The sequence below is a fragment of the Pseudonaja textilis genome, chromosome 1 (assembly GCF_049901715.1).
Source record: "Pseudonaja textilis isolate UNSWEBS1 chromosome 1, rPseTex1.2, whole genome shotgun sequence".
In the NCBI taxonomy this organism is placed as follows: Eukaryota; Metazoa; Chordata; class Lepidosauria; order Squamata; family Elapidae; genus Pseudonaja; species Pseudonaja textilis.
Window position 1 is genome coordinate 49,701,481 of NC_141990.1, and position 480,282 is coordinate 50,181,762.

Below are 480,282 nucleotides of genomic sequence, written 5' to 3' on the forward strand. Positions count from 1 at the left end.
AGGGTCTGGATGGTATGTCATTCTTGAGTGAAAGAATGAGGTTCCAGTTGCCTTGACTGAAGCAGTAGATGTCTCTTCCTCAAGAAACAGGATCCAACAATTCTGGACAACTTTCATCTGATCTCCAACTCTCCCTGTGAGGAAAGATTGTGACGATGATAACGAGGCTGTCGAGTCAAAGAGTCTGGATGACATAGATTTTATGTACCTCTTACAGCTATATTTCGGGACCAGATATAACATAAAATATTGGTTGAACTTGTTAATTTGTGGCAGTCTAGCCTTTTTGATCTTTTAGCAGATTTTAGTACTATGTTTATAATATTCTTCTGGGCCAGCTCAGGAAGTAGAAGTAAGCAGCATAGAGTTGTGGTGGTTGTCCTCTTTCTTTCAGGTCAGTTGTTTCAGTTGGTGTTAACAGTGAGCAGATATCTAGCCCTAAATTCTTATTTTTTTAGGATGTGGTTTCCCCTCTTATTTAATGTCCACATGGATCCATTAGCAGAAGTCTCATGATATGAAGACTGCTCATGGTCACTCATGGCTTTGTAAACTCTCACATTATAGCAATCTGTGTTACATAGAGGTACCTTTCAGAACAGATTGCAGTAACATGGGTAGTTACCAGTAGTGGGATTCAATTTTTTTACTACCAGTTCTTGGGCATGGCTTGGTGGGCGTGGCAAGGGAAGGATGCTGTAAAATCTCCAGTCAGAGGTGGTATTTGCCGGTTCTCTGAATTACTCAAAATTTCCACTACTGGTTCTCCAGAACTAGTCAAAACCTGCTGAATACCACTTCTCGTAGTTACACATGTTGGTATACCTATGCAACACCTATGTTCCATGAGTTTTGCAGATTAGCGGTCAGATTCTGATGTTTACCTATAAATCCTTTCATGTCACAGGACCAGGATATTTGAAAGACTACCTGTTTTCAGCTGCTCAAAAAGATCAGACAGGATTGGAATGCTTTGAGTCCCATTTATTTAACACTAGCATCTTCTAAGACCCAAAAAGCATGCTTTCCATGTCACTGCACTTGTCCTATAGAACAGCACCTTCTTGAGGTTCAGATGGCTCGAACTCTGCTAGTCTTTACAAAAGCACTCAAGATCTGGATTTTTCCTGGGGCGTTGGGTTATTCCTGGGTATTTCCTGGAGAATCACTGTATGTGCTTTGTGAATTATTTCTTCCTGTACTATATAGGTGCTATGGTTTTTCTACTGGTTTGTTGGATCTTTATTCATAATATATTTTCAGGTTGCTTATTAGCCATCCAAAATCACTTAAAGAGTGGGTGGCCATGTAAACTGAATTTTTTAAACTGTATGCAACCAATTTTCAATAATTAGGGCAAAGGAAGCCACAAAAAGGGGCTTGAGGCCACATGGAGTCCTGGATCTCAAGTTGCCTTTCTCTGTGTTATGGAAATGTATCTGTCTTACCGGTAATAGTTTACATTTATAAATAGAGTACTTATTTCAAAGACAACCAAAAGTCTAAGATATCCCTTTAAAAAAAAGAAGAAGAAAGAAATCAATCAATCTCTGTCACAAGGGACTAGAATGTCTCACAATTTAGTGAAATTGTGAACATTTAAAAATATAAGAATGCAAGTGCTGCCCAGACATTCGTCACGGATTATTTTGAATGCCACTTTTATGATATTTCCTACAAAGTACAATATTTAGAAAAAAGAAGAAAGCAAAGTAAGGAAGTTTATTCAACTCTGACTTCAAGCTGTTTAGGAACCTGCTAATTTTTAAAATTTCGTGCAGTCAATAAATCTCACTCTTCATCTTTTGTTTTCTTTTGTTGACATTTCTCATTATTACTTGATTACTATGAAATGATATTATAATGGTGGGAATGGTGGTGGTAGTGATGTTTGGGCCTTTCTGGCTTCCTGAGAACACCTGCCAATATCTCCTGGATAACCTGAAGAGTTATCATTTCTGCTGTTCAGCTTCACATCATTGCTTCCTACTGGCAAAGGAAGGCTGAGATATATTAGATATATCGAAGAAAGAGCTACACTTATGCTATCATTTTGGGTGACATAGCATTTCAAACTGGTCTCAGAATTTCACATGACTACAATTTAAAACCTTAGCATGATTCTTCCACATTAGTTTTAGGCTGAAGAAAATCATCATATAAAAATACTAGAAAAGCCAGTCATGAACATGCCAGACTTACAAATTATCAATTTATTTCTGGCAAACACTAATTCATCATTCATTCTTGCATGCAAATATATGGACTGTTAAAGAGATAGAATGATTGGAGAATAGTTCCTGGAAATAAATGGTCTTTTAGTGAGAAGCATTTCTGAAAAGGAATGATCGTGTTGGGAGCAAAAGTTTAAGTTGCGTATTTAGGGCAGCTTTCCCAAGCCTGTTGCCCTCCAGATGTGTTTGACTTCAAATCCCATATTCCCATAATCTAGGAATCCAATTGGCATAGTCAAAAAGTTGCAATCCAACACATCTGGTGGACACCAAGTTGGGAGAACTATTTCGAGGGATCAGTTGTATAAGAAAGAACATGTAATTCTCAAACAAAGCTCATAAAGAAAGGAAGTGAAACTGGATGCAGATATAGGTTTATTTTCCCTATATTTGCACCTATATAAATCTATAGAGAAAAATGAATGGAACTGCTGAAACAATTACAAAGACTAAGATACTACTAACTTTTTAAGTTACATACAGATGAATAAGTCTACAGTATTTTTTAAGGTTTTGAATAACTAATCCTCTGCATGTGGGCTCTTTGAATAAATAGCATTATTCTTTTCTTTATTGCTTCCTAGGCTTGGGTTACATGTTTCAGAAGTGAGAAAATCTATTGTTTGCTGGATATTTCCATTGGTAATTCTGCTCTGAACTATGAACTGACTTGTGGGTTTACATAATGGATAGTTTATGGCTCTTCAGAATCCTTGGATTACCTTTCATTGTGATAATTTTGCTGTCTTTTAAAAGCAATTATAGAGTAGGAAGCTGTTTTGCAATGCCTACTGGGACTAAGTGTTCTGGTTTAAACTGGTTCCCTTATTGAGCCATGTGATTGCATATAATGGTGAACTGTCAACTAATAAGGCTGGCACACCCTTAGGAATTGTTCCATTATGTTCCAACTTACACATTAAAAATCCAGCATGGATCATATTTCCATCTGCAGACATTGTATATGGTTCCAAATATTTGGACTGAGCGTGGGACTTTGAATTCATTGACCACAGACTTTTATTTCATGTGGGTGGCAGTTTAATGTTTCCAGACGACTAAACAGCACCTCCAAAACAAGCTTGTTGCAAGGGTTTTGCATTTTTCAATTTCTCTCAGCAAATCAGTACTAGAGGTAGGCAATGTGGTAGCTTTCCAGTGTTCTGGACTACAGTTTCCTCATGCTGCTGAGGGTGATAGAAGTTGAAGTCCAACAAATCTGAAAGGTTTTGGGTCACTTGCCTTTGATCTACAGAATCCAGGCTAGTTTTTTTTTTCTTCTTCATTGATAGACCATCTTACCTGACAGGAACTGTGACCTAGAAACCCACCCACACACACTTATTTGTCTAGAGAATATTATGTGGATACATTGAAAGATTCAAAAAAAAGAGGAAAAGGGGGAAAAATAACCCTACTCCCACAGTATTCATAGCTGCGTTTAATAATCTTCATCTAGGGCTCTTCTTAACATACATACAAGCATAAGTAAAACCAACACTTCATTATATTACACAGAAATGCCTCCTATGGATATTCCTGTAAAGGCATGGAAAATAATTTCAGAAGCCATTTTTCTTCTTCTATGCATTTAAAAACATGTTAACGCTTTTAGAATTTCACATGCTGTTGTTATTTTTATTGTTGTTCTTATGTGAAAATTGATTGTTGTTATTGTTGCTATTGGTTTTAGTGTTTGTGTGCAATAGTGTATGTTGATTCTATTGTGTTGTTTATTATATGTTTTATTGATTAGTAAATCTAGAAGCACACTAAATAATAAAAGTCCATCAAATTAGTAAAATATGAGCACACAAATGGCTTTGGATCTCAGCCTTTATATTTATCTTTTCCTTTTGTGTATTGTAAACTATAAGCCAATTGTGTTCAAGTAGTGTTCCAGTATAATCCCAAAATAACTAGAGCACCACTTGAACACCACTGGCATTGACAAAATCACCACCCATCAATTGCAAAAGGCACCTTGACTTGGAACAGCTAACATCCTGTGATAACACTTTTAAACATCACCAAACAATCGTATTTGCCTATTCCAAATTCTTCAGAAGAACTAAATAGATCAGGGGTGTCAAACTCATGTCATCACAGCAGTGCCATGTGACCTGTCAGGACTTATTTCCCTTTCCTAAACCAGAGGTGGGTGTGGCCAGTGCATGATGCATCTGGCTCATGGGCCAGGTGTTTGACAGCCCTGCAATAGATGTATAGAAATTCCAAATCCAGTCTAAACATCTGGTTGAACCAACCATAATAATAATTGAAAATTATGGCATAAGCCATCTGTGTTGATCCCAATGGTTATTGGCACACTAGGTGCCACACCAAAAAAATCTTGGATAGCATTTAGAAAATATGTGTATTGACAAAAATTTCCATCTGTCAATTACAAAAGACCATAATGCTTGGATACAGACACATGCTATACTGATTTATTACAGCTCCCTGGGTTCTTGGGATGAACTTGATATGCATGAAAACCAACACTAGCTTAAGAACTGGCAACTGTGATTTTACATTTTTGTGTATATAATAATAGCAACAAGTGTATGATTCTGTATGTATATGTCTGTGTATTTTAATACTTCCCTACCTTTTCTTGTGGTATACAATAGTGCCAGTAACAGCAATAGAGAGGGAGAGTTAATTTTCAATTGATTGAAACTATAATCCTCAAATTATTAATACAGATGTGTGAATTGGTTTGTAACCTACATAAAAAAGATATGAACACATTATACATATCACTACTGAATTATAAATACATATATTGTATTAAATTCTTAAATCCCTCAAAAGAATTGAAAGCAGCAGTGGCCAGATTTATTTTAAGAATATTCCTTTCATATTTATAATTATGGGTACTGAACCACTTCATGACAAATTGCAAAATAATGTTCTATCACACCATTAAATTAAATAATATTATCTATATTCTGAGAAACTCTCCAGTTAATTAGGTAATTCTGTGGGTTACCATAGGATATGGCACTTGTTAATAGGAAATAATAAAATTGCCAGGTCTATGCAAAACTGTTTCCTGAACTGCTGAGTTTTCAGGGTAAACCACGTCCATCTAAAGGAAATAGACTATTAAAATAATCTTAGCATTTCTGGTCTAATTAAGAACAGAACTGACTAATGCTTACTTAGCTGGAACAGGAAACATGGTGGAAACTTGTCTCTTGAGCAAAAATGGGAAAAGTTGCAAAGGGCACCAAACTGGAGATCCCAAACTTAGCTACGTGAATGAATTAAACAGGATTTCCCAGGCAACTCAGTTGATGCTTATCGAATCTGAGGAATATATTAAGCAAGTACTCAGTACTTTCAAAAATAAAAATGCTATTTTAAAAAGCATAGGAACATTATCATTAGGGATAATTGAATGTGGAAAATATTAGGACTATATGAAGCTTCAGATAAAGGTATTGCTGGAAGAAACTTTTAATCAGATACCCTTCTCAGCTTCTTTGAAAAGCAAGTTATCCCCTTGCTTTTACAACTGAAGAGAAGCAATTGTCTTGTTCTGCTGCAAAGCCCTCTTAGCTTTGTCACATTGAATTCAGAGTCTGTACCTTCTGATACACTGCAAGGAAACTCCTTCATTACTGGAGGGATCTTCTGGGCTTTGCATCTTCATTGCAGGGTATGGGGAAGCCCCCTATAGGCATTCACATAATTGGAAAGCCATCAGAAAAAAAGAGTTACTTTCATGCTGCTGATATGTTCTAACTTCTTTATATCTAATGAATGGTTAAAAGAGGCTCTCTGTCCGGAAGAATATATCGTGCTTCCTTCATTAGGAGTAATGAAAGATCTTATTCAAGAAGAACTGTGGGAGAAGCCTGCTGCAAGGCTGCTTGAAGTGTTTCCAATCTAAATGATATTGAAAGCATCTGGCCTGGGTGATCTTGCGAACTTGCTGAAATTCTAGGTTGGATAACTTCAAAAAAAAGCTGTGTACAGCCCCAAAGCTCTTTGGCTTGGAAGACACTGGAGGAGAAGGCTGAGAGAAATCTTCTTTTGCAGACTTGCCTGAAGCTGACCACTCATTTCAGCAATCTCTGTTCAGAAATACAAATCAATTCACCTGCAGGGCCCGGATTACTTTACTGAAATAAATCAGTAGCATTCTGCACAGGCCTAGAAATTATTAAATTGTTCTAAAATAAGCTATGCTTCTAACCCTTGGAGTAGAAATTATATATTTTTTCCAATCACATTATTTCCATGCTAAGAAAGGTTTATTTGACAATTTCTGCCATCTAATGAGTGAAAGAAAAAGACATTCTGGTAGATAGTCACTGGTTGATGAAGAATCTGCATGGCTATTCAAGTCTTCATTTCCAGATTGTCTGGTATTCATTTAGTTAGACTGAATTAAATGGCTATTTATAATATATATTATAATAAAAATTCTTTGTCCACTGGATTATGCAATCTTTAACATATTCTTTATTCCAAATTCAATTTCAACTTACAATTTATAAATCTTAGCAATAACATGTTCATCATTGGCAGACAGTGCACACTTGCTACAACTTGAGATGGAGTCAAGCTGTGAATTGTTCAGCTGCCAATGGAAAATCCATAAAATAAACAATGATGGGGGGGCGGGTTGCAGGGAAGGTGGGTAACCCATAATCACATTTTTAAATTGCCTCTTAAAGTTCCTATGTACCAATTCTGATTAGAGTCATGATATACTTCTCCATAGCTGCACATTGTCTCTCTTGGTACCATTTGTATAATATTGAGTTTGATGTTTCTATGAAATATAAGATCCAATCATACATTTTGGAAGTCCTCCAATGTTTTTGTTTTGCTTCTTTGAAAGTTGGTTGTGTGGTGGAGTGGAAGAACTGATGTTGGGGATGAACACTTTATTCAACTGAACAGATACTTCTACCAGAAAGCAGAGGGAACATTCTCCAAAGTTGGCAGCCCTAGAAGAGAATACTTTAGAAAATGTGTGAATTTGTTTTTAGAAAATACAGCAGTCATGGTACTGCTTTGTAGGAGGGATGTTGAGTTGCATTGATTGTTGCATTTTGCTATCTATCTTCTCATAGTAGCTTTCTAAGACAGCAACATTTTTAAAAGTATTTCTCTTATTTGAGAAGAGGAAAGAACACCACAGATGGCAGACACTTCAGCATTTGGGACTAGGATCCAAAGTACTTTAAAAGATCCATGGATCAATTGAAAGTACTATTTTTGATGTTGGAGGTTAGAAGAGAACAAAAGAAAGCAGGGAGCATCAGCCACATTGTACATTTAGATTGTACAATGTAAACAAGGACTGCATTGCTCCACAGCAGGATAGAAATGGCCAGTGGGAGCAACAAATGCTATGCTGGCTCAAATACAAGGGATGTCACTTTAAATCAGCTGTGAGAAAGACCTCTTAGCTATAGTAAGTTGTATTACATTTTTTCATGGATCCATTTATGTATTATTCAGAGCTGAGCATAATAAAATGTATTTTGTGCTTCAAGCATCTTATCCAGTCCACTTGCATTTTGAGCATATTTAATGTGTGTGTGTGTGTGTGTGTGTGTGTGTGTGTGTGTAATTATGTATTCATATCATTTTCGTATTTTCTCTCTAATCATTTGGAAGAGAGAATGACAGGGAGGGGGAGATTATTTAGAGATTTTGCTCCTAATGACATGGAAAACAAGGTTTAGTGTACATATTTCAAAAGTAACAAGAAAGATATTTTAAATGTTTTTATCTCATCCAAATTCATAATTACTGAAACATTCTGAGTAGTGCATTAAGTAAAAGGATCCTGAAATGTATATGGCTAGCATAGAAAATATATAACATCATTTTGATTGTCTCTTGGTCTAAGTCTTCCTATTACACCATAGTAGTTGTCAGTTCATGCTGAGCACAATGTTCCAGAAGGTATCCAATGTGCAGTAATATATTTTCCTGAATAATTCTATCAGATGCACAGGATCCAGTATCTGATGCCTGCAAGGGGTTTTGGTGAATAAGAAGTTTTCCCAGGGAGCTAATTTGGTATTTACAGGTTCAAGAATAGAAAATAAGTCTTGAACAGTGTCTTGCATAAATGTTGATAACCCATGGGATTCAAAAGTGAATGAGATCACCTTTAGAGCCCAGACCCAACCCTTTTAGTAGATCCCTATAAGAAGCAACCAGCTCTGGGTTTATGTCCTTCAATGCTTATTTTTTCCCCAATAGAAGGAAGAACAGCATCTCATAGATAACTGTATGGGATTCTTCAGAGAGCATGTGAATGAAATAGTTCTCTTCCACTCAAGAACAGCAGGAGATTGTCTATCAGCACCATTAATGTTTTCTGTCCCACATTCTGGCTCTGGTTCATATTATGCTGGGTTTAGAACACTGGCGTCATCCACAGAAAAGTATGTAAGTGGCCTTTGGCTAACTTCTCTCTACTGCATGCTATTCTGTGCTGTAATCAGCCAGTATCTATGGGCTTCCCTCTGTTTGTTGATGTGATTCTTTGATCAATAAATACTGGGATAAGATGCTGGTCTCTTAATTCGAGGATGAGCTTGATAGAAGAGTTGTTGCAAATGTGGAAGATTCTTCATTTTCCCATGAGAAAATTGGCGGGAATGAGGGGTGACAGGATACATTTATATGTGAATGTGTGTGTATTTTTTTATATTTATACATATTTATTTATTTCATTTGTTTCATTTACCAAATCCTGATCACTGTACAGAATTTCTTATAATCCCATAAAATTTTACTAATTTCTCTTTCTATTTATGACCTTAATGATGTAGATACATATTGTTTAAATGTACATTTTATCACTCATTTATTTTTCCCAAAACAACTTGGGCCCACCCACAATTATCAATATATAAAGGACTAAAGAATTAAATAAAATTGCTTAGGATTGCACAAAAGACCCTTTGTGATATTTTATAAAAGCATTTGAAAATCTTTGCTTCTTCATTTGAAAGCTGCTGAGCTGGATAATTTGTCAGAAAATGCATAATCTGGGAATGTTAAACTTTTTTTATGATTCAAATTAATATTACCAGAACCCACTCATGTTTAAACTGAGCTACAGAAAATAATATTTTTTTTTTACCAATAACTGCTTTTGAAACATATTTGTGTGCCAAGAATTTCAGAATACTTAGATATCTGTCAAAAATAGACAGTGGCATAAATCTTCTCTCATTGTGTTTATAAGTATGGATGACATGCCAGAGCATTCTTCAGAATTAGAAATATAAGTTGATAAGTCATGTGCAGATAATAAGAACAGGGATTATATGCTGTAAATAATTTTTTCTACTATCTCATTTGCAATTGTTGGGTAATATTTTTCTGGAGATTTTATCCTTTATTCAGAATGTGGGGGTGGAGGAGGTAATCCAGAGTTAAATGTAATTCATTACCTGTGAATTTGTTCTTTCTGTCTTGAATGACAGTTGTGAAACCAATGAAGAGCATGAGAAAGGCTTGTTCCAAAGCAATTTGCAGTACAGTTTTAGGATTTGCAAATTACGTGTGTGTGGTATGTGTGCGTGTGCCTGTGTATATATTTGTGTATTTGAATGTGTGCCTGTGAATGGCTGGCTCAGGAATTCTGGGAGTTGAAGTCCACAGGTAATAAATTTGCCATAGTTGCCCATCCCTGATTAAGAACATAAGATTAGCATTATTGGATCAGGCCAAGCCCCGTTTTGGTCCAGTATTCTGCTTCTCACAGGGGCTAACTGGAAGGTTCTAAATTGCTTGAGGCTGAGATATACTCTTCTCAACCTAATGTTGCACTGTGGTTGATATTTGGAGGCATGTTGTCCCCTACCCAGAGTTAATACTGAGTCTTCAAGATTAATAGGTCTTGATAGACTTGTCCACATCGCCACATCTTGTGTTAAGGAATTCCATATGTTAATTATGTGCTGTATGCACAAGTGCTTTGTTTTGTCTGTTTTAAATCTCATTCCAATCAACTTTATTGGATGACCTCTGGTCCTAACATTGTGAGAGAGGAAGAAACATGCTATCATGATTTTATGCACCTCAATCATGTGCCCACTCCAGTCACTATTTTTCCAAATTAAGCATCCCAAATTGCTTGCCTCTACTGTTTCTGTATTTTTGCAGCTCTATAATATGGTTTTAAAAATATGGCAACTAAAATTATTCACAGAGTTTTGGATACAGATATACCATAGACTTGTATATACAGTGATGGGTCTTGCAATGTTTGCAGTTTCATTTTTCTTCTCATACCTGATTATCACTAGTATGCTATTTTCTTTCATTTTGACTGACATATATATTGAGTCAGCACCTTTATTTAGTTACCCTTTGTGATCCCAAGCTCAAAACCCATCACTGTATATATGAAGTTGGAGAAGGGATTATGATAGTGTGAATCACTTTATATTTATTTAAATTTAACTGCATTTGGTTGACTTTTCACACAGTTTAAAGAGATTCTTCTGGAGTTCTTCACAGTCACTTTTGGTTTTGACCACAATCACTTTTGGCTTTTAATGAAATGAGAACTGCCAGATGTACAAGCTGGATTCAGAAGGGGCAAAGGAATTACATTGGTAACATCTGATGGATAATTGAAAAGACCAAGGAATTTTAAAAATTTCTATAATCTTTATTGATTATAGTATGACTTTTGACTGTGCAGACCACAACTAATTGTGAATACTCCTTAAAACAGGAATGTGCTAGTTGACTTCATCTACATATTGGAGATATTGGTTTAAGGCCAAGAAACAATAGTTAGAATAGCATTTAGAATTAAGAAAATAATGTTTCAAGATTGTGTACTGTTACGTTACCTATTTAAATCAAAATGCATCCAAAGCATATCATGAGGATTAGGGGACTGAAGAAATAAGAATTAAATAGGAATTAAAATTGCTGGACGTAACATAAAAAAACTCAGATGCCCATGATGATAGTGAAGTGTACATACTTCTTCACACTAATTGTGTCTACAGATAATCACCCAGCAACCTTCTTTAAGTGACCTGCCTCCTCCTGGTGAAGGAGGAAATTGAAGTCCACCTGAAGGAATGTGCTGAGGAATTTGTGGATTTTCTGGAAGACAAAATCATTTGATTCCATTCCCAGTTAGATGCCATTGTGATTGCTGGTCCAATAGAAGCCCGTGAGGCAGGCTCCGGGAACAGTTTGACCCTGTTGCTCCCAAGGAAGTGGACAGGATCCTAGGGAGTATATATACAAGCACCTATGTTTTAGACCCATGTCCCTCCTGGCTTGTCAAAGCTCCCCTGGAGGTGGGTGGACTCTGGCAGTGATTAATGCTTCCCTACAGAAGGGGGCACTGCCCTAGCACTTTAAGGAGGCTGTGGTCCACCCTCTTCTTAAGAAGCCTTTGCTGGACTCTACCCAGTTGGACAATTTTCTACCTGTCTCCAATCTGCCCTTTTTGGAAAAGGTTGTTGAGAAGGTGGTTGTGTGGCAGTTCCAGAGATTTCTGGATGAAACAAATTATCTCAAACCCTACCAGTCAGGATTCAGGCCTGGTTTTGGACAGAAATGGCATTGGTCACACTCTTGGATGGGGGTAGGTAGTTCAGCCATCCTTGCTCTACTTGACCTCTTGGTGGCTTTCAATACCATCGACCATCGTATTCTCCTGGAATGGCTTCGGGAGATGGGAGTGGGAGACCTTGCGCTATTCTGGTTCACTTCCTTCCTCTGCAGATGCTCTCAGTCAGGGCTGATAGGAGGGGGGAGCTCCAGCCCTCAGCCACTGCTTTATGGGGTTCCACAGGGCTTGGTGCTCTCTCCACTCCTGTTCAACAATTATATGAAGCCACTGGGTGAGATCATCTGCCACCATGGACTGAGGTATCGCCAATATGCTGATGGTATTCAGCTGTATGTCTCAGCCCATGGTGAGTTAAGTGATGCCGTGTCCTCCCTCTCGCAGTGCTTGGAGGCTGAGAGGGTTGGATGGGGAGCAATGGGTTGAAACTAAACCCTGGCAAGACTGATTGGCTCTGGGTTTGGAGTTCGTTGGCTAAGGGAGAATTGGCATCTTTGGTCCTGGATGGGGTGGCACTACCACAAACAGTGTGCATAATCTGGGGGTTCTCCTGGACTCACTATTTCTGCTTGAAGAGCAGGTGACGGTCGTGGTCAGAAAGGCCTTTGTGCAACTGCGGGTTGTGTGCCAGTTATGCCTGTTCCTGGATCAACAATACCTACTCACAGTCACTCATGCCTTAATCCCTTCCTGTCTTGACTATTGTAACATGCCCTACATGAGGATGTCCTTGAAGAGCATCTGGAGGCTCGAGTTGGTTCAAAATGCCGCAGCCTGCATGATTTTGTGCAGACCCCAGTATGCATATGTATCACCTCTCCTGCAGGAGCTGCATTGGCTGCCGATTTGCTTCCAGGTGCAATTCAACGTGCTGGTTGTCACCTTTAAAGCCCTTTATGGCTTGGGACCAGGCTATCTAAGGGACCATCTCTTGCTGGTCACATCTACCTGGCCCACCAGAACAGGGAGGTAGAGAATGTTGTGGGATCTGTTCTTGAGGGAGGTTCACTGGTGGTCCCAGAAGAAGGGCCTTCTCCATGGTGGCTCCCTCCCGCTAGAACATCATTCCCCCAGATATTTGACTGGCCTCCCCCACTCTGATTCTCTTCTGGAAGGCGTTGAAAACCTGGTTCTGCCAGCAGGCCTGGGGAACCCAAAGCAGGATAGAGTCCATTAAATGGCTTGTGTCATCTGCTGTCGCTGGGGAGGGAAGGTGTGGCGGGGTGATTTAACTATATTAATTTATTTGATTTTATGAGTTTTATTGTTTTAAATTGTGGTTTTATATGTTGTAAGCCGTCTTGAGTTGCCATGGCAAATAGGCGAACAATACAAATCTAATAAATAAATAAAAATAAATAAATTTAACTGCATTTGGTTGACTTTTCACACAGTACCACCAGCATACTCTCAAAATAAGGGCAAACCCTTTTAGGTTTATGTAGCCATCTCTGACTGTCTTAGTATCACCATCAGAATAAATGGATTGCATCACATATATTCACCAGTCAGAAGAGCATGAGGATCATGTGAAAAAATAAGGAATTCCTCCTCCACTCTCCAATATCCTTTGGAGGGAAGTTGAACATTGCCATTCTGTCCATTCTTCTAATGGTGCAGAAGCAAATCTCTAAAATTACGAGACTTCCTGAAAATAAGGAAGAAATCTATTTATGATTTCCCTGGTTTGGGAATTTGCTTCTATCAGTAGGTAAGCATAAGCAAATACACCCTGGGAAATAGGGACAGTTTGATTTCAATTCAGAGATATTCAGCTTTGCACTTCAACTTGTACTTAGTTATTTCTTAAAATATTGTAACAATAAGCCAAAGGAAGAAAGCTGTCCACAACTTTTGAAGTTGCTGAGGTTCAGTAATACTGATCTAGGTGGCTTGGAATAAAGCCAGAAATTAGGGCAGGGAGTACACTAGCCCTTGGCTGACAACTATGGTCAAGAAACAGAATGGGCTGGTCCAGCAATTGTTGAAATTTAATATCACCAAGGGTATGTATTTATTTTTTTGCCTTTCTCATGCTTTGGCAGTGAGAAATGCACAAAAATGGCAGCAATAAGCTGTAAAACATAGCAATTTTGTGTTTCTTAAAAAAAAAAACCTTTTACTTCTCTCCCAATGGGAAAAAGAGTTACGTTCAAGAATATGATGTATGATGCAAACCCACTGCCTTTGCATAATCATCCCATCATCTATAGCCTATGGCACTTCCCCAAATACCTTCAGTTACCAAAAAAAAGTGACCACCCTTGTTTCTGTTCCTCCTTTGGAGCATTCGGCACATCTGGAACTCCTCCTGATGCCAAACTTTTCAGACTAAAAGTCCTCAAAAATGTTGATGGCTGTAAGAGAGATTAATGCCAGATCTGATATGACTGGATAAGCACTGGATGGAAGGAAAATGGATAACACTCCTTTGCTGCTAGAATTGAAACATATAGATTTAATGCTGATAGTTATGATATTTAATGCTTATTTGTTGTTGTTGTTTTTATATTTTTAAAATCACTTAAGGGATTAAGGGAACATGAAAAATTAAAAAGCAGTAGGCATCTATGAATAACATTTATTAATAATTATTATTATTGCCCCCCAAGAAAAACTTAATAATTCATAAAAATCATAATGAAAAAGGTAAATAAATGAAAGTAGAGTTTTAAATCAAAGTAACAAAATATGTCCTCATTTCTGTAATCTTCAAGTGGCCAGCAAAAATAAGTACACACTACTGATGATATTAAAGCTTAACACTATAAGAGTTTTATTTGGAAGGGTGGGAAACACAGAAGATTTTTCAGAATGCTTTCATAACTTTTTTTTAAAAAAAATAAACAGTTGGTTTAAATTTTCAACTCGCCTTGATTTCAAAGGGACAACTTCAAAACATATGCAAAAAATAAAAACCTAAATAAAACTCAATAAATTATTTCATTGCTTTGGTATTGGATTTCAAAGGGAGAGAAGAGAACACACAAGAATATTAGAGTGGACTATATTGGATCTTTGGGAATTGCTGTCAGATATTGATGAAAACAGCAAGACTGCAGAAGATCAGATAAAAGGAAGAAATGATTAGATTTGGAAGAACAATGTGAAAACTGTAGCCAACAGAGATTTCAAATGTAAGCAAATTTCAATCTACCAAAGAACAAACTTGGAGAGAGTCCCATATAGCCCAGTATATTTACAGTCAAGCAGCATATGTAAAAATTTTATAACACATTTCCCTTCCTTTTTGAAAGTTATAAAACAACATTTTAAATGACTTTAATGACCGCACACAACCATTACTATTTGTCTATAGGCTTATGGGTGGAATGCTTAAAACATTAAGTGCCAGTTTCTGTTGGTGTCCTAACTTTCTCCATCCTTTGTTGAAAGAAACCCAAACAACTGTATATACAAAAAATATACTTCTCTGCTCATTTTGTTATAGGAAATGAGAATTAGATAGCTCTGGACAAATATTAAACTGAAACCAGTAGGACTAAAGTATTTTAAAAGTGTGGGTAGCAAAACAAGAGAGGAATTTAAAAAAATGAATGGATTCTGAATGTCTGGATTGCATTAAAAAGTATGTGACCAATATGAAATATGTTAATATAGTTAGATTACAGAGACAGAAGGGATGATAATTGTTTTACAAAGAAAAAATACTGTGTAAATAAAGAATAAAGTAAGTTGAGTGCGAGTTATGAAAGAAGGTAGCTATGCCATATAAAGGTATTGAGGTGACTTGGTCATATACAGGAAATGACAAAATTGTGAAATGAATAAAGGAAGAAAATGGATTGAAAGAAAAAGAAAAACTGAAAATGTTGTGTTTGGATGGAACTGATAAGAAGTTTATTAGACATGAAATGTTTAAGAGCAAAAGGCAATGTGTGAAATCAAGGTATAGTTATGATAGAAAGAACAATGACTTTTACCAACAGGAAAGTATGGAGGGGGATAGTGAAGCAGGGGTGGGTTTCTACCAGTTCACACCTATTCGCTAAAACCAGTTGCTAACATTCTAAGCAGCTAGGAGAACCAGTTTTTAGAAGAAATTACTGGCCTGATCCTGTAAGGAAGGCAGGAAGGAAACATTGTGGTGTTGCTGACAGAAACTCCCTCTCCGTTAACCCTTATTACATTCTTGGCAGGACTAGACTTCCTGTCTCAGGAACTTCTCTGGAGTTTTTTTTCCCTCCTTTGCTGGTACTTTGCTTGTGTGGTGTGACCACTCAAAGTTACAATGGCACTGAAAAAAATGACTTATGACCATTTTTCACACTTACGACTGTTGCAGCATCCCCACAGTCATGAGAGGCCAGGTGAAGAGATGCGTGCCTCGATGTGAGTGATACTGAGTTGGCCAATAACATGACCACCAAGCCGCATCCACCAACTAAGTCACACCCACAGAACCGGTTGTTAAAAAATTTGAATCCCACCCTTGTAATGAAGGCTTTAGAAATTAGATTTATTTGGATTTCCTTGCCTTTTCTCCTGCCTCCAATCGATTTTGCTTCCCCATTCTTACATTTTTATACTCAGAATTCTCTGCAGATGCAGGCTTACATTACTGTACATTGTGTATTTGTACGATGCACTAGATGAGCTGTGGAAAAGAGGCAATAAAAACAAATCCTGCCTATTTTGTTATAACTGCCCAAGTCAGTTGATTATTGGCACCATGGGTGATCACCCAAAACTTGTAAATGAAAAATATAACTTCACTTAAATAAAATGAATACATTTGTTTAAGTAGTCTGTACATAAAAAAGGTAGCAAGGCCTTCAAGTGGAACTCAGTTCCTACATGTGTGCATACATGTAGTCATTAGGAACTGAATGTAATTGTTCTGTCTGAAGATCTTCTTTTCTTCGGTTGGGCCCACCTGCCCACCTGGGTTCTAGACTGTCCTTTATTTTTTCCTTTAGTTGCTTTGAGTGGCACAGCTGAGTGCATGGTGATTGGTTGCAGAAGAAGTTGTTTTACAAGTACTGGACACTGTGCATATGCACTCATGCACTCACCGAACTGGTTGTTATGCCGATAGGATCCCACCCTTGGCTAACATGAATGTAGAAGTAGTCTACACAACCTTAAAACAAATATCTTTCTGGGTCTTCCTCCTTGTGTTGCTTTTGCTCCGATGTACCTGGAACTGGGGACTTGATCAGTCGAATGTGTGGTGTGGATATGTGCTCTTTCTGGCAGTTCCTGATAGCTACCTCTCCCTGGCATTTGCTGACTCTCATATTTCTCGTTGGGAGAGGGAGCTGATGAAGAAATTACACCTGCTAGGTTTTACGGGGGATGCCCTAGGAGATTATGGCCTTAAGGATGTCCAATTTTGGGTAGTCCAATGGCTTGTGGACATTGACTTGCAATATCTACAAGCCAGAGCTAACAAAACTTGCTCCCCTCTGATCTTCAGCCAATTTAATAATTACGGACTGAGGATGGCTTCCGATTTTTACACTCTAACCATTCCCAAGTATAGAAGAGCTTTCTCCCTAGCTTGCTTTAATGTTCTGCCCTCAGCACTACTGGATGGGCGATTTAAGAGGCTCCTGATTAACGAGCGGCTATGCCCCTGTGACAGAGCTGAGGCTGAAACTGTGGAGCATGACCTTTTATATTGCCCTATGTATAGCGCAGGCAGATCTAAGTTACTCTCTCTCCTTGAAAGAGACTCTTCTAGACCCAATGTTAATAATTTGTCCCTATATTGCCTAGGGAATGGCTCCTCATATATCATTTCTTTAGTTTCCTTTTTTTTTAAAGAGCTGTGACCATCAGAAGAGAACGCTGTAATTCCCCTTAGTCACGTTTTTGGTTCATGATTAATTTTCCATGTTCTTCTTTTGTTGTACTTGTGTTTTGATCTGTGACCGCAAATAAAGTATTAGTATCAGTATTAAAACAAATATCTGTTTTCTGGCAATAGTACAGGAAAACATGCAGTTGCTTTAGGAAGTTGAAGACGGGAGTTATGGTCATGCCTCTCAATGCTCATAATCCCCTTTTTACCAAGTAAACTACATCCCATGCCTTTGCATTTAGTATAGTTGTTACATTTTTTTCAGTTGACTTTTTTATCCCCTACCTTTGATTTAGAATGTTCTTTCTATTTTATACAGCTAACCCACACAGATTTGTAGCTCCTGCAAATTTAACACATATTTCTGCTACCTTTTCATTCAAATTATTAATAAAATGTGTTGAAGAGTATCAGGTCCAGGACCAAATGGCTGGCATCCTTCTTGATACCTCAATAAAATCTACTCAGTTTCAAACTACTCACCTTCCAAGAATCTGGAGTTCCCATAAATCTGCCATGGACAATTTAAAATACACTGTGGTGTATTTTGGGATATGATCTGTGAACATAAAATCAGACACAAATCTCTTGGGACTCACTATTTTAGATCTCTAAGGTCTCACTATTTTCCTGAATCAACATCTGCCTTCCACCATGCTGCAGAAAAGACCATTATGCAACAGAAGAAAACCAGGGGGTGCAAAAACTATGTTTCAAACAAGATTATAATTAATAATCATAGCACTGCTAGTAATTGAAAAGTTTGTTTTACTGTTTTATTCTATTTTGGCCCCAACCCTATGATTTACAAAAGTAATGTATGTATTATGATATTCATGAAGCAGTAAGGTAATCAAAAACTATCAAATGGTCTGTCAGGGCTTCCTCTTTTTAAATTACAATTTGTATTATTTCATTTATCTAGCTTTCTTATTCACAGAACAGAAATCTGGATTTCTGCTCCCAAGTCCTGCTCTCCTGGCAACATACAATACTATAGATATTTCATGATTCTGTGAAGATTACTTGGTGACATCATTTAGTTCAACCTATATAGGCCAGATTCCTGGATGAAACAGACTACATGAAACACTTTATGCCCATATTTTTTAAAAAGTCGTGTCTGGCCTTTAATTTCTTCCAAGGGTCCAATTCAAGGGATATGATTTGATCTGTACCGTCAAAACTGGTCAACAACCAAAATAAAGAACTTTCTTACTACTTGGTATCTCAAAGACTGCTTGCTCTCATAGGACCCACTTTGGCTTAAAATATTCATCAGGGGTTCCTATATTCCTAACCTATGTGGGTAAAGATAAAGCTTCCTTCATAGGCATGGGCCACTTACGGAACCTTCTTCCCAGAGTCATTGGCAAGATGCCAAATTTAATAGCTTTTAAACAGCACGTGAAGACAGTTTTATTCTCCAAAGCTTTTAGTGGATAATATTTCAATGCTGTCTTATTGTTTGTTTATGATGGCTGATTAGTTTATGGTTACTTTATTTTACTGCTGGGGGAGTGTTGCATGCTCAACTGTCTTAAGATATTGTTGTTAGCTCCTTTAGAATGTTATACTTCAATGTAAATATATAAAATAAACAGAAATAAATACTCATCACTTTCCTATCCACAAACAGAGGAGCTATGAGCTAAATTCTAATGACTTGTTTATTTCTTAAAATCAGGACCCTTAGATCAGATTACCAGAATACATTTTGAATGTATAAACTCTGTATTTATATAAATTCTTTTAACAGTTGAAGCCTTTTGTTAGGTAACCCTGAGAATACATTTTTGATGAAGAATGTCAGAAGTGTTTTGCTGGATAGGGAAAAAGATAAGCTTCTGGGGAGTTCTAAAGTTTCACAAAAAAATTGTAAATTTTGGGTCAAACTGAATGGCGGATCAGGTACCAACATTCTACAGCAAGCCAAAATGTTAAGGTCAAATCTATGGAACAAAGAAGTTTGTAACATGCTGCTTAACCAATCTTTATATTGCTTCCCAGACAAAGGATATTAGAAATGGAGACGTTCAAAACCACAAATTTCCACTCAGATAACTTTCATGAACAATGGAGTACTTAAGAATATGTTTTGGCAAGACTCAGTGTAAGGACTTTGTAGAATCTCTTTTTAAAAAATGTTTCAGTTTGTTATGGATAATAAATGAAAATGCCTTTAATTAGTTGCAAAATGTGAAGACTGTTTCATTTGTGCATGGAAAGATGAATGGCAAAGCTTCTTGTATTTCTTGGAAAAGAGCAAAGTGGTGATCCCCATTCAGAGACCGCTGAATATTTTTAAGACTCCTTGTGTGAGAAAGTGGGTGGGGTATGTATGTTTTGAAATTCTGGTTTATTTGACAGCTGCACAAATTTCTAATTCTTCCATTTTTGCAGCAATTTTTTTGCAAAATTTCTACACTCAAAACAAAATCTTTTAATTCCTAGATTACAGAGGGTTGCTCTGGTAACTATTGATAAGTGGTTCAAGATTTGGGAATTATCTTTCCCTGTACTTCACTCGGTGAAAGATGGGATTTAAATGCATTGAGTAGCAATTAATAACAATAACTGTGAAAAACTTATGCATTTGCTTCTTTGGCTATATTTTTCTGCACATGCATCATTTTACCCAAAAGCTACCTCTTGAGATTGTTAAGCATATCCCATTTCATTGCATGGGGAAACTCAATGGTGCAGACTTTTGTAAAGTTTAATTTCTATTGGAATATGGTCATTGGGCACATATTAGCATTTTATAATGCTTCTATTTATTTATTCATGCCATAACTCCTCTAGACAGTAGCAATATCTTCAGCAAATTGCACTAATGCCAAAATGACAATAGTCCTTAATGCTACCATTATATTCTTGTTTCTCATTGTCTTTCAAAAATATGTAAGTCATAATTTTTTCTTGATGATGTCATCACACACATTTCATTGTCTCTTCCCCATGTTTCCCCCTTCCCCATATAATACAGCTGGAATTTCAGTTGGAATTGTGGATTCTCGAGAAAGAAGCAATGGGAAATACCAACACTTTATCAAGCAGCAGCAATTACCGATGATTGTGTAAACCTTATCAACTGCTTGGTTTAGCTCAGTAAGAAAACAGTCACCTTTCACCTGGAAAGTTGAATGTCAGAAAGCTCTAATATAATTATTATGGGCTCCCTGCATCTTAAATTTAAAAAAATGCACTAATAAAACTCATGATTGAATGGTAAAATGATGAGGAATCTATTTCTATATCCTTGCTATTGCTTTATTTGCATAGTTATCACAGGCCTTGGAATTCAAGGTGCAAATTTTACATGCTGTGATTGCACAGTTCTGCAGAATTTAATTGCCTGTAGAAGAATAATTGAAGCTCAGATTCTCAGATGAAGATTTAGATGTTAAGTTGCAAGAAAATAATTGCATATTTTTCTTTGGGCAAAAAATGGCTTTTGGGTTTTACTTTTTAGGTGAAATTAGACCACTACTGTGTTTAACTTTCCATTGGTTGTTTATATATTGTGGTTCTAACCAAAGAAAATTGTGTAAACTAAATCTTTGCAAATTTCACTTTAGTCTTGTTTTTATAGGATTCACATGGATAACTATTTTACTGCCACAGATCTCCTCATGAGTAAAGCTTATTCAATGACAAAGTCCTACTTGCAAAGAGGTTATGGTCTACTCTTCGGTAGCTGAGGTTTGACTTAAATTGGACTCTTGTTTCTTGGCTGTTTCCACATCCATTCTCTGGGATGATAGGTAATTTGAGCCTAGAATTCTAGATTGTTTCCATTTAAACTATGCTGTATATAGTTGAAGGGAATGGAAGATATGAAGACTCTTATCAACTTCAGAAATCTCTTATTATTATTATTGCCTGATATTAATTGCATAGTAATGCTTCCCTGGGTGTTTATTGCTTGCAAGGAGCTAGTACGGTCTTTTTGTTTCCTAACTAGCTTTTTTTATTGTCACGTTTGAATGCTGTGGAAATGTTATTTATCTCTATATGTTTGTTGATGTTTGATTTGTCTCAATGCCAAGCTTCCAGATCCTTTAGAATTTTTGGATTTAGCTTGGTTTAGGATGCTCATAGTTTCCCAAATGTCTACATGTTAATTTAAGGAATTTTCTATCTTCTGACTATTCATTGGTGTTCATGTAAACACTTTGCTAGTTTTCTGCTTTGCTTTTCTACATAGTGGCTATTACAGTCCTTACATTGTATGCTGTAGATCAGGGGTGTCAAACTCATGGCATCACAGCAGTGTCACATGACATATTGTGACTTTTTTCCCTTCACTAAACCAGGTGGGGGCAGGGCCAGCACCTGACGCATCTGGCCCACAGGCTGCAAGTTCGATGCCCCTGCTATAGGTGACTCCTGTTTTGTGGGTGACACAAATTTCTGTGAGAGTAATGACAGCTTTACTTGTGGAAAGAGAGATATTGATTGTGCATGTTTTACTTTGAGGAAGGAAATAAGCTGGTGGAATGACCTATATGATAGTTAAAAAGTATCTAAATCCCCACAGTGCTTGTGGATTTTTAAGTGTTTGAATGAATATTCAAAAAATAGTAGGTGAGGGGAGTAATTATCTATCTCTAATGTGAATTAGTGCACAGCAATGGGCTTCAAATGTGTTCTGAATACGTTTTAGTGTGCATGTTAATGTGATACAAAATGTTCCAACAGGGTCTTTTGGTTGCACAATTGTTTTTAAATCCAGGCATTTTTTGTGCATCAAAGAACAGCAAGAGGCCTTATACAACACTATTTTAAAGAAAATTTGCATATGATAAGAAGGAAAGATAATGTTTTTCCAAGCTCAAACTAATTCTACTGATGCACAAGCAAGTCAGAGAAATAATGGTGATAGTTTATATGAATAGATTTATGACAGTGTGGAAGATGCATTTACTACAGTTTCATGAATACACTGCTATGATTCAGCCTCATTTAAGTTCAAAAAATAAATTTAAAGACATTTTTACTTATCTTTTGGGAATGATTTGGAGCAATTGTTACATAATGTCTGTTCCATGTAGTCAAAACAAATGAGACTCTAAATTCATATTGATTCTCAGATTAAAGAGAAATTAATATAAAGTGGAGCAGAACAGATAGGTGTGCATCTTATAGTTTGTCTACTAGATATCCCAGACGTAAGATAAGTTCCTATTTGGAAAGCCTTAGCATATGCACTAAAGTAATGGCCTTTTGAAAGTAATGACTCGTGTAAAAGATGGACGGTAATCCTGGAGACAATCATAATTCAATGCATTCTCCTAATGTGATTAGTTCTCTCTATGCTTGCATATGCATACAACTGAGTTGGTAGCTAATATGAATCTTTTTCAGCCACTAATGGTGCTACTGAAACAAAGCCTAGTGAAGCTAGAATGACGTATTACTGTAGCTAAAGTGGCTTATATGTCAAGCCTCCTCCTAGAAAAGGTGGAGAGCATCTCACTATCTCATCATACTTAACTAGTTTAACTAGATGAAACCTGCCTGGAATTTTCATGTGGGTAAGCAACTTGGTTTTATTTGGAAAGGATACATTTTGTTTATAAGCTATTGACTTTCAAATGATTTCTCAGTCATGCAAGACAGGCAACTTTAGTACCTTTTGGCAGTCACTCATTAGCTACAAACAAAACAAGGATACTTATTGCTCAGGTCCACCTAACATAGGATGGGATGGGACAGGTTGTTTTTGGTTCTGTGACCTGTGTGAACCCATTAGTAAGATTAATTAATGGTTTAGTGTATTGTGCAAACTCAGGAAATTGGTTTCATTCAATAAAAACATAGCCACTGTCACTAATGTGTGATAAGTGCATGTCAGTGGTAGAAATGGGAGATTGCAAACCTGGAGCAAATTAAGGAAGCAGTGTGGGGGGGGACTCTCACTCATGAAAGGCACCCAATATTCTGTTTGATAGAAGAATGTTAAAGTAAAGACCTTTTTTTTAAATGGTCTTCAGGCTCTGCCCTTTGTAAAGACACTAGAACATCAAACCCCACAAAATTTAACTTTAGACCGTCTACTATTGAACTCACCTCTTTCCTAAGAGGTCTGTAGGGGGCGTGCATAAGCGCACCAAAATGCCTACCGTCCCTATCCTATTGTTTCTTTTTTTACTTATTCATATCCATTTCATGTATTCATAACCATGTTTATACTTATCTCTGTTATCTAATAATCGCTTGACAAAATAAAATAAAGATAAATAAATCATTCTCTAGACAGCATGATAGCAGAAGGATTTTTCTCTCCTTTTCTCTATGACCCTGGTATTTACAGGGAGATAGATGAAGGAAGCACTATTTTCATAGCTTTGAATTTCTATTTTTTGCTGTGTTCACATCAAAGTTTATGTCATTTAACTTTGCTTTTGAGAAGTAATTTCCTGTTTTATTGTTTTTAAGAAATGTAAAAAGTATGTCATAGAAGTTTAGAAACTAGCTGTTTTGTTCTTTCAAGGATGAATTAGAGGGCATGCCATGTTATTTCAATAACTTTCAATGGTGTTTCAGAACACATATATTAAGGTAGTGAGCCAAAATCTGTTTTCAGTAATATATGAACATTTCTGCTAACTTCAATGTGGAGCTGCTTATACATAGAATGAAGAGAACAACTTGGCAGTGTTCTTTCCACTGAGTATATGCAAACATACAAGAGTGTTATCCATTGTCACACAGCTGGAAGTCAGACTTAGCCTTTCCCACAAGCACTAGAAGTATTACAATTAGGAAATTCATGATGTTATGCCTTTGCTTCAAAATCCCCTGGGCTGAAATTTTATATCCGCAGATTCGAGCCAGAATGTGTTTGTACATGCAAAAGTCTAAAAACATTGATGTACTATAGAAAAAGTATCATTACTTTGCCAATGATAGCAGTATGTTGAGTGTCATTATGAAAAGTTGGATTCAAATTGAAGAGAGGTTAAGCTATCAGTTTTTGAATCGAGAAATTGATAACTGTGGAACACCATCTGAGAAAGGGTTGGAGGCAAGAAATGCTAAGTCTCTTGGCATCTAGCCTGCCTATACATGTATAACCTACCATTTCCATTTAGTCCCTAAAGCATCCCCAAATATGAAGACCTGAAAATATTTGGACCCTTTTTGTGTTTTGGTGATTGGGAAGGATTTGAAGAGGAAGGGTAGATGTCTTGAGATTTATTAAGATTTAAGAGATCCAGTCATTGAACTATTTAACACCTGCAATGATCTGAAATCAGGGCAAATTTTCCCATTTCGGGGAAAGGATTTAAAAGGTAGTAAGTTTTAAGGTCCTTATTTTACCAACTGACCCTTTCAAAATCTTCTGGTGATGCACAGGATTATTATCCAGCTTCATTACAGTAGATTCTTCAGGCAGGTTAAATGTAAATTGCCATAGGGCAACTTACAGAATGGTTGTATATCCTTTGTTTAGACTCTAAACATACATTGGTTTTGAAATGGAAATCACATAACGCTTTGGCATCCTAAAAGCTAAGGCTGAAATCCTATTTGGGTTTATCTGAGAATAAGTTTTATTGAGCTTACCAGTGGTTTACTCTTCAGTACTTATGCATGTCTTAGGAAAATCTCATTCTCCCCCTTCACTGACAATAGCATTAGTAGCATTCTTGACACTCACAGATGCTCAGGATACAAGCTGATGCTGCTTATCTCAATATGATCTTTCAGCAGGATAAAAGGTATTGGTTGTATTTAATTTAACTGTTGAAGCAGGTAAGGAACTTGACTAGCTGATGGTTCAGAAACTAGCTAGGAATATTGTTCAACGTACAGTATATAAAATTCATAGCTGAGACATCAGAACAAGCAAAACATATTTCTGGCACAGAACAAAAAAATGATTATTCAGACATCCAATAAGCATATATAGATGCAATCTCTCTCTCTTCATTGTTTGTCATATTCAGGGACATGCTTCCTCTGCATAACTCAACTATGTAACATGGGGATTGTCCCTAGGTGGGTGACGTGGGTGATTATGTCAAATGGTTTTCTGAGATTATTGGTAGGAAAGAACTTCCTCCTTAAACCAACCTTAAAAATATTTTGAACTTGTTTCTTCCTTCGCAAAAAAAATCTCTACTATTTCCAATCAGTGCTAAAACCAGTGCATAACTGACATGAAATACAGGACTGACAGCTGATACAAAACTTGCAAACCATAGTATATTCAGGCCACATAAGTAAGGAAGTCAACACTTAGATTGGGAATCAGAGAGCTATAATCTGTCTTTTAAACACCATATACAACCTTCTCAATTTTTTGAAGGGGAAACAACAGCAACACAATTTAGATTAACGTGTCTTGATTGTGTAACAGAGGAGTGTCCTCTCGGGTGGTCTTTCAGAAATTAATGACTTGTCAGAAAACTGAGAACAGGCTGTGAGCCAAAGAATATATTAAGACTTGGTGGTGCATTGTGTTGATGCTTCTATCGAGAATATTCTTAGTATGCCAGCATTACTTTGTTCCCCTGCCAGCATCCACCTAGACCCCTCCAGATGTGTCAGCTTACAATTGTTATCATCTCCAGACAGCATAGATGATATGGAGTGTAATTCAATACACTTCTGGGGGGCACCAGCAGTTAACTTCTGATCATCTCTTTTGCACTTTGATTTTGGCTCTGTTTGACTCTGAGATGAATCCAATTGCATCAGGTAATGGTTTTTAAACAAAGTTACCAGCTAGTTTCTGTACTATGTTTGAAGATACATGGTAAATTTCTGGTTTTAGGTTCCAAAGAGGTTTATGTGTCTTATTACATACAATGAGGAAATTTAAAAAATGCCTCATCTTCATATAAGAGAATGAGCCATCTTTTTAAAGGACCATCATGCAACCACTTTTATCAAGGCCTTGTTTAAAAATTTGCAAAAAGCTAGGACAGCAATTATCAATAAGAACATAATCCCTCTTCTCAAAGTTGCACAAGCCCTGGCCAGAAACAATATCTAACAAGTATCTTAGTCGAAATTACCCGTTCTTTAAGAGAAATGTGCAGCTCCTGAAGACACTCATGAATAATTTCTTAATCCTACTATGCTATTTTTTAAAACTTCCACATTTTGTTCTTTCCCCCTTATTGTGTTGTAGCAATGCTATTGAATTTAGTATCTAATTCCACAATTATTCGCATCAAGTTCAGAAAATAGGCAGCATGTTCCAGAAGATTTGGGAGTCATGGATGCTTCAAAAATGAGCTGAAATAGGATGAACAATATAATTCAATACTGTGTACTTTATACTGAGACCAACGTAGTTTACTTACCTATCTATGGACATGAAATTGCAATCTTACAGAATGACCTATTTCAGTATGACCTATTTTAGACACAATCCCTCTGAATTTAGTGGCACTATCTTCCAAATAAATGAACACAGAATTTGTTCAATATCTACCGGGATATCCTCCTAATTTACACAGAAGAAATTATCTCAATGAAATAGCTCTTCCTCAAATATTATAGACCACCGAATGTTTTTCTCAGCACACAATATAGTTCAAATTGATCAAATCATAGGCGATCATACTGAATCACATTCCACTTACAAAACTATGGAAAATGATAATTAGAGTGCAATCTAAATAAATGGCTTGAAAAAACCTAAGAATGCCTGTCCAAAAACTGATCTCAGTGGGCTTATTGACTGGGTTGGGGGTTTTTTTTTGGTTTTTTTTTGGTCAACAACAATTTTCAGCGATTACCAAGTGGAAAATACTAACTGATTTGCCCAGGGCTCAGAAAATACAATCTTCCAAATCTGCTTTCCTTTATATCATTTGCATGTAATTTGCAGGTCCCCCCCCCCAGGATTCTATTTAAGTAGAAAGGACATTGCCCAGTCCTATTGTAGCATCTATTTGCACATAAGTGATGCAAGAGAGACTCTTTGCCAGAGAAGGAGACAGAAACAGATTGGAAGTAGCTAAGTGAAACAGAAACTGACAGCAAGGGAAAATGAGTCTCAGATTTAGTAGATGCAGCTCAGAAGGAAGGAAAGTGTCCAGAATTCCTTCTATCATGAAATTATTAAATATGCCAGAGCTCTATTACTTTATTTATATGTAAGTTAATTACAATAAGAAATAAAAGATTATGCAAGCAAAAGCAAATTTACTTTTTCATTTACTTTTGCAGAAAGTAAGGTTTGGGGCAAATTTGTAAAATTTGTCTTTTAGTGCTTGCCGTACAGTTCTCATATGTTTCTGCCTTGAAATGGCATGAAATGGCACTGCTGGGATATTGGGAATCACATTCTGGGAGCAATCTGCAAAAAAGGGATCTCAGAAATCACATGTAATCTGTGACAATAGAGCGCCGTCCACTTTACAGAGAAATATAATAAGTAGGATGCCCCAAAGAGTGTGAAGAAGACAGGGAAATTATATGTAGAATTTTTCTCAGTTCTTTAGGAGAGACAACAGATTGGGTAATATGTCATTTCCTCATGCATTGTTTGTCCCCTTGCAGTACCTGGGTTCCAAAAGGCCCTAGAGTTCTATCTAAATGTCAAGAAAGAAGTCAGTCTGAAGATGTGATTATTCAACCTATTATAGGGAAACTTTATTTATTTTAGCATTTATATTTTCCTTTTCCTTTGAGAACACATGTTAACTTACATGAGTTTTCTTGGAGTGAAGTAGACATCAAAACCAGAACTGTGACAGCAGAAGCATAAGACTTGTGAAGTACTCCAAATAGGAAGTGTAGTGTGAGCAGCGGAATGACTGAGGCGAACGCGGAGCAAACTTCAGCTTTAAACTTTATTGTAACAATAAAGGGTTGCCGCGACTGCCACGCTAACAAGGCAGCCAGCTGGCGGGCAACAGCTGATGCCATTTAACAGCTCCCTTTTATAGTCAGCTGTTAAACGGCATCTGCCAATAGGAATGGTCCGTGTTCCCACTGGAAGCACGGACCAGAGTGAAGACTTTAGCTCAGTCCTTTCAGAACGCAACACTCCTTTCTCCTCAAATGGAGCATGTGTAGTCCTTTAGATAACTTGGGTGCTTGCACAGGCAGCCAGATCTTCTTGTCTCTGATTGTGCTGTTGCAGGATGGGACTCCTCTGCTTGGCAGGCAGCTTCTGGTGATGTAGGAGCAGGCGTCACAGCTGTAGACGGCTCGGGGTGCGAGACCGATGACTGTCCAGGTAGGCTCGCGTCGCTGTCAGGTTCGTGGTGAGCTTCCTCGGGCACTGGTGGTATAGATGCAGCAAGAACATCTCGAGGGCCACCTGTAGAAGTACTCCAACATCCCCTTAATTGGTCAACATGGCAGCGCCAAATGCAACCATCTTGCAATTGGACTCTGTAAGACCTAGGGCTGGTTACTGCCACAATCCACCCGGACATACACAAAGGGTGACCAGCGTAGTTCCTGGCGTAAATCTGGTCATTTTCAGCAAACTTCCTGGTCTGGCTATTTGAGCCTAGGGGTGGGACTGGGGCGTAATTTGGATGGAATCCGTCTAAAGTGAACCTCAGACAGAGACCCATGAGGAATTCAGCTGGAGACCTATTTGTGGTGGCACAGGGAGTCGTGTGCTGGATTAGGAGGTACTTAGCAAGTCTGGAGTGCCAATCTATGGGTGCAAGACTCTCCAGGATATCCTTAGCAGATCTGACTGCCCTTTCAGCCAGACCATTACTGGCAGGGTGAAAAGGAGCTGTTGGGGCATGTCTGATTCCTTGGTTAGCTAGGAAAACTTCAAATTCACAGGATGTGAACTGGGGCCATTATCAGACACAATGGTGTTAGGGGTCATGGGTGGTGAATATTCTCATTAGGGCCTTAGTGACAGCTTCTGAAGTTGTGGAGGTCATTAAGGTCAGCTCTACCCATTTAGAAAAAGAATCAACCTTCACTAAGAATGTTCGTCCATGAAAAGGGCCAGCCAAATCAATATGCAACCTGGACCAGGGAGCCCCTGAATCTTCCCACGTTCCTGGAGTGGATGCTGGTGGAGAAGGTCTGGTGGCCTGGCATGGCTGACAAGCATTCACCCAGCTAGTAATCTGAGCATCCATGCCCGGCCACCATATATAACTGTGAGCTAGAGCCTTCATCCTGACAATACCAGGATGACCCTCATGCAGGACTTCCAAAACTGAGGTCTGTAACTGGGAAGGGATAACTACCCTGGTTCCCCAAAGCAGGCAGCCTTGCAAGGAAGACAATTCTTGCTGGCAAATTTTGAAAGGCAAGAATTCAGATGAATAAGGGGCTGTAGGCCACCCCCTTCCCACCAGTCAAGGACTTGGGAAATTACCTTGTCCTTGGCAGAGTGGGCCGCAATATCAGAAGTGGTGATGAGAACCTTGAGGTCGTTGATCAGGAACACAGCATTGGTCGGTGCAGGATCCTCTACTGGAATAGGCAGCGGGCAGTGACTAAGGGCATCAGCATGGCTGAGGCTTTTGCCTGCTCAATGAACCAGTGTATAGGAATATGCAGCCAGAAATAATGTCTACATGGTCATTCTTGGAGACAAAATCTGAGGTGTTTGTCTGTTGCCTGACAGAAGACCCAAAAGAGGCTTATGATCTGTAACTAACTCGAAATGGTGTCCATAGAGAAACTCATGGAACTTCTTGACTGAAGCAACTTCAGCCAAAGCCTCTTTGTCAATTTGACCGTAGTTGCACTCTGCTGGGGATAATGTTCTGGAGAAAAAGGCAATGGGTGCCTCAGAACCATTAGGCAGTTTGTGACTTAAAATGGCTCCTATGCCAAAAGGTGATGCGTCTGCAACTAAGTCTAAAGGCAAATTTTTGTTGAATTGAATTTGAACAGCATCAGATGTAAGCAATGATTTGACTGCTTTGAAAGCATAGGCTTCATTAGGTCCCCAATGCCAAGAGGATTTTTTGTCTAGGAGTCTATGAGAGGTTCTGCAATGGAAGCCTTACTGGGCAAAAATGAAGCGTAGAAGTTAAGGAGTTCCAAAAAAGACTGGAGTTCAGTTTTATTAGTTGTTATGGGTGCCTCGTGAATAGTCCTTACTTTGGATTCAACTGGGTGAATGCCAGAGGCATCAATTCTGTACCCCAAAAATTTGACCTGTGGAGTGGCAATAGTGCATTTCTCCTTTTTTAATTTGAGACCAGACTTTCTGAAACACTTGAGGACACCTCTGACTCTCTGCAGTAACTGAGGCTTGTCAGTAGCAGATATTAAAATGTCATTGAAATAAGGTATTACACCAGGTAATCCTTGAAGCAATCTCTCCATTAATGATTGGAAAATTCCTGGGGCCACACTGACTCCAAATTGGAGGCACCTACACTTAAAAGCGCCCCTATGCATTACAATAGTTTGTAGCTCTGCAGCTGTGTCATCAACAGGGAACTGTTGTTAGGCTTGTGACATGTCTAGTTTCACGAAAATGATTCCTGGTTCAAAGGAATTCAGCAGATGCTGGATAATTGGGACTGGATAAGCGCTGATGTGTAAATATTTGTTTAAAGAGCACTGTAATTGGTGCAAATTCTGAAACTGCCATCTTTCTTCAGGGGCGTCACTATTGCGGTTTCCCATTTTGTGAAGTCCACAGGCTCTAATATGCCCTGGTTAATTAATTTGTCTAGTTCCTTGTCCAGCTTAGGGCAGAATGCAAAAGGTACTCTTTGAGGCTTTAAACGGATTGGAACTGCTAGAGGGTCCAAGTTGAAAGATATTGGAGTTCCCAAGTAACAGCCTAGGCCTTCGCTGAACACATCAGCATAGTCTTTGAACAAGGTGTCCACCTCTGAATTTGCAATAGAGTGGATTCTACCTATATGAAGGCCAAGGGCAGGGAGCCAGTCTAACCCTAACAGGCTTGGGAGGGCACCATCCACTACCACTAAAGGCAAGTGACCCTTAAAATTTTGAAATTGAATAAAAAACTTGCCTTTTCCAATGACTGAGATGGTTCTGCCTTAGTAGTCACATAGGGTTAAGTTGCAGCCTTGATGCCTCTTCTTTGCCATCCTGGGAAGTAGTCGTTTCAAGGTGCTCCACAGTAAGAACCTCATACCAACTATCAAACATAGAAGTAGCAATGTCATGGTTTGGGTTGTTTTGCTGGCTTCAAATCTTGATATCTTGTCCCCATTTAAAGAAGCATGAACTCTGCTTTATACTACAGATTTTTCCAAGTGAACATCAGCCCGTGATCACAAAGTTAAAATGAATCTATAAAAGAATGGATGAAGAAGAATAACTTCTGGAATAGGGAATTAGGGAAATTGCTTTTGGTCCATTTTTTGCATTCTGCAAAAAATAAATAAACCGGGGTTTTCTGCTTGTTAATATACAAGATAATATTTTAACTGGGTAACAAACTTAATCAACCAATTCTGCTGCTGAGAATGGGAGGGGAGGCACCATCTTATCCTCTTAAAAATGAAAGTAGCTTAGATCAGCCCTGTATGACAGTGTATTGTTCTAAGTCTCTTTAGGTGAGACTTAGAACAACTTTTCAATAATAAGCTGTGGACTTGAAAAAAAGTTACATTCCTAGGAAAATGCTGTATACAGAAGATGAGTTCAATAGAGACATGACAAATGGCAAGAATGGGGGCAGAATAACAATCCCCTATTAATATTTGCAATAACTAGCTATTTAAAGATGCAGTATCTAACAACAATTCAACTGAATGCTAAGGTGACCCAAACTAGCCAACATATCTGGAAGTGAGAATCCAAATAATAACTCATTGTTTAGTTTTTTGCAGCACAAATACAGTGTGTCTAATAATCACATGAAGAGTCTGAGCAAAATATTATGTGGGAGTGATATAGAAAAGTATTCCAGTTTCTGGAACACCTGAATGATAGAAAAGAACTTCCTACTATGGTTATTCTCCAGCATTTTCCTCTTACTGCTGCCAGTCCCCCATGGAGTACAGACTAGGCAGCCAGTAGTGAATCCTTTAGGCCAGCAAAAAGAGCCACCCTTCTCTGAATTGTATTTAAGCCAGATTGTGCAGCTACTTTGAGAACAGCAGGTCAAGTGCTCATCCTAAGCAGTAGCTATTCAAGTGTGTTTATTTCAATGTTGCTTTGTCTTTTTTCAGTGTAAACTTAGATTGACGTATTGAAATTCTCATTTATTTTCACAGTTATTTTAATTGTTTTGTCTTATTTTTCCAACGGTGGTGTTTCTTTTAAGCTACTTTGGGCACAGCCTACAGTGGAAAAGCAGCATATAAACTAGTCCTAGTATAAACATATGACTTAAGTGGAGAAGAGCGATACTTCAGTGCTGACACTGTGCCTAATTCATTTTATGGATAGAATTCTGCATTCAAAAGTTACACCATGGGAGTTATTCCTTTTGCCTGTTTCCATGGAATATTACTGACTTCAGTGCCCTGCTCCAGTAATCCATGCACGGAACTGTGTGTTCCATCAATAGCAGGAAAAGTGTAAATTCTGCAAAAAATATGTTACCATTTCCTTTTGCTTGGCTGCCTACTTGAACAGCTTGGCTGAGGGATTTTGTTGCAGACAGGAATTTAATTTTAATGCCATTTTTCTGTACAGGTTTTCTTTTACTTTTTCCCCCTTGAAGAAATGGTTTATTACTGCAGGAATTGTTTATAAGAATAAAGCTATTTGTCCAACTGAGTTTAATATTTCACCTCTTCTTAATAATAACATAAATATTTAGCACTCTTTACCATTAATTACTGAGACCCTTGAAAATAAGAAATTCTCTTATCCTTATACAGTAATTACATTCTCAAACTTGTGTAAAAGTGGGCAAGAATGGACTGAATGCTCTGACAAACTGCAACATCCTAGTCCTGATAGATCTCTTTCCAGATTTTGGTATACTGGGTATCAAAGTGAAGGAGAAACACATGCACATTTTAAAAATAAAGCCTCTTTTTTAAATAATGCTTTATTCTTGGTGAGTTCTTTTCTTCTTTACTTCCTCCTTTATCATTTTGGGTGATGAGGGAAATACAAAGTGTCTGGTGACTATACAGGCATATCCAGATAGTTTCCTTGGTAACAATACAAAATTGATTTCCCCATTAACTGTGTGGGAAGAATTTTAATAATCAATAATAATCATAGGAGATTCTTTACCCCACTGTCTGAAATAATTGACCAAGACTGGAAACGATGTTGCAATCAAATAAGTGCATTTTAATGAAGATCGCTGGGAAGATCACTGAAAGCACATCTCCACTAAGCAAGCAACCTATAAATAGTAAACCCAATTACCAGTGCAAGAGTAATTAACCAAAGAACCTATTCATCCACTCTTCCCCAAACCCACAAACTGTCCAAATATCATCAAGACAACCAAGGCAAGGCCACACCAAGGATCCTATCAAACAACCTCTCTGTACCTCATTGTACCCCCAGAAGTGAAACGCTTTGCTTTCAGGAATAAATAAATCATCCTCTTTCCACACAGCATGCTGTCAGTCATCCAGAAAGTATCCATGATATCAATCATTCCGAGACATTATATCTCCAACTGATTTATTAGAAACAGATCTGGGATGTCAAAAGCAATTTCCCAAGTGAAAGTTTTTTCACGCGTTACACAGAATCCACCTTCTCTTCTCCCTTCTCTCCTTCCACTTCTACACTTCATAAATTACAAGAACCAATTAACTGCAACTGGAAATTCTTAATATGACATACAGAATAACCTTGAACTTTTCAACTCCTCTAACTCTCTAAAAAAATGTGGCAGCTGAATTTCAAAGCTGACAGGCGTCCACCCTTGAAACTCCTCCTCCTAAAAGAAAGGAGAAAAAAAACATATACAGGGGTTAATACATTGTCCTTAACCCCCTCTCCCCGCCACGAGGACCCTTCTGTTTGTGGGGAAAATCCTCATGGAATTGGTTAACCAATTGATCAGCATGAACATCCCAACTCTTTACCCAACTAGCATCTGAGAGGGGGTATTCTTTCCATAAGACCAAATATTGCAATCGCCCACGGTGTAATCTAGAATCGAGAATTTTTTTGAATCTCATAATGTGTTTCTCCATGTATCGTTAATGGTTTAGGGGGAGCGATTGGCAGTGGTCTTATCATCCATGTAGTAACTGGTTTTAGTAAACTACAATGAAACACTGGATGAATTTTCCCCAATAGTCAAGGAAGACTTAATTGGACAGTGACTGGATTGATTATCTATTAAAATTGGGAACAGACCCAAGAATTTTGGACCCAGCTTCTTACTGGGCAGTTTTAACTTAAGATACTTGGTCGACAAATATACTTTGTTCCCTACTTTAAAAGGCGGTTGAAGGGATCTATGTTTATCCACCTGTTTTTAATTATTTTTTTGCAACTTCAGTCAAAGCTTTTTTTGTATCTTCCCATCCTTTCTTTAATGAGTTCATCCATTCTGTTAGGAACATGGATGAGGAGGTTGTCTAGGTAACTCTGGCATTGGGACAAAATCCATTCCAGTGTTGATTTGGAATGGAGTTAATCCCATGCTGCTATGTACTGCAACCTCTGCAAAAGGTAATAACTCAGCCCAATTTTCTTGTTAATAATTTACATAGCATCTAATGTATTGTTCAATCATGGCATTAGTCCTCTCCGCTGCTCCATTACAAGCAGGATGGAAAGCTGAGGATAACCCTTGAGATGAACCAATGGATTTCAGAAATTCCCTCCAAAATTTTGCAGTAAATTGTACCCCTCTGTCTGATATTATTCTACGAGGTACTCCATGTAGTCTATAGATATGTTTCACGAACAGCTTTGCAAGTTTCTTTGCAGATGGAAGTCCTATGCAGGCTATAAAATGGGCCTGTTTAGAGATAAGTCAATTATAGTCCAAAAGATCGTATTCCCTTCACTCTTAGGTAATTCAACAATAAAGTCCATTGCAATCTCTTCCCAAGCTTGGGTTGGTTCAGGAACTTGTTGAAGGAGGCCAGGGGTTTTTCCAGTTCTGTGATTCATTGTGGCACAAATTGAGCAACTTTTTACATAGTCCTCAACATCAGGTTTCATTTTTGGCCACCAGAACTGTCTTCTCAGTAAATGTAGGGTTTTTAGAAATCCGAAGTGGCCTCCCAGCCAGGAGTCGTGGCTACGCTTTAGTACCAGTAGTCTTAGGGTTGTGGGTACAAAAAGCTTAGTCCCTTTCCAAACTAGTCCATCATTCATTGTCAACTCGGTTTGATGGTCCAAGGGTCGGTCAATAGGGCCGTTTTCAATTCTGTAGTCAGCTTATCTTCCAGGTGTTTGGGGTTGTGGTTGGCTTGGGCTTGAGTAGTCACTTGGCCTGCTGATTGAGCTTCTGAAATTAAGGCTTGTACTATTTCCTCTCAGTGGCTGTCAAACTGAGGTTTTCTGGACAGATGTCTACCAGTACGTTTTTCCCTCCGGGGATATATTTAATGTTAAAGTTGAATCACTTGAAATATTGGGCCCAGTGGACATGTTTGGGCGATAATCTCCTAGAGGTCTTTAGAGCCTTGAGGTTCTTATGATCAGCCCATACCTCAAAGGCCTCTGGCTCCCCTTCTAGAAAATGCCTCCAAGTCAACAAATCCCATCGTATGGCGAATGCTTCTTTCTCCCAAGCTGCCCACCTTCACTCTGTGTCTGTCAGCTTTTTAGACACAAAAGCACAAGGCATCAGTTGGCCTTGAGAGTCCTTTTGCAGCAAAACAGCTGCCACCGCTACATCACTTGCATCCATTTGGACAATAAAAGGCTTGGTCACATCTGGGTGCTGGAGGATGGGCTCAGCTGCGAAAAGGCACTTTAAGGCCTCAAAAGCTTTCTGACAGTCCATTGTCCAAGCCAAGGGTTGACTTGGCTTTGGTTTGGTGGGTGATGAGCCCGTTTTTAACAGCTCCGTCAACAGGAGGGCATCTTCAGCAAAGGACGGAATGAATTGTCTATAGAAGTTGGCAAACCCCAAGAATCTCTGAAGTTGTTTTTGGGTTCTGGGGGTTGCCAATCCAGCACCGCTTTCACCTTTCTGGGGTCCATTTCAATCCCCAGGTTGGATATTCGGTAGCCTAAATAGTCCAACGACTCTTTGTGGAATTCGCATTTTGAGAGTTTCACATATAATTTGGTGGGTAGAAGTTTTTCTAGAACTTGTCGGACTAATTGAACATGTTCTTCCATGGTTTTGCTGAAGATAAGGATGTCACCCAAATACACGAGAACCCCCCGGTAAAGATGCGGGTGTAGCAGCTCATTGATGAGTTGCATAAATACTGCAGGACCCCCTGAAGTCTGAAAGGCATGACTTTGAATTGGAAGCTACCCAGAGGGCAGTTAAAAGCAGTTTTCTGCTCATCTCCTTCTTTGATGCAGATCCAGTAGTCAGCTTCCCTGAGATCTAGCTTGGTGAATACCTTGCCCTTCAATAGGTGGTTCAATAAGTCCTTTATAAGGGGGAAAGGGTACATGTTTTTGACGCATATGGTGTTCATGCCTCTAAAGTCAACACAAAATCTCAACCTGCCATCTTTCTTTTCCTTGAACAACACGGGGGCAGCTAGTTATAACAGCTTCTTGAGTTGAAACGCTTCGGTATAGCTCCCAAATCTCTTTCTCCTACTGCCATCCTGGAAGCATCCATCATCTCCTCCCAACAAGGGTTGGCAGGTTCAATTGATGCTCCAGAGGGAGGCCCCCACACACACTCCCCCCCTGCACACCTCCAACTTCAGCTGATTGTTGATTAATTCTCCATCTTAGGAAAAAGAACTCCGGGTATCAGCCAAGCCCTTTTTTTAAAAAAAAATGACTTGGGAAATAAATGTAAGGCATCCAGAAAGTATCCATGATATCAATCACTCTGAGATGTTATCTCTCCAATTGATTTATTAGAAACAGATCTGGCATGTCAAAAGCAATTTCCCAAGTGAAAGATTTTTTGCGCGTTACACAGAATCCACCTTCTCTTCTCCCTTCTCTCCTTCCACTTATACACTTCATAAATTAGAGAACCAATTAACTGCAACTGGAAATTCTTAATATGACACACAGAATACTCTTGAACTTTTCAACTCCTCTAACTCTAAAAAAATGAGGCAGCTGAATTTCAAAGCTGACACATGCTTAGATTTAATTCTGATTTGTTCTTGCATAACCCCAGCTCAAACTGGGACTCCAAACTATTCTTCTGACAACTGTTTCTGAGACATTTTTTCAACTTTGCAGTCTAACTCAGAATCCTGATATCGCCTAAGGATTCTCTTCTCGGTCCTATTTGTGCCAACCCTGCTTAGCTTTTTGATATCAGTTTATCTATGTGTCTGTGATTTATAAATTCAACTTTGCCTTCCACCCACTCACATATGACTCCTTACAAAGATTAAAATAATACAGTCACAACTTAACACGATTTGTCAGGAGAGAAAGAGAACACACATAACCTAACAGCCATGACTCAGATTCAGATGCGGGCTCATATGATGTCCTGGCACAGGGCTTGAGAGGGGTAAAATCTGGTTTTCAAAGATCTTTTGAAGAAGAAACAGAATTGGGCCTGTATAGATCTCAGGGGTAATGCTATTCTGAAGGCAAGCGCTGGGTAACACAAATTTTGCTACATAACTGGGTTACACATATACAGTTAGATGAATTTAGACTATTTCATATATATGATTCACAGCTTTGATTATGTAGGATTTAAAATGAGAGGAAGGAGCCATGTTTTCCTTATATTGTTGCTTGATATTCCAGCAACTTGATAATCCTCCCAGTTATATAAATTTACTGCATCTTTCTGTGGTATGTGCCTTTCACTGTTTTAAAAATAATTTTGAGGTCTTGAGTTTAGATTTCAACTCTAAACATTATTTATGGCATGATTTTTGTTGCTGCTGTTGTTTTGAAAACATTAAATTTGATAGGATTCATTGACTTTTTCTCTTTAGGCTGGAAGAAGAACTCTGACTTTAGAAAGGTAAGTATGATTTTGATTTTTCTTCCTATATCACCACCAGTGAGGCTAACATTTTCTAAAGCTGGTGTGCCTTGACCTCAGAAAGCTTCCAAAGAGTCATGGATGCATTTAGGTTATTCTCTATGATTATTTGCTCCAGTTATGCAAGACTCTCAATCTGTAGCATTATATTATGGAAGAATATTTATTTGGTATACATTTGGTATACAGTATGCTAGATGATACTCCCTCTGTCTAAACGATGATGAAGTAGCTTTGCATCACATGTCATCTAGATATCTGCTAGACAATTCAAATACAGCATGATCTTTTCCAACACAAAAATTAATTCCATTTATATTTCACACCATCTAATTCTAGATGTGCCTTAAAACAGAGCACAAATAGTCAGAACTATATATTTCTACTTTATTATTAACTTGATCTAACAAAATTCTTATCCCTATATTTTACACCTTAGAACATTTGCATTTGTATACATTTATTTGGATGTTTAGCAAAATGTGCTGATGACACCACTGTTGGTTGAAAATGAGATATCTTTGCTTTTCTGCCCCCTTTTTTTCTTGATTTACATGCAGAGGTACTCACAAAAGTGGACAAAAAGTCAAGAAGGCAGCATGTTATCAAATCCCCTTCTCTTTTTCCTATATGCGGTATGCACAACACATGAAGAAAGAGACTGATCATACAGAAATGGCTACCATCTTGACATTTTATATATATATATATATATATATGGATCTTTGGTTGTTCGGGTTTTCTCCCGCGTAAGATTCAAAGTGTCTAGGCAACGTTTCGATGAAGTCTCATTCATCATCATCAGGCCTCTGTCTTTGGCTCTTGCTTTTCAGAGTGATGTATATATATGTTTTCTGAGGTTCTGGGTATTTGTATGTGGATCTTTGGTTGTTCGGGTTTTCTCCCGCGTAAGATTCGAAGTATCTAGGCAACGTTTCGATGAAGTCTCATTCATCATCTTCAGGCTTTTGTCTCCGGCTCTGTGCTTCTCAGAGTAATGTGAGATTGCAGCTGCTTCCTCCTTTTAACTGCCAGTGGGGTGGGACTTGATTGGGTGGGGGCTTGGCTGTGTTCTGATTGGGTGGGGTGTGTTCTCATTGGTAGGGGTTTGGCTGTGTTCTGATTGGTTGGGGGTTAGCCGTGTTCTGATTGGTTGGAGCGTGTTCTGTTCAGGTGGGGGCTTGGTTGTGCTCAGGTTAGTCTTAGTTGCTGGGGATTTGAGCTGGTGAGTTGTGATCTTGCTGTTTGGCTTCTAGTTCGTGGTCCTGCTGCATCTTCATAGTGGGTGTCGGTTTGCTTCATGTATGGCTCAGAGGGGTTTGAAGTGGGTAGTGATGCAGCTGCAGTGCAGCTTCTGGTCCATGGTCGTTCTCATCTTCTGAATGGGTGGGAGTCTGTTTTCTATATGGAAGTGTGGTGGTGGCCTCTTGTGTGGCTCTCATGGGTATGGGTCTGGTGTCCTTTTTCATGTTAGGTACTCGTCTGTTCATGAGGCGGGTTTCCAAATGGCTGGAAGGCGGGAGTGTCATCTCGTTTGTTCATGCTGTGTGGGCGTTTTCTATCTCTATGGCTTCTCTGATTATTCTGCTGTTGAAGTGTTCGGTTTTGGCGATAGTTCTGGTATTTTTAAAATCAATTTCATGTCCTGTGGCTTTGAGGTGTTGGACCAGGGAAGAGGTCGTTTCTTCTTTTTGATTGAGTTCTTATGTTCTTCAATGCGTGCATTATTCTTCTGTTAGTTTGTCCAATGTATGTGGTAGGGCAGGCAGTGCAGGGGATTTCATATACTCCTTGGTTTTCTAATTCGATTTTGTCTTTGGGGTTTCTTAGGATGGTGGATATTTTTCTGTTTGTGCAGAATGCTGTTTTGATGTTGTGTTTTTGGAGGATCTTGCTAATTTTGTCTGTAGTGCCTTTTATATATGGGAGGAGGGCTTTGCCATTTTCTTGTTCTCTGTCTTGGATTTTGGTTGGGGTTTCTTTTTGGATTAGGTGGGTAATCTTCTTTCTTTGGAATCCATTGGCTGTAAGTACGTTGGTGAGAGTGTGTAGTTCGGTTTTTGGTGTTGTTCATCGGCTAAGCATTTTGTTCTGGAGATGAGTGTCTTGGCTGGAATTGATCTGTGCTGGGTGGTGGTGTGAGAGTGCATGTAGATAGCGGTTAGTATGTGTTTTCTTCTGGTAGATGGTGTGTCCTAGGGAGCCATTGGATCTTTTGTATACCAAGACATCTAGGAAGGGAAGTTGATTGTTGGCTTCTGTTTCCATGGTGAATTGTATTTTGGGGTGTAGGCTGTTGAGGTATGTGAGGAAGTTGTTCAGTTTTTCTTTCCCATGTGGCCAGATTATGAAGGTGTCATCTACGTATCTGAGCCAGAGTTTGGGTTTGTGGTCATATTTTTCTAGAGCTTGTGTTTCAAAGTGTTCCATGTAGAGGTTTGCGATGACAGGTGAGAGGGGTGATCCCATGGGTGCTCCTTCTATTTGTTTGTATTTTTGTCCATTGTAGGTGAAGTAAGTATTGGATAGGCAGTGGTTGGTTAGATCTAGGATGTGCTTGGGGGTTGTATTTGTTTTGGATGGCTGTCAAGGCTTCTTTTATTGGCACTTGGGTGAAGAGGGATATGACATCGAAGCTTACTAGTAGGTCGCTAGGTTGTAAGTTTTGTTTCTTTATGATCTCGATGAACTGGAATGAGTTTCTTACGTGTGAGTTGATGGATTCTGCATAGGGTTGTAGTTGTTTGGCAAGAAATTTGGCCAGGTTTTGTAGAGGTGAGCCTATGGAGCTGACTATTGGTCTGAGTGGGGTTCCTTCTTTGTGTATTTTGGGGAGACCATAAAGCTTGGGGCATCTGGATGATTTTTCTCTGGGTATGATTCCTTGCTGGATTTCTTCACTGATGGGGAGGCTTTTATTTTGGATTTGGTAGTTTTTTCTAGGTAGGTGGTGGGGTCTGTCTTTAGGGGTTTGTATGTGGGGTCTTGGAGTAGGTTGGTTAACTTGAACTAGAAGCCAAACAGCAAGATCACAACTCACCAGCTCAAATCCCCAGCAACTAAGACTAACCTGAGCACAACCAAGCCCCCACCTGAACAGAACACGCCTCCAACCAATCAGAACACGGCTAACCCCCAACCAATCAGAACACAGCCAAACCCCCTACCAATGAGAACACACCCCCACCCAATCAGAACACAGCCAAGCCCCCACCCAATCAAGCCCCACCCCACTGGCAGTTAAAAGGAGGAAGCAGCTGCAATCTCCATTACTCTGAGAAGCACAGAGCCGGAGACAAAAGCCTGAAGATGATGAATGAGACTTCATCGAAACATTGCCTATATACTTCGAATCTTACGCGGGAGAAAACCCGAACAACCAAAGATCCACATACAAATACCCGAGAACCTCAGAAAACAAATATTGCACCTCTACGGGAGGAAACCCACCATCTGACCAGGACTTATGAAAAACTTGAAGTCCAAAGAGCCTCCATTTTATGTGACCTTGCATTCCTATGCAACTGCCGAGATCAAAATTTAATTCCTACAAGCTTCCAATTGAAATTCCACACCAACACAGCAGCCACCAAACGCATCCTTAAAAGAACAGAACTGGCCCTAATTAGAAATGAACTTCACACAAAAGGTTTCTCCTAGACCAAATCAACAAAGATCTCCTCACACTCCACCTCAGACTCAGCAACAAAATTCACCCTCTACTTTGGGACAAATCCAAACAACTCGCTGTCTGGAGAGCCAAACACAGACCATCCTCAAGACAGACACACACACCAACAAACTCAGGAAACTACAACAACGCCAGAAACCAACTCCTCCCCCCACAGCCACACATGAAACAAACAGTGCACAACATCTCAGACAAGATCCTCACTGAAGCTGAAACCAAGATCCTTTCAAAAGGATTCAACTTTGCTGTCGCTCCCAAACACATCCCCACAGAAACCATCATATGCGGAGTTGAAACCAGCCTGACCAAAACCAACCCTGATGATGCTAACAAAATCAGACTCGAAATCAGCAACATCCTCTGCACTACCAAACCACCCAAAAGCAACTTATCCAAAGAAGAACAAACTGCACTACTTAACCTGAAAGAAGACACCAGCATAATAATCCTACCAGCAGACAAGGGCAATGCGACAGTGGTAATGAACACATCTGACTACCAAACCAAGTTAACCAACCTACTCCAAGACCCCACATACAAACCCCTAAAGACAGACCCCACCACCTACCTAGAAAAAACTACTAAATCCAAAATAAAAGCCTCCCCCATCAGTGAAGAAATCCAGCAAGGAATCATACCCAGAGAAAAATCATCCAGATGCCCCAAGCTTTATGGTCTCCCCAAAATACACAAAGAAGGAACCCCACTCAGACCAATAGTCAGCTCCATAGGCTCACCTCTACAAAACCTGGCCAAATTTCTTGCCAAACAACTACAACCCTATGCAGAATCCATCAACTCACACGTAAGAAACTCATTCCAGTTCATCGAGATCATAAAGAAACAAAACTTACAACCTAGCGACCTACTAGTAAGCTTCGATGTCATATCCCTCTTCACCCAAGTGCCAATAAAAGAAGCCTTGACAGCCATCCAAAACAAATACAACCCCCAAGCACATCCTAGATCTAACCAACCACTGCCTATCCAATACTTACTTCACCTACAATGGACAAAAATACAAACAAATAGAAGGAGCACCCATGGGATCACCCTCTCACCTGTCATCGCTAACCTCTACATGGAACACTTTGAAACACAAGCTCTAGAAAATACGACCACAAACCCAAACTCTGGCTCAGATACGTAGATGACACCTTCATAATCTGGCCACATGGGAAAGAAAAACTGAACAACTTCCTCACATACCTCAACAGCCTACACCCCAAAATACAATTCACCATGGAAACAGAAGCCAACAATCAACTTTCTTTCCTAGATGTCTTGGTATACAAAAGATCCAATGGCTCCCTAGGACACACCATCTACCAGAAGAAAACACATACTAACCGCTATCTACATGCACTCTCACACCACCACCCAGCACAGATCAATTCCGTAACCAAGACACTCATCTCCAGAACAAAATGCTTAGCCGATGAACAACACCAAAAAACCGAACTACACACTCTCACCAACGTACTTACAGCCAATGGATTCCAAAGAAAGAAGATTACCCACCTAATCCAAAAAGAAACCCCAACCAAAATCCAAGACAGAGAACAAGAAAACGGCAAAGCCCTCCTCCCATATATAAAAGGCACTACAGACAAAATTAGCAAGATCCTCCAAAAACACAACATCAAAACAGCATTCTGCACAAACAGAAAAATATCCACCATCCTAAGAAACCCCAAAGACAAAATCGAATTAGAAAACCAAGGAGTATACGAAATCCCCTGCACTGCCTGCCCTACCACATACATTGGACAAACTAACAGAAGAATAAATGCACGCATTGAAGAACATAAGAACTCAATCAAAAAGAAGAAACGACCTCTTCCCTGGTCCAACACCTCAAAGCCACAGGACATGAAATTGATTTTAAAAACACCAGAACTATCGCCAAAACCGAACACTTCAACAGCAGAATAATCAGAGAAGCCATAGAGATAGAAAACGCCCACACAGCATGAACAAACGAGATGACACCTCCCGCCTTCCAGCCATTTGGAAACCCGCCCTCATGAACAGACGAGTACCTAACATGAAGAAGGACACCAGACCCACACCCATGAGAGCCACACAAGATGCCACCACCACACTTCCATATAGAAAACAGACTCTCACCCATTCAGAAAATGAGAAACGACCATGGACCAGAAGCTGCACTGCAGCTGCATCACTACCCACTTCAAACCCCTCCGAGCCATACATGAAGCAAACCGACACCCACTATGAAGATGCAACAGGACCACGAACTAGAAGCCAAACAGCAAGATCACAACTCACCAGCTCAAATCCCCAGCAACTAAGACTAACCTGAGCACAGCCAAGCCCCCACCTGAACAGAACACGCCTCCAACCAATCAGAACACGGCTAACCCCCAACCAATCAGAACACAGCCAAACCCCCTACCAATGAGAACACACCCCACCCAATCAGAACACAGCCAAGCCCCACCCAATCAAGTCCCACCCCACTGGCAGTTAAAAGGAGGAAGCAGCTGCAATCTCCATTACTCTGAGAAGCACAGAGCCGGAGACAAAAGCCTGAAGATGATGAATGAGACTTCATCGAAACGTTGCCTATATACTTCGAATCTTACGCGGGAGAAAACCCGAACAACCAAAGATCCATATATATATATATATATATATATATATATATATATACACACACACACACACACACACACACACACACACACACACACACACTTCATGAATGCCCCTACATTCATTGCTTGAATCCAAGTAAGTATTTCCTGGTATCATGGGCCACACCACTATCAGAGTTCTGGAAATATGAACAATTTTTAGAAAAAGAAAATTTGAGTTAGTTTTCAAAAAGCTTTAAAGATAAAGAAGTTGAAGTCAATTCTATTAATGTTATTAATGGTAGAGCAAGAAGCCACATGATTATGCAATGCCAATGCGCACCACAAACAAAGTTCTGTGATGTCTGGTGTTAACTAGATCTTTAAGAATGAGAAGATTCATAATGGGTCTGAAAACAAAATGTTCAAACAAATTCTCACTATAATTAACAAGTATCCTTAACCTTTCAAAAAAGAGATACCACTGAAGTGTTTGAATGCTTTTAGATTCCTTTCAAGCAATTCAAAGTTTTGAGTACAACAGGTCTGGTTTCCAAAACAAATCGACATTTTGACAATTCTCCTTTGTTTCCTTGGGTTGTTGGGTTGTTGGGTATTTTCTGACTTTCATACAAAAACTTTTGCACACCCAACCTACCACAACTGACAACTCTCAGCTCATTCAAACCAGTTGCTCCTTTCGACTGTCATCTTCAGGTAAGTGGTCAGCATTTGTGTTTCAATACAATGCTGAGAGAAAGGTATTTTGTTGCATGGTTCAAAATATTTCTTGAAGCAGAGTATCCTAAGCACCTGGTACAACCTACATTTTCCACGTTGACAGATTGCATGAAATAGAAAAATAATACAATTCATTATTATATTTTTATACATATTTGGGAATATGCTTCATATTTTTACTCCTTTTTACTCCTTCTATCAAAAGGAATAATGGATTAAATTCAGTACAATGTTTTCTTCTCACATGGAAGCTGTTTCCAGCAGCAAAAAAAGTACAGTAAAAACACAGCAAATCAAGATAATTCATTTCCATGGATTTATATAGCAAGGAAGAAATTGGCTCCTGAGGAACCAGATAATCTGGGCCAACATCAGATAAACATTCAAACTCCTGGGTGGTTTTCTTCATCAAAACCAAACTCTGGAGCTCTAGCATTAGATAATGAAGAATGAAAAATATTTAAAGAAATGCATAAGCGGAAAGGCCGATCTGGATAGCAAGAATTTATACAGCTCTTTGCTTCAGTTGAGTTTTGTTGATACTCTGAATTCTTAGAATACATCTGAAGGACACGCTCCTCCACTCTGAAAGATTGGTTGCTTTGATTTTGTGCATGTCTGGATTTGGGGTTCTTTTTTTTAAGATCTCAAAATGGCAGGGCAAAGAATACCCACTTGTTTTATCTCTGTTTTATCTCCCAAATATTTGCCTATTTCACCTAATCTCTCTCCCCAGCTACTACTCTCTCCCAAGGTAACTTTCTAAGGAACAGAGCCATGGAAATATAAGCCGTCCTTGATTTATGGCCACAGTTGAGCCCAAAATTTATGTTGCTAAGTGAGATAGTGGTTAAGTGAATTTTGCCCCATTTTACAACCTTTCTTGCCACCATTGTTAGCGAATCACTACAATTGTTAAGTTAGCAACATGGCTGTTAAGTGAATCTCGTTTCCCTATTGACTTTGCTTGTCAAAAGGTCGCAAATGTGATCACATAATCCCAGTGCAAGCATGATAAATATGAGTCAGTTGCCAAACTCCAGGATTTTTATCATGTGACTATGGGGATGCTGCAATGGTTGTAAGTGTGAAAAAGGGCCAAGGTACTTTTTTCCAGTGCCACTGTAACTTCAGTCACTAAACAAACTGTTGTAAGTCGAGGACTAGCTGTAGGTGACCAAAGCTCAGTTCTAAATAATGGTCTTCCGAAGCTACCCTGGAAGTGATCTTACAAGTGTTTATTATTTATTTTTTCCCCTGTGATGGCTTATAACTAAGCCCAAGAAAAGATAAAAAATAATATCTTATACCCGTAATGGTGAACCTATGGCATGCGTGCCACAGGTGACATGCAAAGCCATTTGTGACGGTACAAGAGCTGCAGGCAAACTTACCTCACTGCATATGCATGCACCTCACAGCTGATTTTCGGCCTGTTTGAGGCTTTTTTTGGCTTCTTCTGCAGCCTTTGCAGGCTGAAAAATAGGCCCGTTTCGTCACTTCCTATAATACTGGAAGTGATGAAATGGGCCTATTTTTCGGCCTGCAAAGGCTGCAGAAGCTGTTTTCAAGCCTCTGGGAAGCCGAAAAAGGCCTCTAACGGGCCAAAAATCAGTTGGGAAGCACACTGCAGGTAAGCGGGTGGCCAGGGGAATTGCACATGCATGTGCAGGGCGCGCTCGCATTGCCTTCTGGGTGCTGGCACATGAGCGCGTGTGTGCAAGCATGCACACAATTTTTGGCACAGGACCCCAAAAAGGTTAGCCACCACTGTCTTATACTATTTCTGTGGTCTCACTCACACCCACATTGTACTGAGATTGCACAGTCAACAAAAGAGGAAGGGGTAGTGAAATATGATATCCATTCTATTCCTAGTCAAGACTATTGTTATATTCCCAACAAGCATTCCTATCCAATGGCAAAGTAATCCCCCAGGACTTCAAATCATCTAGGCTATTTTCATAGCTTCCAAGAGTTCTATCCAGCATCACTTCGATGAAAGATGTATTTTTTCCACACCATAACAGGTGTATTTTTTCACACCATAAGTGTCACATCAAGGGAGCACTCTGCATCATTCAATATCAGTTTCAGTGCCACATGTCTGATTGAAATATAAATAACAGTAATCCCACGGTTCTTTGGATTTCATCTCAAAGGCTTGCTAGGTTTCATGCTCCAGTATAGAAATCGAACTTTGACTTTTCTTGTTTGAGATAATCCAGTCTTAGATCTTCCTTATCATCACTCCACAAGTCTTTGCAGCTGTTCATCCCTATAAAAGTAGCACAGAAACTGGCTTACACAAAAAGAATGGGATTTTATCGGTTTTTGGTTTGGACTGTTGGTTTGGAAAACAGGCTTTTCCCATTTCATTTCATTAAAAAAAGTTTCAGCACACATATATCTAAATTGTTCAGAATTTTTTTTAAAGAGAAGAGGTGCTTCTTGAAATAATATTATTTCTACATCAGCTTTCTAGTTAAAGAACAGTTGCTTTCTAGTTAAAGAACAGTTGCAATTTCTAAAACAAGGTCCTTTTAGTTTTGGGACGCTATTCAATTTTTCTTTGACAGAAAAGCACATTTATTGCCACGAGTGCTTTTCATCAATGTTTCTCTTCTGTGAGGTCTTCTTCTATGCTGAAGTTCACTTAGCAGATTAGTAAATACTATACTCAATTTAGAGAAAGGCCATCTGTAACACGGGAAAGTTTCAAGCAAGGAATAGGAGCCATTTGAAAGATTTTTTGCTCAACTTCTGGTATAAAATGAAAGTTGAATCAGGTAGATGAAACAGTGTTTTTCTTAAAGTGTGGTTAAATATTTTTTTATAATTTTATTAAAAATCTTTAAAAGAAAGATTAAAAACTAATACAAACTAATATAAAATATAGCAGGAAAAAAAAGAAAAAAGATGCAAAGACCGAGCTAAAAGAGCAAAAGAAGAAGAAAAAACAATGGAAAAGAAAGAAAAATGATACTCAGAATAGACTTCCTATCTTCTTTACAGCAGTTATACATGCTATACAATTATACATTTATATTTGTCTCTAAAGTTACATGAATATTTCTTTCTACAATATATATTGCCTAATTATCAAAACCATAAGTCATGGGTTTAATCTTATTATTATTTTTTGTTTAACACAAAAATTCCATAAGGGGCTTTCAGCAATAAATATAGTATTGTCTTTTTTCTGATCAACAAAGTCAGTTTCACCATCTCAGCAGGTTCCATCATGTTCATCAACCATTCCTCCATTATAAGCGTTGCCAGATCTTTCTTTGTGTATATAATAATCTCACTGCCATTATTATATATTTTTTAAAAATTCCAATGAATTTTTTTCCAACTGTTTATTCTTTAATTCTAAAAAAAAAAAACCCACACCCTCTGGTTTCATCTGTGTATTAATCTTTTTCTGAATCAGGGTGTGTGTTTTAATTCAAAATGTTCTAACTTTTTTGCATATGCACTAAGAATGATAAAATACCCCTATTTGTTCACATTTCCAATATAAATTTGAAGTTTTATATTCTAAACAATTTATCTGATGAAATATACCAATGGTACATTATTTTATAAAAATTCTCTCTAAGTTTATAACAAAATAACCAAAATAAACAAGAGAGGAACCCATGGGCATTGCTGCCTTGTTCCTTTTTGTATTTCACAAGGCTTTGCTAGATGTCCATTAACAATTATTTGTGCTTTGTGTGAAGTAAAATTGGTTTTACCCATTTTGTAAAGTTCTCTATAAAGTTCATATCTTCCAAAACTTTAAATAAGGCCCATTCAAATTCTCAAAAGGTTTTCTCTACATCTAAGAAAATTTTCATTTTGTTGCTCTAAATATTCTAAAATATCCAACAGCTTATATTGTCCCTCAACTGTCTTTCAGATAAAACCCCACATTGATACTGATTAATAAATTGCTGCAAAATTATTTTCAGTTTATCCATCAGAATCATTATTATTAATCATTAATAATTGTTCAACAATGACATCAGCTATAATTTCTTATTAAGGTCAGATCTTTTGGTTTTAATGCTAAATTGGCTTCTTTTCAGCTCTCAGGTATTTTTTTTTTCCTCTAAGGTAGAAATCAGGGGTGGGATTCTACCAGTTTGCACCTATTCGGTAGAACCAGTTGTTAACATTCTAAGCAGTGAGGAGAACGGGTTGTTAGAAGAAATTACTGGCCTAATCCTGTAAGGAAGGCAGGAAGGAAACATTCTGGTGTTATTTTCAGAAACTGCCTCTCCATTAACCCTTATTACATTCTTGGCAGGACTAGGCTTCCTGTCTCTGGAACTTCTCTGGAGTTTTTTTTCCCCCTTTGCTGGTACTTTGCTTGTGTGGAGTGACCATTCAAAGTTACAATGGCACTGAAAAAAGTGACTTATGACTATTTTTTACACTTATGACTGTTGCAGCATCCCCATAGTCACGAGAGGCTAGGTGAGGAGATGCATGCCTCGATGTGAGTGATATTGAGTTGGCCATGCCCAGCCAGTAACATGACCACCAATCCATGTCCACCCAGTCACATGACCACAAAGCCATGTCCACCCAGTCACATGACCATCAAGTCACACCCACCAACTAAGCCATGCCCACAGAACTGGTTGTTAAAAAATTTGAATCCCACCCCGGTAGAAATCATTGTATTTTGTAAAGTTGTAAAAGTGCATCCTCAAAATATTTATAATAAACACATTGTAAGAAGAAATGTTATTGATGTTTAAATGTATTTATGAAGATGTGATAAAGGTGTGCGTGTAGAAGAACCCCAACAAATGGGAAAAAAGATGAACAAAATTACTCAGAAATAGATGAGAAACAAGAAGGAATAGTGGAGGAGATAAATCAATGAAAGAGCTTCCAAAAAGTCAATAATTGATAAAATTTCAAAAAAGAACAAGAGATGATGGATGGAGACAAAATACTTTCCAAAATGGTGACAGTTTTAAAAACTGGGGGGGCGGGGGGGAGTAGAAAATTGGGAAAATAGTATAACACACACTAATGTATAATAGAATTTACTATAATTACAATGTGCATGTTAAGGTTAGAAGTTAGAAGACTATGATTATGTATGTCTAATTGTACTACTATGTTAGCATTGTGTAAAAACTATATTGTCCCAGACAATGCACTGTACACAAAATATGTATGGCTCTTAAAGGAAAAATACAAATAAAATATATATTTGAAAAAAAAATTATATTAAAAATCCATCTGGTTCAAGCAGCTTTTCTGGTTTAATCTTTTTTATAGCTTCATGAGCTTCCCTAATTATTATAGGTCCATTCCTAATCTAATTCTGTTCCTCTGCAATTCTTGGAAAATTTCTTTAGATATTTATTTTTTTCTGTAGAAATCTGTCAGTATCAAAAAGAAGAAGCAATTTTAAAACAATTTAAAATCATTTTCTTTTTTTTTCTTTTCATAATTTATATGCAACAACTTCCTTGGTTTGTTAGCTTTACATAGTTCAATTTCTCTTACTGTTAGCATAGACAACTATTATTAAAACTTAATTTGTTGAGAAATACTTATCTTTTCTGAATATTTATTTAATTCTTCTTTTCTCTTTATCTTATCAGAAATAGCTTTCTCTTGCATTTTTGTAATCCACTATTATGTCATATGAAATAACCTCTAATGAAAGCTTTACTTGAATCTTGAACTATTCTTAAACCAGTCCAGTACCTATACCTAAATTATTTTCAAAAAATAATTGCAATTTCTTTTTATAATCCTTCACTATTGCTTTTTTCTGTAGCAACACTTCATTTAGACTCCATCTAAAAGAGTTGGATTTCCTTTTATAAACCAAACTCACAGGATTATGACCTAAAAAACTCCCCAACATACAATATAGCCATTGTAGTCAAAGGACTACAATGTATGTCATGGATATATTCATCGAGAAAAGAAATTGTACTTGAAAACTATATGCTAGGTTTATCCTGATGTTCCTCCATCATAGTTTTAAAAACAGATTATGACCACCATTGGGATCAGAATTTCCATTGCTAAACTGTTGTTAAGGGAGTCATACCCAATTTTCAGATACAGATACAGATAATCAGAATTGGAAGGGACCTTGTAGGTCATCTAGTCCAACCCCCCCCAGCCCAAGCGGAAGACCCTACACCATTTCTGACAAATGGCAGTCCAATTTCTTCTTGAAGGTCTCAAGTGATGGCGCTCCCACAACTTCCAAAGGCAAGCTGTTCCATTGGTTGATTGTTCTCACTGTCAGAAAGTTTCTCCTTGTTTCCAGGTTAAATCTCTCCTTGTTCAGTTTCAATCCATTATTCCTTATCTGGCCTACAGGCGCTTTAGAAAATAGATTGACCCCTTCCTCTCTATTTTATTATCATCTTTGCTAAAGTTGTTAAGCAATTCTCTACAGTACTTAAATGAATCCAGTTTTCCCCATTGATTGTAGAAGATGACCAGGCTGAGCCCAAGGGAGGTGTTAAGTGTGTCACCAGTTCCTTCCTTCATACCCATAGGAAATCTAAATCCAGTCAAGAATTTTGTCGACTCTTATCTACTACTAATTTACTTTGGCCATTAGTAGTTCACAGTTTTGTAGAGCATGATTTAGCATGCAATGAACCTGTATTCATTTGAACTGCTTTGACTCCTGAGCTGGACATTTACTTTTCTCATTGGAAGTCAAAGGGAAAGGTCACAGATGGCAATCACATGACCCCAGGATGCTGCAACCATAAATACATGCCAGTTGCTAAGCATTTTGATTATGTGATCCTGGGGATGCTGCAACAATTGTATGTATAAGTCCCTTTTTCAGTGCCGTTGTTACTTTGAATAGTCACTACATGAAAGGTTGTACATTTAACACTATCTATTCTTGGTCTGAATGTTTGTTCCACTCATAACACAAGATTTCATTCACAGAAGGAGACTGGAGCTCCAAAGATATCCCTTTGGATTCCTCCTTAAGGGTGGACATAGAACATAGAATAACAGGGACCGCAGCGGTCTTCTAATCCAACCTCCTGCTCAATCAGAAGACCCTATATCACTTCAGACAAGCTGTTGTCCAGTCTCTTTTTGAAAGCCTCAAGGATGGAGCACCCACAACTCCTGAAACAAGCTATTCCATTGATTGATTGTTCTTCTCATTAGGAATTTTCTCCTTTTTTCCAGGTTGCTTCTCTCTTTGTTAGTTTCCATCCATTGTTTCTTGTCTTGTAATTTTCCTTTCTTTTTTTGAATAATTTTTATTAAAGCTTTACAAAGTTAAAAAAACACAAATCATGTTTACATTTTTTTGCAATTCATCATAGCATCATTTTTCCCATCTTCCCTTATTCATATCTATCTATCTATCTATCTATCTATCTATCTATCTATCTATCTATCTATCATTCTTTTTTCTTTTGCAACTCCAATTCTGGATTGTGCAGAAATGAATAAGCTTATTCATTTCCGCACAATCCATAATTTTTTTAATTAACATAATATCCTTGGGATTATCCCCCAGTTTCCAATTTTGAGCGTAGGCTATTCTCGCTGCTGTCAGAATATGTATTATAAGATATTCAATTTCTTTTTTATATTTGCCTCTAATTATTCCTAGTAAAAACATTTCCAGTTTGAGTTCTATTTTTTCATTTGTTATTTTTTGCAGCCAAATTTTAATTTTATTCCAGAATTTGTTGACTTTGGGGCACAACCACCACATATGAAAGAAGGTACCAGTTGTTATTTTACACTTCCAACATATTGGTCTCAAATTTGGATATATCTTGGCCAATCTCGATGTTGCTAGATGCCAGTGATAAAACATTTTGTAAAGGTTTTCCCTATAGGAGGCTGCCATTCTTAGTTTATAATTTCTTTCCAAAGTCTTTCACAATCCTCTAATTGAATGTTATATCCGAAATTTTTCATCCATGCAATCATTGTCTGTTTTACTGCCTCCTCTTCTGTATCAAATTTTAGAAGACAGTTGCAAATTTTGGATATACATTTTTCTTCTCGTCCTAGTAAATAAAATTATAATAAAATTTTATTGAGCTGTTCAGGGCTTAACTCTATACCAAATTCTTCCATATCTTTTTTATATTTTGTTTGCACCTGCGGGTAGGGCCACCAGTCTAACTTGATTCCTTCTTCCTTAAATTTTTTATTTGTTTTTAGGTTTCCCTGTTTATCCAATAATTGGTTGTACACAATCATTTTAGAAATATCCATGATATTTGGAATGAACATTGCTTCCATAGTTGAAAGCCAACTCAGTATCTTAATATGTTTTGATTTAATTTTATGCCTCCCTAATTAAATGTTACCTAGCATGTGGGTACGTGTTTTGGTTTCTCTCCCATAGGATGGCATACCATCCAACTTGCAGGTCATATCCCTCTAACGTTAATATTCTCCTATTGCTTAAAGATATCCAGTCTCTAATCCAAGTTAATGTTGCTGCCTATTGATATAACTCCCAATCAGGGAGTCCAAACCACCTCTGTATCTATTACCCTGCAATAGTTTTAGTCTAATTCTTGGTTTTTTACCTTCCCATATAAATTTTATTGCCATCTTACTTAGTACCCCTAGAATTTTTTTATTTAACCTTACCGGCACAGTCTGGAATATGTATAACCATCTTGGTACCAGGTTCATCTTTATTGCAGTAATCCTTTCTACTAAGGAGAGCTACAATTTTCCCCATATTTCCAAATCCTTCTTTGTTTTGTTAATTAACCTATCATAATTATCTTCTTTTAAGGATGAACATTTTGCTGATAACCAAATACCCAAGTATTTAATTTTATTTGTAATTGGAAGTTCTCTTTCTTTTTCTAATTCTTTTTTTTTGAAGATCTAAAAGATTTTTAACTAACATTTTAGTTTTAGTTTTATTAATTTTAAGATCTGCTACTCTACCATATTCCTCTATTTCGTTTAACAATATTTTCCCAACCTCATTCAGATTTTCTACCAAAAATACCATATCAGCAAATGCTTGCATTTTATACTCTTCCTTTTTTAATCTTAGTGCCTGTAATTTCTTCTTTATTTCTAATTTGATTTAATAAAACCTGTATTGCAAGTATAAATATCAGAGGTGAGATCAGACATCCCTATCTCACTCCTTTAACTATGTGAAATTTTTCTGTGAAATTGCCATTGACACTGCCTTTCTGATTTGAATAAATTTCCTTTATCATTTTTACAAAAGTTAGTCCAAATGTCATCTCTGTCATCTGATACGAAAAGAATTCCCAATTTAAATTGTCAAATGCTTTCTGCACATCTAGAAAAATCAGTGCTACTGATTTCTCTGGATGTGCTTCATAATATTCCAAAATATTCATTACTTTTCCTGGTGTTATTCCTAATTTGTCTTTTTGGGAGGAAACCATTCTGATCAGGATGTATTACTTCATTCAAAACTTTTTTCAATCTTTCTGCCATAATAGTCATTAGTATTTTATAGTCAGCATCTAGCAATGAGATTTGTCTTTAATTCTAAATTTGGGAGTGCTCCGTACCTTCCTTCTGTATCAGTGATACATATGTTTCTCCCCATGACTTTGGTAGTTTAGCTTTTAATAATGCTTCATTATACAATTCTAACAGCAGTGGTTGCATTGTTTCCCGCAAGGCTTTATAGAAATCTCCCGGAATCCCATCTGGACCTGGTGTTTTATTGTTTTTCTGTTTAGTAATTGTTTTTTCTAATTCTATTTGTGTTATTTCCTTATCTAAAAGTTCTTTGTTTTCTTCTGAAATTTGTGGCAGGTTTTTCCCTTTCAAATATTGTTCTATCTTATCCCTCTGTATTTGATCCCGTCTGTATAAGTTTTCATAATACTTGTTGGGTATATGGATACACCAACTGGTTTGGGTGAATGAATATATAAAACCTAGGCATAAGTGTTTGCAACTTTAAGCTCCAAACTGCAATGTCATAGCATAATTATGGGTGCGGCTGCAAGCTGCAATAAGAGGCAGTGTGAGAGACACGTAACACTTCCTGGTTTCTGATTCCTGTTTTGAGTTCCTGGTTCCTGGTGTTACCGGTCTCTGGTCTGTCTGCTGTCTGCCTACTGCTGTATACTCCTGTATGAGACGTCTACTGTGCAAGATACTTCTCTCAACTGAACACAAGGACTGTTTGCTTGGTGAGCTGTGGATTCAGCATTGTTTTTGAGAGAAAGGTATCAGAAGAAGAAGATTAACAAGCAGATAAAGACATTGTATTTACTGTTTAAAAGACTAGGTAACTGGATAGATATACTGGATACTGACATATGGACTGAATGACTCTTCTTAATCTCTGTATGAATTAAATACCTATTTTAAAACCACAAACAGTGTTTTTGTCTCAAGTGTGTGTATACTTCTGGGCCCAGCCTCACTCTCATTTGGCTGCCTGGCTTGACTGCTGCTGTGCACTCAGCTCGGGGGTTTATCCCCAAACCCTAACATTGGTTATGGGCCCAGCAGTGTGCACAGTCTAGCTAACCAGGATATACCAGTGAGAGTTTGGTCAAGAGTTACACATTACTGTAAAGGCAAACTGTTTGTTGAATAGTTATTTTTCTGCAGAGCAATGGCACAAGTAAATTTGCCAAGTCTGTCCATGATATCCAGGTTAGATGGAACAAACTATGTTTCATGGTCAATGAAGTGTAGTTTACTGCTACGAAGAGAAGGTTTGTGGGACATAGTAACAAACCCACCAGATGTATCCAACTTGGATCCTACTGTTGATGAGGATGCCAAAAAGATACAGGACTATAAACAAAAGAATGAACAAGCTTTGTGCATCATAGGACTGACTCTCTCAGACCAGCAACTGATTCATATTCGTGGAGTGGATAGTGCTGCTAATTGCTGGGATAATCTCAAGAAGGTTTATGTTCGAGACAGTGTAGGAGCTCATATCAATCTTACACGGAAGCTGTTTAGAACACATCTTGAGAGGAATGGAGACATGTTAACTCATTTAAACTGTATGAAAAGCATTTTTCAAGAGTTACAAGAAAAAGAGCTTATATTTAATGAGTTGCAGCAAGTATACATCATACTGTCTTCTTTGGAACGAAGCTATGATGATTTTGTGACTGCTTTAGAAGTATTGCCAAAAGACAGTTTATCAGTAACTGAGATAACCGGCAGGCTCTTAGAAGAAGCCAGGAGAAGGAGTGAACGTGACCAGCTGAGAGCAGATAAGCCTAATGAAGAGAAATTATCTTCAAAGCCTGAAAGAAACCAGCTATGCAAGGTAAAGCACCCGGAAGATGAGAAGTTATCTTCAACGGCATACACAATTAAAAAGTGTTTTAATTGTGGAGGCAGAGGACATTTGGCAAGATTCTGCAAAAAAGCAAAACGCCAGAATTTAAAGAAGCCAAAGAAATCCTTTGAACTGGCCACGTTTAGCAACTGTGATATGAAGAATGATATATGGGTGGTGGACAGTGGAGCATCCCACTGTATCACGAGAGATAAGACAAAGTTTATAAAAATGTCTACAAGCTCTCAGCATATATCACTCGCGAACGGTTGGCATCTCAAGGCCAAGGGTGAAGGTATTGCATATTGTCCATGTTTAAACCAGAATATAAACATGTTATATGTACCACAGTTAAAAATGAACTTACTTTCTGTAAGAGAATTAGATAAACTAGGATATGTGGTTACATTTAAAAATAATAAGTGCACACTGGAAAGGGATAACAAAAAGGTAACTGCAGCTTTAAATGGAGCATTGTATGTCTTACATGATAGTAAGAAAGGGGAGGCACAAACTGTATTTAATAATATCAAGCCTCATAATGAATGTATTCATTTATTGCATAGGCGTTTGGGGCATGTAAATTTTAAAATGCTAAAACGTACAGTAGAGTTATCTGAAGGAATAAGGTTAAAACCCTGTGATAAGTATTTGCGTTGTAATGTCTGTTGTGAAGATAAGAGTAAAATATTGCCTGCAAATAGACTAAATGGTTTCAAAACTAAAGAACCTTTAGAAGTTGTATTTGCAGACATTATAGGTCCAAAGAAACCCAGTATGGGGGGTGCTCGATATATACTGAGCATTATGGACCATTACTCTAGATATGGGTTTTGCTACTTAATGAAAAGCAAAACTGAAACATATCAACATTTCTTCAACTGGTTAAAGTTTGCAGAAAGAAAAGCTAAACGGCAACTGATAACCTTGGTGACAGATAATAGTACGGAATTTGTTAACAGCAAATTCCAGAATAGATTAAAGGCAGCTGGTATAGAGCATAAGAAATCTGCACCATACAGACCACAACACAATGCATTTATAGAGAGAAGAGGCCAAACACTACAGGCAATGGTTAGAACAATGTTAACTGATTCTGGATTACCTGATTCTTTGTGGGGGGAGGCCACAATGTGTGCTAATCATTTATTAAACAACGTAGTTAACTCAACCACTGGTGAAATACCATTCACCATGTGGCATGGCAGGAAGCCTGATCTGAGTTATCTGCACACATTTGGTGCACCAGCATGGGTGCATATCCCTACACAACTCAGGCGTAAAGGGCAACACAGAGCTAAACAATTTTTCTTCGTTGGTTACCAAGCTAACCATAGGGCATATAGATTTTGGGAGAAAAGCACATCTAAGGTGTTATGTAGTGCCAATCCCCAATTTCTAGAGCACGTAGGATGGGATAAGTTAGAACAGGATAACAATAAAGAAGTGGTTATTGAATCCTACAGAAATCCCATTAAGTATCCCTGTAACTTTAAAAATAATGTAAAGAGAGAAGTACAGGAAGAGATTGTGCCCATAGAAGAAGAAATAGAAGAAATAGCTCAGCAAGATGAGGAAAAGGACCAAGTAGTAACTCAAGAAAGTCCTCATACAAGCCCAGTAATTCCCAGAAGAACAACACGTATATCTAGACCGCCTGATAGATACCAGGCTAACACAGTGTGCCAGGTAAATAGAGTGCCATCTACTGTGGATGAGATAAAAAGGTATCCTTCTAAAGAGAAAGAAAATTGGTATGCAGCAATTAATAAAGAATTAAAATCCTTGAAGGATATGAAGGTATATGAAAATGTGAGATTACCTGTTGGTATAAAACCCATTGGCTGCAAATGGATTTTTAAGATAAAAACTGATAAGGATGGAAACACAATCCATAAGGCAAGATTAGTAGCCCAAGTGCAAATGACTATGATGAAGTATTTGCACCTAGTCTTAAAGCAGCAACTTTAAGGGCAGCATTAGTGTGGGCAGCAAGCAAGCAATATATAGTTAACCATTTAGATGTGGAAACTGCTTACTTGCACGCTCCACTAAGACATACTGTATATATATGAAAAAGCCTAGTGGATTGAAAGGTGATAATAATAATGATTGTTGGTTGTTAAAGAAGAGCCTATATGGTCTTAAACAATCGGGCTATGAATGGAACCAGTATATTGTGAAGGAACTGAACAATATAGGGTTTAAAGCTGGTTTAGCCGACCCATGTCTATTTAAGAGAGAAAAGAATGGGAAGATATCATTATTATTATTGTTTACTGATGATATTGCTCTGATAACTAAGACTAATGATGAAGCAAATAGAATTATAGCATCATTAGGTAAGAAAATAAAAATCAAGCAATTAGGTGAGATAAAGAGATATCTAGGTTTGAATATATTGAAAACACAGAAAGGGTATAAGATATCTCAGGAAGATAAGATATCTAAATTGCTATTAGATTATAAGATGGAACTTTGTAAGCCTGCAAAGACTCCAATGAGTCAGGATATTTGCAAAATGGATACACAAAGTCCCAAGTTTGATAAGGCAATATATCAATCTCTGATTGGTAGCTTATCATATATTAGCAATTGGTCAAGGCCAGATATTGCTTTCAGTATTAATCAGCTGGCACGACACAATAATGATCCGCTTCAATGTCACTGGAATGCATTGAAAAGAATCTTAAGATATCTTAAAGGAACATTACACCATGCACTGTATTTAGAACCAGAAGGTGATCTCATATTGAGTGCTTATGCAGATGCTAGTTTTGCATCAGAAAGAGATACAAGAAAGTCGACTTCAGGAACAGCCATAATGCTGGGTAAGACATTAATTGGTTGGAAGTCAATAAGACAACAGCATATAAGTTTGTCTACTATGGAGGCAGAATTCTCCTGTTTATCACTATTATGTACTGAGTTAATTATGTACAAACAAATGTTGAAAGATATGGGTATAACTGTAAATTACCCTATAGTTGTACATGAGGATAATCAGGCAGCAATTAAAATGGCCACAAGTATTGCAGTTAAAACTAGGAGCAAGCATACAGATTTGAGATATCTGAATGTAAGGCAATCTGTAAATAGTAAAATAATACAGCTAGAGTACTGTATGTCGGAGGACAATATAGCTGATAATTTTACTAAAGCCCAAGGTGCCATCAAGCACCTAGAGAGTTGTGAAAAATATGGGTTCAGATTGTAAAGGCATTATATATTCATGTCACCCAAAAGGGGAGTATGTTGGGTATATGGATACACCAACTGGTTTGGGTGAATGAATATATAAAACCTAGGCATAAGTGTTTGCAACTTTAAGCTCCAAACTGCAATGTCATAGCATAATTATGGGTGCGGCTGCAAGCTGCAATAAGAGGCAGTGTGAGAGACACGTAACACTTCCTGGTTTCTGATTCCTGTTTTGAGTTCCTGGTTCCTGGTGTTACCGGTCTCTGGTCTGTCTGCTGTCTGCCTACTGCTGTATACTCCTGTATGAGACGTCTACTGTGCAAGATACTTCTCTCAACTGAACACAAGGACTGTTTGCTTGGTGAGCTGTGGATTCAGCATTGTTTTTGAGAGAAAGGTATCAGAAGAAGAAGATTAACAAGCAGATAAAGACATTGTATTTACTGTTTAAAAGACTAGGTAACTGGATAGATATACTGGATACTGACATATGGACTGAATGACTCTTCTTAATCTCTGTATGAATTAAATACCTATTTTAAAACCACAAACAGTGTTTTTGTCTCAAGTGTGACAATGTACTTCTGGGCCCAGCCTCACTCTCATTTGGCTGCCTGGCTTGACTGCTGCTGTGCACTCAGCTCGGGGGTTTATCCCCAAACACTAACAATACTTTTGTACAATACATTTTTTTTCCTCAAGAAGATTTTGGGGGGTCTCATTTTCATCATATAATTGTTTAATTTCTTTTCCCTTTTTTTAATTTATAAGCTAGCCATCTTCCCAGCTTATTTGCTTGTTCAAAGAAATTTTACCTAACCAATTTTATTTTTTTGGCATATTCCTCCTGAGACAGAGCCCGATCTCTCTTCGCTGCCACGTCACCACTGGAAGAGCGTAATTTTCCTTTCTTAAAGAAGTTCTGTAGAGAACTCTTCTTTCTTAAGCATGTTCAGTAATGCTTAGAATTATCTCTCAGCAAAAGAACTATTTGATTAATTGAACATTTACTAATTTCTACCTGAAACATTGTTTTGAAGGCAAAGGCCTACTTTATTTTTAGACATACTACCTACTTTAGTGTCTATAAGTCCCTTCTGAAATCATGCTTCATAGCTGAATTCTTTATAAATAATTATACTAAAACAGGAAAACCAAGAAAAAAAATGGAAAGGCCAATTAATCAGAGATGCATCTTTAGTCAATAATTTGTGTATTTATAGCCCTAATTCTAATAGAATAATGTTTATTGTTTACCAAGCATTCAAAATAGTATATCATACAGATTTAAATAACTGTAAAAAAAGATCCATTGAAATCAGTTAAAATATCACTAATGATGTCTTCAACAGATGTCGAAGTATTTAATCTAACTTGAGATGATTAGGACTTTTTTAATTTTTATCCATCTCCTGGGGACTTTAATAATGTATATTAGACACATCTTTGGCCTTTTTAAGGCTAGATTATTAGAGCAAGACTTGAAGGTCCACTGCACCGTTTCTCTTCCAAATCCACATGAAAGCCAGAAATAATTTGCCCTCGGGAACCCATGTGTATGACAACTACATAAATATTGTTAATATAAAAAAATGGTTTACCGACAGGAAACAGAAGGAGTTAGCAAAAGTGAAGACTTGAGACTAGGAAGAGGTAATGAGCAGTGTGATTGGAAAGATCAATATTGAGATCCAGGTTTGGTTTACTGTGTTTATGAATGACCTTCAGTGGTTCAAAAGTGCAACTTCAAAAGATTACACTTGCAGATGACACATCATTAAGAGATGGTAGGAACTTAACCAATTAAAAAAAACAGGAAAAGCTCAGCCAAAGTTACATAGAGAAAGGAAAGCTTGAGGCAGTGTTGAAACACAAGGAAGCTGAATACAAAGATACATTATTCTATGTCAATAACACAAAGAGTGTTATGTCAGCTTTCCCCTGACTAACGCCCTCCAGATGTGTTGATCACAGTTCCCAGTTGTCTTGATCGTTGGATTTGTTGGGAGCTGAAGTTTAACATATCTGAGTATCAGGATAGAAAAGGTTGTTGACCCTATCCAGCCGCAGTGGAATTACTTTGATCCAGTGAGAAGAAGGAAGAATTCTAAACAGCCCTTCTGTCCTTTTAATTGAAATAAAATATTTTATAGGAAGGAAGTACAATTGTAAAGGAAAGCCACTAATGACATGAAATTGATAAATCAATCCATTTGGCTTACTATGACATCTGATTTATTTTTAAAAGCACCAGTGTATTAATGACATATTGCATATTTTAGTAAATTGAAAAGACAGGCAAAATTCTAACTATCTCCACAGCCAAATCAATAGCTACAAATGTTTTCAATATGGAGACATGTATTCCGACATTTTTTCCTGAATGGAACTGTTGAAGATTAGAAACTTATTGAAAAAAGAATAACAACAGCATTGATTCAATTATACTTTCAGTTTGTACTGAATGACTCTAAGATTAGGTAAACTGTTGATTACATAATTTGGGACACCTAGAATGAAGGAAGGGTTTTAGACTAAAGTACAGTAGATAATATATAATTAAAGATTAAAGTTTTTGATTTGGTTTGGTTCTATGATTGGGTGTTGCTTTAAATGTAAGTCTTTATCAATGCATCTGCTAAAGTGTGCAATCTTTTGGGTGGGGCATATTGGATTAAAGATTCATGGTGCTGTATGCTTTTGGGAGCCAATGTTATGAGGAACCTGTAGAGGAATCTACCATGGTCTTCTCTACTTCTTTGCATCTTCTTCACTAAGAACTAAGAATAGAAGGAAACAAAAGGAAAAACATGAAACCAAATACTATTATGAAAGATTCAAAAGGGAGAAAAAGAACCAATTCAGAAAGGAAAAAAGTAGCCAGTGACATCAAAGAAAATGTCAAACCAACCTGAGAAATTAAGGATGCAGGGATCATGCTCCTTGATAGCCTTTACACATCAGTATGTATGGTTTCCACTTTTACCCACTTAGCCAATAGGGCAGAAAATTTGTTGAGGCCAAGCAAAACATGCTAAGAAAAAGCTTCCTGCAACACTTACCCTGTTTCTCCAACAATACGGCCTCCCCCAATAGGAAGTCCCAGCATGTTTTATAGACATGAAATGAAATTAAGCCCCTCCTCCCAAATTAAGGCCTATATTAAAACATGCAAAATGGGGGGAAAATGGCGGGGGGGCTTGCTGTTAGGAAGTACTTTTGTTGCACACCCGGATATGGTGCTGCCTGCATTGACCCTGATATAAAGTGCCCCACCAACACCAAGGTCAACATCCAAGCTGTCGCCGCCCACCTTAAGATGCAAGGGGGGGAATTAAGTCACCCCCAAAAAGACAGCCTAGCCGTTTTTTCAGGGCTCAAAAAAAATAAGACCTGGCCTTATTATATGAGAAACACAGTATGTATTTGACCATGTACTTATTTAAATTTGGATGACTTAAGTAAACACTCATCCACATTTGGGATTTTTTTTTTGTAATAAGTTTTTTATTTTTATATTTTAAAAACATCTCTTTTGGTGAAAAATGTGGTTCCAGATTTTTACATTTCAGTACAAACATGACCTTAATTACATATTTATCTTTCATTCAATTTCATATCACATCATTACTTTTCTAATTTTCTTATAAATTTTGTCAAATATTGTTATATTTAAAATTCTTATTTCTTATTCTATATTCATTATACTTTTTTATTTTTATCTGTTACATTTGCAATTTTATCACTTTCTTTTATTTTATTATTCTGTAAGTTTCATCTTAGTCATAATAATTCCAAAATTTTCCCCCTTTAATTACCAATTTGAGTATGCCACCCCCTTGTCCTATACATCACTCAGTTTACTCCCCTTTGATTCATAATAAAATTTACCATAGTATAATCACTTTTTAATTATCACATTCTAGCTTAATAACAATAATCTCCTAACTACTACATGTCACATATGCATATATATATATATATATATATATATATATATATATATATATATATATATATATATAGCCAGATTCTGCATGGTATTCTTCCCTCAATTACATTCTAAATCATTTATTACTTCAAATGTATTAATCTATTCAATTAATTGTAGAAACTGATATTAATCTTTTTACTACAATCCTCATAATTCATTTTAACTATATTCTTCATTTTATTAAATATGATTAGTGTTCTTATCATAACTTCCCATTTTCACATTTATTCCAGTTATAGCTATATGTGATTTGACAATAATCCTTAAAAAAAATCAAATAAAATCTATATTCTTATATATCACAACTAATTACCTTGCAGAATCCCCTTTCCTATTCTTTATCTACCCATTATATCTACCCATTATATCCTATTCTTTATCTACCCATTATCTCTAAGTCTCCTAACTGTATAATTTCTTTTCATTTTTATTCACTTTCTATATCCCCTTGTTTTCTGGTCCTTTCTCTTATTCCCCCTTTTTCCCGTCATTTTTTCCCTCCATTTCTTACTCCAATTTTTATTCCCCTCCCTCTCTCGAGCTTTTTTGCTGTTTCCTTTTTCTTTGTTTGACTTTCCCGACAATTCCCTCTTTAATTATCCCCTCAAATCTCCAAATTTTAATTTCCATTCTTTTTCCCCCCTTGTTTTAATGTCCGTTGTTCCATTTGTTCATTAAGGCTGGCTTCTTCTTTGATCAATTCCTCCCCTTCTGGCTCTCTTTGTTTTTCTTTGTTCTCCAGCATCGCTATTTCTAATTTATGTAAAACAATACTGCACATTTCCATTCTTTCATGTAACATTTCCTTTATACTTCTTAGTTCCAATTTTATTTCCAAAGTTCTGCCATTTTTGTACACTTCTTTTGATTTTTATTTATCCCTTTCTTTAATATTTAAGTCCAATCCAATTGTCCAGTAATTTAATTCAACTCACATCTTTGATATTTACTTCCAACAATCAACTTCTGCTGGTTCCTCTTTAAATTTTTTCCAGGGTCACCAAATAATCCAATATCCATAAGTTTTTATTTCTAAGTTCCTCCTATTGGGTCCTTAATTTTTTCAAAGTCACCAAGTAATCCAAGGGTAATTTCTTCACACTTCTTTTATCCTTATAGTATTCTGTTTTTTCACTTTTCAGGGTTTTTGTGTTATTGTAACAAAGTTCTTCTTATTTTGTATCAAGTTCCAGTTTTAAAAGAACCAATCACTTTTTAAAGAATCACTGAAATTTTTCCTTTATCATTAGGTGGCACTCTGTGTTATGTCCAAGTTCAACCCTTTTCACTTTCTTTTAAGGCTTTTAAATTTCAACAATTCAATAAATCCAATTATTAAATATTATTTCTTTTTAACACATTCAAGTTCAGCATTTAATTATGCCTGTTTAGTGCCACAATCATATATTTATCCAATTTAAGCAAATATTTTCTTCTAACTTCCTCCTTCAATTCAGCTCTTTTCAAAATTCAAAGCCACTTTCATTTGTTTCCAATTTTCTTTTCTCTCTCTCTCTGGTCGTCACTTTTACAGTCTTTCTTAAAAATTTCTTTATATCTTAATTCTGGGGTAGCTTAATATCCATAAATTGAACCTGGTTTGCCTAGTCTCCACACTGTCCACTACTTCACTACTTCACCGCTCCAGCACAATCTTGTGTCCCAGTTAGCCTTCCATCTTCAGTGTGGGCATTTTAGACCACCGCTATAGCCCATCTTTGGAAAGAGTATACATAGCCAGGGAGGGGAGATATGGCTCGCCTCAACCTGGCAGGTGGTTCCAGCCTCTCATTTGCATCCCTCCAACAGGGAGAGCACGGATTAAAACCCTTGCATGATTATGGACTTCAATCTGACCACAACGGAAATGCCACCGGAAGTCTTCCACATTTGGGATTGAGGGGCTGAAGATATTGGTCAAACATCTTCTGGTGGAGAGATATAACTACTTTGAACTCTTAGGCAGCCAAGTGCCAATCATCTATCTCCTATAGATTTACTATAACTGCTTCTCACTGTTGTCAGTTCATTTAATTAAAAAAAGAGCAACTAGTTGTGGAAAATTGTGGGTTTTACAGTAGGTCCAAAAGGAAAAAGAATATAAGATGAGTTACTGGAAAAAAAAAATAAAGGAGCAACTGAGTTCATTCAGTGAAATCATGTTGCCCAAGGAGGCCATCAAACCTGGTTTAGTATTGAAGTCACAGACATACTTTGTGACTAGGGCTGTGCAAAGTCCAGTTTGATCAAGCTTAGATTGCATCTGCCCATCAAAGCAGATCTGGAATCAAAGCAGACATTGTGACTCAGATCAGGTAGCTGCAAAGAGCTTTGTTGATTTAATGGATATTCTGCTAATTCTGGGATTAGTACAGAATGTACAGTTTTGTGCTTCATATCCCTATATGGAGAATGTTAAAGGGGATTGAGCGACATAATGAGCTCTCTGAGAGATAAGGCAACAATTTTTATCACTTCATTTAAACCCTTTACTTATCAGAGCTCTTTCAGGATAACAAGAGTGACATTGCCTTGGCCTTCCATTATTCCCTCAGTTTACTTTCTTCTTTTATTTTTTCACTGTGGCCAGCCACAAGCTTTTACTTCTGTTATTCCTGCCAACATAATGGCTCTCAGCACTCTTGAGACTGAAGCTGTTCTAATTCCAACCCAATATAGTCTCTTGGGCCAAGCCTTACTTTTAAATTCCATATGACTAGGATAGGTTTCAAAATGAATAGAAGTTTGGCTAATCATTCTAGGTGTTTACTATTTTGGAGAATTGGGGGGCAATGCCACTTCCCCCTGGGCCAACTTGTGACCTGCTTATCTCTGTGGCATTATTCCTCATTGTGTCAGCCAGATTCTCTGCTGGCAATCTAATTAATATACAGCATTTCCAGAAATCCCTAAGCAGAAGAAATCAAGCATGACCATTAGGCCCTGTCCAGTCTGGCACTCCATTGAAGCCAATGCCAAAGGAGCCTTTCCAGGAAGGGCCATTGCCAACTCACTATGGCAATGCTCTTGGCACACCATCCAATGCTGTAATCAAAGTTAGCCAAGCAAAAGGAAAAATAAAATGTAATTTTGATAGCTTTTTGAAATTGTTTCTTAAGTTGGATGAAGACATTTTGCATTGTTCACTGCTGAATAAGTTAGAAACTACTGTACATTCCCTTCCACATCTCTGCCCTTAAAAAGATGTATGGGGTAATATTTAAAAAATCATTGCAGTGAAATCACAGGATATATTCAGCTCAAACATGAAAGGAAAATCTCATCTGAAGAGTCTGAGTATTTAGCTAAACTAGGAAATATCAGTGACTGTCTTGAAATTTTCCCATTACAGCTTATGAATGAAGGGGTTTTTTGACCTCAGATCAAATCTTTCTGCCCTAAATCTTGAAGTACAAGAAATTTGAAGCCTTCTTCAAATTTCAAAATTTCAACTTAGGTTCAGTGAGAACTGAGTTGGGCAGTCACTGCTACCATTAGCACTATTTCTGTTGGTGAAATACATATTTTCTCCAGAACTATCTAGAAGAGTGAACTGCAAGTATTTCTATACTTAAGTGAGGTGAATGTACCAAATAGTGCTAAACTGTCTCACACTATATTTCAAAATTTTCAGCTTTTGCAACTTAAGAGCTGTAGGAGCTTTAAAGGCTATTTAAAACCTTATTCAGTTCATCATCCATTTTATTCCACAATAAAATGGGTACTTTTAAGATACAAAGTAGGAAAGTGTTATTATATAGTCACAGCCGATGTTACATGAAAAAAGAATACTTGAAATGAGTAATGCATTTGTGAATTGTTATTTTAAAAAGTACAATTTTACACAGTCGTCTCTTAGAAAGCGGTTTTATTGCTTGGCAAAATACAGAGAAACACCTCATGTCTCATGAGAGACATCTTTATATAATTCTCTCCTGACAGCTCAGAAATGGTTTAAAACACACAGGGAATTTCCAGTAAATCTTTTTTTTTTTTTAAGAAAAACATTTTTTTCCTTTTTACAGGCACATAAAAGCTGTTGAAAGGCTGCTAGTTCTCCAGAGAGGCTATTATCTATAATGTTCTTTTGAGAAGAATCACATTCTAAATAAGATTAGGAAATTATGTATTTTTTTTAAAGTAGGAAGTTTATTTTGAGTGTGTATCAATCATTGGCAAAAATTGCTGTAATTGTTACAATATTTATCTCTACAGTGAGGTTATTTCTGGTTTTTTGTATGTGTTTTCAAGTCAGTTTTGGACACCTGAGGACTGCATGGACTAATCAGAATAACACAGATGGAAGGAACCTTGGAGGTCTTCTAGACCAACCCCCTCCTCAAGCAGGAAATCCTATATTATTCCAGACAAATCACTATCCAATCTCTTATCAAAAATCTCCTATGATGGAATGCCCACAATTTCTAGAGGCAAGTGAGAACTTCTAGAGGCAAATTAGAACATAATTGTTCTCACTGACCGAAAATGTCTCTAGATTTTATTTCTTTTTGATAAGCTTCCATCCATTACCTCTTCTCCTGCTCTGAGATGCTTTGGAGTCCATCCTCTCTTCTCTGTGACAGCCCCACAAATTTTGGAAAATTGCTATCAAGTCCTTGTCCTTCTCTTCATTACTCTAGATACATCCAGGCCACATATTTATTGTATGCTTTTGTCTCCAGTCCCCGAATCATCTTTATTGCTCTTCTCTGCACTCTTTCTAGGGTAACAACATCATTTTTGTGTCACAGTGACATAGCTTGATGCAGTATTCCAAGTGTGGTCTTACCAGTGCAGAATAAAGCATTGGTAAGTATCACTTCATGAGATCTTCATGGTACCCCTCTGTTGATGCAGTCTAGGATTTCATTGGCTTTTTTCATAGCTGCAATACATTGCTGGCTCAAACTGAAGCAATTGTTCATAAGGACATAACCTCTACAGTATTCTTGGCAAGGTTTTTTAGAAGTGGTTTGCCATTACCAAGATCCTCCAGCTGGGTTCATGTCTAGAACTCAGGCTCTCCCAATTTCCACCTTAACCACTGTACCAAACTGACTCATAGTTGAGATAGTCCTTGCTTAATGACCACAACTGGGACTGGGAACATCATTGCGAAGCATCACAATTGCTAAGTAAAACATCGCAGGACCATGACTTACGATTTTACTTCTGCATTCTCTGTTAACCCTACTTGTTGCAAGACAGTTGTGAAGTATGCAAATGGTGATCATGTGACCACAGAATATTGCAATGGTCATAAATTTGAGGATTGGTCACAAAATTATTTTTAGTTACACTGTCATAATTTTGAAGGTCACTAAACAAGGCAGTTGATAAGGGAGGGCTACTTATAATTAATACTACTGAATTAAATAGTAAAGGCAAGAGATCTCTTTGTATCTGCATACTTCAACTGTAGTTGTCTGAAAAAAAAAAGACAGGTCAGTTTATTGTCATTAAAGAAACCAGGCAAGCTTCCAAAATGGATTAGAAATTTCACAATAGAATGCTAGGGCTGCTTATTCAAAACAATTAAAACAGGTGGCAGCATTCACCTAACTTTGACTTATCTTTAGAAATCTAAGGGTCATATCTTGTTAATATGTGGATGGGAGACTAATAGGAAATCCAAGGCAGCACTTCATATGTATGTATAAAACTCTTCAGAAGATTTAGGTAAGTATTTTAACAAAGGGTTATATATATATATAGCAACATTTTGGCAGAATCTCATCTGCCATCATCTGTATACAGAAGCCTGATGATGGCAGATGAGATTCTGCCAAAACGTTGCTACAACTTTAAAAGCACAACTACAATGACATGGGAAAATACCCGAACAAAGCTGAATGCCATACATGTAAGTACCCGCGAAAACTTAAGAATATCTATCTATCTATCTATCTATCTATCTATCTATCTATCTATCTATCTATCTATCTTTGGTTATTCGGGTTTTCTCCCATGTAAGATTGGAAGTATCTAGGCAACATTTCGATGAAGTCTCATTCATCATCTTCAGGCTTGTGTCTTCAGCTCTGTGCTTCTCAGAGTGAAGAAGCACAGAGCCGAAGACACAAGCCTGAAGATGACGAATGAGACTTCGAACGTTGCATAGATACTTCCAATCTTACGTGGAAGAAAACCTGAATAACCAAAGATCCACGCATATAATACCATGAGAACCTCAGAAATAAATAAATATATATATATATATATATATATATATATATATTTTCTGAGGTTCTCATGGTATTTATATGGGGGATCTTTGGTTGTTCGGTTTTCTCCCGCGTAAGATTCAAGTATCTAGGCAACGTTTCGATGAAGTCTCATTCATCATCTTCAGGCTTCTGTCTCCGGCTCTGTGCTTTTCAGAGTAATGTGAGATTGCAGCTGCTTCCTCCTTTTAACTGCCAGTGGGGTGGGACTTGATTGGGTGGGGGCTTGGCTGTGTTCTGATTGGGTGGGGTGTGTTCTCATTGGTAGGGGTTTGGTTGTGTTCTGATTGGTTGGGGGTTAGCCGTGTTCTGATTGGTTGGAGGCGTGTTCTGTTCAGGTGGGGGCTTGGCTGTGCTCCGGTTAGTCTTAGTTGCTGGGGATTTGAGCTGGTGAGTTGTGATCTTGCTGTTTGGCTTCTAGTTCGTGGTCCTGTTGCATCTTCATAGTGGGTGTCGGTTTGCTTCATGTATGGCTCGGAGGGGTTTGAAGTGGGTAGTGATGCAGCTGTAGTGCAGCTTCTGGTCCATGGTCGTGTCTCATCTTCTGAGTGGGTGAGAGTCTGTTTTCTACATGGAAGTGTGGTGGTGGCATCTTGTGTGGCTCTCATGGGTGTGGGTCTGGTGTCCTTCTTCATGTTAGGTACTCGTCTGTTCATGAGGGCGGGTTTCCAAATGGCTGGAAGGCGGGAAGTGTCATCTCGTTTGTTCATGCTGTGTGGGCGTTTTCTATCTCTATGGCTTCTCTGATTATTCTGCTGTTGAAGTGTTCGGTTTTGGCAATAGTTCTGGTGTTTTTAAAATCAATTTCATGTCCTGTGGCTTTGAGGTGTTGGACCAGGAAGAGGTCGCTTTCTTCTTTTTGATTGAGTTCTTATGTTCTTCAATGCGTGCATTTATTCTTCTGTTAGTTTGTCCAATGTATGTGGTAGGGCAGGCAGTGCAGGGATTTCGTATACTCCTTGGTTTTCTAATTCGATTTTGTCTTTGGGGTTTCTTAGGATGGTGGATATTTTTCTGTTTGTGCAGAATGCTGTTTTGATGTTGTGTTTTTGGAGGATCTTGCTGATTTTGTCTGTAGTGCCTTTTATATATGGGAGGAGGGCTTTGCCGTTTTCTTGTTCTCTGTCTTGGATTTTGGTTGGGGTTTCTTTTTGGATTAGGTGGGTAATCTTCTTTCTTTGGAATCCATTGGCTGTAAGTACGTTGGTGAGAGTGTGTAGTTCGGTTTTTTGGTGTTGTTCATCGGCTAAGCATTTTGTTCTGGAGATGAGTGTCTTGGCTACGGAATTGATCTGTGCTGGGTGGTGGTGTGAGAGTGCATGTAGATAGCGGTTAGTGTGTGTTTTCTTCTGGTAGATGGTGTGTCCTAGGGACTATCTACCAGAAGAACCATCTACCAGAAGAAAACACACACTAACCGCTATCTACATGCACTCTCACACCACCAAAGCATTCAGCTTTGTTCGGGTATTTTCCCACGTCATTGTAGTTGTGCTTTTAAAGTTGTAGCAACATTTCGGCAGAATCTCATCTGCCATCATCAGGCTTCTGACGTGGGAAAATACCTGAACAAAGCTGAATGCCATACATGTAAGTACCCACGAAAACTTAAGATATATATATATATATATATATATATATATATATATATATATATATTGGAGGGATTCAAAATGATAATCAGGTTACAATTAAGATTTTGAGAAAGAAACGAAGAAACAAAGAGGAAGGAAGGAAGGAAGGAAGGAAGGAAGGAAGGAAGGAAGGAAGGAAGGAAGGAAGGAAGGAAGGAAGGAAGGAAAAAGAAAGAAAGAAAGAAAGAAAGAAAGAAAGAAAGAAAGAAAGAAAGAAAGAAAGAAAGAAAGAAAGAAAGAAAGAAAGAATTTGTAGTAATGAAAAAAACCCTCACTTACTAAACTTGAACATTTGCCTGCACATAAATAACTCAAACAGTTTAGAGAATTCTGAGTAAGCACTTGTACACAGCTCTAATAGAACACAAAACAAGTAAGCAAAATTACTATCATTTGATATTTATGTTTCCATGTTCTTACATAATCTTGCACTGTAAGGCTCTTAGTAGTTCTCTGACCTATTAAAACTGCACTTATTTAAAAATAAATCAACTTTCAGCTAAGCAAAATAACTCATATGTAGCAGCACACATAAATCAAACATGCAAACACTGGAGTCTTTAAGCACAATTTAAATCCTTCAGATGGCATAAAGACAAATATCATAAGGGGAAAATGGTTGAATTCATAGCTCCAAAGGTATGCCATCATAGAACCTTTTTTAAAAAGAAAAACTTAAATGTTCTGCTATTTTAAAATCAGAAACTAGAATTAATTATTTAGCACTGATATAGATTGTTAATGTGAATTGAAATTTTAAAAATTCTCTACAGTGGTTAATTTAAAACTTGCAGGATTTTTTAAAAATAAAATAATGTTTCTCTTTTAGCAACCAGTGATTTCTGAATAACTAAGATGATAAATAAACTTTAAAAAATACAAAATAAGAAGCCATCAAAAAAGTTCTGCAGTCATGAAAAGTAAACAAAAGAGACTAATAGAAATGAAAGAGGTGTTTGATCAGAAGAGCATGAATTACTAGTTTAATAAATTCAGTGGCAAAGCTTGCATGTGCAAAATTAGACCAATAGTTCCCCCTGTGGCAATTATGAAGTACTGTTTTTCTAAACAAAGACAACCAGCCAGCAGGATGCCAAACTGATGCTTTGAACAATGTATTAGAAGACTGAAGGATCCCTTTAGTATTTTATCATCAATGTTTTAGATGAATAAATTTCACAATATCCATCAGAATCTTGACTTGTCCCTTCCAACTCCATGATTCTATGAATATTAGAAATATATAGTGCTGGAACCAGGAATTTATTTATTTACTCAGAAGTGTCTGAGCTTTCATTCTGTTTACAGTGATAGAAGTTAAAGCCCTTCAGTGTAGAAGGAACAGCAAAAAGCCCTGACATGCTGCCCTCACCATGAAAAGCTTCAGGCACAACCTGACCTTCTTTAAATTGTGTTATTCACAGATTCCCTTGACCTCAGAGGAGGGCTGAGAAAGGATTGCAAAGTCAACTTTTGCTGGCTCTTTTGGGTTTTTTTCCACAACTCCCCATATTTCATTCCTCCACCCTGCAATATGTATAGATTTAAAATCCACCTCTTTGGGAATAACTGACTCTTGCAGTCTTTGGGCAGTTCTTTTGGGAATATTTCTACAGCCCAAGAATTCATATTTTCCTGAATATGTTTACTAGCTTTTTTCAAATTGGTTGTAAAGTACTGATTTTGAAGGTAAGGTTTCTCCAGTGGAAATCTGTCATCATCTGTACTTTGGAGATGTTTTTTAAAAAGGTTTTTAGCATATTAAACAAAATTAAAAGTATAAGCTAGTCATGATCTGTCCACATAGTTTCGTGCTTGGTCATGTCAAATTGAAATCTATATTAAGTTTCTGTCAGTCCTTGAAAAATATTTGGAAACTACAGCCAAAATATGATGGTCACTGAATTAGGTTATGTGTTACACTGAACATATAACCCCTAAAACAGGTTCTTGGCTTCTAACCATTTAAAGCCCCATTTAAAAGGGCACTTTTTATCTGTAACAATTTAAATAGCCTGGAATCAGGATATCAAGAAAACTAACCCACTCATGTATGAGTTGGCCTGTTCATCTTTCCTATATCCTGGCTCCTTTAAGAAATGTGAAATTGGTGAGTGTCAAGGTAGAGCTTTTCAGAAGCCTGGGTTGTAAAACTTTGGTTTTAGGAAGGTTACTTTGGCTCACACCTTACTGTTTGTTAGACAGTTGATAAAATGGCTTAGTATTTCCAAGCATTTAGCAATTAATCCCATTCTTTGTGTTTCAAAGATCCAGCTTTTTAAATACACCTTTTATACAATTCAATTTACTAATTTTTAAATCCTTGTATTTTATTGTTTGTAAGAGTTGCCATAAATCAACTGACTGATGTAAAAGAATGTTTCCAAAATATAACTTAGCAATCCTCTGGCTTCTGTATAGCATCCCATAAATCAGGAATGGTTGAGTTGAAGAAGTTAAAGCAGGGGAGTCAAACTCGTGTCGTCACAGTGTTGTCATGTAACATATCACAACTTTTTCCCCCTTCGCTAAAGCAGATGTGTGCACGGCCAGCACATAATGCATCCTGCCTGCAGGCTGTGAGTTTGACAGCCCTGGGTTAAAGGGAGAGTAAAGGCAAAAACCAACATTGCATTCCCACCTCCTGCTTCTCCATTGCCTTCCACAGTTGGCTGTTTCCAAAGCTTCTAATGTTTTGTTAGATTTGCCTTGCCTTGTAAATAAAATGCAAATAAGACATTTCTATATGCAAAATGTTCAGAGTTCATTCCTGGAACATTTTGGCACTAGCAATTTGTAACTTTACTCAGTTATTGTTGTGATTCTATAAAGCTTCACTACTTTAGTGATTTATCACCATAGCAATGGTTAGGTGAAGTGCTAAACTGCACATGTGGAAATGTTCCCTGTCATCTTTAAGTATAGTTGAAAACTATCCAACATGAAACCTTCAGAGTTCCAAGATTTGCCATAAGGCATTTCACCATTAGTAATGTAGTAGCAGCAGCAGCAGAAGCAGTAGTAGTAAAACAATACAATCAGATTGGTTTGGGGTTTCCCGATGTTTGATGACAGAAGATTACAGAAGATTACTTCTGCTAAGAGAGGAATGTTTTCCAACTGTCTACTGCTTTCAGTGGCAAAGATCTTTTTTATCACTTACTACTCCAATAGTTACAGTTACTACATATTTTTTAAAAATGGAAAGAATTGAACCTGCAAATTTTTGCAAGCAGTTTCTTACTGTACCACTGACTTATGTTTTCTTCCAGGGAGAGTTGATTTGTTATGTTAGAGGCAAGCAAATACCTTTCTCAGGCTTTTTAAAATTATGGTTTGGATCTTTTAAAAATGCAGCTTAGAAATCTTTAATTCTTGTCTATCATTTCATTGGTTGATTGAAAAGGTTTAAGATGATGTGATTAAAACCATGTCTTAATTTATGAGTTGGGGAAAAATAATTTGGAGAGTGGGCTTTAAGATTTCCACCCAAGCATTCTCAATTTTGGTTTTACCCATCATAAGTAATTTAGGAAACTTTTCTATTCTTTTAACTTTTATTAGCAATATGAGAGGATAGTAATATATGGATGCAGATAGTAGTGCAAGCAAAAATAATTGAGCCATACTGGACTTCTGGAGAAGAAATGGTGGACCGAAGATGGCTCTGTAAAGCAGAGCTGAAGACTGCAACAGAGCTGAAGAATTAAGAGCAGATGAGTAGACCAACTCATTGATAATTCTTTAGACAACGAGAGGAATTGAGAATCACCCACACGTTCTCCAGAAAGCTGTTCCTTTTGAGGAGACCATGAGATAGCAGTCTGGCAAGATTAAAGTTCTGCAGGATGAGGGAATAGCCATTTTGCTTGAACCATGGTCAGAGCTTTTGATGAGACATTAAGTTCACATACTTCCTTTTCTAATCTATTTTGACCGGATAATTTTTCTATATTGGATTTACAAAAGAGGCATGTTAAAATTTTGAAGAATTTTTGTGAGAACAGACAAATGAAAAATAAAAGAAACCAGGTTTTATTTATTTAAAAGGACTACAAATTAAGATTGTTAAAAGTAAAAGGAAGATATATAAAGTTGGTTTATTTGGTCAAGCTTAAAATAGATATGCTATTATCTCTGGTGATCCCTAATGGACTTTTGCTGACATTATAGCTGAAACAGAAATGCTTTATGAATTTGTTTATAGATAAGAAAAGAGATGTGGAAAGAAGATATTATTTGTTATATTTTGAGAGAAAGTGATAAGTTACTAAAACTGTTTATACTTGTAATGAAGATGGGAAGTCACTTCTTTATATATTTTTCTTTATTTTTATGTTTTCCTTTTTTTCTCTTTATTTTTCTATAATCCCCTTTCTCTTTCTTTTCTGCACCTTCTACTCTTTCATTTTATTCTGTTTTTTTCTCTTTGTCTTAGTGTTTACTGCAGTAATTATAAATTTAATAAAATTATTATTAAAAATTAGCCATATATAGTATATATGGAATGAAATCTGTTCAATGGAATCTACCTACAAAAGGAATAATTTCATATCCTGGCCCACATACTATAAACTTTCTGAATGCATCTGGCTAATCAGAAAACAAACATTTATCAGAAATTAAATATCACTCACAAGAGGATTATTTCTATCATCCTAGGGGGAATTTTATTATTCTAAAGCCATTTCTGTTAGTAAATATAATGCTAGAGTCTGATGTCGTGCTTTTCAGCATGCTAACCATCTATACAGTTACTTTTCTTTTAAAGTAAATTTCATTTTAAAATGCTAGTTAGGGCAGGGAGCAAGGGAGATAATAAAGATATTTGGCACTATATTGCATCATATTGCATATCCCTGTTAGAACATTAAATCACCACATACTCACTTTTTTTCAATATCCTTCTATGCAGTTGCAATGCATTTCAGGACAGGATAGGCCAGAGATGCTCTTTTGTTTCAGCTGCAAATTCTTGCTTGTATCCATAGCTAGTGGGGAACACATAAACAGAGAAAGGAGAAACAAATGATTCACATATTGCATAAGAACACATTTGCAGTTTAAGAGATAACATATCTTCAACTGTGTTCATAAATGAACTGGACATTCTGCCTTACTCTGAAAAGGACATTTCAGCCCATCCTTTCTTGTTTACACAAAAAGGGAGGTGCCTTGACAGTGTTTTGAGAAATTATTCCCTATTTCCCAGATCACTGTTTCACATATCATCTCTTCCCTTTAAGGATACATCTTAAACTAATCTGAATTGCCTGCATGGTATAAGACTTAAAATCCCACAAAAGACCCTAAATGAATTTTGTTTGTAGAATAGATCAGAGGTGGGGAGCCATGGGCTCTTTTATGACTTATGGACTTCAACTACCAGAGTTCCTGCCCCCTGACGTAGAATCATAAAGGGTACCAGATTGAAGAAAGTTAATTTTGGTATTGCACAATGTTTAGCCAAAGTTAATTTACTGGGCAGAAAATGGTAAAGGTGAATATAGGCAGAAAAGAACAATTTTTTGCAGAGCAGAAATGGGTGGGATGTTTTGATTGTCATTCTTTCTAGTTCTGCATGTCTTCATATATAAATTTGTTTTTATCTTACAAGATATTCTATAGTTTTAAAATACCCAATACCTATGTTATTATTAATCCCTTTCCATAAAATCCTGTACAAGCAAGCCTTAAACAATACATTTTTGCCTATCTTTACACATAAAATTTATTTTGATACTGAATTTTGTAATGTAGCAACATTCAGAATAGTGAGCCATGAAAAGGAGTTCATGAATAGGTTCTCTGATATTACACCCTATTAGGACCACTCTTGGTTTGGGAGATGTCCAACAGCCTCCCTGGTATAGAGGTAGTCCTCAACTTACAACAGTTCATTTAGTGACCATTCAAAGTTACAAGGGCACTGTCTTCCTTTTTATAAGGAAGGTGTAGCCACTTCAACAGACCAAGACTATATACTGCTTTAAGAGATTTGCTGATTTAGTTCATATTCCAGGGTTGGGGTTAGTTTTAAGTGTAGAAATGGGACCAATTGTCTTTGAAAGATCTCCTGTTTTCACCCCAAAGAAGCCCCCCCACTCCAAAAGGGCCCAAAGCATTCATATTATCTTGTTCTGATGATACTGAGTGCCACTTGTTAAGTTCCCCCCTCCTCCAAAGATTGAGTTGTACTCCCTCCAGGCTGAACTGATATACCCTTTTCTTTACAGTAGTGGAAAATGAGTGATAGTTGCAAGCCTTGGCTATCTAATGCTGATTGGATGGCTGGAAAAAATGGTTAAAGGTAAAGGGTCAAGGAGCATGAGCACTGGCTTCTAGTGGAAGGTTGGATCCCAAAGATCCCAAGAGTTGTGTTTGTCCTTATATCGGGTTTTACTGTTTTTTCAATAATACGTTCACTGATAAATGTATTTTCATTAATATATTCTTTATAAAAGAGAAATGTTACCATCTGTACAGATCCTTTGCAGATTGGTTTAAACCTTTAAGAGATGGACTTTCACATGATTCCTTGCTTATTATTGAGTTCAACAGGATTTATGTCCTTCTGCCTATTAGAAGCATAGCAACTGTAATAAATAAATACTACTGCAGAGCAATAACTCAAAGCCTACAAAATAGGCTACACTTTGCTACAAACCCTCAGAAAATGGGATTAATTATTTGAAGATTGTGGACTTTGTACTGGAAATTTGACATGGAAGAAATAATGTGTCAAAAAATGTGGACAAAAAGATAATCTTATCAACCAGTTTCAAAGGGATGGGGTAGATGAGAGGCAGAAACTCACATGATTAACTGTCATACACACAGGACATACTATGAGACGTGCCAAAGCCCAGCTTGAGACATATTAAACGTTTCAAGCTGTGTAAGCAAGCACTGCTTTAAAACGGTAAAATTGATTACAGTGATCACAGGCAAAACCCTTAGCAAAACAGAGGGCAGACAATTTTTGTAAATCATCAAGCTGTGATTATTAGCTATTGAAATAAATGGAAATGGTGTTGAATGTTTATTAGCTTTAGAATTATCCCTGCCCTCTCATCACTTCTGAATTGGTGGATAGCATGGACTATTTTGGTACCAGGGGAAATTGTAATATACACAAATACACGCATACACATGCATATCACACAGAAACCTTCATACCTATATTTATCATTTTGTTTTGTTTGTTTTTTTGCAAACCCTTTGAATCTATCCAGAAACACAAAAAAGAATGGCTACCACAAATAGCATAAGGTTTTCCTATTTCTCTACAGTTACTCTATACCTCATTCATATACTATATGCTCCAGAGAGTTGTGGTACCCTTTATCAGTATTGGATCTGAAGGAATCTGTCACTTCTTTGATGTAGGTAACTTTGAGAAACTATAGGTACTATATTATAAGAACCACTGGAACTCTATTGTTGTAGGGCAGTGTTTCTCAATCTTGGAAACTTTAAGATGTAAGAATGTCAACTCCAAGAATTCTCAAGAGAGAAAAATTTATTAATGAATTCCTAATGTATTTCTATCATCAGAATAATTATCTCTACTAGTTCAGGCTTGTGTTTTAATATATTGTGGGGACAATGTTCTCAATTATTATGAAGAACACTAGAGGCAGGGTGGATCTGCAGAGCTCCCATTATTTCCTCATTAATTCAAGATTTTTACTCATTTCTAATGTCTCAAAATATTTGTCTCAAAACATTTCAAGTCAGACATCAGACTAATCTGAATGTTTTCAACATCTCACTGTAAGGTGTCAAAAACGCTAGTGAAAATATAATAATGAACGAAGTACTTTGGGCAAATAAAATTATTTTCAAATATATTTAATAACTGGCTCAATACCAGTGCTTCTTTACGAAGCTATGTGGTCGATTAGAACACTAGAGGCAGGGTGGATCTGCAGACAGGGACAGGAAAATAAAAGGGGGAAATTTTGCCTCTGCCTACCAGCATCCATCAGTATTCATCTGGCTAGCGTCCTGTCAGTGTGTGAGAGAGTTGACAGCTGTTTGGAAACTGAAACAATATTTGCTGTGTGAGCAAGGAGACAGCAAGAAGCCTGGGCGTGGTTTAGCTCAACTGTTCTGTACTAAAACTGCTTGGTGCTGTGAAACTGAAACTCCTCTCCTCTGTTTGTGTTTTGCATTTGAAAGAGATTTCTTTTCAGGTGGGGAGAATGTGTCAATAATAATATATGAAATACTAATGCTCTGATAGTCATTTTAAAAAATCCTTTATTAGTGAGCACCTAGAAGCCAAGAGGAACATACATGTCAAATTTCAAGTTTGTAGGCTGTATAGTTTTGTGATGATGCGTGAATTTTATATATATATATGTGTGTGTGTGTGTGTGTGTGTGTGTGTGTGTGTATGGATCTTTGGTTATTCGGGTTTTCTCCGTGTAAGATTCGAAGTATCTAGGCAACGTTTCAATGAAGTCTCATTCATCATCTTCAGGCTTCTGTCTTCGGCTCTGTGCTTCTCAGAGTGAATCTTACGCGGGAGAAAACCCGAACAACCAAAGATCCATATATATATATGTGTGTGTGTGTGTGTGTGTGTGTGTGTGTGTGTGTGGATCTTTGGTTATTCGGGTTTTCTCCCACGTAAGATTGGAAGTATCTAGGCAACGTTTCGATGAAGTCTCATTCATCATCTTCAGGCTTGTGTCTTCGGCTCTGTGCTTCTCAGAGTAATGTGAGCTTGCAGCTGCTTCTTCCTTTCGTTTCGGCAGAATCTCATCTGCCATCATCAGGCTTCTGTATTGTAACTCACAGATGAACACAGTACAGAAGCCTGATGATGGCAGATGAGATTCTGCCGAAACGTTGCTACAACTTTAAAAGCACAATTATAATGACGTGGGAAAATACCCGAACAAAGCTGAATACCATACATACATTTTTATATACATACATACATACATACATACATACATACATACATAGATGAAGAATGTTATGTTCAAAACAAGGTTGATCTAGTCAAGGAAGACACTTATGAAAGTAGAAGAATCAATTAACTGGTTTAAATCAACAAAGTGTTATTTTAGTTGAGATTTCATTTTAAAAAATTCAACCCTAGCATATATTTTAGCTTAGCTCAAAGTAACTATAATAGGGAGACATTCAAGTATCAATAAGTATCAAGTTCAAGACATTCAAGTATCAAGTTCATAATTTCATTGCAGTTATTTATTTTAAATATTTCTATTTCATCATTTTTAAGGCAGAAATGACACAAAGTGGACATGATCACTAATGAGCCTTCAGATTGTCCAACAAAGAGCCTATGTTGGGTTGAACATGGCAGCAAATACTCCAACCTAAATGTAAACAGTTTTAAAAACTAAGTTGTTGCTTTTCCAGATGCTTTGTTGGGTTATAGAGTGCCCACTGATTTGTTTTTATAGATGGGCTGCCAATGATAACTGGACTTTATGGGATTTCATAACTGGTTGTAAGATTGCGTGGTCATGGAAACAGTCCATGCATTGCTAGCTACAGTCCAGTGCAAGACCGGAAAGAAGCCACTGTTGGAACGTCTGAGCAAAGTTGGTTTTGGCTTTTTGGCAGTAGTGTACAGTAATATGTAACAGAAGCAGGCTGGGGAAACAAAATACAATTACACAGAGATAAGAAGTCCACAAAGAAAGAGTCTAGAACCCAGAAAGCGGCACCCCAAATCCCTTTTTAAAAACAACAAATATATGAGGCATCAAATGGATTCCTACTTCTATTCTTGAATTGGCTTTGATTAGAATGAATTTCTATTAAATACCCCTTTTAATGTTTTGCACAAGTCTATCACAAACTATTCAGACAAGTAAGAGTGTACCAACGTTAGATATTCAAGCTCAACAGAGGTTGTGGTGAAATGATAAATACAGAAGAAAAATGGATTGTATAAAATGCAAAACGGCAGATGTCAGTAAATACAGCTGCTTCCCACCTAAACTCACTAATTATGTTATTGTGCACTGTACGTATGGCTTTTATTTTGGATGTTAATAACATTTCAGAAGCTCTGCGTGTTTTACTCTCCAGCAGCCCTTCAATTATAGGAAAATATCTGCATAAGATATTTGTTTTTCACTGGGTTGTTGAATGATTGGCATTTTAAAATAGTAAATGAATACTTAACAGTCAGTGCACTTACAAGTGAAGAGAACTCAACTGGAACCAAATGTACACAAAAGAGCCAGATGACTGTTGTGTATCAGGTGGCCACTAATTGGCAGAAAGAACTCTTTGGAATCAAGTTCACATGTACTATGAAATAAATAAACCTGCAGCTATCTCTATGAAAGAGGGCACTGTTTATGCATGGCCATAATAAGAACAATGCTTTTTTCCACCGTCAAACCCTGTGATTCATTCTCCAAGTCAAATGCAGTGATGGAAAAGAGTGTGTCAGGTTAAATGCACATAACCAGATCAAATTATGTAAATCTTTAAAATGTAGCTCTGATATTTTAATAGAGCCAGGTTACCTTCATTCAACCTTCAAATCTTGGTTGCGCGGGGAGAATGTTTTCTGTATACGGTATGTGCAGAGCCCAAGACAGCATACTATAATTGTATAGTTTTTTCACAGTAAATCGATAGGGTTTTTTTTCTTTCGATATTCTGAAAGTTTTTTTCCCCTATATCTTTCATTATAACATTGATTTTGCACATGGGTGTGAGAGGGAGGTCAAGATCATGCAATTTGGAGCAGCAATGTCCCAGATTGGCTTCCAATTTCAGCATACCCCCCAGATCTTCTTCCTCCTCCTAGACATTTCCCAGATGTTTCCTTATCATGAATTTTACCACTTCTATAACTTCATTCAAGGGCAGGTGGCAGTCATGGCTAGGAGAGCCTTTAACCTTTTTTGTGCAACTTTGTGTGGTGCACCAGTTGCACTCTTTCCTAGATTGTGAGGCCTTGACCATAATCACTCATGCCTTGATCATCTCCCAGTTGCATTACTGCAATGCGATCAACATGGGGCTACCCTTGAAGAACATTCAGAATTTACAATTGAAGTTACAGTGCAGCGGCATGGAGAATTCTGGAGGCTACTTGGGTGCCACAGGTGACACTGCTGTTATTGAGTTACACTGGCTGCCAGTTTGCTTCTGAATCCAATTCAAGATGGTGGTTATCACCTTTAAAGCCCTTTATGGAATGGGTCCAGGGTACCTGACAGACAACCTTACCCAAATGGAACTTAACTGCCCCCTCATTCCAATGAAAAAGGGAGCATGTTGATTTCTGTCAGCCAAATAATTTCAGCTGGTAGGATTTAGGAGAAAGCCTTTTCTGCTTTGGCCCCTTCCCTCTGAGATATTCTCCCACCAGGGGTAAATTTACCCCCACACTCCTGGCCTTCCCAGACAGGAAAACAAAGTAAAAGAACTTCCCTCATGCTGCTTCTCCTTGGATTTAAGTGAAATATGGAACACCAAAGAGATTACAAACCAGTTGTAAGATTATTGTACAGTGAAAGAGGATGCATTCATATGCACATGCCTAGCTGACTCATAAGCACAAGAACACTATGCTTCATTCCTGAAACTTCCAGTGATTTTTTTCCTTGCAAAATAATTTTCGAAGGCAATTTTTATGTTATTAAATTGAATGAAAATTGGTAATAAAACATGAAGGAAAATGTTTCTGCGCTGTACTGTTTTGAAATGAAAGGCAGTTATCTCCACAGAAGGAGCCTTAAAATAGAATGACATAAATTTAGTATCATTATCATCATCATCATAGAAGAAAATTATCTTCATCCTCACTTTATCCCTGGCAATGGAAAAAGCTGCAAATCATGGCATATGCTTCTGTTTTGAGCAAAGGACAAGGGGAAGCACTACCTGCCAGATTTCCAGAGTTAACATTATTCAGTAGATGTCAAAGTTCTGCCTGAGGAACCCAATCAAGCCAGCACTCCAAGATGATCAGATCTCTTTAAGAACTGTTTTATTAAGTACATCATTTCGGCACTCATGAAACAAAACCAACTTCAAAACGACTTTGGCCAAAGCCATATTTACTTTCACTTCACTTTTTAGTTGCCACTTTTGAGGGAGAGGGAGGGAGGAGTTGGAAAGGACTGGAATGCGTTCCTTAATCCACTAATGACTAAACAAAACATCAATCAGATTCAGCATGTGAACCAAGGTCATGTCAACGAACATGTACTGAGACCAAAGGGGAGCTACTGCTGGACTGATTGGTTAATGTGACCCAAGACATCTGAGAGGGGTGGGAAATTTCTATTCTTTTTATTACTCTGAAGCATGGAAATTACTCAGAGCTAACTTCACTTTTCTAAGCCCTGATACGATGTACTCAATAAAAGGTCTTCAAGCCTGAATGGAGCTTCTGAGTCGTGATTCAGTTGGGTTCATTACTCAGAACCGTGACACCAACTCTAGCTATTTCCCATGGTTTAAATGTAATTAAAGAATAGCTCTCCCCCTTCTTGTCACAGATCACATTGTCCAATTAGGTGTTCTGGTGTCTCCTGGATAACTCCTTCAAGTCTCTGGCTAGCACCTGTTGAGATGACCTTGGTTCCCATGGGATGATGAGGAGTTATTGTGTGGCCTGATATTCCAAACCTCTCCCTCCCCCCCATACTGTGTGGAAAACTGAGAAATGAAAAGATGGCTGCAGCAGCATGGGTCTGTTTCAAAGTTGACAATAGAGGTAAAATCTCCTTCAATGTGACTACTCGTCATTTCATGGACACATTAATGTAATTATTTGACAGCAATTCAAAAGTAGTTGAATGAAGTTAACAAAATTAAGTAGTTGCCTCTACATTAAAATAGAAGTTACTTCTGACAGTACTTTATGTAACTGGATAAGATATTAAGAAAAGGTTGGACGTATTTAAGAAACTCTGAAAAAGACGTAGTTGAAATTCTCTCACCAATCAGTCTAATCAAGAAAAAGTAAGGCATAGGCCATTGTAATTGGGTCAAGAATGAAATGTGAAGAATGTCATGAGCACTAAATTCAAATGAACAAAATGAAAGGTGTATGTGTATTACATTACCATAAAAGCTTTCACATATAAAAGGCTCAGAGTTTTGTGCAAACAGAACTAAATATTAAATAAAAGAATTAAATTAAAGGCAGAAACAGTATTAGTGAATTCTCAATTGGAAAAATATTTCAGCACAACAATGAGCACTTTATAAAGAGACCTGTGTCTTGAACAGAAGGCAAAATAGAAAAGCATTCTCCTATAAACATGAGAAAATAAGAAACAGAGGGAAAGGGTAATGGAGAATGTTCATTACCTCTTAATCTTTCTCACGTGATATTTATGCAAGATGACAAAGCCTGCATTCTGCATGTATTAATTTGGAATGAAAGCTATACCTGACAAGGGGTTGCATATACATTACATGTGCTGAAATCCCCAATTCACCCATAACTCTGGACTAAAAGAGAGAAAAGATATTTTTATCACTTTTATATCATAACTTATATATGGTATAGATGGATTCTGGAGAACACATCACTTAGTTCCTGCTCTTTTATTTAACATTTGTCATTTAACATTTAAACATTGTAAAAGTTAAGCAATTAGTAATGACGTCTGAAACTTGCAAAACTAAGTGACAGCTTCTCACATAATCTTTATTGCAAAACTACCCCTGGACTTTACAGAATGTCATCTAGTATGCTTCAGAAATAAACATGGTGAAGGCTATAACCTGGTGCTTTGTTTGGACATGGGCCCAACTGAAAAAAAAACATAGATTGAAGTAGTAAGATTTGGGAAAGGTTGGATGAGGCACAAATCTCTACATTAAATCCAAGGCCATAAGATTTCTGTTGCTCAAAGAAACCTGAGGGTTTGGCCAGCTCTCCCATCATTTTTCTATTAAACAATGAAACTAATCTCCATCACAATAATTTAAGATTTTTCTTAAATAAAACAGAAATGAGGAGTCCAACAATATAGGGGAAAAGTTCCTTTAATTCACATGATATGAATTAACAAAATACATTTTTCAAGTGCAAAGTTCAGTAGCATAGACATACTATCTGATTTCCTTGTCTTGAGTTTCTAGATGCAATGTTATCTTTTATTTTTATTTGTTTATTTTATTTTTTAAATTTTTTTATTGCCCATATCCCAATAGGATGATTCTGGGTGCTACTTGCCTAGAGCTACCTCAAATAAAGCCCAGGAGAAAAGTAGGTAGCTGAGGGAAAAATAGCATTCTTAAAATAAAATAAAAACTATTATGTTTCTGATCAATTTCAAACTGAGGATGCTATGTATGTTAAGTAAATGCTATATTCAAATGTGGGTACAATACAGTACCCACTATGTACATTAGGTATGTCTAATAAGGCACTCCCAGAGAAAGGAAAGAAATTGGCAAAAAAATAGAAGAGCACAAAAGCAAAGGAATTGTCCAATAGGCTGCAATCCAAACTGAATTGGTTTCAAGCTACTGCCAAAGGATCTTAGTGTGGCCAAGGTTTTCTTAAACTGGAAGAGTGAGGGTGCATTTCAAGAACATGAATGCTCATTCAGAATTGGCCCATTTACAAATTGGCTGCTATGATATGTTTAGTCAATCTCTGAACACCTATCCATCAGATGGGGAAGTAGCCCAAAATGTTTCTGTCATCCTAGAACATTTGGGGACCCCCAAACATTCCCACAAATAAATATGATCCTGAAAACTTATGAGTTACAACATGCTAATCTTTTGCACATTTTAAAATATTTCTGTTAAGTTTGAGCAATGAGAGGCTGAACCAGAGCATGAGTGCAACAGTACTTTATTTTACAAATAAAGGGCTGACCGTGCTTGCCAAGCCTGGAACTGGCTCGCAGCAATCAGCAGCCAGTTGGACCCCGCAGCCTGCTTTTATAGCTGGCTGCTGGGGAGAACCGACCAATGGGAATGGGGGAATAACGCCCACACAAAGTGAGTGGACCTGAGTGAGAACTCCTCGAGTCCTCAGGACATAACACCCCTTCCCCCCAGATGCGAACACGCATAGTCCTTGAGGTAGATGGGGGGTTTGTGTTGGCGCCCGGAGCGGCGCAACTCGGGAACATTGTCTGACTGTTCGGTATCAGTCTGTGACGGTTGAGCTGGCATAGTGTCGCCAACACTCTCTCTGGACTGGGCATCCTCGGAAACCACCGGGTTGGTTTCTGGAGTCAAACTCTCGTGGGTTGGATCCGGTTGGTCAACTCTCTGGGCGCTGTTGTCCGAGTTTGGGCTGACCGGGCGACCGCTGGCGCAGACTGGTCACTGGGTGCAGTGTGGCTGGGTGGCGGATGGGACGGTTCCCCTTCGACTGGAGACTCTGGATTCTTGTTTGCGAGGTTGCTGAGGCGCCTTCTGAGTTGGTCTATGTGTCTCCTCCAGACGCAACCATCCTCCAGCCTGACTCTATCGATCTCGGCCCGGTGACGGCGATGACCTCGCCCGGAATCCAAAGTGGGTCCCCAGCGAAATTCCTTGCGAATATCGGCTCCTGTAACATAAAATGTCTAACCCCGAAGTGGAAGCGAGGGGAGAGTCAGGGCAGTATTGTGGGTGCAGTCTATCTAATACAGTCCTCAGGCGCCGGCCCATCAGAAGTTCCGCTGGGGACTTATTGGTGACTGCACAGGGGTTGAGTGCTGGCTCATCAGGAACCGTGAGAGTTTGTGGTGCCAGTCATCTCTGCCAAACCTAGCGAGGGCCTCTTTGGTGGTCCTGACGGCCCTTTCAGCCAACCCATTACTCGCAGGGTGAAATGGGGCTGTGAAAATGTGGCGAATGCCTAGGTTGGCTGAAAAACGGCTGAATTCTACTGATGCGAACTGTGGGCCATTATCGGAGACCAAGGAGTCGGGTAGTCCATATGTAACGAACAGGCGCGTTAACACGTTGGTGATTGCTAGTGTGGTGGTCGTGGATAGCTGCGCCACGTCTATCCACTTGGAATAAGCGTCCACGACCACTAGGAACATCTTTCCATGCACGGGCCGGCCAGATCGATATGGATTCTAGACCAAGGGCGCTGGCGCTCTCCCATCTGGTAGGGGTGGCGATGGGGGAGCAGGACGGGATTCCTGGCAAATGCTGCAGGAACTTACCCAATTGACAATGTCCTCGTCTAGACCCGGCCACCACACGTAGCTGCGTGCCAACGCCTTCATTCTCACAATGCCGGGTGTCCCTTGTGCAACGCTTCCAGGACTCGGGTGCACGCGAGGTCGGGATGACCACTCGAGTGCCCCACAGTAGACAACCCTGCAAACTGGACAGCTCCTGCATGCGAGTCTTAAAGGGTGCGAATTTGTTATCAACATTGCCTCCCGGCCACCTCCTCACCCAGTCGAGCACCTGGGCGAGCGTTTGGTCTGCCTTGGTTTTGGCGGCGAAGTCAAGGGCGGTGATGGGCAGGTCCAACTGGGTGATTTCAAAAATGGCATTGACAGGAGCTGGGTCTTCAGCCGGAGCGGGTAAGGGGCAGCGACTGAGCGCGTCAGCGTGGGATAGAGTTTTGCCCGGGCGGTGGATAAGTTTGTATGAGTAGGCCGCTAGGAAAAGTGTCCACCTTGTCATCCGAGGGGAGAGGACTTGAGGTGTCTGTTTGTCGCCGGCCAGTAGGCCCAGGAGGGCTTATGGTCGGTGACCAGTTCGAAGAAGTGGCCAAAAAGGAATTCGTGAAACTTTTTCACGGCTGCAACAGCTGCTAGGGCTTCCTTGTCTATTTGGCTGTAATTTCGCTCTGTGGCCGAGAGCGTCCTGGAGAAAAAGGCGATGGGGGCCTCGGCGCCATTGGCGAGTCGGTGACTAAGGACCGCCCAATTCCAAAAGGGATGCGTCTGCTGCCAGTACTAAAGGAAGGTTGGGGTCGAATTGGATGAGCACTGCCTCTGACGTAAGTAGTGATTTGACGGCGTTAAACGCCTGGTCTTCTTTGTGCCCCCAGTGCCACGGTGACTTTTTGTCTAGTAATCTGTGTAGGGGTTCGGCTACTGAGGCTTTATGGGGCAAAAAGGATGCATAAAAGTTTAGGAGTCCCAAGAAAGCTTGTAGCTCTGTTTTGGAGGTCAGTGTGGGAGCTTCGTGGATCGCCCTGACCTTGGACTCCAGGGGTGAATGCCAGAGGCGTCAATTTTATAACCCAGAAAGTCCACCTGTCTAGTGGCAATGGCGCATTTTTCTTTTTTTAACTTGAGGCCATGCTGTCTGAACCTCTCTAACACTGCTCGCACTCTCTGGAAGAGTTGGGGTCTGTCCCTGGCCGAGACCAAGATGTCGTCAAGTAGGGTACTACACCAGGGAGGCCCTGTAAAATCCGCTCCATGAGGGATTGAAAATACCCGGGCAACACTTACGCCAAATTGGAGACGCTTGCATCGGAAGGCACCCCTGTGAGTGACGATGGTCTGAAGTTCCGCTGTTTGGTTATCAACAGGGAACTGTTGATATGCTTGAGACATGTCCAATTTAGCAAAAATACTGCCCGGTTCGAATGTGTGCAATAAGTGCTGAATGACGGGCACGGGTAGGCGCTAACTTGTAAATATTTATTGATTGTTGTCTTGTAGTCCGAGCAAATTCTCAGGCTACCATCTTTTTGAGGGTGTGACAATGGGCGTCTCCCACTTGGCGAAATCTGTTGGCTCAATGACCCCTTGTTTTAGTAGTTTATCCAATTCAGCGTCTAGTTTTGGTCGAATAGCAAATGGAACTCTACGTGGTTTTAATCTGATTGGGACTGCCTGGGGTCAACGGTGAGCGAGATGGGGGTTCCATTATAACACCCCAGCTCCTCGCTGAACACATCTGCGTAGTCAGCAAATAAGGAGTCAGTGTCTGAGGTTGAGACAGCATGGACTCCTGTTAACCCTAGGCCGAGGTGGGGAAACCAATCGAGCCCCAATAAGGTGGGTAGATTGCCGTTAACTACCACTAGAGGTAGGTGGCCTTTAAAAGCTCTAAAACTGACAAAGAACTTGCCTCTGCCGATCACGGGAATGGCCTTCCCTGGTAGTCCTTCAGACCGAACTGGCATCTCTGAAGCCGGGTAGTAGATAGGCTGGGGTGGAGTCTCTTGAGGGTGTTCCACGAGATTATTGAGAGCGCTGACCCTGTGTCAACCTCCATGTGGCACGGTTTACCTTCTAGGGAAACGGAGAGAGAAATTTTACTAACAGAGTGGCAAGTACGCCTGGCAAGGCGGTCGTGCGACAGTTTAATACTTGCCTCTGTGGTCCCGAGTGCGAGGACGGGGGTCTTTGTGCAGCGCTTTGGGGGCTTGGCAGACTCTCGCAATGTGCCCCCTCTTATGGCAGTTGTTGCAAACGGCTCCTTTAAACTTGCAGGTGGCCCTTTGATGTGATCCCCCACAGGCTAGGCACAGGGTGATGTGCTTGGGTGGACCGGTGTATTCTTGTTTGGCCTCTACCTGCGACCGTCTGTCATTGGTGAGGCGATGGACATCGTTCTCATCGTTGTGGCCTTCCTCCGCTTCCACCTCTTCGGAATGGACTGGGAACGCTGCTAGCTTGGCGCTTGGGCCCTGAATTTCGGTGGCTGAGTTCGTTGCTAGCTCGGCTGCTAGGGCCTCCTCTACCGCTTGCGCAGGTTGAGGTCTTTTTAGCTAGCAGTCGCCTCTGTAGGTTGAGATCCTTGACCCCACAAACCAATTGATCGAGGAGCATGTCCTCCAGGTATGTTCCAAACCCGCAGTGCAGGGCTGCTGTTCTGAGGGCAGCCATATATTGGTTGATGGTCTCCTTACTTGATTGCTTCCTCATTCGGAACGTGAACCTCCTGGCGATTTGTGAAGGCCTGGGAGCGTAGTGGTTTGTGAGGATCTCAAGCAACTTCGGACCACGGAACGTTTTTAATTCTCTCGGCGCCACGAGTGCTGCAGCGGTATCGTAAGCGGTGGCTCCGCAGTAGATTAGGAAATAGGATTTTTCCGATGCTCTCCCGCATCCGACAGGCCGACCGCATCGATGTAATGATTGAAACGGTTCTTACTCGATTCCCACTTCTCTTCGTCTGGTTTAAACGCCGGGAATACTGGATTGGAACTCATGGTGCTGGAACGGCTGGGCTACCTGCGGAAAAATCTCTCTGGGACTACGAACGCTCGTGAGTTACTAGTGATATCAGCTCTGGAGAGGTTTTTGCTACCCTCTCTTTCTCTCTCTCTGGGTTACCACGTTGGCTGCTAGCCGTTGAGGTGTCTTGATTCGCGCCAAAAAAGTGGGCGTTAGTGACTCTCTACAGCGCTGTGCTGTGATTCCTACTGGCTCGAAATTCAAATGACACCCGTTTGAATTTCGCCAAATGCAGAGCGGCTGCGGCTCGCAGCGCTTCACTTTCCCGTAGCAAGGCTAACAAGCGGCTACAGACGCTTCCTAACTATTTGACTCAGACCGCTTTCTCTGGCTGCGGATCTGCGTTTGCTCTTTTTGATCGCTCGTTTCGCTAGCTGACCGCTCTCTCTGGCTGCGGGATCAGCGTTTCCTGTCGCCAGCCGATCGCTCTCTCTGGGCTGTAGATCGGTGGCTAGTGACTCAGCGGTTGCAAGGTGCTTCTGGTAGCCATCCCATCCTCGTCGCCAGTGTTAAGTTTGAGCAATGAGAGGCTTGAACCAGAGCATGAGTGCAACAGTACTTTATTTTACAAATAAAGGGCTGACCGTGCTTGCCAAGCCTGGAACTGGCTCGCAGCAATCAGCAGCCAGTTGGACCCCGCAGCCTGCTTTTATAGCTGGCTGCTGGGGAGAACCGACCAATGGGAATGGGGGAATAACGCCCACACAAAGTGAGTGGACCTGAGTGAGAACTCCTCGAGTCCTCAGGACATAACAATTTCTTTTAAAAAATTCAACTGGGAGAGGGAACCTGTGAGGAATCAAAGATAGTGCCCATATCATATTGGGGTCAATGAGTATCATGTTGCCTATTCTTAAATAAACTGGATTGCAATTATCATTTCTTTTTGTAATTCGCTACAGTTTAATAAAGCTTTTAAGTTCAATTAAATTTAAAAAAAGAAATGCAATTGGGTAATTTTTTTAACGGAAATGTAGGACATTAGAAAAATATATATTTAAAAAGATATGTGGAAAAAAATGTTGGAAAATAAGGAAAAACACGGACAAATGATTTGAAGGGACAAAAAGAACTTTGGCTCAAAACAATGAGAACAGAAGGAGAAAGGTAAATAGATAATCCTCTCTTTAGTTTCAAGAAAATAACTTTTCTTCTTTACAATGTGTTGTATAATACATTTTATCTCTGGTATCTTTTTCCTTATTTTATTTTCTTATCTGCATGGTCTTTGCATTATTTTTGTTCAGATGTGGCATTTCTTCTGCTGCTAGTAAAAAATAATAATATGTTTTTGCACACCAGCATCCAACCAGGAAATAACAAGGAAGCACCTTCAGCAGTATAGCACACAGTGACAGGTTGAGTATACTGAAGGTCGCAGGGTGAAGCAATTGGTCTCAAGGTTCAGTCATGTAGAGACATAAGCTTCCTGACCAATTAAGACACACAGAGAGACCATGAAAGTGGTGACAATACAGGCTTGATTGACAAGCTATGAATTAAGCAACAGGCAGTTAACATTACTGTAGTATTCAATAAGGTTGGAGACCCATTAGAAGTGATGAACTACATCTCCAAGAATTGCAGACTAGTATACTCAATGCAGGATTCTCCCATGATGGTTGGTGGCTTCTATCAATTATAACTAAATGAAACCAGAATTGTTGTGGCTTGAATTGTGGGAAAGAAAGGCAGTTGATGTTCTGAGCTTCCGTGGGAAGCATAGTAAGTGTAGGCTAGGACTAAGAGGAATCCATTTTGGTGGAATCAAAGTGATACATGTGGTGCCGGATAATATCTTCACAGGAGATAGTGAAATCCATTCATGAGTTTGCAGTTCTTTGAAGGCATTGTCATCCAGTGACTTTTAAATGAAAATGGCATTATTTGCCTTACCTTCTATTGAGAAAAACCTTCTGAACTATTGAAATTGTTAATAAACAAATTACCAGATAACCTCTACAAAGGTCAACTGACTTTATTTTCCCACAACCAAGTTTAAGTGGTGTTAAGGAAAGGCTTATCTTTGATTTATGAAAGTTATTCCAGGGTGTTGCTGACCAAAGTTAAGAGAAATCATCTATCTGCATTTATTTAAAAAAAAACAGGGAGGAAAGCTCCTGAGTTTTCCTGAGTCCATTATATCAATAAAAATGTGAGAAACCTTTCAAAGCCAGATTTTCTCATAAGAGAATGAATGTTAAATTGGTTCTTGGAGCAAAGGGAATGGAATGTGAGAAGTCTCCAGAGAAGCCATTTAAAATATATTCTATTATTTTTCTGGGTTATGGATTTTTGTTTATATTCCCATTCCCAAATACTATGACTCATAGGAAATCACACAAACCAAATATGGAGTGGCCCTGATCCAGCTTTCCTTCAGCAACATCACTGCATGATAGTTCAGAATTCTAAATCTGCCAAGGAGACCATCTCTTTTTAAAGGACTGCAGCAAGAGAGGCATGACTGTTCTTCTTTATAATGTTATACCAAGGGTCTTCAAACTTGGTAAGTTTAAGACTTGTGGACTTCAACTCCCAGAATTCCTGAGCTAACATGCCATCCACAAGTCTTAAAGCTACCAAGTTTGAAGACCCCTGTAAAATATGAACAATCATCCCCAACTACCAGATATATTGCAGAACAATATTAGACTTCATTCAGATAACCATTCAGTGCGTACAATATGTGGGACAGAGGGAAGAGAGATAGCCAAGCCTTCTTGCATTGACACATCAATTGATCACCCATACCATCAGCCACACACAGGGGTGGGATACGACAGGGTTAACTACCAGTTCGGGATTTACGAGCTTCCCTGCATGCTGTGAGCCGCACGCCTGTAAATCGTCATCAGCATGCTGTGTGCAGAGATGCAGCCTTTGAAACAGCCCTTTTTTCCTGCTTTTTTAACTGCAGCTGTGCCTCGTTCGGCAACTGAAGTTGAAAAATCAGGAAATAAAGATCAGGTAAGAGCCCCAGTGGTTGGGTGGGCAAAAACATCAGCAGACATAGAACCAGTTCTATAGCTGCTGCTCTTCAGAGCTACCGGTTCTACAGAGGTAGACAGAATCAGTAGAAACCCACCCCTGGCCACACATTAGATAGTAACAGAAAACTTCAGAGCATTTGTCTCAAAATTTCTGAATCTGTTGACTGTGATTTCTCTAGGAAATCAGCTGCTGAACTGAGAGTATGGTTCACTATCCAATTCGGGTTGTGTGGTGAGGTATTCTTGGATTGTAGGTGATTAATAAATACAGGAAAAAATACTTCAATAAACTAAGGATATAATTGATATTGCTAATGGATGTCCTAGACCAAGCCACCTCAAAGTGCATGTAGTGCACATGCATCCTCATATATGTAAAAGTCAAGAAGACATGGTAGAAATATAATGTTGCTTAGGACTCTAGGAATCAAATTTGGCTTGAATCACCTATTATCCTACAACATGACCTATTTCACAGGAGTGTAATGACTGCAAATGAGACTAACCATTATGTATGGCATAATGTGTTCTCTGACAGATGGTTCTAGAAGCTTTTAACTACAACCTATTTCACTTTTAAATAAAATCATGCAAAGTCTTTTTTTTAATGGAAGAGATGTCATGCCTGATGTTAACAAGGAATTTGATACTTCAGCCAACATGTTTGATTTTCCTCTTGTTGACAGTTTGTTCCAATTATAAGCAAGCCACCCCAAACATCATTTAACCTGGGAAAAAAATGCTTCTTTTTCAGTGCTGTTAGTGCTGTGTGGACAGATGTTGTCATGCAAAATAAATATATTGTAATGGAAATGTGAATAAGACACTTGTTTACCTATGTGACATGCCATAAATCTGGACCAAAGTAAACTCATCAGAATTGTGCCTTCACACCCAGTAGTGATGCTGAACAGCTGGAGAGATGAACTAATAAGTGATGAAAAATGAGGCAAGGGTGAGATGGGAAGCTACTATTATGGCAGACCATAAGCTGGAGAGAAAAAAATACCACTTTGTATTTTTATTAGGCAAAACATGGAAGCTATAAATATGAGACCCCAGCAATATAAAAAGTAATTGGGAAGGGAAGGATAACTGTTTACTTGGCTATGTTTACTGAACTTATCCACATATGCAGGAAATTAAAATGCCTCCTACAAATTGCAGTGATACTCAAAATGAGCACCAGGCCTTCCTAAGGAGATCTGAGGAGTTGCCAAGGAAGGTTTGAGAAAGGGAAGGAGTGTGGACAGCACCAGGCAATTGTGAAAACAGCCAAGACACTTTGCTGTCTGATGGGACAATCTGCGTAGATCTTGAACCAGAAAGAATATTGAGTCTTGTTTCTGTGGTGACCATGGGACACCATCCTCCACTACTTCTGACAGCAGCAAGCTATCTTGGAAGGCATAAAATAGGAGTGTCCAACCTTGACAATTTTAAGATCTGAGGACTTAAATTCCCAGAATTTCCTAGTTAGCCAACAGCCAAGGCCTAGTATAAAAGCAGATTCCTTGACAAACCCAACTGTGCTGATCACATACCACACCGTTGGATTGGTGAGGTGTGAAGTGTATCTGATTGCATTCATGGCAATAGTTGAGAGGGAAACATAGTTTTAACACTGTTAAAGCAAAGGATGGTTTTAGTAGGGGCTGACTAGGAAGTAGATAAAACATCACAGTGACATAGAAAAGTGACAGGTTGGGCACACTTGTACAGGAGTTGGATGCAAGGGCTAGGAGAAATATGTAAAAGTCTGCATTCTGGGCACAAAAGGAAGAAATCCTGTAGATCCACATAATCACCAAGTTCCTATTTCTGTGGGATGCAAAACCTGTATAAATTCAAGTCCTATTAATATTATCTTAAAATAACTTAACACCCGTTTCTATCACCAATGCCTATCTTTCCCATTTTCTTTTCTTTTTTCCTGCCCTCGCAATGTTATACAGCTTTATTCAGGATTTAATTCCTGTGAATGCAACGTAACTCACTCTCTCCAAGTAGTAAACGTGGCTGGTAATGCAACCTTTATTTTGGATTAGGGATAATGAATGTTTAAAACAGTGTCGATTATTAGGCAGTGGGGTTCTTCAAAAAACTGAGTGCAGGAAAACAATGCCAACTGGTATCGTTTAGCGCGTTCACAGCCATCTCTTTCAGACTTAAAATCGGTCTCACACGGCAGCGCCTGGAGCACCACAACACCACTTCCCGCCTCTTCTCATCCAGACGAGCAACACACAACACACAACGGCCCGCACGCCCGACCTCCTTTCGCGGAACTCGCGGGAGGCGGAGCTTTGCTGCCAGAAGCTCCGTGCGCCTCCCAGGCGCGGCTGCGCCGTAAGCGGCGGCCTGATTGTGTTTTTTTTTCTTCCCCCAACGCACCCACCCCTTTCGGCCAGTGGAAGAAAATATAGGCGCTATGGCTGTTCAGGCGGCGTTGCAGAAGAGTCTGGTATCGGTGGGCCCGGCGGGGAGACACACGGCTTCTGTGATCTTTCTCCATGGCTCAGGTGGAGGCTCTCGATCCCAAAATGATCTGCTGGAGGGAGGGGGGGCACAATCTCTGGGCTAGCTCGTGGGGCCTTTTCGCCGAAAGGGGCCACACGTGCATTAAGCCTATGACTCGCATCGTTTTGACTTATAAGACTTGCGTGTAGAATGGGACAAGCCCTCGTGGTTTGTTCAATAAACCCCAAATGTGTGAACCCTCCCGGAGAGGTACTCGGGGAGGAAAGCTTGTCCCCGGGATGATGATTATGGCCCAGTTTTTCTTTCTTTCTTAAAAATCTGCCTCGTGAGAATACAGTTCCTCGTAATGGTGCCAGTGTGGCATAATTCTAAATGAATACAATCACAGTTGTTCATTGTCAAATCCAGCGCAGTTGCAGATCTAACATCAGGTTATTGCCGATGTATGAAGAACGGTTGCAGGCTTGGGGTTTGGTTAGTCTAGAGAAAAGAAGGACTAGGGGGGACATGATAGCGGTATTCCAGTATTTGAGAAGCTGCCACAAAAAAGAGGGGGTTAAACTATTCTACAAAGCACGGAAGGTCAAGGCAAGAAACAATGGTTGGAAACTAATCAAGGAGAGAAGCAACCTGGAATTAAGGAGGTAGTATGTGCTCCTTCATTAGATGCATTCAAGTAGAGATCACAGAACTGACAAGGACTCTATAAACTTGAATTCTTGCACTGAGTAGGGCAAGAACTTCCTTGGTGGAGATGGGTACAGGCCTTGACTTATAATCACTTGCTTTATGATTGTTCAAACTTATGACAAACCTTTCCAAGGGTACTTATAACTCAGTTTCGAAGGCTATCCCCACATTTTGGGCACTTGGCATCTGGTTTGCATTTGAAGGATCCTGTGGTCATATGACCATAATTTAGAGCATTTTGCAGTTTTGGGCAAAAGGGCCCCATGATAAACAATGGGTTCACTTAACAACCTCAGGTATATGTAGCAACTGCAGTGATTCACTTAACGAACCCCCACAAAAACGGTCATAAGTCTCACTTTACAACCCTCATGACCTAACAACCATAACGGGCGATCTCCATTACATTGAAAACCAAGGACAACCTTTATATGTATTGTTGAGGTTTGAAAACCAATTGCCCATTAGGTTTGGTTTGTATAAGCAACCAGCTGTACCTTTTCTAAAACGAAGTTTGAAAAAGAAAGAGTTGTATGGACAAGATGAATTCTGAGGTTCATAAGACAGCTCACATTGCTCCATTGCATAGATGTCTAATTCACTTCTATCTTTCTGTGTTATTCAGGTGATACTGGTCAAGGGGTAAGAGACTGGATCAAGCAAGTTTTGAAGCAAGATTTGTCTTTCCAACATATAAAAGTCATTTATCCAACAGCTCCTGCCAGGTACCATGTCCTTTCTTACAGAATCTCTAATAGTCTTTTCAATATAGAAAAGTATATTGATGGATATAGAAAATAGAAGCTAATTTTTGTAAGAATTTGAAGTTCCACTCATGTTTCAGAAATCAGGATCTCTCTGATTTGTTCTTTCTTTAATAGGTAAAGTTACTTATAGAGATGAGAACAAGTTCAGTAGGGGTATTAATAAAACTTGGACTGGGTACACCTCTCAAGTCTTAAATGTCCTAAGCTTAGATAACTGCTTTTCCTTAGTTACTTACCAATGGTTACAGCCACTGCATAAGGCTTATTCATTTTCTTAAGCAGGATTGTCAGGCTACTCTTTTTTAATCCCTTGTTGATTCTTCTTGTTGTCCATAATGCAATCCTATCCAGAAATCATACTTCCTATCTTTCAGTCATTTTTTTTTCCAAACTTGCAAAGTATCATCAATTCCTTCCCTTAGGGATAAAATATCTTTATGCACAAAGCTCATCATAAAGACTTTTCCTGCCCTTTCAGCTGAATGGAAAAGTAAGTCAAGAAATTATAGTTTATAGTTGCAGCTGATCCTAGAAACATAAAAATGCCAAGCTATGAAACCATGGTTTAAATAAACTTATTTTCCCAGCTTCTTATAAATCCCTTGTTTGCCAAGGTAGTTCCCAATCCTAGCTTTCTAGGATATTTTTGTAAAGTAAACAGAAACATAGTTGCATTCAGGTGCACAAAACTCTTTCACTTTTATGGTTAACACGGGATCTATTCAGACAAAACATTCTTATCTAAAATTCAGCATTTCAAAAATGTTTTAGTAGATCTTGCATCAATCACAAGGTTGGATTAAATTTCTTTTGAGAATCCTTCCAACTCTATAATTCTAGATTCTGTTTGAAAAGCAGCAAATAAGATTTCCAGTTCATAAGAAAGCTGTCATGTATATCCAAAGGCTTTCTGTTTCAGAGAGCAGTGGCACACCCACAATTCTTACTGATACCAAGCACAACTCAGAGAAGAGAGGGATTGCATATCACTTCTTGTATACTATGATATAAACACAAAGGTATCGGGATTTCCAGAGAAGAAATGGCGGATTGAAGACAGTTCCACAAAAGGTAGAGTGAGTAAACTGTGTCTTCAATAATCTCTCTCCAGACAAAGAGAGGACATGTATTGGATTTACAAAAGAGGCTTCTTAAAGCTTGAAGAATTTTGTGAGAAGGGACAAAACAGAAAATTAAAATAAATCAAGTTCTAGGACATCATCAGAAGGGACTAAAGATCAAGGTGGTTGAATAAAATAATAGAATTGGTTTATTTGATTAAGATTAAAATTGATACGTTGTTACTTCTGGGAACACGTAAAGGATTTTTTCTGATATCAGGGTTTAAAATGATGAGGTTTCTATGGACCTATTTATAAAAAAGAGATAGGATATGAGGAAAACAGATCATTTGTTACATTTTAAGAAAAGGTGATAAGTTACTAAAATTATTTATACTTGTAATGAAGGGGAAATCATTTCTTTATATATTTCTTTTTCTTTATTCTTTTTTCCTGTATTCTTTTCTGCACCTTCTATTATTCTTTGTACTTTTTATTTTTTTATTTGTATTAGTTTTTATTGTTGCAATTGTAATTTTAAATAAAATTAAATAAAAAAAAACAAAGGCATCATTTGGACCAGGTTTGAGAAATTGAACTCGGCCTATGTTCTGCTGCAGGTTAAATTAAGATGAAAATCTGAAAAAGTTGAGTGGATCAAGAACTAGCATGCAGTGGTTTTTGTCAAGTATATGACCGATGCTACAGAACAGATTTTTAAAACTATGGGCGGAAAAGGCTGAAGATTTCTGACCCAAAGTCAGAAGTAAGTTCTGACCTTGAACTGGTATGTTAAAGGATGCAAATGGGCAGATAGTAACTGATTCCAAGTAGATCATTTCCTACTGCTAGAAGATGAAGTTAGCGCAATGCCCGCTTATTACCAAGTCAGAAGGCTACAGGAATATACAAAAATATGGCCAGTAACAGATGTCAAATCAGTAAAGGTTGTAACCAATCTATGCCAACAAATTTGGAGAACAGCATAGTGGCCAGTATATTGAAAGAGATCACTTTACAGAAAAGAAGGTTTAATGAAGTGTGCAAATTATCTTACAGTGTCTTTAATTTCACCTGCAAGCAAAATAATGCTTCCAGTCATCCAACCCAGATTGATGATTGGAAGCATTATTAAAGAGAGATGCTAGTTGTTCAAATGGGTTTAGAAGAGGCCAAGGAACAAGATATATTATTTATTCATGCTGAATAATTGAAAAAGTCAAAGAATATGAAAAAGAAGTCTGTATGTTCTTCAGACAGATTTCAGTTGTGTCCATCATGTCACATTCTGAAATGTGTCATTCAGAAGTCAGAATTCCAGAATACATTGTCTACATGCGAAACCTATACACAGATTAGGAAGCCTCATTTGAAACAAACATTACAAAGCAGAATGACTCCAGGAAAGCAAAGGAATGAGACAAGGCTATATACTGTCACCTTATTTATTCAACCTGTATGTGAAACATCTACTGTAGGAAGTTGCATTGGAATATTTTTTAAAATTGGAGGAAAAATAACAATAGCTTACACCATGCTGACGATACTACTTTGATAGTGTGTGATAGTGAATGATCTGACAGCTCTAATAATGGAAGTCATGAAGGAAAGCAGAAAATGGAGCTAAAGTTATATATAAAGAAGACAAAAATAATGGCAGTAGGTACAGCAACTAGCCTTATTGAAAATATCACTCCAAGAGATTGAAGTGGTGGGTATTTTCTATCTTTTTGGATCAACTAAACAAGCAGAAAGGAACAAGCAGTCAAGAAAAGACTGCAGTCTAAGCACATGGTAAAGTAGTAGTAAAAACCTTGGCAAATATATTGAGATACATAACATGTCTGTACATACAAAAGTTAGAATTATACTGTTAGATTTGGAAGAAGCAGGATAAAAAGAGACATTTTTGCATTTTGGTGTTGGTCCCAAGAACGCTATGGATAGCCAAGAAAACAAACAAATGAATAAAAAAAATGAACCCAGAACTCTCATTGAAGGCAGAAATGAGTAGCCTCAAATTATACGTCATACACATTATATAAAGACTGATTCTTTAGATAAACTATAATACTGAGAAAGATGGAAGAAAAAACTGAAGGCAGCAAGAAGCATCAAGATAGATGGCCTTGATTACAGTGGCAGTGGGCACAACACTAGCAGATTGAAGAATGAGATTGGGGACAAATTGTCCCGGAGAAAAATCTATCTTTCTGATTGCTAAGAGTTGACACTGATTTGGTGTCATAATCCAATTGAACTTTAGCTGCCAGGTTAGTTCTTCTGCATTTGTTTCTTGGTTTTTACAGCAAAGCATTTATGTAACTTGATTTAAAACCTCAGTAGATTTTACAGGATATTCTTCTCCAACCTTCTTTTATTTGTTGTATGCAATTAAAAAAAACGTCACTTTGCATATGACACTGACAGCTGGGCAGTAAATCACAGATGTTGCTATGCTGTCACCTTCCAGGGTATAATTCAGCAACAAGTTGAAACAGAGCAGATGAAGTTATGTTGCAAGTATTTTATAAATGGACACAGAATAGATTTTGGCAGAAAATCCTTAAAGTCAGTTTGTTTTCAGGGATTGGGTTCTGTACCTATTCCCAAAAGATCAAGTTTAAAACGCATATTCAAGCATAACAGACAATCTCACTCTCTGTCTCCAAATAGATAAGCAGAACTATTACACTACTAAGTTTTCCCTTTGATAATTTGTTTAGTAATATTTGCATTCGTTTTTCAGGTGATTATGAAAATAGTGAAATAAGATTTGCAATAAGGTTTGCACTATATTTACTGCAATGCAATTAAAATGATTTCAGGGTTTAGATCAGGGGTCCTATGGGAGAATTCTGGGAGTTGAAGTCCACAAGTCTTAAAGTTGCCAAGTTTGGAGACCTTTGGTTTAGAATAGAAACAGCCACTTCAGTTGGCGTTCTGTTAAGTGTTCTTTGATATCAGTTCACAACATAAAATGTCCAAGTGGTCACAACCAAAGGTTTGCTAGTCGAGACAGTTGTTGCATTAGAGTTTGATAATATTTTTTGTGCATGTGCCAAAAAGGGATTTCCATCAAAGCAAAGCAATCCACCTCAACACATCAATTGGCAGCATCATAGTGGGACACCATACTTTCCTTTGGCATGGTCCTAGTTGACTCCAGCAGTTGGGAATCCAGACAACTCTGGGAAGTGAAGCTCGGCCGTACACTCATACTTTACTGGTATTTCTGCATAGGAATGTAAAAGCTTGAGAGGCTTTACTATATTCCTTCCAAGAAAACAACAAATGTTATTTGTTAGAGAAGCATTCAAAGGCAATGGAGGAAGAGCACAAATCTTGGTATTTCCTGGGTTTATCTGTAGTGGATTTGCTGTTCTTACATTCCAGTTATTGGAAGAAAGTTGCCAAAGACACGTTCTTTCTCTTCTATTAAATGTTCTCCGTTCAAAGGCTTTAGAAAAGATGATGGGAATGGCAGTTCTAGTCAAAGAAAGGACAGTGCAAACAATAGTGGGGCTTCCATCATAGTGAGTGCTGCCTTCATTTGCATTCAGACACTTCAGATATGATATACTGCATAGTCAAATAGAATTACTGAAGTAAATTTGATTCATCGCCCTGATGCCAAGAGGGTAGACCATCTCACTCTAAAACTGGCCTTACACCCTCAAATCAACACTTAGCATGCCAAGTATAACATGATCATTGTGAGAGCAGATATTTTTAGCTTTTTGTGATAGGAGACTGACTGGGTCTCTTAGAAGTGACCTTAGACTTTTACTAAATTCTGTTTACCTAAAAATATCTATCTATCTATCTATCTATCTATCTATCTATCTATCTATCTATCTAGATAGATAGATAGATAGATAGATAGATAGATAGATATAGATATAGATATATATATAGTGTACTTTCAGCAATAATGCTTGACCAGCATGGTAGATCTGGCTGAAAAGCATAGCTCTGATTAGAACATTGATTGTGAATCCTTCTGATAGAGCAGTGCTTGTCAATTTTAAGATATGTGGACTTCAACTCCCACAATTCTTCAGCCAGGATGCTGCCTGAGGAATTCTGGAGACTGAAGTCCACACATCTTAATTTGGCAAATTTGAAAACACTGAGATAAGGGATGCTTTTTCACAAAATTAGAAGTTAATATCTATCCGAGATTATGGCTATGTTCTATTTTCTTTGATTGGTGTGCCTACCTGCAGTATATTTGGCTTGAATAGGAACGTAATGTGAAGAAAGGGAGCCAGGGCATATCAAAACTACCTCATCAAAACTAGATTATGCCACATTAGCAATAATACTGCTCCAGTGACAGAATGGCTTGGGGGTTGATCAAGGGGACCAGGGGTTTTTTTCCTGCCTTTCTGAATGTAAAAGTAACTCTTATTTCCACTTTTAATTTAAAAGAAAAAAAGTGCTGCTTGATATCACAAATTGTGAACAGTTTGCCAGTGTAATCTCATGAGTCTCATTTAACTGAAGTTTGCTGCCCGTTTTCATTTACTGAACAAAGAAGTTTTCTGCTGGGCCTGTGTACATGATGGCTTATCAATCTTGATAAAAGGTTGAGGTGAGAGTTACAACTAAAGGCCACAGCTGCTTTACTGGCTAAAAGTGTGACGTTGTTGAAGTCAAACACCACTTCAGAGATCTGCATAGCCTTCTTTACTATAGCAATTTGGGGGGAATTATTGGAGAATTTCATATTAACTTTAGGTTCAGAGCTTAACTGTTTAATAACTATATTCCTTGATAACAGTTTTCTGTACCAATAGATCATGGTCACTGAATGGGAACAATATATGGGAAGATAAGCATAGCTCTAATTTAGAGTGTACATTTTCCATAAAAAAAAAGACTCAGATTTAGTCTCCAGACCAAAATGGATAGTGCTACTACTGTTACAAAATATTTTCTTCCATTTAAAACCAAAAAGACCCTCTGCCAGTCAGATGAAGTAATACTCTTTAGGCTAGAAGTCAACTTTCAGTTATTACAATAGTACAATCAAGTTTCTAGTGAGCTTCTGTATGCCGCAGTGAATAGAATCAGACAATTTTGCTTTAAAAAAAATAGCTGGGGGGGAGGGATTCCTTTAATCTTGTAAATAAAATTATTATGGAGAACAGTGAGAATATTTGTTTTAGGGGATAGTTCTTTTTTCCCCAAGAATTGGGGTTTTTTATTCTCTTTTTAAATAGAAAGTGAGAAAGAAATAGTCTTAACTCAAATCAAATCTCCCCCCATTTCTCCCACCCACTAACACACAAACTTGAGACCACCAGGCCAGGAGGCCCTGCCTTCTCTTCTCTTGCACAGTGTTTTCGAAAAGGGAAAGAAAATGGGGGAGAGGGAGGAACCCTGAAGAGGGGCCAGGCTGCAGGCCACTCTCTCCCCCCTTTTTTTTCTTCTCTAGCCAGGCAGGGCTATCTCCCCCTACTCAGTTTGACCCCGGGGGGGCAAGGCCCTGACCCAGGTGGATCTCAGACTTTCTGGCCCTCGGTCTGAGCTACTCCAAGAAGGAAAACAAAAAAACAAAGCACTCGGCTTTTGTGTGTCCATTTCTCTCTCTCTCTCTCTCTCTCTCTCTCTCTCTCTCTCTCTCTCTGTATGTGTGTGTGTGTATTTGCGTTATCAGATTGCTCCCCCTTCTTCCTTCCCAAAGTAATTGGCAGTTCTGTTTTCAGCCAGAGTTTCTGTTACAATCAGATTGCCAGTGGTCATGGCTATTAAAACACGGGTGGGGTGGGGGGTGGGGGTTGAGGGTTAGGTTTATCATTCATTTCCCTTCACTTTTTTCCAAATTGTCAAAGTTGCAGTGTTTTGTGCATTAGCTGGTGACCAGTTGAAACAACTGATTCATTTTGTGAATATACTATTCTCTTCCTTTGTGCCCGGTGGTCATTGCAAAAGATAGGTTTAAGGGCTGCATTTTCCAGCGGCCAATTTCTAGAAGATTTATAATTGTGGCCAAAATATAATCTTGCAAAGATTAAGTAGTTTATAGGCTAAGGATTATGTAGAAAACCTGCTTTATATTTCCATAGATCACTTAATTATTTACAGTGCCGAAAAACAACTGATTCAGCTTTCTCTTATAATATATAATTTCATCTTTTAATTCCCTCAGTCCTTGATTATTGTGATTAAATGTGTTGCAACTTTAGTTGGAATTTTAAAAACAGCATCTGCTGCCACGTCTCTCAAAATGCTTTTCCCCCCTCTCTTTTGAGCAGGCATGGCTAATACTTTAAATACTGTTACAGCTGCTAGCAGAGCAACTTAAACATTTGTTTTCTGTTGAATGTCTAAATCAAGAAAGAATATTTCTTATATTTCTCTTAAACAGAAAGTAATAGTTTAAATTGGCATTATAGCAGATAACGTGTTCAAGTTAAAATTATGATGTCCCAACTTTTTGAAATAAGTATACTGTACCTTGTTACACCTCACTAAATCTAGGTCAGTGAATCTTTGTGCATTTCCTTCTCACAATCCTTCCCACTCTAAATCCAAACTCAGCCTAGCAAGACCATGGATTCTACACTCTTTTCAGTTACCAGCAGATAACTTTTGCAGTTTTTATTGTATATATTGTGAAGACTGTTGATCTCTTTCCATTTAAGAAAATATTTATGGAGCCTTGGAAAATGGCTTTGTAGAACAGTGCAGACATTTTTTTTTAAGCTTTCAATGCAAGTTTTTTCCCCTGAGTTCCTTGTAGCAATTCTCTCTCCTTTGGCTGTGATACAGAATCATCGGTCAGTTTGACACTATTTTAAATAAATTGGCAGATATTTGACTCACAAAAACCCTGTTGACAGCAATGGAGATGAATTGATAGAATTGTATTGGGAGACTTGCTATGGATACCTCTCCCAAATACCTTAATCAGATTCCTACTTTTCAACAACTTTAACTAGGGTCACGTTTTTCTGATATTCTAAGCACACATTTTTATAAACACATACAAAGCAATCCAATGAAAATTCAATAAAGCTAGAATTTCATGAGATACTCAAATACTAAGAGTCCCTAAATGATGTCCTTTTTGTATAGAATTTATTTTTCTATTCTAAATAAAGTTACAGTTGGTAACTTTATGTATTAGCATTGTATTCCAAAATTTCTTTTTTAGAATTATGGGTCTCTAGGTATCTGCTTTTTAATGTTCCCTGAAGTTATAGAGCTGAAGGAGCTATAATTTCCCCATTTTATGTTGACTTTCTCTAGCTACAAAATTTCGTAATAGTTCTATTATCGTGGGTGTTTTTTTGTTCTCATTTAAATGTCTTTGATTCATACTAAAAAGATAAACGGGTCAGAACCAGTTAGTATATGATTGGGAAATGGCTAGAAATTCCAAAGTTGGAGACTTCGTCTAGGAGAAAAAATCCAACTGTAAAAAGGCAATAGTAAATCACTTCCATATTATTGTAAAGATATGTCCGTGTAATTGTCCTGTGCCAAGATTGACTTGAAGAACTTCCTGTATTCTTTTTCATTTTCTTTATACAATTATCCAGTTGAATCTCACTTTAGACTCTTTTTTATTATGGAATAATAGTGTTACTTTTGTAAACTGCTTCTGATTTTTTATGAAAGGAGTATAAAAAACTTCTAGAAATGAACTAATTTTCAAAGTCTATAGTCTGCATTTAAAGTCTGCCTGGATCTCTAGGGCCTCAGCTTGTGGAGATCTGATTTAAAGATAACTAATGCCTGTTATTCTTCAACCCTCTGCACAGTATGGAGCTATATAGCAAACAGGGTGGAATTAACTTAAATACATTATTTTTTTAAAAAATAAATAAATAGCTTTTATTTATTTTTATTTATTTATTTTGTCAAGCAATTATAAGAAACAGGTATAAGTATAAACATAGTTATGGATACATGAAATGGATACATATAAGAAAAATAAAAGAAATAAAAATAAAAAATAGGGCAGGGACGGTAGGCACGTTGGTGCGCTTATGCACGCCCCCTACAGACTTCTTAGGAAAGGGGTGAGGTCAATAGTAGACAGTCTAAGGTTAAAGTTTTGGGGGTTTGGGGAAGAAACTACAGAGTCAGGTGGAGTATTTTAGACATTTACCACTCTGTTACTGAAGTCATATTTTCTGCAATCAAGTTTGGTGCGGTTTACCTTGAGTTTGTATCTATTGTGTGCTTTTGTAGTGTTATGGTTGAAGCTAAAGTATTCATTGACAGGTACGACGTTGCAGTGTATGATTTTATATACTATACTTAGATCAGACCTAAGGCAGCGTAGTTCTAGGTTTTCTAGGTCTAGAATTTCGAGTCTGGTGGCATAAGGTATTCTGCAATGAGTAGAGGAGTGGAGAACCCTTCTTGTGAAATATTTCTGGATTTTCTCAACTGTGTTAATATCAGATACGTAATGCAGGTTCCAGACTGATGAGCTGTATTCAAGTATTGGTCTAGCAAATGTTTTGTATGCTCTCATTAGTAGTGTGATATTACCAGAGAAAAAGCTACGCAGGATTATGTTAACAACTCTTAATGCCTTTTTGGCTATGTAGTTACAGTGGGCTCTAGCACTTAGATCATTAGAGATGAGAACTCCAAGGTCCTTGACAGAGTTTGGATCATAACAAGGTCTTCAGCTTGTATTTTATTTTCTGATTTTTTTTTGCCAATATGTAGGACAGAGCATTTATTTGTTGAGATTTGAAGTTGCCATTTGTTTGACCATTCTGATACATGGTCAAGGTCTTTTTGAAGGGTAGCAGTATTGTCTGTGGTGTTGAATAGCTTTACATCATCAGCGAACAGAACGCAGTTGCTCTTAATATGATCACAGAGATCATTTATGTATTATGAAGAGAGTTGGTCCTAGAACACTGCCCTGGGGACACCACTGTTGACAAGTACAGAATTTGATAGGACGCTCCCAATTTTAACCATTTGTTTGACAGGAATGCTTCTATCCAGTTATGCAGGTGTCCAGAGATACCGTAAGATTTTAGTTTTAGGAGTAGTTCGTTGTGTACCACTGAATCAAAGGCTTTACAGAAGTCTATGTAGATTGCGTCTATTGTTTTGCCCTGATCGAGTTGTGTAGTCCATATGTTTCTGTAGTGTAAGTGTTGCAGATTACAGGATAGTTTTTTTCTGAAACCAAATTGTTTATTAGAGAGTAGGTTGTTTGTCTCTAAGTGAAGGATAATGGATTGGTTAATAATTGATTCCATGACTTTACAGGTGACGTAGCATAAAGAGATTGGTCTGTAATTTTCAACTAGACTAGGGTCTCCCTTTTTGAAGATGGGGATGACCATGGCTTGAGACCATAGGTTTGGCAAGCAGCTGGTCCTGAAAGATTTTTCAAAGATTATGCTTAGAGGTTTGGCTATGGCAATGGATAGCTTTTTTAAGAAGTAGGCACATATTCCATCTGGTCCAATAGATAGAGATGGTTTTAGATTGTGTAGTGCTTTTTCAATGTTGTCTTCTGTGAAATCAATATGTATTTGATTTTTATTAAGCCATTGTCAAAAATTATAAAATAAAAATGAACAATCACCAAAGATTAAATAAAAACATTATACAAGAAGTAAATAATTTAAATACTGGATTGAATCATTCAAGAAGACTCAACATAATTATTTATATCATAGTTTATTCATTAGTCAAAAAGTTTTTAAACATCATTTCCAGGAAAAATGCATTCTTGCTATATAAAATAATCCCAATATACATTCTTTAGGACTCAGTTCTTTATAGATTTCATTTATATAAGATACTATACATAACCAGGGAAAGTAACTATTTACAAATTTTTCAGAATCATTTAATCAAAAAGCAGAATGTTGATCTCAATATCAAACAAGTAAATATATACTGGTGAAGTTATTAGGTACTGAATTAGCTCAAATACAATTAACTATGATAGATATTTGGCTAGTATTTTTGGCATTGATTCATCCATTACCACCTTTTAATTGTTCTAACCATCTTGTTTGCCTTGCTAGCTTTCTTCAGCTAAAAATGGATTGAACATAAAAGAATCATATGCATTTTGAAGTAATACTACATCTATCGTATCTTAAAACAAAACATAGCTAACTCTGCACAGGAAGCATTTTATAATTATATTCAGTTCTTTCTAAATTTCTACATGGCAGTGAAGGGGGAATCCAAAGAGGCAAGACAGCAGCCATGACTGTGGAAGTAAAGCTATAACCCTATTGTATATGCATAAATATCATGTGGTAGAATTGACTCCTCAAGCTTTCTTCAGAACACTTTCTGCAGGATAGTTAATGTGAAAGGAGGATTATCTATGCAAAGTCATTTTCTAAGCATTTGAAATTATTTTGACAGAATGCTACAGCTTTACCATTAAGATTTAGAGCGATGCATTGTTCTTGATGTATCAATTGTTCTTTTAGTAAGGATAATTCCCTATTTTTTATTGTTTCACTAATATCTTTGACAGAATCATTGTTACATATTGTTCCATTTATCAAATCTCAGAGTAACAGTTTTCTTCTCTAGAAGATTATTATTTAATTTCTTTTATTATACATTTTATCTAAGGATTTCCCTGCAGTATCTGTTCTGCTTGATCAAGTGTTGCCTGGTTCAATTTATTACCTTCTACCAACAAAGAGAGTATTTTTAGTCATGTACAGAGTTGTATAAACAAACTAAACAATTTTTCATTGCCTGCTTCTATCTCTGACTGGTTATGCCTGTATCTCTGGTGCATTTCTTTGGGAGAGGGGATGCAGGAGAATCGGTTATGAATCAATGATATAGTAGGTCTTTCTGCTTACAATACAATAGAAATAAGAATAAACATGTTTAAATATAAGAAATAGGAACTAATAATTGGGGACAATAGGACAGGGACAGTAGGCACAATTGCGCGCTTATGCATGCCCCTTACAGACCTCTTAGGAATGGGGTGAGGTCAATAGAGGTTAGTTTTAGGGTAAAGAAGTGGGGGTTTGAGCAGGTGACAACAGAATCAGGTAGTGAGTTCCAGACATTGACACTCTTGCTGAAGTCATACTTCCTACAATCAAGTTTGGAGTGGTTTACATTAAGTTTATGTCTGTTGTGTGCTCTTGTGTTGTTGTGGTTAAAGCTGAAATATTCATTAACTGGTAAGACGTTGCAACATATGATTTTATGTACTATGCTTAAGTCCAATCTTAGCTGGCGTAGTTCAAGATTGTCTAAGCCTAGAATCTCAAGTCTGGTGCTGTAGGGTATTCTGTTGCAAACAGAGGAATGTAGTACTCTTCTGGTAAAATACTTCTAGACTCGCTCAATTGTATTTATGTCTGATATACAATGCAGATTCCAGACAGCAAAACTGAATTCAAGTATTGGTCTAGCAAAGGTTTTGAATGCCCTAGTTTGCAAATCAGTATTACCAGAGGAGACGCTTCGTAAAATTAAATTTACAACTCTTAAAGCCTTTTTGGTAATACTGTTGCAGTGAGCTTTGGCGCTTAAGTCATTCGATATGAGAACTCCAAGGTCCTTGACAGAGTGAGGGTCATCAACAAGGTCATATCCGCCTAGCTTGTATTTGGTATATAGATTTCTTTTTTATCAGTGTGTAGGACAGAGCATTTGTGGATCGAGATTTGGAGTTGCCAACTGTTAGACCATTCAGATACATAATCAAGGTCTTTTTGAAGGACAGTAGCATTGACGGTAGTGTTGAATAGTTTTACATCATCAGCGAAGAGGACGCAGTTGCTAATAAGGTGATCACAAAGGTCATTTATATAGAGTGTAAAGAGTGTGGGTCCTAGAACGGTCCCTGGGGGGACACCGCTGATAACTGGTACAGGGTTTGATAGGGCGTTTCCTATTTTTACTATTTGTTGCCTGTTTGACAGGAAGGCAGTAATCCACTTGTGAAGGGATCTGGAAATGCCGTAAGAATTTAATTTTAATAGTAGTTTGTCATGTACCACCGAGTCAAAGTGCCCAAGGAGCGGCTGATACAGTTCTACAGACTGTACAGACTCTGTCATCTGCACCTCTATAACTAACTGGTTTGGTTCTGCAACCCAACAAGACAGATATATATTTCAGAGAGTAATTAGGACTGCAGAAAAAACTATTATTACCCACCTGCCTTCCATCGAGGACCTGTATACTGCACGAGTCAAAAAGAGGGTTGTGAAAAAATTTACAGACCCCCTCATATCCTGGACAGTTTCAACTCCTACCCTCAAACGACGCTATAGAGCACTGCACACCAGAACAACTAGACACAAAACAGTTTTTTCCCCGAACACCATCATTCTGCTAAACAAATAATTCCCTCAACACTGTCAAACTATTTACTAAGTCTGCATTACTATTGACTGTAACCTTGTTGTTTGTATCCTAATGATTTTTATTGACTGTTTCCTAGTATGATTTAATTGCTTTTTGTATCCTATGACTATTATTAACTGTTGTACCTTATGATTCTTGACTTGTTGAATGTATCTTTTCTTTTATGTACACTGAGAGCATTTGCACCAAGACAGATTCCTTATGTGTCCAATCACACTTGGCCAATAAAGAATTCTATTCTATTCTATTCTATTCTACATTACGACAGGACATTTCAGCTGCTATAAATATGAACTAGTTGCCAAGCATTTGAATTTTGATCACGTGACCATAAGGATGCTGTAATGGATGTAAGTGTTAAAAAGCGGTCATAAGTCCTTTTTTCAGTGCTGTTGTAACTTTGTACGATCATCAAATGAATATTGTAAGTTGAGGACTACCTGTATATCCAGACTCCTTGCTTAGAATTAGTTATGCTAATGAATATGAATATATGGATTATGAATAAATGTTAAAATCCTCATTAGATTAAGCAAACATTTTCTTTCTTTAGAAATTTGAGGTTTGGAGAGGAAGGCTATCTTACAGCATTGAATATAATGCCTGAGAAATATTTTGCACAACCAGAGACTCCAATTCAGAAAAAGAATTAAGCCTATACATCCATCTTTAGTGGGTAGAATATAAAAGGATAAGAGCTAGCCAAGTGGTTAAATCTCCCATGTTGAAAGTGAGGATGCTTAAAACTTTCCTTAGTTTTCTTGGATTACATTCATGGAATTAAAAGAAACTTCAGCTGGGAAGCATTTATTACAACAAAGAAGCTGAGTTGACCAAAAAAAGTCGAATTTTTGAAGCATGCATATGTGCAGTTATTCTTTGGTATGGCAATTGGCACCCATGCTGACCCTGAGTTCTTCTGTTGCCAGTGAACTGGAAGCCAAGAGCCATCAGAAGCTACCATCAGTGAACTGATCTAGTTCAAACTGAGAATCGGGAAAAGAAAACCAAGCTTCTCTAATGTAGAAGAGATGGCATCTTTCCTACAGACATGTATGCCTAAATTTACTGCTAGCCATTTTACAAGAAAAAAATCTTAATTTAAAAAAAAGCAGGGCCAGTGTATTTTGCATTGCTGAGACTTCCTTATAACCCATTAACATTATTCTTCAGATTCAGAGTGTATCATTCCTTATCTGACATATGTTTATTTTTCTACTAAACTGGATTGACAGTTCTGGGACTATGGGCTAGATTCCAGTGCTTCATTTTGGAAGAAATGGAATTACACATTCTTCTTTCTGACATATTTTTTTAATGGATTAATAGTGTCTTCCTAAACAGCCTTATTTTTAAAAAATCTTCATTCCTTAAAAAAACACTGTTTAGTTCAAATTGATGGGTTGTCCTCTATTAGTGAATGTCTACGAAGGGTATAAGCTGTGTGAAGAATCTCTGAGTACAGTGTTGACTTTTTGAAGGTTTAGGTTTCTTAGTATAGTTAATATTGGTTGCTGATGTTGAAACTGTTACACTGATAATTGAAGAAACTCAAGAATTTAAGAGAATTAATATGCTCTATTCTATCAAATGTTTCTCTAATTATGAATTAATTATAGATTTCTGTAACTACTACTTTAAAACAACATGCTTTGTAGCAACCGCTGCAATCTTCCCACATTAGCTTTATATTCTTGTTTTCTCTCACAACAACTTTGTAGAATAAATTGCATTAATTGTATGATATAAGGAGTAAAGGAGGGCTGGTGGGAGGGGAGCTGCATTCTGAATTTAAAGATTTGTCACTTTATTTAGGTATCTGAGTACTTGCTCTAAAAATAGACTCTTCGTATTCCATATTTTTAAGTCTATGCGAAGAGAAGATCTAAAGCAAAGATACACACAACCAAATTTAGGAGAGTAAATGGCAAACATGAGGTTAGGTTCCTGCATATGAACAGCCTGTTTGCTCTTAATATTCTATAGACATACATATTCGTAAAAAATGACCCAGGTCTTGTTTAAACAAACATAGATGTTTGATGTAGTTTTGTCTTACCTCCATGATTGAATGGCAGTTTTACACACCACAGTCTCATAGGGACAAAGGGAATGATTCTAAAACACAAAAAAACTTTTGTATGAAATTTGTCCTCATGCATTTCTCATCCATCTTTCTTTCAGACCATATACACCAATGAGGGGCTCTTTGTCCAATGTGTGGTTTGACAGATACAAGATCTCTAATGATTGCCCAGAACATACTGAAACCATTGATGTGATGTGTCAAGCACTTAACAGTTTGATTGATGATGAAGTTAAAAATGGCATCAGAAAAAACAGAATACTGTTGGGTAAGATTTGTAAGGAGAAATATATAACAGTTGGAGGAGAACTCGGCCTGTAAGCCAAGAGTTTGTAAGTCTTTAGTTACTAATGGCTTTTAGGTATTCACTTCAATCATTGTTATTAGAAACAAACTTGATTCTAACTAGGATTGGTGTCTTTGGATTTCTGTTACAGAGAAACATTGATTCAATTTATAAAGAAATGATGACATAGACCCCAGTTGCATTGACTATTTCCCAGAAAAGAGTTGTTAATCTCTTGAAAACAATTATATTGCATAAATTGGCAATAGAGATTGTCTAAGAATGCCAATTTATTAAGATACCTTAAGTTTTCTAAGCTCTTAAGAAAACAACATCTTATCTGCCTAAAGCCTTACCGTGAAAAAGGGAAGAAAAAAAGCCAACCTATAGATTTTCTTAGTCCCATTAATACTAATCTTTCTCACTCTGGTGTACTCCAAGCTAGATAGATTACAAATCTCATCATTACCAAGTAACGCCTCATGCTGTGGACAATATATTCTGCAGTCCAACACAGTAGGAAGACACTGAGTTAGAAAAGTCCTGCTTAGTCATTACTGAAGTGGAATAGTGCTAAGACCTAAGAACTTATGATGTAGGTTCTAGAAAAGGGAACAACTAAGTTTTGATACATCCTAGATGATATGATAAGACTGTATTGCTAAGTGTTGCTATGCTTCAGAAAGTTATCATAACTTCCATAATTTTGACAATATTGTTTAACAACATATTATTGAAATTTTCTTGAAAGTATCAAAATTATGTGCCTCATTTCTAATCAAAGACACACAATTCACAAGTTCATTTTTTCCATTTTTATGGAAAGTCCAGATGTTGTATCTGGTCACAAACGTTTCTTAAATTGCTATCTCTTTTATCATTTCAAAACTTTATTGAATTACAATCTGTTTTAAAGGTATAATCCTTTAGGATAACTTTTCCCCTCCTCTTCTTAGTGTAAAAAGAAAGTACCTCACAAAGAATCTTTTATTTTCCCTGCCATTTGGAGTATCTCTCTTGAGTTGTAAATTCACATCAACTGTAATCAACCACAAAAAAACCCCAGTTCCTATGATCTTGCAAGGAGCAGCTCTTCCAGAACACAAGAGGGTGATCACCATATCTCTCCTTTTCTCTGGAGAGATTTTTGTCAACCACTAACTGGATTTCCACCATAGTGCTGTCCCTGCTTACAAGGCCATTCACAGGGACATCTAATCAACCATGAATCCTCAGCCAGAATAAATTAATGAGATTTATGAAACTTAAAAGATAATTGCTAAGGTCCAATTAAAGCACTTGTGGTTCTTTTTGGATAAGCTCTACTAGCTGTCTTGGAAAGTCATGTAGTTTTCAATATATATTAGTTTTATAAAGGCTAAACCAATAATTCAGTTTTATGAACAATTTTAAAAGGTACTAAAATAAATATGGCAAGGATGCAAGAAACATGAAACAGATTTGGAATTTACCACAAAATCAATTAGCTCAAGTCTTAAGAAATGTGAAATACATCTTATTGTCATAAAGCAAAGTTAATTCATCAAAAGAATTGTAAATTTATAAAACCCAAAGGTGTTGTCTGACCAAGTGAGGCATTTGCCAGTTAAATGACAAATTTAACACCAAGCCTCCTGCTTGCTTTTCAGCCATTTGCTGTATTATTTGTATCACCTAATCATTGCTTATTTTTCTATTACCTTGTCAGGGAATCTTAAGATTCTGTCCTCACTAGTAATTATTTTAAGGGAGGAAAACCTCCTGTTTAAAATATACAATATATACAGCACATTTGTTTGGGAACAAAAGAAAACAGTTCTGAAATCTAAGTATTTAGTTTTAATCTCTCTTTCTTTTTATCTTTAAAATATGTCCACAGGTGGTTTTTCAATGGGTGGAGGCATGGCTTTGCATTTGGCTTACAGATATCACCAAGAGGTGGCCGGAGTATTTGCTCTTTCAAGTTTTCTCAATAAGAATTCAGTTGTTTACCAGGTAGATGCTCACTAGCTTTTAAAAAATCCTTAGTTCTACCTTGCATTCATAAAATTATTCCAGAATTGGCAAAACAATAGACAGTAAAATTCATTATGAAGTAGCTGTATTTGTTTCATTTACTGAATTGTTTTTGTTTGTTGGACATTTTCTTTATCAGAATGGCAAGATATAAATCAAATAAACAATTGGGGGAGCATATGGGAATTTATCTGTAAGACTTAAACTATGCACAAAAAGTCCACCACGCTTTTCATTTTGGAAAGTTCATGGATTGTCCACACATGGAATGCCCAATGCTATATTTTTCTATGGAATCAAAATTACTTTAAAAAGTTCCATTAATATCTTATAAGCTTGTAAAAATCTGCCTTGGTTATATAATTTGCTTGTTTCCTTCTCTTGAAAGAATCCTTGACCAAATAGATTAAGAACAGGAACAATCAGCCACCAGTAAATGATGGTTGTAATATTGTGCCATGTACTAACTAGGTCAGGGACAGAAGGGTTCTTTCCATTAATGGAGTTACATAATTCTAGTTTCTTCCAGAGTATTTTTTTTCTTCAGCATAAATTTGGTGAGAAGCTATAGCTCAGAGGCAAAGTGCATGCAGTTGAAGCTTTGCCTTTGTTTCTGGGCATTTCCATTTCCAGCATCCCAAGGAACAGAATCTAGTAAATTGCTTTGCCTGGTTCTTTGAAAACTCATAAACACTACTGTTTCAAGTGCTCTTGTTCATACAATGAACAAGAGAACAGGGATTCGCTAGTGGGTATATCTCACTATCACATACTTATCCTGTCTTCTGGTTTTTGTGTGTGGGAAAGCAGGTTTGATGTAAGGAGTCTGCTGCAGTTTTTAGAGTCCTTGCCTGATTTAGAATTGTGATCATGCAAGATGAACAGTTCATAGAAAACCTGCTTGTTTATAGGGGCCTTCCAATGCAGACCTTCATGTATAAAATATTAGGTATTTTAGGTGGCAGGGCCAGGTAGCACATTTCTGTTCATACTATTTTCATTACATAAAACTTGCATGTTCCCTTATTTTTCCAATTGTCTGTCTTTTAAATGGGGAAGATAATGAATTCAGACACCCATCTGGACATCTATTTTCTTTTTGTTAAAATGTACATGACTTAAGATGGTTAATGTCTCTTTTGCTACTAGGCACTGGAAAAGTATGAAGGAGAACCCCCAGATTTGTTTCAGTGTCATGGAACTGCTGATGAACTGGTTCTGTATTCTTGGGGAGAAGAAACCAACAAAACATTAAAAGCTCTGGGAGTAACAACTACATTTCTGAGTCTACCAAACCTTTATCACGAACTAAGCAAAAGTGAGCTAGAAAAACTGCAATCTTGGATTTTGAAAAAATTGCCAGAAGAGCCTTGATTAACAAATAATAAATGGAAAATACTGTAGAAAAATAGCATTAGTTCCTATTACTGTATATATGGAAGCGGCAGGGTCTGCGAAAATACATAAAACAGGACATTGATAATTTTATACAGTTCTTCATTTTTTATTTCTGTATCTCAAGTTACATCAAATAGACCTTCTCATATTGAAAAAGTTGTACTACGTGCCAAGACTTGTCTATATATTTCAGTCACTTGAAGTGGATTAACTGTATGATTTTATTTCAATGAAACCAATTTTCTGATTATTTTCTTTGTCTACACTGCATGATAAATGACAGCAAGTTAAATATTGTTTAAAAACTTAAGTTAAATATTTCCCAGATCCATGTATGGGTAGTCCTCATTTTAGAACATAAATGAGCCAAAAATTTTAAGACAGTTGTTAATTGAGTTTTGCACCATTTTACAACCTTTCTTGCCACAGTAAACCACTGCTGTTAAGTTATCAACACATTTGTTAAGCGAATCTGGCTTCCTCATTGGCTTGCTTGTTAAATGGTCATAAAAGGTGATCACATGATCCTAAAACACTGCAAATAGATACATGCCAGTTGCCAGCTTTCAATTTGCAAGCATTAGGGGTGCTCAAAAGTTGTGACATTCCTTGGGGATTGTAAAGATATGTTGGTTACTTTAATACACTGCTCAAAAAATAAAGGGAACACAAATATAAGACATCCTAGATCTGAATGAATGAAATATTCTTATTAAATACTTTGTTCATTACATAGTTGAATGTGCTGACAACAAAATCACACAAAAATTATCAATGGAAATCAAATTTAGCAACCCACGGAGGTCTGGATTTGGAGTTACTCTCAAAATTAAAGTGGAAAAAAACACCACAGGCTGAATCAACTTTGATGTAATGTCCTTAAAACAAGTCAAAATAAGGCTCAGTAGTGTGTGTGGCCTCCACATGCCTGTATGACCTCCCTACAATGCCTGGGCATGCTCCTGATGTGGTGGATGGTCTCCTGAGGGATCTCCTCCCACACCTGGACTAAAGCATCCCCCAACTCTTGGACAGTCTGTGGTGCAACATGGCATTGCTGGATGGAGCGAGACATGATGTCCCAGATGTGCTCAATTGGATTCACGTCTGGGGAATGGGCAGGCCAGTCCATAGCATCAATGCCTTCGTATTGCAGGAACTGCTGACACACTCCAGCCACATGAGGTCTAGCATTGTCGTGCATTAGGAGGAACCCAGGGCCAACCGCACCAGCGTATGGTCTCACAAGGGGTCTGAGGATCTCATCTCGGTACCTAATGGCAGTCGGGCTACCTCTGGCGAGCACATGGAGGGCTGTGCACCTCCCTAAAGAAATGCCACCCCACACCATTACTGACCCACTGCCAAACCAGTCATGCTGGAGGATATTGCAGGCAGCAGAACTTTCTCCACGACGTCTCCAGACCCTGTCATGTCTGTCACATGTGCTCAGTGTGAACCTGCTTTCATCTGTGAAGAGCACAGGGCACTAGTGGCGAATTTGCCAATCTTGGTGTTCTCTGGCAAATGCCAAAGGTCCTGCATGGTGTTGGGCTTTAAGCACAACCCGCACCTGTGGATGTCGGGCCCTCATGGAGTCTGTTTCTGACCATTTGAGCAGCCACATGCACATTTGTGGCCCACTGGAGGTCATTTTGCAGGGCTCTGGCAGTGCTCCTCCTGTCCCTCCTTGCACAAAGGTGGAGGTAGCAGTCCTGATGCTGGGTTGTTGCCCTCCTACAGCCTTCTCCACGTCTCCTGATGTACTGGTCTGTCTCCTGGTAGCACCTCCACAGCAAACCTTGCCACAGCTCGCATTGATGTACCAGCCTGGATGAGCTGCACTACCTGAGCCACTTGTGTGGGTTGTAGACTCCATCTCATGCTACCACTAGAGTGAAAGCACCGCCAGCATTCAAAAGTGACCAAACCATCAGCCAGAAAGCATAGGAACTGAGAAGTGGTCTGTGGTCACCACCTGCAGAACCACTCCTTTATTGGGGATGTCTTGCTAACTGCTTATGCTTTCCACCTGTTGTCTATTCCATTTGCACAACAGCATGTGAAATTGATTGTCAGTCAGTATTGCTACCTAAGTGGGCAGTTTGATTTCACAGAAGTGTGTTTGACTTGGAGTTACATTGTGTTGTTTAAGTGTTCCCTGTATTTTTTTGAGCAGTGTATAATTTAGATGTGCTTGATAAGTAGCTACATAAATATAACTTTTTAAACATTTTTTTGTTTCATTTGTCATATGGTCAGGGAGAAATTCAATAGCAAACAACAAAAGTACTGTATAATGTTTTCTAGCCCCTGGAATTAGCTCTGGTGTTCTAAATAATATAATTTCCATGACTATAAACTAGCACCCTTACCTTCTACACATTTCTCTAAACCATTTTAAAGAGCGGGGAAACCACCTGGCATCTGAAAAAATACCTTGATCTTCAGAGCCATTTCATAATAGCTTCCAAAGCTGCCATTTGACATTTGCAAAGTACCTAATTCTTCAAGCAAATGAAAATGACATTGAATTAGCCTATAACTTTCCCTAACTCTAATCATAAAAGTGAGGTAGGCTGAGATGAAAGAATAAAATAGCCCAAAGTCACTCTAGTGAGGTTAAGTCCTGAACTTAATCATTGCACTGCCTGCCACTGACTTATTTGTGGTAAAGATACCAGAATAAGACTGACCATCAGAAGACTACTGATCCCTATACACCAGGAGTGTCAAATTTGTGGCCTGTGGGCCAAATGTGTCATGTGCTGGCAATATCCACCCCCATTTTAGCGAAAGGGAAAGTTGAGATACATCAGGAGAGTTTGACACCCCTGCTGCACTAACAGTAAAGACCTATCAGTCCTTCTTATTGCCAGAATCCAAGGGAAATTGGTGCTTAAAAAGTATGAAAAATAATAAATAAAATATCTCTTCTGCATCCATGAGCAAGAGGGTGGTATCGGTCAATTTGGGAAATACCATAGTCCTCAGAACTACAAAAAATAGTTTTAAAAAAGGAAGTTGAACTCACTGAGGTTGAACAAGCTCATTTAGGGGATAGGGAAAGAAAATAAAAAGAACAGAAGAACCTAGAAATATGGCAAGGCTAGCGGCATGGCTAGCAGTGAGAACACTCAAACTACAACATTTTATTGCAAGGAGTCACTTGTACCCTACAACTTAGCCATATGTGGCTTGGAATCTCCTAATTGTTGGATGCATTAAAATATTTCAGAGTATGATGATGAGATGGGAAACTTAATCACTGCCATGTGTAGACTTCTTTCAGAAACATGCATTATATAATTTAGTGTGACTTACTTTCAGGAGTTAGTTCAGCATTGATGATACAATGATATTGGAATGACTCTAAAGGTTGAAATACATTCATGCTGACATTAAAAAGAAAAAAAATAGGCAAACCTTTTGTAAATGTTTCATGAAATCATCCTTGGCTCCTTCTCAGGCCATTCTTTTTTAAAATAAAAAAAAGATGATGCTTCTGTAAGCAAAATATGTAAGCTGCTTACAGGGCTGGCAGTGCTGTTCTTAAAATGGCGAACTTTTCTTCCCTGAAAAAACAAATGTTGTGAAAGTGCAATGTTGTGAAAGTGCATTTGATTAATGCCAGACTGCTGATACCTCTAATATTCTTCATATGGTAGAGAAGAACTTGTGATCCTGCTGTCAGGACTGCAGAACTGAATTTGTTAGGCTCATGTAGGTAAATATATAAATGTTTCCTTTCTTCTTTTGGGGATTAGGGATTGATTGATTTTTTTAAGGTTGGATTTTCAAATCATGAAACAATAAGACTCACCGGCTGTGTTCTAATAAGCTATTAAATACAGAGATTTAACCCCAAAGGAAGATGGAAAATTCTGTAGATTCAGTTAAATATTTCATTTTGAGATATTTCCTTCAAGTGTACTTTTGTTTGCTGGCTACATACTAGTTTTAAGAATCAGACATGATCTTAGAAGGTTTGACATTTCGTTCAAGGTCTTGCAGCCTTGTGTGTCCTCAATGCTCTTTTCCATTTTGTTATTTTGCTTACAGAATAATTGGCTCATGAAGCTGTGTTATGAGCCTTATGTCTATCTTCATCTTAATTTATAAATTCTTCAGTTTCTTTTGTACTTCCACTGGAGTAAATTTTTACAAAACTATTATGTTAACACTTCATTGCCCATTTTTTAAAAAGATCAAGTAAAAAAAAAGCTATTCGCTTTTGTCCATTATAATGATTAGCTGGAGGATTAGCTGTAGGTCAGAAAAAAATGGTTTGATCTTGTTATCTTTCCAATAATGAATGTTTAATAAAGAGAAACCTTGAAACAAAAGACTTTTCTCTTCTTGGGTAGTTGAAATATTTAAGACAAATCAAAACCCAGCTGGTTAACATGTTGGATATGGAGTCAAATATATGTAGGTAGATTGAGCTCAAACAGCATGTTATCCTCAGATACACCACTCAAAGCTGTTTTAGTTTTTGTGTGACAATTGATAGAAATGGTGTGGGCAATCATGGATCTGCATTTGTATTTACCATATTTATGTTCTGCCTAAGGAGCAGTCTATCAAGTTCATTAACAAGTGAGAATAAATACATAACAGCATATATTAAGTTCCTTTGAAAGGCTTTACTCGTGAAAGTTGTTTATATATAGTGGAGGGGCTTGAAAATGATGAAAAATATCTACTCTTTAAATCTTAGAAGTAGCTTGAAGGAAGCTGTTTCAACTTATGCTTTGGAACCCTTCCGCATCACTGTTATCTAGAATCTAGACCCAAGCAGCATTAGATGTTGAGTCCGTGGATGGAAAGTCATAGTGTTTCTTCGGTGGGATAATTGTTGAGCTGCAAAATCTGAATTTTTGATCATTTCAATAAGGTTGCTGATGTGGTATTTTAGAGAATAATGACCTGATGACCAAGATTTAGAGAGTAATGGCTGATGACCAAGAATGAACTTTTTGTCTCCATCCCACTTTTTCCTTATATGCCTAGTCTCCAGGATCTGGTTTGTTTTGTTTTAAGTAAGCATTCTAGAAGTTTGTTAATATGGTGAGGGGGGAAAAAGCCTTCAATTTGAAAAGTAGATTGTGAGTAGAAGAGAATGGAGAAGTAGGCATCAGATACTAATTCAGTTTGTCTCCTATTACACTTAATTCAAATTTTCTCACCAATGAAAAATGAAAAAAATGGGAAGGAACAAATGTAAGTTTGATTTGAAAACCGCTTTTTAAAGAAAAAGTTAAAAACTCCTAAAAGTTGATCATAATGGAAATGCTGGCTAATTCTGAATACTGCTGAGATTTTAAGGCTTTTTCCAGTTATTAACTTTAAGATAAGTTGTAATATTTTCCTCGCAGACTCTCTTCCAGTCACGGCTGCTATATGTGATGTTTCAAGGGGACCACTGAAATATTTTTCCTATTGATCTGATTTGATTGTTGATTGTACCCTATGACTATCATTAAGTGTTGTACGTTATGATTCTTGATTATTAACAAATGTATCTTTTCTTTGTGTATACTGAGAGTATTTACACCAAGACAAATTCCTTGTGTGTCCAATCACACTTGGCCAATAAAGTATTCTATTCTATTCTATCCTATTCTATTCTATTCTATTCAATCAGATGATACACATGAAGCTTTGACAAATTCATATAACTACCATAGCAAATCATCACCCGATAAGTTGCTGAACCACATAGACCAAGCTATATATGATGGTCACCTGCTTTCCAATGGAGAGCTCTTAATGTTTGCAATTAATAAAGGGAATATGGCATTTTTCCATCTTTCTATCAGTAATTAATTGGTAGGTGGGTGGGTGCAAATATATGCCTTGCATGGTTAATTAATTAATTAAACTTGCAAGTTGCAAATAAAAGATGACAATGTTGGGACACACTATAAAACTGACTGGAAAGAGATATTGTTCAGTGAGTAAGCCTTTCTGGAAATATTTCAGTTCATTTATAGAAGATTTTGCACCCTTCAGGTTTTTCAGATTACCATTTCCCATGAGGTGGTTACACGAGATATTGTTCACTTGGTCATAACCATTATATCACTGTGGCACTGGGATATTTTGAAATATGTATGTAAATGAGCTAGATTCCTGGGTTGTAGCTAATAGAATATAACATTGGGTGTATCACAAAAGCCTTACATTGCTCAGTTGACCAAACAGGCTTCAAATAACTTGAAAGATTTGCTTGAGTGTAACATGGTGCGACTTATTTCAATCTTTGGCTTTTCAGGTAGTCTGGCCCCTTGTCCCTTTTGAAATCTTGGAAGTTGGGTTAATAGACCAATGGTGTTACACAGTAAAAGACTGTTCTCGTGTTCCTAAGAAAAACAAATAGTATAAATGCTTTTTATTAACAGTATTTTGTATCGTTCCTGAAAGGTCCTCTCTTTTATTTCATTTCATGTTGAATTAGTGTTTTTATACCAACATGTCAATCAACTTAATGCGTGTTAACCTATATGAAGTCATTTTTCTGACACATAAAGCCATGATCTCATTGCCTGGAAAAAAAAGTAAACATTTGACATCCAAGAGGCAACATGCATAACTTCTCTGATACCTCTCACAAGTGAAAGTAAATAATGGTTGTAGCCACACAAAAATCTGCCATGTATCTCTGCAGTGATATCATGGGGAACCACCATCGGCTTAAATGATTTCACATGGATCTGTTTCGAAGTAATTAGTCTCTTTTCAAAAACTTTATTCTGATATTTTTTTACCCAGTCTAACAAAATATACAGTATGGAAATGTCTTTTTGATTGATGAGTGTGTTCTTGTCAAAAGTAAAAATACTGTTAGATTGCTCACTGAAAATATGCCTCATTAATTCTTTTGGAAAAGGTTGAATTTATCTTTTCAATTTACCCTGTCAATTTTTTCGTAGTTGCTCTAGAGCCATTTACTTAATGTCATGGAAAAGAAAATTACAGAGGAGAAGAAAACCTTCATGAAATTTAGGGGATCCAGGAATCTTACAAAATGGCTAAGGAATATGTGTATAATGTCCTTTCTTCTCTGGTATTGTTCTTTATCCAATAATTTTAGTCAAGCTAACTCTTCACTACTCCATTAAAGTCAAGGGGAAATGATGATTAGCTCCTATAGGGTGATCAAATAATGAAGTTGCAAAGTTAGAAGAATTACCAACAGCCTTTTGCCCCTTGGATTAAAAATCCAGATATCAGTAAAGGACCTAGAGCAGAGCTCCCCAAAGTGGCCAATAGTTGGATATTTATTACCAAGGAGTCAATGCTGTTGTTATTATTATGGTGGTTCTCACTGTAAGCCAGATGTTTAGACCAGCTTTGCATTTTTATCCATCTATCGAGTCCTTCCCAAAGACCTGGGATAGGCAGATGTCGTTGGATTGTGTTAAAGTATTGTCACAAGATGTAAAGTTGTTTCAAGTGCCTTTCACAATTGACCAATTTTGTCAATGCCAATGGTATTCAAATGGTGCTCCAATTGTTTTGGGATTGCGCTCAAGGCATCTATTTTTACTGTTGGTACTATCTGTGGTTTCTGTCACACAGTCAGCCAGATCTTCAGACAGAATTTGACATTTTTATCCACCTATTGATTCCTTCCCAAGGACTTGGGGTAGGCGGATGTTGATGTTTTATGATGTTAGAGGTATCATTGCAGGATGTAAGCTCTTCCAAGTAAAGTTGCCTTTTCCAATTGACAGATGATATATATGTCAATGCAGATGGTGTTCAAGTGGTATGGTATTCCAGTTGTTTTGGAATTGCACAAAGATATTCCAGGAAAGTAGAAAAATGATATTGGGACAGTATTATAAACAAATTCAAATTGTAAATTTCAGTATGACAAACATAGTAGATGAATATTTTTAGCATGGGAACATAAATGATCACATAAGAACTTCAAAATATGATGTAAAACATGTGAGATTAAATCTTCCTAGGGTCATTGCCAGAAGTCAGTATATATGCCCATGTCTGTACCCCTCAACTACCATTCCTGTAACAATATTTCATCAGATCCTCAAGTGAGCACACAGTTAAAAGACAGCCGTATAGTCTGGTTCCAAAGGGACAGGAAAAATGAAAGGGTCCTCATTAAGGATAAGAAACTGAGGCTCTTCAGATGAGGAGGGCATATTTGTCAAATGCCAATTCAAACCTGAAAGAAGATATGCTTCTTTCTCCAGCTATTGTAATTCTACAACATAGCAAAGTATGTCCTGAACGATATGAAAGAATGCTTTTAAGACTACAGTGGAAAAATAGTAAACATATGAAGTGTATTTTCTTCCAGCCTTCTTCAACTACAAACTTCACATCTACAGAATGCCCTGGTTTGAGCATCAACCACAAATACTTTTACAATGCCAAGGCTTCTGTGCTAACTCTTGGAAAATTACTGTGTGCAATTTCCAGTTTATTTTGCACCCAACACACTTCCAGTCAATCCCTAGATCAGATCAGAATAGAACAAACATACACAGCACTCCGTTCAGCTAAGATGTATCTAGTTGTGGCTTGCTTTTTAAACTTCAGCCAACATCAGGCAACTTTAGAAGAAACCCTTCCATACTATCACCTCTTACAATATTAGACAACACAGTATCAACAGTAGAGACCTTCAAATTTCTAGGTTCTATCATCACAAGATCTAAAATGGACACCTAACATCAAAAACATCATCAAAAAAGCACAACAAAGAATGTTCTTTCTGTGCCAACTCAGAAAGCTCAAACTACTCAAGGAGCTACTGATACAGTTCTACAGAGGAATTACTGAGTCTATCATCTGCACCTCTATAACTGTCTGGTTTGGCTCTGCAACCCAACAGGACAGACACAGACTTCAGAAGATAATTAGGACTGCAGAAAAAAGAATTACTACCCACCTGTCTTCAATCGAGGACCTGTATACTACATGAGTCAAAAAGAGGGCTGTGAAAATATTTACAGACCCCTCACATCCTGGACATAAACTGGTTCAACTCCTACCCTCAAAACGATGCTAGAGCACTGCACACCAGAACAACTAGACAGAAGAACAGTTTTTTCCCAAATGCCATCACCCTGCTAAACAAATAATTCCCTCAACACTGTCGAACTATTTACAAAATCTGCACTACTATTGCTATTAATCTCATAACTCCTTATCACCCATCCCCTCCCACTTGTGACTGTATGACACTAACTGTTGCGTGTATCCTTACAATTTATATTGACTGTTTCCTAGTATGATTTGATTGCTTATTGTTGCCCTATGACTATCATTAAGTGTTGTACCTTATGATTCTTGACTCTTGACAAATGTACCTTTTCTTTTATGTATACAGAGAGCATTTGCACCAAGACAAATTCCTTGTGTGTCCAATCACACTTGGCCAATAAAGAATTCTATTATTCTATTAGGGAATGAAAGCAGGGCAGGAGAGGAAGACACAACAATAGGCAAGCATTTACATTATCTATAGATGTCTATCAAAAGGACACAGAACTTTCCAGAGCCATTGGAAATAACGATGTGGGTAATTACCCTCCCGGAAAAAAAAACAACAGAAAAAAACCAGAAAATCAGAGTTGGAAGGTACCTTGCAGGTCATCTAGTCCAACCCCCCCACCCAAGCAAGAGACCCTACACCATTTCTGACAAATGGCAGTCCAATGTGTTCTTGAAAGTCTCAAGTGATAGCGCTCCCACAACTTCCGAAGGCAAGCTGTTCCATTGGTTGATTGTTCTCACTGTCAGAAAGTTTCTTCTTATTTCCAGGTTAAATCTCTCCTTGTTCAGTTTCCATCCATTATTCTTTGTCTGGTCTACAGGCACTTTAGAAAATAGCTTGACCCCTTCCTCCCTGTGGCAGCCCCTCAAATATTGGAAGACTGCTATCATGTCTCCCCTGGTCCTTCTCTTTACTAGACTAGCCAAACCCAGTTCCTGCAACAGTTCATTGTATGTTTTAGTCTCCAGTCCCCTAATCATCCTGGTTGCTCTTCTCTGTCCTTTTTCCAGAGTCTCAACATCTTTTTTATAATGTGGTGAACAAAACTGGATGCAGTACTCTAGGTGTGGTCTTACTAAGGCTTAGTTTATAGAGTGGTATTAGTACTTCCCTTGATCTTGATTGTATCCCTCTGTTAATATAACTTAGGATTGCATTAGCTTTTTGGGTGGCTGCTGCACACTGCTGGCTCATATTTAGCTGGTTGTCCACTAAGACTCCAAGATCCCTCTCACAGTTACTGCTATTGAGCCTGGTTTCATCCAGTCTATATGTGTACTTTTGGTTTTTCTTGCCTAAATGTAGGACTTTACTTTTCTCTACATCAAATTTCATTTTGTTAGATATGGCCCAGTGTTCTAGTCTGTCAAGATCCATCTGGTTCTTGAGCCTATCTTCTTGGGTGTTAGCTATTCCTGCCACCTAAATATCATTTGCAAATTTGGTAAGTTCCCCTTCTATTCCCTCATCTAAGTCGTTAATGAAGATATTGAAGAGTACTGGGCTGAAGACGGAACCTTGTGGCACCCCACTGTTTACTTCGCTCCATTTAGACTTAGACCCATGAAGGACTACTCATTGAGTACAGTTTGCCAGCCAGTTGCAAATCCATCTCGTGGTGGTGCTATCTATTCCACTTTTTTCTAGCTTACTAAGAAGTAGGTTGTGGTCTAGCATGGATTCTAGCTTTAATTCTTATATGTCTTGTATGCAGAAAAGATACAAAAGTAGAAAAATGGATCTCTATACTTACTAAAGAAACATTTTGGCAGATTGGGATCATGTACCCAACACTAACTATGCTGTCCTTGGATCATGTCAGATCTGGTCATAGCGATCTGTAATTTAACCATATCTCTTATGTAATACACTTGAATTACCTATGAAAAACATCTGAAACTTCAGGATGTTGAGAACCATGTCATATCAAAGTACTGACTGCCTCTGGACTCCACAATGTATGATTCTCTTGCTGAGATTTTGCTGATCATGATCAACTCCAAAGCCCTTATTTTGAAATTAATCAGAAAGTGGCACTAAGGACATACAACGTGGTCTTGTATTATTATTCTGTTTCATTCTGCCTGCCAAGGAAATGTGGAAGAGATTAAAGACGTCAGCCCTTTGTGGTAGGCCAGGTCAGAAAACAGACACTACAAGGATTACAGGATTTCTGCTTTTTTGTTCTAGATTTTAATAACGGAGTCCCAAACTTCTGCCAAAATCTCCTTCTGCTCCCTTTTACACCAAACAGAATTATGGCAAGGTTGTTTATTCTCTTTCTCACACCCCCTCCATTCCCTAGACTGAGCTGTTTATTGTCTCTTACCAATTGCATTCTTTTGTCAAGGCTGTCTCTTCTATATAGTGTTTGTTAAGGAAAATTCACACTGCAATATTTCTCCATGCTTGTGCCTCAATCATCAGTTAAACTTCCATCAGCTTTGTTACTTGATACTTGAAAATATAGTCACCTTCAGATATAAATATCAGGATCTTTGAGACCATGTCATTTTCTCTAAGACAGGGGTGTCAAACTCAAGACCTGCAGGCTAGATCTGGCCTATGGGATGCTTAGATCTGGCCCGTGTAGCACTCTGGAAACAGTGAAGGACCAACCCACAGTGCCTCTGCCCACCACAGGCACCCCCAACATAGGTGACATCAAGCTGTCCATGCCCCCCCTGGCCACCCCCACCCCAGCCACCCCCTGAGGTCAAACACAACCCTAATGCGGCCCTCAATAAAATAGAGTTTGATACCCCTGCTCTAAGAACACACTCCTGTGTTCAAATCTACTTGTGCTTGTCTGGTTTAGAGTGGAATGAGAATGTGGATGCAGTAGAGAAGGGTAGCACCAGAATTTTTCTGCTTTTAATTTTATTGCTATTGGTTTTAGTCTGTTTTATATTGCATATAACAGATAACAGATAATCAGAGTTGGAAGGGACCTTGTAGGTCATCTAGTCCACACACCCCTGCCCAAGCGGAAGACCTACACCATTTCTGACAAATGGCAGTCCAATCTCTTCTTGAAAGTCTCAAGTGATGGCGTTCCCACAGCTTCCGAGGGCAAGCTGTTCCATTGGTTGATTGTTCTCACTAGTCAGAAAGTTTCTCCTTATTTCCAGGTTAAATCTCTCCTTGTTCAGTTTCCATCCATTATTCCTTGTCTGGCCTACCGGTGCTTTAGAAAATAGCTTGACCCCTTCTTCTTTGTGGCAGCCCCTCAAATATTGCTTTGTACTATTTTGTTGATTATAAAGTTTATTTTAAGATGGGTGGTTATATAATGTTTTGTTTATTTAATAGAATAGGAACTCAAAAGTGATCAATTGATTGGTTTCTATTAAGTCATGTTGACTCTTACTGACTACATTACAGAGGTAGTATTCAGCAGGTTCTGATCAATTCTGGAGAACCAGTAGTGGAAATTTTGAGTAGTTTGGAGAATCAGCAAATACCACTTCTGACTGGCCCCGCCCCCATCTATTCTCTGCCCCCTGAGTCCCAGCCCTGCAAAGGAGAACGGAGCTGGAAAGCAGGTTAGTGGGTTGGGGAGGGAATGGAGATTTTACAATATCCTTCCCCTGCCATGCCCACCAAGCCATGCCCACAGAACCAGTAGTAAAAAAAATTGAATCCCACTACTGCTACATTAGATAGACCTTCTCCAAGATGATCTGTCTCCAACCTATCCCTTTGTGTCTTTCAAAGGTACATCCATTGCTACTGTAATTAAATCCTTCCTGCTGGTCAACCTTCCCTTTTCTTTCACCTTTCTCAGAATTAGCATCTTCCCATAATATGTACAATACTGTACATGATAATATAAAATCATATTATTTATCTCTCAAGTGAAAACTCTTGATTGATTTGTTCCATGATCCATATAGCTACCCTTGATTTTCTATGGATTCATCTCCAATATTAACATTAAAAAGTATCAAAACTCATTCTATCCTTCTTCAAACTCCATATTTTTTTCCATAGAGTCACAAGGAAAATCACTGCCTATGTGATTCTGATCTCTAACTTTGCCAATAGAGGTCTCTCTCTCCTTCTGTGTTGTCAGTTTTTGTTAAGATATCAATGACATTTAATAATCTCCCAAGTGTCCGTCTGGTATATTAAAAGAAAACCCTATGCCTTGGGTTCTGTTTTTGAGCTTGTAAAATGTTCCAAGTTGCCAGTCAATAAAGTGAATTAGAATTAACAAAACATTAAAAATGGTACCTTTATTAGCATTACCCATCCTTGGGAATGTTTACCCACCCACACCATATATTTTTGCAAAGATCATGCGGATAGGAAAGGATAAGAATAGAATAGAGTAAGAATAGAATAGAATAAGAATATAATGGAATGGAATAGAATAGAATAGAATAGAATAGAATAGAATAGAATAGAATAGAATAGAATAGAATAGAATAGAATAGAATAGAATAGAACAGTGTGATTGGACACACAAGGAATTGTCTCCAGTGCATAAACTCACAATGTACATATAAACAGCAAGTAATAGATCAGAGATCATATATCATAGTTACAATCATTAATTATAAGTTACAAACAGCAATGGATAAATCATAAGAAACCAATTGGAGAAGATAATAGAAAGATGACAGGATAAGAAAAGGTGAGAAATGAGACAGTATGTGGGTATTAAGTGTTCAGCAGACTGACGGCATGGTGTGGGGGGGAATATTATTATTAGTTTATATTTATATTGTATTTGCTTGTATTAGTTTAAATAGTTTAGATTGTATTAATTTGTATGCACATGTGTGTGCGTATGCGCACATATACAGATAGTTGTTGACTTACGACTACAATTGAGCCTGACATTTTCTTTGCTATGCAAGACAGTTGAGAAAATTTGCCCCATTGTACAACCTTTCTTGACACATTTGTTAAGTTAACACTAAGTGTTAACTTAGTATCATGACTGTTAAGTGAATCTGGCTTCCCCCTTTGACTTTGCGTGTTAGAAGGTCGCAAAAGATGATCACATGATCCCAGAATACTGCAACCGTCATAAATATGAGCCAGTTGCCAAGAATCCAAATTCTGATTATGTGACCGTGGGGAAGCTGCAACGGTTCTAAGTGTGAAAAATGGTCATAAGTCACTTTTTCTTCAGTGTCATTGTAACTTCATACAGCCACTAAATGAATAGTTGTAAGCTAAGGACTATTTCCAGTCATCTTTTATTAATTATGCCATACTTCATGGGCCCAGGGAAATAACCTTTTCTTTTAAAGGAGAATGTACATCACAAGCATCTATTTAAACATGAGTAGATCTACCACACACAAAAAAATCACAAACTCACATATATACTTTTGAGCCCTTTTATGGTTGCAAAATCTTTGGAGCTCCATATATACATGTGTGTATGTGTGTATGTGTGTGTGTATGTATACACACACACATACACACAAATATATATGTATGTGTGTGTGTATGTTAATTATTTGTACTGCATTTTTCCTCTTATTTTAGGAAGCTGTGTATGACAGGGCATAAAGCCAATGAATTGATTAATCATATAACTACCTCTGTAAAATATTATAATTTATATTAAATACAGTGTTGGGGAGGGATGTCTTCAAATCAGTTCTTGTCTCCTGAACAATCTCTTGGACTAGCCTCTTCCAGTTTTCTTGGCAAGATTTCATTAGTGGTTTGCCATTGCTTGCCATTTCCTCATCTAAGTCGTTTTCACACATGTTGAACAGTACCAAGCCTAGGACAGAATCTTGAGGTACCCTATCACACACTTCCTTTCATGAGGACATAGACCCATTCTGGACCATATATTGGCTATGGTTATTCAGCCAACTGTGAATGTATCTGATATTGAGGTCATCCATCCCATATTGTTGCTGTGTTGTTCTAATTTATCAAAACAAACAACTGTATGATTTTATTCTTTATCACACATCCCTATGCTATTTTAAACAATTATACCTTGCATAATTTTAGAATGTGTCTTTGACAGTGTGATCATTATACTAATTCATTGGTATACTATAAGATCCAAGAACCGAAGTCTGTCTATCTACTTGTATGCTACTTTGATCATGAAATCAGCCACAATATAAAAACATCAAGTTAAAAAGAGACAACATACCTCCTCCCAATTAACAGGAAAATACATGATATGCATGTATGAAAAGCTCATAGCTCTTTCTGGGCATACCACTTTGTCTCTCAGCCAAACCTTCCAAGGGTTCTTGTGAGGATAAAATAGAAAAGAAACATTAAGTTCCATGGAAGAAAGCAGGATAGAAGTAAAACAAATGTGAAAGAAAAGAGAAATCCATCTCATGCTATTCAGTGTTTCGTCCTTAGATTGAGTGGAATAGAACTATCACCAAGGAAGTCTATGAGAAAATTATGTGCAGTGTTCAATGCTGTTAAGTAAAGAAAATATCAGAAAGCAGCTAACTATTTTTGCATAGAAAGGGTATCATATTATTCTGCATTATTTTCTTTCACTTCATTGTTTAAACAGAAGCTTAAGGCAGGGATTGTATGCTCAGGTTATTTGTTAATTAATAAAGTCACAGAGTCCTAAATTAACAAACAAATAATGACTTGTACTTTGTCATGCAGTTGCTTGTTGTCAGTTTGTATGATCTTCTTGCAGCAGCTAACTATGTGGTTCACTAGTTCTTCAACTTCTTCCCATAGGTGGCATATGCTGTCTATTACTGTCTTCTCAATTCTGGCTTTGTAAGCATTATTATTACATATACAAAAATGTGAAATCGCAACTGATAGTTCTTTAGCTGTTAGCCTTCATATCAGTGGTGGGATTCAAAAAAATTTACTACCGGTTCTGTGGGTGTGGCTTAGTGGGTGTGGCTTGATAGGCATGGTAGGGGAAGGATACTGAAAAATCTCCATTCCCTCCCGACCCCACTAACCTGCTTTCCAGCTCCATTCTCCTGTTCAGGGCAACAAAAGAAGCCCCAGCCAATCAACTGGGACTCGGGAGGCAGAGAATAGATGGGGGTGGGGCCAGTCAGAGGTGATATTCCAAACTACTCAAAATTTCTGCTACCGGTTCTTCAGAACTTGTCAGAACCTGCTAAATACCACCTCTGCTTCATATGTTTATTATCACTACTGTAATTTTGCCTAATTTCTAATGACTCTGGGTGGCTCACAACATTCAAAGAAACAACAATAATATCAATAATGATAGCAAATGTGACAGGCTGATGGAATGAAATAAAAGATCTCAATCTCCCTCACCAAAGGCCTGGGTGAAGGTCCAGGTATTCATCATTGTTCTGATGAAATGAACAACTGATTGGGGGCTATCTAGATCTTGGGGAAAAGATATGTAGAGGACTACAGAGATGGTGTGCTTCCAGAGTCTCAATAGATGTCATTGTTTCATTGAAGGAATATGAGTCATGCCAAGTCTGCCAACTTGAAGTGGTCAGGCAAATACTAGGAACCTTGGCAACTTGAAGATGTGTGAACTTTCACTCCCAGAAATCACTCACCTAGAAGAATTCTAGAAGTTGAAGACCACATATCCTCAAGCTGCCAAGGTTGAGAAACACTGGATTAGAATATGTATAAAGTAGTATTGAACAGAAAGAAAAGATCCATTGTATTTCTGCCTCTGATTACTTGACAATTTTTCCTTACCAGTTGTTTTGGGACTTTGTGGCCTTGGAATTGCATTCCAGGTCCAGTTAGGAAATTGTCTCTCTCTAGACATTTATTTTTTTCCCCAGATTTATTTTTTTCCCCAGACTACCTGGAAGCGAAGAAACATAAATTCTACAGTATCTCTCACTGAACAAGGATAATGGCTGTTGAAGTCAAGCAACAAGCCACTTAAGATTGGCCACATAGCCTGCAGGCCTCTAATTACAAAACATTTCAAAAAATGAAATCTCTTATATTGCTTCAAATTAAGCAAATATGTGTATATTTAATTGAAATCTGAAGACAGATCATGATACCATGTGCAAATAGATGGATTTACATATCCAAATACCAGTTACACATATCTCCTGGCTGAAGGTAGATGCGGATCTAATTTGTGGAGCCTGTCAGAATACGGATGGAGAATATTAGACTTTGGCTGAGTCCTAAGAAAATGTGCGGCTGGGGATTCAGAGTGATTGACTCTAGTGATAGTCCAGGTTTAGCATCAGTTCTAGTTGTGGTTCCCTCACAGAGAGCTGGCTTTCAATCCAGGAGTCCTAGGAAACTATCTGGGGCAAAATAATGATTGTCAATCCCAAATTGATAGCACATCTGATTCATGTTACATTGCAATGATTACTGTTTGTGGGTTCATTGATTTTTAAATCTATGTTGTTGGTTGATGTGAACCACTCACCGCCTTCAGGAGTTGAATGACATAGCAATCAAACTAATAAATTAGTACTAAATCATATTTTTCTCAACAATGTTCAGTTAACTGAACCATAATTTGTCAATCAATACCTTTTACTAAATCTTAAAGAATGATTAACAAATCACAATTACTGGATTCATGCAACATTTTAAGCCAAAACTAAGTAAACCATATTATTACTTAGTTGCATGAACCTGGGTTTTATAAATTAATTTTTAAGTTATGTAGACATCCAGTAATCAATACATTTGTAATCTTAACAAGGCAATACCCCAATTGTTCCTTAAAACACCCAAATGATGTCATTTTTTCTAAGAACAAGAAATCTGTCTTATCCTGAAACAGACTGTTACTCCAGTAGCATGTTAGTAACATGATTTGTTTAGCTTTTGGCATAGCAAATAGTGTGAATACTGCCAACTATGATCCTGAGTAGCAAGGCATTTTAGTTTTTAGCTCTATTGTATAGATCAAGGATTTTGCAGTAGCTCTTCTATTCGAGTTACAATTCTACCCAATCTCTGGGTATCATAAACTTGTTGGCTACTCATAGATGAATGCATAAGAATTGTTCAGTTTCTGAACCTGGAGTTAATTGCTAAGATACTCTATTCATGATTGGTTTTCTAGGATTTGTTTGCTATGATATGCAGTATATGCTCTTGGCATGCCTTAATCACTCAATTTTATGGTCTTTATTTGCAAAAACTAAGAAAAAGAAAAGGCAACAGTGAGTTCAGACTCCCAGTTTGAAAGATCTGGATTCACTTTAAATGGAATAAAGTTCATTTGTCATTACAGACATAATCTTAAAAGAGTCATTCCGTCTTGGATGGGATAAAAGGGAGAATATATCTACTAGGGTAAGTATTTTATATCACTAAGTCTTTATGTGTAACTCTGGAGTTGTTGAAAAACATATAGCTGCTAAAAGTAAATTTTAGTGTTAATTGATCTAGTCCCACAGATATGTTTTGATTATCAAGACCAGCCACATTTCTAAGAAGAGACTTTCACACATTTTGGTATATACCTTTCAATCTAGATAACTTTTATATATTTAGCAATTCTACCGCTCTCTATATGTCTCTGTGTATTTGTTTGTTTGTGTGTAATCTCTTAGCAATAAATGATACAATATAAATGTGTTTTCTGTGTAACCACCTATTTATTATGTATGCACATCTGTATATACAAATTCACAGAATTATAAATTGATATATAGAATACAAAATAATCTGTAGGAGCTTTGTGGCAGGTGTGATTCATCTATCATTTTATTTACTTAATGTTGCTGCAGTATAACTTTAATGATTTTTTTTGTGTTTTTCATAGTATTAAAAACTAGAATGAAAAAATTATGCTATTTTAGCTGTTAAGGGGGAGGGGAATCCATAACAGAACTGATTTTTGTACAAGTCTCATTTTGATCACCAGTTCCAGGTTGAATAATTTAGAGGCAAATAACCAAAATCTTAGATAAATACTTTGTTGGAGTCCACAATGGTTTTCTAAGTAGTTGCAACTTTGGCAATGTTATTCTTTAAAATCAGCTTCAACTGGAAGTGTACTGGTGGCAACTCATGACATCACCAACAGCTTAAGAAATTAGATGTGACCTCCACTAACACTGTCTAAAGTCAGCAATGTAGCAAGATTAGTTGCTATAAAATATCATTGGAAAATAGTACTGAATGTTACAATGTATTATCTCTGCCAAAAGAATTCATTGACAGACATTATAGTGGCCTTTATCACCTTGATTCTGAATTTGGAAAAAGTGATGCTAGCAAAAATAATGCAGGGTTTCAGAATTTATTGAAACTGCCTGCATAAAGATCTTAACAATAAATGATACAGTAGGCCTTCCCTATCTCTCGGAGTCTGATATTGGCCTAGATAGCAGGGGTGTGTGATGTACAGAATTGTGAACTGTAACAGGAAAGGCAAGAACTGCGATCTTCCCAAAGTAACACGAAGACAGATTGTCCATATTTGGTGGATGTCTGGAAACCTTTTGGAATTTGGGGGTATTTAGCTGGTGTTTCATGACAGAAGAAATTGCAAGATAAGAAAACTTACTGAATGGACAAATCCTCCAATTTTATTCATTAATTTATATCTGGCTTCAAGAATGAAGTTGCAAATGCCATTACATATTCAGAGGTAAATAATATATTTATATGTGTGTTTATATATGATCAACTTTTAGTTAGCAAAACAGGCTTTTTTGCCATTGCAACACACTCAAATAATTTCATTACTTCAGGTCTAGAGTTTGTAAACCTTACATTGTACAGTTGTAAATAACTTTCTGGTTATTATAGGACTCATTCTCTCCCCCCACTTATTGTTCACTCTCCCATACCAATCTATTCATTACTCAAACATTTAGAAGGACTGTTCTTTATGTAATTGTATTTTAAATGCCACAAATACAGCATATTCTCTTAAGTCATTCTCCTCTATTTTTGTATGGATCTATTCTCTCCTGTGTGATAATAATCTTTTCTTTTTCTTTCCCTTTTTCTTCTGAAATGCAGGTCTAAGATGGAAGGAATTTTTATCTGGAAGAGTAATATAAATTAACTTTGACTGCCAGTTTCCACTGATTATTACTTTCCAGGCGGAATTCCTACAAATTCTTGAGGCATGACCTCGGATGAAAAAATAATCCCCCTTTTAAACTTGTTGAGAAATTCCAGATAACTTCACAAGAGATTTAATTTTAGAGCATTAACACAATCTTGGTTTTGAAAGATAAAATTTCAGGGATCTTATTTGGTAGGAGCCATTACTGAATAGTGAAGTCATTTGGAGCTTATTTTACCGTGTTATCTTTTCCTGTAGCTCAGCTCCCTTCCTCTTCCCCCACCCCTTAATTTTATTATGCATTACATAATGCACTCCGGATTCATCCTCATAAAGCAGAATAAGTATTTCAGCAGATAACCTGTCTTCAGACAGCTTGAATCTGTAATCTCTACAAGAGTTGAGTTATTCCATGAACCAAAAAGGCAATCCCTGATGCAATGGGCATCCTCTACAGATTGTTTGAAGCTGATTACCTTGTAAATCTTAAGTCTTGACAGATTTACGGAAAAGATGAATATGGCCAGAAATAGAAAAGCTCTACATTGCACTATATATAAGCATCCAAATAACTGCTAATGGTAAAAAATATATTTGATTTAGGCCTAAGCAGATACATATTTTAAACAAGACAACTGAGAATTTAATTGATGTTACCTTAGTTTCAGTCATTTTGGCACACATGCATTGTTCTTCTAGAAACTAAAAGACATTGACACTGACATTTGCCTTAAGCAATAAACATGAAATTTGTTTCTATAAGCCAAAAAGAAATTCTGTCTGTGTAAAAAATGAAAATTTGGCCGTTTACATTTATAGTGGAGGTGGAACAGTAGTGGCCAGTGGGTGGCCATGGCAAGGCAGGATGGAGCCCAGTACCCTCCCTTTTGGGGTTGGCAAAACAGTGTACGACCTCAAGAAGGCAAGCTTGGTAGAGTTGATTGGCCAGTTGCCTCACAGAGCAACCACTACATCCTACAGCAGTCTTTTGAAAAGGCCCAGCACCTGAGGCCACTGCCTGCACCACCTAGCACCCTCTCTGTGCACCGAGTCAGATAGGAAGGAAAGGTCCACCACTTGGTATGTGTAGTGACTGCTGAGATGTGCAACTAATTGTCCCACACAGCAGATCAGCCAGGGTGAGGCAGCTGGGAGGAGCAGTGAGGGAAGAGTCAGGATGCTTGCGATGGGTGGGCTGGGGTTGGAGGGGCAATGTGAAGTGGGAGGGGCCTTGGGAAGAGACCAAGGGTTCCCAGATTTTTTACTTCTCTGCAAAGTAACCCTATATTACTTAAAAGCAACACAATATTTTCTTCAAAACCTTTGTAATACTTCAGGGAGTCATAATTTCAGTATATTTGTATAGGTGACGGCCAATGTAAGAGATGCTGCAAAGAAGAAATTAGCTTGGTGGAAAATCTCACACCACATTAAACACAAATATGCTTTTGCTATGAAACAAGAATAGCAAGACCTAACAGCTTCATTTTTTTTAATGAGTCAGATTATTTGGGGAAGGGAAGAAGATAACTGCTTCTGTTCATTCCCACATGGATCCTTTGGGAAGGGGAAGCAGGATTTAAATGCACTTCTAATATGATCCATGTCAAAACCCTTTTATTGCTTGACTGTTGAGTGGAATGAAAAATATTATACTATAGTTGAATCTATTTTTGAAAATGAAAGACAATAGTTGTAATGTATAACTTTTTCAGAACCAATATTTACCTTTGCTTGGTGTAATAGTCAGAGACACCAGACTAGAAACTACAAGAGTTCTAGTTCTGCCTTAGACACAAAGCCAGCTGGGAGACTTTGTCCAATCACTCTCAGCCCCAAGAAGAAGGCAATGGCAAACGGCTTCTGCAAAATGTTGCCAGGAAAACTTCATGAACTTATCTAGGCCAGTAATCAAGATTGACTTGAGGGAATCAGAAAAAGGGGAAAATATTTTAAGTAGGCATCATTCTATACTTTGACTAATCCTCCTTGGTCTACTAAGTGCATTCTTTTTGGAGCAAGAAAAATAATATATTGGCATGGCTGATGAATTATCCTGTACAAACATGTTGCTAAAGTCAAGTACTTGGCTATGAGGAGAAACATAATTCATTATTAGAGGCCTTGCTTTTTTCACACAGAAAATCCCAGATTCAATTTTCTGATCAGGAGGGATATATATAATAGAGCCCATGGAAGGAGAGCCAGTAGCATTTACATAAGCAAAGAATCTGATCTGGTTAAAAAAAAACTGTTTGCATAGGAGAAGGAGAGGCAGAATATGGATGAGGGGCAGAGTTAAAAGAGGGATCAGCCTGGATTTCCTACCTAGGCACAAGTTGACTAAGTTCAATCATCCCGCCCCCCAAAAAATCTGTTGACTCTTATATAATTCTAAGCATTCCAACTATTGAGAAGATTCCTATGCATATGCTTTTTAGCAATAAATCGGTTTAACTGGATCTTCGCATATGGACCTAGTCTTTTGTGCCTGGCAGTTTCTGAGAAAAGGTCTCAGAAAAAGGTTTCTGAGATCATGGCAGAATAAATTTAGGGTTCATCACCTAAATTTCCATTCTTCAATACTTACAAATATAATATAAATAAAAGTCATACACTGCTGCACTTAGACTTACTATTACTGTCAATATATATAGTGCATGTATTTTTTTCCTCTCTCCTCTTATTCATATTCAAAATTTACCTTGCAGAATAGATAGGATACCTTCAAGGTAATATCAGGCAGGCAGGTGAGGATTGTATATGAAAACAAAGCACTAAAGGGTTCTATTTTCTTATTCAAATCATATTTGGGATGAGATAACTAATGGATAAGCTACAGGCTTCCTGTGAAGGTATCTCCTTGAGATTGAACAAGCATAGAAAACAGGAATATGAAATATTTTTCTATTCCAGGCCAACCTAGAATGTGTTTGAAAAGTTGGTTTTCTGAGAAGACAGGAGAAAAATCTTGCATGACAAAAGGGAAGTTAATCAAACATGTCATTTTTAATAACAAATGAACCATATTTGTCAAAGGCCAGCCATGAGTGTAAGGGTTATTCTGCATTGAGTTTAAAAGTTACAATAATGAAGTTTAAAAGTTCCTTCTAATTTTAGGTTTTCTAAATTATATCCATTAAAAATCCTGCTTTATAATCATCTCAGAGAAACCCCCTACAATTCCTATTAACAGATTTGATTGTTGGAAAATATCCTCTTTAGTCTATGTCAGATGTGTCAAAACAACCCAGATTTATGAACTATCTGGATGTTTAGCATTTTAACTATTCTGAGATTAAACAACTTTATTTTCTTCTAGGCCTCTGATGTAACAGCAAATTTTCAGCCATTAAAAGCATAAAGTTCATGTTCAAAGACCAGTAAAATATAACAAGATGATGAAACAATTGGTCTTATTAAAAAGAAGAGCTTAATTTCAGTTTTGTTTATCTGGAATAATGCATGCTGAGTAACTTTCAGAAAGAATACAGGTTTAGTTGTTGGAGAGAGCTTTCTCTCAGAGCTGTTATTTTATAGATTTCTTCACTGGAACAGATCTAGGTCAACTGAGCTCATTATCAACAATTGGTCTGGACTCTGGAGCAGGTTCCATTGAGCAAAGGCAAACTCTTGTTTATAATAAAACATGTGGACTAAATTAGAACGTAAATAAATGAGCGACTCTCTGGAAAACTAGATAACACTTGCTGAGCAATGGGGTCAGGGCAGATTTAATCTAAAAATCTTTCTGCTATGTGTAAATGATTATGTCATAGCGTTTGTCTTTAATTACTAAACTCTTTCCAAAGGATTGACTCATAGCACGTTTCCTGGTTAACCACAAAAACTTGTAGTACAAGATTTGTCATATAGATTCCTTCATTCCCCCTACAGCACTGTTAAGACTTGGCTCCTGTAAATGAAAATCCTAGGTCCCTAGAAATGTAGTCATATTAATATTAAGGATGGTGAAGGGAATGTGGGGCCATTCTAAAAGATATAACCACTTTATATTTAAGAAAAGCAATCATTCACAAACTTATATCCCAGGATGCATCAATGTTCTTTCTAAAGCAAATAAAATAAAAATAATCAATACCTTGCAATATGAGTAGAAATGCATAGTTCATGCTGTTAGTGCAGTCCTTTACAAAGAGTCTCCTGGGATGACTTCAGATTTTTTTTTAAATACCATTTTTGCAGGGATAGAAATTGTAGTTAAAAAGATTTAGAATTAGGTTCAGCTCAGAAGTTGGATGATCACTGGGATAATGAAGGATACATATATTAAACTACAATTTGGGGAGCTAGACTGGCCGGGATATTAAAAGGGAGAAAAAAGTATACAGGACAAAACAACAGCTATTTTCCTTATATGAGGAGCTATGTGTTTAGGGAAATGGATTCCATGGAATCAGGACTCGTCATCTTCCATGGTGAGAAGATTGAAGATTATATAACTTTTTTTCTTTAGCTTTAAAATGTTAGGGGATTTCAAAATATTGCTTCTTCCCTTTATTATTATTGCTTCTTCAATTCAATTGAGTTCCAGAAAGATAGAGTTGCTGTTTGTTGAAGTTGCTTCTAGGTTATTTCCATCAGGAAGTCTACATGGGATTATACTATCCTGAAGGTGACAATCTGAGGATGCTCCTAGATTCACAACTTCACTTGAAAAGTCAGGTGGCAAACACAACCAGGAGAGCTTTACACAGAAACTTTACTGTTTCTGGATTTCTAAGCAGAAATTGATTTCTGGATTTCTGATAATCTTTACAGCAGCCTGGAAAGACATGGTGATAGTGTTGGACACTACTAAAAGATCTAACCAATCCTGTCACAGGACATCCATAAGAGCAATCAATGTCATTTCTGATCCATTCCCAACTACCAAGAATAAATGGAAATAAATAGAAACTACTTCTTCCTGGATTTTGTAGATGACACCAGCACCATGTTCTCAACAAATCTTTCCTCAGAAAGAATGGTGGGTATTTGTATCCCCTTCCTTAAAAAAAAAAATCAACATATTTGGCTGCTCAGAGCAGCCAGGGGAAAATAATACAGAGGATTTTATCAATTTCCTTTAAAAAAAAAAAATCCAGATCACATTGCAAGTTGTTGTCCCACACATCTTAATGCACTGTGTCACTAATGTGTCCAATTATGTGTGAATATGAGTCGTTTATTATCAAAATAGATTGCAAATAAGATGCAATAGCATTAAGGCAGAACTTCTCATCCATCATTCCCCAAATAAATCAAAATTACATTGAACTACAGTAGGCAGCTGGATGATGCTGTAGAAACATTACCTAAGTAGAAAAGTTCTGTTGGTATAGTGTCTTTACCAATGTAAGATGGATGACACATCTTCAAGTTTCATCATATCACCTTTCATTTTCTGCCATCAAAATTCTACACAACTCAACAATCCCATCTATTCTGGCAATGGATGTCTTCTCTTTAAAAGTCCTAATTTACACTGTTTGAAATTCAGAATTCACAAATGGTACGTGCATAGCTACTAAGCATAGCCACTAAGCCTTGGTGTATGCTCATTTTATTGGGCTTGTCATGAACAATCCACAGCTACATATATTAATTAATCAGAATAGAATGGATCTTAGAGGTCTTCTAGTCCAACCCCCTGCTCAAACAGGAGATCCTATGCCATTTTGAGATGGATGTCTGTCCAGTCTTTTCCTTAAAACCTCCAGTGATGAAGCACCTACAGCTGTTCCACTAGTTAATTGTCCTCACAGTTAGGAAGTTTCTCCTTAATTTCAGGTTGCTTCCCTCTTTGATTAGTTTCCACCCATTGTTTCTTGCCCTGTCCTTTGGTACTTTGGAAAATAACTTGACCTCCTCTTCTTTGTGGCAGCCCCTCAAATACTAGAATACCGTTGTAATATCACCCCCAATCCTTTTCTCTAGACTAGCCAAACCCAATTCCTGCAACTATTCTTCATACGTTTCTTCTTTCATATGTTATATACATTTCTTAGCTATTTTTGTTTGAAAATATGGATATCATAATTCTGTCAGTAGATTTGGTGATGAATAGGTTATTTACACAGCTTATTTTATTTTCTAAACAAAAAAAAGGTGTGGCTAATACAATCCAAATTACTCATTATATCTTCCTCTTAGTTTATAAAGTTCTGACTTTTCAAATGATGTCATTCCAATGGCCTTTTCGTTACCCAAAGTTTCATTACACTGAAAGGCACACATCCTTTAGCACTGCACAAATAACATCTTCCCAGATGTATACTTTAGCCTGGATTCATTCCCTTTCACAGATGTGAATAGCCATTAAATGGCTCAGAAATTGTTTCCTGGGACATGGATGAAATATGTCCTTTGGCAAGGAAGACACTACATTGTGTCACAATAGAGCATTCACACTCCAAGGGAGTGATCATTAAAAAAAATTAAATGTTTCACAGCGTTCAAAGATTGGAATCACAGCATTAAAACTGTAGGATAATGGCATGAAGTAACTCAAAGCAAATCAAGTGTAAAGACAAATTTGGCTCCTAAGCCTCCATGGATCTAACGTTAACAGCTGTGATTTTAGAGAGTGTTTGGAATGAATAGAAATGTGACATAGCAATAAAATAAGTAAACATGTATGTATGTATATGTTTATCTATATGTATATATATTTATGTATATGTATATAGTTTATTTGTTAGCCAATCAGTCAGTCACTTATTATCATTGCTGTATACGACATATAATAATCATAATCAACTTATATATGACATTGGAGGAAAATCAGATCAAAATTTGACATATAAAAAGAACTGAATGAACCATTAGAGAGCAGGCTATGAAAACAAATCCAAAACTAAACATATTTCATGTATATCAAATACTATGGAAAATCACAGATGAAATTGTACAACTCCTGATTTAGTGACTCTAGCAAAATTGTTCAGATTAAGTACAATATAGGCAATGTCATAATAATGTTGCAGAAACTATATGTTGTATGTAAAACAGTTACTTTTACTATTAATAAAAACTACTATATTTCAAAAAGTGCCATGACACTCAGTAGCTTCTGAAACCATAATTTTTTGATCACTGGATTCTGGACAACCTTCTTTCAAGCTCTAGGAAAGAAAAACAAAGAATAGAAATATATATATTTCTTACTTCTTACATCTATAGTTCTGGAACTACTTTAAGAAGCTATAGTAAACTGACAGGGAGCAGCATGTTTTAAAATAACTTTTAGTGGCCAAAAGCTGTGAGATGCCCAAATGTTTTGAAATTTCAGTGTTTTTGCCTGGCATCTCAGAATCTTTATTTTTATAACCTTTATTTCTTCCCCATTCCTGCTGAAAAGGTTGCTACACACAAGTTTTAAACCTTTGTTTCAAATAATTTTCAAAACAGTCACTTCCAACAGTTATTATTATTTGAGGTTATTATTGTTGTGGACTGATTCAGAATACCTGGAGCTTGTGTAATTCAACTATCTACACTGGATGTATATTGTACGTGTAAGAACAGAAACACAGCAACATATCTCATATTTCCTCATAAGCCTTACTGTAGGCAGCTTTTTCTCATTTGCAAAATCAACTCAAATTCTTACCTCACATCATTGATAAATTAGGAAAGAAAAAAAATATAAACATTCAAAAAATTCAAATGCCAGGTTCTATGTGATCTAAAGGATGTTGCTTTCTTAATTATAGAATGGAACATAGGAAGCCATTATGATAGCTTTGATTCCTAAAAGAGCAGAGTTCCTTAATCTTGGTGACTTTAAGATGCCTGGACTTCAACTCCCAGAATTCCCTAGCCAGCAAATTGATATATAGAGAGAACTGGCATGTATGGAAATGCAAGACTGACTTTTTTTATGCATAGTCTTGAATGTATAAAGCTTGTTAGGATGAAAGGTATACCTTAGTTAGGCGAGGATGTCAAATGAGGATGCATTCACATGTACATAGAATTCTTCTGATATCTTCCAAATGCATTGGATGATGCAGCAGTGAAAGTAAACAGTACATGTTATTCTCCTTATCATTTTTATGCCATATATATGAAGGGAATAATGTGAACTCCCTAGTAACACATGAAGAAAGACAGAAAACAGAGAAGCAGAAAGTTAAAAAATAAAGCATGTTGAAACAATAACAACACACACACACACACACACACACACACACACACACACACACGAATATTTTGCCAAGGAAAGGAAGCCAATTATATAGGCTTTTTTTTGACATGCTTGTGTTCTTCCTTTTTTCTTGAATAACTCTCTTATTCAGTCATAAGAACATAGTGTTTTACTATGTTTTACAAGCTGTTGTTTTATATTATGGTTAATAATATAAGTATTTTGCCAATTTTAGCCATAGTAGATTAAATATGCAATTAATTATCTACATGTATATATAATTAGTCCACTAATGTAGACATATTTTAAAAAGTGATAGACAACCACTTGTCTGTTGCCAATGGACATATCAGGAATGTTGTGAGCATATTTGGGCGCTTTTGCAAAATGTTTAATGTGCTACTCGTATAGTCACAAGGAATCCAATTAATAAGCCAACTGAGTGAGGATGTTCTCCATCTTCCACACTGAACTCCAAAATTCTTCTATATTAATCCCTATCACTTTTATTTTATTTTTTTCCTGAGCTGTGGCCATGCGACCTAACAAAATGTTGTGCTGAAATCATCCACCATTATTTCCTGGAAAAGCCTTCTAGATATATATATGATCCAAATATAACTTTATCAAGACAATACTGAAAACTGATACTTTGCTCTGTAGTATTGTATCTTCTCTATATATGTCTATTTATGAATCTCTTTTATTTTAAAAAATAAAAGCACCAGAAAACACTGGTGCTATTAATGCAAGTCTCTGTCTCTATCTGTCTGTCTGTCCACCCCACTCTCTCCTTCCTTTTTTAAACTTTCATTTAATACAGGGATGATAGTCAATACAATACAATTTATGTAGCTTCATGGTCATGAGATGTCTATGATGAAAACCTTTCCTCATCAGTACTTTTCATCACTCCTGAATTTTATCCCTAAACTTTCCCTATTGGCAGAAATAAACAGCTACACTTTCCAGCAAGAGAACTATCATTTACAGTAATTTCTCAACTTTTCTTTTGATTTCTCGATTTCTGTCCCTGATGCATTATGGCAGAAATACAGATTCAGGACATTTTGGAAGGGGGCTTCTTTCTTATGGCATCTAGCCTATGAAACGTCTTGTGATGAGGAAAATTGTGAATAAATCAAGAATGCCTATGGGGCAAAGCAGGTTGTGATTTATTTATTTTTTTATTCTCTCTGTTCTTATATGACTTCTCTCCACTTTTAGTGATAGTATCTCTGAATAGCCTGTGTCTACCAAATCCAGAAGTTTTGAAGTAAGCGCAGTACAAATATTTTTAAACAATTCTCAAAACTCTACATTGAATATCGGAATTTATAACTAACCTTGATGATGAATTGCCAGTCAAGCTTAACCAGTACAACCTTGATGATGAATTGCCAGTCAAGCTTAACCAGTACATCAGATGGAGTGACTGTAGAGAAAAGTAGCATCTCATAATACTCCGGATCCACATATGTTTTTTATTTCCTAGGCATCTGAACACCATCTGATATTTGACTGCAGCTGCCAATGTTATCCAATTTGTCTTTAATGTTATGATGCAAAAATTTCCAAAATCATATGTAAGAATTAAAGCTTTTTTCTCTTTCTCACCTAAAATAATTCAGATTTCACTCCTTATTTCATTCCTCTCAGAGTAGCGAATAATAATAGCTCCCTGGAAATCACAATCAGTATATGTGTAATATTGTTAATTCCCTAGTGGCAGCATGAATAAATTGGTTTACTGATCTGTGAATTCTTCTGTTATTAGATATATGGCTATTCAAATAGTTATTAAGGCAAAGAATATTTTACAATCACCATATTTTTAAGAACTTTGTAGGATAACTGTAGAGCATATCAAAACAGAAATTGAGGAATTAAAGAACAGTGGGATCTGTAGATTGTTTTTTTAAAATTTGGCTCCATTTAGATATGTTGTTTTACAACGTCCATCATCATCCAAGTCACACATCACTGGTCATGCTTACTGGTGAGATAGAACTCTAATATTGCTGGAAGACTGTATTTCGGAAAATCTGTTTGGAAGAATAACTTCTGAATTAAAATTCTAAAAGCATCACCCAATGCATTTGATTGATCCAAATTGAGGGACGTGCAATTTTTTTAAAAAAAAAACCTGCTGGAAATCCTGATGAAGTCAATGAATGAGTTTCAGAAAAGTTTGCCTACTGAGCAAATACATTGACAGATGATGTTGTCAATATGCACTACATGTTGCAACATTTTGAATCCCCAGGGACCTATGTGCAGGTCCTTTTTGTAGACTTTAGTTTGGCATTCAAAGCATCATTCCAGAAATTCTTCATTCTAAACTGATTTGGCTCCCTGTGCCTGTCCATACTTGTAGGTAGATTATTAGTTTTTTGACAGATAAGAAGAACAGGAGAAGCTAGAGAAAATTACATCTGGTACCCAGATTACTAGCACAGGCACCCCTCAAAGGTTTGTGCTCCCTCCATTACTCCTCTGATTATACCAATGACTGCATCTCTAAAGATCCCTCCGTTAAAGTGCTGAAATTTGCAGGTAATACAATGCTCACTGACCTCATTTGAGGGATATAGGACAACTCTGCAGCCAACTCGCCATGGTCAATTCACAACAGCTAACTCACCACAGGACAGCTTTCTGTGGCCAACTCTCTGGTGGGAGAACTCACCATGGGACAATTCAATGCTGTATTAAGTGTTTCATTATTGGTGACCACATTTGCATTGTATTTCTGGGTTGTTTTTCTTCATTTCATTATTATTGGCCATGGTTCCATCAAAATTAATTTAACTTTTGTATTTGTTGAATTGTCCCAGAACATGCTGTATGATCTATATATATTTATCCATGTAGTATGGCTGTAGTATTATTATCTTTCTTATTATCTCCTTTACTTTCCCCTTATTGGTGTTATTATTATCAATGATTATTCTGTTGTTTTCTATGTACTTTGAGAGCTTCTGCACCAGAAACAAATTCCTTGTGTATCTAATCACACTTGGCCAAATAAAGTACTCTATTTTATTCTAATTGTTGCCTGCTAGCTACACAACTGGCAACAAGTTAAGATCCACTGTTTTCTGCAGGATTAATATATAAAGCTCCTTTTCTCCATCTATGTTTTTTTTCATAGATGTATCACATGTAGCCCTCCAAACATTACATACAGTAATTTTAAAATGTCATGTATCTACATACCATGACAAGCCTAATATTAGACAGTTACAATTCAACAACATCTGGTAGTCTTTTGTATTCCTATACTTGTTCTCCCTTAAGATTTTCAAAAAAGAAGAGATAAATAGTGTGGAGTAGTGGTGCTCTTTATTTAAAATCAGTATCATTCACCCAGTGTTGGGATTTAAAATTGTTTACTACCGATTCTATAGGCATGGCTTAGTGAGCATGGGAGGGGAAGGAGACTGTAAAATCTCCAGTCAGAGGTGGCGTTTGCCGGTTCTCTGAGCTACTCAAAATTTCTGCTACCAGTTCTCCAGAACTGGTCAGAACCTGCTGAATACCACCTCTGTTTCCACCCTATTTTTCTTTCTTTTCCATTTTCTCTTCTTCATTCATATTCTGTCCATGCTATTGTTCTCTCACAATCATACTATTTACTATAAAAATACTAATTGTCCACTTTCTTCCATGCTTTGGACAGTGCTCTGTCTTCTGCTCAGTTGGATAGGTAGACTTTCAGAAGCATTGAAAGCATTTATCATGCTTTAGTGCAGCCATAGGTATTCTATTGCCTGATCCTAATTTGCTGGAGTAGAAAATTAGGGGAATATCTATTCTTGATTCATGACTTTCTTCTCTCTCTTTCTCTCTTCACCCCCATGAAGTCAGCTGTATAATATAAACAAGTTTCTGTGATTAGGATACCTACAAGATGAATCTGAGACCAACTGAGAGCATGAGATCATCAAATATCCTAAAGAAACACTTCATTTTTAAAGGAGAAATTATGCTGAAACATCAGTGTGCTTGATGTTCACTATATTAGGTAAAGCATCCTAAGATATATGTGCCTCATTGCCAGTAAATGGATAGGACAAAAGAAGTCAAGAATTTCTTTACACATTGCATTTTCTATATTTGATGGTTCTGTGGTTGCCGCTAATATTGTTTTGTTTCTCTTTTCTTTTTCGTCAGAATGGTGAGATTTCTTTTTTAACTCACTTGATTTGTTTTGGGGTTCCAAGTTGGTAGAAATATTATATTAAGATAAATCATCCAATGTTGTTACATTAGATCCCTATATTACTTTTTCCCCCAATTTGATAGTTATATACTCCAGCAATATAGCTAATTGGATAGATGCTTTATTTGCTATTCCTGAAGGCTCACATCTGAGCTAGGAAAAATCTAGCAACAAATTCCACAGTAAACCTTTCATTTTATGGGAGAGCAGTAATCTTCATCAGATTTCAAGGGGCAGAGAATTTTAAATGTGCCATACATATAGTTCCAGACGAAACTAGAAGTAGAATGATAGAAAAGAACCTGCATCTGTAGGAGGGTTAGACATATATGTGCTAATTGCAAAACAGGAACATCACTGCTGATTTTTAATTCATATAACAATTGCTTACTGACAGCCAGTTTACTGCATTGATTAAAGATGTTAGGCTAGGAGTGAGGGGATGAACTGAGTATCCACGGTCCAGTAATTATTTCTCAGCTCTAGGAAGAAACCATTCCTGAAAATATTATCAAGAAAATTGCATGGACCTGTACATGTAGACTTGGAGTCAAGGTTCACCTGAAGCACCATAACAACTAATACTGGTGAATGGCAAATATATAGTGAAGTTTTTTTTTTTTATTTCATTTTCTCTGTTACAGAGAGATACTTTGTGGTCCTCTTCTCTTTGGAAGAGTCTTTATGCTATAGCTAAAGTTTGTTGCAGAATTAGGAATATTATTAAAAGGTAATTTAGGGGAGTGAGAGGGCAAGACACACAAACATACCACTATATTTCACCCCCAGATTTGACCAGAATCATAACTTTTTCCTCCTGTTAAAAGATCATGACCAATTAATGTCTTTTTTATGCTTTATCTCATGTGATGGGTATAAGCCAAAACTGCCATGGGCATCTGAGCCTTCTTTTTTTTCTTTTGAAGCCAAGGTTTTCTCTGCTTAAGCAAACAGACCTCTTTCAGTCGGGAAGCCTAGCAGTTGGTTCAACCATCCATTTTTTACTTTCAGCTCTTTGTACACAGTGTTGCCTTTCAATCCAGTAACAGAAGAATTCCCAGTGGAGTTTTCTCTGAAACATTAACGTTCCTCCAAGAAGTTCCCGGAACACCGTATTACTATAACTTGACACCAGCTCAAATTTTTGCAAGGCTGCAATAAACTCTGTTTCTAATAGCATGTTTCATGCTGGGATAGCAAAGTGCTGAGGAAATAACCAAGTGGAAATTCTATATTCAGTACTTACATATGGCACCAGAAAGGATGTCAGCTACAAGCCCTCTTTGTGAATTCTGGCCAGCTACTTGTTCTTTTTGACTCAGGGTATGGTTTTCAGTGTGTGATTGCCAGCACTCATGCTCCTGGCAGGTCTTGTGTTGGTGACTCCTAGAATATACTTTAACCCCCAGGTCTGGTCAAAAGAATAGATTACCACAAAACCAGCCATGTCAGCTGAGAAAATCAGTTTTTTAAAAAAGAGCAGATCAAGTGATGTTCTCTGGATGTCTTGCACATGTAAAGATACTAAACTCTATAAGGACCTCAATACACCATAGCCTAGTGGCCCTGTTTGTAAATGCTACATAAATATAATCCTCCCATAATTCAATCCATGAATTCTCAGCCGTGTCTCTATTGTTCAGGAAATCCAAGTATCTGAAGGATGCCAAAGTTGGAGCAATCTGCCACAGAGAAATTCCAGGAACTTGCTGTGTAGTGTGAAACCATCATGGAGGAATGTATAACTTTCTTCAAGCTGTAGTTCACTCATTAATGACATGGCTGGTCTGCAGAATAAGACTAAAATATGAGCACAGCCAGGACAAAGCCTATATTTAACAGAATTCAACGTACATCATAACAATAAATGGAATAATTAAATAGTTAACACAATTTACATTTAAAGATTCTGGGGGCTGTAAATATATTGTATTCTGGAGCTCCCTGATATACTAATGGCCAGAGATCATGGTGTGATCCTACATTATTGTAATCCAAACAAACAAACAAACAGCATGACCGATAAGCAGAGGTGGGATTCTACCAGTTCACACCTATTTGCTAGAACCGGTTGTTAACATTCTAAGCAGTTCAGAGAACCAGTTGATAGAAGAAATTACTGGCCTAATCCTGTAAGGAAGGCAGGAAGGAAACATTCTGGTGTTGCTTACAGAAACTGCCTCTCTGTTAACCCTCTGTTAACCCACTCTCTGTTACATTCTTGACAGTTCTAGACTTTCTGTCGTAGGAACGTCTCTGGATGTTTATTTTCCTCATTTGCTGGTACTTTGCTTGTGTGGAGTGACCATTCAAAGTTACAATGGCACTGAAAAAAGTGACTTATGACCACTTTTCCCACTTATGACTTTTGGAGCATCCGCACAGTTATGAGAGGCCAGGTGAGGAGATGCGCACCTCAATGTGAGTGATATTGAATTGGCCACACCCAGCCAGTCACATGACCACCAAGCCACACCCACCAACTAAGCCATGCCCACAGAACCAGTTGTTAAAAAATTTGAATCCCACCCCTGTAGATAAGGGAGGTAACTTATAGAAAATAGATGGCAGAACTGGACTTTTAGAGCTCATACTATATGTTCATTTTTAAAACGATGTTAAATTGTTCAGTGTAGATGATGTATTCTGTTATGAATCATGGTTCTTTGAAACAGCTTTCTCTTCCTAGTGCTTTTCATAAGCACTTTAACATGCAATTTAGGAGTACAAGATTTTAACATTAGAATGCACTATCAAAACTATGATTTGGTAAGATTTTTCCCTCACTTCCTTGTGGCTTGTAGTGTCCGAATTTGAATCTCAGTTTCTCTGGTTCTAATCCACCATTCTACCCATTGCACCTTAATGATTTTCCTTGATTCCAATTGTACTGCTATTTTGTTTGTTGTTTTGTTTGCTTATGAAATTTATAAACATCTTCATTTTGAAGGACTGTTAAGTAGCACACTAATAGCACTCGTGACATAGCCAAAGTAAATAATAACAAATCCAATAAAACCTAACAAATGAAATTTGAATAAACAGTTCAAACATCTGGGGCCAGCAACTCCACACCCATTAGATTACCTGAACAGCCAACCATTCAAAAAAACGTGGAAAAGCAGTCACTCACCTTGCAGAACAAGCTGCTGTCAAAATGCTAATCCTCAGAGAATATCTACTTTTAGGGTCCTCTCATCATATCTTTCAGTAAGTGGAGTCTGTAATAAGGCATTCTACCACTTCACTGAAATTGGGTTGGTGGACTCTGACTATAATTGGCAGGAGTCTATATCTAGAAAAACCCCACATTGTGAGTCTGCTCTTCATTGGTGTGCACATAAAAAGCCAAAGATAATAAAATCATGTAATCAGAAGACTTCTGAATGAATAGCTGCTCAGTCTTGTTTGAAATGAGCATGTTTCTCCCCATTTGGACCAGGATAGCTTTCCAGCAACAGATCAAGACTTCTACTGCATCCCCCATTTAACCCAAGGTAAAATATACAATGACATATCACTGGCATATTGCTGATGTCTCATCTGAAACCAGTGCATGATCTCTCCCAGTTCATATAAATATTAAACAGGATCTTAATTACTATATAATTCTAAGCAGAAGAACAAAATGATAATCGTATTTCCTCCAAAACATTTTCCACAAAAATATCTCATAGTTCATCTAGCACAATTAATGCTAAACATTTAAATATATTGTTGGTAGCAGTAGTAGTAGTAATGTTAGAGTTCCCAAGTATTTACAGCTAACAGCTGGCTTGGTGTAGAGATAACATGCTGGCCTAGAAACCCTGACTTCTAGTCTCTTTTAGGCATGAAATTTAGGCTAGATGACATTGGGTCAGTCACACTCCCTCAGTCCAACCTAACCCATAAAGTTGTTGTTGTCAGAAAAATAGGAAGTTGGACCACTAAGGTATGTATGCTGCTTTGAGTTGAAGAAAAAAAAAGATGGGATAAAAAATAACGAAAGAAAGAAACAAAATGTCACCTGTGTTGTGAGAATTAAAACTGGCTTAATCCCTCATAGCCAGTTAGTCACCAAGCCAACCTTTGGCTAAGCTCAAGACACTAAACAAAATGATACTTGGTTACTACTTGGTTACTATAAAAGATCTGTAGAAAATACCAGGTTTATAAGCTAAAATAAAGAGTTGATCCCAGGAGAAGACCACCTTAATTCTTTGTCCAAAAAAGACAAGATGCAACATTATCTGCATGTTGGGGACAAGTTCAGATAATTAAGACAGCAGTTGCAGTAACATGATCAAAGCTCTGCACTATTTTTACTTGCGTTGCAAGCCCACCTGCCAATGCCCAGGGAAAGCAAATAGAGAATACCGTAATATGGAGAAAATTAGGAACCTTTTTATCCTTTGGTGGTCTTATTGATTTATGCATCTCTTGCAGCCCTCTTTCTCTCCACATTACATTCCATGAAACTGTGGCCCAATGGTGTTCCTGAATTTCAAATTGCAACAGCTCCAACCTATTGTACATGACCATTACTGGGGAAAGTTAAGAGCCATACTTCAGCAGTATTTATATGTCTACCAGCTTTGCGCTCCTTCCTCATAGTATGGTTAGGGTTCCACAGTCCCAAGTTGACAAGTTGATTCTGAATACCTCTGAGCATGTTAAGGCCCTTTTCTATTTCTTTAATATAAAGGAATACTCCAATGACACACAAAATGAAATTTAAAAATTTTTAATGGCTGGCTGATGTCTTGCCGCATTTTCGTAGCTCACATGCTTGCAAATATTAATTAAAAAAAAAATCTTGCTAACACAATTTTAATTGCCGATGAAATATTTTTCAATGCCTATGGGTTTTAAAAGTAAAACTGCTTTGAGTGAAAAACAACCATCATAGCTGAACAGTGGAAGTTGAATAGTGCATATTGTTGTCACAGGAGAGTCGCCATCTACTCTTTTTGGGTGGGGGGAATACTCCAGCCCAGACAAGTCCTCTTTTAGGGACTCTCACTGCACTTGGATTTGATGCAAGATAAAATAGCTGGCATAGTGCTGACATGGTCTTGGACATGCATGTCCAACTTGTCTTCCCTGGACTATATTGAGTGAAGGGGAATTGTCTTGTGCCACATATAAATTATATAGTACATAATATAAATATAATGTGGTTAATGTATATAAATAACAAACTTCCTTTATTTTTGTATAAATCTTGTGGGGCCGCATTACTTGCTGTTTAGGCCTGCAGGGTTGTATATGGCTGGTTTAAGACATTTCTAGCACATAACTACTCCTATGACAAGCAAAAAATAATTCCTTCTGCAGCGGCAGGAAATTTTTTCCCACATTGCCTTAAAGCAAAGAAGAGGACATGGTGGCAAAAAAGAGGAAACTGTTATTATTGATGTTATAAGCCAACATTAATGCAGAAGGCTTTTTCATAAGAGCAATTCTGAGTTTAATGGGAACAAAAATGACTACATTTTTGGAAGCGGTAACCCAGAAGGAACCTCTGAGTCAAGGTACATAGGCTGCTAGAAGGAAAAGTCTCTTTGATCCTATTCTTTTCCCATGCTGAATCATCTTCAACTCTGAGACAGGTTCTCAAAGTAAAATTACATGGCAGTGGAGTAAGATGTCTTAAGTAAGCAGCTATTTAATCAGCTTACCACTACCCTTTCCAAAAAAAGGTAATAAATATAAGTAAAGCAAAGCAATGCAAAAGGAACCCTGGCAGATGGTAAGAGATTTGATGTGGTAAAGAAATGCAAAAATGAGCGGAACCCAGACTGCTGATGTGAAATGATTCCAGCCCATGTCAGCCTTTGACTCACTTACCCTCTTGACTGATGTTATTTTAAGCCTTTTCCTTCCCCCCTCCTCTTTTTTTTTCTTTTTCTTTTTTTGCTGCTGAGTTTGCATGACTGTTACAAAACACTTACTAAGGCGGTTATGTAAAATTTGAGAGATAAAACTTCAATCCAGAGGCCCATCTCTGAAGGGTTTTGAATTTCCTGAAGATTCTGGGACCACATCCAAGGTGTTTAGTATTCCCAGAAGATATGTGGAGATTATTTGTCATTTGGAAGATGAGAAAGTATTGGGAAATTGAGGCCAGGCAAGCAGAGAAGAAGTTAGAATACAGGGACACCCAAACAGTAACTTGAAGTCAGAAAGAAATAATATATATTTTTAAACATCCTATCACCCTTTATCATCTCATATTATGCTCAAAAAATAGTATTACTATGATAGGAATTTCATGGGGATTGGACCTCTCAGTTCAGCCTGGGGTCCCATATTAATGCTAGCTACATCTTTTTATTTCTAATTTTCTTCATTTCTGAAATGTTTAGTCTTAATTCGTGGTCAGCTGATTTCCTGATCCATTTGAAAATTCATATTTTACAACAATATAAATACTAATATGCAATTTTCTCTACACTTAACATATGCTTTTCTTTTATGTACACTGAGAGCATATGCACCAAGACAAATTCCTTATGTGTCCAATCACACTTGGCCAATAAAGAATTCTGTTCTATTCTATTCTATTCTATGCTTTGCTGTGTGCATTTTTCTCTAATAGAACATTGTCTCAAACTCAATATTTTTGGCCCATTTTTCACAAATAATGCACATAGTTCATTGATATTTGCATTTATTAATTCTAATATATATATTTGCATCAATTATGTTTAATTGAAGAATTCCTTCAAAAATTTGGACAAATTTTGAATCATCCCCTTTTAAATTAAAATCACTATCTTTTCTCCCAATGACAGACAATCATAAAGACATGTAGGTAATAACAGTTGGAGCTGTTTGACAGAGGAAAATCCGGGTGGGTTCAAAGAAATGCTAATATGTTTCCCCAGGGCAGTTTTAAAAACATGTGCCATTTATATAAGTTTAATTTTCAATCCACATTGACTTGTTCATATTATTCCCTTTGCTAATTAAATTGTAGACATAATGAAGCTAAATTATGATATGAACTGATTAATTTGCATATCTCAATTAAAGCAAAAATGTCAACCATGTTTCACTCTTCTCAATCCTAATCTGGTTATTAGATTAGCTGATCTTGGCTATTGACATTTTAATTAGATTAATTTGAATTATACTGTTTACAACAGACACTTTATCTTCTAGTTTTGCTTTGTTAAACACATTATTATTCACTATGTACATGGATATCATTATTCACTTATTTGGTGAGATAATGTTTGCACACAGGTGTTTCAATTTTTTAAAAAAAATTTCTTTCAAACCTTGCTTTTTATTCTAGCCATTCATTTTTCAAATCTAATTTGTTGCATTTCCCTTTAAGTAAAGATAAACTCTGGCAACTGTATGTTAACTTTGTCTTTGGTGTTCTGAGTAAGTACAGTAGTAGCTAGTTTAAGGCTCAGAAACTAATTCCTTTACTAGACTGTCAGCGTAGATTTTTTGTTCTTTATTTACAACTTGCCAGGATAAAATTCACATCATTCTGTCTTATCATTATGGTAGTTAGGCTTGAAACCAGGAAGTCTCCTGGTTTCAAGCCTAACTACCATAATGATAAGACAGAATCCTAGTCCTAGTCCTAGTGAGTCCTAGTCACTCTCTCTCAGCCCACCCAGCTCATTGTGAGGACAATAGGAGGAGGGAGAGGTATTAGATCTGTTAGCCACCTTGTATTACTTAAAAAATAATAAAGGTGGAATATTAAATGAAACAAATAATGTACATGACTGTGGCTGTTGTTGCTATTCTTATGGTTGGTCACAGTCAGCCAGATATTTAGACTGAATTTATCCATCTACTGAGTCCTTTCCAAGTACCAAGGATAAGCAGATGTTGCAATTTAATAATATTAGAGGTATTGTAGCAGGAAATAAGCTGTTCCAAGTGAAGCTGCATTTTCGAATTGACTGATGGCGATTTTGTCAAATGATGCAATTGAACTGATGGTGTTCAAATAATGCCCCAGATGTTTTTGAATTGCACCCAAGAAACCATTACTATTGGTATTATTTTTGCTTTCTTTTATCAAAGTAGTTCTACTTCTATTTGTAGGTCTTTATATTTTGTAATTTTCCCCAGGTGTTTCTCTTCTCTTCTGCTGCTTCCAGGTATTGCAGTGTCCACTATCCAGACTTTTTTGTCTTTCTTATCAAAAATTGTTAAGTTATGGCAGGTGTTTGTATTTTTGAATTTAAAGTCCCAGACCCTTTTAGCTTCTTCATTTTTTATGACTTTGTTTTGTAGTCCCAGTCCCAGTTCTTGCTTGCCAACAAGTGGTATTCCTTGCAGATATTCCAATGCACCATTGTGGCTATTATGTCTTGCCATTGTTTATAGTCAGTCTTTGTGATCTTCCGGTAGCAGGTTGTCCACTGTGACTTCAGATTTGGCATTTTCTGACCATTCTCAACTCTGGCTTTGTATGTATTTGTTCTTAAAGACTTGATCTTGTACAGCCAGAATTACCTTAGCTCCCCATCCCCATCCACAATCTCTTTCTTAAATTTTCCTGCACTTAGCCTTTGTCAGATCTTGTTGTCCGTTTGCTTGCAAGTTTTACAGACCAGTTTGGTGTTTTCGGTATTCCATAAGTTTTCATAATATACTAGCTTCAGTGGAGATTTTTTTGTTTGTGAGTGCAGGCTTCCAAATGATTGACAGTCTGGTGGAATCATCTCTTCTATTCATGCTTTCTGGTCTTTTTTCAATCTCTATGGCTTCTCTGATGATTCTGTGGCTGGGGTTTTCTATAGTGGCTAGGGTTTTGGTGCCATTGAAGTTGATGCTATAACCTGTGGCTTCCATGTGTTGGCCTGCACTCACAAACAAAAAAAATCTCCACACGACAAGCCAGGCAAACACCTGGGAACAAACAGATCCCCCCTGATACCTCCAGCTCAAACACACCCCAACCAGGCACCCAGATGAAACCTAGCTTCCTAACTAATGGTAGCCATCCATTTACCCAGAGCCAAGCTGCACTAAAGGCCTCCAATAAAGCAACACAATGTTGCCAGCCAATCAAGAGACAAAAAGAGCCAAAAAACAGACAGGAGATATTAGAAACACCAATCAAGCAGAACACAGCAAACTCCAAGACCAATAAACACAGACCAAGACTCCCAACCAATCAGGGTGAAGAAAAAACCATTCTGGCACAGCAATAGGCTGCCCCAAATTTAAATCTGAAACCACTATAAAAGCCTCACAGATGAACACTATACAGAAGCCTGATGATGGCAGATGAGATTCTGCTGAAACGTCACTACAACTTTAAAAGCACAACTACAATGACGTGGGAAAATACCCGAACAGAGCTGAATGCCATACATGTAAGTACCCGCGAAAACTTAAGAAAACATATATGTGTGTGTATATATACATACATACATACATACATACATACATACATATATATATATATATATATATATATATATATATATATTATTCTTATTGCAAAAGAAAACAATGGCTACAAATGGTTACAAGAAGAAATAAAATCATTTTTAAATTAATGAAAAGGATTTCCATTGTTGGGAGGAATCTAGTCATTTAGTTTCATTCGGAAAGCAATGGACTTACTGTAAAAAAAAAAAATGTAAAAGGCCAGACTGAGCATCAATGGTCAGAATGCAGCTAAAGAATAGCAATATGCAAGGATTTATCTTATGCCACGTTACATATTTCATATTTCCAGACAGAAATGTTTGTCTCATCCCTAAAAAATAAAATATGGGCCTCTCTTTTTCACTGTTTTTTTTTTTTAAATAGATTTTGTTCTGAGCATCTGATCTCATGGGCACACAAAGAATATTATCCTTCTTTGATCTTTATCTTTGAACTTTTGCTATGAGTCATAGTTAGAGAGCTGGTGTGCTGTAGATTAAACACTGTAGACCATTCTACTGCATTACTTAAAAATGCTGAGTTGGTATATTTGATGTTCTGCATAATAACTTATGCCCCACATAATCATTCACTTTTAAATCATATTATTTTTCTGAATTCTCTGCCATGATTATAAATGTTTAGCTTTTCAATACATTGCATTTTAAAACAGGGTAAGTTCCAGATGAAAATTAGGGTTGCATTTAGTGCTATCTCAAATAGAAAATAGCCTTTACAAAATAGCCTTCATTTCTTTTTTTCTATGATTGTGTCCTGATCTATTCCCCTGTGGCTGAAACCTTTGGCAACCACATGAAAAAGGTAGAGAAGGGCTGATAGAAAACTCATCCAAGCCATTATCTCACTTAATTCCATAGTGGAATGTTGAAAAATCAGCTATTACTTGCAGAGTATTTCCCTGAGGACGTTTACAGGGAGGGGTTTCTTTAAAAATAAGGAGGTTAGAAATCCTTTTTTATTCTAGGGTGTCATTTTTTTCATGGAAAGTCTTCTACATTTGTTTGCAAATAGTAGGCTGAGTCATTGGTATTCTCCTATTTACAGTAATCTCTAATTCATACATAAATCCATCTGGTCTATTTATCCATTTTTCTCCCTTCTTCCAAACTTTGCCTTTCAGAAAGACAGAGGAGTTTGTCAGAGACTTCAGTGGGCAGAGCTAATTCCAAGCTATTGATCCTCCATCTCTGTTTCTATGGTATGTCTATGTTTATTTAATTGTTTAAATAACTTGTATGGCCACTCTGTAGGAGATAGAGGCCAGGCTGACTCTGAGGAAGGGGTCAAATGCATCATAAGTCTCGAGTCCCTTTGTACACACAAGAGATCTAAGCCCAGGGCACCTTGAATGCCATTGATTTTTATCTACCACAAATTTGCTTTAATAGTTAGTAGTTCAGATCTTGTAGAGAGCTTAAGCTTGCAATAAACCTTTATATTCCTTTGAACTACCTGAGTTTCTCAATTTCCATGCTTGACACACTCAACTTGAATAATGTGTTTCTGGGCAGCTTTCCAAGAAATTAGGAAATTTTGGTTCCAATGCTCTTAATAAGCCCTCAACTTATAACAGTTCATTTAGTGACCATTCAAAGTTCCAAAAGCACTGAAAAGTGACATGAACATTTTTACAGTTACAATTGTTGCAGCATCCTCATGGTCATGTGACCAAAATCCAGACACTTGTCAAATGATTCATATTTATGATGGTTGAAGTGTCTCAAATTTGAAGCTCAACTGTGGTCATAAATCTTGGTCATAAACCTATATTAGGACATTTTTCTAACTTTTAATAATAATCTGCCTGTCTATATGTTATATCCATGATCCCATGACTTGCAATCTAGAATAGTAGAGCATGGATTTTGACTTTCTACATTACATCCTTTCAGATTTTTGAAGAGGCCTACATATGCCCAGCTCACTCCTTTTGAGACCCAGTTTGGTGCAGTGCTAACCACTAGCTAGAAACCTGGAGACTCTGAATTCTAGCCCCACATAAGCCATAAAAGCCAGTTGGATGACCTCAGCTCAGTCATTCTCTTACAACCCAACTTACCTCACGGGATTGTTGTTAGAGGGGAAAAGGAAGAGGAAGTTATGTTGGATATGTTCACCACTTTATTTATAAAAATAGTAAAGGTTCTGAGCATCTGAGCTGATAATAAATAAATTTTCATAATAACTTAGCTCCATGAATTCTTCTATATAGGACATTTCTAATCCTTCAATTATCCTCACTGCCCTTTTCTGAACTTCTTCTAGTTTCACTAAGGTAAGGTTAAGGTTATGTGAAGAAAAGCACAAGATTTGCTGTCCACTAGCCATCTGGCACTCCACCAGCTCCCCAGAACTCATGTATTTCTATGGATTTCTTCTCTCCTTATTCCTTCATTTTTTTTAAATTACAGCTTTCACTGGAAAGGGTCCTCAAAGCAGAACTTTTTACATAGTTATATCTATTTCTATTTTTAAAATATCACTCCACTGGGAGTTTTATTTGTAAGCGTAGGTAACCACAGAAGTATATGTTTTATTTATTGCCTCATGGTGAGATTTCCATGTAAAAAGAAATGCATAAAGTTGCCCCAAACTATCATCCATTGTAAGTTCATAGGATGTAAGAGGAATTCATTACTGAGTTGTTCAGCTGCCTGAAAAAATATCACACCCTTTTCAGAGATGTTAAACAGCTATTTGACATTAACACTTATTCCTATAACTTTATGGTAGTCATTGTGCAAGTTTTGTTTAGTTTGTCTTGGCTTATTTTATCATGCAATCTAAATGATACATACATATATAAACAAACAGGCACATTATGTATTGTTAAAAATTACATTCTTGTAGGAGCATCCTTTATTTTGAAATCCAACTTCTGGAAATTTTTTGTTTTCCTACCAGATGTGGTGTTTTGTCTCTAGAGGAGCACAGATGACATCTGAACATTCAGCACTATTGTGCTTAGAGATTCCCAAACAGCCCCACCAAATCCTGTATGATAAATTTCCCCCTGATTAGTTAAACAGATAATGTAATGGGCAACGGAAGGAGGCTTTGTTGACACAGAGTCTCTAGATACCAATTGTGTTTTCATTGAGTATTTCAGCATCCAGCAGTTGGATCAACACAATGACAGAAAAATCAGTGCATGTTATTCATTTCCAGTTCTATTCTGTCTTTTCTTTGCTTTTTATTTTTTCTTCTCTTTCTCTAATCCCTTCCCCTTCTTGCTTGGGTCTTTCTGTCCTTTGGTTTTCATTAAATACCAGATAAAAACCAGTCATGTGGAACCAAGAGTGAGCACACTTTGAAGAAAAGAATATGAAAATATTGTTCGATCCAAACACAATAGACTGTTTAAAGGCTCTAATCCATAAAGTCAGTGCTCTGTATTAAGGATAAAAGAAACAAACAATGGTATGCAGTATTATATGTTTGTCTATTAAAAAGTTATTTTTAGCTTAGTTTTGCCATTGCGGCTTCACAAAGCGTGCAGCCATCCAAAAATTTTATTGATATTTTATTATAGGTGTTTTTCCATTGCATTCCTCCACAAATGTGCTCAACTCAGGCTTCACAGTCAACATATGGAGTAGAGGAAGATCACAATAAGGTGATCCTTCCCAGGTGGTAGAACAGATTGTAGCACTTCAATAAACAAATGTCACTGCATTGTTTTAACCAGGCTATGAGGCTCTTTAAGATTTGCCAATCCACAATCTTCTTTGAACAAGTATCAAATCAGGCTTGATACCTTTCATTGGAAATTAAAAGAGAGGAAAAGGGGGTTAAATCAAAATAGATAAATATTTTGCCTAATTTTTAAAATTGTACCTTAGGAGCCTTTTCATTTCTATTTTTTTCCCCTTTTTCAGGAAATATCTTGTCAGGGTTTTTGAAAAAACATGTCATTTCTTCCCACTAAGGGAACTCTCTGACAGGGTGTTCTGAGCCTGATGTAACTGTGTACCAAAAAAAGTGTTATCTTCTTGTTTTTCTTTTGAGTTGTGTTAGGTCTATCAGGACATAATACTAAAAGTAAGTGGTTGGGCACCTTGAATACATTCCAATGATTTTATGTACTTGACAGAGTTTTAATTTTCAGTGAAATATTTCTGAAGATCAAAGAGTTGACTATGGAATTACTCTTAATTCAAAAGAATGATTATAGGAAAAAACCCCAGGACCTCCAATGAAGATTTTCACTGCTGCTTTTTTTTCTACTGTCCCTGTCCTATTGTTTCTTTTATTTATTTATTTTTATTTTTCTTATATTATCCATGTGTTCATAACTATGTTTTTACTTATACCTATTATCTTGTAAGCAATTGACAAATAAAAAATAAATAAAAATAAATAAATAAATAAAGGCCTCTTCCACATGTTTCTAACCAATATAGTCTCAAGCTTTCTTTTGTAAATTGGGCCCACTATACTTGCTGATGTCATTGCTCCATCTCTCTTTTGTGGACATTTTTTATCAAGTGATGACTTGATTCTATGACTGCCTTAGTCCACCTGCCACCAGTTCTTCTTGCTTTGTGACTAGCCCATTCCCATTTCAATTCTTTTACTCTCTTGGTGATATTGTGTAAAGCTCTTCTTGACTTCAGTTTGCCTTTTCTGAAAAGGAAAAGTCCTGTGCAATAAAAGAGAAAAAAAAACAAATCTCATTTTAAGACAAAATAGGATGGATCAATCTCTGCCCAAAGAAATTTCAGTGTAGCTACATGAAACCATTTTAGAATCAGAGTCAACCAAGCTGTAATCACTAACTGTCTTTACAACAGAACCTGAAGGGAAATAGTTATTCCAGCTATAGTTCTTGATTTAACTGTGAAAACCTTTTGGCCTGGATCCTGTATATTTTAAGACAGCATTTCTCAACCTTGACAATTTAAAGATGTGTGGACTTCCAGAATTCCACAGCCATGCCTTCCCCAGCCTGATGTCTTCCAAATATGCTGGATACATAGATAGCCACTATAACACTAAGATCTGGAACAACTTAATGTGTCCAACTTGCCATGGCCATCTTGCCACAGCCAACTCACCACAGCCATCTCTCCATGGCCATCTTGCCATCATCATCTCGCCGCAGCTAACTTACCTAAATAAGCTGGGAAAAGCTATTTTTGTCTTCCCTTTGAATAGAGATTGCGATTATGTCTGCCTTCTTCTATATACAAGGGTTATTTATTATATAGGTCCCCCATACCCATAGTGGTCCTTAAAGTATTTATTCAAGGACAGCTTGGAAATAAGGTTCAGCAAAACTTGGAGATCCTCAGATATCTCTACTTTATAATACCATGCTGTAAAACAAGTTAGATTTAGTCATCATTGTGCAAGTTTCTTGATGGCAACACCAATCTTGCTCATGAATGGTCACATCTTTCCTCTTCCTCTTTCTTCCCATTCAGATTTATTTGTTAGCATTTGCTGCTGGATAAGGTTCTGGTTGAGTTGGTTGTTTGGTCCCCTTTTTAAACATTTGCCATTTCGGGTTGTCTTCAGACTCTTTTACTGAGATTTTTTTTTATTTTATGAATTCTTATAAAGGTACTTTTGAATTAAAATAAAATATAGTATTGGTTTGTGAGTAACAAAAATTACCTAAACATTTTTTGGGAGAAGGGTCTTACAATTATTACAGCAACTGTATTAAACAATAAAAAGTTTGTGCTGCCATGCTTTAAGCTTTGTTTTTGTTTTGTTTTTTCATTTTATGGAAACTGACCTGTTCTCTCATAAATAAAAGGCGCCTCTCATCCAGAATTCTATTGTTCCCATGTGCTGAATCTGCTTAAGCATATGTCAGAAGGATGAGTTGTTAATAAGGTTTGCTTTATTCCAAGGCCAAAGAAATATAAAGTGAGTCATTCGTTCAGAAGACTCTTCTCTACAAGTTGGCATGATAAATGAAAGAGAAAATGCATGTGTATCACACTTTTAGATTCATCAGTGGTTGCTGTACTTCCACAGCTTACACAAACATGCCGTTTCTGAACAAAAATAAAATATTTCTATCCTACCAAACAATGCCAAAATGAGATTCAAGGCAGCCAACTACCACTGCTAACACATAATGCAAAAAGCACACTGTAATAGAAATTTTAAAATAAAGTGTCATTTTAACTTTGGAAACTAGATGGTGGTAATAAACCTGGCAGATTTCAAAAGCAGTCTGGAGACTGCCATTGAGAAGTCCTTGTCTTATGTCCTCATCTGGAACACTATAGACAGTGAAGAGTCATATAGCAAGTCATCCAATAAGTCTTCTCCAATGAGCAATTCCAAAATTATTAAGATCTAAATGTCAAATTCTGCACTTTGATTGGAGCCTGGGAAGAATTCTTAATCAGTTATGTTGCCATAACTTGTGTTTGACTCAGACATGGCTTTTTCAAAATATCAAACTCTTAATCAGTTGTGTTGTCATAACTTTGATATTTAAAAAAGCAATGTCTGAGTCAAACAGATTGTTTTCTTGGCAAAAATATAGGATAATTCTCCCTTACCTTCTATATGTTTTTAACTTCATAGTCTAGCCTACAGGTCTATTACTTTTTGGAATTTTTGTATCTATTAATAACTATTCTTGGGAAAAGTCTAGAATGCAAATATTGGGCTTCTGTACTGCTGCATTTTGAACTGTCTTTGAAGTTCTTCAAAACATTGCAGTGTCTAAATATACAATGAACAACATTGCAGTGATTTATTTTGGATAAAATCATAAAGGCCAATTCAAATGCACTTTGAATGGTATCAACATGAGCTAAGAGATCCAACTGAATCAGGAGGGTCAAACATCCCCATCTTGGTTCCAGCAGGGCAGGCTAAGAAAATCAATTATATTTTTATTCTATATCAAGCTCAGCTTTATACCGGCTGTGTGTATTTGCAGGTCCACTACATTCATAGCAACTTTTACATAAGATGAGGTTAGAGATCAGCCAATAATTATCTAAAGTAGGGTCAAGCAATAGATCCAGAGGCTATACCACTGCCTTTTTCCAGGCAGGCAACAGCACATAATCTCCCAAGGATCGGTTAACCATTGTTGTGACCTAGCTTCCTTTTACCTTCCTAGAGATGCCTATCAACCAAGAAAATCAATGATACAAAGTTCATGTGGCATAGCTATTGCATACCACAGTAAACCCTGTCTATGAAGGCAATAGTGAAGAAATATTATCTTTTCATCATTGGTAACAACAAGATGTATGTTTGAACCTGAACTCTTGACAGTGTTTGGTTGGATTCTATCTTCACCTTTTGGTAACATCATCCTATGTATCTTCTATGCCACTTTTTTCACAGAATTGAATAAACCTAGTAATCAGAGAAAGGGTACTCAGTTGCAATCCCGTCAAGCGCTTCAGTTGCCTCCCCTTTCCAGAAGTCAACCAAGACTTTAACAGCATTTCCCAACAAGGACTCTGAATTTCTCCAAGTATCTTCAGGAAAACAAACAGGAACTCCTACAGAAGCCTGAGCAGAGCAATCAAATAGGTCTATCCTAGAGGTTAGAGATACTGGTTAGCTTTGGAGTAATCAGAGAGTAATTTGTCCATAAGAGCAGGCAGCTATCCCACACCCTAAGATCTCATGACATCTGTTCTGAGACAAATAACAAATCCTGCCTATGATTTCCCATAAGGGAATGACGTTGGACAAGTACATGGTTGTCATGGTGGCTATGTAGATGTAAGTTACTTCTAATCCTTCTCCAAAGCAAGCAAGTAGGGGTCCTCCCCATAACCCCATTCAATTATTTTTTCTTAAGGCTAAACCTATTTAGCTCTTCTACGTCCTTTCATAGATCTAGCCACTGATCATATTTACTGCCTTTCTGTGGGCCTTTTCAAATTTCTCTGAATCCTTTGTAAAGTAGTGTCCCAAGAACTGGACACAGTTATTGAGGTAGGATCTGACTAACTCAGAATAGAGTGAATCAATTGTTTTCTTTGATTTGAGGTGTTTCCTTCTGCTGATGTAGCTCATATTGCATGAGTCTTTTTTCACATCACATTCTTGGCTCCTATTCCATTTGCAATTGAATAGCAGCTTCTGTTTTAATGTATCCAAATAAGTATCCACCATACTATACTTGTGTCTTAAGTAAAGAACTTTGCATTTGTTTCTGTTAAAATTGATTTTGTTACTTTCTCCAATCTACCAATATCAATTTTAATCTTATTTGTGCCTTCAATAGTATTTATCATATCCAATGTTGTGTCCTCTGCAACATATTAAGTTTTCCCTTTTTCTTTTTCAATCAAATACATTAGTGAAAATATTGGAGAACCCAGAATTGATATCATTAATAAACTATTTCAGTATGATTTTTGAAGCAACTATTATCCATTTAATTGTCAATGCTATCCAGCCCACACTTAACTAGCTTGCTAATCTGTCATGGGAAACATTTTCTATTTTTTTCATAATTCACAATGTAGTAATGCCTACAGCTACTAGGAAATTACCAGCTGGAAAAAAAATAAAAGATTCATTGGTAAGATTTATTATTGACATATCCTTGCTGATTTCTGATAATTTTCAAAAGCCTTGTGAATCAGCCTTCATATAATTTGGTCTAGAATCTTCTCAGGTATTGATGTGAGACTGAGTGACCTGTAGTTTTCCAGATATTTCTATTTCTTCTTTTTAAAGATTGGGCAACATTTACTGTCTTCCTGGTATCTTCCACTCACCAATTCTTGAGGATTTCTTATACATAGCAGATAAGAGTCTGGCAGCTTCAGTTATTATCTGGCCCTGAATATTTAAATTATTTGAAATGGTTGCTTTTTGGTAATGCTTCTATCAAACTTCAACCTTGCCCCTTCATCTTACTTTTTACAATCGTAAAGCATACTAATTTTTGCTGGAAAAAAACTACAGCAAACTAGGAGTGGAATAGCTCTGCTTTTCCTTTGTTATCTTCTAGTAGAGTTGAAGTACCCATAGCAAGAAATGTTTTCTCCTGTAAAGCTACATGAATGAAATAACTAAAGTGCAGAAGAAAATATACTCACAGCTGCAAGTTCAAGAAAGTCAGCACTTGGAACTGTCCCAGGTTATAAATTTCTGATTTCAAGAAGTACATCCTACCTCAAAAAGAAGGGCTAGTCCAAAATTCAAGCCAGAATTTTTATCAGCATTCCCTCCTTTATTATTTCTTTTAGCCACGTAACGGTTAAAGTAAATATATATGCATAAGGCAGTGCAGCACAAATTGGGAAAAGGAGGGGTTTGCTTCTCTCAGACCAATACTGGAACAATAAGGCTCACAGCGACACAGTATTTGATAAGAGCCTTTTATAACAGATACTAGCACTAGCAGCCCAAACTGTAAGACTCAAGCTAGATACATAATAGTCCTAACATCTTACATGCATAAATCACCTATGCACTAGAATCATAATAAACCTATCTGATGTCAGTTGCTTCTGATCTAGCCCTTACACAGACCGTGAGATATGTAATTCTACTAGAAGTAGACCATAGTTGTCAACAGAAGTGCGACATGAACAACTGAGAAAACTGAGGGATCATTACATGAATCTCAGATTAAGAAATAAAGTCAGACTTCTGTTGTTTTAAATGTTTGCTCAATCTCTAGAATGGAGAAAAATGCATATTGTTTGGTTGACTTTTGTCTAGGAAGCAAGTATTAAGAGGTTTTGCAGAAAAGTATACTAAAAGATAGCATCAATATGAATGCATCTTAAAAATGTATGGGTAATAATTTATGGTTAAAAATGTTTTGCATTTTTTGGTATAAACCCAGAAAAGCTTTTCAAAAGGCAACTGGACTTTCTTGGGGTTTTTTTCTTTGAAAACATTTTGCTTCTCATTCAAGAAGCTTGTTCGGTTCACTTCTTCCGCTTTTTCTTTTTTCAAGAAAAAAAAACAAGAAAAAAAGCACTTTTGGGACAACCATGACCAGAATGTTTGAGAATTTCCATAGACACATAATATAGAGTTTGAAGAATATCACAATGTATTGATCATTTTATTTATGCATATTTTGAAGTCAATAAAGAATAACAGCCAAATGGGAGACATCCTCTATTTAGAAACTATGGTGTATCAGAATGTATATTCTTTCATCATATCACCTGATAGAGCTTTAGGAGTCTAATATATTTCTTCTTTTATCACTAGTCATTAATTTAGACCCAGCTGTTTAATGAAAGGTTCTTCTTGAGGCAATTTCAGAGGCCTTGGGGGGTTGCTCTTAGAGGTATTTTTTCCCCAATCATTAAGTGATTTGTATCTGATAGTTGCTGAAAATCACCACAATTTCTGGATGAATTTAGTGGAATAAATTTGGAAAACTAATTTGGAAAACTTGGAAGGTCTTGGATCAATGACAGATTCTTACGTTCAGATTTCAGATCACATTTATCTGGCTGAATGCATAGCATTAGTTTCAAAAGACTGTGTACAGTAGACAGACATGAAGGCTTGTGAATTGTTAAAATTGGCTTGGCTTTCTTAAATATATAGAAGCTCACATTTTCCTGGCACTACTGCAAAAGAGAAGAATATTTTTAATATTTTGGAACAGTGACCTCCACCAGGCACTTAAGAAGTGTTAATAAATCAAAAGGAGCCACTTAATTTCAGCATTTTTGCGTGTCCAATCAAATACTAAGCAAACGATAGGACTGAAAGAATAAAATAAAATATACTCTATTGTTCAAAGGAGCAAAGAAGTGGCTTATGTATTAAGATATTATGGTGTGACTGTTCTCTATTGTAACAATATCCTATGAAATAGAAGGCTGAACTATCATGGTTAGTTTTGGCATGAGGCCAAGAGGACACCAAATTTTCAATTGATGTTAATTGGTACAAGAAGAAGTAATATATTAAGAAATATTAAATCACATAGACATCAAATATCAGACCCACTGGCATAAACTCTTATGTGAATAATCAGTTTTATTTTCTTCTGAGAAGGCCTAATACAATCAGGGTACTAAGAAATTAGTAGTTAGTTTTATATATTCTTATGTTTTATGCCTTTCCATCTACCGCATTTCTCATTCCTCTTTTTAACAGCAAAGAGCTATTCATTAAAATACTTACACTCAACAGTTTCTTTTAATAGCAGCCCCTTTACAAAACATCATTTGATTTCTTTTATTCCCTTTCTTTTTTTTCTATGGATGTTGATTGCTTTTTTTGCACTGCCAGTAAATTGTGGATTATCAAGGATCTAAAAAGTTTCTTCTTTGATTGGAACATAAAAGAGAAAACAAATCCAAGCCACTCTGGTACAACTTGCATTATTTTGGTAATCATTTTGAGGTCAGTTTTGTAAATAGGGAGTAGTTTTAATTAAATAATCTATAATTAATAGTTTAGAGAACTTTAAAAGTTGGGCTAATATTTTTTTTTCAATTATCTGAAATACTATCCTTTTAAAGAAACAAAAAATAAGAATAAGGTACAGATTTTATTCCAAAGAATGGAAGCAAAACAAGTGCATGAAAACAGCTAAAGCTGAGGAAAAATATTATTTGGACTCGTTTAGCAGAATACGAATGGCTTTTGGCAAAGATAATTCATGGCACTTCCTGTTGTTCTCAACTCCCAGTGGCCACAGAGATAGACTTTTCTTTGTGACAATCTATTCTTCACCTGTTCTTTCAGGTCTCCCAGTGGTGCATTCATTGCCAGGTAACAGAGTCCATCCCCCTTCTGCTGGTAGTTTTTTGTTTTACTTCCATCTTTGCCAGTATTAGACCATTTTCCAGAGAGCTGGGTCTTTCCATAATGTGTCCAAAATAGGATGATTTGAGCTTCTTCATTTGTGCCTTGGGTTAGAACTTGGGGTTGGTCTGTTGTATAATATTCTATTGCACTCTTTACTTTATATTTCCAAAGTAGTTTGCCAAACAATATTTGTTCATTATAGTTTCACTGCTAAAATCAATTAACCAAATACAAAAATCAAGAATCATAGTATAATAGAAGTTTCCTAGTGTTAGATATTAGTCCCAAAAATAAATGAATTAAATTGTAGTCTGCTTCCAGATGAGAGACAACTAATTAAATGGCCTAATTTTAACTCCCCAGTTTTGAATAATAGGAGTACTGACATGGAAAATAATACCTTTGATCAGTATGTCTGAAGCATTATGTAGATCCAGGAAAAAAAGAAGAAAGACACATATTTTTCACTAAAACTTCACTAGAACTCTGTGAAAGACTAAACACAGGCCCAGATATTAGATCAATTGAAAAGCTGGGTGAAGAATGTACCTCACAAAATTGTTGTAGGGAAAAATTGGAGGGGGAAGCACTGTGTAAGCCACCTTGAGTTCCTGCAGAAAATGCAATATACTAATATAATTAATAAATTCATGAATCTGGGAACATGTAGGGATTATTAATAAAACATAATATAAGACATGGAGCCTATAGTCAGACAAAAGCCAAATCTCAACAACTGCTTTAATTGTAAAACAACTTTTTCAGCCTAGTGTTCAATTTCCATGCTGGCTGAGAATTTGGGGTATTATATTCTAACTTGCCTGGAGATGCCAGCCTTAAAAGGCTGCTGTATAAAGCATAGTGGTTATTCTCACAACTATGGAAATACAGATGAGCGAAGACTGTGGGCAGCTTTAAGAATAAATTGGTGGTTTGCAAGTGCAAATTTTTCCCTATTACCTAAATTTAATGTTGGGAAACCAGAAAAGAGCAAATAATGGCCTTGATACTTAAATAAAATTAAATTCTGCATGAATAACTCCTCACCACTATCCCAAGATTTCAGGATCAGTTTGTCATTACTGACCTCAACAGCAAAAATGGGCAATTTTATGGGAGAAATGAGAACTCCAGAAAGGAAGTTGGAGGTTAACATTGATACCAAAATAATTGAAGCAAGTAATCAGCTCAGAAAGAAATGGAGAGGAATGGAAAGGGAAGGGGAGGAGACTCAACCAAAGGACAATGTTAGAAGGCAGTGTGTGGTTCCCTAACAACAATCCATTCCTCCTTCAAAATTGAAAGGTATCCTCTTTCAAACAGACCATGTGGTAAGGAGAAAAACAGGCTATAAGACTAAACAGAAACTGAGCCAAGAGGTCTTCTATTTTGCTCAGCGTGTGAATGTTGATCCTTTTAGTTGCAGATGCAAGAAGTTGGCTGCACAATAGGTCCTTCAGCTTCTTTGCCTGGTGATTATAAGACAAGTAGGACCTAATGGTCCTTTTCCCCTCAACAACCTTTCTCCCTCTGATCAGCCAAAGCCTAAGCTGATCAAAGCACAAGTCCACAAGCAAAATAAAGTACTTCACTTTTTTTCCTTAGGCCAACAAAGTTCCTGATAATAAAACAATCCTCTTTGTTTTCCAAGACCTTCCTCCACAGAGCCACAATGACATAAAGAAATCAACTAGATCTGTTTTTCAAAACCAACATTTAGGGGAAAATAAATATTGCTTTAATTCACAATCAATTTTTTGCATTCACAATCCTGTTAAGTGGAGAAGGAAAATGCACCACATTGATTACTGGAGCATGACTTGACTGGGCCCGTTGGAATGTATGGTGAGAAACTGATGTGTCTCTCAAGGGCATTTTGCCACTTACTTGGAACTTCCTCTATGCAACTGTCTCACAGCTTGATTGCTGGTGAGTAATGCAGCTCTCATAAAGCTGTGCCAGTAAAACCCCTATTTCAGACCACATTCTTCTACTTATGCCACATACAGGAAAAGCTGCAGAATAAACTATTTTCCAAGTGGTTTTTCAGTACTTAAGATCATTTTATTAAATCTATTTTTATGTGTCCCTGATTTTTTTTCCCAAGCTTCTCGTCTTTTTTACCATATGTGAGACTCAGAAAGAAAGTCTCAGAGCTGACTTCAAACAGATTTCTTAAAGTTAAAATATTTAAAATCTTTATAGGTATGACATTCCATTTAACTGACTCTTCCAAACCTAGAAGGAAATGGTGCATATAAGAGTGGAAATATAGAGATCTTTCTATTCAGCATTGTAAGTCTCCTTATTCCTTGTACCAGTAGGTGTAACAGAGAAATTTTTGACTCCTGAAGATGAGATATAAATCAGTTCAAGCTTTCAAAATCTCTTCATGTTTATTTTGGTATGGATAAAATGGAAAACACCAAGTAACTCAGAGTGATATAAATACAGTGCATTCAATTTAATTTTTTCCTTAAATATTTCGGAATCTTGGCTCAGATGAGCTGGGATTCTAACAACCACATATTTCTTCTATCTGCCTAGTATTTCAAAGGAAGGAAGGAGGATATGACCTAGAACTGTTTGTTCTGCTTTAATTCACCCTATTCATCAAGACTGGAGATGAATTAATATGCAATAAAAAGTAAGGGGCATGCAAATTCTATGAAGCATCTAGCATGGCACCATATTGATGCTAAAAGAGATCTCTTATTCATTGCAAATCTTTGAAAATAGCCACCTGCAACACATTTATTGTGCCTAAACCCAAACATAATACCAAAGGGGGAATGTTTCAAACTGAGCTCTCCAATGGCCTTAGTCATCCTGTCTCTTGCTTTTCTAGCATATAATTATCACAATAATGAAGCAGCTGTTGATAAAATAAATGGGGGTGAGTATCTTATATGCATCACATCCTTCACTGTCAGTGGTTGTGATGAAAATTGGCCTAACAACATCTAAATTTGCACACGGTTCATTCTAATTTAAAGTTTTGGTTTCTGAATTAACTTAATGAATATCAATAGACATCTCAAAGAATCCCTGGGAGTTGAACAAGATTCATATAAGTGATCCCTTTGGACTGAACATTCAACACTGGCATCACATCCTAAATAAGGGAAAACAAAAAAATATTAGTTAGTCCCATGCCTGTGCCTAATGTACGAGATAGAACTGCACTCCTTGACAAACACTTCTTTTAAAAAACAAGGAACCCAGAAGTCTCCAGCAGATGATAATTGATTTCATTGATGGCCATGGCCATTTTATCCATTGCTAGCAGAATCTAAAGCAATCAAGTTGGATCTGCAGGGTCAATGGAAAGTAAGCAATTTAAAAAGTAAGTTTTCTCCCATTAAAATCCAGCACTTATTTTTAAAGTCTAAAAATAAATCAGTAAAAAAAAGAAGTTCCTGTAATTTTAAGTTTAACATATGAGCCTGAGTAATCAAGGAAAGTATTTTTACTATCCAGTCAATATTTTTCCTGGAAGCTTCAATAAATAGACTTTCTTTAGATCTCTAGTATGTGTGCTGAGTAGTCTTAGGTACCTCACACCACAGAAAACTTTATCCTGAAGAAATATAGTAAACAGGAATTTTGTGGTTACATAGTTCCTGAAAATAAAAAGGGCAATAAAGGCATACTAAAATCTTTCTCTGATTTTTTTTTTTAAACAGGCAGTTCTTCCTCCTGGCGCAAAGCTCTTATGAGACACTTAATATGTATTTATTTCATTTGGGGGAAGGAGAAAAAATCCTTCTTTTGTTAGTTTGCAAGTTCTATATTTCCCACATCAATTAAATAATATTTTACCTGGTCTTTGTTAAGGTGCTAGAAAATGCAAGGCATACTGTAGTTTTTTTGACTTGCTAAATCTCCATAGAGTCTCTTCATATTCTGAATCAGCAACTCATACAGGCTGAGTCACCTAAGAGTGAAAGGAACTCAGGACAGATTAACCAAGAAGCACACAGGGATCTTTCCCCTCTTACCCTTAGCCACAATGCCCTGTTTTTCCTGGTGTATCCTCACAATTCATCTCATCCAACTTGTGACTTATGGTGGGTTTTTTTTAAAAAAAAAATTGTATCAATACTAAGGTAGTAAGTAGTTTTCTTCACCCGCGCTTTCTATAATTTTGTAAACAACAAACTAAAAGACTCAAGGTCCATCCCACCCCTGAAAGGACCTAATGGTAAAGACTGCAACAACGACACTATTAAAGCCAACCTTTTTGACACATTCTTTGGCTCAATATTTGTAAACAGCAATGGATCATGCTCAGTATTTCCTAGTCGAACCACAGACAACTACAATGATCTAATACATATCGATTTTACAGAAGACAATGTTGAAAAAGCACTACACAATTAAAACCATCTCTATCTATTGGACTGGATGGAATATGTGTCTACTTCTTAAAAAAAGCTATCCACTGCCATAGCTGAATCTCTAAGCATAATCTTTGAAAAATCTTTCAGGACCAGCTCCTTACCAAAACTATGGTCACAAGCCATGGTCATCACCATCTTCAAAAATGGAGACCCCAGCCTAGTTGAAAATTACAGACCAATCTCTTTATGCCGCGTCACCTGTAAGGTCATGGAATCAATTAATTAATCCATCATCCTCCACTGAGAAACAAACAACCTACTCTCTAATAAACAATTTGGTTTTAGGAAAAAAAACTATCATGTAATCTGCAACTCTTACACTGCAAAAACATATGGACTGCAAAACTCGATCAGGACAAAGCAATAGACGCAATCTACATAGATTTCTGTAAAGCCTTTGATTCAGTGGTGCACAACAAACTATTCCTAAAACTAAAATCTTACAGTATCTCTGGACACCTGCATAACTGGATAGAAGCATTCCTGTCAAACAGACAACAAATGGTCAAAATTGAGAGCGTCCTATCAAATTCTATACCTATCAATAGTGGTGTCCCCCAAGGCAGTGTTCTAGGACCAACTCTTTTCATACTCTACCTAAATGACCTCTGTGATCACATCAAGAACAACTGCGTTCTCTTTGCTGATGATGTAAAGCTATTCAACACCACAGATAATACTGCTACCCTTCAAAAAGACCTTGACTATGTATCAGAATGGTAAAACAAATGACAACTTCAAATCTCAACAAATAAATGCTCTGTCCTACATATTGGCAAAAAAATCAGAAAATAAAATATAGGCTGAATAGTCAAGACCTTGTTGATGAGCCAAACTCTGTTAAGGATCTTGGAATACTCATCTCTAATGGTCTAAGTGCTAGAGCCCACTGTAACTACATAGCCAAAAGGGCATTAAGAGTTGTTAACCTAATCCTACGTAGCTTTTTCTCTGGTAATATCACACTACTAACTAGAGCATACAAAACATTTGCTAGACCAATACTCGAATACAGAAAATCAATCTGGAACCCACATTACGTATCTGATATTAATACAGTTGAGAAAGTCCAGAAATATTTCACAAGAAGAATTCTCATTGTAGAATACCTTATGCCACCAGACTCAAAATTCTAGACCTAGAAAATCTAGAACTATGCTGCCTTTGGTCCGATCTAAGTATAGTATATAAAATCATACATTGCAATGTCCTGCCTGTCAATGAATACTTCAGGTTCAACCATAACAACACAAGAGCAAACAACAGATACAAACTCAAAGTTAATTGCACTAAACTTGATTGCAGGAAATACGACTTCAGCAACAGAGTGGTCAATGTCTGGAATACTCTGCTTGACTCTATGGTTTCTTCCCCAAACCCCCAAAACTTTAACCTTAGACTGTCTATTATTGACCTCACCCCTTTTCTAAGAGGTCTGTGCATAAGTGCAGCAACTTGCCTAGCGTCCCTGTCCTATTGTTTCTTTTTTATTTTTTTATTTTTCTTATATGTATCCACTTATTCATAACTATGTTTTTACTTATACCTATTATCTTGTAAGCAGTTGACAAATAAAAAATAAAATAAATAAATAAATAAATATAAGGTGTATAAAACCTCTTAAATTTTTGTTTTACTCATTACTGCCACTGACAGGGAACAGAGGCAAAGTATAAGGATCAGGAATGGAAGCATAAACAAAATATCTATACTAAAATACTATAGTTTTCGGCTGAGTACCAATCTCTCTCCCTCCTGCCTTCCTTCCCTCCTTCTCCACTTCTAAATAATGAAGCTTATCATCACCCAGTGTTCTAATTGCATATTTGAGATGAAACAGATCTTGAGTGTTCTGACTTTTCTGTCCTGTGAATCTGTAGTGTTGGCAGAGAGCTAACATTTGGTCCAAATAAGTCCTTTATGGCCAGGAGATAAGCAGTGGTGATTCAGCTAAGGCTATAGTTGCTTCTGCAGCAAAAAGAGTTTCCCATTTGCAAACAAACCTCACAAACAGAACAAGAGAAAGCTATATTATAGGGAAATTCCACATACCTAGTGAAGCACACACATAATTGAGAAAGGAGGAACCAGCTCATTCCTCTAGTGAATTGAAGTACTCAGTCTATGATCTAAAAGAAAGAAACCTGAATCAGTATGCCAATATTTGTCTGCCTTCCAATGGTTCCGAAAGCTGGGTAGATGAGTGTACAAATATTATTTCATTAATCCCATTAGTTCAGCTATCGTATAAAATGATACAATTTGTGATCTACTCAGAAAACTACCATCACAGAAATATCCATAAGTAAAACAAAAACAAAAAATCCCAAGATAGCAGCAGTAACTTCATAACAGAAGACCTCCTCCCTTTTTTGTGAATGAGGCCTGTAAAGGAGTCAGAACTTTGTACAAAGGGGTGCATTCATTTGTGCAGTCACTGCTACCATCTTGACGTTTGGGGTGCTCTCTCCACAGACATCTTTGAACCATGACTAGCTTGTTCAATAAATACTGTATAGGAATCTCACCTACATAGGAGCTTTAATATGATAGATAGAATAGCTTCACTTCTAGGAGCTTATACACAGTTTACCCTTCTGATAAGTAAACTTTGTATGCACAAATTTAAAAAAACCAATCTTTTGGTAGAATAGAAAGAATTTAATTCTGTTTGTACCAGAATCTTTTCAGAATGCTTATTCTGATATGACCTCTCACCACAGAATTCAACACTATGGCAGACAGAATATGCCCCGCCTCCTATTTTATGACCTTAAACAACAGAGAGTATGTTCCCATTCCTATATTCAGAAAATGTATCTCAATAAGAATATTTCTGTTATTGGTAAAAAAAAAAAATCTACCCAGAGGATTTTCTCTACACATTTCCAACCTTGTCTATATGCAAAGTTGTACAGACTGTCTTCCGAAAATATAATGAACCAAAAAAAGCAGTTCTGCTTATATTGGATATATAATACGTTGTGATTCAAATGTCAGCAAGATTAGTTCTTTGGGGTATAGTTAAATAGTATTTTTCCATACTGTTAGAGTCCAAACAAACTCTGAAATAGAGTACTAAAATATTCCAATGATATTACTAATTATGGGCCAACTCCAAAGGTTTCAGAATGAATTTGAGTTTAATTTGGATAAATATCTCAAGATTAAAGTCCTTACTCAAAGCTTATTAAAATAAGTTAGAACTCACCTATCAGCACATATCTCACAACCCAAAATCTGTCTTGTAGGGCATCCAATACTTCTCATTATTATTTTGTACTGTCTTGGTATTTTGGCCTTTTTATGTTCATGTCTCACCCTTTTGGCATTTCTGCTCCTGTCTAGGTATTTTGACTTCCCTTGACTTCTAACCCAGCTGGAAATGCAAAGTGTCCAGAGGCATGCTGAAAAACATCTAAAAATATTTACTTCAATGGCTCCTTCAGAGCTAAATGTCAAAATATCAAGTTGGCAATTTTAATGCAAGGGAATATAATTGTCCCCATTTTTTGGAACTTGATTTCAGCCATTTCAAGCCACTTTCCACAGACAAGTTGGGAAGCATAAGAGAATTGTGATCATGGAGAATATCTGGACAAGTTTACTTGTATATTCAATCATTTATGATGGGGGAGGGGACAGCAAAAAAAATAGGTCAGCCATTCCTCTGTCATTTTGTTTGTTTGTTTCTTGGGTCTAATTATTAGATTGGTCTTTCCTTGCCAGAAGTGTTTTTTTTTTCTTTAGTTGGCTAAAATGCAGCCATAATTTCACATTCAGCCTATCTGATAAGTTTCTAAGGAAATCTAAAACATGTCTCTCTGATTCATTGTGGGTAGGAATGACTCGTGTGCTATCTCAGAGTGAGATAGGAATGAACTCTTTCCAATAGAACTTCAGATGATAGCTAAAGAAAATATCCAGATTTCAAATTGTTCCCTTTAATAGCATTTGCATAACCAGCTATTTGCTTCCCTCATTGTTCAAATATGAATCCCAGGAAGAAAGCCCACACTTCTTAACTTAAAACTTCTCTGTCAGGCTGACATATTGCTTCTTCAGTCCCTCTTTGCAGGAGGTTCTCTGATTGCCACCACTTTTCACTTCCCTACATCAAGACACAGGCAGGAATGTTTTCTTTTGCAGAATTGATATATCAGATAACTATGATTCCTCCATAATGTTTTTCTGGGTTTCTAGCTTTTATGACACATCAACTTCTGCAGGACTATTGCCCTCCTGGCTGTTGCTCACCTCAAGCTTACTCAGCTTTGAATCACCAATATTCAAAAGAAGTCATGATTCAATGAAAAACCTGAGCAAGCAAACTGGTTTGGCTTTCAAATGCATGGAAACTTCATTTTGAAGCCAAAGGCGATTGTTCTACTCTGGACATAATTTTACTTGGATCATGGCATATATATAATCTGATTTTATTTTAGTTCACTTTCATTCAGACACATCACTATAAAGGAGGATTAAGTTTCTCATTCTTGCTGCTGTGCACTAAAATGGATGATTAATCACAATCATTAATAGCAAAAAAGTATTTGTCTGGACACTAGCCTTAACACCAACTCAATATCAAGGTAATATCAATGTAATTGCCCAAGTTAATTACTGGCAAAAGCATATGCTTTTTCTGGGAACACCACTGGGAGCACGTTTAAACATAAAGTTCCTTTTGACTCAAGCTTGATTCCTGGTAATTTATAAGAGTATATCCATGCAATTTCTTTGCCTGATACTTTTATAATGAAATCAGAAGTTCACAGTCTTGGGCTTCTTTCTCCCACCTTCATAATGCAACAGACTAGAAGCCAAAATCTCTAAGGTGGGAAGAACAGTTTTCATTTGTATCTTGTTTGGATTGTAAATTAATCTTTTTGTTGTGAAGTCCTGAGAAAGAGCCCTATATGAACCTATCCAGGGAAGCCATTGCCAACCGGTGGCTTTTCAGCTGTGGAGACTGAATAGAGAACAGGCAGGGATCAGCGAAGTTCCAGGGTACCCTGTTTTTTGGCTCAGCTGATGAGCAGGGCCTGGCTAGGTCCTGAAGATGCAGTAACTCAGCCAAAGGAAAGGCTGAAGAACAGCAACTTGTTTTTTGCTGTCTATGTTGTGATTATTGCTTGGGGACAAAGCAAAAGATGGCTGGGCTTGCATTTCTCTTCTGCTGCCCCAAATGCACCTTCAAGTTAACTACTTTTTCCTTTTATTAAAAGCAGGAATTAAAACAGTTCAATTTTTTCCCTCTTGTCCATCACCATCTTGCCCTCATTTCCAACCAGCAATTGGGCTAACAATTTCCATTCCCATTTTTCTCTTATTCTGAATTCAACCAAAGAATCATTTTTTTGTTATTTCTGACATTTTTACATAGCAAACCTTAGTTCATGCTGAGCCTTTGCCTCTCTGACCTCATCCTTGCAGGTTCAGATTGTTTCCTGATATTCTGCTTTTATTATACGACCCTCTTTCCATTTTTTAAAACTTAGCTTGTTTGTTTGTCTGTTTATCAGAAAGTTCTTGGAGCAACTATGCTGGACTCATGTTTACTCTTTGGTATTGTTTATGTTTGGACTTTAATTACCAGTAACTTGTTTTTCTGGAATTTCTCAGCTCTCCTGAACTGTTTTTTTTCCTTCAGGATTTCCATCCATGGAATCCTTCCTACATTTACTTTTAGTTTGTGAAGTCAGTTCTCTTGAAATCTGAAACACTGCTTTGACTACCTTCAGTTGGTAAACTCTAGGATTATATGGTCCCTCTCTCCCAAGGTCCCTATCACTTCCACTTTTTAGACTCCTTCTTCTCTGTAAGTGTTAAGTCCAATATAGCTGATCCCCTAGTACTTTTTTCCATCAATGAAGTTATTTGCATTTATATTTTTTTAAGAAACTGTTTTGGATCTCCCATCTGCTACAGAGGTTTTTATTGTTGGGTACTTGAAATCCCAATTATCACAGTTTTGTATTGCTTGAATAACTTGACCATCTGATTTGCAGATGGCCAAGTTATTCTTTTAATTTTTTTATGCTTAGTGGTTGGCCTATAATGCACATCCACAACGATGTCATTGTAGTTTCTTTTTTGCTTAATAAACATTGACTACTTCCTGGACCAGTTTTGAGGATTAGAACTGTTCTTTTCAGTGGTTCTCCTCCTTTGTCCATAGGTGGTTCAAACTTTGTGGGGAGAGAGAGATTTAACTCTAACTTGCCTTTGTTATGTCTGAAGGCTCAGGTCTCTTGCCACTCTATTTTAATAACTTCAGGAAACTGATGGGTGAGATCATTCAATGGCACAGGATGTGGTATTATCAGCATACCAATTTTGCATCTTTTCCCTGGCCAGTTGGGTGATGCCATTCAGGTGATAGCCTGAATGAGAAGAAACCAGCTCCAACTCAACCCTGGATAGATGACACCTGGTGTGGTCTTATCTTTTACACTTAATGGTGTAGTACTTCCTTAGACAAAGTTGATATGCAGTTTGGGTTTACAGTTCCAGTTCAAGGGGCAGATGGCAGCCATAGCTAGAGGGCTTTTGCACAGATTAATCTTGTATGCTAAATGCACCAATTTCTGGACCAGGAGGCTTTGCCAACAATCACTCGTATCCTGGTCACTACCCAGTGGGATAACTGCAACAGATTTTTTTTTGTAGCTGTTCTTGTTCTGTGAAATATCCTCCATCCTGAGATCCCCAACCTTTCTCAACTTCTGGAAAACTTTGAAGAGCTGATTTTTTTTTTCACCAAATGTTTGGCTAAGGTTGGAGCCCAGTAATGGTGATAGTAAGAGCTGGGGAGTGTTTTATTTAGCTTTAATATTTTTACTACTGTTTTTGTGGCACTTGACTCACCCCCAAATTATTTTATGAAAGATGGGTGGCCATATAAGTCTTTTTAAGAAATAAACTAGGTCTCAAATTCATTTTGGAAGGATGACCTACCTGACCTTATGTCTGATCCCAACTTTTGCCCAAAGTTATTTAGATTTCCCCTCCCCCACCCCCTAAAAAAGTTTAGGTCTCAAAGGGATGTGAAGTCCAAATTAAAGATGACACCCCAGTCCCCCACCCCACCAAGCACTGGAGAAAAGTTATTCACTAAATCTTTTGACTTTATGATATTTTTAAATCAGATCTCTTTGCCTAAAATGTTAACTTGCCAGTGTCATATCTTCAGTGGAGACATCTTTGCTCGAGAATGAAATAGATGTTCACTTATATGTTCCAGTGGACCAGCTTGTTTTAAGTAGCCCCAACACACAGAGCCCCTAGAAATTACAAATCCAGAGTCAAACTTCAAACTAATAAGGAGAATATAAGCCTAATACCACATAGCCTCAAACATGCCCACTGAGGAAGGGTCAAAGTCATATAGCTAATAGTTGTAGAACTGATTGCCTGCAGGGAATACTTCCTTAAGCTTAATCAAAGATAAGGAGTGAATAGTTCATGAACAGCCCTTTTTTCATCAGATAGCCTCTGATGTCTATCAGTTTTGGGTGGAGTTCTGAAGGCAGAAATTTTCAAACCAAAAAAACCCTTTTTGAATCTAATTAGAAGGCAGATAGAGAAAAGAACACATTAGGGAATGTTAATAAAAGAAATTGATTTGCTTCTTGTTGCAGCCTAGGATTTAAGAGGGAATTTCACTGGCTTTGTAGCTATGTAAAATAAATATACATTAGATGATGACAGGGAAACAGAATCACTGCCAAAACTAAAAGGAGTTTGGCAGAAGAGCAAAGACACAGTCTATCATTATTTACCATACAAACTTTTTCATAGAGCACACAAAGGGGGAGAAAACAAAAAAAGGAGAGGAGAGATGGGCACAGTAGATTCCTGCTAAAAGATGAAAAAGCTTCATTCCAGGGCAAATGTTCTTTAGACAAGAATATAGGTTCTTAAGTGACCTTTTCAACCTCATGGAAAGCTAGCACCTGCTCCTTCCAATGGACTGTATCCCATGAGGACTTTTTGATGCTGATAACTGCAAAGAAACATATAAACTACATATTCTTTATTGATAAGCATATGGTACAAAAGGTTTCTCATTTTTTTTAAAAAAAGTGGGTTTCTGCAGAACCAGAGCTTGCTACATCTGATCTTTTGTGGGTGGGGATGGGATCAAAAAGCTTTAATCCTGGAGACCAAAATATATTATAGCAGATAGCTAAGTGTACCCAATACACTGTACTTCCCTTGTATGATACACAGAATTATGGTTATATCTCATTATGCAGAAAAGAATGAAGCTTTTAGCATCTCATTGAAATCTAGTACAAAATTTAGCAATTCATAAACTAGCTTCTGGTCTCTCTGGATCCAGATTCACTCATATTCATTTATGCTATGAAAAAAAAAATTAAGCACAAGAAGCATTTCCTTTTGATGTTTAACATCAGAATAAGTTTGCACTATTTATGATTATTGTATTACTAATCCTGCTTTTACTTTTGGGATTAGTAAAACTGATATCATTCATGACCATATGGAGTACATGGGGAACTAGTTCTTCCTTTAACTACATTTGCTGAAGGAATCTTTCATATTCCATACCTTGTGACATTCTGTGGAGTATCCTTCCATATATTGCAGTAAGTCTATAGCAACTAGTGTCTCCCAAGCCTGTTGTTGTTATTTATCATATTTAGAAACCACCTATCTCCCTCAGAGCAATGTATAGGTTATTTGTCTGACCACAGTAGAAGCTCAAACCATAGAAAAAAAACACAGAGTAAAATTAAGATCATTGGACTATTTGGCTTCTATAAGTATATTTGGATTATATTGACATAAAACAAAAGAAGATTCATATTCCAGAATAATGACAACCTATCATGCTCACACCTTCTGTTTGCATGGATCGGGCACTGTGCATTCACTTGTGAGTGAAGCTTGCTTGCTTTTATAGAGTTGTTTTTCTCTTTATAGTTATGTTTACTTTTGTAAGCACTGCTGCAGCTCTTAGTGTTTAAGAAGTTCCAGCACTCCATGTCCGCACTGGTGAATCTTTCCTTCTTGGACTTAATGACAAAGACAAAAAAAAAGCAGTGTTCCAAGTAAAAGATAGGTGCATTTTTTAATTTTAAAAAAATCAGCAACTCATTGAGGACATCTTCATCGATAATCAATGTATATAGAGATATCTGGGGTCTAATCAGTCTTGTGCAAATAGATCAGGATCTTATTTGCATATGAGATGGAGTGGTCTCACATATGAAGTATTTTTTCAGTACTAGCGGAATAAGCACTGGGGTGGGCAGTGGTTAAGGCAAGAAACCTGGCTTGTGAACATATGGATTGAAGTCCAGTCTTAGCCATGATATTTCACTGGCTGATTTTTGGGCTACGCTCACAATTCACAATCCAACTTTCCTCAGGATTGATGTTCTGGAAGTAGAATTAAGGAGGATCAAATACTCCTGCAAGTTACTTGAACCTCTGGAGAAAAGGACAGTGATTATTTTAATTAATTACAGTGGGGGGGAGCTTTTAAACTCCCCATTAGTGGGTGGAAGATAAGGGTTTTTCAAAATGACCTACTGTCTGTTGTATATGAAAGTGATTTGCTCAAATTGCTGGAAATAATATATATTGCTGCAGGGTTTTAGTTTTATGTTTCTCGCCTATCTCTACACAACTACATATACTGTAATTTTTAGTAAAACTAACTGTAACTCTTGACATAATGGGTCTGCAAGGCGGGAGGGTATAACCTGCTTTTAGAGTCAAGAAGGGATTGATCTGATCTACACAGTACTTAGATTGTTCAGAAAAAAATGATTCATGTTTTTTTTTACAAAGGCCTAACTATTTCTGTTCTCCTGGGTAATTGTTCGCCTGAGAAAAAAGCCTCATTACCACACTTGAGAACATTCTTTCATTTTAGTGAACCAATATTAAATCCAGTAGCCCTTCCTGCTGCAATAGTTAGATAGTTGTCTTTTAATTAATATACAACAGATTTCTTGACAGTGGTGGCCTACCTCTCTCTTTCTCTCTAAGCACGCAGAGAGAGAGAGAGAGAAAGAATCTTTTCTGTGGAGAGAATATGCTTTATGCCATCCCTCATAACCTTCTGCAATTTTTAAACAGTACCATCCATTCAAAAGATGTAGGTGTCAGAATTTTGAACAGAAACTGCACAATTAACAGAAAGACTTCATTTTAAGGGGGAAAATAGAGGAATCTTGAACATGATCTCTCCCTTGCCCAAAGTATTGCCTTCTCCCCCATTAGCAGTAGGCCAAAGTGATAGGAAAGGCTGGAATTCTCAGAATATAAGGCTTTTAATTTTGTTTTATTAATTCTTTTACTCATTTTAATTACATTTATAAGCTATCCATCTAGATTATAGCTTTGGGTAGATACAATAGGCATGAAGGCAGAAAAATGTTATTGAAAGGCGAGCCAAATAAATCCCTTTGAGCCATGTTCCCTGATATAATCTAGTCTGGAAAAATTTTGGAAGATTCAGTAAAGTTCTTGGGTCAGTTTCAGTTCCCCATCCCTAATCTAAGGTTATGTTTTATATTGCTTTAATGGATTTTAGTTCATGGGATGGCACGGCATGGCATGGCGTTGTTGCACTCTTCTAGAAAATGTTCACAAAAGATTTCTGAATCTGTCAATATGGTGCAGAAGGAAGATTACAATCAAACCTATTTAAATTATTTTAGCTCTCTTCATAGTTTACAACACAAAAACCTTGCCTTAATTACCTCAACCACATGATCGCAGGACAGAGGATCTACAATGCAATCTGCCTTAGCCAGATTAAAATAGTATTCTCCTCAACTAAAGATACATTACAAATTAAAACCTCTAGCAGAAGTCACAGAGCTGTATCTTGGGTGTGCCTGCAAAGCATACAATAAATGCTAGTATTTTGCTACACCAAAATAAAACAAATTAAACTTACATACATGTTTTCTACCTTAATGAAGTGGTGAGGCTGAGGGGAGAACTATTGGCACTGATTTTTGGATTTTTCCAAGCATTGAAGAATGGATGAGTACTGCCACCTTTTGGCTTCAGGTTGCAATTAAGGGATTGGTATGGTTTTCTGTTTGCTTTGTAATTCAAATCAGAAATAATAGTGTGAGTTGTCTTGCAATGATTTTACAAGACAAACTTATGACAGTAGCTCAATTTCTTTCTTCATGTTTACAAAGTCAAACAAATAAAATAATAATAAATGCAATGTTTAGATTACTTGAAGATTAGATCATTTGCAAATGAATTATAGTTTGCTTGCTCCATGAAACTTGTGTCTCAAGACAGAACTACCATATCCAAGAAAAGAATAAGAGAGAAACATTTCCCACCTCCCTTTGTAACACAGTGGTGTAGCAATTTGACTGCAGTGGTAGAACGTAGAATCTAACTGATGGTGAATTTGAGGAAAATAAATTGCCTTAAGTCAGTGCTTCCCAACCTAAGTAAATTACCCAAAATTGGGTAAAAGTTGTTTGGATAATGACAATTACCATCACCCATGAACATTTAAATAAGGACTTTCTGACAAGTGTTTTGGGTAATGAAGAAAAAAGTTTGCAAAGTGCTGTCTTAAGTAATTTTGAAAGTTAATAATGAAGACATTTCAAGGACATCTGTGAGATCTCTTTGAGAATACTATAATCTGTGAGTTTGCACCTAGAGAAGATGGGAGCAAAATTGATTACAGAAGAAAATATATGTGGCTCATAGTTGAATTGTGGAGACCTCAATCTGAGCTTGATTGTTCGAACATTGTTATATTATCAGACTAGAAGACATCTTCAATACTAGACTGCCAAGGACTCCAGAACTGACTACAACATCAAACAGCATGTTAGAAGTTATTCAGTTTACTTTATTTGAACCCATTTTCTGCTTGGAACATTAACCTTGTTTTGCTTTTAAAATGAAGATCTATATATGAAGAAAGAATGATAAACACCTTGAATTTGTCCCTTTATATCCCTGGACAGCAGATTGCGATATCATATGCCCTATACCCTATGTGTTTCTTAATTATCTTCTTTAATGCATTAAAAATTATTACAAGTGAAGTGGAGAAATGGACAAAAGATATAAAAATATTTTTTTTAAAAAAAAAAGCAAGATTAAATATATAAAACAGAATTAAGATGAGGCAAAAGTGGAGAGGAGTTATATAATAGATATAGAATGGTAAATAAGATGGGTAATGGTATATAAGAAAAGCGTGAATACAACTGAGTCCATACAAAAAGAGGTAATCTGGGGCCAAGTTACTTTCTAGAAGAAAGTTTTATGTTTTTTATGTCTGTGTTTTATGTGTGTGTGTTTAATTGAAAGTTAAATAATAAAATCTCGGAAGAGGACTAGATGAGAATAATTATAAACAAGCCAGAGGGAAATATAAAGTTGATGACTGGATAGCAGATAAATCAGAAAGGAAATATGATTGCATAATGATTAAAGAGAAACAATGTGGAATTTGGTAAAGGGAATTTACGTGTTTATATGGAAATGGGATAAATTATAAGTATGTGATATAAAGCAATATGTTACCTGCCTTGTAAGGATCTACAATGGAAAGAGGTTTTATGTTTTAATGTTTAATGATGTTTTGTCTTGTTTGTTTGTTTGTAAAATCAATAAAACTTGTTTAAAAAAAAATTATTACAAGTGAAGTAATTCTGGAGATTGTAATTAACTTTGGGAGACTTTATAAGGGCCCTGTTGGTTGTCATCTAACAGTTGGGTTGGCAATATATAAACCAGGATAGTAATTTAATACTGTATCTTTAAGAGAATACTGTAATTGTGATTGGCTGAGGTTCCTCCAATGGCCATAAGATGGAGCCACAAACCTGGTTTGTTTCTTCTTGCATTTCCCTATTGTTTTTTGCCTGATCGTCATTCTGCTTGGATTGCTGTGAGTCTTGCAAACTGTTAGCAAACTCTGTTTACTGAGCTTTGTTTATGATACTTGACTTTGTTTTTGGATTATTCCTGAATGATACTAATTGCTTTAACCGTGTATGATTTGGACTGTTTGTTGGACTTTGTTTACCCATTTACTGGAAGTAAAACCTACATTTTACTATTAAATGTATCTGTATGCTGGTTGTGTGTTATTCAACATCACTCTCACTACATTTCCCTGAGTGCAATCATTCTCCTAATGGGGAATACCTCAACACTAGTTATGAGCCCAGGCTCAGATAACCGAGAGTTAGTGTGAATACACAGTACCGTATACAGACAGTTGTTTACTGTTTAATTGTGGGTTACTGTCCTGGTAAAGATGGCACAAGACCCGTCAACAAGTCTATCACTAATAACCCAGTTGGATGAAACAAGCTATGTTTCCTGGTCTATGAAGTGCAGTCTACTTCTGTGTAGGGAAGGGTTATGGGCTGCAGTTCAGAATCCACCAGATGTAAATGCTTGGGATCCAAATAATGAGGACAATGCCAAAAAGTTAGCTGACTTTAAACAGAACAACGAACGAGCTCTTTGTATAATTGGACTAACACTGAGTGACCAGCAGCTAGTCCATATTCATGGAGAAGAGTCTGCTGCTAGGTGTTGGGAAAATTTGAAGAGGATTTATGTTCGTGACAGTGTAGGTGCACACATAGATCTTACACATAAACTGTTTAGAGCACATCTTCTGAAAGGTGGAGATATGTTAGCTCATTTGAACTTTATGAAAAGAACTTTTCAAGAGCTACATGAAAAGGAACTGATTTTTTCAGAGCTGCATCAAGTTTACATCATTCTTTCCTCAATGGATGAGAGTTATGATGATTATGTATCTTCACTGGAAGTCCTGACCAGAAATGAACTGACATTGACTGACATAACCTGATGGTTGTTAGAAAAGGCAAGAAGAAGGCTGGAAAGAGACCAACTGGGAGAAAAACAACCACAAGAAGAGGATTTGTATTCAACTGCCTATACTGTTAGGAAATGTTTTTCTTATGGGGCTAGGGGACATATAGCTAGATTCTGTAAGAAGAAAAAATGACAGAATACTGGTAATCACCAGAAGTCTAAGAAGAATTTTAATTTAGTTCTGTCTAGCAATTCAACTGTAAACCATGATTCATGGGTAGTTGATAGTGGAGCATCGCAGTGCATTACTAGAAATAAGGAGAGGTTTGTAAAGATGTCCACGAGTAAGCAACAAGTATCATTGGCAAATGGATGGAAGATGAAAGCATCTGGTGAAGGTACTGCATATTGTTCGTGTGTAAATGAACATTTATCTATGTTATATGTACCTAAACTGAAATTTAATTTGTTATCAGTAAGGGCATTAGTTAATATTGGTTATGTAGTAACCTTTAGGGGAGATAACAGGGTAAAAGTGTTACTGCTATTTTAGAGAATGATTTATATGTGATACATGATGACCAGTCGCAGATGGCTAACTCAGTTTATAACAATGTTAAGTCACATGATGAATGTATTTACTGCATAAATGTCTGGGGAACATTAATTTCAAAATGTTGAAACAAACTTGAATTGTCAGAGGGAGTCAAATTAAAACCCTGTGGCAAGTATTTAAACTGTAATGCCTGTAACCAGGAGAAAAGCAAGGTTACACCAGCAAACAAACTGAATGGGTTTAAGACCAAAGAACCTTTAGAGGTTGTGTTTGCTGACATAATTGGTCCTAAGAAACCCAGTTTGGGAGGTGCCTGCTATGTTTTGAGTATAATGGACCATTACTCACGATACAGTTTCTGCTATTTAATGAAAAACAAAACAGAAACATTCCAACATTTCTTTTATTGGCTAAAGTTTGCAGAGAGAAAAATGATACATAAGGTAATTACTGTAGTTACAGATAACGGGACTGAGTTTATTAACAATAGATTCCAAATGATGTTAAAATTGGCTGGTATCGAGCATAAGCATTCTGCACCTTACAGGCCACAACATAACTTGTTTATGGACTGAAGAGGACAAACATTACAAGCCATGGCTTTCACTATGTTATCTGATTCAGGTTTGCCTGAAACACTGTGGGGTGAAGCCACAATGTGTAGCAACCATGTGTTAAACAATGTGGTGAACACAACAACCAGTGAATTGCCATTCCCTTGTTGGCATGGCAGAAAATCAAATTTAAGTTATCTACACACATTTGGAGCTCCAGCAGGGGTGCATATTCCCTCACAAGTAAGACTGAAAGGGCAACATAGAGCTAGGAAATTATTTTTTGTAGGTTATGAGGCCAACCATAGATTGTTTAGATTTTGGGATCAAGACACAGCTAATATTTACTGTAGCGCTAGTGCTAAATTTCTTGAGCACACTGGGTGGAATAAACTAGAACAGGAATCCAACAATGATATAGTTATCGACACCCAAGTAGTCCCTAATGATGAGATAATTAAACCATCAATAGCCATTAAAGAGGAAGAACAGGCACAGGAGAAGGTAGAACAGGAGCAGGTGGAACAGGAGAGTCCACCAGTAAGCCCTGAGTTACCTAGACATTCAACCTGTGTAACACGACCACCAGATAGATATCAGGCTAGCATAGTATGCCAAGTAAATATAGTTCCTCCTAATTATAATGAACTAAAACTTTATCCTGCTAAGGATCACACTGCTTGGCAGGAAGCAATGGATAAGGAACTGAAATCTTTACAAGGTTTGGAGGTATATGAAAATGCCAGGTTACCACCGGGTAAGCATGCCATAGTGTGTAAGTGGATTTGTAAAACTAAGACAGGTGTAAATGGGACTGCTACTCATAAAGCCAGGTTAGTAGCACAAGGTTTTGATCAGTCAGCCAATGACTACGATGAGGTGTTTGCACCTAGTCTGAAGGTTACCACATTACAAGCAGCATTAGTGTGGGCAGCAAAGAATAAATACACAATAAACCATTTAGATGTGGAGATGGCATATCTTCATGCACTGTTGCAACATACCATATATTTAAAGAAGTCTTTGGGTATAAAAACTAATAATAAAACTGATTGCTGGAGATTAACAAAGAGTCTATATGGCTTAAAGCAATCAGGATATGAATAGAATCAGTGCATAGTAAAGGAATTAAGAAAGATAGGATTTGTAGCTGGCATGGCTGATCCGTGTTTATTCAAAAAGGAAAGTGATGGTGTAGTTTCATTGTTGCTATTGTTTATTGATGACATAGCATAATCACTAAAACTGAGCAAGAAGCTACTGGGATTATTTCACTGTTAGATAAGAAATTTAAAATAAAACATTTAGGTGAGATTAAACAGCATCTTGGTTTAAAAATAAATAAAATGAGGGGAGAATATAAAATCTCACAGGCAGATAAAATTAACCAGTTACTAAAGAATTTTAAAATGGAACTTTGTAAACCAGCTAAAACACTGATGAGCCAGGAGTTTAGCCACAGTGATAGGCAAAGTCCTGTTTTTGATAAAGATATTTATCAATCTTTAATTGGTTGTTTATCTTATCTTAGTAATTGGTCTAGGCCAAATATAGCACATAGTGTTAAACAATTGGCCAGGTTTAATGCTGAGTCTACTGAAAGGTACTGGCAAGCTGCTAAGAGTGTGTTGAGATATCTTAAACAAACAATGCAGGCCCTTCCAGTTTGACAGGCTTCAGAGGCAGCAGGAATTCGTGTTTGTGAGCAATTCCTGCTGCGCTCGCTGCTGGAGTGCCTTCGATCCAATTGGATTAGGAGGCTATAGTTATCCTGTAGGGATAGCTGAAGAGAGGGGGGATCTGGGCAGGGGTCGGGGGATATCGCACCCCCCCCTTCCCAGCCGGCTTAACTCCCTTTTCAAAAGGTGGTGGAGCGACGGTCAGCAATGGCCGTCACAAAGAACCTCTCAACCGGACAAGTTATGTGCTGGAGGAAGTGAAGACAGAGAAAGCTTTTGGCTGAAGCAGGATGACAATTAACATCTGAATACCCTGGAACTTTGGCTTTTTAAGTGATTTATTGTTTCCCAGAGGATCGTTAAGCTGCGGTGGAAAGTAAAGGGAAAGTTTTTTCTCTCCTCACTTTCCTTCCCACGGAGACAGCAGATGGAAATCGGAAATACCCGCTTTGGCAGCAGAAGGTATTAACTTTCAAAATTGAAGCCAAGGGGACATTAGATTTCTAAACACTGATATCTAAAAATTTAAATCTTTTTGCTTTAAGTGGGAAGGAAGAGAGGTAAATGATTTATACTAACGTTTGTTGAAGGAGACTGCTTGGAGTTTTATAAGATTAGAGATTAAATCGCAATAAAACTTCCAAAAAATGCCTTGGAATTGTGTAATTGAATGTTGCCCCAGGAAGAGAAAGTAGAAAAAAGTGAAACAGACTGTGCTGACTGTGCTGATTTTGATTGCTTGATGACTTTGGGACCTTAACTATCTTTTGAAAGACTAAGAAAACATTTGGATTGTCTAAAAAAAAAAAAATTTTTTTTTACAATGGTACCTGTTGAAGAACTGAAAATGCAATTTGAAAGACTAAGAGAAGAGGATGAGGAAGGCAAGGGCTCTTTTGGATCTATCTTTTGCTTTTTAGAAATGGCGATTTCTGCTTACCAGGAAATGCAACAAGAAAAAGGCTGGGATGATGAAGAAGAAGCCATCTTTAATGGACATATGATTTTAAAAAAGGGTAAAAAGGAGAAGAAAATGAAGAATTTAAGTTCTAAAAAAACAATCAAGAAAGGGAAAAGTAAGGTGAAAAATCGATATAATGATAGAAAGCAACAGAAAAGAGGAATGCAACAGAGAGGGGAGACTAAAAAGTTGGAGATCGAGAGAGGGGGGGCAAAAAGGTTAGATTTGATAAGGAAGGAAGGGATAAAGTGGAGGGAAGTTATAAAGGCTTAAAACAAGATGTTAATAAACATTTTTTTTTCAGAGATAAAGGGTAAAATATAATCTAAAGAGAGATTCTGTAGTACACAAGTACACAAGATTGTATTTTAGTATTTGTATTTGAAATATGTGTTAATAGAATACTGTAGGGATTGTGTAATTAATGTTTAATTAACTAATTTGCTATGGAACACTATTTTTAATATACTATAAGATTATTATGTTTTATATTTTAAAATGTTATGTAGAATGTACTAAGCAGAATCAGAATAGAAACTATGTCTAATTTTAAGTGTCAAATTTGGGGGGAAAATAGAAAGGTGTCATACTTCAACCAGTCATTACAGGAAAAAGTTTGTGTTAAAGAGAAAGATAAATGGATAATTGAAAAAGAACGGACAAAAGATACAAGTGTAATGATTTAAATTGAGATTAAATAAATAAAATAGAATTAAGAGAGTGAAAAGAGGGGAGAAGATATATGCAAAATGTAGAATTTTAAATAAGATATGAAATAGTATATAAACTGAGCATGAATTTGATTTACGTCTGTACAAAAAGTTATAACCCGGGGTTAAGCCGCTTTCTAAAAAGAAGTTTTATGTTTTTATGTTATGCGTTTTGTTAGTCTATGTTTGTCTATTGAGGAGTAATGATGCTGGATAAGAACATATGAAATAGTAATAATATGAAATATAGTAATATGAAATATATGAAAGTATAAGTCTAACGAATAAAATTGAACAGAAATAAAGGAAGAAACAGTAAGAAGGTGGAAAACAGTAATAAGATATGAAGTTGAATATATAAGATTCATATTAAATTGTGTGTGGAAACGTGATAATTTAGAACTATATTGTACTTAAATGAGATGTCTTATTTGTTTTGTTAAGTAGTTGTTAGAAAGGATGTTTTATGTTCTTATGTCTTATGTTTTGTTTGTGTACTCTCTTTGAAAATTAATAAAATTTGTTTTAAAAAAACGATGCATTATGCATTATATTTGGAGCCGAAGTATGAACTAAGTTTATCTGCATAAGCCGATGCAAGTTTCGCTACAGACATACCTACATGTAAATCAATGGCAGGTACTGTAGTGTTATTAGGAAAGGTGTTAATTGGATGGCGGTCTATTCGACAAAAACATCTAAGCTTATCAACAATGAAGGCTGAATTCTCATGTTTGTCTCTATTATGTACAGACTTAGTATGTTATAAACAACTAATGATAGACATGGGAATTAATGTAAATGAACCTATAGTTGTATATGAAGACAACCAATCAGCAATTCAGGTGGCTTCCAATCTCGCTGTAAAGACAAGATCAAAACACACCAATCTACGATATCTAAATGTGAGACAATGTGTTCAAAGTAAAATGATTACACTGGAGTATTTCATGTCAGAGAATAACATTGCAGATCATTTTACGAAAGCCCAAGACACTGTAAAACATAAGGCTTGCTGTGAGGAATATGAACTTAAACTGTAAGGCTTTATATATTGTCCTACCCAAAGGGGAGAATGTTAGGAATGATCGTCACCTAACAGTTGGGTTGGCAATATATAAACCAGGATAGTAATTTAATACTGTATCTTTAAGAGAATGCTGTAATTGTGATTGGCTGAGGTTCCTCCAAAGGCCATAAGATGGAACCAGAAACCTGGTTTGTTTCTTCTTGCATTTCCCTATTGTTTTTTGCCTGATTGTCATTCTGCTTGAATTGCTGTGATTCTTGCAAACTATTAGCAAACTCCATTTACTGAGCTTTGTTTATGATACTTGACTTCGTGTTTGAATTATCCCTGGACTGATACTAACTGCTTTAACCGTGTATGATTTGGACTGTTTGTTGGGCTTTGTTTACCTGTTTACTGGAAGTAAAGCCTACATTTTACTATTCAGTGTATCTGTATGCTGGTTGTGTGTTATTCAATATCACTCTCACTACGTTTCCCTGAGCGCAATCGTTCTCCTAATGGGGAATACCTCAACAGGCCCAAACTTTCAGCTTGTGCCTCAGTTTATGCACTCATTTACTATACTTTGTTTTCTTCTTTTTTATTTGGAGATCTTGGCATTGCAATTATTTGCTCTTGCAGCTTAGTCCAAACATTTATTTTTATTTTAAAGATCATAGCAAGCAAGGTAATCATACCTACATCCTAACCCTCAACTCCTTTAAGCATTCCCAAAAGAAATTGTGTCGTTGATGTTCACCATTGACAAGATACACAAGAACATCTATAGTGTTACATTCTCCTTCTCTCTTCCCTAGTATTAATCATCCATCAAGATAATTACTATGACTAAGTTCATAGTGCAGATGGGAAAATGTCTAGATAACTCTCTACTTTTACCAATTCCTGCAATTTTAAAGGCTTTTTATTGTGAACCACTTGTGGAAAATATTTAACTCTAAAATAATGTATAAAAATTCCTAGTTTTTTTTTTAAACTATCATGAAGCATTCATTGGATTAAAAGTAAAGATGTGGATCTAAATGCCCATATTTTAATAGCTTTACACACCCCTTGTTCATGTCTATAGTAAATGATGAAATATAACTGCCTAAAGCTGTGCAGTTGTATTTACACTTCTATTCAGATTGGCTTATTACCAATGAATTACTATGTTCTGAGAAAGCAGAGACCAGACTTCTCAATTTAAAACATAATAATTTAAAACTCAGTTTGTAACTATTAAGGTTGAGGACAGGGTTGTAAGTCATTTATTTAATAGCTGAATAAGTGTCCTAGTGTCAAAATAAATTGTGGGAACCTTAAAGGTTCGGAGGCTGAACAATACCTCTTTTAAGTATTTAAGTATGAACTCATGAAGCACTTTAAATTAATACTGATGTTTAAACAGCTGTTGCATCTATTGCAATTTGGATTGTCAGAATAATTTAACATTCACTAGCAAAATTTCAGTTAACAGGAAAAAATGATTTTTTAAAAATCAATGAGACAATAGTTTCTTTGAAAAACAGAAACACTGTGCACTCAGTGGAGAATGAACTCTTAAATCTCTGAGAACTGAAATTTCAAATTGAATTTTAGCAGTGCTGGCTATAAGTCTGCAACAGTTGTTACTTATTATTTGGCATTTGTTTGATGGTGTTACGGTTATCATTGCAGGATGCACGCTGTTCCAATTAAATCTGCCTTTTGCAATTGACTAATGGTGAATTTGTCAATGCTGATCATGGGACTACTCTAGGCAACTCACAACAATAATAAACGAAGAAATAAAAATAAAGTTTAAACAAAATGAAAGCAAAATAATAGAACAATAAAAAAGAAAAAGAAAATACATTAATATAACTCATAAAAATGGGGTGTAGTGGACACTTATGGCCACTTCAGACTCTACTATACCATTCAGCTCTCTTATAGTAAAAAGTAGCTGGTAGACCATTCCAAAGTTAGGCTGTTGGTTTGAGCTCTGAGCTTCGCAATTTGGTTGTAAATGTTCTATCACCATTTGAGGAGACAGAAGATGTCTCCTCAAATGGTGACGAAATGTTTGCAACCAAATTGCCAACCCCAGAGCTCAAACCAACCACCTAACTACCAACCTGTGCTATGAAATGAAACACATTTCATTTCCAAAGTTCCGGGTGGCCATGCTTTCTCAGTATTTCCAAGGAGCAGAGCTATTCACTGGAAGGAAAGGATGAATCTATTAAGCACACACTGAATTTTCCAGTTTTCGAGTGAAAATTATCCATCTTGTTACTGAAATTGTCTGCAATTTTTTACATTGTTGCAAATGCTTAATCCTAGTCTATCTAATTTCGTATACAGCTGGGTTCAATAATTATACCATCTGACCATATATGTGTAAGAACTTTCATTAGAGATTAAAGATAAAGTTAAGGTTCCCTCACACAAACGTGCTAGTCGTTCCTGGCTCTAGGGGGCGGTGCTCATTTCTGTTTCTAAACTAAAGAGCCAGTGCTGTCTGATGACAATTCCATGGTCTTGTGGCCGGCATGACTAAATGCTGAAAGCACACAGAACACTGTTACCTTCCCACCAAAGTGGTCCCTATTTTTCTACTTGCATTTTTACATGCTTTTGAATTGCTAGGTTGGCAGAAGCTGGCACAAGTAACAGGAGCATTAGGGATGTGAACCGTTGAACTTCCGACCTTAATGATTGACAAGCTCAGCGTCTTATCCACTGAGTCGCTGTGTCCTAGCCTTATTATAGATTACATAATGGCAATAAAAGCAGCACAAGTATGTTTTTCCAATTTTATTGCACCCACCTGTCCAAGGCTGGACAGCAGCCTTGTTTAAGGTGCTCAACTTCTTGTTGGAAAGAGAGAAATATCAGGAATATTTTCAAGACTTCTGTGAGGAATATCCTAGGTTTCTGACTGTCTGTCAGATAAAGTTCATCAGATCTGCCTAAAGTTAGGCTCAGTCTACATAGACCTTGTGAGTTGACTGAGGCATGATCTTGTTTTGTTATCTGGAAAGTGTTTTACCTTGTATGCCTTGAGGAAGTGAAGCGAACCCTTGCCTCTATTAATCTAGTCACCTATCTTTTAGATCCATGGTATTTAAGGCTGCCCAGCAGGTGATATACATAGTTGGGTTCGATCACTAGTTAATACATCCTTCAGTGAGGGGAGTTTTCTGCCTCTCTTAAAGGAAGCAATGGTAAGCCTTGTCTTCAAGAAACCATCAATACACCCAACAGTACTGAGTTATGTTTTTCCAGTTTCCAGTTTTCCTTTTTAGAATAAGTTGTTGAAAAGGTAGTCTGTTTGCAGCTTCAGAGGGTCCTTGAGGAAGACTCTCTGGATCCTTTTCAGTTGGGTTTCAGTGCAGTATGGAGATGGAAGGGCCCATATTAATGAACTTTGAGAGAACTAGAATGGTGTTGGGGCAATTGCTGATCTCTCAGTGGTTTTCCATATCATGGTATTCCTCTGGATTGTCTGCAGAGACTGAAGTATAAACTCCACCTCTTTTGTACATACATCATGAAGCTGCAAAGTCTATTTTGGCATTTTGACAAAATCATTACATTCTGCAGATGCCTCTGATTGCCAGTGTTTGTATGTAAATATCTAATCTGAATGTGGTGCCTATGAGGTATATATACATACAGACATGCATATATACATATAGACTTGCTCTCCTCTCATGCTACATCTATGTGTGTGTACGTGTACATGTGCCCTGGGAAGCACAGAGTGGCTTTGCATACGCTCCACTCTGAATCATGTGGCCAGGAGGGAGGAAGAAAGGGATCCTAAAATCAGTTTTCAATATTCTGAGCTGCTGCAATGTTGCTTCTCTCATATAGATGCGTTGAAAAATTGTAGTGATTTTTTTTCTGAAACCTGAACCATTTTCAAACTTGACATTTCTTGTGACAGCTTCTCCCCCAATACCATGTTTGATCATGTTCTGTTTTGTTTTCAGAACATTGTGCTGATGGAGAAAGCCTTAAGCTGCTCTATACAATTTATTCCCAACATTTTGTTCACTTTTAAAAGAAATAGCTATAAATTGACTAAAAAAAATCAGATATGCTTGACTTCAAAAGCTTTTCTGTCTTTTATCTGACATACTAGAGACTGATGTTCTGCATACTTTAGAAATATCTTTAAACCTTGATAGAACAATCCTACTTTAAGCATTCACTAAATCATCTCTTGAGCTGTATGTTTAAGGATTTGCTTACAATGTTTTAAGTGACAAGCACCAAAACCAAACCACTTGAAAATTACACTTCTTTGTGTTAAAATGTACAGCTTTAATTCCACTGAGATACATTTTCTTTCAGCGTAGGCAGCAAAGAAGTGTATTAGCCAAAGATACATAAATCCAATTAATTTTCACACTAAGCTCTACTTGTATTTGAAATATGATATATTATTTAATACTATGTCTTATGACAAGGGAAATAAATTTTTGAGCCAAAACCTAAATTAATATTCAACATAGATACATTTTTTTGGAAGTGCCTAAAATTAAGGTTTCTGCAGTGGCTCTGTATTCAGTTACATTAAAGTTGTAGAAAAACATTTTCCTGAAATTCATCTGGAATGAGTGATATTTGTCAAGGTTGTTAGTAAAACCACATATGTAGGGTGCTACCACATCATCACATCTCTTCAACTGTACATTTACACACCAACTACCCCAAAAATGATGATTTTGGATTTTTTTTCTTTAAAAAGAAGCATTTTGATAAAGAGCTGATCAATATATCAGTGGTAAGCATCTTAAGCTTATTAGATTAGGCCTCACTAGCCATTACCTTACTTATTTATGTAAACCTTCCTTCAAAATGCCAACCTCTTTATAATGTTAGCATGTGTGAGATTCTGGTTGTTGCACTACATGGCTTACCCTCTGATCGTAACATCTTGTGAAACCTAGTTCCCAAATTCCTGAAACTTTTCAGATCAGAACTGATATTTTATATACATTTATTATAAAATATATGAGTTAGAAGGGACCTTATAGTTCTTTAATCCTAATTTAATAAATGAAACTTTCTTACTAAAAAGTGTAAAGGAGTCATATGACATTGTTGCACTGTAAAAGGAAAAGAGGGGAAAAGCAAGGTACATCTACTGAACAATTCTTTCCAAACTACAGCTCTTAAAAGCACAAAACCAAATGTTAGCAATGCAATTGGCTGATGGGTCTTTTTCTAGGCTGCTACAAACACTCACTGTCAAGAGTTCCTGGATATGATTCCATCTCCCAGAGATGCAGCAGCTCCACTCAGTATTATCATGCCCCTGAGCCTTTCTCATCTGACTAGCTCTTAATAGCTTCCCAAAAATGGTTTCTATATTAATTATATTGCCCATGAGTATTGCTCCTAGATTATCCACAATCAGAGATGGTATTCAGCAGGTTCTGACCAGTTCTGGAGAACCAGTAGTGGAAATTTGTGTAGTTCAGAGAACTGGCAAATACCACCTCTGATTGGCCCCATCAGCATCTATTTTCTGTCTCCTGAGTCCCAGCTGATCTGGGACTTCTTTTGTTGCCCTGCACAGGAGAACAGAGCTGGAAAGCAGGTTGGTGGGATGGGGAGGGAATAGGTGTTTGCAGTATCCTTCCCCTGGAGTGGGGTGGGAATGGAGATTTTACAGTATCCTTCCCCTGCCATGCCCACCAAGCTACGCCCACAGAACCGGTAGTAAAAAATATTTGAATCCCATCACTGTCCACAATGTCTGACTTTAGCATGTTCAGTCACTGAACACAAATTCAAAGTTGCCCTGTGAATAGATAATCAAGAGAGTTTCTCAGATATCAATTTACCAAAATCATCAAAGTGAAGATGCAGCAATGTTGTGCCCTAAGCAAATATGATAAAAAGAGATTCCATGGGATGACTTAACACACACAAGGCTTGCCACAAACTGTTACAGTGTGGATGCATGCTGATTAGAATTCCATATTATGCCTCTCTGCTCAATTGTTGATCCTATCTGGGATCAAAAGAATCAACATGGAGATGAAATTACATAAAATATCCCATTACTGTAACAATATAGTAGCCCTTTCATCCCAGCTAATGATTTCCCAGTTTCTTCCACATTCTAGAGTCTTTATTTTAAGTAGATTCAATGCCTTGCCATTTATGCTTAGTATAGGAGATATAGTAACCTTCCAATTCAACACTGCCTTTGTCTCTCATCAGGCTGGGAAACTTGACTCATATTTTATTCAATTGCCCTTTTTTATCTTGCATGCCACATAAATCTAATCATGCCTTTGTTATCTAACTGTCCCAACAGGTGGAATGAGGAGAATGTATTTTCCCTACTGGAAAAGTTTTCCTCAGGAATTTCCAGTAGGGTGGCCAAATGTTGCTCCATTGATGTTGTTTTTTCAGAGGCATTTGGCATAGTCTTGCAATCTGAATATGATCGACATAAATCTTGTGCATCTTGTTGAACTCTATCATTTATTTTAATACACCATTCAAAGTTTTGCATATTCTCTATTCTTCCACATTTTTTCTTTTAACTGCATGTTAAAAGAATATATAAAGTACTTTTAATTTCTGATTGCAAACGAAGTAATCTGAATTACTCTGTTGACTTTCATTGTAGAATCAAATATTTAGCTTAAAAATAAAGCCCATGCTATTCAAAGGGGATAATTCTCTTTTAAATGTGGTTACAATTGCAGATTTACATCCTGAATGTTAGAAACTCACCTGACAATATCCATTTTTCAGCTTATCTTCACACATACACACACCAGCTATAGCCTGAGGCAGAACTGTGCTCAGCTGATGGAGAAATTTTATGCTGGTATTCTTCATTTCGGCTCAGCAACTGGTAGATTGTTAACTGATAGATTGTTAACATGACTGCCCAGCTGTAGAAGTGTAACATACCAATAGTTTATATTTTCTTACATTCTAATTTCCTTTTACTTGCCTTTCTCCCTGTCTCTCAAAAACATTTATAATAAGAAAACAGTGCCCTTAAAAATGTGTGTTGTAATTGAAATAAATGAACAGTTAGTGCAACCCATATCTTTATTTTCACAATTAAGTGTAAAGCAGATAATTAATTAAAACTGTTTTAATATATCCCATTATAGAATAAATGCAAAAATGACCAAATATAGCTCCCCTCCCAGGCACTTTTGCTGTCACTTTTTTGTTTTTTGTTAACTGACCTGGTAAAGTATTTTAATCATTACTATTTGTAGGCAAGAAAATAAAAATTTGTATGACATTTCAAGTATTTTAGAGAGAGAAAATAACACATAATGTTCCAGAGATTGGATAATTGGCTGTCATAATTTTCCAAATTATGTGTTTCAACTGTATGAGAAAGAGCTCCTGGCTTAGAAGGCAACATAGTTAAACATGTGTCATTAAGAAGATAATGTAAATTCTGTTTTTAAAAATATGAAAACCTAAGTTGGCAAAGCCAACTGTCTTAACTAGCTTGGGTTTTTCTTTCTCCCTCTTAAAAAAAATATTTCACACCTTAAATGAATTTTTATAAGCCAAACAGGAAAGTGGTGGTCTAGATACCTAAGGCAAGCACTTTCATAGAACAGGACTGCCACATAGAAGTCTTGGCTATGGGATCCTGTGGTTCAGTGGCCCCCAATCTTTTGGGCACCAGGAACTGGTTCCATGCAGAGATATTTTTCCGCGGACCAGAGGGGGCATGGTTTCATGTCCCCGGATGAGACTTCACTCCTTTGTACAGCCTGGTTTCTGGCATGCCACAGATCAGTGCTGTTCCACAGACTGTGGGATTGGGGATGCCTGTTGTAGATAGTGTTCCCTCAGTGGAACACAATAGCAAAATCATTTTACATTATCTACTCCCTCAATTCTTATTTTGGGAAAATTAACAGAAGTTAATTTTTTTCCCCTGAGTTACCCATGATTTACAGGCCTACTTACACTTTTCTTCGCCATTATTTCATACCAGACACCCCTGAGCTATGGAGGCTTTGAATGCTGTTCACATTTTTTGTTTTTGTTTTATCATACTGGTAGTTTTCTTATACAGTATCAGATTAAATGCAGCATCATTTTTTATATTAGTAATGTATTCATGGTCAAGTGAAAAACAGCATCCCTAAATCATGGAACACATTATTTTAAAAAAAATAAAAACAAAAGTTATACCTGTGTAAGTAAAGATGTGCCAAACATAGTAACCTTTGGGGCTTTGGGGATTTAGTAACCTTGAGGGCAAATCAGCAAGATTTTATTTCTTTAGCCAACATGTATTTGTTACACCCTACATTTAAAATGTTGTCCCTTGTGAACCTGAAATATATTTTCCATATGTCCATGTGTTAGGAGTTTCATAAAAATGCTGAGCACATAATTTTTCAAAATAATTCTGACAAAGTATGAAACAAGCTTTAAAATATTATGACATGGCCAATTTTCATGGCATTTAAAATCAATAACATGGCATAATATATTTTATATGCATGAAAATGTACTTCATAAATATTCGGTAATGTCAGAGTACACTGTTTTATATGTTCCCAAATCCTCTCTTTAAGCATAGGATGTATGAAGAACATTTTCTGAAACAGAACTAAGAAATAAAAGAAGAGGAAGGGTTCCACATGGGTTTACCATTAATGTTTCTGGCTTTTTAGGGCAACAATTCCATCCAGTTCAGTAATAAATTTACTTTAAGGCACAAAAACTTAAAAATTATAAGCTGGCAATAATTCTGTTCAGTTAGTCACATCCAAACTTAATGTACAAAGAATCCAGGCGAAAATCAATATTAAATTTTCTAGTACAATTGTCTAGTACAAACCAGCAAGGGAAGTGAGACCCGCCTGCGAAATACAAGATACAAATACACCTCATGGAGGCAGAAAATGTACATCCATGTCAAATTACCCTACAGATGAGAACACAAGTCAACAAATATCAAATGCTTTTACAGGTTATAAACAACTGAAGTAGGTGAATTTATTTTATTTATTTATTTATTTATTTTGTCAAAAGCTTACAATACAATAGAAATAAGAATACACATAAGTTTAAATATAAGAAATAGGAAGTAATAATTGGGGACAATAGGACAGGGATGGTAGGCACGATTGTGTAAGCACGCCCCTTACAGACCTCTTAGGATAGGGTGAGGTCAATAGAGGTTAGTTTGAGGGTAAAGGAGTGGGGGTTTGAGCAGATGACAACAGAATCAGGTAGTCAGTTCCAGACATTGACCACTCTGTTTCTGAAATCGTACTTCCTGCAACCAAGTTTGGAGTGGTTTATATCAAGTTTATATCTGTTGTGTGCTCTTGCGTTATTATGGTTAAAGCTGAAATATTCATTAACTGGTAAGACATTGTAATATGATTTTATATACTATGCTTAAGTCCAGTCTTAGCCAGCATAGTTCAAGGTTGTTTAAGCCTAGAATCTCAAGTCTGGTGGTGTAAGATATTCTGTTGTGAACAGAGTAATGTAGTACTCTTCTGGTAAAATACTTCTGGACTCACTCAATTGTATTTATGTTTCATATACAATGCAGATTCCAGACAGCAGAGCTGAATTCAAGTATTGGTCTAGCAAAGGTTTTGAATGCCCTAGTTTGCAAATCAGTGTTACCAGAGGAGACGCTTCGTAAAATTAAATTTACAACTCTTAAAGCCTTTTTGGTAATACTGTTGCAGTGAGCTTTGGCACTTAAGTCATTCGATATGAGAACTTCAAGGTCCTTGACAGAGTGAGGGTCATCAACAAGGTCATATCCGCCTAGCTTGTATTTGGTATATAGATTTTTTTTTTACCAGTGTGTAGGACAGAGCATTTGTTGGCCGAGATTTGGAGTTGCCAACTGTTAGACCATTCAGATACATAACCAAGGTCTTTCTGAAGGACAGTAGCATTGACGGTGGTGTTGAATAGTTTTACATCATCAGTGAAGAGGACACAGATGCTAATAAGGTGATCACAAAGGTCATATAGAATGTAAAGAGTGTGGGTCCTAGAACGCTCCCTTGGGGAACACCACTGATAACTGGTGCAGAGTTTGATAGGGCGTTTCCTATTTTTACTATTTGTTGCATGTTTGACAGGAAGGCAGTAATCCACTTGTGAAGGGATCTGGAAATGCTGTAAGAATTTAATTTTAATAGTAGTTTGTCATGTATCACTGAGTCAAAGGCTTTGCAGAAGTCAATGTAAATTACAACTATTGCTTTACCCTGGTCAAGTAGTGTAGTCCATATGTTTTTGCAGTGTAGAAGTTGCAAATTGCAGGACAATTTTTTTCTGAAACCATATTGTTTATTGAAGAGTAAGTTGTTTGACTCTAGGTGGAAGGTAAAGCATTGATTAATAATTGATTCCATAACTTTGCATGTGACACAACACAATGAGATTAGTCTGTAGTTTTCAACCAGGCAGGGGTCACCTTTTTTGAAAATAGGGATGACCATTCCTAAAGATCTTTGTTGTGCTTTTTGATGTTAGGTGTCCATTTTAGGTCATGTGATATAATAGAACCTAGAAATTTGAAGGTCTCTACTGTTAATACTGTGTTGTCTGGTATTGTAAGAGGTGGTAGTATGGGAGGGTTTCTTCTAAAGGATACCACCATTTCTATGGTTTTGAGTGTGTTCAGTTCCAGATTGTTCCGGTCACACCACGAGGCAAGTTATACAACCTCCTGTCTGTATGCAGATTCATCGTTGTCTCGAATGAGACCAATCACTGTTGTGTCATCTGCAAACTTCAGTATTTTAACAGATGGATTGTTTGAGATGCAGTCATTGGTATATAGGGAGAAGAGAAGCAGAGACAGCATACAGCCTTGTGGTGGGGCTTTGCTAATTCTACAGGTATTAGATGTGATTCTGCCTAGCTTCAACTGCTGCTTCTGTTAGGAAGCAATGAACCGACTGTATGCTGAGCAGATTATCAAAGGAGTGCTTCAACTGAAGAGTCTTTCCAAGTGCATCTTCCAAGCAGCCAAACCAAGCAAGCAGTTCTTGTTTCTGATCAACAAAGAAATTATGCATCTTCTCTTCATTCAACAGAAAGGCAAAGAATAGCAGTCAAGTTGAGGCAAATCAGCCCTGCCTTGATGAAAACATTCAAAACAGAGAACACCCACTCCTGACATCTGTCCCTCATTTCTGTGTACCAATGCATAAGAACTATATGTGCAAGTGGTAGATATATTAGAACGGTTGTGTTCTTGCAAATTTCAGGTTAGATCCAATTGCTGATGAATTTATAAGTCCATCAAAGGCAAAGGATCCTGCAAAAGAGAAGCTCCAAATTGATGTGCTTCATTATAAGTACATTCTTTTGTGCTAATGTTTTTTTAAATGATAATATTCTGCATGCCAAAATCTTCCATTAAAAAAGCTGATTGCAAAACTGATTAATTTTCTATTAGCAATTGTGCACAAATTATATTTTTGTTTACCCTATTCAAAAAAAACAACCCAAACTCAATCTCTGTGTTCATTTGTGGATTCAGAAAACATGTCCAAAGGCTAAGCCTATAAAATAGAAAAATTGAAACACATTATACTTGAGACTGCATGGAAAGTATGTAAGAGTGAGATTATATTTTGATTACCTTTTGACAATTATTAAGTGAAACACAGTCCATAAGTGTCATATCAAGAACAGAGTTGGTCTATAACCATTCCAAAACCTTCTTAATTAGAATTATTATATATATATTACTAAAACTTTCTTGTCCGTTTGATTGTTTGTTTCCTTCAATTGAATGAAATGTACATCATAGGGCAATAACCTTTGAATCAATATACCTCATGTGAGCTAATTTACAGAATGTGTCCAAAATCTGGGACCCCTGAATCTTGTGAGATTGAAATTTGGCAAAGTTGTGACTGCTTCAATGCTGCCACAATCAGCCACAGTTTGATTATCTCAGTTCAAATGCTCCTTGCCAAGCTTCCTACAGGAAAAGTCAGTGGAAAATCTAGCAGAAGTCAAAACCTGCTCCCACTCCCACTATTTTTTTGCCCACCCATTGTCATTTTATTTTTCTCTTCAGGTAACAAAATATCTGTGAAATCACGAACCAGTAGGGCATGGAGTGTCCAGTTATTATCATTATGGTTCATTGCACTGTTGGTCAGATGTTTAGAATGGATCAGGCATATTTCTCCACCTTTTGAGTCCTCCCAAGGACTGGGATAGGCCAGTGTGAATGCTTAATGTTATTATATTGTTGCAGGATATAAGCTGTTCCAAGCAAAGCTGCCCTTTGCAATTGGTCAGTGGCAATTTTGTCAAGCCTGATGGAGTTCAAATGGTGCTCTACTTGTCTTGGAATTGCACCCAAGGGACCTATTGTTATTGGTACTACCTTTGCATTATTGTTGTTATTACTGCTACTGAAGTTTTTTGAAACCCTCTCTTAGTTTTTTATTATTTTCAAATGAATTACAGAATCAGCTTTCCTTCCATTAATAATGTTTAACAAACATTCACAAGTTTCCAGGGCTTGTTAAGTGTTCTTTATTTCACTGTGGACTCACTTTCAGAGGATTTTTCTGCCTAAAAGTCAATCAGGGCAGTGTCTCACTAAGTTACTCAAGTTTTTAAATACTAAGAAGCCAACAGAAAAAGAAGACAAGCCTGACAGCTGGAATTCTTCCTTTCTGAATGACATTTCTGTTGAAGTACAGTCTTGATACCTGATCCCTTCTGCACTCTTGTTTTTCAGCTCAGACCTTTTTTATAGCCACAAAATTTGTGCTGATATCCATACTAGGTGAACAAATGCATGTATCTTTAAGCCCAGCTATTATTGTAAAAAAATGTTAGTGAACCTTGAACTACAATGTGACATCTGACTATGACACATAACATTCAGAGATATAAATAAAAAGAGAGAGAGAGCAAGGGAAGTAGAGTGTCCTTTGGGAAATGTGTTCCATAGCAATCAATTAGAAGCAATACAGATGTACATTCAGAGCAACAAAGTCGGTTGATATGAAAAATGTTGCAATTGCATTGGCTTATATTATGCAGAGCACTAGCCAATCCTTGTTTGCCTTGCATTTCCCTTCAAGGAAGGGAATTCTGGATAAAAAGCCTGAGAATTCATTAGGTAGGCACTGGTCATGTGTCACAGAGCAGCTGGCCAAAGGGAAAGGGAAAGTAGTTTCTGCATGGAAAAGTAATAAATGCAGAGAACTATAGTCCCTATGAGTTCCAGCTGGGACATACTTCCTTCACTCTTATTGGGATTGGAATTAATCACTTATTTTTATGTAGACACTGGTTGCAAGTAGTCCCATTTCTCTTACAACCAACACTCTTCCAATCTCTTGTATTCGTGTAGAATCAGTAGTAGTAATACCATAATTTTCAAAAGACTTAGAACATGATAAAGGCTAAGATTTTGGATAAAACCACACACTCATAATTCTTTTTCTCATATTTCCTTATCCCTACCCAAACATTCCTAGGTTTGATCTAAAATTAAACTCTGTACAAAATCGACCCAGGACATATTGACTTGTATTCTATAAAATTGTTCAGTCCAAATGCTATCTGCTACAATATCAAAGATTTTAAAATAAGAAGAACCAAATTCTGAATCCAGTATTCTGCCTCTGGGATGAATAAAAATATTGTTGTTCCTCTGCAATAGGTATAGTTAATATTGAGTCTTCAAGATTAACAGCCTTTATAGAGCTGTCCTCACCATGTCTTGTGTTAATAAAGTATGTGCTGTGTGAATAATTGCTTCCTTCTGTCTGTTTCTAATCTCCTTCCAATCAGCTTCATTGGATGAGCCCTGAACCTTAGAGAGGGAGAGGAAGAAACATTCTCCTTGTTCATGTTTTCCGTTACTATTTTAATGTCACCCACAAACTTGACCGGGTCTCTGCTTGTGAACAAGTTAAATGGCAGTTCCCGTTGCAGATGCTTGATAGCATGAGCCTGGGGGGTGGGGATGAAGCATATGTGACATCACAGTTTACATATCAATATTTTTCACAACCTCAGGTTGTAGAAGATCCCATTTCAAACATTCCATTTACTACTTCCCTTCATTGAAAAAAATTCCTACATACATGTGACATAATGCCAGAAATAAAAGAGTATGGGCTTAGTTGTGCAGTGTGACAACTGTGTTGCATTTTTGATTCTCCTGAAAGTGGGTGAGGGAGGAGAATCCATGCTGATTTTCTTTTATGAGGTTTGTTTCCCTATTATTTATTTATTATTATTATCTCTACCAATTTTTCTCCGACAGATTTACGTAACAACTTATATAGATTGTCAGACAGCTGAATGTCTTGGTGATAATGATTACACTCATAATAATTGAACATTTTGTGTTGTGTTTAAGCTTTTTATATTTTATATTTAACTGCCTCAATGGAAAGCTTATGATATAATCTGAAATAATGCATATATTTTATTTATTTGTTTGTTTGTTGGATTTCTATACTTCCCATCTCATTTAAACAACTTCGGGCAGTTTACATATAAATATCAATAGAAGATCACACTCTTCATTACTCAGGACATGAAAAGAAGAAATTATTTATTTAGCAGATATAGCAACAAGAGTGGCTACAATGCAAAATGTTCCATTGCGAGACTTGAAAGAACAAGTTATAGATAGATTGTCATGGAGAAAATATCTATGTGGTCACTAGGAGTCAAAAACAACTAATGGCACATAATCAATCAATCAATCAATAATGTACATTGAAGGATGTCTGGTTGAAAGTTGGTTTTCATCTTGTTAACTGAGATCAAGATCAAAAGCAGTTCTTGCTTGCAGCCAAAGTGGTATATTTTCTATAAGATTCCATTTTATTTAAAGGTATTCTTTATTTAAAAGCCATCTAGTCCAAAATCTGAGAAGGGATAGAGACCTTAGAATTACTCCTAGCTGGCAGACCAAGTAAGGAATAGATCACTTGATCCTTAAATAGATTTGCCTCTTAAGGTATATTTCTAAATCGCAAAGATTGTTTTCAAAAAAGGCATACAAAAGTAATATCTTCCTTTCCTATCATTTTCATTATGGTTTACAGGCCATTCTATCTGCTGCAATGATATAATGTTTGGAAAATAAAAGACATGAGGTAAAATGAATATACTGTATATTGTTAAAATATGGAAAGAGAATCCAAAGTTGGTGGGTGAAAATGATGAACTGGAGAACTGATAAGACGATGACTTTTTGAGCAACTAAAACTATTAACTTTGGAAAGAAATATATGATTGTTAATCTACTATCTCAAAACCACATGTAGTTGTTTCAGTTATTAGTTTCTGAAACAAGCCAAGTCAAGGACAATCATCATTTATCAACAAATTTTATCCCAGAGCTTCCTGTGCTTGGATTCATTTTCTCACATTAGACTTAAATGACAATATTAAGAGATAACACCCATTAAGTACGTAATATCTCAAGTCTCAATATGCAGACTACATGCTTTTCACTCAGTGACTAATAGCCACTGAGCTGTCTTGCATTCAGAGATAAAGTCAATGAGAGAGAAATAAACTTGCTGTTGTCTTTTGTCAGAAGAACTGCAAATAGTTCAACCCTTCCTAAACAAGACAGTGTCTTAAATAACATTTGTTGAGTGAAGAATAGCATGACTTTAGACTTTTGTGGGAAGAGATTGTGAATCATTTCTGAATTTCTTGGAAATGTCTTCATGATTCAAAATAATTCACCCAGCTATTTGGATAGTTGCCAAACTCCTGAAGAATACAGCTATACATTATCCAGAATTGGTGGCATTTCATTGGCGCAGGACGTGGTTGCTACCTATCTGATTTACTAAATGAAATCTGGAATGTTTCCTATCAGAAACGTGATGGATGGCTAGTAATGAAAATACAAACCAGGGGATCTGTAATGTTTTCATAACCACCTACTACCTTCTGGCATATTTCTAAAAGCAAGTAATAGAAAAAAGTTCTCTCTCTCACCTTTACCCTTATTCATGGGAACAGTCATTATTATGCATCAATATGACAAATTGATTCTTGCAAGCAACACGGGCAAAAGATGCTGATGTAAAAACACTATGGACTATGGCTGAATTTGAGTCTATCACTGAAATATGAAATGAATGGAAGTCTAGTGCCTACTAGATATTATATTCAGGAGGAATCCCCCAAAATTAATTTCCTATTCTGTGAACATACACCACCTCTACTATGTGAGCTATTTGGCATCTGGGAACAATTCAAGGTACTAGTTATCATCTGTAAAGTTATACATGACATAAGGCCTAGATATTTGAGGGGGTCCTTTAATAAGTTCCAACAAAATTGGTTTGCTTTGAACCCTACTAATTATGTAATGCCATCTTACGAGACCCAGGAAATGGATATTCTCTGTTGTACTGCATGCCTCCTGGAAAAAAACATCCCATCAAAGATTCATATGGTACCCATCTTGCTCAACTTCAAGTTATCTTTAAAAAGTTACCTCAGGCCTTATGATGTGATGAGAAGTTATGTTACCCCTCAAACAATGGATCTTGTCCTTTTAACTTGTGAAACAATTTTGGAGTTGGGCAGCCTAGAAATCCAGTAAAGAAACAAACATTATAAGAACAAGAGAACAATCACTGATTGTGTGTAAACTGGATATTCTGTTGGTATGAATTTCAGGTCACTAGAGCTATAAAATAACAGGACCCGCAGGCAAAAAAAAAAAAAAATAGCTTAGCAATTCCTGATGTCAGAGTCTTCAAGGCAAGAATAAATTAGTCTGATATTTCCCATAGACTGGAATAAATATCTAGGAATTAAAGTTGTGCTCTAATTCTGTAGAGGTAACCGTTACAAATAATTGATAGTGACTGAGTGATTTGAAGCTGAAACAGAACTTATATTTTTCTCCTGCATCATATCCAAGATCCTTTCTCTCATATCTCTCCTTTAGCAAAGTTTTACTTTGTCAGACTCAGACATTAATACCCACTGGGCATTTACATTCCTGGGATTGCTGCTCTGAGAATCCATTGCCATTTAGGGGAACATGACACCCAGTGACTCTGTTTCAGGTAATGTCAATGGAATACAAGTATTTTAGCACCCAACGCTCAAATGTATTATGAAAGATGATATATCTCTGACATTATTCTTTAATTCAAAATATAAATTTGTTCTGTCTCACCTGTAGCCACAAAGTGAGAGTCCAAATTTCCAAAGGAAAATACACAAACAGACAGGAACAGGAATGACAGAGTTAACTTCCTTTGGCTGAATCCGTCTTTGGCAGTTTTCCCAGAAGCTGCCTGCCAAGTCTGATAATGAGCAAAACCATAAATCAGAGGTGAACGCCACACAGAATAATTTGTCCGAAACTGCTAACTCAAATAAACAAGTTGACCCGAACAGGGATTCAGAGCTAACACGCCTCCTTATATTCCCTGAGGGGCGTGTCAGTCTCTTTTCTCAGTCCCTGATTTGACATTTCCTTTTACGTTGTATTTCACGTTTCTGCCTGCATCTTTGCCTTGCATCAGACCAGCATTTCTCAGCTTGATCTTCAGCCAATGACTCCGGCACGCTCTCCTGATTATCTGCCGACACCTGAGGCACAATCAGGGAGGAAGATTCTGGGGAGGAAGACGACTCCGAAACTTCCAGCAAAGCAGGCTCAAATCTTAGATCCAAGTCCTCCTCTTCCTCCTGACTCCTGTCTGTGTCACTCAACAAAGCAGGCTCAAACCTTAATGCCAGATCTTCCTCATCACTCGAGCCTATGTCTTCTGACAGAGCAGGTTCAAACCTCCGAGTCACAACATAAATTACTAATCACACATAAATTACAAAGAGTTATGGGAAATTAGATACCCTAGAAATCACATATCCCTGGCTTCCTGTATTGAAGACCCTGTCGTGATTACATTCAACAAAATGGAAGGCAACATGTCATTTCCAAAACACTTACATCTCAACTATATAAAGTGGGAATCTTATGTTTCTAACTATGGGTGGCATTTTAGATTCTGTTGTTTCAATGTCCCAATATCAAGAAGGAATAGAAGCAACCTAAAATTTTGAATAAAGGGGATAGCAACATAAGGAACCAAGGCTCGTGGATATGTTTCTAGTGGAACACCATGGAAATGAAAAAAATCTAAGTAAAATATGAGTTCATATTAAGCATTTCATGAATTTTTCAGATTTTATCCAAAGTTTATTGCCATAAGTAAGGAATGTTTTCTCTATGCACTGAAGGGGGTTTAATAATTACAATACCTTAAGATCCCTATTGCATCCAAAAAAGCTACAACAAAGTTTAATGCCATGGATTGTAAACTTAAATGCATTTCTACTGTAATAGCAGTAAATCCTAATCAGAAGTGAATTTAAAAACCACACTCAACCTTGACAATCATCATTCCTGATTACTGCCATTCATTTAAATGTACACACTCATTTAAAAATCAAAATTGTTTTTAAAGAATATTACTTGTGTTTTGCATTCAAAGAACATTCCATTCCAAATATATTTTAAACACTACACAGGAAGTATGTTTCTCGGTCACTGTTCCAATGCTGCCAAAATATTTCCCCTGAGATGGTGGAAACAGCACTAGAAATACCATGCAGCTGTGTTTGTATTAAGAAAAGCAATGACATCCATGTTCAGTATAGCAACATTTGGGTATATAGGATGCAACTAGAAAACCTGGGGTTTAATGTTCTTAGAGTACAACATGTTCACCTGCAAATCATCTCCTGTGACCTCTCTAAGTATAAATGCGATATAATGTGCTCTCCAATTTGTTTTAAAGAGCAGAGCTGCCAATCTCAATAACTAGGTCCCAAGGCCAGAAAATAAAACTTCATTTGTGATTTATGGCATGTATGATACTGCAATAAATTTAAAATAATGTAATAAATAAAACTTCAAATGTATGATGTAGAGCATAGATCCGTAATGGCGAACCTATGGCATGCGTGCCACCAGAGCCATTTGTGCCGGCACACAAGCTGCAGGCAAACTTACCTCACTGTGCATGTGCACACATTACAACAGATTTTTGGCCTCCCAAAGGCTTGAGGAAGGCTTCTGCAGGCTTCTCCAAGCTTTGTAGGCCAAAATCTAGCCCCGTTTCATCACTTCTGGTATTTTCGGAAAAACAGGAAGTGATGAAACACAACAAAGCTTGGAGAAGCCTGCAGAAGAGTTCCTCAAGCCTTTGGAAGGCCGAAAAAGACCTCAAACCAGCCGAAAATCAGCTGTGAAGTGCAGTGCAGGAAAGGGGGCAAGTGGAGGGGATTGTGCGCGCATGCGTAGGGAATGTGAGGGGAGCACATTGCCTTCTGGGTGCTGGCGCATGAGCACGAGCATGCAAGCGCGCACACAATTTTTGGCACAGGAGCCCAAAATGGTTAGCCACCACTGGCATAGATGATAAATTAAAAATAATGTAATATATTAATAATATTTAAAGTAACAATTATTCTTCCATGGTACCTAAAATCAGTTGCTTGAAATAATACCTCATTCAGCTTAATAATAGCAGAAAAACAAAGACAGAAAGTTGACACATTCTTCTACTGAAGATTTGAGATGCATTTTTCAAGCTACATAAAATCCTAATGCATAGTTTACATGTAGAATAGAATAGAATAGAATAGAATAGAATAGAATAGAATAGAATAGAATAGAATAGAATAGAATAGAATAGAATACTTTATTGTCCAAGTGTGATTGGACACACAAGGAATTTGTCTTGGTGTAAATACTCTCAGTATACATAAAGAAAAGGTACATTCATTAAGAATCAAGAATCATAATGTACAACACTTAATGATAGTCATAGGTACAACCAATAATCAAATCATACTAGGAAACAGTCAATATAAATCGTAAGGATACAAGCAACAAAGTTACAGTCCTACAATCACAAGTGGAGGGGATGGGTGATAAGAAGTGATAAGAAGATTAACAGTAATAGTAGTGTACACTTTGTAAATAGTTGAACAGTGCTGAGGAATTATTTGTTTAGCAGAGTGATGGCTTTTGGGAAAAAACTGTTCTTGTGTCTAGTTGTTCTGGTGTGCAGTGCTCTATAGCATCGTTTTGAGGGTAGGAGTTGAAACAGTTTATGTCCAGGATGTGAGCGGTCTGTAAATATTTTCACAGCCCTCTTTGTGACTTGTGCAGTATACAGGTCCTCGATTGAAGGCAGGTGGGTAGTAATTGTTTTTTCTGCAATCCTAATTATCCTCTGAAGTCTGTGTCTGTCCTGTTGGGTTGCAGAGCCAAACCAGACAGCTATAGAGGTGCAGATGATAGACTCAATAATTCCTCTGTAGAACTGTATCAGCAGCTCCTTGGGCAGTTTGACTTTCTGAGTTGGCGCAGAAAGAACATTCTTTGTTGTGCTTTTTTGATGATGTTTTTGATGTTAGGTGTCCATTTTAGGTCATGTGATATAGTAGAACCTAGAAATTTGAAGGTCTCTACTGTTGATACTGTTTTGTCTAGTATTGTAGTTTTTTAATCAGTCTAGCATTTTTGCAATTTATATAACATTGCATGTTTGAACAGCTGAGTTTATATAGCAAAAGTTATGCATGCAAGGCCCCTTGGTAAACCTCCAGGTGGCCTTAATGACTCATTAAAAGAATGCAAATGATCAGTTGTCTGCAAGGAGTACTAATCCTTCCATTCCCCACCATCCAGTCAGAGCTGAAGAAGTTTCTTTGATGAGAAGCGAAACATCTTCAAAGAAAAACCAGAAAGTCCAGCTCCCTCTTAAAGAAGCACCTTTGGGATTCCATAGACACAAGGCCCCTTGGTGTTTTCTATTTGTAGAATAAAATGCAATATTTATTCTCCATGACTTGGAAATTAAACTTGTTCATGAAGCTTAAAATGAAGACCTTTGCCTTCTTTGCAATCACATCACATATTTTGACTAAAAGAACCAATGTCCTGCTTCAGCAGAAGGCAATTTCCCACATTCCAAAGATGCTCAAGAACAGAAGGATCATTTCATCCTCCAAGCTACACTCTTTTTTCTTATGACTTTATACATTTGGGGACTGTAGCTGACTCTGAAAAGATTCAAGAACTCGTTCCTGGGAGAAGGCCTTCTCAATCCTACTGGCTCCGATTAAGCCCTGGAGAAGAGCCTGGTTTTGTTAATGCTCTCCTGGCCTTTACTCATGTCTTCCATCTGAATTGTTTAAGGTTTTCAGCTGCATGCATTTAGCTTTCTGGCTGCTTTGTTTTTTGGCTACCAGGCTTTTCTCAATCCACGCATTTAAAACAAAATCTTTTCTTAAGCGTTTCCAGCCACATTTTTCTCACATTGTGTGGCCGCTTCCCTTCACTGAGTTGCCAGCCTACTACAGCCTACTATTTATCTTACACCTCCCCCTACTGCTAGAGGCATCTAACAATCATCTTCTAACTGCCAACAAAATATAGGAACAAATGTTCAGCTTGCAAAAACATGCAGTTGTGGGCCATTCTGTAAGGATTAACCTCTCTGCATATGGATTCATCTGTTTTCTCCTTGTGCAGTAGATCCCACAGCAAAACTCTTTAAGTGCTGGAAAGAAATTTCTCCCATTCATTCAACTGGATAAAATCCATCCCTCTCAGTCCCTTTTGACCTCAAATATATATAAAAAAATTAGGAAATTGCATTATGCAATTTAGCGAGATATGAATCAGCATTCTTGGAGAATCTAGATTCTTTCTCCACCAGTTCAAGAGGTGCACACAGTTAACATGAGACAGTAGAAGAGTTGTACACATTGCTCTGAAGAGATATGAAGATAAACTATCTAAAGCAATGTTTCTCAACCTTGAAGGTGTTTGGGCTTCAACTTCCAGATTTCCCCAGCCAATCATAAGTATAATATTAAATTGTGCGCTTAGCTGCAGCATTGTCCCATAGTAGGGATTTCATCGAGTATTTCCAATGAAAAAATCAAATTTTGTTTGGCTAATTTGCAGTTCAAATTTGTTTCAATTCATTTTTAGCATATTTTTGTTCTAATGACCTGGAACATAATGTTCTGTTAGCAGAAAAGCCATGAAGTCTGGAGACTTCACATTGTGTTATGGGCATTAGGAACAAGTCTGGAGACCCAAATCCCCAACTAAATACTTCCTCAGCATCTCCTACTCCTCTGAATTTCTTACAAGTAAAACAACTGCTCTGTTTAATTTGGCCTATGAGGTGATAAAAGCATTTCAGACTACAAGATCCCTCAAAATTGTAGCTTCCCTAGAATTTGGAAACCAATATGTGGCTAAACTTACTCACAGAAGTATTCTGGGGGCAGAATAAAACACTTGGTTGTTTGAGGTGAAGGACAAGATTATATTTCTCTTCCATTTCTACTTCAAAAGTCAAATTTGCCATTGACAGCTGAATAAGATACAAGATTCTCTGCTGCACCCAACCATAATAGTTGATGTTGAAGGAATATTCTCTCTGTCTACCTGGTGATTCTCAATATTGGATAGCTGCTGCACTTCTTTGAAGGGCTTGCCTCGCAATACCATAGGGGCAAGTTTTCTAAGATGTCCCAAGAGATTATATATCGCATCATAGCAATACTGCTGCTGTGTCAGAATATCACATTGGTTCTTTCATTACTATCACTGTTGCCAGATAATTCACACTGGAAAGGATAGGAATAACTTTCCCTAAAGAAGGAATGTGATTTTTAAAAATTTAGTCAATGCAGTGATCAGTTGAATTTTTTAAAAAAAACTCTTCTAATTTTTCCTGCTCCCATATTTAGGATTACATTTGACTATCATAAAGTTACCGTTTATTGGCTTCGTGATCATGCTCAGTAGCTCATGTTTCAGGCTTCATTTCATAAATCCAAACATTCAATAAATTCCTTATGGAAATATAAGCACTAATTGACTCAGAACAGAATTGTTTGGAACAGTCAAAGTATTGAACATTGCTAAAAGGTGTGTATCTTTTAGCAGGTTCTAACAAGTTCTGGAGAACCCGTAGTGGAAATTTTGAGTAGTTTGGAGAACCGGCAAATACCACTTCTGACTGGCCCCACCCCCATCTATTCTCTGCCTCCTGAGTCCCAGCTGATCAGCTGAGTCTTCTTTTGTTGCCCTGCACAGGAGAACAGAGCTGGAAAGCAGGTTAGTGGGGTAGGGAGGGAATGGGATTTTGCAGTAACTTCCCCCAGGAGTGGGAGGGACTGAAGATTGTACAGTATCCTTCCCCCGCCACGCCCACCAAGCCACACCATGCCCAACAAGCCACGCTCACAGAACTGGTAGTAAAAAGTTTTTAATCCCATCACTGGTGTGTACATATTGTATATTCCATCATGCATTTAACAAATAGGTTTAGTGGGCACTTTGTTTTGCATTTCTAAGTCCCAACATTTTAAAAAGAAGAATCTGTGATGACTGCTATGTTCAGCATAGACACTGATTCAATAAATTAAATAGTTTACCCTAATTTGCCATAATTCAGAGATTCCCTGGATAGAGGGCTTTCTAGATTGCTATGCCCTCCCATCTCTTATAAAAGCATCACTCTGGTTAGAAGATACACCCATTGATCCAAAAACTACACTTTGTCCCTATCTCTTTTTCCTGCCCCTAACTTTAGAGATTTCCCCCTACAGAGGAAAGATGGAGAAACAGTATTCATTTTTGCACACGTTTTCCCCATACTTTTGCATCTCTGCAAATTTGCAATTCATATGCAAAGCTTCAAAGAGTTCAGATATAGGTTTTGTTTTTGTTTTTTGGAGGAATACTAATTTGGGCTGGAATTGAGAAGGCAAAGTGTTCAAAATCAAAGCACACACCTTATAGACAAAATAGGTCAGAAAACAATGGCATTCATTTTTACTTTAATATTGGCACAGGATTAATCGCTACAGTATCAGCATGATGTTGTCTGTAGTCCTAACCCCCCCCCCACAAACACACACTCTTTCAATTTGTAATCTACAGTGAAATATTTAACATACATACTTTGTTTATATGCCCATATCCATCAGCCCAACTTGGAGTGGCAGAAGAGAGAACGAGGATATCTTCACTCCTCTGCTGTTACTGCTCTTCTAAGAACATGTTGAAATAGAAGTGTTGTAAAATATTTATTCAACAAAAGTGATTTTAAAAATTTAAATTTCTCATAAGTGAGCCAGGTTTTTCTAGTTTATTGACAGCATGCTAGCCAATTGTTTTCATTAAGATTTATATATCTGGTTTGTAAAATTATATTAAATCAAAGTTTCCCACCTTGGTGTAAACTGATGTAAACAAACTGGGATCATTGTACCAAAAAAGTACATGAAAGGGAAGGTGAAAGAGAAGGGTGTGAACCCAGTAGCTTAATAGCAATAGCACTTAGACTTATATACCACTTTATAGCACTTTACAGCACTCTCTAAGCGGTTTTACAGAGTCAGCATATTGCAACAATCTGGGTCCTCCTTTTGCTGACCTTGGAAGGATGGAAGGATGAGTCAACCTGAGCGTGGTGAGATTTGAACTGCCAACTTGCAGGCAACCAGTAGTCAGCAGAAGTAGCCTGCAGTACTGCACTCTAACCACTGCGCCACCACGGCTCACAATCCATGACTGCTGATCTTTGAGTCTAGTAATAGGATCAAGTTGCTCCTGTTGTGTCTGGCAGGTTTCCAGTTTTAAGCCTCTTCTGAAGCATTTTGCTTTTAAAGATTCTCCCAACTTGATTGTTGACTTAAGAACTGAAATCATTAGTCATCTTGCACGTTGGAAAAAAGTAGATCCAAACTTTCCTGCCCATATCAAAGGCAGTGGGACTTTATGCCATCAAGCAATAATCAAGCAAAATATCCTTAAGGGGCAAAACACTCCAATTTCTTCCTAGCAGGATTTCTAAAATATACTGCAAAGGAAGAAAGGAATGGAGAAGAGATAACGATCTATCTTTTTGTGCTCTATTGACGTCCTAGCCTTCTTATCAATAGAATGCCCAACATGAAAGAACCCAGGCAGTTTGAGTAACATTATTGGAACAATCCAGTCCTTAAGGCCATCCATCCAGGGAAAATAAGTACAACTTTCCTACTGAAATCAAATGGATTTCAAGATGCTTAATGACAATTGGATTGCACCCTATATTTTTACAGTCTGCAAATGTTATTTTAAATTTTTACAGAACAGTGTTATAAGCCACTACCCTCTACTTTGGCTAAGAGGCTCTTGTCTGATAGAGTCTGAAGAAACAGCTCGGCACACTTTAATGGTATGATTTAAATAAATATTAGTAAAAGGGAAAGAGTGTGGTCTGCCTTTTATTGCCAATTACAGACTTACAATGCTAGCAAGCCTAGGGAATATGCTAGTTAACAACATATACCTCAGTTCTGTCCAAAGTTTTACTGTTCTCCAAGAGGGCCTTTGTTATACAGCAGAATCATAAGATATGAACATTTAGAAGGACATGGAATGTTTGCGATAATGGTGAATATTTGTAGCTCAAGTGTGGGATGAAGGTGGAGATTCATTCTCTGAGTTTGTGGACTTGCCTCTCCTATACCCTCAAGAAAACAGAACTCTTGAAACAGGCAGCATTTCAAAAGGAACTTTTATTGGGAGTTAGTGATAGAAAGAAGAATAGACAGGTTCTGAAGTTCCTGCTCAAAATTGTTAGGTTAAATATCATAGAAACCCCTCCCCTCTGTCCAGTCTGAGGTGAGCCAATCCACAGGTGCGAAGTTGTTGTGGGAACCTTGAGCTGAGGTGATAAGAAATTGTTCTCAGGCACTGCTTGCTCGTTTCCCCCTGGAACTGAGACAAAACAGATGACCCCAAGCCAATCCCTTCCTCCTCCCTAGTCCAGGAAGATACATCAAAGTAAAGGGAAGGCCAGAGATTTGAAAAGCTCATAAAATGTCATCAAGCCCTCCCTCCACTGGAATAGCAGCATCCTGATAGGGATCTATGGGGTCCTGGCAGTTGGTTTCCGAACAATTCATTACCAGGCAAGGGAACACCTTCAGCAAACTTTAGGGGATGTCATTGTTCTGTGTGCTTCATGTGGTGAGTAGGTCTTGTGATAGTGAGGTCACAGCAGGTGGTGGGGTCACATCATGTCAGAGTCTTGATAGGTCTTGTGATGGGGAGGTTATATCAGGTGAGGGTCTTTGGGAGGTGAAATGCTGGTTGGGGGCTTTGCATGGGTTGGTTGAGGATCAGTGCTGTTTCTGGTTGGCTGAGTGGTTGATTTTAATTCTGAGGGGCTCGTAGGGTGGTTGTAGGTCAATGTGTTTGTTAGAATGTCTTAGCTACTGGTAGGTTTGTGAGGACAGAACACACAAAGGTTCTACTTAACTGTGCAAACACTGTTTAGTCCACAGACAGGACTTTTACTAGAGTTGCAGATAGAGGTTGTCTCATATATGTTTTATTTTATGGCAAAAGAACCTTAAGCCAACTTTCAGAGCTACATTATTAGATTCATTGCTGCTGTGTTTCCCTTTTTTACATGTGATTCTCAAGAAATACAACACGCTGGAAGAGGAAGCAGCATTTGTGGGACCAAATCAAAATATTGGCTGTAGGGTCAACTAGCAGGTCAGCTGTGGCTGCAAATGTTAGTTGAATATACATAAAGCAAACCCCTGCCATTCCACTCACCACATTCCCAGAATACAGGCTGTTTTGGCAGAAAGGTCTTATAGATGTTTTGATTTAAGGCTTGCCTCAAAGAGGTTTACTTTTCTTACTTGACCAAAGCTTGATATTTTCAGCCATCAAAACTTTTCATTTTATGAAGCGTCTAAAGAGGCTCATTTCTACCAAGATAATTTGAGCCCCTTAGATAGAACCTGAGACATTACTTCTGGTTGGAAAAAAAATGGTTCATACAGCAAGATTTATAAAAATAGATTTTCCAAATCACTCTGGGTGGTGAAACTAAAACAGACACTCAAATGCGATTGAAGAAAGGCGAACCCAGCTGAACACAAGTAAGAGACCCCGTTAGGAATTCCATAATGATAAGAGGAATAATAAAACATAATTGTTTTTTTGCTGTGATTGTGTCCAAAGGTAGCCATCCAGCAGACCTGTTTAAGGTGATTTATTATTTGCTTTACAGAAAAATATATAACTATGTTTACAGTACTAATATCTTTGACAAACAATTACATTCATCTCTTCCCTTCTTGGTGGTTTTTAGCAGCCTAGTTTAAAAGAAAAGAGAGTTGATTTGATGAAGGCATGAAGGCATCAGGCACCAGGAGACTGTGAGCTCTAGTTCTGCCTTGGACACACACACAAAAAAAACTGAGTAACATTGGGTCTCTCAGTCCTAGGAAGGAGGCAATGGCACACAGCTTCTGAACATCTTGCCAATAAAACTGCAGGGACTTGTTCAAGCAGTTACCAGAAGTCAAAAACTGACCTGAAGGCACAAAACTAAAACAGTTTAGCAGAAAAGGTCTTTATTTTTTTCTTCTTCCTTTTATTTAAATCATGGAAATTTGACTTGTTGCTGATCTACCAATGATAGTCAGAGGCTAATTAATAAGGTGACCAACTTTTTTGCAATGAAAAGGAGGACACAAATAAATTGAAGAAAAAAACCCAAAGCCACTTGCATGTGGCGCACTCTTGCGCACAGCAGACTCTTGCACATGGCACACTCTCTCAAAACAATTCTCCTGTGTGGAGCGCATGCATCTCATAATTGCATCTCACCACACTGTACCGTGCCTTGATGAATCATCATGTCAAATATAAATACGTCACATCACACACAACGGATTAGCTCGGCATCGATCAAATACGGAGATTTACAGATTAGTCTTCAAATATCAAAAAGGAGGACATGTAGGAGGACACTTTTTGAAGGAGGACAGAACTTACAAAAGGAGGACTGTCCTCCCTAAAAGGTGACCTTATAATTAAAGATTTCACTTCTATTTTCTATCCACCCGAGGATAGACTCCACCATAGGACATTTTTCTCTTTTCAAAACTTTTTGTTCTGAAATGTAAAATTTGTGAAATCCACAGAAATATCAAAAGAACAGTATCTTTTTATCCTTTTTAGGTCTGGGATGAAATGCTGATTTTAGCCATGACATTCAGGGCTGAAATGAACCACTATTTCCTAATACCATGTTTGTTGACTACAGCTGTAAAATCTTTTTAAAAGCAACAACTTTCCACTGTTAAAAATGATGTTTCCCATAACCAAGCTTCCTGTGACATTAGTACCCTGGAGGCATCTATAGTTTTGAAATCCTGACCCAAATAAACTATGCACACTTCCTAGAGTTCCTGCCATCCTCTAAACTGGTGGAACATTTTGTCCAATTATTCTGAAGACAGGATATATATTGTATAAAAATTGCAGGCCAATGGTGTGTATCAAAGAAAGGAAACAAACAAGTATGAATAAACAACATCATGTTTAATTAAAGCATCTTAGCTGGATGATCTATCCCACAACTGTGTGTATCTGTGTATATATTTCTGCTTCTTTGGTAATAATTAAACTCTGGCCAGACTCACAACTTGTGGTGACATTGGAGATGTAAATCTCTCTCTTCTTTAAGCAAAATGTGGTATCTTTTCAATAGATCCATATACAAAAAGTTACTTGATTTTATTTTGGAATCAGAAATAGACATTTTCCATTTCTTGTTCCTCTTACTTCCAACTCAGCATACATTCTAAAACAGGGATATAAACTTACTTCGTCATGGCGGCATCATGTGATGCATTGGGACTTTTTTTCCCTTCACTAAACTGGGCGGGGGCAGGGCCAGCATGTAATGCATCCAGCCCATGGGCTGCAAGTTTGACATCTAAAACCTTAAAAGATATTAATATTAAAAGATAACTAATTGGGATTAGTTAAAATGTATCAGTAACTGAAATAGCATTTTGCATAGTTGGAGCAATCTTTCCCTAAGTCTAAACCAAAAACATATATTCAAATAATGAATAAATTCTAAGTGACAACTCTATACTGAGAGTCTAATCAAAGAGATTTTTCAATAGCCATTGCAATATTTTCAGCTTTCACAGGATTTATATTGAGGATATATACCTAGAAAGAAAGCCCAAACAATTATTTAAAAATCTTCAATCTGCATTACTATTACTATTAATCTTCTCATCACTCCTTATCACCCATCCCCTCCCACTTGTGACTGTATGACTGTAACTTTGTCACTTGTATCCTTACGATCTATATTGATTGTTTCCTAGTATGATTTGATTGCTTATTGTACCCTAGGACTATCATTAAGTGTTGTACCTTATGATTCTTGACTCTTGACAAATATATCTTTTCTTTTATGTATACTGAGAGCATTTGCACCAAGACAAATTCCTTGTATGAACAATCACACTTGGCCAATACAGAATTCTATTCTTTTCAAAGTTCTGGGGAAAAACTGTCATCGTCTGAACTTCAGTTTATACTCATTGAATTGTGCTCTTTTAAAGCTTAGAAAATTTATGATAACTACTTTCAAAGAGCAATCATATACTTTTTTTTGCAGTGCAATGGATAACTTTTTTATCATGTCTGTTTACTGACATATTTTGTACTTATTTCATCTTCTGGAAACTTTATATCTGTCTGTTTACTGAAATAATCATTCTCAACAAGTGGCAAATTGTAGCCTAGCTTTTTTTAAAGAAATACTTTTTTATTCATTGCTCTGTTTTCTTGATCATACAAATTGAACCAAGAGTCATTAGTGTTGAGGGGATTTGATTTTCCATATTTGTTCTATTCACTGCCACTTTACATCATAAATCTCACCCAGTGGTGGGATTCAAAACTTTTTACTACCAGTTCTGTGGGCGTGGCTTGGTGGGCATGGCTAGGTAAGCATGGCCATGTGACTGGGTGGACATGGCTTTTTTTGCTTTTTTGCAGCCACCCCCACCCACCCATTTTTGGGGCCTTCTGGGCCTCATACAAGCCTCCTGGCATTTTTGCTCCACAAAGGCTCTTCTAGGGCTCAGGAAGGTAAAAAATTGAGGGGGTGTATGCTCCTCCCTCCATTTTTTGCTTTCGTGGGCCTCAGGGAATCCTCCTGGGCAAAGCAGTAAGACAAACTAGGGGAATCCCAGCACAGCTGATCATATGAACAGCTGGCTGTTGAGAGAGAGAAAAAGAAATACTTTAAGGGGCGAGTGTCAGGTGGGCAGGGTGAGCAAGCATTGGGCAGGTGGGGCTAGTGAGCCAACGGCGAGCTAGCGAGCAGGTCAGGGGCATGGCCAGCCAGAACTTACTACCAGTTCGGCAACTCACGCCAAATCCTTGCTACCGGTTCACCCAAACCAGTGTGAACCGGCTGAATACCATCACTTATCAAGAAGTCAGAAGTACATGTTTCCTGAGATGTATATGTGGTGTTGTTTTTTTGTTTACTTCTCTGAATGGCTTTATAAGTCTACAACCCTCAACTCTCTGCTAGTTATGAAGAACTAATGTTTTTGCTTGGATTTCTGTTTGGGGATATGGAACCAGAAGATTATGAAAATAAAATACATCTTTGAAAAAGAATGTCTCCTGACCAGAACATATAGTCAGTTTTCAAAAATAAAATACTGTTCTAGGTAAGATCAGCTCTGATCTTGAAATAAGCACTATTTTGGCTAAGATGATTATGTGAAACTTCAAAGAGCTGATTCACTTAAAAGAAATGTAATTGAATCTCCCCTCTGAATTGAATCAGATGACCTGGGAAAGATTCAAATTGCTTGGGAAAGATTCAAAGGTGACATAGAGATTCAGCACTTTTTTTTGGCTTTACAGACTTTCAAGCATAACTCTTAAGTGCTTTAAGTTCTTTATTGTTCCTCATCTATAGATTGCATCTCACCCAACTAAAACATCTGAAAGTCCAAAGTCAGTGGAGGAAATACCATCAAGGCAATTAACACCTGGACAATTCTAATCATTAGAAACACAACTGGAATAGTGGAGTGGACTCAAGTAGAACTAATAGAGGCATTACTTTACATTCTTGACCTTTTTTTACCAACTCATTTTCCTGCTGATGTTCCTGTTGAACCAAATAAGTTTTGAAGGATGTCCAAATGGTTACTGGGTATGTTTACTCAGTAATATCTCTACAGTTTGAATTTATATTCACATTCTTGTGTTAATTTCTATCAAAAACCTTTGGAAACCTTTGGAAATCATGGATATGTTGAAACAATGGCCTGACTTTGGATGTAAAACAAGCATGGCACCTACCCAACTCCATCCAGCATTTAGGTACTCAATTTGTGTTGTAACTGAAGGTGTGCGAGTGAGCTCGATTTTCTTTCTGCCTTTCAAAAAATAGTGGAGTTTCACAATGAAAGCTTTGTCATCCAACATATACTCTGGATATTCTTCCAGGCTTTTCTTTGAGACTGGATGCCTTCCTGAAAAGCCTATGGTTCAGAAGTGAAGAACATAAACTGTTGATTTGATGGAAATGGGTACAGAATCTTACTAGATGAAGAAAAACATTGTGTTTATTACAATGTGCTGAAATAATTGCTTTGTTCCCATTTTTTCAATCAGGTTGAATAATACTTCACCTCTCCTTTAATGACCACTGATCATGACAGTGCACATTCCAATAGGTCAATATAGAGAATATTAAAAGTATACTGGTCCATAGTGTATAATTTAATTGTCATACTATGGCTTCTTCTGATTTTTTTCCTTATCTGATTTTTCCCGCTATCTGATTACACCCTCAGGAGCTTCCTGGTGGCCCTTTTCCAAGTGTTAGCAAGATCTCACTATTTTGTTTTGTTTTTTTTAAATAACCTAGCTTCCAACTATGGTAAACATCAGCTGCTAACATTTTTAAAAACAAGCAAACTACAATATTTTAAAAACAGAAGGTCAATTCTTAAGCAAACATATGTCAGTTATGTTTCAACTAAAATGCTGTGATTCAGGCCAATAATATGATGCTTGTCCCTCCTGCTTTATCAAAAAGTGGAATTTACAAGAAAATGAGGATCAAGTCGAAAGCCATTCTCATTCTGCTACTGATGAAAATGTATTGCTAATTATTCCATCTCTTCTTTCCCATTGGGTTTTTTTTTTGTGTGTGTGGAAATAATATAAAATGGGAAAGGCATGGATGAACCTGGTCTGAAAGGCAACATTGCATACTTCCAGAATAAAATTCTTTACACACAACAAAAGGGTGGTCAAGAAAAGCTGCATCTAAAATCAACCTTAGATTCACTGTGTCATTCTTTGCTCTGCTTCAGGAAACAAAAGTCTTAATCTAGTTTGACACTTATTCTTCTCACCTGGGATGTATTCAGAGGTGAGATTCAGCCAGTTCGGACCAGTTCGAGCTAAATGTTAAATTTTTGTGCAGTTCGGAAAACCGGCTAATCGCACCACTGACTGACCCCACCCACTCCGTCAACTCTACTCCATCCCTCCTATTCACTTCTTATCTCTCCTCACCCGCCTTGGCCATGACATAGCAGTTGTTGCTCTCTGACTCCTTCACTTGCTGGCTCATTTGCCTCAACCACATGACCCCCCTGGCCCAGCCCACTTATCTGGCTTTGCCCAGCCTCCCACACGGCCCAGCTCCCTGCTGAGCCTTCCTTTGCCATTCTTCACTGCCTTCCATGCAGGCCAGCTACCTGCCTGTCTGGTGAGCCTTCCTTCACGTCTTTGCCAGCATTAACAACCTGCTGCCACAGCCACCTCTTTGCTAGCCCAAACCGCTGCTGCCTCTTTGCCTGCCTGAACTGAGGTGGTAGCAGCTGCAGACTGTTCACACCAGTAAAGAAGCAGTGGATGCAGGCTATTCACACTGGCAAAAAGGCAGCGGCTGCAGCCCTTCATGCCAGCAAAAAGGCAGCGGCTGCAGGCTGTTCATGCTGGTAAAGAGGCAGCGGCAGCAGCAGGCCAGTGTCTCCGGGCAAAGTCCTGCCCAGCTGCACCAACACAGGCCAGAAGTAGCTGCCTGCCATTTCCTGCTGCAAAAATCTTTTTAAAAACCCTGACTGTCTGGCAGAAAGACCCAGCAAGAGATAAGGCATTGGAGAATCACCATTGCTGTTGCTGCACAAAGATAAGTCTAAGGCCCTGGCCATGGCCATCCCACCTGCGCTGCCCCATCTTACCGTGAGTGACATTGAGTTGGCTCATTCAGTCACATGACCCCACCCAGACACACCCACCTGATCATTAGAAAGAACCAGTTGTTAAATTAGTTGAATCCCACCACTGAATGTATTTTTTATTCAGAAGCTCTGAAGAAGTTTTATCAGTGCAGTGGGGATTTAGCCTAATTTATGCTTTTTTTTAAATAATGCAAGTCTGCTAATTTTTTCATGACAGGTGAATGAAGTAAGAACCTGAAATATAGGATACCCAAAAGCAGGAAAACAACATAAAGAATTAACATTTTCCAAAATAAAATTTCAATGAATAGACTCTTGTGTTCTTACCTACTGTGTTCTTACCTATTTAGTAAAATGATCTAATCTCTCCTGCCATCTGCAATCAGTTTGACTGCTCATGTAAATCTAAGTGAAGACATTGGGAAAATTTTGTTTTTTTTATAAAAATTTTATTTGGGTTTTCACAAAACATAATACAAGTAAAATTTCTTTTTTTGAGAATAGCATGGTCCCGGGTTATCACTTCTCCATACAGACACAAATTCAATTTCATATTCATATTTGTGTTCTATTCCATATCTTATTGCTATTTTAACATTTTCTCAATAATTTCTCCCTTAGTTTTCTCAATCTTACTTTTAATTATATCATTCCTTCCTAAATTCATATATATATCCCCTGCACTGCCTGCCCGACCACATACATTGGACAAACTAACAGAAGAATAAGTGCACGCATTGAAGAACATAAGAACTCAATCAAAAAAGAAGAAACGACCTCTTCCCTGGTCCAACACCTCAAAGCCACAGGACATGAAATTGATTTTAAAAATACCAGAACTATCGCCAAAACCGAACACTTCAACAGCAGAATAATCAGAGAAGCCATAGAGATAGAAAAACGGCCACACAGCATGAACAAACGAGATGACACCTCCCGCCTTCCAGCCATTTGGAAACCCGCCCTCATGAACAGACGAGTACCTAACATGAAGAAGGACACCAGACCCACACCCATGAGAGCCACACAAGATGCCACCACCACACTTCCATGTAGAAAACAGACTCTCACCCACTCAGAAGATGAGACACGACCATGGACCAGAAGCTGCACTACAGCTGCATCACTACCCACTTCAAACCCTCCGAGCCATACATGAAGCAAACCGACACCCACTATGAAGATGCAACAGGACCACGAACTAGAAGCCAAACAGCAAGATCACAACTCACCAGTTCAAATCCCCAGCAACTAAGACTAACTGGGGCACAGCCAAGCCCCCACCTGAACAGAACACGCCTCCAACCAATCAGAACACGGCTAACCCCCAACCAATCAGAACACAACCAAACCCCTACCAATGAGAACACACCCCCACCCAATCAGAACACAGCCAAGCCCCCACCCAATCAAGTCCCACCCCCACTGGCAGTTAAAAGGAGGAAGCAGCTGCAATCTCACATTACTCTGAAAAGCACAGAGCCGGAGACAGAAGCCTGAAGATGATGAATGAGACTTCATCGAAACGCGTTGCCTAGATACTTCAAATCTTACGCGGGAGAAAACCCGAACAACCAAAGATCCACATATAAATACCCGAGAACCTCAGAAAACAAATATTGCACCTCTACGGGAGGAAACCCACCATCTGACCAGGACTTATGAAAAACTTGAAGTCCAAAGAGCCTCCATTTTATGTGACCTTGCATTCCTATGCAACTGCCGAGATCAAAATTTAATTCCCACAAGCTTCCAATTGAAATTCCACACCAACACAGCAGCCACCAAACGCATCCTTAAAAGAACAGAACTGGCCCTAATTAGAAATGAACTTCACACGAAAAGGTTTCTCCTAGACCAAATCAACAAAGATCTCCTCACACTCCACCTCAGACTCAGCAACAAGCTTCACCCTCTACTTTGGGACAAATCCAAACAACTTGCTGTCTGGAGAGCCGAAACACAGACCACCCTCAAGACAGATACTCACACCAACAAACTCAGGAAACTACAACAATGCCAGAAACCAACTCCCCCTCCCCACAGCCACACATGAAACAAACATTGCACAACATCTCAGACAAGATCCTCACTGAAGCTGAAACCAAGGTCCTTTCAAAAGGATTCAACTTTGCTGTCGCTCCCAAACACATCCCCACAGAAACCATCATATGTGGAGTTGAAACCAGCCTGACCAAAACCAACCCTGATGATGCTAACAAAATCAGACTCGAAATCACCAACATCCTCTGCACTAGCAAACCACCCAAAAGCAACTTATCCAAAGAAGAACAAACTGCACTACTTAACCTGAAAGAAGACACCAGCATAATAATCCTACCAGCAGACAAGGGCAATGCGACAGTGGTTATGAACACATCTGACTACCAAACCAAGCTAACCAACCTACTCCAAGACCCCACATACAAACCCCTAAAGACAGACCCCACCACCTACCTAGAAAAAACTACCAAATCCAAAATAAAAGCCTCCCCATCAGTGAAGAAATCCAGCAACGAATCATACCCAGAGAAAATCATCCAGATGCCCCAAGCTTTATGGTCTCCCCAAAATACACAAAGAAGGAACCCCACTCAGACCAATAGTCAGCTCCATAGGCTCACCTCTACAAAACCTAGCCAAATTTCTCGCCAAACAACTACAACCTTATGCAGAATCCATCAACTCACACGTAAGAAACTCATTCCAGTTCATCGAGATCATAAAGAAACAAAACTTACAACCTAGCGACCTACTAGTAAGCTTCGATGTCATATCCCTCTTCACCCAAGTGCCAATAAAAGAAGCCTTGACAGCCATCCAAAACAAATACAACCCCCAAGCACATCCTAGATCTAACCAACCACTGCCTATCCAATACATACTTCACCTACAATGGACAAAAATACAAACAAATAGAAGGAGCACCCATGGGATCACCCCTCTCACCTGTCATCGCTAACCTCTACATGGAACACTTTGAAACACAAGCTCTAGAAAAATACGACCACAAACCCAAACTCTGGCTCAGATACGTAGATGACACCTTCATAATCTGGCCACATGGGAAAGAAAAACTGAACAACTTCCTCACACACCTCAACAGCCTACACCCCAAAATACAATTCACCATGGAAACAGAAGCCAACAACCAACTTCCCTTCCTAGATGTCTTGGTATACAAAAGATCCAATGGCTCCTAGGACACACCATCTACCAGAAGAAAACACACACTAACCGCTATCTACATGCACTCTCACACCACCACCCAGCACAGATCAATTCCGTAGCCAAGACACTCATCTCCAGAACAAAATGCTTAGCCGATGAACAACACCAAAAACCGAACTACACACTCTCACCAACGTACTTACAGCCAATGGATTCCAAAGAAAGAAAATTACCCACCTAATCCAAAAAGAAACCCCAACCAAAATCCAAGACAGAGAACAAGAAAACGGCAAAGCCCTCCTCCCATATATAAAAGGCACTACAGACAAAATCAGCAAGATCCTCCAAAAACACAACATCAAAACAGCATTCTGCACAAACAGAAAAATATCCACCATCCTAAGAAACCCCAAAGACAAAATCGAATTAGAAAACCAAGGAGTATATGAAATCCCCTGCACTGCCTGCCCGACCACATACATTGGACAAACTAACAGAAGAATAAGTGCACGCATTGAAGAACATAAGAACTCAATCAAAAAAGAAGAAACGACCTCTTCCCTGGTCCAACACCTCAAAGCCACAGGACATGAAATTGATTTTAAAAATACCAGAACTATCGCCAAAACCGAACACTTCAACAGCAGAATAATCAGAGAAGCCATAGAGATAGAAAAACGGCCACACAGCATGAACAAACGAGATGACACCTCCCGCCTTCCAGCCATTTGGAAACCCGCCCTCATGAACAGACGAGTACCTAACATGAAGAAGGACACCAGACCCACACCCATGAGAGCCACACAAGATGCCACCACCACACTTCCATGTAGAAAACAGACTCTCACCCACTCAGAAGATGAGACACGACCATGGACCAGAAGCTGCACTACAGCTGCATCACTACCCACTTCAAACCCCTCCGAGCCATACATGAAGCAAACCGACACCCACTATGAAGATGCAACAGGACCACGAACTAGAAGCCAAACAGCAAGATCACAACTCACCAGCTCAAATCCCCAGCAACTAAGACTAACCGGAGCACAGCCAAGCCCCCACCTGAACAGAACACGCCTCCAACCAATCAGAACACGGCTAACCCCCAACCAATCAGAACACAACCAAACCCCTACCAATGAGAACACACCCCCACCCAATCAGAACACAGCCAAGCCCCCACCCAATCAAGTCCCACCCCACTGGCAGTTAAAAGGAGGAAGCAGCTGCAATCTCACATTACTCTGAAAAGCACAGAGCCGGAGACAGAAGCCTGAAGATGATGAATGAGACTTCATCGAAACGTTGCCTAGATACTTCAATCTTACGCGGGAGAAAACCGAACAACCAAAGATCCACATATAAATACCCGCGAGAACCTCAGAAAACAAATATTGCACCTCTACGGGAGGAAACCCACCATCTGACCAGGACTTATGAAAAACTTGAAGTCCAAAGAGCCTCCATTTTATGTGACCTTGCATTCCTATGCAACTGCCGAGATCAAAATTTAATTCCCACAAGCTTCCAATTGAAATTCCACACCAACACAGCAGCCACCAAACGCATCCTTAAAAGAACAGAACTGGCCCTAATTAGAAATGAACTTCACACGAAAAGGTTTCTCCTAGACCAAATCAACAAAGATCTCCTCACACTCCACCTCAGACTCAGCAACAAGATTCACCCTCTACTTTGGGACAAATCCAAACAACTTGCTGTCTGGAGAGCCGAAACACAGACCACCCTCAAGACAGATACTCACACCAACAAACTCAGGAAACTACAACAATGCCAGAAACCAACTCCCCCTCCCCACAGCCACACATGAAACAAACATTGCACAACATCTCAGACAAGATCCTCACTGAAGCTGAAACCAAGGTCCTTTCAAAAGGATTCAACTTTGCTGTCGCTCCCAAACACATCCCCACAGAAACCATCATATGTGGAGTTGAAACCAGCCTGACCAAAACCAACCCTGATGATGCTAACAAAATCAGACTCGAAATCACCAACATCCTCTGCACTAGCAAACCACCCAAAAGCAACTTATCCAAAGAAGAACAAACTGCACTACTTAACCTGAAAGAAGACACCAGCATAATAATCCTACCAGCAGACAAGGGCAATGCGACAGTGGTTATGAACACATCTGACTACCAAACCAAGCTAACCAACCTACTCCAAGACCCCACATACAAACCCCTAAAGACAGACCCCACCACCTACCTAGAAAAAACTACCAAATCCAAAATAAAAGCCTCCCCATCAGTGAAGAAATCCAGCAACGAATCATACCCAGAGAAAAATCATCCAGATGCCCCAAGCTTTATGGTCTCCCCAAAATACACAAAGAAGGAACCCCACTCAGACCAATAGTCAGCTCCATAGGCTCACCTCTACAAAACCTAGCCAAATTTCTCGCCAAACAACTACAACCTTATGCAGAATCCATCAACTCACACGTAAGAAACTCATTCCAGTTCATCGAGATCATAAAGAAACAAAACTTACAACCTAGCGACCTACTAGTAAGCTTCGATGTCATATCCCTCTTCACCCAAGTGCCAATAAAAGAAGCCTTGACAGCCATCCAAAACAAATACAACCCCCAAGCACATCCTAGATCTAACCAACCACTGCCTATCCAATACATACTTCACCTACAATGGACAAAAATACAAACAAATAGAAGGAGCACCCATGGGATCACCCCTCTCACCTGTCATCGCTAACCTCTACATGGAACACTTTGAAACACAAGCTCTAGAAAAATACGACCACAAACCCAAACTCTGGCTCAGATACGTAGATGACACCTTCATAATCTGGCCACATGGGAAAGAAAAACTGAACAACTTCCTCACACACCTCAACAGCCTACACCCCAAAATACAATTCACCATGGAAACAGAAGCCAACAACCAACTTCCCTTCCTAGATGTCTTGGTATACAAAAGATCCAATGGCTCCCTAGGACACACCATCTACCAGAAGAAAACACACACTAACCGCTATCTACATGCACTCTCACACCACCACCCAGCACAGATCAATTCCGTAGCCAAGACACTCATCTCCAGAACAAAATGCTTAGCCGATGAACAACACCAAAAAAACCGAACTACACACTCTCACCAACGTACTTACAGCCAATGGATTCCAAAGAAAGAAGATTACCCACCTAATCCAAAAAGAAACCCCAACCAAAATCCAAGACAGAGAACAAGAAAACGGCAAAGCCCTCCTCCCATATATAAAAGCAAAATCAGACAATCAGACAAAATCAGCAAGATCCTCCAAAAACACAACATCAAAACAGCATTCTGCACAAACAGAAAAATATCCACCATCCTAAGAAACCCCAAAGACAAAATCGAATTAGAAAACCAAGGAGTATACGAAATCCCCTGCACTGCCTGCCCTACCACATACATTGGACAAACTAACAGAAGAATAAATGCACGCATTGAAGAACATAAGAACTCAATCAAAAAAGAAGAAACGACCTCTTCCCTGGTCCAACACCTCAAAGCCACAGGACATGAAATTGATTTTAAAAACACCAGAACTATCGCCAAAACCGAACACTTCAACAGCAGAATAATCAGAGAAGCCATAGAGATAGAAAAACGCCCACACAGCATGAACAAACGAGATGACACTTCCCGCCTTCCAGCCATTTGGAAACCCGCCCTCATGAACAGACAGTACCTAACATGAAGAAGGACACCAGACCCACACCCATGAGAGCCACACAAGATGCCACCACCACACTTCCATGTAGAAAACAGACTCTCACCCACTCAGAAGATGAGACACGACCATGGACCAGAAGCTGCACTACAGCTGCATCACTACCCACTTCAAACCCCTCCGAGCCATACATGAAGCAAACCGACACCCACTATGAAGATGCAACAGGACCACGAACTAGAAGCCAAACAGCAAGATCACAACTCACCAGCTCAAATCCCCAGCAACTAAGACTAACCGGAGCACAGCCAAGCCCCCACCTGAACAGAACACGCCTCCAACCAATCAGAACACGGCTAACCCCCAACCAATCAGAACACAACCAAACCCCTACCAATGAGAACACACCCCCACCCAATCAGAACACAGCCAAGCCCCCACCCAATCAAGTCCCACCCCACTGGCAGTTAAAAGGAGGAAGCAGCTGCAATCTCACATTACTCTGAAAAGCACAGAGCCGGAGACAGAAGCCTGAAGATGATGAATGAGACTTCATCGAAACGTTGCCTAGATACTTGAATCTTACGCGGGAGAAAACCCGAACAACCAAAGATCCACATATAAATACCCAGAGAACCTCAGAAAACAAATATTGCACCTCTACGGGAGGAAACCCACCATCTGACCAGGACTTATGAAAAACTTGAAGTCCAAAGAGCCTCCATTTTATGTGACCTTGCATTCCTATGCAACTGCCGAGATCAAAATTTAATTCCCACAAGCTTCCAATTGAAATTCCACACCAACACAGCAGCCACCAAACGCATCCTTAAAAGAACAGAACTGGCCCTAATTAGAAATGAACTTCACACGAAAAGGTTTCTCCTAGACCAAATCAACAAAGATCTCCTCACACTCCACCTCAGACTCAGCAACAAGATTCACCCTCTACTTTGGGACAAATCCAAACAACTTGCTGTCTGGAGAGCGAAACACAGACCACCCTCAAGACAGATACTCACACCAACAAACTCAGGAAACTACAACAATGCCAGAAACCAACTCCCCCTCCCCCACAGCCACACATGAAACAAACATTGCACAACATCTCAGACAAGATCCTCACTGAAGCTGAAACCAAGGTCCTTTCAAAAGGATTCAACTTTGCTGTCGCTCCCAAACACATCCCCACAGAAACCATCATATGTGGAGTTGAAACCAGCCTGACCAAAACCAACCCTGATGATGCTAACAAAATCAGACTCGAAATCACCAACATCCTCTGCACTAGCAAACCACCCAAAAGCAACTTATCCAAAGAAGAACAAACTGCACTACTTAACCTGAAAGAAGACACCAGCATAATAATCCTACCAGCAGACAAGGGCAATGCGACAGTGGTTATGAACACATCTGACTACCAAACCAAGCTAACCAACCTACTCCAAGACCCCACATACAAACCCCTAAAGACAGACCCCACCACCTACCTAGAAAAAACTACCAAATCCAAAATAAAAGCCTCCCCCATCAGTGAAGAAATCCAGCAACGAATCATACCCAGAGAAAAATCATCCAGATGCCCCAAGCTTTATGGTCTCCCCAAAATACACAAAGAAGGAACCCCACTCAGACCAATAGTCAGCTCCATAGGCTCACCTCTACAAAACCTAGCCAAATTTCTCGAAACAACTACAACCTTATGCAGAATCCATCAACTCACACGTAAGAAACTCATTCCAGTTCATCGAGATCATAAAGAAACAAAACTTACAACCTAGCGACCTACTAGTAAGCTTCGATGTCATATCCCTCTTCACCCAAGTGCCAATAAAAGAAGCCTTGACAGCCATCCAAAACAAATACAACCCCCAAGCACATCCTAGATCTAACCAACCACTGCCTATCCAATACATACTTCACCTACAATGGACAAAAATACAAACAAATAGAAGGAGCACCCATGGGATCACCCCTCTCACCTGTCATCGCTAACCTCTACATGGAACACTTTGAAACACAAGCTCTAGAAAAATACGACCACAAACCCAAACTCTGGCTCAGATACGTAGATGACACCTTCATAATCTGGCCACATGGGAAAGAAAAACTGAACAACTTCCTCACACACCTCAACAGCCTACACCCCAAAATACAATTCACCATGGAAACAGAAGCCAACAACCAACTTCCCTTCCTAGATGTCTTGGTATACAAAAGATCCAATGGCTCCCTAGGACACACCATCTACCAGAAGAAAACACACACTAACCGCTATCTACATGCACTCTCACACCACCACCCAGCACAGATCAATTCCGTAGCCAAGACACTCATCTCCAGAACAAAATGCTTAGCGATGAACAACACCAAAAAACCGAACTACACACTCTCACCAACGTACTTACAGCCAATGGATTCCAAAGAAAGAAGATTACCCACCTAATCCAAAAAGAAACCCCAACCAAAATCCAAGACAGAGAACAAGAAAACGGCAAAGCCCTCCTCCCATATATAAAAGGCACTACAGACAAAATCAGCAAGATCCTCCAAAAACACAACATCAAAACAGCATTCTGCACAAACAGAAAAATATCCACCATCCTAAGAAACCCCAAAGACAAAATCAATTAGAAAACCAAGGAGTATCGAAATCCCTGCACTGCCTGCCCTACCACATACATTGGACAAACTAACAGAAGAATAAATGCACGCATTGAAGAACATAAGAACTCAATCAAAAAGAAGAAACGACCTCTTCCCTGGTCCAACACCTCAAAGCCACAGGACATGAAATTGATTTTAAAAACACCAGAACTATCGCCAAAACCGAACACTTCAACAGCAGAATAATCAGAGAAGCCATAGAGATGAAAAACGCCCACACAGCATGAACAAACGAGATGACACTTCCCGCCTTCCAGCCATTTGGAAACCCGCCCTCATGAACAGGCAGTACCTAACATGAAGAAGGACACCAGACCCACACCCATGAGAGCCACACAAGATGCCACCACCACACTTCCATGTAGAAAACAGACTCTCACCCACTCAGAAGATGAGACACGACCATGGACCAGAAGCTGCACTACAGCTGCATCACTACCCACTTCAAACCCCTCCGAGCCATACATGAAGCAAACCGACACCCACTATGAAGATGCAACAGGACCACGAACTAGAAGCCAAACAGCAAGATCACAACTCACCAGCTCAAATCCCCCAGCAACTAAGACTAACCGGAGCACAGCCAAGCCCCCACCTGAACAGAACACGCCTCCAACCAATCAGAACACGGCTAACCCCCAACCAATCAGAACACAACCAAACCCCCTACCAATGAGAACACACCCCCACCCAATCAGAACACAGCCAAGCCCCCACCCAATCAAGTCCCACCCCCACTGGCAGTTAAAGGAGGAAGCAGCTGCAATCTCACATTACTCTGAAAAGCACAGAGCCGGAGACAGAAGCCTGAAGATGATGAATGAGACTTCATCGAACGTTGCCTAGATACTTGAATCTTACGCGGGAGAAAACCCGAACAACCAAAGATCCACATATAAATACCCATGAGAACCTCAGAAAACAAATATTGCACCTCTACGGGAGGAAACCCACCATCTGACCAGGACTTATGAAAAACTTGAAGTCCAAAGAGCCTCCATTTTATGTGACCTTGCATTCCTATGCAACTGCCGAGATCAAAATTTAATTCCCACAAGCTTCCAATTGAAATTCCACACCAACACAGCAGCCACCAAACGCATCCTTAAAAGAACAGAACTGGCCCTAATTAGAAATGAACTTCACACGAAAAGGTTTCTCCTAGACCAAATCAACAAAGATCTCCTCACACTCCACCTCAGACTCAGCAACAAGATTCACCCTCTACTTTGGGACAAATCCAAACAACTTGCTGTCTGGAGAGCGAAACACACAGACCACCCTCAAGACAGATACTCACACCAACAAACTCAGGAAACTACAACAATGCCAGAAACCAACTCCCCCTCCCCCACAGCCACACATGAAACAAACATTGCACAACATCTCAGACAAGATCCTCACTGAAGCTGAAACCAAGGTCCTTTCAAAAGGATTCAACTTTGCTGTCGCTCCCAAACACATCCCCACAGAAACCATCATATGTGGAGTTGAAACCAGCCTGACCAAAACCAACCCTGATGATGCTAACAAAATCAGACTCGAAATCACCAACATCCTCTGCACTAGCAAACCACCCAAAAGCAACTTATCCAAAGAAGAACAAACTGCACTACTTAACCTGAAAGAAGACACCAGCATAATAATCCTACCAGCAGACAAGGGCAATGCGACAGTGGTTATGAACACATCTGACTACCAAACCAAGCTAACCAACCTACTCCAAGACCCCACATACAAACCCCTAAAGACAGACCCCACCACCTACCTAGAAAAAACTACCAAATCCAAAATAAAAGCCTCCCCCATCAGTGAAGAAATCCAGCAACGAATCATACCCAGAGAAAAATCATCCAGATGCCCCAAGCTTTATGGTCTCCCCAAAATACACAAAGAAGGAACCCCACTCAGACCAATAGTCAGCTCCATAGGCTCACCTCTACAAAACCTAGCCAAATTTCTCGCAAAACAACTACAACCTTATGCAGAATCCATCAACTCACACGTAAGAAACTCATTCCAGTTCATCGAGATCATAAAGAAACAAAACTTACAACCTAGCGACCTACTAGTAAGCTTCGATGTCATATCCCTCTTCACCCAAGTGCCAATAAAAGAAGCCTTGACAGCCATCCAAAACAAATACAACCCCCCCCAAGCACATCCTAGATCTAACCAACCACTGCCTATCCAATACATACTTCACCTACAATGGACAAAATACAAACAAATAGAAGGAGCACCCATGGGATCACCCCTCTCACCTGTCATCGCAAACCTCTACATGGAACACTTTGAAACACAAGCTCTAGAAAAATACGACCACAAACCCAAACTCTGGCTCAGATACGTAGATGACACCTTCATAATCTGGCCACATGGGAAAGAAAAACTGAACAACTTCCTCACACACCTCAACAGCCTACACCCCAAAATACAATTCACCATGGAAACAGAAGCCAACAACCAACTTCCCTTCCTAGATGTCTTGGTATACAAAAGATCCAATGGCTCCCTAGGACACACCATCTACCAGAAGAAAACACACACTAACCGCTATCTACATGCACTCTCACACCACCACCCAGCACAGATCAATTCCGTAGCCAAGACACTCATCTCCAGAACAAAATGCTTAGCCGATGAACAACACCAAAAAACCGAACTACACACTCTCACCAACGTACTTACAGCCAATGGATCCAAAGAAAGAAGATTACCCACCTAATCCAAAAAGAAACCCCAACCAAAATCCAAGACAGAGAACAAGAAAACGGCAAAGCCCTCCTCCCATATATAAAAGGCACTACAGACAAAATCAGCAAGATCCTCCAAAAACACAACATCAAAACAGCATTCTGCACAAACAGAAAAATATCCACCATCCTAAGAAACCCCAAAGACAAAATCGAATTAGAAAACCAAGGAGTATACGAAATCCCCTGCACTGCCTGCCCTACCACATACATTGGACAAACTAACAGAAGAATAAATGCACGCATTGAAGAACATAAGAACTCAATCAAAAAGAAGAAAGCGACCTCTTCCCTGGTCCAACACCTCAAAGCCACAGGACATGAAATTGATTTTAAAAACACCAGAACTATCGCCAAAACCGAACACTTCAACAGCAGAATAATCAGAGAAGCCATAGAGATAGAAAAACGCCCACACAGCATGAACAAACGAGATGACACTTCCCGCCTTCCAGCCATTTGGAAACCCGCCCTCATGAACAGACAGTACCTAACATGAAGAAGGACACCAGACCCACACCCATGAGAGCCACACAAGATGCCACCACCACACTTCCATGTAGAAAACAGACTCTCACCCACTCAGAAGATGAGACACGACCATGGACCAGAAGCTGCACTACAGCTGCATCACTACCCACTTCAAACCCCTCCGAGCCATACATGAAGCAAACCGACACCCACTATGAAGATGCAACAGGACCACGAACTAGAAGCCAAACAGCAAGATCACAACTCACCAGCTCAAATCCCCAGCAACTAAGACTAACCGGAGCACAGCCAAGCCCCACCTGAACAGAACACGCCTCCAACCAATCAGAACACGGCTAACCCCCAACCAATCAGAACACAACCAAACCCCTACCAATGAGAACACACCCCACCCAATCAGAACACAGCCAAGCCCCCACCCAATCAAGTCCCACCCCCACTGGCAGTTAAAAGGAGGAAGCAGCTGCAATCTCACATTACTCTGAAAAGCACAGAGCCGGAGACAGAAGCCTGAAGATGATGAATGAGACTTCATCGAAACGTTGCCTAGATACTTGAATCTTACGCGGGAGAAAACCGAACAACCAAAGATCCACATATAAATACCCGGAGAACCTCAGAAAACAAATATTGCACCTCTACGGGAGGAAACCCACCATCTGACCAGGACTTATGAAAAACTTGAAGTCCAAAGAGCCTCCATTTTATGTGACCTTGCATTCCTATGCAACTGCCGAGATCAAAATTTAATTCCCACAAGCTTCCAATTGAAATTCCACACCAACACAGCAGCCACCAAACGCATCCTTAAAAGAACAGAACTGGCCCTAATTAGAAATGAACTTCACACAAAAGGTTTCTCCTAGACCAAATCAACAAAGATCTCCTCACACTCCACCTCAGACTCAGCAACAAGATTCACCCTCTACTTTGGGACAAATCCAAACAACTTGCTGTCTGGAGAGCGAAACACAGACCACCCTCAAGACAGATACTCACACCAACAAACTCAGGAAACTACAACAATGCCAGAAACCAACTCCCCCTCCCCCACAGCCACACATGAAACAAACATTGCACAACATCTCAGACAAGATCCTCACTGAAGCTGAAACCAAGGTCCTTTCAAAAGGATTCAACTTTGCTGTCGCTCCCAAACACATCCCCACAGAAACCATCATATGTGGAGTTGAAACCAGCCTGACCAAAACCAACCCTGATGATGCTAACAAAATCAGACTCGAAATCACCAACATCCTCTGCACTAGCAAACCACCCAAAAGCAACTTATCCAAAGAAGAACAAACTGCACTACTTAACCTGAAAGAAGACACCAGCATAATAATCCTACCAGCAGACAAGGGCAATGCGACAGTGGTTATGAACACATCTGACTACCAAACCAAGCTAACCAACCTACTCCAAGACCCCACATACAAACCCCTAAAGACAGACCCCACCACCTACCTAGAAAAAACTACCAAATCCAAAATAAAAGCCTCCCCATCAGTGAAGAAATCCAGCAACGAATCATACCCAGAGAAAAATCATCCAGATGCCCCAAGCTTTATGGTCTCCCCAAAATACACAAAGAAGGAACCCCACTCAGACCAATAGTCAGCTCCATAGGCTCACCTCTACAAAACCTAGCCAAATTTCTCGCCAAACAACTACAACCTTATGCAGAATCCATCAACTCACACGTAAGAAACTCATTCCAGTTCATCGAGATCATAAAGAAACAAAACTTACAACCTAGCGACCTACTAGTAAGCTTCGATGTCATATCCCTCTTCACCCAAGTGCCAATAAAAGAAGCCTTGACAGCCATCCAAAACAAATACAACCCCCAAGCACATCCTAGATCTAACCAACCACTGCCTATCCAATACATACTTCACCTACAATGGACAAAAATACAAACAAATAGAAGGAGCACCCATGGGATCACCCCTCTCACCTGTCATCGCTAACCTCTACATGGAACACTTTGAAACACAAGCTCTAGAAAAATACGACCACAAACCCAAACTCTGGCTCAGATACGTAGATGACACCTTCATAATCTGGCCACATGGGAAAGAAAAACTGAACAACTTCCTCACACACCTCAACAGCCTACACCCCAAAATACAATTCACCATGGAAACAGAAGCCAACAACCAACTTCCCTTCCTAGATGTCTTGGTATACAAAAGATCCAATGGCTCCCTAGGACACACCATCTACCAGAAGAAAACACACACTAACCGCTATCTACATGCACTCTCACACCACCACCCAGCACAGATCAATTCCGTAGCCAAGACACTCATCTCCAGAACAAAATGCTTAGCCGATGAACAACACCAAAAACCGAACTACACACTCTCACCAACGTACTTACAGCCAATGGATTCCAAAGAAAGAAGATTACCCACCTAATCCAAAAAGAAACCCCAACCAAAATCCAAGACAGAGAACAAGAAAACGGCAAAGCCCTCCTCCCATATATAAAGGCACTACAGACAAAATCAGCAAGATCCTCCAAAAACACAACATCAAAACAGCATTCTGCACAAACAGAAAAATATCCACCATCCTAAGAAACCCCAAAGACAAAATCGAATTAGAAAACCAAGGAGTATACGAAATCCCCTGCACTGCCTGCCCTACCACATACATTGGACAAACTAACAGAAGAATAAATGCACGCATTGAAGAACATAAGAACTCAATCAAAAAGAAGAAACGACCTCTTCCCTGGTCCAACACCTCAAAGCCACAGGACATGAAATTGATTTTAAAAACACCAGAACTATCGCCAAAACCGAACACTTCAACAGCAGAATAATCAGAGAAGCCATAGAGATAGAAAAACGCCCACACAGCATGAACAAACGAGATGACACTTCCCGCCTTCCAGCCATTTGGAAACCCGCCCTCATGAACAGACAGTACCTAACATGAAGAAGGACACCAGACCCACACCCATGAGAGCCACACAAGATGCCACCACCACACTTCCATGTAGAAAACAGACTCTCACCCACTCAGAAGATGAGACACGACCATGGACCAGAAGCTGCACTACAGCTGCATCACTACCCACTTCAAACCCCTCCGAGCCATACATGAAGCAAACCGACACCCACTATGAAGATGCAACAGGACCACGAACTAGAAGCCAAACAGCAAGATCACAACTCACCAGCTCAAATCCCCCAGCAACTAAGACTAACCGGAGCACAGCCAAGCCCCCACCTGAACAGAACACGCCTCCAACCAATCAGAACACGGCTAACCCCCAACCAATCAGAACACAACCAAACCCCCTACCAATGAGAACACACCCCCACCCAATCAGAACACAGCCAAGCCCCCACCCAATCAAGTCCCACCCCCACTGGCAGTTAAAAGGAGGAAGCAGCTGCAATCTCACATTACTCTGAAAAGCACAGAGCCGGAGACAGAAGCCTGAAGATGATGAATGAGACTTCATCGAAACGTTGCCTAGATACTTGAATCTTACGCGGGAGAAAACCCGAACAACCAAAGATCCACATATAAATACCCGATGAGAACCTCAGAAAACAAATATTGCACCTCTACGGGAGGAAACCCACCATCTGACCAGGACTTATGAAAAACTTGAAGTCCAAAGAGCCTCCATTTTATGTGACCTTGCATTCCTATGCAACTGCCGAGATCAAAATTTAATTCCCACAAGCTTCCAATTGAAATTCCACACCAACACAGCAGCCACCAAACGCATCCTTAAAAGAACAGAACTGGCCCTAATTAGAAATGAACTTCACACGAAAAGGTTTCTCCTAGACCAAATCAACAAAGATCTCCTCACACTCCACCTCAGACTCAGCAACAAGATTCACCCTCTACTTTGGGACAAATCCAAACAACTTGCTGTCTGGAGAGCCGAAACACAGACCACCCTCAAGACAGATACTCACACCAACAAACTCAGGAAACTACAACAATGCCAGAAACCAACTCCCCTCCCCACAGCCACACATGAAACAAACATTGCACAACATCTCAGACAAGATCCTCACTGAAGCTGAAACCAAGGTCCTTTCAAAAGGATTCAACTTTGCTGTCGCTCCCAAACACATCCCCACAGAAACCATCATATGTGGAGTTGAAACCAGCCTGACCAAAACCAACCCTGATGATGCTAACAAAATCAGACTCGAAATCACCAACATCCTCTGCACTAGCAAACCACCCAAAAGCAACTTATCCAAAGAAGAACAAACTGCACTACTTAACCTGAAAGAAGACACCAGCATAATAATCCTACCAGCAGACAAGGGCAATGCGACAGTGGTTATGAACACATCTGACTACCAAACCAAGCTAACCAACCTACTCCAAGACCCCACATACAAACCCCTAAAGACAGACCCCACCACCTACCTAGAAAAAACTACCAAATCCAAAATAAAAGCCTCCCCATCAGTGAAGAAATCCAGCAACGAATCATACCCAGAGAAAAATCATCCAGATGCCCCAAGCTTTATGGTCTCCCAAAATACACAAAGAAGGAACCCCACTCAGACCAATAGTCAGCTCCATAGGCTCACCTCTACAAAACCTAGCCAAATTTCTCGCCAAACAACTACAACCTTATGCAGAATCCATCAACTCACACGTAAGAAACTCATTCCAGTTCATCGAGATCATAAAGAAACAAAACTTACAACCCAGCGACCTACTAGTAAGCTTCGATGTCATATCCCTCTTCACCCAAGTGCCAATAAAAGAAGCCTTGACAGCCATCCAAAACAAATACAACCCCCAAGCACATCCTAGATCTAACCAACCACTGCCTATCCAATACATACTTCACCTACAATGGACAAAAATACAAACAAATAGAAGGAGCACCCATGGGATCACCCCTCTCACCTGTCATCGCTAACCTCTACATGGAACACTTTGAAACACAAGCTCTAGAAAAATACGACCACAAACCCAAACTCTGGCTCAGATACGTAGATGACACCTTCATAATCTGGCCACATGGGAAAGAAAAACTGAACAACTTCCTCACACACCTCAACAGCCTACACCCCAAAATACAATTCACCATGGAAACAGAAGCCAACAACCAACTTCCCTTCCTAGATGTCTTGGTATACAAAAGATCCAATGGCTCCCTAGGACACACCATCTACCAGAAGAAAACACACACTAACCGCTATCTACATGCACTCTCACACCACCACCCAGCACAGATCAATTCCGTAGCCAAGACACTCATCTCCAGAACAAAATGCTTAGCCGATGAACAACACCAAAAAACCGAACTACACACTCTCACCAACGTACTTACAGCCAATGGATTCCAAAGAAAGAAAATTACCCACCTAATCCAAAAAGAAACCCCAACCAAAATCCAAGACAGAGAACAAGAAAACGGCAAAGCCCTCCTCCCATATATAAAAGGCACTACAGACAAAATCAGCAAGATCCTCCAAAAACACAACATCAAAACAGCATTCTGCACAAACAGAAAAATATCCACCATCCTAAGAAACCCCAAAGACAAAATCGAATTAGAAAACCAAGGAGTATACGAAATCCCCTGCACTGCCTGCCCTACCACATACATTGGACAAACTAACAGAAGAATAAGTGCACGCATTGAAGAACATAAGAACTCAATCAAAAAAAGAAGAAACGACCTCTTCCCTGGTCCAACACCTCAAAGCCACAGGACATGAAATTGATTTTAAAAATACCAGAACTATCGCCAAAACCGAACACTTCAACAGCAGAATAATCAGAGAAGCCATAGAGATAGAAAAACGGCCACACAGCATGAACAAACGAGATGACACCTCCCGCCTTCCAGCCATTTGGAAACCCGCCCTCATGAACAGACGAGTACCTAACATGAAGAAGGACACCAGACCCACACCCATGAGAGCCACACAAGATGCCACCACCACACTTCCATGTAGAAAACAGACTCTCACCCACTCAGAAGATGAGACACGACCATGGACCAGAAGCTGCACTACAGCTGCATCACTACCCACTTCAAACCCCTCCGAGCCATACATGAAGCAAACCGACACCCACTATGAAGATGCAACAGGACCACGAACTAGAAGCCAAACAGCAAGATCACAACTCACCAGTTCAAATCCCCCAGCTACTAAGACTAACTGGGGCACAGCCAAGCCCCCACCTGAACAGAACACGCCTCCAACCAATCAGAACACGGCTAACCCCCCAACCAATCAGAACACAACCAAACCCCCTACCAATGAGAACACACCCCCACCCAATCAGAACACAGCCAAGCCCCCACCCAATCAAGTCCCACCCCCACTGGCAGTTAAAAGGAGGAAGCAGCTGCAATCTCACATTACTCTGAAAAGCACAGAGCCGGAGACAGAAGCCTGAAGATGATGAATGAGACTTCATCGAAACGCTGCCTAGATACTTCAAATCTTACGCGGAGAAAACCCGAACAACCAAAGATCCACATATAAATACCATGAGAACCTCAGAAAACAAATATATATATATATATATATATATATATATATATATATATATATATATATATATATATATATATATATTTTTGCTTTTTTATAAGTTTCAATATCTTTCTAGTCATTATATTTATACTTTTGTCTGTCCTATTTCAATTTCATATTTTCTTTTCTCATTAAACAAAAATTTTCCCTGTAGTTACTAATTGGAGTATGACACCTTTGTATCTTTTAATTTTTATCCATTCAACTCTTATTTAAACTTCAATTTATGCCTTTACAATTATAACATTCAATATAACACATAACTTCTGTCGAATTCTGCTTGGTACATTTTTATAATATGCACTAAGTTCTTAAAGAGAAAATATATATATAACAATAATAAATAAAATACTTATTCTATTCCAATTCAGCTCTATCATTAATGTTAGTTATAATCTTTAACATCTTTAACATTTCTTTTCAATAGGGTATCATACTTCTAGGAACGCTTATAATATTTCCATAATTTTTTCATGTTTCTTTCATATTCCTCTTCACTTAAATTTTTATAACACATTTATAATAATTAAAATGTTCCCCTCCTTTCCTAATTTCATTCTCTCATTTTCTCTCTTTCATTTATTTATTAAACATTCCATTACAATAAGTATTTTATCTATCATTTTAATCGCACTTGTTTCATATTTTCAAAGTTCATTTCTATTTCTAATATAACAATACTATTTTATGTACCCTTGCAGAATCCCCCTCTCAATTAAGTTTTCACCCATTATCTCTGTGTCTTCTAAATAGGCTTATACCCTTAATCCTTGTACATTTTCCCTGTTTCTCTATGTCCTGTTTCTGTCTTTTATAATTTCTTTTCTTTTCCCTCTTCCCCCTCTTCCTCTCCCTTCCCTTTTTGACCCCTTCTAATTCTGATTCTCTCTTCTGTAATCCTCTCTTCCATTTCTTCCTAATATTGTAATTACTTTTCAAACTATTTTTGGGGGGTGTTGTTTTTTCAAATCTTAAATTTTTCACTATCTTTCCCCGCTTTCCTTTCTTTTCCCCGCATAGAAATACTTGGTCATTGAAGATGGCTTCTTCTTTGTCCCATCCTTCTTGTTCTACAGGCATTTCTTGTTGTTTCTCATAGTTCAGGATCTCCACTTCTAAAAATTGAAATACAAAGCCAAAAGAACCTCTTCCTTCTTGTGCATTTTCTTTCTGTTTTTTAAGTTCCATTCGCAATTCTTCCAAGAGCGATACCATTTTCAAAACTTTTAAACAACCACCCAATTAATTTTTTTTAGATCCAATAGCCAAAAATCCAAAAATCACCAAATAATCCAAATAATCCAAAGCTGTTTCTTCTTGCTTCTTTTTTCCACTTTCTCTTCCTGGAGTTACAAAGTTTCAGTTAAAATGTATCTTTTAGGAATCTTGTTAAAGTTTCACTGTTAATTCCTTTCACTTCCAGGTGATCTCCATTTTTCCAGATCCCCCCCCCTTTTGTTTGTTTTTTCCTTCTTTTAAAGGTTTTTGAGAATCCAGAATTCTTTATTATCCCTTTGACATTTTATTTTCAGCTTAAATACCTGTTAATGTCAAAGTGGATTTTTGCCAGTTTCTTGCTTAAATCTCTTAGTTGTCAATATAGGGAAGTAAAGAAAAAAAAACAAATCCTTTCTCTTCCCTCTCTCATTTGCCGCTTCAAGGTCTTCTTTGGGAACAATGTTGTTCTTTATAATTCAAATTCCAGGGTACCTTATATTGTTGCTTTTACAGTTCAAAATGGTCAGCCAAAACTTTCTCTTCTTATCTTCCTCCTGCATATTCTTTTCTGGGCAAGTTCTTTTTTTTGAGGTGGCCATTTCTGACCACCACTGCAACCGCCTTTGGGAAAGGGAGTAATGGCCAGCTGGGGATGAGAGATGCAACTTTCCTCAACCCTGCTGACAGTCTCCCCCCTCTTCACCACCTCTATGGGGTGACTCGGGGCACTCCAGTGGCGAGCACAGATCGAAACTGAGCATGATCGCAGATTTCGGTCTGTCGCCGAAGAAGCTCAAACCGGAAGTTGGGAAAATTTTGTTTTGTGTGTGTATGTTTGTGGGACTGTTGTTGCTAAAAGAATAGAAATTGAGTGGAAGATTTTGTGTCAATCACTACATTGCCTACCTTAAACATGACATTCTGGATGGAATTTAATCAGTGTTTATTTCCTCTTACAGCCTCCAGGCACACAAAATATTTTCTCACTAAAGATTTATAGCATCACCCAATAATTGCCATCTGATATAAGATCATTCTTTATTAGTAATAAACTGCTACCCAGATGCTCAAATGGCTTGTTAATGAAGAACTGCTCAGAGCCAGATAGAAGGAATTGCCAGAAACTGCAACTGTTCCTGTAGCAACATTGCTAATGCTGGAGAATATCTTTTGCATTAAGCCTACTCTCCTTAGAGGAAAATTCTAGGTAAAGAAGAAGGAAATTCTTGGTAGAAAGTAAAAGGAAAAATTAGAGTTCTCCCACTCTGTATATGATAATTTCATTGGGGCACATGCAGATCAGTACAGTTGTATTTTCAGTGCAAAGACTAAAGGATTATGATGCCCACCAGCTACTGTGACTCACTGATGGACCACCTGGAAAACACTGGAGAGATAGACAATTTGCTGCCCCAGTTTACAAAGTTATCTATGTGCACTTTGGTCTCTACATCATTTTAATCACTTATTGGATTTTTTCTTTTTAAATGTAGCTACTTCAGGAACTAAACTTAGGACCTTTATCAAGAGTGTCAACCTCATGCAAGAAGCAAAACATTTTCAAAGAAAAACAAAATCCAGCTGCCTCCTGAAAAAGCACCTTTGGGACAACCATGACCTGGATGGCTGAGAATCTCCATAGTGGTCTACTTGTGAACAGACCTTTCTTTGACGTGTCAATTGCAAGCATGGAAATGAACACAAAGGGTTAAATCCTGCTAGCCTCTTTTTAAATTTGTCCTTAAAATTGCCTAACTGAACCATCATAATCAACATATAGAAACTCTATGAGAGAACTATCATGGTTTCTTTGGCAGACTAGCCACTATGGAAGAGTTCCTTGGAGTTCAGTATGGTCTGAATTTTGAACACCATGTGGTAAAGCTAATTCAAAGGTGATGTCTGTAATTACATACTTTGGTGCTGGGGTTTTTTTTATGTCAGTTAATGTTCCCTGAAGACAGATGTTTTCCATTACAAAAAAGAGATTCTAGGTGAAGATTTTTCTAGATGTGTTGACAAATTGCCAGCATTTTTTGTTGTTGTTGTTCAGTGTGGGATTGAAATTATTATAACCTCCTACAAAAAATGGTGAGGATGGACAGGGGAAGCATTGTTATGAATGCTAAAGTGAATATTTTGATTCTGGAAAAGAATGGCCAATAGAAAGTATTAATTTATCAATAAAATCTACACCATGAAACAAAATATATAATTCACTTTTTGAATAATTTAACTGGATTTGGCAAAGGCTTCAGTTGACATAATGACATTGCATACAATTTTATTTTACAGAAAAACTGAAGAATGCAAATATAGTTGGAGTACAAAAAAGTCACGATCAAACTCCTTATATTTTTGTTTGAATAACTTGTTGATGGATAGAAGTCAATGAATTCTCAAGCATTTTAAATGTATCACAGTAGCAGCTCAGTATGTGACTTGGTCTATGGATGGACACTTCATTTAAACTTCCCATTTAAACAAAGAATAACTTAGCTCTCTTAAGTCATTCAGAACCTTTCAGCTCCAAATCTTCAATTGAATAATATCCTTATTAGGGTCAGCCAATATAAAAGCATGTGCAATGTTTTAGTCCTCCGGAAATTCTTCATTAGAAAAGATGTTAATTTTAAAAAGCAGGGAAATACGGGAGGCAGCAAGATCATGATGTTTGTCGCTTGATTCAGGCTGGCAAACCGTAAATTTTAACCATTTGTTAAAATGCAACTGGTGTTGAGTTTCATCTAGTGTATGGAATACAGAAAACTGAGACTTCCCCTGATTGAATTATCTACAGAAAAATATTATTCAACTGTGAACTTTTGGGTTTTCCCCTCCTCTTACAGATACTGTATTCACAGGAGAATGGATAGTTCTTTTGTCTTTATGCATTTATACTTTGCTATTTTAGAATCTGAATCTGCTTTGATATTATCAATGGACTAATTATGGAGTAAAGAGAATTCTTGAGCCACAGCCAGGGCAGGGGCCAGTACTGTTTCTCACTGCATTTCATTCATTGTCAAATAGTTTGTGTGCTATTTTAATTATAAAATTCCAGGTGTTGATCAGTGAGCTCTTATTTTTTTAATCTGATGTATGATCTTAGAAAAATGCATGTTTGAATGAAGCAGATCCTAAAAAGATGGAGGCAGTGTTATAGCAGTGTCTCTTTAACTGAAACCATTTTTTTCCTGGGACTGCACAACTACCTTGTGAGCACAGGAAAAGATACTGCTTCTTTAAGAAGGTGTTCATAGATAAAATATGTGTGTTCCCATCAGAAGCACTTTCCTCATTTAGGATTCAACCAACTGCTGATCTCAATTCTTAATTTTAAAGTTTTAATTGTTTAAAAAATCTCATCTTCCAATTGAATACGAAAGGGACACAACATAATAATTGCATCATGATGACTAAGATATTCTCCTACAAGGAAAAGGGCTGGTGAGATCACTATAATATAAGGAAGAAGTTTTCATTATTTGGGAGTGGTGCAAATTATATTTTAAAATATATGTATTTTATCTATAAAATAAATTTAGAAGAAAGTATACAATTCTGATATTGGTTCAAGACCATAGTTGAAAGAGGCTAGTGCAAAGATGGCCAATACGTTGTAAATTGCTCACCTTCTTTTAGACTCATATCAACTGCGGTGTTCTTCCTATGTGGAAAGGAAAGTACAAATAATGCAACTTGGAGCCTGAACTAGAAAATCTATGCATTGTGCTGGGAGAGATTCATCTGGGGGAGTAAAGGAAAGAGGACACCCACAGATTTTGTCCTGTGGTCATATCTGAATTCTTAAGAGGGTAACTAGACTCCCTATCATTTTTTTGCATTGGTTGAAGAATCCCTGCTGTGATTGGATGCTTTTCCACACTGCTGTCTTCAGCTGCTTGTCTCCCATGCATAAACTGATTGACAATGAAGCTGGTTTAAGAAATCATTTTCTAAATAGCATCCCTTTTCCAGTTTGGCCACAGTGATGATCAGATCTTCTATCCTGATCAGAGTTAACACATTCCCAACTGATGGGTTCTCCTAATTCCCCCGCAAATATTGTTAGGGGTTAGTGAAAGTTTTATTATTTTTCCTGTCACTTAAAAGGGAAAACAATAGTTCAGTGTATGCAGCTAAAACAAAAAACGATAAATACAATAGCTACAATTTCACTTTCCTCTGCTGAGCCTATAAAAAGAAAAAGAAGGAACTCATGTTTTTCCATTCCACTAGTGAAGCCGAGAAAGAAAGACCCAACCTCTTATGGCAGGCAGCCCAGAATAAAATGGTCACTGAAAGAGGAAAGCAGGAACTAGCCAGGGAGGTCTGGGAGGCATGCCAGCCAAGCACATACCAATCAATTAAAACAAAGACGTTTGTATAAGATGGAATGAAATGCAGCAGGCAGAATGACTGCCCAGCTCACACCAACAGCAGGACATAAATTATTGTTGACATAGATCAAGAATACCTGGATAGAGGCTACCTTCCCAATAGCTTTGGAATAGACTGAGGATGATTCCATCCATTCATGCCCTCCAAAATGGTGAGCGTATTGTCCTAACCTTAAGGCAAGCAAGAAGTATGAATCAGTCCTAAGCTTTCCTCAATTCTCCTAACAGGTGGTCCTGGTTTAGCAGATGCTTTATTTAGCAACCATTTGCAGTTACAACAGTGATAAAAAGACAAGTAATTGACTCATCTTCACATGTCTGTAAATCAAAAGAAAGCTGAAGTAAGATGATAATAGAGTCACCATTTCTCTTTGCTTCATAACTGAGTTGTTGCTTCTAACTGTGCTCACTAAACTAGGACTACCTGTCCTACTCCATTATTGAACTTTGGGGCAAGGAATGCAACATTGCTGCTGGATAGTAGACAGCTATGCAGGTAGTCCTTGGGTTATGACAGGGTGTCGAACTCGATTTAATTGAGGGCCGCATCATAGTTGTGTTTGACCTCGGGGGGGGGGCTGGGTTGGGCATGGCCAGGGTGGGCATGGCCAGTTTGACATCACTCATTTTGGGGGTATCTTGCCTGAGTGCTCTGCCAGCAAAAATGGTTTCCTGAGCTCCATTGTTGGCAGCGACAGCCTCCTGCTCCCCTCTGCCAGTGGAAATGGAGCTTGAGGGACGCACACAGCCCTCCCAGGCTCTGTTTTCAGCCTCACAACCTCCTGCCACCCTCTGACAGCAAGAATGGAACCTGAGAGAGCTGCATGCGGCCCTCCCAAGCTCCATTTTTGCTAGCAGAGGCCCCCACGGGCCAATCCTTTGATGTTTCCAGGGCGGGCCCATGAGCCGGATCTAAGCACCCTTTGAATTCAGCCTTGGGCCTTGAGCTTGACACCCCTGGGTTACGACCACAATTGAGCCCAAAATTTCTGTTTCTAAGTGAAACAGTTGTTAAGTGACTTTTACCCCATTTAATGATATTTCTTGCCACCATTAACTGAACCACTGCAGTAGTTAAGTTAATAACAAGGTTGTTAAGTGAATCTGGCTTCCCCATTAATTATGTTTGTCAGAAGGTTGCAAAAGGGGATTAAATGATCCTGGGACATTTCAACCATCATAAATATGAAACAGTTGACAAGCACCCAAATTTTGATCACCTAACTATGGGAATGCTGCACTGGTTATAAGTGTGAAAAATGGTCATAAGTCTTTTTTTTCACTGATGTAATGTTGAACAGTCACTAAGTGAACTGTTTTAAGGCAAGGACTACTTGTAAAAAAATCAAACGTTTTGTTGTTGTTGTTCAATAGCAAGGTCACACCATATAATTAGACAAGCCATCGTTGAAAAGGTGACACCAGGCCACATTTCAGGGTACTAGAAGTATAAAATATAACAGCTTAAAAGTATGACAGGGCTGTTGTGGTGGTCTCTCATGTTCCCTATTCAAACATTTCTTGCTCTCCAGCATTTGGCAGCCTAAGTAGCCACCTCACTGCATAATGCCTGATGAGATAAGAAAAAATGCAAAAGGAACAAATATGAGCCTGATTTGTGATTCAGAGCCTTCAGCTTTCTTAAAAGGATCAGCTGTCCCAAACCTAACCCTTTCCCATTGCTTTGAAACACATGCAACTTCGAAGAAATGCCAAGATACAGGAGACCATGATTATCCTCTTTCATCCATCTCAGCTGTCATCTAACTTCATAGCAACAGGATTCTTCCTCTTTTGAAGAAAGAAAGAACATCAATACGATCCAGAATATTTTTGCTTTCATTTTTCTACCTTAAGTGAGGAATGTTATAATAAACATGGGTCTTGGCATTAGATGAATCAATTGCAAAGATGCAGGGTTTATTCAATTAGAGGTGCTCTACTTGCTTGGATGAATTTCAAGGAGTGAGAATGCTGGGCTTTGCGGAAGTGGGGTGGGGGTAGTTCTAAGAAGATCAAGTCCTGCAGAGAATCACCCTCTGGGATGATTGGGTGGTAAAACTGCCAGTTGAAAGATGGCAACATTAGATACTCCCTGGCAGGTTATATTTCAGCAAGAGAAGGAGAGTGAAAAAGTGCAGATGGAAGGACAGTTCCAGGCAAAGTTCAAAATCCTAAGAGATACCTCCCCTTTTTTCTGCTTTGGGGAGCCTTTTCCATCGAGAAAACAGAATTAGGAATTATTATAGGGTGAGCTTATAGTGGATAGAATATAAAAATAAATGTTCTTGCTCCTGTAATGGACCCTTTGTTCCTTTGTTCCTAAATTAGCCACGTGTCTGTGCTAGGCTAGATCTTGCTATGTTCCACCCAGTTGCCTCAGTTAGAGCAGGGGTGTCAAACTCAAAGCCCATGGTGTGCTTAGATCTGGCCCACAGGACCGCCCTGAAAACAGGGAAGGACCAGCCCACGGTGCCTCTATCAGCAAAAAGGGAGTTCCCCGAGCTCCCTTTTCACTGACAGAGGGTTGCAGGACGCTGTGGCAGCTGAAAATGGAACTTGGGAGCCTCTTTTTGTTGGGAGAGCCATCACAGGTGCCCCCAACACAAGTGACGTCGAGCTGGCCATGTCCCCTCCCCTTGAGGTCAGACACAACCCTGATGCACCCCTCAATGAAATTGAGTTTGACACCCCTGACTTAGAGAATTTACGAAGCCCTCAAAGGAGTTTATGCTGGCAACGAAACAAAAGGATATATAAGGGAAAAAATCCCTTACAAAAACAAAAGGCTTGTGGTGCCATATCGTTTTGAAGCCATTGCCAGAGAAGTACAAATCCAGTAGAATTATTAGAGGGCCATTTCCTAACCTGATATTCTCCAGACAGGTCAAAGTACTGTAAATTTTCTACTGGCCATGCTAGCTTTGAGTGCTGTCAATTGATTTTTCAGCGCACAACCTGAACAACACAGAGGATGGATCAGTTAAGCTATCCTACTATGACAGAAGCAACTAGCAAGCAAGATTCAAATTCAAATTTTCAAGATAAAGGTGTTTGAATTACCTTGATCAGTCATTCAGCCTACCATATTTGACAGAATTTATATGAAAGCAAAATAACAGAATATAGATAGTCCTCTACTCACAAGAGCCCATTTAGTGATTGTTCAGAGTTACAATGGCACTGAAAGATGTGGCTTATGGCCATTTTTCACAGTTATAACCTTTGCAGCATCCCCATGACCATGTGATCAAAATTCAAATGCTTGGCAACTGACCCATATTTATGACGGTTGTAGTGTTCCAGGGTCATGTGATAATCTTTTGCGACCTTCTGACAAGCAAAATCAATGGGGAAGCCAGATTCACTTAACAACTGGGTTATTAACTTATCAATGGCAGTGATTCATTTAACAACTGAGGCAATAAAAGTTGTAAAATGAGACAAAACTCACAACATATGTCTCAGTTAACAACAGAAATGTTGGGCTCAGTTGTGGTGGTAAGTCGAGGACTACCTGTTAACAGAATAACAGAGTTGGAAGGGACCTTGGAGGTCTTCTAACCCAACCCCTTCCTCAAGCAGAAGACTCTGTACCAGTTCAGCTACCAAATAGCCGTCCATTTTCTTTTTAAAGGCCTCCAGTAATGAAGCACCCACAACTTCTGAAGGCAAGCTGTTCTGTTGGTTTTTTATTCTCACTGTCTCCCTAGTTCTAGATTGCTTCTCTTGGTTAGTTTCCAACAATTGCTTCTGATCTTGCCTTCTGGTGCTTTGGAAGATAGGTTGACCCCCCTCTTCTTTGTGACAGCCCCTCAAATATTAGAACACTGCTATCGTGGCACCCCTAGTCCTTCTTTTCACTAGATTATCCATGCCCACTCCTGAAACCATTCTTCATATGTTTTAGCCTAATCATTTTTGTTGCTCCTCTGGGAAATGAGAAGGAGGTAATACAGAGCGCATTAAACAGTTTGCAGAGTTAGCCTGTTGCCTCCAACAATATGGGTTCTCATTTTACCCACCTCGGAAGGATAAAAGGCTGAGTTAACCTTGACCATGGTAAGATTCGAACAGAGAAATAGAGACAGACAGACAGACAGATGTCATTCTAGTTGCCAGTTTCTCTTCATTAGATGCAAAGGTAGGCTGCTTCAGGTTTGGACGGGTTCACCCAAACCCCTTGTTTCGATTTTGCACGGTTTGGAGAACTGGCAAATTGGACCATTGTCTGGCCCCAGCGCCGCCTGTTTTGGGGGCTGTTTTAGACCTCTTTTGGTGGGGTGAAAAATGGCCTGAAAAAGGACTCCAAAACAGCCTGAAAACATCCTGAAAAACTGGGCATTTTTCCAGTTGTTTTCAGGCTTTCCAGCCAAAACTGGCTTGAAAATGGCCCGAAAAAAAACCTGCTTTTCAGGCTGTTTTCAGGCCGTTTTCAGGCCATTTTCAGGATGTTTTGGGGCTGGTTTTAGGCTGGTTTTCACTGGGAAAATGATATGAAAACAGCCCTGAAAATGGCCTGTTTTTCAAGCTGTTTTCAGGCCATTTTTAAGGCTGTTTTCAAGCCATTTTTCCAGCCAAAATTGGCCTGAAAACAGCTGAAAAACAGGCCGAAAAATGGGCAGGGCCAGCCAGTGATGGGATTAGCCCCAACTGGCTGAATCCTACTTGTTCCTTTGAGGTGAGTAGCTGGGTGTGAGGAGTGACATCACCCACCCAATCACATGACCAACTGGCCACACCTACCCAGTCAGAGAACCAGTTGTTAAAAAATTTGCAGCCCACCACTGATTAGATTTGTTAGGCCATCTAAGGAGAATGGTAGACTTAATGGCCTAAATGACCTCTTCCAACTCTATGATTCAAATCTTCTATTTCCTAGCGCATCCATGAGAATTTTAGTGAAGTTTTCTTTTCCTCTGAAAAATAACTCAAAGACAATCTGTTTCCCATTATACTAAGTGAGAATATTTAAAAATGATTTTTTCCCTTCATATCACTATTAAAAGGTATTCAACTTGTCAAACAACCAAGAGGTTTAGAATTTTAACAAGAAATCTAAATAGGGGTCTCTTTCAAATGCATCCTTTTCCATCTAGCAAAGCTGATAGATCTAAATAGCAAAACAATAAGAATGTATTTATCTACTAATCCAGGCTGGAAACCTGATGTAGCCTGGATCCATCATGATTTAGAAAATGACATTTTCCATCACCATTAAAGAATCTGTCAGAGCTGCATGCACAAATTGTGTACAAAGTTTACAGGACAGTTAAAAGGTAGCAATATCTTCTTTAACTGTTCTAAAATGTGTTGAAATGTCATCAGAACCTTTGAGCTCCCTTTTACAAGATGGGATGACTGAGCTATTTTAGTATTCTCTTTGGGATTTAACCTCAAACACTAGCCAAGACAACCATTTAGAGCTACATGTAAACCGTGGGTGGGCATAGTTCCTGCTAACTCGACTTCTCTTTTTTTTCCACAATAGTGAAAAGAAATTGTGATTTGAAGCTGACATTTCCTTCAAGCATTGTTCCTCTGAGGCCACAATTCACTGATAACACCATTTTGAAGAATCTGGATTAAATCCAGGAAACATTGGACACACTGTACAGAGAGAATCTGGTTCAGATTAACCATTTTATAGTTTGCCACACATGCTAACTTTAGTCTTTTCTTGTTTTCAAAGCTCTTTGTCTCCTGGCCAACAGATCCTCAACTTTTTTCTTTTGCCTCAATGGATAATATTTCTTACTCAAATATTACATTCCTTTGCCCTCCATAAGCTTTGGGTGTCCTTTCTGTTGTATTGGGGTTGAATCGTTAGGTGAGCTCAGTTGTTGGTTTGCTCTTTGTCTGCCATTAGATTCACAAGAATGGAAATATTTTATTGGATATCTGGTACATTGAATAATGTATTGGAATGTTATTCTAATTGTTTTTAATAATTGTAGGTGGGTGTTCCTTTTGGTTTTTAATTTTCTGTGAACCACCCAGAGTTACATTTGCAAGATAGACAGGCATACTAATTATTTAAATAAGCACACAAATGGCATTGCTGCAAAAATGATGAGATTTGATTATCTAATAAATTATATTGAAAATGTGCCTCTAATGGTGTTTCCTTCTGATCCTTTTATATATGGGAAGATAAAGTAAGATAAATGTGCTTCATAAATATTACACAGTGCTTTGCATGGAAAATGTTCAAATTTGAGCATCGCTTTCTTCTATACTAGCTGTTTAACCCAATAACCATACAATTAGGAGCATCTGTTTCCCAGTGCAGCTGAGGAGTTAGCCAAGGTTACATTTTCTCTGAAGATCAGCATGACATATTAAGTGAAACATCAACTACTATTAAATGTTCTAAGCAAACTTGAAATAAGAGTGATCCAGATAGGAAAAACTTCAATGTTCAAAGGAAATGGTGTTTGGGAACATTTTTAGCAGAGTCAGCTACATATTTTGTACCATATTTCTAGCTTCTGGTTTTGATTTGCAAGATGTCGCACACTGTACTACATCAAGATAACTTTCATTATCTATCTATATATCTATCTGTCTGTCTGTCATCTATCATATATCTATCTATCATTATTTATCTGTCATCATCATCTAACCATCTATTTATCTGTGCCTAGAAACTCAGAGACCCAGTTTTTAGTCCTCACGTAGACATGAAAGCTAGCTTGGTAAATTTGGGCCAATCACTTTCTCTCAGACCTAATTGGGAAATAAATAAATAAAAATGTTTACCAATCTACACTAGAACAGGGGTCGCCAACCTTTTGGACCTCAGGGACCACCAAACTCATAATTTTAAATCCCAGGGGCCACTAATATAAATTTTGATTGATGATGGCTTCCTGACATTGGTGGGAGAGAGAGAGAGAGAGAGATCTGATCTAACCTCTCTCTTTCCCTCCCCCCACCTCTCTCTCTCTCTCTCTCTCTCACACACACACACAAACACAGAGGCAGGAGCGGATTCAAATTTCTTAACAACTGGTTCTGTGGGCATGGCCTAATTTGTGGGGGTGGCTTGGTGGTCATGTGGCTGGCTGCGCATGACTTGTATGTAAATATTATAAATATTTATGTAAATATTGAATTTTTTATTTAAAAAACCAGGCAAAGCAGGCAGGCAGATTAAGTTGCTCACAGAATCACAGATTCACTCAGAGATCTGTCTTTCTGCCATCATCTACCTGTCACATAAATTTTGCTTGCAAGCAAACTCACAAAATTAATTCACAACACACCATGTATGTAAATGTTGAATTTTTTGTAAAAAAAAAAAAATTGAGCTCTAGGAGTAGCACCATGTTAGTTCATATGTTAGTTTCAGAAGTAGATCTTTGATCTTGATTTGATCACAGAAAATATTAGATCTTCCTCTAAAAGTATCTGCCCGAGATAGTGGGTAGCACATTACTGACAATTATAAAGTTGTTGTATTCATACTTAGTCTTATTATGCTAAATTTTCCAAATCGCCCCATTGATATCAACTCCTGTAAGTGCCTGGCTCTTTCATTTAGCTATCTGCACTGATTTTTTTGCTTTAACACTTCACATGTAGCTTACAGCAATTCTTACCAAAATCATTGTCTGTCTTCAAGGGTCTTGCTGTGCAAAGCAAAGTCCATAGTTTTTCCAATGGTTCAGAAGTTTGTATAAACCTAATAAAAACTGTTGTAGAACTTTCCTATTGAAGCCATCATTCTAATTTATTGGAATTTATTGGAATAAAAAGGATAATGAGGGTGTCTACCAGCAAATCTTGAGATCAGTAAGTTGGGCAAAGCTGTTTTATAACAAAATGTAAGCTCATCATTTCAGATATTCATAAGAAGAGCAGCAGCCAAATCCTGTCCATTCACGGCCATAATTTGATACAAATTACAAATACATTTTATCTTCACTATTGCTCACAGTAACTGTAACTATTAGGAACTGTTGTTCATTAAAGTCATCAATGGTCCACATCTATTTACTTCTTCACTTTCTGTCTATAGAAATTCTTGGTCATCCAGGTCATGGCTGTCCCAAAAGTGCTTTTTTCAAAAGACAACTAGACTTTCTGGTTTTTCTTCGAAAACATTTTACTTCTCATCCAAGAAGCTTTTTCTGCTCTGAAGAAGAGGCTTCTTGGATGAGAAGCAAAACATATTCAAAGAAAAACCAAAAAGTCCAGTTGCCTCTTGAAAAACCATCTTTGGGATTCTCCACTTTCTGTACTTCTCATTTTCTCAGCCTGGAATAAAGTCATCTGCTTTCAACATATCTCTACGGTCCTTGTTTTCCCATCCTCTATCAAGAATACTGCAAAGTTTCTTTTCACTTTATTCTCTCTTTTTTTGGTACCTTTAATTTGAAAAGTAAGAATTTTTCTGTAAACCGAAAATAACAGTTTTTTTCCGGCTAAAATCTAGTCAATCTCATTGTAAACATGTTGTACTCTGACAATAAAATGTAATAATAATAATAGAGCATTTCCATGAAACTGTAGTCTGTAGACAAATGCACAAGTGCAAGAACAACCTTTTCCCTATTACATTGAATATTGTAGCATCAGCATTATGATGGTACTGTATCAAAAGGGAGGAGGAGACAGTATCTGCTTTAGCATCAAAGAAGTTATGTCATAGAATATGATGTTTGTATCTGGAAGAGTAAAAGGAAAGCACAGGTACTAGGGAGTAGGCAGAATTGGCAAGGATGGGAAGAACAAGAAGCGAAGGAGCCGTAATGCAATGGCCATAGTCCAGATTGAGCACACCCACATTGCAACTGAGACTGACATTTCTGAAATTGACATTGTTTGCTTGTTCGCTTGTTTGTTTGGCTGCTCAATCAAATAATGATTCTGGGCAGCATATAGCATAAAAAACAAACAATAAATGTTTAAAAACCCACCATATAAGAAGAATATAAGAAACAGGCAGGGCAGCATAGGATGCTGTATACAACCGACCTTAAATTTAGGGCCACCTTCCTTTCAGATAAATATGAGTATGAACAAACAAATCAAATGCAGAGCCCTCCAGTTACCTCATTCCCAGGATGCAAAACCTTCATGAATTTAACTCCCATTTGCAAGGAAATCTCCTGGCTCAAAAGACTGGAATGCATTCAACCATGAGACTAATCATTGTTGCTCCCTTTTCCATGTGATGCCTTCCCAGGGAACTTGAAGCGGGAGTTAGCTTTAAATTCACATGTCAGCCAAGCCAATATTTTAACCTATATTCCACAGTTGGGGTGACACAAGAGCTCTCTCACAGCACCTAGTTTATCACTCCCCGCTCCCCATCTGGAATTCCTAGTGGGAACCCCACCATCATGATGCCTGTGCATTGGAGACAGCTTCCTGATTAATGGTTTTGGCAAGAACCTGAAGACTGTTTATCAAGAAGAGGAAGCTGAAAGATGACACCCTCATTCATAGTTGAAGGAAGAACCAGATCATTTCCTCTCTCACACAGACTTGCCCCCACATATTTTTGAGTGTGGCTGTGTTGTGTTTATGATGATCGATTTCAGACATATTTTTAGCTGCTGACACCTTAGGTTCATGGCATGGCAGCTGATAGATTCTCTCTCTTTTGTGGAAGAAGAATGGCTGACCTTTTTTTGTCCTCAAACTCCTATCACGGGTAAGCCTATTATCCTCTTTCTTGGCCCCATGCCATGGGAAAAAGGATGCAAAGACACCCTGAAGCCTGAGGGCACTTATTTGATGGCTGGCAGGAAGAGAAGAGGGACAGTATTGAAAATCATTGGCTACTACAGGATTCCCTAGGCTGGACCGGCCTAGAGGAAGTGTCTCCCCATAGTCTCTGCCCAGCTTTTTTGAAATCAGTTTTAGATTGCTCTCAAGACATATAATCCGTAGGACCACTTTCAAAAGTAGTAGTCAAGGAATCTATCATGCTTAATTATGGACTGTGCTGAAATAAATAAATTGACATTTGAAATTAGAGAACAAGAAGATAAACAATTTTATATGATATGGGATTTGTTTTATCAGTGGTTGGATAAAAAGACATGGTAATGTAATAGACTAGATAATTCTGTGATAGAAATTTAATAGACTGATATAAAACATAATATAGACATATATAACCATTGGTTGAAAGTATAACATAAATATTAAGATAAAATTTGGAATATCTCGTATAAAATGATGGAATAAATAGTTTAGTTATGGATGATTAATAACTGATAAATATATAAGCATATATGTGAAAATTGATATAAACTGTGAATAATGACTACAAAAGGATAGCACAAAAGATTCGTAACCAACTGACACACTGTATGTATACAAAATGGAAGATGGTTTTATGTTTTGTATGTGTATGTTTGTTTTTTTTAAAAAAAACTCTTTTTAAAAAAAAGAAATCTATCATGCTTGTAATATAAATATTCCTCTGCATTGATCATTGCTACAATTCAATTGAAAGGATATATTTCAGCCCCGCTGGTAGACCAGTTAATTTGCAGTATTTTGTCAGAGGACCAGATGGCACAACTATGAAAAGGGAAGTAAAACAGCACCAGATTAACACAGGAGCAATTTACCAAGCACTGTTTCTGTTCTACCTTGGCAGGAAGCATACAGGAATTGTGCTGTGGGCATACTTGGTGGATTGGATTCTCTCAAATCCAGTAATTCAAGGACCAAGTAAACATGACAGTTTTCCCTTTTTAAGGGCAAATACTCATTTGTTGTGTATTTTGGAGAACTATTGGACAATACTATGATGATACCAAACAACATTTCAGAATGCTCCCATTATTCTAAATAAGTATTTCCTGTTTCTCCAAACAATAGTTTGAATGAAATCAAACTCATTGATAAGACAATGGACAGGAGAACCCAGATTTAAATTAAGTGGAATTACCAGTTGTTGTTGGACTGTAATTATCATCAACTCCAGGCAACAGGGACAATGAACAAGGATGTGGCATCTGTAGCCTAAGACTTCAGATTGGAAGTACTTTCCCCATGCAACACATAATAAATTTATAGAATATGCATATGCATCCAAATGGTTCTGTGATATCTATTTACTTAAGTGATTTGAAAATAGGATTCAACCAAAGACAAGTTCATCTAGTCTGTGAAGATTTAACCTCTTCCTGTAAGTAAAACTGCTGTCTATTAGAAGCAGCATATTTCTGTGAACCAATGGCTATGAAAAAAAAAATACGAGGGAATCCTAATGCTTTTCAGACAGAGAGCTGGCCATGGTAGTCTCGATTTAATTCAATAGGATTCTTATTGTTTTAAGATATATTCAGAACTTCTGTGGAAATGTTTTTAAAAGCACAATACATTTAGAGGTTTAAAAAATGAATCACAGCTGCTTCCTATGCTTGAGGCAAATAAGTTCAAGTTGATTTGATAGTCCTGTCATTGACCAGGGTTGATTACACTTGTTGACTCCTTACAGCCCACTTCATCTCTGGTCAAGTTGCTGTTTGAAGTACTACATTAATCTGAAAAACTGTTTAGCCAAACTGTTCAGTTGCTGCTGTTGCTGCTATTTTTGTACTTTTCTTCCTCTCAGAAGTACCCAGGGTGGATTACCAACAATCAGGAACAATCTTAAATAAAACTATGGTTAAAATTAACAATATTTAAAAACTATAAATATAAAAGCTCTGTTTCAAAATGCTATCCAAACTGCTGGTTTTAATCTATACAGTCATACATATCTCTAAGGGGAAGATATCCAGAACAGCATCTCCTATATCTTCCAACCATTAAAGAAGGGCAACATGGTGCAGTAGTTGATTTGTTGGACCAGTAAGACCTTGGTTCTAGCCAGGAAAATTCATTGGGGCAGTTTTTCTGTTTCAGCCCTATATTAAAGGGTTGTTGCTGGAAACACTAGAAGAGGACATGGTCTATATGTTGTCCTTGAGTATAAATCTAAAACTTAAATATATTCCCAAGTTGCTTCTTTGGAGGGTCTTGCTGAATGAAACAAGTCAAAGAACTACATCAGATTGGATCTGGTGTGGCACAAGTCAATTACTGAATCTTCCAGATATTGTATTGCTAAACTTAGCACAATTCCACACCAAATAACATGCTGGCTTGGCCTGCAGTTTGTTGTCATTTAGCAAATGGTAATAGAGGTCCAGTGGTGAGATTCAATTTTTTTTACTACTGGTTCTGTGGGCGTGGCATGGTGGGCATGGCAGGGGAAGGATACTGTAAAATCTCCAGTCAGAGGTGGTATTTGCCAGTTTTCTGAACTACTCAAAATTTCCACTACCTATTCTCCAGAACTGGTCAGAACCTGCTGAATACCACCTCTGCAGAGTCTCATCCTGCAGCAATTACAGTATTATCCTGAATTAATTTCTTTTCCCTGCATTACTTTGTGGTTCAGACATCTTATCTACTATTACCATTTTTTTAAAAAAAAGAGTCAAAAGACTTCACACTTGGCTATCAGCAGCAAAAGATGCCCATTAGTGGGTTAAATTGAATGTGTCTGGGGACAAACGTTCATCAGTTCAGCAGATGACCCAACATGGAACAGCTGCAGAAACTTTCTCAAACTTGCCATAAGATATCAATCTCGTCTGTAGATCATCACCAGTTTATAAAATATGAGGGAAAGAAATCTGGGGAAACAATTTATCTGCAAGTGGATATGTATATCAGAAGCATTTAAAGTTTTTCCTCCACAATAGAGCTTTGAAATAACTGAAATAAATTAGGAGTTCACCTTTGGCATACTTATAATATCTGTAGGAAGCCACTGAAGTGAACTGACTTTTTTAGCATTTGTGCCACCTAGTGCATGCAAACCAAATAAATCCCATACAATTTTGCCCCACATTTGATTTGTTAAAATTCATATATAAATTTATTAAAATACCCTTAATAAAAAGTTTTATGTTTGTAGTCTTTATTCAAGATATAAAGATCCTAGTTTGAAATAAAAGGTTAATTCCAGGAATCAGATCAGGTAAGCCTCTCCCATTATATATCAATGGATTTCTAGGAACTCATATTTCTGACAACCTTACTTTGTCGGTCCACACTATGGCCACAGCAAAGAAGGCCCAACAGCGCCTGCACTTTCTGAGGTTACTAAAAAAGAGTGGTCTGGGTGAGAAGTTGCTGGTTACTTTGTACTGTTCTACCATTGAGAGCATTTTGGCATACATTACAATGTGGTATGCTGGTTGCTCTGCAGTGGATAAGAAGATGCTCCAGAGAGTTATAAACACAGCACAAAAAATCATCGATTGATCTCTTTCTTCTTTGGAAGAGATTGCGAAGACCAGACTCCTCTCTAGAACACTAAAAATCTTCACAGACCGTTCTCATCCTAGATATTCATATTTCAAACTGATGGTAATCAGGGAAGCGTTATAGGTGTCTTAAAATGAGGACTAATAGATTGAGAAACAGTTTCTTTTCCAAGGCAGTAATTGTCTTGAATCAAACAGTGCATTTGTGATTATTATTATTATTATTATTATTATTATTATTATTATTATTATTATTATTATTATTATTATTATTTGTTGTTGTTGTTGTTAAATACTCTAGTATGATTGTGATGTGGTGTTTGGGGCACTGTGCTGGAGTAGCTTTCAAATTTCATTGTATTCATAGAATGCAATGACAATAAAAAGATATTCTATTGTAAAGAAAACTCTGGAGCTCTACTCTTAACATTCATAATACATGGAATACCTCCTATCAAGCTTTAATTTTTTTCAAAAAAGAAGACCTCTTGCACACACTACAGAATTATTACATGTATGAATTCTTAATTTATCTCTGTGAAGCTCAGAATTCACTGGAAATTCCAGTAGTGTAATTAAAGAAGTCCAAGTGAAATATTGATGTACTATAAAGTGCTTATTCTTGAACTACAAAGGTTCTGTGGCAATCTAATAATAACTAATAATTTAATGTTTATGTTACCCTCAACTTCATGCACCTCCTGCCTTAGGTACATACCCATGGTATCAACACATGTATGAAAGGAAGGGCTTGAACTTGCATGGTCCCAGCTCCCATGCTGTCATTTTTTGACCCTCTCTTGTGGGTCTCCATCTACCAAAATGTCTAAATAATCACAAATGTATGCCTATTTGATGATTGTTAAGATTGATGATATGCATCAGTGGAATGTCACGCCTCTAGAAGTTGTGGGCGCTTCATCATTGGAGGTCTTTTCAGAAGAGATTGGACAGCCATTTGTCTGGAATGGTATGGAATCTCCTGCTTGAGCTGCTTGAGGTTGGACTAGAAGACCTCCAAGATCCCTTCCTTCCAACTCTGTTATTCTGTAATTCAGTGTCCACTCTCATCCAAATGAAAATGATGGAAGTTCTAGTGTGATACAGCCCAGGAATCATCCTGGGCTGGGGAAAGATGGAAATGTGCCACTCCAAGACAATGTTCTTAGTGCTCTGCTTTTTTATATAAGCATCTACAGGCTGAGGCTGTAATCCCATGGGCACTAGCTAGGAATCAAGTATTTGCATATGTGCATTCTCAGTTGGCATGCATACAATTGCATTATTGGTGCAATTGGTGTCATATCTTTCTTATTTGACTTTCATATCTTAGTGAAAATGTTATGTTTCTGATGTTATAGCTGGTTTTCTGGGGCCCTTTAAAAAGCATATCCAAATGACACATAAATGTTCTAATAACTGGATCAGCAGATCTTTTGCTGCCATGCAGGAGTTTTAAGGAAGCAAAAGATTGGTGAAGGTGATATCTTCAACTGTGGCTTATAAGTAAACAAGGAAAAACCAAGGAACTGGTGTTTTGACACTTTTTCAGAAGTTAGGTTTTGGTCTGCAAAGGACCTCAAAGGAAAACATCTATGAAATCCTGCCATCTAGTGGATAATAGTTATTTGACATAAAACTGCTTAAACTATCATTTATTCAGAGCAACTGAATAAAGTTTATTAGCCAAGGAACCTCTGCATCTCAAAATAGAAATGGTTTTGATTTTTAATCTCTAGAGTTTATATTTCCAAGTACATTTACAAAAATATACTTCCTTCATCTTACTAGTTTTTGAGAATCTTTATTGTGTTGCGAACCATATTCTGCACCACTTCAGACCTATTTAACACTAAAAAAAAATATATCCCTCACTTGACACAAACGTAGAACACTTCCCCTTCCTCCGTATTTTTTGCCTATCCTATCCCTAAAGAAGAGTTATTGAAACTGTAATACTTCTCCCCTGGCACATTTCCCCCTTCTTAACCAGCTTACCTGGTTAGAAATTTATATCACTATTATACTCTCTCTCTTTTTATTCCCTAAAAGCAGCTTCTAATCCTTACCTTTGAAAGAAATAGTCAAAATACTATCCATACCCGTCTCCTAACATGACTAGGGATGCCACAATAAATGATCCAAAATATCAAGACTAATTTTAAAATGTCAGAAAGGAAAACTTACTTTGAGTAAGCAAAGATCGAAGGCGGTATTCTATTCAGCTTAGGTTTCAGTCCAGAGGGACAAAGGAATCAAGAAATCATAGAACATAGAATAGAAGGGATAGTTAGAAGGGATTTTGGAGGTCTTCTAGTCCAACCCACTGCTCAAGCAGGAGATCTTTCCTATACCATTTCAGATAAATGAATGTCCATTTTCTCTTTTGGAGCATCCACAATTTCTGAAGGCAAGCTGTTCCATTAGATTGATTGCTCTCACTGTTAGCAAATTTCTCCTTAGTTCTAGGTTGCTTCACTTCTACGTTAGTTTCCATCTATTGTTTCTCAGCTTCCCTTTTGGTGCTTTGGAAAATAGTTTGACAAAGTGATGGGATTCAAAAAATTTTACTGCTGGTTCTGTGGCAGGGAAAGGATACTGTAAAATCACCATTCCCTCCCCACTCCTGGGGGAAGGTTATTACAAAATCCCATTCCCTCCCCACCCCACTAACCTGCTTTCCAGCTCCATTCTCCTGTGCAGGGCAACGAAAGAAGACCTAGCTGATCAGCTGGGACTCAGGAGGCAGAGAATAGATAGATGGGGTGGGGCCAGTCAGAGGTGGTATTTGCTGGATCTCCAAACTACTCAAAATTTCCACTACTGGTTATCCAGAACTTGTCAGAACCTGCTGAATACTACCTCTGGTTTGACACACACACCCTTGTCTTTGTAGGAGCTCCTCAAATATTGGAACATTGCTATCATGTCTCCCCCTAGTCCTTCAAGAACTAATCAAAGAATTGGGAATTAGTGACCCTTGACCAACAGCAAGAAAGAAATGGTGACAGACTTTCACCAGGGAGAAAATTGCCCCAAGCGTCAACTGGGGAAGATTGAAATTAAAGCATGCAGAGGAGAAGAGGCCTGAAACTGTTACATGGCCTAGCTATTTCTTTGGGCATTTAGCAAGAGGAAGAAGAAAGGTGATTTGTTTAAATCAGTACTTTGCCTTTGAAATTTATCACATTCTGGCAGGAATAATGAAGCTCCGCCAGAGGCTGAAATGTTGGACAGCACCAGCTATAAAAGCTGGCGCCTGCTGTGGTTTGCCGCTTTTTTCCTGCACTATAAAACAAACTGTTTTCCACAACTCCTATGGTCCTGCTCCTTCCTTTTTGTGCACTCACTTAGCACTGGCGATGAAGGTGGGATACTGAGGAAGATAAAGGAGCTTGTGGCATCGCAGCCATCTTCAGCTGACCATTGGGACTCAACCATTTCCAGCCCTACCTGAGATCATGATGGACCATCGACCACTATCCATCCCATTCAAACCAACAAAAGAAAAATGATCTTTGTATATGGGAAGGTTCAAGTTGAACCTGGAAATAAATGGACTGCAGACAGCATTTGACATGAAGAAGAAGGCTTTCTTCTTAACCTACTGCAATTCGGAGCTGTATGAGCTGGCAGAAGCCCTCATCACAGACGAGCTCAAGAACGTCTCCTGGGATGAACTACAGCAGGCACTGAAAGGACACTTTGATCCAACCCCATCATACCTGGCAAACCAGCATAACTTCTATATCCAGAGCCAATGAGAGGGGGAGAGCATCAAGTTTGTGGCTGCCCTAAGGAGACTTTCTAAAAACTGTTAGTTTGGCAATGCTGAAGACATGATCAGTGACTGGCTGGTCCTAAGTTTGAGGGACTTAACCTTACAGAAGAGATTGCTCACAAGAGAATTCTCATTCAACGAGGCTTTAGAGAAAGCCAGAGCCACAGAAACCTCCGATAGCTCCACAGCCCGAATCAAAGGAAACAAAATGGTGCACGCCACCCATGCCGAGAGGAGATCAACTCAAGAACCATCCAGCTCAGAGAGCAGCAGAGAGGAAGAAGAAGACATGCAACAAGTGAAACCCAGCAAACCTGGGCTGTACAAAGGAGCCAAGCCATGTGGAGGCTGTAGAGGAAATTATCCCCGGTCAGCTTCCTGCTGCTTTAAGGAAACCATTTGCCAGCAATGCAAGAGGAAAGGCCACATTGCAGAAGTCTGTAGAGCCAGACAGACAAAACAGAAGAGCCTATTCATCTGCCAGGCACCACAGCCAATACAAAGGCAGCAAGAAACACCCAGGCGCAAAATTCAAAAAACAAGATAGCCTCACCAACATCCACACAATGGTGACAGCCCTCAGAAATGACCTGGACACCCTGGAAAGGGAATTCTGAGATGTAGCAAATTGGGCACGTACAAGGCGATGACAATAAGTTTTAACCTAGACCCCAACATAGCCCCTGTCTGACTGAAGTCTCAGAGAGTCCCTTTTGCTCTGTGGCCCAAGGTTGAAGAGAAGCTAGACAAGCTAGTTGCTCAAGGGATCCTCAAGGCAGTTGACCATGCGAGATGGGAGACCCCCATAGTGATCCCTGTAAAGCCCTGGGTCAGTCAGGATCTGTGCTGACTATAAGAGCACATTGAATCTCGCACTGCAGCAAAGAGCATATCCGGTGCTGGTACTTCAGCACCTTTTGCATTCCCTGGCCCACAGAAATTTTTTTGCTAAATTGGACTTAGCCCAGGCTTACCAGAAATTGCCTGTGGATGAGACAACCATGGAAGCCCAGACTATTGTGACACATCAAGGTGCATTTAAATGAAACAGGCTCCAATTTGGAGTCAGCGTAGCCCCCAGTCTGTTCCAAAGTATTATGGAAAGACTGCTGCACAATAATCCAGGGGTTGTCCCTTACTTCAATGACGTGATAATTTCTGCTGAAGATCGGACACAGTTAATGCAAAGAGTGAGGATTGTGTTGGAGCATTTTCAAGAGCTGGGGCTTAAATTAAAAAAGGACAAATGCCATATTGCCATACTGCAAGTGGAATTCTTGGGTTTCCTAATAGATGGGTCAGGCATACGACCCACCAGCAGCAAGCTGAGAGCCATCAAAGCCGCAGAATAAAACAGAACTGCAAGCATTCTTGGGCTTACTTAATTTTTATAATATATTTCTGCCACAGAAAGCAACAGTAGCGAAGCTGCTCCACAGGCTGCTCAATAAAAACATCTTTCAGACCTGGGGGCTCCGTGAAGCTGCAGCATTCAGCAAAATAAAAGACATTTTAACATCGCAAAAGGTGCTCATACAGTATAGCGAAATGCTGCTGCTATCCCTAACCTGCAATGCATCGCCATATGGCATCAGAGGAGTGCTGAGCCATAAGCTGCCCAATAGAAAGGAAGCCCCCATAGCCTATTACTCAAAGACTTTGTCAAAGGCAGAATGGAATTAGGGCCAAATCGACAAGGAAGCCCTAGCTGCCGTAGCCGGAGTGAAACGCTTCCATGAGTACCCCTACAGCAGACCCTTCAAACTGATAACCGATATGAGAATCTATCAAAAATAAAACAACAGACTATGATAATCTGACCCCATAGGATGCTTTATTATATAAGGTATTGCAGTACCGGACCCCTAACTCCAAAACAACAGTTTTAGGAGAAAAGAGATACTCCCTTTCAATACTTACAGCCTTATATAGGTTTATCACATCTAACAGATTACATAATACTTCCTGTTTTCCATACATAGAAGTTATAGAGTTTCTCATAAGAAAGACATGGGTAGTCCTGGGTGTTTTTCGTAACTCCTCCCATGCATGCATGGACATCATCAGATTTCCTATTTTTCACTTAAAAGATTACACAATAGATCATTAATAACTTCCAATGTCAGGGCGACCTCTTATGAATCTCAAACTAAGCCAAGGGTAGGATATTTTGCAATTCTGCATAACTTTTAGCAGTAAACACATTACATAAATGTTCTGATCTCTAAAGAGTTCAGATAATGAACACAACATGGCTTCAGTCTGGCTCTTTATATTCTTGGGTGTATAAGCTCAATTTCCATATATAATAACTGACCACAAGCCACTGCTGGGTATTCTTTCAGGAGACAGACCCACACCAAACATTCTACCACCAAGGATGTTAAGATGGACAGTCTTCCTGGCAGCATATAACTACAAGCTACTCTACAAACCCAGAAAAGAGATATCCACGCGCCCACTTAACACTAGGAACAAGTGTCACTCCAGGATACCAAAAGATTCATATTATTCGTTCAAAAACTTGGTATGGTCTAAAGTTTGTACACCCACACAATACTGTTTATAGAACCATAGGGTTATAGTTACTTTAACACAAATAGTAAGTTAGTCTAATTTGTTTAAAATTAGAGGTTTATTTTAAAAAATGAATATGCAAAAAAGGGGGCAAGAAAATCATGCTGGCTGCTAGGAATATGAAGGAACCTATTTGGGATTGATTGATTGGTCTCTCTATATATAGTAAGAATTATCACAAATTACATTAGAACAGAAAATGAGAACAAGAAAAAAATAGAAAAAGCTAAAAACTCAATAAGAAAGTAAAGTAGAATAAAAGAATAAGATATTGAGAAAGATAAAGGCATAGAGAACAGGCTTTTAATACCCTTCACATCAGTCGTATTATAAGTAGGTTATATCTTAACCTCTAAAGCTATAATACAATTCTTTTCTTTCTATAATCTATGCTGTCAGACAAACAGAACTATATTTTCATCATTGATCAATAAAATGCTATCAATAAAATTAAAGCGAAGCTATCCTCTAATAACAAGAACTATTAGCAACTATTTGTGGGCAAAGCTTACACATATGGTAGGCAAATTTTGCTACTTTTAGAGAAATAAATTTATCTTATTTATTACATAGTGCAAATAAAAGCTATCAGAGTAGCCTGTAATCCTATCTAAGTGATCAAAACCATAAATCACAAGTTAATTTCTTGTCAATTTCACCAACCATTCATCTATAGTGGATAGTGCTGAATCTTTCCATTTTGTGGATTATAATAATCCACCCACAGTAACCATATATTAAGATAATTTCCCATGATACTTTTTTAGCAGTGTATCCATCAATCTTAAAAGGAAAAGTTTGGGCATCAGTTGAATATTAACCTTTAAAATCCTCTGTATCAGTGTATATATTTGAATGTCCTATCACGTTCACATTTTTAACATACATTTGAAGTGATATATATTTGAAATATACATTATAGATAATTTCCCTGGCATCATTGGTATAATACATCATTTCATTAAAAAATCTCTCCAAAATCTTAACATAATATAAATTTCAACCCCTTTAACCAGATATTTTCCCATCACTCCTTCTGCGTATTGTAACCAAAATACTTAGCCCATCTTACATCTTTGACCCTTTCTTCCACTGTTTCAAATTTCAACAAAACTTTATATGTTTTAGCAATTACATGTTTATCCTCGGTACTTGTACTTCAAATTCTGTCTTATTTTGCTCCATGCCATGTCTTTTTGCTCATTTTAAATCTTTCTGATAACTACAACAGGAAAAATCATTGGCAACTATATCTCTGTGTTTTACTCTTGATATAATCTTAAGCTCCCCTGGATCAGTGGTGAGATTCAAAAAATTTAACAACCGGTTCTCTGCCCTAATGATTTCTTCCAACAACCAGTTCACCAAACTGCTCAGAAAGTTAACAACTGGTTTTCCCGAAGTGGTGCGAACTGGCTGAATCCCGCCACTGCCCTGGATGGTTTTCCAACAATTCTCAGTGCATCAAACATTAGCTTTGTCTGCTGTTTCTTTTCTATAAGAATGCTTCTTGAGCTGAAATCCAGATATGTTTTTGGGAATAACCTGATTTTATATCTGTTCCATATTCTTAATATGGGACATCTCATAAGATAAATTTTAAAATTCACATTAATTTTAACTTTATTGTACCATAAATATCCATGCCAGTCAAACTTCAAGTTGTGATCTTCTAACTTTAATGGTCTCTTGTTTCTCAGCAACATCCATTCTTTTATCCATCATTTTCTTTTCAACAAGAAGTGAAATGCAATTTTTAATCAAGTAAACCAAGTCCTTCTTTCTTTTGTATCTTGTGATGCTTTATATTTAAGGGTTAGAGTTGGGGTTATTTTTAACACTTTATATTCCCTCCTTCCCTCCTTCTGTGTGTGTGTGTGTGTGTGTGTGTGTGTGTGTGTCTGTAAAAGAATGGCTTCTGCCTTTCTTTGGTAAAGATATACAATAGATAAAAAATGCATTATCCCCAACATTGACAAATTTAGTTTCTTGTCCTTGTCCTTATCATGTCCTTCTTAAGTTCATTCCATGTCTTAACAGAATTATTTTGAAATAACATACAATTTATATTTGTCATAGCAATACTCAAGTATTTTTTTTCTCAATCTTAAAATCAGTTTTCTCCATCCATTCTATTTGATCTTCTAATTTCATATTTTTATTCACACAAAAATTTCAAATTATCCATTCATTTAAAAAAAAAACCCTTTGGTATTTTACCTTGTGTATTTTGAATGTTTTTCTCAGAAGTTCTATTTGTGGGGGGGGGGGGTCACTTTATTCCACTCTCCCTAATTTGTCAATAAGACCCTGCTAGGGAAGTCTCAAGGAAGCCATCTTCTAAACCTCAGGGCAGATTCAGATATATTATAAAATACTTACCTGCATTTTACAGCTTGCCTCAATCTGTAGTCTTTCTGCCTTCCCACATTTCAGTTAAATCTCCAAAGAAGATACCATGAAGGGATTCAGCTGGATTGGTAGGGCATGAGGGTGTCAGAGTGATTGCAGACAGTAATAGAGAAAAGAATGGCTACAGCAACAATAATAAGCATTTCAAATTTAGCAACACCTAAAATAAATGCAACCATCTGTATTTGCATTCTTGTCATCAAATCCCTTCAGTGGTGATACAGCGTTAGCCTCATGAGAAATTTTGGGTTGCCACGTATCTCTTATTTTGCCACATGGGGTGTGTTTATTAGAACTTCATAGATATAAGGGTTACAGAGGTTTTCTTTTGAAGGCTGTCTAGCAATAAAAAACTTATTGCATAAACTGGCCATGAATATCAGAGTTTGGAATGGCCATAATATTTTATTTCATTTAAAAAATAAAACCCTGTAAACACATGAAGGGGTTGAATAAGATACCTATTTTATAAAATGCATTTGGTTCTTGTTATAAAATGATTATCATGAATATTTGCAGGACTCTGTGGTTAGAGCATGGGGCAGTTCTTACAAACTTGCCTTTTCAGTAATACTCTTTAGATAGATGTCTATTGACTCATGCCTTTGAAGCTTCCTTGCAGTAATAAAAAGAAGATGTTTTAACAGCTGGCAATGGTTTGTAATGAAATGCAGATGTGTGAACATGTGGCTTAAAGGTGGGCTTCTAGGAGGAAACTGCCTGGGACAGAAGTATGTTTGGTAAAGGACTTCATGATAGTCTGTAACATAGGTGAACTTTCTTTCTTCTATATAGGGATGAGGCTCACTTGTCTGACTTTTTATTAGATGAATATTACAGGAGCTTTACAAAAACTAGGCCCAATTACTGTTAGGAATGTAAGTCACCTAACAATTGGGTTGGAAATATATAAATTAGGATAGACATTTAATATTGTCTCTTTAAGGGAATGATGTAATTGTAATTGGGCGTGGTTCCTCAAATGGCCATAAGATGGAGCCAGAAACCCAGTTTTCCTAGTTGCTAGATGTTCAGATGTTCGATGTTGGTTGATTTGTATTTTTTCCCTATTGACTGTTGCTGATCGTCGTCGTTCTTAGATTGCTGTGAGTCTGTTTACTGAACTGTTTATGATATTGGACTTTGTTATTTGGATTATCCCTGGACTGAAAACTGACTGCTTTAACCATGTATAACTTGGACTGTTTGTTGGACTTTGATTAACTGTTTACTGGAAGTAAAACCTACATTTTACTATTCAGTGTATCTGTATGCTGGTTGTCTGTTATTCAACATCATTCTCACTACACTTCCCTAAGAGCACTCATTCTCCAAACGGGGAATACCTTAACAACCACTCACCTTTTTCACAAGGAATTGGAATTTACATTGAGCTTATTTCTTTATCAAAGTATTGGTGCATATGGACTGAAATTGTTTAGGTCAATTCATGCCCTCACTTTCTGGATTTATTTATTTTTATTTATTTGATTTGTCAATTGTTTACAAGATAATAAGCATAAGTGTATACATAGTTATGAATACATGAAATGAGTACATATAAGAAAAATAAAAGAAAAATAAAAGAAACAATAGGACAGGGACGGTAGGCACGTTGGTGCACTTATGCACGCCCCCTAGGGAGCTCTTACGAAAGGGGTGAGGTCAATAGTAGACAGTCTAAGGTTAAAGTTTTTGGGGTTGGGGAAGAAACCACAGAGTCAAGTAGAGTATTCCAGACATTGACCACTCTGTTGCTGAAGTCGTATTTCCTGCAATCAAGTTTGGTGTGGTTAACCTTGAGTTTGTATCTATAGTGTGCTCTTGTGTTGTTGTGGTTGAAGCTGAAGTATTCATTGACAGGTAGGACATTGCAATGTATGATTTTATATACCATACTTAAATCGGACTGAAGACGGCGTAATTCAAGGTTTTCTAGTTCTAGAATTTCAAGTCTAGTGGCATAAGGTATTCTACAACAAATAGAGGAGTGGAGAACTCTTCTTGTGAAATATTTCTGGACTTTCTCAATTGTGCTAATATCAGATACGTAATGTGGGTTCCAGACTGATGAGCTGTAGTAGAGTATTGGTCTAGCAAATGTTTTGTATGCTCTAGTTAGTAGTGTGATATTACCAGAGAAAAAGCTACATAGGATTAGGTTAACAACTCTTAATGCCTTTTTGGCTATGTAGTTGCAGTGGGCTCTAGCACTTAGATCATTAGAGGTGAGTATTCCAAGGTCCTTTACAGAGCTTGGATTATCAACAAGATCTTGACTATTCAGCTTGTATTTTATTTTCGGATTTTTTTTGCCAATATGTAGGACAGAGCATTTATTTGTTGAGATTTGAAGTTGCCATTTGTTTGACCATTCTGATACATAGTAGTGTATTTAGCTTGTTTACATGTTCGATGTCATAATCAGGTGCTCTGTAACATAGTAAGAATCGAATTGTGATATTTAAGGATAGTTCACAGATGATGGTCTCAGGAAGAGCAAGCTCCTGGGTAACTTGGATATTTTTTAGATGTAAGGACTTTTTATAGAAGATAGCAACACCACCTCCTCTACAAATTTCATGATCTGATCGGTAAACGTGATAGTCTCTTACTGTGGTAATGGAGTCAGGGAGAGATGCGTTGAGCCATGTTTCACAGACAAATATAATGTCGAATTTAGCCATATTTAGTAGGAGGAAAAATTCAGGTATTTTATTCACGAGACTTCTTGCATTGAGTAGCTTGCATTTAAGGCCAGCATTTAAGGTTAAAGCTGAGTTGCAGGTTGTGTGACTTACTTTTGATACAGTCAGCATGGTAGTCAATGTACAGGTCCTTCTCTCCATTGTCTAGACGTTTTTTGAGTTCAATGCAGAGTACACGGGAGCAGGCACATTGCTGTATGGTTAAGTCAGGGCGACAGCGGAGGTTCTTATGGTTGGTGTTGGTTTTGGCGAGTGAATTTATAGTGTAAATGAATTTACGTTTGCTTGATTCATTTTTGCAAATGACCCTGCAGAAGCGTGGGGCCACAGAGCCGTCTCTGTTTTTGAGCTCTTGGCCAATATGGGAAATGTCAAATGTTTCATCAGGGGAGATGGTTGATGCTTGATAATCACTGATGATGTTTCGGACAGTTGTGATGTCATCATTATCATTGATGTCCTCTAGACCAAATAAGATGGCATTTGAACGTTTCCGATTGTGAAGTGGGAGAAAAATTCAGACTGAACTACTGAAAATAAATCTAAATCTCTCGTGTGCTGTCTCCTACAGTATAGAGTTCCACCAATGTTTGTGGACCAAAGCTTTCCGAAACCCCCATCACAGCACAGGCCAATGCAAGTAGAAAATATCAGTTTGGGGATGGTGGAGCTACTGGAATCTTTCTACCTGGTTAGGATATTTATTTTTTAAATGTATATGGCCACCCAATCAGAGGTGGTATTCAGCAGGTTCTGACCAGTTCTAGAGAACCAGTAGCGGAAATTTTGAGTAGTTCAGAGAACCAGCCAATACCACCTCTGACTGAAGATTTCACAGTATCCTTCCCCTGCCATGCCCACCAAGTCACGCCCATAGAACCAGTAGTAAAAAAAAATTGAATCCCACCACTGCACCCAATTCACACCTGGTGACCACAGGCAGCTAACCATATTAAAAATACACAATCTAAAATCCTCAACCCTCCTACACCTGGACAAGAACTTGCAAATTTAATTCAATCTTACTGCATTTTGGAGAGTGAACAGTTTCGAATTTAGAATGAAGGGGTAACTAGGAGAGTGTGGAGATGAGAAGCACATGGGAATGCAAAATAATAATGCATTTAGGTGAATTATTCCAGGAATGCTACTTTATTGGTCTAGGCTACAGAAACAGAATTTTGAGAGCCAGTCCAAAACTTTCGTTACCCCTTTTTAAAGACAGTAAGGTCAAGCAGCACTGTTCTTGGGTCTCCTCGTGGTTTTTACTTGGGCTGAGCAACTATTTCACCTCTCCTACCTGAATACGAAGTGTAGAAAGCTACATTCCTTCTATACCATGTTTCTCAAACTTGGCAGCTTTAAGGTATGAGAATTTAAACTACCAGAATTTCCCAATTGACACTTCTGATGTGTTGAAGCTCCCACATCTTAAAGTTGCCAACATGAGAAAAAGTGCTCTACCCTAAATAGTTTGATAGAAGTCTCAGTTGAATGATATGTCTGTGTGGGAATGAACTCTTTAGATGGTGACGTTTATGCATTTTTACTTCACCGGACAATACAGATGGACACTTATTTACTTATTTAATTCTTTCATTTATGCCATCACATTTCTATCCTACCTTTCCTCTGTAAACCCCTGAAAGCTTCCCATTTTTTGATTCTCTTCTTTTATTCGTTGGGCTCAGAGCATGAGTAACACAAAGCACCCCAGAATCTTTCAGAGCTGAGGCCAAACCTTGTTGTTCCCAAGTCCCACTAAATCTTACATTTCTCGTTCAAAATGAGATAAGCTGAATTGGATGCTTTCAGAGTCCCTTTTCTTCTTTCTACTAATTATAGCCATGAACCTGATGTAGGAGATGCCCCCCATGTAGATGACCAGACTGAGCCCAAGGAAAGGGTCAAATGCATCACCTTCACACTCACAAGAGATCTAAGTTCAGCCCTCCTTGAATTCCGTTGTTGACTCTACCATCAATTTGCCTTGACCGTTAGTAGTTCAGATTCTTGTTTAGAGATAGCATGGAATAAATTTATACTCATTTTCTTGTACCTGGCATCCAAGTTCGGTCTTGTATTATAGTTAAATATAAAATTTGATCTAATCACTGATTGGACAGCAGAATCATTTAAGCTGAATTTAAAAAAACCTCTTGAATTTATTGGTTAGCCTAGTAAATTAAGTCTGTCTATATGAAAACTCATAGTGTTTATTAACTCTAATCTGATTATTGATGACTGTAATTCTGTTGCAAATATTTTCTAACCAGATAAAGCTCAAGTAATTGGTGGTCTCAAAATAGTTAATTTCTAAAGAAAATTCTAAATCATTCTTCTCCTTTCAAGGAATTCTTATCTGGCTCACATAAGATGGAATGACCTGTAAATGAAGTTCCATCTAACAATACCAACTAGAAATTCAGCGGCCTTTGGAACAGATAGCTATTAACTATTGATTTTCTGTTCCAAGAAAATGCATATAATTGTTGGCTAGTTTGCAGAATCAGGAGGTGAGTTATGCAAATGTGATAAAGCATAAATAAAATGCTTCTTGTAGAGTTTTCTGGTTATTATATACAAAGAGCAGTTCCAAAGTCTTGTTGATCATCTCATCAGAGATGCATATAGGAGTTTACACTGCAGGTATATGAATTAGTTTCTGAGGAGGACTGATATCAGAGCAATTTAGTTCATTCATCCTGCCCTCTTCTGATAACTGCAAATAAATGGGCTAGCAATTTGAGTCAATGGCCATGAAAAGTGCTGCATGGACTGACAAAGAAATGAACTTTGTTATTTAAAAAATCAGCCTTTGCCTTATTGTAGCTTAAAAGTAGATACTTATCCAGATTTCTTGCTGACATTCTGCAGTAATGATTGGCAGTCCTTAGAGAGACAGATACCTTAGGGCATACCGTGTAAATCAAGAACAGGAAGCTTCCATCCTGTCAAACCAGACCACACAATACTTATAGCTTTGAATATGGCTCTCCCCCATCCCCAAATATCTGCTCTTCCTCAATAACTAGGTTACTTCAGTTGCTTCATGCTGTCCCTCATGAATGCAACATTCCCTGTTTCACCAAGCATAAAATAAAATAGCCCACTGGATGAAAATGGACTGAATCACCAAAACCTGCATGACACTTTTATATACCCTGGAAACCATCACGCACCATACTTGACCCATGCCACCTCTAATCCTACACTCCCTTCCCTTCTTGACCAACCCTATGCACCACACTGCCCACCCATGTGCCTTTCTTGACCACTTCAGCCTCTCTTGTGCAACCCATGCACCCTTCCCAACTCATACAGCACCTTCATGCACCCTTGCATATCCTTCATGATCCAGCCCTTACTTCCTTCTCCGTCAGGCAGCAGCCCCTTACTGCCTGCTGGCCTTAGACTTACAACTTCCTGATGGCTTCCCTGCTGACTTTCTCTTGCAAGCTTCCCAAAAACCATACATGGGAAAATCAGCAGGAATAGGGAAATAGGGAAACCAGCAGGAATTCTAGGAAGGAAGAGGAAGAAGAGCCTAAAATGTTGAGCCAATAGGTCATGGATTGTCCAGTTCAGTCAGCTTTGCTGGCTGGGGAATTCTAGGAGTTGAAGTCCACCGGGCTTAAAGTTGCTAAGGTTGGAGACCCCTGTCTAGTTCATATTAATAAGCATAATCCTTCAGGATATTTTTCTTCTTAACTACAACTCATTTTTCCCTAAATAGTATAGTTCGTTCATTCATTCAATTTATATAACTGCCCATCTCACAATCATGTTAGGTAGTTAGTGAATTAATTAGTTCATGATGCTTCCTTAGCAGACCCAAGAAGAGCCAGGCAGAATTTGGCAAAAAAATAAAACCTAACACAATCTGAGCAAGCAAGGATTTTACAAATTTCTGGATATAATATGAAAATTCTTCTAAAAGAAAGAGCCCAGGAATATGAACTAGTGTTTCAATTACATCCCTTCCACAAGAGAAAATCTTTTCTAACAAGGTATTACTTCTTTATATCTGCCTTCTATGACTTCTGAGGGGTGGAAATTAAAGAGCACAGATATACATGGGTACAATTTTTTTCTATAAAAATATATTCAAATATCTTGCCATCTGAAGCTTGAACACCCTACTGCCAATTACTGCATATGAAGAGCCATGTTTACTGTTTCTCAATATCAATTTCCCTCAGTCTTAATGAATTAGCAGCCAAATGCCATTCTCAGAAACATCTGTGAGGTGAGATCTGGATGAATCATTTTCTTCTTTAAATCCTCCACCCTTCAGAGTTTTCTTAAAAATGCTTAAGCATGCATGTTTCCTGATCAGGAAAAAAGTAAAAGAACAAAGATCTAACTACCTTTTGGTTGAGATTATCAAACTTTTAATTGCCTATCTCTGGGTTAATTTTTTTTCTGTATCTCAGTTCTGACGCACAACTTATATCAAAGGTAAATGCTTCAATAGTAGAAAACTCTGTTACCTTTGAACTGATTGTCTTTAAGATCTCTCTTTTTTTTCCAAAACAGCATCAAGGACATCAGACAATATTGCTCCACCTTACCTATGATACTGATATAATCAGCATACTGAAATTGCTAAGGTATAAGACTAGAATTTTTCAAAAATGAAGGCATTTTGAGTAGTTTGGTCTATAAATATATTTATGTCTCACTTTTATAGTGAGGGTGGTTTTCCAGGAGGGTTACTTACATAGATAAAATAGAAATGATATTATCAAAAATAGAACATGTGAATTGAATGTTATTTTCTTTCCTATAGCATCTTCAACACACACACAAACACTTCTACTGTCTCTGTTCCTCAGTCAAACCACTATTGAAAATAATCAGCGCTGCAAACTAACATTCAGAAAGATCCCATGAGGGAAACCTGTCATCAAATAGATATGTTTGTACTTTGTTCCTGGAAGAATGTAAATAAATTATAACAGAAAATAAAATAACGGGAGATACTTTCTGAAAGCCCTTAAACTGCCCCCGTAGGGATTTTGGAAAGAACAAACACCGAATACAAAACAGGGGCGGGGGGGAAATGAAGCCATCCTTGGTTTCATATTATTATTTAGCATATGATGAGAACTTGACAGAAGAGAAGTAAACATATATATGCACAATCTGTGTAATTATAAGTAAAACTTCTAGGGGAAATATGGCAGTGGCCTAATAACAGGATGTCTAATTCAGCTATCCAGGCGATCGCCTCTTGTGTTGCTTTATGCACATCTTCTAGGGCAGGGCCACTTTCAGACTTGTGGACTTCAACTCCCAGAATTTCTCAGCCAGCTTTGCTGAGGAATTCTGGGAGTTGAAGTCCACAAGTCTTAAAGTTGCCAAAGTTGGAGACCCCTATTCTAGGGCACGAGTGTCAAACTCGCGGCGTCACCTTGCCCTCACGTGACATTTCACAATGTTTTTTCCCTTCACAGAGCTGGGGTGGGCATGGCCTGCATGTGATGCATCTAGCCCGTGGGCCCCCAGTTTGACATCCCTGTGCTAGGGAAACAGAGAATGTATATCGTGGGCTATCTTGCACAATATATTTAATAGTTTGATTTCATAAAAACTACTTTGAAAAAAAATGAATTGAAGCAAAGACATTTCCTTGAATTGTCCACTTGTTACCTCAGTGTTAACAGTGAGGCTAGTGCGGGAGGACTTGTATTTGAAACAATTTACCGCTAACTGTTTCACCTGTCCTTTCACAGGCATGCCCATTCCTTTGCTCCAGGAAGAGACGCTTTCTGGGCGAAAAGCGTCTCAGTCAAAGCCAAAGCTGCCAGACACGAAAAATGTTCCCTAAAAGGTTCCAGTTTTTGGCCTTGGGAGATGCAGTTTAACAGAATAAGAGATTTGGAATTGACCTCTGTCTTCTAATCCAACTCCCTGCTCAGTCAGGAGATCCTATACCATCCCAGACAACTGGTTGTCCAATCTCTTCTTAAAAACCTCCAATGATGGAGCCCCCAGCCATTCACTGTTCTTATTTTCAGGAAAATCTCCTTAGTTCTATATTAGATCTCTCTTTGATAATTCCTATCTGTTACTACTTGTCCTGCATTCAGGTGTTTTGGAGAATAGATTAACCTCCTCTTCTTTCTGACAACCTTACTCTTAAACGTTGGAAGACAGTTATCATATCACCCCTAATCCTTCTCTTCATTAGACCAGTTCCCGCAATCTTGGTTCTGACATGGTTCTCAACCAAGAGCTGAACACAAGAAGTCAAAACGGAGGAGGAGCGAAGAAATGGTATGGAGCAGCATCTTGGTCTATCCTGGAAAACTATGTCTGCTACAAGATCCCAGCTATCTAAAATGATATTTTTAAAAAAACTCTGAACAAATTATTTGTTGTTTTTTTTCTCATAAGGAAAAATCAACAGTTATTCAAAGCTTTAGAAAATCTCAGTTCTTTGGAACCTATTTCCTCAAATGTGAAGGTGCTCAGATAAGTTTATGAGGGGATAAAGGTCATTTTGTTCCATCTTTCTACTCTGTGAGATCCCTCCCTGCTTTCTCAAATGACATTTTACCTCAGTAGTAAATGTGTTTGGCTTTGTTTATGACACATTTTCTTGCTTTGTAGTCACATATGCCTTGGGATTGATTGCTCCTCCAATTTGTGCTGAAATGTCTGAAACAGAAGTAACAGATAACTGCAGAAATGGAGAAAATAATATTTGTGAACAAAGCAAAGATTCTATTCCATATAACCAAAAAGCACCTACTTATACTTTGAAATCCAATATGGTATGCCATATTTCTTTATATTTCTATTGGGTGATTCACTGTGCCTTTTATCTTCTTTAAAACAAGGTATATCCAGGCAAAGGTATATCCAGGTAATTTTCTCTCATGGAAAATTATGATTATCTAGGCAACATTGCAAGTTTGCCAACAAGGTGGGGGATAGACAAAAATGTCTGGATGATGGCCAAAACCATGCAACTGAAATTTCATCTTTTAACTCATCATGACATATGAAAAAAAGGTCAGGGCTTTGAATAGCTTATGGTTGCCCAACACATGATTGAGACTGTCATCTTGAATTTTTTTAACTTACCCTGCAGACACCTAGTTGCTTCCATTTGAAACACTGCTGTATTTTCCCCCTCCTTTCATTTCTTTCCCCAGAAACCCTATTAAGGGAAAAAAGACTGAATGGCTTTGGAGTCTCAGTTACATAGTCTAGAATAGATGAAAGGATATCGTACAAAATCTGGTTGTTGCGAAGGAGAAAATGAATAAGAAATTAGCAACCTGATAGAAGAGAACATGATAGTGTGTTCATCTGAAGTCCTTCTGCTCAGTAACTGGTTCTCAATTTAATGCACCGTATCCATGTTGCTCAGTCTCCGTGCAAATTACTTCCATTGTCACAAATCAAGATTTCCAGTTTCAAATAATTCTCTATCCTGCCTACTGAAGTTTTACTAAAACTTTTGAATCTATTCCCGAATTGAGACCTTCAGGAACAGAATGAGATATGACATGGAGGGCTGAAGTAGAAAGAAAGCTGATGAAAACTGGTACTTCAGTAGGCATATATGATAGTTCTTTCTATTTTTTCAACTACAATGCCACCATGCAAAAGTTGTATTTTCTTTAATGGGAGCAATAAGTGTTCTGTCATGACCAGTTAACAATCAATAAATTTTGTTTTTCAGTTGTACTTCATATTATGCCTTTAATAGTAGACATAGGATTATTTGTAAAGAAGAGAAAAAAGTAGGACTTCATTCCTATTCTATTTCTGTATTTTAGCATAATCAGCTGATTCCTTTGCAACAAGTTATTGTATAGAGGAACTAACTGAATGAAAGGGACAAAGTGGCCTAGACATCAACATTGGCATGTCTGGATGGAGTTGGCAATCCAATACTCTGAATTATTTTTTTTAATGGTACTGGTCAATTTCAGTGACAAACTCTACCAAAACAGATATATTTCCTATTGTGTTTCAGAATAACAAAAAACAAACAAATCTGTAGATCTTAATTTGAGATTAAATCATTAGAAAATCTAATTCCCCCCATTCAAATGACCAGATGTGTCAGCCCCACTTATTTCAGTGAAACAATTGCACCACTTTTTTCTTAACTGTACCCTCTGTTTATGAAAGTGTCAATTCAGCCCCTGAAAAAATGTTTGTCTTTGTTGTAAATTATGCAATTTTCATTTCTTATCAACAATTTAAAGAATTGTGTTCATTTCTTCCTTTGGGGTGCATGCAATTTGAATTAAGTAAAATATCAATGCACTTTTTTTCCTTTAAAATGCAAAGACTGATGAGTGAGACATTTTTCCCCACTATGTCCTACCTTCACAAATCTTGGCAAACAAAGTTATAGTTATATTGTACATCATGCGATAATGAGTTCAAAGCTGTATAATCTAGAAAACTTTTACTACATGAAATGATATTACTGGCACTAAAGTTGAAGCCTAGCCAAGAAACCATCATACTGAACCTGAATAATCTGAATGTTTTCTTCTGTTAATTAGATGGGAAATACAGTTTATTAATATGATATTCTTATAGATTCAAGAGCAGCTCAAATTCCTCAAATAACATAGGATACAGACTGAAGAGGGTTGTTTCAACGTACAATATCAAAAATAGTCTGTTTTCCAACCAAGGATAGGAAACCAGTCAGAATATCAAAAGAGCTGATTTAATTTTGAAGAGAAGAATCTTCCATAAGGCAGGTGCCACAGCAGAAAATCCAGGTCTCCTAGGATTTTCATCAAATATAGGTCCCTAAAAAATGGTGTCTGCAGCATGCCTTCTCTTCCAGATGGGGCATGTTGATGTAATCATGGCGATGGAGTCCCTTAAGTAGCCCACTCCAGTGTCATGAATGTCTTAACACCAGACCCTTAAATTGTACCTGGAAGCAAACTGGTAGACAACACAGCTCACATAGCAGAAATGTAACATGTGCTGTTCTAAGAGCGTATATAACTGCCCAAGTCACTGCATTCTGTACTAGCCAAAGCTTCCAAATATTCTTAAAGGGGATCCCCATGTAAAGTATATTGTCATAATCCAATCTGGAAGTGACCAGGACACAAATGACTATAATCTAGGAACAAGTGCAACTGAGTACAAGGTAAAGCTATGCAAAGGCACTCCTAGTCACAACTGCCATCTGCTTGGTGAACAGGAGTCTAGGAGGAGCCCCCAGATTGTGCACTGGTCTGTCTGGGACAGTCCAACACTAACCAAAATCCATCACCAAAGATAATATAGTCCTGAAACTGAAAGCCACTTAGTCTTCGTCTTAGTCTTGCCAGATAATGGCTAAGTCACTTAGCCTCTTAGTCTTGCCAGATGTTAAAAAAAACAGAAGAGAAAGCGCTGAACCCTGTGGCACCCCACATAATTCATTTAATTGTCCATTTGTTACCTCAACACATTAGTGTTATGATGAGGGTAGCATGGGAAGGTCTCTGTGTGTAAGGGGCAGAATAATATATAAGCCCCAAAAGCCACATCTGTCTTCTCATAGGCATGCCTATTCTTTTGTTCCAGGCAGACACTTTCTGGGTGAAAAGCAGCTCAGCTGAAGCAATGCCAAAATCCAGATACAGATATAGATTAATAGAGGTGGAAGGGACTTTGTAGGTCATCTAGTCCAATCCCGCACCCAAGCAGACCCTACACCACTTTTGACAGATGGCAGTCCAGTCTCTTCTTGAAAGCCTCCAGTGATGGCGCTCCCACAACTTCCGAAAGCAATTTCTGTTCCACTGGTGGGTAGTTGTCACTGTCAGAAAATTTCTCCTCATTTCCAGGTTGAATCTCTCCTTGTTCCATTTCCAGCCATTATTCCTAGTCTGGCCTTCAAGTGCTTTGGAAAATAGCTTGATTCCTTTCTCGCTGTGGCAGCCCCTCAAATATTGGAAGACTGCTATCATGTCTCCCCTGGTCCTTCTCTTCACTAGACTATCCATCTTCACTATCCAGCACCCAAGTCTTTCCACAACAGGTCCAGAACCTGGCCTCAGGAGATGCAAGTTTTCAGTCAATAGCTGAACTTCCAGGAAGAGGGGGAAGACAGTACAGAACAGCAGGGCAGGCTGAATGATCCTAACCTTATCTAGAATATTATGTCTGCACTTTCTTCCATTCAATCATGTAAGATTCTTATGCTACAAAATACGTTATTTAGAAAACCCTGAACAAAATGGTATATTTTTTTCCAAAGGAAAAATCAAGAGTTACTCAAAGCTTTGGAATATCTAACTTCTCAGGTCTTAGTGGACTTTTTTTTTTTTCAAATGGGAAGGTGCTAAAGTATATTTATGACGGAATAGGGGTCATTTTGCCCGAAATGTGATAAACACACTAGGGTACAAAGCTCTTTTTATTTCATGTAAAATGGTGTACATATTCTTCTAAAATACTCTTCAAGAAGTATGTTTCCAGTTATGAGAGGACAAAATATAAAGAAGGAAATTGTGCTTGATATTTCTAAAAATTATTTATTTAATAGATACCAAAACTAGTTGTGCACATAAAAACATTTTATTTACATAAAACTTTTAAAACATTAGTGTTATATATTGCACTTTTATGTCACTTTCAACAAATAAAGTGCCCAAACATAAGAACAATTGTGCATATTATAGCTGATACTTGAAAACCCATAGAAATTATTGTCAGAGTTAAAGTTTCAAACTTCCAAACAAATTTCAGTTTCAAAGGGTTTTGTGCTGTCCTGATGGAAGGTAACAGTGACTTCAGAGGAAGTCATAACATAAACTTTCATTCAGTGAAGTTGATGCATTCATAGTTGATGCATAGATGATACTTCATCATATACAGTTCATAAATGTTATATTCAAAAGCCATAATATGATAATGAAACATACTAAACATTCATAAAAGCCATTACATTTGCAAGTCTTTGTAATATTCTAGTTAAAAAATTTATGTTTTTGATCTTCCAATTTCACACAAGAATCAAATCCTGTACCTCTCCTAATATGATAGATGTATCAAGGCCATCCAAAACACCACCAAAAAGCAGAGAGAAAAATCTTAAATTATACAACATGCATGATTTAGTTAGTGGAAGAATGGAGCCATATCCAAATTTCAGTAGTTTTAATTGCTGAACAATATCAGGGCATTGCCAATAAATAAATCAATAAACCTTGTGACAAGTCTTGCCTAAATAAAATGGCAGCTGTATAACTAATCAGCACAATAAAGCCATAGAAATGCCAGATGTGTAGATCAATAATTTTGCAGAAAATGAACATTAAGTTCTAAGGGTACTTATATTGAGAAAGCAGCATACATGGAACGGCATGATGATGCACTAGAGCCAAATTTACTCACAGAGTAAAGTGGTTGAGAAAAATCAGATCAAAGCTACAGTAAAAATCAAAAGATGGATTTTTCTCTGGTGGGTGCACCTGACTACATTTCAGTTTGGTCTCATCTTGCATGGATCAAACTCAAACACAGAAATTGGTAGTAAAATTGTGTATTTTATTGTGAGGAGTTTGTAAATGCAATGGCTTTTTCAATGGACACAGAATTTGAAATCGGTTATTGTTGTGCCCTTTTTTATTGGTATATTTCTGTAAGTCCTGTTGTTTATCCTCATCTTCCATGTTCTGATTAAGAATTACAGTTCAAAAAGTCCAAATAAGTGATGGATACTTCTTTAAAGTACAGAAAGAGTACTATCCGTATGTATGAAAACAACTTAACACCTCTTTGTTTTATTATATACACTTTTGGAATTAAAAATAACAAAGACTATCACCCCAAAAAAGCATTATTGCCCATTTGGAGATATTTTGTGCAATGGTATTAAAAGGTATTGTAGGTTTTAGAAGAAGAAAATTTCTATTTATATTAAGGCAATACAAATAGGCATGCATACAAACAGACAAAATATTGAAAACAGTATTACTACTGAACACATACTAATAGCAATAGCATTTAGACTTATTTACCACTTCATAGTGCTTTAAAGCCCTCTCTAAGTGGTTTACAGAGTCAGCATATTGTCTCCAACAATCTGAGTCCTCATAATCCCAGTTTATGCTACGAAAGTGCAAATACAACAAACATTAACTGAAATGAAAGAAAAATACAGTACACAGGCAGTAATTACAATTATTTGTTTTCCATTAAATTTTGCAGTATTAATTTCAAACAGCAGCATTAATTTCCTGGGTGATACCCAATGTTCATTGCCAGTAGTTTTATTAAAACTTGCTCTGAACTTTTTGGGGGTCTAAATTCCTAATCTTCAACCTGCAAAAGCCCAGTGTGAAATTAATAACATTCAACGAAACACAAAATAAAATAAATACAGCTTTGATATCATACACAGAATCTGTCTAGTAGGGTTACATTTTTCTGCGCATAATAAGACAGAAGACCAGTGTACTGATTGGGTAGGGATGAATTACATTCAGTGCAGGCAGCTATATGGATTAGTCTTTTCTTCGATCCCCATCTCTTTCACCAGGACTAAACCGTCTGAATGTAGCCAGGCGCTATGATCTGAATTTTAGCTGCATACTGAAATTTCTAAAATAATTATGTAAGATATTTTTTAGCAATTTTATATTTATACTATATTTATTTAGCAAATTTATATATCCACCCATCTCACAAAAAAGTGGCTCTGGACAGCTTACAAGCAAAATAATTCAAATCATACCACAGTACGAAAAACATCAGACATAACAACAAAAACCTAAAGAAAACATGAAAGAAATTCAAGATAGCAGAAGGACAACCATCATTCAGCCTCCCTCAACTGTTTACATGGCTGTAAGGGCAGTACTTAAAAGAGGTATTCAATGGGATTATAGTTATGTATATTTATTTGGATTGAGGATTAAAACAGGCCAGCAAGTCAAAGATCTAAAATTCTTTTAAAAAATGGCTTGAAGAAAGTCCCATAATTTTTTTAAAAAAATACAGTCAGTAGCACCATATTACAAAAGCAGAGAGAAAAACAGTATCAGTAATACTCAGTGTACCCATAGAATTACTCTATTAAAACAAACTCAGAGATATGTTCTACCCTGCCTAAGGCAAATGAAATTCCTTACTTCTCGCAGCTTTACTTCTTTGCTAATTTAATACAAATGGCATAAGCGCACATTGAAAAACTCACATTTTATCTCTCATGGCATATAATCCAATAAATTATTTCAAATGTTTTCTAAAAAATATTCCAACATTTTATAATTACTGGAATATGAGGAAAATGTAAAGTCAGTAAGGGGAGAAAATAAAATATTTTGAATATCTCTATTCATATTTCAGCAAGAATATAGTTCTTCATTTGTGAAGCATAAAAGGATGAGTTAATTGGTTCTTTTGCTTATTTAACTCATTTATTCCATACACCCATGAGGCCTATTTCCTCACTTTTCTCCTTTTCATCTATCTCAAGTAAACAGAAAAACAAAGTTCAGTGAAAAATAAAGATATGCCATAAGCTAGGACAATCATAAAGGAGTAAGGCTTGCAATCTGCATCCTAATTAATACATTTAACATTAAACCAACCTTCTTGAGATTTCTATTTGCATCTGAAAGATGCATACACTAACAGTTAAGAGAAGGCTTGAAAGTGATCTGAACGGAAAACACCTCTACTCATTGAATAAATGCTTTATCCTTTTCTCGTTGCAGAGCAGCGTAGCACATAGGGTTGGCATTGCTTATTTGCCCAACATTAAGAAAATGGCTGCCCATTTCAACTAGACCTTAGAAGAAACCAATGGCCTCTGTTTTAGTTGGTATTCAACTTGATATTCAACTTTCAACTGCTGCCTCCCAGAAACATGGCAAACACTCGCCAACAGCTACTTCTTTTTCAACCAAAGGAAGCTTTGTACAAGGAAACTCCCCAACTTTCTTTTTGAGACAAAAGAATTTAGAATATATTTACCCTAAAGTCTAAAATCGAGTGCTATTTATTTGTGGAATGCTTTCATTTTTTTCTTTATAACTGTCCTTGGAGCAACTGTTCTTTTTGTCCATGTCTTCAGCCCACGTGGGTTCAACAGGAATTTCTATGGCATCTTTTTTTTGGAAGACCTTCTTCAGTGATGGAGAAAAGCTGCCTATTGTTTCACTGTAACCATTCATCTGAGAAAGAAGAGCATCCTGCTGGTTGCAGCACAACTGAGGATCACAGGATCTGGAGATACATGGTGTACTGCACAGGACCTTAGGACAATTGTGTTCTAGGTACTCTGGCTGGATGGTCACCGAATGGATCCCTTCTTCATGGAACACCTCCCTGATTTTGTAGGAAGCAATAGGGTAGTCAGAAGTAGAGTGACACTTGACATGGAGTGTGGCAATGTTCTTCCCCTTGATAAATTCCCAGACATGCAGCTCATGAATGCTGCTAACGCCTGGCACCGCCAATAATTTGTTTGCTAGGAAGAAGAAGAAATACAAAAGGTGAAAATCAGATTTTTATCCAGGTTCTGTAGTATTCCATTTAATATTTAACTGCATCTACAAACACAAAGAATGCCTCTTCAAATGCACAGAATAAGAACCTGATCATAACTTTTCCAGGTTGTACAATAATGTAGGGCAAGTGGTTTGAGAATTCTGGGAGCTGAATGGGAACTGGATGAACTGTCATAAGATCAAATGACCCAGTAAAACTGGGAAAAAACAGTATCAATATGTAGTATGTTTGTAGTATGTAGTATGTTTGAAATTTTTTATTTCAGTGCTGCTTTGGAGTATATCCTTCAAAAAACTGAAGGATGCACATGTTGATATATTTCATACAAAATGTGGATTGATTCAGCAAGCAAATCTCATTCCAAATTTCCAGATTCAGAGGAGTGAATTCAAAAACAAAATCAACCATAACAACACACACATACACGTGTGTGTGTATGAGATTGTAATCCACAATGCAAAACAATAAACCAATCTATTTATATTAGCAGTTATGGACTACAAATGGCTACAAGTATGTATAAGAGTTTCTGCTTCATTATTGTGGGCTGTTCTCGAAATACTGTATGTGCCTTTATTAATCCTCTAAGACTTGAGTCATGTTGCTAGGAAATACCACCGTGTGAGCCTTGAGCATGTAATGCTGCCGTGAATGTATAATCCAGAAACTGCACCAGCTTTTAAGGGTCATAACAGTCCTTAAAGTAACTTACCCAATATTTGCATATTCACATTTTTGGGGACCATTTGCAACAAAATGGTTGCCGTCTCCTTGATAAGTGGAAAGGCTGAAGACAGTATGATAAAGACCATAACAATGGTCAGGCTCGGATCAATGTAACACTGCCAGTTACAAGGTGTGTTCTCATCCAGAGGAAGTACATAGAATATGGAAGCAGCAACCACAACAATAACTGAGCCAAGAGCATCTCCCATCACATGCAAAAGAACACCTGAAACAAAGCATAAGGAAAACATTAGGTAAACAGAAAAAAACTGGATAACTACATTGGAATACATTAAGATTCCAAAATTTGGTATAAACTTATACCAAACTATAAATAAGAACACTTATAGAACTATAAATAAGAACAGTTCATCTCTAATTATGGCTGCCTTACTCTGGAAAAATCTTTCAACTCTAATATAGTACCTCTGATGTTCAAGGCTTCCGACTTTTTTTCTGTTTTCTGTTTCTGATCCTCTTTGGGGGTTTTCTGGGTATCCGTAGAATCACCTGCATTCAAAGAAGAAATGCTGTGTATAAGCTCTATACAGAGAAAGATACAAAACTTTTCAAAACCAACTTATCTTAATCATTCAGAACCAGCAAGTTACTTATGACTCACGCTTGCATACACTCTACATGCAAAGTGTAGTATAATTACAAGCCAAGCAAGCAATGGGGCAAAATTGAATGGATTTGTTTAATATTCATAAAGACCACCTTATACAACCTGATATCTAATTAATTCTGAAATCTCTTCTCTACTATTGTAGTTTAGAAAAAAATAATTTATAGTATCAAAAGACTGTCAAAACAAACACTAATTGACACAAAGATTGCTTTTGTTTATCTACTTTAATGTTACAAATACAATTATTTCTCTGACTTTATTCAATAATAAATTATTATACAAGTACTCTGCCAATACATTATTATACTGTACATGCAATGTAATGAGTAATGTAATATTATGTAATGTAATGTAAAAGAGTAGGAATGAGAGGTATAAATAAGAACAGAACACAGAAGATAGAATAACAGAGTTGGAAGGGACCCTGGAGGTCATCTAGTCCAACCCCCTGCTAGAGCAGGAGAGTCTATTCCAACTATTAGCCTCTACCTAGGATCGAACTCACAGCCAACAGGCAAATGGAATAATCCGAAAAGAATGAATAAGAATTAGCAGAAAGAAGCACGTGCAACGCAACACTTTTCAAAAGGAAATGGGAAATAAGAAAAGGAAGGATAAAAATTATGAGCCAAGAAATCCTTAAAGGGCAAAGAGAAAACGGTGAAACAATAGAGAAGGCGGAAATTGGGTGGGGGGGAACTAGAGAAAAAGGAAAAAGGCAGCTGAAAGGGGAGGGAGGGAGGAAGGAAGATGCTGCGAACGGCGAGCAGAGAGGCAACCGGCTGGCACCTGCTTTCGGGCTGGGCTCAGCGGCGTGGCCGCTCATTTCCACCATCCCCTCTAAGGCGACCGAGCTGCTAGCGACGGTTCGGGTTGGGCTCTCGTCTTCGGGGCTCAAAATGGGTGGGGGCGGCGACCCTCGACCGCAGCAGCAGGCCCAGTCCTGGAAGACGAGGAGTCCCACGAGATTGACGGCCAGACCGATCGCGCCTACCACGAGGATAAGCGTGGCGTTGCTGATGGATTCCGGCCTCGCCAGGCGCTGCAGCGCTTCCATCAGGATGGTGAAATAGAGGGCGGCCAGGAAGACGGCGTTGCAGAGGGCGCCCACCACCTCGGCCCGTCCGCAGCCGTAAGAGGCGCCGGGACACCTTCGGCGTTGGTGAGACAGGCGTCCTGTGACGAGGCCCACGCAGAGAGCGAGCACGTCGGAGAGCATGCTGAAGGAGTCGGAGACCAGCGCGATGGAGTTGCCCACGTAGCCCGACACCAGTTCGGCCACGAAGAAGCTCGCTGTCATGACTAGCATTAAGATCAGCCGGCACGTTTTGCCCGTGTAGCGCCCCATGAGGAGAACTGGAACCGCCGCTCTTCTCTCCCGCCTTAAGTTTCTTCCAGGACCCGTCCCGGCCCGAGCTGTGAGCTGCCTCCTCCCTCCTTCCTCTCCTGAGAGCGGAGGGTACCGGGGACAAGTGACCGGGCGATGGTGACTCTGCGTTTTGCTTTATAACGACGCGGGGAACGCCCATATTGCCGGGTAGCGGACTAATTTGCACTTGTGGTCTGGCCATATTTAGTAAATAGATTTATAGAGTAACAAATTTATCTAATGGGCAGAACAAAATTTTCATGTTTTATGTTATGCAGAAAATCCAGACACAGTTTCCCGGTAGAAACAAAATGAGATGGCTGATTGTAACAGTTCATTTTGACAGTTCACCTCTGCTCGGTCCATCCCTTTTTCCATCTCGTTGTGGAGATTGACTTTTTTTTTTCATTTTTGTGCATCTGGAATGCTCAGATGTAGTTAACATATATAATAACGAAGTTCCTTTTTTTCACTGCTCCTTATCCAATAATATTAAAAGGAAAGCTTCTAGTTTTTAAATGTCTGTGGAGATTCTCAGTCATCTATAGGTCATGTGCTTTTCAAGAGGCAACAGGACTTTTTGAGGGTTGTTTTGTTTTTGGTTTTGGGTTTGTTTGAGGGGTTTTTGGTCTTTTAAAAAATGTTTTACTTCTCATCCAAGAAGCTGTTTCAGCTCTGGAGAAACTTCTTGGATGAGAAGTGAAATGTCTTCAAAGAAAAACCATAAAATCCAGTTGCCTCTTGAAAAAGCACCTTTGGGATTTCTTGTTTAAATTTTATATTTCTTTTAAGAATATTCTGCATTAAAATAGAGTCTGGCCCCAATATTTCTTTGACACAAATCCAATCAAGATGATAAGAAATTCCTTCTTTACAGTAACATTTTCAGTGTACATTTGAGGCAGTTTTATACTGTACACCTTTGACAGTTTATCAAGTGTTAAATGCCAACAATAAATCACCTTGTAAACATTTTCTTTCAGATTATAAGTGTAAATTTGAAACCAGTCATCCACCTGTTTTCCCATTGTTCAAGCATTAATGTATGTGTAGCCAAAAAAAAAACCCTTTGTTTTTTTCTTAAGAAGTTGCTACAAATGGGCCTCTCCTCTCACATCTGCTGTTGGATAAAGGACTTTCCTACTAACAGACCCCAACCTGTTAGGATTGGCAGCTATTTTTCCTCCACTCTTGCTTCAGCACTGGCTCTCCACAGGGTTGTATGCTGAGCCCCCTTTTGTATTCATTCTACACCTACGACTGCACTCCCTCTTGTCCCACTAACTCTATAATAAAATTTGCAGATGGCGCCACATTGGTGGGACTCATATCACGCGAAATCGAGACAGCCTAACGGTCAAAGGTTCTCAGACTGGTCTTGTGGTACAAGAGTCATAACCTCGCCCTGAACATCAAAAAGACCAAAGAATTGATTATAGACTTCAGACAATACAAAGCAGAGCCCTCCCACTATATATCAATGGAGATTGTGTGGAAAGAGTTCATAGTTTTAAGTTTCTAGGAGTTCATATTTCCGACAACCTTACTTGGTCGCTCCACACTATGGCCACTGCAAAGAAGACCCAACAGCACCTGCACTTTCTGAGGCTGCTGAAAAAGAGTGGTCTGGGTGAGAAGTTGCTGGTTACTTTTTACCATTCTACCATTGAGAGCATTTTGGCATACTGTGTAATGGTGTGGTATGCTGGATGCTCTGTAGTGGATAAGAAGATGCTCCAGAGAATTATAAACACAGCACAAAAAATCATCGGTTGCTTTCTTTTTTGGAAGAGATTGCGAAGACCAGACTCTAGAGCACTAAAAATCTCCGCAGACCGTTCACATCCTGGTCATTCATATTTTGAACTGTTACCATCAGGGAGACACTATAGGTGTCTTAAAATGAGGACTAATAGACTGAGAAACAGTTTCTTTTCCAAGGCAATAATTGTCTTGAATCAAACAATGCATTTGTGATTTAGCCCTATGTATATTGTGGCATTTTTAAACTAACTTACTATATATTTTAGATAGGTTTTAGACTAGGTTGATTATTATTATTATTTTATTGTTGTTGTTATTTAATTATTTTAATTTTTAAATACTCTGTAGTGTGATTCTGATGTGGTGTTTGGGGCACTATGCTGGAGTAGCTTTCAAATTTCATTGTATTTGTAGAATGCAATGACAATAAAGGTATTCTATTCTATTCTATTCTATAGAATTCAAACTGACTCTTCATGATAGGTAAAAAGGAAAGGAAAGTGATGTCATTGCAACTCCAGAGGACCCTGGAGGAAACAGATTATCTAGACCAGAGGTCTCATTCTCGCGGCCTGCAGGCCAATTACGGCCCGCAGGACAATATTCTGTGGCCCCCACCGTGATATGAAAGTATAATATTAGTGCGGCATTTGAGGATATTTTTTTAACGTTTTTTGTGGAATCCCTTATGTGGCCCAGCCTCACCCAGCCTCTGCCTCCAGCGGCCCCCAGGTAAATTGAGTTTGAGACAGCTGATCTAGACCTTTTTCAATCAGGTTTCAGGTCCAGATATGGGACCAAATGCATTGTTCACATTCATGGTTGATCTCTGGTGGAAGCAGGATGGAGGTGATGCATCCATCCTTCCTCTCCCTGACTTCTCAATGGATTTCAATACTACCAAGCATGGTATCCCTTTGGGCTGATTTGGGAAGTTAGGGATGGGTGACACAGTTTTATGTTGGTTCACCTTCCTCCAAGGTGCCAGTCAGTGTTAATAGGGAGTGAGAGGTCCAGCCACAGGGTTGCCATCTATATGAATCCGCTGGGTGAGAACATCCATCACCACAGGATCTAGTATCACCAATATACTGATGTTACCCAGTTACAGACCTCCAACCCAGGTGAAGTGAGGGATATGATATATCTTTGGCAATGCCTCGGTTTTCTGGAAGAGGAATAACATACTTCAATTGAACTCTGATAAGATGGAGTGGTTATGGGTAGACCCTTCTGTGTCCGGGAGTTCATCTTTGGTTGTGGATGCACTACCCCAGACAGACCCAGTGTTTAATTTGGGGGTCCTTTTGGACTCACAGTTCCTGCTCAAAAAGCAGGTACATCCATGGCCAGGAGGGCCTTTTCCTAATTTCATATTGTGAATCAATTATGTCCCTTCCTGGATAGGGAGGCTCTCCACTCAGTCACTCATGCCCTGGTCATCTCCCGGTTGGACTATTGCAACATACACTACTTGGGGCTACCCTTGAAAAGTATCCGGAAGCTTCAGCTGGTGCGGAATATGGCTGCATGAGCTATACTGGGTGCCCAAAGGACACATATGTCTGAAAACTGCACTTGTGCCAGTTTGCTTCCAGATCCAAGACAACTTGTTGGACATTACCTATAAAGCCCTACATGGAATAAGTAGGGCTTTATAAGTACCTACAGAACTGGCTTCACCCCATCACATCAGCCCATCCTACTTGTTCAGGTAAGGAAAGCATGCTACCGATCCCATCAGAGAATTCTGAATGGCAGGATCAAGGAAGAGGGCCAGGGTATCTGAGGAGCCATCTTGCCCCAGTGGGATTGGCCCATCCAGCAGAAAAGGCCTACTTTGGTCTGTCAAAGAATTGGACCCCTCCAGTTAAAATTCGGAATATTCTGTACTACCGGTGGCTGATGGGGTAGAGAGAAGATCCTCACGCTCCTGCCACTTGTCCTCTTGGGTTTTAGCCTCTAATTAATCTTTCCTAATTTTAATTGTTGCATATCATCTTTTTATCATTCTGTAAGCTGTCCAGAATGACTTCAGTAGTGACATGGGCAGCATATACACTTAATACTAGTAAATAAATATGTAAACTTTCGTTTGGATTCCTGCATTGGAGTTCCAGCTGATAGCCTAAACCTGTGGTTCTTAACCTTTTTGAAAGAATCGCCCCCTTGAGCCATTGAGGAAGTTATCATCGCCCCCCTCCCCCAACATAACCTCTTAATCACAGCACAGGGAAATAATTCTTCAATTTATGCAAACACATTTTTTGTTTTCTTTAAAATTGTCATCAGGACATGTCAATGCAAATAATTTATTTCCAGTCTTTTTCCCATATCTCAACTGTGTGAAAAATTCTGATGCCACCCATCACTTTACTCCCAAACTTCGTGATACATGTATTTCATTATTATCTTATTTATTCAAGACACTTAAATGCAGTGACCACTGAAAACAAAATTCAATTGCAAGAAAATGAAATGCCCCCCCAAAACAGTAACATTTAATGATTTAATTACAAGTGAATTTTAAGACGCAAAAAGAAATATAAAAAGGGCATAAGAACAAACCACAATGTAGGAACTAAGAATTTCAAGATGAAAACTCTGAAACTAAATTAAGATTGGAGGAAAATCTATATTCATGCACACTGTAAAAAGGGTTAAAAAGATACAAAGAAAATTTTTACAGAAGGAAAGAAACAAAAATCAGCGACAAATTTAATGGGTAAGAGTGATAGAAGCTGCTGCGCAACGCGCATGAAGATGAGCGATGCATATTCACATATGTATGGCGTTCTGTACTGAAGCTAGCTGGAGGAACATTTTAAAATACAGTTCAATCCACTAACAGGGAGCGATCTGATGTTTTTGTACGACAGGTATACAGTGGTTCACTGTATGAAAAAAGTCTCAAAAGTGTCCCCAAAATTTCTTGCTCCATTGCCCCCATATGGCCCCCCCTTCCATTCCTTCACCCTGCATTGCCCCTTTTCATTCCATCGCCCCCCTGAAAAACGAAATCACCCCCTGGGGGCCAATATTGCCCAGGTTAACAACCACTGGCCTAAACAACCTTGTTCAACTCTATGATTTTGTAAAACTAGAGGGCGCTCTTGCACTTTCTATTTAGTGTTGAGAAAAGACTACAATCAAGCAGAAACTTCAGTTGATAAAACGCAGTGGACATTTCTTTTTCTGAATCCTTCAGTCAACTCCCTCACTACTACTACTCTTACTGTTCTTCAGGTTCCTACAGCCTACAAATGGACTAAAACCTTAGTAGAAACCAAATATTTTTTTCCCTGTTACATCAAGGTGTGTCTGTACATGAAAACGATGCAATTTCACCAAGTAGAGATGAAATATTTTTTTTATATTTCCATTTCTGAACTGCCCATCTCCCTCAGAGATAGAATAACGTGGAAGCATTATCTCTGGTTTTATCCATGCTCCAGCAGATGATGGAAGCATTCAGAAGAAAACCTATGATATACATGTGTAAGTTGTTACAGGAATCAAATAGGTTGCACTATGTAAAACACTGCGGAGCCTTCATCTAATATCAGATTGGTCTGATTTTAAAAGATTTCTGAAAAAGTATCTAGAGTAATCTGTCTCTTTTCTAGCAGCTATATAGCAAGAATAGAAGTAGCCAGAAAATGCCATTCAGAAGGCAGAGATATACTTTTTCCTATTTGACTGGATTCACATATTGCACCAAACTGTAGTTTGTTTAACTGAGGATTATTGAATACATGAGGGTTGTACTCAGACAACAAAAACCCATGGCCAAGTAAACCATATTATAATTTAATATAATGTAGGACCCAAATCAGAAAAAAAGAAGAGCTTTGTCATTGGCTATGGTCTTTTATTAAACCCTCTACAGAAAGAAAAAAAATGTTCTTTCCTGATAAGGGACTATAAAAGTAATTACCAGCATTTGAATCAGTGGTGGGATTCAAAAAAATTTACTACTGGTTCTGTGGGCGTGGCTTGGTGGTCTTGGCAGGGGAAGGATACTGCAAAATCTCCAGTCGGAAGTAATATTTGCTGGTTCTCCGAACAACTCAAAATTTCCACTACTGGTTCTCCAGAACTGGTCAGAACCTGCTGAATACCACCTCTGATTTGAATGGTACATCAAATCCTGCTTTCCAGGAAAGGGAACTGTGTGGTTGAAAACATCTTTGACATTTGAAATATTTTTCCTGTATGTCCAAAATATGTGAACCTTGGTCCCAAAGAATAACTATGTAAAATGGCCTGTTCTTTCACTCACAATAACTCCAATGAGTTATTGTGAGTGAAAGAACAGGCCATTTACATAGTTATTCTTTGTAGTTAACTTGCATGTCTTGTCTAATGGACATCTGTACAATCACCAAATCATTAACTGCTAGAAAGGGATATCATGTGTCCTTGGACCTCACCAGATTGCAGAATTGTCATTAATGTCACAGGGTGCAGACAAGTCAGGGAGTACAAAAAGTCAGTGAGTGCAAAGAGTTTATTGCATATTAACATTTGCTTCCTCAGCTCCTGATCTGCAAGAGGCCGATGTATTATCTAAGTAATGCTAATACTTCAAGACCCCTGAACCAGGTAACTGATCCAATTTTGAAGCGAGCTTTTTCCACAATAATGATTGAAGAAATAAAATTTCTCTTCTAAATATGTACATCAGGGATGTCCAAATTTTTAGCCACCAGGGAATCTTTTGATTTAATTTTTTTTAGTGGGCAGGGACCAGAATGGGTAAGAAAGCTGGTGCAATTGTGTCATATGTTTGGGAATGACATGCACTGTGACTCATTGGTTAAAGTGTTAGACCTTTAACCAATGGAAATCTAGATTCAGATTCACCCTCAATCTTTAAAGCCTATTGGGTGACTTTGCGCCAATCATTCTTTGCCCAACCTACAAGGGAAATTAGAAAGAATTGCCTCGACCTTCAAGAGGAAATGTGGGATATATTTCTAACAAAGCATGACATGTGGAGAGCTAATTCTGTTTTCAAAGAAGCTTTTGATACTGCTTCATATAAGATTTTTCAATGAGGAACCTCTGATAAGCATCTGTTCTACAGATATTAAAGTTCTATGAGATGAATCCACCACCTTCTACTTAGAAACACTGAACAGAATAAATCTAGAGAACATATTTATTTATTTATTTATTTATTTTGATTTGTCAATCGCTTACAAGATAATAGGTATAAGTATATACATAGTTATGAATACATGAAATGGGTACATATAAGAAAAATAAGAGAAACAATAGGAAAGGGACGGTAGGCATGTTGGTGCGCTTATGCACGCCCACTACAGACCTCTTAGGAAAGGGGTGAGGTCAATAGTGGACAGTCTAAGGTTAAAGTTTTTGGGGTTTGGGGAAGAAACCACAGAGTCAGGTAGAGTATTCCAGACATTGACTACTCTGTTGCTGAAGTTGTATTTCCTGCAATCAAGTTTGGTGCGATTAACCTTGAGTTTGTATCTATTGTTTGTTCTTGTGTTGTTATGGTTGAAACTGAAGTATTCATTGACAGGTAGGACATTGCAATGTATACTATACTTAGATCAGACTGAAGGCAGTGTAGTTCTAGGTTTTCTAGGTCTAGAATTTCAAGTCTGGTGGCATAAGGTATTCTGCAACGAGTAGAGGAATGGAGAACTCTTCTTGTGAAATATTTCTGGACTTTCTCAACTGTGCTGATTTCAGATACGTAATGTGGGTTCCAGACTGATGAGCTGTATTCGAGTATTGGTCTAGCAAATGTTTTGTATGCTCTAGTTAGTAGTGTGATATTACCAGAGTTAATAACATTAACTCTTAATTAATTTAATTAATTAATTAATTTAATTAATCAATTTAGTTAATAACAAATTAGCACTCAGAAATTATTTATTCCCCCATGAGGTTCAATTTACAATGTCCAACTATTTAATTCTATTTAGTTTTCTTTTGCTTAACAGCTTTGAAACCTGTTTTGTCTGCAGTAGAATGATTCACAATAATAGTTAAAAACAAAAATGTATGTCTTTGTGGCAGTATATAGGCTTGAAGTAGACATATCCACAGGTTTAGCGTCTTTCCAGGTGTAGAATCTTAGTTGTATAACTATGTTTTTTTTATATAACTTTATATATATAACTCCTTTCCAAGCCCAGCACCTTATTTGAAGGATGTTGAGGACTTGGGAGAAAAGTATTGTTTTATACGAATTACATATTATATAAAAATATGAGTGAAATTTGATGTAACAGCTCTTGCTAACTTCAGGAGATGTTTTTTAAAAAGGAATTGGATTTCAACATTTCTGAAGGAAATTTCTCCCAAACCTGTAATATCCTCCTACAAGTTGCAAGGTAAGTAATTTAGTTTCTAGAAACAGTGATATTTGTTTTCCTTTCCCATCCTCTAAAAAAAGCAAAGGATAGCATTTAATGAACCACGGTCATGCTCTCATACACACATTCCTAGAGCAATAGCTATTTTTAATATGTTTCCTATAAATGAATTAAAATGTTTTGAAGACTTACATATAGTTGGAATAGGAATCATCACCGGACTATCATTAGGAAAGTAATCTAAAAAAGAAGGAAGTAAAGAATGTTTTAATATTCTGTGAATGGGTCTGATTGATCTCATTGCACTGCTGGACACAACAGTATTATTGTTTCAGAATGCAATTGGTAAGTTTTGTGTTGGTAAAATAGATGCCATGTTTTTTCTTTTGAGTGCTAGATCCATAAAGTAACTATAGAACTTCATCTTTCCTAATAATTAAGTTTTAACAATTTAGTACAGGTTCTTACATATTAGCATTGGATCTCACACAAGGCATAGGAGATATTCCAACGTAATTTACACCTTTTTTTCAGTAAGGATAATGAAAATATATCACTGTATATGTTGCACAGTAGGATCTGGAGCCAGCTTAGATAGATTCATCCCAGATTTATTAATTCGAACTATCTCAGTAATGAAGTTCATGCTTCATATAATTGACTTATATCAGAGTTATATAATAATTTGTTAGCTGCCATCCATACCTTATGCTTATAAAGGTAGATAATTGAATAATTAATCACTTCAGAATTTTTCTTCTTTTTCAATTGTGTATGATTCTCAGATACTGCCTGGAAAAATACCTGCAATTTTCTTGACAAGCATTTTTCAGAAGTGGGTTGCCATTGCCTCCTTCCTAGGGCTGAGAGAAAGTGGATGGCCCAAGGTTATTCATCTGACTTTGTGAATAAGGTGTGACTAGAACTAATGGTCTCTAGCCTGATGTCTTAACCACTACACAAAACTGGTTCTCGTTAATTTGAAAGATGCTTACAATCATGAACCTTAATCTATTGACCCAAATGTTCATCCAACCCAACCTTGCATGTGACTGACCTACTGAATCTTGCCCAAAAATTATTGTATAATTTTTAATATGACCAAAAAGAGGTAGAATGAAAAACCTAAACAGTTTATTAAACTTACATAAAATCAAACATAATTTGTCCAGGTGATATCCATTTTGGTTGTACATTCCTATAGCATGCTCAAAAGGCAAATGCAGCCTTCAACTGCAGAAGAGTTACATATCCTTAGTATATAGTTTGAGATTTTAAGTGGAAGTAGATACAATTATAGCAAACATATATTTAAAACTATACCAAACTATAAAACTAAATACAGATTTATTGCATTTATTGCATTTCTCTTGACAGAAATTCATTTTGAGTTTCAGAAATCAACTATCAATCTTTGATGAATGAAGGCAAATATCAACCTTTGCTTCTAAGTATTGGTTATGGTGTTGCTTACCTGTTTCCATATCTTGGTCTACAGAACCACGACAGTAACAACAGTCCATAAAGACGACATAACTGACCACGTTGAAGAGCAGACCTATGATTCCAACAATGAGAACGGACAGAGCTTGTTCTGTCTTTTCTGGGTTGAGAAACCTCTTCACAGCTTCAATCAGGATGCTGAACATCAGGGCAGTGGCAAAGACAGAATTGCCAAAGGCTCCTACAACATCAGCCCGCAGAAAGCCATATGTGTTGCTCTTATGCCATCGTATGCGACTGAAACGGACCCCAAGCAAGCCAATAATCATGGATATCAGGTGGGACAGGACTGCAAAGCCATCAGAAGCTAGCGCAAGAGAATTACCCACATATGCTACTGCCATTTCTACCACAAAAAGTAGAAAGGTGACAAAGGACATAAAAAGAAGTCGACTGCTTCTTCCCGTGTAGCGTCCCATGGCTTCAATGCTCTGTGGGCTCTCTGCGTCTAGGGCAAGGACCTTAATAGCACTAGCAAAGATTTCAGCAATTCTCTTCTTTTTATCATCTCCTGCTGGATGTGTTTAGATGTTAATTTTTATAAGACGCAGTAAAACAATAAATACTGTTTCAAGGTCAATTTAGCAAGAGGTTATCTTGTACAGACCATTAATAAAAAATGCGTAAAACATAATGCTATCTGCCTCCTCTATTGTGACACGCTGGTTGTTTATTCTTCATAATAGCCAAGGTACAAAACTATGGAGATTTTTGTTTATTTCACTGGATCTAGTCTTTTAAATAAGATTAAGAATAAACAAGAATAGGTCTTTGGTTTCATTAGACATATAATCTTGTATTGTTGTTTTTCCACTCTTTTTTTTCCTTCAAATAGATGGATAGACATATAACAAGGAAGGGAGATGTTTTACTGCAGATTCCTCCTCCCAAGAGATTCAGTGCCAAACAACTACAAGGCATAAATGAAAGCGTTTTCTCTCTCCCCAACTGAAGTCTGCATTACTTGCTTGGTGTAGGTAAAAGGTCAAAGATCTTTACATCAGTAACATACCCTAAGTCCATATTTCTCAAACTTCTCAGAACTGTATCGCCATTTTTTCTGAATTAAATTTGGACATGCATTTTTGTTTCTATTACACCATTTACAAGGTTGAGAATACAAATTAGTCTTGGATAAAAGCCAAAAGGTGTCATTTGTATGGGTAAGATCCGGTTTCATTTTTTTCGTATCCTGGTCTACTTTATAGGAATGTTGTGGAAATAAAATAAGAAAACCATGTTGGTCATGGGAAAAGGTTATAAACAGAGCCAATTCACTGGTACCTATGTAAAATATCCCAACTGACCTGAAACAAAAATGGGGAAATCTTCCTTTTTGAAGTTTTGCTTCAAAAACAAACAAAAAACATTCCAATGCGGGTCCCTCCAGGTACTTTGGAATATCCCTCTCATTATCTTACACTGTCCACACTGGCTGAATAACAGAATAACAAAATTGGAAGGGACCTTGGAGGTCTTCTAATTCAAACCCCAAGCAGAAGGTCCTACACCAGTGATGGCTAACCTTTTAGTCATCACGTGCCGAAAGTGCATGTGTGCAGCTGGGTGTGCACATGTGTGCCTGTACCCATAATGCAATGTGCACACAACCCCCTGCCCCCTGCACATGCACTTGTGACCCCACTGCATTCTGCGTGCCTCTGCACATGGGCGCGGGTGACCCACACACACTGCATGTCTCCGCGCACACCTCCCGCGCACGCTCCACCCTTTGTGCATGTACGACAGATACCCAACAATCAGCTGGCTGGCGGGAGGCATGCGTGCATGCGCAATGGACCTGACAGCTCACGTGCCAGCAGAAATGGCTCTGTGTGCCACTTTCCGGCACACGTGCCATAGGTTCGCCATCACAGTCCTATACTGTTTCAGATAAACGGCTGTCAAATTTCTTCTTAAAAACCTCCAGTGATTGAGCACCCACAACTTCTGAAGGCAAGTCATTCCACTACTTCATTGTTCAGTCAGGAAATTTCTTGTAACTTCTAGGTTGCTTCTCTCCTTGATTAGTTTCCATTCATCGCTCCTTGTCCTGCCTTCAGATGCTTTGGAGAATAGGTTGACCCTCTCTTCTTTGTGGCAACCCCTTAAATATTGAAATACTGTTATGTCAGCCTAGTTATATCCAATTCCCGTAACCATTCTTCATATATTTTAGCCTCTAGTTCCCTACTCATCTTTGTTGCTCTTCTCTGCACTCTTTCTAATCTCAACATCTTTTCTATAGTGTGGTGACCAGAACTGAATGCAATATTCCAAGCACAGTCTTACCAAGGCATTACAAAGTGTTACTACAACTTCAGATGATCTGGATTCTGTTTCTCTTTTAATGCAGCCTTGCACTAGATTAGCTTTTTTAGCAACTGCACCATAGTGTTGGTTCATACTTAAGTTGCTGTCCACTAAGATTCCTAGATCTCTCTCACAGTTACTGCTATTGAGACGGGTACCACTTATTTTATACCTGTGCATTTGGTTTTCCTTGCCTAAGTGTAAAAACTTAGTTTTCTCACCACTGAATTTTATTTTGTTAGATAGGGCCCAGGGTTCAAATGTCATGGTTCCGAGGAATGGTCCCAATCAAGAAAGAAAGAAAAAGAAATAGGAAGGAAGGGAAAGAGAGTGTGTGTGTGGATATTCCATAATCTAATAATATAAATAATGCACACTGAGTAAGAGTTGCCAGGGAGATAGCACTAACAATGTTTAGCTGGGTCCAGTTTCAACATTATATCATAATCTTTGCTTAGTCAGCTTCTAGGAATTCTCTCAGAGGAGGCTTCAACTATTTACATCGACCAACTGAACTTTACTGGTTACATTGCTTTAAAGAAAATGCTTTGACCTTTATTTAGAACGTGCTGTACAAGTGGGGCACTCTGCTGCTTTGCATACAAAAACACCATATCCAGATTCATGAAAACTTTGTTGTACTAAGATGCGCATTTTTCATCCCAGCACCTTAGCTTCAGAAGAGTAAGGAACTACTAGTAGATACAACTAATAAAATTAGGGATAGAAAATATTAGTTTTCCTGCAGACATTTCATTACCCAAACTAGGTAACATTATCAGTGCACTGATACTGTTACCTAGTTTGGGTAATGAAACATCTGCAAAAAAACAAGCAAGCTTAGTGAGCGTCAAAACCCCACATGTCAAATCTGAACTACAAATATTCTCCTTTTTTAGTACAGAAAATACTAACAGAAAATCATTATATCATTATATCTCATAATTATTGGATTTCTACTTTCCTGGTTTTCTAGAATGCAACCATTCGCAATGCAAATTTAACATAATAAGTGTTCTCACAAAAGATAGAAATATAAATATTTTTTAAACAATTTAAATGTTGAACCTTTTCTTTAAATGAAGCTTATAAATCAGAACAAGTCTATATATTCAATGGTAGAATGCCATTCTGAGTCTGGTTTTATTATCTGTAGAGTTTGGCAGGTTTTTTGTTTATTTTGGCAATCAAAACGTCAATATGCTTGAGACAAATTGGTCATTTAAGGTAATGGACACAATCAGCTATTTAGTACTTTTATGAAAACAAGCCTAAAGTTGTAAAGGACAGAGTCTTTATGATGATGATTAAGAACTAGGTCTTCCTAATTCTTTTTTATAAAAGATGAAGTCAGTGCCTGAGTGGGCTGAAAATTAGAAACATATTGCAGGGTTTCTTTTAATGCACATTAATTATTAAGCTGAATTTTCAAAAAACAATATATTTTAAATATTGTTTAAATAGGCTATTCTTTTATTCTTGGATGAACATTTCTTGGCCCAGATCCTCATGATAGTATAAACGCCTACTAAATGTTTAGAATTTGACACAAGTAACTATTTAAATGAGTGATTGATATGACTCAATCACCCTTTTGAAGCTAATTGTGTAAAATATTGGAAAAGATTCATCCCCTGGAGATTTGGAGAAGAGCTTAAAAAAAAAAGTGCTGTATGAGTTACAGCACCGCTCTCTGGAATCAGAATGGGTCCTTGAGACTCCCACTCTAGCTGCACTTCCTTCACCTCTAGCCTCCGGTTTTCCTCCTCCACTGGGCCTCCAGCCCTCTGCCCTGCACCCTTCAGCCCAGCCCAGCTCAATTCATATTTGTCCCAGGCTTTGGGCCACACGGGACAATTAGCCACCACCCAATCGGGTGGCAGGCAGAAACCATGGTCCTCTAGGGGCAGCATGTGATTTCCGATCACAGGGGCTTTGGGGCTATGGGGGGCACTATGGCATGAGGCTTCTGGTGTGTGGGGCTACGGCAGAACTACAGTGGTGTTGTTGTGGTTAGCCGGCAGCAAGTGCCGATGGCTGAGGAGAGCGAGGACTCAGATGAGGGGCCAGGACCATTAGGGAGTGGACTGCTGCCTTCAGAGATTATGGGGGCTGGCAGCAGTGATGAGGAGGTTCCCGAGGAGCCTGTGCCAAATGCACATGCGCGCAGGATTGCTCGTAGGAAAGAGCAGTTACAACAGCACGGGCAACTCAGGAGTAAGGCTGCAAGGTAATGGCCCCTTCCTCAAGATGATAAAAGCCAGCTGTGAAACTAACCTTCTTTGTAAAAGGCAAAGATGTTTTGAAACTCTAGCCTCGTGGACATTCCATATCCTGAGTTTGTATTTGAACATTTTTGTATTGCAAATTATTTCTTGTCGGTTATCTTTGGGCAAGCCTTGCAGTTTGGCAAGGCTTGTGCTTATCACAGCTAATTTTTTTGTAAAAGCATTACAAAGCTTTTGTTCCTTTTGAATTGCGTTTGATTTGTCAGAAAAGGCCGTGGGTCAGAACAGGTGTAAGTCTTCTGGCATGTGGGGGTGTGCAGCAGGCCAACTGCCCGTTCAGTATCAGGCAGGCAGGATGAGGTGTGGAGTGGAGTGGGGCGGCAGGCCGGAATCCATGAGCAGAGGCAACGGAGGGGATGGGAGGGGAAAAAAGGAAGCTGCTGCTGGTTTTTTTAAGCTGTCAGAGGCTCCAGAGCAGAAAACAGGTGGGCGTTGGGGGGGCGCTTCTCATTTTGACCTCTCCCCTTAATTTCTCCTTCTGGTATGGGAGGGGGTTTCTTTTCCTCCCTAATGCCTGCCTCTTTTCTTCCTCACTGCCCCTCTTGCAGCCTTTTGTGGGGGTTTTTTTCCCCCTTTTTTTCAGTCTCTCATAGTAATGTGGTTAGTATTCCACCTTATTTCTGTCTCTTTAACTCTCAAACTACCCTTATCAACTCCACTCACGAACCTGTCCACTTACCAAATTTTCAAATCTGACCATCAACTGCACAAAATACACTTCAATAGCAATAGCATTTATATTTGTAAATAGCTTCATAATGCTTTATACACACTCTGAGCAATTCACAATGTCAGCATATTGCCCCCAACAATCTGGGTCATTTTACTGACCTTGGAAGGATGGAAGGTGAGTCAACCTTGAGTTGGTTGGGATTGAACTCCAGGTTGTGGGCAGTTAGCCTGCAACATTGCATTCTAACCACTATGCCACCACAGCCCCTACTTCAAGTTACACTACACACTGTCGCCACCATATTTTTAAAAAATGAACAGTTAAGGATCTACTGCTAATTTTATTTATTGTTTTCATATTAGGCGAGTTTGGGGTATGTTTAGGATTTATCATGTTCTGCAAACACAGATTGATTGATTTATGATTTAATTGATTCAGCAAACCCAGAAAATAGTTTAATCCAGTAGTCAGATTTTGTACAAATGCAACCTAGTGTGGACCTATTTCAAAGCAAAAATGAATGTTCTATTTCCCATCCTGTCAGATAGGATGCTGAATTATAGCTTACAGTATCCTTCACTGCTAGCCATTATTAATACTCTGAATTCAGCAGGTCCAGAAAGACCGCGGTGGATAGAGTGCTATTGCCAATGCTTTACTTGGTGCTTGCAAAAGTCTGGATGGAATGACAACAAACAGAGCAAATAGCTTTCTCTTGCATCTCTGGAAAACTTCATGCTTGGGTCTCCATGGAGCCTATCAGTCTGGACATAACTACAGTGGTGCCTTCCAAGTTCCTTTGTCCCATTTGATTTAGTTTTTTCTTTCCTTTTAGGGTCTTGTAATTAAAAGAAATTGGGAAACTAGCAAAGTTAAGTGTCTCTCTTTTTTTGCAAGAAAATTTCTGATCCACCCAAATAATCTATAGAGGTCTTATTTTATTTTTTAATTTAAAGAAAATGAAAAAAAAACCTTGTATGTACCTCCCTAATTCCCAACTGTAATTCTCAATATATAACATAGGATTAACATAACAAGATTTTAAAAAACATAGCCATTAGCAGCTCATAATCACTCAATTCTTAATAAATGATTTATCCAACACCCTGCCCATGCCCAATGGAAAAGCCAGGTCCTCAAGCTCTTACAGAAGAGTAATCAGTGAGATCCACTGAATCTAGAAGTACGGTGTTCCAGAGGATAGATCTCATGATATAGAGGACATGTCTTCTGGATCTCACCAGAAGACTCTAATATAGAAGAGCGTGTCAGATCTTGTGGGTCAGGCAGAGATAACTGAACATAGACAGACTTGCAAGTACTTAGCCCTTGTGGATCTTACACTGATGCTATTATATCTTCTCTAAACACTTTCCCACTTCTATGACTCTATGATTACCCATTAGACAGATACGTTTTCTTTTCATTAATACAAAAATAAGGCAAGTAATAGATGACAATACTTGTTTATTATAGAGATACTGTATACAGAAAGGTTTATGCAATACTGCAAGTTGAACTGAAAGGATATGACTCTCTATGGCTTTGTTAGTTGCTATTTTAAAAAGTAACAACAAAAACCTGGATAGTATCAGGAAACATCTCAGTCTTTAATTTAAAAAGTTGAGTTGAAATATAAGGAAACTCATTTCCAACAGTAATTTAATAACTGCGCCCAAAGAGAGTGTAAAACTTTGCAGGGTTCTTGTCACAGACACATCTTGCTCCATTCTGCAGCTCACAAAGGGGTTTAAAGGGGATGCAGAGACTTTTTGCTCCCATGGATGGAGCGCCAGGTTCAAGATCTTGATCTCTGAAACAGAAAGCAGGTTTTTTTGTACAATTCTCAGGTTATTAATTTGGAACAGTTTATACTTGTCAGTTAGAAGTTGTCAGGTATAACCTAGTTAGTGCTTACCTTACAAAGTTAAAATAACTTTAAGCAAATGAATTAATTAGGTTCTATTAGCCTTGAAGGATGTGAGACTGCCTCTGAGAGCCGTCTGCTGGAAGGCTTCTGGGCTTCTTTGTGCAGTTTGTTGGCCACTATGAGAACAGAGTGCTGGACTAGATGGATCAGGGGTCCAATCCAGCAGGGCACTGCTTTTGTTCACCAACACACACACCATGTCACCATTGTTTCATACAGATGTACTTTTCATAAGTTAATTCTTTACATGAGTCATACATGCAAGTTTTTACAAAAAATTCTTTCTAGTTTTCAAACCGTAACACATAAAATATATTGTAACTGAAAAATATACATTCTAAAATTTCTTTCTCTTTTACTCATCTACATAACACCTCTCTCTCTTTCTCTTCTTACCTGGCAGTTGCTTTTTTGATCCAGTCCTCACATTCTATTTCTCCACAGAAAGGAATCTGCACTATCTGAAATAAGAGAACATGCACATATTTTAGAGATCATGTAGAAAGAGTTACTTTTTAAATAAGAATTTTATTAAATTGTAATAATATCCATTGCTTTAGGGGCTCTCTATTTAGATTTGCAATACCAAAGAGCTAAAGTAACTCCAGCTATCTTAAAAGTAATCACACTGACTCTACTTGCTTATAAACTGTCTTTGTATATTCAGTACATAGACAACTGCTAAGATTTATTCAGTGTTTTCTTTAAGTCTTATGAGACTTTAACATGCACATTTAATGAAAGCATAAAGGCATCTCTTATTAGCAAAATCACATAAAACAACAAATTGAACCACAGAATTTTTGGGGGAAATCTAATCTTTATAATAAAAAGAACTAAACATTGTAAAGAGACAAATGTAGAGATCATCCTTATTTTAACAAAACAATGGAAGAGAAAAAGGCAAAAATTTTGCTTTAATTTCTGATTTTGTTTTCAAAAATTTGATATCCATACTATTCTAATAAAATTTCAAAATTTCCAGTGCATTTTGCAGATGTGATAGGGCAACATAATTTCTATTTAATGATGAAAAAAAAACCTTCTTTGCAAATACTTACAATAATTTTCGGCATTCTGATATACATTGTGGTCAATGTATTAGCCCAAAATTTATGTTGCTAAGCAAGACATTTGTTAAATGAATTTTGCCCCATTTTACAACCTTTCTTGCCATAGTTATTAAGCAAGTCATTGCAGTTGTTAAGATAGTAATACGGTTGTTAAGTGAATCTGGCTTTTCCATTGATTTTACTTGTCAGAAGGCAGCAAAAGGTGATCACATGATCCCAGGACTCTGCAACCGTCATAGATATGAATCAGTTGCCAAACATCTGAATTTTGATCGTGGGACCATGGGGATAGTGCAACAGTCGGTAAGTGTGGAAAACAGTCATAAGTCACTTTTTTCAATGTTGTTGTAACTTCAAACTAAATGAACTATTGTAAGTCGAGGACTACCTGTAATCTCTAATAATTCAGTTGCATTTTGTGACTAAGAATCATTCCAATTTATATAAATCTTAAACTGATACAAATAGAAATTAATTCAAACTCAAAGTTCACAAAAGTTTTATCCACATCTATCAGTGGAAGAGAACAGAGCTAGTGGAAGGGCTCCAACCTTTTGGGCACTAGGGACCAAAAGGACAGACATTTTTCAAAGGACTGGAAGGTACATGATTTCACATGCTGCCTGGATCCCACGGATGGAGCTTCACTTCACACACCCATTTTCTCGCATGCCGCAGCCAGGTGCTGGTCCACAGACCAGGGGTTGGAGCCCCCTGAACTAGTGGATCAAACTATCCATTCTTCCATGTACTTCTTCAGCACTTCCTCCCAAATCTATATTATATCTAATGAATTCTAATTGACATTGCCTTATAAATTGAAAGAATGCATATTTACACACCTACCTACCTGCCTCTCTCTGTCAAGTATATTCTTTATTCTAAAGGAAGTTACATTTTACATGTTGTGCCAATTAGGTAAGTGGTACCTTAGAATAAACGTACTGTAAACCAAGGAGTAAACTTTGCTTTCTGTAAACCAACAGCAATATTTTATTGCAGCGAAAAGTATTTTATTGCTCTCTCATATCAGTTCCAATAACCCCTTGTCTTTTGACATCTTAGCATGCACTTGGTGATCTTTATTTAAATCAGATAGAAACAGTGTCTTGACGCAAATAGTGTGTCCTATGAACTGAATGCATTAATTATATCATTTTAAATTATTTTACAATTATTCCCATTACAGGGTCTGATCAGACATCCAACTTGCTGTTTTTTTTCTGCTGATAAAGCAAGACAGCAAGTGTTCCGATGGTGGGGTGACCGCATTTATCTTATGCTTTGAAAAGAGATAGGATGAAAGTAGTTGCTATTCCTGTGTTATCTTTCTGATAACTATTTGCCATACTTCACCTCCATTGCCACTCTGACAGAAGAAAAACATCTCCATATCATTTGAGATGCCCTGTATTCCTGAATTTGCGGTCTGGTGAGGAAAATGCTCAACAAGAACTCACTTGAAACAAAACACTCAGAATGGCTAACTGCAGCTACTGTATTCATTAAAGCTAATAGATAAAACATATTTTAAAATAACTAAACAAACAATTTGTTGGCTGCGTTGCTTGCATGTACAGTACATTATTCATTCATCTACATTTATAACTGAAAGCATTGTCTTTAATTCTTCAGCTAGTTTATGTGATCAAATGATCCTTATTAGGGTTGTTGCCCTGGGACTGAAACGTTCTGGAAACTCCAAAATGCTGAGTTTCTCTCCAGACTTGCCAAACTTCCTTCTGCATAGTGATGTTCCAGAGGATGTTTTATGATTCCCAGAAGTAAATCCTCCCAACTTGAAGTAATTTTGAGATGTACTAGACACGGCATTGCAAATTCTATTACAGGACCAAGCCATCCTTAAAACAGTTTTGCACCACTCCAGGTCTCACTGTTTAAATAAGCAAGCTGCATTCCACAACAGCATATTTTGGGGAAAGCTTCGCAGTTTGAGGGAAATGGAGCATTGAAGAATTCTCCAGAATATTCTAAAGTTCCAAGATCAAGAAAGCTTTCAGAATCCTAGCAGTTACTTTCTTAAAAAAAAAGTCCATGAATGCATGTTTTACTGCATTTACTGGGATTTAAGAATGCACAGGAAGGGACTCGTAATCAATGGCAAATTATTTACCTTTCCAGAATCAAGCTCTTTCTGAAACTCTTCCATAGAATTGGCTACCACCATATGACTCTTAAGATCTTCAGCAGCTCTAAGATAAAAAAATCGTTCAGTTCCGTTACAGATATGACTAGTCACTTAATGATCGTTCAAAGTTATGACAGCCTCAAAACAGGTGCTCGCATTTATGATCAGTTGCAGCATCCTACAGTCATGTAATTGCAATTCGTTAATTTTTTTTTGCTGGGACAAAACGGATTCATTTAATCACCACACATAGTCATGTGATTTTGAACTTAGTACTATGTAGTGATTTTGAATTTAGCACTGTGTGGTTTGCTTAATGACTGCTGTAAAAATGGTCAAACAAAGATCCAGTCACATGGGTGCTTTGACATGACCACAACAATTTATGACTACAATTCCACTCCCAATTGTGGTTATAAGTCAAGGATGATCTGTAATGAACCTTTTTAATGTTTTAAACAACTTGATTCAGTACACTTTTTCCACATATTAAATTCACTTGAAAGTCCCATATAAAAGTGTAACCAAATCTCACCCAGTACTTAATACAACCAGTACAGATTACAGCTGCTAGACTGCTGATCGGGTATTTTAATACATACATACATACATACATACATACATACATACATACATATTATATCTGTCCTAAAAAGATTAATGTGGCTGTCAGTCTGCTATCAGGTAAGATTGTTATACAAAGCATTGAACAACTAAGGGCTAAAATTCCTTAATTTTTTAAATTAATCAGCCTCCCAAGCATGCATATCCTTCAGGGCATGTCCTGCTCTCTGGACTTGGGACTTGCAGAAGGCTGTTCATCTGTGACCCAGAGTGTATCCTCATCATGATGGCACTTATCCAAGAGTAGGATCTCCAGCTGTATGGTAAACCGAACGACGTTCTACTTCTTCTCTGGACTGTGTAAATTTCAGAGATGGCCTAGCTGTTTTCCGCTAGTTAATCTTCTTGGAATTCAGATGCCCTTGTTTAGTTCTTATCTTTCATTTATTACTGTAAGCTTAGTTGATATGTATCTGAAATCATGGGACAGGACTGCAAAGGTGTTCTTCTTCTCCATTCTATCACACTCCCTTTTCCCCATCCCCAAGTCTAACCTGTTATAAAGATTAAGATGGATTTCTTCCAGAACACGGCTGAGTTGGTCCACTGCTTCATTTTCAGAAAAGGACAACTTTTCTCCTGTGTCCCTTCTAACAGCTACAAACTGATGATTCTTCATATCTCGTGGCCCCACTTCAAGCCTGACTGGAACACCCTGTAAGTCAAAAAGTCACAAACTGAGTAGGTTGTTTTTTTCTTCACATTTTCCAGATATTATTAAACAAAACATAAGGGCAAAACACTCTTTTGGGTTACGCTGAAGACTCCCCAGATTAGATCTATTAAAATGTAACATTTTATACAAATTATTCAATTCAACAACCAATATTAAGGAGCCTATTCCACCAAGGACAGATTAGGAAGCTTGGTTTATACAAAAAAATTACTTTTTCCAAGATTCAGCAGTGAGGTAATAATTATTGACAGATGGAAATGTTCATCCCACAGACGCTCAGGAATGGATGGTTCCTCTCCAAATACCAGGTGGCAGCATATATTCATAGATAAAGTACAACTTATCAGTTTGTACTGATTTTTACATTTATCTTCCAATATCAAATTATACAGGTGAAAAAGCCTGTAATAAAGAATTAATCAGAAGAGAACAGAATTAAAATATTTACCTTAAGCTCCCAGTGGTTGAATTTCCAGCCGGGTGAATAGTTCTCTCTCAAATCAGTTCGCACACGGATATTAGCTTTGCTCAATCTCTTACAATATTCATTGCATTTTGCCAGTAAAGCCTCCTTCTCTTCTTCCAAAAGGGAATTAGTGATACCACAAGGAATAATCACCACCTGAATAAGGAGCCAGTAGTTATAAAATTAGGCAGAAGAAAGCCTCACTAAATGAAGCTGCTGTGCAGTTGTGTGTTTGAGGAGCAGTTCCTAAAGAAACTTCATGACACTGGAAAATATATGCCTCTGCTTCAGGAAAAATATCCTAGATATACAATTTTATGTTTGCCAAAGATTTACATAGTTCTATTAATTAATGTACTACTTGTAAGGATTATAATACACAGCTATAAAATGCACAGGGTAGATTTTTGTTTTATAATTTTTAATGAAGGCAATCCAAAAACTGTGGAAAATTACTCAAACTATCTGATTCAAAGGAAAGGGACAAAAAAAATTAAAATATGCTGTCAATATTTTCACTTTGTCATACTATTTGGCCCATGCATTCTTCCTTCATGATATCTTTCTTTCATAATTTCTACCTTTCTTAAAGAGAAGCATTATAAATATATAATTTATCGTTCTTAATTTTCATACTTGGGAGTCTAGAAAATTTCTGAACAACTCTCTCTAATACTGGAACCTTTTAAACATTTTTTCTCATGCTAATAATTGATTCCAACTTTGTGTCTGCACATATTTATTAAAGCAAACCAAAAACAAGTAAACAAACAACAATGAAGTATTGCAATCACACCAATTTGCTGAGAAAGGCAATAGAACATCAGGATTATTTTTATATAAAAGCATAATCTCTACCTCAGCCCCCTTTTTTCCTACTTGTCTATTCAAAACTTCAGAATGTAATAACAATGCAAATAGTTGTATCTACTTGCACTTTTCCCTGCTGACACAGCAATATAGAGATGCTGGCACCACACGTTACATGGCCTTCTTTGCCCCCTTGTGGTACCAGATAGAACGTTTCCCCTATACCCCTCTTTGAATACAGCTTTCCCTAAATTTAATTGCCAATTGTTGAAGGATTGAACTCAAACATAAATGGGACTTAATTATGGAAGTTTAGGATTTCCTAAAATTTACAGGACAAGTAACTACAGCTAAAGTAATTAGGACTTCAAAACTTGTCAACTATAGCTTAAATCTAGTTTGTCTACATCCCCCTTTCTAGAAAATGGCAAGGAAAAAAGGAAAAAGCCATTAAAGAGGTGTTTTTTTTACTCACCTGAAAACATGCTACTCTAGGTGGCAGCACCAAACCCATGTTATCACCATGAATCATGGTCATAACACCAATAGTACGGGTTGTAATGCCCCAAGAATTTTGATAAGCAAATTGTTTCTCTCCTGGTACTCTGGGATCTTCAAAGACAATCTCAAACATCTTCGAAAAATTCTGTCCCAAGTGATGAGATGTTGCTCCCTAAAATACAATACAAGAAAATAAAGAATTCAGTAAACTTCTATGCATAAACTGATGGTAAACAACGAATTTGGTACTGTACCTGGATCGCTCGCCCACTTGCAGATATAAATGCCTCAACTGTTGTGGTGTAGTCTCCACCTGCAAACTTTTCTTTTTCTGTCTTTCTTCCTTTCACAACAGGAATTGCAAGAAGTTCTTCATATACACGAGCATATAGATCAAGAATCTGCAGTACCTAGCAAGCAAAAAAGTTAGAAACTATTTAATTTTCTAAGTATATATACAGAATAGATTTTAATATTTGATAGTTTCCTATAAGTCAACAATGCTCATTCGGATACAAACCTAATTGTTCTGATTAAGATTCTGTCATTAATTGCAGGTTTAAGTAGTAGTAATAACCACAGAGTTGCAATGGATAATGCATATTTTTTAAAATAAATGTTCAGTTATTCTTGAACTCAATGCCTAAACTAAATGTAAATTTTGTTTAAAAGCATTTGTAATTCTCCTATAAAATTTACATCTTTAGTAAAATAATTTTAATATATATCGATTTTACAAGCACCAAGAAGAGCAAGTAGCAAATTACAGCAATCAAATATATTACCATAAACCTCACAGCATACAACAGGAAAGCACAACTAGATTCACTACTGCAGTGGTCCCCAACCTTTTTTGTGCCACGGCCCGGTACCAGCATCACAAAATGATCCGCAGCCCGGTACCGGCATCAGCACGCATAACAAGGCAAGGCGAGCCGAGCGACCGGCCAGCCAGCCGTCCCCCGCTTCTCCCCGCCACCTACAACTCCTCCTTTGTACCTTTGTCGATGGGCTTCGCTTCGGGACGGCTTTGGGACGGTCGCTCGTCTCACCTTGCCTTGGGTGCTGAAAGAATCCTTGTGCCTTAGTTTCTTTTGAAGCCCCCCCCCCCCTTCAATGAAACTAAGGCGCGAGGATTCCTTCAGGACCCAAACTCCGCTTTCCAACCGGAGAAGCTCACCCGGAAGCACTTTCTCGTCAAACAAGATGGCGGTGCCCAGCAAACCGGCGGCCCAGTAGGAAATGTCCCACGGACCGGGACCGGTCCACGGCCCGGTGGTTGGGGACCCCTGCACTACTGCATTGCATGTATTCTCAAAAGCATAAAAACAATTCATTAATTTATCAAATCTTTGTTCTCACCCAGGAAGCATGGCTACCAGCACATGGGGCAAAAATAACATATGTGATATCATTGCAGACTTGCAACAAACTTTAAGTATGTAATGGTGGCATGTTTGTGAACTGTGCTGCTTCTGCAAATACACTTGTCAAAGAAGCTTCTTGGAGGAGATAGCTGGGTTTTTTTAGGATGATGATGATGATTAGTCTGTTGCAGCTGTCCATCCCAGTATACTATGTAGACATATACCATTACCCCCATAAACAAACAAATGTATGTGCAAAACTTTAAAATATTTGTTTTATGTGTAAAATAGCAGTGCAATATTTAGGCAAATATTTTGTATTTTATCCTTTGAAAGTCTTGAAAGGTTAAATGTCTATGGAGATTCCCGGGTCATGGTTATTCCAAAGGAGCTTTTTCAGGAGCAACTGGATTTTCTTGTTTTTCTTTGAAGACATTTCGCTTTTCATTAAAGAAGATTCATCAGAACTGAAGAAGCTTCTTCGATGAGAAGCAAAATATCTTCAAAGAAAAACAAGAAGGTCCAATTGCCTCTTGAAAAAGCACCTTTGGGACCTTGAAAGGTTAAGCAATGCTTTTTAAAAATTATTTTGCATGTGGTACCTCTTCAGCTGCTTCTTCATAAGTAGAGAATGCCGTATGCCCTTCTTGCCACAGGAATTCACGAGTACGCAAAAATGGTTGTGGATGCTTGAACTCCCAACGCTTCAAACAATTTAATAAAAATTAATCTTTGTTCAAATCATCATCTTCATCAATACATTCACTTTTAAGGAGACCTTTTGGACATGCCTCAGAACTATTGTCTCTGAATGATAAGTTATACTTTAAGAAATTTAGGGATCTACAGTTTCACTCACATACTGGGAAAAAACTATTTAAATGGGAATGATCTGCATCACTGGAACAATATATTACGTTCATTTATCATTACTTTTAGCCATGTTCCCTCCTATAGTCTAACTAGACAGGTAGTCCTCAACTTACAACAATTCATTTAGTGACCGTTCAACTCAATGTTTAGTTTAGTGACTCAGTACAACAGCACTGAGAAGTGACTGTTTTTCAAATTTATGACTATTGCAGCATCCCTGTGGACAGCTGATCAAAATTTGTGTGCTTGGTAACTGACATGTATTTATGACAGATGCACTGTCCCGTGCTAATATGATCACCATTTGCAGTTTTCCCAGTCAGATTCTGACATGAAAAGTCAAAGGGGGAAGCCAGATTTGTTTAATGACTGCATGATTCACTTAATAATTGAAGTGATTCGCTTAAACAGCTGGGCAAAAAAAAAGATCGCAAAATGGGGCAAAACTCACTTAACAATTGCCTGGTTTAGCAACAAAAAGTTTGGGCTCAACTGTGTTCATAAGTCGAGGACAACCTGTATAGAGATGCCTCTTAAGAAAAATTTGAAACTATAGTACAGGGGTGTCAAACTGGTGGCCCACAGGCTGGATGCATCACGTGCAGGCCACGTCCACCCCAGTTCCATGAAGGGAAAAAACGCTGCAACATGTCACATGACGGCAATGTAACACAGTGAGTTTCACACTGTGCTATAGTGGGGATTCCCACCAGGAATATATGAAGCCTGCTGTGGGTTCCTGTAGATGTTTGAGTTAAATCCAAAGGGCTGATAAGTGAATTTCTACAGTGTTGTTGCCCATTTGAGGAACAGCTCTGCCCTCTGTTGCGAGCCAAAAGTTTTGCATGCCTTTTAAGGGTTTAATATTGGTGCCGTCATTCAGAAATGCCTGTTTTGAAATTATTGAGATATGAGTCCAGCTTTATGAACCTCTTTTATACAAGATGTTTCCTCTATGGCTGCTTTTAAGACCTTAAACACTGGCTTCTATATTTAAGTTTTTTCTTCATTAAAACTGCATTTACACTGACGCCCAGATATTTAATGACAGAAGTTACAGTTCTTGTGGCTTACAGACTATATATCTGCTGTTCATGAATAATATAATGCATTATATTTTGGGAACATTACTCACTCTGCCTCCTAACTTTTCTCATTCTCTTCTCTTATTTACCACCAACTTTCCCCCAGGTAAGCCTTCCTAAGGATTTGGGGAACAAGATGCTCAACCTGGCTCACTATAAACACAGTCATGTCAGAGAAAACACCCAGTTATGGTTTAATGAGCTCTCTATAAAAGATATTGCGTCCCTTCGGACAAAAGGGTGTGATCAAATAGACCAGCTTTACACACATCTGCCATATATAGCCTAACATTGGCATATATGCAAGTAAAATGGGGGTGGATCAGTTAGGCCAGTTTTATGCAGGTGAGCCATGTCTACCAGCCTAGATCCAGCAAGGCTAGGCTGGTTGGGTTCCAACAAAGTTCTGGGAGGACTCATTCGGGCTCTTTGGGCTGGGGTAGATGAGCTGATAATGGTTGCAAGTGCATGCCTTTGCGAGGCCCGGCTGTCTAGTTTCTTGAGGAAGGTCAAGCTAGATAGTTTAACTGTACTGCTCCAGCACAGCTGGAGAAGCAAGATTATTACTGCACTGTAATAAATGGGCAGGAGCAACAATTACTGGTTAACCAGAAAATAATAAAACATATTCTGTAAAAACCTCTACTTACTACAATGTTGCACCACTGATTAAGTTTGACTGGAAGATCTCTGTGGGACTGAATCCATTTTGCATATGCAGGATACATTACTACAAGTCAAAAACATGAAAGATAATATTTTTTGAAAGAGTGCAAAGTAATCTGTTATTTATTTTGAAATTAAGTTGATTTTCAAGATATCAGTAATAGAGTAAGGGTCTGCTCTCTCAGTGCCCATCATCAAATAAGATCTAGTAGAGGTGCCCTCCTAAGCATGCTGCATCTGTTGTGTGACATTCCAAAAGAGGACTTTGCTAATACAACTATTCCAGCTGCAGAATTTCTTTCCTATTTGAATACAGCTGGAGTTAAGGCTTGCAAGTTTAGAGGTCAGTTTAACACATCTTTATGTACCCAGGCATTGATTTGGTTAAATAGATGTTGCTGTTTTCCTGATCATGGTTTAGTGCTTACGGTTTTAACACCTTCTTTGTAGAAGTTCTTAATTATTTTTTTAAGTTGGATATTGTCACCCATTTTGTAGAATTTTTAAAAGTAGGAAACTGGCAATACAATTTTATAATCCAAAAATAATTATATTTCTAATAGATTCATTGATTTAAGTGGATTTTGTCTCACGCTTACCTCAGTTAAAAACCAATCCATATTTTCCATCCCCTCTTTCCTTCAAGTGTATGCTTCTTAGCAACATTCTGATAGCTCTTTGTTTGAATCAAAAACAAATCCATTCTTGTTTCAAAAGCCACTGTCACTAGCTTGCAGTAGCATCACATTAAGAGAAAGTCTAGTGTTTTTCTACTGCATTTTACACCATTCATTGTTACCTGTTTCACTAGTAGGACGTACAGCAATTGGTTCTGCCAGCTCTGTTTTACCAGACTTTGTAACCCAGGCAACCTAAAAACCACAGAATGTTTTGTTTTGTATGAACTTTTTGTTTATGTACACACATTATACACACAAAGTATTCTTAACAATATGGGAAGTACAATTTAATTAATACTGCTATAAAAAAGATCTACTTTCCTATACTATTGCTTTTTATACTGATTAACTGAGAACCTAGATATATAAGCATTCAAAGATACACAATTCAATGCCCAGTTGAAGAACCAACTCCTTTAAATATACATGCCTACTTTTTGCTAGTCACAATTTTTTTGGGGGGGGGTGCAGTCTTTTGAAATCTTTGCAGCATTTTCAGAGCAAAGGTGAAATTAATATAAGATTTAAATTTACCTCCGGGGCAAAATCTGCAATGTGTGTCTTCTCTTTTTCCAATGCAGCTTGAGATACAAACATGGGGAAGTAGCAGTTTTCCACTCCAAGTTTTTTTATTTCACTATCAAAAAAGTCTTTGATAGCTTCCCATACTGAAAAGGCCCAGGGACGGAGAATGTAGCAGCCACTGACGTCATAGTATTCAATCATCTCTGATTTAGTAATTACCTTTATTTAAAATAAATATGCTTTGGTCATGTTGCTGAGTATGCAGAAAAATAAATGTTCAATAACATAGTGGAATGAAATAAATAAGAAATATTAAAGTGAAAAAAACAGAAATACCCAGAGATAGAGGGGCTTCTTCTAAAACAATTTAAAAACAGACTAGATGTTTTCTGTAAAATGCCAAGTCACATGGAATTGTAGTGGAGTACCAATAATATACATATAATATATACATTTATATAGGTTATGAATACAGCTGACTCAGAATTAAATATAGCCTACTGATTTCAAGGAAATTGTATGTTAGGTTGAAATCATTTTTATCACAAATGTACTATCCAAATTCCCTATAAAAAGTAACGATATTTAAAAAAAACATCCTATCCCTGGTAACATCAGCCCACCCCATTAAGTGTGGCAGATGTGTTGCGAATACCTGCTACAGACTTTCACTTGGGAGTTCACAGGAGACAAGCCTTCACTGCCGTGGAGTCCGCCACAACCTTATGGAACATTCTTCTCCCCCAAATTAGAATAGCTCCATCCCTTTTGATATTTCAGAAGTCCTTCAAGACCTGATTATATAATCAGGCCCACAACTCCCAGGGAACTAGAGATATACTCAGATGGCTCCATTGCTAGGTGGTTATTCTTATCTCCCGCTTTGCTTAGGGTCAGTATATTTGGTTTTATAATTTCCATTTTAATTAAGGTTTTACATTTTTATATTGCCTCTTTTCACATTTATTATTTGATTGTTGTATGCCTCCCAGGGTCACATTTTGTGAAAAATGGGTAGCTATAAATAAACAAATAAAATAGTTTTGCATTCATTTCCATTTCAGCATTGTAGCCTTTTTCATATTGGGTTTTCTTTCACATTCTTTTCATTTTGAGCAATAATTCACAGAAGTTAAGGATTTTCTACTACTTCAGTGATGAACTCTGGATCTAACCTAATAGATTTAATCAGTAAAAATATATTGAGATTTTGACTTAACATTGATATTTTAAGGATATAATTTACATAATGCCAATTACTGTTGTTACAAGCAAGCCATTTTGAGGGAAAATATGTCCATTTGAGATATACTTGCCTGAGAATACCATTCAGCTAGATTTTCTTCCTTCTTAGCTTCTAGACCCAATCTGTAGCAAAGAGAAAATGAATTAATGCATTTTGGTTAATAATTGCTGAATTAAAAAAGGAAGTTTATTTGTTTTAATATTCTATCTCAAAAAATTAAATTGCATATACAGTACAAAATCCAGAAACAAAAATAAAATTTTAATGTTTACTTTTTATTACAACATCCATATTAAAAATAGAAGATTAAGCCATATTATATGTCCATATTTAGATACAAGAGTTTATTTTTAAAAAGGCAAAATATTTTGATATCTCTGGTTTTGCCAACATATTTTTTAATATATTTAGGGAGATATAATTTGTTTTTAAAATCTAAATATTTTGAAAATTCTGGATTTGCCATCATAATTTCCAGAAAATGGCCCATTTCTATTGCTACTTTTTCGAGAGGGAGGGAAATCTCTGTCAGTTTCCCATAATTTCCTTAACTGTTCCTTAAAATGTCTTTCAGTTGTAAAGGTCTTTCATGAAGCATTATCACTTCAAGCATCATAATTATGTCTTTATTACTTTCTCTTCTTTCATCTTTGTTATCAAAGGTGAGATTATATCATATTTTACACAGGACCAGGGAAATATCTGGTACTGAATAAATTTTAAACAGAGACAACGTAATTAAAATTGCTCAATTACAATTGAAGGACAGAAAAAAAATCCTTGCTATAGTATGTTATCTATGAAAAGGACTACTGCATGCATATTATCTCTGTATGCATGGTAAAATCTTGATTTTTACAGGCTAACAGAGCCATTGGAGCTAAATTATATCAAAATTTGTAAGCAATATATACTTATGTAAATGACATAAATTGCCTTGACAGCTTTAGAAACAACATATAAGCAATAGCATTTAGACTTATATACCGCTTCACAGTGCTTTACAGCCCTCTCTAAGGGGTTTACAGAGTCAGCATATTGCTCCCAACAATCTGGGTCCTCATTTTACCAAATTCGGAAGGATGGAAAGCTGAGTCAACCTTGAGCCTTGTGAGATTCAAACTGCCAAATTGCAGGCAGTCAGCAGAAGTAGCCTGCAGTACTGCATTCTAACCACTGTGGCACCGAGACTCTTAGGCTTTAAGGCTTTATTATTGTTATTATTTGTTGTTATTTATTGGTGAGGCCTGAATTAAAATTGTGTCATTTTATATTTGAAGTCTGCTGAATCAGAAAACTCAATCCAAAAGTTTAAAATTGAAGTCCCCACAGATTAAAATTACAAAATAGCTGTAAAATCAAGCTGTTCCATGTCATTATTTGAAAATTACCTCTTCTGTTTATCATAAAGTTTGCATTATATCTTAACACTTTTACCTTGTTTGTTTCTTAGGTCCTTGACCATCCCCTGGTCCATCAGAAGACAGATTATAATTACTTCCTTGGTCTTTTTGCATTCCTTTCTTCTGTCCCTCATTCTGTTTTTGTTGCTTATTTTGCTTTTCAGATTTGTTCTCCTTCTCCTTCTTCTTCTTGTCTTTATCTTCTGCACCAGTTGTAGAAACTGGTTTGTAGTCTACTCCTGTTAACAGCTTGTACTGAGCTTTCAGCTGAAGTAGTTTTTGTACTGCAGTATCAATTTTATCCTTTGGGAAGGCAACATCCCCATAGAATCATAGGCAATTAAAGAGAAACCAAGAAGGCAATTAGTTGTGTCAAATATGTAATTATTATAATTGATAGAGAAAGTATAGAACAAAAGTGTAAATGAAGGAAATGCAGTGAACTTAGAGACATGGATTTTTCTGGGTTCTTAGAAAAGCATTGTTAGTTATTGAATCTTAATCAGAGAAAGCTGAACCACTGAGTGAACAGAAGGAATGAAAATCTTTGCCCATTCTTAAATTTCTACCTCAAGCAAAAATACAAAAGATCTCTATTAAAAAAAGCCTTTTCTGCTTACAGAGTTGAAAATAAAATTTTGGTACTCTGTAGGCAGAGAGTAAGCATTATTCATTGTTAGAATTCCACCCAATCAGGTATGGAGTAAGATGTATGCAGCTCTCGGTGTGTTTTTTTGTGAATGAGTCGTTATCCAGACAGACTTTGATTGCTTTGTTTTGCATTTCATGAATTTTATATGTTGCTATTTCTGTTTAAATTTTGAGGTGCCCAGAGTTCATTTGGAATTGGGCTATGTCTAAATCTAATGAAACAAAGAAGCAAACAAAAAATACCCAAATGTTTAAGAAGTCCAAAGTCGCTCCACAGAGAGATGGGAGTAATAGGTTGAAACTGAACCCTGGCAAGACTGAGTGGCTCTGGGTTTGGGGTTCTTCGATCATGTAGAATTGCCACCTTTGATCTTAGATGGGGTGGCACTGCCCCAAACAGACCCAATGCGTAATCTGGGGCTTCTCCTGGACAAAGAACAAAAAACTCCTGCTCAAAGAACAAGTGGCAGTCGTGGCCAGAAAGGCCTTTTCACAATTGCGGGTTGTGCACCAGTTACACCCTTTCCTGGACCAACTATCCATACTCACAGTCTCTCATGCTCTAGTCACCTCCTGTGTTGACCATTGAAACTCGCTTTATATGGGGCTGCCCTTGAAAAGCACCCAGAAGCTCCAGTTGGTTCAAAATGCTCTGGCCCGCATGATTTTGTGCAGACCTCAGTGTGCACATGTATCACCTTTCCTGTGGTAGCAGCATTAGTTGCCAATTTGCTTCTGGGTGCAATTCAAGATGCTAGTTGTCACCTTTAAAGCCCGTCATGAGTTGGGATCAGGTTATCTGAGAGACTGTATCTTGCCAGTCACATCCACCTGACCCACAAGAGCAGGGAGGCAAGGAATGTTGTGAGTCTCATCCCCTAAAGAGGTACATCTGGCGAGACTCAGAACGGCCTTCTCCTTCTTTCTGGAACATTGTACCTCCAGAAATTAGACTGTCCCCCCACCACTCTGATCCTCTTTCGTAGGGCTCTGAAGACATAGTTTTGCCAGTGCGCTTGGGGAATCCAGAGTGGGATAGAGTCCATTAAATGGTTGAATTGAGTATGAATTGAGTAAGGAGGAGGAGGGGGGATTATTTAATTATTATTTTATTTTATTATTTTTTTAATATTGTGTTTTTATTATCTGTAATCCATCTAGAGTAGTTGTGAGCAAGTAGGCAGCTATATAAATTATGTATTTAATAAATGAAAAAATAATTTAAAATATGTAGAATGCTTCCAGGCTTAATTCAAGAAAGTGAAAGATACAGAAATTTTCTGCAGGAGACTGGAAGAAATGGGTTTTTATCTTGACATTTAAAACAGTTGCTGTCAATCAATGATTATGCAGGGAGCCCTTGACTTATGACTACAACTGAGCCTAAAATGTATGTTGCTAAGCTAGGCAGTCGTTAAGTGAGTTTTGCCCCATTTTATGATCTTCCTTGCCACAGTTGTCAAGTGAATCATTTGGTCATGAACCAATCTGGCTTCTTACACTGAATTTGCTTGTCGGAAGTCTGCTGCGAAGATTACAAATGGTGATCACATGACCCCAGGACAATGCAATTGTCATATTGTAAATGCATGCCAAGCATTTGAATTTTGATCACATATGACCATGGGGACGCTGCAAGGGTCTTGAGAAAAATGGTCATGTCACTTGTTCAGTGCCATTGTAACTTCAAATGGCCACTAAAAAAATGGTCTTTAAGTCAAGGATTACCTGTATCAGTCTGTACCAATCTAGATCAGTGTCTCTCAACCTTGGCAACTTTTAGCTGTATGGGCTTCAATTGTGATTAAGAAACCCTCGTCTAGATGCAGCAATTCTATTTCAATTTAAATATACCTAAAACTATTTTTATTAGTTTGACATTTGAAAATTGATGATGTATAGCTCCTTTGCTTATGGCCATTAGTGTATTTAATAAGCTTTAATATAGTTTAATATTTTATGTTTTGTATACAATCTATTCAAATACCTTATACAGCATGGCAATATACAAAAATGTCTTAAAAATTATATTTTTCCACTCTTCCTATATTGCTTGTCACAATAAAAAATGGTACTATAAATTCCTTGGAAAAATAATCTAGATTTTTTGCTTTATATAGTATTTGATGGCAAAAAATGTATGTACATTTGCTGAACAACTAAATCCTGATGAAATACACTGGACAAGATCTAAATTCATCTTTTTTTAAAAAGTTAAGATTCTTTAAAAATATGTGGCATGTTTCTGAATGATACAGCTAATTTACCTCACAGTAAAAATGAACTAATAAAAGAGTGGAAAAATAATTATTTTAGTTTTGTTCTGTATGTAAGGACCAGTTGTTTTTGTCATGCCCCTGGTGGAGATTGACTCTGAGGGACAAGAGGAACACCCGACAGGGAGTGGAAATGTGGCTCCGGAGGTTGTGGAGGAAGCTGGGGAAGGGCAGAGGCTGGCTGAGCAGTCAGAGGAAGACCATCCTCGGGCACGCAGGGAGGAGAAGATAAGGGAGATACGTGGTCGTCTCAGGAGGAGAGGGTCTTGATCCTCTTTATGGGTTGCAGGTGTGAGAACTGAATAAGTTTGGACCTGCGTACTGGCAAATGCTGGAAACAAAGCGTGTTTTATTTTGGTCTGAAGTTATCCTGGTTAGCGTCCTTCCAACGGACTGTGCCTTGTTATCTCCTTGAATTTGGTAAATACTTCTGTTCCGTTGTGGAAATTTTGTCATTGTAGTTTGTTCGGTTTTTTTATTTCACCTCTATCTGCTCATTAAGTTCGGATTGTATTGCTTTCTTTTGAAGACTTATTTTTGAGTACGTTTTATCTCCAACTGAGTATTATTGAACAGTGGGGCCAAATTGGAGGCATTAAAGGACATTTACGTTTTGGATTTTGTTATGTTTGTGTTCCACCCTGGGTCATCACAGTTTTGGTGACAAGTGATGGTTCCCAGATGAGCCTTTAGAGAAAATTGGAAGATTTTTTTTCAGAATTGCCAACATTACTGACTTCGCTAAAGCAATTTGCAAATGTTGTTGAAGTAATTCCAGAATGGTTAGAACAGGGGTCTCAAACACAATTTACCTGGGGGCTGCTGGAGGCAGAGTCTGGGTGAGGCTGGGCCGCATAATATTATACTTTATATTTATATTATACACTAATATTATACTTTCATATCACTGTGGGGGCCACAGGATATTGTCCTGCGGGCCACAATTGGCCCGCGGGCCGCGAAAATGAGACCTCTGGGTTAGAACATGCAACACTTAATGAGAAATCAACTTATTTTCCAAGAGTAAGATGGCAGCAAAGAGTAAAAATGAGTGCAATATGTATTTCACGCTCTCTTCAAGTATATGAAACTGTTAATTAGTAGAATTACCTTTTCTGCCTTCTCCGATTTTAACTTCCGAACCTCTTCTCCTTGGAGAGCAACTTGGTTAAAGAGAACTTGCGCTTCCGGAGAGCCAGGACTACTGGTTTCTGTGCCTTTTGGGTGCTTTAAGACAGATGTCTGAGATGAAGCTGGCTGTCCTGGTTTATAGTCCTGGCCAGTCTTTTCTTTATATTCTGCCTTTAAAGAAAGAAGCAGTTTGACAGCTTCATCCACTTTATCCTGTGGGAATATTGTCAAGAGAGAGCAAATCAGTATAACCATCTCAAAAACTATCTGCATACTTTCTTTTCTTTACAGTTCTGTTCTTTATTATGAAATAAACAATATGTTCTTGGGCATCTTAGTAACATACTATACTACTTTATGCAAAAGATATGTTGCACACAAATGAAATGTATTTGTTGAAATAGATTTGCTTTATGTAAATTAAAATTTTGTAGACTATGCAAAAAACAAATCAGTAATCAAAAGACAAGACGAAGCAGGGATGAAGTCTTCTTACCCTGTCAAGCACTTCCAGCAATGAGCACCCCCACAGGGGCCCCAAGCCCAATGGCGAAAATAGCACTTAGACTTATATACTGCTTTATAGTGCTTTACAGCCCACTCTAAGTGGTTTACAGTATCAGCACATTGCTCCCAACAATCTGGGTGCTCGTTTTACCCACCTCAGAAGGATGGAAGGCTGAGTCAACCTTGAGCCTGGTGGGATTCGATCTGCCAAATTGCAGGCAGCTTGTCAGCAGAAGTCGTTTGCAGTACTGCACTCTAACCACTGTGCCACCAAGGCTCTTACATTTTAACAGTTCTAGAAAGTCAAAAGGGTGGGAGAAGTTCTCAACTCTGCCGGTTAAGTATTTCACAGAGTCAAAGCCACAGTGGAAAGGATCTTCTCCTGGACCTTACCCACCCACATTTCTTTACAGACAGGGTCTGTAGCAGGCCTCTTCTACTGGCATGAGTGGGGCAAGCTAGTCTCATAGGGGTGAGACAGTTCCTCAGATACCCTGGACCTATGTCATATAAGGTTTAAGGTAATAACCAATACCTTGAATTGGACCCAGAAGCAAAATGGTAACCAAGGCAGTTGTGCTATATGTACTACCTTAGTGGCCCTCAGAACTGTGTGTGCCAGTGCTTTCTGCACCAGCTGTAGCTTCTGTAGAAGCTGTAGCTTCTACAAGGTAGCCCCATGTAGAGTGCATTGTAATAATCCAATCAAGAGATGACATGGGCATGAATGACTTCCCAGGACCTCATGTCCCAGATAAGGGCTCATATGGCACACAACATGAAATGGCATTAGGCTCTCTAACCATGACTGACACCTGCTCTTTGAGCTACAAGTTGAGAATCACCAGGTTGTATCTGGATTAATACAAACCACCCATTTTTCTTTTTTTTTTGCTAGCAGTTTCTGCATGTCACTTTCGAAAACACAGATTTTTCTCATGACAGTCTAATGTACTGTTATGTATGGTGCCCATACATAAGAAAAAAAAAGAAATTACTGGCTGTCAGATTCTTTTAAATATCTAAAACAAAGGTAAGCTAGAATGCTAATGCATTAGGATTAAATTCCTACTATAACTTTTTAAAATGGAAGAGGTAAAGAAAATAGCTTTACCCTTTCACAATTATTTTGAAATAATTTTTGAAGCAGTGTCAAACATATATAGGATTAAGTTAAATAGTTATGAAATATGAGAGAGAGGGGGGAGGGACAGAGTGGGAGGGAGGGAAGGAGGGGGAGAGAGAAGAGAGGGGGTGAATTTATCATTATTCTACCTTGGAAACCTTTTCTGCTTTGAGTCTCCGTACTACCTCGCCTTGTTCAGCTACTTTACTATACAGAGTTTTTTCATCCATTTGGCTAGAAGATGTCAAACCGTTCATAGTTAAAGAAGTAGAATCAGAAGTATAAGACAAGGAGGAAGGAGGAAGAGGAGCTGCAGGTGGATGTCCAGGCTTATAATCTTGACCTGTCTTTTGTTTATATTCTGTCTTTAGAGCAAGAAGCACTTTTACTGCAGCATCTATATGATCCTGAAGCAGGGAGACAATATATCACATCAGTAAATGCAGAAATATTTTCATTTTATAAATTAGGTGCATATAAATGCTTCTTAAGTTAAAACTTTCAAGAACTATTCTTTCTTTGCAATTGGCATACTGTGGTTCATGTTGGTCTAAAATATTCTATTTAAACTTTAAATAGAAAAGCAATTAACAATCTTTGTTCATATCCATTCTCCAGACCAAGTGATTCTTTTAGATTTCTTTTTAGAATGAAAGGCTGGCAGATTTAGACATAATTCAACAGGACTTTTTTTAAAAAATAAGATTCAATAAACAGAATTGATGCCAAGATTGCATCAGGATATATAGTTTTTATAAACTAAAATGAAGTAAGTGAGCTAAAGTGAAGTAAAGCATATTTTTTGCCCCTTAAAGTTCAAATTATTTTGTATTTTCTCAGTGTGGACAAAATAAATCATCTGTTTTGTATGCAATAACATGCAACTACATACCACTGCAGTAAAAGAAGCTATACGCTATCATTTAACAATATATTTTGTCAAAGATCTAAAAACTATATGCATCAGCCTATTTTACTTCCACTGCTATTATACTTTTGTTGAACTTTATCTATGAACTTCTTCATTTAGCTACTTTACAATCATGAGTTTTCCTACAAGCGTCTACAGGGAAAGAAGAATTGAACTAGGAAAGATACTCTTTGGTGGATCGCTAGTTTTTACTCCTGGACAGTTTTTTCTTATCTTATTTCTTTTTTTGCTTTCAGAGCTGGAAACACTGTGAGAGAAGTATCTATCTGAACTTAAAAGGGATTAAGACAGAAAAGGGGGAAACTGATATGGATCTTCAGATACACATAGCCAAATTTCAGACAAACAATGCAACTAAAGTTTTTAATTATTTTAAATTATTCACACACACACACATAGTTTTTAATAACAAAAAATACAGCTACTTTCTTACAATTCAGCAGCAAAAAATTGATACACTTCCAAAACCAAGTTAAATATTTGCTCTTCTGTTAAAAGAAGATAATAGCTGGATCTTGGGAGAGTCCAGAGAACGTTTTCTCTCAGAAAAACATATGAAGAGATATGTATGAAGATTTCAACGGTTATAATGGAGCACGTGGGTTTAAACAGAATCAGACAACAATAATTTAAGGCAACCTAATTGATATCTTTAACTAACCTTGGGAGCTTTTTCTGCTTTAAGTTTTCGGACCACTTCTCCTTGCTCAGCTACGTTATCGTAAAGAGTTTTGCTGTCTACATTGGTAACGGTGACAACCTCACATTTGGGAGAGTGGATAGGAACTGTCGCAGCCGGAGGATTTCCCAGCTTGTAGTCTTGACCAATCTTCTCCTTGTATTCTGCTTTCAGGGCCAAGAGTTGTTTCACAGCAGCATCGATGTCCTCCTTTGCTGCTTTCTTCTGTTTCAAATCGCGGACTACATCACCCTGAGCAGACACTCTCCTGTAAAGAGCTAAGGGATCCTGGGCTGAAGCAGAAACTGAAGTAGGAGAAACATCAGCCCCAAGTGAAGCAGAATGACCTTTCATTGTAGTACCAATCTTTGAAGAAGAAGAAAACCCCAAATTATGCATTTACAAAAGTAAGGAAAATAGTTAACTATAATATGAACTGATTGAGGGCGGGGGAAATCAGTATTGCCTGGTAGCCAAATCCCATTCATAAATATGAATAGAATGTGGAAAATGTTGCCTCTATTCCTGACCCTAACAAGGCAACACTTCAAAGAGGGAGCAAAAATAAAAAATAATTTCATCAGCATTTATGAGTAGAAGAATGAGCAACTTTCTTGGAATAAATACTGTATGCAGTCTTGCATGGCAAGCCGAGGACTAAATTGAAACAAAGAGTAGAAGCAGAAAAAAATTGATGCATTTATCTCTTCGTTCATTTAATCTATTTACATGGGTGCCCATCTCACAAACACAACCAATAAAGATGGATATAAGCAGGAAGAAAAGGCAAAAACATCTGCAAGAATTACATTTTCATTGATTTAACTAACATCAAATTAAGTATTTGATAGACAAATGAGATTGAGTATAATCCTGTCCCAACATAATACAATAATAAACTTCTTACTGATTTTAGCAAAAATGGACTCAGTGAGTTATTGGATTTCTTATGGCCATTCACCAGCATGAAGGAAAAAGTCCCACTAGATAAAAAGTGTCCAGAATACAAACAATACCAGCTTAAAATAAATTATTCAGCAATGTCAAAAGTTACAGAAAGTAAAAGAACTAAGAATATAACTGCAATATATTATTGTAATCACTTTTTGATGATTAATAGAAAGCTGGCCATTTTCATAAAAATTGCTGGAATTTGGTCACACAATAAATACATAAAACATATTCAACAGAACAGAAACAATTAGAGAAGAATTAATAGAGCAAAACAGCCTCAACAGCGGTTTATAAAATGTCTGAATTTAAAGCATCCCAAATGTGGAGCAATTGTTTAATTGTGCCATGTTAATGATTCATTATCAATTTGTGATTGATTTTAATCCTGATATCTTTTTCAAATGTTCTGCTCCCAGATCATTATTCTGCTTCCTATAAATGCATCTGTCCCTGTTGAATATCAAAGTTTATAATCACATGTTATATATCAAGTGGTTCTGCTTACCTCTTTCTTTGATGTTTCTGACTTGGTCTTCTCCTTTGAGCCAGAAGTTGGCATTTCTTTTGTATGCCCATCAGGTATATAAATCAAAATGCAGGGAGCTTCTTTACAGCTATATGGACTAGAAACAAAGATTTTTTTTAATTAATTAAATAGCAACAATACTAATTGAATAAATAGACAAATGAATCAATATGAAAAATTACACTTAAACTTTAAATGTTTATAGAAATAAAAGTGCTTGTGAAATTTTGTTCTTAAGGAAGGTGCAGAACAAGAAAGACAGCAGAAAACTGACATGTACGGTAGATCTTGAGTTAAGCTTCAACAATGAATATCAAAGTACATTCTTATTATACTTTACCCATCCCCACAGCAGTAAATCCAGGATAAAAATGTCTTTATTTGGTGAAAAACAGAGGGACAGACAGAAGAAGTAGAGGGAAGGCATTTTCTTAGATTTCCATATAGTGTACTTCAAAATTATTTTTTACAGAAATAGGAAACCCATATTAAAGCCTCGCGAATAGTCAATACTGCAGTTCAAAATATAGTTTTTAAAATAACAATCACTGCTTACTTATATAGAAAAGTTTAAATTTGTAATTTGCATATTTCATAAATGGGAGAAAATGTCACTGAAAGTAGGTTACTTGGCTTTCAAATGTTGTTGTTGAACTGTATTATCCCACTTTCCTTTGTTATATAGAAAGTAATGCTCTTCTATATATTCAGGTAAATATAATGCAGAAATATAGACTTTTATAGACAGCAGCAGATATATTAATTCTACTTCAACAACTTAGTCCTGAAAAAAATGGCTATGCCTAATTTCCAAATCTGATACAGTTAAAATTAAGCTGGTTTCTAAATACTCACCTAATAGGCTCATATGGTTGATCACAAATATAAAAGCCTCTTCTCTGAAGCTGTATGATGTCTCCTTTTTTCAAATCTTTTAGGCAAGGATCACCTAACATCAGTTCTTCTTGCTGTAAAAAAGTTAAAAATAAGTTATATAACTTCCTAATAACAAAATTTTATATATATTCTGAATTACTGGTGCTGAATTACTATAGTTAACACGAAAGTTAATATTTCAGCTGGATATTGAAAATACCTAAATTCCCCATGAAGCGACTCATGAAGATCCAAATGAAAGACTAAGAAAAAGCAATCATACAATCAAATACATAATTATGGTTAGCCTGATCTTTCCTAATATGTGAATCTTGCCAATAATTGTGTGTCCAATCACACTTGGCCAATAAAGAATTCAATTCTATTCTATTAGGGATGGCAGAAGCTACAAGGCGTAGAAGACACCATTTTAGAGAAGATGGGCTAAAATGTTGGATTTTAATCAGGAACGTAAAGGATAAAATCTCAATAGAGCCACAGAATTTATTGGGTCAATTTGAATCTCCATCAGATTTTAAGGATGAGTGAGATTTAAAGAGGGGAGGGGATTCATGTATTCCACACTGTTTCTTGAAATACACGTAGGACAGACTATCATTTTATGGCACAAATGCAACAGTTGATAATAATATGAAAGTTACTTTGCTATTTTTGTTGATGTACTGTTTGAAGTCTTCGTCCTTGCCTAAGACAGGCTTGGTGATCAAATGTTCATAGTTCACACAAATCGTTGGAGTAAGAGAAGCAGAAGAGGTTTCTGCTAGCCAGGTGATTTTAGTAGTTTTTTTGTAATCCTTATTCTCCAAATTTAATTTAGCATCCATAGATGTGATTTTCCCAGTGGAGTTCCTACAAAGACACAGAATATTTTGATTATCCAAGTGTTTTAATATTAAATGATGAAATAAATCAATGTAAATTATCTTAAGTTTCCAAAAATCAGTGAATCTTAAGAAATGTCAGTCAAATTTAATAGCCCAAATCTATTATTTAAATTGAAGAGGATTCCTGTATGAAGAGAAAAAGCTCATGATCATGCAAGTCACTACATCCCGTTATTTCAACCCTCTTCTCTCCCTCAATATAGTTCTCTGCATCACCTACCCATATGGTTTCCAAGAATTTCATGTGCAGTGAAAAGGGTAAAAGTTTTTGAAATGGATTATATACTGTAATGATTCTACCCGCTACACATTTGAAATATTTAAGGGGAAATTCCAGTATCAAAACATAAAATCCAATGTAAAACGTACTTGTGTATTTTGGTGATGATTATGTTGCCCCAGTTAATAAATGTCACCATTTCTCCTTCTGTTAATGTCTCTGCATCTGCTCCATCAATCAGTACTTTCGGACTATACCATATAGGCTTCAAGCCAACTTCAGCATTCTGTATATTAACAGAAAAGGATAAAGAGCCGGTTTCTGTTGGAAAATTTACAACACAACTATCTATTCGGGGAGGGTGGGGGAGGCAAACGTTGCATGTCTGTTGTTGTGGTAAATTGTTTTTCTTGAACCAAGAGGGAACATCTCTTTGGATGATCTAAACCTAGGTATTTTATGGTCCACAGGCCACATCTGGCTCACAGGTGGTCCCCAATCCAACCTGTGATATTAGTGGCATCAGGGTGCAGGGCACTGGAAACAGGGTGGTGGCATCAATGCTGAAGGACAATGTTGAAGGCAGCAGCATTGGGGGCAGAGTGCCATTAGCAGGATGAAGTGGCAGCCCTTCAAAACAGTCCCAATTTCTTATGTAGCCCTTTGGGAAAATTAATTGGCCCACTCCAGATCTAATGGATATCTTGAGGTACGCTAGAGAGCTATAGCCCAAAAAATCAGGGGGAACTGGACAAAGATGTGGATGGATTTAAAACCAAAACCATCATTATGTGTAGTTTAATTTAATCAAATGTTTAATTTCAGTGTTTTTGAATGTAAATGTTTAATTTAAATTATGTCTAAATAATTTACATAATTAATATGTTTAAATATACAGTAATTTAAAAACTTTAAAGGGCTTTTTCCCCTTTTTATGGACTTTTCTCCAGAGTTGAAAACTCCATTCCAAACTCCATCTAATTCTTTTGTAATCTCAGGTGATAGCAGTGCTCAAATCTCATAGCTAAACAAGGTTATGCCTGGTTAGTACTTAAATGGGAAGATATCCTAGAGATTCCAGGGCTGTAGATTAGGAAAAAAGTTAAAAAACCAATCAGGAAGAAGGCAGTGGCCAACCATTTCTTTTTTAAAAAAACTGCTAAGAAAACTGCATGGATGCAGCAACCAGGATTTGAACTCAGCTTGAAGATATTTACATTTTAACTCTTTTGTTAATTCATCTGCTGGCCTTCCTAATGCTAACAGCCTCATATCCAAACTTGGTAATCTGGTTTTGCTTTCTTTTTATTGTGCAGAAAGCCCTGTCAGTTCCAATGATTCAATATTTTTATTACAACATTCTTCAAGCAAACCTTTGGATGTTTGGCCACTTCTTTCATCTCTTCTTGAGCTTCAGGAATATTTACGGTGACTATTTTATCCTTTAGTAATGCAGAGAACCGAGGTGCCACTGGGTCTATAACCTATATCCCAAGGATAACAATTAAAATATATAATTATTCAATTATTCACTTATATTTGAAGCAAAAATCTTTAAAACAAAGAGTTATATGAATGGTAAAGTCCACATATTCACACAAGCCATCTAGGAATATTAACTGGTATTCTTTATGTTACTGCACTGTTGACTGCAATTAAAGCTTCTTGAACTTAAATTATAAAACAAAGCCAAAACAAAATATGTGTATGTAATTTTCCTGTCCTTTGAGAAAAAATGTTTTAAAATTACTTTTTGGGAGAGTTTGTAAGCATATGCATTCCTAACTGGAAGAAATTATAATTAGACTAACCATACTTAGAGAAAAGTGTAATTAGGCTAAATATGTGTGCTAACTGTAAACTTTTTCTTTGGATCCGAGTCATTTTATCACTCATCAGTTTTAAAAGCAGGCATATCTATATGTATGCATTACATTATCATTAATATATATCTTTTTCTGAGACTGAAAAATAGGCAGAATCAGAGTGTCTGTGGGATGCTCTTCAAACACACACAAAAAATTGTATTACAATGCCAAATGGCATACTGCAATTTAAAATAGTTTTATTTGATACTTTTTCTCTTATATATAAAAGTACACAATTTTCTTCTTATCAAATCACTGACTTTAAAGCCATATATTTTCAATAAATGTATTTCAAAAAGCATGCATTCTAGCATGATTATTTAAATACAACAGCTTTAGAGCACTATAATAAGGCAACATTATGATAAAACCTTTCATTTAAAAATGGCCTCTATTTCTGCTTCATTGAGAAACTATTTTTCTAGTTTACTCAATATTCAAGTTTACCATCTTCCACCAATATTGTTTCTGTTGTTCACACACTACCAAACCGCTTATTTTAAGCTTTACCATCTTTTTTTCAATGACTTACTATTTTATACAACTGGAGGTTTTAATGAAGCATGACAAAAGTCTTCCAGCAGTTCTCAGAATGTCAATTGCAATCCCCAGAATTACAATCGTTTAAACAATTATTAAAAACTACTACTTATAAGGACATATATTCTTTGAGGGAAAAACGTATATAAAACAAAGAGCATTCATCAGGACTATATTCTATGTTCTTAGAAATACATTCTTAGTAATGTCTATGTAGATTCTCAATCATCCAGATCATGGTTATCCCAAAGGTGCTTTTTTCAAAAGGCAACTGGATTTCTTGTTTTTCTTTGAAGACATTTTGCTTCTCACCCAAGAAGCTTCTTCAGCTCTGAATGGATGATGGAGAATGGAAGGATTTATACTCTTTGCAGACAGTCATTTGCATTCTGTTAGAGAGCAGTTGAGGCCACTTAGAGGTTTATCTCCACAAACTCATTGCACAACGTAACAAAACAAACCCATCAGGACAAGATTCAGCAATCCATTTGCATTTAAAAGAGAAAGGGCATTCTTTTGAAGGCAGCAATGTCCACATTTTGAACAGAGAGGGCCGCTGGTTTGAAAGAGGGATCAAAGAGACCATCTATGTCAAAATTGAACAGCCCTCTCTGAACAGAGTGGGAGGGATACAATATCATCTATCTCCTGTCTACAACGCTGTTCAGCAGTTCCAAGAAGGCTCCACACCCATTTGCATTACTCAGGTAACCCTGAGGATACAGATAAACCTCCAATGACCTCAATGACTCAATAAAAGAATGCAAATGACCAGCTGTCTGCAAGCAATATAAATCCTTCCATTCCCCATCATCCAGTCCAAACTGAAGCTTCTGGAATGTCTTCAAAGAAAAATAAAAAAATCCAGTTGTCTCTTTAAAAAAGCATCTTTGTGACATTCTTAGAAATGTGTAAGAGAAGCATCACTTGTGCCTTTGCTGCCTATCATAAATACAAGCAAATTGTTAACATAATAATCCTTACATTACAGGTTTTAGTGTCAGCTCTCTGGCTCTGATGAGATTTACACACTAGCAACCCTTATGTGATTAAAAAGTATGTAATGATATAAATAACTTATTTTATCCACAATTTTTGGAAAAACTCAAAATCTTTAATTACTCCATGTCTGATCAGCAGATTTTTACTGCATTACAAAAGAGGGATTCTGCTCTGCTCTAATCATTAAATTTTGCCAATGCTTCTATTGATAATTTTCCTTTCTTGAAAGCCAATAGTATCTTATAGGAACTTTAATACTTTAGCTTCACTCTTGGTCAATGAGAAGTCACTATATAGGTCAATGTACAGCTCTAACAAGTGTGCAGTCGAACAGCTTCAGCTAAAAATTATGTTTGTACAACTAATGCAGCAACAAAAAGAACCAATTGATAATTCCTCAGATAAATGAAGAGAACAAAGTAAAAAAACTATAGGAGACTGCAAGACACATGCCAGGCAAGCAAATACTGAAATCTGAGGAAAAATGAAACCTATTTGAAAGCAAAGATCCAGATGCAAGTTAAAAATTAGGAGCAGCCATAGAATTGTAGAGAGACACCAACAGTTCGCCTTATTATAGTGTCCAAGCAGTTGCTGCCAAAAAGTAACTGATCATGTGAAGATGCAGTATTCCTTCTTTAATCTTTCAACTGAAGAACAATGAAAGAACTTTACTGATAATCTTACAAAGGAAATATTATAGCCTTCTGTGTAGTGCAGAAAGGCAATTTGGAAAGATTTTAAACTTTCTTGTCTATTGAAAAATCATGTTTTTCTCTTTAGCATAGGAATAATGCATTTTTATGGAAATATATATAGCTCTTGTTATGTAAGCAAATATGATTGCATATGAGAAACCGCATATGCTTATGCTATGTATGCTTATTGTAAGCTATATGCTAAGGCAGAAAAAGCATTAAGTAATACCTTCTTACAGATAGTTCGCAGCTTGATGGCAGAAAAATGAAATGCAGAATTTCACATCAGATTTACAAAATTAGCAAAATACCATTACTTTCCCATACAGTCAAAAAACAATTCAATAATTTGGCAAAAGTACTGTAAGTAAGATTAATGTAAGCTTTGTTAGCAAGAAGGACATTCCATTTTCCTGAAAAAGAGGCTGATGAAGCAACGAACTGCATTCACTAGTCTTGAAAGTGCACTCAGAGAATTCTGGATTCACTATCCACATAAGAGCAGGTTTCCACCTGAAAGGTCATCAAATTAAAATAAAGATAAATGTACCTTTTTGTTAAATGACCAAATTTTATCCCATTCCATGTTTACAACTGATCTTGAAGATCCCTGTAAAATATAAAGGAAAAAATACATCAACTGAATAAGTAATAATTACAGACATTTGATACACAGTGACAAATGGTATAAAGGCAATCCTGGTTCTATTGCTAATTGGCCAAGTATCTTATATATATTTAATTTAATTACATATATTTAATCAGTCAATGCAAGCAAAGTCGGAACTCCTATATTCATCAAGTAGCAAGAAAGAAGTAACTTGTAAATGAAAGTATTTAACTTAAGTAATATTAATTGTAACCATTTTCCTCTGTGTCTTTATATGTGTTGAGGTGTGTGTGTGTGTGTGTGTGTGTGTGTGTAAACTATACTTTTGTAACACAACAGCAATAAAGAGTACAGAGAAGAACAACCAGGGTGATTAGGGGACTGGAGACTAAAACATATGAAGAACGGTTGCAGGAACTGGGCTTGGCTAGTCTAGTAAAGAGAAGGATCAGGGGAGACATGATAGCAGTCTTCCAGTATCTGAGGGGCTGCCACAGGGAAGAAGGGGTCAAGCTATTTTCTAAAGCGCCTGTAGGCCAGACAAGGAATAATGGATGGAAACTGAACAAGGAGAGATATAACCTTGAAATAAGGAGAAACTTTCTGACAGTGAGAACAATCAACCAATGGAACAGCTTGCCCTCGGAAGTTGCGGGAATGCCATAACTTGAGACTTTCAAGAAGAGATTGGACTGCCATTTATCAGAAATGGTGTAGGGTCTCTTGCTTGGGCAGGGGGGGGGGTTGGACTAGATGATCTACAAGGTCCCTTCCAACTCTGATTATCTGTTATCTATTATCCTTTAAGAGTATAACGATATTAATTGGTTATTTTGAGAAGATAAATCAATTAAAGTAAATGTTTTAATAATTAATATTTTTAAATATTTTAATATTTTTCTAAGATTTATACTATAGCTTCTTTAACAAAATGTGCTTACAATACACATATATACTAAAAACTAATTTTCAAACTATGTAATTTCAAATTTACATTTGCCATATTTAGTTGTACAAGGTGTGATATAAATGAATCATAACAAATAAAATTATTTTTATAATTCTTAATGCTACTATAAATGTTAATAAGCTGGGATTTTTTTTTCTAAGGTCATCACCTTTTCCCATCTGTAAGTCTAGTAATGAAGCTAGTATACTTCTCAAAAGAAATGCAGAATCCTCTCTGATTTTTCCCTCCTTACACCCTCACCCATTTTCCTCAAACGTTGTCCCAAGGGAGGCAGGTGATCTCTCAAAAGAAATTTGGTTAATGTGCATAGGTTGCAGGAAATTCTGCAAGTCAAAGATGAGCAATGGATTCCACGGTAATTTTACAAAGATATTGTAGCAATCTCTTTCTACATAATTTGAAAATAAAGACTCTTACCTGTGCAGCTATAAACTGTTTCAATCCTTCTACTGTCATACCTCTTCTAAGGACACCACGAACAGTTGGAAATCTTGGATCATCCCTTAAAGAAAAGGATCAATACTTAAATATTGAAGAAATGGGATGACTTTAAAAAATACTTTTATGAATTCAAAACACCAGCACATTCTCCGATCCATTTTACACAACCTTGTCTTAGATTGATGAGTTCCAATTTCTAATATTGGCTAATTCTTAGCATTTGTTGTGGCCTTTTCCCTAGAAATAATAACGCTACAGTATCAATGTAGGAATGAAATAATCTAGTACACATTTTAGAAACATCCATACAGGCATCACTAAGCTAAGCAACTTTACTTACCAGCCATCTACCAGCCCTTCATTGACAAACCAAGTGAGCTTTCTTTTAGAAAGCAAAGTATTGTTGAGGTTTAAACGGCTGTACTCCCAGATGTAGGGCTTTCTTATTCCCAAGGCTTCAATGATCCAGTAGAATTGCTCATCTCTATCATGGTATTCTGTTGTTCTTAATGCATGAGTAACACCTTCTATACTGTCCACTATGGGGCAGGCAAAGTCATATGTGGGGTAAATACTGAAAATTAAGCAGAAACAGAATTAACCTTCATGCACGCTGGACAGATGTTACATCTTACCATTAATAAATTTCAAAAGCAATCACTGAAGCAACAGTATTTATCAGTCTGCTGGTGCACATTAAAAAAAAACAAGAAGGATGTTTAAAGCAATTGAAAACTTTATACTTTATTAGAATAGACTGATAGTAAGCATTCGTTATTCCTAAAATATTAAGGAGATGCTGGAGAATCTATTATGAAATCTGGTAATATATTATTTCCCAGAACTAGATATATTCCAGAAAGGAAGGAAATAGGTTTTTGATTCATATAAAACATACTTAAATATTAGTTAATACAGCAAATTTAGTTTGATGCAAATATTCCAGAAAGTAAATAAATATCAACAAATAACATTTTTTCCAATTAATAAGAGTTATAAGGAGAGCAGTTTTAGGGAAGAATATGGAAGGAAAAGGTGCTTACTCTTTCTCAAGGTCACTATAAAGACTATCAAATCAAGATTTATCCTCCTGAACTACAAATATTCATGAGTAGAAGGCTTTACAATATTAGTTCTTGCTTTTTTAGTTCAGTTTTTCTCACCTCTCTTTTTAAGAGAAATAATTCATCCTAATAAACGTTCTCAACTAAATAAGACTGAAAAACTATTTTCTTACATTGCTCAACTGTGTACTTGTGAATATCTCAATAAAAAAGTCCTAAAATAAGTATCTGTAGAATTTCTTGGCTCCTATCTTCTAGCCCAGCGGATAAAGAGATTCAGTCCTGTCACTAACCTCTTTCTCATGGAAATAAACATTTTAGAATAATAATAAACAATTTAAGAACTTAAAATTGCTAGTTGTTTTAAGAATGGATGTCTTTCCATACTCTCTACAAAAATATTAAAATTGTTCCCAAGAGACCAGAAGCTGCGTTGTATTAATTTAAAAAAAGAAAAATAGTGTAGAAAGTCTAAGAAAATAAAAGGAAATTAGTCTTAAATACATACTTGTATTTATTTCCAGTACGTGGGTGTGGCTGATTTTTACAACGATAAAGAGTTGGGTCTCTCATGCATCCATTATTACTACTCATATCAATTTTTGCTCGTAGACAGCAGGTCTGCCCATATTCTGTTCCTTTTTTCATTTCCTCCCACATTTGAAAATTCTTCTCAACAGCTATCAGATTACAAATATTTAATTAGGATTAAATTTGCTCTGATAATACAATATTTACATATGAAAAATAATTTACATTTACCTACAAAGTAATGTGCATTTATATACAAAGCATGTGTCTTTGAACCTCAACAATATTTTTAATGTTGGTTAACATTATCTAATTATAAATTAAACATTATTCATAATCCCCATTGGCTTGATTCATGCATCACAGTCAGTCAAAATCAAACAAATAATGTATTGGCTTACAGAAGAAACCTAAGTGCAACCAACATCTCAATGGGTTTATTTTTAATCATTATCTCAAACACAGAGGACTTATGTAACTTATGCTAATAACATAATTACCAAAGATTAGATATGTTTCATTAATTCAATTTAAAAAAGATACAACTTTGATAAAACGTCTTACAATTATTCCTGTGTTTAGATTCTATTCTCTGTTCTCTCTCAGATTTCATCTGTTCTGCTGGTGTGTCATCTACATAAGCCTTTCCTTCATGAATGAGTTTCTCAGCATATTTCATTATTTTTTCAAAATGATCAGAGGTATATGAAAATTGGTCAGGCTTAATGTGAAGCATTGCAACATCTTCCAAGATCACCTGCATATATGATTTTTAAAACATTAGATTGGTATTTAAGGTTGGCATTTAAAAATTGTTTACTATTATTATCATTGTATTAGAGATGGCAACTTCTCCTACATTGCTACATTTTATAATTTCAAAGAGCTGTAAATGTGTAATTAAAGAAATAGAATTTTAGAAAATTCACTGACTAAGCCAATGCTGCCCGCTTAAAGGATTATCAGAAGTTTCACAAATTCCCTATGTCAATTCAACATTTCAGTAAATTCATATAAACTATTTGTGGGTTGGATTCTTTGCCCCTAGAATCTCAGCAGCACCCAAAACTGCTGTAAAACACTTGATGAATCACTGCTGCAAAATCTGGGAATAAGCAAAGAACTATATGAGCAGAACTCTGCACAATACTGCATGTGTGCGTTATTTGAGCTAACAGGAACCAGTAAAAAACAAAGCACTCTGAATATTATATAGTAGATATTGTTAACATAACCAGGCACTATTAACACACAAACAATTCAGGGGTAGACTCAGCAAAGAGCAAAACTGCTATGAATGGGAGCATTTCAATATTTTTTAAAGATTAAAATTAGGCTTATAGTGATGTTATTGTATTGTAATTTACATGTTCTATATAACATACTCTTCCATAGATCTCATTATTGGTTATTCTAATAATATAAGCAATTTGCAGTTAATTATATGTCATCACAAAGATTGGCTAGAAATTAAATCTTTTAGTTTTCTAACCCACATTAAAGCAAAATAAAACAATAAACAACAATAAACAGTTTTGGAAGGTATTAAATTATTAGCCCATTTTACATGGACCTGTTTTAAGGTACATAACTTCTCAACTTTCTCAAAATGAAACCTAACCAAAATTCCATGCATGCCAACTACTTTAAAAAAATCTCAAGAAATACAGTGATATTTCCTTCTTTTACGCCTCTACAGCCTTGAAAAGCATTATCCAAAACTTGCTCATTTAATTAAGTTCTAACATTGTTTCAAATATTACTATAGCAGCATGGGAAGATGCCACGGAAAGATGTTCCTTAGTCCAATAATAATGAATGGGAAGGCAACTATTACATAAATTTCAAAATAATAAAATTAGTGACATATTTTTTTTAAAAAAAGCTGACATTCATTGGGAAAATACATTTTCATTACATTAAGATAGATTAGAAATCAATATGCTTAAATTTATTTTAGTAACTGTACTGCCATTTACTTTTAAAAATGATTTTTTTAGCAAGCCTGTAAAGGAACTACATTTAAAATTACTTATACCCTTTGAATATACGCAAGATCTGTGCTAACTTGTTTATTTCAATTCTAAAATAAACCATACATGAATGTCTGAAATACCTTTTCAAAATCTTCTTTTTCTTTCTCTGGATTTGTATCATCAAATCTCATGATCAATTTACCCTTGAAGGTGATCTGGTAGTGCTGATTCAACAGAGCAGCTTTTGCATGACCAATATGCAAGTAGCTAGAAATTAAATCATAGAAAAAAACAACATAATTTAATGGTTTCAATATGAAAGGGAAAAGTATATATAAAACAGAAAAGAAAGAAAAGAAATGAAGCAGCATATAATAAAGTCCTACTATAATAGACTCCATACAGTCAATATATTTTTTTAGATTTTAAAAGTTGACAATGTGTGATGACCTGGGGCATGACGCAAAAATAACAGAGTCACAAAAGTAGAATAAATTCCCTTTAATGACTCCAACTTGGGCCCCAATGTCCAATTATCCTCGACTTGATCTCAAACTCTTCCAAAAACAGTTTATGAAGAGAGTAAATGCAGTCTGAACCAAAAGTAAAAATAATTAGAAATAAAAAAACCCAACACAAACCACACTGGAGTCATTAACACAGAAGGCCAGGATGATAAATTGAAGACTTCCACAAGATAACCAGCAACCGCAGTTGGGAAAAACCCAGATAAGACCAAGATAAAGCATGTTTTGCTTCCAGCAAAGAGCTATTTAAAATGCCACTCTTATATCCTCTTCTCCCAGCTGCAACTAATGAAAGGGATCAGGGCCTTTTCCTCTCCTATATAACACGTTGCTCCCTTCTCCGTTCCTCCCTGTGTGCCCTAGGATGAAGAGGGGATGGCGCTGGGTCTTCCTCTGAATGCCCAGCCAGACTGTGCCCTTCCTCCGTTTCTTCCACAGCCATTGGAGTCACACTCCTTCTCCGTCAGCTCCTCAATCTCCCCCTCAGAATCAGACTCCAACAAGGGCATGACAGAATGTTTAAATTTCAGCCACAACTTCATAGTCTCATGAGCCAATGGTCAATGGCTTTCTTACATTAATTACCCTATTCCTTACTATCAGTCAATATTTACAGTACATGATGGCTGAAATTTTCTGAAACTACTTTGAGTTCATTCAGGATAAGGACTAAGGACACATAAAGTTCTGAAGTTACTAATAAAATAAGAAAATCTCTATATCAATGTTTTAATTAATTCCCAAAACTGTTTGTAGATTGGATTCTCTCTCCTTAGAATTTCAGCATCACCCAAAACTGCTGTAAAATTACTATCAATATAGACTAAATGTTCTCGTTTTCAACATTCATTTATAATTTACAATTGTTCACTCAATTTTCCATGTCAAACACAATTACTTTTGGTCTTTGATAAACATTCAAATTGTTGCATCATGCAATATATAACGCTCACAATAATTCAGGCAGATTACACCACCTGCATATAAAACTACATGCACATACCTATCTACTTACCTACCTACCTATGCACACACACACATATATATTTGAATGTAAATAAACAAGCATCACACAATTTTGCTTATTCCTTGCTTAATAGTGATCCAATCACTAATAATTAATTTTAATTTATGCTTGCAGAGTGGAAGGTTGGCAGAGGTGGTAGACTATAAGGTAGTCATAATGGCAGAGAAGGGGGGGAGACAGGCAGGTGGGGGAGCTGAATAGGTGGTGAACTTTACTGAAGTTTTGGATTGGAAGAGATTAAGGCAGATTAGCTTGAATATGTCCTCACCAAGTGACCAGGGAATTTGCTTAACAAGACCAACAGGGAGTACCAAGATTGCCATCACTAAGCGATGCTGTCACATGATATAATGATTTATGAACATATTGCTTAACAGCAGATATTCCAGTCCCAATTACCATCATAACTCAAGGGCTACCTATATGCTTCTGTTACTTTCACTAAATATGTGAGCTCTCCCTTTACCATCTCCTCCAAACCCCAAACTATGAGTATTATACTGAATGGAATACTAATCTAACATGTAAACTATATGTTCTTTTCTAATTCACATATTGTCATAATTTACACTGGAATTTTAAAATGTAGTTTATAGAGAACATTTTGATTGTACAGCAACTATTTTAAAAATTGTAATAGAAAAGGAAAGCAAAACTTCATTTAATTGCATGTTCTTCCATTTTGTCAAAGGCATGTAAAATTGAGTTGTTATAGAACAATTCCCCTTACCCACTTGCTTCAGGAGGAAATCTAACAATGACTTTTCCCATCTCTGAACCTGGGAGATCAACAAATTTTCCAATATCTTGTTTCTTTTCTGTTGTCTTGAAATTAAAATACAAAGGAAATTATTCAATTGCAAATGTTGAACCCAGGAATTAATGAAAATATATAATAGGTCCACTAATAAATAATTATATGAAAGCACTACTGCATATTCTGTTCAAAGATATTTTACATTAAGATATCTTATGTAACAATATTCTGTTTTTATATTCTGTTTTTGCACCCGGTAGATCCACACATTAAAATGGAACAAGTTTTGGGGGAATACCACCAAGCAAGTATCAATTATTATTTTAATACAGGTCTGTGATTCAATTTCTTAATTCAAACCAGATAGGTATATGTCCTTCAAACTGATACTGGACTGTTAGTGATTCAAAAGCAACAGTTTTAGTTGCTTTTAGTTTTAATTCAACATAAAAAGTTTAATTTTAATTCAACGTGTAAGGTTTTTAAAAGCTTTATTTTCATTCCTAATAAACATATTCATGCTGTGTATGAATATACATGTGCCTGCATGCCTCTATATGCAAATTGTTTCATTAGGATATAAGTATAAAAATGGCTCATTCAGGTATTATCTATCTATATTTTGATACACTCTGAAACAGAGATTGCTGAACACTTACCACTTTTATTTTTCGAACAGTGTCTCCCGCAGTCCATTTGGAATCTACAGATTGAAAACTATTTTGTGCTTCAAGAAACTTGTACCAGCGTTTTACATGAACAGGACCATTACTTTGAGGTAACTGCTCCTGCCATATATTGTTACCTATTTGAAAAGATACATTTATTACAAACTAGGAAATACCGTGTGGCAAGATTATATAACTAACACAATTTATACCAAAGATAGCATAATTAAGAACTGCAATTTAATTATAAATAATAATTGGAAAAATAGCTATTGCAAAGAGAGCATTTTTCTATCTTATTTTACTCTGTGGAGGAGGGAAATAGAATCACTCAGACCTAAATTCTCCAAAATATTTAACTACATTTTGAGGAAAAAAACAGTCAGTATATTTGTTGTTGTAATCATGAGAAATAGGACAAAACTGGTCAAAGAAAATGCATGTGAATTTTAAGTTCAATGTGTTGTATCAAGTCTTTTTCCTCTGTGGATACAAATGGGTTGCATTTACAAAATAGGAGCTGAATTTGTGGAAAATGTATAATGAATAGGAGTATCTTCCATGTATAAATCAAAGACAATAAATTCAGCACAATTATCATATTTTATTGTGGTAAAATGTTGCTTTCATGTCATTTTATTTTCTACTTGGACTGTCCTTTTAGACCACTTGGTAATTGGATGTTAAAAGGTAATTTAGCAGCCCTGCACTTTATGGTCCGGAAAGTTGTAGAAGCCCTACTTCTCGTCTCAGTTTGTGAGGCAATAAAAACTCTTTACCAGAAAATCTAGAGCATTGAGCTCTGTTCCTGGCCTATCCCAGAAATGCTTAATTATGTTTTAAAGATAGTTCGTGATTATCAGTGTCCTCATTATTTACATTTGACTTTTCAATTATATTTTACATAAGTAAATCTGACTTTGGAGAAATTTTAGTAAATAAATGTGTTGGAATATGTGTGCCTTACATACACCACACACACATGCACTGATATTCAACCCTCAACCTTTATATACTCCTAAATGTAATAAATAATTAAAATCAGATATAGAGAAGTTTCTATGGATTTTAATTTCAAAAGTTAAGCTCATTTATGTATTGGAACATACATATATAGAAGTTCATTTGCATAAATGAACATATGTATATTCAGGGGTGGGATTCCATTTTTTTAACAACCGGTTCTGTGGGCGTGGCTTAGGTGGTGGCCATAGCTTGGTGGTCATGTGACTGGGTGGACATGGCTTGGTGATCATGTTATTGGCTGGGCATGGCCAACTCAATTTCACTCACATCGAGGAACGCATCTCCTCGCCTGGCCTCTCACGACTGTGTGGATGCTGCAACGGTCGTAAGGATGAAAAACGGTCATAAGTCACTTTTTTCAGTGCCACTGTAACTTTGAATGGTCACTCCACACAAGCAAAGTACCAGCAAAGGAGAGGAAAAAAAACTCCAGAGAGGTTCCTGAGGCAGGAAGTCTAGTCCTGCCAAGAATGTAATAAGGGTTAACGGAGAGACAGTTTCTGTAAGCAACACCAGAATGTTTCCTTCCTGACTTCCTTACAGGATTAGGCCAGTAATTTCTTCTAACAACTGGTTCTCCGAACTGCTTAGAATGTTAACAACCGGTTCTATCGAATAGGTGAGAACCGGTAGAATCCCACCCCTGTGTATATTCCAGTACATAAATGAGCTTTTTTCAAGATATTACCATGCTGTTATATTAACAGCAGCAAGGATTTTATGCTTTTATGCACAAAAATGGAAAGATATTTTAATTCCTACAATGACTGAATGGAAGAAAAGATTGGTAACTATGACAAATTAATAATACAAATCAAAAAAGAATTGGAAATGTGGGGGAAATTACAGCTATCACTACTGGGGAAAATTGCAGCAATTAAAATGTCTACCCTATCAGAACTACTATATCTTTTTCAAACTGTACCAATAAGATTGGATAAAACCTTTTTTAGATAATTAGATCGAATAATAAGTAAATTTGTTTGGGATGGGAAAAAAGCTAGGATAAAAATGAAATTGTTATAGGACAAAAGAGAAAGGGGTAGCTTTGGACTCCCTGACTGGAAAATGTATTATCAGGCTGTAGCTATGGTATAGATTAAAGATTGTATCAACCTGGAAAATAGAAGAGTATTGTGAATAGAGGGTCATGACTTGCAGAGAGGGTGGCATAATTTCCTATGGGATGGGAAATGTAAACAGCATGTATATTTTCAGAGACACATGATTAGAGATTCATTAATTCGGGCATGGAACAAGATTAAAAAGAATCACTATACTAAAATACCAAACTGGTTGTCAACTATGGAAGCACAAATATACCCAAACGCAATGGATCTGGGGGAAAAGAGGAGTTACAAAGACCTATTAGACCCACAAGGAAAATTAAAAACGAGACAAGAATTACAGCAACAAAATATAAAGATGGATTGGTGGCCATACATGCAAATCCAGGCAAGATATCAGAAGGACAAAGAACAATTTGGTTTCTGCTTGGAAAAGCATCAATTAGATAAAATTCTACAAGAAATGGAAAAGAAAATGATTTCAAGAACATATAACTTTCTACTAGATTTTAAAATGGAAGAGGAGGTGGTCAAAGAAACAATGGTGGTATGGGCGAAAAATGTTGGCCATAATATAGACCTGGAAAATTGGGAAAGAATGTGGGGATCAAATTACAGACTAATTACATCCACAGCATACAAGGAAAATCAATACAAAATGTTCTACAGATGGCACCTTCCTCCCTCTAGATTGGCAAAAATGTTTAATTCAGACCCAAATTGTTAGAAACGTGGAAAAGAAAATGTCACTTATTTTCATACCTGGTGGACATGCCAGGAAGTGAAAAAATATTGGAATACAATTAGACAATGGATGGAAGAAATCACAAATCAGAAAACTGAATTTAATCCGGAAACTTTTTTTATTAGGTATAATAACACAAAAATGCAATAAAACAGATAGATATATTATGTTACATATATTAACAGCTGCAAGGATTTTGTATGGACAACTCTGGAAGGAAAAAAGGGTTCCACCAGAAGGCATGGTTATTAAAAAAATAATAGATTGTATAGAGATGGACAGGCTAACGATGAAAATAAAAGACAGAGAAGATTCAATTTATTATAGGGCCTGGGATGCCTGGTATGAGTGGTTTAGAAATAAAAAGAAAATCAAATGGCAATTAGGAAAAGAATGAAGGAATATGTAAATATGTAAATGTACCATGGAGAAGATTGAGATGTAAGTATAAAAGATATTGATTTATAGTAAGAGAAAGATATAATGGTAAAGGAATAAGTAAATACATATACTGAAAAATGTGAGGAAATGCAAAAGATGTCTTGATGTTGATAACAATGTATAAAGTTTTGTTTTATGTTTTTTAAAATTTGGAAAATTAATAAAAAAATTATTAAAAAAAACTGATAGAACTTAATCAAAGAAAAAACACATCCAACTTTGTTTCTGCTTGGAAACCGCTTCTGGATATTGTTCTTGAGATGGAAAAAAATGAAACTTTGATTATTCTGGTCAGTTTGTTATTACAGAAACGGTTAATACGTATTAATATATAAAAGTAAAAAGTTGAGATTGTAATGTTACTATCTTATTCTGCTGTGCTAAAAAGGGTCAGGAGTCACTGCTTTTTCTGTCTTTTTTTCCCATTTTCACTTTCCTTTTCCCTCCCCTCTTTTCCTACTATTTTCATTTTCTTTTGTATTTTTGTATCTTGATAAGCTTAATCATTTACATTTTAGAAAAAAAGATATGACTATGCTACTATATTCACTACATTCCCTTACCTTTTAATGCTGCCCAAACACTGAAATCTGCAAGGCTCAAACAGTTGCCTACTAAATAGGTCCTCAGAGAAAGGGAGTTATTGAGCTCTTGGATGGCTAAAGCAAACTCAGTGGGAGTGGATAGTTTTGTGGTGCTGAATTCCATCCAATGGTCAATCTGTGTAAAAGAAGAAAAAATATACTTAATAGATTACATAAAAGATTGAATTATAGCCAATAAAACCTATTGTTCCATTAGAAAAAAATCAGTAGTAGAAATAACTAAATAAGAGTTATTCAGATAATGAAATTCTAGAATTTAAAGAGTTATCAACTAGCACTGATATTGTTACCTAGCTTGAGTAATGAAACCTCTGCAAGAAAACCTAAGCTCAGAGAGTATCAAGGACCCCTCATACATTCAAGTGCTGCAAGTTTGGAGCTATCATTTCATTACAGGAACCCCTCTGTGCAGTTTAGGAGGGAATAAAAAATCAGCTGTAAACAGCAGAAGGGAACAAAAAGGGAAATAGCAGCTCCATGAATGTAATGCAAGGTAATACATTTCCACAGGGAAGGGGGAGAGCCCTGACTGCAAATGCATCTGTAAGCTCTAGCAATTTCATCAAATAAACAAAAGCAGTATTGCACAGTTGTGATACAAGTTCCAACTGTTTGTACACGCATGCAACATCACAATCTATACCCAAAAGGGCTGGAGCTTGTCGCACATCAGCGCAATGCTGTTTCCATCATTTACCTTTCTTGTCCTCTACTCCTCTAACCCTTTGAATATGTTTTTTTTTCTGGCATATAGATTTCAAACAATATAGAAATGCTGAAACTGAGCACAGGCACCAAGGAGACCTTTACAGGGAAAATGGTTTACCTTTAAAGAAAACCCGCATTGGCAATTCTACTTAATGCTTCATTCTGCTGTGGAAAAGGGCCCATACAGGGACGAAAATATACAGTACAGATAGATCTTGAATTACAACAGTTGAGCCCAGAATTCACGTTGCTAAGTGAGAGATTTGTTGTGAGTTTTGCCCCATTTTACAACTTTTCTTGTCATATTTGTTAAATGAATCACTGCAATTGTTAAATTAATAACATGATGGTTAAGTGAATCTGGATTCCCGATTGACTTTGCTCGTCAGAAGTTCACAAAAGGTGATCACATGACCCTGGGACAGTGCAACCATCATAAATATGAACCAGTTGTCAAGCATCTGAATGTAAATCACATGACCATGGGGACGCTGCAACGGTCATAAATGTGAAAAATGATCATGTCCACTTTTTTCAGTGCCATTGTAACTGTCACTAAATGAACTGTTGTAAGTCAGGGACTACCTGTATTAGATTTCAAAAATAAAGTTTCTATAACCTGGGGTATATTGCTAGAATATTTTTTAAAAGCCCATCCTGTACCTCTAAGAAATTAGAAGATCATTTTTTACCTCAGTATGCTCCAGCAAATTAGATCCATATAATCCAGCAGATGTGGCAATTCTAGCCAGATAACGCACTATAGAATTCACATCAGTGAATGTAACTTGACTGTTTTAAAAAATTGAACATATATGTATTTATCAATATTTGAAGTAGAATTGTTTTGGAATTCATTATGATATGCAACCCAGCATGATGTTTCCAGATTAATTCATAGCCATTCCACCCCTTAAATTAAATATTGCAAACACAGTAGAAGCTAATGAAAATTTAAATTTTTGATAAAATAAAAAGCTATTTTAAAAAACTACTGAAAATTGAAGACACTTGCCATTTTCCATGCATAAAGGCAACACTTCATAATAAAAGAATTCTCATCATCAAGCAAGTATAAACAATGTTTGATTGAACAAAAACGGATCATGTGGTCAGCCCTTCATAGAAGTATAGCACTGTCTATTTTCCTATTTGCCTGATGATAATAGATTTATTATGAAATGCTGCATTTCTGTATTTTATTTAAAATTGTGTGGCACATTTAAAAACCATTTTTATGTGACTAAAATGGTCAAACAAAGGGGAATAAAATAAGTAATTATATCTTCCTTGGAGGGACAGGGAATACATCACAAAATGTAGAAAGGATTTATATCACTAAGATTCTATGCAAAATACATGCCTGGGTTTTACATATCACTTCTCCCTGCCTTTCATCTTCCTGGGATGATAGCGAATTTTAAAGGTTTTATTATCTAGGACTACAAGACTAAGTAAAAATCACAAAAGTCTCCCACAGAGAACATTTTCTGCAAACCTAAAGGAGATCTCAAGAGCCATAAAATAAATCTGGGGACAATTTTTATTTTTAACAATTTAATTTTAACAAGTTTATCTGAGCTTGATATGAAATTTTGTGTGTGTGTGTGTGTGTGTGTGTCATTCATTTTTCATTCAAAAAAGGCATTAAATTTTCATTGTTTCATTACCTACAAGTCACAATTTTCAATGACTCAGATTTCTTTTTTAAAAAATCAATGCTATTATTTCACAATGGAAAAGATGACAATTTCAATGCAGCATAATCTATACCCTTACAGCTACTAAGAAAAGCTGAATTTCGTAGCGGAATTAACTATTCTCTTGAAAAACTAATCAGGTTTTGACTTAGCAATTAAATCAGAGATCCCTCACCTAGTCAGAAGTTGAAATAAGGCATAAAGCAAAAGCAATTAAGTTCATATCAATGACTTCTTCCTTCATCACTATAATAGCAGAAGATGACCAGTTTTGGAGAACACACAATAATGAGATCTCATCACCCTCCAAAAATGGAAAGGTGAGACAGAAATGACATTCTAGATGTACAATCCAATATATAACCACCCATATCAGTCACATATCCGTTTTAGAATTTTATTTTCTCATTTCCTTAAAATCCATCAAGCTATCAGATCTGTCGATGAAAGGGAAAATTTATAAAAGCCTTATTTGAGTCTAATGTCAGTTCTGTAGTAGGTTCCAAGAAGAATAAAAAAATATCACATATATCTGAACAAAAATTATTTGACAGCTTTTGGAGAAAAAAAACAAAAGAAAAACATATGTATATAAAAGTCATTTTACAATGCAGAAATGATATGAGTAATATTAAGAAGTATAATAATTGCAATTCATCCTTCAAGGTAATGAACACAGCTTTTCTTCATTTTTGTAGCAGCATCAATATAATAGTAACTAAATTTTAAAAGCAATAACAGCAAAGAAACAAAAACTTACTCAGATACCCGTAGAATGGTTTCTTTGCCTTCTTCAACTGAAACTTTAACATGATCCTTTACATGTTCTACAGTCAGCAATGCTCCTAAAATGATTATAAGAGGGCTTATTTCACAGATATACTTTTTTAAAAAAATTCTCATCGCATTTCCACTTTTACCTGAAGTTTACCATCAGGAAAACTTTAACACTGTATCAACTGCCAACAACCTTTTCAGTATTAAAGAGAAGGCCTAAAATGTAAGGCAAGAGAAACCTCCCCCACCACCCACCCCAAATTCCAAAGTAGTGCACCATCACTTCCATGCCCTCCATGTAGTCAGTCAACTTGACTGATAGGCTGCAGTATTCTTACTGAGGTCATGTTTGGTTTGTTTTTGTTTTAATTGCTGAAATAATCATTTGCCAGTTTGTTGTACATTGTTCAGAGTCAATGAGAATGGACCGGTCTATATGTCAAAAATATTATATAAATTAAACTTCACGGGCCTGTGGAGTTAAGTCCCATTGATATGAATATGTACACTCTACATGTAGAGAGCTAAAGCTGTGAAAACTTGGGAATGGATTGAGATAGGAGAAATAATGCAGGGGAATTTAAGCCTCCTCCTTTTAGAAAAAGCAGAGTAAGTTCCAGTAGATTTATGGAAAGAAGAGAATCCCAAAATGAGGTCTACTGAGCAGCAGTGATGGCTGGAACTTGAAGCTCAAGCCTAGCAATACCAAATTCTCAAAAACTTACTGAAGCTTCCAGGTACACACTTCCAGGTACACATATGCAAAAGCTACAGGCTATTTTGGAAAATCTTAACATTTCAAGATTGTAAATAATTCTGAAAAATCATTATAGTCCTTAGATTACAATAAGAAACTACCTTATTGTAATGTTGTATTATATTAAAGTAATAAAGATGTGTTCAATTTCCAAATCAAACCTTTCCAAAAACCCACTCCTGACTGCAATGTATAAATTCCCACAAAAGTACCACAGCAGCAACATCAGATCCTAGTTGACTTTGAAAAAAGCTAATATGGTTGAAATTGGTTAGCACTTTAATGGGAGACTGCTGAGAAATCCTACACCTATAAGCCAGACTGGGAAAAATTCTGATACGGCGGCAAACCACTTCCAGCTTATTGATGAGAATCACACGTCACATTATTAGAAGTTGAGCTGAACTTAAGAATCAGTAGCATTTAATCTTTCTAAACAATTATTTAATGCTGTAGCAAAATACTGTATATAACTATATGTTATGCAAAACTGAATGTTCAACATTTTATATAATTATGAAGCATCACTGCAGGCAAGATTATTACAATCTACTCTACAGTCTTTTTGGGATACAGAATGACAAGCTAAAATTACACACCTAGAAATTCTATGACTAAGCATAAATGCTCTAGAGCGACACCCTACTATGCCTGTGGCAGCTCAGATTTAAAAAAAAAAACATTTAAGCAACTTTATTAAGAGGTTATGCCACAGAAAACATTTGTGCTACGTAAATGTTTAAACTATTACTTTTAGAAGATTGTTATATTTTTAATTTGTTCTCAAATTCAGTTTTCATCTGTAGATTATATTCTGCTTTATAACATTAACCCAATATGTCACCACCACATCTTATTACATTCAGCAGGGCTTATACCCAAGTAACTGTACACTATTCTAGATAACAGTTAAGAAAATATCCAAAACAATCACAAAACTAGGAAGATCACATAACCTTGATATGGGAAATATATATAATGGGACATTTTCAAGGCATTTGATATTTTGAGTTTCACTTTAAAATCCAAAACATTTAAGCAGCAAAATATAAGTAAACTTGACTTTGACAGAGAATAAAGTGACCAAGCAATGTGGTTGGAAAAAAAATACAGCAGCCAATCTGTATATTTACACATGTGATAACTGATCTGGGGTTACACTACTACATTCACTACTACTACTACTACATTCAAAAGCCACACCTCGTTGACAAGTGAAGCCAAAATGTGACTTTTCTGCATAAGCCCGAGTTTGACTGGCCAGCGGGATGAAAGGGCGTTAAATAACCAAGAAATACAAGTTAGTGGATGAGAAACGCCGATGGCCTACATTGACTCCTTCCCAGTCTCCCACAATTTGTGCCACGTGTCAGTGCCTTTCTCACTAATCCCCCTCCACTGAACGTCTGGACCTCCTGGCCCGCGTCTCTATCAATGTAAAAAGCCCTTGTGGATTCATCATCTCAGCCTCCTCCCCGACGACCCCATGCTTTTTGTTAGTCCTACCCTCAAACACACACACACACACGACCCAGGTGACAGGAGCCTTCCGCCCGTCGCTTTGACCTCATCTAGAAACGTTTACCCAGGAACCGGCTTTAGCGAAAGAGAAAGAGCCGGATGAATGAAGAGTCGGCCAATGGCTTCCCGCGGACTGTGCCTGATGCAACATGGCAGCAACACCTGGGCCGGGCAAGGCAGCGGGAGGGGAGAATTGGAGCGGGGGCGGGAGGTTGAGGCCTCACAACCGGCGTATATTTCGGGCAACAGGAGCGGAAAGTCCTTACCAAGAGGCAGATCGCCGGGGTTGACGGTCAGGCTCAACGCCATTCCAGCAGCGGCACTAGGAGAAACAACCGGGAAGGAATGCGACGCGGTTGAGAGGACCGAGACCGCCCTCCCCTTCGCCAATCGGGCTGTAGTCCCGCCCCGATCCCGCCTTCCATATTGTCACAAGGCTCGGCCAGCCTCGTCTCCGCTTTCGCCTCCCTCCTGCCCGCGAACGCGACTTGGAGTTTTTCCACTCTCAGGAGCCGCAGCGCCAGTTCCCACGTTGAGTTTGAAGAACGCGTGCGAGGCTATTTCCAAGCACGTTTCGTATAGCCCTTAATTAGACCCAACAGAATGAAGCCCAGGTTTGCTTCTGTTGAGCTTCACAAAGATTGGAAAGCTGAGCCCCTTTTTGGTCTTCAGAAACATCACTCACGAAAAGGGGCAGACTCTGCCACACCTTTGTCTGGCACCAGCTGTTTCTGAAAGCTGCATCTGTTTCAGATGCAATGCAGAGGAAGGACCATGAATTCAAACTGCTAGTTTCTCAGAGCTATCAGTCAAACATACAGGGGTGAACCAGGAAAAATGCCCGCTTAATGGAGACCAAAGCAGTCAAAATTCACAAATTTATCAACAAAGATAATTTTATTTCAAGAATGTATTTTTCAGCATATAAAAGCTAATAGGTATATTTCCAGATAAACATGTGAAAAGGGAGGGGAGAATTAGGCAGAGAATTGACAATCCCACACATCCATCCATGTATATATGAACAAAAGATCTAGCTAGCTAGACAAAATGATCCCTTCAAGTGAGGCATACATGAGTGAGACTTGCATACAAAAGTCATTTGAAGTAACTGGTTCGATGATTTTGTCTTCAGATCAAGAAATATATTGAATAAGGAATTGATAATTGGAGAGGTAAACATAAGATATTAATAAGCACTAAGAAAGCTGGACAATTTTATTGAAGTCACTAATATTCCAACTGAAAACTAAAATTTCAAATTTACCAGAATGTATATTAAGTTGAGGAAGCAACAAATCTCTTAACTAAAGATCATGGAACTGGTCCAAAATATGACCCCATCAAAAATCACAACTAAGCTAAAAAGTTCTTTCCACCCAAATGGAATGCACAATCCCCTCCAATTTTTTATGGCACAAGGGCTTCTTTGACTGCCCCAGGAACTCGACTGGCATAATAGTCATGATTTCTTAAAGTAGCAAGGACTCCTCCTGAATTCATGTGTTTGACTTCTTTATTATAATGAAAAAAGTTCCCATGAATATCAGTAAGTTTGCCTGTGAAGAAAGAAAAGAAAAACAAGACTCTAGATTTGAATGGTTTAGATATGGTATCTATTTCTACAAAAGGACAAACAATTAAAAATAGTTCCTAAAACTGAACATTCCTTTTCCAAATTATAGTTAGCTAAATTTGAGTTTTTCCTTATGTTTTAGCATAATAGGTTAATACACAATAAAATTAATGTGCTTTAGTACACAAAACTGGAATCAAGATCAGAAGAACTCTCCTGAACTTAAAAGTGTTTAAAGTTAGATCTTTCATACATACATCAGCCCCTGATACCACCACATTTCACAAAAAAACAATAATAACTGCATGCATTGTAAGATTGTTTACTCTGAAAATTATTTTGAAGCAGTGCTTAAGACATCTTACAATTCAAACAGCCCAAACAGATAATCAGAGTTGGAAGCGACCTTGTAGATCATCTAGTCCAACCCCCTGCCCAAGCAAGAGACCCTACACCATTTCTGATAAATGGCAGTCCAATCTGTTCTTGAAAGTCTCAAGTGATGGCACTCCCACAACTTCCAAGGGCAACTTCTGTTCCATTGGTTGATTGTTCTCACTGTCAGAAAGTTTCTCCTTATTTCCAGGTTAAATCTCTCCCTGTTCAGTTTCCATCCATTATTCCTTGTCTGACCTACAGGAGCTTTAGAAAATAGCTTGACCCCTTCCTCCCTGTGGCAGCCCCTCAAATATTGGAAGACTGCTATCATATCTCCCCTGGTCCTTCTCTTTACTAGACTAGCCAAACCCAGTTCCTGCAACCATTCATTGTATGTTTTAACCTCCAGTTCCCTAATCATCCTAGTTGCTCTTCTCTGTACTTTTTCTAGAGTCTCAACATCTTTTTTATAATGTGGTGAGCAAAACTGGATGCAGTACTCTAGGTGTGGTCTTACTAAGGCTTAGTTTATAGAGTGGTATCAGTACTTCCCTTGATCTTGATTGTATCCCTCTGTTAATACAATTTAGGATTGCATTAGAGCAGCATTTCTTCATTTTCTTTAAAGCATACATGTTTTAAGAAATCAATTCTTAATATGATTCTTAAAACACCTACAACTTTTTTCAGATTTTCCTAGAAACCTAGAGATAACAGCATATTTTAAAAGATAAGAGCAGGATTTTGTGTTCTTTTGGATTCTGAAGTCCTTATTTCCAAACAGTTTTCACAGGTTGCAGAACCCAAGCATTCTCTAATAGCATAATCTACAAGTTGTGTTTTCTTATTTATATTTGAAAAATTTAGAAAATTTAGAAATTAGTCATTGTCAACAGATATGAATAAAATAAATCTAAGCACCTTATGTATACTTATTGACACGTAAAGACAAAAAATATCACTATCACATAACTATATAATCACCATTACTATCACACAAGAATTAAAATCTAAAAGAGCAATCATTGTCTACCGGTTCGGGCAAACCGGTAGTTCCATTGATCATTTGGCCCCGCCCACCTATCCCTGCCCTTTTCCTGTGCTTTATTTCCTTGTTTTTGAGCCAATAAATATATCTATATGCTTCACTGAAAAGAATATAAACCTATTCTAAAAATACTAGGTTTTAAGTTAGCATCATTTACAAAGAGAAATATTTATACATCTTGTTTCTATTTCTCCAATGTATTTACTAACTCACCTCCAACTGCATGCAAAATAGCCTCTGGTGCACATGTATCCCACTTCTTGCATCCAGGACTGGCAAATACATAAGCAGAAGCTTTGCCCTCGACAAGTTGAATGATCTGATACAAATAAAAAACCCTCAGTCATTTAATATGCACATATACAATTTTTTAAAGATAAGAAATGATGTCACATACAGATCAATGTGTTCTTGATTACTTTCTATGGCCTTTTTCCTTTGCTCTTATGTATACATAACAAGCATGTGTATGTGTAAATGTATAATATCTCTATACCAGGAGTGTCAAACTCAAGACCTGGGGGCCAGATCCGACCCATGGGGGGCTTAGATCTGGCCCACAGGGCCGCCCTGGAAACAGCGAAGAACCAGCCAGCAGTGCCTCTCCCAGTGAAAACAGAGCTCAGGAGGGCTGCGTGTGGCCCTCTCAAGCTCCGTTTTTGCTGGCAAAGAGCTGTAGGAGGCCATTGTAGCCAAATATGGAGCTTGGGAGGCCGTTTTTGCTGGTAGAGCATTTGGGCCACCACAGGCACCCCTAACACAAGGTTGAGTTGGCCACGCCCACTCTAGCCCCCCAAGGTCAAACATAATCCTGATGCAGCCCTCAATGATATTGAGTTTGACACCCCTGCTGTATACATATAATTATACACATTTTTGGACGATAAACATGTTATGATTCAAATGGTTAAATTTACCATTAACATTTTTATTAGGTTATGGCTTATGGGAAAAACGGGACATTCTTGACAAGAGGTAAGGACATTATCTCTAAAGATAGTATTGATCCATTTCCAAACCACTCTTTTAAGAATTTCTACCACCTCGAGAATTGCAACATAAATATGACATGTAAACAATTAAAATCCCAAAGAGGCCAAAGCAATTAATAAAATTATTTCCATAATTCCTATGCCCTATCCACACAATATAGTTGAAATCAAATTGAAAGATATGCATCATCTATTGGAAAACTTTGTCTGTGGCACTATTATGAAAATGAAAGTCTCATCTTGTACTTTTAAAAAATTAACTCTATTATCATGGCATTAAAATTTAGGGATGTCCATACCTTATTACCAGCACCTCCAACTCTCACCACACTATCAGGCTTCATTGCACTAATGCAGTCATTTACCATCTTGCTGCTGTGTGATCTTGTGGTGGTAATGATGTGCTGCCCAGCTGGTACCTCTTTCAACTGAAATCCAAAGGCCCCCAAACCAAGGATTCCCCATATTGTCCTGCCTAGAACTGCATCTGCACCTGCCTGAAAAAAGATTTGAACATTCTTAGTTTCATTTTCAAAAATAAACAAAAGGAGTAAATATATATGATAATTGGACATACTATATTTATATAAAAGAATAATGACCCTAAATTTAGCAAATTCCATCCTCCACAAAGATTAGATAAAACTAATCTGCTCCATTACATTATCAGCACATTTAATATGAACCATTTAAATATATGTTATTTGCAAAGATACATTTCTTTCTTTCAGACAAAAACTAGTTCTGCTGCTGAAAGCATAAGACTTACGGTTATGCAAGTATATACAACTTTAGCCTGCCTTTATCTAACTGAAGAGCTTCATCTATACTTTTTGTTGCAAGATCGAATCTGAGTTGGTCACTGGAACCAGATGTTTCTTCTTCCAAAATTCACATTCTTGTGGAGCCCATCCTCAGGGAACTTCTCACTCTCCAGAATATATGAAAAGTTCCCTGAGGATGGGCTCCAGTACTGACTCAAATTTGATCCTGCAACATTATTCTGTGACATCTCTCACCTTCATTTGCGAGAGATGTTTTTTGTTATTCAGTGTATTTTCAGCTTTACTGCTTCAATTACCAGTGTGTTTCTTCTGCATTATTTTCATTTTGTCATAAGTACAGCCACCATGATAGACAATGTACAAAAGGTACATTCTCAAATATATAGAAATTAAATAAGAAGAGAAGGGATACCCACAATGTTTAAAATATAGAGTAATCAGGATAGGGAGATACTTCATCAACCTTAGCTTATTTCTGCAAACTTTTCAGAAAGTTTAATGACTTCAGACCTCACCTTAGCAAAATTCAACATCTATTATAATTTTGTAATTACTGATTTTTGCAGCTATATAAGTCATTTTCCTTTGTTGAAGCCACTGAGAACATGAAAGGATTATTGTGCTGAATGCCAAAAATATAGTATATGTCAAGCACAGGAAATCAGGAGTCCAGGTAGTTCAAATGAATATAGGTTTATTGTAAGCCAATATTCTTTACAAGAACCTGAACTACTAATGGTCAAAGCAAGTTGGCGGCAAATAAGACTCAACAGAATTCAAGGTTGGCTGGACTTAGATCTCTTGGAAGAGTGAAGGGACTTGAGACTGACCCATCCCTAAGGCTCAACCTGGTCATCTCCTACAGTACATGCAGCCTGAAATTTGGATTTATGCTAGTCCTAAATCTGCCATGGGTGTACATCCTTTTAACTAGGGCAATTTAAGCAGAAAAAGAAAAGGGCCATTCCTCCTAAGTAACAAGACAGTTAAGCCCATTATTCTAGTTAATTGGAAGTGATATGCAGTTAAAAGAACATCATTAACTGTTTAAATTAAATGGAGAAAATGTTTTGGAAATTAAAGCATTTCCTACCTCATAGTTGTAATATGGTTGATTAATGACACCCGCAATAGCTTTTCCTTGGTAAGCAATACCAATAAGAACTGTTACGTGGTCAAGAAGTCCTGAAAGAGATAAACATCTGTCAATGGAAATGAAAATCAAGGTGGTTCTAATTCTTTTTACATTTCACTTACCCAGTACTTTATGATTTCAGTGACTGTTTCTATTTTATAATATTTATACACTGAGTTGCTTAAGTATGTTTGTTAAATAAGCTACAACTGGTTAGGTTTACATTATGCTAAACATCAGTCAATACACAAAGCTAAAAACCAAAACAAAGTTTCATTAAAGTTTGCATGTTATAGTACAGAAACTTGCTGCATTTTATTATTCAAGGTCATTTTTCTTCCATTTCATTAAACAATAAAGCAGAACCCATACCTGCCTTCCCTTAACACGGTATTTTCCAGTTCACTACTCTCTGGGATCAAATCCATGGAACATTTAGTGACTTCTGACCTGGCCATAATACAATGTCATACAATCCCAGTTGTATCTATTGTCAGATTAAGAAGTAATTTGCAAGTATCTTAGTGATGTTTTTTCAGTTTTCTGGATCCCCATATAGCTTTAAAAAAAAAGCCCACAGAAGGAATGAAAATAGCAATTAGAAATGACAAGGGAGAAAAACCCTGATTTGTGCCTGTTTCAGTAATAGAAGTAGAAGAACTAAATAATTATACATTTTATTTTACTTCTAAACTTCTAAAGGGTGACCGTAACTTCTATATAACATATGGTCCCACATAAATAATAGATATTAATCTAGAAGCCAGACAATTGTGGTTTTGTCATTAAGTCTATAAATGCTAAATACCCCTCACTAAAAAAACAAAGAACAAAGAACAAACCTTCAGTATATTCTTTTGTTCCATCCAGAGGATCAACCCATACAACAAGCTTTGAAGGAAATAAAAGAAAAGCAGAAAGTTTCAAAAGGGTAAAGTGTGGAGACTAAATCATTGCTAGGCTGCAATGGCTGCCAGGCTGCATTCATTCCACCCCATAGTGATTACTGATTCTCATCCCACAGTTATTACTGTCTGGAAAATAAATCAGGGATTATATTAAAAAAAACCTTTTTAAATACCTCTTCCTCTTTGATAGCAGTATACTGCGGTGGACAGATTTGCTTCAGTATCTCCTCACATTGGCTTTTCTCAAGTAAGTCTTCACTGACTTCTTCAGAGGGAAGATCCTGATTTTTTTTTTAAAAAAAGTCTATGCACAGTTAAAGTAAAAAATGCTTATTCATTTATTAGTTAACTAGAGGCACATTTAAATTCAATGAAAGAGAAGTTTTTGAAAGCTAGACCTTTTAGTGTTGCAATATGCCAAAAATTATCAGCAAAAGTCTATGCAGATGGACCTATAACATTGGCTGCAGAATAGGCTACAATTGATTATAGTTTGGTTGCAATGATTGCAAAACAGTGTTAACCCAAGGGGTAAGTTAAAAAAGTCTTACTGTTACAGCTGAAAATGAAATATAAGTAACATTCTTCATTAAATGCAGGCATATAAGTGTTTGTAATGAAAAATAAAATGGAGAAGGAGAGAGAAATTTCAATAACACTAAATGCTAACAAATTTCAGTAATGTTTAAAGCATGGAGACCAAACTAAGAGAGATGAATCTTATTAGGTAGGACCCCCAATTCAGATGCCACTAAATAAAAGCTTTAAATGTTTAAATTTATGAGCCATTTGAGATCAAGGACTATACTGAAGACCTATTAAGAAATCAGTTTACTGCTGACCTCAATGACTACTTATTCAAGGACCGTGTCAGGTCCCATATATTTCTATATTTGGAATTTGGGGGGGGCGGGATTAGAGAGATCTCTATATGAAGTTTGTTTCTGTTTCCTACATTGCTATACTGTGGGAGGGGTTTTGTTTGCACTGCTTTAAATTGCTGGTTTTAAGCGGGAAAATTTAGTTCCTGCCTAGACTTCTTGCTATCACAAGCCTTTCAATAAAAGTTCCTTTTGGAACCATTTCTGTTTCAAGAGTCCTGCTTTCCTGGGAAGATTGGAGAGGCAAGACCTTACAAACTATTTCAATTTGGGATGACATTGAATGAGTAGTACTTACAACTAGTTGTTGATGTTATGGCCATTGCAACATCTCTGCAGTCCTACAGTTGTGATCAAGATACTTGACACCTGGCTCACAATTATAGCATCATGGCATCCCACAATCGTATGATGACTGTGTGACCTTTATCAGATTCCTACAAGCTAAGTCAACCAGAAAACTGGTAGGAGATTGTAAATGGCAACCACACGGCATCCTCACTTAATAGCATAGGATTTGTTTAACAATTGAAACCAGGAAGTGCCAGGACTGCCATCACTAAGCGATGCAATCTCATGACTTTACAACCGTATCACTTACACATGGAAATTCCACTCCCAACTGCTATCAATAAATTGAGGATGATACATATATATTATAGTGGTTTTAATTTTTGCATACTACCCAGAGTCATTGCTGTGAGATAGGCAATTATAGAAATGTTTGAATAAACAAACAAATGAATTCTATGATAGTTGGAATTTTTAAAAAATTTCTAAGTAAACAATATTACATATAGCTACTGTAGTCATGATATCTTTTTTAGTCTTATAATCCCCATAATAATAGCTTAGAGTTCTTATTACAGTATTTGAATGCAACTTACATACAAATGCATAAAGCAGCAGAGTCATGATCATAGGGAGAGACTGCAGTGCAGATTATCAATGGGAAATATCTCACGGGTTGGTAGTGTTGGGGTTTTGTTTTTAACAAAGGATAAAGATAATGTATCAAATCAAACAAGTACTAAAGAAAATGCTGATTCCTCACCTCTTCACCTATGATTGTCACCTTAGGAAACTTAAGAAGCAAGGACGAACAAATGCTCATCTGTACCAATCGATCAGCTTTAGTCTGTAGGTCATTAGCTCCACACTATTAAAAAAGAAACCTGGTCAATTTATAATCAAAATAACAACTTGGCTAAATCAAATTGTGTTATCATTAGGAAAATGTAAAATTACTGGAAATGCTTTTTGCAACATGTATTTGAGAAAATCCTAGGGGTTGTGTATGTTTTTAAGTGTATGTATCATCATACTGTTATGTACTGGATAAATATTTTAAGATACTCTTCTTTAGAAAAATATTTGCCTTGAATAATGTTAGTTCTCTAGTATGTATTGTTCCTATTTGCAAATGCCATTTTAAAAAACTGAACAATTACATGGTTTTATGTAAAATCATATTTATTGAAGGTATTTGAACATACTGTAAGAATCAGGTCATTAGCTCTTTAAAGATATATACTATATACCAGTGATGGCGAACCTTTTAGGCACCATGCCCAAACTGCAAGGTACGCAGGTGCATATGTGTGCCCGTGCAAGCGCGGCAGAGACCTAAAAACTAGCTGGTCGGTGGGAGGCATGTCTACATGCACAGCTGACACCTGAAGACCAGCTGGCCAGTGGGAAGCGGGGCATCCCAACACCGGCAGCTCTGCAAGAGGTGAGATATTTTTCTTTTGTGAGCTTCTGTTTCGTCATTTTGTCAAACAGAAGTTTCCCTGCAAACAATGGAGAGAAACGCCATGGAGAAACGCAACGCAGCTGAGCAGAGGTGACAGCACCCATGCCCACAGAGACAGCCACAGAGTTGGCATGCATGCCATACGTTTGCTACCATTGCTACCTACAATATAGTATATTATACATTTTATATATTGTATATACAATATATATGAAGTATAATTACATAATATACTATATATAATATTAGAATGTTGGAATGTGACTGGAGAAACCAAAGATCAAGTCCTCATTTTGATTCTGACTGAGTAACATTAAGTCAGCCAGTATCTTCCCAGGCATTGTGAAAATGAACATAAGGATATAGAAAACAAGCCTTGAGCAAAAGAAATAAAATATAATAAATATGGACCAATTATTTTTGCTTTTTTGTATGAGAAAACTGTGGTTCTCTAGATATTTCTGTACAACTTTCACCATCTCTCAGTAGTAGCCAGGCTGGCTAAGGCTGCTGGAACTATACTTCAGTAAATGGAGATCCACACATTTCCTGGCCCTAATAATGGTCATTAAATATTTTAAGATCCTTGAAAAGCAAGAAAGTTTAGTCATTTTTCTCCACTGTCATCAAGACTATTCAAAGTAAGAATCTGGGGAAACAGGCAGAAAATAGCAATGTTATAGATTATTTTAAGAGCTATATAACTTTATATAAAACTATATAGCATGTCAGCAAATGAGATGTCTCCAAATGGCTAATATTGATGATAGAATTATAAAATATATGATGAGCCTTTTTAATGGCCATTCTAACAGATGTTGTCTGGGCATGCAAAGAATGAGTTATATTGACACTTTGAGCAATCACTATTTCAAAGAGTGAATCCAGGAGGGTGATTTGCTTGCAGATGAATTGCCTCACCAAATTATTTGTGTGTACATCTAAAATAAATGAGGCTACAATGCTAAAAACTCGTGTTACTGAGCAAGCCCTACTAAACACAAGGCTTACTTTTGAGCACAGACGCACACAAAATTTGTTCCACACATTATACCAACATTGATTAATTCTTCTTTATTTAGATATATAAGTTCCAACTAGAAACATATAGGATTCTATTGATCACTTACCTTCTCCACTATGTCTAGTTCTCCTCCAGACATAACTTTTCTGACAATAGTTCCTGCTTTATTAGCCACAGAATATGCTGAGGCCACAAGACGCATCAATACACTTGGATTAGAAGCCATGATTACTAATAAAAAAGAAAAGAAAAGAAAGGCAATCTTGTAAGTAGCATAATTTTCCTATGAAAATACCTTTGAGGCCTGACTTACACTGGAACAGATTAAGGAATCTTTTTCATTAGAAATAGTTTTTAGCAGTAGAAGACACATTAGAAATGCCCATGTAGTTATGAAGTCAAAATATACATTATAGTATTACAAATATTTTAATTATATCTCCTTCTTTCAAAAATAAACCTGCTAGGAATTTAATAGCCTGCTTTCCAGCTTTAAATAGCTGGCTCAGACATTTCCAAATGTAGAGGACATAGGTAGTGGCCTTGAAGGACAAGAGGAAGAGCTGTTGTTACCAAGATTTCTTAACATGGTCTACCTTGGAGGGACAATACCAATCCACATCTTCATGAAATGGAGATTTTTCGCTGTCACATACAGAAGGGATAATGCTCCTTCCTCTTATGAAAAAAGAACAATCTGATTTTTCAAGGCAAAGGGCAAAACTACCACGTTTGCTAAAGCAAGGCTGGAAAAGTGGAGTTTAATATTGTTCCCCCAAAGTTTGGAGTTTCCAAAGTTTGGGGTTTTCTGAGGTTTGAAGTTCCATGATTTGGAGTTTCCAAAAAGCTGGGAATGTCAGGAAAAGTGAAGCAGAGAAACAGATGCTTCAGATAGCATTATTTCTGAAGTGTTAAAGTCTCATAAAGAATTTGTGTTAGGATTTAACACCTGCTTCTTTGTGCTGTGTTAAAGTAATTATGTCATCTTCTCTATATAAAATATAGCAATACCTCTTAGACTTATATACCACACATTGTGCTTTACAGCATTCTCTGAACAGTCTACAAATGTCACTATATTTTCCCCAACAATCTGGGTCCTTGTTTTACCAACCTCAGAAGGATGGAAAGCTGAGTCAATCTTGAGCCAATGAGAATCAAATTCCTGATTGTGTGCAGAGTTAGCCTAAAATACTGCATTCTAACCACTGCACCACCAATATAACTGGATGTTTAAATCCAGTGGTGCAATTCAAAAATTTTTACTACCGGTTCTGTGGGCATGGCTTGATGGGTGTGGCAGGGGTAGGATACTATAAAAACTCCAGTCAGAGGGGGTATTTGCCGGTTCTCCGAACTATTCAAAAATTCCACTACCGGTTCTCCAGAACTGGTCAGAACCTGCTGAATACCACCTCTGTTTAAATCCCAACCTGCATCCATTCTTCAGACTGAATATTTTTACTTTCTGCCAATGCTATGTAATAATATGTAATAATAAATTGGAATCTATTTGCAGGACCTGTTTCATGATACTGACTGAAAGTATTCATTTGTAGCAGACCAGTACTACCTGGTGATCTGCTTGAAGCCTTTTGTTTTCGGCTGGGTTTTCTTCTGTAACAAAGTGGTTAATCTCCGGCCTGGTCAATTGTATAATTTAACTGTTATCAATGTTTGCATCAAAAATGTAAAGACAAAATGAGATTTTTTACAAGCTTTTCTTTTTAAAGGAAGTGTGATTTTGACTCTCCAATGAGACAGCTCTATTTTCCAAACAGGGAAGGGCCAAATCATTTGGTCACACGTCTTCAGTACATGGCAAGAAGGCTGGACTATTGAAATTTTTTTCCTTTTTGCATTTCTATTTTTCATTGCCAAAAAGGCAGCACAGCTTATATCTCACAGCTTATCCCTATCTCATACAGCTAGGATACTGAGGAGATGTCACACAGGACACCTCTGAAAGATAGAAGGTCGCAGCAGGAACTACCAAGTTGCTACCCTAAAGAAGGACACAGCCATGTTGTGAAAATCCTGAGGGCTTCCAGAAAATTTCAGACCTCCAGTTTTCCATTACACAGACTCAGTCATCTGCTAAGGTCTATAGTAAGATATAAGTAAAGAAGAGCAGATGTAAAGTACAAGTAAAAAAGAGCAGATGTAACTTTGAATAGTCACTGAATGATTAGTAAGTGAGGTATGAAGCAATACAGTTTGGATTTATATACAGTATTTCACTGAGTCATGATCTGCTTAGCCAAACTTATTTGAGTAAGCCACAATTTTCTGGGCTCACACAAAATAAACAATGGCTAGATACACTAACTCAAACAAATCACATTATGGTTTATGTGTTACATGAACTCAGGATTTTGAGGAATCCCCAAAAATGACATAAGCTTCCATGCAATTATCCATATTCTTATTTCCTTAGCCTTATAAACAGTTTTTATTATAACTAATATTCATACATAGTTTGAAACTGCAACTCCAAAGAAGATCCATATGCAGATGAAGATTTGTTATCAACTTTCTTTTCACATAAAATTGCAAACATAAACCAGGTATTGTGGCCAAGTTCCCTTCATCCTGACAGCCTCATGTTGATGGGGATCAGAAGTAACCCTGTACTATATTTCCAGTCTAACTCCCTTTAGGGCTTCTTTGAAAATTGGGAGGTTCTGGTTCATTTATTGCACTAAGCCAATCTTTTTTGTAGTTTCACCTATTCTAGTTGAAAGCATGCCAAGCCCAAGAATAAGTAAACAATGCTCTATAAGTTTCAGTAGTAATATATGTCCTTCTTCAAACATTGAGAAAACTCAGATTTCATTAGTATGACAAATTGGCAACTTAGGTAGCTGTGGACATGTAAAGGAGTTAATAAATACTGACAATTATCACATAAGTAATCCTCTTTCCTCACTGTGAATTATGCAACATAAAAAAAAATCCTAACTTCAGTCTCACATTAACAGAGAAGGGAATCTGAGAGCTAGCAACCTTTAAACTACATTCAGTTTGTTAAATGATTACATTGGGAAACAAGCTGAAATACTTCACTTTGTCTGCTTGCTTTTTATTCCCAGCAATATTGGTTATTGGTTTAACATTTTACAACAAGCTTTTCTGGTTTAAAGCAGAATTTATTTTCCAATGCACCACTTCCTTGTAAATTTTATGTAGACACTTTACATAATCTGAACTATATCTAGTTTGCTCCTTCTTCTCCTACGAAGTGCATGTTTCTTTAGCTTTTAAACAAAAACTAAGAAACTACCCATTTACAAAAAGGGTAATTTAACATTCTAAGCAGTGGAACTTGAAGCCCATATTCTTATTAGCCCTGGCACTGGTCCTGCCCATTTTAAAGAAATTTGGATTGCATTGCCTTCAATATTCCTTTATCATAACAACTACATGATGAACACTGAAGATCCATTTTTGAAACACCGCACCTGAGCTGAACAGTGACATAAAATGAATGGCAGCCTTACACACATGAACATATTTATTCTTGTGTTTCATCTTTTAAATGATGCTTATAAAAACTATTTTAGGCTGATTTTAGGATGGGCAGCAGAGCTTCCCCCCCCCACCTCATATTATGGGAAATGGCCAACTTTATTTTTAACGATTATACTGTTGAATCTTACAGTGCACTGGATGATCACAGAGACCAAAAATATCATTTATGAAGTACCACAGTGCTTCTTTATTTGGTGAAAATCTTAGTGAGGATTTGCACAAAATTTTATTTAAAATGGTTTTACCCCATCTTTCAAAGCAAAATCTCCTGAGTTAACACAGGAACATTTTAAAATAAAATTGTAAAAGTTTAACCAAAACAATACATTTAAAACATCTACTTCACTGAAAACTTTCTGGAGAGGCATTAATAAGATTGCACCAGGAACTACTTGTTCACACCGCTCATATTTGTTTTCTAACTTCTAATTCATTATAGTAACGATGATATATGTAAGAAACAGCACCTGTGCCACATCTAATCTCCCAAAGGAACGCAATACGAACTTGACCACACCACTAGAATAACTCCAGCCTTCCTGTCCTCTAACTTAGTGACTGTAGATGTCTTCCTAATTCGAGGACGTTGCCACGATGGGATTGAAAGAAAAGCGTTATTTCACCACCCACTTCTATCAAGATCTCTATCGATGAATATCTAGAAGCAAATAATCCGAAAAGGACAAGAGAAAAATGTAAATGGCAACCTACCTCCCCTTCGAGCAGCCCCCCTCTTACAAAACACTCGCAAGATTGCTCGCGCCAAGATTACTCCGTGCCGATTTCCTATTCTTTCTCCGCCCCACCCATCGGGTCCTTTACCGGGTCCTCATTGCCATTATCTCAGCGCTCTTACCAGTGGCCAGTAACGTTTACAGGTATGCCCCCAGGGGCTCCGTTCCTACGTCATGCACAGTGAAGACTCATTTACGCAATTTGCCCACTTTTCTGGGCTGCGAAGCTGAACTGATAACGGCGTTCGGGACACGCAGAGCCAGATCTGACGCAGGCGAGACTCCCCAGGTAAACGAAGGGAGGAGGACCGAACTCCAGGGGGCGCTAAGAATCCCATCGGAGCCGGAAAAGAACCGGGAAGGACATTTTGTCTCGTTGCTCCCCGTAACGTTTCCGGAAGTGCCCGCGGACCAAGTGCGCGCGATGTGGTTGCTGCGGGCCCCGCCGTTGCTGAGGTTTCCCAAGCATGTCGGCTGCTGGGCTCGCGGGACGGTGTCCGCAGGACCCAGCACGGGCCAAAAGGCGAAGCCGGACTCCAAATACCGTGAAACGGTTTTATTGCCTCAAAGCGATTTCCCCAGCCAGTTGCCCGGCCGATTGCAGCCCGAAACTGAATTGGAGATACAGCAGGTAGAGGAAGAAAATGAATTAGGGGGAGAAGTGCTGAAAAGCCGCCGCCGAGGTAGACCTGAGAGGTGCACCTTTCGTAAAATGTACGCTTCTCTGTGGGGAAACCTTTGCAACCCGCAGAATAAGGGATGCGCTGGCTTTACCTTACGCTCCGTGCTGTCTTCTAGGTAGACCGTCGCGTTGGTGTTATTTACTTTTCAAAACACCATTAAAAACACCCATCGCAGAATTTGGTCGGGCCCTGCAGGAAGGAAAAAGGTTGCCTAACCAGCTTCGTGGTTCTGCAAGTTTACTCAGACCACACTCCATGTGTGTCACCTGTTGGTAAATAATTGGGGAAGGCAGTAAGGTCAAGTTTAGCTGGGTGGAGCTGAGTGCCGAACCAGAGAACTGCTAGTCCTTCCTTAGGCATGAAGGCTGCCTGGGTGACTTTGGGCTATTCACTGTCAGTGGTCTCAATCTCATCCCACCTAGAAAGGTTTGCAGTGATGGGAAAAAGGAAGCAGCAGTATCACATGCACTGCTTGGACTTTACAAAATAAAGGCAGGTTATAAGTGTGATAATACATATAAGTCCAATCTGTGCCGCAACCTATTCGCTATCTAACTAGAATAGAAATTCAAGAAATTGAAGCCCAATTTTAGAGTTGCCATATCTGGACTGCAAAAATTCATCACTAGAGAATAATGAAAGAATTTTAATTTGTTATTGCCATTTTCCAGTCCTGATGTGGTAGCCCAACTCAGTGAAGAGACTCCATTCTAATTGAAATATGTGTATAACAGTTTCATCACTTTTCCCTCCAAGCAATATAATTGTAGAGCTACGCTATGGACTTGTATTAGTTTAATGATAATTCATTTTCTCTGGATATCTCTAAAAAGATTTACTGAAAGGAGATAAGGAGATTTACTGAAAGGATATTTTTTTTAAACAATAACTGACAGTTACACAAGAATTTGGGTACTATGAAACTGATGAAAATTGTGTGTCATCAATATTGCTTGTATTAATATGTCTGTGTTGTCATTATGCAGACATCAGTTCTGTATAACACAGGTTATATTGATCAGTGTTTAATGTACAGAGTGATTCCTGAAAAAGTCTTGTTTGACTAGAATGGCTAAAAAATAGTTTCCTCAGCTCATAGAACAATAATTGTTTAAATTGAGCTTTGCTTGTTTACTTTTGTTGTCTCATTATTAATATACTTGGTTCGATGTCTGTTAGCTTGCAATTTAAGAATTGATCACCACAGGTATGTTTGGAGGACTCTAATATTGTAAAACACTCTAAGAGACTTCCAGATACATTGACAGAGCATACTAAAGATGGTGGAAATTCTTTGGGAAGACATGTAGATGAAATATATTGTCCTCTTCAAAAATAATTCATTATGCAAGATTTATAATATTAATTCTAGTGTATTATTCTTCAGAAATGTGGCTTTTCAGAACTTTATTCTTGGCAAAGACAAAGGAAAACAAAGCAAGAATTTTGTCTTCATGACGGACCACCTTATGCCAATGGAGACCCACATGTTGGCCATGCTTTGAATAAAGTGAGTATTGTTTTCCTAAATTAATTGATTTATGTATTTGTTTAACCCATATATAAACCCATCTCATAGTAGTGAGACTGAATTATAACCAAAATTAAAACCATCATAATCATATAATCCTAAGAGCTCCATTTAAAGCTGTAACCATCAAAATAAAAAGTCTTGTCACCAATGGAGCTTATCTAACTTCCTGGCCCACGTATCTGGGGGAACAGTATAATTTTCAAGGTTAAAAAGGTCAGCACCATCCATAGCCACAGAGAAAACATGACCCCAAGTCTAACCAAATGGCTCTGTTAGATATAAGGGACACAGAGCATGCCCATCTCCCTGAGGGGAGGGAGATGTCTTATGCCATTTAAGGACTTCATTGGTAAGTACCATCACCTTAAATTGGGTCCAGAAGCCTACTGCAGCTCATGCAACCGTGGTATATGAGTGTACTGAGACGTGCTTTATACTGGCCTGCTTCATTACAAAACATTCTAGATGGCCTATCTAAAGACTTAATATTGTTTGCTTTTATGGATTTTATGGGTATAAGTGAGGAAAGTATAAGTATTTTATGGGTATTTGTGAGGAAAGTATCTGTAATTTTACTTAAGCATTGTTAATACATATATTAGAAGGTACCTTTCAGAGTAGAAATAAATACAAAACAATTTGTTAGGGTATAGCTTGCTGGATCTAACTGCAGTATAAATATTGTAGAATTCAAGAAAATTATAGCAAGATGGAAGTATGAATTTGAATAACAATTTATTTCTCTTTCCTCTCTTTTCAGATTTTGAAAGACATCACAAATCGGTTCCATGTCATGAATGGCTATAAAGTGCACTATGTCCCTGGATGGGATTGCCATGGGTTACCCATTGAGTTGAAAGCATTATCAGAATGTGAAAAAATAAAACATCTTACACCAATGGAAATCAGAAAAAAAGGTATCTTTCCTTTGATAAACACTTTTACTGAGGTCTGAATGTTATTCCATGACAGACATGTTTTGTAGAACAGCAACATTGTTCTATTTTCAAATATTTGAAAGGTACCTTCTAAGATGAGATACATAATTAAAAACACCAATAGGCAAAGAATGACTTTCAAATGTTGTTGAAGTACAACTCTTGGTATGCATTACTCCTTATGCATGAAGCCATCTGAATGATCTTGAGCCAGTTACTCCCTCTCAATCCTAGGAAGAAAGCAATGGCAAACCACTTCCCCAAAAAACTGCAGGAATTTGTCAGGAAGTCAAATTCAACTGCTATCTTTATGTCTGTCTATCCAAAATAACTAAAGAAAAATAATTGGCTTCTGATTGTACTTTAATTCATCCTTGTTTTCAACTTCACCTAATATTGGGCGAATTCATATTAAAAATGACTATTCCTTCTTCAGCCAAAGCATTTGCAGAAAAAGTAATTGAGAAACAGAAATCGGCATTTATGCGCTGGGGCGTAATGGCAGATTGGGAGAACTGCTACTATACATTTGATCCAAAGTATGAAGCAAAACAGTTGAGTGTTTTCCACCAAATGTATGAAAAGGTAGGTTAATATATGGTCAAGGGATATTTACATTACATACAAGACCAAATTGTTTTGATTTCTTAATTTTGTTTATTTCCTAGGGTTTTATTTATCAAGACTATAAGCCAGTGTTTTGGTCTCCTTCAACAAAGTAAGATATTAACATACTTTTTATCCTTACCTTTGGAAATAGAAGAGCTTTGCACTAAAATACAATTCATTCTGATTCTTCATGCAGTACAGCTTTGGCTGAAGCAGAACTTGAATACAACCAGCAACATACTAGTCAAGCTGCTTATATCAGATTTCCCTTGCTGAAACCTCCTCCCAAAGTAGCCTCTGCAATAGGTATGTTTTATTTATATTCTGAATTCATATTGTTTAAATGTGCTTCTAATGTACTTACGATAACTTGTGCTAAATATGATTCCACCACTAGATGGATTACCTGCGGTGAGTTTGATAGTCTGGACCACCCAGCCCTGGACTATTGCAGCCAATCAAGCTGTCTGTTATATGCCAAATATGGAGTACGTATTTATTTACTTTATCACTAGTGCACAGTGTTTTTGAGAGCTATGTGTTATTTTGCTGAAGATCACATGGGATTAAAGTATCTTACATGTGGGTGTTTTAAAGGAAATATATTTAAGATCACCAAGATATCTATGTTTTTTCCCCATTGCTTGCCCTTTCCTTTATTTTTACAGGTAATATAAATCTTCCAGTTTTCTTTTTATTTTAAACCTCTTTATTTATTCTTATATGCCCAGCTACAGAAAAGATGATTTTATCTGCACATATAAACCATGCCTAGTCTCCAACAAGTTTTTCCTCTGTGGTCAACAGAAGAAAGATACAGTATATGGAATAACTAAGCATTTGTTGCATGTTTGAAATGGATTAAAAGATACCAAATATAATGTCCAAAAATAATTAAATGTAAGTTTTGAACTTAGATTAGGGATTTCTTCTTTGTGATCACAGTTGTCATGAGGAACTCCGTGAAAATTCATTGATATAACATTCCCATTTCCATGAAAAACATTTTTGTGTCAGCACCAATATTAGTAAAGAAATGGAAGTGATTTCAATATTAAGTTTTGGGTATTTTCCAATGCTTTCATGTTTTTAATATAACATATAGTGCTAATGTAACTACTGAAAATCTGAACTCTGGATGCATTTGTAGGTATTCCATTGTGAAGTGTGCCAGTACTGGGGAGCACTTTATAGTTGCTGCGGATAGAGTTCAGTCTGTAGCTGCTGTTTTGGATACACAGTTCGATGTAATTTCAACATTTAAAGGTAAAAATGCATTGCAATAAAACCAATAATGTTGAATGAATGGTATAATAATATAGAAAAATGAAAGTGAATTTGTTCCTGGCAGGGGAGTTCTAAACTGGCAGATTTGTGGCATTCGAGAACTGTACAGGCACATTTAGATTTTTTTTTTCCCATACAGTTTTGAGAACAATACTAAATTGGAACTTTTACTAAGAAAAAGGTGGTTTCCAATTTCCAGTGGCCAACATGAATCTTACATGTATTCATGCTACCAACAATGGATGATATTACTGTTGTGTTTTATTGCAGTTGATTTCTGGTTCTTTATTGCTTTAGTTAAATTGACAGTAGGAACATCCTTGACTTTCACAGAGTTGAAGTAACTGGAAGAATTTATTTCCCCCAGTAGTAGTCAGAAAATGGCAGACAGTGAACAGCTTTAATTTTGCTCTTTTCAGGTACAGATTTGGAAAGTGGAATTTGTTCCCATCCAACAATTCCTGGAAGGCAGTCTCCTCTTTTGCCTGCAAACCATGTGACCATATCAAAAGGAACAGGATTAGTGCATACAGCTCCAGCTCATGGTATGGAAGATTACAGTGTAGCTTCTCATCATCAACTGCCCATGGTACTGTGGTCTTATTTTGCTTTGTTTTTAATCTTTGTTTTTCCTGCTCACACCAAAACTATCATCTAGCAAAACCTCTCAAGTTGAAAAGGAAGAGTGGAAATCTTTTTAAATCATTTTGTAGCTACCTGAACTATAGCTAAAAAGTGAGAAAGAAGACTTTAAATCCCATCCTGCAAGGCTTTTCTGTTGCCTATTCATCCCATGTCTTTTATAATGCCAAGCCTGAAGGTTGGAGAACATCCTGAAAGTCATTGATATGCACTTTGTGCATACTGAAAATTGTTGCAGTGTTCTGTAAAGTTCACATCTGGTTATTTAAGCAGATTTGTACTTTTGTAATCCCTTACCTTACTTTCCCTGAGTCTTTTCAAATCTACTACTACTCTTTAGAATAGATTTCAGGACTATGAATAAGGGAGGGAGATTCATCCAGATGCATCCATTCCATTGGTAGAAAGGTATGGTCAAATGCAAATTATGTGAACCAAGGCTGTTTTCTAAGATAAATATTGTAAATTTTAAACGAAATAAGAAAATGGTTTTCATTTGCTTTCGGCTTATGTTTTGTATACCTCTGCAATCATTGAAATATCTGTTACTTCCAAAGATGAAATTTTTGTGACTTATTTTGCAAGGAAAATACAATATATATCCTCAGTAGTTTAGTGGTAGTTAGTCTAATCACATCTTTGTGAAATGATATTTGATGAGAAATTTGAGAACTTTTTTTTAAACAAAGGTTTAAACAATTTTTCTTTTCTTACCCAGGACTGTCTGGTAGATGAAGATGGACTTTTCACAGAAGCTGCAGGTTCAGAGCTCCAAAAGAAAGCTGTTCTTGGAGAAGGAAATGAGACTGGTTTGTATCATATTTTGTAATATAAATTGGGCATGGCAAAGAATAATAACCTATTTTCTTAGACCAGAGATGGGCAACTTCTTTTTTCTTTCAAGGTTCACATTCCTAGCAAAATATTCAATTAAGGGTTACATGGCTGCCCTCGGTTATGCATAAGCCTTAGAAATCTGCATATAAATTCCACACACATACAGAGATAAATAAACAAACACATGGGGTATATCAGTATTCAGCAAGGTTAGACCAAAACTACATGTTGTTGCCATTATTGTTTTCACAATGCCTTCTTCACTACAGAGTAAACTTCCAGAGAACGAACAGAAACTTTTGTCAGAGGTTCTGAATCGACTGCCCACAAAAGATTTCCAAATTGAAGCTGAAAATAAGCAATGTATTTTTATTCTTCTGTAGTCATTGAGATGCTTCAAGCAGCAAAGAATTTATTGAAAGAAGAAAAATACGTACACAGCTATCCCTATGAATGGAGGACAAAAACACCTGTGATTATTCGGGCCAGCAAGCAGTGGTTCATTAATACAGAGAATCTCAAGACTGCTGCTCAGGTATGTAATATGTTTCTGATACAAAGGGACCTCTGTAGCTTTCATTACACTTTATGATACATTATCATTTTTTATCATTCAATTTATATCATCCATGGTTTACATCATATCTACTGAGGAACTTCAGACTGTGCCACTAAAATTCATAGTATACGTTTTTCCTCTCTTTTTTTTTTTTTGTCTGTTGAGAAAAATTGGTTAACTCCATCTCAAGAAACCTGCTAAAATTCTGGCCCCACACACTCACATCATGTTATTACATTACTATCCACAATCTCTAGAGCTGTCATGCCCCTGTTGGTTGAGCAGCTGACAGGGAGTGTGAGTATGGCTCCGGTGGCTATGGAAGAAACTGGGGAAGGGCACAGTCCAGCTGGACATTCAGAGGAGGACCCAGGGTCACCCCCTCTTCATCCTAGGGCACGCAGGGAGGAACAGGGTAGGGAGCAACATGAGTTATGTGGTTTATGGGGGAGAAAAGGGCCCTGATTCCCTTCATTAGCTGCAGCTGGGAAAACAGGATTTTAAAAGGGCAAAAGCATGAATTATCTTTGTTTGTCAAGTCTTATCAGGGTTCTGGGGTCCTCCCAACTGTGTGTGTTTCATTATCCTTTTGGAAGTCTGCAATTCCTTATCCTGCCCTGTCTCGTTAATTGCTGCAGCGTGGTTTGTGTTGTTTTTTTTTATAATTTATATGTACTTTGGGTTCAGACTGAATTTCTTCCCTTTAAAAACTGCTCTTGGGAATTTTTTCTCCATCTGATGATAACTGGACATTGGGGGCCAAGTTGGAGGTATTAAAGAGACTTTACCTACTTTTGGGACTTTGTTGCTTTTGTGCCAAACGCCGGGTCATCACAAGAGCTCTCTGAATCAGTTGTTAAAAAATAAACAAATATGGTCTCCAACTGGTAGAACACTTAACTTCTACCCTAAATGATCAGCTATATGAATCTTATTTCTGCACGCCACTAGGTGGGGCCCTGACTTTTGGTCTGTATGTGATCAAATGAAAGCATATCTGTCTGCCTTTCATGTAAAAGAATTTATAGAGAACTGACAGATTAAAAATCACACAGACAATAAGAAGTGCTTATGAAGAATTAAATGGCATTGGGCTTCTTATTATTTTAGCAACGCTTGTGAACATTGGTTGAATTGTTACATGCATAATTTTTGAAATATTTTGGAACAATGTTCATTTGATTATCAACTTACCATCAAGGTTGGTATACTTTTTGCCACTTTTATTTTACTATAACAATCCACTAAAGAATAGTGATTCCTCTTCTTCCCTTAGCATTTAATCTTTGGTATTTACCCATATCATTTATGTGTCTTTTTCAGGAAGCATTAAAGAAAGTAAAAACTGTCCCAGCCTCAGGAATGAACAGAATGCTAGAAATGTTGGAAAGACGGACCTATTGGTGCATATCAAGGCAGAGGTGCTGGGGTGTCCCCATTCCAGTTTTTTACCATAAGTCAACAGGAGAGCCTTTAATAAACAAGTAAGCATCTCACTGACTTATTTGGGGGAAAGTGGAGGGGAAGGGAGGGAAAGACAATAGTTGGTGCAGAAATACTGTTTTCATTTTTAAACAGATCATTAATTTGCCAAGTAAATAAGTGCAGTGTTGCACTATTTTTAGCATCTGTTGTTGTTCCAGTCATAGAGTTGCTTTGGAATGGCAATGAGGTGGAGTTGATAGAGCTGCTTTGGTATGTGTATGGGATTTGTAGCTTCTATTCATACATAATCAAGAAATTATCTCCAACCTCCCCCCCACCCCCAAGTTGGCTTAATATATATTTGGAATCAATGAGTGTTTTCACATAGAGGTTAGTATGGGGTGTAATCCGTTCCAGTGGGGCTGGTGTGGGATGTAAAGTTTTGTGTGTTCTATGTCTACTTAAAACAAGTGAGGAAGCTTTTGTGATACAACAATTTGCACGCACATCCAAATTTTAATATACCCTAGTGGTACAGGTGGGTGGTGGTGGTAGTGTTTCAAAGCAAGTAATTGGTGTAGGTGTAATAAACTAGCTAGCCAAGAACACATTACAGTAAGTAGAAAAATTAGTTTTGTTGTTGTAAGATTGCACAGGTGCCAATCCTTTTCATTGGAGGCACCAAAAAAAAAAAAAAAAAACCCACCCCAACCCGAGAGATAAAGGATTATTATTATTTTTTAACTGGACAAATGTTCCCCAAGTGCAGTATTTATTTATGTGAATGAAATAATGCTATCATTTATAAAGGGTGCAAATAGAGAGGTGTGCTTGGGACACTATTGAGAATTATGTTAAACCTGATGGACCCAACAAAATACATGTTGACAAGCAAACCTAAATGTTTTGTGTCATTCCCTCTGGTGTTCTCTTTTTTGTATGTGCTGAGAGCAAGTCATAGAGAACACGATGGCTTAGTAGTAAGGCTCTGGGCTTGTTGACCCAGAGATTGGAGGTTCAAAATCCAAGTTACTACATGATGAAGTGAACGTCCATTCTTACCCCAGCTCCTGCAAACCTAGCAGTTTGAAGGCATGTAAATGCAAATAGATAAATAGGTACCACCTTGGTGGGAAGGTAACAGCATTCCAAGTGCCTCAGTGTATAGTCATACCTGCCACATGACCTCAGAAGCATCTTCAGACAATACTAGCTCCCTCACTGGGAAATGGACATGAGCACTGTCACCTGGACTTGGAGATGACTGGACAGGGGAAACCTTTCCCTTTTTAAGAATATGTCATATTGATTGCATAAATCTGTGATGTACCAAAGGGCCTGCTCATTTTTCTGCTCACTATGACTATCCTTGCAACAGCTGTTGGTGATGTTGAGAATGAGAGGGGAGAGGTACACAATGATTCATGAGGCTGCTTTTGTTAAGTAAAGGAGACACAGTGTTTCTTTTTATATCAGAACCTGAGCTGCTAAATTGGTGTTTTGTTCTGTGATGCAAATCCTCCTTTGCTCAAGCAGTGGGATCCAGCTTTGGCCTAACTTTTAATCTCCGTTCGTGTTGATTAGCATTCTAGGAATCCATTTATTTCTTTGTAATGCTTGATCATGGTAAAAACAAATTTCTACTTCTATTTATAAACCTAAATCCAGGGTTTCTTGAAATCCTGAACAATTAATAGTGCCCTCTGTTGATGAGTTTATAACTGCAGTATTGGGATTGTGAGGAGAAATACATTTAATAGTAATTTAAAATTAAAGAAGGGATACAAAATGCATTAGCATTCCTTTGCATTCCTCCCCACGTGAGTGAGCTCCCCAAAATTTGCCATCACAGGCCCCTTTTTGGACTTTGGGGAAGAGGATTAAGCAACAAAATGGGTATATTTAGTCTTGTAGGAGCTTAAGCCATTCATCATATTACCCTGAAACACTCACAAAAGAATTCTGACTGTAACACATTTGAGATATGACTATTGAAATGCTACGGTATGCAAAATATGGCACATTTACGGATACAACACAACATGCAAACTCAAAAAACTAATTTTTATTGCTTTACACATAGAGAATCTATGTCATCTGACTTCTTCAGTATGTGATTGTTCTAGAAAAGATGTGTGTATTATATATACCATTGCTACCTTTTTTCAGAGAGGAGGTCTATAGATATAAGCAAATATAGTTAAAAAACAGTAAAGGGTTGGTTGGGGAGATGAAAAATAAAAGAGGAATGGACAGATGGAATGCAGTGAGAAGAGGAACCAACTATGGTATGGATTTTTTGTTATGCAAAGAAAAAGGTGTTCTATACATTGGAGTGAGAAGTATTCTTAATGGAGAGATTTCAGTTTTGTCTGTGATGGTGCAGGAGGAAGTGTATATGCTTCTGGGTAAAAAAAAGTGTATTTAAAAAAAGTTAATATTGTAGCGAAAATATATTGCTCATCTTAATCAGGTTTTTATTTTTTTGGTTTTTGTTGCTATCAGAGTTGCTGCTACCAAACTGCAGCTTGTGTAGGTTTAATCTTATATGTAACATATGCCACTAATCTGAAATGACGCTTCAGTAAATTAAAATTTGGGACAAAACACCTGCCAAAAAGCAGCTTTTTCCCTATGGCAAACCAACATTATCTCACAGTATGGAAAAGTTACAAAAATGAAGGCTATGATATTTATGTCATAGGGCTCTTGGCTTGGACTGGTAATTCAGGGAGGCACAACTCTCATTGTTGATTTATTTATGTTTATATGTTGGTTTCTAAAATGCTTCCTAAAATAAACCCTCAGTAATATACAATACTATAGAGGGCAATATGTATGACATAATTCCATTTAATGAAACAATACCAGTAAAAACCACCCAGAGAGAGGGTAAATGTTAACAAACTCTCCAATATCCCTTGATCAATAATGAATTAAATAAAAGTTCTGGAGAAAAGAGCCTATTGGAAGATGGAGGTGGGGGAAGAGGGTAATGAAGTTTTGGGGATTCTAAGAACTTTTCATTCTACTTGTTCAGATCTGGTATTTGATCATTCAGTAACTGGGAATGGGTGGGGTGGGGGAGAGAGACTCTACATGTTATTGGACTAGATATTATTTGTTGTGTTGAGCCCTCCAACCCAACCTAATCCTAATCTCCTAGCCTGCCAGGCTTGTTCAGAAAAAATAAAGAGGATATGTCAATTGCATCTATGAGAAATGCTTTCCCATTTGTTCATAATTGGAGTGTCCAGGGTTGGCTAAATGCAAAGCGGGGGAAAAGATAGTTTTTGAACTGGGGTTAATTGATTAAAGGAGAAATTGTGTTTGTCAGTGTTTTGTGCATTATAACAGCCCACCAATTTGAGAGTAAGAGACTTGCTTGTTCCTTAGTGCCTAGTTATAAAAGGATTTTGAGACATATCTCAATCTTTTTTTAAAAAAGCAGATATGGTTTTCCGGAAGCTTTGCCTTGTTGATTTGCTTGCATAAACTGCCAGGATTCTGATTTTAGACACACCTTATAATTTGCCCTTGTATGATGGCTTAAACTCCTCCTTGAGTAAATATTCTGCAACAGATACAAGTAGATGTTTTTTAGAGCAGAGTTGGATAAGAAAGGTAACCAGGGTTCACAGGGAGAGCAATTTTCAGTGAACCACCTAGTGCTGGGAAATCACTACATTTCTCGCCAATTCCTCCTGGAATTAGTGGCTTTGATCTAGTTTATTAGGTTCTTACACGAATACTTTTAGTAGGATCACTTATATCAGATAATTATGACTACTGAAAAAATACGCTCTCTTGCTCTGTATATTTTTAAAACACATTAGTGAATTAAAGGTTTGAAAAACAAAGAACAACAGACTTTGTACGATTGAATAGATGTGCTTGTCATGTAGAAATTCCAGGATAATGATAATGAAATACAAATAAGTCTCCCTGTTACAGAGGAGTCCTTTTCAGACCATGAATATCACTGGGCTTAAAGCTTTTGAACCCAATTTTGAAAGCATGGCTATGCTTTATCCATGTTAAATCACTTTTCTGTTTGGTTTTAACATTATTTGTGTTAACTCTGGTTAATGTGAATCTGTTTAAGCTCCTAAAGTGATTCAATCCATCAGTTTATTACTGGTAACTGTGACCATCAGGCAAGAACTCAGTGAGCCAAAATGAAATGGGTAGCATAAATCTATAAGTACAGCAATTCAGATCAAATCCTGAGTGTGCTATCTTGCTAATATATTTGTCCATTTGTATAATTTACATTAGACACAGGCCTTTTTATAAAGAACCCTTTAAACTGCCAGAGCAAAATTATATCTCTTAATAATTTATTCAGAGAGAAAATAAACACATTTTATGGAGGCAGTATTTATTTTTTCATTTTTGTTGTAAGCTGCAAACCATAACAATACACTAGGAGGATAAATCATTAAAAATAAAGAGGATTTCTATTTTTAAAATTAACTTTCTTCATTGATCATATACTTCAGCACGGAAACATATTCCTTGTAGAGTAGTGAACATACAGAGTATTGGCCTACAGAAGTGACAGGCAGACTTAGATAGCACAGTCTGTCAAATCATAGGTCATTACCCTAGACCTCATTTCATGTAGAAACGTTGATTGAGTCCTCCAGAGCTCTTTTGCTGAATATATGGTTCTTTAAATGAAATAACTGGAAGACTAACATTACTACAAAAAAAGATGCTCAGAAAGAAAAAACAACAACATTACCAGTAGAGGTGGTGCATAGGTAAATACATAGTTGTAATAACAAATTTGATTGATTTTACTTCTTTTCTGTATAATTTACTTCTTCAGTCAAAGATCAGTGGCTTTCAAAAGTAACACCACCTCCACTGGAAAGAGACTTTATTCCACATGGAGTTGCTGTTACACTTGATAACACTGTTTAAAATCCATTAGTTATCTGCCACTCTGAACCTACATGGAGAAAGGAAATTACCTTTCTTTAATACTCTTACAATTTGGTACTTTCTCCCCTACGGTTACCCAAAATGAATGTTGTGAGAATTTGAGACTTTATACATTACTGCCATTCCATGAGCACAATGTAAATTGGAATAAACAGCAGCAGGTGTCAGTTGTCCAACAAAGCCTCTGCAAAAATAATGGAAACTAAGTTTGAATATACATAAGTCTTTCTAAAGAAAACAGCCCTCTGATATTGTGATTAAGGGCATGACATTTTCTGTTTAAAAAACATTAAACTGATAGAACAGAAAGATGTAAGTTTAGAGATGAAACATACCTTTGAAATTAAAATACTGATTGTAAAGGACCATGCATAAAGCTCAATGCAATAATTTCTTCAACCGTCTTAATCTAATGAAGCTATAGGTGTTAAATATTTTCAGTTTTAAAAAGAAAATACCACAGAGTGGTATAGACTAATCCTGAATAATTCTGAATACATTTAAGAACATTCATAGTTAAAAGTAATAAGTTATACAGAAAATTTGCAATTAGTATGAATATTTGTGTTGGTATGACTCGAATTTAAGTTGAATTATTTTATTTGCTAAATCAGCTTCATGCTCCAGCTTAACTTGAATAGCAGGTTAAGAATGTGTTAAGATTTTTCACATTGCTGCAAGTTGCTGCCCTTTGCTTAAAAAACAACAACCTTAAATCAGCTTGCATCGTCTAATCCTTCTACATGTATTACAGTCACAGTGATCTAGAATACAACATTTTATAAATGGACAATATCACTGCTCTTAAATAGTTTGAAAAATCAGCTGCATCTTACATAAAAAGGAAGTTACCTGGCACTCCACACTGTTAAGAGTAGCAAGGATGGTCAGCATCTGTTTCTCTCCATGCCTGAAAAATATCTGAATGCTGCTTAATTTCCCACTAAATAAGCATTTGGCGGAATCAATATCAGTATTCAAAATGATTGGTTGGCGTCATGGTAGTGTGAATTGCTCTGTGGATTTCCAGACTAGAAACCTAGAGAATGACACGTAATAGGAGTTCTGCCCAATCTGACGTACGAATGTAGGGCAAAGTTTTACAGCAGGGCTCCTCTTGCTTATACTGTGAATTATGGTTCTCAAACTGAGGCCTGCCATTTGAAGAGTGATAAGTCGTTATTTGAGGAAGGTGTTGAATGTATACTGTAGAGAGAACTTTTAACTTAAGGTTGTTGGAGAGTTTTTTTAATACACATTGTACAGTTGAGAACAGGAAACATTTTGTAACCATTTTGGCAAGAGTCACAAGAATGGCTTCTAAGAGAAAACAAATGGACAAGTTTTGGAAAGATTCTAAGGATAATTTAATGTATATTCCTTGGAGGTCTAATAATGTTATGAAATCATAACAGAATCATTGATTTTATAAGGAGCAAGAAGAGTAAGCTATCAATGATTATGGTTAATATATATAATAAGTTTATATTTATCTTTAAATGTTGTAAAGCACTGTGAAGCAGTATATAAGACTAAGTACTATTGCGATTGCTATATTTATTTTATGATAACTATATCAAGCATACATGCTTTTTTTAATTGCAAAATCCTTTCTTTATACTTGATGGGATATAAGAGAATCTTTGGAGACTATTTTGTTTTGTTGTAGTTTCTTCAAATAAATAAATCTGAAAATATATACTGGCTTTTGAGTTTAAGGAATTTGATATACCATATCCTCAACAAATTCTCCATTTTAAAATATAGCTACAAGCATTTCTTCACTCCCTGTAATTATCTTTATGCCGACAAACTATGGCATTAGAACAAGTCATTTACCGTGAAAAGAACTTTAAAGCTAGAACTGGAATATAATTTTTATTGTGAAATCTTGAAAGACTCTTTTTAGGATTAAATCTCTAGATATGGGCAACCTTCTCCCATAAAAGCCCAAACCTTTAGAGAGGGCTGTAAAACACTATAAAGCAGTATATAAGTCTAAGTGCTATTGTTATTGCTATTGCAAATAACTGATATAATAACATTCACGCATCCATAATATTTGCAAGAAAACAACAAGTTTGATTAAGGATTTAATTTAATAAAAAAGTGTGCCTGTTAAATAATTGAGACTAACTTCAACCATCTTTGTAGGATCACCACAATATCCTCACTCCATGCCTCAGATGACCTTTACAAATTTGATGTCTTCCAGAAATCTTCACTCATTATTAGCCATCATCGCCAATAAGCAGTGTTTTGGAAAGACTGCTCTATATGTTCTTTCAATCATTTCCTCTTCAGTTGAAGAGGAAGCATAATCTGTATAAGTTTTTCATTAAGTATTATGAGAGAGAAACTTTTGCAGCTGCAACAAAAATTAAAAATGATTAGCTACAAGGGGGATGATGGTGATTTGATGACCTCATAAATTAGAAAGAGTAGAATTTTAGCCCCTTTTTAAGATGCTGTTTAAAAAACAAAACAATATTTTAAAATTAACAGTGACTTAGATCATCAGGCTTAGGCCTAATGTTAGAAGAGGAAAGAAAATTTACAGCCATGAAAATCCATGATTCTCCAATGAATGTGTGTGGTAAACTTCATTGAGATTCAAAAACCATGTGCAAATCAAAAGTTGAGACTCTTATTTAACTTTGGTTAATAGTATAAAAGCATGGCACATCTATAGGAAGAAAAGTTCAAGAGTGCTAAGATCGGGTTATATTAAACTGAAGCACTTTGATTAATGATCAAGATGTGCAAAAGTAGCTTTACACAGCTGTGTTTTTTACTCGCTTGCTATTTCTTTCAGTCCTTTCATTGTTTATCTTTAATAGATCGCCCATAATGTGTTTAGGAAATTGTTTATTTGTAATTTATACTGTAGCCTTTTCTTACATGTAACAACTTTTAGTGGCTCTGGGTTTTACAATTAAATGTCATACTACAGAACACAGATTAATAATTTCTTGTTTTTCTCTCACTCATTCCCCTTTTTACCTTGCAGAAAAAGCACTGAGAATGTTATTAAACTAGTGGAACAACATGGCAGTGATGCCTGGTGGACACTTCCCATGGAGCAGCTTCTTCCTAAAGAAGCTCTGGCAAAGGTAATTTAGGGATATTGGAAAGTCCTCTATGAAGATCTGAACTACAAAGAATAGCTGAAGTCTGTAATTAAAGGGCAGGATTCAGGCAATTCAAAGGCGTGGCAGATCAAGGGTTAACCTGGATCTGACCTGTGGCAGTGGCCTAGTCTACTATAAGTGATGTTGCTGTAAGGCTCTGGGGACTTTCCAACAAGTACATAGTTCTAAGTATAGGCCAATCTACTTTGAATGTGAGCCAACATAGAATACTGCATTAGCAATTGTTTCTGTGAAAATAACAGATAACAGATAATCAGAGTTGGAAGGGACCTTATAGGTAATCTAGTCCAACCCCCCGCCCAAGCGGGAGAACCTACACCATTTCTGATAAATGGCAGTCCAATCTCTTCTTGAAGGTCTCAAGCGATGGCGCTCCCACAACTTCCAAGGGCAAGCTGTTCCATTGGTTGATAGTTCTGTCAGAAAGTTTCTCCTTATTTCCAGGTTAAATCTCTCCTTGTTCAGTTTCCATCCATAATTCTTTGTCTGGCCTACAGGTGCTTTAGAAAATAGCTTGACCCCTTCCTCTCTGTGGTAGCCCCTCAAATATTGGAACACTGCTATCATGTCTCCCCTGGTCCTTCACTAGACTAGCCATGCCCAGTTCCTGTAACTGTTCTTCATATGTTTTAGTCGCCAGTCCCCTAATCATCCTGGTTGCTCTTCTCTGTACTTTTTCTAGAATCTCAACATCTTTTTATAGTGTGGTGACCAAAACTGGATGCAGTACTCTAGGTGTGGTCTTACTAAGGCTTTATAGAGTGGCATTAGTATCTCACTTGATCTTGATTGTATCCCTCTGTTGATGCAACTTAGGATTGCATTGGCTTTTTTGGCTGCTGCTGCACCTTACTGGCTCATATTTAGCTGGTTGTCCACTAAGACTCCAAGATCCCTCTCACACGTACTGCTATTGAGCCTGGTTTCACCCAGTCTATATGTGTAGTTGGTATTTCTTGCCTAAGTGTAGGTAGGACTTTACTTTTCTCTACATTGAATTTCATTTTGTTAGATACGGCCCAATGTTCTATTCTACCCAGTGGATGTATTATGAAGTAGCAGAGATTTAAGGCAATGATATAAGCACCTTATGTGTATGCTTGTGTATGTGTGTATGTGTGTATACAGTTATAATCAGATGAAAAAAGTGACATAATAAATCAGGTGGAATGGACTGTACACCAAGAAGGTTCATTATATAATTTGGTAGCTTTTAAGATGCCAAAATAGCATAGTCTCTTACAGCAAAAAGAACAACATGGGTTCATCTTTGTAATGTGCATACAAATGAACATCCAAAATATAGCAATGTTCTTCTTATTCATGTTGCCATTAAGAAAATTGGTGATTATGCTGTTACTGGTCCTTTGGTGCAGAAATGGGAATGGAAGAATTTAAGTTGTCCTTACTTTCTTAATTCATATATTTTTAACCCACATATTTTTAAATCAGGCTGCTAATGATATCCAGGAATATGTACAAGGACAAGATGTGTTGGATATTTGGTTTGACAGTGGAACATCTTGGGCACATGTTTTAGAAGGTAAGAAGTTTTAAATTCCAAAGTATCTCAGAATTGTCTGGTAAGTTTTAAACATAGCTCAATTTGCATTTCATGAAGAAACTATAAAATTGGAATCATAGAAATGGAAGAGATATTAGAGGTCATGTGTTTTGCGAAGGATCCACTGGATTATCTCTGACTCGGAAATATATTAAGCTACAACTGGAGAATGACAACATGTAGAAAGGTGTTTTAAGATGACAGCATGTTACTAAACTTACATGCAAGCACAATGAATTTTGAAAATGCAATAAGAATATAGAGAAGACTTAGTAATTGTAAGCATATATAATGCAGATCACTTGTTTGAAAATCATGGGGGTAGGTATCTTCTAGTTTATCGCTTCTCATGTAGGTAAAACCGGTTTGTAGAACTAATTTTAAAACAATCCAGAAATTTCTAGCACAATGGTAGGAAGCTCCAGTGCAGTTTGGAATCAGTTTAGTGTAGGACATCAACTGCTTTTGAACTTTAAACCAAGAGAACACAGATGTTTGATAGCAGTCTTGTTGAATTATAAAACATGTTGGCCCTGGATTATTTTTTTAATTTCTTTGAAACCCCGGGAAGCAATAGTATCATCAAGAATGAATTTATCTAAGAACTTCTTGCACTTTGATTTGAAATTATTAAGCTGTGTAAAATTCACTGTCATTTAACTTACTTGATGTTGTAAGGTTATTACCATATTCTGAGAAACAAAAAAGATACGAAACTTGAGGTACTATGTATGAAAGGTTTTACAGTTGGGGTTCACACATTAAATTGTATTTTGGCCATTTATTTTTCTCTTCTTGCACATATTACTTAAGCAGATTCAGAAGCCAAGTGATAACCACTTAAAAGCTCTGATAGTCTTCTCTAGCCACAAGAAGCAGTGACTGTTCATCATCTGATCATGCAACAGCCCTTAGCCCAGCTCTGTACTAAAAGTCCCTACCCTATAGGTATTTGCTTCCCAGCCATGCTAGAAAATTTCACTGGTTATTTCAACTGATGATTTGGGTTTCTATAAATTCCTCCTTCATTTACAAAATAAAACAAAATAAAATCATTAGAACAAAAGTTACCCATGTTTGAAACTTTAAATAGGATTATGAAATTAAATTATATATTCCTGGTCCTTAGCCTATGGCATCTCCTGTTAAATGTGTGCTTTATTAGGAGAATAATAGGAAGGTGTGCAAAAAATTCCATCAGTCATATTTACTCTTTTTCATTCTACTGTGACCTTGTTCAGGCATTATCTCCTCAGACTCCATGTGTTCAATTGGAAGTTTGGTAGAATACGAGTAACACTCAGTATGACTGGGAACTCTGCTTTACTAAGGTACAAGGTAATGCAGAGAGGTATACTTTTAGCCAAGCCAATGTAAGTTCACTGCTCCTTGAGACTTCTAGAAGTGTGGCAGCAGGCAGTAAAGTTATTATTCGTTATCCCATTTTGATGTCCTCCATGCTTTCAACTGAAGCAAAGGTCAAATCAGGTTATAAGATGCTCTGTTTCAGGGCCAGGGGTAACTGTGCATGTGTAGCAGAAAGCCTGTCAGGTTGCAAAGCAAAGCAAAGCAATGAAACTCTTATCCTCTGTTGCACGTTGTTGGGACTCTATACCATAGGGTTACTTTAAAGGATGTTTTTCTTGATCCTCAATCAAGATCAATGCGCATATAATCACGTGTGCATATGTGTGCACATGAATTGGACTTAGAATTGATTTAGTAATTAGAATGTATACAGTTGGGCTAAAGTGGGATTTGTTGTAAAGCAGCATGCTGCTTTTGATCTGTCTACCTGTATGAAAGCCACAAACTGCAATTTTAATGCAGGATTGGGAGTTACTAAAATTTTATAAGTCGAGTTCTTCCTGCACAGTTAGTCCAAGTCTCTAATTAAAAATGGAGAAGCCAAGTGTAGCATCAGATAAAGAAAATATGTGACCATCAAGATCATTTTCTAGAACTGATAAATGCAGCAGCCTAATTCCCCGCAGAGCTATCATACTAATGTTTAACTAAAACAATACTGTTTTATAATGCCTACCTTTTGTGCTGACAGGGTATTTAAAGGAAAAGGGCTAGATAATTGTACTTACTATTAAAACACACAGTGTTTAATCTATGGGTTAAAGTCTCTTATCAAAGATACACAATATATTGCTCAAATAAAAAGAGAAAAGGATTTTAAAGACCTATGCCCTCTAACTGTAAATAATAACCCTAATTAAAGCTTTATCAACTGTTAAAGCTTGTGATCTATGATAAACTGCAAAATGTTCGTGGGAGAAGAATGTAACATCTAAGTTAGGCAGTACAGTACATGCAATTAAAAAATCATTCTCCATTTGCATAAGATTTTTCAATCTCAAACGAGGTATTTATAAGAATAGATATTGAATCCAATATTTTGGAACCACAGAGAAATGGTGTAAAGTTTTCATAATAATGCCTGGATGTGTTATTATTTTTATCACTGTATTGTATTTTAATTTATCAGGAACAATACTGTACATGACAGAGAACAAACATAAAGAATCATATACTTGACAGATTCTTTATATTTTATTATTAAATAAATCAATATATCCATTTTAAAAAGAAAAATTAATATATTTAATTAACTTACAGTTTATGGTTGTTTAAAAGGATACCTTTTCTTATCAATCAGTGGATTGCATCTCAATACCCTCAATACCCCATCTCAATTACCAGTGTAATTGTGCTAAAGTAATACATGTTTTAAAAAATCATTAATATGATCAAGTGACTTACAAATTATGATTGAAAAGAAAAAAACGTGCTAATTATATAAAGATATTTGTAAAATTAATTGAAGTGTTAGAGGGAAAGGCAGCCTTACAACTTCATATGGAATTTCAATAATCATGGTGAGCAGATTTATAAGGAATATGTGCTTCTAGTAGCTTTGTAGAAAGGAAAATTTCTAATTTTTCTTTCCTAGAGCTTCATGGTACAAGAACTGCACTTTTCAAAGGTTCTGTCTTCTTTCCTTCTATTATGTTCACAGTTGTAAGCTGTATTGATCTGGCAAGTCAATAATACAGCATAATTACTAGGTATAAGAGCCTATAAATTAGGTTTGCCTAACAGCAACTAAATTCTGTTTTTTAAAAAGAAAAAAGAAATTAAATCCATTATAAATACTAAATGTTGCCTTATTTCTGTTACACAATTTTCACTTAATCTGATTCAACATTGCGATAAGTTGATACTCAGAATGGTTAAGAATCTCAATTATGAATATTACACTGCTTGTGTTTTTAGGTACAGGTGAAAGGGCTGATGTATACTTGGAAGGAAAAGACCAGCTGGGAGGTTGGTTCCAGTCTTCCCTCTTGATTAGCGTAGCAACACGAAAAAAGTCACCATATAGGTAAGTTGGTGGATGAGTTTCTGGAACAGCTATGGTAATATACACTGTCTTTTAAGAATGTATGTACGACAGTTTAAGGGAAGCGTTTGATTACCTAGAGGTCTTTCTTTCAGGACTCTTATTGTTCATGGATTCACTGTCGGTGAAAAGGGAGAAAAGATGTCTAAATCTGTTGGCAATGTGGTTGATCCAGATGTTGTCATCAATGGAGGCAGTGTAAGTACTTTCATGGTTCTACTTGCCATCTGGATATGCATCTATTGGTTCCTCGAAGTAATTTGTTTTCAGTTATTTCCTTCCCGGAAATATCTTTTTGGCATGAAATCTTGTCCCCATTCACCCATTATTATTGACAAAATAGTAATTTGCGCAGCTCAATATATTTTCTAACATTAATAGTAGAGTTACCAAGTGCAAAATTCCATCAAGCCACCAGATGGCATCAACACCTGCTTTTTTTCATGGTCATGCAAATTTTTGCAATTCAGAAAAAATAGCCACATGAATAGTCTTAGTATGCTTGGAAAGTAACATGCAACAGAACATTGGTTTTGATAGTTTAAAATGTGGATGATGCATTTAACATAGTTTATTCATCTCAGAAGCCTTTGATTTTTGCTCTCATTGCCATGCGGGAAAAGTCCAAAGCTCCTGATGAAAAGATAAATTCCAGCTCCACATATCCCTTGAGTTAGATTATTTTACTGGCAAACTTCCCTGTTATGTCCTCAAACAATCATTTCCTCATAGACGGAGAGCATTGGCTATAGAAACCAACAGTAATAAAAGTGAACAGTTTTATTGCTGCTCAGTTTGCTTATGCGTGGTTGCTTTGTAGGGAAGAGAAGCTGCCAGGCCTGATGGCTTTAACCTTAGCTGGAGCATTTTTATTTAGCTAGGTGTGGGTCTATGTTGTTACGCACAGAGTGTGTTTTTTAATTTCTATGTAGAGGCTGGCTTCCTTTTTCTGTATCTTTCACTTTTCTATGGCACATAAAGCAAAATGTTAAGCAAAACTAGTGGAAAACCAGGGCCCAACAACAATGTGAGTTGCCATAGTTTGTTTACCTTTAAGAACTTTGTGAATGAATTTACTCTGTTCACTTAGATTAGTAAAAAAAAAAACAGATCAACAGGCAGGACTGCTTTGAGGAGCTTTGTAGCATTTCATTTTCACAAACTTGATGGGAGGCCCTTTGTGCCTGGCTCAAGTAGAAGCGATTCTGCTGGGGGGAAGGGGGAAATGGTTGTTTTGGTGAATTGGAGTGACCAACGCGGGTGGTTGAGGTGGTAGGCTACCAATAAAGGTTGGTAGGTTCAAGTGCACCCACAGCCAGGGAAATTCACTGGGTAATTGTGAACTTTCTCTTAGTCTCACCTACCCTACAAAGATGTTGTGGGGGGTAAATGGGAGGGTGGTACAAATAAATATGGTTTCATCTTATGTGCCAACCAGCCATAACAGAAACAAAAAGGGGGGACTTTTTCTTCCTAGTGGCTTCTGCTACCTTGTCTCTACTTACTACTGTTATCTTCCAAGGATTAAGGTTAGGGCTCTTGATCAACCTTGTTCATAAAGAGTCAGTCCTAACTTTAAAATTCAGATTTACTTGTGAGACTGTGTAGGAAATGCTTTATATAAGTCTTTCTCAATCTTCAATCCCTAGATATTGGACTTGAGTGCCGTATCACTATTAGCCAACCTGGTCGGCATTAAGGATTTATAGGTTTTGTTTTTCAATAAAATTACCTGAAAGACATTTATAGGTCATGAAAACTGCACTTCCGGATTCATCTCAGAACAGTTGCTTCTTTTATATCAAGTTAGACCTCAGAAGGCGGCCATCCTTCAGCAGTTATGTCAGCAGCTATTTATTGCTTGATTATTTTTTTTCTAGAGAAGCTCAAGTCAAGTATACATGGTGTTCCCTCCAATTTTTTCATTTAACAACCCTGTGAAATAAGTTTGGGTCAAGAAAGAGTGACTGTTCCAAAGTTATCCAGTGATCTTCCATGCTTAAGAATCTGGGCCTGTCTATCACTTTATCAAAATGCTACATTGCTTCTATTTGGTAGAGTATGAAAATATGTGAGTGCACGTGTATGATAGTTTACAGAGCAGCAAGCAGGGCACTTGTTTTCTGGCAGTGTCCTGCTTTGACTGATGTCAAGTTGTCCAAGTAGCAAACATGTTTGACCTCCCTCCTTTTCATTTTGCAGCAGGCAGCCAGTTTGGTGTAGTGGTTAAGGTGCTGGTCTAGAAATCAGGAGACTGAGTTCTAATCTGACCTTAGGCGACCTTGGGCAAATCATTCTGTCAGCCTAACCCACCTCACAGAATTGTTGCTGTGGAGAAAATAGGAGGGGAGAATATTACGTACATTTGCTGCTTAGAGTTACTTATAAAATAATAAAAGTGAGATAAAAATCTAATCTAATAATAACAACAGCAGCTTGTTTCTTTTTTAGTGAGACATCTATCATGCTTTATAGAGTTACACTGCAGCATTTTATTTTCACATGAGTTGTCCAAAAAATACCTTGTCAGAAATTTATTTTTCCATGATTCTTGACAGAATTTCTACATTCCTCTAGGGAAATGTCTTTATGGCCAAATTTGCTGCACATTTATAAAATAATATGTTGAATTTATTTTGGAGAATAGGGGTTCGTTGAGCAGTTATCAGCACTGAAAGGTGTTCCTCTCTGCCTTGTCAATGTATAGGACCACAGCACTGAGCCACCATATGGGGCTGATACTTTACGCTGGTGGGTGGCTGAGTCCAATGTTTATACAGAAGTGCAAATTGGACCTACTGTGCTCAGTTCTGCTCAAGATGATATTAACAAGGTAAGTAAACGAACACGTTTTGGCTCTTCCTAAGTAGGAGCCACTACAAAAATAGTTCAGCTTTCTGGAATATGTAGTCAGGAAAGAAAGTGTATCAATAGTATCTCAATAGTATTTTTCTCTTCCTTTACCATTGGAATAGTTTTCACTTGTATATCTTATGATAACATAATGACTTCACACATCATGGTTGTATTTATTTATCTGTACCTTCAAGTAAACTCTTAGCAAATACATGGACAGCTTGCAATTTTATTGGCAACATTTTCAGAAATGTTGAGTTTTAGATTTGCCATTGCCTTTTTCCTAGGGCAGAGAGAAAGTGTGTGGCCCAAGTCCACCAGCTAACTTTTGTACCTAAGGAAAGATCTCCTGGTTTCTACCCTACTTTTTAAGCACAAACTGACTTGCCCTTCAGGATTATTGATCCTAGAATAATTGTCCCGTGGATCTGCTTTTGGGAACAGGGATTTGAATGGGCCTTTAAAAGTAGATATCACAAGCCAGCCAGGGAACTTCCCTTTGTCTGTCTGTTCCTTCTTCATGTTGTATTGAATGTGTGAAATTTTTCAAGTGCAAATTTCACTAATTATTGGTATAAAATATCAAACTATATATTGCCTGTATTTAGATCCAAGTGAAATATACCTGTCCAAGTGTTGTATTCTAATCAAAGGACTTACTCATGATTAATGGGAATTAAGAGTACCATAGTTTTAGGATTAGCAACTCTCCTGGATGATTTCCAGAAAAGTTAGAAATACTTCCATGCCATCTCACCCTAATTTCTCAAAACAAATTTTAATAAGGTAGAAGAGTCTGAAAGATCTCCAGTGTAAAATTTTGCCTCCCAAAATAAATAGCATATTTAAAATACATAGTCATATTTATGGTAAAAGTTTTTCAAATAATTACTTGAATTTCATGAACTATCTTTGGAATTTGTTGACAGCTTCGAAATACACTCCGTTTTTTGTTGGGGAATCTGGCTGGCTTCAGCCCAGAGACAGACTCTATCCCCACATCAGAGATGTATCTGATAGACCAGTACATACTCCATCTACTGCATGCCTTCGCTAACCAGGTAAGCACTAGGGAATGGCTGGAACTATGGACACTTATAGTATAGACCGGTTGATCTGTGAACTGGATAGATACATTTTTGGAGAAAAGAACTCTTTTAACTGTTGCATTATTGTAGTAGAACAGAACTGCTATAGATATCAACGTGACAAAATCTCTTACAACAGACCACCTTCTACTTTTCTGACAGCACTTGTATATGTAGTTTCTCCATCCATTTCTCCATCTTTAGTAAACATTCTACCCAGTAGAAAACCTTAACATTATGCTTACCAAATGCATTGACAAAATGTGAATAGAGAAGAAAATTACAGCTTGAAGTTAGAAGGTGTGTCTTTGAAGACCAGCATCCTATCTTCTGCTATGAATGTTTGCTGGAGTAGGTCCTGCATACCCAAGACTGTTGTTAGACATCATCTTTCTTCCTTTGAAGATGCTGAAATCAACAAAGCTTGGGCAATCTAAACCACTATTAGATCTTGGAAGGAGTAGGGGTGGATTGTCAAAACCTAATTTTATGATAAGGAGGGAGACAATTATAGGCCTGGAGAGTCTTGGATAGAGTAGCATGGAGAGAAGAAAAGGACAATACGTGGCTGGTTTGATATTGCTTTAAGTAATATGAATATGCAAAAAAAAATGTCTAGCTAAATGTCTATGGAGATTTTCAGCCATCCAGGTCATAGTTGTACCAAAGATGCTTTTTCAAGAGGCAACTAGACTTTCTTTGTTTTCCCTTGAAGACATTCCGCTTCTCATCCAAAAAGCTTCTTCAGTTCTGAAGAAATTCCAGTTGCCTCTTGAAAAAGCACCTTTGGGATTAACTAGCTAAGTCTGCCAGTAGTTTGGATTCTGATTAAAGATATTGTCTGTACACTCTAACCTCTCATTTCTGGTGCTTTCTGTCTCCTTTCCATCTTTATTTTTCTTTGGACTAACAATTACTTGTATTTTAAATTAGCTGTTGGTTTTTTGTACTTTATTCCTTAGGTTACACAGGCATATAAGGAACATAACTATGGAAAAGTCATTCGATTACTTCAAGTCTTTTGTAGTAAAGATCTCTCCAGTTTTTATTTTAGTATCATTAAGGACAGGTATGTGAACTTTTGTATCCTCTTATCAGATAAGGAAGCCTCAAAAAAATGAGAAATGCATGCTCTGTGCTGCTTGTCCCCAAGATAAATGCTTCCTGAATAGACACCGAGATGGATTATTTTGTAACTAACATAGTAAACAGCTAGTTTCTTCGGCCCCACATGCATTTTGATACACATAACTTATTCCAACAATATTTAATGTTTAGAAATTGTTTCCCCAATTATTTTCCTTTCTAAAATCCAGACTTTATTGTGAAGAGGAAAAAGATCCTAAGCGCCGTTCATGTCAAACAGCCTTGGCAGCAGTTTTGGATACAGTGGTTCGTTCTTTTGCACCAATCCTTCCACATCTGGCTGAAGAGGTTTTTCAGTATATTCCATACAGAAAAGGTATGAGAGTTATAAAATGGTTAACACTCTGTTGAGATTCTGACAGATTCCTCACATAAATGCCTTAATGTGTTGAGTTCATTACTCATTTAATTTCCATTTTTGTTGTAAAAAATAAAATGATCAATAAATATTAATTTTATTTAGTCATTAAAATTATTTAAATTCTGCAGGATGAAATGTGCACGTAGGCATTTTTTAAAAAGTTACCATTATTTTCGGAGTTTAAGACACTCCGAAGTATAAGATGCACCTAGCTTTTGGGGAAGAAAACAAGAAAAAAAGATCTGCCTCTCAGCAATTTGCCTCCTTGAAGCAACCAGCAAACAGCCAGGTCAGCTTCAGCAGTGTGATTTGCACAAGCAGCTGATTGGCCTCCCAACGATCAGCTGTTTCAGACTGCAGGAATTGCCATTGCCTATTGCCGCCTCTGCGTGCCCCATTTTTGGCCTCTGCGTCCCGTTTTCAGCCTCCACACACCCCATTTTCGGTCTCCGCATTCCCCATTTTTGGCTCATTCCGGGCGGCAGGGATCAGGACGGGCAGAAAATGGGGCACACACAGGCCGAAAATGGCACACAGGGGCCAAAAATGGGATGCAGAGTTTGAAAATGGGGCACACGGAGGCGGCAATAGGCAATGGCAATCCCTTCAGCCTGAAATAGCTGATTGTAGGGAGGCTGATCCTATCCACAATTAGCTGCTTGTGCTAAACAGGCTGTGTTGAAGCTGACCGGGCTGTTTGCTGCAAGCAGGCAAATTGTTGGGAGGCAGAGGCTGAAGGGGATGGGGGGTGGGGGGGCGGGGCTTTGGCAACATTCACTGTATAAGACGCACAGACATTTCTGCCCATTTTGGGGGGTGAAAAAAGTGTGCCTTATACTCTGAAAAATATGGTATATGAAAGGATGTCTGAGCAAGACCAGACAGTGTTGAAGCAGTGCCTGCCTTATTGTAATAAGGGACAAGATATTCAATTTTGCTTCTTTCTAGTCACACTAGTACCTTAATAAAGTAATTGTCCATGCAAGTTTGCAGATTTATGGAATCATAGTCAGTTCACTGAATTCAAGCCCTTGTTCAGTGCAAGAATTAAAATTAAGAGCACCCTAAATAGATCATGTTCTATGGAGTATCTTTAGCACTTACTCTAGGGGAAAGTGTTGATCTCACTTGCATTACTAAAAATTATTGGAAGGCAGGTACATATAAATTCAAGTGTGGCCACTTAAGGTGAATGGGGAACTTTAATTATTAGAAATTGTTTCCTTGATCAGAGACAAATATTGGTGTGTAATGTAATGAACTGGCCTCAATAAGCAACCGTATTTCCAACAACTGAAGTTTCTGGTTAGATTCATATTATTAGCTTTATATAGTACTGTGCTGTTTATCTGCAACTATTACAGAGATATCTAATGCATTTGTTTTCCACATCCTTTCCTTTTGCAAGAGTCAGAAAGCGTGTTTCGTTCCGGATGGATGACCACAAGTGCTGTATGGAAGAAACCAGGGCTTGAAGAAGCAGTGGATGGAGCATGTGCAATGAGAGACAGTTTCCTTGGCTTTATTGCAGGCAAAAATGCTGCAGAATATCAGGTGATTCTAGTGATTGAACCTGGGCTGTTTTTCGAATTAATGGAGGTAAGCAGAAAAATCATAACCTAATATTACATCTTAACTAATACTTTAATTTTCAGATGTTTAAGAAAAGCTACTAAGAAAAGCCATTTATGCCTTAAAATTCAGAAAGACTGACAATTTAAAAGGATATTTACTCAAAGTTTATTACAGGTAATCCTTGACTTATGACCACAGTTTGGCCCAGAACTTGTCACTAACTGATGCAGTCATTAAGTGAGCCATGGTCAATTTTGTGATCTTTTGGCTGTGGCTGTCTTCCCCCACTGACTTTGCTTCCCCCATTGACTTTGATTGCTGCTTTGCTGGGAAGGTCACAAATGCCAATCATATGATCCCCGAACGCTGCAACCTTCATAAATGCATGCTGGTTGCCAAGTGCCCAAATTTTTATCATATTACCATTGAGACATTGTGATGATCGTAAGTGCAGGGATTGGTTCTATGTCACTTTCAGCACCATTGCAATTTTGGTCATTAAAGAATGCTCATAATTTTTGAACTCCTGTAATTGTCCAACTCAGAGATAGAATCATTAATTTATCATTACGATAAATACTACTATAGATTTAGATAAGATATACTGTAGAATCCAAAGGCATGATATAGAATAAGTTTATTTGCCCAATTTCAACCCTATGGTTCTATGATCTTGAGATCAAACATTTTGGTTTTCTTGCTCCAGTTTCAAAATAGAGACCTCCTTTGACTTCCATTATTTATTTATTTTGTTGGCTTTTCTACTTTTAGCAGACAAGATATGCAGTTCAATAATATTCAACCTTGGACTCTTACTATTGGTAACCAGAATTTCCCCCACTATTTCATTTTTATTTTGTGCTTTTAGTTTCTTGAAATAGAGGCAAAGTATTTGAGGATTTAGATAACCTCACGTTTGTAAAAAGACCATGTATTGGGACTATATATTTACAATTGCAGACTAACAGGATGTAACCGTATAACATACTTCCCCTTGTGTGGTCATGTGTTGGAGTTCTTGAATTGTAAATAATGGTACATTAGCACACAAAAAAAGGAAATTATAATGTTGTTTGCATACATCCAATATCATAATGTTAAACCTGAGCGAGCTATAGTGTTTGAGGCCAGAAGCCTCAAAGAAAAATGGCTTCCAAGCTGTCATATAGTAGACTTTAGTTTGCATGTATTGCTACCAAATCACATTATGGCTCAAGTATGGCAAACCAGGCCTAGCTTATTGTCTTAATTAGAATTGTCATTGATTTGTTTGCATTTGTACCCTTTCCAAAAACTACTTAGCATGATAATTTATCATTAGGTGCTACAACCTGAAGAGTGTTCTAATACATCTCAGTTAAATGAAATAATGATGGCATCACAGACAATGCTGTTGACTGAACTACCTAGAGATGTGAATACTGACGATATGATTAAAGGCACATTTCTGATAAACTTAGAAGGTAAGAAGACTTTTGTTACGCATCCACAACATGTTATTTACATTACTGACCTCATCCCTTTCCTAAGAGGTCTGTAGGAGGCGTGCATAAGCGCACCAACGTGCCCTATCGTTCCTGTCCTGTTGTTTCTTTTTTATTTTTCTTATATGTATCGATTTCATGTATCCATAGCTATGTTTATACTTATACCTGTTATCTTATAATTGCTTAACAAAATAAATAAATATAAATATAAATAAATAAATGTTGAAAGTGTTTGGGCCATGTGATGATAGGACTAGAGGACGATTTCCCTTGATCTAGAGATAAGTCATCAAAGAATGGGCTTTCATGTGGGATTAACTTGAACCTTTTCTAAAATAGGTGGAGATATCCGAGAGGAATCTGCCTATAAAGTCATTGTTCTACCTGCTGCCAAAGCAAAATGCCCGCGTTGTCGAAAATACACTGCTGATTCAACAGAGACTCCATGTGCACGTTGTATGCATATACTTGGTGAGAAATGATACCTATTCCCATAGCAGTTAAAACAGACATGCTTGCTAAAGCAAGTTATTTTGCAAAAACGTGGAATATAGAAGTATCTGCACAGAAACCAACATATTGTTCGTGTGAGAGCTGGAAAGCTAAATTCAAATTTTACGTGTATATATTTAAGCTTGTACACTTAATAAATTGCTTACTAAAATGCCTGAATAGTCCTTTTCTTTTTAAGTCTGAAAAGCAGCACAGGAGGAATTCAAATCCCTGAACAAGTTGGCTTTTTTTAGTCCAGTTTAGCTAACAGTTGACTTTAGACTTTAGCACTTAGGTGGTGCAGCTTTATTGCCGTTCATGGGTCTGCATGAACTTTTTTTCTGCAATTACTTCCAGCACAATTAACCCCCCTCCCCCAGGCAGATCACATATCAGTAAGAAAAAAATATGTAGAACCTTCATCCTGCTCTAGATTTCTCAATCATATTTAAGAAATTACTTTGTTAAATGCTTGCTCTTTAACTGTGTAGCAATAAATATGGATGGATGTCTCTTCCTTTAGTTTTGAAAGTTGTAGCAGCCTTTTAATAAGAAACTCATTTGATCCAGGTGTCAATGATTTTCTACAGAATGGGTGGGAGTTCAGTATTCAATTAATTTTTCACTGTGATTGTTAACAATGTAAGAATGAAATACTGTTTTACAAGTCTCCACTCACCTCCTACAACAGGCAGATGGAAGGATCTTCATGAACTTGGTTCTATGAGCCAGTCCCCCTGAATTTCAGACTACTCTGTTACAATACCTGAATGACAACTATAGCTTCTTTTCTCTAGACCACAGCTACCCAGTTCCTTCAACTGTTCTATGCGAACTTCAGCACTCTTTCCAGGGATTTTCAAATTTGGCAACTTTACTTATGTGGACTTCAATTGCCAGAATTCCCCATCCATCACGCTGGTTAAGAGATTTCTGGGAGTTGAAGGCCACACATCTTAAAAGTCAGTCCAATTTTTCAATTGTTACTGTCATATACTGGAATAGTTGTGGGCCAGTTATGTGTCATCATAAGAAAGACAGTGGAATACATCAATTACAGTAAGCTGTACAACAAGGAAAGTTGTTACAAATGAGACCAATGCTTTTACAAAAGTGATAAACTAAAATCAGATTCCTGATTTTATTTGCTATTTAAAACATGAAGAGGCAGCATTTTTTATTGTTTCTACAATAATTTTTCCCACCAGATAGCTTACTCTTCATAAGTTGATATTGTTTTTATTGTGAAAACCCAGCCATAATATAACTGTAGAAAGCCATCCTTTAATGCTGTAAGTTTATGGCCAATTGCCTCTTGATTATAACAATTAGGTTATCATTTTGAAGAAGTATTACCTAACCAGCATACATAATATGTTGGCTTCTGATTGAATTCATCTCATTTTAACATTTAAAAAGCAGTCTATTTTCTAGCACATAGGAAATTCTTAATATGTTAACAGCACTAAATGGTTCTTAAGCAAACTATTACACAAATGCTCGGTATTAGAAATAAATATTTAGAGTTATACACAAATATACACACTGCTGGTATTACCACCAAAGATAGATCTTAACATATATTTATCATCTCCTAAAGTTTTGAGCTGTTAATTACCAAAGATGCTTGAGACTGCTTCATCAAGATGATTCTGGTTCTTATACACAATCTTCATTTTTATTAGAGACCTGTTTAGCCACCATGCTTCAGTTTCAGTCTTGTCATGACATTCCTTCCACAGCTTCAATTAGATGCAAGGCAACACTATACTGGCCATGGTTTTCTGGTAGGTGCTCTATCACTTTATTTACTAATTTAGCAGTTGTAGTAATTGACACTTCTACATTTTTAAGATCTTGTGGATCCTGCAAAGAGAATTGAGACAATCTTTAGGTTTCTTTACTAGAAATAGGCATGCCAGATCATTTCTAAAACCTAACTAGTAGACTTAAGAGAATTTCTATTCATGATTAGAAACAGCCCTGTGAAATTAGTTTTATGAATAAAGCCTAATTCAGTGAGGAATATAGCAGATAATTACTATTGTAGCTTTAGGATCATTTCGAAGAATTTTCAACCCTGCCGCAACCGAAGATGAATGATTGTAGTCCTCTTGCTTTATTGGGAAGTTTGATAGCAAAAAATAGTTACAGAAAGCAACTTCACCAGTTTACTTCTGGTGTTAATTCTGAGATGGAAGATGGAAAAACCATCTTAAAAAGACTGTCGCTCTACCCTTAAATTAACCATACATACGTCATCAATAATTGTTTTTGTGCAGTGGACTGAGTGAAATAAAGCTCCGCCTCCAACTGCTACAGGTATTTGGACCAATATGAAGTGGGTGTGTGCATTGTTCAATACATTTGTACAATACCATGGATTAAATGAAGTAAGACATCTCCACTTTGCACCATCCTTGTTCCAAAAAATATGCCAAATGTTGTACTACTTGTACTTTATAAATAACTCATTAAATTCTCAAATAAATTACACTCTCTCTGTTATGCTTCCATAGCAAAGTTCAGATTCCACTCCATATGGACTGTTAATATTTAAGCAGAGCATGCAGTTAGGGAAATATTGGTGTAATTGTCATGTTGGTTCCCATATTGTCCATCTAGGTTAGCATGCTCAAATGAGCTGGCCCTCCTTTCCTGCTGCTGAGCAACATAGATTACTCTATTTTCATTTTCATGTATGAAATATTTTCCCATCAATTTCATTTTTGTGTACAGCGTTAATAAACAAAAGTACTTATTAACTTCTTAAATTAAGTTTTTCCTGAATACAGTGTTCCTTATTTTGCAGTATGTTTAAAAGGCAGTGAATCTTACCATAGCTTTAAGCCAAGTGCAAAGTGTTGGCGGTAGCCTGGCTAACAGCTCCATGCCTTCTTTTGTTTGAGTGTGCAGTAAGGCATAGGCCAGCCTCTGTCCAGCCAGCACCAACAACTGTGATGCAAGCACTTCTTTGTCCTCTACCTGAAGAATAGCCTGCATATACAAGACAGTCAGGTGTTACTCTTGCAACAGATAATACTTGTTTTCAAAACAACTTTTGAAAAGAAGCCACTGATGAATGGAAGTACATGCAGGTCAGTCCAAGAAGACAGCTCCCCATCAAGCTACTTTTAATTTTAAAAGTTTGTTCACAAAAAAAATAATACTGTAATGGTCAAATGTACAAATTCTTAAAGCCAATATGCAAAGGTAGCCATATTTAAAAAGTAACACTTAACTCTTCAATCCCTGCAAAGCTTACTCGTTGCAAGGCTTCACTCTATTGCATAACACTGTATGGGCATATCAGAAATGGGGTGCATAGGAAAAAAGGGGTAAAGGTCATGTGTGATTGGTTGTGTGTGTTTGTGAATATGTGCATAAATATATTCTAAAAACTCTTGTATATATGGCATGGAAGAAGCACCACCACACAACCTAAAAAAGGTTCTTGATCCACACACATTACATGCCTAAGAAAGTGCAATTAATATCAAATTTGGAGATTTCAAGTGTGTCATAAGTAAGCTCCCTCAGTGTGACTAATTTATGAGCAAATGCCTAAGAAGGCTCACAAGCTTTTTATTTCCCTTTTAATAAAAACCTAATCTTAATTCCTACTCTCCTTCCCATTTTCTGCTACAAGGCACAAAGATTGGAGGGCAGAGTCCTGAGGACACAGGTGCACTGCTCTTTTCTGTGTTTGGATGTGCAAGAAGTTTATTTTAGTGACAGGAGAAATTCCTCATTCCTATTAGCTGCTTACCTGAACTCACTGGATCAAGGGTGTTAAAAGTCAGAATTATACCTTAAAATGTCTGGACATTTTCCAAGATAATAGTACTGCTATAATAGTATAGCTTTTCACACAACTATATAGGTTTCTAGTAATATAGGTTCCATACGGTCTCTAGAGGGAAATAGACTAGCCACTAGAGTTGCTCCTGCTTCCCAACCCACACCCACATAAAAGATGCTGCAATGGAGGAACAATAATCTAAAGCAAAGGATCCTGATTCACCAGAATTTCATTTAAATTTGGAGGGATGGCATGACAACCATGGCAGCCAATTTGGGAAATGTTCTCCACCTTAAATAAGACACGGTATTTTAACATCATATAGTTGGTTGTTCTCTACTGTCTCTAATACACTCTCCATAATCACTTAGAATAAATTTGTAATCTGCTATAGAATCGGCTAGAGCGCACTTTATCCTTTCTTGAGATATAATTCCACAAGCTCTTTTAATCAAACATATTCAAAATGCATCTTTGCATTTTCAGGGGAGAAAAAGGCAGGATTTGACAGCAATGTAAAGGAGTTTCACTAATAACCATGACAAAATTACAACCTGTATATCTGCTACTACCCTCAACAGGCAGAAATCCATGCCTGCTGCATGTACATCTGCTATGTGTAAAATGTGTACCTCTTCTCCAAGATGATCCAGGCCGTAACTATAGAGCTCACACACATAGTACCGTCTGATTATGTCCTCAGCAATTTGAAGATGATGTGCCAGATCCAAAGTCAAGGCGGGCCAATCCCTGTCCTTCAGTGTCACAGCAACAACTTCCGATCTGTCTGTCATCTGAGACGGAGCTTGGGCCTGGGCCAGTGCACTCACCAGTTTGGTTAAGAACTTGCAAACAAAAGAAAACATCCACATCAGCAGCAGTTTGCAAAAAGGACACCTATGCTTGTTCATTTCCTCCCCAGATGTAACTTACTTGATGGCGTAAGCTAAGCAGAGTGGGATCCACTTCTCCACTAGGCAGCAACTGAATTGAAGTCAAGTCTTTGAAAAAAGCATTTTTACCCTACAAGAATGGAACACAGAGGAATTTTGGAACTAAGAAAAGAGTTAATACTTGCTTAATATAAGTATACAATCTAAATATGGGAGTAAATAGCCACTTCCCAGGTCAACTCAGCATTAATTTTTGCTCGGAATTTGTAAAGTTGATTAGCCTTAATTCCTCTGTAGGTAGATAAAACACAAAATCTAATTTAACAGGAAAATTTCCCCAAAAACTTCCACCAACTTGTAGAGTTTTCTATTCTAACCACAGCTTCTCATTCAATGTCCTGCATGAGTTTGAACTCTGGCCTAAGGGATACATTTCACATTTAATTAACCCGGAGCCCTCACTCCAGAGTCAGCAGCTTTCAACGAAGCCTCATGTCCGCATACCTTGCTATCGAAGAGAGAGAGGGGTTTCACACTCTTCAGGGAGAACTTCATGGTTCCATATAAGACGATGCAGAGCACGGACTGATGCTCGACTAGAGGATAATGGATGTGTTTCTGTTCAAGTGCTAACTCCACTAACGAGCTATGCCCTTCAACAGACACCCAGGCATCTTCTGTATCCAGCACAGGAAGTGGCATTTCATCACACCGTATATCAGCCTAGTGCAGTAAGAAAGAGAAAAGCATGGGTATTTTAAAAGTAATTGAAAGATAGCGCACATTGGTCATGTTCCAAAAAACTCAGGGGAGGAGGAGGAGGAGGAGGATTATCAGCAGAACCAGTAGTAACAGTTGCATCAAGAAATCTTGAACATTAAAAAAATATACAGCTAAAACAATGAAAACATTTATTCAACTGGAATGTGGCTAAAAATCTGCATTCTGTTACTATTGTCTGGTTTAAGGAATCTTTGGCAACAATCCTTACATAAGATTTAATGTACAGAACGATTGGTGTTGCTTTTGAAAGACTGATGAGAGAAGATGAATGTATTAAAAATAATGTGCAGTTTAGGTTGAGGAAGGAGCTGTTACCTCCATGAGAGTCTGAAGAAGATCTGAGCAAGACCCAAGGAAATAGGACACTGCATTGTCACTCATCCCTACGTCCTGTTTGACAAAGAGGAATTCATTTGTAAAAAAAAACCTTCCTGAATATGTTTCAAAATATTTGTGGACAGAAGAGGCTGTATTCATAGCAAATCCCAGAAATCAACTATACATTTAATGCAGAAAGAAGCATCTGAACAGTTAAAAATGAGTCATGCAAGCCTCAGTATTCAAAGCAGTTTTTTAATTTATAAAGTTCTTTGACTAAATGTATATATATATATATATATATATATATATATATATATATATATATATATGTATTTCATCATTAGTTAGTCAAATTTGTATTTAAATAAATTGAAAATTACTCGATACGTTTATCTGCCTCCAATAATTTTTCAGTGTCATATGTTATTGGCAAGATGAAATAATAAATAAAAAATGAATCTCATGTACTTATAAAAGTTGGCCATTTGAGGATAATGAAAATTTAGGATTTAAATGGGGGGTGGGGAGGTACATTAGCTGGCACCAAATACTAATCTAGAATGATTTTTAAAAGATTGCAAAATATCCAGATTAAAATAAGGATTCTCTGAAAAGACCCTAATCTGAGTGCTTGTACAACTTTACTAAAGTTTCAAAAATTTGAAAAGATGTAGGCAAACAGGTGGCAAGTTTATAAAAATGGTATATTTTCCATCGAGAATTCTATATAATATATAATTTGTGGAGTTTCAATCATAGTTGTCCAATGCTATTTCTTTAGGAGAAAAATGTTGAACCAACTCAGCACAAGGCTGCTCAGACCTTTTCCTAGTTTGTTCTTCCAGTCGAACTTTAAAAGAAACCTGAGCAACTGGCATCAGCATCATTTCTAATATAACAGAGGTGGTTGGGGCGGTATTCAAATAATGTAACAACCGGTTCTCTGCCCTAATGATTTCTTCCAACAACCAGTTCACCAAACTGCTCAGAAAGTTCTCCCAAACTGGTTCTCCCAAAGTGGTGCTAACTGACTGAATCCCACTACTGAGAGGTGAATAATGGATGTGGAGCTTATTTATTCGGAAACAAATTCTGCATCTCTCAACCAAATCTGATTGACAACTGAGCCAGCAAATGCACTTGTTTGTAGCAATAATTTCTTAAACGGGCAGGTGACTGAGCTAGATGGTCTCAAAGATTCCTTCTAACCTTTAGATTCAGTGAAAAAGTTTTTTGTTTTTAACTTTGCAGAGAAACAAATGAAAGCTCATTCACATAAATATCAGAACTACCTTATTCTTGTAAAAACATGCTTAAGGCAGTAGTGAAAAATGAACGGAAGAGTGCAAATCTGCTCGAAGTCATGTTCGCTTCAGGGAAATTAAACATGATCTTAGATTAAAAACCTAAAATAATAGGTGTCTCTTGGGCTGAGCTCAGAGAAAGGTGAGCCAAATAAAAAGATTACTGAGCTGGAAGCCAAGTCTATGACCTTAGCTTAAGTTGGCAGAAATCCCCAATTGCTGGTTGACATAGATATCATCAGACCTTGTATTATGATAATACATATTTTAAATAAAGAAAAGGGATTACTTGCCCGTCTGCATAACCTGTCCTTTGGTGCTTTTCCAACCTATGACAGAAATTTGTTTAGAAGGACTCAATACATTAATATATTCCATCAAACAGGTAAGTTGCTATCTCTTTTCACCAGAAATGGAAGTTTTTTATTTTATGATTTTTATTTTTAAAAAACACCTCCCTACTTCCCATATGTTTATGCGTATGCGTGAAATAACATCTCTTTTAAGTTATGACTAGTAGTAAAGTCTTAGTGCTTTTCCTCAAAACTAATTATTTAAAACTTTTAATTAACTCATTAGTAAATCAATCTAGACTTATATTTCTAGCCTGGTGCCTTAAGCTCACTCCTGAATTGCTGCTGAGTGCAAAGGATAAATATCCTAAGAGCTGCTGACTGCCTACTCACAGGAGTAGGTCTGTAATTTGGGGAGATTGCATGACTACCATGTGAATCCAGAAAAATATTCAGCGGGTTGAAGTAAGTGTTGACAGATGTAGCAAGCATGCCCACATCTCTTCTGTAGTATGTAGTATGTAATACTTTTCCTAATGGCTTTCAAATCAAAAGAACTGACAGTTCTACTTTCTACTGTTTTGATTAGACACCACCTTATGTGCTGTGTCTTGTTTTGCACTCCACATAGAGTAATAATATTCAAGTATCTGAATGCAATTAACAAAGAAAGCTCCTTTCTCCAGAATGCCAACGATGAAATAATGGATTTAAATTAAAAGAAGGCAGGTTTCAATTGAATTGGGCAGGAGGAGTAAAGTGTGCAGTGTTTAAGAGTGGAACCAAATTGCCCTGAGAAGTAATTAGCACCTCTTCATTGACTAGGCAGAAGTAGAAGCCTAACAGCTAACTACCAGAATTGTATAACTTAGATTCAGTCATAAGAAGGGTTTGAACTTAGTGATCTGAAAGTCTAAGCCCATACAGCTAACCAAGTTTCATTTACCAAGAGTCCTCATATGAACGTAATATTAGATATTCTATTTAACTTGGTTTTTAACATACGTACCTTGTCCATTAAGTAGGTAGCAGCAGAAAGCCTTTTCACTATGAATGTGTTCCACATCATTAAAGCAATTCCTGAAATAATTACATAAATTTAGGCCCAGCTAAAAGCAACATCAATGATTTTGCCAGGTGAACTCATAAGACTGCATGTTTCAAAAACACTAAAAGTAAGTATATATACACAGTTTACTTATATATAAATTCCAAGCAGTTTCATTAACAATGTAATAGTAATTGATTGTGGCTAACAGTTACAGCTTAGGAAGGCCAACATAAAAATATGTGCTTTTAGAAAAAACTGAAAAAATCTAAAATGACTGGACCCGATGTACAGCTAAGACTATGTCCTTCCACGGGAACAGTTCACCCCAGAGGTCCACCTGCAAGTGGTAATTAAGGGTAACCTGAAAACCATGGCTAAAGATCCATGAGGGAGGGAGGGAGTTGAGTATTACTACTTTCATTAAATGAGTAGGAATTTTGATTTGAGAGAGGCTCAGCCCTTCTCATATTTCCTGTATTTGCAAGCAATAGTGGGTTGGTTGGAGAGATCTTCAAATTATTTATAATTAATAAGAATTTACTATTGTAATGGGGCATTGACAAACATGACAATGTTTACTGTGAACCAAGTCCAGCTTTGACACTGATTTGAGAATACTTCAGTACTTCCATGCAGTTTTAATTTGCAGATAAAAATGATAGCTGTGGATCCCTCAACACATAGACACTTCTGAATCAAATTCTCTACTTCACTTTGATACATCCAAAATATTTTCTTTATTCTCACCATGTTGAATATGAGCATTATCAATGCATCTGAGATGTTCTATGGCTCTGGTGAGAAAACGTGCTTCCTTGGATTAGAAAAACAGAAATAACCAATATTAGTCAGTGCAATGAAGCACATAACAGGAACCTTCCCAACTACTTATTAAGTATTTCAATTATTTCAGGTTTTGTTATATTTTTTTCTGCATGATCAGATGGTGTAGGCCATGACACACACGAATTCTATCTACTCACAAAAGCTAATTTTAAAAAACCCTACTGTTCTGTAATTTTTTTCCAGCTTTGTTCAAGTTATTCAAGTAGAAACAACTGCAGCTGAGTTGACTCTTCTCAAAGTTTAAAGAAAAACTACAATAACCACAAAGCGGCATATAATGGGACATATAATAAATAATTTCTAAATATTCAGATATATTAATTAAGGTTATTTACTATATTGGTATCAAATATTTGATAAAATATATTAAATATATTTGATATATTTTATTTTAATTACCATACCCTGGTAATTGCAGCAAAGTTGTAATAGTGATAAAGTACGGTTTGTATTGTTGACATATACCCCAATCTTCCATTGAAACAGTTTCTGTATCAATACAAAGTGTCCCTTTTCTCAATCTTCAAAACAGTTACAGCTCAATATAATAGTGCTAACTTGGGAAGAACATTTACATGCTATCACATCTAATAAATTATGACAATATAATGTGTTTTATCATTGTGAAACAAAGAGGATAGGATACCCACAAACCAAAATAAAATTATGATACAATCATAAGGCTAAATGGGAACTTGAAGGTCTTCTAGTCCCCTTACCCTTATACCAGCCGTACCAACCATAAATGGTTGTCCAATCTTTTCTTGAAAACCTCCAACAATAACTCCAGGAGGCAGCTATTCCATTGTGTCGTGGCGCCAAGAACTGGATGCAATATTCCAAGTATGGCCTCGCTAGTACATATAGAACTAGTACATATAGTCTAGAACTATCATTTCCTGTGGTCTTGGTGCTATCCCTCTGTTGATCCAGCCTAAGACTGCATTGGCCTTTTTGGCAATTTTTAAGCAATTTTTAAGCCTACTGAGCCTGAACAAGAAATAATGAATTATTTTCAGTGTTTGAAAATGTCAGGTTAAGATCATGCGTATCATAAAAAACAAAGAGTAAGGAAATGAAAAGCTTCCTTTACCTCTGGGTCTTTGTTCCACTGTACAACATACTCCCAGCAGGAATGTGCATGGAGTATATCCATCTCCAGGCTGCAAGGAAACTGTTCATATGCTAAACGGAGTAGTTCTGGGAACATGTTTTAACAAAAGATCATTATTATTTTGCATTCCATTGTTGCGCTAAACAGAAATGAAGAGCATGTCTGAAACTATTTTTTACCTAATATGCACTCCATGCTTGGCTGGTCTTCTCCATCCTCACCTACAAAATTGCTGTCAGTCTGCTGTGGTTCCTCCTTGCTTTCTGCTTCATTTTTCTGTCGACCTAATCTGAGTAAGGACAAACTGAGGTCTTGCTTAAAAATCCATTTGGCTACACTGTCAGCAATGCCTCCTAAAGAAAAGTCAAAACAGTCTAGCATCAGTTTGCAAATACCCAGAAAAGAGTTATTCTTTCTTTCTATTGTAATCTTAAACTATGGAATTTGCTGCTATCGGATATACCCGTGATGGTGAACCTATGGCACACAGAGCCATTTATGTGGGCACGTGAGCCCCAGCCAAAATTACCTGCACTGCGCATGCACGCATCTCCCAGCTGATTTTTGGCCTGTTTGATTTTTGCCCTCCTGGAGGCTCGATGGAAGCCTCTGCCTCCTCGGGAGGCTGAAAAACGGGCCTTCTGGAAATACCAGAAGTGCCAAAATGGGCCCGTTTTTCAGCCTCCCGAGGTGGCAGAGGCTTCTGTCGAGCCTCCGGGAGGGCGAAAACGGCCTCAAACAGGCCAAAAATCAGCTGGGAGACACGCACATGTGCAGTGCAGGTAAGGGGATGGGTTGGGGGTATTGCACGGACATGCACAGGGTGTAGGGTGCATTGCATTGTGGGTGCCAGCAACACGCTATTGCACATATGCAGTTTTGGCACACCACAACAAAAAGGTTCGCCATCTCTGGGATTAACTAATGCACAAATAAGGAGACAAGATTTGATAAATTCATGGAGCACTTGGTTTTCAGTGACTACTACATTGGGGATTTCATTTTATCTATGAACAGTTAAAGCATTTATAAATATGCAGGTCAGATGACTGTACTACTGACTCACAAGCAGCATACATTTTAATGCTGACTCTTTAGTTGATCAACATCTTGTCCATGCCTGTGCGTCTGGGAGTGTGGACTGCTGTTTCTGTGCATGTTTCAATCGGCATAAGATGAAAATGGTTTGAAGGACAGTGCCTGGGGCTTCAGCATAGCCCGGGAATCCTGGTAGCCTTCTGAGCTTCCTCTGCTTCTCTTCTACCTCTCATGCTACTCAACCCTTCTCAGGTTGGCTGACCCTACAGGATTTGAGGAGACTATAAACCTGTATTACACCTTTCAAACCAGCGAGTTCTTATATGAAAGCGGTACTAGATTCCAGGGCATGAGGCAAGAAGTAAAATTGGAATGAACTGGACCACTCGGGAAGGTATGTCATCCTACATAGACCAAGCTTCATGTGTCAATGTGGCATTTAGGTGGGCTATTTATTTATTATTCTATGTGCATAGCCATTTGCAATCCTCTTTCTTATGGAATGTAGACTTTCTTAAGGATAAAGTATCATGAAACTATGCCCAAGAGGATTTCAATGGAAATACACTAACTGTCAGCCTCAGTTCCCTTTCTGTTCTGCGATTTCCTATTCCATTTCACACATTACTTGGGGGATTCTCCTGGGCTGAGTTCCAAGCAGTATCTCAGGAGAAGAAATTAACCGCCACCCCTTTCCATCCCAACCCTTGGGAGTGGGGGCAATCACCTTTTCCTCCTTCAAGCAATTTTTTTACAGAAAGTCTCCCAAGAGGCTCAGCCTGCAAAGAAGAAGCTGGGCTTGTCTTCTTGCTCAGTTTACTATTCAGAAGTGTCTGAAGTATTAGGCAATCCTCTAGCTGTTTCAGGAGAAGCTTCCAGTATTCTATATCAAGAGAGAGGGCTTCCCAGGAATCTGTATCAGCACCTACAGTTATTTGGGGAAACTAATGAAAAAAATTGTTTGTGAACTTCTCATATTATCAAGCCGACATTTTACATATTGTGTGCAGAAAGACCAGATTTACAAACTTCAATGATGAAAGAAGAAAATAAGTTACAGCTTTCTGTCATATGTTCAGTACATCTGTACTGTATTCGCACGTGCTATTTTTAAGAAGGTTCCCTTAGAGATGAGGAACAGCAAGAGATGCACCTTCAGTAAATACACATAAGGTGTTCACACATTTCATATTAAACTGCCAGAAGTTTAAATTGAGGATGGAAAGAAGCTGGCGGTGCTGCTCTACTTCATCTAAAAATAAAACTGGTGAAGGGGGAGATCTGCATCCCTTCAACTCCTTGGAGAAAGGACAAGATAACATAAATACATGTATTATTATCTGTGTTCACAGAAGGGCTGAGATAGAGCATGAGCAAATTCAAAAACAGTCAACTTTTGCTTAGTAAGAAGTAACATTTGCATTTTGTTTACATTACATTTTTTCTACTGATGCTTAATGTGCTTATTAACAACAATAAACTTTAAAGTAATTGTAACCTAAACATGTAAACAAATGAATCAAGGCAAGGAAAAAGACACTAGCACTGAACCAGTTAAACTTTTCTTCTAAAAACAAATCAGGAGATGCCAAAATTTTGTTGGCATCTTCTAGTGAGAGAATTACAGAAATCCTAGCCTCTTTGAACAGCAAGTTCAAAGGCCTGGTAGCAGCTGTATAGAATTTGGTATAGCCTTTTCATGGTATTCATAATGATTAAGCAGCATATGGAAATTCAGTTGCATCCTGTATTGCCTATATAAATAAACAATGAGACCTCACTTGTACATTTTCCAAGATACTTTATAATTGGATGTTTAGCGGCAAGTATTAAGAGTTGATTATTTATTTTGGGAAGGGAGACCCATTTTTCTTTTTGCTATGTAGTCAAGGACAGAATCAGAAATTACTTACCTTTTTTTCTGCAACGCTATCACTTATCTGTGATGTTACTGAATGCCCAACATGAGCAAATACCAAAGCAGCTCCGTTATTCTCAGACTGAATACAGGTTGTTCTCATCTGCTGCCACCAGGGGGAAATGGACTGAGAATCCCACGAATCATCTGTAGCAACCAAAGTCAAAAACATGCATATGGGATGTCAACCACAATTAGAAAATACATTTACCACAGATGTTTTATTCCCAAATATTCACTTGTGAGCAGGGATTCTTGTTTACTGATAGACTAAGAGAAACTATAAAAAACAAAAGGTTGGGCAAGGATATCTGTACATTTGGAAACGTCAGGTAGCTGTTAAGAAGGAGAGAGGATTAATTACCCACAGTAAGATCAAAGGAGTATTTGCAAAGTCTGTCAACTGAGCATGTGTAGAGTATGGAAGATGACCTTGATGGAGATTTGCAAGATCTGTTAACAATAAGTGACAAGAAAGGAGAAATGATTATCAGACTTGCAAGGTTGATTTCAATTACACTCAAAGACAAAAACTATTTTTATTGGGAGCGGCTATAACAACACAACCTTGCAAGTCTGATCATGCTGTATCTCTTCCCCTTCTTATAACCTTATGGATTAGGGAGGTCTCTGCCTGAACCTCTTCCACACTTTCTATTTGTGTGGACTTAAGAAGTGTTTCATTGCTTTGTAACAGATCTTGCATATCTCCATCAAGGTAATTTTCTAAACTCTCTACAGCATGTGGATATTCAGATCTTTTCAATAACATCATGGGAATTTTTTTATTTGCATGCAACATTAGGTTTGTAATATCTGCTTTTGATCTCTGGCAACCTCCTGTTTTCAGAAATTGAGCATGTTCACTGAACTTCTCCCACCTGTCATTCTGCTCAAAAGTGACAACGCAGCTTGAAGGCAGCAAACTGACTGGGTTCTTTGAAGAAAGGTCTTTTCCTTGGAAAGCCATACGCTGAGCAGAAGGGACTAAAAAAAGAGAAAGAAAGTTTTGGAGGTTTAATGAGAATAGATTTAGGAAATCACTTTTCCAATCAATTCAGTAAAATTTTCTAAACAAAAGAGAAGTTACTTCAATGTTCCTCTGTTGATCACAGCATTAATATTGCTAATATCCCCTAGAGACATACAGTATTTCAAATTTGAAATCCTAGTCATATGTATTTCTTCAATAATTCTTTCTCATTTTAATCATGATTTAATTGGGATCCCAGTCCCCCAACTTCCGCATTTACATTCCACAAACAGTTATCCTAATTTTGAAATGCCAAACATTTTTTCTGAATAAGCAAAATTGCTTTTAAATTTTCCCACATACATCTCAACAAAGTAGATAATCTCAACAGAATTTTAATCCATAAGACTTTTTTTTTTCATTTTAGTTGCATAGCAACTAATTGTGTGTTGCATGTGTCCTGTCAAAGAACCCTCCTGTCAAAGGTCTAGGGTTCACTGGTTTCCCATGCCGCAATTAAATTCCAAAGGAAGATACCATTAGGGAATTCCTTAGTAGGGGGTTTCTTCCAAATCAGAAACCGTGAATAAATGAAAAGAGTATAAAGAACGTAAAATATGTTTAACAAGAAATAAATAGAAGCAGTCTTAAATCTTCACAAATGTTTCTGAAATTCCCCATGAATAAAGCAGAAAATTAGAAGCCTTTTTTCACAGGGAAAGAAAACTGTAGAAACTAAAAGACAAATTTCAGTACAGCACTTCATGGAAGTAAATTTAAAAAGAAGTATCTCAGTCTTCGCTCCTGGTAAATGCCTGGACAAATCCTTAGTTTTCTAGGTAATATTTTTTAATGTTTTTTTTACCCTGCCTTCAGGATATTCCTTCTTCCTCCTTTTTCCCCCATAACAACCCCATTGAATGGGCTGAGCTGAGAGAGACTGACTGGCCAAAATAATCCAGCCAGCTTTCATGCCTAAGGCAGGACTAGAATTCTCAGTCTCCTGTTTCTAATCTGGAGTCTTAATCACTAGACCAGGGTAGTCAAACTCCCGGATGCGTTACGTACTAGCCATGCCCACACCCAGTTTAGTGATGGGGAAAAAAGTCCCGATACATCACATGATGCCGCCATGACGACGTGAGTTTGAAACCCCTGCACTAGACCAAACTGACTCTGTAACAAGTTAAGCATCCCATTTTTATGATGGAGATGTAGCAAGATTGGTTTTATTACATATGCCTTTTGTTGCAGATCAGTAATGTAATGATTAATTCAATTAAATTCAAAACTAACACATAGGAATACAAATAGGCAAATTGTTTCCATATATAAATGTCTTTTCTCCATTTCCTCATCTCTTCCATGTTTTATTTCTATTCCCCACCCACTTAATGCTATAATTTTGACTCTTAATCATGTATTTCCCATATATTTGCTATAAACCAATGAGCAATTAGAATATAGGCCTGGTGATCACAATAAAGAATAAAAGGCAATACTCACCAATAATATCTGGGGGCTAAATCCTGCAGACTTCAGAGTTTGACACATTTCTTCTGTTGAACATTCTCCATGTAAACATTTCCAGAAAAAAAAACCTCCTGTACATACACATAGAAGACATCATGCATTTTTTCACTTCTTCAACCCTCTGTTTTACCCATTAAATTCTTTCTGATTGAAAACAGAACAATCTATCAGAAGGTGAAGATCAGATCTATTCACAGTGAGAGTAAATTACATCAACGAGAGCTATTTATATTCTGCTTTCTCCTCCTGTTTACAGGTAGTCAATTTATGGCCATTCATTTAACAATGGATCAAAGTTATGACAGCCTTGGTAAAAGTAACTTACGATCTGTTCTCCCACTTATAATTAATGCACCTCCCCCGTGATAACACAATCTCAATTTGGCTGCTTGGCAACTGGCTTGCATTTATGATCAGCTGCAGCATCCTGTTGCCACGATAGCAATTTGCACCTTTTTTGCAAATTTGGAACAAAAAAACACATCAGAGAAACTGAATTCATTTAACAACATGATTCACTTAACAAGCAGCATAAAAATTGGGTCCAGCTCAACTTATGACTGCAATGCAATGACTTATGCTGGAAATTCCAGGCCTAATTGTGTTCATAAGTTGAGGACTACCTGTATACACTCTTGCTCTCATTGCACTAAGCCAATGTTATTTCCATTGCATAGATCAAGGCAAGTCTTTAGTCTGCTCTGTAAAGAGTACTTCCTCATATTAATGTTTTCAGGAGGCTCCTTCAGAAAAACTCCCTAACTAAATTCAAAAAAAGAAATCTATTACCCAACTGGAAAGCTCCTTAGCCATGGTTATGTTAATAATCCAAGCTCATACCTAAAGCCACATATTCCTTGTCATCTAACTTTTTCACGTTAATTGCATCTTTTTCATAATCCAGGTAATCCAAGAAAGTTTTCACAGACAGTATTCCATCTTTATCCTCTACAAAATGTACTGAAGGCTGGGTATTCTGTTGTTTGTACTTCTCAAGTAACATCTGGAGCCTAGTGAATTCTTTTTCATCTAAGCGGAGTAATTTAGCCAAGGTCTTAAAAGCAATAAAACATAAATAAAGAGAAAATCAGATTTACCCTTGAAACTGGTCTCACATTCATTCATCACAATTTCTCTGATAATAAATTTGTATTTAAGATGTTTTGCTAAGTAGTTGTTATGTTGCAGGGTTCAGCATATTTTTCCCAATATCCCTTGTACCATCGCAGAAAATATTGAGAGGATCTTACTCACACTGAATTTATTTCATGCAACAATTAAATGTATTGATATTTCTAAAAATGTTTGCTTGGACATCTGGTGTAGCTCACATTTCAAATATGTAGCTACCCATTTGAACTGGATACATAGATGGAAGTAACCTAGAATACTAACAGAACCAATTTAATTCTAGTCGTATGTCAAAGGTTTTCTCAAGAAGGCTATTGAAATCAGCATCATAGAACTTATTTCATATAATTTTATGAAAAGCAAAGGAAGATCTCATAACAAATAGAGTTTACCACAAAAAGTATATTACACTGACCTACTACTGCCCAATTCTAGAGCCATTAATTTTTATCCTCATTTTATCATTTTATGCCTACAAAAATATATGCACAATATATAAAGCAAGGCTTGGTACTTCCCTAAGATTGACATGTTAAACACCAACACAATTAAGATGCCAATTTTTTGATAAAATATCTCCTTAATACAGAATATTGTCAGTTCCAATTTCAGAATAGTAAGTTCAAAAAGGAGCAGGAAGACTGTGGAAATCGTTTGGCCTTTTGCTTGCAGAGATTTTATAACTGAACTTGATTAGTGCTACAGGAAGCTTTGATGATATGACTGTTGGAAGTACGATTCCCCCCTCTTCTAGGGAAACAGCTCCCACCCTTTGTGAAGTAGGGCTATTAAAATAGCTGGAGACATCTTACTTTTCACAACAAAGGAAGGAGAAAATTACAGGCATGAGATACAGAGAAAAAAAACCGTACAAACTAGCTAAGATCCTTTCCCATAGAAATCAAATAGATGGCAAGTTATAAAAACTTGTGAAAGGCAAACCAAAAAGCATGGCGGGAAGGAAACATGATAGCAGACAAGCAGCTACAAAGGATCAGGACCATAAAACCAAGATCCCAGGAAGAGATCCCAAAGAGACAGAAATTCAACATACACAAATCAAAATCTTCCAAGATTCACACCTACAAATCAAAGAACCTAAAGTGTATAAAAGAGAGGTTTTTCTACTCACTTATTAGATTAATCCTAGGAACTCTGTGAGATTTCTTACCTGCCTTCCTATTAATAAACTGATTCTGACTTCCAAGCAGCTGACCAAATCATTTTGCATTTCTCCCAGCCGGGAAATTTGAATCCACAAAAGGAAAGAACTTTGCCTATTCCTTAAAGGGCAAGGTTTTATTTTTTCCTTTCCTCATGACCTAGTTGAGTAATGAAATATCTGCAAGCAAACAACCAAGCTTAGAAAGCACTAAGAACTGAACAGTTCAACACTGACCTACAAATATTGTCTTCTTACCTGCAGGGGGAAGACTCCATTGTGCTCACAAAGTCCATAAATGCATATCACTCTTACATACCATAAATATATTTTTATTTTTAAAAAAGGGCTGTACGGTTTTTTAAATTTTTCTCTTACACACACGTCTGCATTTCAAGGCAGTTTTGCTTTTCATAAAATCAAAGTTTCACAGTACTCACATTATCAGATGGCTCTGTCTCAGGCTGTATATTCTGAGAATTTAGATTGCTGACTGACTCATGAAGCTGCAGCAGTTTTAATTTATTTGTACAGAACTGTAACAGCCCTTCATCAATATAATCCATCTCTAGACAAAGTGACAGAAAGGAAAATAATGCCCATTAGTCTCAATGAATGTGCATCTGAGCTGTTAAACCTTTCTGCAGCTTCATTATACAGCCTTCTAAGTATGGTATTTTCAGTGTACAACAGCTGGCAAGAAGATACCATTTCATCAAGTTAAATCCTGGATAGGTTTTGTCTACAGGCAAAACAGGCAGTTGAAATCAAATCCAAACCAAACAAAAAGCATCATTTAAAAGCTCATAAGAAGAAGTATCTAAGGAAGATGTTTCTATGAATTCTCCAGCTTATAATACTCATCTGCAAGATGAATTTCCTACAAAGCTGCCTCCTCCTCCTCATTCTTTCTTTCTTTATTTTATTTCCATAGTCGCCATCTCAACAAATGATTTGCCTCCCAGTGTTGAAAAATGAACATTCAATCCACAATTGTTAAGAGCCCTCCAGATTTTCATTTGAAAAATTTCATATTTTTACTGTACTTTTTCCTACTGAAGCAACTCCAGCCTTTTGAACAAGAAGTGTGGCCTTATCTTCATCAATATCATTAACTCTGTTGTCTCGATTTCTTATTTTATACGTTGGAACCAAATCATGATCCTTGGACTGCCTTGCAGGTTTTATCTGCTTTAGGGTCCTATCTAAAAATTGTAACTGTTTGCCAGAATTCCCTGGTGGAATTTCTAACGGGCACAACTGTCCTTACTATTGAAACATTGGTCTCTCACCTCAAACAGATGACTAATATTGTCACTCTGGATACCTTCCCTCCCTCTATTACTAGTTCAAAAGACCTTGATATGAAAAAATATGGATGACAGCAAGACTGGAGGTGGAAGAACATAAAGATGACAAGAGCTTTTCCTCAACACAGATTAAAGGAAGGATGATGCCACACAGAACATTATAATCAGAGCTGGGATGCTACCAGTTCTGCCCGGCTCTATAGAACCGGTAGCTCTGAAGAGCAGCAGACACCGAACCAGTTCTGTGTTTGCTGCTGTTTGGCCCACCTGCCCGCCCGGGCTCTTACATGTGCTTTATTTCCTGCTTTTTCAACCTCAGCTGCTTTGCGCGGCACAGCCGAGGTTGAAAAAGCAGGAAAAAAGTGGCTTTTCAAATGCTGCGCTGCACTTTTCAGCTGTCCGAGCAGCACAGCTTAAGGTATTTTTACACGCATGCATAGCACGCATAAGGTGCAAAACGTAGTCACCGAACTGGTAGTAACACCAGTTGAATCCCACCCCTGATTATAATGGATGTTACAATGAATTTATCTGACATAAACTTCAAAGGAAGAATACAAGCAAATCTCCAATGATATACTTATGAAAATATTTGATACAATCATTCATTTTAAACAACACATTACATTATGTTTCCAGTGAGCGATTCTTATTTTTGAATGATATGAAAACAATCCCTGAAGGGGAAAGAATTGATTCTGAAATGTTTCTGCCATATACTACTGCATTTCCTTATTCTCTCTAAGGGAGGGAATCTCTAAAATGCTGTAGTACAGTTCAGGAGAGGGCAACCAATTTTCCCAAAGGGCCAATGAAAAACTGGGACTCTTGTGGAGGGCTGCCACGTCCACCATCCCATCCCACCACTCTCCTGTCCCCTGAAGCCACCACATCCCCAATACTGTGTTCCCAATACCAACGTTCCCCTGCCAACACCAATGCCACAGGCCACACAGAGATAGCCAAAGAGCCGGATGTGGCCCATGGGCCATAAAATGCCTAGGTATGGTATAGTTTTATAAAGAATTGTACTTGGTTCCTTCAAATGAAACTCAATTAGCTACCTGGTAACAGCAGAAACAAGACCAACAGTATTATCAATGACTATCATATTCTTTCAAGGAAGCATAATTGAATTCTTATTCTGTATTTCCTCTTGTGACATTAAAAGGCAGTCAGAAAAGAAATGTTCACTTACCCTGATTTTTTAAGGTCTCCGTCAATGTTTGTGTGATGTTCATCAGAAAAGAGAACGGCAAACTCTCATTTGCCAGGACGCTTTCTAAAGCCTATCAGTAGTAAAATATAATGCAGACTTTCAAACTTCATGCTGTTATTTTTAAAAATAAAACCAAGTAATAGTTTACATACTGGTATAAATCATATGTTTCTATATTGCTTAACTATAGTATCTCTTGAGCTGGAAACTTTGCTGCTCCTACAGTAGCCCCTAGAAGACATGGAGCTATAAAGAGAAAAATATGAAATGCCAATGAAATGAGTCCTTTGTTTATGATCTGTCTTACTACAGAAATGGTCATACTTTACAAACCAGATTTGAGCACTGTGTAAACACAGAAACTGTGTTGTTAAGTAAATCCAGTTTGAAATTATTTTTAAATAATTTTATGTCATGCAGTCCTCCTTCAGGTAGCACATGTACAGTAGCTGCTGAGGGCTAATCTATAACAAGCAGGAAAGAAAACCAAGACTCACCACCATCGAACCTCATGGTGACAGAAAAGAGAGCAGCTCCCTTTCTTATACTCTCTCTTCCAATTTAAATAATTACAATGTGTGTACAGTATTCTGCCTTTCTACCAGAAAGTATTGTTAAATTCCTTCCTGCCAACACCGAGGAGGACAAGAATTTGAAGCTAAAATCTCCTAGCAAAACACTCTAATCACCAATATAAAATGGAGTTCAGAACAAATTTTAACAGAGAATTAACCATTAATTTGCAGGTATAAAGCAGATTACTCTGCCAAATAATGCGTTTCCTAATTACCTGTTTTTTAGTAGCAGGATATTTAACATCCAGTATTAATTCCTTTACTTCAACCTCAATCGTATCTGGAAAGAAAGATAATAAATATCGTTTCAAAAAATCATTGAGACAGGAGGTTCTATATTCAAGTTCTTCCTCTCGTAAATAATTGGGAACAGAATATTATTTGCTTAAGGCCAAATACTTTACAGCCAGCTACTTCTGACTGGCGTAAACTTGAAATTCCTGGTTTTTCTGCTGTGTCACAGGATGTCATGATGATTTTTATCTATTTGCACTGCAGACAAGTCAGTATATGCTCCAATCCAGCTAACACCAAGTAAAATAGTCTGTGTTTCTTCTAATCTTCTTTTCTCAAGTGGTTGGTTGAAATGTGTTTCTCCAGCACCCTGACTGCTTTGAGAAGTTAGCTGCCCCAACTTTACCACAGGCTCCAGGAAGGTTCGCTACATTGAAGTCATAGAACTGTGGTCAAAACTACCACAAAGACTGGCACAGGAAAGTAAGAAAATAGGCAAGCGAACTCTCGAGAAAGAAATTTACTAATAACTGATGGTTCAAAACACCAGTTATACTTCCACATTGTGTCTGAATGTCCATCAAGAGCTTACACCGGCCCAATGTCTGATTTTTTTCAACATAGTCCACCCTGTCCTCGAATGGCTGGGTGGACTGGACATTAACATTTGAACCACTATAAGTTCCATGCATTTGCCATATGCTAAATAAATAAACTTCCATAATGTAGACTTATATTATCATTATATTAGTTTTTTTTAATCCCATCTTTATTACTTTATAAGTAACTCAAGGCAGTGAACATATGTAATACAGGTAGTGCTCGACTGAGGACCACAACGGAGCCCAAAATTTCCATTTACTAAGCAAGAGAGTTAAATAGGTTTGGGCTCATTTTATGAACTTTCTTGCCACAATTAAGTGAAGCACTGCATTTGTTAGTAACACGGTTGTTAAGTGAATCTGGCTTCCCCAATGGCTTTGCTTGTCAGAAGGTCATAAAAAGTGATCACATGACTCCAGGACACAGCAACTGTCATAAAGACACGCCAGCCGCCAACTATCCCAATTTTGATTACGTGACCATAGGGATGCTACAATAGTCATTAAGTGTGAAAAACGGTCATAAGTCACTTTTTTCAGTGCTGTTGTAACTTTGGTCACTAAACAAATGGTTGTGATTCAAGGACTATGTATATTCCCTCCTCCTACTTTCCCCACAATAACAACCCTATAAGGTCAGCTTTAGAAAACATGCAGTGATGGAATGCCAACTCAAATTTGAAGAGATGGAGGATGGAGGAAGATAGATAGGGAAGGAAAACAAAGAAAGACTTAGGTGTGGGGCACCGGGGTGGAGGTAGGCAGGAAACATGAGAAAGAAACTCAAGACTAATTCTGCATTAATTACCGCAAATAGAAGACTGGCATCCAATGCAACTCACGGAGCTAAGCTGTAACATGCTGTTCTAGAAGCGCACATAAGTGCCTGCACAACTGCATTTTCCATCAGCTGAAGCTTCCAGATTTATTATTTATTATTCATTCATTCATTCATTCATTCAAATTTTAGACTGCCCATCTCTCCAATAAGATGATGTTACAAGTTATATAACTTACATAATAAGTAGGAAATATTAATAAATTAATATTATAATAAAATTAATAATATTATAATTTAATTAATAATATTTAAAAAATCAAAACTACACAGCTGAAGACTTTTCTTCAAGGGCAGACCCACGTAAGGTATATTACATCTGACAGTCCATCTGAGAGGTCAGCAAGGCATGAGGGACCATGAGCAAAGCGTCTTGATCCAGAAATGTGTGCAACTGGTATACAATAAAAAGCTGTGCAAAGTTTCTCCTAGATTATCACCTGATCTTTGAGATTGTGCACAAGGTCTGGAAACACATACATATATGACACAAACATCCTACCATGGCAGCAAACGCTTTTAAAGCAGTCTATCAAATAACCTAGGACTTGATTTTCCGCTGTTGCATTGACAAAGTAATGTTAAACTAAATGCAATTTTAGAAATATTGTAATTTGAAAGATTTAGTATTTAAACATTTCCCAATTATATTGGGAAATTATACATTTTATCATGCCATTCTAAGATGACAGTTGTCAAAACTGAATTCATTATACAGGCTGCAATTATACTTGCTGGCTACCACAAAATTAGGCCCAACTGTATAAAGTATTGACGTTTATACTTTTTGCACAGGAGACACAGCATTTCATTCAACTACATGACACTAAATTAGGTTCAATCACCTTAAATAAAACTGTAGTCTTGTCATATTCATGACCTTTAAAAAGACACCAGTGTTATGACCTTGAATAGAAACAAAGACAAAACCTACCCAAATTTAATGTTTTAGCTTTCAGCAAAGCCGCCAATTTCTTCAATAGATGCATATCCTTTGCTCGCTCACTCTTCTTGTCACTGGAAAATATTAAAAATATACACAATTATTTGTCTGCAACAGTATATATGAAACTGCTATGGAAAAATAATAATTTGTCATTGCACTGATTCCTCTGCCAACATTACTGAACAAGTCAATCTGTGGCTATGAAATATCAAAAACACCTGTCAGGCTACCCCCACTTGTCTTAGGCAGAAACGGATGCATATGAGGTAGCTGTGAGTTTACATTGTTGTGCATATAATAATGATTTGACAGGTAGATGAAATCCAGTCTCAATACCTAACTATGTGATGAACCATAACCATTTATTAAACTTATGTGCCTGCCTAACTTTCAATACATCTGGGAGCTCGCCACAATCAAAGAAATTACATAAAATTAATAAAAGATAAATATAAAACATGGCAAGCAGCATGAAGCAAGGGGGCCTTACTCTCCCTCACCAATGGCTGGTGACGAGAATGGACCACCCGGACCTTGGGGACAGCTCATGAAAAAGGAGAGTACACCCCCTTCAAATAACCAATTAAAAGAAATTGTCAACTGATAACCTCCCTCATCACAGTTGGTGAACGTAGCTCACCAAGAGGGCTAGGTTCAACTGGTATTCAGAGAAAATTGTATCACTTTTCACTAGATAAGTCAGAGGCTCTACTTAATACAAATGCATATTTCAAGAAATATTATGAGCAAAAGTGTGTGAAAGCAAGATGGTGGGAATTCTTTACTGTTGTTTTAGTAATTAAATAGTTATTACAAGGGGGGAAATCTGGCTTTTTGGAATGTGCTGTTATTACAGGTGAATTTGCTAGAAAAAAGTGAATTAGCTAGAAAAAAAATCGTAGTGTATCTCAGAACTAGAAACTGAATGTGTTAGATTATCCAATATTTTTTTAAAAAAACTTTATAATTCATTTCATAAAATTGACTTAGTTCAACCATGTAATGTAAAGCTCAAGAAGTCTTACCTCAGGGCTAAATGGAAAGGTACGTGAACTGTTTTTACTGTTCCTGATATTGGATCAATAAGGCAGATCTGATAAGTCTGAGGCTGCCAACCCTGACTTGTTACGCTGTTCAACCCCATTATTTTATAGCCAGGATAAAGCAATCTAAATATGGGTTGAAAGATATAATAAAAACATAATAATCAACATATACTTCTGTACATGACTATAAGGCTTTAAAATATCAAATATTTCAATCTCATAAATAAACACAATGCACAAATCTCATATTATATAGGACAATTCCTGGGTAAATGCAGATGGTCAGTTTGCTTGCAGATTTAAAATTATTATCTCACATCTTTAATTTTTTCTGTTCTGTGCTTGCATAAAGCATATAGCTAGCAAATAGATCCCCGAATGAAAACATTTTTATGAGCTTAATTTCAATTATTTTTCTGGTGATTATTCTGCCTTACATTTTAAAATTTCCTCCATTACCAAAAATGTCTTACCTGCAGTGTTTTCCTACATTGAAGGCTCCAACTCTTGGACCTTGTTGGGTACTCCATACTTCCAAAATTCCTCTCCTAGGAGCGTAAATCACAAGGAACTGAGCCACTCTGCTTGGTCCCTGAGGGGTACTAGCTGGAGAAAAGTCTATCTTTATAGATTCCCTTTCATGTAGGTCTTCTGCAATCTGAATCCAACCAACCTGTGCATCACGATAGCCTGTGCATGAAGGATAAACGGGTTAAGATTCTAGATATATTTGGATATAGTGGCTAGTTATATTGCTGGACTAAGAGTGAGGAAGGGAGTTAGAAAAAACCATTGGACCACTGTAATCAATTACAATTTATAGTCTGCAAATGGAGATATTTTTATCCTGAGTGTATTGATTCAGGCTAGTAATAATCGTATCTGTGTATAAACAAAATATATGAGAATTCAATATTATACTGCAATGTTACTATTCCAGAGCTGATCTTTACGCTTCACAGTCCTTTGTAAATTTGAATATCTGATATTTTAAACACCAAAATTCATAAATTCATATCTAAAACTGAAATATTTTCTCTCAAATGGATAAGTGACCATTGTTTACTCCTCCAAACCTATTAAAAGATGCTAAAAGGTACCTTTCCACATACGAACAGAAAGACCTCTTGCAACATCCAATAGAAGAATCCTTCCAAAATCATCAGTAATTGCTGCCAAAGTATTACATGGTGACAAACATATCCTTTCTCCATGTCGACGAGAATCAGGGATTCCAAACCTACAGTCAAATAAAACCAAATGTAGAAAATGATCTCTAAATTTGACTCCCCGATTACTAAAAGTAATATGTTTAGAAAATCAGTAAATATATAGTTGTCTATTATTTTAATTCATTCAGGACTAATTTTTGTAGAAAATCAGTTTTCTTCAATCAAGATATATTGTATTACATTCAATCCAACGCAAACAATTCTTTCGTATTTGGATGATTCTTTCAAAGTACATAAGTTTTAACAATATTACTATTTCATATTGATTAGCAGTAAACTAAAATTTCAAGAACCCTTAACATTTATAGAAAAGCTCTAATTTAGAAAACTTACTGCATTTCACCTGCCACAATATGCAAGAGTTCATATAACCGTTAATATTTGCTAATGGGAGTTCACAAAATACAATTCAGTGCCTTAGTAAATTTTAATAAATTTTACTATTTCATGAACTTTTGTGGCATCACACCTAAAACAGTTATGATGCACAAAGAGCTGTGTGTCTTTTAGATTGTTTCTGTTGATAGTTCTCCTGTGAAATATCACAGCACTTCTTTGGAAATAATATCACATTTGCCTCAGCAACTGGCAGCCCCAAAAACCTAAAGAGGGCCCAGCTGTTTTATATCAGGTTGGGGAAAATTACAGGGCTGTTGACTAGCCTGGGAAATCACGGCAACCATTTATGGGCAGTGTTATCTTTCAAAGCCAAATTTTAGGCTTATAGAAATTTGGAGGTTTGGGTTAGAATTCTAAGACAATCAAATAGGGGCAAGCGTAAAACATACAAAATAAACAATACATACATTTCTGGTAAACTATAATCCTAGCTTCTTTGGCTTTTTCTTAGACTTTATGATCTGTAAACCCAATTAATGGTTAAGCCTTTGAGAACCCAGCCAAATGTAGTTTACTCAAAACCAAGCATCCTTTAGGATGTTTATTTCTGAATCCAGGAAGAGAGGTTTTTTTTTGTTACCAAGCTTATCCAGAGCTCACAATTCTTCCACACAAAAATTTACTTTTTGTTACACTAAGGTTTAACTGGCATTCCAATGAAATTGCAACAATATAAGAATCCCTTATACTATCAGAGTAAGGAGCAAAATGCTAATCAATCTATTTCTACATAGGAAGAATCTCTTCAAGATAAATAACTGCAACAGGAGGAAAATAGAAACATCTTTATTGTAGCACTAAATAGCTTAGATGAAATATTTGTAGTCTGTATATAATTTGTGCACATATGGTTATGGCTCAAGCATCTTTAGGGAATAATGGCCACACTAGTAATGAGATATCTCATAACCTCTCTGGAAAAAATAGCTTAAAAGACTTGCCTCACAGGTAAAGGAGTTGCAGGTTCAACCTTGGGTTTCTGCTTCTGCACAGACTCTTCTTCCTGTTTGTTTTTCCAGCCAAGCCAGCCACTTCAATGCAAAGAATAAAATATAAAAGCTTCACTTTAAAGGAAACACACAAAAAGAATAAATTGACTGCATCTTCCATCTATTATACGTTACCTAGCAGCGTTAAAGAATGCAGATGTCAGCTTACTTGCAACCGTGAAAGCAACATGAGACAATAATGGCTGTGAACTGCCCTAAAGAGAAGATAAAAATGCTGTTGTTCATAAATAGTGAAAAATAATCAATTTTTAACTAACCTCAGTTCTGAGAACCTTGTTTACCGAAATAAAACTGTCTGTGCGGTATAGCTAATTTTCATCCTGCTTCATCTGCTAAATTATATTGTTTCAGAATAAGAAATTAACCTCTGTTTGCATTTTTTGATAATGTTCTAACTATACAGTAAAAGCTTTGGGAGCTTCCAATTTTGCAGGTTTAAAAATTTATCGTTTTTGACAAAAGTAGATGGTGTCAATGTTATTTTCTTTTCTTTACAAATTATTATTATTCATTTAGCAGGAAAGAATTGTACGGAGTAACTTCTAGCCATTGTTACAGAATATGAACTCATATTATCAACTATTCACAATTCCCTATATATAATAACCATACTGTGTAAGAGAATTACACAGATTAAGAAAAAAAGAAGCCCCACATAAAAATAGCATTATTGAATAATATGCTCAACTCTTTCAAATTTCCTAGCATAAAAATCTAAGTGCTAACATAACTGACCAGAGGCAGAAGACATAATAGGGGTAGAAGTATACATTTCTACAGAAGGTAAGAGAAGCATTATGGTGTGCCATAGCAGCGTTCACTTTGAGGCCTATCAACCATATATAAAACAATGTTTCAGAAAGTCAGATATCAATTGGCAGAATATACACAAGCCCTATAATTTATTTTATTAGGGATTAGTAAGGACTTTTACACAAATCTACAAAAAGTTCAGTTCTAGAGGTGGGGAGTTCGTGAGTGACAACAGCAATTGGGATTGCCATCATTAAGTGAACCTTGAGATGCGGGTTGCTAAACACAAAGCAGACGGAGTCCCAAGTAAGAAGCACCGGGGTGGGGATGCTTCAGGGGACTGGGGGAGATCCAGCATAGTGTGGGGCAGAGAAAGAAGAGGAAGCAGGGAACGTGTATATGAACACAGGAAGAAATAAGGTGCATGCGTTTGTGTAAACACAGGGAGGCCTAGGGAAGGCAGGCACTGATGGATGTTGTTCCTGTATGTAACGGCAGAGAAGCCCAAGGAAGGCACAGTGAATGTGACCAAAGAAAACTGAGGGGGGTGACTTACTGGAATGACTTGTGACCTTCCCTGCTGGCTTCTCAATTGTGGGAAGCCAACACAGAAGGTCAGCAATAGCAATCACATAACCACAGATCAGTGGTGGGATTCAAAAATTTTTACTACTGGTTCTGTGGGCGTGGCTTGGTGGGCGTAGCAGGAGAAGGATACTGTAAAATCTCCAATCAGAGGTGGTATTTACCAATTCTCTGAACTACTCAAAATTTCCACTACCAGTTTTCCAGAACTGGTCCAGAACCTGCTGAATACCACCTCCGCTGCAGATGCTGCAACCCGTGGTAAGTGTAAGCTGGTTGCCAAGAATCCTAACTTAATTCACTACAACAGCCTAAATTTCAAGAACAATAAATCCCTTCATTCAGTGCCATCCATCATAATTCAAGGTCTACCTGAAAGCTAATTAGACGATAGATGATCTAGAAAGGACTCATCAAATCTCAACATAATTTCTGCCTTTCCCATTCAAAAACTTCATTGAAACTAAGACTAAACTAAGTTCAGCCTTGAAACCTTAACAGCAACTTTTTCCTTGCAGTTCTGTTGGAAAGGACAGAGGGTGGGTTCCCAAACTTTATGCTTCAGATTTAGCATAATATTTCAAATGTAATCAATTCCATCCACTGGAAAGAATTTTTATTAATTTATCAAAGACATATACAGGAAGCTTTATATACAACTTTAGCAGAGTTTTTTAAAAGACATTACTCTGGTTCCCTTTTTTCCTTTAAAAAAACAGGAATGTGAATTTCCAATCTGTAGCTAATGAAGCATGACCATATATTATGAGTACAATATAAATTCTACATAAGAATCTTGCAAAGGTTGTTTAGGCAGGAAAACATACGCTAAGCATGAAAGAAGGTTAAAAAGGTTTTTAAAAGCTGCATAGTTGACACCTGATGACTGCATCCATATATTTTTCTCGAAAGCTATACAAAAGTTATTTGCTATTGCCTTCTACTAGGAACTATTTCTCAATCTACCCTACAGATATGAATTTCCAGGCATGTCTCTGAGTGTTATCCAAACCCAAATCTGACATTAACCAAGATTGAGTAGATACTGCCCTCTGCTGTGGCCCTCTGGGCAAATTTCTTACCTGAGAAATGTGTGTTCAGCACTAGAGCACTATATTCTACCCTACAGAAATTCTTTGGGGGGTTTTCCTCCAAAAATTCATGTTCAGTTACCTTTGCAAAGGGGGAAGGCACAAGAGGGTTCAGTTTCTGCAATTGTTAACTATGTGAAGGATTGTATTGTGAACTAGGTCACTAAACCAGCAGATCCTGATTTACAATAATATCATTATGTAGGTGAAAGTTTTTTTAATTAAAAAGCAAGCTGTTCTTAGTTTCATTTTCCATTATTAGCGAACATCAAAATAAAACAGAATCAACAGGAAAAGAAGTGTGTCTTTTATCCAGCCCATTGCATTTTATACCTAATTGGCTGCGCAAGTTCTTTACCTCAAGAGCATAGAAGAATCCAGTGAAAGGATTAGACCCCACAGTAATATACTGAGACATAGCAGGAGGATTGTTCTTTATAGCTGCATTAAATCCGCCAATAGTGGAAGCAGTCTTCATCTGATCAAAAGGTGATAAAGTCATGATACCTATATGACATAATGAAAATAAAGCTCTGAAAAAGAAGTTTCTAAGATCCTAACATCTGTTCTCGAATTGATCCAAATATGTTCAAACTTTTAAGAATTCCTAACTTTTATTTATTTATTGATTTTATTTATATAGTTACTATACAATTAAAAGTGTGTTGTGTTGAGCCAGACGCTTTCATTAATATAGCAAAAGTAAGACACATTCTCCATAATTTTTTGAAGGTTTTTGAAGTTAAAAACTATATTCTAACTTTGTCCCACTGCCCCTAGCAAGAAAGAGATTCTGAATTCTAAATTATTCATATATTAGCTTAAACAAAATAGTATCAGGACTAATACAGAATGACATCACCAAATTTTATTTAGAATACAGGTAGCCCTCAACTTACAATCACAATTGATCCCAACATTTCTGTTGCTAAATGAATCATCTGTAAAGTGAATTTGTTGACCTTTCTTGCCACAGCTATTAAGTGAATCATTGCAGTCGTTACGTTAGTGTCATGGTTGTTAAATGAATATGTCTTCCCCATTGACTTTGCTTGTAAGCAAGTTGCAAAAGGGGATCAATCACCTTGTGATGACCCAGGGTGGGGTACAAAACAAACACAGTCACAGAAAACAGGTGAAACCCCTTTTATTCCTTCACTTTGCTTCCAAGCTCCAAATATTCTTTTTTTTTTTAACAGTGGTTTTTTTAAAAAAAAAACAAATTTTATTGATTACAAAACCAAAATATCAAACAAACACAACACACAGAAGAAGAAAGAAAAGAAATAGAAAAAAAGAAAATGTTTAAAAAACTAACAATTCTACTATCGACAGTCTATGGTTCCTTGTTTGTTATCAATATTGGTGATATATTTACAAATACATTGCAAATATATAATTATGATTTACATTTTACGTTATTTACTAATATATTTTCTATTTTTGTTCTATCCAGTCATACCAGCATCCCCAGCTTCTATAATATTCTGATGTTTCTTTTTCCTTTAAGTGCTAAGGTTAACTTGTCCATCTCTGCATAGGCTGTTATCTTCTGTATAACCATCTCCTCTGTTGGAATATCTGCTTGTTTACAACACTGTGCAAAGGTTATTCTGGCTGCAGTAAGAATATGCAGTATTCTATATCTGACATTTTTAGGAATTTGTCTATTAAATATCCCCAATAGGAAGAATTCTGGTTTTAATTCAATTTGCTCCGCCGTTATTTCCTCTAACCACTTTTTTATTCTATGCCAGTATCTTTGGGCTTCAGTGCAGGACCACCACATATGAAAAAATGTTCCCTGTTTCTTTTTACATTTCCAGCAATTCGGATTCATACTAGGAGACATTTTCGCTATTCTCAAGGGTGAGAGATGCCATCTATAAAATATTTTATAGGCATTTTCTTTATATGCTGCTGATCTTGTAATTTTATTATTCCTTGTCCAAACTTTTTCCCATTCTAATAATGTAATGCTACATCCTATGTCTCTGCTCCAAGCTATCATGTTGCCTTTGACTACTTCCTCTTCTAATTCCGTCTCTAGTAAATAATTATAAAATTTAGTTATATTTTTTTTATCCGGACCTAATAAAATTTTATCTATTTGTTGTGCCTTAGTATAAATTCCAAATTTTTTCTTGTCCTGGCTATATCTATTTTGAATTTGCAAGTAAGCCCACCAGTCTGCTTGTAGCCCCTGTTCTTGGAGATCTTGCCATGATTTTAAAGTTCCTTGCGCATCAAGAAGGTCTTTTGGTATTTTATCATTTTATTAAGATCTAGATTATTTGGATGTATCATCGCCTCCATCGTCGAGATCCAAATTGGGATTTTTAAATAATTTTTTTTTATTTTGTTCCAATTAGCCAATAAGGAATCTCTAATTATATGTCTGTGGAAATACTTCTGCTTAATTTTCCCAATGTCCCATAAAAATGCATGCCATCCCCTCTGTAAATGATGGCCTTCTAAAAATAAGATCCTTTTATTCGACACATTTACCCACTCTTTCAACAAGAGGAAGGAGGCTGCACTATAGTATAATTCCCAATTTGGGAGTGCCATACCTCCCCTGCTCTTCATATCTTGCACTGCCTTTAGATTTATCCTCGGTTTTTTCCCTTGCCAGATAAATTTGGTGATTATCTTGTTAAGTTCCACGAAGTAATTTTTATGTATTTTTATTGGTATTGTTTGGAATAAGTAAATAAATTTGGACAGAATATTCATTTTTATAGTGGCAATCCCTAATAAGGAGATTTGCAATTTAACCCTTATCTCTAAATCTTTTTTAACTTGCTGTAATAATTTATTATAATTATTTTCCATTAGAGTTTTGCATTGAGCCGTCAACCTAATTCCTAAGTATTTAACTTTTTTTACTATTTGTAATCCCATTATCCTTTCCAATTTTCTGTTAAATTTTTAATTATTAATTTCCCTATTAATTTTAAGTCCTGCAACTTCCCCAAATTGATCTAACTCTTTCAGTAACTCTTGACCTGTTTCAATTGGTTCCTCTATGAAAAATACCATATCATCCACAAATGACTGGAGTTTATATTCTTCTTTTTAAATTTTTAGTCCTTTTATTCCTGGATTCTGTCTAATTCGTGCAAGCAATGTTTCCAAAGATAATATGAAGAGCAGGGGGGATAATGGACATCCCTGCCTGACTCCTTTCTCTATTTTAATTGAGCGTGTGTTCTCTCCATTTATTATAATATTCGCCTTTTGTGAATCATAAATTGTAGTCACGATGTTTTCAAATTTAATGCCTAGATTCATATTGTAAATTTGTTGAATTAGGAATTGCCAATTTAAATTGTCAAAGGCCTTCTGTGCATCCAAGAATACAAGGGCTATTTGTTTTTTCGGGTGGGCTTCGTAGTATTCCAAAACATTTAATACTATCCTTAAATTATTCCTGATTTGTCTATTAGGAAGAAATCCGTTTTGATCTTTATGTATACATTCATTCAATGTTTTTTTTCAATCTATTTGCTATAATTGTAGTAAATATTCTATAATCAGTATTTAACAGGGAAATTGGTCTATAGTTTTGTATATGCCGTGAATCTGAATCTTCTTTCAGAATCAACGATATCAATGTCTCCTTCCATGAATCCGGCATTCTTGCTGCTAGTAGGACCTCATTATATACTTCCACCATAAGAGGTCTTATTTGTTCTCCTATTTTTTTATAAAGTTCCCCTGGTATCCCGTCGGGTCCTGGGGTTTTATTGTTCTTTTGGTTTTCTGTTGCTGCTTTTAACTCGGGCCACGTAATATCTCTAATTAACATTTCCTTCATCTCCTCCTTAATTATTTTATCTTTAGTAATACCCAAATAGTTTCTTATCATATCCTCATTTACCTCCTTCTTTTTATAAAGATCTTCAAAAAATTTACATGCAACTTCTTTTTTCTGTTCTATCCCTTGTTGGGCATCCCCGTTCTCATCTATTAATTGGTAGATCAATCTTTTTTTTTTTAAGTTTATAGGCCAACCACCTTCCTGGTTTATTGGCCTGTTCAAAAAATATCTGTCTGGCTGTATTTAACTTTGAGACCATTCCTTCTTGTTCAATTAAATTTAATTTATGTTTAGTTATTATCATCTGTTTTTTCAATTTGCAATCTTTTGGGGTATTTTGCAGCTGAATTTCTAATTCTTTGATTCTTTGTTCTAATTTATTTTGTTGGGCATATTTTTCTTTATTTCTTTTAGCAATGTATGATATCATTATGCCTCTTATTATTGCCTTCATTGTATCCCACATATTCTGTTTCGTAGTTGCCTCATTATTATTTTCTTTTAAAAAATAGTCTAATTCCTCATCAAGTTTATTCATAAATTTTTTCTCTTTAATTAACTGTGATTTAAGGTCCACCTTTTCCTTGGTTTCTTCCTGCCTTTCCACACTATCTGAATTGGGTTGTGATCTGCCCATTCATTTGGTAAGATTTCAATCTCTTTTAATTTATTTACTAATTCACCATTCATCCACAGAGTTGGAGTAAAATGTAAATTGCTTTTTCTCAGGGTTTAATTTCCTCCACATGTCTATCAAATTTAATTCAATCATCATTTCTTCACATGTTTTTGGTAGTTCTCTTTTTTTCTTCTCCCCCCCCCCCCAAATACTATGATCTTTCTGGTGGTCCACAATAGCATTGAAATCTCCCAAGATACAAATATTCCTTTTATCTAATTCCACTAATTTCTCATGTAATTGTTTAAAAAAATCCTGTTGGTTATCGTTAGGGGCATATATTACCACAAGTAGAATTAGAATTGATTTAATCCAAATTTGTAACATCAGAATTCTTCCATTGGGGTCTATCCAAATTGGCTCTGCTTTCATATCGTCTTTTACATATACTGCTATCCCTTGTATATGCTGGCGACATATACAAATTCCCTAGCTTGGGGCATTCTAAATATTTTTCTTCTTCTTTCCTTATATGAGTTTCCTGTAAACATATTATATCTGCATTTTGTTTAATTAATTTGGTTAATATTCTTTTCCTTTTTATCCTAGAGTTTAGGCCATTTATGTTAATTGATAGTATTTTTTTTTCTTTATCCATCACCTAATTGACTCTTGCTCTTTGTCTTGTAGTTACTCCTGTCTCTCTTTGTGGCTGATTGTGTGTCTTCGGTTCTTCTCTCTCTTGATGTTGTTTATTTTTTGAATTCCTACAATTCCCATCTCTATTTTTTTGGTAGTCTTGGTCATCTTGCGAATTCATTTCTAATTCATCTCTACTACTCGATTCTTCATGGCCTATCAATCGTTCGTAGAATTCTTGGGCTTTTTCCACGGAGTCTACTTTAATTTTTCTTTCTTCCCAAGTGATTAGCATTCCCTCTGGGATTAGCCATCTAAATATGATATGTTTTTGGTTTAATTGGTTCGCCAAGAATTTATAATCTCGCCTCTGCTCTCTCACTCTTCTTGGGATTTGTTTAAGCACCAAGATTTCTTTCCCTTTGTATGTAATTGTTTCTTTTCCAGAAATTTTGTCTATAATATCTCGAATTTTCCTTCTGGCAAATCTCACATGGACCTCTTTTGGATGTTTATGTCGTCTTGCATAATTTGTGCTCACTCTGTATACTTCGTCTAACTCTTTCAGAATATCGTCCTTTTCTTTTTCCAATAGGTCAGCTAATATTCCTGCCATCACTTGTTCTAAGTCCTCTTCTTTAGATTCCATTATATTTTGGAATCTTAGATATGCTGCGGCCTTATCCATTTCCAAATATACCAAGGAGTCGTCCATTTCTTTACTCACATTTCTTAGTTGCTGACCAACCATTTCCAGCTTCTTTTCCGTTTTTTCCATTCTTTTCTCAACCTCCTTTATTGTTGATTCATTCCTTTCTAGTGTTTGCTGTATTGTTTCATTTTTTTTACCCAGCTTTAGGATGTCTAGTTTCATTTCTGCCTTTAAGTTTCCTATCTCTTCTTTTAGTTCATTTGTGTCAGTTCTTGATTCGATATGATTTTTTACCACTATTTCCTGAAGCTTCAGCATGGACTCTTGTAAAGTAAGAAGGGCCGATTGAATATTGACATTCGTGATGATACGTTGTTTTTCTCCAGATAAAGTTTCTTTAATTGTCTTTTGTGCCATCACTGAGGTTGATGGCGTTGAAGTTGTTTGTATTGAAGAAGTCTTCTTTCCAGTTTTAAGCATTGTATTAGTGACGGGAGTCATTTCTTGTAAATTTTGTTTTTGTTTTTGTGTTATATTAAATATGTTGTCCCAAATTAACATTCACTATTAAGAAATATCAACTATAAATGGCCACTATGCTAAATAATATGATATGTTACAGGATTAACCTTTCTTATCAATATATATATATTTTCCAGAGCACTTTTACAGCTAATTTCTAAATCAAATATCTGGATTTGTAATTCTTAATAATATATCAAATTCCTCTATTTAAATTTAAATAATATTAACCTGTATATCTATAAATGCTATAGAATCCCAAATCTCAAGCTCCAAATATTATTGACAGAAGCCAAAAAACTCCCACACAGTTACAAGAAGAAGGGAAAAAGCAACACAAACCAGGCAAGATAAGGGCTGGAAGAGACCAAGATAACACACACTGGGAAGGATGCCAAACTCAGAGAGGAACCATCAACTAGAGATATTTCCACGCTTTGTTTCCAGCGTTCGCCCGTACGCAAGTCCGTACTCTTATTCAGTTGTCACAGCTGCAGCCCATGAAGAGGATCAAGGCCCTCTTCTCCCGAGTAGACATCTCTCCCTTATCCTCTCCTCCCTGCGTGCCCTAGGATGGATAAGGGATGGGCGTGGATCCTCCTCTGACTGCTCAGCTGGTCTCTGCCCTTCCCCAGCCTCCTCCACAACCTCCAGAGCCACACTTCCACTCCCTGTCAGCTGTTCCTCCTCTCCCTCAGAGTCAGTCTCTACCAGGGGCATGACAGACCCTGGAACACTGCAACCGTCATAACTATGAGTCAATTGCCAAGTTTCTGGACTTTGATCAAATGACAATGAGGGAGGCTGCACTGGTTGTGTGAAAAATGGTCAAAAATCACTTTTTTCAGTTGTGCTGTAACTTGGAACAGTCACTAAATGAACTATTGTAAGTCAAGGACTACCTGTAGCTGTAGGCACAACTTACAAATATATTATAAAAAAAAACATTATTAAACATTATTAAACATTATTTAAAACATTATTTAAAACATTATTAAAACATTAATTTTTTACACAGTTAAAATGATCAAACACTTAAAAAAATTAAAAGGCCTTATCACGTAATATTAAGTTGGTCTTGACCCTGCTACCCATTCAGAAAGCCTTTAAGACCTGGCTGTGCCCCCAGAGACACAGCCTGTGATGTGTTGATTAATTGGCTTAAGAAGAAAATGTACCTCCCCAGAACAATGATTTATACATTCTGAAGTCCAGAGCAAGATCAATGACAACTCCATCCTATCAGCAATGTGTTACTGACCTGTTATAAATATTGTAATGATAGCATAATGAAATGATTTAAACTAGAGAAAGGTGTCACTTTTCAACCAGTAGGCTACATCTTGACTTCATATTCTCCCTCAGTGTTGTGGCCTGTTGGTTGCTGGCCCCTCCGACAACCGAATCAGATGAGGAGGAGGCATGGGGGTCAGGGTCAGCATCAAGGCAATCTGAGACCTCCGAGGGGGAAGAGGGAATGGAGAGGCAGAGCCTGGGCTGTCTGTCAGCCCTCAGATGAAGAGCCCCCAGATCTGGAGGTGGTTGATGAGGAAGAGGAGGAACAGCTGGGTCCAGTGCCTGACACAACCGATGTCAGAAGGCAGAGGAGAGCAGTGGAAATCTGTGGGCCAATACTTGGGATGGAAGAGTCACCGCTGATAGCGAAGCCCCAAACTAGCTCTGGGGATAAAACGCAGGGGGCAGAGATGAATAGATGTGGCAGACAACTATTCATCTCCCTGCTGGACAGATTTGTTTGCCTGCGTTGAGAGAGAAACTTTTTGCCAGGGCTGCTAGCACTCCTAATAAAGGAATCGTTGATTTAAATACAGAGGGATTGTCATGTTTGGGGAGCTGGGTCAGAACACTCCAAGAGTGATATCATATTATGAGATTTATTGGGGAGACAGAAGGGCCATTTTTGAAAGTTTAACTTAAATTAGTTTGTTCCCCTTAAGACCCAAACACACACACACACACACACACAAAACCATTTAATTTCTAAGGAAACATTTAGATTTATAGTGGATGAAATTGATGATTTCCCTAAGGTCAAGGCTTGAGACACCCATTTCATGGCTTAACCCTTTATACCTGATCATCTTTCAGCCCTAATTATTTGAAAAGGGGGTTGGAGGTTCCTGAGTTATAAACAAATCAGCTGGAAGGCTGCATGCAGTCTACTGAATCTTTATTCCAGCCAAAGGTCAGACATAGAATAACAAACAAACAAATAAAAAAGTAGAGTAACAGCAATAGCACTTAAACATATATACCACTTCATAGACCTCTCTAAGCGGTTTACAACGTCAACATATTGCCCCCCAACAATCTGGATCCTCATTTTACCAACCTTGGAAGGATGGAAGGCTGAGTCAACCTTGAGCCGATGAGAATTAAACTGCCGAACTTCTGGCAGCCGGCAGTCAGCAGAAGTAGCTTGCAATACAGTATTGCGTTCTAACCACTACACCACCACAGCTCTAATACAGGTCATTGTAATAGTTGATAACAAAAATATGATTAAACTGTGGAGACCTTTTGCTAATAGATGCCAATTTGTCAGGGCTTGTGCATAATATTTTGAGGTTATAAATGATCTGAAAAAAGGATGAAAATATACTGAAAGATTGCCCAGTCTACCGATGTAAAAGAAGTAAGATATAGGCATTATAAACACAACTACAACAAATTAGCATGTGTTGGTCCATTTCAACATCCCAATTCCACACAAACATTTTTCTCAGCTGGGATTTTATAGTATGTTCCTTGTAGTAATACCAAAATCAAAATATTATGCCTTGCACAAAAGAAAGCTTTCCTTAGTCAATGAAGTAAGATGATTGGCTATTTCCCAAACCCATTTTGTCACCCAAGTTCTATTTCTTTGTGACAAGTTACAGTATTTACTTCTATCTGAAATGTAATGTCACTAAATCTTTTGATACCTGTTTAATACAATCATGGCCCAAGGCTTGTAGTAACTCTGATGATAACCCACAAATCATTAGGGATTTTTTTCATGACATTGTTCAAACTTAAGGGTCAATACTACTACATTCATGTTGGGAACACTGAAGCACTTCCAGGTTGAGAGGATTAGCTGGTGACATCATGGGACAACTGTGAGGGATCCTTTCATGTCCCCATTAAATGGCCTACCAAATGGTCTTGCCATGGCCATCTCACCATGGGACAATTCGCTGTAGGACAAGTTATACTAACATCAAAGAAATGGTAGAATAGAATCATTAAGGAAAGGATACAAAAGGAGGGATAGAATGAAATGTGAATGGCAAAAATTAAAATATTTTTTTATTTATTTTAAATAATTGAATTGTCTTGCGGCGAGTTGTCCCACTGCAAGTTGTTCGTGGTAAGTTGTCCTGTGGCAAGTTGTCCATGTGAGTTTTCCATAGCGAGTTGGTTGCGAGTTGACAGCAGTGAGTTGGCTATGGTGTTATCCCATTCTGCTATCTACTCACAGTAGACCACTTTCTAATAGCTGGGTTGACAGGAGTTGGAGCAGGTGACGGGAGCTCACCCCATCACATAGCCACAGGGTTTCAAACATGAGCCTGCCAATAGTCAGCCCTGCCTCCTAACCATACTCCTATCGATCATTATTAATGGGAGAAGTCCCAAGGGGAAGAAATGGACCTTCAACCAGTATCAACATCCATTCGTTGACTTCAATTTTAGGCATCCCTGTTTCTAGTCTGAGAAGTGCACTGGCTAGCTTTTGGGAGCTGCTGGTATAGATCTTAGAAATGCAGTTTGGGGCCTTCAGTATTTTTACCTGGCTTCATACAGTACCTGGGCTAAGGTTTTAGCTTAAAACAGTTTCAAAGCAGTCAGTATTTATTCACCTCCTTTGGTAAAATAGAATTATTTGATGGCATTTGTAGATCTTAATGCTGTCTGAGAGAAGCCTATCTGAAGATTATTCAATTGTTGCTTTAAACTCTCTCTAGTACAATACACATGATTTTTTTTAAAGTAATCCATGGTGAATAAGGATAACAATTCAGTAAGAATGATCAAGGTAATACTTACCAACACTAACGTGATCAACAATAGTATCCGCATCCTGCAAACCCCATTTCTTATAGGTTAGTGGAGGTGGCTGCACATTTTCATTGCCTGCAGCTGTAGCTGGCCAATTGATTAGAGATAAATTAGAAAGAATAGTTATTTTTAAAACATTTAATATGGATTGCTCAACACATAATGTATTACAAAAATATTTTTAATTGTAAAGTATAGAATAAATTGCACGGATGATATTATGAGAACCAGTTTGGTGTATAGATAATATTTAGGTTACAATGGCAATTGGAACCAGGAATTTCATTACTAAGCGATATAGTCGCAAAGCACCAAATCATGTGACTACACTGCTTAACTGCAGCAATTTCAGAAGTCCTGGCTGCCATCATTAAACAAGAACCATGTGGGTCCCTCTGTGAGGACTTCAGATTATCGCAATTTCTGACTTCCTGGTGGCTTCCCCCTTGATTACTTGTGGGAAGCTGGCAGGGAACATCAGAAATCACGACACATGACCATGGCATGATCATAAGCTAAGTACCAACTATCTGGATTGCAATGACATGACCATGGAGACCCTATGATTGCTGAATTCTTAGAATTCATAATAATTCCCCTGATTTAGTGTCCCTGTAACTTTGAATTGACATTGAATGAATTATAGTAACCCAAGAATTACCTGTAGTGAAAGGCTCTGGGCTAGAAACTGGGAGAGCACAAGTTTTAGTCCCCATAAAGGCCAGCTGAGGAGTTTGGGCCAGTCACTCTCTCAGCCCTAGGTAGAAAGCAATGGCACTTCTGAAAAATGTTGCTAAGAAAACTGTAAGGACTTTCCCCTGGAATCACCAGGAATCAACACTGACTTGAAAGCACACACACAAAAAAAACCCTATGTTAAAGGAGTTCCGGTTTGAGCCTCTTCACACAGACCGAAACTGCAATCATGCGTGATTTTGATCCGTGCTCGCAGCTGGAGCGCCCCAAGCCGGCTGGTTTCAGGGCTAAGCCACCCCGTAGAGGTGGTGAAGAGGGGGGAGACTGCCAGCAGGGTTGAGGAGAGCCACATCTCTCCTCCTCAGCTGGCCATTACTCCCTTTCCCGAAGGCGGTTGTAGCGGTGGACAGAAATGGCCACCACAAAGAAGAACTTGACCGGAAAAGAACGTGCAGGAGGAAGATAAGAAGAGAAAGTTTTGGTTGACCGGGTTAAACTGCAAAAGCAACAACTAAGGTACCCTGGAATTTAAACAAAAAAAAAAGTAACATTGTTCCCAAAGAAGACTTTGAAGCAGCAAAGGAAAGAGAAAAGGGAAAGGATTTGGTTTTTTTTTTCTCCTCTCCCTTTCCCTATACTGACAGCTAAGAGATTTAAATAAGAAATTGGAAAAAAAATCCACTCTGACATCAATAGGCATTTAAGCTGAAAATAAAATGTCAAAGGGATAATAAAGATTTCTGGATACTTAAAAAAACCTATATTAAAGAAAAAAAATCTACTAAAATTGAAACCCTATATTTAATTTGCTTATGAGTAAGTCCTGCTGAGCTCATCAGACTTACTTCCATGGAGACGTACATACAACTCTACCCACTATAGCACACTAAACAAGTAATCAAAATTAAGAACCTTGTTCAACTACAACATTTAGTTGATAGTCTTTAGAAATCCACATGATTTTTGCAAGGATGTGGGTTGCTACCATAATAGCTAGCTTACATGTTATAAATGTATTGGTATGTTTCTTTTTCCCCCTGCAAACTATCTAGAGATACTGTTTATGAAAATTATTAAACCCTCTTACTTTTTCAGAAAATACAGCAATTGAAAAGGAATTTATCTAGTTCACACCAGCACATTCTTCAGGTACTAACATACAAAGAAGTGTAAATTTAAAAAAATAAAATGATCCAATCTTACAAGATTTGGAAGAATTCATTCCTGGTACCTAGTATAACACCAATATATCAAAAACTTATAAAGTCAAAAATATTCTGAAATTTCACACAAGAACACCGAACTCTTATGAGAACACACACACACACCATATATTAAATCAAGCTTGTATTAAACTTAGGTGTTTTATAGCACTAAGTGTTTCACAAGCAGTATGTTGCTGTGCCCTGAACAAACTGTATGATAGAAAAGTAAAACTATGTCCTTTTATAGCAAGTATTGCTAAGAAAGAAACTATTTTAATAAGGCTGGACATACCCCTGGCTACTTGATTTCGGCAAGCCCGGAGAGACTGAAATAAGCTAAAACCATCAATTGTCACAATTGCTGAAGGATATAGGATGCTCAGTTCCTCATTCTAAATAAAAAGAAAGGTACCAAATCACTTTGAGGCAAAAACAATATATATGCAAGTACCCACATATGCTTTCTTGATTGCTTACTTACTATTTCTACAAAAGCACTAAATCCCCTCCCAGAAAGGCAGTCTATGGATATTGCTACAGTAGCATTAATATCTGACTAGCTATTGCTAGAGCACAAATAGCTGCTGAAATTAATATAAATTTTATACAGTACAATTCTCAATTTTTTGGTGAGGCATAGAATATAAGATATCAATGATGATATCCTTAGCTCAGCAAGCAAATAGTCATTGAAACACTATTCTATATTGCTTATGTCAACATATTCCAATGAAACACAGTACAAGAGATAAAATGAGTGTTAAGGGCTATACAGTCTGAGTTTAATTCACATTCCTGTAATTAAATTAACACCACAGAATGGGCTGCCAATGCTAAACCATGACTTATATTCGCAAATATATGCATACCTATCCATACATATTTGTAAAAGCAAACTTGACTTTAGAAATACTTACACAGAAGAGAACAGTTAGTCTTGTTACAATTTCAGTACTTTGTGTATCTATTTTAATACCTGTTCTGTTACTCCAGGATGGCGTGGAATCTCATAAGTTCTACATTTCAGCTGCAGGACAGGATCTTCATTTAAAAGCTGTGCCAGAAGTAATACTCCACTCTTTAAAAATAAAAACATAGCAACATCTGCATTAATAATTTTATAGGCAAAAAATTCAAAATATGTTCTGCTGCAATTCAGTAAATTAAAATATTAGCTCACACATTAAACCCTTAGATGATTTATAATTAACTGTTTTTGCTTTTTATTTGTATGTGTTTTGTTTTGAGCAAATGATTGTTGTTATTTTTAATTCTTTGAGCCATCCATAGTCATGTAGTCATGATGTGCAATTTTATAAATTGAATGAATAAATGAATATTGTTTTAAAGGGTGCCGCTTGTTCCATTTTGTTTTTTATGTTTCTCACCTCCTTTATGAATTTGAATAGATAACATATTTATGCCTGCTATCAGGATACAATTTGTTTGTTTATTCGATCAATAACCAGCAACATAAAATAAAAAGGGAAATAAACAATTACAGTTAAGATCAACAGGGAAAAATAGCTGCAATTATATAATGGCAACTATAAAATAAATCAAATCTGGAATATTCCGAACTCACAAAGAAGCAGTATAAGATCAGAAGATGTGGTGAAATTTGACCCACAGAATCACTAAGAGTTGGACACAGCTGAATGGGTAACATCTTCATAATTTACCTAGCACTAATGAATATAATAAACTCTATCTGTTAAGGTACATCTTTCCATGGACTTGCATAACTGCTCTCCGCAGATGGCGCATGATTCCACAAAGGCACATTTGGGGTTTTTTTTTGGGGGGGGGGGTCCCAACAGGTGTGATGTGCATATCCAAGTACTCTGAATGACATTTCACCCTTCAATAGTGAGTCAATGCACACCCTAAATTGGCCTGCTTTGCAAGGCTCTTTCTCCAAGAAAAAAAATCTTGAAAAGTACAGTCAAAAACAAAGCTTTTTCATTATAGAATTAATTATCAAGGCCTGACAGCACAGGATATACTCTCTAACCCTACAGTGCTCAAGTCATGGCCTAGCTCTTGGGGAGGACTAATGAGATCATGAAACCTTGGAAGCATTCTCTTGATGTAAGAGCTCATATAGTAAGCTCTTAATTGGGTCATGAGTAAGATTCTCCAGGTTTCCAAGGGAAGATTATTCCAGACAATCAGAGTCTGACAAGTGAAAAACACTGATTCCAATCTTATTCCTGCTTCCTGCCCTTTCAGATTTCTTCAGTACATGTGTACCAGAGGGATAAGTTGCATTTGATGCAGGTTATCTTGAAGTTAAGTGGCCACCTAGCAACATCATGCCAGAGGTGACTACGTGGCTTACATTATTTTATAGGTTAAAACTAGCACTTTGAATTCTGCTAAAAACCCTATAGGCAGCAGCCATTGCAGAGAAGAGCTCAATGCCCTACCATTATATTCATGTGGCAGTTCTCACCTACCACAAAGCTGGCTGTTGTATTTTGCAATGTCCATGGAATTTCCAAAGGCAGTCTCATATAGAATGCAATACAATAAACTCTAAAAGAGATGACAATGGCAAACAACCCAGGAAATAGTTGATGTACCTCAGTATAGAAGCGGACATAGCCAGAGGTGAATCCTACAACAATGCAGGTCCAGTCAGGACGGCCTGTGGAGCTCCTGTCTCATATAAAGAACATGGAATAAATTTTATCAAAACTTATTCTCATATAATGCACATGCATGCTTTGGACTTAATAAGATAATGTAATTGTTTTTAAAAGTTTGCACTTACCTCTTTTGACTTGCAAGGGGGATACACAATGCACTGGTTACATATTCACTAGAAGTAAAATATAAAAATATTAAGCTGTTCAAGAATATTTCCCTACATAAGATATTAAAAAGTTTTAAAGAGAAAAATATATATCCAAGCTGCTTTCCAACTACTTTTGTCCCAGTTATTGGGAGAGCTATCTCCCGAGAATGTGGCCCAAAGGAACTAAAAAAGAATACCTTTAAAAATCTGAATTATAAACATTTATACACAGGCCAGCATTCTTATCTATACAGTTTTGTCCCTGGCTGTTCTGTTACGATGTGTTTGGTACTATGCTTTTTAAAGCTAGCAGCAGATTAGATTTACAATTTTCCAAAATGCCAAGTTTGTATAACAGAATGCGCAAAAACCATATGCACTTCCTTGGGTGCATGAAAAAGAATTCCAGAGAAGACGTAGGTTCAAAGAAATAGAAGTGTACAGTACTTTTAACAATGTTCAATTAATTGTCCCTTTTTCAACAAGGCATGTGATGGGCAAAAGGGTGTGTTAATCATGAAAACAAACTTATCATGGATAGTATGAAATGTTTAAAAAAGAAATAGTAATATGGTCTGATAACAAGTACCTTTACTGAAACAAAATGCTGAAGGGGCACACTGAACAGAGAAGTGTAATTACACTCCCTCACTGAGGGCAGGAATTGATACCTTTCTACCATCAAACAGTCTAGACAAGGGGTCTCCAACCTTGGCAACTTTAAGCCTGGCGGACTTCAACTCCCAGCAAAGCTGGCTGGGGAATTCTGGGAGTTGAAGTCCACCAGGCTTAAAGTTGCCAAGGTTGGAGACCCCTGGTCTAGGTGACCTCTGCAGTCTTAACTGGGGATATCCAATCCCACAGTTCCATCACTGAGGCTCAGCATAATCAGATCCTGCCATTATTCCTTCAGGAATACAGTACAGGGTCCATTTCATCTCTGTCCTGCTATTCCTTTGATGATGAGGAACAAGGTACAAAATAAAACTGATCCAGCCGGTGATTCTATGGGAGACTTTTCTTTTCAAGGGACTAAGGCAAGATATAGAGCAGGGCTGTCAAACTTGTGGCCCACAGACCAGATGAGACACACATTGGCCACAGCCCCGCTCGGCTTAGCAAAGGGGGAAAAGTCACAATATGTCACGTGACACCACCATGATAATGTGAGTTTGACAACCCTGATATAGAGGGTAAGACCTGGTTGATATATGCCTCTACCCTGTTGAAGAATGGCTTGTGGAGGACTAAATGCAATTGGACTCATCCACCCTCTTTTTTATTATTATTATTATCGTTCATTACATACTCAGCCAGATACTCAGACTGGATTTGGCATTTTTCTCTACCTATCAAGTCCTTCCCAAGGACCTCAAATAAGCAGAAGTGGACGTTTGATAACAGATAACCAGAGTTGGAATGGACCTTATAGGTCATCTAGTCCAATCTCCCACCCATCTCCAAGCGGGAGACCTATACCATTTCTGACAAATGGCAGTCCAATCTCTTCTTGAAGGTCTCAAGTGATGGCGCTCCCACAACTTCCGAGGGCAAGCTGTTCCATTGGTTGATTGTTCTCACTGTCAGAAAGTTTCTCCTTATTTCCAGGTTAAATCTCTCCTTGTTCAGTTTCCATCCATTATTCCTTGTCTGGCCTGCAGGCACTTTAGAAAATAGATTGACCACTTCCACTCTGTGGCAGTCCCTCAAATATTGGAAGACCGCTATCATGTCTCCCCTGGTCCTTCTCTTCACTAGACTAGCCAAGCCCTGTTCCTGTAACCGTTTTTCATATGTTTTAGTCTACAGTCCCCTAATCATCCTGGTTGCTCTTGATGGCGTTACAGATATCGTCGCAGGATGTAAGCTGTTCCAGTAAACAACTTGCAGCCTCCTAATTTTTTTATAGGACTTGATAACTCTGATTATTCTATTAGCAGAACCAACTACATAGTTTCTCAGTGTTTGAGGCAGGAAACAATAAAAAATAAAGACACACTCTCAATTTAAGTGAAATCTTGTTGCCCATTCTTATCATCACTCTGTGTGAACATGAGTCCTTCCCAAAATTTCAAGAACAATGCCCAGGTAGCAAGAAATTATTCAACTATATATAGATAATGTGGTATTAGAAAACAGCAGGGTCAAAAGTAGGAGTTCCCAGGACCTTCTCCTTTCCAAGCTTACATTTCTTCAATATTGCAAGGGCCATTCCAGCCAAGAGAGCCACTCCAACCAACTGCAAACTGCATTTCTTCTTTCCCTTTTTCATTCTGTTTCCATTTTGCTGAGGAGAAGAAGAGAAGAAAAAAACAATTAGCTTACAACTTGATGCGTCTAAGCATCTGATGAAATAGAAGGTTATTCTTAGGCCAACTTGCTCTGTATACCATAATAAAATTCAATACAAGCCCGGGTGGTGTAATTTTTATGTAATAAACATCCTTGTGTTTTTCTTCACATTTTGCAATCTCCTCTGCCACCAGAGTAGCTTTTCAAGATAAAGGAAGGATCTGTAAAATTGCCTTTCAATTGAAAATTCAGTGAGTCATCACAATGACTCCATCCAACTTAATTATTTTAATATCACCATTATAGATACAGATAGCTGAGTTGGGGGGAAACAAAACTAAAGATAAGAGAAATGAATCTTTCTTCAATTATTCACAATACAAATAGAATAGAATAGAATAGAATTCTTTATTGGCCAAGTGTGGTTGGACACACAAGGAATTTGTCTTGATGCAAATGCCCTCAGTGTACATAAAAGAAAAGATACATTCGTCAAGAGTCAAGAATCATAAGGTACAACACTTAATAATAGTCATAGGGTACAATAAGCAATCAAATCATACTAGAAAACTGTCAATATAGATCATAAGGATTCAAGCGTCAAAGTTACAGTCATACAGTCACAAGTGGGAGGAGATGGGTGATAAGGAGTGATGAGAAGGTTAATAATAATAGTAGTGCAGACTTTGTAAATAGTTGGACAGTATTGAGGGAATTATTTGCTTAGCAGGGTGATGGCGTTCGGGAAAAAACTGTCCTTGTGTTTAGTTGTTCTGGTGTGCAGTGCTCTATAGCATCATTTTGAGGGTAGGAGTTGAAACAGTTTATGTCTGGGATGTGAGGGGCCTGTAAATAACAAGATAATCAATTGCCAATTTGTGTAGAAGCCCTATCCACTCTAAATCATGCCCGCATGTGAAACCATTTTTCATGCAAAGAAAACAAGAGGCAGGGACGAAAGAAAGTCATAGGAACCAACATTTTTAAAAAAGCTATTTGAGAAGTAAGCATCTATCTAATCCTAGTACTGGGGGATAAATATGTGTATATGTGTGTGTTATGTCTCCTCTTGGAAATTCAAACGAACAAACATAAAGCAGCCGTTTCACAATCAAATCAAACTGAAGGGAGTAACAAGATAACAGCTGGCAGAAACTGTTAGGACTCCCCTTCAAAATTCAAACAAACAGAGAGCTCTTTGCATTAACGTCCTCATTCAAAATAGTCATTTTGTTCCTGGCAAAAGGCACCAGCTCAGCTGTGTCCTTTTATACCCATTAAGGCAACGTGCTAATTAACTGGCTTGCCCTTCAGATTAACGTTTCCTGGTTCTGACGTCAATCCACGATCTAACAGTCATCAGAGTCAAAACTCCCCACAGGACCGATCCTTCCAATCACAACACTATCCCCCACCGCAGGGCCCTTCCCCCGAGTCTGATGATTAACTTGACTATGTTTCATTGACAACCCCACTCTGTCTCCCACAGCCAATGGAGGCGTCGCTCGTTCCAATTGTCTCAGGTGGTCTACACAGTGGAGACTTGGAAAAGAAATACCGTTCTGCGACCAAGCCACCAACGGATCGTGCAAACGCAACCAGGACATTCCGAGCACCAAAGGGAGATGAAGGTTCAAGGTGATATAAAAACTTATCGCCTCCTCATGATCCCCTATGATCATACGCACTGGCTGGGTGGCGAAACGAATGGGCCCAGACTTGAGCTCACGCCCATCCACGGTTTCCACCTTAATGGGTGGATGTACAGCAACCAATGGGATCCCATAGTACGTAGCAAAAGCTCGGTCCATAAAGCTGGTTGTAGCCCCTGAGTCCACCAACGCAACAACGGGAATTCCCTCCTTCTGTGACTGTAGAAAAATTCGAGTGTCCAAAAGTAAATGCCGAGGAGGGCCAGGATTTACTTCAGCAATTTGAGGTGGGGATGTGAAATGTGTCCGACCTAGGGTTTCCTTGAGGTCAGGTCTACCCTGTTTTCCTGACGAGCCAAGAGTGGTTTCAGGTACGGGTCTGCGGGTCCCTCTCCGTTTGCAGGAATTAACAAAATGTCCCAGACCCCCGCAATAAAGGCACAAGCCTTCCTGGAACCTTCTCGAACGTTCTCGCACCGTTAAGTGAGGGCGGAGTGCGCCTAACTCCATCGGCTCCTCAACATTAACCGTGGGTTGTGCACGAGAAAACGAAGATGGTTCCATACCGAGCCGTTTGCGTCCACGTTGCTGTAAACGAGCTTCAATTCATAAGCACTGAACTATCAATGCATCCAAAGTTAAAGCCCTCTCTGCATGGACCAGCTCATCTTTGATGGCATCAGACAAGCCTTCCTGGAATGCAGCCATATGAGCCGGTTCGTTCCAGTTGGAGTCCAAACACAGCAAACGAAATTCTGCAACGTATTCCTGCAGGGAACGTTTCCCCTGATTTATGTCCCATAGCCGTCTGTCCACAGTTTGTATCTTAATTGGGTTCTCAAACATCACTCTCATTTGTTGAAGAAAACCCTGGAAATCATTCAACAACGGGCTATCTTGAACCAACAAGGGAGTAGCCCAATTAGCAGCCTGCCCGGTTAATAAACTGATCATAAATCCTACTTTAGACCGGTCAGTTGGAAAGTTTTCAGGCCTCAAGGACATAAATAATTGACACTGCCCCAGAAATGCCGGAAACATGTCCATTTGTCCTGAAAATTTCTCCGGCATGGATACTGGGCTTTTCCTCACAGGAGGGGCAGGGGGAACAGCAGCAGGGCTTGGTAAGCTGGAAACATAATTCAGCAATTGTGTTACCTGATTCTGAAGCGTCACATTGCTTTGCAGTAGCTGATTAATTTGTTGTTGTTGCTGCTCTACCAAACGCTGCAGTTGATTTGAATCCATCTTGCTTTAAAGATGGTTTGTTTAGGCCAGGAACAATAATGTTATGTCTCCTCTTGGAAATTCAAACGAACAAACATAAAGCAGCCGTTTCACAATCAAATCAAACTGAAGGGAGTAACAAGATAACAGCTGGCAGAAACTGTTAGGACTCCCCTTCAAAATTCAAACAAACAGAGAGCTCTTTGCAGTAACGTCCTCATTCAAAATAGTCATTTTGTTCCTGGCAAAAGGCACCAGCTCAGCTGTGTCCTTTTATACCCATTAAGGCAACGTGCTAATTAACTGGCTTGCCCTTCAGATTAACGTTTCCTGGTTCTGACGTCAATCCACGATCTAACAGTCATCAGAGTCAAAACTCCCCACAGGACCGATCCTTCCAATCACAACATGTGTGTGTGTGTGGTTAAAATGGAATTCAAATTTATTAGCAAAGCTTGAGTTATGGTATTAATTATCATTTATATGTGGTTAAAGTATCAAGAAAGGGGGAGGCTTATTATTTGCAATATCACCATACATTTCACAATAGACGTATCACAGATATCAGTTTTAGAGATAAGTCTGTAAAGCTAGTAGATTGATTTTAATAGAATGGTTGTTATAAACAATTGTTCTCATTTATCATGATAAACAGAAACATGAGTATGTGGTTTGAATTATAACCTTCTGTTATTCAGAATATTATGTATGGATCTCAATTAAAGATATTTCCTGGAATATATTTTCAAATACAACAGCATAAAGCAAAACACTTACGGACAAAAAACACTGCTTTCTGCTCACGAGCTATTACCATGAGATCATTTGTGGGTGACAAAGATATTATACAGTCCTGAAGCCACGAATTTGCTTGTGTTTTGGATGCCAAGTCTTCTTCTTCTTCCTATAAATGGTGATCATTGAAGTTGTTACTTTCCTGAGCAAAAAATAACTATATATAATTTAAAACAGTTATGTACAACAATATTAGCATTTAAGGAATATGCAAATTAACAATGTGACTGCAATCTTAATGGATGGTTGAAAGCATTTAAACATTATCAAAATTATAAATTTTGTTTTATTAATTGTAATATTGTCCTCAAATGCTATCAATACAGAGACAAATCACACAATACAGAGACAAATCACACATATAATAAAGGATAGCTGTATGGCAATCTGTATTCAACTTAAATGTGGGTATAATGCATTACAAATTGATTAATGAACTTGAGTTTTAATGAATTATTCAAAATGTTTTGATATAGATATCGAGCTTGTTTATAAAAGATATAATTAGTAGAATAGTAAATAAAAAGGCTTACAGGCTCTTGAGTTTCTGCTTCATCCCAGGAACCCCAATTCTCTTCTTCCCAGTTTGATGATTTTCCTATATTTACAAAACCCAGTTTAGTTTAGCAAATCAGAGCCATCAGTTACATGTGCTAAAATAAAATGCTTGCATCCCAGTGTTCATGAAAATATGATTATTATTTAAATAACAAGATTGATTTTAAAATGCCAGAAATTCCTAGTAGAAATGCTAGAATGTCTTATAATTATCTAAACTGTGAATAAAAGTATGAGAGATAACCTATGCACATTTTTATATTAATAACATAGGTTCAGTCATACATTATGGCATGTCAAGCAGTTTCCATCTGTTTTAGAAAGTGATACAAGCAATAAAAAGTTATTTATAACTAAGTTGAAGGTAGGGTAGATTTATCTTTGATTACTAGTTCTAAAAACATTTCTAGATTGCATAAAGCCTGACTTAAATGGATTCAAACAACCCATTTCTTCCAGGTCCTCTGAAGGTGAACCCTGTCTACAACCTTTCCAAAAAAGGGAAGGTGAAAGACTGAATGATAATTGTCCAACACCACTGAGTCCAATGATGACTTCCTGATGAAATGACCAAAGCACATTTCAAGGCCCATGGGGCTAATTCTTCATTCAAGGAAATTGAGATCATTGCAAAGACAGAACCACAGGTCACCTCCCAGGCAGTTTTAACTATCCAGGGGAAACTTAAATCTAGCAAGCAAATGATCAAGTTTACAGACTAGAACATTCTGACTGTTCAGAAGGCACACAATTAAACTTGCTCCATATAAATCTACAAGACCTTACTTGGTCAAACCTTAAAAGATTGTCATGCAGCTATCAGTACATAACTATTTCAACATAACACAAAGATTATTTCACTGCCTATCACCACACTGTAACCCCTAAAATGAGATGGATTCACTCTTTTATCTTTTTCCAATGATGCTCCATCATCTCCAACTCATTTCCTGGAGCTCCTTAGAGAACTAAGGTGTATCCTGGGATCAATGCAGGGGCAGAGGCTCCATATGGGCAAATTGATGTAAAAGTTCCATGCCCATTCTAGGCTGTAACTAAGGCCTCAGCTGAACTGTCCATAAGATTTATGTGAAGATGCCCAAACTTCTTCTGGAACCCAACTCCTTCTGGATTTATCAGTCACCTGGGCAGGCCAATCTAACAGACCTCACCCCCTTCATGGTAGGGGGCACCAGTGAGCCAAAAAGCAATCTGACTATGGCAATGGGATAATGGCAAATAATACCATTTAAAACTCAAACATGTCTCAACTATCCTGAAACAAAACTCAGAGGCAATGTGTAACCCTCGGTATGCCCTAGGCCTAAAATGACATGGGACAGGTCCATGGTTGCCAGGATCACCTGAGCTGCCCTGAACTCAATGTCACCAGATAGTAAATTGAAGTTCCTCAAAATCAAGAACCTCAAGATCCCAACCACCAGCTCAGCAATGGAAATGCAGCAGCTTAAGCAAGGATGACATTGTGCAGCAGAGAGAGCAGTACAACAGCAACAATCCTGTCTGTTCCATAGAGTCCAACTTCAACCATAGAACTGCACTCATTTGATTATCATCAGAGGCAGAGCCTCTGAAACTTGCTTTCATAAGGATGATGATCAGAAAGGATGCAGAGTTTGAGGGCGCTCAAGATGTATGTGGCATTTTGGTTTTTTTGTGTGTGTATGGGATTCTAGGAGTTTGTGACCATCTTTTAGATAGCAGGCATCAGTAATATTCTCTCTCTCTCTCTCTGTCTCTCTCGGTGTCTTTTGAGTTAATTTTGACTCCTGACTACTTCATGGAGAGGTCCATGGGGTTTTCTTAGCAACACTGCAAAAGTGATTTGCCACTGCCTTTTTCTAGGTTTTTTAAAAAAATTTCCTTGTTTAGGATAGTGAAACAGCAATAGGCCCAAATTCACCCAGTAGTCTTCACCCCAAAGGAAGACTAGAACTGGGATCTCTGCTCCTGGTCGTAACTAGGCACCTTAACTAGGCTCTCTTTTATCTCCATCTGCATACTAATCATTTTGTAGATCTTAAACTAGTTTTTGAATAAGCTTAATGCTCTATGCAAGAAGACTAAAACTGATATGTATGTACAGCCCTTTAACTTCAAAATGTGAAATTTTGCAAAACTTCCAGTTTCTTTCAGCATTTTGGAAGCATTTCAAAATGTAATGTCTTAAGACATTTGAGGGCTGGACTGTTACAAAATATTTAGACAAGGCATTTCACACCCACTGTTTCAAAACAAAACAGTCTTAATATATTTCTTTATAGGAACAGAACCTACTGTTTCATAGAAGAGAAACACTTGCTCCTGATATACTACTGCATTCCTTTTAGATTGTCACTTGAAGGCAGTTTACTGAACAGATCCACATAGCTGAATGAGTCATTTATCTTTGAACATAATCCCAAAAAAATCTGATTATGTAGTGATTTTAATCACTTCATAAACATCATGTTTACATGGATCAACTTATTTTCCCTTCACATTTTTAGACTATTGCAGTATACATAGAAATTAATGAAGTAAACTTAGAAAGCCTTTCTTATAAATACGTTGTTATGCTGCATGAGGAAACAGATTTAAGGAGGAACATAGATAAAAACTATGGCTTTGAAAATAAAGCATCCTTTATATTAAGTACTATATTTAAATATGTTATTCTTAAGCACTCTTAGGCTTTCTAGGTTTGCTTAATCAATTTCTATATATAGTGCAATAATCTAAAAAAAATGTTGAAGGGAAAATAGTTGATCCCTGTAAACTTGTTTATGAAATGACTGAAGTAGAATTTGAAACCTGATTTTAGTAGTATTTGATATTATCCAACTCCCAAATTATGTAATCTGGATGATTTTCTAAAGGTTTATAACACTAATCATGTCATAGTAATTCAATTCATTAAAATAGCATGAAATTTGCTAAGGAAGTAGCACTGTTCCATATGATGCTTAATGGCAAAATTAAACAGTTATTTCAACAGCTTAGTTGCTTTTATTATGTGGGTGTTTCTTCACTGAATATTAAATCTATGTCACAAGTTAAAAATCAGTTAAATAAACATCTTTTAAGTTTTGCAAGACATGCCTCCCCATTCTATAAATCATTTCTTTAAAACCATTTTTATAAATCTTTTCTCTAAAACCATTTTTCTTGTCTAATTAAATGTAGGAAAGAAATTATGTAAAAGGCCTCAGAAGACTGTTTGCCTAACGATTTGTCCATCACTATAACTCTTGGGACCCCTACTGTGGTCTGCGTTACACCACTGTTTCACAAGCTACACTGATTGCCAGTTGCTTCCAGGTTCAATTCAAAATATTGGTTATCACCTTTTAAAGTTCTTCATAGCATGGTCCATGCTATCTGAGGAACCATCTCACCCCAATGGGATTGGCCCGCCCCACCAGTGCCAGCAGAAGGGGCATACTACAGATCCCATCAGTCAAGGCATTCTGACCGGTGAAGTCCAAGAGAAGAGCCACTGCTGCCATGGCTCTCATCCTTTGAAACAACATCTCCCCCGCCCCCCGGGTGAGATCCATACCACCCTTTTGATCTTCCAAAAAGGTCTAAAGTCCTGGCTCTGCCAACTGGCCTAGAACCCCAATGTGGGCATGTCATCCTAGAGGTGACTGATGAATTAAGATAATATCCCATCTCTTCCCCATGTAGCTAGTTCCCTTCTTTCCCATCTTGTTAATTTTAAACAACTTTAGTGTTATTTTAACATTTTAAGTTTTAAAGTTGTTTTTATATTGTAAGCAGCCTAGAGACACCGTGAGCCTAGATGGATGGCATACATATTTACTAAACAAATGAATAAATTCTCCCAAAATCTAGCAGAACAGAAATAAATTTGGTGTGCAGGGAGAAGAGAAAATCAGCTGGATTTAGGAAAATGTTCCCCAAGATATCCATATGAAAGAGGAAGTTGGGCAGCTTCTCAAAAGGTTGCCAATTCCTCATATTAAGACTCCTTCCTACTATTGTTTTGGCCATGTGGCATATGGCAGAGCTGTTCTGAATGGATTAGAAAGACTTGTAGAAGCTATTCTCCACACTCTTTCCCTAAATACCAATCTCCATAGGTAAGAAAACCAATAGTCACTAGTGAGATGAATCTTACAACTAGAACTGTTTACTGGCAATATTTTCACTCAGAAAACAAGCCGTAAAACACACATACAATCTCCTCACTACCACAAATTAGGAAATCAAGTTTCCTCCATTTGCGGAAATTGCAGAGATCAGCATATCTGGAATGCAACAGATGAGCCTCATCCGTATTATCCCACATCTTCTTTTTCTCCAATTCATCTGCTTCACATCATCATTCTTATAGATAGGTCCCTTGAATTTTAGTTCATGTTACATTTCACAAAACTCTGCTAGACATAGGAAGAAAAAAGAATTCACATTAAATAAATAAATGCCAGGTGTTCATCATCTCCATGCCATGTTAATTAAGCATGCAGAGCAAATGAGTGAAAGATTTCTATCATACTACTCATGACCAACTTCTCAGAGCCAAGCTGCTACCCACCAATATATGCACTTTTTGTTGCACAGGTTAAGACATGAGAATACTGTATTATGCCTATGGGACCGCATTTTGTTTTCTTGGCAAAAATTCAGAAGTGGTAAGTCCTTGCCTGCTTCCCTAGGGCTGAGAAGGAGTGACTGGCCCAAGGTCACCCAACTGGCTTTGCTCCTAAAGACAATACTGTAATTCAGAGTCATCCATTTTCTAGCCTGATACCTTAACCACTACACCAAACTGGACCTCTAAACTGTAGGGGTTTTTTTTTTGTTTATTTCACTTATTTTAACACAAATTTCGCCATTCAGAGTTTGTGGAAATGCTGTCTTTGATTTCAAAAATCATGTCATGTCTAGTCAGCCTGGTGTTGGGATGATGTTTTTAATAAAAACACTGATCAGGCTCAGCCAGCACCTGCAGAATCCACAATAACTCTCCCGATCATAACCAGGATACTGAATAACCCTAAAAGTACTAGGTTCTTTTATAAAGCTGTCCAGTGTCAACTTAATGACAGATTGCTGCAGACTCCACCCACAAGCGGCTGATCCTGAATCAAAAATAGGAAACCCGGTACACACGTGGCTCCTTATCACGTTACCTGGTGCATCCGGGCGGAGGGAAAAGGGGGAAAAATACATGGGCTACGTACTGCAGTCAAATATTAAAAGTACCATATCTAACACACATATTTACCTTTTCTATGCTCTTTTTACAGGTTAGACCCATTGAAAAACGGCCTGCCTGGGGAGATTAAGTTGAAGGGATGACGACCCTCAACTCTGCTTATACTTCTTACATGCAAACCTGGAGCTAAAAGAAGTGGAAGGATGGGTGAAGGCAAGTCCCCTTGCTGGCCCCGCGGACAGAGGATGAAATGCAAATTACCGTCACGCCACCGCTACCCTCAGCCCCGACCCATCTCCTCCCACTCGGACCCGGGGCTCACCGCCGCATTCCTTGGCACCCCACGGTTCCCCCGCGCCGCTCTGTCGCAGATGAGAGCACAGGAAATCCCGCGCCGACTCCAGGTCCTGGAAGCTGCAGAAAGGCACGAGAGTGCAGGCCATGGCGTCGCCCGGTTTTTCCGCGCCCGGAGACCCCGCAGGCTCCCCCCCCACACCCCCACACACACGTACACACAAACCCGAGTCGCGAGCTGGAGTGCCAACCCCACCCGGAAGCGGTCAAAGGCCCTGCAGATGCTACCACGCAGGCGCCGCCGAGCAGACCAGGAAAAAAAAAAGGGAGGAGAACCAACCCGGAATGCCAGCGCTGTCCACGTGGTTGGGGAGAGGGGCGAAGTGCTCGGGCTGCGGGGCTTCGCTCGCAGTCGGCGGGCTGGATTGAGAAGAGGGGGAAGGCTAAGGCCTTCATTGACGCTTCGGCAGCTTCTTCGGACGACGACAGATTTGCACCACAGCCAATGCACACCGTCAGATAGTCAGTGGACACACAGATTTCGGGCCTTGCGAAAGCGATCGATCTAGTCATGACTGTCTTCATTGGAAGGGAGTTGCAGGCAGATTGGGGAATGTTTTAAATCAGGGGTCTCCAACCTTGGCAACTTTAAGACTTGTGGACTTCACTTCCCAGCTTTGCTGGCTGAGGAACTCTGGGAATTGAAGTCCACAAATCTTAAAGTTGCCAAGGTTGGAGACCCCTGCTTTAGATGCAACAGATTCCCAGTTCTAGTCCAGAGAATACGGCGGGTCTTTAGCGTAGACACAAAGTAAAAGATCCCATTTAGGGTTTAGGCACGGAACGAAAAATACATTTTATTTCAAACCCAAAATAAGCCATAAGTGTTACTGAACTGTGTCTGCTTGATCTTGATTGCTTGATTGAACAGATTCCCAGAGTGATTTTATAGTGTGAGCAAAGACTGGTGTACAAGCATCCCACGCCCCTCTCCCAGTATGTCATATCCCACTGGCTCAGTGACCCCAGATTTGCTGTGCCTCCTCTCAGCTGCCACCTCCAGAGACCCAGGCCTTTTCTCTCTCTATTGCTTCTCTCCAGAATACCAGTACTGAACAGCACTGCTGATCTTACAGGGAGCATTCAGATATGTGTGTTTCAGCTCAGGGATAGGCAACCTGGAACAGCTGTTCCACATACAGGGCAGGTGCCACATTCCTACAAAGGTTCCATTTGATTCACTTATTGTGATAAGCTGTGACATAGCTTATCCGGTGTGGGATTCAAATTTCTTAACAACTGGTTCTGTGGGCATGGCCTAATTTGTGGTTGTGGCTTAGTGGTCATGTGACTGGCTGGGCGTGGCTTGTATGTAAATATAAATATTTATGTAAATATTTTTTTATTAAAAGTCAACTTTTACCCAAATTCAGGCAAAGCGGGCAGGCAGATTGAGTTGCTCACAGTATCACAGATTCATTCAGAGATCTATCTTTCTGCAATCTGCTACCTGAGTCTGCACTGAAAAATAGAAGCTTCAGTCCTAAGGAAGGTTCAGCTCTGTTTTTAGATTAGAAAGCAAGAAATTCAACGATTTCCTGCTTTCTAGCTAATCTAAATCTCCAAGCACAATAGAACAGCTGATGGTTGGGGAAAAGGAAAAATAGCAATTTAGCAGGCAAGTTTGATGGCACACATGCCAGGTAAGGAGTGAGTGGACAGGGAGGGGCGGGAACAGCCAGTGGCGCGATTTGCCAGTTCTCCAAACTGGGCAGAATCATAACCGGTTCTATAGAACTGGTACAACCAGGTAGAATCCCACCCCTGAGCTTATCACAGTAAGCTTTTGGCTTATTGTTTTTCTCAGCCAAAAGAATTTCTTTTGGCTGAGAAAAACTTTTTAAATAATGATTTTAGTGCGAATCTAGTTAAAAGGGTTTACTATGTGAACCTAGTCAGTTGTGGTTTGTTAAACTTTATTTAAACAAATCATGGATTAGTACAAGGTATGAGCCTAGCAAGAAGAAAATGCTTCTCTCTGTCACCTGTTAAGTTGGGGACAAGCATTTATTCCACTCGCATAAGCATCTTTTTCCCTCATATGGACAATTATGACCGCAATCATAGAAGTATTTACTTATAAGTAGTGCCCATACAGGTGGATTCATAAAAGTATCAATTGTAAGGGTTAGGCTGTACCTTGAGATCATCTAGCCCATGGGTGTCAAACTCACAGCATCACATTGCCATCACATGACATATCACAACATTTTTTACTTCCGCAGAGCTGGGATGGGTGTGGCCTGCATGTGATACATCTGGCCCACAGGCCACTAGTTTTGCACCCCTGATTTCTAGCGCAACCTCCTGTTTTGTGCAGGAATTCCCTTCTGTGGATGCAATCTAGGATTGTTTTGGTTTTGGTTTATGTACTTATTGTACAATAACTGCACACTGCTGGAAGGAAACAGTCACACTGTGATGTATGTTCAATTTATGATCCACAGAAATACCATTTTGTTATTTTTCATATGCTGATGCTAAGTATGGTCTCACCCATTGCCTATTGAGTGGGTTCATCTATACATTGAGTAAATAAATAAAATTTTACTATGCCTTTGTTCTTTTCTACTCAAATTAATAACTGTATTCCTCTTTCTTCATCCTTCTTATTAATTTCTACCCATTTCTAATGAGTAAAAATCCTCCCGAATATGGATACTGTCCCTCAGCCGGTTCCACCTCTATCTTTGTATGACCTCACAATTCGATAATCATGTTTACTAATCTTTATCCAAGGCATTTATAAATAGTTGAACCATACTAATACAAGAACAGATCTCTGCAGTATACAATTGAACACTGAGAATTATTGAACTGTGGGGCCAAGTTGGAGGCATTAAAGGACATTTATTTACGTTTTGGATCTTGTTACATTTGTATTACACTCTGGGTCATCACACACTGCCTGGGAGTGTGAGAAGTCAAAAATAGGGTTTAATCACAAGATGTATGTTTGATGTTCAGATCTTCTTAGGTATGGTGTTGTATGAGGGGTCTTGCATAGTATTGTGATTTAGGAGATTTCTTTATCTTGACAGGGTTTTGCTGTTTGGCTCGCTTTCTGTGGAGATGCACTTTTCTTATCTTTAGCCTCCATAAGATGAAGGACTTTTTAGGCATCTGCTATAACTTTCTTTGTGGGTTAGGGGAGGCTTTTGCCTGTAAAAACAGGTGAGCCAGGTTGTAAGTGGGTTTTTTTTCTTATTTCCATTTCAAAAAATATTTGTCTGGCACTATGCAACCTCCTTCAAGATTCCTGGATGCAGTTGTTGGGTTGAAAGTGAAGATAAGTTCATTGCAGAGGTGGTATTCAGCAGGTTCTGACCAGTTCTGGAGAACCGGTAGCTGAAATTTTGAGTAGTTCGGAGAATCAGTTGTGGAAATTTTGAGTAGTTCGGAATACCACCTCTGACTGGCCCTGCCCTCATCTATTCTCTGCCTCCCGAGTCCCAGCTAATCAGCTGGGGTCTTCTTTTGTTGCCCTGCACAGGAGAACAGAGCTGGAAAGCAGGTTAGTGAGGTGGGGAGAAAATGGAGGTTTTACAGTAACTTTCCCCCCCGGAGTAGGTTGGAAATGAAGATTTTACAGTATCCTTTCCCTACCACGCCCACCAAACCACGCCCACCAAGCCATGCCATGCCATGCCCACCAAACCACACCCACAGAACTGGTAGTAAAAAAAATTGAATCCCACCACTGGTCCATTATCCCTTCATCAGTGCTTAATTTGTGAGGAAGGCTGCACGCTAACATCTGCACTCAAGTTTTCTGTTCCAGCTCATCGGACAGAGTGAACCCAATTATCCAGAGAGGTGGTGAGTTCTCTTTCATTAAATATATTGAGAAAACTAAACAGCTAATTTTGGGGATGCTTTAATTTAAGATTCATGCATTACCAAGGGTTTAGACTCAAAGGATTATTTAATTCAAAAGCCTGAATTCAAAATATAAGGGGAAAAACTGGTGGGGAAATAAAGTAATAAGATATGGAGTTGCTCTTAAGATATCCCACAGATGTTTCCTTGCCCTCATACTATTATAGTAGGTTTTAAAAATACCATAGTGAGAAAAATGGGATGAAGTAAAAGCGGAAGGGGCTTGGGAACTCTAGAGAGTTCTGTACTCACTTATTTGTCTTCAGGAATTTGGATTCAGAAAATCCTCTGATAATAAGGGTCCCAGGCCATTCCCATACACAAAAAATGAAAAATTATTAAAGTGATGACCTAGAAGCAAAATGAAGATATCTCTTTCACAGATAATTTAATATAGTGTGTGATCTAAAATGTACCCCACGATTGTCAAAATTCTTTTGTAAAGTTTACTGAAAAATAAGTGTTCCTTTTGTACAGGCTTTTCTAATATTAATTAATAGCTTCTTCACTGCAATCCCATTGCTCCCTATCATTTATGATTTCAAACAGTAGTTAAATACCATCTCTTATTTACTCTTAGAGTAGTCTTCGTGAATTGCCCCAGTGTGAATTTCTGTTTAATGGAGGGTTAATTACTGGTTCCCGTACATGTATTTTTCTTTCCTTTCTTTAGCAAAATCGCTGTTCTTGCTATAATAGCAAAAAGAAACAAAGACACACGGGGAAAAAAAACTATAGCAAAGAATTTCCTTGGCAGCACTGGAGTTATTAAGGCACGTTGTTACTAATATTTTAGTTTTAGCAGAAGGAAAATTTAAAACATCAGGATCTGTAAACAGGAAGTATCCAATAAAAGGCAAAAGGGACTAAACATTTCACAAGCCAGCAATTGCTCAAGCCTCACCCCCGCCCCTTCAAAAACTCCAAATGGTTTTCAGGTGGGGGTGGGGGGGAAGACTCATGAGAAGATAAGGAAAACCTGAATTGAAATGGCATCTAAATTTCTCAAAAGAAGTGAACAAATAAAGCAATGGTTAAGAAATGTAGGTGGACAATATAGCATGAAAATTGACAGCTGTCATAGCCAAGTCAATGTATGCATCTACATAACTTGGATGCTCTGTGGCTCCTATCCCCAGTCATTGAAATACCTGGTTGGAGAATTCTGGGAGCTGAAGAACACACATCTTAAAGTTGCCAGTGTTGAGAAACACTGAGTTAGCTCATAAGATATGACCTTCTGCATCTTCCCGGTTCTAAGAATTCACTCTTTTACATTGTGTTTGGCTTTTCTTCTTTCGAGCAGAGAGGACCATTTTTTATTTATTTCCTTTAATTTTCAAAATCTACCCTACTCCAATCAAATGACTCTTTGTAGCTTGCCCAGAATATAAAACAAGTTAACTTCTTAAAACCAATTATAATGATTAATAAATAACTGAATAATTAATTGAAACCAATTATAAATGTAATGGTCTCTGCAGGATAAGAATTTTATAAACAAAACAACAAGATGTGGATAAAAAAAAGTCGGGGGGAAATAGTGCACTATACAAACTCAAGAGAATGCATCCTACAATAGTTCTGTTTTCAACACTTCCTTTAAAAACCAGCAAGGAGGGGACTAGATTGATCCCTGTTGGGAGACTGCCCCAAAGGACTTGTTCTGTTATGGAAAAGGAGTGCCTGGAACTTCAGCCCCTCCAATCTTTTGGAAATGTGGGACTGTAAGTAGCTTCTTTTTGGGTATTCTAATAGGCTACAAGGTTGTTGTGGTCTGTAGGTAGCCTGCGGAGACAGGAGGAGAGTCGGACAGTGGGGAAGGACATGGGCCAGTCCTGGAGTCTGGGGAGGATTCTGACGAAGGTCCTGTGTCTGATACAGAGATGTGGCCAGGGCCATCTGGGAGTTATGTGCTGACTCCAGAGCCTCCAGAATCTGACAGCAGTGAGGCAGAGGAACAAGGGGAGCCTGTTCCCAGTGCACATGTGTGCAGAGCTACCAGAAGGCAAGAACAGTTAAGACAAAAGGGGCAACTCGGGAGTAAGGCTTGGAGGTGATTGGCTCTACCATAAGACATAAAGGAGGAGCAAAAGGACAGGAATCTTTGTAGGAAGCAACTTTGTTCGTACTGGTCAGTTTGAAACTTGAGGCTCGGTGTTGAATTTGTGCTCCGTTTTGGCCTCATATAACTAATTGGACATTTAGTCATTGGCAGCATTTCAAGGAAGATAAAGGTGTGTGCTTATCAGACTTATCCTGAAGGACTTTGGCAGACTTCCATGGACTATTTACAAACTGTTTCAGATTCATTACGGACTGTGAATGACTAAAATTCGCAGCCTTTGAAATAATATTAAAAAGGGTTTGGGGACTAACGTGTGTTTGTTAGTATCTCCATAAGCCTTGCTCAGAGCAAAGGTGTTCTAGGACAGTGTTTTTCTTCAATTCCCAAAATTCCCCTACTGGCATGTTGACTTGAAGTCCATTCAACTTAAAATTGCCAAACTAGAAAAATACTGATCTAGAGTTCTAGACACTGCAGTATTTGAATTTTAAATTACTGATTAATATAAGGTTTGTCCTCCAACCAGTGTCACCCCAATCTGTTCAAACATCCAAGAAAAAACTATTTAAAAGCCCATATTTCTGAGACATCCGCAAGGCTGAAACTAGAAGGGACTATTTTTCAATAATAGCCATGTTGCTTTAGGACAACCTCCCGATGGCAATCAGGCTAGTTCCCTTTCTGCTGGCTTTTAGAAATATATGAAAACTGAATTATTTCAGAGAAACCTGTGTCATAATCAGGAAGGGGCAGTCCCTCAGATAATTAATCCTATGCCATGAAGAACTTTAAAGGCGAAAACCAGCACCTGAAACTGAAGTTGGAAATGAACTAGCAAGCAATGCACCTTGCAAAGCAGAGATGTAATATGTACCACACTAGGGGAACAGATAACTGCCAATGCCATTGAATTTTTCAAATAGCTGAAGCTTTCAGTAGTCTTCAAAGATAACCCCATGTGGAGCGCATTACAGAAATCCAAATGGGAGGTGACTAGGGCATGAGTGACAGTTACCAACACCTTGATCTAAGGATGGGCACAACTGGTGCACAACACGAAGTTGTGCAAAGACCTTCCTAGCCATGACTTTAGGCAGGAATTGTGAGTCCAGCCGGACTGCTAACGGGATAGTGCCATCCAGCACTAAAGGTAACACAGTCCTAGAACCAGAAGGCCTCCAAGCCAAAGGTGGGTTGCATGGGTTCAGCACAGCTGGTTGTCCCCATCCAGATGCTCACAGCCTCCAAGGGGGCATGCATGAGCGCACCAACGTGCCTACCATCCCTGTCCTATTGTTTCTTTTATTTTTCTTATATGTACCCGTTTCATGTATTCATAACTATGTGTATACTTATACCTATTGTAAGTGATTGACAAATCTAAATAAATAAATAAATAAATAAATAAATAAATAAATAAATAAATAAATAAATACACCAGGATAAGAGGGTCACAAATTGCTTAATTTGCCAAAGTAGATGTATATAATTGGGTAGTTCCTAAATGAGGACTGCCTTTATGGTCACGCAGTTATACATGTTAGGTTAATCTACCACCATCTTATTTAGGACAGACCTGGTACTGGCGAACAGTAGCATGAAACCAAGATTTCTAATATTCAGTATCAAAAAGCAGGAACAGAAGTGGAAAACTGCACTAAATCACTGGTCCCCCTTTGCCTGTAACAGTTTATCCAGCCATACCACTTCTACCCATTACCATACAACACTAAATCCGTATTGGTTTCTCCAGGATTTCCCCACTTTTTCCATTTCTACCATAAAGCTGTGCATGGCCCTCCCAAGCTCCATTTTTGCTGCAGACGGCTGCAGAAGGCCATCGTAGCAAAAAACAGAGCTCAGGAGGGCCGCATGCAGCTCTCCTGAGCTCCATTTTTGCTGGCAGAGGCACTTCTGGTGCACTGCACAGAGGCACTGTTGGTCCTTTGCTGTTTCCAGGGTAGCCCTGCGGGTCAGATCTAAGCACCCCATGGGCTGGATGCAGCCCACAGGCCTTGAGTTTGACGTCACTTCACTAGGGGAACGGAAAATATTTTCTATGGCAATGTTTCTCAATGTTAGCTACTTCAACCTTATGTTTCTTAACCTTAGTTACTTTAAGATGTGTGGATATTTACTCCCAGAGTTCTCCATGCTTGAACTCCACACACCTTAAAGTTGTCATGGTTGAAAAACACTTTTCTGTGGTGTGTAGATTCCTTGTGTAGCACTGCATCTAACTGAGTGTTTAGCTCAGGAGTGGGATTCTACCGATTCGGACCAATTCTATAGAATTGGTTGTTATGATTCTACACAGTTTGAAGAACCGACGAATTGTGCCCCTGGCTGCCCCCCCCCCTTCCCTTCCCCTCCCAGTCAGTCCTTATCACGCATGCACGACATCGCGCACATGCCTGACATCGCTGACTGTGTTCTCCCCCACCCAGTCACTCCTTAGGGTATTTCTTTTTTTCCCCTCCCAAAGATCAGCTGTTCCAATGATCTCTGTCTTACTGCTTTGCACAGTAAAGCTTCCCTGAGGCCCAGGAGGCAAAAAAAACCAGGGGGGTTGTTGCTGCAAAAAAGAAGAAGCAGCCACGACCACCCAGTCACATGGCCATGCCCACCTAGCCACGCCCACAAAGCTGGTTGTTAAAATTTGAATCCCAGCCCTGCTTTAGCTATTTCTAAATTATAAAGGGAAACTAAAATTGTGGCACGTCACAGGAGCATTTTGAAAGTTATTCAGCTAACCTTTCTAAATTAGCATAGCAAGGATACTAGCAGTCCACAAAAATTTTTACTGCTGGATGTTGGTGGAAGAGGATGGGCAGTTTCTTCTCTCTACTAACATTTTCCTGCATTTCTATACTTCTTTAAAAAGGATGATGGAAGAATTCTATGATTCTATCAAATGTGTAACTAAAAATAAGTAGCTTGAACATATTGCATAACCCAGCCATAGATATCTGTCCACAAAAGTATTGGCGGGGGTGTGTGTGTGTTGTTTGTACAGTAACCCGCATAGGCAGGAATGTAAACATTTTATTAGAGAAAAAAATCTGCAGCCAGGTGGTGTTGGCCCTCTTTTTCTACAGCAGATCTTGTACCAGAAATGCTCAGGATGATCAGAGCTAGAGCTGAAAACTGTCAGTGCATTTATTAGCCATCAAGAGCTGCAAAGAAAAATAATTTTGCCTGATGTGCTGTTGTTGTTATTTTCACAATGACAGAAAAAATATGCTTTGCAGAACTCTTAGTATCCAGTAGGCTTATGGATCTTCACCCAACATTTTCTTTAGACTTGTTTTAAAAAAATGTCATGCAGTTTTAAATGCTCCTTGACATGTAAGAGCATTTTATTTCTTGATGTGTTATATTTTTTCCCCTAAATTATCGTACAATTACCGATAAAAGGCAAATAGATAAATAACAAAGTGTCTCAGGTGATAGCAAATTTACAACCTACATTTTCATGTTTCAGCGTGCTTCATTAATTTCACTGAGTATTTATATAATACATGTTCTATATATATTTGGCTAATTGGCAAAGGAAAATGAGATCTGCCCCTTTGTTCCATCTGTCAATCACCCCTGGTCTTTTAACTTTATCTATTTATTTATTTTATTGCAATTTCTTTTATTGTCAGCTCCTTCTCGATCTATGGGCATGCTGAGTGCAGCAATAGATGCCTGCTAAAAACCAGTATCAATCAATCAGATTAGAGCTGTGAGGGACATTGGAGGCCTTCTAGTAGAACCCCTGCTCAAGGAGACCTTATACCATTTCAGACAGGTGGGCTGTCCTGTCTTTTCTTAAAAACTTCCAATGATGAAGCACCTACAACTTTTGAAAGCAAGCTGTTCCACTGATTAATTGTTCTTGCTGTTCAGAAGTTTCTCTTTAATTCTGGGTTGCTTTTCTCCTTGATTAGTTGCCATCCATTGTTTCTTGTCTTGCCTTCCAGTGCTTTGGAGAATAGGTTGACCCCTTCTTCTTTCTGGAAGCCCCTCGAATACTGGAATATTGGTATCATGTCCTCCAAGTCCTTCTTTTCTATAAAGTAGCCATACCAAAATCCTGCAATGTTCTTCATAAGTGCTTGTCTCCATCTTAGTTGCTTTTCTTTACACTTTTTCCAAAGTCTTAGCATCATTTTTGTAATGCAGTGACTAAAACTGGATCAGTATTCCAGAGGTGGTCTTACTAAGAATTTACAAAGCACTAGTAATACTTCATGTGATTTTGATTTTATACATGATTCTATGCATGTATATATTCAATGCGTGTATGTATACTGTCCAGTGCCAAGCAGCCAGGATTGCAACTTGCAGGACAAGGATTGGCTATGCATGCCTTTAAGAGTTCTTTGGAGAAGACATTCATAAATTAAACAAATAATGTCTTATAAGCAAGCTTATAGATTTCTAGACTGAGCCACTATCCAGATCTAAATATAATTTCATCTTATATAGATTGCTACAAAAGAATCTTACAGTGGATTTCTACAGTGTTAGATGACTCACTAGAACTGCTGAATTACCATCCCAGTCATTGTACTACACTTTTTATACCATTTGTGTTCTCAGGTTTTCCGCCCTTGGTAACCAGCGTCACTGATGCCTTTTAGAAACCTTATTCTGATTCTGTGACAGGCATTTTTAACTATGTCTCAAGCTGTTTATTATTTTCCTTTAAATAGACAGGAATGAGCCATTTCTATGACAACCAAAGTAACATTTTTATCATTTGTGTTCTTACCACAATTTTATATATGTTTACCAATTCACATTTTGTTACTATTTTTCTTTATAAAATGAATGGCTTTTAAAAGGGTGGGGAAGTCCTTACAGTATTTTACAATACAGTCCCAAAACATCTCCACTCAACATGAGCCATAATGATTTTATTAAAATTTATTCCCAAGGAAATGTGTGTGTGTGTGATTACAATTTTGATTTAAAACAAACCATAATGTTTAAAATGGCATTTTATTTACAATGCAATCATTTGTAAAGAGATCGATGGAATTAATGCTTCTTCTAACATCAGCCAAAAATCTGCTTGACACTGACCATTTGAGACTACTTATCCAGAATATGATTTCAGATATTATATGTAAGCACTTTCCTTGGAAAAAAAGGCTGTCTCACTTCTAGGTAGTACACATTTTTCTCACAGCTATGAAAAAGTTCCACATAGCTTGCAGACATTTATTTTTCACTAAAAACAATTCTTTAAGGGGAGATGTTCTTTTATAAATACAAAAAAATGTTGAAAATTACAGCTTTGATTTCTGTCACACACTTCTAACTGTAATCATTCCAACACGCTAAAACGTAAGAAGGCTTTGTCACTCATATTTAAATGTTACAATTCTTGTTATCCCCTGCTGAATGTGATGGAATGTATACACTAAGACGGGTCACCAACCTTTTGGACCACAGGGACCACCAAACTCATAATTTTAAATCCCAGGGACCACTGACCGGTTCTGTGGGCATGGTCTAATTTGTGGGTGTGGCTTGGTGGTCATGTGACTGGCTGGGCATAGCTTGTATGTAAATATTATAAATATTTATATAAATATTAATTTTTTTATAAAAAAAGAGGAACTTTTACCCAAAATCAGGTAAAGCAAGCAGGCAGATTGAGTTGCTCACAGAATCACAGATTCATTCAGAGATCTATCTGCCATCAGCTAGCTCAGTCTGTCACATAAAATTTGCTTGCAAGCAAATTCATAAAATTTGCTAGCAAGCAAACTCACAAAATTAATTCACAACACACTATGTATATAAATATTGAATTTTTTATTAAAAAAAGAGCAATTTTTACCCAAAAGCAGGCAAAGCAGGCAGCCAGATTGAGTTGCTCACAGAATCATTCAGTGACCTCTCTATCTACCATTGGCTAGCTCAGTGTGTCACATAAAATTTGCTTGCTGTGAGTCTGCACTGAATAATAGAACCTTCAGTCCTAAGGGAGGTTCAGCTGTGGTTAAAAGCAGAGCCAAAAATCTAAAAACTAGCCAGAAAGCAAGAAATCCAACCATTTCCTGCTTCCTAGCTAATCTAAATCTCCCAGCACAACAGAACAGCTGATGTTTAGAAAAAAAGCAATTTAGCAGGCAAGTTTGCCAAATAAGGAGTGAATGGGCAGGGAGGAGTCCCATGGGCCATGTGGGCGGCACAGCCTTGTGTTTCTGCACAGCCTGGATTAATTGCTTTGGAGGGGGTGCTCTGGGGGTAAGATTTCTCTGTGGCCCACCAAAATTTTCTCGTGGTCCACCAGTGGGCCGTGGCCCACCATTTGGCAATCACTGCACTAAGAAGTCTTGATGTCACCAGACTAGGCTACAGTGTGGAAAACTTTAACATTTAATGAAATTACTAGAAGAATAGACTCAGGAGCAAACTAAGTCTTTACCAATTGTTTTTTTTTAGATTCCAAGTGTGCGTCTTCCATATGCAACTGTCATTAACAGAAGTGCCTATATAAATACCGACCTCTACAACGTTTTGATCAATCAAAGCTTTCACATTTTGTGGTGGTGCGGTGGTTAGAATGCAGTATTGCAGGCTAATTCCACTGACTGTCAGGGATTAAATCCTCACTGGCTCATGGTTGACTCACCTTCCATCCTTCCAAGATCAGTAAAATGAGGACTCAGATTGTTGACGGCAATACACTGATTCTGTAAACTGCTTAGAGAGGGCTGTGTAGCGCAGTGAAGCGGTGTATAAGACTAAGTGCTAATTGCTATTTCGCTTTTTAACAAGACAGAAAAATAGTAGCAAGGTCACTAGCCCTGATGATACTCGTGCCACATGCAACATTCCCTGCTAATGATAACAGCCAGTGTCAGTTTTGCCACATTTGATCTCTTAAGCCGGTTAATCTTTTTGAATAATAAAACTAATACAGCCGTGTGGCTTTGGTGCTTTATGCCTAATTGCCAGATTTTGTATCAGTTTGCAAAACAAAGAAACAGAAAATAATGTATGCTTGGGCACATACTTAGTGTGCCCTACCTGTGTAATGGCTAAAGTACATGCACAGAAGCATGCAGCAATAAAGCTCATGTTCTTTTATCTTACACCAGCCTGCTCTTATCTGGAAAAAAAATCAACCAGTAAGTTTAAGGGAAAGTCTTCTCCTTTATTCTCCCCACTTCATTCAAACCAGCATCTTTTACCTATTGAGGGATGTTTCCTGCCAAATTCACCTCATTAACCTCCTATTGGAATCACTTCTGAAATTGAACTCATAGTTTCAAGACTTCACCTGTTTAGTATGTGCCAGTAGCGTTTTTGCAGGGAATGCGGGATGATCAAATGAGATCCAATTAGACAAGATTATACCTTCAAAGGAGCAAGATCTAAAGATTATACAGAAAATAACAATTATCTGAAATAAGCAGATACAAGCTGCCAACTTTTCTTTGGATTGTTACAAACTTAGAAACTCAGGATTTAAAAAAAAAACCCTAAGAGGCAGGTCCTTGCTTATCCAAGCACCATTTCTATTTTTTTAGCAGTTCAAATTCATGAGAATTTTTTAAGAACCTAAAGTAGCATTCTCCAATCTGTTGATCTCTTGATGTATGGACTACAAAACCCATAACTCCCAGTCACTATAAGTAAGTATAGGCTAACAATCTAAATAAGATGGGGATCACCAAGTAGGAGAAATCTGCTATTGTGCTAGTAAAGGAATATGTCCTATTTAGCAAGTAATTTGAAAGCAAAACAGTGCAGTAGGTTAAATTCAAGATCTTAAGTTTATTTTCCTCTCCAATATTTTTCCTTCCCTTTGAATGACACTAGAACTATGTTCATGCATTAATGGGGATATTCTGTTCCTATTACATACATACATACAGAAATAATCCTTAGGCATGGTTGCATCTCATAAAAACAGGAATTCCTGGTGAAAATACAGTAAAAATTCAGATACCTATTAGAGGGCAGTAAAGGATTGCGTTGATCTGTATTTCTCTGGTGCCATCTTATGGTACCATATTTCTGCAACCCAGATTTAGTAACCCTACATTGGGAATACAGTACAGTACAGCATTATAGACTTAATGAAATGCAAAATATTCATTTCTTTCTGAATTAGCATTTTTCCTCCACAGGAAAAATAATTGAAAAGTAATTCAGAATAATAAACATATTTATTACTATATATTAATAAACATATTTAGAAGAAAAGTATTCTTCTGGAAGCAATCTAAGGCTATAAAGGCACAGTTTAATGTAGAAATATTTTGCAAGTTCCATTCCTCTTCCAAACATCCACAAAAAGAGATGGAGGAAAGAGAAGGCTGGCCATGGTGATATATTAGAGCAGGGAGTTCTTGATTCTAGCCCTCAATTTGCACAGAAACAGTTAGATAACTTTGGGCCAGATTGGAAAGTTTTGTGAAATATCTATCTTCCAATCTGTATTGGACCAGTGTGGTAGATTATAGCCCATAGTCAGTGAAGAGGCCTTCATCCTACAGTAGATTGAATCAGACTGTTGCTGCTGCTAATGATGATGACCAAAATTTTATCAGTTTTCAAAAACAGTGGTGAATTTACACTTATCTTTGTGAAATAAACAACTATGTTTTTCTCCTTATATAGTACCAGGGCATCCAAGCAAGGGAAGGGGTCAAAGAAGTCAAGAAGGCAGTCACAACCATATGTCCAAAACCCCTACCCCTTTATAGATACTTCACATGCTCTGCATACATTAAATGCTTCAGTGATGCAGTCATAACCACAATCTTGATTTTTCTGATACCCTTCCAAGTTGCCTGGTGGACTGTAAAGCACTGTGAAGTGATATATAAGTCTAGGTGCTATTGCTATTGATGTATAGTAGGAATAGCACCTAGTTGCTACTATACATCTAGCAGATCGACCTATTTAAGTCATGCTGCTATTCTACTACATGTGCCCAAGGTGCCAGACCTTACATTTAATTAAAATAAATGGAATTTCTATACAACACTTGTTCTCTAACACAGATGAGATTTGCAGCATTTTATCTCAGTATTTTATCTCCTCAGTTCTCTACAGCCTTCTGGGCAAAAAGAAGAAAAGGAGGAAAAAGAAGGGAGAGCTTTTAAGCTATCTGTTTTTATTTCATCATTTATAATTGGAATTAGTTTTGTATAGTATCCCAGAATGAAAGTGGACTCATAAATCATTAAGAGGTTTAAATAGGATTTTAGTTTGTCCTTTGCTGCTATTATCTTTTGTATTTGAAATTAAGTTCAGTTCTGCTGCGCTTGATTTTAATCTCCTTAGGAATGGCGGGCAATTTAGGCAACTCTTATTACCAATGCTGGTGGATTTCGGCCACTTCAGTGCATTAGATCCTCTAAGGATCAGAACTTGCAAAGAAAAACCTAGTGGTTATGTCAGCATCTCTTTGCTACCATGAAGAAGTCAATAACCTATTTTTCCAGTGTGCCATCCTTGGATCATTGAGTGCAGCTTGTTAGTTGTGACCAAGAGATATTCCAAATACAATAGGTTTCTTTGTTTCATTTAGAACAGTTCCTGCTTGGGATTTTAACATTCCTCAAACTAAATAAATGCATATGCAAATAAATACAGGCTAATTTCAGCAAAAGTTGAAAGAGGATCTAAAATACATAGACTATATGGACTGGAAAGTACTGAATCAAGAGGACTCTGGTGGCATAGCTATTGCATTGAGAGGCATAAGCTTCATGTCCTACAGTTCTCTTCTTGTTACAGTAAAGTAACTAGTTGTGTAGGATTTAAACTGGGATGAGATAGGGAAGGGAAAGGAGAGGGAAGACAGGATGATTATGCACATGCAAGTTACAGGTGAGACCAAGGGTAGGAGCTTCATTGATTCATAATTGTAATGGGTAAAAACCCATTGTTTGTTGAGGCTTTTTCAGATAGCTTGCAAATTTTTGATCTCAGTTTAGCACCCTCTCATTTGATTGTGCTTGTTAAAGTTTTCCAAACTAGCTGCTTTGACATTTGTAATAGAGCAGTGTTCAAGGAAGCTGATCTAATAATTTTATTTTGTCTTTGTTTTAAGTCCTGATGTTGAACTTATGCCATTCATTCTTTTACACAAAGTTTGGCCTGTCCAGGGGGGCATTGCTGACAGTTGATGGCATGAATCCTAGTCTTCTTTCTGTGATAATTTTTCCCAGGACCAGAGTTCATCTGAAAGAAAAAGAATGGGGATGAATCTCAACTCCTCCCTTTCCTTTACAAGAAATAAAATAGTTGCGTATATAAAGATCTAGGAACCACTGTCATGCTTATCTTGGCCTTAAATTCCATTGAGTTCAGTAAAACCTTAAAGTTATTTGATGTATTTTCCCCCTCCTCCCCCTGCTCTCTTTGAAATGGAACACATAGTGTTTTCTAGGAAGAGATTGAATACAATATGGTTCTTTTTTGTATAGAACCGCTGGGATTAATAACAGAACATGGATTATTGATATTTCCTGGTCAGATTACTCTGTCTTTAAAGATAACATTTGTACTTTTGCAACTTTTATTTTACTTCCCATTCCTTCCCCCACTTTTATTATAATTGCAACTGCTATTTTATCAGTTCCATTTTTGAAATCTAGGTTTCATGGAAAGTTTTATTGCATACCCACCATATCAGGATCAAAAAACCAGAGTCACATTAGTCACTGTTGCATGCTTAACTTGTGACACAATATACACAATATATATTCTCTCTCTCTCTCTCCTTCTCTTTCTCTCTCTTCTCCACCCCACCCCCTGTGCATATACATAGATACACACGCAGTATATTATAGTATCTTATTCCACCAACATAAGGCATTAGTAACTACTGAGACAGGAGGAGGATTTGCAGTCTTCTTCTAAACTTAATCCATCCATCAAGCCATCCAACAAATTATATTTTAATTAAACAAAAACTGCTGGAAATGTTGCTTTGCCTGTCTTTTGCAGAATACGGATTGGACCAAAAGATAATTAGGCCCAGGAATACACTAAGTAATTTGATCTTTCATATTTATCTTATGAGAATTTTGCAGCTGGGTGTTGAGAAGTCATAGCAATATTTGCCAAATATTATGATGGTAAGTGATGTTCCTGATCTCATGGGCATCTGTAGGGATGTGATATTAAGTACCTTATGATGTCATCATGCAAATTACTTGAATGACTTCTGTGTGACCTTTGCATTGTGATGCAGCTGCCACAAATTACATAATTCACATTATTTGCCTGATGATGGACATGATACCAGTGTGGCTCTATTGGTTCTCTGTGCCTATTCTGCAGGACCAGATAAAAGCCAATTGATATGCTAAGCATACCCCAACAATGCTCCCCCTCAACGAAAGTGAAACTCACACCAAGAGATGGAAACAAATATGATACCTGATAACACCATCAAACAAAATTTGTACATTTTAGTCATTCATTTTGCAAAGAAACATTTTTTAAACAATGCAGCTTATGTCAACGACATTACAACAATTACAGAAAATTTGAGTGTGACAGTGAAAGAATTATGGGCATGATAACTAGGGGAAAAAATCTGGGGTGTCCCTCTTCCCTCAGTGCTTCTGATAAATTTATTTTGCTGAATGGTTAATCCAGGGCTACTATTCTATCTGCCACTACAATCAGCCCACAGCATTCAGTGAACCAGATGGTTGCCTTATTGAAGGTCCATGATCCATGGCCAGTTGGAATCGGGCCACACAGCTGGATATGAGCAGCGGGTGAGCAAGCAAAACCAAAAACCATCTCCTCCCTTGCCTGTGGAAGAATTGTCTTTGTCTCTTTGATTTAAGAGCTGACCAGCTGCTATGATGATGTAATGCTAGGAATGAGTCTGCAAGCTTTGGGGGCTGATATCACTTTAAGAGCCTGTCAAAAGAAGAGGCCATGTGGGGCATATATCTCTCTCCTTGTGTGCTTCTGTAGTGTAACTGCTGATTGCTGTTTGTTTGAGGTCTGACTAAAGTACGTACATGTATATGTTCTTTGTAGATAAAACCACTATTTAAGTATAAACCTCTGATTGCTATCTTTGCTCCTGGGTTGTCTCACATAGTCACACTATGCACACTCTGAAGTCTTCCATGAAACCATCCCTGGTACCAAAAAGGTTGGGAATCGCTGTGTTATTGTATCCATCAGGGATTTTACTAGGGCTCATTTATCAGCTTCAGTTATGATTGTTCCATGCAAACTGGAACAGTTAGCAGCTATATATATGGAACCTTTGTTTAAGTTGAGTCCACAACTCCTAAAATTCCTCATCAACATGGAAGTTAGCTCGGCATTCTGGGAGTTGTAGTGAACACATCTGGAGGATGTAACATTGGGAAGCCCAAAATATGCATATATACACACACAACTTACGGCATGAACAGTGAGACTGAAGAAGCAAGCAATATATATACTCTCTCTCTCTCTCTCTCTCTCCCTCCCCCCCCACACTCTTATGTTTGCATATCCCACCAGACCATATAAAGCATATTATATCTTAAAGGAATATGTAAGCCTAACATCTCAGAGCAATAATAAGACTGTTGTGCTACAGTTGGCTAGGTTTTCATAATATTCTTAGGCATAAATCATGATTTACAAGCCACAATTGCTCAACAGATCACATTATGATCTAGTATGTTATGCAAATATAAAGCACAGCACTGACTTGAGACAGAGTCTTTTTAAATAATTTGATATGCTGAATGCTACAAGTGTTTTTGAATGAGGCACTGCCCATGGTTAGCCATTGGTAACTGGACTTCATTTTAAAAGCCAGCTATTATTTATCATTGTTGGCAACTGCAAGGAAACTGAATTCTGACAGATGATTTAATATAGTGAGAGTTGAATGTTGAATTTAGTGCCATTCATTCAAACCAACTTTGACTGCACTATTGGGAGAAGATTTTTAGCAACTAATTCTATCCCTTAGTTTGTTCACTTCTTTACCATAAGACTTTGTGGAAATGTATTTTCTAGATCCATATGCCAATGATTTGTAAATAGGAGCTGAGGTTTTCTCAGGAAAGACTTGAATAGTTCAAAACATTCTAGTATCTACCTACCAAAATTATTTATGCCCCAGAAAAGGTCTATTTATTTTTCATACACACACACACACACACACACACACAAATATGTTTATAGGAAGGAGCTGCCAAATATTCTTGAGGGAACAGTCAACCATTCTTCAGTCAATGTAATGACCAGGAACACTCAAGTTCTCACTTTCCAGAAAACTGTACTTATAACCCCAGAGAATGTTTGAATAATCCTTGTGCAATTCTGACAACTGAGTTTTTTTAAGAATGGCATGCTCCTTGTCATAAACACAGCTGTTGATTGACAGTGATAAAAGAACAGAGCAAAGTGGTCTGGCAGAATATGTAACACCACTCAAATTATACAGTTTAT

General features: G+C 37.5%; 6 protein-coding genes, 3 long non-coding RNA genes and 2 pseudogenes across 17 annotated transcripts; 4 read left to right on the top strand and 7 right to left on the bottom strand.

Annotated features, from left to right (window-relative positions):
- Nucleotides 1-11,810: 11,810 nt before the first annotated feature.
- LOC148127607 (uncharacterized) lies at nt 11,811-12,796 on the top strand (annotated as a pseudogene).
- An 83,670-nt stretch (nt 12,797-96,466) lies between these two features.
- Nucleotides 96,467-117,989, top strand: LYPLAL1 (lysophospholipase like 1). Its single transcript, XM_026695745.2, has 5 exons — nt 96,467-96,671; nt 97,946-98,045; nt 113,693-113,862; nt 115,760-115,875; nt 117,046-117,989. The coding sequence occupies exons 1-5, from the start codon at nt 96,581-96,583 to the stop codon at nt 117,268-117,270; spliced, it is 702 nt and encodes a 233-aa protein (XP_026551530.2). The 5' UTR covers nt 96,467-96,580; the 3' UTR covers nt 117,271-117,989.
- Nucleotides 117,990-143,383: 25,394 nt separating this feature from the next.
- On the bottom strand, nt 143,384-153,427 carry LOC148127608 (uncharacterized). Its single transcript, XR_015743648.1, has 5 exons — nt 152,823-153,427; nt 150,936-151,476; nt 146,850-146,899; nt 145,244-145,406; nt 143,384-144,439 (listed from the first exon to the last, which is right to left on the bottom strand). It is a non-coding gene; the product is annotated as an uncharacterized LOC148127608 (long non-coding RNA).
- A 5,446-nt stretch (nt 153,428-158,873) lies between these two features.
- On the top strand, nt 158,874-291,243 carry LOC148127609 (uncharacterized). Its single transcript, XR_015743649.1, has 3 exons — nt 158,874-159,027; nt 160,227-160,304; nt 291,158-291,243. It is a non-coding gene; the product is annotated as an uncharacterized LOC148127609 (long non-coding RNA).
- LOC148127610 (uncharacterized) lies at nt 163,500-177,376 on the bottom strand. Its single transcript, XR_015740971.1, has 2 exons — nt 177,298-177,376; nt 163,500-163,748 (listed from the first exon to the last, which is right to left on the bottom strand). It is a non-coding gene; the product is annotated as an uncharacterized LOC148127610 (long non-coding RNA).
- A 181-nt stretch (nt 291,244-291,424) lies between the features above and the next one.
- Nucleotides 291,425-296,450, bottom strand: LOC113433264 (calcium/manganese antiporter SLC30A10). The gene is made up of 4 exons (XM_026695744.2): nt 294,100-296,450; nt 293,106-293,189; nt 292,666-292,905; nt 291,425-291,912 (listed from the first exon to the last, which is right to left on the bottom strand). The coding sequence occupies exons 1-4, from the start codon at nt 294,656-294,658 to the stop codon at nt 291,425-291,427; spliced, it is 1,371 nt and encodes a 456-aa protein (XP_026551529.1). The 5' UTR covers nt 294,659-296,450.
- Nucleotides 296,451-301,459: 5,009 nt separating this feature from the next.
- Nucleotides 301,460-304,718, bottom strand: LOC148127611 (calcium/manganese antiporter SLC30A10-like; annotated as a pseudogene).
- A 6,305-nt stretch (nt 304,719-311,023) lies between these two features.
- Nucleotides 311,024-358,819, bottom strand: EPRS1 (glutamyl-prolyl-tRNA synthetase 1). 6 transcript variants are annotated; one of them, XM_087933617.1, is made up of 34 exons: nt 358,722-358,819; nt 356,161-356,245; nt 354,393-354,492; nt 352,951-353,107; nt 349,100-349,245; nt 348,414-348,508; nt 346,270-346,396; nt 344,718-344,910; nt 344,131-344,302; nt 342,899-343,132; nt 342,535-342,619; nt 341,088-341,147; nt 340,767-340,787; nt 337,803-337,913; nt 336,579-336,715; nt 335,967-336,174; nt 335,284-335,396; nt 334,408-334,525; nt 332,931-333,314; nt 331,488-331,745; nt 329,685-329,918; nt 325,682-325,950; nt 324,315-324,366; nt 323,008-323,217; nt 322,593-322,665; nt 321,778-321,857; nt 319,772-319,873; nt 318,057-318,212; nt 317,777-317,974; nt 316,474-316,647; nt 315,844-316,004; nt 314,711-314,789; nt 311,900-311,964; nt 311,024-311,386 (listed from the first exon to the last, which is right to left on the bottom strand). In XM_087933617.1, the coding sequence occupies exons 1-34, from the start codon at nt 358,762-358,764 to the stop codon at nt 311,236-311,238; spliced, it is 4,851 nt and encodes a 1,616-aa protein (XP_087789743.1). In that variant the 5' UTR covers nt 358,765-358,819; the 3' UTR covers nt 311,024-311,235. The 6 variants fall into 6 exon arrangements, with proteins under 6 accessions (XP_087789743.1, XP_026551527.1, XP_087789754.1 ...); XM_026695742.2 differs by lacking the exon at nt 340,767-340,787; XM_087933628.1 differs by lacking the exon at nt 331,488-331,745.
- Nucleotides 358,820-359,333: 514 nt separating this feature from the next.
- BPNT1 (3'(2'), 5'-bisphosphate nucleotidase 1) lies at nt 359,334-374,145 on the bottom strand. Of its 3 annotated transcripts, none has more exons than XM_087933695.1 (9): nt 373,978-374,145; nt 369,045-369,169; nt 367,213-367,317; nt 365,451-365,558; nt 365,212-365,260; nt 364,328-364,419; nt 362,749-362,946; nt 361,671-361,776; nt 359,334-360,014 (listed from the first exon to the last, which is right to left on the bottom strand). In XM_087933695.1, the coding sequence occupies exons 2-9, from the start codon at nt 369,162-369,164 to the stop codon at nt 359,866-359,868; spliced, it is 927 nt and encodes a 308-aa protein (XP_087789821.1). In that variant the 5' UTR covers nt 369,165-369,169; nt 373,978-374,145; the 3' UTR covers nt 359,334-359,865. The 3 variants fall into 3 exon arrangements, with proteins under 3 accessions (XP_087789821.1, XP_087789806.1, XP_026551523.1); XM_087933680.1 differs by lacking the exon at nt 373,978-374,145 and adding an exon at nt 373,326-373,599; XM_026695738.2 differs by lacking the exon at nt 373,978-374,145 and adding an exon at nt 373,181-373,513.
- On the top strand, nt 373,582-403,974 carry IARS2 (isoleucyl-tRNA synthetase 2, mitochondrial). Its single transcript, XM_026695737.2, has 23 exons — nt 373,582-373,834; nt 375,274-375,396; nt 376,181-376,337; nt 376,795-376,943; nt 377,027-377,076; nt 377,164-377,273; nt 377,365-377,455; nt 378,118-378,233; nt 378,674-378,843; nt 379,615-379,705; nt 380,117-380,268; nt 381,616-381,776; nt 389,678-389,780; nt 391,272-391,362; nt 394,669-394,777; nt 394,891-394,993; nt 397,503-397,628; nt 398,581-398,712; nt 399,702-399,808; nt 400,056-400,201; nt 401,655-401,845; nt 403,143-403,284; nt 403,648-403,974. Exons 1-23 carry the CDS (start codon nt 373,628-373,630, stop codon nt 403,788-403,790), a joined length of 2,970 nt encoding a protein of 989 aa, XP_026551522.2. The 5' UTR covers nt 373,582-373,627; the 3' UTR covers nt 403,791-403,974.
- A 943-nt stretch (nt 403,975-404,917) lies between these two features.
- On the bottom strand, nt 404,918-461,115 carry RAB3GAP2 (RAB3 GTPase activating non-catalytic protein subunit 2). Of its 2 annotated transcripts, none has more exons than XM_026695735.2 (35): nt 460,858-461,115; nt 455,326-455,390; nt 454,775-454,901; nt 451,014-451,113; nt 448,803-448,850; nt 448,612-448,687; nt 447,003-447,104; nt 446,319-446,418; nt 444,114-444,212; nt 434,161-434,309; nt 431,488-431,567; nt 431,305-431,394; nt 429,833-429,972; nt 429,206-429,422; nt 428,712-428,855; nt 427,675-427,757; nt 425,282-425,346; nt 424,471-424,561; nt 422,403-422,530; nt 420,510-420,723; nt 419,643-419,740; nt 418,045-418,150; nt 417,159-417,310; nt 415,973-416,189; nt 414,387-414,560; nt 414,187-414,293; nt 412,995-413,061; nt 412,206-412,276; nt 411,197-411,232; nt 409,594-409,668; nt 409,000-409,218; nt 408,536-408,625; nt 408,235-408,447; nt 406,639-406,797; nt 404,918-405,666 (listed from the first exon to the last, which is right to left on the bottom strand). In XM_026695735.2, the coding sequence occupies exons 1-35, from the start codon at nt 460,976-460,978 to the stop codon at nt 405,523-405,525; spliced, it is 4,167 nt and encodes a 1,388-aa protein (XP_026551520.2). In that variant the 5' UTR covers nt 460,979-461,115; the 3' UTR covers nt 404,918-405,522. The 2 variants fall into 2 exon arrangements, with proteins under 2 accessions (XP_026551520.2, XP_026551521.2); XM_026695736.2 differs by having other exon boundaries at nt 444,114-444,206; nt 460,858-461,096.
- Between the last annotated feature and the right edge of the window lie 19,167 nt (nt 461,116-480,282).

What these genes read in the sequence shown, in the direction of transcription:
- BPNT1 (XM_087933695.1), bottom strand. Translation starts at nt 369,164, where the DNA reads ATGGCTTCTAATCCAAGTGTATTGATGCGTCTTGTGGCCTCAGCATAT. An exon ending in CTGCTATCAAAGAGGAAGAG is followed by an intron (nt 365,261 to 365,450) that starts GTATTTAAAAAG and finishes TTTCCTTCAAAG; the next exon opens with CTTGTTGTATGGGTTGATCC. An exon ending in AACCATATTACAACTATGAG is followed by an intron (nt 362,947 to 364,327) that starts GTAGGAAATGCT and finishes ATCTTTTTTCAG; the next exon opens with GCAGGTGCAGATGCAGTTCT.
- EPRS1 (XM_087933617.1), bottom strand. Translation starts at nt 358,764, where the DNA reads ATGGCGTTGAGCCTGACCGTCAACCCCGGCGATCTGCCTCTTG. An exon ending in CAACCATATGAGCCTATTAG is followed by an intron (nt 334,526 to 335,283) that starts GTGAGTATTTAG and finishes CTTTGTTTCTAG; the next exon opens with TCCATATAGCTGTAAAGAAG. An exon ending in CTAGAGTAGCATGTTTTCAG is followed by an intron (nt 316,648 to 317,776) that starts GTGAGTAAAAAA and finishes CTCCTTATTCAG; the next exon opens with GTGGTGATTATTCCTTGTGG.
- LOC113433264 (XM_026695744.2), bottom strand. Translation starts at nt 294,658, where the DNA reads ATGGGGCGCTACACGGGCAAAACGTGCCGGCTGATCTTAATGCTAGTC. An exon ending in GGAAGCCTTGAACATCAGAG is followed by an intron (nt 292,906 to 293,105) that starts GTACTATATTAG and finishes GCTTTGTTTCAG; the next exon opens with GTGTTCTTTTGCATGTGATG. An exon ending in TGTGAATATGCAAATATTGG is followed by an intron (nt 291,913 to 292,665) that starts GTAAGTTACTTT and finishes TCTTCTTCCTAG; the next exon opens with CAAACAAATTATTGGCGGTG.
- RAB3GAP2 (XM_026695735.2), bottom strand. Translation starts at nt 460,978, where the DNA reads ATGGCCTGCACTCTCGTGCCTTTCTGCAGCTTCCAGGACCTGGAGTCG. An exon ending in AAGCAGAAACTCAAGAGCCT is followed by an intron (nt 454,902 to 455,325) that starts GTAAGCCTTTTT and finishes CACCATTTATAG; the next exon opens with GAAGAAGAAGAAGACTTGGC. An exon ending in TTAGCCCCCAGATATTATTG is followed by an intron (nt 418,151 to 419,642) that starts GTGAGTATTGCC and finishes CTCTTTTTTTAG; the next exon opens with TCCCTTCTGCTCAGCGTATG.
- IARS2 (XM_026695737.2), top strand. Translation starts at nt 373,628, where the DNA reads ATGTGGTTGCTGCGGGCCCCGCCGTTGCTGAGGTTTCCCAAGCATGTC. An exon ending in AATGGAAATCAGAAAAAAAG is followed by an intron (nt 376,338 to 376,794) that starts GTATCTTTCCTT and finishes TTCCTTCTTCAG; the next exon opens with CCAAAGCATTTGCAGAAAAA. An exon ending in TTGGGCACATGTTTTAGAAG is followed by an intron (nt 391,363 to 394,668) that starts GTAAGAAGTTTT and finishes TTGTGTTTTTAG; the next exon opens with GTACAGGTGAAAGGGCTGAT.
- LYPLAL1 (XM_026695745.2), top strand. Translation starts at nt 96,581, where the DNA reads ATGGCTGTTCAGGCGGCGTTGCAGAAGAGTCTGGTATCGGTGGGCCCG. An exon ending in GATCTTTCTCCATGGCTCAG is followed by an intron (nt 96,672 to 97,945) that starts GTGGAGGCTCTC and finishes TGTGTTATTCAG; the next exon opens with GTGATACTGGTCAAGGGGTA. An exon ending in TATCCAACAGCTCCTGCCAG is followed by an intron (nt 98,046 to 113,692) that starts GTACCATGTCCT and finishes TCTTTCTTTCAG; the next exon opens with ACCATATACACCAATGAGGG.